The sequence below is a fragment of the Cloeon dipterum genome, chromosome X, assembly GCF_949628265.1.
Source record: "Cloeon dipterum chromosome X, ieCloDipt1.1, whole genome shotgun sequence".
Classification (NCBI taxonomy): domain Eukaryota; kingdom Metazoa; phylum Arthropoda; class Insecta; order Ephemeroptera; family Baetidae; genus Cloeon; species Cloeon dipterum.
Genome location: NC_088790.1, coordinates 31,832,754 through 32,409,469, shown reverse-complemented (window position 1 = coordinate 32,409,469; position 576,716 = coordinate 31,832,754). Strand labels below are relative to the sequence as shown.

Sequence of the window (576,716 nt, the reverse complement as noted above, 5' to 3'; positions counted from 1 at the left end):
TTATTTTCAAGTTTATCCTCAAAGAATTTAATTTTAATAATGTGAAAAGTGCGTTTGAAGGAAATTCAAGGATCTGTTTGGTGCTGTTTGAATTGAATTCCACTCATTTTTCTTTTGCGCCTCAAAAGAACGAAGCTTTTCCGAAACCACCCCTGATGCGTCTAATGTTCTATAGATGTCAATAGCAGAAAAAATGGTTTCGAGGACCAAACTTACGCCACTTGCACGACAATCTTGACGTGCCGGTTGCATATTTGAGCTTCAAAATGCAGGCGTTTCTTGGCTACCACCGAAAATACTTATGAACTCACTAACAATAAAACGCATAAAAATATTTTTCCTCCAAAGACTGCTCTATTAAGAGGCACAAAAGCTTTAATTGCAAGTAAAAGGCTCGTTAAACAAATAGGAGATTAATTAATATTCAAATATGAGTTTTTGAACATAACTCCTAATTTTCATTTTCAAAAACAGCATTTAACGCACAAACAGAAGCATCGAAATCACAGAGTGGAGTCGATTGACATGTCAGGAGAGGGTCTGCACATTGCTCTCTATATCCGAATCTAAAAAAAGAAATTTTTATCAACGTCTAATGAAAACAACTTGCCACTTACTTGAAATCCGTTAATTTCGGAAGAAATGCACACGCACTATTCAAAAAAATTGCCAAAGCTTCAGGGAATGAAGAACTAAAACCGACGTGTAAAGTGTGTAGGTTGTTTAAAATTCGATTTTCTCGGATCAAAGCGTTGAGTTTCAGAAAGACCATTTGGTTAAAATTAGTCGATTGCAGCTTGACCTTTTCAAGTTTGGGCGCTGATAAAAAGTTGGCCAAATCCTCGTCTTCTTGATCAGCAGGTATTCCATGAGGACTGTAATCATAACAATATATTTTAAAATCGGTTTAGTAATTATATTAAGAGAAAAAAGTTGATAATTACTGGTTATTTGCCCATTCTAGTTCCTTCAGCTCCGCGAAAAAGTCCATATTTGATGACGGCGTTTTTATTTCCACGTTGAGCAGTGATAGTTTTTCAAGTTTCGGACACAACTTGAAAATCGCTTCCAAATCTATTGTAATAATTTTGTAACCGTGTCCCAAATAAAGTGATTGCAGCATTTGTCCGTAGGTGTTCAAATACGTCTCAAAATCTCCGCTTCTCGTATAATTCAACAAATGTAGCTGGCTAATATTGTCGAACTTTATAGTCATATTCTTTTCCGGATATTGCGGATTCTTAACCTTTAAATTAATAAAAAGTAATACTCTGTTAAATGGTGAAGCATGCAAATGTGGTGTATGTTCAAATTAAGGATTAAAAATCTAATATTTACCATGAGACAGCTGGCTTTTGGAAATATAGCGTACTTTTTTTCAATTTCTTCTGCTCTATAATATTTTTCATCCAGACAAATATTTCGCAGATTTGAGGCTCCAGGGAAATTCAAACTGAGATAAATAAAATTGCTGTATTTTTTAATGCCAATCCACTCCGTCATTTGGTTCGGATCGTATTGAAGCACTTCAATCTTTGGAAGATATCGGGTGCACAAAGTGCCCAACCAATCGTTGTCATAAGAGTGGAATTCGAAAATCAATTCTTTCAGGTTGCAAAAACTGCTTGATACTTCTTCAGGGCCTGGCAATTCATTGCCCTTAAAATCTAACAACACAACATTGATGTACTGTAGTCTCGGAAGATTTTTGCATATTTTCAGCAAATCGGGAAGTTGAAAGAAATATGAGCTGACGTTTAGCCTTTTTAATCTTTGCATTTTCATCACTGATTCCACCATTTCCTGATTGAACTCTGCATCATCGAAATTAATAAAATTACGAAAATTACCATGCTCTATGTAAAATTGATTGTTTCGATTTATGACGAGAGTCTCCACTTGCGGTGCTCGTGTTTCGATTTGTTTTAAAAGTTCGACGCACCACTGTGTAACCTAACAACCAAAAAATATGTTTTCATACTTCGTGTTAATGACTGTATGATAATAAGGTTACCTTTTCGATTTTCCCGTCTTTATACCGGTCAGGACAAAAGGACAAAATGCCGTTCAACTCGATGAAGTGGGTTCTTGGGCTCAGCAGCAAAGGGAAGATCTCATTCAAATTTTCAAATTCCGTTTCCTGTCCCTGCTCGTCCAAACATCTCTTCTTCATTAAAACTTGCAAAATCTTTTCTCGCAAAAGGGCAGCTGCAATTGATAAACTGATGTCGTTCAAATATTAGAACCAAAACGAATACTCACGCAAAATCTTCAGTTTCTTGAGTTCATCAGGATGCGTTCTGTAAAAGGTCAGTTGCTTCGAAATCTCTCGAACAGCGAGTTGCTGCAAACCGAGTCTTCTCACTCGCAGATTTTGGAGCCGCTTCTTGGTCAGCCGCAACTCGTTCACCGTAGACATCGTAGCGAAATTTTCCAACTGCTCACAAATAAACGGAGTTCAAAATTGTTTGGATCGATGTGTCCGCCAGTGCCAAGAAAGCCGTTTTTCGCTTTCCTTTTATAACGTTTTTCCCCTACTGATTGGCCGGGCCACACGATGACTCAATTCCGTTAATAAAGAAAACATTTTGAATACCCTCACAAAAACTTATTGTTAAAATGATGAAATATTTACAAAATAGAGTTCTATTCGTATTGAAAGCATGATAAACAGTGTGAAGGAGGCATAATTTACGTCACAGCAGTTAGTAAAAAAATACATATTAAATACTTTAAAGGAAAGGTGTAATCATGTGGCTAGGCTAAACAGCAGACGAAAATCGTTTAAAAGGAAATTGAACAACACAATTCTTGGCATTTGAACACAACAATCCAAACAATTTATAACTCTCTTTTAATTGTGTGAAGTTTGTAAATTTTCGCTACGATGTCTACGGCGTACGAGTTGCAGCTGATGACCAAGAAGCGGCTGCAAAATCTGCGAAGGAAAAGCTTCGGTTTGCAGCAACTCGCTGTTCGAGAGATTTCGAAGCAACTGACATTTTATAGAAAACATCCTGAAGAGCTGGAGAAACTGAAGAGTTTGCGTGAGTTCGTTTGGATTATAATATTTAAAAAACATCTGTTCATCATTTGCAGCTGACGTTTTGCGAGAAAAAATAGTACAGGTTTTAATGAAGAAGAGATGCTTGAACAAGCAAGGACATAAAATGGAGTTTGAAAATTTGAAAGTTTTCTTCCCACTGCTGCTGAGCCGGAGAACCCGCTACATCGAGTTGAGCGGAATTTTGTCCTTTTTTCCTGACCGGTTTAAAGACGGAAAAATTGAAAAGGCATTATCACAATCATAAACGTGAAGTGAAAACATATTTATACTTTTGTTGTTAGGTGACGCAATGGTGCGTCGAACTTTTGAAACAAATAGAAACACGGGCGCCGCAAGTGGAGACTCTCGTCATAAATCGAAACAATCCTATTTGCGAACCAGTTTTTTATGATCATTCAAGATATGCCGAATTTAATAAGGAAATGGTGCAATCAGTGATGAAATTGCAAAAATTAAACAGGCTAAATGTCAACTTGTTTGTATTTCATTTAAACGATTTGCTCAAATTATGCAAACATCTTTCGAGTCTTCAGTACATCAATGTAAGGCACATAGATCTCGTGGACGGTGTCAAACCACGCACAAAAGACGTAATACGCAGTTTTCGCAACCTGAAAGAATTGATTTTCGAATGGCCTTATTTAAACGATTGGTTGGGTTGCGTGTGCACCCGAAATCTTGCAAACATCGAAGTGGTCCAACATGATCCGAACCAAATAATGGAGTGTTCCCACCTCAACGTAGATGAAAATAGACATCAAGCTTTGCAATTCCCTGGAGCCTCGAATCTAAGAAATATTTGTTTGGACCTTTTAACGGACGATCCAGAAGCTGTTGAAGCAATGCCAAATTTATTTCCAAAAGTCACTAGTCTCGTGGTGAGCATTTTAATCCTGGTTTTAACATCTGCATGCTTCATGTTTTTGAATTTTAAAGGTTAATTATTCGATGGAATCTTATACTACGGCAGACAATGTGATGAATTTATTCAACAATATAAGACATCTTCATTTGTTGGATCCTCACAGCAGCCAAGTAGTTGACAAGTATTTGATCACCAGCGGACAAAAGCTGCAATCACTTTATTTGGGAGACAATCTTAAAAATATACAAATAGATTTGGGATTGATTTTCCAGTACTGTCCGAAACTTGAAAAACTTTCACTGCTCAACGTGTGTTTAAAAAAGCCATCCTCAAAACTCGAATTTTTCGCGGAGCTGAAGGAACTCGAATGGGTGTTTCATAATATGTAAGTATCAAGTAATTCCTTTAATTATTAAACTTAATTTGTATATACCTATTTATAGTTGCACATACACTCCTGATGGCATGGCTGATCCAGAAAGCATGGATTTGTCCACAATTTTGTCGGCGCCAAAACTTGAAAAAGTCAAATTTGACGCGAAGATTTTCAACCAGAAAGATCTTTTGACTCTCGACTCTTTGATTCGTCAAAAGCAAATTTTAAAAAACCTACACACGTTACACGTCTTTTTAAAATTTCCACTCCTCGAAAAAGACGAATTAAACTGTTTGAATAATGTTTTGAAGAGTTCGTGTGCTTTTCTTCCGAAACTAACTGATTTCAAGTGAGTAGTAAATGTTTTTTTAACCATTATTTGTTGAAAATATATTTGTGTTTGCAGATTCGGAAATAGATTTATGCTAGAAGACCCACTCCTGGCCAGCCAATCGACTCCACTCGGTCATGATATCGATGCAAGTGTTTGTGAGATGAATTATATTTTTGAAAATGAAAATTAACAAAATGTATGAATTAATTTTTCTATAAAAATATAATCTCTTATTTATTTAGCGAGAGCTTTGAGTGTTTCTGCTCATCTTTAAACCCTCGCCAGCAGCAAAGCCAACATAAATTTTCACTTAATATTTCTATGAAATTGCTTAGAGCTTGTGCAGTTCCTAAAATCGAAAATTATTTAATAAGTTAATTAAATTCTCTTCGTCAGTTGGTTGAATTAACTATTTTAGGCTCATTCGTCTCGAGAAAAATCGTGTAACCAAGTATAATGATAAAATCATTTTGGAATAATAGATTAATTAAAAAATAATCTATCGCAGCAGTTAAATATTTAAAATCCAAGTTATATAAGCGACTGCTGCGAGAGTGAAATTAAATCTCTGCTCAAAAAAGGACACGAACTCTTTTATTGCATTTTGCCTTTCGAAGGCATCGCATATTCACAATAATTATTCAAATGTAAAGGTTCAGCTCATTGCAGAAATGACCTTTCAGGACTAGAGTAGGAGTATAATTTAAATTAATAAATCAACAAACATTCAAACGTGACACACAGTTTCACTTTCAAATCAGCGCTGCTTTTACAATCATTCAATAAAAAGGTCATTAAAAACTAAATATACTTAGTGAAAACTAATCTATTTTTGAGTGTAATTAAAATGCTTTCTCCTCCTGGAAAATAGTCATCATGTGGCCCGGTTAATCAGCAGGAGAAAATCGTTTAAAAGGAAATTGAAAAACACGTTTCTTGGCACTTGAACACATCAATCCAAACAATTTGGAACCCTCTTATTTTTATTTGTGAGCAGTTTGAAAATTTCGCAACGATGCCTACGGTGCAGGACGAGTTGCAGCTGACCAAGAAGCGGCTCCAAAATCTGCGGAGGAGACGCCTCGGCTTGCAGCAACTTCGCAGTTCGAATAATTTTGAAGCAACTGACATTTTATTTAACCCATCCTGATGAGCTCGAGAAACTGAGGAGTTTGCGTGAGTATATATTCGTTTTGATTCTAATATTTGAACAACATGTCAGTTCATCTTTTGCAGCTGGCGTGTTGCGAGACAAAATTTTGCAGGATTTAATGAAGAAGAGGTGTTTGAACAATCAAGGACAGAAAATGGAGTTTGAAAATTCGGTCTTCCCATTGCTGCTGAGCGCAAGAACCCGCTACATCGAGTTAAACTGATTTCAAGTAAGTAATTATAGCCAGTAGAGTTTTTGTTCACAACTCATTATTATTTTTCTTTTGCAGATACGGAAACAAACTTAAATTTGGAGACCCACTCCTGGCATGCCAATCGACTCCACTTGGTATCAGTCGCATTGATGAATGTGCTTTTAAGATGATTAGTGTTTTTGAAAACGAAAAATAAAGAAAAAAACAAATGGCTTTTTTGCACTTCTAAAATCTCGTGTTCGAACCATCAGAATTTCCGTTACGACTCAACTTGAGCACCCCTGACCAGCTGTAGGGTTTGGCGGTGTTTACCTCCATCCCCTATCCGTCCACGTGGCTACAATTTTGGTACAAAAATCAACACACCGCGAAATGAGTTGAAAGAGCTGAACTTCAACATCTTCTGCATGTCCCGCTAGTAAATTAAAAATTCAGGTTTTTAATCAGATAGAAGGAATATAAAAATTAAACCAGATCAAAGAAAAGAATTTCGTTCAATTAAAAGCTTCATGGTCTTTTTATATGGTAAAACTTTATTGAAAAACTCGAAAAAAATTACGGCTCAAGATTTTGCGGGCGCGTCAACATTGTGACATCTACGAACTTCTCTTTTTTCTCAATATTGGACAGTAATTTATCTTCGATGGTCTGACAGCATCTGGCGCGTGCGATGACTTCTTTTTCGATAATTTGCTCGTCGAAGAGTTCCAGCTCGAAATATGTGACTTTTTTCAGGATCTTCCGCTCTGTGACCAAAATCATCGTTTCCCATAATTCATCCAGAGTGGTTGGAACTCCAATGAGCCTCACTTTCTCCAGATTCGGCAACGACAGGATTTTGGACAGATGAACATACGCTTGACTAAAGCTGTAAAATGCACATCATTAGATTATGACATTATGAGAGTGGGTCAGCAAAATTCACTCACGTCTTCTTGGGAGCAAACTTCAACTCCAGCTTTCTAAGCGATTCGCAAGAAAGTTGACCTATCTCGACAGCGGCCTGGCAGCCTGGCTGGCAAACACACTGCCCATCCACCGTCATCGGTGGCAGTTGGATGTCCAGGTTGCACATAACTAGCTCTTGAAGACTGTCAAGATTGTTGCAGCAAATCATGTTGAAAAGCCAGACGAAATTGATGGGACGCGATTGAAAATTGAGAGTGAGGCGTGTCAGGCGAATTCCGTAGACCTCAAGGAAGCGCTGAATATAGTGAGAATAGTTTATGCCCAAGTTACTTATGATGAGTTTAGTTAAATTCTGGAATTCCAAGAGTCCTGTAAAATCTTGACTATTTTCCAACCGGATCTGCAATCAAAAAAGTTTAATTTGCAATTGAAGTAACAAACCAAATAAATTCAAACTTACCTGCAGTTTTTGGACGTCAGGGAATTTGTTGAGCGCGTTCTCAGGCACATCTTCGTCCAGGAAAAGCGTCAAGTGGGACAATTTACTGATCCATTCATCTTCAGCCAGTTGATTACTATCTAAGCAAGTTGGCAACATGTCCAAAAAACGCACATCATCAGGGTCTCCCAAAATTCTGAGATTGGGAAGGCAGCTTATGCACTCGAGCGTCAGCATTCGCCGAAATTTAGCATTCAATCTTCCGTCGTTTGAAGCTGGAGAAAATTGGAAGATTTCCAAATTCCCAAAACACTGCTCGAAGGTTTCTGTGTCGTAGACTTCAAACTCTGGCTCAGGTTCTATTTTGAAATAGAGAATCTTCAGCAAGGGTAGATTTCCGCACAGATCAATTAGTTCGGATAAGGGAAGGGAGAAGCGTTGGACCTTGAGGATTATCAACTGGCTCATCCTGCCAATTGCCCTGACCATTTTCGCGTCCATGCTCATGCAGTTCAAAATTCGCTCGGCCAGCAATCCTACCGTGATTTTCAAAATTAATATTTTTGATGCACGACGTGTGATCGACTCAAACACCTGCAAGCATAAAAATGTTATATTCAACATGAAAACAATACCTCGAGTGGTCGCATTTTTCAAATAATACAAAAAAGTTGTTTGTAACGCGTGTGCAAAATATATACAGTTATGCCTACATCTATAAGTTGTGGGTCGTTTTCAGGAAATAAATCCATGATTTGGGCAAAGTCTATTTCCGTCATCTCGGGAGAAACTGCCTTTTTCAGAGCATTTTTTATATAGGAATCATCTTGATGATCTGCATTGTTGAACAATTCCTTGACCAAATCGGCAAACACCAAATCGGGTGAAATTACAGCTGGAATTTAGAAATATGCAAAAACGCACCTCAGATACAAAAAATCCAACGAGAGCGATATACTTACGCGGCATGATGCAGCTTTGGAATCGATTTAGGTTGCGCTGGTGAATGACTTCTCCCTTCGGCTGGTGATGATGAGCTAATGAGAGAAAACCTTTTGCGTCTCGTTTTAGGTGAACAGTAGAAGGGAGAGACAAAAATGAGGGGAAGTGTTGGTCTGGAATCCAAAAATTTCCAGGCACTCCCGTCTAACGCAACAATCTTTGCATTTTTCTGACACAGCAATATAAATTCTTTCCTTTTTCATCTTTCACCTGCTCAAAACCAAATTCTCAGAATGCCTGCGGAGGATAATAAATCTCGTGTAAAATTATTTCTTTATTCTTCAAAATTAATCTCGAGATGATTCGAAAATTTCTACAACAATTGTGGTGTTTATTCAGAAAGTAGACATTTTTGGAGTCTTATTTTTTCCCTCGCCTAATTCTAGTGCAAATTCGACTCGTCAATGGGAAGGTTTTTCGAATAAATTAAAAGCTTAAGGATCCATTTCATGTAGAATTGCTATTGTTGCTTTTTATTAAATTTTAACTGGAAAATCCAAAAAATTTAATATGGCTCAGGTTTTATTTTGGGGTCGGCATAATGGTGTGACCACTACGATTATCTCACCTTCCTCCTTTCCAGATAGCAATTCATTTTTGATAGACTGACAGCATCTGGTGATGGCGATAATTTCATTCTCAATCATATCCTCGTCGAAGAGTTCCAGCTCGAAATAAATGACATTTTTCAGGATTGTGCGCTTGGCGACCAAAATCATCGTTTTCCATAATTCATCCAGATTGGTAGGAACGCTTCTCAGCGTCACTGTCTCCAGATTTGGCACCGAAAGGATTTTGGAGAGATGAACATACGTTTGATTAGAGCTGTGTATATAATATTCACTTATTAATATGCAGTAAGCATCATCAAAATTTACTCACGACTGTTTGGAAGCGAACTCAAAATGCAGGTGTTTAAGCGATTGGCAAAAGCCCTTGCCAAAATGTTGATGCACCACACAGTCCAGCTGGCAATTACCGCGCTTCCCTTCCTCCGTCACCGTAAAGGGTTCGACGTCTACGTCGACCATAAGTAGCTCACGAAGATTGTCAAAAGAGTTGCAGTAAAAGAAAAAAAGCCTGATGAAATCGATCGGCGATTTAAATGAGAGTCGGAGTTTTTTCAAGCTCTTTCCGTAGACCTCGAGGAATTGCTTCAAATAAACAGAATAGTTAGTGCCCAAGTCATTCAAGCCGAGGACAAATAGCTCCTTAAATTCCAACAGTGCGGGCACACGATACCCATTAGACGGTTCATTTTTGTCCTCCCAATTGATCTGCAATGAAACAATTACTTCATTTCGAGTAACAGCCAAAATATAATTTTACGCACATGCAAATGATTGACGTCAGGGAATTTTGAGAGCGCATTCGTTTGGATATCTCTGTCCACGCTGAACACCAATTTAGTCAGTTTACTCTGGTCTGTTGTTGCCAAGGATTCATAGTACAAGCAAGTTGTCAACATGTCCAAAAAATAATCGGGATCTCCCAAAAAAGTTAGATTGGGCAGGTAGCGGATGCATCCGAGCGTTAATGACTCCCGGAATTTTTCATCCCATTCACCTTTGTTCGAAACTGAAGAAAACTGGAAAATTTCCAAATGCCCAAAACTCTTCTTAAAGACATCTAGGTCGTCGATTTCAAAATTGGGCTCAGCTTCGATTTTGAAGTAGAGAGTCTTGAGCGAGGGTAGCTTTCCACTCAGTTTCATGAGAGAGGAGAAGGAAATCGAGAATTTTTCAACCGCGAGGACCTCCAACTTGGTCATTTTAGCAATAGCACTGACCATATCCTCCCTCATACTCCTCAAAGTAGTATTTTCAGAATCATCCATGATTTGGAAGTCGGACATGTTTGTTGCTTTCGATGCAATCGCCAGCAGCAACTATACGGTCAAACAAAACGTTACAATTGAATCCAAATATGTCAAAATTATATGCTCACATCTGTTACAATCAAATGGTCATCATCGTCAGGAAATAAGTCCATAACTGTGGCGAAGTTAAGTTTGGTTAACTCATTTTGACATCTTTTTGCAAGATAGTCCTTTTTTTGTTCTTTTGTTAAATCATTTGCAGAATCAAACAAAATCTTGATTACATTGGCAAAGTCCTCATCGGGTGAAAGAGCTGCTCGATTTAGACAGATAAAAAATAACTTCAATATAAAAAATAAGAAAAAGTAACTTCTTTAAATACTTACGCTGCAAGTCCAATCCATTTTCTGAATTAGGTGAGGACGAGTCATTTTGTTCCATTTCTATCAACAGCTTTAGACAATTGCTGAAAATTACAATGCACCTTTAGAATTTAAGGAATTCACTGGAAAAATAGCGTCCACTTGAGATATGTGAAAATGAAGAATGCAAAGAAAATATCCAGCATTCCTATTACTTATTGACTATAAATTAATTTTAATGATAAAAATGAATGAGAGCAATATGTCAATTATCTTTAGTGTTAATTATTCTTTTTCAAATTTAAGGAGAACCCAGGTTAACTTACATGCTGGAGAAATTCGATTGGATTGCGCGCACGAACGACACACTTCTACGCTCGGAGGTGGTGGATGGAGATAATAATTGGAATGGAAAACCTTTGCTCAGTCAGACCCAGATGCAGTGGAGGAGGGGAAGTTTTCTCCTCATCAATCTCAGGTAGTTATAAGGGATGTAGACAAGCCTGGAATACCAGGAATTACTTTCCTTTAGCAATTCCAACCTTCTTCTCTTTTCTAAAAACGAACCGCATAACAATATAAACGGAATGACAGGAATTATTAAATTCAGAAAATGTGACAGCACGAAATACAGGTAGGCCTTGCATTTCTCAAGATAAAATTTCAATTATTTACTTGATCATCATGTTCAGACTGCAACATTATAATAAATTAAATGGCTGAAATTCCTCTGCGTTTAGTATATTGAAACAAGGAAATTGGCAAATTTTATCAGAAAGTATAAAATTTCTACTGTACAAATATTCATTTTAATATGAATTCACTTTTCTCGAACGATTTTACTAATTTACCCTGCAAACCATCTATAATCAGGGGGGCCTATTTCTCCAGTCAACCTCGTTTGGTTATAAATAGCAATTTCAAGCATCAGTTCCATGCCTAAAAGAAAAGTTAAAAAAAGGAAATTGGTTAAAATTTGCAAAGTTTATTTTTAGGACGCTTTTATTACTCTGCGCAGAAGATGTTTCGCAGCTAATAAATATTTAATATTGCAGGTTGAACGTTATGATCAGGTAAATAGTAGAAAGAAATTCAGAGCCAAGAAATTCAAGGTTTGCTGCTTATTTGCTGTCAAGATTTTCTGAATTATTTTGGCAGAAAATAATTCCTGGCATTCCGTCTTTTTAGATATGCGTGACATAAAGTTGGAATTTGCTTCAATAGAGTAATTTCTAGAATTCTAGGCTTGTCGATTAGCAACCTTTTCCTGATTGATGTGGGAGGGGAAATTTCTTTCCTCCACTGCACCTCCGGCAGGACTAAGTAAAAAGTTTTCCCCACGCCAATTATATATTATCTCGCCACCTCCGAGGGCAGAAGTGTCGTTCGTGCGCGCAATCCAATAAAATTTCTCCAGCATGTAAGTTAAACCTGATGTTTTACTTAATTAATAATACAAAAAATAATTTCACATTGCTCATTCATTTTTATCATGAAAATTAATTTATAGTCAGATTTAGGAATGCTGGATGTTTAACAATGCATTCCGTTCTCGCATTTCTCAAGTGCCACACTAATTTTTCTTGTGAATTCCATAAATTCTACATGTGCATTCTAATTTCCAGCAATTGCCTAGAGCTGTGGATAAAATGGAACAAAGTGACTCGTCCTCAACTAATCCAGGAATTGGATTGAACACGCAGCGTAAGTATTTAAACAAATTCCTTTTTATTCTGTTGAACCTTTTCATCTGAATTTATAACAATAAGTTATTGAATTTACAGCTGCTGCCCTTTCTTCCGATGAGGAATTTGATAATAAACTCAAATATTTGTTAGATTGTAAAATGGAAAAAACCAAGAAACAAAAAATTGAAATTCTGGAAAAATATTTTTCAAAGTTAACCATAATTAACTTTGCCAAAGTCATGGATTTATTTCCTGAAGATGATCACTTCGTTATAACATATGTGAGCATAATTTTGACATTTCTGGGTTCATTTTTAACGTTTTGTTTGACCGTTAGTTGCTGCTGTCAGTTGCATCGAAAGCAACAAACATGTCCGACTTCCAAATCGTCATGGATGGATCTGCAAATATTACTTCGAGGAGGATGAGCGAGGAAATGCTCAGCGCAATCGGCAGAATGACCAAGTTGGAGGTCCTCAAGGTTCAACACTTCTCGATTTTCTTCTCCTCACTCATGGAACTGTGTGGAAAGCTACCCTCGCTCAAGACTCTCTTTTTCACTATCAAAGCTGAGCCCAATTTTGCAATCAATGACATTGAAGTCTTTCAGAAGAGTTTTGGGAGTTTGGAAATCTTCCAATTTTCTACAGTTTCGGATGAAAGTGAATTTGACAAAGATTTTCACAATTCTTTAACGGTCGAGTGCATCTACTACCTGCCCAATTTAACATTTTTGGGAGATCCCGTCCCTTTTGTGGACATGTTGCCAACTTGCCTCGAGAGTAATTTAGTGACTGAAGACGAATGGAAGAGTAAACTGAGACACTTGACACTTTACTTGGACAGAGATATCCAAGATAATGCGCTCTCAAAATTCCCTGACGTTGAGCTAATGCAAGTACGTTTATTTTGGCTGTTACTTCAAATGAAAAGTTTTGTTTCATTGCAGATCTGGGTGGAAAATGATCGAGAGTTTTCAGAATATCTTGTGTCCGGACTTTTGCAATTCCAGAATTTAAGTCAACTCATCATGAGTAACTTGGGCATTAACTTTTTTTTCTGCATGAAGCGTTTCCTTGAAGTTTACGCAAAGCGCCTGACACATCTGGTTCTCAATTTTGGATCTTATCCGATCAATTTTGTCTGGCTTTTTAACAAGATTTTCTGCAACCATTTTGGCAGTCTTGAACTGCTAGCAATGAGGAACTTAGACGTCCAACAGCCGTGCGTGCCGCTTCCACAGATTGGTGAAGTCTCTTGCGAATCGCTGAAAGAGCTGAATTTGGAGTTCGCTATCGAGCAGTCGTGAGTAAATTTGTTGACTTTACTGCACAATATATAATTTGTATCTTACACAGCTATTATCCAACGTATGTCCATCTCTCCAAAATCCTGTCGGTGCCGAATCTGGAGAAAGTGAAGCTCATTAGAGTTCCTACCACTCTTGATGAATTATGGAAAACGATGGTTTCGGTCATAAAGCGGACAATCCTGAAAAAAGTCACTCACTTCCAGCTGGAACTCTCCTACGAGCAAATTATCGAGACTGAAATTGACGGACGAATCAATTGCTGTCACACTATCGAAGAAGAATTGTTTTCTGACAAGAAGGTGGGTGAGGTGTTCGTAGAAGTCAAACAGTTGACGACCCCGTATGAACCTCAGCCATAAAACCTTTGGATAATTCTCAATAAAATTTAATGAAGTGATACTTTTCACAAAATCCTTAAGCTTTTCATTTATCAGAAAAACTTTTCGTCTTAACAAGTCAACATTTTACTATCCATTTGTAAAATTCTTGGTTTGCATCCTTTTATCTGTTCTCACCTCTCTGGATTTGTTTCGCGCTTTTAATTTAAATAATATAGAAAGAAATATCCAACTTTTCGCGAGATTTATTATATCCTCAGCAGGCACCCTGAGAATTTGATTATACGTAGGTGAAAATATAATGAAAAAGAATTATTTTTTGCTCAGAAAAATACAAAGCTTTTCACGTTTGACGAGAGAATGCTAGGAATTTTTGAATTCCTGAAAAACGTATTCCAGCACTCGTTTGTTTCTCCCCTCTACTGCGCCTAATTCCTCCATCGAGGTGATAAAATTGTTTTCTGCGTGATTTGTCTTTGAAGCACTCCTTTGAAAGCAGATTTAGAGAAGAAAATATTCGATTAACAGCTGAAATTTTTCCAAATTTGGCGATTTTTCAACACCACCGACAATTTTGATGCCACGCGGTTTTTGTTTTCTAACAAATTCAACGGGTTGGCAGATATTTGACGGTTAAATTTGGACTTTTTAAGAGCTAGGTTTTTCCGATAAATTAAAATCTTCGGGATCTTTTTCATTGCGTCACTTCATTAAATTTTATTGAATAATTCCTAAACGTTTTAAAGCTTATCGGCAATTCTGACTACTACTTTCTTATCACAAAGCAATTCTTCTTTGATAGTCTGTTCAAGATATTTTTCATAGGTGTCACTTAATTTAATTTTATTGAGAAATTCTAAGACATTTTATGACTGACGTTCTTGAGGAGACGTCAATTGAATGACTCTTGCAAAAATATCACCCTCCTTCTTATCGGAAAGCAATTCTTTTTCGATAGTCTCACAGCACTTGATGCGTTCGTCAATTTCCTTCTTTGTCATTTGCTCGTTGGAGAGTTCCAGCACGAAATAAGTGACTTTTTCCAGGATAGAACGCTTTGCGACCAAATCCATCGTTTTCCGTAATTCATCCAGAGTGGTAGGAACTCTGTAAAGCTTCACTTTCTTCAGATTCGGCACTGACAGGATTTTGGAGAGATGAATATACGCTTGACTTAAGCTGTAAAATAACCATTTATAACAAAAAATGTAGCAGTGGGTCAGCAAAATTACTCACGTCTGCTTGGAAGCGAACTCCAATTCCAGGTCTTTCAGCGATTTGCATGAGAATTCACCGAAATGTTGATGCACCTCGCAGTCCAGCTTGCAAACAACGCTCTTCCCTTCCACCGTCATGACCGTGGACGGTTGGACGTCGAAGTTCATCAAAACTAGCATTTCAAGACTGTCAAAAGAGTTGCAGCAAATCATGTTGAAAAGCCAAACGAAATCGATCGGATGCGATTGAAATTTGAGAACCAGCATTTTCAGGCGCTTTCCGTAGACCTCAAGGAATTGCTTCACATAGACAGAGTAGGAAATGTCCAAGTCACTCAAGGAGAGCTGAGTCAAATGCTGGAATTCCAAAAGTCCGGGCACCTGATATCCTGTATAGTCTTTATTATTTACCGCCCAGATCTGCAATCAAACAGTTACTTTTGAATTAAAGAAAGAAACAGTCAAAATAAATTTAAACGTACATGCAAATCATTGACGTCAGGGAATTTTGAGAGCGCTTTCTTTCCGATCTCTCTGTCCACGCGGAGCGTCAATTGAGTCAGTTTACTCTGGTCTGTTGTAGCCAAGGATTGATAGTTAAAGCAAGTTAGCAGCATGTCCACACAACACCCGGGATCCCCCAAACGTCTAAGATTGGGCAGGTAGCGGACGCATTCGAGCGTTAATGACTTCCGGAAATCATCCCTCCATCCACTTCCGAACGAAGCTAGAGAAAACTGGAAGGTATCCAAACTCCCGAAACTCTTCTGAAAAGCATCTAGGTCGACGATTGCAAAATTGGGCTCGGCCTCGATATTGAAGTAGAGTTGCTTCAGCGAGGGTAGCTTTCCACTCAGTTCCATGAGAGAGGAGAAGGAAATCGAGAAGTTTCCAACCCCGAGGACCTCCAATTTGGTCATTTTAGTAATAGCACCGAGCATTTCCTCACTCATGCTCCTCGAAGGAAGACAAATTGCCATCATTTGAAAATTGGACATGTTGGGTGATTTAGATACAATTGCCAGCAGTACCTATACGGTGAAATAAAATGTTAAAATGCACCAAAAAATTTCAAACTTTTGCTCTCACTTCTGTTATGATCCGGGAAGCATCATCATAGCCACGAAATATTTTCATGACTTTGTTGAAGTCAATTCTGGTTAAGTTTGAACAACTTTCAACCAGAATTTGCTTTCTCTCTTCAATTCCTACATGCCGCCCTCTACGATACCTAAAACTCTCAAAATACTTAGATTTGAACAGATTGTTGAGTATATTGTCAAATTCCTCATCGGGTGAAAGGGCAGCTGCAAATTCAATAGTTTATTGTTACAAAACTCAAAAGAAAATTTGTCAACACATAGAATAAAAAAAGGAATTTCTTTAAATACTTACGCTGCAATTTCAAGCCATTTTCTGGAATATTTGTTTGCTCCACTATCATGCACGAGTCAATTTGTTCCATTTTTATCCACAGCTTTTAGCAATTCCTGGAATTTACGGAAATTACAATGCACGTGTAGAATTTATGGAATTCACTTGAGAAATGCGACGAAAAGCATTTTCCTATTACTTGAATATTAATTAATTTTAATGATAAACATAATTAAGAGACGTATAAATAATCTTTGATAGTAATTAAGCATTTGCAAATAAAATTAAAAACCCAGAGATTAACTTACATGCTGGAGAAATTCGAATGCGGTTGCGACAACGCAAGAACGACTAATATTCTTCTTCCCTCGGAGGTAATGAGATAAGAATTGAAGTGGAAAACCATGTGGATGCAGGGGAGGAGAGAAAAGGAAGAAGGTGCTGCCAAGCTTCGAATACTATAAATTACTTTGTTGTAGCAAATTCCAACTTGATCTCATGCTTAAAAACGAACCGATGGAATGACAGGAATTAATAAGAATGTGCTGCAATTCAGAAAATCTTAAAGCTACAAATAATGCCTTGCATTTCTCAGGAAAAATCTTAACTATTTACCTGATTATTATTATTAAACTGCAAAATATAATAAATTTAAAAGCTGAAATACCAGAGTAATTAAAGAGAAACTTAGCTGAAATAGGTATTGCTTGAAAATAGTTTTTACTACGCAATGAACTCAAGCGCAATTAAATTTTTATCCAGGATTGAAAATGTGAATTGTTTAAAAAAAAGATATTTATAAGCATTAATAATTAATCACGAGTTGCGGTATACAACACATCATAAAAGCTAGTATGTTCAGTATTAAAATGAAGAGTATATTAAATAAAATAACAAAATATTCCCTTTGAGAAAAAAATTATTAAAAGTTGCCAACTTTAACCTTGAATTACTCTACTAATATATAATTATCATAATTATAATAATGCAGTTTGAACGTGATGAACAGGCAAAAATAGTTGAAATTTTATTCTGTTAAATGCATTTTTTTCCGTCAGATTTTCTGAATTGCAGCCATTTCATAATTCCTGGCATTCTGCTTCTCGATAGATATGCGGTTCGATCTTTTAAGCATGAGACAAAGTTGGAATTGCAATACAAGAAGGTAATTTCTTGAATTCCAGGGCTTTTGTCAACCTCCCTTCACTACCTTAGATTGATGAGGAGGGGAATTTTCTCTCCTCCACTGCATCCAAAAACTAAGCAATCAATTCTTATCTCTTCACGTCCGAGGGAAGAAGTGTCGTTCGTGCGCTGAACGCCATCGAATTTCTCCAGCATGTGAGTTAACCTGTTTTTAACCTAATTAATAATACAAAAGGTACTTTACATATTGCTCATTCATCTTTATCATTTAAATTAATTTATAGTCAAGTAATAGGAATGCTGGATATTTTCTTTACATTCCTTTACACATATCTCAAGTGACACACTATTTTTCTAGTGAATTCCATAAATTCTACACGTGCATTGTAATTTTCAGCAATTGTCTAAAGCTGTTGATAAAAATGGAACAAAATGACTCGTCCTCAACTAATCCAGAAAATGGATTGATCTTGCAGCGTAAGTATTTAAAGAAATTCCTATTTTCTGTACTGTATGTTTCAGATTTTTCTTTTAATATTTGTAACAAAATAAGCTATTGAATTTGCAGCTGACCTTACACCCGATGAGGAATGTTACAATTTAGTAAAATATATCATAGAAAGTAGGCAGCATATAACAATTGAAATTAAACAACAAATTCTGGATGAAAGATGTGCAAAGTTAACCAAAATTGACGTTGCCAAAATCATGAATTTAATTCCTGAAGATGATCACTTGATGTTAACAAATGTGAGCCAAATTTTGACATTTTTCTGGGTTCATTTTTGATGTTTTATCTGACTGTAGATGCTGATAACGATTGCATCTAATGCAACAAACATGTCCGACTTCCAATTCATGGATGGATCTGCAAATATTACTTCGAGGAGCATGAGCGAGGAAGTGCTCAGTGCTATTGCTAAAATGAGCCAATTGGAAATCCTCAAGGTTCGCCACTACTCCATTTCCTTCTGCTCTCTCATGGAACTGTGTGGAAAGCTACCCTCGCTCAAGACTCTCTACTTCAAAATCGAAGCTGAGCCCAATTTTGCAATCGACGACCTAGATGTCTTTCAGAAGAGTTTTGGGCATTTGGAAATCTTCCAGTTTTCTCCAGTTTCGAACGAAGGTGGATGGGATGAAGAATTCCGCAAGTCATTAACGCTCAAGTGCATCCGCTACCTGCCCAATCTAACTCTTTTGGGAGACCCCGATTATTTTGTGGACATGTTGCAGACTTGCCTGAACTATCAATCCTTGGTTAACTCCAAAGAGAGTAAACTGACACGAATTGAGATCCTCGTGCACAGATATATCCGAAAGAAAGCGCTCACAAAATTCCCTCACGTCATACATTTGCGTGTACGTTTTACAGTTTATTTGGGCTGTTACTTCAATGAAAAGTAATTATTATTTCTTTGCAGATCAAGTTTGTTGAAGACCCATCTTTAAGAGCATATCAATTGCCCGGACTTTTGGAATTCCAGCATTTGACTCAACTGGTCATGAGTGACTTGGACATTAATTATCATGTCTATTTGAAGCGATTCCTTCTGGTCTACGGAGAATGCATGAAAATCCTGATTCTCGAATTTAGATATCATCCGATCAATTTCGTCTTGCTTTTTAACATGTTCTGCTGCAGCTCTTGTCGTAATCTTGAATTGCTAACTATGACCAACTTAGACGTCCATCCAAGCGTGGTGCATCCACAGATTGATCAAATCTCTTGCGAGTCGCTTAAACATCTGGAGTTGCATTTCGTTTCCGAACAGTTGTGAGTATAAATTTTGTTGACTCTCACTGCATATTAATAAACTAATATTGTATATACACAGCTCTAATTTAACGTATGTTCATCTCTCCGTAATCTTGTCGGTGCCAAACCTGAATAAAGTGAGGCTGTTTGGAGTTCCTACCACATTTAATGAATTATGGGAAACGATGCTTTTGGTCACCAGGCGTTCTATCCTGAAAAAAGTCACTCATTTCTTGCTGGAACTCTCCAACGGGCAAATGGTTGAGGGCGAACTTTTCGCACGCACCAAATGCTGTGAGACTATCGAAAAAGAATTGCTTTCCTGTAAGGAGGGTGAGGAGGTGTTCGTACAAGTCAAACAATTGACGCTCCAGCATGAACCTCAGCCATAAAATGTTTTGGAGTTTCTCAATAAAATTCAATGAACTTTGAAATAGATTCCGAAGCTTTTAATTAATCGGAATAATCCTATACCTGTGTGTTGTATGAGTTTAGACCAACGCTTTCGTTATCTCTGTTATTTATCCTTTTTATCAAAGAAACATTTTCATTCACTTACTCATGCTATAGCTGATAAGAGACGCGGGAGAGCCACATTATTATTTGATATGTTTCCACTCTAGTAAATCCACCCATCGGATCGGTCGCGTCCTTTTTGCAGGGGTGCACAAGGTGAGACGTATGCATGTGTATTGGTCCAGCTAAAGACCAAACATGGCGGCAGTCCGCAAGAAGCTGGTCATAGTCGGCGACGGTGCCTGCGGAAAGACGTGCCTGCTGGTCGTCGGCAACAAAAGGGCCAGTTTCCCGAGGTGTCGCCCACCATTTTCGGGAATTACGTGGCCGACATCGAGGTGGACGGCAAACAGGTGGAGCTGGACTTGTTGGACACGGCCGGGCAGGATGATTACGACAGACTAAGGCCGCTCTCGTATGCAGACACGGACGTCATCCTCGTGTGCTTCTCGATCGACTCGCCGGACTCGTTGGCGAACATCTCCGAGAAGTGGACCCCCGAGGTGAAGCACTTCTGCCCCAACGTGCCCATCGTCCTAGTAGGCAACAAAAAGGACCTGCGCAACGACCCTGACACCATCAAGGAGTTGGCCAAGAGGAAGCAGGAGGCCGTCAAGACCGAAGAGGGCCGCGTCATGGCCGAGAAAATCAACGCGTTCGACTACCTCGAGTGCTCGGCCAAGAGCAACGAGGGTGTGCCCCAGGTGTTTGAAACGGCTGCACGGGCAGCCTTGCAGAAGAAGGAGAAGAAGAGTAAAAAGTGCTTTCTCCTGTAATCTTCTTCTCGTCTCTTTAAACTACTACAAAAACGAAAACAAAGAAACCATTTGTTTCATTTCAATCTAGCCCTCCTCTGCGATACCATATTATTATCTCATTCTTAAAAAGTGAATCACACTTAGCGTCATTATAGCAGATAAGGAAAATATTTGATGCCATTCTCATAGATAAAGAAAAATTTTAGACGCGATTCGTTGCAATTATCAAAAACACACGCTTAACTTTTGTCAATTTTACTATAAAAAAATAAAACCAACAATCTTGAGCAACCAAAAACAAAGTATAATTATTAAAAAATAAATTGTTTTGAAGATTTCGGTTCAAAACAGACAATTTTACCTATTTTAGCTAAGTTTCTCTTTTAGGATACTTTAACTACGATCTGCAAAGAGATATTTCAGCTAATAAACTTATAATATCTTTCAGCTGGAAATAACGTCAATATAATTAGGAAAATAGTTGAAATTATATGGATTGCTGCATTTCGCTCTGTCAGATTTTCTGAATTTTATAATTCCTGTCATTCCGTCTATAGAAATGCGGTTCGTTTTTATGCATGAAGGTAATTTCTGGTAGTCCAGGCTTGATACCTGATTGTTGTGGAGGGGAATTTTCTCTCCTCTGCTGCATCTAAAGCTAAGCAAAGGTTCTCCGCGTCAATTCTTATCTCACCACCTCCGAGAGAAGAAGAAGTGTTGTTTGTGCGTTGTCGTAGCAATCGAGTTTCTCCAGCATGTAAGTTAACCTGGTTTTTTAATTGTATTTGCAAATGCTTCTCATTACAATAAAAGATTATTTATGCGTCAATAATTCACGTTTGTCATTAAAATTAATTAATGTGTATTAAATTAATAGGAAAATGCTGGAATCTTTTCGTTGCATTCTTTCTTTCTTCGCATAATTTCTCAAATGCCACACTATTTTTCTAAGGAATTCTTTAAATTCTACACTTGCATTGTAATTTTCAGCAAACTGCCTAAAGCTGTGGATAAAAATGGAACAAAGTGACTCGTCCTCAACTAATCCAGAAAGTGGATTGAACTGGCAGCGTAAAAGAATTTACAGAAATTAAAATTTTTATTTGAATTGTATCTGCATTTGTAATAATAAGCTTTTTAATTTGCAGCTGCTCTTTCACCCGATGAGGAGTTTGAGAATATACTGAAGAATTTGTTAGATGGTACAATGAAAAAAACAAATGAACAAAAAATTAAAATTCTGGAAAAATGGTTTCCAAAGTTAACCAAAATTAACTTCGCCAAAGTCATGGATTTATTTCCTGGAGATTATCACATGGTTAAAACAAATGTGAGCATAATTTTTACATTTCTGGGTTCATTTTTTAACGTTTTGTTTGACCGTAGTTGCTGCTGTCAGTTGCATCGAAAGCAACAAACATGTCCGACTTCCAAATCATGGAGGGATCTGCAAATATTACTTTGAGGAGAATGAGCGAGGAATTGGTCAGTGCTATTGCTGAAATGACCAAGTTGGAGGTCCTCAAGGTCCGACACTACTTCTCGATTTCCTTCTCCTCTCTCATGGAACTGAGTGGAAAGCTACCCTCGCTGAAGAAACTCTACTTCAATATTGAAGCTGAGCCCAATTTCACAATCGGCGACCCAGAAATCTTTCAGAAGAGTTTTGGGAGTTTGAATTCCTTCCTGTTTACTCCAGTTTCGAACGAAGGTGGATGGGATGAAGAATTCCGGAAGTCATTAACGCTCAAGTGCGTCCGCTACCTGCCCAATCTAAGTCTTTTGGGAGGCGGGTATTTTGTGGACATGTTGCCTACTCTCTTGGACTATCAATCCTTGGCTGCATGCAAAGAGAGTAAACTGAAACAATTTGCGATCCACGTGGACAAAAATATCCCAGAGAACACGTTCTCAAAATTCCCTTTCGTCGAACATTTGCAAGTGCGTTAATATTGATTAATGCTGTTTCTTCAATTGAAACGTTTTTGTTTTATTGCAGGTCGAGTGGGACAAACATAATCAACCGTCTGAAGGATATCAGATACCTGGACTTTTGGAATTTCAGAATCTAAATCATATTGTCATGTTTAACTTGGGCACTGGGTATTCTGTCTATTTGAAGCAATTCCTTGATGTCTACGGAAAGCGCCTGCAAAGCCTGATTATCCGATTTACATCGCATCCGATCGATTTCATTTTGCTTTTTAACATGATCTGCTGCAGCTCTTATCGCAATCTTGATCAGCTTTTTATGGGGAAATTAGACGTCCGACCCTTCACGCTACATGAAAAGAGCCTTGTTTGCAATCTGGACTGCGTGGCGCATCAACATTTTGGTAAAGTCTCTTGCGAATCGCTTAAACAGCTGGATTTGGAGTTCAATTCCGTGCAGTCGTGAGTAAATTTGTTGACTCACTGCTAAATACATTAATGAATATTACACAGCTCTAATCAAACGTATGTCCATCTCTCCAAAATCCTGTCGGTGCGCCGAATCTGGAGAAAGTGAAGCTCATTAGAGTTCCTACCACTCTTAATGAATTATGGAAAACGATGGTTTCGGTCATAAAGCGGAAGATCCTGAAAAAAGTTACTCGTTTTGAGCTGGAACTTTCCAACGAGCAAATTATTGAGGGCGAACTCATCGCACGCACCAAATGCTGCAAGACTATCGAAAACGAATTATTGCTTTCTGGCAAGAAGGAGTTGTTCGTACAAGTCAAACAATTGACCACCTCTGAAGAACCTCAGTCATAAAATGTTTTAGAATTTCTCAATAAAATCGAATGAAGTGAATAGTTTGAAAAATATCCTGCAGTTTTTTATTTATCAGAAAAACCTTGCGTCTTAAAAAGTCAACACTTTATTACTTTTTTGAATAATTATTTTTCTGATTAAAAACAACAATTTTTACATTTTTTTGTGAAATGCAGGAAATATGTTGAAATTTCTCACCCCTCTCGACTCATTTTACGCTTTTAATTTAAAAGAATAACGAAAGAAAGAATAAATATGTGCAGCTTTACGCGAGATTTATTATATCCTCAGCAGTTACCCTGAGAATTTGAACTTGAGCAGGTAGATATAAAGAAATTAAGAATTATTTGTTGCGTATCTGTGAAGCTCTCGTTTGAAAGTCAAGTTTAGAAGAGAAAATATTCGATTTAAAACTGAAACTTTTCCAAATTTGGCGATTTCTCAACACCGCCGACTATTTTGATGCCACGTGGTTTTAATTTTGTAATAATTCAACGGGTTAACGGAATTTACGGATAAGAATTGGAGTGGAATACCCTCTGGGTGCAGGGGAGGAGAGAAAAGGAAGAATGTGCTGGCAAGCTTGGAATACCAGAAATTTGTTTCCTTTTAGCAATTCCGACCTTCTTCTCTTTTCTAACAACGAAATGCATGTCTATATAGACTGGAATGCCAGGAATTATTAAATTGAGAAAATCTGACAGCCACGAATGCAGAAATAAGGCTTGCATTTCTCACGAAAATCTCAACTATTTACTTGATCATCGTGTTCAAACTGCAATATTATAAATTTGAAACCTGAAATTCGAGGGTATTTAAAGAGAAACTTGGCTTAAATAGGTAAAATTGTTTGAAATATTTTTTTTACAACGTAATGAACTCAAAATCGCTATCAAATTGCCATATTTTTTATTTTTTCAGGATTTAATATGTGAGAATATTTGAGAAATTGTTTTGAAAAAAAGATATTTATGAATGAAATATTTATTAAACACCAAAAGGTGTACAACAGACATAAAATACAGAGTAATTAAATCACATATCAATGCTCGTTTTTGCTTTGGCGGCTTGGCACAACGTCAGATTGTTCTTAACACATTCAAAAAAATAGTAAAAGTTAATTTGTTTAATGTCACAGAATTTGCACTCGCAGTCCTCACTCGCGCAGGAGTGATAGGTCAATTTATTACAGATCAAATAGTGAAAACCGTGACAAGCGTGTCTCGTGAACATATGTCTGTTAATAAACATGGCTCCCTTCCAATTTTGGTTGACCATGGCGGGGTTGACGAAAAACCCCGGGTCGATTTCGGAGGCCTTAAAATCCTTAAAAAGATATTTATCAGTATCAATTATTAATCACGTGCTGCAGTAAACAACAACTTATAAAAGTTTTTGTATTAAAATGAAGAGTAAATAAAATACAACAAAACATTCACTTTGAGAGGAAATTTATTAAAATTTGCCAAATTTAATCTTGAATTTTACTCTATCATTATAATATTGCAGTTCGAACGTGATGAACAGGTAAATCGTTGAAATTTTATATCCTGCTAAATAATGCATTTTGCGCCGTCAGATTTTCTGAATTGCAGCACGTTCATAATTCCTGGCGTTCTTTCTCTATAGATATGCGGTTCGATTTTAAGCAGGAGTAAAAGTTGGAATTGCTATACGAGAAGAAAATTTCTAGAATTCCAGGGCTTGTCATTTCCCCCTCACTACCTGAGATTGATGTGGAGGGGAACTTTCTCCCCTCCCCTGCATTTAAGGCCAAGCAAGGCTTTCGCGATCCACTCCAATTCTTATCTCATCACCCTCGAGAGAAGAAAGGTCCTCCGTGCGCACAACCTCACAATTTCCCCAGCACGTAAGCTTACCTGGGTTTTTATTAATATTTGCAAAACTACGATCTATATACAAAAGATAATTTATACAAATTCAAGTTTATCGTGAAAATTAATCTATATAGTCAAGTAATAGGAAAATGCTGGAATTTAGTTGCATTCTTTCTTTCTTCGCATTTCTCAAATACCACACTAATTTTTCTTGTGAATTCCATAAATTCTACACTTGCATTGTAATTTTCAGCAAATTACCTAAAGCTGTGGATTGAAATGGAACAAAATGGTTCGTCCTCAACTAATCCAGAAAATGGATTGAACGGGCAGCGTAAGAATTTACAGAAATTCCATATTTGACTCTGTTGAAGAATTTTATTTCTTATTTAAAACATTTATCTATTTAATTTGCAGCTGCTCTTTCACCCGATGAGGAGTTTGAGAATAAACTGAAGAATTTGTTAGATGGTAAAATGAAAAAAACAAACAAACAAAAAATTAAGATTCTGGAAAAACGGTTTCCAAAGTTAACCAAAATTAACTTCGCCAAAGTCATGGATTTATTTCCTGGAGATTATAACGAGCTTAAAACAAATGTGAGCATAATTTTTACATTTCTGGGTTCATTTTTTAACGTTTTGTTTGACCGTAGTTGCTGCTGTCAGTTGCATCGAAAGCAACAAACATGTCCGACTTCCAAATCGTCATGGATGGATCTTCAAATATTACTTCGAGGAGGATGAGCGAGGAAATGGTCAGTGCTATTGCTGAAATGACCAAGTTGGAGGTCCTCAAGGTTGAGCACTACTTCTCGATTTCCTTCTCCTCTCTCATGGAACTGTGTGGAAAGCTACCCTCGCTGAAGAAACTCTTCTTCAATATCGAAGCTGAGCCCAATTTCACAATCGGCGACCCAGAAATCTTTCAGAAGATTTTTGGCAGTTTGAATACCTTCATGTTTTTTCCAGTTTCGAACGAAGAAGGATTGAAAGTTGATTTCCGGAAGTCATTAGAGCTCAAGTGCATCCGCTACCTGCCCAATCTAAGTTTTTTGGGAGACTTCTGTTTTGTGGACATGTTGCCTACTCTCTTGGACTATCAATCCTTGGCTGCATGCAAACAGAGTAAACTGAAACTATTTGCGATCCACGTGGACAAAAATATCCCAGAGAATACGTTCTCAAAATTCCCTTACGTCGAACATTTGCAAGTGCGTTAATATTGATTAATGCTGTTATACTTCAATTGAAACGTTTTTGTTTTATTGCAGGTCGAGTGGGACGAAACAAATCAACCGTCTGGAGAATATCAGATACCTGGACTATTGGAATTTAAGAATCTAAAGCATCTTGTCATGATTAACTTGGGCACTGAGTATTCTCTCTATTTGAAGCAATTCCTTGATGTCTACGGAAAGCGCCTGCAAAGCCTGATTATCCGATTTACATCGCACCCGATCGATTTCAATATGCTTTTTAACATGATCTGCTGCAGCTCTTATCGCAATCTTGATCAGCTACGTATGGCGAAATTAGACGTCCAACCCTTCACGGTCATGACGGTAAAAGGAAAGAGCGTTGTTTGCAATCTGGACTGCGTGGCGCATAAACATTTTGGTAAAGTCTCTTGCAAATCGCTCAAAAAGCTGGATTTGGAGTTCGCTATCGAGCAGTCGTGAGTAAATTTGTTGACTCACTGCTAAATACATTAATGAATATTTCACAGCTCTAATCCAACGTATGTTCATCTCTCCAAAATCCTGTCGGTGCCGAATCTGGAGAAAGTGAAGCTCATTAGAGTTCCTACCACTCTTGATGAATTATGGGAAACGATGGTTTCGGTCATAAAGCGGAAGATCCTGAAAAAAGTCACTCACTTCCAGCTGGAACTTTTCAACAAGCAAGTTACTGAGGGCGAACTCATCTCACGCACCAAATGCTGCGAGACTATCGAAAACGAATTGATTTCTGGCAAGAAGGAGTTCGTAAAAGTCAAACAATTGATCACCATTGTAAGACCCTCAGTCATAAAATGTTTGAGAAATTCTCAATAAAATTGAATGAAGCGAATAGTTTGAAAAAATCCTGCAGTTTTTTTTATTTATTAGAAAAACTTTTCGTCTTGAAGTCAACGTTTTACAATCCATTTGAAAAATTCTTGATTTTTATTCTTTTATCTGTTTAAAAACCACAATTCTTCACATTCTTTATTAAATGCAGGAAATTTGTTGATAGTTTTCACCTCATCTTGCTTATAATTTAAAGGAAATAAATATAATATGTAACACTGCGCGAGATTTAATATATCCTCAGCAGGCACCCTGAGAATTTGATTTTGAGCAGGTGAAAATATAAGGAATTCGAATTATTTTTGTTGCTCAGAAAAGTGCAAAGATATGTTCCGTTTGACGGGAATGCCAAGAAATTTTGGAATTCCTGAACAGTACGAATTCCACTTATTTGTCTCTCCTATAGCTACTGCACCTTAAATCGTAAAGCGTACTGTCAGTTAGCTGAGCCGAGCGTGGAGATCAGAGCTATATTTTTTATTGAGAGCTCAGTTCAATATCCAGAAGTTGGAAGCATGCAGCGTAAGTAGTTCTTTAAACCACAAACTTTGAATAAAAACATCTTGGTCGCGGTAACTGTTTTTTGTGTCTATTTGATACGCTTAAAATATTTTTCACATCAGATTTAGAGGCGATAATATTCGATTTACAGCTGAAACTTTTCCCAATTTGCTCTTTGCCGATTTGGTCAAGGAATTGTTCAACAATGCAGATCATCAAGATGATTCCTATATAAAAGATGCTCTGAAAAAGGCAGTTTCTCCCGAGATTACGGAAATAGACTTTGCCTCAGTCATGGATTTATTTCCTGAAAACCACCCTCAAATAGTAGAAGTAAGTATCTAAAATTATCAACTATTTTATTAAAAAATAGCTATTATGCCCGCAGGTGTTTGAGTCGATCACACGTCGTGCATCAAAAATATTAATTTTGAAAATCACGGAAGGATTGCTGGCCGAGCGAATTTTGAACTGCATGAGCATGGACGCGGAAATGGTCAGGGCAATTGGCAGGATGAGCCGGTTGATAATCCTCAAGGTCCAACGCTTCTCCCTTCCCTTATCCGAACTAATCGATCTGTGCGGAAATCTACCCTTGCTGAAGATTCTCTATTTCAAAATAGAACCTGAGCCAGAGTTTGAAGTCTACGACACAGAAACCTTCGAGCAGAGTTTGAGGAATTTGGAAATCTTCCAATTTTCTCCAGTTTCAAACGACGGAAGATTGAATGCTAAATTTCGGCGAATGCTGACGCTCGAGTGCATCAGCTGCCTTCCCAATCTCAGAATTTTGGGAGACCCTGATGATGAGTGCTTTTTGGACATGTTGCCAACTTGCTTGGAGAATAATGAACATTCTGAAGACGAATGGATCAGTAAATTGTCTCACTTGACGCTTTTCCTGGAAGAAAATGTGCCTGAGAACGCGCTCAACAAATTCCCTGACGTCCAAAAACTGCAAGTACGTTTGAATTTATTTTGTTTGTTACTTCAATTGCAAATTAAAATTTTTTGATTGCAGATCTGGCTGGAAAATAATCAAGATTTTACAGGACTTTTGGAATTCCAGAATTTAACTGAGCTCATCATAAGTAACTTGGGCATAAACTATTCTCACTATATTCAGCGCTTCCTTGAGGTCTACGGAATTCGCCTGACACGCCTCATTCTCAATTTTCAATCGCGTCCCATCAATTTCATCTGGCTTTTCAACATGATTTGCTGCAACAATCTTGACAGTCTTCAAGAGCTAGTTATGTGCAAACTGGACATCCAACTGCCACCGATGACGGTGAATGGGCAGTGTGTTTGCCAGCCAGGCTGCCAGGCGCCTGTCGAGATAGGTCAACTTTCTTGCGAATCGCTTAAAAAGCTGCAGTTGGAGTTTGCTCCCAAGAAGACGTGAGTGAATTTTGCTGACCCACTCTCATAATCTCTAATGACGTACATTTTACAGCTTTACTCAAGCGTATGTTCATCTCTCGAAAATCCTGTCGTTGCCGAATCTGGAGAAAGTGAGGCTGATTAGAGTCCCAACCACTCTGGATGAATTGTGGGAAACGATGATTTTGGTCACAGAGCGGAAAATCCTGAAAAAAGTCACAAATTTCGAGCTGGAACTCTTCGACGAGCAAATTATCGAAAATGAAGTCATCGCACGCGCCAGATGCTGTCAGACCATCAAAGATAAATTACTGTCCAATATTGAGGAAGAAGAGAAGTTCGTAGATGTCAGAATATTTGACGCTCTAGCAGATATTTAGTCGTAAAAATAAAAATTCAATACTATTTATTCAAGTTTTACCTTGAAAAGAATCTTGAAGTTTATTTTATCGAAAAAAATATCCTTAAATCAGTTTCAAATCGCATCTTTTGACTAGGCGAGAAGAAAAATTGTACAGATTTTACACTTTCAGAACAAAAACCACATTGTTCACATTTTTTGTGATATGCAGAAAGTGTTGGAAGAAATAAGCAACATATTTTACGCGAGTTTTACTATCCTCAGCAAGCATCCGGAGAATTTGGGTTTGAGCAGGTGAAAAGAATTTATATTGCTCACTGTCAGAAAAATGCAAAAATTGTAGCGTTTGACAAAAATGTCTGGAAATTCTTGAATTCCTGAACTAACGCATTTCCCTCATTTGTCTCTCCCCTCTACTGTACGCCCTGAACGAGAAGTAAGGAGAGTAAAGGTAGGAGATGCGAATAAACAGCCAGAGTCACCAAAAGAGGGGAAGGGGTGGGGGTGAACGTCGCTTGTTCGCTGGTTGTTCGCCCCCACCCCTTCCCCACTTTTGGTGACTCTGTCTGTTTATTCGCATCTCCTACCTTTTTACTCTCCTTAACGAGAAGCAAGGTTTTCTCTCATTAACTTATCACCTGCCGAGGGAAGAAGTCTTTCATTTACGCAACCTAAATAATCGATTCCAAAGCTGCATCATGCCACGTAAGTATTATCTCTTTAAGACACAGTGTGGATGCTAAATTTCTTGTTGGATTTTTGTACATTTCAAAACCAAAATTAAATTCCAGCTGTAATTTCCCCCGATGCGGTATTTGCCGATTTGGTCAAGGAATTGTTCAAGAATAGAGAAAATCAAGATGATTCCTATAGAAGAGAAGCTCTGGAAAAGGCAGTTTCCTCCGAGATTACGGAAATCAACTTTGCCCAAATCATGGATTTGTTTCCTGAAAACGACCCACAAATTATCGATGTAAGCGCATAATATGAATGAACCATTTTTTGACAAATAAAAATAATTATTATGCCCGCAGGTGTTTACATCGATCACACGTCGTGCATCAAACATATTAATTTTGGAAATAATGGAAGGAATGTTGCCAGAGCGAAATTTGAACTGCGTCAACATGAGCGAGGAAATGGTCGATGCTATTTCTGGAATGACCAATTTGATAATCCTCAAGGTCCAACGCTTCTCCCTTTCCTTATCAGAGCTAATCGATCTGTGCGGAAATCTATATACCCTTGCTGAAGATTCTCTATTTCAAAATAGAACCTGAGCCAGATTTTGAAGTCTACGACACAGAAACCTTCGAGCAGTGTTTTGGGAATTTGGAAATCTTCCAATTTTCTCCAGCTTCAAACGACGGAAGATTGAATACTAACTTTCGGCGAATGCTGACGCTCGAGTGCATCAGCTGCCTTACCAATCTCAAAATTTTGGGCGACCCTGATGAAAAGCACTTTTTGAACATGTTGCCAACTTGCCTAGAGACGAATACCGAAATGTACGAAGAAGAATGGAGTGAACTGACATTCTTGACGCTTTACTTGGACCGAAATGTTCCTGAGGGTGCGCTGAAAAAATTCCATCGCGTCCAAGATCTGCATGTAACTTTTAATTCTGCACCAGCAATCTTGAAAATAGAAAACCTGTTCTCCATTTTTACAGATCATATGGGATGCCGAAAAATATGATATTTCCGGACTGATGAAGTTCCAGAGATTGACGAGACTGACCTTGATCGACTTGAACGACTTGAGCTACATAGAAAAATTCCTAAGTTCCTACAGAGTGTTCCTGAAGAACCTAATTCTTAGCTTTAAACTGCCTTTACTGGTCGACTCCCTTGCAATTTGCTCCTTGGTTTTCAAGCTTACCAACTCTGCATGGTTGAAGAGGCTAATTTTACGCAACATTGACAGTTCAGCATTGCCATCGGACATAGAATTACCCGCTTGCAATTCACTTGAAGAGCTGGAATTGGAGTTTACTGCCAATTGGTATTATTTACACCTTTTCGCTTTTTATTCTACTAATTCTATATATTTTTTTTATTGCAGTACCCACAGAGACTCTTATATTTTCATTTCCGAGTTTCTGCGGTCGCGGCATTTAAAGATAGTGAAGCTGATCAGAGTTTCAACCACCGTTGAAGAATTGCAGCGCACCGCGAAATTGATCGAAAAGAGAAATATTCTCACAAGAGTCACTCATTTTGAGTTGCGACTCATCGAAAATGATTCGATTCATAATCAAAAAAACTATGCAACCCAAGAATGTGAGAACATTGAAAGAAATTTGCGTGCCTCCAGAAGGGGTGATGACGTTTCCATCGATGTACAAATATTGTGAGATTCCGCAGCCGTGAACAATTTTTTGTGACGAGATACTTTTTATCTCGCCATCTCTCTGGCTGATCTACTCGTATATGAATATTATATATTAATAATATGATGAATACAAATAAAAACCGCTAAAAACTTTTTAATAAATCAAATTTTAAGTAGTTTTCCCTGCGATATCAGACTCAATCCTGCTACTGCGTGCATTCTTCGCTTAAAATGATTTCTTTTGACGTGCTGAAAATCAAAATTGGTTCAGCCAATCGCCGTAGAATCGTGAAAAACTATATTTTGAAATATAAAATCTTTTCCGACGTTTCTATAAGCGAAAGGTAGCACTGGTTTTGGTTTTCAGAACGTCAAAAGAAAGAAAATTAAGTGAAAAATGCACAGAGTGAGAAGATTGAGTCTGAAATCGAAGCGGAAGTTATTTAAAATTAAATTTATTGCGCCACCTGTTAGCGGCTTCGAATTTGAGATTTTTGTTCCATAACTGTATTTAAAGCCTTAAATATTTCTAAAAAATCCAACAAATTTTTATAATTCAGATAAATGACCGAAAACGAAATCCATAATAAATATACAATACATTACGCGCATTTTAGGCGCATTTTTCTTTGCATCCCCAACGCAATAATTTTGGTAAATCGCTCAAATGTTTACGATGATATTCAGCGAATGTAAAGAATTAAGCAGAGAGGGAATATAAATTCTTGGAGTGAGTGCAACGGCCGTAAAGCTTATTGTTAGTCGGTAAAGCGCCTCAGTCAAGAATGAAGATTTAATCCATCGCCTCAAAACAACACCTTGGTTAGGCTGAATTTCTCCTTTCTGCCCTAATTGTCTTCAGGTAAGCTATTATAATTAGTAAAAAATGCAAAATTTAATTTCATCTAAAGAAACTGTCAGAGAAAATGGAGTCAGATAGAAGGAACAGCCGATTCTTCAGATTGCGCGTTGGGAGCAGCGATGCCTGCATTGCGCCAGCAGATGAAAATGCTCCAAACAATCTTCAAAGCAGGAGGCCGAGCGTTCGATTCGAGCAGGTTTTTAATTTTTTTTTTAAATTTTATTGCCAATAATCTGATCCTGTCAACGTGAAGGAGAACGAAATTCCTGCAAAGGTGAGGAAGAACAGCCAGGATTTAGGTCGCAGACCTTTGAAAAGCTTGAGCAACTCTGAGAAAAATTGGCTCGAGCAGCTGACAGTGAGCAACAAAGCAGGCTCGTCGTCCGCAAAGGCTGATTGTGAGAGCAAGGAACTGGAAGCGAGTCCAAGCTCCAATGTAATATTGTACCGAATATTTTAAATGGTTTTGCATTTTTATATCGTAATAGGATTCCGACTGCTTTGTCGATGCATCGGATGAATCATTTAATGGCAGCGTCGAGTCGAAAGGCCGAGCAAACTGCCTCAGAATATATGAAGAAATGATTCTCTATACTGAGCCCTACCTCAAGGTATATTTTGAAGCCGCCACCGTATACTTTCGTAATAAATTTATTTTTAAGATACTTCCGCTGTGATTTCTGACTTAAATCCTGTCACTGTGCATTCTTCACTTAATTTTCTTTCTTTTGACGTGCTGAAAACCAAAATCAGTCCATCCCATCCCCGTATAATCGTTGTAGAAGATTTTATATTTCAAAAAAATAGTTTTTCACGATTCTACGGCGATTGGCTTAACCGATTTTGGTTTTCAGCACACCAAAAGAAAGAAAATTAAGTGAAAAATGCATGGTAGCATGATTTGAGTCTAAAATTCCAGCGAAATCACCTTAAAATTTAATTTATAGCCAAAGTATTGGTGGCGCCATCTGTTGGTAGCTTCGAACACTTAGAACTTATAATTTTATGCACAGGACAGCATTGATCTTCATTTGCAAAGCTTTGCTGGAAGAGGAGTGGTGAAGATTTCCCACATTCCAAAGGCTGAGCAGAAAATCAGATCCACTGTCGTCGACTGGATCTTCGGAGTCGAGGTTGAATTAAATTAAAAGCTAAATTCGTATTAAATTTATAAATGATAATAGTGCTACTACAAGCTGCCCGATATGGTTTCCCACATTGCCATCCAAACCTTCGACCTAATCTTGCAGGCTTTGGAGGTGGACGAGAAGGATTTCCAGGTGGTTGGAGGAGCGGCCTTTTGGCTCGCTTCGAAATTGGACCAGAGCAAATCCATATCGGTATATTTTTTATTTTTAAATTAGAAGACCGTCTTTGAAGAAGTTTCTGAGTCCACTAATCGATTCCTGAGGGTCGAATTAGGTATAAAGGATGTTTTTTCAGTTATATAACGTGCGAACGCTTTTCCCGCCAAAACAATTTGAACGTATTTGTGAGAAGCGCGCATGCGTGAGAGCTGGTTTGAGCACTTGCAGAGAGACCGCCTGTACGAATGACTTCTTTGTCACATCCAGCCAGCTCTCACGCATGCGCAGTTCTCGCAAATACGTTTATCAAGTTTTGGCGGGAAAAAAGTTCGCACGTTATAGAACGGAAAAAACATCATTTTTTACCTAATTCGACCCTCAGGAATCGATTGGTGGGCTCAGAAACTACGTCAAAGATGTTTTTTTAAATTTAAAAACTCATTTCTAATATTGAATGATGAATTTAGAGCAAGCAAATGAAGAAATTGATCGGGAGCTCGTGCACCTTGCAGAGACTGAAAAGTGCGGAGGAAGTTGTGTTCAAAGTGCTCAACTACTGCCTGCCCAGGGACAGCGCCCTCAGCCTTCTCAACTACCAGCTGCACGTCCTCAAAATGGACCTTCATGTGGTAAAAACGCTTTACTTTTATTTTAATCGTGAGTGCTAGTCAAAAATTTAAATCTTTTACTGTGTGGTTGCTAAATTTAAGGGTTTTCCTAGTTTAATTCCGCGTTTTTCGATTGTTATGAAGAAAAATATTGTATTTAACCAGTTGAAAATCAATAAATTCAGTTCAAACCCCTTTTTTCTGCTTCAAGGACGAGGAGATTCGTATGATTGGGCAGTACGTCCTGGAAAGCAGCATGCTCATTTGGTCCCTGGCTGTCCGAAGTTACAGCTTCCTTGCCAGCATGTCTACAATGTGCGCCATTTTGCTGAGTGGACAAACCCTTCAGGGTAAAATAATCTCCTCCGTCATTTAAATATTTTAATAATTAACTGAATTTTATGCGTCTACAGACAAGTTTTGGGAGGAAAAGGCGAAGACTGATGTGACATTCCAGCCTCTGAGAGATACAAAAAAGGCCTCGAGCTTCATTCTCCGCAAGTTGATGGGCGTGCAGGAATACGGAAAGTCCAGCGGACACCTGTGGATCAAGTTCTCCTCCAGTGAAAAGCTGAGAGTTTCGCTCAACCCAAAACTATCAGCAGAAAACATCGGGAAAATCCTGAAAAGTGTTTTCTGCGAGGAAGGAAAATCTAGTGTCTAGGATTACTGTGAGATTAGAACAAAAAATATCAAGTGTACATATTTATATATTCAATTATTTGCCATCACATTTTAAGGGAATAGTTTTAAGCCACTGATCTGTAAATATTATTTAAATTTAAGTGATTTTAAAGATAAATGAACTATAATAGGAAATTAATCATTTATGAAGTTAATAAAGCGATAAAATAGTGCATTTTCTGGAATTATTATTGTGTTTAAGTCGACTTAACTGGAAGAAAGAGAGTGAATAAATTCTTCATTTTATAGCAAGGCGCATGCGCACGCGTGAGAATTTTAAGATTTGTTAACCGTTGGGCTAATCCCTTCTTTTAAAACAGTTAATTTTGGAAAGCAACCAATCAGGAGCGTGTCCCCTCCACCCAGCTGAGTAGCGAGAAAAGCGTTGCATGTGGAGGGGGAAGCAAAACGTGATTTTTTCCGCCACTTGCTGCCCCACCACTGCTCAACCGGCTGCAGAATTCACAGAATTCTTGGTTGCTCATCCGCCGCCATGTTTGAGCGAAAGTTTCGACTATGAGGGACAAGAATTGCCTACATTATGAATTTTTCTACCACGAATAGCTCTTAAGAGGCTGAAATATTAAAGAAATATCGGTTAAATGGTTGAAAATCGATTGAGAAGGGCCTTTTTTTTATCAAAGTGTGTCCCAAAGTTAAGCAATCGATGAGAGATGTGTTTTTGGCGGGCGGTTTTTATTTCATTTAACTATACCGGTACAAAATAATTCATCAAAAAGGTTAAGTTTTTATCAAGCAGTGAATTTCTTATCTCATTCTTTTAGTTTTTAATTTTATTTAAAAAATAAATCCATATATATCAGTAAACATTTATATTTTAGGATATTTATGCTGATTATCAATTAAAATAACGGAAAAGACCGGTTAGTTAGATTTAACCGGTATTTTTCATTCGCTCAACGCCACGCCCACCGCCCATATGACATCAAAACTTGATGACAGCCGAATCAGCAGGCGTAGAAAATGTTTACCTGCGCATTTTAGCGTAAAATCCAGGTTAATTCGCGTCTTCAGACCTGAGAAGTGTGCAGAAATTCTCGTGAGGCGTCGAACATTTCGAAATTCGTCCGGGATCAGGGACTAAACTCGCACAGACCAGTTTTCTTTCTTGCTTATCAGAATGAACAGCACCACCCTTGACGTAAGCAGTTTGTTTTCTTAATTAATCTGATTCTTTCACGTATACGCACAACGCAGCTGTACAACGATGGGGAGGAAATTCCGGAGAATCTGGAAGGGAACATGAGCGTTCCCAACTCGGGAACGGCGCAGGTCGAGGGAAATCTCGAGTTCAACACGCTCGACGAGCCAATTAAAACGACAGTGGTACCATTTTCGGCAGTGAAAATATTTTCGTCCTGATTGTTTGTTTGCAGATGAGGGACTTGAAGGCCGTCGGCGTCAAATTCCAAAGCGTTTTGTACCCGAAAGAGAAGAAAAGCCTCTTAAAAGAATGTGAGTAAATGTTTAATTTTCGAATTTAAATTAAAATTCTGCTTTTTTCAGGGGATTTGTGGGGTCCCTTGCTGCTGTGCACCTTCATGGCGATGTAAGTGTCTTTTCATACATTCAAATTAAATTTATAAACTTTTGCAATCGAATTTTAAAGAGGCCAAGTCAGGTATGTGGATTTAAACTACCCTGTTGGCTAGAAATGCTTTGTTTTTTGGCGGTGCTCTAATTAAAAATGATTACAGGATTCTGCAGGGCTCGAGTGACGATATCAACCACAACGACGGCGGGCCCGAGTTTGCTGAGGTGTTTGTCATTGTCTGGATCGGCGCCATGGTGGTTACCCTCAACTCCAAACTGCTCGGTGGAAACATGTAAGTTCGACTTCTGTATCATCCTGTGGTAAAAAGTCGCCAAAAGCGCGAATTTGGACGCAAAACCTGAGCACTCGACGCGTGGCAACGCGGAATGGTGGGATTTAACGTCAGAAATCAAATCAGACCCGTAGGCGAATTTAAAAATAAATAAAACAGGAAGCTTTAAAAATGCATAATTTGGATTTGTTCGCTGCGGTGGGGGTAGGCGGGGTGGATTTTATGCACATTTGACGCAGAATATTATGGCGAGTCTGAAAAACTTTGGTTTTTGACTCTACAACCCATAGGAGCCGAGTTATAAATTTTTAAAGTCCAAAAAACGATTTGTGACATTTAAAACTTTTGTTTTTGGGGCCCGAACGGGGCTCTATGGGCCCGACGGTGCTGATTTAAGTACCAATCAATGCCCCTTGGTCAGGAGCGTCCGCCCGTGTGCGATTTTATAAATTAGGACCATTTTTAAAATTATTATGAATTTTTTCGGCCAAATATTCAAAAAAGTAGAAATTTTTAAAAACCGGTTTTATTTTTATAAAAATTTGGCCGTTTGTCCGATCGTCAATTACGACCCCTCATTGGACAGGGCTCGGGAAGGGCTTTGACCTGAGATGCACAAACTACCTTTTTCAGGGTACCCCGACCTGAGATCCACCCTGAAGCCGGTTTTTAATGTTTTTTTAGCGATTTCAAGCACATTTGGCGATAGTCATTGATGATTTTTTACCTCTGTTTTTCACCGACCTTCCTCAGGTCGCAATTCCGCCGCCGAAGCGCCCGTTGGCCGTCCGCCACTTGTCGTTATTTTTTAAAATTTCTCGCTAAACTTATTTTTAATGGATTTTTGTTTTTATTTGCTTTCCAGCTCGTTCTTCCAAAGTGTGTGCGTGCTGGGCTACTGCTTGCTGCCGACTGTTCTCGCGCTGATTGCGTGCCGAATCATCCTGATGGCGACGCAGTCGACCACTCTCTTCATCCTCAGACTAATTGCCACGCTTACCGGCTTCGGATGGGCAACTTACGGTCAGTTCCACGAGCAATTGAATTTATTTATTTGAAAAGAAGGAAATATTTAATAATTTTGGTGGTGACAGGAAAACAGCCGCTCGGAGTATACATGATTGAGAATATCGAGAATATCTCAGGTTCTAATTGAGCTAGAGCATTGAAATTTGTGCCTAAAGATGCCTAATTGGATCGGCAACAACTTTTATATTTGAAACAATTTATTTGGAATTTTCCAAATTGGGTATTTTTTTAGTGTATTGAAAAATTTTGAAAATCTCGGAAATTTTTCATTTAATTTATTTCAAACTGTGGGATAAAATGTTCCTCTAAAGGTTTTTAACGTGCCTAGAAATTTTCAGGGTGGTCACCTTGACATTTTTTAAATACAAAGGGTCAAATGTTAAAAATGGTATTTTTTCACTCCGGAAAAAATTAAAAAATGCAGTTTGTTGATTTTTACGCTTGGAATTTGCTGAAAATCACCCCTGAGGTCGGACAAGACCATTAAACCAGGTCAGAAAAGAAACCCTGGCCTCAGGGTAGCTCTTGAGCGATCGATTTAATAAAATTCCCATTTCTTGGCCACTTTAACGCCACCTGACGGCTTCTGTAATGCTTTGATTAACAAAATCTGCCCACCGTTAAAAAGACAAAATCAAGGGCTTTGAGAAAATGTTTAGCTCGACCCTTTGGAAGCCACCAAGGGGCTCAGGGTGCACCCTGAAATGCCGAATATCGCGTTTTTAACCAAATAATTTTTTTTTAATTGTGTTGCAGCGTCGATTGTTTTTCTGGGCGACAGTCAGCCGTCGGACCGGAAAGCGCTGGCAGTGTATCCGATTTTCCTGTTCTACGCGTTCATCTCCTGGCTGGTGATCTCGCACTCAAACTAACAATTTTAATAAAAGAAAGAAAAGTGGTGTTTCACGAAGCGGCGGATTTTGGTGTGTCTGTGATACTTTTGACTCAAATGTCGGACTTTAGTGCACGCAGTGGTTTTGCCATAATTTAATAATATTCAATCCTTTCAGCTTTGCATTGCACAAATCACCGGAATTTCAGAGTGCCAGTCAAGTCTGCAACATTCCTCTTGTTGTATTAATTAATGAATTAATTAATCTAGGAATAAAATTATTAAAATAAAACTGCCAGTCGTGTTTTTTCTATTCTGTCAAATAATTTAATCCTTATAATTAAGTAACATGGTTTATTAATCATGATTTTGAATAAATCAAGTCTTTGGTCCTCTCAGGGAAGTTGAAAATCACAGCCAGGCTCGGAAAAGGATGTCACAAGGAATTTAGTTTGCTCAGCGCGGGCTTTGTTGCCGCACGAACAGTTGGAAGCCCCGCTTCGTGCTCGCTGGGCCCACTCCTGACTTGAAAATCGCCAATGACCGATCTGGAATAACAGAAAATATATCAATTATTAGGTCTGGAAATTATGTTTTTATTTTTAAATGACTAAAGAGGCATGATTTTAACGAAATATACACTGGAAATCAGTCTTTTAAGACAATATATTAGTTTTTTCGGGATAATTTTGGGAAAGTTTAGGTTCTAGTGGAGCAATTTAATAAATTAGGTGTTTTCCAAGTTCTTCATCGCTGGTTTTGTTTTATTTTTTAAAGAAATTCCACTCCGAAACTCGATTTTTCGTATTTTAAAACTTTTCAAACTCCAAATCTCGGGTTCTAATAATCAGAATTGCAAAAACTACCAACTGTTAATCCTTCCCTAACCAGCTGAAAGGACTGCTTACCCTCAAACATTTATTTTGTGTTTTTAAATTTAAAAAAATATATTTTTTAACATTTTTCCTATTGAAATTGAGTCAGGGGGTTGAAATGGATAAGGGTTTTCACCCCTAAACCCTTTCGCTGGTCAGGGGAGGTCAAGACGAGTCTAACGATGGGTAGTTTTTGCAATTCTGACGGTTAGAACCTGAGATTTGAATTTTTAAATGTTTGTAAAACACAAAATCACGAATTTTTCGACTTTTTCGTATTTTGCAAACTCCAAATCTCGGGTTTTAATTACCAGAATTGCAAAAACTACCCACCGTTAGACTCGGCTCGACCTCCCCTTGCCACCAAAAGTGTTCAGGGGGTGCTAACCCTCATCCCCTTTCAACCCACTGATTCGATTTACTGCCAAAAAATGCTTTCTTCGTGGCTAAAAAATTAAAAAATTTCTCTAGATTACCACCTTATACTTTAATTCAAAATTAAATCAGTTATTTATAAATTGAAAGCATGAAAATAAAAAAATTAATTTACCAGTCCAGGTTTTGCCGAAGCCGATAACAAAGGCCTTGCATCTCGGGTCAGCCGAGCAAATTTCGGCAGCTTCTTGATAGCTGTACACCGAATGAACGCAGTTGACACTATTGGTCGACCCTGGACACGGGTAGTCGAATTGGCCGGGCAGATCTTTTTCATCGTGAATCACGAAGCCTGCAAAGAAAAGAATTTTAAATTTTTTCTGTTAGTTTAATTTAATCTAATTAAAATTTTAAAGCATAACAATAAAGAAAAGCCGTGTCTAACCTGGCAGTGAGTCGGCGCGGAAGACTTCGTTGGTCTCGAGGTACTTGCCGGAGGCGAACGCGTCGACGAGAGCCTCAGTCTCGAGCAGGATCCTGGCCGAGTTCCAAGAGGCGTCCCTGTATCCCTTGAGCAGGTTGAGGATCTGCGGCCGCAGCCCGGCCGGCGCGCCCAACGGCAGGAACTGTTGGATGACTTGCTTGCCGGCGCGCAGCACGTTGACGCGTTCGTTGTGGCCGACGCAGCGCAAATGCGGCGAACACGACGCCGACGCCGCCCACGACGCGTTCCGCAGCTGCAGCGGCAGCATCTTCACGCAGTCCTCGTTCTTCACGCAAAACGGCTCTTCCAAGCCTGGAAATCAGATTGAAGTTTTTAGAACATCGTCAAATGCGCTCAAATCGCTGAAAAAAGCATTAAAAACCTGATTTCAGGTCGGGGTACCCTGAAAAAGGTCGCTTGGGTATCCCTGGTTAAAGCCCTTCCCAAGACCTGTCTGATGAGGGGTCGTGCTTACAAATCAGACAAAGGGCTGAATTTTAATAAAAATAAAACCAAAATTTCGACTTTTTTAAAAAAATCAACAGAAAAAAATTCGTAAAAATTCGAAAAATGGTCAAATTTGGAAAAACTGCACACGGGCAGACGCAACACACCAAGGGGCATCGATTAGTGACCAAATCATCTCCATTGGGCCCGTAGGGCCCCGCCTGGGCCCCAAAAATAAAAGTTCGAAATGTCCCAAATCACGTTTTTTGCCTTTAAAAATCAATAACTCCATTTTTATGGGTCGAACTTAATTTTTTTAAAGGGGATGAAATAAAAAAGCGGTGGTTTTTATTTGAGTTAACTTACCAACGTCGTCAACGTCGGAGAGTTTGAGTTCGCCGTTGACTATCACAAATTGCTGGTGACGAAAGTCGTTCATCGCCAGAGATCCGAGGGGCGAGTGTGCGAGCAGGTACAGAATCCTGGCCATTCCGAGTGCCAGCTGCGAAATTTTTCGAAAATAAATATTTAATAAGGAAAATGGTAAAATAGTGGAGGCGTTTGTCGTACCCGGAGTCTGTCCTCCCACGGCAGCTGCAGCAGCCGCACCGCGTCCAGCGGCTCTCCCAACTCCGTCACCAGGGCAACGTAGCTGTTGGAGCCAGATTGAGCAGGCATGATGCACGAACCCAGCACCTGAGAACACAAATTGGAAATTTTAATAATGGAAAAAAGGGAATTATTATTACAAAAAAATCAAAATTAAAGAGGCTCCGGGACCGATCTCAGGGTGGGCTACCCTGAAAAAGGTCGTCAGGGTATGTCAGGTGGTAGGGCTTGCTGATACCTTTCATTTGAGACCTTGTGGCTTAAAATCCATCAACCCGTCGAATTTTAATAAAAATAAAACCAAAATTTCGGCTCTTTTTAATCCGGACAAAAATAAATTTAATTTTTTTATGGGAACGGGAAGTTTCAAAATTGGTTTCCAGACCAGCGTTGGGCCTACGCATGCCGTAGAATCGGTGGGAACCCATTTTGGATCCCCGTGCATAAAAATGGTATTTTTTTTAAATTTGAGTTTTTCAAAATTTCGGTCCTTTAAAAAATCGCAGAAATTCGAAAAATCATCCGATTTTGAACAACTGCATACGGGCTAACGTGCCTCATTAAGGAGCATCGATTGGTACCAAAATTAGCTCCATCCGGCCCATAGGGCCCCGCCTGGGCCCCGAAAACAAAAGTTAGAAATGTCACAAATCACGTTTTTTCGACTTTAAAACTAAATAACTCGGCTCATATGCGCCGAAACTAATGCTCGTTCATTTTATCTCACTCCCTTTGGTCCTTAAACCAATGTTTAAAGTCGACTGATTTATTATTTGAATTTTTAACTCGCACAATATTTATTTATATAATTAAACTCGAAAAGCCGAGCAGCCGTGTATTGTATGCAAAACCATCGTGCCGAAAAGCAAAACAAAGAAAGGCAGAAGTCGGCGTGCATTTTTAATTCGGCGCATTTGAATATAATGGTCCGGCGGCTGCGTGGCGGCGGCGGCGGCGGCGGCGACGAGAAAACGAGAGCGGCGACTTCAAAGCGCTTATCGAGGCCCTCATAATTTATGTTAACAAGCTGACACAATATTTTAGCCGCAATTTATGCGCGCACGAGACGCAGAGAGAGACAGAAAGAGAAATTTGCATGTTGCGCCGCCGCGGCTGCGTGGCCCGAATTGCGACACACTTTTTAATTAAACGGCCGGGCGTCACAATATTGAACCGCAATGATTCGACTCTTTTATTTTATTTTATTTTTTCTCCTATTGTGCGCGCGGCCAAGGTTGCGACAAGACCAAAATCGGCACCTCACTGCCAGTCAGTCAGTCAGGAAAAGGAGAGGCTGCTGTTAAATTAAACTCCTGTCAGAAGCCTTCAATGAACGTTAATTAGATTCAAAACGCTCTTTGTCAACAGCTGAGAAGACGGCCGTGCAAACTACAATGAAACAAATCGAAAAAAAATAAAAACAATAAATAAATAGGGGGCTTTAATTAGAAGCCGAAGATAAATAGGGCTTTTTGAATTAATTCAAAATTAAAATAAAAAATCAGTAGAAAATGGGATTTTATGTATCAGATTTTGAGGGTTTTTACTCCGGTGGGGGTGGACGGGGGTTGCTTAAGGGTTCATTCAACGCAAAATTTTACGGCGAGTCCAATGAAAATTAGTTTTTGACTCTACAACCCATAGGAGCCGAGTTATTAATTTTTTAAGTCGAAAAAACGTGAATTGGGACATTTCAAACTTTTGTTCTTGGGGCCCAGGCGGGGCCCTATGGGCCTTACGGTGCTGATTCAGGTACCAATCGATGCCCCGTGGTAAGGCGCGTTTGACCATTTTTTATATTCGCCTTTCGTATAATATAACTTCCCATTTGTTTTTATGCGGGCGTGGATCGCGAAGGTTGACCCTTGCTCTGCTCGCGGCTGCAGGCAAACATGTCGGGTTGCCAATTTTAAACGTTGGAAATTAGGAAAATTGTTTAATTCAAAGGTTTGGGTGGAAATAATTTTTTCAAAAATTAACTGCGTATTTTTCCATTGGGTTTTAATCATCAATTAATAAAAATAATAATTTTTAAGCCTGAAATCCATGAACCGCGCGTTTATTTCGATTAAAAATTGTTCATAAATTTGAACTCCTCCCTGCCGCATTTTTTTTTATCTCGACCGTGAATCGCTGCTCACATTATTTTCGAAGCAAATAATATAACAAATCCTCGAGTGTGTTTTGCGCCAAAATCGTTTCTTGTTTCTTCTTCTGGCGTGGAGCAGCTAGCAAAACAAGTTAATAAATTTTAATAAAATGATAAAATCGGCAAACTGGAAGACAGCTAGACAGCGGCGCGCGGGATTAAATTTTATTTTATGCTCCGGTCGGACGGCGTCTGCTGTGAGAAAAACTGGCCGCCTCCAATTAATTAGGCGAAAGAAAATGCACAGCGAATCGAATGTCGCGCCTCACTCGCCTAATTAAAAGACTCGCGACTCGAATTTACGGCCTAGTTAGGCTTTAAAACATTGCAAATCCTTTTTAACGAGCCATAAGAATCAAAAAATGGGCATTTTGCTTTTCCTGCGTGGATCTAATTGAATGCAGCTAATTAGAAAACGAGTTGGCGGCGGCAAAAAGCAAGCGTCGCTCTCTTTCCGCTCGTATGAATTATTGACCTGGCGGCGACGGCGGCGTACACATACATATTTTTAACTAGCTGCACATTTCGCACACAGATGCTCTGTCAAATCGCAGGCCATAAATTACTCGCGCACTCGGCGGAATAAAATCCTCAGCCAGCAGACGGAGACGCGCGCGTCTCTTTCATTTTTCAACAAGCGGATGCGGCTGCACAGGCACAGTCGAGCAGGAAAATTAGAAAAAGCTTTTCGCTTCTAAATCAAGACATTAGACAAGCTTTCGCTTTCGGGATATTTTTTTTCGGTCGGTTACTAAAGGGAAATATTTTTTAAATTAGTCATTCAAGAGGAAAAATTATTTATTTTCATGATTTTTAAATAAAAAAGGGATAAACCACCCCTAAAGACATTCTTATAGGGGTGGATATTCACTGCCAACCCCCTAAAACAGTGAAGAATAATTATTTTTAATCGGTTTTACCTTCATATCAGGTCAAAAATTAAAAATCCCTGTTTCAAAGTCAGCTTAAAAATACGTTTTTAATTTTTCAATCAAATTTAAGTTGTCCTACGACCTAAATCCTAATTTCCCTTTTAATAAGCTTTCAAATGCCGTTGAGTTTGTCTTATTTGCTCCACTAGAAGCCGAGATAATCGAATTTCAATTATTTCGCGTTTTATTTATTAATTTTATTTTTTTAATACATCTCTTTTCGAGTGGCAATCAACATTATTTAATCGTCTATAAATATATAAATAAGCGGCTTATTTGTCGATGATTCGGCTGAAAAGGTGTCTCTCTTCCGGCGTTATCTGTCTCAACTTTTTCGCATCCTCTGTGCACGTCGGGTGCGCGTGCAGCGTCACTGCAATGCTCTCGGCGGTGTTGAAGGAAATTCTATAGTGGCAGCCTCTGTTGATGCAGACGAGCCACAATTATCAGCTTATCACTGGCGCGAGGGAGAGAGTGTTATCAGGCAGAAAAAAAACGGCACCCGGCTCAACTCTCGTCTTGTGTATTCTTCTCTTCAGTAGCACGCAATTACGTCTCGACAACTGCTGATAACGCGCCACCAGCAGCTTAAATATGTTGTGGGATACTCGGTTCGAGCCAAAAGGAAATGCATCTGGTTCCTTTGTAGACGTAGATTTAATCCATAATTAAGACTGTAAAGTTTTACATAATAAATATTCACAATAAAATCTCAAAGGAAAGTCAATATATAAACAATAAATATACGCATCAATATGCGAGTCGAGAATAACAATAATTATTATTACAGTTAAATACAATGCTTACCCCGGTATTATCTTCGGGTCTATAAGTTATTACAAGCGTCATATATGCGCACGACATTATACTTCCGGCCGGAGAGGTAAATGCGACATGACCGTATGCGTGCGTAGGTGAGCGGTCAGTGAAGGTGTATTATACAGGGTAAATGAGAAAAGCTTATCATACAGTTACAAGTGACATCTAAAGGTTACAAACTAAGTTAACGCCAATAAGCGGGAACCGCTACAATGTTCTTCTGCTTCCATAATTTTATTGCCAACCGACACTCAAATCCTTCAAGTGCTGAAAAAACGTTTAAAAAGTGCCTCAGGGCGGATCTCAGGTCGATTTGCCCTGAAAAAGGTCGTCAGGGTATCCCAGGTTGAAGCCCAACTCAAGACCTGTCTGATGAGGGTTCGTGGTCCGCAATCGGATGAACAGTCGAATTTTAATAAAAATAAAACCAAATTTTGATTTTTTGGAAAAATCAGAAGAAAAAAATTCGTGAAAATTCGAAAAATGGTCCGATTTTGAAAAACCGAACACGAGTGGATGCTCCTCACAAAGGGGCATCAATTAGTACCCCAATCATCCCCGATGGGCCCATAGGTCCCCGCCTGGGCCCCGAAAACAAAAGTTTGAAATGTCACAAATCACGTTTTTTCGACTTTAAAAATTAATAACTCGGCTCCTATGGGTCGTAGACTAAAAAACCAAAGTTTTTCAGACTTGCCGTAAAATTCTGCGTTGGATTAACTTCAAAGTCTACCCCCTGCCCGCCCAAAAGCCCTCACAAAAAGTCCCATTTCTCTTTTATTTTTAAATTCAAAGGGTGATTTTGACTTCAATTTCCCTCAATTCTAATCGAAAGGCGTTGATTGGCTAAAATTCGCGATGCACGCCCGTAAAAACAAATGGGAAATTATATCCACGAACAAAAGCAAATATAAAAAATGGTCAAGCACGGCCGCGGGCGCTCATTGTGTATTTTCGTCTGCTGCTCGGATTGCTGATTGACTGAGTGTAATGGGCGAGAAGAGGAATGAGTCAGACCGCTTTTTGTCTTCAAACACACACGCGCGCTATTAAGCGAATCAATTTTATTTAATAGAAAAAATAAAAAAAATGCGCCTCGCTCTCACTCTCGCTCTCGGTGGAGCAGAAAATAGACGCGAGGAATTTTAAAGCGGGAGGTCGACCGGCCGGCCAGCAATTTAGAAAGAAAACATAGGATAAATTATCTTAATGAGCGGTTGTCGGAGGAGCTGAAAAGAAACAAAGGCTGTCATCAATTGTAAAAAATAGACCGGCAGCTGCTGCTAACACTTCAATTTATTCTTTTCTTGTTAAATACTCGCTCGCGAAGGAATAAATACATTTTGAAACGTCGAACGCAAGTGACGAGACGAGTAGAAAAAGTGGAAGCGTGCAAAATTGCGGCTGCTACGTGAGCCAACTGCGGATCGAGTCATTCGAGTCATTCGAGTCGCGAGCGCAACAATTTAGCTCATTATTATCTTCTTGTGCAATTAAGTCTCGGCGTACAGTACAGAGCAACCGGACAATTAATTGCTTCTACTCAACGCCAGCTTGAATTTCAATCAGAATTAAATGGCGTTTAATTTATTTGTTTATTATAAAATTTCTAAAAAAAAAGTGGAAGGAATGGCATTTATTTATTTATTTTAAAAAGCCCCGGGGTTGTTGTTATTTGTTTACTAACAGATGAATAGCTTCGAGAATAATCTCAGAAAATAATTTCCTTACAATTGAAGCGAAAATTTTTGCATCTCAAAATTCCGTCATGCTCGCCAGAGGCTCGATCATAAAACCAAAAAGTAGAGAATTACAACAGTTCCTCATTTCCTAGAATTATACATATTATTTGTTCTCGTCAGAAACAATGCTCTCATTGTCTTTTGCACCAAGGAAAAGATGCCATTTGTATTATTGGCAGCAGAGGAAGACGTAAAGAAAAAGCGAATGCCGGGCACACACTCTGGTCATTATCATCGGCGGCCGACGCAGAATGCCAAATTCTCTGCGCCGAGATATAATGTTTTATTTTATGTGCTGCGGCGAGCCAGGAGATAGAAGATTCTCTTCTCTGGCAGGCTTATCAGCGCGCTTAAAATGCAGCGCGCACACACTTTATGGCCCCACTAATAAATTCGAGTGTCAGTCAAAACGCCAAAACGGCCCGGCGACACCTCCCGCGTACGCGTACGCGCATTTTATTCGCTTCCTGTCGCACGCGTGTGGGAAATTTCAACGCTGCCTCACACAGTGATTTACTGCCTGCCCACAAATCATTGTTCAAATAAATTATAAGCCACGAATTTGACATTAAAGCTGAAATAAATTTTTTATTTTATTAAATAAAGCTGATATTCAGGGAAGCATTATTTGCTCCGTAGGAAAAAACTGGAAATTTAATCAGCTTTCTGAATTTATGCAGTTTTTGACGCTTCTATCAACTGCTGAATTTTAATCAGAGCAAACTCACACCTCTTTCGAAACTCTGAAATTTTTGAAAAAAATTAAAATAACTTTCAAGACTCAAAAGAACTATTTTTTATCTTCTCATAAATAATGAAAATTTTAATTTAATGCAGTTTTAGATTTTTGTACAAATTTTTAAAATAAATTTAAAAACTACTACTGATCTATTTGTTAATTATATTTTCATTTTAACTCCCCTGACAGTTACAATTTTATATTCCAGGAATTAATTAATATAGAAAAAACACTCTTTGTCCGAAAAAGAGCTGTTGAATTCTAATTTTTGAGTGACATAGCAGTACAGAACCCGTGAAATAAATGGAAGAAAGAGTGCCACATCACGATGACGAGGAATTCGGACGCCTTTTTTACCTTTACATTTACACAGAGTCTAAAAAACTACTTTACGCCGGTCGGTGGGTCGGTGGGAAGGCAAGTGAGGAGGGAGAAACCCTAACTATCGGCGTCTGCCAATAAAATTCCGCACGATTCCAGCCGAGTTGGACATTTCATCAGATAATGATGATACACGCTGCGCGAGGTGTGTAACATTTATTTTTCTATTTCTTTTTTTTATTTTTTGCTCGTGCGCAGCGAGCGGCTTTAGTTACCCACCAACACACACAAGTCCTGTTTCGTAATCCGATTTGAAAATGGAAATCGGAGGAGCCAGGCAACTCAGGCAGGGCAGAGGGGATTTGTTTTTTGTTTTTTTGTTCACCTGCGGGGACGCAAATCCCAAGATCTGATATATTCAGCTGTCACTCGTCGTGATGTTGCTATTTAGACCCGCCCAAGATTTTCTTTAATTAAAACACGCACAGCCACAGCACCATCAGCAAACTGGTTTCCAGCCTCTTTTATATAAATTTGTTTGTTTTAAAGTGCAAGGCACCCAAACTGGTTTCAAAATTGATTTGAGAGCGAGCAGCGAATTAAGAAAACAACCACCGGCTTGAAATCTGTGTTGGTTGAAAATTAAATTTTTTATATTTAAATCACGCTAACTTTGAAGCTGCGCAGTAACTTTATGCGCATCCTAAGCATGCGCAGTGTGTTCAGATCGCTTCTAAATCTTACATTGAGGCAAAAACGCATCACTGCGCATGCGTGAACCAAGTTAAAACCTTCTGCGCAGTCGTAATTCCCAACAGGGGCCGGGTTGCGATCTGTGTTGCTTTCCCGCCAGTCAGAATTCAATATGGCGTCGAACTAATGGAGGAAAATCCATTCGGCCAATCAGAAGCGTCGAAAAAGAGGCGTGCCAACCTAATAATTTCATTCCCGCGTGTTTTAAATCAGCCTGATGTGCTATTTAACGGTCGATTCGTCAATTACCGGGCTAATCAGCTATTTGTAAATTAATAACAACAAAAATATACATTGTTCTGAAGGAATTTTCATGATTTCCTTCCGTATACATTATAACAAACACGTGTCGGATGTTTGTATAGAATGACCTAAATTTTAAAGGTGCAGTAAAAATATAAATCTTCCTTACCTTTTATGCTCTATTCATTTTTAAATAAATCAAAAAAGAGAAAAAAGGCACAAAGTGTCAACTTTCTAGAGCACCCCTTTTGTGTTTCCAAAAATTGAGAAGAATTTCCTTTGTTTGGCTTTCATTTAGACGCGCAAAATAGGTCGCCGCACACAATCAGATTTCTCCCAACGGAAGAGCGCGCCTAATATATAATAGAAACTATAAATATATAAATTTTAAGGAAGGACGCGTCGCACAAAAATAAATGCCTTGCTGTGCAGGCCCATAAATCGTGCACGAGCTTATTTTTCCTAACCAATTAACCAATGTCAACAATGATAGATTTTTTACGGCGAGCTGGGGGGCAGAGGCCCAGGTTCTTTTTCCAGGCAGCAGCAACAATCGCCTTGTTTTCTCGTGTCTGCGGGGTTCTCTCGCTCGAACGCAGTCGGCAGACACTATTATGCATATTTATAATACAAATTCCGTGTGTGTGTCTTGAAACAAGGCTCTGATTTATGATGTTAGTTGCTTCTCTCTCTCTCTCTCCCGAGAGCCAAAAGGTGGAGGGGCCGACTTATTCCCTGACTGCTCCTCTCGCGCGCGTCTGTCTGTTTACCTTTCTGCCCGGGCTGTTTATTCACCTATCGACTGGTCCATCCGTCGGTCGGTCGGCTGCTTATATATTTTTCTTGCCTGTTTGCCAGCTGCTGATGTGCTGACGAAAGGAGGAGACGCGTCCGCTCAGCTCGCTCTAAACGGCGTGTTAATTCTAAGGAGATGTAGCAAATCGCCAAACAAATAGCTGACGTCTGTTTCTCCACTCGACTCGCTCGCTCGTCCGAGGAGAAAAAAAAACACAACCGTCCGTGACTAAACATCATCGCCACCAAGACGAGACACACGCTGATTAAAAGGCAAATAATAGAACGTTTGGTTCCTGGAGATGCTTTGGTCGACCGGCATTTAAATTAGATTAATTTTTTGGTCTATTGAAGCTGCGCAGTAAATTTGTGCGCATCTTAATCATGCGCAGTATGTAAAAACCGCTTCTTAATCTTACATTGAGGCCGAAACTCATCACTGCGCATGCGTGACACAAATCAAAACCTTCTGCGCAGTCGTATTTCCCACCGGGGTCTGGATTACGATCTGTGTTGGTTTCCCGCCGGTCAGAAGCCAATATGGCGTCGAAATAATGGCAGCCAATCAGGAGAAGGTCCAGTGTCCAATCAGAAGCGTCAGAAAAGGGGCTTGCCGACCTAATAATTTCTTTCCCGCGTATTTTGTTCAAATTTCCATCGGCCTGATTTACTACCTAACGGTCGATTCGCCTTATTTTTGTTTTATTTTCAAATTTAAATGTGTACTTCACTAATCAAATCTGTCAGGTGTATCAAATTAAGTGTTTCTGTTGGTACAAAGGAACAATAGACCCTCCTGGGAGCAATCAAAATGATTACAAACATTTTAGAAAAAGCCCGTTGTGTGTATTTTGTGTTTGGAGAGTCAAAGAGCGGTCTCATGATGCGCGCGCGAGATGGTATCTATCTTAAAGGAATGTCAGAGCCTGGGAGGGTCAATTGGAAATAATAATAAAGTTTTCTTCTCGGCCTCCTACTGCGAACATTTTTCATGCCACGGTAACGAGACGATCACGATTATGTACCTGATGCTGCTCATGAGCAGGTCGTAAAATGCCTGGCTCGCTCTTTTCGCGAGCGAGCGATCCCTGCTCCTCTCCCGCCGCTCCTCCGCCGGCGCTTTTCGCTCTCTTCGTTTTGCAACATTTTGCCGAGGCAAAAAAGAATGAATTCGTCGTCATCGCCGTCGAGAGAAATAAACACGCAGAGAGAGAGAAGAAATTGTGGAATGTAATTGCAGAGTGACTGTGTGCTTTTTCGAGCACTCCATCAGAAGCGTGAAACATGATTATCTCTTTTTTTATTTAACTTTACGCCTCTCCCTGTATAAACAGCAATGAAATTGCATTTTTCCTCGCAGCCTGCATTTTTTTCTCGTTATTTATTTAAGAGGCAAAGGGTTAGAATACTAACAAGCAGCAGACCATTGTAAACAAGCTCTGCATGTGGGACGACTTCTTGTCAGGTAAATAGGAGACGGATTTTACCCTGGAGAGAGGGAAATCCTGACAGAAAACTGACAGCTCCTCTGCTAACAATGAAAAAATATATTTTTGAGAGGTTTTCAGGGGTTTCCGTCGGTTAATAGGCAAGAATTAAATAAAATCTGGCAGGAAAATACGACAAAAGTGCTTTTGATTGGCTCCCCTACCACTCCTAGGTAAAGAAAGGGTAGTGAGGAACCAGAAAATGCTTAAAAACTGTCTTTGATGATGTTTCTGAGCCCATCAATCGATTCCTGAAGGTCGAATTAGGTGTAATGGATGTTTTTTCCGTCAAAAACCAACACAAAACGCAACCCAGCCCCCGATGGGGATTACGACTGCGCAGAAGGTTTTAATTTCGGTCACGCATGCGCGGTGATGCGTTTTGGCCTCCCAGTAAGATAAAGAAGCGATCTGAACATACTGCGCATGCTTAATACGCGCACAAGTTTACTGCGCAGCTTCAAAATAGACGAATATTCAAAAAACTATGAATTTCGACGCCATATTGACTTCTGACACACGGGAAAGAAAACAGAACTGGCTGGAAGTGACAAAGAAGTCATTCGTACAGGTGGTCTCTCTGCAAGTGCTCAAATCAGCGCATTTCTCGCAAATTCGTTCAAATTGTTTTGGCGGGAAAAAAATTCGCACGTTGCACTGCACGTTTTTAACGGGAAAAGCATCCTCTATACCTGATTCGACCCTCAGGAATCGATTGGTGAGCTCAGAAAATACGTAAAAGATGGTCTTCAAATAAAAAATAATTTAAATTAAAAATAAACTGAAAATTTCGGCTTTGCGGGATTAACGACCAGGCAACAATGAAAAGAAACCGCGGGCCAAATTGAATGAGGCGTTTTTGAGGCAAGAAATAATGCAAATTCATGGTGCTGAGTGGCTCGTTGAACCGTTGATTGAGTTGGAGAGTGCGCGCTGCTCAGGGCCAAGAGTCAATTCGGTGCAATCACGAGAGGCTGGATGGGCAGCGAGCTGGCTGGCAGGGCCTAGTTAAAACTTGGGCAGCGTGTGGTACAGACGCCGCGCGGTGCAAATAAACAAGAAGGCGAGCGAACGAATAATAAAAAAAGCAGCCGCGAGACGCCGATGGTCTGACACGTCCTTATTTATACTGTGTGTTATTATCCAGCTAGCCAATGTTGGCAATAATAAGGAGGCACATGTATCCTTTGATTTATAGAGCGATGATAAAGTCTCTACGCCCAACTTTGTGTGTTGTAGAGAGCAAGAGAGAGAGCCGGTTGTTGGCCTTGGGAATATACAAAATCAGAAGCTCCCTCTCCAGCTCGCTGTTATAAAAGGCTAAATTTATTCCGAGCAGCCAGTCAGCCAGCCAGCATGCTGATTTTATATTCAAATGAGCAGAGACACTGGCTCCGGAGACAATCCCGATCGTCTTGCCCGATTACAATGCCAGCAATAATTCTTCGGCTTGTTGAACCGCAAAACGGCCTCTTTATTTTTACTCTTTCTTTCTTTCTTTCGCTTCGTCCGCAGCCAAGGTTTTATCTCGTCGTGCTTCTCGCGGCTTCTTATCGCCGCGTTTACCTGCCATTTTAATTGGGCTGCGTGTAACAGGAGCAGAGCAATAAAATCTCGCCATTTCTTTCCGAAATTAAGTGATTTTGTTTGTTTCAAAAAGACGTGCCATTGAGCAGCATTCCTCGAGTTTTATTTCCCAGCAGAAAACGTCACACCCCTCGTTAAGCGCACGCAATTAATGAATTATATGAATGTGAGAGCGCCGCCGCGCGTATAAATGAAACAGAGACCGCGCGGCGGCGAGAAATTTTCCCGCTCATTAAAGCTGAGCCGCGATTCCTTCACGCATTCATATTCATCGCGAAGAGCCAGCCGAGCCGCATTATCAACACCATTCATAGCAATTAAACGGCATACGAAGGCTGGTAGATTTTAATTGACTCAGATTATTTAAATAGAAATAATTTTAAAATATAAATAGGCGTAGGAATCAAGTTCTAAATCTATTTTAATTAAATTTAGAAGGCGCGAAAAGAGATTTTTTAATAGCAGGCATTTTTATAGGCTCTCCCCCCTCTCCTTTTCAAGTAAAAAATGCTGATTTGCTGTCTAATTTGAAGCTAAAGAGTCGGTCCATCGATTTATAATCGTAGAAACTTATTAAAAGTTGCGTTAAACCGATTTAATTGAGAATAAAAACAATCAGCAGCAAGAATTCTTTGCTTGAAAAAATCCTTGACGCTGATTGGCTGACAACGCGCATGCCAGCATCTCCCGCGCAATTCACAACGCATGTAAGCCGTTGCTAGGCAACCGCGGGAGCTGTTAACGAGCATGTTGCGTCGGCCAATCAGCTTCGAGGATTTTTAAAACGAAGAATTCTTGCTGTTTTTTTTCATATTTTTGTCATTTAATTCGCAATTAAATCAACTTTTAAAGTGTTTCTTCGATTAAATTCAATTAAAATTGCTTTGCATTTTTGTGGAAATTGCAATTCTTTTGTGAAAGATTTTATAATAATTAATTAATTTAATTTATTTTACCGGATAGTAAATTATAAAAGACCGTTTACAGTGTTCAACTGTTCTCGCTGCTCTTTTTAGATTAAGAATTAAATTAATTTAAATTCAGGATGTGGTTTAAAAAGGAAAACAATATTCTAAGAGCGTGTTTTTGCGCGGAGCACCGTGCAATCCGCGAGTGCATGACATGTGTGTACATAATAGAGTCGAGTTTCGAGTTTTGATATGAATAGGAACTGGCTGTTGATGCGGTGGCGATGGCGATGGCGAGACGGAGGGCGCGAGATGTATATTGCCATGGAAAGAAAATAAGTCGGTGTGCGAGAGCATGTGCACTCGATCCGTGCAGGCGCGTCTCTCTTCTCTGTGTATTTATAAAGGCGTGGAATAAAACAAGCTGTGAGGAGTGAAATAAAAAAGCGTTGACGCGTCTCGGCGTCTCGGGGCGCGATGTTAAACTGCTGCCAGCAGCAGCTCTCCGCTCTCTCTCGCTCTCCCGGCGCAGCAGCCAAAATTCTGAGTAAATATTTGTGGTAAAACAATTTTACGCACACATACACACACACACACACACGAGGAAGCTGCTACAGGCGCGCTCATTGTTTATTTGAACCAACTATAATATTTAGAGAGTGGCCCGCCGAGATGTTCTCCAGCAGCAGCAGCATCCCCGAGAGAGGGACAGTTCGTTTTCAATGCAGGAAGACGACTGTTCATTCTCAAAATCACGGATGTTTCAGATTTTTCTTTGTTTTGTATTTAATTTAAAATATGAGGAAAGAAGAACCGGGGTCTAGTTTGCGATTCGTTTTGGTTCCCGCCGGTCAGAAGTGTTGAAATTTTTAATTGTTTGAATATTCGCTTATTTGGAAGCTGCGCAGTAAACTTGTGCGCATCTTAAGCATGCGCAGTACGTTCAGATCGATTCTAAATCTCATATGGAGGCCTAAACTCATCTCTGCGCATGCGTGACCCAAATTGAAACCTTCTGCGCAGTCGTAATTCCCACCGGGGGCCAGGTTGCGATCTGTTTTGGTTTCCCGCGGGTCAGAAATCAATATGGCGTCGAAATAATTGACGCCAATCCAGTCGGCCAATCAGAAGCGTCGAAAAAGAGGCGTGCCGACCTAATAATTTCATTCCCGCGTATTTAAATTAGCCTGATGTACCATCTAACGGTCGATTCGCCAATTACCGGGTTAATCAGCGGTTTTTAAAGGGATAACATCAAAAAATATTCATGTGAGGAATAAGGAGAGACGGATATTTAATATTTTTCTTAATTTGCACGGCTGTCAGGCGTCATAGGAGATGTAACACGTGACTAATATTATTTACAATATTTTCTTTCTCCGAGCCAGCGCAGTCAGATTTCACATGTGTGTCAATGACAGTAATCCGTTTCGACCAGAGAAGCATAAACATGAAAAAGAAACCTTTCAAAACAATCCTCGGCTGCCAAGGAAACTTTATAATCCAAGACGAGTTTATTTTTTTATACATATTACGAAAACCAACAAAATAAACCTGAAACATGACAGGCGAGCTGCTGTCTCCTGAAATTAAATCACGAACGTCTCTCTCCACAAAGTGCAAGATAGGATTACGCGAGCGTAGAGTAAAAAAGGCTGGCTGCCAGTGGCAGTGGCAGTGCCAGAGTGCCACGTGAAATTCATTTTTTACACTTTCGTGGCTGGCGTGCGGAGCGGAGGAGGGAAACAAAACCGAGTGAGCCCCAGATGGTGCACACGGCGTGCCTAGAGAAAACCAGCAGATTGAAATTGAAAGCCGATCTCCCCCTGATATATATAATTTTTGCCCGGCCGGAGCGACACATATGAGGGTTGCTCTTGAGAAAAGCCCCGCTTTCGAGACGCCAATCTTTGACGCTCAATTGAAATCGCGCGTGGCCCCCTCGCCTCGCCTCGCCTCGCCGCATATTGTGTGTGTGTGAACTCGCAGCTTTTCAATTCGCGCCACGCAGCTGCCGCTTTTCTCAATTTGATTGACGCGCGGCGATTGCTCGGCTGCGTGAGAGATTCTTTCTGGTGTGATTATCGCACCTTGATCGCGCGCAACCTCCGCCTCTCCACAAGTGTTTGTTTGCGGCTCCCGCGCGACAGCCACGCCGTGAAATTGCTGCCGTTGTCAATCGGGTGACAGATGGCCTCTTCCTGTCAAAGAAAATTGGGGGAACTGTCCAAATATCTTATATAAATGATGAAAAATCGTTTCTAACGATGCATTATGCGGTCTCTACCCTATTAAAATTTTATTTAAAATAATTTTCAGGCAGTTTTAAAACTTAAATAAGCAAAAGAATTGCAATGATCCTAAAAAATGTTATCTATTTTGCACAAAAACCAATAAAATCCCAGCTAAATTAATTCCAAAGTTTTTTTACTGGTTATTATTTCGATTTCCTTGTCTCGTATAAAACTATTAGATTTAATTTATCTTTGCCAGGGTTTTTTTCCAACCGAGGAGCAAAAATCCTGACTATTTAGTGCCTAATTTTGCATCTAAAGAGTTGATTCATCGATTTATAGTCGCAGAAATTGTTCAAAAGTCGATTAAAACCGATTTAAAAGACGGAAATCAGAAAATTCTTTGCTTGAAGAATCCTGGACGCTGATTGGCTGATGCAAAACGCTTGTCAACAGCTTCCGCGGTTGCCTAGCAACGGCTTACATGCGTTGTAAATTGCGCGGGAGATGCTGACATGCGCGTTGTCAGCCAATCAGCGTCGAGAATTGTTCCTGCAAAGAATTCTTGATGATTTCGTCTTTTCTTTCGCATTTAAATCGAATTAATGCAACTTTTAATGAATTTCTGCGAATAAAAATATAAATATTAACCCGTTAGCTGCTAGAGGACACCAAAAAATTGGTTCTCTGCTGAATGGTAAGCGATTTTCCAGGTATTTAACATGTTCTCCGAATGTCTTCTTGTTTTATACGCATCGAAGTTCAATTTCCGTTAAAATTCAGGCAGTTTAATCCATTTAAAAAACAATGTTTTAGTAAAAACAACTAAAGATTTCCCTTTTTCCTATTTTAGAATTTGAGTTTAACGAAATTTGCCAATGTGCTTAAGAGTGATGGTGATGGCGCAGTTTCACGCGGGTGCGGAGAAAAGTAATCTGTCACTCTGGCAGATTCTAAGCCGCGAGCCATTAACGAGGGTCGTCGCGTCAATTTTTTTCCAGGCATGTGTCTCCTCGAGTGTCACACACTCGAGTGTTGGAAAAGAAAAAAAAATAAGCAGCCGCGCCACTGTGAGAAACGGATGGCAGCAATTTTTCAAAAGTAATGCTCGCTCGACGTCCCCGCTTTATTTTAATTTTTTTTTTCTAATTTATGCGTGCTGCCTCCGCACGAAAAGAGAAAAAGTAGTTACATCGAAACGCCCACGATCCCGCTCGCGCGCGGCTCTGGCCGCCGGCCAACAAAATCAAAGCAGTCGATTTCAGTCAGCGGCGTCTGCTATATAATACACGCCAGCCCAAATGTTTTCTGTTTGTGCACCTGTGTTTGCTTTCCGCTGTAATTGGCTGCCCGAAATAGCTCGCCCTCGTGCACCCCAACTGCGCGAAATCGAGCGGCACAACTCGCACCGGGCGTCGATAGAAAATCATCCCCAAAAGACGAGCGGGACGACTAATAATTTTTTTATCGTGTGACGCGCAGATATGGCGTCTGGTAGAGTGCGGCGGGAAAAATCATGAAAATAGCTTCAACATGATGAATATTTTAATTGTTATTTCTTTAAAAACAGCTGATTAGCCCGGTAATTGGCGAATCGACCGTTAGATGGCACATCATGCTGATGGAAATGTAACAAAATTCGCGGGAATGAAATAATTAGGTCGCCACGCCTCTTTTTCGACACTTCTGAGGAATTTCTCCTGATTGGCCTCCATTACTTCGACGCCATATTGCCTTCTGACCGGCGGGAAACTAACACAGATCACAATCCGGACCCCAGTGGGAATTATGGCTGCGCAGAGGGTTTCAATTTGGATCACGCATGCGCAGAGATGAGTTTCAGCCTTCCTGTAAGATTTCTCAGCGATTTGAACATACTGCGCATGCGTAAGATGCGCACAAGTTTACTGCGCAGCTTCGAAATAGGCAAATTTTTCAAGCAAGGTTCTTTTTTATTTAAGATTGGTTTTAAATTTGAATTTTAAATAAAAACAAATGAATTTCAGGTAATTTATAATATCTAGCTCATTTTAAAAAATTAATTTTATTTGATGCTTTCTTTTGAAGGGTAGAAAAAATATTTCCCATGCCTGTAAGAATGAGTCAATCGCTGGGTGGGCAGCGTGTGCAGCTGGCAGGCACCCTTTCACGCCGCGAACCATTTGAAGCTCAATAAAAATGTGTGATTTACGACCTGCCAGCATTCTGTATAAGACTATAGTTATATTTTGTTAAACAGCTCGCTTGGGTTTCACCTCACCGTTTAATTGTGCACGCTCGTAAATACAGAGACAGCGTGCGTGGAGAATCGAAAGCTGACCTGCTAAAGCAGTGATGACAACAAAATTGACGGTTCTCGTAACCCTGGACTGTTCATTCTATTTTGCGCCCCCTTGCTCTGCTTTCAAAGTATGGGAGTTTTTTTACGGAACAAAAGGTTGTTTTTTTAAAGGAATTTATGGCATGTGTGTTTCCTTTTTTAATTCTTGCGTAACCATAATACAAAACAAATTCCAAGGTTTTTAAACAGATTACTGTCGCACCCGATTATGTCCTGGGAAGTGAAGTCATTTTTTTATTTCTCAATTTTTCTCGGTGAAAGACACTTTTTATAAGATTGCCAAGTGAAACGGTTAATCAGAGGAATTATAATGGCCGGAACGACTATTTTAGATCCTTAAATTAGGTTAAACAGCTCAAAATTCAATTATTGTCTCGTAATACAAAGCCTACAAGGTCGGTGCAATGGCCACATAGTTGGAAATTTCATAATATCGATTGCTCAAGTACTACCCCGACAATAGGGTTTGGTTTCCTCACTGCTATATGGGCCCAAAAGCATGTTCAATTTTATTTTCCCTTGAATTTAAAAATCCCTTTTTAACATCTGACCCTCTATATCTCAATTAATAACAAGTTTCATCACCCTAACAATTCCTAGGATTTTTTTATAAAAACCTTTCGAAATTTCGGTAGAAGGGGCATCGATTGCTGCCTGAAAAACCGTTGAAAAATATTGCAAATGTGCTCAATATCGCTGAAAAAGCATTAAAAACCGGTCTAAGGGCGGATCTCAGGTCGAATTACCCTGAAAAAGGTCGTCAGGGTATGCCATATCAAAGCCCTGTTTGAGACCTTTCCGATGAAGGGTCGTTGTCGAGGATCGAACAAACGGCCGAATTTTAAGAAAAATAAAACCATTTTTTGTAAATTTAGACTTTTTCTAAAAAATTGGTACAAATAAATTCGTGAAAATTCAAAAAATGGTCCCATTTTAGAAAACCACACACGGGCGGATTGTCCTCGTTAAGGAGCATCGATTGGTGCCAGAATAAGTGCCATCCGGCCCATAGGGCCCCGCCTGGGCCCCGAAAATATAAAGTTCGAAATGTCACAAATCATGTTTGCTTGATTTTAAAAATTAATAATTCAACTCCTATGGGTTGCAGATTTAAAAAAACAAGTTTTCCAGACTCGCCCTGAATTTCCGCGTCTATTAGGTTCATTCTCAGCCCCTGCTCACCCTCAAAATCTGCGCAATTTTATTTAATTCAAATTTTTAAAATAGACCAGGCTGGTCTTTTGACAAATTTAAAAAAATATATATTTAATATTTCACCCCCTTGGAGGGTTTATATTTATAGCGCAATGTCTGGCAACGCGGGCGCGCCCTTGACAACCCCACACACTCGGGAAAATCGATATCTCACCCTCTACATATAAAAGAGCAAAAATAATATACCAACCTTGATGATGTTCTCGTGGACTAGTTGTCTGAGCAGCAGCGTCTCGTTGATGATCTTGGACGCAGACCTCTGGTAGCAGACGTTTTTGTCTTTTTCACCCCTGTCGAGACACTCCTGTAAAGAGATTCCTTTGGGGTTGACCGTCTTGATGGCGATCGGGGTGCCCAAGTAGAAGCCGCTGTAGACCGTCTTGGTCCAGCCGTTGTTCACGAATTTGACGTCGGTGACGTTTCGCAGCGAGTTGCAGTCCATCTCGGCGTCCAGTCCGAGAGCCTCGTGTCCGAGCAGGCCGTCCACCAGCAGCTCCGACCTGGGGAAGATGCTGGGCCCGAAGAGGAGCACGCCGGCGATGGCGAACAGCACCACGTACGACGCCACGAACACGTACAGCCCGGACAGGCTGCCGCCCTCCTGCTTCGCCATCACTGTCCCGCGTGCTGCAAACGCATGCCCGTCCGGCATCGGCGACAGCCAAGATCCGTCCGTCCTCCCGCGAGTACGTCCTACAGACAACTCCTCCCTCCGCCGCGAATCCACTGCTGTGGTGCTGCGGCTCTCGGTGCTGCCGTCTTGGACTTTTGGGAGAAAAACCGGTTTCCCGCCTCTTTTGTGCAGTTCAATGGGCGACATTCGCGATTTAAACCGGAGTTTTTAACCGGTTTTCAAAGGGAAAACTGACAGTGCTAACGAGAACACGGAGGCTCTACCCAGGATGCTCGAATAATGGCGCGAGGGGAACTACAGGCAGATCAGATTATGAAAAATTCTTTACCGTTAATTCTTTCCCAAACACAATTAGGGATTAGGGATAATGTTTCCGCTCCGACTGAGTTTTTTTAATTAAAAAAAAAATACTAAATTCTCTGTCTGTTTCTTTGATGTGCGTGAAACCGTAATATAGCCAAAGAGGGGGGCGTAACCGATGAAATGCAAAATTGCGGTGCACCACGCCCCCTACGAGTGGCTAGCAGTGCACTCTTGACTCTTGCCTGCCGTATTCGCGCTGTCATACTGCATTCCATCGGTTACGCCCCCTCTCCGGAGGCCGATTTCAGCTGTTTCTTGAATGGGGCGTAACTGAGGGAAAAATAATATGGCGGCGCAGACATGGCAGGCAAGAATGCACTGCTCGTTGCTCATAAGGGAAGCGGTACGCCGCCATTATGCATTCCCTCGGTTACGCCCCCCTTTTTGGAGGCCAATTTTGGCTCTTTCGACGCTGAATATTTCGGTTTCACGCACATCAAAAAATCAGGCAAAAAATATAGTATTTTTAATACTAAAAACCCCGGCGGCAAAATCCAAATCAATGATTTGTCTCCGAATTTTTAAAATTAAAAAAAATAACATGTTTATGTTAACGACGTTTAGGTCGTTTTGAACATATTTAAAAGACACGCCCACTCTATTCACGTTCAAAAGTGATCTTGTGAGTAAGAATGGGTGTAGCTCGAAGAATTCCTGAAAAGGGGCGTGGCATGTGGATATTTTATACCTCCAATTCCAGCGCGACGTGCGAACTTTTTTCCCGCCAAAACAATAAGAATGCGTGAAAGGCGCATGCGTGAGAGCTGGTGACTTATTTGTCACATCCAGTCAGCTCTGACGCATGCGCACTTGTCGCATTCATATTGTTTTGGCGGGAAAAAAGTTCGCACGTCACGCTTCACTTTTTTAACGGAAAAAACGTCCCCTGAACCTAATTTGGCCCTGAGGAATCGATTGGTGGACTCAGAAACTTCGTCAAAAACGTTCTTTAAGCAGATAACTGTCCTTTTATTGATTATTTACATCCCCCGTCTCCCAATAGCGATGGCGTCGATTCAAAATGGCGTCTAAACCTTAAAGGACCTCTAAAGTGATTGACTTTTGACGCGATTTTATTCAATAAAATAATTATTGGCTTCAATATCCATAAAAATTTGTCTTTCTTAAAAAAATTAGACGACTTCCAGCAAGAAATTCAAAATAAAAAATGAATTCAATCGAAAAAACAGAATTTAATTTTTTTAAATTCCTTACTGTTGTAAATCTGGTCCAGGGCGTCCTTAGCTGAGTCTCCGCGGCCTGAGAAGGAGAGAATGATGGCTGCTTACGTGATGAGGTGGGTGGTGGGAGGCTGGGGAGTAACAATGATGATGCTGGCCAAACAAGAGGAGAAAATAAAAAAGCCTGCCTGCCGCGAGTGTCAAGTTAACCCACGAACCTTTTTATATTTATTATATTGGACATTATTTTCTTCCTCTCTTGACACGTCTGAGAAGCAACCAAATCTTGCGGGACCGCATTCCTGCACCGCAGAAAAACAAACACGTTTTTTCTTCTTCTTCTTGTCGGCGCTGCATGGAGCATGGATGGCGAGCCGAGGAAGATGGTCCTCTCCTTTTAATCAGCGCAACGGACTTTTTATATCACGCTTTTTATTAACGTTTTGGCACGACGCCAAGTGAGCGTGTAACACCTCTTTATCGAATTCGACTTGACAAATTTGACACGCGGCTATTATTTATATCTTATATTGCCTTTACGAGCGTGCCGTAAAATTCGCGGGGCGATTGTTATACTTTTTGCTGCAAATTCTCATGCTTAAATAAATTATTTTTCCTTAAAAATTGAATTTCTTAGTTAAATATTTTGAAGGGGCAGTTAAAAATGATTTTTTTCTGCTCAAAGTGTCAAAATTAACAACAAATATTGAAAGAAAATTTTAAATTGCGTAATTTTGGATTAAAAATACAGTAAATTAATTTCCAAATTTAGTAAAAATATTTTCCTTTTAATATTTACCACCAATTATTTATTTATCTTAAACGGTGCATTTTAAAATGCCACGAGCAAACTAGCACAATCGTTAAAAACGAGTGGATTACGCTTTATAGCAGCAGGAAAATCGTTTGCGCGCGTTCTTCAACAAATTCTTCACGATCTGGCTCGAAACGCAGCACAGTAATGACGTACTGCGTCATCTGTTGGAAAGAATTATGTAATTCTGGCACAGCTGGCGCCACTGACCGTGACCGTCAAGTCTCACTGACGTTAGTTCACTCCCGCGCCGCTACTATCTATGCCGCATTGACTGGCCTGTTGCGCTCGAGCTGGAATGACGTCATAGTTTCGCCACGCCCACCATGCTTGTTGCTGTTGGAAAGACCATGCCGGACACGGACGCACCGGCTTGTGATTTTTGTAAAATTCGCTGTTTATCTCCGTCATCATCGTGTGCTTGACCAAGTAAGTGGTGTTATTCTGTTGATAAATAATTGAACTTTCGATTTTAGCGCTTAGTTACGAATTTTCCATCTCAGAATTTATATTGTACGTAATTTAAAAAAATTCTCACCTCGTCTCTAACTCTCTTCAGGTGGAACACAATGAATTGTGAAATTTCGCTGCAGGAAAACTCCTGCGAGGTGAAAAATCTGACCTCGGAGGAAGCGGCGGCGCTCGAGAAGCAAGATTCGCGGCTCGTGTCCGAATTCCAGGCCATGAAACTTGAAAAGGAAGCCAGGAAGAACTGGGATTTATTTTACAAGCGGAACGAGACGCGATTTTTCAAAGACCGCCACTGGACGACGCGGGAATTCGAAATTCTCGCCGACGGCCTGGAGGAAAAGGTGCTTTTCGAAGTCGGCTGCGGCGTTGGAAATTTTTTCTACCCTCTGCTCAAGGAGGGGAAACCCCTGAGAGTGTACGCCTGCGATTTTTCCTCACGGGCTGTGGAATTTGTCAAGAAGGACGCCAGATTCGATCCGGAAAAAATCACTGCCTTTCAGGTAAAATTTAATTTATTTTTATTTAGTGCAGGAATAGAATTAATTGGATTAATTTCAGGCGGATATTACAGCGGATGATTTGTCTGCGAACGTTCCGGAAGGCTCGGTGGACGTCGCTACCTTGATTTTCGTCCTCTCGGCTGTGCATCCGGAGAAATTTAAGCAAGCCCTGGGGAATATTTTGAAAGTTATGAAGCCGGGTGGGCTGCTTCTCTTCCGAGATTACGGCCTCTACGACATGGCCCAGCTCAGGTTCAAACCAGGACACAAAATTGCCGAGAACCTCTACATGCGACAGGATGGTACTAGGTAAACTCTAAAATTCTGGTTCGACTCTCTTTTTAAATTAGTCTTGTTTCAGGAGTTATTATTTTTCGATTGAGGAAGTCAAGATGATCTTCGAAGAGGCAGGATTTTCCTCCAAAACAGTGAATTATGTCCATCGAAGAACCATTAATAAAAAGGATGATGTTGATGTGCCGAGAATATTTGTCCAGGCTGAATTCATAGGTAAAAATTAAAAATTCCTCAGAAATTGAAGCTGTCAACAGGTGGCGCCATTGTAGACATTGGATTTTAAGGCATTTTTGCAGCGATTACAGACTCACTCTTGCCACTGTGCATTCTTCACTTAATTTTCTTACTTTTGACGTGCTGAAAATCTAAATCAGTCCAGCCATTTGCCGTAGAAACGTTAGAAGAGATTCTTTTTTTTTTTTTTTTTTTTTTTGCTCTTTTTATCCCTGTCCGAGGACCGGGAAGGGCGCGCACTGCACTAGCACGAATGCTGAAACCCGGGTCCCAATAACACCGCGAACGGATAACATGGGCGCACCAGGCCGCACAGGGACCCAGACCACTGAAGGGCCACTTGCCTCCGCACCGAGGACTGCATTGAAACGCTAGACATTTGTCCCGTGAAGCCAAATCACGCATGCTGGAAAGGTGCAAACCAGCAAGTAGCGAGTCGGCGCCGGTGCGCCTCCCAGCCCGTTGAGCAATTTGAGCAATTCGAGTCACTAAACTAACCACTTTATTTTAAAAAATAGTTTCATGATTCTCCAGCGATTGGCTGAACCGATTTTAGTTTTCAGCATGTCAAAAGAGAAAAAAATTAAGTGAATAATACACTATAGAAGGATTGTAGCTGAAATTGCAGTGGAAATGCCTTAAAATTATATTATTTACGAAAATAAACGGTGCCATTTGTTGGTGGCTTTGAACACTGAAGGTTTTAAGGATGTTTCCTCCGACTTATGGCACCGGGGGTTTATGGTAGTAGAAATACTAGAGTTTTTGATGTTAAACCGAAATTTTCGGCTTCGAAACAGCTGAAATCGATCTCTGAAGAGGGTGCGTAACCTAGGGAATACAGTTTTGCAGCGCGGATATCAAAAATCTAGTATTTTTAGTATCAAAAACCCGGTCGAAGTAATATTGTTGATATTTTTTAGAGAGTTCTAATAGTAGTTTGTTTTTTCAGCCGGAACAAATAGATGTCCTTGAAGTCGGACGTGGAATTAAAAAATCAGAATAATTGGTAATTGAAATTTTTAATTTTAGCGTCGTAAATTCCTATTTTAATGATGATTTCATAGTTCATCTGAATAACCTTGATGAATATGCAGAAATTAGTCTTTCGCTCCTATCTGATGAATTATTTAATGTTTGAAACTCGATTTCTGATTTTACTCTCTCTAAAATGAGCCATATTTAATTGCAGATTCTCATTGAAACCGATTGAAGGCCAGAAAGTCTGGTTTCCGGGTTTATCGCAAGCCTGCAGGTATGTTTATTAATTTTAATTCTCCTAATCCTCAAATTAAATGATGATTTCATAGTTCATCTGATGAACTTTGATGAATATGCAGAAATTAGTCTTTCGCTCCTATCTGACATTATTTGCTAATAATAAATCTATTGTAAAATATTTAAAAAACCAATCTACAACCAAATTTTCCTTTTCAGATGGAGATTAATTGTTCTGCGGGCACTGAAACAGTGGAATCTCCAACAGGTAAATTTAATACGAATATAGAAGATCCTCCAGTCATTTAATGATGATTTCATAGTTCATCTGATCTTATTGATGAGCTTTCTAGAAATTAGTCTTTCGCTCCTATCTGATTTTGAAAGAAAAATAAAATTAAATACTTGTCTCAAGCATTATCTGACTTGATTCAATTATGTTTCAGGTTAACCCCTGTCACAGGACTTTTACGAAACAGATCTCTAGTCGGGAGACAGGAAAAGAAGACTAGTTGAAAGGTAAGGGAAAGACTTAAAAGATTTGCAAGCTTAAAAAGCCGATTTATTGTAAATATCATTTAACAATGTAAATTATTGATTGCTTCAGAGATCTGATGGCTCCTTGAAGAGATCTGGAAATAAGACGCTGATGGCGAGGTAAGGAAATTAGTCAGAGAACCTAAAAGTTTATCCCGCTTAGTGATGATAACATAGTTCAGTTGATTGTCAGTGATGAATTTCAAAGCATTTTTTTGTCTTTCGCTCCTATCTGACGCGAGAGTAAAATCGTCACTACTTAAGATCGTTTTTCCAGTGCTAAAATGCATAAAATCTTGATTACAGATCTGCAACGTGAGATGCTGACAGTTATTGACCAACAAAAACACTTTGTTACGTGAAATAAAATTACTAAAAATATGGCAAAATATTTATTTTCAATACCTAATAACCTGAAGCTCCTAAACATTGAAAAAGTCACGTTAAATTCCTCAGGAACGCCGGGATTGTACATAAAAAAGTGATTACCAATATTAAATACTATCGATAGTTAAAAATAGACCAGCAGATGCTAACACTTCAATTTATTCTTGTCTTGTTAAATACTCGCTTGCGAAGGAATAAATACATTTTAAAACGTCGAACGCAAGTGACGAGACGAGCAGAAAATTCATCTGAAATTTACAATTGGCCGTTTAGAGAACGTTTTAATTGTTTGGGATAATCGAGAATTAAAAAAATATAAACGGCATAGGCGGTATAATGATTTAACAGTTAAATTATTTTCCTCTTTTTAATCCGTTAGCAGTCTCGTGTGTGTGTGCCTCGAAATAGTGCGACGAACACAGTACTCTATATACTAATTTAATTAATTAAAGGCAGGCAAAGTTCCAAGTTCCAATGCATCGGTCCCTGATTCAGAATGCGTGCAAAAGCACTAAATAGATTAAAACTTTATTTATTGTGTTGCTGATGCTGATGCACTCGGGATGAGGTTGCGTTTTCGTTCGGGTTGGCGGCTTTTACACTGGTCAGCAGCAGCGACCATATCTCCTCTTGCTGTGTGACAAACTTGTGCTCAAAGAGCGACTCGTAAAATAGTTAATATAATACCCTGGTCGGCGGCACGGCACAGAAGAAGCTTTTACCTCGATCTTTCTTGCCCAAAGTTTGCAGCCCGGCCGCCGTCGCCGCCGCCGCACACAGAAGAGAGCAGAGGCTCGCCGGAATTTATCCGCGCAAAGTCAGTGTGGAATTTCAGGACTTTGCAACAACTTTTTTGTCTCCGGATTTTTATTTCCAAAGAAAGCACTCTCATGGCCGCAAGGTGACGTGTTTATAACTCGGCTGCTCTTTTCTGTTTCCTAAAGGGCGTGTTCTAACACCTTCTCCATCATGAAAGGATAAAAATATGAAAATTAATTAAAATAGTTCTAGAACAGAAATCACGAAATATATTGCAGTTAAAGGTAAGAAAATGGCGAACCATTCATCGATTCTTCTTGCTGAGCAGATTCAAAAATGTAAGGCGGGCTTTTTTGCAAGCAAAGCGTTTTCCCGCCAAAAGAGTCCGTGTTAAATGTGTGCCTCTTGTAAGACGCTTGTCATTATTCTACCGATGTTTGGTGCCTAATTTTGCAGCTAAAGAGTTGATTCATCGATTTAATCGCAGAAATTCATTAAAAGTCGATTAAAACCGATTTAAATTACGGAAATCAGAAAATTCTTTGCTGGAAGAATCCTCGACGCTGATTGGCCAACGCCACACGCTTGTCAACAGCTCCCGCGGTTGCCTAGCAACGGCTTACTTGCGTTGTGAATTGCGCGGGAGATGTTGACATGCGCGTCGTCAGCCAATCAGCGTCGAGGATTCTTCAAGCAAAGAATTCTTGACGATTTCTTCATTTCTTTCGCAATTAAATCGGTTTAATGCAACTTTTCATTGGTTTCTGTGGTTATAAATCAATATAATTAACTCTTTAGCTGCAATTAGACAGCAAACGATGCATCAATTCATCCCTTTGGATTAATTTGAAGCCAAAATTACCTAAGTAGCAGCGTAAATATTTTAGAAAATTTTCCCTAAAAGGTTTCACACACTGCTGAACAGATCTCAACGAGAGGAATCGAAATCTGCCAAGAAAATGTGCTCAATAGTGCTGGAAATTTAGCAGAATATTTGAAAAATTTGAATTTTTATTCTGGAAAGATTCATTTTTAATTTATAAAAAATTGTAAAATGCATCCAGCAAATCAAATTCGCCCTGTATCGATCCACTTTATATTAAATAATGAATATCCACCCTCTTAAATCATTTGAATATCCGTACAGAAAGAAAATAAATATAAAAAAGAAAAAGAAGTGCTTGAATGTTGAACAAAGTTTATTTTGCTGATGAAAGCAGAACGACTTGACTTCCCTTCTATTGAGACTGAGGGCGAGAAGCTTGTTGGCACTGAAAAGAAATAAAAATCTGGTCGGAGTGTGTGTCGTGTTTCTCGCTTCTTCTCATTTACGGCTCATCGTCGACGTCTTTATATTCTTTATTCCCGGCTTCACGCGAATGGGAATCATTTGGCTCCGCGCTATAATTTAGATCCAATCTTTGCCCGCAAATAGGTTTTCCAGCCGTTCGTCTAATAATAGAGAGAGAGAGAAGAAAAGCGCGCGCTTCCTGAGCCGCGCAACGAAAGCTGATTAACCGCCAGCGCGCACATAATATATTTTATCTTTTCCTTTCTCCATGCCGGCGCACAGCGGAAAATTCAACAAGCTTTCTTTATTGATGTTGCGCTCACCGTTCTTTACTCTTCAAAGTCTTGAATTGTAGCACAAATGCTTTTGCATAGAGAAGTAAAGGGTATTCAGTCTCGAGATGCGGATTAAATTATTGCTCAAAGAACAACTTTTCATCTATACCTCCGTGCTATACAGGCAAATCAATAATTTCCTCTCAGAAATGCTTTTTTATAGTTTCTTGAGGACAAAATATTATTTATGAGACTTTTAGACGCTAAAAATAAATATTTCAAAATTTTCAGTGGCGCGAAAAATCGCAAAAAGTGGCTCTGGGACCGATATCAGGGTGCAGTACCCTGAAAAAGGTCGTCCAGGTAGGTCAGTTGATAGCGCTTACCTTTACCTTTCTATTAAGACTTCTTGACTTAAAATCCGTCAACCCGTCTAATTATTAGAAAATTAAAACCATGCGTGTTCTGGTCGAAAAGCATTTTTTGCAAAGTTCAGACGCTTATATCTCGGGTTTGAAGCATGCCAGGCGGATCAAACTTTTGGTCAGTGACTAACAAGTAGTAAAATTTAAAGTTTCAACAGCAAAAGTCCCAAAATTGTATGCCCACCCCTTAATTTTACCCTCTAAATTCGTGTCAAGACGTAAGTCGTTCAAAATTTTAAAAAATTCTTTTTTATTTTTCTATGGCACTCACGGACTTGATATTTGGTTTAATTTCATTAGGCATCATTTAGAGTCAATTTATAGCAAAAAAATCCAAAAAAATCCAAGCGGAAGATATAAATAAATATTTAAAAAATTTCATAGGCGCGAAAACACGAAAAAAGTGCCTCAGGGACCGATCTCAGGGTGCGGTACCCTGGAAAAAGGTCGTCCGGGTAGGTAAGTTGATAGCACTTACCTTTACCTTTCTATTAACACTTCTTGACTTAAAATCCGTTAATCCGTCGAATTATTATAAAATTAAAACCATATTTCACCCTCCGTGTTCTGGCAAAAAGCATTTTTTGCAAATTTCAGACCCTTATATCTCGGGTATAACGCTTGCCACGGAGCTGAAACTTTTTTTTAGGGTTGCTCAAGTAGTAGAATGTAAATTGCTAACACTAAAAGTCCCAAAAAATATGCCCAACCCTTTATTTTACCCCCTAAATTCGTGTCAAGACGTAAATCGTTCAAAGGTTTAAAAAAATCTTTAAATTTTTCTATGGCACCCACGGACTTGATACTCGGTTTCATTTCATTACGTATCATTTTTAGTCAATTCATAGCAAAAAAAACCAAAGAATTCCAAGCGGAAGTTGAAAAATAAATTCTTTCATTAGAGGACAAAATTTCATGAGATTTTTACACATTTTATAAATTAATATTTTTTATTTAAGAATTATTTAGCCGTAAATTGTGTAGTTGGGCACTTGGAGAATAAATCATGTTTTGGTGTATTTTGAGCGGCGGCCGGGTGGCTCACCAAGTGATAAAGTGAGAGGGATTTGCGCCGTGCGCGCGCGTTTTCTGCCCAAAACAAATAAGAAGCTGCTGGCGAGGAGAAAAGTTTTCCCATCTCGCCATTATTTATTCTGCGCGGCGGCTGCAAAGTTGTCAATATTTTGCATGAAGAAGGAACAAGTTTGCGAGAGCGATCGGGCCCGATCAGCCAGCCAGCCAGCCAGCAGTGTTTTCTCGCAGCACCGAAAGTTGGGCGCGAAATAGGAAATTGAACAACTACTATCTGCGAGCGGCTATCGCTGACACGAATAAAAAGCCCCCGAAATATAACCATGGCAGCCAAAGGCGCAGGGTGCAAACAGGAAATTCCATTACGCGCCAATATTGGCCCGCTGCGCGTTATTATAATAATGCGCGCCACGGGGATAATGCATGTCGCCGACGTGTCTTTCAATTTATTCTCCACTAGCTGCGCTAGACACGCCCCTGCCATTATATCTTAAGGTTGCCACACCTAAAACTTATTTAAAAACCGTCTTTGACGCAGTTTCTGAGCGCACCAATCGATTCCTGAGGTTCGAATTAGGTAAAATTGTTGTTTTTTCCGTTAAATAACGTGCGAACATTTTTCCCGCCAAAACTATTTGAACGCGGGAAGTGCGCATGCGTCAGAGCTGGTTTGAGCGCTTGCAGAAAACACTTCTTTGTCAGATCCAGCCAGCTCTGACGCATGCGCACTTCTCGCGTTTAAATTGTTTTGGCGGGAAAAAAGTTCGCACGTCGCGCTGGACTTTTTGGTCTTTGGGAGGCGACCTGCGGCCATCAGGCGGCCACCGAGTACCACTTCAACTGATTTACGCACTGATTAAGTACATACTTATGATAATTTTATTAATTTCGGGCTTTTTGAGAGAAATCTCAAATAGAGGTCTGCGCGAGCCGCGCCAGCAAGCCGGGTTTAATTTTAAAAACTTCGGAAACCAGTGCAAAAATGGCAATGTGAAGGTTTACATGACATGTACCGATTGCTTTGCAAAAAATTTCATGAAGATGGATATTTTTTTCAATAAATTCTAAAGTCGAAAAGTCGAAAAAATAGGAATTTTTTGCAAATTTCGTTAATTTTGCAACCCGAAATCACGGATTCTAACCATTATAATTGCAAAAACTACCCACAGTTGAACTCGTCTCGACCTACCCTAACCAGTTTATGGGTTTAGGGGGTTCCCACTCTCCACCTCTAAATTTCAGCCCCATGGAAAAATGCTTTGAACGCTTAAATTATTGTTTATTTTTAATTTAATTTTTAATGAGGGCTATACACCCCCTTGACACTTCAGCTAGTCAGGTGTGGTTGAGACGAGTCTAATGGTGGGTAGATTTTGCAATTCTGACTATTGGACCTGACATTTCCAGTTTGCAAATCACAAAAAAATCGGAATATTGTTTTCAAACATTTTAAACTCCAAACCTCCGGTTCTAACCATCAGAATTGCAAAAAATACCAACTTTTGGACTCGTCTCGACCTCCCCTAACCAGCTGAAGGGCTTAGGAGTGCTTTCCCTCCACCCCTAAGTTTCTATACTTCAACTGCCTTGGTTAAATGTAACATTTTATGACTCACTGGATTTAAAAAAATTAATTTGTATTTTATTTTAAAAAATCTGTTTTTGGTACGAGGCATTAATTTAGTAGAGTTTTTAGAATAAAATATCTTCCGTGTGGGCATAAGTCTAATAACATAATTCTAGAAAAGGCGTGAAGTCATCAAAATTGGAAAAGTATAGATTTTTTTAAATTGCAACCGCATTTTTCCTTTATTTTCTTCAGTAAAAGCATCACACTATCCAGACGATCTTTTTCAGGGTAACTATGCCTTATGTCTTATGTCCCTTGCGGGAGACAAAAGTTTTTTTCTCTGGTGAAAATGCTGCGCAAAAACACGCTGCCCTGACCGGAAGGTGCTATCTGAGTAAGGGGACATTCACCTGCGTTTCGCTTTTCAGGTCAGCAATTATTTTTTATCTCCCCACAAAAAAGAAAATTGAAGAACACACAACGACTCTGCAATTAAATACGTTATTACACCTTTTTTACGAAAAAAAAAACAGTTCAAAGGCTCTCTCGGTTCTTCGTTTCCGGTGATAGCGAATTTTATGCGCTTATTTTCTTATCAAATATCTCATTATTTTTCAGTTTTCCTTTTGACCTCGTTAAAAACTGATAGGCTGCACGATAGAAAACGAACACGTACGTGTCCTGGGACAGGTAGGTATAAAAGTTGGCGGCGCACGCGGTATGCCACAGTCTCTTTCTTGTGGACACGATGAAGTGGTCAACGACTCTGTTCGGCGTCGTCCTCTGCCTCTGCGCCCTCGCAGCGACACGTAAATATTCTGAACCTGTCCTCTTTCTTCTGAAAACTACCATATATTTCCTCGACGACATCATTTTTTTTTTTAATTCTATATCCAAACCCTTCGCTGATCTCTTTCCAGGTGTGCAGGGTCAGACAAATGCAACGGACGCCAGCCCTGGTGAATTTCCCTACGTGGTAAGTGTCGCTCATTTCGAGGAATCCGTTGAAATGGTGATTGAAACGCAGGTGAATCTTAATGTGACCGATAAGACGTACTCGACCTCGGTTCCAGGACTTGTTGTCAGTAGCAGGTATCTCCTGGCTGGGGAATCACTCCTTACTACGTAAATAATGCTTTATTGACATTTGTTTTCATATAAAAACTGGGAAACTTAAATTTCATGTCAGCATGCACTTTTCAATTGGAGATAGTTTTCGTTTGAAATCTAATCGCACGATACTTTTTCTGTCTATATATTAATACATGTGTATATTTGATCAAAAGACATCAACAATAGCTAGTTGGCTCGCATTGTTAAGGCATTCTCAGGAGTGTCAAAGCGATGGCAGATATTTTTTTCTTTTTATATCTGTTCTCGGAGCGGGAAGGGCGCGCACTGCACTGGCACGAATGCTGAAACCCGGATAACGGATTGAATGGGCGCACCAGGCCGCACATTTCAGGGACCCAGCCCACCTGAAGGGCCACTTGCCTCCGCACCGAGCACTTTTATAAAACGCTATACATTCGTCCCGTGAAACCAAATCACGCATGCTGCAAAGGTGCAAGCCAGCCCGTTGAGCAATTTGAGCATTTCGAGTAACTATAAACTAACCACTTTTTGCCATCTCTGACGCATTGGGTAGCCAGTATTAGATCTCCCAAAACTGCTCAAATACCTAGACCGCGAGGATCTATAAGCCTATTATCAGTGATTAGTTTAATGTCTCGAAATGCTCAAATAGCTCGGCGGTGTTATTGGGACCTATGGTACCCACAGCAAGTGCTGTGCAGTGTGCAGGCTTTGTTTTAATTTAAAAAAAAACTTCCAGATTCCTTTCGATGATTAATTTTTTTTGCAGAAATTTGTCGAACATGCAAATCATCGATCAGCAGGGCAAAGTTCGAGCACCGATTAAGATCATGGGAATATATTATAACACTTTCGTGTACATCAAGTTCTGCGATAATTTCAGAGGCACAAAGTTTCCGCTGACGGCGTCGTCTTTCAACGACCTCTCAGCAAACGTTAGCGCAACGTTGATTTTCTTCAATGGCACCTCGGTAAGTGATATACATCAATAATTACTGATTCAGCGGGGGGGGGGGGGGGCACATTGCGGTCAAATTGGTTCCCATTGCAAAGATCCAAGATGGCGTCTGAATGTGGGAAACAAAACATTCTCGTTTGGATTGCCGTACGAGTGCCATAAAAGAGTTTGTTTTTACGATCCAAAAGACACAATTAGTTAAGAGTAATGCAAATTTTCAAAACTTGCTTCTTTTCGCGCTTTTTAAGTGTCAATTTTTCGCGCCATACTCCACCAGACGCCATATTTGCGCGTCGCGCCATCTGGTTTCCGCTGTACTGACTACCGATTTTTAATTTGGGTTTTCTTGAAATTTAGCACGTACTGAAGAAGGTTGCAGCAACTGCATTCGATTCCGAGACTTGCGAAAACTTAGAATCAAACGGCGGTTATAAACTTTGCATGAAGAAGGATGACACCCCAGGACTTTGCAAGGTACGTGGCTGAAAATATTTTGTTACTCGCAGATTAATCACGGTTCGTATTGTGTGTTTAGATATTTTTCGACAGTGCCTCCAACCCCACATACAAGTGGATTCCGATGTTGGCGATCGACGGCCAAGTACAAGGCGCTTTCTTATCATTCAGCTGCGCGGACAACGGTGACATGTCTGATAAATGGCTTTTTCGAAACATCGATTCCTACCGCCAAGAATTAATACAAACCATCCCCATTGTCGACATCAAATAAAGCAGTGTCCGTCACGTCTTGATGGCATCTCAAATCAGATCGAATATATTGGCATAATAAATGAAACCAGCAATGAATATGTCTGCTTGTTTTACTTTTATGACTGAAAAGATCCTGAAAAAAAGATTATGAAACACGTCAAAGCTTTTTTCATTTTACGAAGACAAGGAGCTGAAATGATAAAGATCTTTTAACGTCAAAAATCAACTCCGATGAAAAAGCATAAATTTATTTCGTCTATTTCGCCAGCCACCAGGTACTAGCGTCTCCAAAGGAATGGAGATATTAAGAAATTTAGTGCAGAATTGAGTTTCCCGTGACAGAAAACATTTAAAACGACACGTTAGATACAGAGTTCTGACCAAAATGATAATTTATTTAAAATTTTGAACAGGGCGTTGATCCCAGTCTCCAACCATGAGCTCTAAAATTCAAAATTTGATATTTTCAAACAAATTTGGGTCAAATCCGCTCAAAGAAGTTCCTCGATGATCAGGGTACAAAAAACCCTCTTTTTTCATTTATATATGTCCCTTACGGCGGGAGACAAAAGTTTTTCTCTGGTGAAAATGCTGCGCAAAAACACGCTGCCCTGACCGGAAGGTGCTATCTAAGTAAGGAGACATTCACCTGCGTTTCGCTTTTCAGGTCACCGCAATTATTCTTTATCTCTCAACAACAAAGAAAATTTTCAGAACTCACAAAGCTAAGGGGAACGACTCAACAATTAAATACGTTATTCCACTTATTCCACCTTTTTCTACGGAGAAACAATTAAAAGCCTCTCGCGGTTCTTCGTTTTTTGATAGTGAATTTTATGGGCCTATTTTCTTATCAAATACACCTCGTTCTTTTCCAAGCTATCGTATTTTCTGAGTACAGCAATTGCTAGAAATCGTGCCTTTTGACCTCAATCAAAAACTGATACGCTGTATACACGGAACGAACACGTACGTGTCCTGGGACGGGTATAAAAGCTGGCGGCGCGCACGGTATGCCACAGTCTCTTTCTTGTGGACATGATGAAGTGGTCAACGACTTGGTTCGGCGTCGTCCTCTGCCTCTGCGCCCTTGCAGCGACACGTAAATATTCTGAAGCTGTCCTCTTTCTTCTGAAAACTACCTTCCTCGACGACATCATTTTTTTTTAATTCTATATCCAAACCCTTCGCTGATCTCTTTCCAGGTGTGCAGTGTCAGACAAATGCAACGGATGCCAGCCCTGGCGAATTTCCCTACGTGGTAAGTGTCGCTCATTTCGAGGAATCCGTTGAAACGGTGATTAAAACGCAGGTGAATCTTAATTTGCTGGATAAGGCGTACCCGTACACGGTTCCAGGACTTGTTGTCAGTAGCAGGTATCTCATGACTGCGAGTGAAGCTTACGTCAAAGGGTAAATGTTTTGTTGAGATTTGTTTCATTTATAACATGCCCGCGTAATAACTGGGAAACAAGAATTTCAGGTCATGACTTCTCAGAGTGGCAAATTCAATTGTTGGAGAAAGAAATCTTATCTCACGATACATCTTTTTTTTCTATATTAATAAATTTGATCAACCAGCATATTGTGAAGGCATTTTCAGGAGTGTCAAAGCGATAACAGATATTTGAGCTGTTCGGGGATCTAACCCTAATTTCAGAGGCTAGTTTAGTGCCTCAAAATGCTCAACGGGCTGGTTGGAAGCGCCACTTGCCGGTTTGGGCACCTTTTCAGCCGCTTTTCTGGCATTTCAATTAAAAAAATCGGTGCAAAAAATAGCCACATTATTGAACCCTTATTTAGCTCCTTGGAATAAACTTTCAGTTTTGTTTAATTTTTCGTTGCAGAAATGTATCGAACATGCAAATCATCGATCAGCAGGGCACAGTTCGAGCACCGATTAAGATTGAGGAAATTTTGTTTGGCATATTCACATCCGTCAAGTTTTGCAAGAAATTCGGAAGCGCAAAGTATCCGTTGACGGCATCGGCTTTTAACAAGTTCTCAACCAACGTTAACGCAACGTTGATTTTCTTCAATGATACCTCGGTAAGCAGTGACATACTGATTACGGATTTTTAGTTTGGGTTAATTACCTTGAAATTTAGCTCTTACCGAAGAAGGTCTCAGCAACTGCATTCGATTCCGAGACTTGCAAATCCTTAGTATCAGGGAACACTGATAGAGTTTGCATGAAGAAGGATGAGACCCCAGGATTTTGCAAGGTACGTGCCTGAAAATATTTTGTTACTCGCAGATTAATCATGATTCGTTTTGTGTGTTTAGATATTTTTCGACAGTCTCTCCAACACCACTTACAAGTGGATTCCGATGTTGGCGATCGATGGCCAAGTACAAGGCGCTTTCTTATCATTCAGCTGCGCGGACAACGGTAACATGTCCGATAAATGGCTTTTTCAAAACATCGGTTTCTACCGCGAATTGATACTAAAAGATATCCCCATTGTTGACATCAAATAAAACAGAGTCCATCACGTGTCTTGATGACATCTCAAATCAGATCAAATAAATTGGCTTAATGATTGAAACCAATGAATATGTCTGCTTGTTTTACTTCAATGACTGAAAAGATCCTGAAAAAAGATTATGAAACTCGTCAATGCTTTTTTCATTTTACGAAGACATGTTAAAGATCTTTTAGCGTAAAAAATCAACTTCCATGGAAAATCATAAATTTATTTTCCCTCTTTCGCCGCAGTCACCGCCTAAATATCATAAATCTTTTTTAATCCTTGAGCAGCCCGTTGCATGGCTCGCATTGTTAAGCCATTCTCAAGATTCTCATATTAATTAAATTGGACAGTAATAAAAATCACTCGTGAAGTCATTTTATTCACTCGTCGACCTTCGCCAGGTCGCGACACCTGAGCGGCGAAGTGCCTGTTTATACTTATCGTTGTGTGTGGCAGGGGCAAAATATGCAACTCGAGTCGCACTGCAACTACGCAGGTTGCATACTTGAACCTAAAAAAGGTTTTAAAAATCGGAAAATTATAAAAACGCATCCGGACCAAAAGCATTTGCGCTCTTTTTGCGTCAGCGGGCAAGAGTTTCAGCGCCGACTGAGGCTATGAATTTAAGAGGGTGTTTTCCCCATCTTTTGGGTTTATTGGGAAATTGTTCAGGTAAAAAAAGAGAAAAGAAATTAAGTTAAATCTTCATTTTTGTTTATTTCATATTTTAATCAGAGAATGCATAACAAGTCGGACAGTAAGATTCATCTGGGACACACCTACTGTCCATCTTACTCTCAGAATATAATGATTTATAGAAATAAAACTCTGCACACATCACTCGTGCGAATTTTTCTCATCTCATCGAAAATTAAAATAAAAATGTTTCCTTTTTACTCGGTGCTGAATTCAAACGTTTGAGTGTCCATCAGCCTTTCCCGTTCCTCGGTGGTCACCTGCAGGCCTCAGGTCACCTCCCAGGTCGCTCAATCACAGCCGCAGGATTTCAAAAATTAATCTTATTTATAAATGTATTGATTTAAAACTTAATGAATATGCATCGAATTCTGATTGTGAGAGGCAAGAGTCGAACAGAGGACAGTGTCCGGCGCGGGTGACGTGCGAGCTACACTCGAATATCTTTAAAATGATATTTGTATCCAGATCTTCGACCAAATAATTTTGTAATAATTAATTACAGATTACAGAGCAGAAATTAAAGAGAAAGGTTGGCATTATAGAGCTGCACCGAATCTGAAAGGGCTTGAACAATGAATATTAAATTTGATCGATTTTCTCCCATAAAATAATGCTTTTTACTCAATAATATTTGTTACAAATTAAGCGTTAAATCATTTTAACCAAATAGATTAGGTAAAAACGAAAAAAACACAAATTTTTGTGACCTATTTGATAAACTGATTATTAAATATACGTCTTGCAGTCAGAAAATGATCATGTATAGAGATCCCACATTGCATCAATGATTTGAACATTTTTTTCTATTTTCCATTGTTTGTGCTGGATATAATGCAGGTCACACATTTAGGAGATAAATAACCACCCCGACCATACTTAAAATTGTATTGGTGCTTGACTTTTGAGCACACCAGGCATTTCTTAAGCTCTTCATGATCAGTTCGGTCAGGAAGGAGTGTCGTTTGTCCAAGGACCTCGTCTCTGATGACGTATCCTTTATTGTCCTCGTGCATTAGGCGCTTATGCTCCTCCAAATCATCAAAGGTGAATTTGCACATCAGACAATATCCTTTTGTTTTCTTTTCTGAAGTCGGAGCTGGAGCATCACTTGCATCTGGTTGGGCTGAGCTGGTTGAAGGAACGGAACAGCCGTGTTTGTAGTAGCGGTGATTGTAAAACACCTTTTTACACTCCGGACATTTTTTTAACTCTTTTTTAGGGTTTGTACACCAGGGGAACAATAGACGTGAACTTGACAAAAATGTGTCACTTAATTCATAGCAAGGATTTGGTTTGTTTGGTGTATGTAGGTGCCAACGTGTCAAATGTTTGTAAATTTCATTGCTTTGCTCTTCACACATCACGCAAAATCCTGTTCTGTCTCGGACATGTTTAGATTTTTTAGTCGGTTCTGAAAGGGTCGTGAAGTTCAATTAAATATAATTTTAAAACTCGAGATTCTTGTACCTGAGACTTTCTGAGCTGAAGAAGAGCTCTGGCTTTGCACAATGCTTTCAGGGGTAGATGAAGGGTCAGATGCGCCCATTATTTCCATTTCTTCACTACCGTGTGGCTCCTCAACTAGGTCAGATTTTCCTTGTCGAGCAATTGCCTGTTGCGTTGGATTCCCAAACTGATTGATCGAAGCCAAGTCTGGAATAGTGTTTTGGGTTTCCAGCACACATTCCTTCACAATCAGTTCGGTTTGGCCTAAAGAAATTTGTCAAATTTGAATCGTACGTTCTGTAAAAGAAAATATACCTGACTGAGCTTCGCTGCCATGGTACCCTGCCAGGTTTGGAAGTTTGAAAAAATCTTCATTGGAGGTTGATGCGATCGGTGCGGGATTAGTATCCGTGACAGATTGTTGCTGCGCATTGTTTCCAAAAGGAGAGACAGAGCCAGGAGCAGAGTTCTCTGGACTTTTGGGTGGCCAATTAAATTCCAAGTCAAGTCCTTGGTTAGTCAACTGGCTCTTAAACTCTTGCTGTTGCAAAGCCGCTTCTGAATTCCAATAGTTTTCCCGAGCATTTTTTGTTCGCATCGCTTGAGCATTCTCGAAATTTTGAAATTGCGGTGCACTCTCCGGCAGTGCAGTTTGGTCTTATACCAAAAATACGCTTTAAAATTTAGGAGCATAACTTGAATTCAGTTACCGTTTCTCAGGTTTGGAAAATGCAATGGCATGTCAAGATTTTCTTCCATAGTTGCTTCGCTCAAAACGAAAGGAGCAGTTGTGGCCAGGTATTGGCCATAATCCTCAGTTACTTGAGCGCGATGAAAGGCATCTGGTGATGATGATCTTAGCTCAGGATGGTCGGCAAAAAAAGACGACTCGAAATTCGGAGTTTCATTACTTTGTAAAATAGGGCAGTTGCGGTTTTCACAATGGCCATTTGTTCGAAGATTGCCATTGCAGTGAGGACAAATTCCACTCATTTTGGCTTCGGAGTTGCCGATTTTTCCGAATGGTTACTGGAAATAAAAATATTAAAACATAAAATATGGATAAATATAGATATTAAAATGCAATAATGAAACAATATTCTTACCCTGACAATATAGAAGTAATTGTATTCCGTGCGTTGCCGACCAATGTCTGTCAGGAAATGACCGGAATTCATCGCATTGCGTGAGACAACGCGGGATGAGTGGAATTTGAAACCTCCACCCAATTTACTCTCAAGCCATCAGACCCTCACATTTTCTGAATTGCACGCTAAACAATGATTCGATGAATTCATAAAATTTAGGTAAGTTGTAGACATGGCCGAAAGAAAATAATTAATTACTGAGCATGAGAATTAAAGAAAGGTGCGCATTTTTTAGCTGCACAAAATCTGCAATGGCTTGAAGATCGAAAATTAATTTTGATCTATTTTAGCTCCCACAAATAAACACTTTTTACTCTATAAAATGGGTTATGATTAAAAGCGACCAATCAATTTAAGCAATTAAATCAGGTAAATAGGAAGGGAAACACACATTTGAGTGACCTATTCGAAAAATGTTTTATTTCACATTCATCTTGCCCTCTGATAATGATCATTGCATAGAAATTACTCTCTTCACCATTTAACACTACATTTTTTGGAATTTAATGTGTCTTGGTTTACCAAAGCAAGTCGGACAATACGCTTCATTGCAACTAAGCCTGCTGTCCTCAAAATAATATTTGTACATGATCCTTAAGCAATGCCTGCATTGATCCAGCTCATTTAGAAGACAAGTTCCACCAGGAACGAGCGTCCATTGTCCACGGACCTCTCTGAGAGCGTAAGCATCATCGTCTCTTTTCCTAGGGAAGTAGTGCATGTCGGACCAATGCTTAGCTATATCATCAAAGGTGGACTTGCACATCAGGCAATATCCTTTCATTTTTCTTCCTGAAGCACGAACTGGAGGAACGTTCGCATCTGGTTGGGCTGAGCTGGTTGAAGGAACGGGACAGCCGTGATTGTAGTAACGGTGATTGTAAAGCACCTTTTGACAACGCAGGCATTCTTTTAACTCTTTGTCAGGGTCTGTACAACTGGGCAAGAGCAATCGTGTACGTGATAATGGTGCGATGCCAAAATCATAGCAAGAATTAGGAGTGTTGGGAGTTTGGTGCCAAAATCCCGAATGAATGTAAATGCATTCCATTGTCTCCTCACACATCACGCAAAATCCTTTTGTGCTTTTTGCAGACCTGTTAGTCGGCTCTGAAAGTGCGAAGCTCAATTAAATTTAATTTTAAAAAATAAGATGTTTGTACCTGAGACTTTCTGAGCTGAAGAAGAATTCTGGGTTGGTACAGTGCTTTCAGGAGTGGGTGGAAGGCCAGATGCACGCTGCTTATCGAGTTGCTCACTTCCTTGAGCAGAAAATTCCTGTTTCGTCTCAATCTGATTAGTCGGCGCCAAATCTCGACGAGTCTTGATTTGAAAGTGCTGACGAATAGCTTTCCTCAATAAGTTTTGGCCTACAGAAAAGTGTAAAGTTTCATACAGTTTTATACAGTAAAATAAAAACTACCAGATTGAGTTTTGCTGCCATTATATCTTGCCGGGTTTCGAGCTTGGAAACCTTCCCTTGAGGATGATGCGATCGGTGCGGGATTATGAGCCGCGACAGGTTGCTGCTGAGAAGAAGATATCATTGTCTGCGCAAGGTTCCCAAAAGATAGAGAGCCAGACGTGGAGTATTCTTTACTTACGGGTGTCCAATTAACTTCAGAGTCCAGTCCTTGGTTATTCCATTCTCTGAAAAATTCCTCCAGATTCTCTTGCAAAGCTTCTTCAGAATTCCTAGAATTCGCCCTGGAATTACCATCCCCCTGATTCGTCGTTTGAGCATTCTCGAAATTTTGATGTTCCTGTCGACTCTCCGGCAGAGGCATTTGGCCTTAACAAATGCAATAAAATTCAGGATAATATTACTTGAATTCGGTTATCATTTCTCACGTTTGGAAAATACAATGGTTTTCTTCCATAGATTTGTTTAACCCACATTATGAGGAGGAATAAAGCTTTTATAGTTACCAATGTTGCCGTATTGCCTCGCTATTCGGGAGAGTAAGTCTTCTTCTGGCGGTAGAGCCAGGTCAGGGTTGTCGCCAAATAACACCGACTCAATATTTGCAGACTCGATTCTTTGCAAACTCGGGCAGTTTCGGTTTTCACAATGGCCATTTGCTCGAAGATCTTCTTTGCAGTCAGGACAAATTCTACTCATTTTATCTTGTAAATTACCCATTTTTCCTTAAACAAAACAAAAATATTTAGGATTTCTAGTAAAATGGAATAAAACATTTTAAATTTCATGCTAAATATTCGAATGAAGATCGATTAAATACAAGATTGAATTAATATTTAGTTCTTACCACAGAGCGTGTTTCGAATTGAGTGCGTTGCCGACCGGTGTCTCTGAGCAAATGACCGCAGGATTCATCGCATTGCTTGTCAAAACAGAATTACTGGAATTCGAAACCTCTGCCTAAATATCTTTCGATCCATTTAGATGCATTCACATATTTTAAATTTTTTTCGCTCAACAATGAATTCGGAAAATGTTTTGGTATTTTTAAGCGCAGCCAAAAAATTAAAGTGAAAAGAGTACATGAATTTGCAAATCAAGTGCACAACTATGGAGGTTATTTATTATTCAAACTTTAACCAATCAATTCTACCTTTGATTTTTCCAGCATAATAATCCTGCTTAATATCTGCTTCAATTTAATTTACCAGCAATCGTAAATAACAAGCAATTATAAGAGACTCGTGTAGTGACGACATAAAATTTGACACTCGATGAGGTATTCAAGCTGCAAAAATAAATATAAAAATGGATACAAAAATAAATGATTGAAATTCCCGCAATTCTAGGCTCGCAAAGAAGGGTTTGTTGATTAAATGAATGGCTGCATTGATCGTTCCTAAAAATTGTGTCCAAAAACGGTCACGGATGCTGCAGCATTGTAAAAAGTTTGGACATCAAATATTCGATTTCAGTTTTTATTTGGCCTTTCGAGAGGAATTGGGAGGCAAACCGGGTCCGCCAAGAAAGAAGCGAAGCGGCCAAGAGGCCAGATGTAAACAGGGCAGTGTCCAGCTTTATCCAATAATTTTAAGAAAATAGTTTAGGAAAAAGAAAGAGAAACACATAATTGAGTGACCTATTCGAAAAAATGTTTTATTTCGCATACATCTAAAAAATGATTATTGTATAGAGATCGCTCGCTCTATCGATTTAAAACTTCAAAGTTGGATATTTCTTTTGCATTATGTATAGCCAGCAATTTGAACAATACGGTTCACTGTTTATTTTGTGACCCTTAAAAGTATATTTGTACATGATCTTTAAGCACCGCCTGCATTGATCCAGTTCCTTAACATCACAAGTTCCATGAGGAAGGAGCGTCCATTGTCCAAGGACCTCTCTGAGAGCGTAAACGCCGTAAACATCATCGCATATTTTTGTAGGGAAGTTGTGCATGTCGGACCAATGCTTAGCTATATCATCAAAGGTGAATTTGCACATCAGGCAATATCCTTTAATTTTTCTTCCTGGAGCACGAACTGGAGGAACGTTCGCATTTGGTTGGGCTGAACTGGTTGAAGGAGCGGAACAGCCGTGATTGTCGTAACGGTGATTGTATAGCACCTTTTTACACTCCAGACATTTTTTTAACTCATCTTTAGGGTTTGTGCAAGTGGGTAGCAATAATCGTGTAAATGTAGGTTTGATCATGGTGAATGTTTTATAGATCGAATTTGGTTTTTTGGTTTTAATATCCTTGTGCCATGTACCCCAATGACCATAATAATCATTAATTTCAGTTTCACACATCACGCAAAATCCTTTCCTATTTCGATGCTCTGAAAGAGTATAGGATTAAATTAAATCAAATTTTAATAATTGAAATGCCTGTGCTGTGTACCTGTGACTTTTCTGCTTGGTTCGAGGTTAGAATTAGCCACCTCAGGTTCTTGAATTGAACGATCAGAGCTCTGGCTTTGCACAATGCTTCCAGGAGTAGGTTGTGGGCCAGATGCGCCCATTTCCATTCTTTCATTTCCGAGAGGCTCCTTAAATAAGTTAGATTTTCTTTGTCCAGCAATTTTCTGTTGCGTTGGTTTCCCAAACTGATAAATCGAAGTAAAATCTTGAATAGCGATTGGAAATTGCAGCCCACCTTGTCTCTCAATCAGGTCGTTTTTGCCTAAAGAAATGTGTCAAATTTGAATCGTACGTTCTGTAAAAGAAAAATACCTGGTTGAGCTTCGCTAACATGGTACCGCCCTGCCGGGTTTGGAAGTTGGAAATTTTCTCTGGAGGTTGATGCGATCGGTGCGGGATTGGGAGCAGCAAAAGGTTGAGGCAGTAAAGGAGAAAACTGCGTCTGCGCAATGTTTCCAAAAGGAGAAACAGGGCAAGACGCAGAGATCCCTTGATTGGTGGGTGACCAATAAAATTCCCGGTCCATCCCTTCGTCCATCCATTGGTTCACAGCTGCCTGCTGTTGCACATTCCATTCAGAGTAACCAAAATTCTCCCGAACGTTTGTTGCAGGAGTTTGAGCGTTATCGAAAATTCGAAATTCCTCACCACTCGTCTCTGGCATTGCAGGTTGGCCTTAAGATAAAATTTGTTTAAAAATTACAATGTGAAAACTTGAATTTGTTGATTTACCTGCTTGGATTGGAAATTGCAATTGTGCGGTGGGATTTTCTCCAATCGATGCTAAGACATCGAAAGATTTTTCGATAACTTCACCTTGCATTACCGTCAACTCTTTACTACGAGCTTCCTGTACAATTGGAGCCGTAAGATGTGAAGAGTCCTCGAAATCCAACGGCTGCACATCTTTCGCTTCGTTACTTGTGGCATATGTTGGGCAGTTTGGGTCCGGACAAAAGCCGTACATAACAGGATTAAACTTGCAGTAAGGACACGTTTCATTCATTTTAATTTTGTTTGGGCAATTTTTGGTCCTAAAAACAACCAGAAATTTTCATGTTTTTCGTAAAATGTTTTTTACACAATATATCATGCACAAAATGCGGATAAAGAGCGATGAAATGAATTGATTATTTCTCCTTACCTTAAGGAACGATTCGAATTCAGTGCGTAGCCGACAACTGTCTATCAGGAAATGTCCAGGATTCATCGCATTGCGTGTCACGACAGAATTATTGGAATTCGAAACCTCTGCCTAAATATCTTTCGATCTATTTAGATGATGTGCTTATATATTTTAAATATTTTCGCTCCACAATGATTTCGGGAAATGTTTTATTATTTGTAGACATGGCCAAAAGTAAATAAGTGTTTTTTAACATATAGCTAAAAATTCTTCCAGCCAGCAGAGTCTGCTGCTTAAAAGCACTAATTGGTACGAGTCGGAAGTAGATAGAGGGTCTCGCATGCAAAAATCGTAAGACCAGCTGAAATGTTACAAAATTAAATCCAAAATCAAGGTAGCGGCACAAATCTTGACTGAAAACTAGTTAATTTTCATCCAAAAATGTAATAATAAAAGTTTGTTAATTACTCAGCGCAATATGCGGACATCAAAGATGAAGTGTCCACCGTCCGCGGGTCGGCTTTTCCCGTTCCTTGGTAGCCCTTGAAGTTCTGAAGGTCGCAGGCCACCTCCCAGGTCGCTCATTCACAGCCGCAGAATGTTAAAAATTAATCATATATTTATTTAAAATTAAATGAAAGTGCATCGAATTTCCTTTCAATTTCAGCGGCTCTAAGTGTTAGAAATAAAAGAAATCTTGGCATATTCGGGAAACTTTTTAAAATAAGTAATTTTTAATATATTGAAAGAAATAACATTCAATCTCTCGAAAATTATCTCCTTAAAAGGTGGCATGCAATAAAAGCTTTTCAAAACCAGCGAAAATATTTTTCAAGTGGCCAAAAATTTTTGAAATTTATGCTAAGCTAGACTAGGAAAGAAGGGTGGGTAGCTAAAAGGGACGAACAAAACGGTTGCAAAAGGAGCAGCCAGGAGAGGGGGGAGGCGACCGTGAGGCGGACATGACAGTGTGCTCAGAGATCATTGAGCTAAAACTTTTAAATATTTAATAACAGATTACAGAGCAGGAATTAAAGAGAGGTGGGCATTATATTAGCTGCACCAAATCTTCAAGTGCTTGAACCTTCAACTTCGAAAATGAATTTTGATCTATTTTCTCAAGTAAAATATTTTTTTTATTTTGTTAAATGTAATATAAATTAAGTGACCAATCCCTTTCAGCTATAAGATTAGATAAATAGGAAGAGAAACACATATTTGAGTGATTTATTTGAATAATTTATTATTTCATAAACATCTTGCAATCTGAAAATGATCTTGTAAAGAGATCCCAAACTGCATCGATTAATTTAACATTTTTTATTCTCCTTGATTACTTGGTTTTTACATGGAAGGCCTGCAAGTTGGACAGAATCTAGATAAATTTGGATCAAACTTACTTTTCTTAAAATGATATCTGTACGTGACCTTAGGGCAACTCAGGCATTTCTTGAGCTCCGTAGCGTCACAAGTACCACAAGGAAGGAGTGTCCATTGTTCATGGACCTTTCTGATGGCGTATCCTTTATTGTCCTCGTGCATTAGGCGCTTATGTTCCTCCAAATCATCAAAGGTGAATTTGCACATCAGGCAATGTCCTTTTGTTTTCTTTTCTGAAGTCGGAGCTGCAGCATAAATTGCATCTGGTTTGGCTGAGCTGGTTGAAGGAACGGAACAGCCATGATTGTAGTAGCGGTGGTTGTAAAGCACCTTTTGACATTCGTCACATTTTTTTAACTCTTTGTTAGGGTTTGTGCAAGAGGGTAGCAATAATTGTGTAAATGTTGGTTCCAAATTGGTGCATGTTTTATAGGTCCGATTTATATCATTGGTTTTAAAATCCTTGTGCCATGTATCCCAATGAGTATAGTAATTTCCAACTTCAATTTCACACATCACGCAAAATGCTCTGCTATTTTTCTTGGTATGCTCTGAAAGAGTATAAGGTTAAATCAAATTAAATTTTAATAATTGAAAGCCTGTGGTGTGTACCTATGGCTTTTATGCGTGGATCAGGGTGAGAATTAGCCACCTCAGGTTCTTGAATTGAACGAGAGCTCTGGCTTTGCACAATGCTTTCAGGAGAAGGTTGAGGGCCAGATGCGCCCATTATTTCCATTCCTTCATTTCCGAGAGGCTCCCAAACTAGGCCAGATTTTCCTTGTCCAGCAATTGCCTGTTGCGTTGGATTCCCAAACTGATTGATCGAAGCCAAGTCTGGAATAGTGATTTTAAATTCCAGCCCACCTTCCCTCACAATCAGTTCGTTTTGGCCTAAAGAAATGTGTCAAATTTGCATCGTACATTCTGTAAAAGAAAATACCTGACTTAGCTTCGCTACCATGGTATCCTGACAGGTTAGGAGGTTGGAAATCTCCCCTTGAGGTTGATGCGATCGGTGCGGGATTAGGAGCAGCAAAAGGTTGAGGCAGTAAAGGAGAAAACTGCGTCTGCGCAATGTTTCCAAAAGGAGAAACAGGGCCAGACGCAGAGATCCCCTGATTAGCGGGTGGCCAATCACATTCCCAGTCCATCCCTTCGTCCGTCCATTGGTTCATAGCTGCCTGATTTTGCGCATTCCATTCTGGATAACCAAAATTCTCCTGAACGTTTGATTCGATCTGATTCGACGCAGAAGTTTGAGCATTCTCGATATTTCGAAATTCCCCATCACTCTCTGGCATTGCAGGATGGCCTAAATGAAAAATCCATTAACATTTTCAATGAATATACTTGAATTTTGCAATCTACCTGCTTGGTTTGCAAATTGCGATTGTGCGGTGCGGTTTTCTCCAATAGATGTTTTCCAATCGATAATAATGACGATATCTTCACCTTGCATAGCCATCAACTCGTTACTACGAGCTTCCTGCACAATTGGTGCCGTAAGATGTGAAGAGTCCTCGAAATTCAACGACTGCACATCTTGCGTTTCGTAACTGGATCCATATGGGCAGTTCGGGTCCGGACAAAAGCCGTACATAATAGGATTAAACTTGCAGTAAGGACATGTTTCATTCATTTTTATTTTGTTCGGGCGATTTTTGGTCCTAAAAACAACCAGAAATATTCGTGTTTTTCGTAAAATGTATTTTACTCAATACATCATGCACAAAATGTGGATAAAGAGCGATGAAATGAATTGATTATTTCTCCTTACCTTAAGGAACGATTCGAATTCAGTGCGTAGCCGACAACTGTCTATCAGGAAATGTCCAGGATTCATCGCATTGCGTGTCAAAACAGAATTATAGGAATTCGAAACCTCTGCCTAAATATCTTTCGATCCATTTAGATGCATTCACGTATTTTAAATTTTTTCGCTCAACAATGAATTCGGAAAATGTTTTGGTATTTTTAAGCGCAGCCAAAAAATTAAAGTAAAAAGAGTACAATTTCGATTTCAGTTTTTATTTGGCCTTTCGAGAGGAATTGGGAGGCACACCGGGTCCGCCAAGAAAGAAGCGAAGCGGCCAAGAGGCCAGATGTAAACAGGGCAGTGTCCAGATTTATCCGATAATTTTAAGAAAATAGTTTAAGAAAAAGAAAGAGAAACACATAATTGAGTGACCTATTCCAAAAATGTCTTTACTTCGCATACATCTAGAAAATGATTGTTGTATAGAGATCGCTCGCTCTATCGATTTAAAACTTCAAAGTTGATTATTTCTTTGTAATATCCAGCAATTCGAACAGTACGGTTGATTGCGTATTTTGTGACCCTTAAAACTATATTTGTACATGATCTTTAAGCAACGCCTGCATTGATCCAGTTCCTTAACATCACAAGTTCCATGAGGAAGGAGCGTCCATTGTCCAAAGACCTCTCTGAGAGCGTAAACGCTGTAAACACCATCGTATTTTTTTATAGGGAAGTTGTGCATGTCGGACCAATGCTTGACTATATCATCAAAGGTGGACTTGCACATCAGGCAATTAGCTTTTATTTTTCTTCCTGAAGCACGAACTGGAGGAACGTTCGCATTTGGTTGGGCTGAACTGGTTGAAGGAACGGAACAGCCATGATTGTCGTAACGGTGATTGTAAAGCACCTTTTTACACTCCAGACATTTTTTTAACTCTTCTTTAGGGTTTGTGCAAGAGGGTAGCAATAATCGTGTAAATGTTGGTTCCAAATTGATGCATGTTTTATAGATCCGATTGAAATCATTGGTTTTAATATCCTTGTGCCATGTATCCCAATGAATATAATAATTACCAACTTCAGTTTCACACATCACACAAAATCCTCTTTGATTTTTCACGGTATGCTCTGAAAGAGTATAAGGTTAACTTAAATTAATTTTTAATAATTGATATGCCTGTGGTGTGTACCTGTGGCTTTTCTGCGTGGTTCAGGGTTAGAATTAGCCACCTCAGGTTCTTGAATTGAACGAGAGCTCTGGCTTTGCACAGCAATGCTTCCAGGAGTAGGTTGTGGGCCAGACGCGCCAGTATCCATTCCTTCATTTCCGACTGGCTCATCAACTAAGTTAGGTTTTCTTTGTCCAGCAATTGGCTGTTGCGTTGGATTCCCAAACTGATTAATCGAAGTAAAATCTTGAATAGTGATTGGAAATTGCAGCCCACTTTGCCTCACAATCAGGTTGTTTTGGCCTAAAGAATGTTGTCAAATTTGAATCGTACGTTCTGTAAAAAATAATACCTGACTTAGCTTCGCTACCATGGTATCCTGACAGGTTAGGAGGTTGGAAACCTTCCCTTGAGGTTGATGCGATCGGTTCGGGATTGGGAGCAGCAAAAGGTTGGTGCAGTAAAGGAGCCATCTGCGTCTGCGCAATGTTTCCAAAAGGAGAAACAGGGCCAGACGCAGAGATCCCCTGATTGGTGGGTGGCCAATAATATTCCCAGTCCTTCCCTTCTTCCATCCATTGGTTCACAGCTGCCTGCTGTTGCACATTCCATTCAGAGTAACCAGAATTCTCCCGAACGTTTGTTGCAGGAATTTGAGCGTTGTCGAAATTTCGAAATTCCTCACCACTCGTCTCTGGCATTGCAGGTTGGCCTTAAGATAAAATTTATTTAAAATTTTGAATGCGAAAACTTTAATTTGTTGATTTACCTGCTTGGATTGGAAATTGCAATTGTGCGGTGGGGTTTTCTCCAATTGATGCTAAGCTGTCGATAGAATTGGCGTTATCTTCACCTTGCATAGCCATCAACTCGTTACTACGAGCTTCCTGCACAATTGGTGCCGTAAGATGTGAAGAGTCCTCGAAATCCAACGACCCCACATTTTGCGTTTCAAAATTTGATGCATATGGACAGTTCGGGTCCGGACACAAGCCGTACATAACAGGATTAAACTTGCAGTGAGGACACGTTTCATTCATTTTAATTTTGTTCGGGCGATTTTTGGTCCTAAAAACAACAAGAAATATTCATGTTTTTCGTAAAATGTTTTTTACACAGTACATCATGCACATAATGCGGATAAAGAGCGATGAAATGAATTGATTATTTCTCCTTACCTTAAGGAACGATTCGAATTCAGTGCGTAGCCGACGACTGTCTATCAGGAAATGTCCAGGATTCATCGCATTGCGTGTCACGGCAGAATTATTGGAATTCGAAACCTCTACCTAAATATCTTTCGATCTATTTAGATGATGCGCTCATATATTTTAAATATTTTCGCTCCACAATGATTTCGGGAAATGTTAGGTTATTTGTTCACACGGCCAGAAATTAGGTTATTTTTTAGCATTTAGCAAAACATTTTATTCTGCCCGAATTCCGCCAGCAGAGTCAGCTGCTTTTATAATCACTGATTTGTACGAGTCTTAAGTGGAAAGAGGAAAAAAGAGGGTCTCGCGTGTGAAAATCGTAAGACCAGCCGAAATGTTACAAAATTAAATCCAAAATCAAGGTTGTGGCACAAATTTTTACTGAAACTAATTCATTATCTTTAAAAATTAAAATATAAAATGTTCACTTAATATTTCATGGTGAAATACGGACATTATAGGTGAGGTGTCCATCAGCCGCGGGTTGGCCTGAACCACGGTGGCCACTTGAAGGCCACAGGGCACCCACCAGGGCACCTCCCAGGTCGCTCAATCAAACAGCCAAAAGATGTTAAAAATTAATCATTTGCATCAAAATATTATATAAAAAGTGGGTTGAAGGGTTCGAGATATTTTTCAAGTGGCCAGAAAATGTTTTAAATTTACGCTATGAAAGACTAGGAAAGAAGGGTGTGTAGCTCAAAGGGATGAACAAAACCGTTTCAAAAGGAGCAGCCAGGAGAGGGGTTAGAGGCTATAGAGTCGGACATGACAGTGTCCGGCGCAGGTGACATGCGTAAAATGATATTTGTACTCAGATCTTTAAGCTAAAAATTTAAATATTTAATAACAGATTACAGAGAAGGAATTAAAGAGAGCTGGGCATTATAAAAGCTGCACCAAATCTGCAAGGGCTTGAACCTTCAATTTCGAAAGTGAATTTTGATCTATTTTCTCAAATAAAATTACAATTTTTTTACTTTTTAAAATGTGATATAAATTAAGCAACCAATCAATTTAAGCAATTAAATCAGGTAAATAGGAAGAGAAACACAAATTTGAGTGACCTATTTGAATAATTTATTGTTTCATAAACATCTTGCAATCTGAAAATGATCTTGTAAAGAGATCCCAAACTGCATCGATTAATTTAACATTTTTTATTTTTCCATGTTTATTTGGTTTTTACATGGGAGGCCTGCAAGTTGGACAGTAGGGAGATAAATATGAATCAAACTTACTTTTCTTAAAATGATATGTGTACGTGACCTTAGGACAATTCAGGCATTTCTTGAGCTCCATAGCGTCACAAGTACCACAAGGAAGGAGTGTCCATTGTTCATGGACCTTTCTGATGGCGTATCCTTTATTGTCCTCGTGCATTAGGCGCTTATGTTCCTCCAAATCATCAAAGGTGAATTTGCACATCAGGCATTGTCCTTTTGTTTTCTTTTCTGAAGTCGGAGCTGGAGCATCACTTGCATCTGGTTTGGCTGAGCTGGTTGAAGGAACGGAACAGCCATGATTGTAGTAGCGGTGGTTGTAAAGCACCTTTTGACATTCGTCGCATTTTTTTAACTCTTCTTCAGGGTTTGTACAACAGGGGAGCAATATACGTGAACTTGACAAAAATGTCTTCCTTATTAATTGATAGCAAGGATTTGGTTTCTTGTAGCCATGTGGGTGCCAAGTTTTCCAATGGTGGTTAATTTCACTGCTTTGCTCTTCACACATCACGCAAAATCCTGTTCTGTCTCGGACATATTTAGATTTTTTAGTTGGTTCTGAAAGGGTCGTGAAGTTCAATTAAATATAATTTTAATAATCGAGATGTTTGTACCTGAGACTTTCTGAGCTGAAGAAGAGCTCTGGCTTTGCACAATGCTTTCAGGGGTAGATGGAGGGCCAGATGCACCCGTTTCCATTCCTTCATTTCCGATTGGCTCATCAACTAAGTTAGGTTTTCTTTGTCCAGCAATTGGCTGATGCGTTGGATTCCCAAACTGATTCATCGAAGTAAAATCTTGAATAGTGATTGGAAATTGCAGCCCACCTTGTTTCACAATCAGGTCGTTTTGGCCTAAAGAATGTTGTCAAATTTGAATCGTACGTTCTGTAAAAGAAAAATACCTGACTGAGCTTCGCTACCATGGTATCCTGACAGGTTTGGAACTTGAAAATAATCTGCCCTTGAGGTTGATGCGATCGGTTCGGGATTGGGAGCAGCAAAAGGTTGAGGCAGTAAAGGAGCCATCTGCGTCTGCGCAATGTTTCCAAAAGGAGAAACAGAGCCAGACGCAGAATTCCCCTGATTGGTGGGTGGCGAATCACATTCCCAGTCCATCCCTTCGTCCATCCATTGGTTCACAGCTGCCTGCTGTTGCACATTCCATTCAGAGTAACCAGAATTCTCCCGAACGTTTGTTGCAGGAATTTGAGCGTTGTCGAAATTTCGAAATTCCTCACCACTCTCTGGCATTGCAGGTTGGCCTTAAGATAAAATTTATTTAAAATTTTGAATGAGAAAACTTAAATTTGTTGATTTACCTGCTTGGATTGGAAATTGCAATTGTGCGGTGGGGTTTTCTCCAGGCGATGCTAAGCTATCGAAAAAATTGGTGATATCATCACTATGCATTACCGTCAACTCGTTACTACGAGCTTCCTGCACAATTGGAGCCGTAAGATGTGAAGAGCCCTCGAAATCCAACGACCCCACATTTTGCGTTTCAAAATTAAATGCATATGGACAGTTCGGGTCCGGACACAAGCCGCACATAAAAGGATTAAACTTGCAGTAAGGACACTTTCCATTCATTTTAATTTTGTTCGGGCAATTTTTGGTCCTAAAAACAACCAGAAATATTCATGTTTTTCGTAAAATGTTTTTTACACAATACATCATGCACATAATGTGGATAAAGAGCGATGAAATGAATTGATTATTTCTCCTTACCTTAGGGAGCGATTCGAATTCAGTGCGTAGCCGACAACTGTCTATCAGGAAATGTCCAGGATTCATCGCATATTGCGTGTCACGACAGAATTATTGGAATTTGAAACCTCTGCCTACATAACTTTCGATCCATTGGTTGCGCTCACAGTTTTTACATTTTTTCGCTCAACAAAATAGCGTTATTTTTAGACTCCGCCACATAAAATAGTCTTCTCTCTCTCTCTTACTCAATATGAAAAAAACCAGGAAATCGAAAAATTCGAATTCGATGTACGAACATAGAATCACCGGGGAGGTCCCCGCAAGTGTTTTTGCTAAAGGGGGCGCGGGGGGGGGGGGGGGGAAAACCGCCTCCGACGAAACTTTCGTCTAACGATCGGGCCGAAATTCGGCGGGTGGCTCCGGCGGTGACCCGGGAGGCCGTCGCGCGGGTGCGTTCGCCCCGCAAAAGTCCGCGGGGCGCCCGGGAGCCCCGCGAAGGAGGCGGACGCGCGGGGCGGCACGGCGGATCGGCGCGAGATTCGCGGGGGCGGCGGAGGCGGCCGAGGCGAGGCGGACCGGCATACGGACCCGGGTCGCGGGGCGAGGGAAAGGGGCGTGGCGGGGCCCCGAAGTTCGCACCGTTCGGGAACGGCCGCTCCGATCGGGCCGAAATTCGCGTGGGCCGTAGCGCGGGGGTCGTGGAGTTAGGCGCCGTCGTCGCAAGAGCCCACTGTCGTCCGAGGGGCGCTCGGGAGCCCCGCGAACGAGGGGCACCCGCGGGGCGTGTCGTCGGATCGTGGCGAGATTCGCGAAGGTGGTGGAGGCGGCTGAGGCGAGTCGGACGAGCACGGGGAACCGGGGTCGCAGAGCGCGTAAAAGGGGCGCTGCGGGGCTCCGAAGGGAGCGTCGCCGTTGCTTTCCGCGGACGTCGGATAAAATCGGTTTAGCGCGTAGATATCCCCAAACTTCAGTCAGCTGCCCCGCTAGAGTTGCCAAATCCCCGTAGTTAGCCAGAAAGTTGGGTAAGGCGCCCCCGTAGGGCGGCCGCATCATCGTGGGTACCCCCATCTGGAGTCAGCTGGCCCCCTAGGGTTGCCATATCCCCAGAGTTCGCCAATAAGATTTGTCAGGCGCCCGAGCAGGCAAAATGGTTGTCAGTCCGTTGACTAATTGTTCCTAATTGTATTTAAATTAAATCAATAGCAGTGTTCGCAAAAGAGAGTCAATAACTTTGAGGGAAACAATTTATTTTAAATACGCACAATATAATTTCGCTGTTTAGTTAAAGTTCCAGTTAACAATATAATTTAGTTTGTTAAGTACACAAACAGGCCTCTGCGTCATTGATTTGCCCTATAGTAATTAAAGAAACTACGCGACCTTAAGCGGCTCGTCTTAAATACATATTTTATGAAAAATTAAATTTCATTATCAAAATTGATTTTAATTAAAAAATTTTTAATTCAACTTATAAGCTTTGAGAAGTTATTCTTTTAACGTAAATTTAAAATCATTTATTTCAAACTTTGGGAACTAATTAAAGTGTCAGAAATAACCCTGAAAGGGCAAGGCTTGACCTGGAGGGGAACTACTTGGGGAGTAGGAAATTTTACAAAGACGATCGAGCGCAAAAATGTAGATAATGCGAGCATCCGATAATTGTAAAGTTATTTTGGTGGAGGCATCGAATTCCAATAATTCTTGTTGTGACACGCAATGCGATGAATCCTGGTCATTTCCTGATTGACAGTGCTCGGCAACGCACTCAATTTGAAATTCATTTTATGGTAAGGCCTAACTATTAATTCGTTCTGGTATTTCATCCATCTTTATTCATAATTTTTACATGAAATATGAAATATAAATGTGTTATATTATTTTTCAAAAAAATGTATGGTTATTTTTAGGAAAAATCGGCAATTCAGGAGATAAAATGAGTGGAATTTGTTCTTATTGCTGCAAAGAAAATCTTCAAACTAATGGCCATGGTGAAAACCGCAACTGCCCGCATTTACTGGCAAACGAATCTCCAAGTTTTGAGTCGTGTTTTTTTGCCGACTATCCCGAGCTGAGATTATCATCGGCAGATGCCTTTCATCGCGCTCAAGTAGCTGAGGATTATGGCAATTACCTAGCAACAACTGCTCCTTTCGTTTTGAGTGAAAGAACTATGGAAGAAAACCTTTACATGCCATTCCATTTTCCAAACCAGAGCAATGGTAACCGAAAATTCAGATTATTATGTCCTAAATTCAATTGAATTTTTATTTTAGACCAAATGCCTCTGCCGGAGCGTCAACAGGAACATCAAAATTTCGAGAATGCTCAAAAGGCGAATCAGGGGGAGAGAAATTTCAAGGAGAATTCTAGGAATCCAGAAGAAGCTATGCAACAGAACCTGGAGGCATTTTTCAGAGAATGGACTAACCAAGGACTGGACTCTGCATCTTTTGAAAACAATGCGCGGACGCTGATTGCTCCTTCAAAGCATCAAGCTGTCGCGGCTCCTAATCCCGCACTGATCGCTTCTTCAGCTCTGAAAGTCTCAGGTACAAACATTATATATTTTAAAAATTTAATATAATTTAATTTCACCCTTTCAGAACAGACTAAAAAAACTGAAAGAAACCGAAAAGGATTTTGCGTGATGTGTGAAATTTATTTTGATAACATTAGTAGTCATTGGAGTGAATGGCACAGCCGCGAAGCAATTCCTTGCTATACAACAACCACTTGGACGGACCAAACATGTCTATTGCTACCCATTTGTACAGACGTTACAAAAGAGTTGAAAAAGTGCCAGCATTGTCAAAAGGTTTTTTACAATCACCGTTGCGACAACCACGGCTGTGCCGTTCCTTCAACCAGCTCGGCCCGACCAAATGCGAACGTTCCTCCAGTTCGTGCTTCGGCAACTAAACAAAAAGGAAATTGTTTGATGTGCAAATTCACCGTTGATGATTTGGCGGACCATAGTAGGCGCCGCATGCACAAGGGCAACCTAAGCTACGCTATGAGAGTTGTTCGTGGACAATGGACACTCCTTCCTTATGCTACTTGTGACGCTAAAGAGCTGAAGAAATGCTACGGTTGCCCTAAGGTCATGTACAAATATCATTTTAAGATTGGTCCTTCTGGTCCAAAACTATCTCCCTACTGTCTGACTTGCAGGTCATCCAACGAAAACAAGAAAATTTAAAAAAAATGTAGAATTAATCGGTGAAGGGAGCTTTCTTTACAAACTGTTTTGTTCAGAGTGTAAGATGAATGTGAAATAAAACATTTTTCGAATAGGTCACTCAAATGTGTGTTTCTCTTCCTATTCGATTTTCAAGCGTTTGCTGATTTAGTGTAGCTAAAAAAATACCCAATTTACTTTAATTCCTGCTGTCTGTAATTAAATATATAAAATTTAATTGCCCAGAGATCTGGGAACAAATTTAAATCCTTTTAACTGTTGCCTCTTGGCCGCCTCCTTCATCACCTGGCCCAACTTTTTGCGACCCTTTGCTCATCACTTTTAGCTTGTCTAGCATAGCGTAAATTTGTATTATTTAGTTTTTGGCTACTGGAAAAATATTTTCTCTTGTTGAATAGCTTTTATTGCGTTCCAACTTTTGGGCAGACTGAATCTTGGTTCTTGTAATGTGTTTAACATTACATTTTTTTATATTTATCTGAATTTGCCAAGATTTCTTTTATCTCGGACACTTCAAGCCGCTGAAATTGAAAGCATATTCGATGCACCTGCATTTGGTTTTGAATAAAAAATATTTTTATATATAAAACATTAATTTCGAACATGATACGGCTGTGATTGAGCAACCTGGGAGTTGGCCTGAGGCCTTCCGGCGGCCACCGAGCATCAGGCCAACCCGCGGCTGATGGACACTCAAACTGATGTCCGAATTCAGCACGCGAGACCCTCTTTCCACTTCCGACTCGTATACAAATTAGTGCTTAAAAGCGGCTAGCTCTGCTGTCTGCTGACCGAATTCGGGCAGAATAATATATGTTTTGGCTAATATATACGTTAAAAAAAAACCTTGTTACTTTTGGCCGTGTCTACAAAAATAACCATTTATTTCCCGAATTCATTGTTGAGCGAAAAAATTTAAAATATGTGAACGCATCTAAATGGATCGGAAGATATTTAGGAAGAGGTTTCGAATTCCTATAATTCTGTTTTGACAAAAGCAATGCGATGAATCCTGGTCATTTCCTCAGAGACACCGGTCGGCAACGCACTCAATTTGAAACACGCTTTGTGGTAAGAACTAAATATTAATTCAATCTTGTATTTAATCGATCTTCATTCGAATATTTAGCTTGAAATTTAAAATGTTTTATTCCATTTTACTATAGAACTCCTAAATATTTTTGTTTTGTATAAGGAAAAATTGGGTAATTTAGAAGATAAAATGAGTAGAATTTGTCCTGACTGCAAAGATCTTCGAGCAAATGGCCATTGTGAAAACCGAAACTGCCCAAGTTTGCAAAGAATCGAGTCTGCAAATATTGAGTCGGTATTATTTGGCGACAACCCTGACCTGGCTCTACCGCCCGAAGAAGACTTATACTCTCGAATAGCGAGGCTATACGGCAACATTGGTAACTATAAAAGCTTTATTCCTCCTCATAATGTGGGTTAAACAAATCTATGGAAGAAAACCATTGTATTTTCCAAACGTGAGAAATGATAACCGAATTCAAGTTATATTATCCTCAATTTTATTGCATTTGTTAAGGCCAAATGCCTCTGCCGGAGAGTCGACAGGAATCTCGAAATTTCGAGAATGCTCAAACGACGAATCAGGGGGATGATAATTCCAGGGCGAATTCTAGGAATTCTGAAGAAGCTTTGCAACAGCAGCTGGAGGCATTTTTCAGAGAATGGAATAACCAAGGACTGGACTCTGAAGTTAATTGGACACCCGTAAGTAAAGAATACTCCACGTCTGGCTCTCTATCTTTTGGGAACCTTGCGCAGACAATGATATCTTCTTCTCAGCAGCAACCTGTCGCGGCTCATAATCCCGCACCGATCGCATCATCCTCAAGGGAAGGTTTCCAAGCTCGAAACCCGGCAAGATATAATGGCAGCAAAACTCAATCTGGTAGTTTTTCTTGTACTGTATAAAACTGTATGAAATTTTACACTTTTCTGTGGGCCAAAACTTAGTGAGGAAAGGCATTCGGCAGTTTCAAATCAACACTCGAGATTTGGCGCCGACTAATCAGATTGAGACGAAACAGGCATTTTCTGCTCAAGGAAGTGAGCAGCTCGATAAGCAGCGTGCATCTGGCCTTCCACCTACTCCTGAAAGCACTGTACCAACCCAGAATTCTTCTCCAGCTCAGAAAGTCTCAGGTACAAACATCTTATTTTTTTAAATTAAATTTTATTGAGCTTCGCACTTTCAGAGTCGACTAACAGGTCTGCAAAAAGCGCAAAAGGATTTTGCGTGATGTGTGAGGAGACAATCGAAACCATTTACACTCATTCGAGATATTGGCACCAAACTCCCAACAAACCTAATTCTTGTTATGAATATGGCATCGCACCATTATCACGTACACGTTTGCTCTTGCCCAGTTGTACAGACCCTGACAAAGAGTTAAAAGAATGCCTGCGTTGTCAAAAGGTGCTTTACAACCACCGTTACTACAATCACGGCTGTTCCGTTTCTTCCACCAGCTCAGCCCAACCAAATGCGAACGTTCCTCCAGTTCGTGCTTCAGGAAGAAAAATAAAAGCTAATTGCCTGATGTGCAAGTCCACCTTTGATGATATAAACCAGCATTGGTCCGACATGCACAACTTCCCTACAAAAATATACAATGGTGTTTTCGGCGTTTACGCTCTCAGAGAAGTCTTTGGACAATGGACGCTCCTTCCTGATGGAACTTGTGATGTAGAGGAACTGGATCAATGCAGGCATTGCTTAAAGATCATGTACAAATATTATTTTAAGAGAGGGATGAATATGCACAAAGATCCATTCTGTCTGCCTTGCATGGGTAAACCAAAACACACGAAATACCAAGAAATGTAGAATTCATCAGTGCAGAGTTTGATCTCTATTAATCATTCTATTCTGAGAGTAAGATGGACAGTAGGTGTGTCCCAGATGAATCTTACTGTCCGACTTGTTATGCATTGTCTGATTTAAATATGAAATAAACAAATGAAGATGCAACTCAATTTCTTTTCTCTTTTTCTTTACCTGAACATTTTCTTTTGATGTGAATTGTGATGAGTCGCTTAATTTGACTCACATTTTAAGTCAAAACGTGTTTCACCTTTTGCGACCCTTTTGGACGCCATTTTTAGGAAAGGGGCAGTATAGCATACCATTTCAGCTGAAAACCCCTTTTACGGTAGTCCAGAATAGCGTGAATTACAGTCATTAATATTTTGGCTATTTTAAAATTAGTTTTACCAGACGAGAATACGATCAATATTATTGTTACCGATACGAACGATGTATACTATTTGGGCGCCAACGGGGAGAGCGAAGGGAGGAGCCTGAGACATAAAACTACCCCGCACGGAGAGACGCTTGTCTCTCTCTCTCTCTCTCTCTCTCTCAGTCCTGGATCCCGAGGCAGACGACCTGACTCTCCCTCCGACTATAGACCGTGCCCGACGCAGGCTCTTGCTCTCTTCCCTCGCTCAAACCTAGGGGCAGCCGCTCTGTAGTACTTGCGACGACGTCCCACATTCAACAAATAACTATACAGGTATATATGGTACTCAGAAACACAACCCTTCTTTACTTTATCGACGCGCTAAATAAGCTGTCAACACCCTTAGAAGCTTGGCTAAGAGAATATAGGCTTGCAAATCGTGAAGACACGGCACCGCTGACATTGCCATTGCATTTTCCAAACCTGAGAGAAATGGACACGACTTCAAGTAATTATATACTAATTTTTTTTTTATTTCAGGCCAAATGCCAGAGGAATTTCGAAGTTTCGAGAGCGCTCAAACGACGAATCAGGGGGATGGTAATTCTAAAAAGTTTTCTGGCTGTTCCGTTCCTTCAACCAGCTCAGCACAACCAGATGCAAGTGATGCTCCAGCTCCGACTTCAGAAAAGAAAACAAAAGGACAATGCCTGATGTGCAAGTTCACCTTTGATGATTTGGAGGAGCATAAGCGCCTAATGCACGAGGACAATAAAGGATACGTCATCAGAGAGGTCCTAGGACAATGGACACTTCTTCCTGAAAAAACTCTTGATAAAGGGGAACTGGTCAAATGTAGGAATTGTTTAAAGATTATGTACATATATCAGTTTTCGGGTGCTGGGCAGCGTCATGCAATTACCAAGCTCTTGGTGTCGGACTTGCTGGATATAGTAGCATGAAAAACCAAAAAATGTATAGTGTTAATCGGTGAAGAGAGTGATTTCTGGACAATGATCATTTTCAGAGGGCAAGATGCTTGTGAAATAAAACATTTTTCGAATAGGTCACTCAAATGTGTGTTTCTCTTTCTATTTATCTAATCTAATTGCTTAAAATGATTGGTAGCTTTTAATTTAAAAGCCATTTTATTAGGTAAAAATAAAATTATTTAACGGGAGAAAATAGATCATAATTCATTTTAGATTAATTCTCTCAGAGACGATACGCAAATCATGTTGCGAGAAAAAAGAATTCTTTTTAAATTTAAAAGTGCATTGGTGCTGTTTCTGCTGGCGCATCTGGCATCGAGCCGTCCGGGAAGTTTGCCCTTGTCTCCAAAAACAACTTTTTTAGAATTCATTGTTGAGCGTGAAATTTTCAAAGAATTGAGCGCAAGTTATTTAGGTAGACGTTTCAAATTCCAATAATTCTGTGTGGACACGAAATGCGATGAATTCTAGACATTTCCTGAACGACAATTTGAAACTCGTTTTGTGGTAAGTCCAAAATAAAGAGTCTTAAATCGTAAAAATCCGTATTTTAAGGAAATAAATACATTTTGATAAAGAGCAAACGCTGAAAACTCTTTGTACATCACATCGAAGGCATAAAAAAGTATGGCAATTTTCTCCGACACAAATGCAGCTTGCGGCTACATAAAGAGCGGCTGTAAAAGGTAAAAAGATAAAAATCCATCCATCCATCGGGTGCGGAGCGCTCGCCTCGCCTCGCATCGCCGCAAAGTGCCTGTAAAAGGTCGATTTTCCTCTTTGCAGTCGAAACAAAAGCTTTTCTTGTCTACGCGGCTGGCGGGAAGAGCCGGTTTCTCTGTGAAATTCATCACGTGTGCGCGCAGAATATAATTATTATTGCCACTTGCGCGAAATGTACGACACGTTCGCTGGAAATTAGCGAACCGAACCATGCACGCTCTTGAATGTGTGTCGCTGTCGCGTGAGTGTTTGCCTGCCTTTGCCAGAGCGCAGAAATTGCAGTTTGATTGGCTGTCACCGAGATGCAAGGTACGCTTTCCGCGCTTCATGCCTCACGAGCAGGTTGCATAACGCTGCTGCAATCGCGTGCTGGCAATTGTGTCTACACGCTCAGAAGCGACAGTTTAAAGAACACAACTTTACTGGGTTGAAAATAGGAATTAATAACTTGTCTTAAACAGAAAAATTAGGATAGATTAGTTAATACCTAACTTGATTGTTTTTTTAAATATAAAAAATTAAAAAAATCGGGTTTAAAAATTTTTAAACGCTTAAATCTCAGCTCCTAACAGTCCGATTTTGAAAAACGAAACTCCAATAGAATTTTCCAAACCTCCTCTAGGTAGCCAAAGTAGTCTCAGGGTGCCAATTATTCAATTCCTTATTTTGAACCTGAAAAACTTAAAATTTTTCAATATTTTGTAAATTGCACGACACTACGCATTAGAATTTAGGGTTTATCGCCTTGCAACTACTTCAATCCATCATGGGATGTAATAACGAGTAAAATATTGGACAGTTTTTGTAAATTTAATTAATAGAACCTGAGATTTAGACAACTATGTTACAGACTACAACAGCCTTTAACAGAAAAATTAGTTATTCACCAAATCTCGGCTTCTAAGCGTCACATTTACAAAAAACACACACCATTCGAATCGTCTTGACCTCCCCTAGAGAGCCAAACATTTTAAAGGGTGTCAAACCCCTTTCAACCCCATCAAATTCGACTCAAATGAGATGCAAATAAGAAAAAATATAAAATATTTGGTTTTTGAGGATGCAATAAGGGTTTGAAGGGTATATGCGCCCTTAAACTACTTTTTCTAACTAAGGGAGGTTGAGACGAGTCTATTGGTGGTTGATTTTTGAAAATCTGACTGTTAGAAGCTGAGATTTAAGCATGCAAACATGATTTGAAATCTCGCAAAATATGTTTTTTTCCAAATCTTGGCTTCTAATCGTCAGGTTTGCAAAAACTAAACACCATTCGAACCGTCATGATCTACCCTCTAGAGCTCAACAAGTCAAAGGGTGTCAACCCCTTTTCAACCCCATGAAAGTTGGCCCCAGTGAGAATTAAACAAGAAAAATTAGAATATTTGGTATTTGAGCGTGTTGAAAAGGAGGTTTAAGGGTTGGCACCCTTAAACTACTTTGGCTATCTAGGAGAGGTTAAGACGAATCCATTGGGGGTTGGTTTATGAAATTCTGACAGTTTGAAGCTGAGATTTGGACGTGCAAACATTTTATTAAAAAACAAAAAATCACTAATTTACTAGTTTTTACTTTATATTAAAAAATTGATTTTTTTTCTAGATTTTAATTTATCGAACCTCATTTTCTGTGCTTGTTATTCCTCTTTGCAAAATCCAAATTTTTATTTTCGCCGAAATTTGGAGAAAACTTCAAATATAGGGCCTAATTTAATTAACAATAATATTCTCCTTCTTTGTGTTGTAAAACCGTGCATGTTCCTCACGCTTCTTTTAACGTGTGTCGCCTTCCAGCAGGAACTGCAGGGACTGGTGATGTTATTTGCGAGCAGACGAGAGTGTCTTTGTCGCGGATCAGCGCAGGCGGCATGCACACAGATTCGAATGTGCTGCGCTTTGACGCCGAAATTAGAGATGAACGATCTTTGCTTTGCAGCACAAATAGCAGGCAGCTGCACGATATTTGTCAGAGAAAACGTCTCTCTCTCTTGTGATATTATGCGACATCCTTCCTTCCGACTGTGCCTGCTGGCTTTGAAGAAAACGTCGTTGTGCCAATGAAGGCTGCTCCGGCGCGTGATTTAATATTATCATCTTTTTCTCGCTACTTGCTACATGCGGCAATCAGCTTGGAAAGTAGTCCCATATTGTTCCTCTAGATACAATTGTAATGGAAAACATTTTTTATTAATATTTTTATAAAAATCTGACAGTTTTATGATGAATTCGAAATAATTTAAATCTAAAAACCGGACAAAAACTTCGTCAAAGATGGTCTTTAATAAAAATAAAAGTCAAATAATTTTTTAAAAGGATATTTAAGTGTTAAATTAATTAAATTGCTTTAAAATTTAAATTTTTATTTAAAAAAGAGGATGAAACAAATTCTCTGGCGTCGGAAACGCATAAATCTGTGATGAATATGAAAAGACGAGCGCGCAGTTCTATTGTTTCGCTACGACACAAGTTACAGTTATTTTCTTTGAGGCGCGTACAAACTTTTTATTATCACTCCTTCCGAGTTCCGACACTGCGCTACTTTCTCGGCATTATTTCGCTTCCTGCGCGCTTTCCCCGCCATGCCATCACTCCCGCAAGTCTCGTAACACAAAGAAATATTTAAACAAAAATTTATTTCTTGAATTCAGTCGCAATCTGGGTAACTGGGGGCTGCAGCTGAGCAAATTCCGAGTTAGATTAAAGCATAATTGCGTCGGAGGTGCGAGACAGCAGCCTGCGGGTCAGGACAAGCACAATCTCGTCAGGAAGCGGACTTTCACGGTGTAAATTCGTTAGCTTCGGCGGAGTGTAGCTGGTTGCCGGCAGATAAGATAGAGCCAGGCGCGCTTCCCATTCATTAATATATTACGGGCCCTGGAGATGTGCGTGTGTGCGCGCCGAGCGCCAGCAACTTTTAGTTTGGCAAGTGGCAACAGCTTCTGTTTATACTCCGCCGACGACGACCGACACCCGGCCGCCGCGACCGCCGCACATAATTCAAGCAAAGTTTTAATCGCACGCGCCGTGATAATCGCCGCGCAGCGCGCGGTCGCATTTCCTATCGGAAAGTCATTTATACGGCTCGCCTGCACGCTTCCAGACTTTCCAGAGGTGCCAAAATAATAAGAGACACGCTTCAGAACAGGGTTGCCGATTCCAGACGAGCAAAAAGAGGCATTCTTTCATTTTTTACCAAAAGAAAATGAAAAAATATCAATATAGTATTTATTTTGCGTTGATTGATGCAGGACTACAGTTGAAAATTATTTTAATTGATAGCTAAAATTCATTTAATAATCAAAAAGGATCTAGCTACAGTAAAAATTAAAATTTGTCAAATATTCTCCGAAATTTCCAGCGCTTGAGAACATTTTCTCGGCAGATTTCGATTTCTTTCGTCGAGGTCTGTGAAAAAGCGTACGAAACCTTTTAGGAAAACTTTTTGTTGTGAGAAAAAAAAGGATTTCAAGTAAGGAAACAGTTTTCCAGTTACTTTTCTAAAGAATTTACGCTGCTTCTAAGGTAATTTTGGCTTCAAATGAATCCTAAAAGATGAATTCACGCATTTTTTGCTGTCTAATTGCAGCTAAAGAGTTCCTATGTTGATTTATAGCCACAGAAACACATGAAAAGTTGCATTAAACCGATTTAATTGCGAAATAAAAGACGAAAATCATCAAGAATTTTTTGCTGGAAGAATTCTCGACGCTGATTGGCTGACAACGCGCGTGTCAGCATCTCCCACGCAATTCACAACACACGTAATCTGTTGGTAGACAACCGTGGGAGCTGTTGACGAGCGTGTTGCGTCAGCCAATCAGCGTCCAGGATTTTTCCAGCAAAGAATTTCCTGATTTCCGTTTTAAAAATCGGTTTTAATCGACTTTTAATGAATTTCTGCGACTGCAAATCGATGAATCAACTCTTTTTATTAATTTATAATCGCAGAAACAAGTGAAAAGTTGCTTTAAACCGATTTTTTTTGCGAAAGAAAAGACGAAATCATCAGGAATTCTTTGTTTGAAGAATCCTCGACGCTGATTGGCTGAAACCGCGCGTGTCAACATCTCCCGCGCAGTTCCCAACACACCCAAGCCGTTGCTAGGCAACCGCGGGAGCTGTTGACAAGCGTGTTGCGTCAGCCAATCAGCGTCGAGGATTCTTCCAGCAAAGAATTTTCTAATTTCCGTCTTTTAAATCGGTTTTAATCGACTTTTAATGCATTTCTAAGATTACAAGTCGACGAATCAATTCTTTAGCTTCAAAATTAGGAACCAAACGTCGGTAGCAGAATGGCAAGCGCCTTACAAGAGGCATTTAACATGGTATTCTTTTGGCGGGATGAGGTGTTTGATTCTAAAAATTAATTTCATTACGTACAGCCGATTTCAATTTATTATAGAGTAACAAAAATAATAATTTTACACCAAAGATTTTTTGTAAATTATCCCTATTTGCAACTAGAGTTAGAATTGGTAACCCGAGAGAAATCCTTTGCCTGCTTGGGAGAAAGGAAACAAAGTTGGACGGTGGCTGCTGAAATCCCTGTTTCTAATTCCAAAAGTTGCTTGTGTGACAGAGATCTTGTGCCGCACGCGCGGCGCCAGATAAGCAGCTCAAGTGTCAATGTGCCAACTTTTATGCGCAGATTTATGTGCCAGATAATTACGAACTCGCGTACGTGACCGTCCTCTCGCAGCGGCTTAATTAATTAGCAAGTAATCTTCTCTGCTCGCGTGCTTTTGATTAAATTAAAGTTATTCAAACGGAATTCGCACCTGCGTGTGCGCTTTGTGCACTGCCAAATCCCAAAACACGCAGTTCTGCGATTGTTTTTGACATTTCAACCCGAAACTTGGATTACGACGTGCCTTTGATCCTGCTAATTTTCCGAATTTATTCAACCGAATTAATGCTGGAAAATGAGATCAAGCGCAAATTAATTTATTTCATTTCAAAAGAGCTTTGCGACTAATTAATTAATTTTATTATACAAATAAATGTTTGAAAACTGTCCGAGAGTGGGAGTAATACATTTTGTCAGGCCAAAACTTGGTAATTAAAGAGGATTGAAACTGAAAATCCCGGAAAATACTTGTTTCCAATGCATTAATTCATCCCATAGGATTCAATTGAAGCCTAAATTTATTTAAAGACCATCTTTAACGACGTTTCTGAGCACACCAATCGATTCCTGAGGGTCGAATTAGATAAAATTGACGTTTTTCCGGTTAATAAAGTGCAGCACGACGTGTGAACTTTTTTCCCGCCAAAACGATAAGAACGTATTTGCGAGGACTGCGCATGCGTCAGAGCTTGGCTGGATGTGTCAAAGAAGTCATTCGTACAGGCGGTCTCTCTGCAAGAGCTCAAACCAGCTCTCACGCATGCGCATTTCCCGTAAATACGTTCATATTGTTTTGGCGGGAAAAACGTTCGCACGTTATATAACGGAAAAATCATCCTTTTTACCTAATTCGACCCTTAGGAATCGATTGGTGGGCTCAGAAACTTCATCAAAGATGCATTTTGATGGTTTTCGCAGTTTAAGACAGTTCAAAGTTCAAATGGCTGAAATTCGACAATTAAAAGCTTAGAAAAAAATCAATCGATTGTCTAAACTTCCCAGCCCTTCTTAAGACTGCGACAATGGTGGTTGAATCGATTGAAAAAAAAAGCGAAGCTGATGCTGCTCGTCGTGGCCGCAAGGATGCAAAAACGCTTCTGCGAGATTCGCATTTTAATTTGGTGCAGCTGCGGCGGCAGATTTTCTCTCTCTCTCTCTCTCTTTCCTCATCGGCTTTTCCAGTCACGTGGGCTGCCGGCGTTTTATTAAAAGTACACGGCGGATGATCCGCTAGTGCTTGCTCGTCGTCAATGGCCCTATCGTCGGCGTAATATTACCTGCTCTCTGCACGCTCGTTCAAAGAGAGAATATAGGCAAGCCCTCGAAATTGCCAACAATGAAACTGACCAGCCCGGCGAGATCTTTTTCATCCGAATATAGAAATAAGGTGCAAAGGACGGACGTGATACGTTTCACTTTGCACCTTTTTCATTCGCGCGACAACAACTCAACATCCTGTATGTCCTTTCCTCTTCTCGGCATCACAAACAAGTTTCTTCTCTTTTTTTGTAGTTGCACACTCGACGATTGAACAGTATGAAAAGTGATATTTTCTTTCAGACAGGATGTGATTCAGTCCTTTCCGAGTGGAGTACGAAGAAAAAGAATTTCTTTAATTTTATTTTAACTGTTTTTTTTCTTTTAGAGGGTAAAAGATTGAGATCGCAAGCATCTGGAGCAAATTGAGTACATAATTTTATTTATTTTCATTTTTATACAGAAAAGAGCGCAGCGAAGATGGAAATTGTCTGTCTGTATAGCTGCAGCGGCACATTTATTCCTTTCTCCGCCGAGAACAAATCAGCTGACATCCCACTGCGCTTCATCCTTTTTTCATTTTCTCTCCATCTTTCTATTTATTGGATGAGAGCGTAGTTTAACTACTTTCTTTTTCAAGGATGTGTCACAGGCAATTTTATGCAGACATATTTCTTTCTAATCTGCAATTTAGTCTGAGAAAATTCTTTAGCAACAGCTGATTAGCCCGGTAATTGGCGAATCGACCGTTAGATGGCACATCCCGGCAGTTGGAAATGTAATAAAATACGCGGGAATTAAATTATTAGGTCGGCACGCCCCTTTTTCGACGCTTCTTATTGGCCGCTGGGCTGTCTCCTTTAATTTCGACGCCATTTTGAATTCTGAACGGCGGGAAACCAACACAGATTGCAACCCGGCTCCCCGGTGGGAATTGCGACTGCGCAGAAGGTTTTTAATTGGGTCACGCATGCGCAGTGATGAGTTTCAACCTCCTTGTGAGATTTAGAAGCGACCTGAGCATACTGCGCATGCTTAAGATGCGCTCAAGTTTACTGCGCAGCTTCAACACAGATCGCAACCCTGACACCGTTGAATAAAATAATTATTATTGCTTTTTTACAAATAAATTTGTATTTAAATTAAAACAGATGTCATTTCAATGCTAAAATATATTCATCCAAAAATTGATTTAATTTAATTGAATTAATTCCAATTCTACTTAGTTTATGAATGATAAACTGACTGAGAAAACGACCGAGCAGATCAGTGCTATATTTATATTTTACATTTGTTTGTTTGTTTGTTTGTATTTCCCCTGGAGAAACAGCAAACAAGCCTTTGCTCTCGCGAACGGACGAATTGGACACAGCGGCGTCCTCGAAGCGAAATAAATTGGATGCAGACGAGTGCGCGCGAGAGAGCGATCAATGCGAAAATATAGTCTCGCGCGCGCGTTCGCACATTGTTGTTGCTCTAACTTTTTGCGGCCGCACCTTCGGGGAGCGAGTTTACAATATCTCGCAGCCAGCGTAAGGCACAAAAGTTCGGCCCGTTATTTGACAGTGTGTCTGTCTTGTCTTCTCTCGGCACAACTCTTATTGTTTGTTTGTTTGTTTGTTCCTTCGGCTGCTTCTCGCAGAATGCCCACTTGCGAATTTCACACAAATATGCAAGAGGTTCATCAACGTGGTTTTTGCCAATGTTGTGAGCACTAAATCTCGGGTTCTAATCGTCACAAATGCAAAAAATGCATACCGTTCGACTCGTCTCAATCTTCCCTAGATAGCCAATTGGTTTTAGGGGTGAACAACCCTCAACCCCCTTCTACCCCGTGCATTGAAGTGACGATTAAATTCACATCAATTTGATTTTTCGGCAAATTTATTCCCTGATATACCGAGTCTGTTAAATTTGTAAAAATTTACCCCAAAATACCCCCTATCACCCCTTACAGAGGGTAAAATTTTATTTAAAAAAATCGCATTTTTACAAAAAAAAATGTTTCCACCGAGGATAAGAAATGCTAATTGGGGTTGGTGGGCGATTATACCACCCCCAAAATCCATTGGCTATCTAAGGGAGGTTGAGATGAGTTGAATGACATGCAGTTTTTATAATATTGACAATTAGAACCTGAGATTTAGCGATTGCAATGTTGGCAAAAATCGAAAAGTGTTATTTTTTTTTACCAATATTCAAATCACCAAATCTCGAGTTCTAATCGTCAGAATTGCAAAAACTGCACACCGTTTGACTTATCTTAACCTCCCCTAGATAGCCGATTGGTTTTGGGGGTGATCAACCCTCATCCCCCTTCCACCCCGTGAATTGAAAAAGCGAAAAAAATCGTGTCGATTTGCTTTTTCGGCAATTTTATTCACCCATCACTACTCCCTTAAATTAATAAACATCAACCCCAAACTACCCCTATTTACAATTTTTAGGCCCTTAAATGTTAAATATTAGAAATCTAATTTGCGCAACAAAAAATTCCATCGCAATAGTTAACTTTAGAGAGAGAAGAAAAGGCAAATTAGGGTTGGTGGACGATCAGATCACCCCCAAAACCCTTTTGGCTATCAAGGGAAGGTTAAGACGATTGAAAATAGTCTACTACTTCTAAACATAGCAATCCATTTCTAATAAAGCGTTTAAAAATTTTAGCATTTTGTTCTAAATTTTATTTCCAATAAAAAAGTGTAATTCTCTTGCAAAGCAAATAATTTTAAATTTATTTTTGGATTTCCTCTGGCGCTGAGATTAATTGGTGTGCCGGCCGGCCGGCCGGGTGTGCTAGCTCTGACTGTGGGCGTGTGTGCGGTGAGATTCTCTTTCACTATTTGGCTGGGAAATCGAGTCGAATCCACAAGTTAGCCGCAAAGCAAAGCGGCAAGTTGCAAATGCAATTACGGCCCGGCGCGGCACTGCCAATGTAGGTCGGCGGCAACTTTCTTGGCGCGCGCTCGCCGACTCGTTGTTCAAACAATTATTACTCGCGCGTCTCAACTGTCTCAAGCCGCCGCGCTCGTTAAATATTGGACGATCCGCCAACACGGACATTCCGCTTTGATAAACGGATCGCGTGTTCGATATGACGAGAGAGAACTTTTAATTAATTCCTAATGCACTTGGTTCAATTCATTGCAGTCCGTTTCTCACGATTTTCCTCTCGACTTGAAAATTATTAAAGCACCAGTGGCCGGATTGCGATTTGTGTTGGTTTCTCGCAAGTCAGAAGTCAATATGGCGTCGAAATAACGGAGGCCAATCAGGAGACGTAACTTATTGTGCGTTAAATTAGTCCGCTTGAAAAATTCGCCCGTTTTGAAGCTGCGCAGTAATTTTGTGCGCATTGTAAGCATGCGCAGTATGTTTAGATCACTTCTTAATTTCACCGAGAGGCTGAAACTCATCACTGCGCATGCGTGACCAAAATCAAAACCTTCTGCGCAGTAGTAATTCCCAACGGGGTCCGGGTTACGATCTGTATTGGTTTTCCCGCCGTTCAGAATTCAAAATGGCGTCGAAATTAAAGGAGACAGTCCAGCGGCCAATCAGAAGCGTCGAAAAAGAGGCGTGCGGAACGAATAATTTCATTCCCGCCAAGTTTGTTACATTTCCATCAGCCTGACGTGCCATCTAACGGTCGATTCACCAATAAATCCGGCCCCTAGTGAATTAAAGTAAATTTGCCAGAAAATACAAACAAAAAAAAATGTTGTAGAGTAAATCATTTTCGTTGTCACTGCAAATAAAGGAGTTGGAGTGGAAAGCAGGTCGCGCAAAGCCGGAAAGCGCGAGTGGTGCGCGCGCGGTGCCAAAGCCGAAAGCCGCTTTGCAAATATATAGATCCGATCCGGGCGCATATTGAAAAACATCTATCTTATTTCCTTGAAAAGTACACGCCTCTGTGTTGTTCCGCGCGGATGTAAACAAAAAATAAACAAAACGCGCCGTTTTGGCGTATTTTCCAGTCCGATTTGGTGATCGGCCAACAGGTAAATAGGCTGCCACTGGATTAACGGGCTCACTTAATCTTCAGCCTGTCGCGAAAGGCGCGCGTCGAGCCAAAAAAGTCTACTCTCTCGTTGATTTAAAACAAGCAAATTGGGAGAACATGCACAGCAGCAAAAAAGAAACGAATTTTGGCCTTTTTTTATAAAATTTATTAAATTTCTAGCTTGGATAAAGGCAATAAAGCTCTTTAATAGTTCAAGGAGAAGACCAGTAGGTAATTTAGCTCCATAATTATTCAGGAAAAATTAAAATAAAAAATAGTTTAATTTAAAAATTAAATTAGAGCATAAAGTGACATTTGATTTTCACTCGCTGCACCTTTAAAAACAATCAAATCGTTTTGAAATTTTCAGGGGATGTGCATAAGAGAATGTTAATTAAAATGAAACCCTGTTCCAACCCCTAAATCACCCCCTAGAATTTAAAATGGTTCAAAAATTTGAATTTTCGATGTTTCTCCTTCTTGGGAAACACGGAATCTGTTCATTTGAGGTGAAATTGACTTTTAGTTGTTATTTCATTGAAGGGTTGTTCTTTTACCACCTCATAACAACCCCCTTGCAACCCCCAAACAAAACCAGGAAGAAATACAAATTTCTTAATGTCATTTTTTTGTTTTTTTTTTTTTCGGCTACAAAAACGAATTTCATTACATTTCCCTATTTGTAGCAGCCCCCTTCCTCCCCTAATTTCACCTCTTTTTTTAATTAAATCGAAATTAGGCCAAAATTAACGTTGGAAAATGGCGTAGCTTGATTATTTTAATTTTTTTCAGGTCTGTATCGAATTTTCGAAAATTTCCGTGTTAACTTTAGATTTTAAAAATCAGCGCCATACTTTAAAAATCCAAAAACACCCTCATAAAAGGTTCCAAGGTGCGTGTGAACTTGCGTGAGAATTTCACTGTGGTGTTCACATCAGTTTTCGAGAAATTGATTTTTAATTTTTGATTTTTTCAAATGTTCTGAGCGTCAAATCTTGGGTTCTAGTCGTCATAAACGCAAAAACTGCACGCCGTTCGACTTGGCTTGACCTCCCCTGGTGAACTGAACAGATTTTTGGGTGCTGACCCCTAACTCCTGACCCCCAATCGGCCATAATTTCATCCCCAGAGCCAAAAAGTGATTTTTTGATCTTTTTTTCTAAATTTTTTATATTTTAACATATTTATTGCACTAGTCCATTGCTAAATTTAATTTAATTTGAATTCTGGGTAACTCTTATCGACTAAAATTTATAGTTCTGTACATTTAAGTCGTGCGAGTGGGCGTCAAAAGATGCTGCTTTTAGTGTCACACGCGCGCCGAGTGCTTGGTGGTTCGCAGTTCGCAGGCAAATTAATACAGAGCGACGCAGCCCGTCTCTCGGCAACTAACTCTTGGCGAAAGAAAAAAAAACGGACCAACTGTGCTCACCGAAGGGTGCGGCAACAGCTTAATTTCGCACCCCTCCAGCCCCCAGCCCCCTGGCGCGCCCGAAACAGTTAGTTGGCAAAGTTGGTGCCGCGCGCGCGGCGGAGGCTGCATCGCTTTTTATTCCGCAAGTGCTAATTAAGGGGGTGGAAGGGTGGGAGGGTGGCGAGAGGCGTCAGCAGGTGACGCCGCCTGCAAATCCAGCCCCGGCAACACTTGGGATTAACGATAATGCTGGTAAAACAAACAAACAGCAGCCGCTCTCGCAGCCCCGAATAAACCGAAACTCCCGCGCTCTGTTTATGCCGTCTTCGCAACATCTTCGCGGTTGCCGTGTTTGTACATAAATTGCTGCGACTCGATTCTTCTCGCGGAATAATTCGGCCGCCTCGCGGGATTACTCCTTTAAGCCGACGAGTTGCTTCAAAACACGCTTTTCAGGCTTTTAGCCGCACCTTGCAACTAAATAATGAATGCGCGTCTGCAGCATTTGCCAAGCTCGCTTTTCTCCTGATTTCAACGGAACAGTTGCTGTTTAGGCTAAATATATAATTGACACCTTGACTGGTTGATTTTTTTCTAAGAGATGAATTAAAAAAACTGCAAAATCGCGGAAAATGGATTCAGTTAAAGTCATAATTGACCTGAGCAGCGGTGTAAATTTTTTAAATCCTATTTTTATTCTAGCAATGTCCATTTTTAATTTATAAAAAATTGTTTATTGCATCCAAAACAATTCAAATCATGTACAAAAGCCTTTTCCCGTTTCCCGCCAAAATGATTCTATGTAAAATGCCTCTTGAAAGACACTTGCGATTTTTCTACTGATGTTTGGTGCCTAATTTTGAAGTTAAAGAGTTGATTCATCGATTTATAATCGCAGAAATTCATTTAAAGTTGATTTAAAACACGAAATCGAAGAAAGCAGCCAAGAATTCTTTGCTGGAAGAATTCTCGACGCTGATTGGCCGACGCAACACGCTTGTCAGCAGCTCCCGCGGTTGCCTAGCAACGTAGCAACAGTGTTGTGAATTGCGCGGGAGATGCGGACGTGCGCGTTGTCAGCCAATCAGCGTCGAGGATTCATCCAGCAAAGAATTCTTGATGATTTCGTTTTTTCTTTCGCAATTAAATCGGTTTAAAGCAACATTTAATGTGTTTCTGCGGTTTCAAATTAATAAAAAGAGTTGATTGATAGAATTTTAGTCGCATAAACACATTAGAAGCCGATTAAACACGATTTAAAACGCGGATATCAGAAAATTCTTTGCTGGAAGAATCCTCGACGCTGATTGGCTGACGCAGAATGTCAAAAGCTCCCGCAACGGCTTGCGTGTGTTGTGTACTGCGCGGGAGACATTGACACGCGTTCTGCGTCAGTCAATCAGCGTCGAGGATTCTTCCAGCAGAGAATTCTCGATGATTTTCTCTTTTCTTTCCCATTTAAATAGGTTTTATGAAACTTTTAACGTGTTTCTGTGGTTATAAATCAATAAACAAACTCTTTATAGCTGCAATTAGACAGCAAATAATGCATGAATTCACCCCTTAGGATTCATATGAAGCCAAAATTACCTAAGTAGCAGCGTAAATTTTTGAGAAAAATGGCTGCGAAACGATGAGGACTGTCTCCTTACTTGGAATCCTGCACATTTTGCAGAAAATTTGAAACATTTTTAATTTTAACTGTTTATTGCATCCAAAAATGTTAAATTTACACAAGAATTCATAGTAAAGCCAAGCATGTTACGTTGTTCATCATAAAAACTGCTCCAATTGGAAAGCTTGAAGCATTATTCCACTTTGAGTCGAATGAAACCTTTAGCTCAACTCTCGCATTTGCAAGTAGCATTCAAAAGATTCAAAAGCTTTGAGAATTATTCGTGCGTGTCGACTGTCGACGTACCTCGACTCTGCGGCTCAGAATTCCTACAATTCAGCCCAAATAATATTGCGCAAAGGTCGCTGTCAATGAACGTGTGTGTCTGTGAAATCAGCTTATCGCTTGGAATTTCACTCCCACAACCACCGAAATTCGCATAATCACATTTAACGCTCAAATGATCGTTTAATTAAATCCTGATACTCAAACCATGAAGATGTCTCACTCGGAAATCTGGTTTTATTTCAATAATTCGTGTGAGGAAGGTTTTGAATTTAATTTTTTAATTAGTTTGCGTTCCCAGAAATTAAATTCTCTTTGTCAGTTGCTTGAATTAAATATTTTAAACACATTCTCGTGGAAAAAATCGTGTAACTTAATTTTGGCGAATTTAAATTGCGACCCTGAGTTCCTGAATTTAATTTTTTAATTAGTTTGCGTTCCCAAAAATTAATTTCTCTTCGTCAGATGGTTCAAATAATTTTTTTAGACACATTCGCGTCAAATATTTTTGGGGGAAAAATCAAATTTTGAATTTCTGCCTCAAAATTTGTACTGAAATCCTCTCTCAATGTAATTTATAGTCTTATCTGCAGTCAATATAAGTTTCAGACGCCGGACAAGTAGAGCGTGTGCCGCGCGGGGGTGAAAAGCTGACTATTTGTGCAGGGAGGAGTGAAAAAGCACGCAGTTGACTCGGTCTAAAATGAATGTACTTTTGACGAGCGCACTGGCGTTGTGTGTGCGAGAGGCAAAAGCATCAAGCTGCTGCTGCTGCTGCTGCTGTGACTCGCGGAGCATAAAGCGCCGGGTTAATTGAAATCTGCAGCTCCATTATGGCATGTCTTGCGCGCGCGCGCTTTTATCGCCGTCGGTGGCTCTTTTAGAAGAGAGCAATCATGAAAGTAAATTACCATGCATGCAACTCTGCTCTGCTCTGCGCTCGCCTGGACAGAGCACTTAAATTGCATTCTAGCCATTTCTCACGAGAGACCTCCATTACGCTGCGCTCTCAACACATTGTCTCTGCTTTGTGTCCACCGCAATCGCGCCGAGATTTCCCGGACACGAGCACTCGTCGCCCGCTCGGCCTCGCATCTATGTTTGCGGCGAGCTTGGCTTTAATTGTGTACGTTGCTCGTCATTCAGTTTATGCTGTAATTAATGGCAAAAGCAGCAAGCAAAAAAGAGATGCATTACACTGAGACTTAATCAGGACATCCGGCTGTGCAGCAAATAAATATAAAATGTTTTACTAGAGATAAAACATGATATATATATATAGTTTTAAACTCTTCTTTCTTAGCGACAAATTCTACTTAAAGAAAACATGCGTTTTTTCATTTTTTCGTATTTTGCAAACTCCAAATCTCGGGTTCTATCCTTCAGAATTGCAAAAACTACCCCTCGTTAGACTCGACTCAACCTCTCCTGACCAGCTAAAGGGTTTACGGGGTGCCTACCTTCCTCCCCCGATCGCTAAAATATTTTTAAAATTGAAGAAAATGCTTTCCAATACATTTTTACTGTTGAAATTTTGGCAAGGGGTTGAAAGGGGTGGATGGTTAACACCCCCTAATCACTTTGGATGGATAGTGGAGGCTGAGACGAGTTGAATGGCGTGCAGTTTTTGCCATTCTGACAGTTAGAACCCGAGATTAGATGGTTAAAATATTGGAAAAAAAACTGAAATTTTGGATTTTTGCTAATTTTTTAATAGCTTTATCTTGGGTTCTGATTGTCAGAATTGCAAAAACTGCATATCGTTCGACTCCTCTCAACTTTCCCTAGATAGCCAATTGGTTGTGGGGGTGATCTGATTGCCAAACAACCCCAATAAGCCTTTTTTACCCTCGGTAAAAAACGATTTTTTTTGTAAAAATAAAAAATTTGATTTTTTTAATGATTTTTATTTTTAACCCTTTTGCTCTCTATAAAACGTAAAAGGGGGTAGTTTGGGGTTGATTTTGTATTAATTTAAGAGATTTTTAATCAGTGAATAAATTAGCCGAAAAATCAAAGGGAGGTAATTTTTTTCGTTTTTTAAATGCATGGGGTGGAAGGGGATGAAGTTTGATTACCCCCAAAATCCGTTGGCTGTCTAAGATAATTGAAACGGTATGCAATTGTTGCAATTTTGGCAGTTAAAACTAGAGATTTGGTGATTTTAATATTGGAAGAAAATGCATAATTTTTTTAACTTGTCGCGAAACCCTGTAAAATAACCCTGGAATGCAATTTTGATGCTTTATGGGCTCTAATTTAGTGCTGTGGAATTCAAGATTTAACTTTTTTCTTGGTTATGAAATGAAGAAAAGTATTAAATTAAATATAATTTAATTATTAAGGAGAATTATCAATTGCGAAATTAAAAAAAATTGGTGAGTCAGAAAATTATTATTTCCAGCATTTAAAATTAAAAATTTGATTTTAAAATGTAAATTAATTAATTGTAGCAGCCAGGGAAAGGTGGTTATCCCTTCAATTCATTTCACAGTTGAAAAATTCCAAAAAGTTGACTGGTCGCATGAAGTGTTGCCACCGGAAGCGTCTTGCAGACTAGTTTAAGTCCAAGATTTACTGACTAAGGAGTATTTCATCAGGCTACGATGACTGGAACACATTCCAGACCATATCAACAGTCAGTAACGTAATGAAACATGTTTGCCACTTTCATAATAAACGCCCTTTCCACTCAGCGGTCGCTTTTAGGCCGAAATCTTCTTTTAAAAATATTAACCGCCTGCAATTACGGATTTTAACCAATCTTGAACTTTTGAATTGTTTCAGGTTTTTTGCAGATTGTGAAATGAAGAAAAATATTAAATCTAATTTAATTGAATTAATATTAACAAAATTCGAATGAGAAATTTAAAGGCATTTTTTGACACCTGCAAGAGTTCGGAAAAATGAAAAAATCTAATTTTTAGTGTTTAAAAATAAATTTGATATTTTTGTGCAGTCTGTTATTATCGCTCGAATTCATTAGAGTTGAGAAATTTCAAAAAGTTGATTAGTCGCATGAATAGACAGTGTGTCGCCGGAAGAATTATATTAAACATACAAGCTATTGAATGACAACTTGAGCCTTTTTCACTGGTTTTTCCGGAGACTGGAGCACATTCCAGACCAAATCAACAGTGCGCGAAAACCAATGAAACAAGTATGCTACTAGGATGGTAAACGCACCTTCCACTCACAATCAGTGGTCGCATTTTGGCCGGAATCTTCTAACGGTGAGCAGTTTTTGCAATTCTGATAATTAGAATCCGAGATTTGGAGTTTGCAAAAGACGAAAAATTTGAAAAATTCGTGATTTCGTGTTTTGCAAATTTTTAAAACTCCAAATCACGGGTTCTAAGCATTAAAATTGCAAAAACTGCCCATCGTTAGACTCATCTTAACTTTTTCTGAGTAGCTGAAGGGCTTAATAGGTGTTTACCCTCCACCCTTGCTAACAATTTCAGTAGCCAGAAGTGTCCAAATTAAAAACAAAAATTTCCAGAAGGCTTAAATTTTGTTTTTAACTATCCAAAAATAATTTAAATTTTCACCAAATACCTTTAAATTTAAAATTAAAACAGTTTCAATTTTAATTCTGATATAAATGAAAATTTTAACGTTTTTACTCTTTTCAGAGGGGTTGAATCTAAGGGGGTGGAAGGTGAGCACCCCTAAAAACCATTTGGCTGCCTAGAGAAGGTTCAGGCAAGTCTAACGGTGAGTATTTTTTGCAATTTTAATGGTTAGAATCTGAGATTTCTCGGTTCAAAAATTGGCAAAACACGAAAAAATCGAAAAAATCGTGTTTTTCAAACCCGCAAATCTCAGGTTCTAACCACCAGAAATGCAAAAACTAACCACCGTAAGACTAATCGTAGTCTTCCCTGATCAGATACAGGGTTTACGGGTGCGCACCTTCCACCGTCACTTTGAACAACCCTCATGAAACTGTTGCAAACCATTTAAAACAGCGGATTTTTGTATGCTTTTGCATAGCAGGAATGTTGAAAGGCGTGGATAGGAAGCACCCCTAAGCTCTTTCGTTGGTTAGGGGAGGTCAAGATGAGTTTAACGATGGCTAGTTTTTGAAATTTTAATCATTAAACCCCGAGATTTGGAGTTGCAAAAATTCGCAAACACGTGAAAAATTAAAACAAAATAATAAATAAATAATTGGAAGCGTCGAAAAAGAGGCGTGCTGACTGAATAATTTCATTCCCGCGTATTTAGTTAAATTTTAAATAGCCTGGTGGCCCATCTAACAGTTGATTCGCAAATTACCGGGCTAATCAGTTGTTAGTAATATTCAATTTTCCCGCCGCACTCTGCCAGACGCCATATTTGCGCGTCCCCGGTGTTTTTATCAGCATCAATCCTCTTTTAGAGAATAGGGAGAGTCGAAAATTGACAACAATGCATTGTGTGCGGACTGCGGTGGCTTCTATATTTTAGAAAATCGGGAAAATTTTTGGCATTCCTCTTACAGGAAAGAAATTCCGTGAATGCGGCCAGTGAGCAGTTTTCTTTTCATTCCATCGCAGGATCGAGTGAGGAATGAAAGCTATCCACTCGCGCTGCTCTGTCTCTTGGCTATTCGGGACAATTTAATCCCTGAAAATTGAGGTTGGTACAATTATAATTCTGGTTTTTGTTGTACTAAAGCTTTATTTTAGTTTTCGAAAGGAGATTAGCCTGCTCATTTGTGACGAGCGGCCTGCTTTTATAAAACAATTTCTTGAAGGAAATTTGAAAGAAGGTAAAGATTTTGACGAAATTTTTGTGCTTTATTCTAAATTTACGTGTTTCGATAATTTCCAGTTGAGAATTTTGAAAGTTTCCAGTAGAAATGCCACCCAAGGAAGGAAGGAAGTCCAGTGGAGCAAAAGAGGAAGAGGAAATAAAATGCTTATACTGTAAAACCACTATCAAAGGCTCTAGAAATCTCCGCGAACACATCAAAAAACATCACAAAGATATCCAAATCAGATGTGACAATTTTCTGTGCGTCACCTATTTCCTCACTGAAGAGGAAAAGAAGAAACACAACGAGCAGGTACATGAAAAGTCTAGGGAAAGACCAAAATTTACCTGCTTCGTTTGTGATAAAGATTTTGGAAAATCTAGCCATTTTAGGCTGCATGTCAAAACAGTTCACAAGGAATTTCAACACCGATGCTCATTTTACGGTTGCTTCTTATACTTCAAGACTAAAATTGAGTTGGATTCCCACTTTGAAAGTAAACACAAGGAAGATGAAGAGTCCAAAACCCACGAATGCCAGGAATTCGGTTGCGGTTACAAGGCGAAGACAAAGAGCCTTTTAAAAAGACATATTGAATTGAGCCATGGAAAAGAACGTTGGAAATGTGCCTCCTGCATGAAGGGATTTCCATCAGAGCTTTCTTACGATGATCACAACGAAAATGTACACACGGTTAAAGAGTGCTTCATTTGCAAGACGGAGGTGAGACTTGGACAGTGGAGCGGTCATTTGAAAAAGAAGATTTGTACACTTTGCAAAGAAGAATTCAATTGTTCTGGACGCCTTCAAAAACACAAGATGGAATGCAAGCCAAAGCGACATCGGAAAAATGCTACACCTAGCTGTCGAAACAATACTTTGTAAATACGTTCAAAATTGTCGGAAGTATATTCTGCGAAGGAATTGAAATATTGACCGAATTGTCAACCTCTCATTTTCGTCTTAAATTTAGAACCGAGTTTTTAAAAACAAAATTCATGAAAATACGCTTCTCGGTTGAGCGGTTTTTCTTTGTACATACTTTGTATATAATACGCATGACAAAACAAAATAAATTTAGTACAGGTGCTGTCTGGCAATGCGAAATCAAATGATGCATTTTCTATTAAATTTTCTTATTCCTTTATTATTCAGCCTCCACTAATTTCGTTTGTTTAAATTAATATGAAAAGGGCATTAAATTTTGAAAACCTTTTTAACTCTACGAGATTCGGAATTGCAAAAAATCTCAAAAAAATAAAAAAAATGAAATTATCAACCTGATTCAATTTTTAACATAAATCAAATTTCGTTCAAGTCCTGCTTAAAAGTGTCCCTTTTTTGATAGCAAAAATGTGAATTTTCCTTTCATCGTCGTTAACTGTATTTTTTAGGGTTTTCAGGAAAATATATATCGGCAGGCAGGCGTGCGTGCTCTAATGAAAACACAATTCGGGCAGCCGGCCGCAATTTATTTCTACTCATCGAGCAGAAAAGGTCGGCGGCGAGAGAGCGGCGGCAGCGGCGACAAGCAAAAATCGATGATAATCCATCATATTCGGGTAGTATAGTCATAGTGCCTTCGTTTTAAGTCACCGCAGCAACACTAATGGCCTTGCTGCGGTTCGAAAGCACTTCTGCGCTCACTCCACCCCATATATATCCAGTTTCGCAAATTGATCTTTGCGTATGCCTCGGAAAAAAAAATTTGCATTCGGCGGCTCGAAACCACTCGATCAAAAACTCGGAATGCGCCATTTTTCTCCTCGTTTGTTCCAAGCCAAATATATTCCAATCCCCGATGATTTTTTTCTAAATAAAAATAAAAATTAGAGTCCAGGAATCGTCTCTGGGAATAGAAAGAGACAGAATGTGGCTCAAGAATCCAGAACATCCAGATGCCAGCATGTTTGGAGAGCGGACGGAGGATTGTCTGAATTCCAAACGGTTGGAATTTAAAAATTCCAGGGCCGGTGAACTGTGGTCGTCATATTTTATTGCATTGCAGCGAGATCGCCTGTTCCCCTCTCTAGCTCTGCTCTAATTGTTAGTGCTCTAGCTCGCCCTAAGACGAGAAGACGCAGTTACATTTTGGAACATTTTATTTAACTCAACAAGTTTACACTTCCGCTCGAGGATTTTTGTGTTCACACGCGTCTGCTGTGCAGAATTTGTATTTAGATATGGAAGATATCCAACTCAGGTGAGTCAATTAATTTTATAATTCTTTTTAACTCTCTGAACAGGAGAAAAGGTTGCAAACTGGATTTTTTTATTAATTTTTGAGAGGAAAACTGCGAAACGTTGATTAATTTGCTTTCGTTCTCTGGAATTTGGTGAAAAACAGGTTAAAGAATGCATTTTGATTTTGTTTTAACTATTTACGGTCACATTTTGGCGAGAAACACGACTATAATTATTTAAATAATGTTAAACTACATTAAAAATTCTTAAATAATATTTATTGGAATTTCCATGAGCCGTATAATCCATAAAAATTAAATCTAGAACGTCAATATTTCCCCCATTCCAAGGTAAATTCTGTAAATTCCCCGTTTTTAGCAGTCAGCGAGTAATGCGCGGCCAAAAAGCGATATATTTTCGCGCGGCGGAGGACCACGAACGTTTTGATTGGCCGGCGCCATTATACGCCTACTGTCGCCCAATCAGCGCGTCCGCAATCCTCCGCCTTGAAAAAATAGAACAGCTGTTTCCAGAAAATTCTTCTCATAATGCAGAAATTCTTCAAATAACTCTGAATTTGCAGGCCTCGAAACGCAATGGTGCCGTCGTTCGAGATAAAAGTGGTGGACTGGTACACGAAAGACTGGTTCGGCACCTACGGCAAGGACAGGGACCAGGTTCGCTACCTTTACCTGCCCTACATCACCAAATTCAGTTCTGAAAGAAAAATCGAGTTCGACCTGGATCGCCACAATCCGGACGACGTCTCCAAGACGATTAACGACGTCAACGAGGAGAACATCGACACCCTGCTCCACTGGCTGGTCAAGAACTACCAAGGACCCTGTGGACGTCCGATAAGGTATAAAATTCAGGGAAATTAATATTTAAATTTATTTCTTTTTGTGCAGAATTGGACACGAATTCGTCTCTTACCGCGGACTCTTGTCGAAAATCCTGTGCTCGCCTTACTCCACGAATGACGACCTGCGCATCTGCGCCATTAAGGTCAACGGAACCATTTATATGTGCAAATTCCTCACGCCTATGGAAAAGGTAGACGTGGCCATGCAATTTACTAATCCGCAACTGCTCAAATTCACCAAGTTTGGACGAGTTTTCGAGGGATTCATGGGCTCTGGTAAGAAAAATCCCTTCTATATAACTGTGATATTTAATTTGAAAAGTTTAAAAGACTAACTTTGACGAGAATTCTGAGCCCACCAATCGATTCCTGAGGGCCAATATAGGTATAAAGGATGTTTTTCCCGACCAAAACGTCCAGCGCGAGGTGCGAACTTTTTTCCCGCCAAAAACTTAATGAACGTATTTGCGAGGACTGCGCATGCGTGAGAGCTGGCTGGATCTTCCAAAGAAGTCATTCGTACAGGCAGTATCTCTGCAAGTGCTCAAACCAGCTCACGCATGCGCACTTCTCGCAAATACGTTCATTAAGTTTTGGCGAGAAAAAAAGTTCACACTTTTTTAACGGAAAAAACATCCACTTTACCTAATTCGACCCTCAGGAATCGATTGGTGGGCTCAGAAACTTCCTCAAAGACGGTTTTCTTCACCAATTATTACATTTCTAGAATTTATTGCTTTTTTACTGGCACATTCTATTAAATTTTCACGTTAAATAATTTATTTAAATGTCTTAAAGTCGATTTTTCTCTTCGCAGAGAAACCAGGTGTGAAGCCTGACGGGAGCAAGCCTTACTCGGAGTTGGCAGAGCTCAGTTTCGTGTACAACACTCGAGTGGGAAACCACAAACTGCTGTACAGCGCCGAGTTGGACGCTCTCGAGAGTGAAGAAGGGCTGGACTTCCCTGACGAAGCGTACCTGTACGAGCTCAAGACCTGTGGGGACAACGTCACCGTCCAAAAGTTCAACAGGTCCGCGTCTTCGGATAATTTGGGTATTTTTGTTTTTAATTTTTTTCTGAAAATATAGACAAAGGCTTTTGGCGTGGTGGGCGCAGAGTGCCCTGGCAAAGGTTGATTCCATCGTCGTCGGATACAGGAGCTTCGAAGGAATGGTGCGTATCCTGGAGGAGATCCGCGTCAAGGAAATTCCTGATCAGGCCTACGTAAGAATATTTATTATTTGAATTTAAAACGATAAAAAGGAAGCTAATCGATTTATATTAATTTAAAGTCGATTAAAACCGATTTAAATGACGGAAATCAGAAAATTCTTTGCTGGAAGAATCCTCGACGCTGATTGGCGGACGCAAAACGCTTGTCAACAGCTCCCGCGGTGGCCTAGCAACGGCCAGCAACGGCTTAGTCTTACGTGTGTTGTGAATTGCGCGGGAGATGCTGACGTGCGCGTTGTCAGCCAATCAGCGTAGAGGATTCTTCCAGCAAAGAATTCTTGATGATTTCCGTCTTTTCTTTCAACATTAAATCGGTTTAATGCAATTTTTCAATGTTTCTGTGGTTGTAAATCAATATAACAACTCTTTAGCTTCATTTAGACAGCAAACAAAAAATGGGGGCGTGGTTCCTCATGATCATGCGTTGTTAAAGCGCGTGTAAATCGTTAAATTTAATGATACAATGAAAATTCGCTATAATTTAGAAGTGAGAATCGTTGGATAATTAAAAAAGGGCGTGGCACGTGTTGTGTAACGCGGGAAAGTCCAATTTGCCGTGTATTTTCACGACAATTTCAACACTAGGGCGTGTCTTCCTGGAATTCTAGAAAAGGGGCGTGTCGTAAAACGCTATTTTCCAAGAATTCGCCAAAATTTCGATATAGGGGCGTGGTTCCAATGATTATGATCAGCTATTCTCGTGTATAGAAATTTAATAAATTATTTAAATGCATCAAAAATGCGTTTGCATTGCAACTAAAAATAAATAAAATTATTTTACAGGACTGGAGTGCAGATCAGTGCATGTTGGCGTTGCAAAATTTCCTGTCGACCGCCAAACGAATGATGAAATTCGCATCTCAGGGAGACGTGTACGAGTTTTCTTGGAAGGCAGGGCGCAAGCGGTTCACCAAACCGAGCGTCCAAATTTTGCAACAAGAGAACAACGAGTGCTACTTCCTTCCAGGCTGGTACCTCAACTGGCTGAAGGACGGAAAAGAGCGTCGCGAGTAAAGTGAGGGAAAAACACACGCCATATCTTGTGAATTTTAGTTGAACTTCTTGTGATACAAAAATTGTACCTGCGCGCCGCGTCGCATTTCTAAAATTTACCATTGTATCTTATAAATAAACTGTACAAATTGAATTTACATACTCAATATACAGTCTTGCAGAACAATAAATTCATCCATCGAACCTAGCTAGTAAATAAAATTAGATTTTTAACAAAATGTAATTTTGCTAGACGCATTGTTCTAAAGACTTGAATAAAAAAACCCGCAAAACGATAAATTTCATCGTCTCAATCCAATCCTGTGTGGTGAAACCGCAGCTTAGTGTATAATTAAAAGAAGTTGGCGCAGAGATTTATATTCACCTGCGCGGAAGAGACGCAGAATTAAATTACTAGAGCGTTAAGTGCAATAAATTTCTCGCTCGGCTCAATAAAAGAAAGTTTTCACTGCTGTTCTTCCTGACAGGCCCTGCTGAGGCCGAGAGCGAGAGAGCTGGTTCTTTTTTAAACTTCTTTCTTTCTTTCTCTCTTTTCTTGCTGAGTCAATATCTCTGAAAAGCCAGCCAAGGCGTCTCTTCCTTGCGTGCCATCATTCATTCTCTCTGCTGCGCGCCCGTCGGTCGGTCGGTGGGTCGGCCTGCCCGCTGAGCACACTTTCAAAAGTGCATTTACGCCCTGCTTGCCTGCTCTTGTCTCACCAGCACCCTCGCTGCTTTTACAGCTGTAATTTCGATTTAGCACCCAAATCGATCGCAAACGGGCTCAAGGCCGACCGAGAGCCTTAACTAAATCTTTATTTGCCACTTTCTAAAGAATATTTCATCCCTATGGAAATGTTTGTTGACTGTATATTTGAATTACAATTAAAAATAATCAATATTTTAACACCACACAAAACTATGAATAATTCTGGAAGTCCAAAAAGGCGAAATGCGACATTTCAAACTTTTGTTTTCGGGGCCCAGGCGGGGCCCTATGGACCGGACGGTGCAGATTTGAGTACCAGTCGATGCCCCTTAGTAAGGAGCATCTGCCCGTGTGCAATTTTCCAAAATTGGACCATTTTTCGAATTTTCCCGAATTTTTCAGCCGATTTTTCGAAAAAGTCGAAATTTGGTTTTATTTTCCTTAAAATTCGGCCGTTTGTTCGATTATTGACCACCAACCCTCATCGGAAAGGTCATTAACAGGGCTTTGATTTGGAACACCCTGACGACCTTTTTCAGGGTACTCCGACCTAAAATCCGCTCCAAGGTCGATTTTTAAATGTTTTTTCAGTAATTTTGAGCACATTTGGCGATATTTGGCGTCGATTTTTTTTGTCCTTGCCTGTTTTTGACCTTCCTCAGGTCACGCGACCTGAGATATTATTTTTTCGGTCTTAAATTACATTTAAAAATTAAATAAATAAATTATTTATAAATAAAATCAACATTTCAACATCACACATCTTTAAGAATAATTAAATTCAGTATTTGAAGTCGAGGGAAAATTATTTTCACATGAGAAAACTCGGATATTTCTCGTTGGGATCGGAGTAAAAAAAATTACACAATGCTTTATACACGCGCGCGTCCCCTGAATTGCGCACAGCTGCTCTCCAAGCTCGGAATTTTTTCGTGTGAGCATGTTAAGCGTGACGGCAGGCGAAATATGTATTGCTCGTCGGCAATTGAATGGAGTCAGTCGGCTGGAAAGTGACGTGGAATTGATCAAATTACTCACCCTCCATCTCACTTTGCGTTGCGTGTCAAGCAAACTCTCTGCAGCAATATTTAATTAAATCGACAATAATTGAACGGCCGCAAATCCACGGCGTTGACGTCAAATAAAATTTTAAAAAATTTAAGATCTTTTGAAAAGCTAATTTTAAAAGTTATTTGACAGAAAGAACAAATAATTATTTCGAAAAGTCTGCTGTTTCGCTTGGTTTGCCGCCGAAATATGACGAGACGGGAAGGAGATACGATCGGCTGCGAGTTTTGTTGTGAAAGCGCAACGGAGTGGAAGGGTTGTTGATATTTACAGCTGCTCGCGAGACGGACGGACGGACACAACACGCACAAAAGCAGAGAAAATAAATGCAAAAACTGTCAAGGGCCGTTTTTGCGCGGCTCAGCTGGATGAATATGTCTATTCATTCCAAACACAGCTGGACGAATTCCCTTCTTTTTTCACCAGAATATTATGTATTACACAAAAAGGGAAAAGGAGGATTATTTTTGGCTTCAAAACTGATTTATTGACTTGTTGAATGATTTTTATTGAGAAAATTTCGGTTAAAAAGGAATCTTCCCGCGGGTTTAAACACCTGCCACGCCCCTTTTGATGTTGCAACAAGTTACGCCCCTCAAGACCGTCTTTGACGAGGTTTCTGAGCCCACCAATCGATTCCTGAGGGTCGAATTAGGTAATATGGACGTTTTTTCCGTTAAAAAAGTGCAGCGCGACGTGAGAACTTTTTTCCCGCCAAAACTTAATGAACGTATTTGCGAGAACTGCGCATGCGTCAGAGCTGACTGGATGTGACAAAGAATCATTCCTACAGTTGGTCTCTCTGCATGTGCTCAAACCAGTTCTTACGCACGCGCACCTCTCGCAAATACGTTCATATTGTTTTGGCGGGAAAAGAGTTCGCACGTCGCGCTGCACTTTTTTAACAGAAAAAACGTCAATTTCACCTAATTCGACCCTCAGGAATCGATTGGTGGGCTCAGAAACTTCGTCAAATGCGGTCTTAAGGAGCAAATTTTGAGTAAACGAGTATTTAGGAGAAAAAAAATTAAAAATGCTCATATTTTTGTCCAATTTTGATTTAAAACGTTTTAAATTCTGACAATAAAACCATTAGAATTAATTCAAAGGATAAAACATTAATTTATTTCCTTTTGTGCAAGAAGTTTCACACAAAAAACTGTATTAATCATGTACATGTCGGTTAAAAACGACCGCTTTCCCTTTCTCCCTCTCTCCATGGGAGAAGCAAAAATAGCGGAACTTGCTAATTACAGTCCTATTCTCATGCACGTGTGTCTGTGTGTGTACCTTTGGCTGGCGAGATAATTAAAGTGTCACTCGGCGGAACACACCGGCCGTTTTCACTCGAGCAGTTAGATTAATGAACGAGTCAGCCATTAAGACAAGCGAAAGTTGAGATGATGCTGGCCAATTTACTGCCCTGCCAGTCTCACTTCTCGTCCTTAATAGTTCTTGCTCCATTTCTTGCCCAGCAAATCCCCAACGCAAACTCTCCCTCGGCCGATTTGGATGCGCCCCCACCCCGTACTGAACCGAAATAACAATCCACGACACGACCGCCCTTCAAACTTGTCTTATCGTTTTGACCCACATAAACTAAACTCACTTCGCTCCCTGTCTCTAGCCCTAACTGCGGATAAACAAAAACTTTGTTTTGACGATTCGTGGATTTGCTCACTAAGTTGAGTCATCTTGATTGAATTTGCGTAAACAACGCTATTTTGAGCGGAGGGAGATTTATAGAGGAATAATCTACAATGGTGGGATTTTGATTTTATTTATTTTTAAAAGTAGAATTGACCAGTAAGCCTTTTTTTATATAGTTAGCACTGTATCCTTACGTGAAATCCGATTTTATTTCACAACAAACAACACAGATCTCGATGACAGTTTTTATAGTGTTTAAAAATGCAATTTAATTTAGAAAGATCCAAAAATCCAGTGAAGTCATTAATTAAGCGGCTGAAATATTCCAAAAAGTTGACTGGTCGCATGAAGTGTATCGCGCCGGAAGAATTAAATCTATATGTACAAGCTAATGAATGACAAAGGCCTTTTTCACTAGTTCTTCCGGTGACTTTCACATTCCAGACCAAATCAACAGATGCTTTTGTGACGAAACTGGTTTGCTACTTGGATAACAAACGCACCTTCCACTCAGTGGTTGTATTTAGAGCGGAATCTTCTTTTAAAAATATTAACGCCCTGCAATTACGGATTTTATCCAATCTTGAATTTTTGAATTGTTTCGAGTTTTTTACTGATTGTGAAATGAAGAAAAGTATTAAATCAAATCTAAATGAATTAATATAAACAAAATTCAAATGCGAAATTTAAAGGCATTTTTTGACACCTGCGAGAGTTCGGAAAAATGAAAAAATCTCATTTTTATTGTTTAAAAATATATTTGATATTTTTGTACAGGCTTTTATTATCGCTTGAATTCATTAGAGAGTCAAAAAGTTGATTAGTCGCATGATTCAGGCTTTTTTCTGTCTCCTTACTTGAAATCCGATTTTATTTCACAACAAACAAGACAGATCTCGAATGGAGGAATCAAACCGGTCAAACTCTGGAAATTTCGAAGAAAATATGAAAAAAAATGAATTTTTCCTCTATTTTGACTGTTGAAAATTGTAAAGTCCTAAAATTGACACCCTTTATGGATCCACTTTAATAAAACTGCCTCGCTGAACGCAATAAAACAATAATATTCCAAGAGGGGGAGAATGTTAATTTTGATTTGAATCCTTTGTATAAAATGAAAGAAGACGAAACGACGACATTCTCCTTTCAAAGGCAAAGCAGAGTGTAATTAAAACGAGCGAGTGTCTTCATCGGCTGCGCGGAGAAACAATTTCAGGTGTAATCTTGGAATGCATTCACGTGCTAATTGCGTCATTTTCGAATGAGCCGCGACGTCTATACTTTGCAGGTTATTCGTTCCTTGGCTGCGTTCGTTGAGTCGTTGAGTCGCGGCTTGATTAGCAATCAGAAGCGCCTGCGGGGATTAGCATATTCCATTAGCCGCTGCTTGAGGCAGGCAGGTGTGTATATTTGTTGTGCTCTAGGTTGCTGCACCGCCGAGCATGGTTGCCGCCCGCCGCGCGCCTTATTTTCATGCATACAAATGGCGCATTATCGGAAACGAAAACACAGCAATCGCCTGCTTTGCATTTTGCTGCCTGCATCTCCTTGATAAACTCAATCTTTCGCACTCTGTTTATTTTTAGCAGCGCTGATTATTAAAGCCGCCGAGCAAGAGAAAATAAAGGAATGGCGACCGCCTTTAATAAAATGCACGAGGAACTGGATAAATATGTGAATTTAATCCGTCTGTAAATGCGGAAAAATTAAATTGGTTTGATAGTGATTTCTATTTATTTGAACAAAGGAAATTAATAATTATTTGTGCGGAAAATTATGAAAATTTAACTGTGAGAAGATAAAATATATTAAACATAGGTAATTTTGGCTTCTAATTAATCCTAAGGGATGAATTCGTGCATTGTTTGCTGTATAATTGCAGCTAAAGAGTTTAATTATTGATTTATAACCACTGAAACACGTGAAAGTTGCATTAAACCGATTTAATTGCGGAAGAAAAGACGGAAATCATCAAGAATTATTTGCTGGAAGAATCCTCGACGCTGATTGGCTGACAACGCGCGTGTCAGCATCTCCCGCGCAACTCACAACGCATGTAATCTGTTGCTAGGCAACCGCGGGAGCTGATGACAAGCGTGTTGCGTCGGCCAATCAGCTTCGAGGATTCTTCCAGCAAAGAATTTTCTGATTTCCGTCTTTTATATCGGTTTTAATCGACTTTTAATGAATTTCTGCGATTATAAATCGATAAATCAACTCTTTATATTAATTTGAAATCGCAGAAATACATTAAATGTTGCTTTAAACCGATTTAATTGCGAAAGGAAAGACGGAAATCATCGATAATTCTTTGCTGGAAGAATCCTCGACGCTGATTGGCTGAAACCGCGCGTGTCAACATCTCCCGCGCAGTTCCCAACACACGTAAGCCGTTGCTAGGCAACCGCGGGAGCTGTTGACAAGCGCGCTGCGTCTGCCAATCAGCGTCCAGGATTCTTCAAGCAATGAATTTTCTGATTTCCGTGTTTTAAATCGTTTTTAATCGACTTTAAATTATTATAACTCGATGAATCAACTCTTTTGCTTCAAAATTAGGAACCAAACGGTGCCTTACAAGAGGCATTTAATTAATATGGGATACTTTTGGCCGGAAAAAGCTTTTAATTGTGCATGGTGTCAATTGAAAACGATTTCCGCTGCGAAAAAGTGCTTCTAAAATTAACGAAATTGTGTTCCGATGCGGAAAAAAATTAGTAATCCAGCCTCCAGGTATTCCTGGTTGCACGGAAATAGGCTTAAAATAATTAATTTAGTCTCTTCTTAAAGCAAAATTATATTCTAATGCTGGAAATTAATTAATTCGAATTTTACTTGCGACCCTGAGTACCTGGAGGATGGAATTAATGTAAATCCCGCGTTGGAATAAATCAGAATAGTCGAATTAGAAGCTAGGCAACCGGCTTCTCATTTCGTTTCAACGGATTGCATAACCTTTTAATTTGCAGGCGCTTGGCTGATCAAAAAGACAGAAATTGCCGCGGGCAAAGACAATTTTTACTCAAAGAAAACGCGCGTCGGGCGTAAATTATATTTATTGTCAAGAAATAAGAAAGACTCGGACCTCGAGAGTTTGTTGCCGCTTTTTGCTGCAATTTGGCGCCATGTATTTGGTTGGAATTGGCGCGTGCTGCTTGCGAGCGCCGGCGGTTGATTAAATTTTTGCTCTCGAGCGCAGCACCTAATAATAAAAAGGACGAAACAATAAAACGAAATGCTTTTTCTCCTCGTTCTGCTACACTTCTAGCGCGTCGGGATGATATTGTTGAGCAGCACGATGAAGCCGTCGTCTTTCCTATTTCCTATCTGCTGCAGGCCGGCAGGCCGGCAATAAAGCAAAACACACACTGCGCGCACTCACACGCTCGGCACTTGGCACACTCGAACGATTCAATAAAAATCCAATTTTTGCATGTTATTCTTATTCACAGCCGCGTGTGCAAATATAATGGGTGTGTGTGTGTGCACTTTGCACTTCAATTCTCGCAGCTCGAGTGCACTTTTCCCATCAAAACAACAAAAGTGCACCGTGCACGACGATCGAGTGCAATATTGATAAAAAAGAGAGACAGTGTGGACAGCAATTCTAGGTTCTCTTCGCACAGAGGCAATTTAAAAATGGAGTTTTATTTATTTTGTATTAAATATTACATTTTTTAGACGGTTTGGATGGTTTTATCACTACCTTTTCACTTTAAGGATTTTAAATTCGGGAAAAGGGTTGTTTGGAATGCATGAACTGGTTCCTAACGATTCATTTGAAGCCAAAATTGAATTAATTAGCCCTGTAAATTTTTTAGAAAATAGTGGTTGAAAAGTTAGCACTGTCTCCTTACTATTCAATTCAATTTTAATTCATAAGAAAAGGCTAGTTAAAATATATTTGAATGAAATGAGAATTTGTATAACGATTTCCAAGCTCTTCAGTCCCTTGAGAGCATCTTTGCATGCCGCAATCGTAAAACCAAAGTGTTGAAAACACATTCACTCTCGTCTTATTATTTTATCGTGACGATCCGCGAGGTGTGCTCCATTAACCGGGTTTAAAAGTCGTCTTCTCCGCGGCATCGACGGCCTCAACCTTTTCCTAATTGCGTTTTCTCTCGCTCGCTCGTGTGCGGCATGAGATTTTATTTTCTTTCCATCTCATTTGCGGGCCACGCTTTATTACCCCGGCAGCGGCTGTAAGATGTCTTCTGATAAATTTCTTTTAATTTCCTCCGCTGACAGGTGGCACCTTGAGTGACACTCGCACAAACTTTGCCTATTTTATTGCACGCAAATCGAGTGGAAGGAAAAAGGAAATGAACCGCGCATTTTGCTTCACACATAAATTTTATTTTCATACATTTTGTATCACGTTTATTTCGTCTTTTTACCAAAAAAGGGGAAATTAACACAGTGATTTATTATATTTTTTTTCAGATAAAATGATACAGTTTCGATCGCTGATAGGATGAAACGTGATGAAGGGCCTGCACCGTAGCACCTGAAAAGGAAACTCCTGGCGTTTGGCGTTTTAGTTTTAGGTGAAATTTTGTAAATCGTGTTTCGATTGGGCCTTAAATAAAATTATTAGGTTGGCACGCCTCTTTTTCGACGCTTCAGATTGGCCGACTGGACTGTCACCTTTAATTTCAACGCCATTTTGACTTCTGACCGGCGGGAAAACCAAAAACAGATCGCAACCCGGCCCCCGGTGGGAATTACGACTGCGCAGAAGGTTCTAATTTGAGCCACGCATGCGCAGTGATGAGTTTCAGCCTCCCTGTGAGATTTAGAAGCGATCTGAACATACTGCGCATGCTTACGATGCGCACAAAATTACTGCGCAGCTTCAAAATGGGCTTATTTTTCAAGCTCACAGATTGAACCATAAAAAAAGTTAATTTCACCAAAAACTAAAACACAAAACTCCTAGAGTTTCCCTGTAAGAGTCCAATAATTGTCACTTCTTTCCGCTCGCACAAAGATTATCAGGGTCATTATACAAAAATCACGTTATTTACAAAATTCTCTGGAAGTATTTTAGTTCGAGTTCTAGGAGCGAGCACCAGCGCGACAGCCAATTAGACACTTATTTCAAAACTTTGAAAACCAATTATCGGGTGAATTATTTTCATTCGCGTGGAGAGTGCACTGCTTCACTTTTTGCCTCAGCACTCGTCGGGCCGGTGCTCGCGCTGCTCATTAAACATTACGTCTCACAACACACAGAGATGCTGCGGTAATTACATTAATCCTGGATTCTAGCATGAAAACACAATCCCGCGCGCACAGACTTAATGCAGTTAGCAACAATGAAACTCCTGCAACAATCACTCGCCCTCCTTTTTCTCAAACATATATATACACGGAACTTTTGCGACGAGACGAGCTTTTCTGCTACTGCTGCCGCGCGTTGCACGTGAAATGTGGACGAGAACTTTTATATTTACACTTTAGAACGAGGCCATTTTGGTTAGAGAGGTAATGTTGACCACATGCCATTTCCCGCCAAAAAATTATATTTAAAATGCCTCTTGTAAGACGATTGCCATTATTCTACCGATGTTTGGTGCTTAATTTTGAAGCTAAAGAGTTGGTTCATCGATTTATAATCGCAGAAATTCATTAAAAGTCGATTAAAACCGATTTAAAACTCGGAAATCATAAAATTCTTTGCTGGAAGAATCCTCGACGCTGATTGGCTGACGCAACACGCTCGTCAACAGCACCCACGGTTGCCTAGCAACGGTTTACATGCGTTGTGAACTGCGCGGGAGATGTTGACACGCGCGTTGTCAGCCAATCAGCGTCGAGAATTCTTCAAGCAAAGAATTCTTGATGATTTCCGTCTTTTCTTTCGCAATTAAATCGGTTAAATGCAACTTTTCTCGTGTTTCTGTGGCTATAAATCAATAAACCAACTCTTTAGCTGCAATTAGACACCAACAATTCGTGTTTTTCGCTCATTTGTAAGCGATGATTTACCAAAATGGCCTTCTTTTTACTGAAAAAAGGGGAAAAAGACGTTCGGTGGACATTTTAAATATTTTAGAACGCTGCTATCCAAGAAAATAATTATTTTTAAAGCAAATTAAACATATTTGACCATTCAATTACGATCCATCTTTGATTTTAAGTTGAATGTATTATGTTTAGAAGGTTTCAGGCGGTTAATTAGTAAAATATCGCTGAGAAAATTTAAAATATCAACAAGCAGACATATATTTCCTTTTTTTAAAATTCTGTATCACTCCTTTTCATAATTAAATTAATTACTTCCCGTTTTCTGAAGTTATTTCCTTGACGCGAACGCAGACGAGGCAAAAACCACGTCGAGCCTCATTAGGATGCGAACAAATCGCGGAAACGCAGAGTCTGCAGTCAAAATCGCGCAATTCGAACTCGTCACACAAAATCAGGCGCAAACACGGGCTGGCGGGCGTCACGTCGCGTGCAACCGCTTTATTAACACAAACGCCGCGCGCATAAATTACAATCGCGAGACGAGAGTCAATTTCGGCCAAAATGTGCACAGCAAGCATCAGCGCAAAACACGACGTCCCTGGCTGTGGCATGCTCCGCGCGGCGAATACAAAATCGAATTGAGATTTTATTTTTATTTAAAACACTTTTCTCTTCTTCTCTTGCTCACTATTAACGCGGCGGCGGCGGCGTCGGCGGCGGCGGGGTGCAGTCGTTCAGTCAGACAGACTCACACGATTCGAGTTTGTTTTTTTAAAAGCCTAACACATGCCGGCCGGCAGCGCCTCGCCGAGCCGCTAGCTCTGCAGACGCACCAAGCACCACACCAGCATCAACACCAAAGCCGAACTCTCCAACACACAGCCTGAAACACAAATTTAATGGGGTTTAATTTAGTATAAAGTCTGGAAAAATAGAAAATTGAAAGATATTCATAATTTTTATTACAAGAACCGGTATTTAGATTGTTATTCAGCTGTTTTGACTGTATATTTGAGCTTAGAAATGGTGAAAACGTATAAAAAGACATCAAATTCGATGAAATTGGAGCAATTCGTAATTTTTTATCTCAGGGTCAAGTCAGGTATAGACCCTGAAGGTGGATATCGACCTTCCTAGGTCTATTCTAGGCCCTATAGATGTTTCTAAGCTAATTATATGCGAAAAAATTAAATAAATGAACGATAAGCAAACTGCGCATGCGCGTTCGAGCAGGTTTTTTAAATTTTTAAATTCAAATTGCGGCGAAAACATCGTAGTTACACCTTTGAAATTTGGTATGCTTGTGCAGAATTTCACGGGCTACATTTCAGTCGTGAACCCCGAAAAATTCGGAGGGCGTTATCATCCCTTAATCTTGAATTTTCGGAAAAAGGTCGTGAAAGGTGGCCTTGACCTTCAACCTGCGGATTTTTTGTAAATTAAAAAGTTGTTCAAGATGGAAAACTAGATCAAGCAGTGAAAATTTCAGGGTGATACCTCAACCCAGTCAAGAGTTACAATATTTAAATTCGATTTTCGGGGATTTTTGAGATTAGGAAAAATAGGGAACGCCCCCTTTTCGAGCTTTATACCTGGTATTTCACTTTGCAAGTATTTCCTAAACATTTCCTGTCCAAAATCGACCTCCAAATTTAATTTATTTTATTTTTAAATTAAAAAATGCCTATTTATTTTAAAAATTTAAATAAACACAGCAGACATCTTGTTATGCCACGCCCGAGTGTGCGGCAGACGTGTCTGCGGTGTGTATCTATCAAGAGTATTTGTGCAGCGGCGTGAAGAGCTGCGGATGCGGATGCAGCAATCAAGCGGGAATCAATTGGTGCGGCGTTTGAAGAGCCGCGAGCCACGCATTGCTGCACGGAACGGCCTTTGAGTCGAGTGTGCATGCATGCAAATGCACACACACACACACATGAGACGTGTACATGTGGACTTGATGGAGATGAGCGCGTGCCGGCCGGCCGGCCGACTCAATTGAGGCATCCGACCGCAAAACGCCGGCCCTTTGAGCCTGCCAAGAGGTCACCCACCCACCACTCCTATATAATTAGCAGCTTTCACCCCCTTGCCGCTCAACAACCCCTCCGCATTGAATTCGAAATAATTTGCACGCTGTTTACTAATTGGCTTCGCGAGAGGTACACCGTGTTTATTGCTAATCGATGATGCGTCTGGTCAAAGACGATTTGAACACTCTGTTTTTAAAATATCTCAATTTGAAAATTTATTTCCGCTAGTTAAGGCCGGCTTAACCTGATTCGACCCTCAGGAATCTATTGGTGGGCTCAGAATCTTCGTCAAAGACGTTCTTATAGAATATCATATTTTAATTCAAAAAGAATGTAAGGAGATTTTTTAAAAATGCAATGAATTTGGAAGGCATTGTGTGTGGTGTGGCTTCTATATTTAAAAATAACAGGAGAAATTTTTGAAATTGCTCCTAAAGCAAAGTAAGCAATTTATTCTATTCTTTTTTTGTCATTCCATCGCAGGATCGAGTGAGGAATGAAAGCTATCCACTCGCGCTGCTCTGTCTCTTGGCTATTCAGGACAATTTAATCCCAGTAAATTGAGGTTGGTACAATTATAATTCTGGTTTTTGTTGTACTAAAGCTTTCTTCTAGATTTTAAAAGGAGATCAGCCTCATTTGTGACTAGCGGTTGGATTTTACAAAATTAATTTCTTGAAGGATATTTTAGAGAAGGTAAAGATTTTTAAAAAATGTTTGTGCTTCATTCTAAATCTTCGTGTTTAGATATTTTCTAGTTGAGAATTTTCAAAGTTTCCAGTAGAAATGCCACCCAAGAAAAGAAGGAAGTCCAGTGGAGCAAAAGAGAAAGAGGAAAAGAAATCTGAGGGCATAAAATGCTTTTACTGTAAAAACACTATCAAAGGCTCTCAAAATCTCCGCGCACACATCAGAGAAGATCACAAAGATATCGAAATCAGATGTGACAATTTTCTGTGCGTCACCTATTTCCACACTGAAGAGGAAAAGAAGAAACACAACGAGGATGTGCATGAAAAGTCTAGGGAACGAGGAAAATATCCCTGCTTCGTTTGTGATAAAGATTTTGGAACAAAAAACCATTATAGGAGGCATGTAAAAGGAGTTCACACGGAATTTTCATTCAAATGTTTATTTCGCGGTTGCCTTCTATACTTCGAGACTAAAATTGAATCGGAGTCCCACTTTAAAAGTGAGCACAAGAAAGATGAAGAGTCAAAAACCCACGAGTGCCCGGAAATCGGTTGCGGATACAAGGCTAAGACAAAAGGAAATTTAAATAGTCATATGGAACTCAACCATAGAAAAGAAAGTTGGGAATGTGACATCTGCAGGAAGGAATTTCCATCAAAGCTTTCTTTGGCTAAGCACAAGAATGATGTTCACGAATTTAAAAAATGCAAAATTTGCAAGATGAGCGTGAGCGTTACAAGGATGGCCAAACATTTATTTCAGAAGATTTGTGTCAAGTGCAATAAAGAATTTGATTGTTCTGGACTCCTTCTACAGCACAAGAGGAATTGCAAGCCACATCCGTAAAAGTGTCACAAAATTGTGTTGTAAATAAGTTAAAAATCGCAGAAGTATTTTGTGAAAGAAGGGAAAACATTGTGCAAATCCACCTCTTTTTTCCTGAAATTTAGAACCGAGATTTTAGAGACGAAATTCATGAAAATACGCTTCTCGGTTGAGCGATTTTTCTATGTACATACTTTGTATATAATTCACATGACAAAAACAAAATAAACTTAGTACAGGTGTCTGGCAATGCGATAACAAATTATGCATTTTCTTTCAAACTTTCATATTCCTTAAAAGTTTCCAACAATACCACGTGTTTTCTCTTAAAGATATTAAAAAATCCAAAATAACAAAGAATGTGAGAAAAATTTATCTTGTAATTTCAAGAATGCACTCTACAAACAATTTGAAATATTTCGAAAATAGAGCGCGAATGCCTAAAATGATTTTTTAAATTATGCCCAGACCAATGTCCAAATTAATATATTTCCACCCCTTTCCCATTCTTGCTATGCAAAAGAATTAAATAGAATCGATACTTGGAACAGATTCACATTTTTTCAAGGGTTTCGAAATGAATATCAATTTGGGGGTGGAGGGTCCGCACCCTTCATCCCTTTAGCTGATCTATGGAGGTCAAGACGAGACTAATGGTGGGTAGTTTTTGCAATTCTGATAATTAGAACGCAAGATTTGGAATTTACAAATGTTAATAAATAAGGATTTTCGATTTTTTTTTGGATTGCAAATTTTTGCAACTCCAAATCTTGGGTTCTAGTCATCAGAATGGCAAAAACTACCCAGTAACAGACTCGTCTAAACCTCCTCTAATCAGCTAAATGATTTAAAGGGTGATAACTACCACCGTTTTCAACCCCTGATTTAATATTTCAATGAGAATAAAAAATTCCAGCGCCATTTGTTTTGACTTTATTCAAGGAAGTCGAAATAGAGTAATTTGGGGATGGAGGGTTACTAACCCCTATATCTGGCCAGAAAAAGACAAGAAGAGTCTAAAGATGTGCGTTTTATCCAATTCTGATTGTTAGAACCTGAGATTCGGTAAAAAGAAGACCAGAGAAAATTCGTGTTTTATGAAGTGGAAATCTCTCGAAAAATAAAATTTAGCACCACTCTTAAACATCCACAAAACTTCAAAGATGGCATCTGACAACTTTAATAATCCTGAAAATTTAAATTAAAACATTATTAAACACTTGTAATTTTGACCTTAATCGAGAGCATAATTTTTGGAGCTATTTCGATTGGGCTGAGAGGAATCCTAGAGAAAAAATGTGGTACTGTTGCAAATTTTTAAGGAATATAAAAGTTTAAAAGAAAATGCATCATTTGATTTCGCATTGCCAGACACCTCTACTAAGTTTATTTTGTTTTTGTCATGTGAATTATATACAAAGTATGTACATAGAAAAATCGCTCAACTGAGTGACGTATTATATTTTCATGAATTTTGTTTTTAAAAACTCGGTTCTAAATTTAAGACGAAAATGAGAGGTTGATAATTCGGCAATATTTCAATTCCTTCACAGAATATACTTCCGACAATTTTGAACGTATTTACAAAGTATTGTTTCGACAGCTAGGTGTTGCATTTTTCTGATGTCGCTTTGGCTTGCATTTCATCTTGTGTTTTTGAAGGCGTCCAGAACAATCGAATTCTTCTTTGCAAGTTGTACAAATCTTCTTTCTGAAATGACCGCTCCACTGTCCAAGTCTCACCTTCGTCTTGCAAGCGAAGCACCTTTTAACCGTGTGTACATTTTCGTTGTGCTTATTGTAAGAAAGCTCCGATGGAAATCTCTTCATGCAGGAGGCACATTTCCAACGTTCTTTTCCATGGGCCAATTCAATATGTATATTTAAATTTCCTTTTGTCTTAGCCTTGTAATCGCATTCCTTGCACTCGTGGGTTTTTGACTCTTCATCTTCCTGGTGTTTACTTTCAAAGTGGGAATCCAACTCATGTTTAGTCTTGAAGTAATCAAAGCAACCACGAAATGAGCATCGGTGTTGAAATTCCTTGTGAACTCTTTTGACATGTTTCCTATAATCGGTAGATGTTCCAAAATCTTTATCACAAACGAAGCAGGGATATTTTCCTCGTTCCCTAGATTTTTCATGCACCTGCTCGTTATGTTTCTTCTTTTCCTCTTCGGTGGGGAAATAGGTAACACACTGATAATTGTCACATCTGATTTCGATATCTTTGTGATTTCTTCTGATGTGTGCGCGGAGATTTTGAGAGCCTTTGATTACAGTTTTGGTTTTACAGTATAAGCATATTATTTCCTCTTCCTCTTTTGCTCCACTGGACTTCCTTCTTTTCTTGGGTGGCATTTCTACTGGAAATTTTCAAATTTCTCAACTGGAAAATATCGAAAAACGAAGATTTAGAATAAAGCCCGAACATTTTTTAAAAATCTTTACCTTCTTCTTTCAAATTTCCTTCAAGAAATTGTTTTATAAAAGCAGGCCGCTCGTCACAAATGAGGCTAATCTCCTTTCGAAATCTAAAATAAAGCTTTAGAATAACATAAACCAGAATTATAATTATTGTACCAACCTCAATTTTCAGGGATTAAATTGTCCCGAATAGCCAAGAGACAGAGCAGCGCGAGTGGATAGCTTTCATTCCTCACTCGATCCTGCGATGGAATGAAAAGAAAACTGCTCACTGGCCGCATTCACGGAATTTCTTTCCTGTAAGAGGAATGCCAACAATTTTTCCCGATTTTCTAAAATATAGAAGCCACCGCAGTCCGCACACAATGCATTGTTGTCAATTTTCGACTCTCCCTTCTCTAAAAGAGGATTGATGCTGATAAAAACACAGGGGACGCGCAAATATGGCGTCTGGCAGAGTGCGGCGGGAAAATTGAATATTACTAACAACTGATTAGCCCGGTAATTTGCGAATCAACTGTTAGATGGGCCATCAGGCTAAAGGAAATGTAACTAAATGCGCGGGAATGAAATTATTAGGTCGGCACGCCTCTTTTTCGACGCTTCTGATTGGCCGACTGGATTGGCCTCCCTTATTTCGACGCTATATTGACTTCTGACCGGCGGGAAAACCAACAGAGATCGCAACCCGGCTTCCCGATGGGAAGTACGACTGCGCAGAAGGTTTTAATTTGTGTCACGCATGCGCAGTGATGAGTTTCGGCCTCCCTGTGAGATTTAAAAGCGATCTGAACCTACTGCGCATGCTTTAAAATGTGCGAATATTCAAACAATTATAAATTTCAACACCATATTGACTTCTGACCATCGGGAATAACACAGATCGCAATCCGGATATTCCGGATCCCGATGGAAATTAATGAAATAATTTTATTAAATAATTTTTTTAGAAATTAAACAAACACTCAGTGAATTGTTACTTCGCCAAATGTTGCTGATAAAAAGTATAAAGTAGTGAGGTCAGCATAATTACGAGAGGATAAGCTGGCTGCGGGTTCCGTTTGGCTGGGAATAAAATGCGCGCGATGCAGCGGACGTGAGGCCAGGTCGTAATCGTTTGAAGCAGTCGGCGTGGCCCCGATTCAGCCGCTGGCCACGCTTTTTGATCATTTTCCGTGTCGGCGAAATTATAGAGAGAAGCGCTCGTTACGCTCTCGTCCGACCTCGTCTCTCCCTTTCGTATGTGTATATTAAACAATAAAAACAACAAGCGGGAAAATTTCATTGCGCGCGGCGCACAATGACCTGGATTTGCCAAGTAAAATTCGCATTAGCCGCAATTTTTATGGAAATTGCGTCGCTGCTTTTTAATCCGCACCGCTAATGCACTAATGCACTCGCTCGGCGCCAAATGATCTTGAATCAGCTATAAAAGGAAATTAAAAACATAAAAAGTTATACTTCTGTTGCAGAAATGCATATTTCTTTCCTCTTTTTCCATTAGCATAAATTATTTCAACCACACAGCAAGAAAATAAATTGCGTTAATGTTAACTGTTAACAGGAAAAGCTTTTTGATATGGTTTCTGACAGTTTTAGAAACATTATAAGCGTGAAAAGGGGACGAGAAATGTTATTTAAATTTTCCCGCCAAAAGAGTTCCATGTGAAATGCCTCTTGTAAGACGCTAGCCATTTTGTTAGCGATGTTTGGTGCCTAATTTTGCAGCTAAAGAGTTGATTCATCGATTTTTAATCGTAGAAATTCCTCAAAAGTCGATTAAAACCGATTTAAAAGACGGAAATCAGAAAATTCTTTGCTGGAAGAATCCTCGACGCTGATTGGCCGACGCAACACGCTTGTCAACAGCTCCCACGGTTGCCTAGCAACGGCTCTTGCGTGTGTTGTGAATTGCGCGGGAGATGCTACATGCGCGCTGTCAGCCAATCAGCGTCGAGAATTCTTCAAGCAAAGAATTCTTGATGATTTACGTCTTTTCTTTCGCAATTAAATCGGTTTAATGCAGCTTTTCATGAAAAATAGACTCACAAAACCTCAACCCTCTTGCAGAAATATTAATAAACCTGTCTTTTTATTAATTTTTTGTCATTTTAATTAGATATTTATTTTGGTCCTTGTGAAAATCGTCCGCAAAAGAGCCGAAAGGGGTCTGAGAAGGACGAGTGAAGAGCAGGTCTTTGTCAGGTCAAAGTGGCGAAGCGAAATTTTCGAAAATGGGCCGTTGACGATCTCGAGACGAGATGCCGCGCGGCGCGCGGTAATGAATTAGCTTTTCGTCCGCGCGTTCTTGAGCGAGAGCAAGCACTCCTTTGATCTTTCGAGTGTCCCGCTTTTGATCAATCACGATTGCCGCCAAAGTGTTTTGCATGCGAAACGAGCACGCGCATGCATAAAAATAAAAGCCAAAAGCTGGAAAATTCCATTACACACTTCTTTGCTCGTGACTTTCGGTTCACTCGATCGCGCGCGTCGTCGACTCCGCGAAATGACGTGATTGAGACACTAAATAAGAGCCTTTCTTCGGGCCAAAGCCGCTTTCCGAGACCAAATCTCTCTTTCTCAATGCCAATGCGATGTGAAACTCGACTTGTCGCACAGATTGATTTGAATGTGCTCGTGAAACTGCTTTTTATGGCTTCAGACTTGAATTCTATTTAGATCGGGAGGAAAAAAGGTTAAAATTCTCTGTTGTGGCTTGAAAAATTCAATCTAAAATACATATAATTTAATATTTAAGATTTTAGACCATTTTAAGAGTGGTTCAAATTGCTGAAAGCTCAGAAAAAAATCACAGCAATAAAAAAATGCCATTTTCGACCAGACAAAAGGATTTGTGAAGATTAATTCCAATTTTAAATGTCTTTGACACGCCCACGTGTGTTGAATTATAATTAGCATCTGCGTGGGAAGCTTGCCAACTGGAATTTCACCAGCTTTTCCTTGTTTGCCTCGGCAACTCGACACTAAGTAGTCCTTTTGATCATGAGCATCCGAGTGCGGATGCTCAAGACTATTTCTGGAGCGCACCTGTAAACAAAAGTGCCTCCAAAATGGTTGCCAGCAAATTGTTTTGCCAAAAATTAAGATATAAAGCAAATTTTCCTTTATTTAATGCCTCGTATTTGCCTTTTTTACTTTCTAAATAGCCTACTAATAATTTATGATTTGTTTTTGGAATAAATAAATTTAAAATAATTTACTGAATTAATCACCGGGAATATTTACCATGGAAATAGCTTGTTATTTCTTTAGTAACTGCTGATTAGCCTGGAAATTGGCGAATCAACCGTTATAGATGGCACATCAGGCTGATTTAAAATGTAACAAAATGCGCGGGAATGAAATTATTAGGTCGGCACGCCTCTTTTTCGACGCTTCTGATTGGCCGCTGGACTGTCTCCTTTAATTTCGACGCCATTTTGAATTCTTAACGGCGGGAAAACCAACACAGATCGCAACCCAGACCCCGATGGGAATTACAACTGCGCAGAAGGTTTTTAATTGGGTCACGCATGCGCAGTGATGAGTTTCAGACTCCCTGTGAGATTTAGAAACGATTTGAACATACTGCGCAAGCTTAAAATGCGCACCAATTTACTGCGCAGCTTCAAAATGGGCGAATATTCAAACAACCATATAGACTCATCTAATAACCGAAAATACTGACCTCGGCTAGCAGCAGCGACGGGGGGTGAGGGTGGCGAGGGGTGGCTCTCCCTGGTGCCGAGCACGGAGGCCAGCCGGGGCCTCTCCTCGTCGAGCTGCACCTCGGCGGCGTCCCTGGCGGTGCCGAACAAATTCGCCTCGCAGCGCAGGTGCAGCTTGCCGTCCCTGAAGCTCGACAGGCCGAGTTCAACCTCGAGATGCGACCTGACGGCGCCCCTGACGAAGGCGGCAGGTCGCGCCTCGTCCTTCAGCAGCAGCGGCGGCGCCAACGGCGGCTTCCGGGTCGAAACTGAGGGCTCGTTCGGGATCGACGCCTTCTCCGGCGTGAACGCCCGCACCCACGACTCGTTCACCTGAGGAAAATAATTTTTTTGTTAATTTAAAACCTCCATTTTGATGATTTTAGAGCAAATTTGATATTTTAAATTGAATAAAGTGCAATAACTCATTTTGAGTTGGTGCTATTTAAAAGTTAGGGTTTGCATTGGACTTCTCTCGTCAAGCCCAATCAAATAAACACGCTACATGAGGTCATAGGTCAAGGTCAAAGGTTATTAAGGGTCATTTTCGAACATTTCAGGGTGTTTTTTCGATTTTGTAAATCAGGTACATTTTTGAAAAATCCGAATTGCCCCTCAAAAAAGGTCTTAGGGTACGCGTGATCTTGCGTGAAAATTTCAAGATGGAATTCCGCTCCATTTTTGAAAAATAAATTTTTTATTTCAAAAAACTCAATTTTTGCAAATTTTGTGAACGCTAAATCTCGGGTTCTAATTGTCAGAAATGCAAAAACTGCACACCGTTTGACTTGGCTTGACCTCCCCTGGTGAGCTGAATCGTTTTAGGGGTGCTCACCCCCTACCCCTATTCATCCCCCGAGTTCAAAACTAAATATTTTAAATTTTCACGATTTTTTTCTTCATTCCACTTTAAAAAAATCCTGTTTTAGTTTCGTAGAGAAGACATAATTATAATTAAAATATCTGCAATTCAATTACGAGAATTGAAAATGGAAGAAATTAAGCCTTCTCTTGAAATAGCGCGGCAAGAACAACTCGCAAGTTATGCTTAATTAACTCTTCTGGCTGCTTTCTGCGCGAGCCGGAGAAGCTGTACTTGCTCTTTTGTACAACTGCAGGGCCGAAAAGTGAGAGAATTGCTTCACACAGCAGCAGCAGTTCTTCTCGTTCTATTCCTCCGGGCAGCAAATTAAGACAAAACCTGGCCATTTTTCACCTCTCTCGCTCGCTCTTTATTATTTTTCCTGCTCGCTCGGCGCGCTAATGAAGGAACCGAAAAACGCGCCTCGGCCGCCGCAATTTAATGAAATTCCAGCCCCGAGGGGCGGCGATATCGCGCTCTCTCTCTCTCTCTCTCTCGTCCTCACCCTCTCGCGTAATTCATAATTCCAAATTGCACCCTGCGTCGGCGGGCCACCCGCCGCAAAGCCGCAACACCTTTAATGAACCTCCCACACTGCACTCGCGTGGGTTTTAATTTCCTGTTGCACCTGCCGACGCGTCAATCCGGGCTTTTGCAACAGATAGAAAATGGAGTCGCAGTACTGATACATGTCATTCAAATTGACCTATTTCGAACTGTATAGTCGGCTTTAGACGCTTTTATTCAAATTGTATACGTTCTGAAAATTAGAATTCTGGTTTTTGACCTTTTAATTGTTTATGAGGGGTGAAAGGGGGTAGTTTTCTTATTAATTCAAGTGAGCTGTGCACAGTGAATACTTTTGCCGAGAAATCGAAGCAACGCGATTTTTTTCGCTACTTCAATGCACGGGGTTGAATGGGGATGAGGGTTAATCACCCCCAAAACACTTTGGATATCTAGGGGAAGTTGAAACGAGTCGAACGGTGTGCAGTTTTTGCAGTTCTGATAATTAGAACCCGAGATTCGGTGATTGCAATATTGAAAAAAACTGAAATTTTTGATTTTTTCCTAATTTTTTAATAGCTTTATCTTGGGTTCTGACTGTCATATCTGTTCGACTCGTCTCAACCTTCTCTAGATATCCATTGGATTTTGGGGGTGATTTAATACCCCAACAACCCCAATTAGCCTTTCTTGTTCCTCGTTAAAAACGATTTTTTAGTAAAAATTAAAAAAAATATTTAATGCCTTCTCTCTCTATAAAAGGTAAAAGGGGGTAGTTAGGGGTTGATTTTGTATTATTTTAAGAAATTTTAAATCAGTGAATAAATTTGCCGAAAAAACGAAGGGACATGATTTTATTCGTCTTTTAAATGCATAGGGTGGAAGGGGATGAGGGTAGGTCACCCTCAAAACCCATTGGCTGTCTAAGGGAGGTTAATATAATTCGAACGGTATTCAGTTTTTGCAATTCTGACAGTTAGAACTCGAGATTTAATGATTTTAAAATTGAAAAAAATGCAATAACTTTTGCAATAAATTTTTGTCGCGAAACCCTGTAAAATAACCCTAAAATGTAATTTAGATTTAGATGCTTTATGGGCTCTAATTTAGTGCTGTGGAATTAAAGATTTTTATTTTTTAACGTGTTTCTTTGGTTGTGAAATGAAGAAAAGAATTAGATGGAATTTAATTGAGTTATTGAAGGAGAAAAATCAATTGCGAAATTAAAAAAAAATTGTTGAGTCAGAAAATTATTATTTTTAGTATTTGAAATTAAAAATTTGTTTTTAAAATGTAAATTAATTAATCGTAGCAGCCAGGGAAAAGTGGTTATATCCCTTCAATTCATTTCACAGTTGAAAAATTCCAAAAAGTTGATTGGTCGCATGAAGTGTTGCCACCGGAAGCGTCTTGCAGACTAGTTTAAGTCCAAGATTTACTGACTAAGGTGTGTTTTATCAGGCTCCGATGACTGGAACACATTCCAGACCATACCAACAGAATTAATTCATATAATGAAACGGGTTTTCTACTTGGTTAATAAACGGACCTTCCACTCAGTGGTCGCTTTTAGTCCGGAATCTTCTTTTAAAAATATTAACGGCCAGCAATTACGGATTTCATTCAATCTTGAAATTTTAAATTGTTTCGAGTTTTTTTACTGGTTTTGAAATGAAAAAAAGCATTAAATCTAATTTAATTGAATTAATATAGAAGAAACAAAATTCAAATGCGAAATTTGAGGCTTCCTTGTCGACACCCGAGAGTTCGGAAAAATAAAACAAATGATCAGTTTTAGTGTTTAAAAATAATGTTTGTTTGTTTTTAATATGTAATTTAATTTAACAAGATCCAAAAAGCAAGTCAAGTTATTATTAAGCAGTTGAAAAATTGCAAAAAGTTGACTAGTCGCATGAATAGCGTGTCGCCACAAGAGTTACATCTTTATGTACAAGCTAATGAATGACAACTCGGGCCTTTTTCACTAGTCCTTCCGGTGACTTTAGCACATTCCAGACCATATCAACAGTGTCGCTACTACCACGAATCTGTTGTTCTACTCGATGAATCATGAACGCACCTTCCACTCAGCGGTCGCTTTTATGCCGGAATCTTCTTTTAAAAATATTAACTTCCTGGAAATACGGATTTTAACCAATCTTGAACTTTTGAATTGTTTCGAGTTTTTTACTGGTTGTGAAATGAAGAAAAGTATTAAATCTAATTTAATTGAATTAATATAAACAAAATTGGAATGAGCAATTTAAAGACTTGTCGACACCCGAGAGTTCGGAAAAATAAAACAAATGATAATTTTTAGTGTTTAAAAATGCAATTTAATTTAAGAATATCCAAAAATCCAGTAAAGTCATAATAAAAAACTCCAAAAAGTTGACTAGTCGCATGAATAGCGTGTCGCCGGAAGAATTACATCTATGTACAAGCTAATGAATGACAAAGGCCTTTTTCACTAGTTCTTCCGGTGACTTTAGCACATTGCAGACCATCTCAACAGTGTCAATACGCACACGAATCTGTTGTTCTACTAAGAATGATGAACGCACCTCCCACTCAGTGGTCGCTTTTAGGTCGGAATCTTCTTTTAAAAATATTAACGTCCTGGAAATACGGATTTTAACCAATCTTGAATTTTTAAATTGTTTCGAGTTTTTTGCTGGTTGTGAAATGAAGAAAAGCAACAGATCAAATTAAATTGAATGAATAGAAGAAATTAAAAAATAGACATATTCTACTGAAGCACTAGCGACTTCTTTCTGACGTAAGAGACAGTTTCCTCGTCTTTTTGCGTCGGCTGACTGATTTGAATGGAGAAGGAAAGAAGGAAAGAAGAAAAGAGCTGTGTGCTGGCGGAGTGACACATCTTTCATCAGAAGAGCTGACACTGGGGCCCATTTAATAATTTGCGCATCGACGTGGTCATAAATGTCGCATCTGTCAGCGCGCTCGCTCGCTGGCATCAACGCTAAAGAGCGCTCGTCGAATCAATCGATTCTCGTTCTCGGCCGGCTCGGCGCGTCTTCTACATATTTCGCTCTCGCTTGTCAAATTTCGCCGTTGGCCTCGTAAATATGTATTCAAATCACAGCGTGCGCATCGATCATTGCTTCGGCCCAAACGCAGCGCCAAAGCTTTTTCCTTAATCAAAAATAAATCTGACAGCCGAAAGAGCGGCGCGAAATATTTCACACGCGCGCGCCCCGCCAATTTTTTACTTAGGCCGAATATCAAAAAATGCACTTCGACCACTATTGACAGACAAATAGAGGACACTTTGTTTCCGCCGCGAAACAAATCAGTTTCTCTCATTCAATATTCATATACGGAATTGAATTCATACAGTAAAAAACCCCAAAATTTCCAGCGCTTGGCAGAAAAAGGTAAAAGAGGGTAGTTTTGGGGTGGATTTTTATAAATGTAATCAATTCTAATCAGTGAATAAGTTTGCCGAAAATGCAAAGCGAACCGACGCGATTTTTTTCGCTACTTCAATGCATGGGGTGGAATGGGGTTGAGGGTTGATCATCCCCAAAGCACATTGGCTATCTAGGGGAGGTTGAGACGAGTCGAACAGTGTGCAGTTTTTGCAATTATGACAATTGAAACCTGAGATTAAGTCATTACAATATTGGAAAAAATTAAAAATTTGGATTTTTGTTAATTTTACAATCGTTTAATCTCAAGTTCTAATTGTCAGAATTGCATCAACTGAATATCGTTTGACTCGTCTCAATCTCCCTTAGATAGCCAATGGGATTTCGGGGTGATCTGATTGCCCAACAACCCCAATTAGCCTTCCTTATTCCTCGGTAAACACGTTTTTTTTAATAACAAATTCAAAATTTCATTTTTTAATTTGAACTCTTTTACTCTCTATAAATGGTAAAAAGGGGTAGTTTGGGGGTAGATTTTTATTAGTTTTAGATAGCTGAAAAAATGTGACGAAAAAGCTAATTGATACGATTTTTTTCGCTTTTGAAATGCATGGGGTTGAAGGGGATGAGGGTTGAAAACCCCTAAAACACATTGGATGTCTAGGGGAGGTTAAGATGAGTTAAACGGTGGTTAGTTTTTGCAATTCTGAGAGTTAGAACCTGAGATTTGGTTATTTAAATATAGGCAAAAAATTTAATTTCAACGTTTTTTACCCACATTGCCATCGCTTAATCTCGGGTTCTAACCATCAGAATTACTAAAAATGCATATCTTTCAACTCGTCTTAACTTGTCCTAGATAGCTCATGGAATTTTGGGGGTGATCTGATACCTCACCAACCCCAATTAGTCTTCTTCTACCCTCGGTAAAAACGATTTTTTAGTAAAATTCAAAATTAGTTATATTTTATAATTTTAAATTATAACCCTTTCACTCTCTATAAAAGGTATTAAGGGGTAGTTTGGGGTAGTTTTTTTAAATTAAAGAGAAAATTAAAAAGTAAAGCGATGTGATTTTTTTCGCTTTTGAAATGCATGGGGTGGAAGGGGGTGAGAATTGACCATCCCCAAAACCTATTGGCTGTCTTGGGAAAATTGAGATGGGTCGAACGGTGTGCAGTTTTTGCAATTCTGACAGTTAGAACCCGAGATTTGGTGATTTCAATATTGACAAAAATGCAAAATTATTGCAAAAAATGGTTCTGGCCAGAAAATGTGCTTCTCTCGTCGAGATCTGTCCAACTGTGCATGAAACCTTTTAGGGTAACCCATTTTTGAGAAATAAAATAGGATTTCGAGTAAGGAGACAGTCCTTACCACTTTTATAAAACATTTACATCGCTAAATAAACAAATTTTGGCTTCAACTGAATGCTAATTTTTCATAATTAATCCTCTTTAAATGATTTCTTCATTATAATTTTGAGCCCTTATAGAGGCACCTGCAGCTGAAAAAAAAATGACTGAATTAGCGTTTTTCGCTCGTCAGTGCACACCCTTTGTTGGACGTAAAAATTAAATTGAACGCGTTTCCGCATGAAGGTCGCAGTAATAATCCGTGTTGACTTTGAAAACGACCTCTTTTTGTGCTGACCACGCTCGCCGGCCGGCCGGCCGGCCGGCCGGGATTTGCACAGGGAGCGGCGCTGTGTTAATTGAGTAAAAATGCAAACACACGGCGCGCGGACGCGGGAGACCACCATCCATCCGGCGATTCTCGCCGCCCTCATTATTTCTCAAGTTCAGCACAGAGAATGTTTTTGTCTTTCTTCTCGGTGGAGAATGTATAGTATAATAAAATGGTGCATTCGGAACACGTAAAAGAGGTTTCCGGCCTAGAGACAGATTTCCGCGAGCAATAATTCATCAGGAGAAAACACAAACAGCGAAACACAAATCTCGAATGCGGCAGCCGAAGCTCCATTATTCTAAATTTCGCATGCAGATACGCGCGCGGCAGGTAAGAAATATACACGCGCGCCGGCAGAAATAAAAAGATTGGTATCGCGCGCGCCCGAGAGAGAGAGAGAGAGAAACAGATACCTGCTCGGAATGTAAAAATCATCCTTTATCTCGCACCATGAGCCCTTTTTTTATATTCGAAACGTAAAGGAGTGAAAAAAGCTGGGCGCAGGATCGCAGGAAGCAAAGAAAATGACCTTTGCCTCATTTAATTTGAGTGTCCCGCGCTGCGCCCCGCTTCCAATTTCGCTCTTTGATGTCTCCGATCGAGAAACGATATTGCAGCATTTTTATTAATAAAAATAAAAAGGGGAAACCTGCTCTTTGTCTCTGTCAAAACGGTATGTATTTGGGGGACCGCGTTCGCGTTATTGCTCCTCTGGAATTTGATTTATGGAAATATGATATCAGGCCGTATTTAATTAAATTGTAAAAGGAATATGCGTGTTTTCAATACAACAGATCCGTTTGCTTTCCTCGAATTATTTGTTTTTTTCTATTTTAAAGCCGAAATTGAGCTAAGCAGCGGTGTTATTGCGTCCTACACAATTCAAATAATTTTAAATTTACACATTATTATGTGCCAAACGCCTTTAATTAATTAAATGCCTCTGGTAAGACGCTGTTTGGTGCCTAATTTTGTAGCTAAAGAGTCGATTCATCGATTTATCATCGCAGAATTTCTTTAAAAGTCGATTAAAACCGATTTAAAAGACGGAAATCAGAAAATTCTTTGCTGGAAGAATCCTCGACGCTGATTGGCTGACGCAACACGCTTGTCAACAGCTCCCGCGGTTGCCTAGCAACGGCTTGCAGGTGTTTTGAATTGCGCGGGAGATGCTGACATGCGCTTTGTCAGCCAATCAGCGTCGAGGATTCTTCCAGCAGAGAATTCTTGATGATTTCGTCTTTTCTTTCGCAATTTAATCGGTTTAACGCAACTTTTCAAGTGTTTCTGTTGTTATAAATCAATATATGAACTCTTTAGCTGCAATTAAACAGCAAACAATGCAAGAATTCATCCCTTAGGATTCATTTGAAGCCAAAATTACCTAAGTAGCAGCGTAAATTTTTGAGAAAAGTGGCTGCAAAACTGTCTCTTTACTTGAAATATTTATTTATTTGAAAATTTTAAAGCAAAAGGTCCTTTTTTAATTTATAAAAAGTTGTTAATTGCAACCATCGGTCCCTTTGAAGTGATTCTTGAATTTAAATACATAAAAACCAACGCAGATTTGGATGAAAGCATTTGAATCGATTTGCTGCCATCGTGGCTGCTTTCTCCAAGCATGAGCAAAATATTCATAAAGCGTCATAAAAAGCATCTTGCCATTGTCGAGCTGACATTTTTCACCAGACTGGAAGCAGTTGTCAACGAAATGAAGACGTTTGCGAATTACAGACTCACTCTCGGCAGCAATAACATGCAAATCCTCGAGGCGGAAAATAAGCGGAGAAAGGCCGGGCCAAGCGAGTAAGAAAAGGAGAAAAGGCCACGCGAGCAGCCGGATTAAATAAACGCGCGCTTATATACTTGTATATTTATTCGATTCGGGTCGAGACTGCCGCTCGGAATAAACCAGTGAATTAAAATGCGCCACTAAGAGACTTGCTGAATATCAACAAGCGACCCAACTAAAGTCGATACGAACTCTAATTTACTTTAAATACAAAGTTTAGGGATTTTTTCCTCAAAATTAAATTGTTCTTTTTGGTTAAATCAGTCAGATTGAAAAATTCGTCCATTTCGAAGCTGCGCAGTAAATTTGTGCGCATTTTAAGCATGCGCAGTATGTTCAAATCACTTCTAAATCTTACAGGGAGGCCGAAACTTATCACTGCGCATGCGTGATCCACATTAAAACCTTCTGCGCAGTCGCAATTCCCACCGGGGTCCGGGTTGCGATCCTGTGTTGATTTCCCGCCGGTCAGAATTCAATATGGCGTCGAAATAATTGAGGCCAATCCAGTCGGCCAATCAGAAGCGTCGAAAAAGAGGCGTGCCAACCTAATAATTCCATTCCCGCGCATTTTGTTACATTTCCATTTCCCTGATGTGCCATCTAAAGGTCGATTCGCCAATTAAAACAAAAAATCTGCGCGTCACGTGAATCCGGCCCCTGGTGAGCCATATGAATCCGCTTTAAAGGAAGAGGACACTTTTTCCGATGCATCTTGGGTCCCCAGGGTGCGGCTGATTAGACACGAAATAAGGCGAAAGGAGAGGAAGCAGTGTTTTTATTGCTCGCGCCTTATTAGACGGCCCAGCGAGCGAGCGAGCAAGGGAGGTATGAAAATTTTATAGGCAGATTGACACGTGCTTTTACGAGCAGACTCAATCTATAAATGCCGCTGAAAGGGGAAACTGTCGTAAAACAACGCAAAGCACATGTTTAAACGAACGCGCGCGCGGACATGCAAAGGGAAATGGGGCAAATTTATTGTGAGAGCAGGAGTTTCAAATTGGAAAAATGGCGAAATTTGTTGCAAATTCCATCAGGAAATTGTTGTGTTAATAAAACGAGGATTTAATTGATCAAAATAATTAAAATTAGAGGGGATTTCTGCCCTAAGTGTAATAAATTAAACTTTATTATTCATTAGATACTCGAGAGAGAGATAGAAAAATATATATAAATTAATATAATTAGTAACATTTCTGAGTGAGCATTAAAAAACACCGAAAAATTGAATTAAAAAATAAAATACAAATATTATTTAATTGAAATTAATTTTTTCAAACGTAAATAACATCAAATTGGATTATTTGGCGTTTAAGCGTCAATCAAATGTGTCAGTTTTTGGCACACTCGTGGCTTTTCACTGAAAATGAAGCTGCAAGTAAATTGAAACCCGGCGTGCGGCGACGCGGTGAGTGCGTTCACCTCTCGGTCATTTTTCGCTCGGCCGCAAATTGGGGCGCATACATTTTTGCAGAATTGCGGCGAGCTTGGTTTTGTCGAGTGGACGGCGGCACTCGCACTCGAGTGCCGCCATTACTGTATTTCGCGTCCGGCGCACGGCCAGCTGAATAAAAACGCTTCCGGCCCTTGCTCGACAAATGTCAAGATTTTCATATGTTCCCGGAGACACAGATTTGCCCTCCCTCGTGTTCTCGTGTTGGATGAACAAAAAGTTGTGTCAGAAAAAGTTTTGATTGATCCGAAAGCCTGCTGTTTGTTATACTCGACGCGGCGGATTTAGTTTTTATTTATTTATGGCACTCGGACCGACGGGGTGATTAATGTGTCGACGTCCGTCCATTCTGATTGACGCGAACACTGACCAATGCGAAAATTATCACAATCGAGCTGTTATACTGCGCCGCCTGAAAAGCTTTTTGTTTCGTTTTCCTCTCCGACCGGCTTTTTAAATCCGTTTCGAGAGGAATCCAACTCGTTTAAACGAAACATAGTCACCTGTCAAAAGCTTTATCCTGCTCAATTTTGCACTGGATAAGCAAACAAACTCTCAGCTGGAAAAATTGAATTAAATTGAATATTTTTTTTAATTAAATATTTAAATAAAATTAGAAGAGAGGATGAAAGATGTTCCTTCGGGGCTTTAAAATATAATTTATCATCTAATACTAACGTCTGAAATATAAATTAAAAATTAAAACTGTTTTTAATTGAATTAAATATGCAAAATGGCGTAAAAAATTATTTAAAAAAATTCACAGGGGGTTGAAATTTAGGGGTGGATGGTCAGCACCCCCTACACCCTTTAGTTGGTTAGGGGAGATCTAGACGAGTCTGTTGGTGGGTAGTTTTGGCATTTCTGATGATTAAAACCCGAGATTTGGAGTTGCAAAATTTGCAAAACACAAAAAAACGAACATTTTACGTTTTTCAAACATTAAAAACTCCAAATTTCGGGTTCTAACCATCAGAAATGCAAAAACTACCCACCGTTAGACTCATCTTGACCTCTACTGATGAGCTGAAGTGTTTAGGGGTGCGTATCATCCACCCCCAAATTGCTAAAAAGGTCAACCCCCCTAAAAAATTGAAAACTTTTAGAATAATTGATTTTTTACCATTTTTCATCGCGGGAGGATTGAAAGGGGTGCATTGAAAGCACCCCTAATAGTTTGAGTTGGTTAGGGGTGGTTGATTTGAGTCTACTGGTGGCTAGTTTGTGTTATTCTGATAATTAGAACCCGAGATTTGGAGTTGCAAAAATTAGCAAAATGCAAAAATAAGTAAAATTCACGTTTTTAGAGATTTGGAGTGGAATTTCTCGAAAATTTAAAAGAAAACCAATCTGAAAATTTCACACAAGGTTAAAAATGTTATGGGGCGACTGTTAAGCACATTTTATAAATTCCAAAATCCTTGATTTATTTTCAAAATATTTATTTTAACCCAAAATTAGCTGCTGTGAGCGATGATTTTGGCCTATGACATAAAATTTGGTGTTCATTCGATTAGGCTTCTCGAGAGAAAACCGAATTTTGAAATTACGCCTCGGAGAAGTGAGATACTAGAGCCTTAAAAGTATTCAAAAATTGTCTCCTGTTTTGTAAAAATTAATATTTAGAGAAAATAATTTTAAATCAACAGTTTAAATTAAATTTATCTCATTTTTATCCGTTTTTAAGTGAATTCCATTCTTGATTTGCATATTTGAGAAGACATAAAGGAGTAATAAGAAAAGCTGTGGAGATACTCACCCTCTGACCGTTGAGCCACCAGGTTACGTTTGCCGGGGGCGTGCTGGGGGCGGTGGTGCAGTTGGCCCTCAACACCTCGCCGACCGCGTAGCGCCTCTTTTCCGGGCTCAGCTCTGGCCGACCCTCGGGGAACTCTGCAAAAGCAAGTCGAACCCACGTCAAACGCTTGATTAGCCGCAAGCATGGCCTAAGCACCCGCAAACCCCAGACCCACCCTCGCGCCGCCGGAACGCAATGTTTTTCTCCCTCTGCGTGTGTGTGTGTTGTGTGTTGCAGACCAAATCACAATTCGCAGTCATCAATACTGTGTATTGAATCGAGAGTTTGACAGCACGCCCGGCTTTTACAAATGGCTTTTCCCTATTGACTCGCTCTTTCTGCTTTTCGATTGACAAGAGGGCTTTGCAAACGAGAGGGTTAGCTGTTCGACTATTGAGATATTGCATGTGATCATTCGTGACGCGGCAAGAGTATTTTTCATTCCCAACCCATTCTGTAAATAAAATAATTTTGAGTTTTTTTTAGAGGATTTATACTGAAAAATCGGAAAAATCCTAAAAAGGGTTGATGCCAATGTGTGAAATCATCCCTTAGGAATCAATTGAAGCCAAATTAGGCATTGTTTATTGCATCTAACAATTCAAATAATCTTCAATTGACACCATGTACAAAACGCCTTATTTCCCGCCAAAAGAATTGCATGTTAAATGCCTCTTTTAAGACGCTTTTGCCGTTATTCTACCGATTTTTGGTGCCTAATTTTGAAGATTAAGAGTTGATTCATCGATTTACATTCGCAGAAGTTCCTCAAAAGTCGATTAAAACCGATTTAAAAGACGGAAATCAGAAAATTCTTTGCTGGAAGAATTCTCGATGCTGATTGGCCGACGCAACACGCTTGTCAACAGCTCCCGCGGTTGCCTAGCAACAGATTACAGGTGTTTTGAATTGCGCGGGAGATGCTGACATGCGCTTTGTCAGCCAATCAGCGTCGAGGATTCTTCCAGCAGAGAATTCTTGATGATTTCCGTCTTTCTTTTGCAGTTAAATTGGTTTAATGCAACTTTTCACGTGTTTCTGTTGTTACAAATCAATAAACAAACTCGTTAGCTGCAATTAGACAGAAAACGATGCATGAATTCATCCATTTGGATTCATTTGAAGCCAAAATTACCTAAGTAGCAGCGTAATTTTTGAGAAAAACGGCTGCAAAATGGCGAGGAGTGTCTCCTTACTTGAAATCTAATTTAATTTCACAACAAAGAGTTTCCCTAAAACGGTGTTGGACAATCTCGACGAAATCTGCTAAGAAAATTTGGTCAAAGCGCTGCAAATGTTGAGGAAAATTTGAACAAATTGAATTTTTTACTGTAAATTGTAAAATAAATTTGTTTCATTAATAATTTCTCCGTTGATATGTCTAGCAGAGCTGTGCAAATAAAAAATTTCCTCGTTTCCATCGAAAATTTCCTGGAACTAGCAAAAAATATATTTACAGAGTGCACGCGGAAAGGGGAATTTGTACGTGTGCTCCATGTTTTCGATTGACAGCCTGCGGCGGCGAGCTACTGCGGCAGCCCCAAAAACAAATATCAGCAAGCAGTTTTTGCTTATTCCGTCGGTCGTGCAAATAATGAAACGGATATATCAGCAGGCAGGCAGAAATATGAAATGAGAAGGAGAGAGAGAGTAAAAAATGCCGCACGTCAACTTAGGGCCGGCCTCGAGAATATTTCACGCGTAAAGCAATTTGCGAAAATTGGATCGGCCCTCGATATATATCACTTTGGCAAACGCGCGCTTGCCGGGGCAAACAAATTAGAAGCACTCTTGGCGCGCATTCTTTCCCTTATTGCCGCCCGGCTGTCAAAGAAATCCAATTAAAAAATTGGAATGCATTTTCTTTCAGCGCCGGGAAAGAGCAAAGTTTCGTTTGCTTCCTAGTTTGTTTGTCGCCGGAGAAAATTGTGAAATGCACGCGGACTTGGTAATCACGTAATTTTGCACTCAAGGAAATTTATTCGCGCCTCTAAGCTCATTTTTTTGAACAAATAATTATTGTTAATTAGAGCACAAATAAAACTTTTTTCGATAATTGGTGGGGGAAATTCTCCTTTTTACCCGCTTTCTAGAAAAAATAAAAATAATTTGCCAAATTTAAATGTTGAGTTGCGCGTTTGATTTTTATTAAGGAATTAAGTTAGAAATGAATTTTCTCCCTTAAAAACGACCTTTGTATTTTTCTTATTAGGAGAAAAATCAATTGCGAAATGGAAACGCATTTTTGTTGAATCAGAAAACTATTATTTTTGTATTTAAATTAAAAATTTGTTTTAATATGCAATTTAATTTGACCTTCAATTCATTACGCAGTTGAAATAATTTCAAAAAGTTGGTTGGTCGATTGAAGTGTTGCCACCGGAAGCGTCTTGCAGACTAATTTAAGTCCAAGATTTACTGACTAAGGTGTATTTCATCAGGCTCCGATGACTGGAACACATTCCAGACCATATCAACAGTCAGTAACGTAATGAAACATGTTTGCTACTTTGATAATAAACGCAACTTCCACTCAGTGGTCGCTTTTAGAACGGAATCTTCTTTTAAAAATATTAACGGCCAGCAATTAGGGATTTCATTCAATCTCGAAATTTTAAATTGTTTCGAGTTTTTTACTGGTTGTGAAATGAAAAAGAGCATTAAATGAAATTTAATTGAATTAATATATAGTCGAAATAAAATTCTAATGTGAAATTGATAGGCTCTTGTCGACACCCGAGAGTTCGGAAAAATAAAACATATGATAATTTTTAGTGTTTAAAAATGCAATTTAATTTAAGAATATCCAAAAATCCAGTAAAGTCATAATAAAAAATTCCAAAAAGTTGACTATAGTCGCATGAATAGCGTGTCGCCGGAAGAATTACATCTATGTACAAGCTAATGAATGACAAAGGCCTTTTTCACTAGTTCTTCCGGTGACTTTAGCACATTCCAGACCATACCAACAGAGTTAAATATAATGAATCATTTTTGCTACGTTCGTAATAAACGCACCTTCCACTCAGTGGTCGCTTTTAGTCCGGAATCTTCTTTTAGAAATATTAACGCCCTGCAATTACGGATTTTATCCAATCTTGAATTTTTGAATTCTTTCAAGTTTTTTACTGATTGTGAAATGAAGAAAATTATGAAATCAAATTAAATTGAATTAATATAGAAGAAACAAAATTCAAATGCGAAATTAAACGGCAACCGCAAGGGTGCGAAAAATATTCCCCTTTTATAGTGTTAATAAATTAACATTTAATTTTAATTTGATAAAAATGTTTATGTTTTTATCTGGAAAATGATAAGGAAATAGTGTAGATTTTCTCATTTCAATCATCTTGTGACATTCCTTAATTGGAATTCCAATAGGAAAGTAATTTCCTGTTGAGCAAAGCTCATCATTAAAATAGGAAAAAACACATTTCCCGCGGCAATATTGCAATAGCTTGCATATTTTGCAACGCGAGGACGAGGCAATATATTTCTTCTATTACGAACTCATTTATATACATAAACAAACCGAGCAAGAATGTCAGAAACGCGCGTGCCGACACGGCGAGATTGAAAAGCTCACTATTTGCGGTGAATATTAAATTTGCTCCGAGCCCCAGCGCGTTTAAAACACGCCGCTGGCGAACCCCAAGCCCCAAGGACAGATGTTTTATTTTTTTTCGCTCCCGCCGCGCCACGCGAGATGGAGAACAATTATAATTACGTACGCCAACGAACATTCCTGCGAGACGCGATGCAAATTCCTTTTTGCAGTTCGATGTAATGCAAAATAATACAACGCTCTCATTATTTGCACGTTCTTCGCCTTATTTATTTTAATATACGCTCGCGGAGGCAAAATATTTTGTAATAATTGCCACACGCGCGTTCGTTCTTTCGCAATTTGCTTTGAACGATGTAAATGTTGCGTTATGCAGGAAAACTAAATTTATATTAAGAATTTTTCAATTAATTCTGTAATTTTAATTTGATTTTTTTCCTTCAGGATAGAGATTTTACTTTAAATTGCTTGAAGGCCATCTTTGACGAAGATTCTGAGCCCACCAATCGATTTCTGAGGGTCGAATTAGGTAAAAAGGATGTTTTTTCCGTTAAATAATGTGCGAACATTTTTCCCGCCAAAACAATTTAACGAATTTTCGAGGACTGCGCATGCGTCAGAGCTGGCTGGATGTGACAAAGAAGTCATTCGTCCAGGATGTCTCTCTGCAAGTGCTCAAACCAGCTCTCACGCATGCGCACTTCTCGCAAATACGGTCATATAGTTTTGGCGGGAAAAACGTTCACACGTCACGCTGCTCTTTATTAACGGAAAAAACGTCCATTTCACCTAATTCGATCCTCAGGATTCGATTGGTGGGCTCAGAATCTTCGTTAGAAACAGTTTTTAAAATGATCTCAGCTTTAAAGGGGGCGTGGCTGTTGTTTTAAAATGAAAATTAGGTTTTTCAAACGTTAATTTCCCCATAAAAGCTTCATTTTTATTCCTAAACACATCGAAAGCGTAATAATTTGCAGGTCTGGTGCTTTTGATTGGACACAGACCTCATTTGGAGCGTCTGTTTCTGTTTTTATGCAGCGCGGCGAGCCAGCCAACCAACCAACCAACCAACGACCAAAATCGTAAAAAAGCAGACACAGAGATAGAGTACGTGCCGATCCGTGATGCATGTTTTATTGCGAGCCTGCGCGACATAAAATGCACTCATGCATGCCCTAAAAGAGACTTTTCCGAGAGGAGATTCACATTTCGCAGACGCCGCCGCCGCCGCCGGAGCAAAAAATGCGCGGCTCTATTTCATCTACGTGTGTGCATGCAGCAGACTACCAGAGTGTGAAGATGCAACGCCGAGACCGAGAGAGCGCAGAGGGCTTATTGAAATGCATTCCGCTGCGCTTTTTCTCGCCTCCTCTATATCTCGTTTCAACCGCAAAACAGAATCTATATACGCTCTGAAAAACTTCTCTATTTCAATAGAAATGGCAGTGCATAATATAGAGAAGGATGAATATATTCCTATGAATTTTTAAACATGGGTCACAGCAATGCCAATGATATTGACTGTTATTTCCGCGCGTTCTCAATTCCCCCGAGAATCGTAAAATAAATATGAAAAGAAATTAATTATTTAAAAACAAACAGTTCCATATTTTTGGAAAATTGTTTTAAATAAAAAAATGTGTTTAATTTTGTTTAAATATATTAATATACTCCAAAAAAATACTTATTTTATCCCATAAATATTAATTAAATTTAAATGTTTAATTTCCCTGAAGCTCATAATTCTACGAATATCACCAGGGGCTGGGTTGCGATCTGTGTTGAAGCTGCGCAGTAAACTTGTGCGCATCTTAAACATGCGCAGTAAGTTCAGATCGCTTCTAAATCTCATAAGGAGGCCAAAACTCATCACTGCGCATGCGTGACCTAAATCAAAACCTTCTGCGCAGTCGTAATTCCCACCGGGGACCGGGTTTGCGATCTGTGTTGGTTTCCCGCCAGTCAGAATTCAAAATGGCGTCGAAATAATGGAAGTTAATCCAGTTGGCTAATCAGAAGCGTCGAAAAAGAGGCGTGCTGACCGAATAATTTGATTCCCGCGTATTTTCTTACATTTCCATCAGCCTGATGTGCCATCTAACGGTCGATTCGCCAATTACCGGGCTAATCAGCTGTTACTAAAGATATATATTCCCAGAAAAACCAGATTTCCACCTTATAAAAATCAGAAATAAAAATAAAAAATGATAGAACGCACTAGACATATAAGTTTAAATTTGTTTTTCCAAGAAAAAGTAATTTAGGACTTTAATGAGCAAACTTTGCTTTCGGTCATCTAAATTTTTGCCACTCGGAAAAGAGTGATGATATTTTGGGCGAGTCAGACTCACAGAGAGAAAGAAGCGGGCAAAGCCATTCCTTTCCGCCTCTCGTGTTTTTCCTCGCGCACTGTCTGACACATATCTACGTCTTTTTCCTTTTCCTCGTCGTCGTCGTCGTTGCCACGACCAAGCAGAGAGAGAAAATAAAAAAAAAACAAGAGGAAAGCCAAGCGAGCCGGCGGGATCAAGTTACTTAGCCGAGCGTGTGCGTGTGTTTTTCGGCTCACCTTTGGCATGGTCACACACCCCGGCCGCATGTTGCGCTTCAACCCTTCCTCCCTTCAACCCTCGCTCGTCTTAATCGAAAAGTGATTCAGACAAATATAACACACAATTTTTGCATTCTTCCAAATAAGAGATGGAAGGAAAAGTAATGTAGCAAAATTAGCGTCACGCTCCGAAAACTTTTTGCACTCAAGAGTGAGCAGGCTTTTTGTGTTGAGTGAGTGCCGCGCGGATCGATATAAACTCTTTTAGTCTGGAAATCTCGGTGACAATGACTCGTCAGCCTCCCTTTTGATAAATTACGTCAAAGTTCCGCCGCGAACTTTCTCTTTTGCGGTTTTGCCGCAAATTTCGCTCGCTGGACCACCTCTGAAATGAAAGTTTTGGGCAGAAGAACTTGAATTTTGAATAAAATAAGGTTTGAATAATTACTAAATTAAATTGTGTCCGTTTTAAACTATTTATCTTCTATGCCCTTAACATCCGAAGATCGGATTCACGCAACGCGCGGATATGGCGTCTGGTAGAGCGTGTAAAATGAATATTTTTGTTTTAATTTTTTTACTAATGGCTGATTAGCCCGGTAATTGACGAATTGATCGTTAAATGGCACATCAGGCTGATTTAAAATGATTTAAAACACGCGGGAATGAAACTATTAGGTCGGCACGCCTCTTTTTAGACGCTTCTCATTGCCCGCTGGACTGGATTTCGACGCCATGTTGGATTCTGACCGGCGGGAAATCAACGCAGATCGCAACTCGGCCCCCCGGTGGGAATTACGGCTGCGCAGAAGGTTTTAATTAGGGTCACGCATGCGCAGTGATGAGTTTCAGCCTCCCAGTGAGATGAAGAAGCAATCTGAACATACTGCGCATGCTTAAGATGCGCACAAGTTCACTGCGCAGCTTCAAAATGCGGGAATATTCAAATAATTATAATTTTCGACGCCAAATTGACTTCTGACCGGCGGAAACCAACTCAGATCGCCACCCGTCGATTTTTTTTAATTCAACAAATTGATTTATTCTTCCCCTCTGCGTGTCTCACGAGTCTGCTTGGAATTTTGGAAATTTCAATAAGCCGCGACTGTCGCAAGTAGAGAGCGGCTGCATGGAGCGCGTTTTGAATGCCAAACAGAGCGATTTCGGAGGGTGCTATCAGGCAGAAGAGGAAGTTGAGGCTCACACACAGCGGTTTGTATATCGGGCTGTTTTTCGCACTGGCGCTCCATTACGGCGAACACACAATATGAGTGATATCGCCACCGAAAAGTGTCACCCCGAAGAGAAAAATTCGCCGGGCTGGGATAAAAAATAGCGGGCTGTCATAAAGCGCGGCAACAGAGCAGAGCACGCACTGGCTGAAGCGGCTGCCACATTTTTAAAAGCAAATAAAACGCCAGCAGATTATTTGGCCAGCCCGCGCTGTCGTAAAATAAAAGCAGAAAAACAAGCGGCACGTTTGCTACTGCAGTTCATTTGTTTTATCAGCGGCCTCCCGTCAATTTTGTCCAGAATTATAATTGTGTAGGGTGCAGGGGCAGAATTTAAGACAATTCTGAGCATCCGGGTAAATGGCAGAAATAAAAAAGTTTTTATTAAGTCACCGAGAACGATGCCTCTCTCAAATTGCTTTTTTCTTCTACCGCAGGATGAGCGGAAAAATTCCGATTGTTTAGTGTTTTCTAGCAGCTAAAGAGTTGGTCAATTGATTTATTATCGAAGAATTGCTTCAAAAGTTGATTTAAATCATCTTAATTGCGATTGAAAACAAAAAAGCAGAAAGAATTCTCTGTTCGCGATACACAAATCAACAGCCTTCGCGGTTGCCTAGCAACGCAGCAACAGATCACGTGACGAGTGTTGTGAATTGCGCGGGAGATGCAGACAGGCGCGTTGTCAGCCAACCAGCGTCGAGGATTCTTCTAGCAGAGAATTCTTGATGATTTCTCCGATTTGAGTGTTTTCAGTTGGAATTAAATCAACTTTTAATGCGTTTCTATGATTATTTATTAACAGAAAGAGTTGATTTATCGATTTATAACCCGAAATCCATTCAGAGTCGATTTAAACCAGTTTAATTGCTAATAATTGAAGAAATCAGCAAGAATTCTTTGCTGGAAGAATCCTGGACGCTGATTGGCTGACGCAAAATGCTTGTCAACAGCTGCCGCGGTTGCCTAGCAACAGCTTATATGTGTATTGTAAATTGCGCGGGAGATGCTGACAGCCAATCAGCGTCGAGAATTCGTTTTGCTTAAAGAATTCTTGATGATTTCTCAGATTTCGTGTTTTAATTCGCAATTAAGCCAGTTTAAAAAAATTTCCGCAATTTTAATTCGATAAGAACCAAATTATCGTCATTTTAAGATGAAAACCAGCTTGTAAATATTGTTCCACCGCAAAATCCGTCTAAAAATCCAAACCCAAATAATCCTAATTTTGCAACTGTACTCGGGGCATAATTTGTAAGAGGCTAATAAAGTTTACACCTGCCAGCATCGAACGACGCGCCGTAAAATGCAATGAGAGCAGAGCACGGCGGCGGCGGCAATCAAGCCCCGAAAGTCGTCATTTCCATTTTTATTGCTGCTCCCCGAGCAGACATAACTCGCGCGCGCGGCCGGACAACCGTCTGTATTTGCATGCGACTCTTGTTTTATCTTAATGCCATTCGAAACGTACGCTGCTTTTCTAGGACGGAAGTCGACTATTGTGTTTGATAGGCGCTTTAAACACAACGAACATTTCGACCAAATTGTTTCTATTAGACATTCGAAACACACAAACTATCACCACGAATATAAAATTAAACTGCTTTTTCTCTGCGTCTATATCGTGGAACAAGATTAATCTTATCGGAAATTCAGCTCTTTCTATTATTTATTACACGCCGAGGGGTTTTTATTTATATTAATATTAGCTCAACAAATATTTCAACTTATCACGACCATTTTTTATATAACCGTCTCTTCACACAGACTATTTGTTGCCAGAGGGTAGTTTTTAGCGGGTTTGGCCTGAATAAGAACTAACCCCTTGATGAAAAATAAACCGGAAGACACAGAAGAAATAATTAAAAGGTTGAAATTTGATTTTAACACATTTTAGGGATGGGAAAATCGTAGGGGTGAGTTAGGGGCTGGTCTATTGTTGCACCTTAACTAAAAAACCTTCATAAACATCCCCTGAAAATTTCATAAGGATAATTATGACAACAATTAAATCTGCAGTGCGCTTTGATCTTTAAAATCATATTTTTTCCTTTATTAAAAAAGTCCCTAATTTAATTACCTAGACCTTTCACCCACAAAAAGGTAAGAATTTCAACAAAATGGCGATAGTTTCACCCCGATTTTTTCCGAATTATTAGTTTTTAAAAAAACTATTCAAGTGGCGCGCGTTGCATAAAAAGCTTAGCCGTTAAAAGCCGATTAATCCATTTGGCAAGCACTCGCGAGATGCATACACACAGCAGACGCAGGCAGACAGACGCGCGGGAGGCTTTTTCATGCCGGCGGCGGGCGAAAACACACGCAAACACCCATTTCCGCGTGTAGCTAATTGCCAACTTGCCGAGTAAAAGCCTTTTTACAGGCAAACTTTGGCACTGCCGCTCGCTCGCTCGCGCGCTGCGTTCAAGTGGCGAGAACTTTTAATGCGTTTTCCGCGGTGTTCAGCATCATTTGGCAAAACAAGAGCGTGTGCAAAACTGCTGCCGACCAAATAGCCGGGCTCTCTCTCGACAATGAGAGAGTTTTTCCAACCGAGTGCGCTACTCGCTGCTCACACAAAATCAAAATCGTGCATGACGACGCAGTCAATGCGCTCAACGAGCAAAATATACACCTCCACTCACGGGGAAAAGTGGATTTTCGGTTTTATTTCGTTGAGCGAATAAAAATCCTGTTTGCTTCGCGATAGGAAAGGCTGAAAATTTACAAAGGTGGCCCAAAATTTATTTATTTTTTAATTTTACCGGCTTCGCCCTCTTTTTTGAGCAAAGGAAATAAATTAATTGCTTCCGAGGTGAGAAAAATTATGAACACTTAATTGTGAGAAGATAAAAAATAGTCCTTTTGAGTCTTGAAAGTTGTTTTTTATTTTTTTAAAAATTGCAGATTTTTTAAAGGGGTGTGTGTTTGGCCTGATTAAAATTCAGCAGTTGATAGTAGCGTCAAAAAATGCCTAAATTCAGAAAGATGATTAAATTTCCAGTTTTTTCCTAGTGAGCAAATTTATTTCAAATTTACTATTCTCGCAAATAATTCGTCTTAAAATTTCTATATTATTTTATTTTTATATTTTTAACCCTTGCAATCTCTATAAGGGGTGAAATGGGGTAGTTTGGGGTAGATTTTTGTTAATTGAAGTGAGTTAAAATCAGAGAATAAGTTTGCCGAAAAAGTAAAGCGACGCGATTTTTTTCGCTATTTCAATGCGCGGGGTGGAAGGGGGACGAGGGTTGACAACCCCCAAAACTCATTGGCTATCTAAGGGAGGCTAAGATGAGTTGAACGGTGTGCAGTTTTTGTAATTCTGACAATTAGAACCCGAGATTAGGTGATTTCAATATTGGCAAAAATTAAAGATTCACGATTTTTGCTAAAATTGTAATCGCTTAATCTCTGGTTCTAACTGTCAGAATTGCAAAAACTACATATTGTTCGACTCGTATCAACCTCCCCTGTACAGCCAATGTGTTTAGGGGGTGGTATGATCGTTAGTTAAGCCCAATTAGCCTTTCTTCCCCCTCTGTGGATTCATTTTTTTTTTTTGTAAAAATTTGAATAAATTTATTTTCACCTTTTTGCTTTTTTATTCATTAAAAGGGTTGAAAGTGGTAGTTTTGGGTAGATTTTTTACATTTAACGAAGAAAAAAATTAGCCAAAAAAGCGAAGCAACGCGATTTTTTTCGTTTTTGAAATGCACGGGGTGGAAAGGGGATGAGGGTTGATCACCCCAAAACTCATTAGTTTTCTAGTGAAAATTGAGACGAGTCGAATGGTGTGCATTTTATGTAATTTTGACAATTAGAACCTGAGATATAGTGTTCACAATATTGGCAAAAATTAAAGATTCGATTTTTGCTTAAATTGAAATCGCTTTATCTCGGGTGGAAAATTAAGAAAATTTAATTGTGAGGTGATTAAAAATAGTGCTTTTGAGTCTTGAAAGGGTTTTTTTATTTTTTCAAAAAATTGCAGATGTGAGTTTGGCCTGATTAAAATTCCCCTGTTGGTATAAGCGACAGAAACTGCGTAAATTCAGAAAGCTGATTAAATTTTCAGTTTTTTTCCTATAGAGCAAATTTCTCCCAAATTTACTATTTTCGCACAAAATTCGTCTGAAAACCTTTCAAAATATTTTGGAAAAATCAAAATACCCAAAATTAAGTTAATTTATACGAGAATCTTTTCAGAAAAAAATTGTCCAAATAATCTGTTTCTGCTGCTGTCTGACGGACTAAACTTTCGTCAAGATGGCAAAGCTCCATAGTTGAAATAGCAGCGCTCACTTGTCAGAGCCGGGGCGGCGGCATATTTCCAGAGAGCGAGTGATGCGTGTGTATGAGGGGGAGGATAAAGAGAGAGTTTTCAAAGTGGAGTTGGTTGGTTGTGCATCCTTTGATGGATGGTCGGCGGCGGCGGTGGGTCGGTGGGTTGCTGCTGCAAAGTTTCCAGGCATATGCCGTTGCCGTTGCCGCCGCCGCGAGGAAATTGGCAAAAGAAGAAGAATGAAATATATTGCCGCGCGCGTGCACAAAGGGCAGTGAGCGGGCCGAATGCGGGCCGCCACTGCCACTCACACGCAAAGTGTAAATAAAATTGCGGCGGGCGGGTGTGTTTCAAATTGCATTTTCAAAAGGGGCGGCTCAGCCGGCGGCTTTTATACATTCGCGCCGATCGAGAAGCAATTTTTCACAGCCAACGCGTGCTGACAGCCGCCTCTTTGAGTCGCCACGTTAAAAGCGCAGAAAGGGAGCGCGAAAAAATTTCGCACGGACGAAAGAAGGAAATTTCGCAGGTATAAGCGCAAGATTAGCGCGCTAAAGTGGATTGACGCACGGAGTAAAAATTGGTCCAGCTCGTAAGCACCCCCTAAACCCTTCAGCTGGTCAGGAGGGGTTGGGACGAGTCTAACGGGGGGTAGTTTTTGCAATTCTGATGATTACAACCTGAGATTTAGAGTTTTTAATTTAAATAAATGTACAAAATTGCGTAAAAAACATTTTAAAATATTTCACAGGGGGTTGAAAATTAGGGGTGGATTTTCAGCACCCCTTAAATGATTTGGCTGGTCAGGGGAGGTCTTTACGAGTCTATTGGTGGGTAGTTTTTGCAATTGTGATAATTAGAACTGGAGGTTTGGAGTTTCAAAAATTTGCAAATCACAAAAATTAAAATTTGTATTTTTCTAACATTTGAAACTCCAAATCTCGAGTTCTAATTATCAGAATTGCAAAACCTACCCACCGTTCGATTCGTCTTGACCTCCCCTGAGTAGCTAAAGTGTTTAGGGGTGTGTACCCTCCACCCCCTAATTGATATAAAGGTCAACCCTCATGAAAAAGTGCAAAAATCTGAATTTTTTACTCTTTTGAAAAGCAGGTGAGTTGAAAGGGGCGGAGGGTAGGCACCCCTCAACCCTTCAGCTTCTCAGGGGAGGTCAAGACGAGTCTAACGGTGGGTATTTTTTGCAAATCTTATTTTTAGAACCTGAAATTTGGAGTTGCAAAAATTGGAAAAACACGAAAAAGTTCAAATTTTTCCAGTTTTTAATTTTAAATTTGTTGTGCCCTCTTTCTATTTAGCAGTATGCATCCTCTTTAATTTTTAACGTGTCGGCTGGCTGATTGCAAGCAAAAAGGTGGCGCGGAGATAATCTTTTTCCGCTTTGGTGCTCGTGTCGGGCCAGACGTGTCTCGAGAGGAGCGGCCTGCTGAAAATCAAAGTCGTGTCATCTTGCGCGGCGGCCAATTAGCGGTGCGCTGCGCTTTGACTCGTTACATTTTCGTGCTCACGACCCTTGTCTCCCCGTGGCGTGTATTGAGCCGGGCGCGCCAAGAATGTCTCCCAGTCGGCAAACACGCCTCACTGCCTCCGTTCAAAGAAAAATTTCTTCATTTGATTTCGGGCGAAATGAAAGAGGGAATTTTCCGTCGCAAACTTCCTTTTCAGCAGACTTGTGGACTCGTTCACCCGGTAAATGGCAGAAAAATAAATAAAATAGTCAGTTAATGCAGAATTTCTTCCTTTATTGAAACGTTTTCATATTCTAAGGAAAATGAATTTTGATTCTGAGAATTTTGCATGTTAAATTTAAATTTTAAAAATGTGTTAAAACTTTGTCCCATTGATACGTTTGAAATTTTCAGAGTTTTTTATCGTTTAAATGAAATTCTACTTTTAAAAAAACGTGATTTTTTTCGACTTTTTCATTTTTTTAAATTTAAAATTGGAGCCAGGGGGTTGAGAGGGGTGCTTCCAACCCTTTAGCTGGTCAGAGAAGGTCAAGCCGAGTCTAACAGTGGTTAGTTTTTGAAATTCTGATGGTTAGAACCTGAGATTTGGAGTTTTAAATGTTTGAAATACATGAAAAATAGGAAATTTTTAATTTTTTAATTTTTGGAACTCTTAATGTTGGGGTTTAAAAATCAGAATTGCAAAAAATAACCCTCGTTAGACTTATATCAACCACCCCTGATCAGCTGAATTGTTTAGGGGTTGCTTAATAAATGATCTAGCTGAAAAAATGCAGTTTTTTGTATAAAAATCATCCTTTGGAATTCTAATTTCAAGATTTTTGTTTAAATTTTCATAAATGCAGTTTTATTTTACAAAAAGAGTCGTATCAACAATTTTTAAATGCTAGGGAAATGATTAAAAAATTTGAACATAAAATTATCCTCTCGAAAATGCACATGAACTGATTCGCTCGAATTGCGGCAGGATAATTTGGCAAAACAAAAACATCGTCTGCTGCAAAAACATATCCACTCATGCAAATTAATTTTGGAAAATGCTGTCCGCTGTTTAAAATAACGTTAGCGGAAAAACCAGTGCCGAGAGAACAAAGCAAACAGTCGAAAATTGTTCGTTCGGGCAGCAATAACGAGCCGGAGCCCACGGGCCAAATTCCGTCCGTCGCGCGTTCTGCTCTAATTTCACCCTCTCTCTCACTCGCTCGGTGGATGGGTGAGTGGGTGGGTGGAAAGGAAAACGAATCGTGGCGTGGCAGCTGTTGCGATTCATTGGGCGACACATGCACGGCACTTGCCGATTCGCGCCACGCAGGCAGCCAACGTGTCCAAAGTGCTGCGTCCCGACGGACTTTGCGCGCGTCCCGGCTTTGCCCGCCCGCCCGCCTGCCCCCAGCGAGCTCTCGCGTGCATACAGAAGAGCACACACATACATAAAACAGTCGTTAACAGTGGATGCGGCTCTGTGCGCCGACCCGACTCCCCAGATGATTTCAATTCAGCAGTCAGTCACTCATTCTGCAGACGCGGAGAGAAACATGCTGCCTGACAACGTGTTGTTCCGCCGCGATTTCAAGCAGCAGAATATGCGCCGAGGAAGGCTCGCCAACACTGAGACGCCTGTTGCCGCCGCGCGCTGACCTACATTTGCAAATTATTCCCCTTCAGAGAGTTTGTGCGAAGAATGTTAAATAAAGGAGACAGAGAGCGAACAAAATAAATAGCTGTGCAATTTGTGACATTAAAAAATGGTTTAAATTTCCTTTTATGCCCTCGAGCATAATTTTATCTTTAAAAATAAAACATTTCTTGACCCCTTGAATGCCCAGAACTATATTTATCGCTTTTATTGGACTTTTTTGTAATGTTTTTTAACGAAACATATGACATTTTTTCCGATATTGTAGCCACTAAATCTCAAGTTCTAATTGTCAGAATTACAAAAACTGCACACCGTTCGACTCATCTCAACCTTTCCTAGATAGCCAATGGGTTTTAGGGTGATCAACCCTTATCCCTCTTCTACCCCGCGCATTGAAGTAACGATAAAAATCGCGTCACTGCATTTTTTTCACATTTATTCAATGATCACTACAATATCTTAAATTAATAAAAATCTCCCCTAAACTACCTCCTTTCATCCCTTATATAGAACGTAAAGATAAAAAATAAAATTTTGAATTTTTACTAAAAAAAAATCGTTTTTACCAAGGAAAAAGAAAGGCTAATTGGGGTTGTTGGGCCATCACATCACCCCAACAAGCCATTGACTATTTAGGGGAGGTTGATACGAGTTGAACAGTGTGCAGTTCATGCAATTCTGACAGTCAGAACCTGAGATTAAGCGGTGCCAAAATTAGAAAAAATATCGAAAAGGCTATTTTTACCAATATTGTGAGCGCCAAATCTCGGGTTCTAACTATCAGAATTGCCAAAAATGCACACCATTCGACTCGTCTCAACCTTTCCTAAGCAGCCGTTTTAATTTTAGGGTAATCAACCCTCATCCCTCTTCCACCCCGTGCATACAAGTAACGTAAAAAATCGCGTCACTTAACGTTTTTGTCAAACTTACTCACTAATTACTATAATCTCTTAAAATATAGAAATCTACCCTGAAGCAACCCCATTTCATCCCTTATAGAGAGTGAAATGATTAATACAAATTTATGAAAAACTGACATTTCATCGAATTTTTACCAAAACAATGTGCCCACCGAGAGTAGAAGAAAGGGTAATTGGGGTTGATGGGCGTTCAGATCACCCCCAAAACCCGTTGGCTATCTAGGGGAGGTTGAGACGAGTCGAATTATATTCAGATTTTGCAATTCTGATGGCTTAAACCCGAGATTTGGCGATTTCAATATTGGAAAAATTGAAATCTTTTATTATTCAGTCCAATAAATCATCATTATCAATCATTTTCATTTAAAAATCGACATGAATCAGCAAAAAACCAATTGAATACTCCAATAAACTGTGCTACACATTCATTTTCAGTGTGTTTCCCTTTAAAAAATGATGTTTGAGGAACAAACTTCATTTCACATAATTGCCTGAAAATTCATTCCCATTTCGCTGCTTTTCCTTTCACCAACAGAGAGGCAATTTCCAACCTCGAGCTGCTTTTCCGCGTGTGATTTTTTGCTCGTTGCGTCTGTTTATGCAAATGGCAACTTTTCATTCGGAACAAATTTCGTTTGCGAGCAGCCGTGGCAGGCAGGTGAAATGGAAATGAGGAGGCGCGCTCGCTGCTGAATTCGCAGACCGACGCATGTCGCTCCTCCACCAGCTGCACCTCAATTAATTAATCGCTTCAATGAGAATAAAATTTCCAAAATATACCTGTTGTAATTAATTTGTAACTTAAAGACCGTCTTTGACGACGTTTCTGAGCCCACCAATTGATTCCTGAGGGTCGAATCAGGTAAAAATGAGGTTTTTTCCGTTAAAAAACGTGCGAACGATTTTCCCGCCAAAACTTAATGAACGTATTTGCGAGGACTGCGCATGCGTGAGAGCTGGCTGGATGTGATAAAAATGTCCATCGTACAGGTGGTCTCTCTGCAATTGCTCAAACTAGCTCTCAAGCATGCGCACTTCTCGCTAAAAACGTTCAAACTGTTTTGGCGGGAAAAAAGTTCACACGTTTTTTAACGGATAAAACTCCTTTTCAACTAATTTGACCCTCAGGAATCAATTGGTGAGCTCAGAATCTTCGTCAAAGACGGTCTTTAATAAGTAAATATTAATAATCACATAAAAATTCGGACAGAATAGACAAAATGGCGAATTCTCAGACAAAACCAACGGTTAAGCGTGAAAGTAAACTATCCGAAGCATTTAATGTCATGTGAGAAAGGCAATAACGCGCGCCACAGTGACGGACAGGTCTTTTGAAGTGGTCTATTCTAATCTGCGTCGTTTCCACTTTAATGCTGCGCTCGCGCGCGCTCAGCCCTTTAAAATTCAACAGTTTCTTTGTGCCGGGGCGTCGCCCTCACTCGGCGTTCTCTCGGTTTCTCGCCCGCCCTACACTTTGGAAATTCAATTTGCTGGCTGAATATAATTGAATTTCTAGGCGTTCGTTCGTGTGTCGTAGATCGCCGCGCGGGCGGCTCTGCAAACACCCCTCCGCGCGCACTATTTTCATCACAAAGGAAACACACACACACACACTCGGCCTGTGCCAAAACAGATCGACGAAAGGAAAAAAGAAGACTGGGATCGTGCGTCTGAACTGAAACCCTGGACTAATTCTCGGAATTGGAGGAACTTTATCATTATGTTTGCATTCTGCATTCGAATAGAATTCGGAATTGCTATCTCTTGTGCCCAGCATTGTTGCCGAAGGGTCGAATATCTTCACATGACGCTAAATCTTTTCCTCCTGCCTCCCGAAAGCTCTTTCTGATATTAGTTTTCATGTGTGGGATTTAATTCGATCAAATATTCTATTTCATTTTCCTTTTACAGTTCTGAGAATGGTAAATTTAGCATCGGAAATCCTATTTGCATTTTTATTAGCCAGGTAATTGGCGAATCGCCCGTTAGATGGCACATCAGGCTGATGGAAATGTAATAAAATGCGCTGGAATGACATTATTAGGTCGGCACGCCCCTTTTTCGACGCTTCTGATTGGCCGCTGGACTAGATTTCGACGCCATGTTGAATTCTGACCGGCGGGAAATCAACACAGATCGCAATCTGGACCCCCGGTGGGAATTACGACTGCGCAGAAGGTTTTAATTTTGCTCACGCATGCGCAGTGATGAGTTTCGGCCTCCCTGTGAGATTTAGAAGCGATTTGACGATACTGCGCAATTGCGCATGCGTAAGATGCGCAAAAGTTTACTGCGCAGCTTCAACACAAATTTCAACCCAGACCGCGGTGCTTTGAATGACATTTTCCTTAATTTAATTGAGCGCAAAAGATTACTAAATTTACTTTGCAACTATTTACCAAACTTAATTAATTGTTTATGCAGTTCTAAATTAATAAAAGAGCTCATTTATATTTGATTTAAGAATAGAATTTTAATTTAATCTAGAGTTTAAAATAAAAAAACATTAAACTATTTAATTATTCCTGTTTCACGAACTAAAATTAAGAGGAATAAGTTATTAAACTTATACGAAGAGAAGTGGGCCGCCAAACGAAATTTAAAATAATTTTCAAATACTATCTGCAATTCCAAATGTTATTTATGGAATTTTTTACCTGCAATTTTTTAAAAATTTATTGCTTGTAAAATTGTTGACGAGTAAAATTTTAAAATGCCAAATATAATTTTTAAATTTAAAAAAAAGACAATCCGTGACTGATCTCGTTTTATCAGTTAAAACGAGATTAGAGGCCAGATTGTAATATGTCAGGAATTCGTTCCACAATAATATGCCTGACGTCTAACAACTCGTCGCATTTGGGTGGAAATTTTATTTTACATTTCCTAATTTTTGAGAAGCTGAAAATCAGCTCTTTTTGGAAACCCTGGACAAACTGTAATTTTCTCTTAATTTTAAAATCAATTTATCGGAGGCCCAGTAATTTATTGAATTTTTACGCAATCAAGAAATTCAAGAGTCTAAGCATTGCTGCTGATGAAACGATAATTTGGCCGGCTCGGCGCAGAAGGCTTGGTAGTATCCATCCAGTTGCACAAAATCTTTGAAGAAAAAATAATTTTCACAAAGAAATATGTTATTTCGAGGCAGAAAAAATAAAATTGGAAAATAGTATCAATACAAATTTTCCTGTTGTGTAGCAAGGGAAATTTCAGTATAGAATTTAAAGTAAAAATTTTACATGCCAAACATATAATTTTTAGATAAAATTATTTATAAACGGAACAAAAAAAGTAGCATTCCGTGCCTGTACAGATTACAAATCAAGTATGTATATAGACAAGCCAGACTGCTATATGTTTGGAATTTGTTCCACAATAAAATGCATGAAGTCTAACACCTCGTCGCATTTGGGAGGAAATTTTATTTGACATTTCTTAATTTTTGAGAAGCTGAAAATCAGCTTTTAATGCAAGCGCCGAACAAACTGTAATTTTTTCTCGGTTTTAAAATCGATTTAACGGAGGCCCGGAAATTTATTGAATTTATACACAGTCAAGAAATTCACCTCATTATTAATTAATTTGGTGCACCTTTTAGTGGCCATTTTCTGTTGATGAAAAGATTTGGCCAGCTCGGTGCAGAAGGGTTGGTAGAAGCCTTCCAATTGCTCAATACTTTGATAAGCTGTCGAGATTTTCAGAAAAAAATACTATTTTTAATTCAAGGAAGGAAATTACTAAAAAAATCCACGAAAACATACCGACAATAATTATTGTTGTGTCGAATTTTAAATATTAAATTAATATTTAAAATGTCAATCACAATTTTTAGTTTTAAATTAAAAAAAAAGCAATCTGTGATATTTCTCGTTTTACAAATTAAAACGAGATAAGAGCCCAGAAATTTTTAGTATCTCTAATTTTAATAAAAGGAACAAAAATGAAGCAGTCGTCGCTTGCTTGTTACAAATTACAAATTAAATGTATTACAAATAAGCCAGACTGCTATATGTTTGGAATTCGGTCGAGAGTAATACGCCTGACGTCTAACAACTCGTCGCATTTGGGCGGAAATTTTATTTTACATTTCTTAATTTTTGAGAAGCTAAAAATCAGCTTCTATTGGAAGCGCTGAACAAACTGTAATTTTCTCTCGGTTTTAAAATCAATTTATCGGAGGCCCGGGAATTTGTTTAATTTATACACAATCAAGAAAATTAAGAGTCTTTCACCTTATTATATATTTGTTGATGGATGCTCGGAAGGAAATTCTATTAATTGAATGGATTAATACTGAAAGTGTCCATCATTAAAAAGGGTTTATAAGGATTTTAAATCGATTGATCAGTAATCTCACTAAACAAAAATAATTAAACAAAGATAACACTCACTCAAGTGTAAAATTTGCACTGATTTAGATGGTGTTGGCAGTTTAAGACGAGGTTTGTAATTGTAAATTGCACAATTCAAGTCCTTTTAAATAGAAAAAATCGGTAGGTCTCTTGTCCTATTTTAATTTGTAAAATAGGGAAGGGTCTCTCGCTGAATAAAATTGTAGTTTTTTAAACTAAAATTTATTTTTTGTTATTTTAAAATAATTCAATTAATTTAATATTAAAAATTTCACACAACAAGAATTAATTATTGCGTTGGTCTTTTTTTGTGGATTTCTTATTATTTTCCTGCCTTGAAATATAACCATTTTTTCTGAAATTCTTGTCAGTTGAGCAATTTGAGGGCTACTGCCAACCCTTCTGCACAGTGTGGGCCAAATTATCGTGTCATCTGCGGCAAAGGGCCGAAAAAAGGTGCAACAAATTAAAAAAACAAAAAACACGATATTTTTAGACTCTTCATTTTTTTGATTGAGTTAAAATTCATTAAAATCCCGGGCTTGTGTTTCATTGATTTTAAAACCGAGAGAAAATTACAGTTTGTTCGGCGCTTGCTTTTAAAGCTGATTTTCAGCTTCTAAAAAATTAAGAAATGTAAAATAAAATTTCCGCCCAAATGCGACGAGTTGTTAGCCGTCAGGCGTATTACTCTGGACCGAATTCCAAACATATAGCAGTCTGGCTTATTTGTAATACATTTAATTTGTAATTTGTAACAAGCAAGCGACGACTGCTTCGTTTTTGTTCCTTTTATTAAAATTAGATACTAAAAATTTCTGGGCTCTTATCTCGTTTTAATTTGTAAAACGAGAAATATCACAGACTGCTTTTTTTAATTTAAAACTAAAAATTGTGATTGACATTTTAAATATTAATTTAATATTTAAAATTCGACACAACAATAATTATTGTCGGTATGTTTTCGTGGATTTTTTAGTAATTTCCTTCCTTGAATTAAAAATAGTATTTTTTTCTGAAAATCTCGACAGCTTATCAAAGTATTGAGCAATTGGAAGGCTTCTACCAACCCTTCTGCACTGAGCTGGCCAAATCTTTTCATCAACAGAAAATGGCCACTAAAAGGTGCACCAAATTAATTAATAATGAGGTGAATTTCTTGACTGTGTATAAATTCAATCAATTCCCGGGCCTCCGTTAAATCGATTTTAAAACCGAGAGAAAATTACAGTTTTTTCAACTACCAACCCTTCTGCACAGGGCCGGCCACATATAATTAGGCACATATTTTGCGTATATTTTGGTGTTGGCCGCTGGATTAGCCAATGAAATATTTGCTCTCGCGCCAGAGGCAGACGAGGGAAATGAAATGCATGCAGAAAGTGGCGGACAAATGAAAAATATCCGGCTGCCGGAGGCGCGAAGAACATTTTCTTTCCGCAGCCGCCGCCCATGGGGACCAAGGGTGCGCGCGTCTTGATTAAAATGCATAAATCTCGGCCGTCGGTGGGTGGCTGGCACTGCGCGTGAATGCCAAATTTTCCCTTTCCAAATAAGGGAAAGGGAAAAGCGCCGAGTGACCCAGTGCACTCCGCGCCACCCCCCGCACCGCACCCCTAATCGTGCAATATTTATGAGCACACCTTTTGCACTTGCTTCGCGCGAATGATCCCGCGATTGGGAAATCGAGCAGATCAGTTCCCTTTTTTACTTTATTAGTAACCTTTTAACTGTGTGAAAAATTAATTTCGAATTAGAACCGAAAAAATAGTATTCAGGTCGTGCAACCTGAGGAAGGTCGGTGGCAGGCAAGAATTAAAAATCGTCAGTGTGCCCGAAAGTACTGAAAAAGCATTAAAAACAGGATTGGGAGCGGATCTCAGGTCGGCATACCCTGAAAAAGGTCATCAAGGTATGCCAGGTCAAACCCCTGTCCACTACCTGTCCAAAGAGGGTTTGTGGTCAATGAACGGACAAACGACCGAATTTTAATAAAAATAAAACCATTTGTTAAATTTTGAGTTTTTAAATAGATCAACCGAAAAAATCGTAAAAATTCGAAATATGATCCGATGTTAGAAAACCGCACACGGGCGGATGCTCCTTATCAAGGGGCGTCGATTGGTACCTAAATCGGCGCCGTTGGGCCCATAGGGCCCCGCCTGGGACCCGAAAACTAAACAGTACTAAAACGCATTAAAAACCAGCCTGGAAGCGGATCTCAGGTCACGGGGTACCCTGAAAAAGGAAGTTAGGTGAAAGCCCTGTTCATGACCTGTCCGATGAGGGGTTGTGGTCAATGATCAGAATAACGGGTGAATTTAAATAAAAATAAAACCATCATTTTATGAAAATGCTGACTTTTTTTAGAATTGGCCGGAAAAAATTCGAGAAAAATCAAAAAATGGTCCGATTTTGGAAAACTGCACATTGGCGGATTGTCCTTTCTAAGGGGCGTCGATTGGTACCAAAATCGATGCCGTTCAGCCCATGGGGCCCCGACTGGGACCCGAAAACAACATTAAAGAAATTAAATACCCAAAATTTAATCAATAAGAGATTGGTGTTTTCACATCTAAGAAACAATTCCAACGATGCAAATATTTGTTTTTAAAGAACTGAAATTTAAATTGCCAGATATATATTTGTTTATTCGTCTTTTTTAAACGGAAAACCAAGAAGAAAAGAAAACTATTAGATCACGCCTCTTGATCCTCTCCCCAGTAAAAAAGCAGGGGTGCGCAACCCTACGAAATAAAGTTTGATCATGTGTAGGGCATCTTGTCCTTCCAGGAAATCCCCGAAAAAACTTTTTCTCTCCCTGCGCGGTGTCAATTTCGTGCTTTCTCAAGTGCTGGGGGCATGATAAAAATAGACGCCGGCGGGCGTGCTCATCGTTTATTAACAAGGGGCTGTTTTGCGTACGCGTATTCTCTCAAGTCGGCCGCGTGTTGCATAATTTACGACGAGTTCTCTCCGGCCGAAAGCTGCAACTTTGCTCTCACGTCCGAGGCGACGAGCCGGCGCGCGCAATTAATTAAAAGAAAGACGTCTCGCTCCGTCTCGGTCTCGTCGGAGTTTCGATTCTCGGTCAAGTTTGCTCGAGGGAGCGTGAAAGGGGGTGCGGATTGCGTGTGCACTCACCCACGACGTGCATCCATCTGGCCACCATGGCCGTGTGGAAGGTGGGCGCGTCCGCAGACACCTCGCACCGGTACCGACCGCTCATCTCCAGCGACACCGAACGCAACACCACAGTGTGCGTGTCCGATTTATCCACCTGGAACAGTCAACAACAATCAAAATGAGTCCTTTTCTATTTGTTGTTAGTCTGAAATAGATAAAAAACAAAAAGAAATTATGTGTAAATTAGAAAATACGTAATTTTGGCAGTTTTTTGTTTAAATTTAGCGCTTAAAAACGCCGGCGACCAATCAGAAAAGAGATGAGTAGCGCCACGGTGGCAAGAATCGCAATTAAGTGACAAAGCTTGTTAAGGCTACAATTGCTGAGAGCCAATCAGAGAGAATCACTCCCCTCTCTGATTGGTTGCTGGCGTTTTTGTTGCTCGATTTGAACCAAAAACCGCCAAAGCAACGTTTTTTTCCCATTTTTGACCCATGAAAACAGATATCTAACCTAATTCGACCCTAAGGAATCGATTTGCACTGTCAAATAATGAGAAATTTCAGTCCCTAAAGGTTAAGGATTGAATAAAATGTATTTTTCTTATTTTTTTCCTTTGCTAAAAAGAAAAGAAGCAATAAAAATATGAAAAATATATTTTTTCCAATGTTTTAATTTAATTTTAACCGTTATGTTGCCTAAATAGACTTGCAATTTATTATTTTGGGCTAATTTTTATATATAAATCTTTTAAAATTAGTTAAAACCTTAACAAACAGTTTTATAAGCCGTCAACAGTTCAATTAAAAAATATTAATTAATTTAATCCAAACATAAAATCATTTAAATCAAACGAAATTAAACTCCCTCTTCAACTTCAAAGCTGGATACCGCTACATGCTGTACAAAAGTATTTCTTTTTAATCTTGCAAATAGCAAAAAAACCATTTCATTTCATAGAAAAACAAGATGATTGCAAAATATTCAGAGCCGCGTGTATTTCACAATATTTCTGCATTTACTAAATCAATTTGGTTCAGCATGCCTCCTGCTGCACTCGCACATATTAAAAAAATACAAACAGAACTGAATGAAAACAAATCAACGCGAAGAAAAAAAGAGCTGCACTCCTGCCGTGGCACGTAATGAAAGATCCGATTTGCACCATGCAAAAACTCACGTCAACTCCGAATCCGGGCAAGGGAAAGACCCGCGTGGGCGGCAGCTCTTTCGGGACGTAACGGTAGAACTCCTCCTTGCCGCAGTACCACTTGAGCATGTAGAGCGAGTCGCCTTCAAGGTCGTACAGGCAGCGCAGGTACACGTCCGTGCCCACGCTCACCGTCGGCGGCACCTGGATCGACACGTCTTTTATGCACAACACCCCTGAAACACAAAAACATAATGATTTAATTCAAAAATTCATCTCATATTCTTTTATTTTATAATTTCAAGGTTTATCTTCACAATTTTTGGAGAAAATCTCAGTTAAAGACCGTCCTGACGACGTTTCTGAGCCCACCAATCGATTCCTGAGGGTCGAATTAGGTAAAAATGAGGTTTTTTCCGTTAAAAAACGTGCAAACGATTTTCCCGCCAAAACAGTTTAAACGAATTTGCGATAGCTGCGCATGCGTGAAAGCTGGTTTGAGCACTTGCAGAGAGACTGCCTGTACGAATGACTTCTTTGTCAGGTCCAGCCAGCTCTCACTCATGCGCAGTCCTCACAAATACGTTTAAATTGTTTTGGCGGGAAAACGTTCTTACGTCGCGCTGCACTGTTTTAACGGAAAAACATCATTTTTAACTAATTCGACCCTCAGGAATCGATTTATGTGCTCAGAATCTGCGTCAAAGACAGTCTTTTGAAAGTTAATTACAAATTTTGGGCCTGAGAAATGATGAAAATTTGGTTTTATCGATTTTTTGGTAACGAAGATTATAATTTGGAGCCGAAATTCACATCAGACTCAAATACAATTTCTAATTTGCACATATTTTTGGTCTGCTGATTTCGAGGAATGCCCTTTTAGCACTGCGGCCGCTTTGATGTGCGTGCCTTTCTCTCTGTGTCGTGAGCTCGTCGCCCTGCGTTGTGATTGACGTCACGCTTAAATTCTGCATTGATGCCGTGTTTTGGTTAAAGCAGGCAAACCGACGCTCATTAGTGGAGCGACCACTTAATTGGCTTCATTGTGACACAGCCTATCAAAATGAGGAGCACAGTTTCGCAACTCAACGAATATCAACAGCAAAAGGGGAATCAATGGAATGTAAAAAGGCCCTGAAATGCTTCTGACATGAATAAAAGAGAAAAATGGGGGAAAAATTAATATTCTCTTAAAATATTGTCTTTGAGGAAGTTTCTGAGCCCACCAATCGATTCCTGAGGGTCGAATTAGGTAAAATGGATGTTTTTTCCGTTAAAAAACGTGCGAACTTTTTTCCCGCCAAAACTTAAAACGTATTTGCGTGATTTGCGCATGCGTGAGAGCTGGTTTGAGCACTTGCAGAGATTCCGCCTGTGCGAATGACTTCTTTGGTAGATCCAACCAGCTCTGACGCATGCGCAAATCTCGCAAATACGTTCATTAAGTTTTCGCGGGAAAAAAGTTCGTACGTTTTTTAACGGAAAAAACATCCATTTTACCTAATTCAACCCTCAGGAATCGATTGGTGGGCTCAGAATCTTCGTCAAAGACGGTCTTAAAAAGTTTCCGTCAAAATTAAAAATAAAAAAACGTTCATTTCATTTCAGGGTTGCTCCAGCTGTTATCTTGATCTCTGTATTTATCCAGGTGAGCAGTTTAAAAGAGCAAATTCCCCGGAGAAAACGCGCGGCATTATATATATAGTGGGCTAATGAAGGGCTTAAAAGGCTTGGGTAATTTTGCCTGCTGGCTATTGATTAACAGATAAGAAAATAAATACAGAGGCTCTGGGGGAAACGCGCGCGGCCCTTTTATCTATCGGAGCCGGAGGCGAGCTGCTGTGCTGTGCTGGCTGCGTCCAGGGAAAACACGCCACTCCATAACGAAATTAAAGATTTGGCTCGGAGGCTGGAGATGCGCCTCGTCGTCCGCTTAATCACTCTGCGCGCTCCGAGAGCCGTGCTGCTTACTTTACTTCGGGATTACGACCAGCGCTCGAATTAGATCCCCAATCAGCAGCGAATTTATTTCCAACGGTGTCCTAAGCCGAAATCTCTTTATTTATTTGCGTGTCGAAAGTTTTAACAAACCATAATAAGGCTCGCAAACACTCGGAAATATTTTTTCGTGTTTGTTTTTTTCTTGTGATATTTCCCTGCTATAACAGCTGATTGGCCCGCTAATTGGCCAAAAAAGTATTAAAATAAATATAATGTAATTATTAAAGAGAAAAATCAATTACGAAATTAAAAAAACAAATTTGTTGAGTCAGAAAATTATTATTTTTAGTATTTAAAATTAAAAATTTGTTTTTGAAATGTAAATTAATTAATTGTAGCAGCCAGGGAAAGGTGGTTATCCCTTCAATTCATTTCACAGTTTAAAAATTCCAAAAAGTTGACTGGTCGCATGAAGTGTTGCCACCGGAAGCGTCTTGCAGACTAGTTAAAGTCCAAGATTTACTGACTAAGGTGTATTTCATCAGGCTCCGATGACTGGAACACATTCCAGACCAAATCAACTGTTGTCCTAGTCTGCGTGTAACGAATCTCCAAGGATAAATAAACGCACCTTCCACTCAGTGGTCGCATTTAGCCCGGAATCTTCTTTTAAAAATATTAACGGCCAGGAATTACGGATTTTATTAATTCTTGAATTTTTAAATTGTTTCGGGTTTTTTACTGGTTGTGAAATGAAAATAAGTATTAATTCTAATTTAATTGAATTAATATAGAAGAAACAAAGTTCAAATGCGAAATTTAAGGCTTCCTTGTCGACACCTGAGAGTTCGGAAAAATAAAACAAATGATCACTTTTAGTGTTTAAAAATAATGTTTGTTTATTTTTAATATGTAATTTAATTTATCAATATCCAAAAATTCAGTAAAGTCATTAAGCAGTTGAAAAATTGCAAAAAGTTGACTATAGTCGCATGAAGTGTATCGCCGGCGGAAGAGTTGCATCTATGTACATGCTAATGAATGACAACTCGGGCCTTTTTCACTAGTTCTTCCGGTGACTTTAGCACATTCCAGACCATATCAACAGCTGATGCTTCTGACGAAACTGGTTTGCTACTGGGATAAATGAACGCACCTTCCACTCAGTGGTCGCTTTTAGGCCGAAATCTTCTTTTAAAAATATTAACGCCCTGCAATTACGGATTTCACCCAATCTTGAATTTTTAAATTGTTTCAGGTTTTGTACTGGTTGTGAAATGAAGAAAAATAATCAATCAGATTTAGTTGAATTAAAAGAGAAATTAAACGGCACCTGAGAGTCCGAAAAAGAGCTAATTTTTAATGTATATCTTCTGTGAAGGGAAATTCGGCCCCGAAACTAGACATGCTCCTCTCACGACCAGATCGTCATAAAATAAAATCCTGAATTTCTGCATTGAAAAACAGACTTTTTGCCTGCTCAGATGGGGTGGATTACAACGCCATAACAATATTGAGGCGCATGCAGTAAAAGGCCGGTTTTGCTGATTGTTGTGTTCGAGACGATGAATCGAACGAACGAATCATCTGATGCGCGTATCACGGCCCATAAAGCTCGGGGGCATAAAACTGCGTGCTCTTAGTAATAAGTTGCCATTAATCCGCGCGCGATGGTTGCGAAATCAGGGCACGCGTCGCATCAAGCGCAATATCGTAAAACGCACTCGCTGCAGCCTGGCAGCCGCGGCAAGCCAGCGTCAGCAGCCGTAAAGCCGTCGCCGCCGCCGACACAGCAGGGCTAAATTAATATCGTGCGGTTCATAAAATAATAATTTTTGTTGCAGCGGCGAGTGAGCGAGATAAAACGGTTGTTTTAAATTTTAGGAGGCGGAATTAGCATAGTTAACGAGCCATGAAATATCCGAGCAGATAAAACAAATGATCCAGACGAGGCGGACGAATTCGAGTTGCCGCCCGCCATTATTGCCGTGCTGCTGCTTTGTTGCGCCGAGGAGAGCGGAGAGCCGAGGAGAGGAGAGAGCGTGGCCATAAACACGACTGTTAATGCCGCCTTTACGGCCTCAAATTCAGCTTGATACGGCCCTTTTATTCGCTCGAATTAGCATTAAGCCGACGCCCGGCGTGTCCTCAAACTCATGGGCCATTCCGCTCAAGACCTGATAAAATTTAACTCCATAGAGCTGCCGGGGAAAACAACCCTCCTGCAAACGTATGAATTAACAATCAGGAGGAATGTGTGCCGTTAAATAAACACAGCAGGCCTCACCGCGCATTTGCGTATGTTGTTTCAAATTAATCTGATATTGCGATTATCATTCCCTGCAGGCGTATTAATTTGGACATTTATACAGTTGCTCATGAATTGCGAATCTGATAAGCACTGCTGTGGGCTTAAATTTTATCTGTTTTTATTCCATTGAGTAACTCTTTAAATCAACGGGGGCCGGGTTGAGATCTGTGTTAGTTTCCGCAGGTTAAATTAACTTTTTTTATGGTTAAATCAGTCAGCTTGAAAAATTCGCCCATTTTGGAGCTGCGCAGTAATTTTGTGCGCATCGTAAGCATGCGCAGTATGTTCAAATTGCTTCTAAATCTCACAGGGAAGCTGAAACTCATCACTGCGCATGCGTGACCTAATTTAAAACCTTCTGCGCAGTTGTAATTCCCACCGGGAGCCGGGTTGCGATCTGTTTTTGGTTTCCCGCCGGTCAGAAGTCAAGATGGCGTCGAAATCATGGAGGTCAACCCAGTCGGCCAATCTGAAGCGTCGAAAAAGAGGCGTGCCGGCCTAATAAATTAATTCCCACGTAAATTTGTTACATTTCTTTAGCCTAACGGTCGATTCACCAATTACCGATGTAATCAGCTGTTAGTAAATAAATAACCGAATAACTTAAATAAATTCATCGGCTGCTGTGTTCTCTTCCAATAGACATTCAAAATAGCGATCGACCCGCCCCCTTTAGTGATGAATCGGCGTGCTAAACAAAAGGCCAATTGAGAATTGAGACTTCGACGGGCCAGCAGGAAAAACAAATTGATGAATTGCCGGTGCTTGCTGGTGTCGGGTGCGTCAAAAGTTGCTCGCAAACTAATCAAAAGCATCTCAATCTCATCAGCAGAAAAGGGAGAAGCTCTTCCTTCTTCTTTTTGCGCCGGCCGGCGATGGATGAATTAGCCAGGCAGTCCCGATAAAGTAAATGTATGCACTTGGCACATCAATATCTTTTTCTCTCTGCTCTCGTCGCGTCGCAGGTAGAAAGAGCGAGCAGCGCAGGCGGAGAGCACGAGAGCAGCTCCATTTATCTTCCTTTCTATTTCCTCGTTTAAACGCGCGCGAGCGCGCGCCTCTTCAATTCCATTAGGGTAACAAGCGGCCGTGAAAAAGCAGGATGAAACGCATACGCAATCACTCAACAGACACGACCCTTGTTTCTCAGCATCCGGAATTAATGAACACACCCGGGCCCTGCTCCGATCATAATTCAGCCGCCGATAATGAAACGAGAAACGACCTACGTGCAACCGGTGGCCATTTGCATTTCTTATTCTTTCCCTTCGGTGCCAATTACTATCGTACCAAGTTCTGCGGAAGCAGTTGCACTCGTCGGACAGAACTTCGTTTTGTTCGTCGCAAAGTTTGTAATTAATCTTGCTTCTGGAAGATTTAGTTTGCTTGCTTTTCTCTAATTGAAATTGCTCGGCTGTAAGTTTCCTCTGGCCTCAAAACGCGGCAAATTGTAAAACGTGGAGGGGGGAACAGCTGATCAGCCCGGTAAATGTGCGAATCGACCGTTAGATGGCACATCAGGCTGATAGAAATGTAACAAAATACGCGGGAATGAAATTATTAGGTCGGCACGCCTCTTTTTCGACGCTTCTGATTGGCCGCTGGACTTTCTCCTTTAATTTCGACGCCATTTTGAATTATGACCGGCGGGAAACCAAAAACAGATCGCATTCTGGACCCTGATGGGAATTACGACTGCGCAGAAGGTTTTAAATTGGGTCACGCATGCGCAGTGATGCGTTTCGGCCTCCCTGTGAGATCGAGAATCGATCTGAACATTCTGCGCATGCTTTAGACGTGCACAAATTTACTGCGCAGCTTCAAAATGGGCTTATTTTTCAAGCTCACAGATTGAACCATAAAAAAAGTTAATTTTTCCTGTTTGGACCAACACAGACCGCAACCCGGAAGAAGAATACTAAAATAATCAATCCATTCCACCTCACTAATATCCTTTTTATATTTTTTTCGTTACATTAACGCCGACTTGAGCCTACTCGCTACTCTCGCTTCTCATTTATTTCGCTTTGGCTCTTCTTTAACGAGATGTTAACGATCTCAAGTCCCTTTCTCCGCCCAACAAAGTGTTCAAAAATTTTAACAAGCAGATTTCCTCTGAGCACAAAGTCATTAACTGCCGGGACATTTTTTTTCTCCTTGAATAAATTGTAGAGAAAATGCCGACGTCTGGTCGCAGCTGCGGCGATTCGAGACGGAAGGCAATAATTTCGGGGGTTGGCAGTTTGACCATCGGTCGGATCGGAAGAGTAATTGACATTGCATCGAAGCCAATCAATAAGCTTAGGCTTTTTGTTTGCTCTGCTCTGCTCCAGTTTATCTCGCCGACGCCCGGCAAAAAGAGGCGAGACGAAAGGATTAGGACCATTAATTTTATTGCGCGCGCGCTTTTCCCCTGGCCGCACGTCCAACTTTGCGAGCGCAGAGCTAAAAGTTGTGGCGTTGCTGAATTAAAAAGCGCTTCGTGCTAATTATTTATTGTTTTGCCGCGCTCGACGGACGATTTTTCCTCTCGACCGTTTCCCGCTCTTCAATTGGCAGAAAAAGAAATAAAAAAGCGCTTTCGAATTGATCCAATAATGTTCTCTAAATAAATAGAATTAATTAAAAATGGCTAGTAATAAAAAGTTTAAATTATTGTCACTGTAAAACCACTATAAAAATAACAACCCTTTTATCTGCTAACATTATTTCCCTCTCGACAATTTGCAACAGATTTATTCTGCGTAATAATGTTTCGTTTTATTCAACGAGGCTGTCTGATATGAATTGCAAAAAGCGGCGGCGTGTCAAGTGCCGCCGCGCTTGCATTTATTTAAAAAAGGGTCGCGCGGAAAGGGTCCTCAACAGACAATTATTATCAACCGGCATGGCGTACAGGTGCGTGTGTGTTTTTCTCTCTCTCTGCACCCCTTTCCTCCCGCTTCCGCCCCCTCTGCGGGAGCATGTAGAGATGTGATGAACGGCGACGTGTGTACCGCGTTCGCGTACAAGCGCGGCAATAATGGAGTGGCGTGAGCTGCTCTGCTCGTGTCGGCACATCACTCACGCGCCGCTATCTACGAGTGCCGAAAGGGCCGGCCGACACGAGCACACACATGACACTAGGAATGCCACGTACTCGCAGGGTGAGGGGTTTCGAAGGGTTGCAAAGGGCGTGGCAGGCGGGAAATCGCCCTTAAAAATTCGCAGCCTTTTCAAAAAAAAAAAATTCTCACTCTAAATGTAAAAAATTGCTATTTTTTCACTAAGGGATGAGTCTTGAGCTAATACCACCCCAAAAAACCACCCCTATGATGGTAAATATTGTTAACTGTGATAAATTTTGAGACGACCTACACCATACAAGATATAACCTGTCAATATATGCCTGTATGTAAATGAGGAGTAGGAGACAAGCGTATAAATAAAGCGCGCCTGCTCTGGCTATCATCATTCTGATTCTGAGTTTGCTACCTGGCCACTCTTGTTAGTTGGCCAGAGCAGGAGCTCATACAGCTCAGCCAAGTTAGTTTCATTTTCCCCAAAACCTAACTTGCAATCGGCAAGGGGAAACCGACCTGCGGTTTCCTCTGTACAGCCCGGCTGTTCGTCAAACTGTTTATCCGGTTGACGCCGATTGCAAGAGTCCCTTACTTTAATCCGCGCGACCGGTCGACTTTCCCAAGTCGTCGTCGGAGTGCCCGTCACACGTTAGCTTTTCATTAGTATTTGAACCTAAACCCCTAGACTAACCGGGAGGCCGCTTCAATTTCCTCCTAAAACCAAAAGTTAGTCGGTTTAATATGATTAATTTCAAACCATTTGTCCCTTCAACCCCTTTAACACCCTTTAAATCAACCCCCAAATGCATTTTGGGTTATTAAAACCCTAATTCATCCCCCTCCAACCATCCCTAAGCCAGAATTTCTGATTCTGCAAAAGAAATTCCACTGCTCTTAAATGTTTGCACTTTTTCAAGGGGGTTTTGACCCATAGATAAATTCAGGGGTTGGGGTTACGCACCCCTAATTACTTTGGATGATTAGGGGAGGTCAAGATAAGTCTAACGGTGGGTAGTTTTTGAAATTCCGATTGTTAGAACCTGAGATTTGGAGTTTTAAATGTTTAAAAATACGAAAACACGAAATTTTCGATTTTTCGTATTTTGCAAACTCCAAATCTCGGGTTCTAACCATCAGAATTGCAAAAACTACCCACCGTTAGACTCGTCTCAACCTCCTCTGGCCAGCTAAAAAGAGTGCTTACCCTTTACCCCTCTATCTCTAAAGAAACAACCCTCTTAAAAAAGTAAAAACTGTCTTGTCACTAGACTATTTTTTTTTAAATTTTAAAATTTGGCAGGGGGTTGAAAAAGGTGCTTACAACCCTTCAGTACGTCAGAAGGTGGGTATTTTATGCAATTCTGATGGTTAGAACCTGAGATTTGGAGTTTAAAATGTTTGAAAAAACACGAAAACATGATTTTTTCGATTTTTTGTAATTTGCAAACGCCAAATCTCAAATTCTAACCTTAAAAATTGCACAAACTACCCCTTATTAGACTCCTCTAAACCTCAGGGGTGCTTGATCAGCGATTGATCTGAGAAAAAGAAGTAGAATTTTTTTAAAGTTGATTTAAACATTAAAATCCGGTATTTTTGGCCATTTCTGTAATATATTTGACAATTTACACGTATAAAGTAAGGGTTGGCAGCCCTAATCACACCTCTCGAGTGCACACGGCCTGAATATGTGTGTGTGTGTGTGTGCAATTGCAATTCATAACGCGCTTATCGCGACAACGCGGATTCAAGCCGCCGGAATGAATGTCTGGGCGCGCGCTGTAAAAAAGTCAACAAATCATTTTCGCTCGCTACTCTCAACGTGTGCACAACAACAAGCCGCAGCCGGCGGTGTAAATATGGAAATGCCGCGCGGCGTGCATATGTTGCGTGAGAAATATGTGGACGCGTATGCCCATAAAAATCCCCCAAAACGGTGTTTGCGCGCGAGAGAAAGAGAGAAATAGAAAGAGAGAGCGGCGAAATCGAGCCGAATGTGTTTTGGACGCCCTGCCGGCTTTTCTATTGTTTATGCGCGATGCCGTGGCCTTGCATTGCGCCATCTTGATAATTCAATTCCAGCAGGCCCTTTTGCTTTTTCGGCTGCGAAGGAAATCGAGGAGGTGCGAGTTTCCTCAACTAACTTGCGTTATTTCGCATATGTATATAAATTGGAATTCGCCAGTTTCCTTGTTTCAAACTCTCCCTCTTCTGGTTTTCCTCTTTCAAAAGACCGAAAACTTCAATTGGCTTGAGCAGGAAGTCAAATTGTGGCTTTTGATAATCATTTCTAAATCAGAGAGAGAAATTCCTGGAAATTGTTGGGCTGGGAATTTTAGGCGATCAATTTGTCTGAGCTTTTAACCGTCACGAATTTTGCATTTGAAGCCTTTTGATGTTGACGAAAAACATCTAAATTGATCTGAGAAATGAAGCAAATTGTTTTTCAGCTCTGAAATATTTATTTATTAATTTGTGAGTCCCAAATAAATATTTGGACAAAGAAATTGCCAATTATTTTAATAAAAATCCATCCAAAAACCAATTTTAAATAGAATAATTGGTTAAAAATCAATTTCCACACGTTCAAAACTTAATTTTCATTTTTATAAGCCCGCGGGAATTTTAAAATAGGGGCGTGGTTATCTAAATAATTAGATAAAAGTAGGCGTGGCACATATATGGTGCTAAGCGCAACAAATTCGTAAAATTAGGCCTTTAATTGGTATTTTCAACTGCATTCTTGATTAAATTATCAATTTAATGGTTTTTGTTTCACAGAAAATATATTCGAAAATCCGTTTTTTATTTTCAAATAGTTTAAAAAAATTAAACCCCTTTGAAAAATAATTTTAATTAAAAATCCTGCTCGTTTTCATGTAGAATTAAGCAAAAAAAATATAAACCATCTGTTTAAGAGCGTCTTAATCTACTATTTTGCCTAAAAAACATTTAAATAGAGAATCAGGTAGTGGCGGCACATGCGGTGATTAAAGAAACTACAAAAATTCCAGCTTATAAAGTTTTTGCTGAAAAATTCTTGCTAAAATGCCATTTTTCATCACGTTCGAGACTTTCGGAGAGTCCAGCCGTGAATTATAGGCAGAGGCGAAACTTGATATCAGCGCGCGGCGAGAAAGTAACGAACATAATTCCTGCCGTGGCAAAACAATAGCGCCGTGAATCATTTCAAACAGCGTGTAATGCGATCCTGCAAAAAGTGCTCACGGCGATATTATTTCCGGAAAAGCGAAAGCGAAATCGGGCGCACACGCGCACCAAACGAATTATGGGCCGTCCGGGAATTGATTATTGAAAGTTTGCCCGCCGCTCGTAATTCAAAAGTATCGCAGGCAGTTCACATTTGTTTCCAGTTATCAACTTTCTCGTCAACTTCCGAAAAGTATGCAAAGACTGCTGGAGTTTCCTTTTCCGGATCTAAATATAAAAATGGGGTTGTAAAGGCAGGGAAAAGATGCTCTTCTGGGAAGCGATCGCTATTTGCCCTGTTTGCGTATGGATTTTCGAGGGTAAATCCTCTTGGGAATTCGGCTTTTCATCGAGGAAACCATATTTTTCGCCATTTTATACGCTAACATTGCCGATTTCCACTCTACATCCATACTTTTTAATTTAATCAGTTGCTAAATAACTTTAAGTGATTTAGTATCGAAAATAAATGCTGGAACTTGATTAAGCTCTTGAGCAGGGTTATTGGCAGCCTTTCAAATTGAACAAATTTCATATCAAATTGGCAAAATTGACGTTCTTTAACGTTTATAATTGAACTGAAAAGTAAATATTTTGAGTTTCATCCGGATTTCTTCGGGAAATTATTATTATTACTACTTTAAAGCTGCTGAATAATGACTTTACTGGATTTTTGGATCTTGTTAAATTAAATTACATTTTAAAAACAAACTAACATTATTTTTAAACACTAAAAATGATCATTTGTTTTATTTTTCTGAACTCTCGGGTGTCGCCTATCAATTTCGCGTTAGAATTATATTTCTTCTATAAAAATTCAATTAAATTTGAATTCACAATTTTCTTCATTTCACAATCAGTAAAAAACCTGAAACAATTTAAAAATTTAAGATTGGAAAAAATCCGTAATTGCAGGCGGTTAATATTCTTAAAAGAAGATTCCGTTCTAAAAGCGACCACTGAGTGGAAGGTGCGTTTATTACGAACGTAGCAAAAATGTTTCATTATATTTAACTCTGTTGGTATGGTCTGGAATGTGCTAAAGTCACCGGAAGAACTAGTGAAAAAGGCCCGAGTTGTCATTCATTAGCTTGTACATAGATGCAACTCTTCCGCCGGCGATACACTTCATGCGACCAGTCAGCAACTTTTTGCAATTTTTCAACTGCCTAATTAATAACTTGACTGGCTTTTTGGATCTTGTTAAATTAAATTACATATTAAAAATAAACAAACATTATTTTTAAACACTAAAAGTGATCATTTGTTTTATTTTTCCGAACTCTTGGGTGTCGACAAGGAAGCCTCAAATTTCGCATTTGAACTTTCTGTATATTAATTCAATTAAAGTAGATTTAATACTTTTCTTCATTTCACAAGCAGTAAAAAACTCGAAACAATTAAAAAAATCAAGATTGGATAAAATTCGTAATTCCTGGCCGTTAATATTTTTAAAAGAAGATTCCGTTCTAAAAGCGACCACTGAGTGGAAGGTGCGTTTATTTATCCCAATAGCAAACTTGTTTCGTAATATTACGACATTATGTTGATATGGTCTGGAATGTGCTAAAGTCACCGGAAAAACTAGTGAAAAAGGCCTTTGTCATTCATTAGCTTGTACATATAGATTTAATTCTTCCGGCGACACGCTATTCATGCGACTAGTCAACTTTTTGGAATTTTTTTATTATGACTTTACTGGATTTTTGGATATTCTTAAATTAAATTACATATTAAAAAGAAACAAACATTATTTTTAAACACTAAAAGTGATCATTTGTTTTATTTTTCCGAACTCTTGGGTGTCGACAAGGAAGCCTCAAATTTCGCATTTGAATTTTGTTTCTTCTATATTAATTCAATTAAATTTGATTTCACGCTTTTTTCATTTCACAACCAGTAAAAAACTTAATAGAATTCAAAAATTCAAGATTGGATAAAACCCGTAATTCCAAGCAGTTAATATTTTTGAAAGAAGATTCCGACCTAAATGCGACCACTGAGTGGAAGGTGCGCTTATTATCCAAAGCAAACCGATTACATTACTATCTAGTCACTGTTGATATGGTCTGGAATGTGTTCCAGTCATCGGAGCCTGATAAAATACACCTTAGTCATTAAATCTTGGACTTTAACTAGTCTGCAAGACGCTTCTGGTGACAACACTTCATGCGACCAGTCAACTTTTTGCAATTTTTCAACTGCTTAATAACTTGACTGGCTTTTTGGATCTTGTTAAATTAAATTACATATTAAATTATCTAGGAGTCACTTTCCAAACTGCAGGTGTATGTTTTAGTAAACATATTGATAAGAGAGTTAAAGCCTCAATATTTGCTACAGGCAAAATAAAAAATTTGTCAAAAAGTTCTATTGTTACAGCCAAAAAATTATTTGATTTAGCTATTTCTCCTGTTGCCTCATATGGTATTGAAGCTGTCTGGAAATACTTGACTTTAAAAGACTTAAATAATCTTGAATGTGCTAAGTCTAGATTTCTTAAGAAAGCCTTATGTGTCGATAAGAGAATGAAATCAAGATTTGTATATGATCTAGTTGAGACTGATTATTTTGTAAATGACTTAAAGACAAAATTCTCCCTGCCAGACACACCTGTTTATATTAAATTCTTGGATAATATGATGCATAAAAAACAAAATATTCACCCTAATTTTTACAGTACCCCAGCTATGATAAACAAGAACTGGTGGCTACCCTATTGTAAAGATCGAAGTGTTTTTACGAGATACTCTTTCCATGGTTATCATTTTCTGTTATGTAAAGACAAACGTTTCCATCTAGATGTTTCTGCTAATTGTGTTTGCCAATTCTGCGATGAAAGCGGTATAGACATGTATCATTTCCTCAATTGTAAAAATAATACAACTACCTTATTTCAAGCTGCTAAATATAAGAAATTGCAGTTAAATAATATCGTTATATAATGTACTCTGTGTTGTACACCGTTGGTGTCTAATATAATAAATATTAAAAATAAACAAACATTATTTTTAAACACTAAAACTGATCATTTGTTTTATTTTTCCGAACTCTCAGGTGTCGACAAGGAAGCCTCAAATTTCTCATTCGAATTTTGTTTCTTCTATATTATTTCAATTAAATTTGATTTAATGCTTTTTTTCCTTTCACAATCAGTAAAAAACTTGAAAGAATTTAAAAATTCAAGATTGGATAAAACCCGTAATTCCAAGCAGTTAATATTTTTGAAAGAAGATTCCGTTCTAAAAGCGACCACTGAGTGGAAGGTGCGCTTATTATCCAAAGCAAACCGATTACATTACTATCTAGTCACTGTTGATGTGGTCTGGAATGTGTTCCAGTCATCGGCGCACAATAAGATAGTCATTAGGCAGTAAATCTTGAACTACTTGATTAGTCTGTAAGACGCTTCCGGTGACAACACTTCATGCGACCAATCAACTTTTTGAAAAATTTCCAACTGCGAAATGAATTGAAGGGATATAACCACCTTTCCCTGGCTGCTACAATAGCATATCTTCCAAACTATCACTTATAACAGCGTAAATTGTTTAAAAAGAATTAATTCTCCATTTTGGACTCACATTTTTAATTAGCAATGGAACAACCTACTGATTGTGAGACGAATTTATCGATTTGAAAGGCCTAATCAGCATTGCTGAGGGCGGCGATTGCATCAATGTTGTTGCGCGCATCAACGAGCATCTGCGAAGCCGAACGCACAATATATTACACGCGTGGCGCGCATTCCCCGCGATCATTACCGCGAGGCGTTTCCTCCGAGCGAATACAAAAGCAGCGTCCAAACTAAACAAAAGCAGCGAAAAAGAAGCAGCGGGCTTTTCTTTTGATAAATAAAACATCAAAGGCGACTTTCCCGAGGCGGAAAGGCCAAAGAGAAAGAGAGAGCTGACGTGGCGCGGCGCGCGTGTGTATTTTCATTCATTTTTTCAGCTGCTCCGCACCCGCACCGGAGATGCCAAATTTTTGTTATGGATTTTTGCGAGCAAAATACATTATTTAGTCCTTCCGGGAAAAATAATTCATTTTTCTTTGAACGATCGTCTTTGACGAAGATTCTGAGCCCACCGATCGATTCCTGAGGGTCGAATTGGTTAAAAATGACGTTTTTCCGTTAAACAACGAGCAAGATTTTTTTCCCGCCAAAACCTTACGAACGTATTTGCGAGAAGTGCGCATGCGTGAGAGCTGGTTTGAGCACTTGCAGAGATACCGCATGTACGAATGACTTCCTTGTCACATCCAGCCAGCTCTCACGCATGCGCAGTCCTCACAAATACGTTTATATAGTTTTGGCGGGAAAAAAGGTTCACACGTTGCGCTGCATTTTTTTAACGGAAAATACATCGTTTTTAACTAATTCGAGCCTCAGGAATCGATTGGTGGGCTCAGAAACCTCGTCAAAGACGGTCTTTAAAAGAAAATGCAATAAAAATCTAAATTCTTGCAATAAAATTTATTAATATCGCCGAAAAAATATTTATATTAATTTTCGCCTGAAAATTTTCAGTCCAAGCGTCCTGATTAAAATTTTAGTACCCAAAAATTCAAAATTTTAAATCGTTTTTTAATATTTAAGACGATTTTAAGAGCTTAAAATTGCTTCTTCTTCAGTAAATCTGATTTAAAAGTCCCAACCGTCATAATAAAAAACGATTGTGCAGCAATTAAATCCATCTGGATGTGTCATCAGTGGAATTTTGCTTTAATAATAATTTGCAGGAGGCTCTTGAGAGGCGTTATTTTTTTTTACTCTGCGCTCGCTCGGTCGGGCCGGAAAATAATAATAACGGGCGCTGCTCTTCTCTTCTCTTCTCGTCGGCGGATCTGTGCGCTGCAGGCGGCGCTTTGATGTTTTTGCGAGAGTAACTCGATAATGTTGTGTCTGTGTTCTATGTTGCTGTTTTTGCGCGCGCGGGCGGGCGGGCGTGCTGCTCACGGGATTTTCTTCAAGATTATATGTGATGCGGCGGGCGCGTGCGTGCGTGCGTGCTTCTTGCGGCCCTCAAATCGCGTCTAATTTAATTACGACCACGCAGCGCCTCCGACAACTCACAAAGATATAAATAAAGACGAGAGCTCGAGCTAGGGTACTGCACAATCCAATTCTCTCCTTTTTTTCTCTGCTGCACAAATAGAAATGGATTTATGTCGCGCAAAATTGCTTCTGAGAAGGATAAAACTCTTTGAAAGAGTAGAAAATTTGATTTTCAGGGGAAATGTTGAATTCTTAGAATTTTTGAAACAAATTTTTTGAGATGATTCTCGAATAAATTAAATTAGTTTTGGCTATTTTGATTTATCACCAAAAAAATTAATGGCTTCTCTAACGGCCTGTTGAAATTTTCAGACAAATTTTGTGCAAAAATAATAAATTTTAGAAATAAAAAACTTGAAATTTAATCAGCTTTCTGAATTTAGGCAGTTTTTGACGTTACTATCAACTGCTGAATTTTAATCAGGACAAACACACACCCCTTTCGTAAATGTGCGATTTTTGAAAAAATAAAAAATAACTTTCAAGACTGAAAAGAACTATTTTGTATCTTTCCACTAGTTAAATTTCCATGTTATTTAGTTCTGGACAAAAAGGGAGCAATATAAGATGAATATTGATGCATTTTTTAATTTAATTCTACTTTCTTTAAACATTCCAGTGGCAACAATCAAGCTTTTTTAAAATACTGAAGCTAATTCCAGTAAATGGTTTAATTTATAATTTTTCCTGTCGCCAAATCATCACACGTAAATTTTTATTTGTAAAAATAAATTAAATTTTAATTTAAAATGAAAAAATATGTTTAAATTTCTCGGACGAGCATTATAAAGAAGACTATTTTTTCAGTTCAAGTTATTAAATTAAATTCTAACAATTACAAATGTTTAAAAACTCAAACTTGGCAATTTCGCTGATAGAATTTCCAGCAGGGCATTTTGGAAAGCGAGAGGTGGAACAATTAGAGCCGAGAGCACTCGGGGTGTAGAGCAGGAGCAACCCTCTACCCTCTACCCCTTCGAGTGAGTGAGAGTGTGTGTGTGGGTTTGAACGCTCGCGATCAAATCGGCGGTCGATAATTATCTATCGAAAGGCCGGCCGGTCGGTTCGTTGGCGAAATGATGTTGTTCGCAGGCCACTCGACACCGACCACTTGCCAGTTTAATTCTCCCCTGGAGGATGCTATAGCTGCCTCCACTCGAGCCAAAAGGTGCGTGTTCCCTTCCCTGCTCCGCAATTGATCTCGGCCGGGAATTAATGCAAGCTTCCGCCTCGAGCCGAGTTTATTCAAATGAAGCGCGCGCGCGCGTCACGTCCAGAAAATGACCGTCGGCGCTCGCCCGGCGAAATGCAGATTTCGCCGAATAAGAGCCCGCCGCCGAAACAGAATGGCAAATGAGCCGTGTGTGAAATTTCCTCTCTCCCGGTTGAGAAATCGAGTTCTAATACGACCGCATGCAAATTTTCTCTCCTCGCAAATTTCCCGCAGCCCTGATTTATTTCGGGCCGCCAACCAAATCTGTTTTGCGAGAAGTTTCCATTTGATATGCTTTCCCTTTTATGTTAAAAAAATTGAGAAACATTTTAAAATGGCAAAATTGGAATTTGTTTCTTTACTAACATTGGCGATGGATATTCCCCCTTATTGCCAATTTTAAATCTTGAGTTACGCGTTTAATTTAATTAAGGAATTAGTGAAAATAAAAATTTCACCCTTAAAAACGACCATTATGTTTTTTCTTCAACTTGGAAACCAGGAGTTGTTGGGTTCGAACCATACATGTTCCTTCCAACCCTGTAAATAATCAACCCTTTCGGTGCTTTAAAGGCTCTAATTTAGAGCTGTGGAATTAAATATTTTTAGTTTTTTTAAGTTTTTTCTTGGTTGTGAAATGAAGAATAGTATTAGATGAAATTTAATTGATTTTAATTCATTTGCGAAATTAAAAGGCATTTTTTAAGGTCAGAAAATTATTATTTTTAGCATTTAAAAATAAAAAAATGTTTTAATACGTAAAATAATTAATCCTAGCAGTCAGGGAAAGGTGGTTATCCCTTCAATTCATTTCGCAGTTGAAAAAATCCAAAAAGTTGACTGGTCGCATGAATACACAGATCAGACAGTGAGTCGCCGGCGGAAGACTATTTACAAACTAATGATGACAAGGGCCATTTTCACTAGTTTTTCGGTGACTTTAGCATATTCCAGACCATATCAACAGTAAGAAACCTAATGAAACATGTTTGCTACTTTGATAGTAAACGCACCTTCCACTCAGTGGTCGCTTTTAGAACGGAATCTTCTTTTAAAAATATTAACGCCCTGCAATTACGGATTTCACCCAATCTTCAATTTTTAAATTGTTTCGAGTTTTTTGCTGATTGTGAAATGAAGAAAATTATTAAATCTAATTTAATTGAATTAATATAGAAGAAACAAAATTCAAATGCGAAATTTGAGGCTTCCTTGTCGACCCCTGAGAGTTCGGAAAAAAACAAAAATTATCATTTTTAGTGTTTAAAAATAATGTTTGTTTATTTTTAATATATAATTTAAATTAAGAAGATCCAAAAATCCAGTTAAGTCATTAATTAGGCATAGTTGAAAAATTCCAAAAAGTTGACTAGTCGCATGAAGTGTATCGCCGGCGGAAGAGTTACATCTATGTACATGCTAATGAATGACAACTCGGGCCTTTTTCACTAGTTTTTCCGGTGACTTTAGCACATTCCAGACCATATCAACAGCTGCTCTTGCAACGAAACTGTTTTGCTATTGGGATAAATAACCGCACCTTCCACTCAGTGGTCGCTTTTAGAGCGGAATCTTCTTTTAAAAATATTAACTTCCTGCAATTACGGATTTTATCCAATCTTGAACTTTTCAATTGTTTCGAGTTTTTTACTGGTTGTGAAATGAAGAAAAAGTATTAAATCTAATTTAATTGAATTAATATAAACAAAATTCGAATGAGAAATTTAAAGGCGTTTTTGTTGAGTCAGAAAATTAAAAATGAAAAATTGTTTTTAATGTGTAATTTAATATTAATCACTGAATTTAAATTTTGACGCCGTATATATTTCGTAGAAATTAATAATTATATCATTGGAAACGTTTTGGACTGCTAAAAATCAAGCCAAACACTTATTTTAATAATTAAAAATGGCGTCAATTCTTCAGTCCAGTGGGCCATTCAGGTTGTACTGATTGATGCGCGATTTATTTATTGAATTAAAAATTAAAATTCACCTCATCCTCGAGGCAATTAATTTTCTTTTGTAAAAATTGAGGGCGTAACCGGTAGAATATAAAAATTGGATTTATTTCCAGGAACTTGAGGCATTCACGCACATCGCTTGAGGAAGCTTCAAGCAGATTATTTTTACTGAATGAAATTCTGAGCTTTTCATTCTTGAAATGCGCGGAAGATACAACAAAGGGAAATGAGAAGGCACGTAGATCTCGTCAAACTCTTTCCCCCGAGAAGGTGGATTTCTGGATTTGATTGAGCAAACGAGATGAAAGCATTGTATCCTATATTTTTATTTCTTTGGAAACGTCAGAATTGAACAACGGAGTGACGCGCGTAAATTAATTTTGCCAAAACAGCCTCGTCATCGGAATTTGCATTAATTTCGGCTGGCTGGCGCGAATTCGATTGTGCACTCTTGGAAATATGCAAATTTTAATTACGTACGTCTCGCGGAAATGGGTCTTTTCAGCCTTCCCCTGCTTGCCTGCCTGCTCTTTTTAATAACCACCTAATCCTGTTTTCAAGTTTGTAAACATTTTGACGAATCTCGCTCGCTCGCTCGCTTGGCGGCTCTCCCTTTTCATCGGCGGCGGCGGCGGCGAAATCTCATTTTCGAGAAAAGACGCGGCGGTGGATGCCTTCATTTCCAAAATTGCCGCAAAGCATGATTTCTTCGCGGATTACACACCGATTGGCCGAAAAGACCCTTTTCTCAGAAGCGAATTCCATTAAAGCCATTCAAGTCGAAAAATAATGGAAAGGGGCCGGAATTTTAGACGGAGAAAAGCCTGAAAAATTAATAAATTATTTTAAAGACCGTCTTTGACGAGGTTTCTGAGCCCACCAATCGATTCCTGAGGGTCGAATTAGTTAAGATGGATGTTTATCCGTTAAAAACGTGCAGCGCAACGTTGCGAACTTTTTTCCCGCCAAAACAAAATTAACGAATTTTCGAGGACTGCGCATGCGTCAGAACTGGCTGGACCTGCCAAAGAACTCATTCGTACAGGTGGTCTCTCTGCAATTGCTGAAACCAGCTCTCACGCATGCGCAGTCCTCGCAAATACGTTCAAATAGTTTTGGCGGGAAAACAAGTTCGCACGTTATTTAACGGAAAATCGTCCTTTTTACCTACAGGAATCGATTGGTGGGCTCAGAAACGTCGTCAAAGACGTCCTGATTGGCTGGCGGTGGCATCCGCTAATTGCTGCGACGAATCAGAGTGCCCGTAATCCTCCGCCGTGCCAAATAGATCCATTTTTAACTCGCTGACCGCTTTTATGACGAGGAATTTGCCTCGGAAGGAAGGAAACTAATGTTTTCTTAACAATACAATCTGGTTAAAAGTAAAATTTTATAAATAAAAAATTATTATCTCAATAAATTGAGATAATCACACAATTTAATTGATTTTTGGGTTTGAATTGAGTTTCAGGCGATTTAATCGCCTTCAATTCGCCTAATTTGAAATTAAACCATTCGATCAGCTAAACTTCCGAGCCCTTAATAGGAACAACAAGAGGCGGCGCGTGGCTGGTTTGCTTTTCTCACTCGCGGGCAACATCTAATCAAAACTCCATTATTCGCGGCTTAATAACGCACCGAAGGGTTCGCTCGCAAGTTTAATCCCTCAATTTCGGTTTGTCAACGCACCTCACGTAGCGAATCGCTGGCTGGCCGCCGACCCACCCCCGCCCGCCCACCCCCGGCCACCCTGCGTCGACATCTGTAATTGGCAAACTCATCTCGGCGGCGGCGGCGGCACACAGACACGCAATTACAAGTTTATGCATTTGTATTTATTTGTGAGCGCGCGGCAGCACGCGCCGAAAGTAATTAAACAAACCGGATTAAGGCGGCAAAGCTCGCCCACGAACCACGAGAACGACATCGCCGGAATTGTTAAATCGCCACCGCAATCTGTTGCCGCGTTTCCGGGCCCTTTGTTGCGCTTGTTTATTTATTTTCGTGCGGCAGACAATGCGCGGATCAAGTGACACCCGCAGGAAACTCTCCCTCAAACCGAAACGATCAAATTAAATTTATAAACAGTACAGGGAAGGGATGCGTTTATATAAAGAGAAATTAATTTGAGTTACTATATATTGGGGACGGGGAAAGTCTTTTTGGAACTGATAGAATAAAGTTGAATCAACATTTCTGTGCAAAATCTAACTGGCTAAATGGAAAGGACATCAATCGTATTTTATATGTTCTTGTTCATCCAGTGTTGTGGGAGCAAAGAATATTATTTTTAAATTTATAATTAACTGAAAATGTGATTTAATTATTGAAAAAACCAAAAATATGAAAATTCATGTAAAGAATTCAAATTAAAAACTTGATTTAACGTTTGCTAATATTAACCGAACAAAAATAATGTAACTTGGCGCCGAAATTTATAGTTGTTTGAATATTTTTGAAGCTGCGCAGTAAAATTGTGCGCATCTTAAGCATGCGCAGTAGGTTCAGATCGCTTCTAAATCTCACTGAGAGGATAAAACTCATCACTGCGCATGCGTGACCCAAATCAAAACCTTTTGCGCAGTCGTTATTCCCACCGGGGGGCAGGTTGCGATCTGTGTTTGTTTCCCGCCGGTCAGAAGCCAATATGGCGTCGAAATTAAAGGATACAGTCCAGCGGCCAATCAGAAGCGTCGAAAAAGAGGCGTGCCGAACTAATAATTCCACTCCCGCGTATTTTGTTGCATTTCCATCAGCCTGATGTGCCATCTAACGGTCGATTCGCCAATTACCGAGCTAATAAGCTGCGTCATTAGTGTGGTTTATTTAAGGGATTATTTCAATAATAATTTTAGGGGCTGTTCTGTTGCTCCCAATCACAATGAAATAAAAACAAAAACAAGTCGAGCAATCCAAAGAATTTACAACTGGGGCGTGCAGTCGAGTGCACAAATAAAAACAAAAACGCGTCAGTCTATATTTCCGCAGCAGGGTCTTTTTAATAAAACCACCCCGATGACAGGAGGGGGTGGGGTGGCGGTCCATTTCAATTTATGACGCGTAAAAATTCGGCTCGTAAAGCAGCAGCGGCGGCGATGGCGGTGGTGGAGATGGGCAGATTTTTACGGCGCGCTGCGCACTTTTAGAGCGCGAAGATAATTCACGTGCGACGACCAGTTGATATTGAGAGAAGGCCAAGGCTGAAGCCTTTCGCGTTATTGCCTGCTGAGCGGGCGGATGCCGACGCTGGTTTTTGCGGCCGGCCCCCGAAACTTCTTGGCGTCGCATTCGATTCGTGATTGCCACCGATTAACATCGTTATCTCGGTGCGAAAGCGGCGCAGCCATTAGCCCGCACGCAACCCTCGCACCTTGCCGCCCAGATTTACTGAGAGCCTATTTAGAACGAACCATTTAACGCTTGAAATCGGGTCTTACCGAAATATAAATACAGAAAAAAATTATATAATAAGAACTAGTCAAATTTAGAATGTGTTAAAATTAATCTAAAAGAGTAAAAATAATTTTTTATGTGATGAAACAAATTAAAACGGTTTGACACATCTGTTTTACAAACAATACAATGAAAAAATTAATAAAAAACCATTGTTATCTAGGGATTTCCTTCTGCGAAAATGACCCGTTCGACAGGTTGCCAAGAAATAAAAAAAAATCTACCTCTTGAGGAGAAGCAGCAGTCATATAGAGATCAAATTAATTGGGAAAAAAGCGAGCGGAGACAAATGATGGTCCGATAACAAGCAAAAGCTGCAACAAATGACCCGCCGCACACTTCCTCTTTTGTTCTAAAAACAGAAATGAGACTGCGGAGAGAAAGAACGAAGAAATAACTGTCTGCTTTTATACGCAGTATTATATATATTTCCGTCACAGACGGTTTTGATTTTTTGCCCTCAACTTTTCACCAACAGGCATCGATAAATTATACTTTATCGGTTGCAAAAATACGAGGAAAAAGTACGCTGCCCGAGGCGAGCGTTTCGCCGATTTGTCCGTTATTGCCGTCGAGCGAAAACACAATCGTTTTGCGTCGCGCAGACCTTGTTTAAAATTAATTCTGCCTCAAATATTTACACAAATGTTTTCATTTCCTGCTTTATTCGGCCCTCAAGACCTATCTAGACCGACGTCCAATTTTCTTCGGATGCTTGTTATACAGGGTGGCCCAAAATTCTTAAAAATTAAATCTTGTCTGGGAAATTTAGTGCAAAAATTAATTGTTGCTGCAGCGCATTTTTTGCAATATTCTGAACACCAAATCTCGGGTTCTAACTGTCAAAATTGCAAAAACTGCACACTGTTCGACTCATCTTAACCACCCGTAGACAGCCAATGGGTTTTAGGGGTGATCAAACCTCATCCCCTTTCCACCCCGTGCATTGAAATGACGATAAAAATCGCGAAATTGCTTTTTCGGCAAATATATTCACTGATGTCTTATATCTTAAATTTGTAAAAATCAACCCCTAAACTACCCCTTTTTACCCTTTGTAGAGGCTGGAAAGGTTAAAAATAAAATATCTGTAAAATAAAAATTTCGTTGAATTTTTTAGAATTAATTTTCTCTATCGAGGTAGAACTAGGGGTAATTGGGGTTGGTAGGTGATCACATCATCCCCCCAAACACATTGGCTATCTAGGGAAGATTAAGACGAGTCGAACGATATGCAATTTTTGCAAATCTGACTGTCAGAACGTGAGATTAAGCGATGGAAATATTGGCAAAAAAATTGAAAAAGTGTTTTTTTTTAATTTTTTCTAATTTTGTCAACACCAAATCTCGGGTTCTAACTGTCAGAATTGCAAAAACTAAACACCGTTTGACTCGTCTCAATTTTTTCTAGACAGCCAATGGGTTTTAAGGGTGATCAACCCTCATCCCCCTTCCACCCCATGCGTTGAAATGACGATAAAAATCGCGAAATGTTTTTCGGCAAATATATTAATTAATCGTTGCTCTTTTAAATTAATAAAAATCAACCCCAAACTACCCCCTTTTACCCTTTGTAGAGCGTGAAAAGGTTAAAAATAAAGTAAACAGAAATCATCTTCATAATTAATTATTATTTAAAATTGAAACGAATCTCAATAATTAATAATTTATCAGCCCTCTTAATTTTGGCATTTATTTTTGGATCCCCTTGTACACCCAGAAACACCCATTTCCCATTTTCGGTGCTGATCGGATCGGAAAGGAGTGTCTTTCTTCCTCTGTTGAACATGCACTCAAAAGACCCCTTTGGTGCAGAATTAAGGAAGAGGCGCCGTTCACGCGTGAAATTGTAAGAGCCCCCCATCCAGCCAGCCAGCCAGCCAGGTGTGTGCAAGGCAGTAAACACGAATGTGCATCGAATCGCGCGGGAGGAGAGGGGAATACAAATTAATTTTTAATTGCGCTGCAAAAGATATGCGCGCTGCCACTTGTCACACCTCGTAAAATGCCTCTTTTCTATTCGCGGATGGCGTGTTTTTAATTAAATCCGCGGCAATTAAACCTGCGCTGATGCCATCTCGGTTTCATTAACGCGCCGCCGTATGCGTGCGCGTTTGACCCGGCTCAGAGTTAATACGCGCGCGACGATAAGGCCGAGACTCTACGCGACTTTCGCGCGTTAATTACGTTAATTAGCTGCTGAGGCCGGGAGAGAACATCATGAATTCTCCGTTTAATGACATCGTCGCGATTTGAATGAGAAAATTTATCTGTTTACTCTGTTTACATAGATAATGGGTGGTAGAAAAATTGAATGGAGTTGTGCAAATTAAGAGGATTTTATACTTTCTGCCCTGAAAAAGTTTCTCTGTAAAACCTCTTAATTATGTATATCGATTCATTTCTCGATAAAATATTTATTTTATTCTTTTATTTCCACGCTCAGAAAACTGATTCTCTTCAATAAACATTTTATTGCATAAATTGCCAATGATTGAACGATTTATATCCGTATTTTGCTTGAAAAAAATCCGATGGCGATAGAAAAGTGGGAAACTACTTGACTCGTGCAGAGGTGCAGCTGAATGCGAATGCGTATCGACCGATAAAGACCACTTGTGTAAAATACGCAAATGGCATGTGATTTTTGCAATAAAAACACGAACAAGCCTCGCATGTTATGTACAAATTTTTATTCGCACAGCGTGTGTGTGCAGCAGCCATTTTCCATCGCGGTGCCTGGAAAATTACACGCGCCCGCCTCCTCCTTGCTTGGAAAATAAATAGCAAAGCCTCGGCCGCGTTTTGCGTTTGTTTATTTACGAGAGGCAATTTTGCAAGTCTCCTCGGACGCGTGTGATCTCTGCCTGCGCTCTATATTTTTCACGGTGTTTGCACTCGGTGAGCGCCCTAATAAGTCGTAAAAAAGTGCCGGGCCGGACACGCTTCGTGTTCCGTGTACCAAAATTGATGCCGAGACTTTTGTGTTCGCTCGTGCACCTCCGTTTTCGGTAATGGAGCCAGGAAGTATCTGTTGCTTCGGGACACGCCAGGGATCGCATATTTCGTTCGCTCCCCGTCCCAAAGGAAGCGATAGAGTGATATTTGTAAAAAGATTTGCTCGTAAAATTGTCTTTTAGGTATTTTGATTTTTCCAAAAATAAACGGCCAGTTGTAATTTTCAGACGAATTTTGTGCGAAATAAACTTGATAAGAATTTGTTCTATAGGAAAAACTGGATATTTCATCAGCTTTCTGAATTTAGGCAGTTTTTGACGCTACTATCAACTGCTGAATTTTAATCAGGCCAAACGCACACCCCTTTCGAAAATCAGCAATTTAAAAAAATAAAAATTAACATTCAAGACTCAAAAGAACTATTTTTTATCTTCTCACTACTAAATATTCATAATTTTCCTCCCTCCGTGAGCAATTCCTTTGCTGAAAACAAAAAATTCACTATCATTTTACATAGAAAAACCAATTAATAAGGTGGTCTATCGGTGGAAAATCGCAGAAATACATTAAAACTCTATTTAAACCAATTTAATTGCTAACAATCGAAGAAATCAGCAAGAATTCTTCGTTTTAAAAATCCTCGAAGTTGATTGGCTGACGCAACTCACGTGACAGCAGCTCCCACGGTTGCCTAGCAACAGCTTACAGGTGTTGTGAATTGCGTGGGAGATGCTGACACGCGCGTTCTCAGCCAATCAGCGTCGAGGATTCTTCCAGAAAAGAATTCTTGATGATTTCTGTCTTTTCTTTCGGAATTAAATTGGTTTAATCCACCATTTAAAGTGTTTCTGCGATTTAAAATTATTCAAAAGATTTGATTCGTCTATTTGTATTCGCAGAAATCCAGCAAAAGTCGATTGAAACCGATTTAAAACACGAAAATCAGAAAATTATTTGCTGGAAGAATCCTCGACGCTGATTGGCTGACGCAACACGCTTGTCAACAGCTCCCACGGTTGCCTAGCAACAGATTACAGGTGTTGTGAATTGCGTGGGAGATGCTGACAGGCGCGTTCGTCAGCCAATCAGCGTCGAGGATTCTTCTAGCAAAGATTTCTTGCTGCTTTTTCGGGTTTTCGTGTTTTCTTTCGCAATTAAAATAGTTTAAATTCAACTTTTAATCCGTTTCTGCGATTTTAAATCGATGAACTGACTCAGTAGACATAAAAAGAGTCTTCTGCTCATCTGTAAAGTTGTTTGAAATTTTTTTTGAAACAGTTATTTGCCTTTTGAATGATTTTAATCACATTTAAAGTGATTTGAACTGAATGAAAAATGAGAAAACAATAATTTCTTTCCGTACGAAAAAGTAAATAAATGGTATGCAACCCGCTTGGTACATCGGAGAAGCGGGTTGCATATCGAATTTTGAACGTCGAGCGCGCATCACTCTTTGGCGGTTTGACGCGAAATCTCTGCGGGGATTCGGTGAACGGAGAGGCATAAGCGGCGGATTTTATTAATTGAAAGTTTGCCTGCGCTACTTAAATGCGGGAGCGAGTTTGCTCTCTCAGTCTGAGCAACTCCCCGAGGCCGACGTTGCCAGTCTCATTAGAGCCGGGCACATTTTTAATTAAGTTCGGCGCACTCTGCGCGATATTTAATAACTATTATCCAATTCTGCTCCCCTGATAGCCCGCCCTCCACGCCAACACCGTACAATTTTAGGCCTAGACACGAGGTTAAAGGGCAAATGCAAACTTGTGAAGGGATTTTTTGGCATTTGGCAAACAGGAAAAGAGTAAAATAATTTTTTGTAACAACGTACTTCAAAGGAATTTTAATTTATAATATAATTTGATTGTTTTATCAGTTTGCGATGCTGATATATATTTATTGAATAATTAAATTCAAGGCATTTATTCCAGAGGTATATTGTAAATAAACACGACAATTAAATTAATAATAAATAAATAAATTAACTAAAAAAATTTAATAGTGTGTTTAATTGAAATTTCATGCAATATATCTGAAGAATGTAATTTCGCTTTGCAGGCGAAAACAATCATCATGCGCGCGCGACGAGGTTAAAATTTAATTTCAATAGCGACAATTGGCGCATTTGCGCGAGATTAAAAATTTTTCGCGAGCGCACAGAGAGAACAATATGAAGCCGCGCGCGGCTGGCTGCGTGTATTTGCGTTCCATCATGCTTTTGTATTCAATTACCTGAGCACAATAACGCCGCGCGCGCGCGGCAATCAGCCTTTGAGGTCATTGCCGCGCGTTTGTTATCGCCGCCGGCGGCGAAATAAAAATAAACGCAGAATAATGTGTGCAGAAAAATCGGCCGCTGCCAGAGGGCATTTTAAATTACGCTGATTGTAGTTTTATCATCGACGGTTCGGCACACACACACACTCGGCTGTCAGGCGCTAATCGATACCCGAAAGAACGCCAGATGTGCCGGATGGCGGGCGCGACGCCTTTTTGTCACACGCACGCCAACGCCCGCATTTTGTCCAAATTGCGCAGCCGAGGAACATTTTCCTGCTTTTAAATTTGTCATAAAATGGAAATTCACACGTGGTTGAACGTTTCTTGCCTGGAGAAATAAACTTAATCCGAGGTCAAGGCCATTAAAAACGAATTTATTCAAATTTAAATAAGAATAAATCAATTTTGATTAATTTAAACATCGCCATTTTGTAGAGTGGCAATAGTAAGGACATGTAAGTAAAAATCTGGAGTGGTGTTTTGGCTTAATTAATTATTGAACAAAATTAAAATTGGCGAATCGACCGTTAGATGGCACTTTAGGCCAATGGAAATGTAAAAAAATTCGCGGGAATGGAATTATTAGGTCGGCACGCCTCTTTTTCGACGCTTCTGATTGGCCGCTGGACTGCCTTCTTTAATTTTGACGCCATTTTGACTTCTGACCGGCGGGAAACCAACACAGATCGCAATCTTGACCCCCGGTGGGAATTACGACTGCGCAGAAGGTTTTGATTTGGGTCACGCATGCGCAGTGATGAGTTTCAGCCTCCCTGTGAGATGAAGAAGCGATCTAAGCATACTGCGCATGCTTACAATGCGCACAAGTTTACTGCGCAGCTTCAAAATGGGTGAATATTCAAACAACTATAAATTCCGACGCCATATTGACTTCTGACCAGCGGGAACCGACACAAATCGGTGATTTCAACCCTTTAAACCAATTAAAATCATTCGTTTCGCTTTAAAACCAGGCGTAAATCGGGAAAAATGTACCAAGCTGCTGTGAAACTAAATAATATGCAAATAAAAACGAGTGCGCTGTGCATGCCTTTTTCTCTTTCGTTCTCTGCAGTTAACTGAATGCCACACACACTGCAGTAAAGCCAACGAAGCGGCTCGTTTCCGCAACACGGCGCGTTATGTGTGTGCATATTGCTGTTGTTTTGCGCCGCGACACGCCTATAAACTTCAATTCAAACCGACCGATCGAGTTAAGCGCGTGACTTTAAATTAACTCGTGTGCAGCTAACGTTCTCACAAAGCCAGATAAACACACGTACGCTAGCTGCGCTGGAAAATAACCTGATTAGACAATAATAGAGTAAGCCGACGCGTATGTAGTACACGTCGCATGCAAATTGATCGCGCCACTGCTTATTTTCTTGCATTTCTCAATTGGCATCCACAAATGTTTCCTCGGTAATCGCAGTTAAAATGTAAATTATTGCCTTGTAATTGGCATTAAATGTTTATTCTCTCTAAAAAGCATGTTTGTTTATTCGTTTTACTGGTTGATGGCTGGTAATTCAACTCTCTTTTCGTTCCGATTAATGATTTAAAATGCTAATGGAGGGCAAAAAACAAACCACAGCACCTAAAAGCTAAAAGCAGGGTGGTCTGTGTTGGTTTCCGCCGGTCAGAAGTCAATATGGCGTCGAAATTTATAATTGTTTGAATATTCACCCATTTTGAAGCTGCGCAGTAAACTTGTGCGCATCACAAGCATGCGCAGTATGCTCAGATCGCTTTTTAAACTATCAGGGAGGCCGAAACTCACCACTGCGCATACGTGACCCAAATTAAAACCTTCTGCGCAGTCGCAATTCCTACCGGGGGCCGCGGGTTGCGATCTGTGTTGGTTCCCGCCGGACAGAAGTAAAAATCAGCTGTTACTAAAGAAATAACAATAACAATATTCATTGTGCTGAAGATATTTTCCTGATAAAGTTTCCAAGCCAGCTTATTTTCGCTTAATTGTGCCTGCTGTCGCTGTCGTCGCTATGGTCGCTTCGTCTATCAACCAATCACAGAGCTGCTCCCCTTCTCTGATTGGTTTTTAAACTGAAAAACCACCAAATTAACGGTTATTGCGTTTTATATCCATTTTCCCTACGTATTCGTCGGTTTTTAGTCTGTAAAAATGAAACTCCAGTGCCACTAGACCAAATCTGCGAGCTAAGCGGTTTTCGACGCATCGGAAATCTGCACAATGCGATATGATCGCGGCACGGACGGCGCGGTTTACGTTTACGGCGAAGCCATAAAGGCGGTCGTATCACGGGGTGGATGCGGCGAAAATGATTGGCCAATAAAATTGTTGCGATCAGCAGTAATAAGTGCGCCGGCATAGGGCTGAGAGACATATCTGCATAAATGCAGCCGGGCATGCACTTAACCGCATCATCCAGTTGCCATTCATCCGGCGAGCAGCGAGCGAGCGAATATTGCATTAATAAACTCGCCGGCCGCGCGAGCACACCGACTGTAAAATGTTTTATTTTATATATCTGGCCTTTGAAATGGATATGCACGTGCCCGATAGTCAATGCGGCAATAAATTCACTTACGCCCGCGCGCCGTGTTCGCGTCCGCCCTTGTTAATTTACAGCCCTCTCTCTAAATATATTTATATAAATGGAGCAGAGAGAATTACGAATTCGCCAGAACTGAATAAAACGCGGCGCGGACAATTTATTAATCGGCACGGCTGTGAATATAATTCTTACTCCAACACGTGGCTTTACGCTTTTTAACCTGCCGGATTACCGCACTAAGCAGCAAATGCCCGGCTGCTCGGCCAGTTTATATGCATATTTATTTTGCAGCACTCTGATCGTAAAAATGAGAAAGGGGATCATCAAGTCTTGCTGGGAAAAGGTGGATTGCGATTTATTGATGCCAATAAAACTCTTTTTCAAAGTGCTCGTGGATTTGATGGCATCTGCGGAAAAGTTCAATTTGATTCGAGAATAAATATGAAGTTGGTTTGAATCAGGATAAGAGACTGTTTTTATTTGTTATTGGACAAAAAAATAAACAGACTTTGAGCTTTACCAACAAGTTGATCGGTTGAATTTAGTTACAGTCTAAAGGGAATTTGAAAAATATTTCAATTGTTGGATGCAATAAACAATTTCTCGACAAATTTCGCTTCCTCGTCGTCGAGATCTGTCCAACAGCGTATGAAACCTTTCAGGGAAGCTCTTTGTTGATAAATAAAATGGGATTTCAAGTAAAGAGACAGTCCACACCTTTTTGCAGACACTTTTTACGCTGTTTCTTAGGTAATTTTGGCTTCAAATTAATTCAAAGGGATGAATTCATGCATTGTTTGCCATTTAATTGCAGCTAAGATTTGGTATATTGATTTATTACCCCAGAAACAATGAAAAGTTTCATTTAATTGCGAAAGAAAAAACGGAAATCATCAAGAATTCTTTGCTTGAAGAATCCTCGACGCTGATTGGCTGACAACGATCATGTCAGCATCTCCCGCGCAATTCACAACACTGTTGCTACGTTGCTAGGCAACCGCGGGAGCTGTTGACAAGCGTGTTGCGTCAGCCAATCAGCGTCGAGGATTCTTCCAGCAAAGAATTTTCTGATTTCTGTCTTTTAAATCGGTTTTAAACGACTTTTGGTGAATTTCTGCGATTACAAATCGATGAATCAACACATTTGCTTCAAAATTAGGAACCAAACATCGGTAGCAGAATGGCAAGCGTCTTACAAAAGGCATTTAACATGAAATTCTTTTGGCGGGAAAAGGCTTTTGGCGTCAGTTGAAAATTATTTGAATTGTTATGGGTGCAAAAAACAAAGGCAACTGAATCCTAAGGCATTCCCAACAAGCATTTTCCAGGATTTCGCAGTTCCAACCCATCCCATAACCAATATAAATCAGATTCATGAAGCAAAGTGTTTTTTTCGCCATATTGATATCGCGATGGGCATCAAAACCATATTCCACGATATCCAGACGCACACATTCGATCTTTTTCCACGCGTAAACAGTGCACAAAGAGCGAGACACGAACGAACGGGCCTTTCGCAGGGGAAAAACGGTTTCGATTTCCACAATAGAGCCTTTTTTCAATTCTCGATTCGTGCCAACTGCGCGCGGCGGTTGGCGCGAACACGTTTTTCGCATAACGTGTGTGTGTGTGCAGTGCTTCAAAAATTGCGCATTCAAATCCAGCTAGGAGCGAGGAGCGGCGGCGGCGGCGGCTGCTTTTTGTGCGCTCAAAGTGCTTCTCTCGTCGCATGCAGCGTTTGTTACCATCAACGACGAGGCGCGAATATAGCTCTCGACGGCAACGCGACTTTCGCCGCCGCCGCCCGCCCGGCCGACAAGCGTTCAACTGATTCTGAATCAATTATGCTCCACTTCATCCGAAAGTTATTTCCAGTCAGGAATAAAGTGGGAGCTTTTGTTATGTGCTAAATCACTCTGCGATGGTGACTTCCACGAAAATCCGATCAATTTTAGCGATTCAATCGAAAAAAATGCTGTGTCACATTCGCAGACAGGGTTGAAGAGGGGCTGAGGAGGGCTTGAGGCCATCAAAATGGAGAATCAAACTGTTCGATAGCAATGGTTTCAATTTAAAATTCGTTTTGGATATTTTTCGTATTTTTTTTTTGATTTTTTCATGTTTTTGCAAAGATTTGCAACTCCAAATCTCGAGTTCTAACCATCATAAATGCCAAAACTACCCCTCGTTAGACTCATCTAAATTTTTCTGAAAAGCTAAATGGTTTACGGGGTGCCTACCCTCCTCCCTCGATCGCTAAAATATTTTAAAAACTGAGGAAAATGCTTTCGAATACATTTTTACTGTTGAAATTTTAGCCGGGGGTTGAAAGGGGTGGATGGTTATCAACCCCTCAACCCTTTAGCTGGTCAGAGAAAGTTTAGATGAATCTAACGGTAGTTAATTTTTGCAATTCTGATGGTTAGAATCCGAGATTTGGAGTTGGAAAAATACGGAAAAGTTAAAAAATAAAAAAATTCATGATTTCGTATTTGCCAACATTTAAAACTCCAAATCTTGGGTTCTAACCATCAGAATTGTAAAAACTACCCACCATTAGATTCATCTTGACCTCCCCTGAGTAGCTACAGTGTTTAGGGGAGCGCACCCTCCACCCCCTAATTGATATATTGGCCAAAACCTCCATGAAAAAGTGAATTCTTTTAGAAAAATGAATTTTTTACTCTTTTGCATTGCAGGGGAGTAGAAAGGGGTGAGGGTGAGCACTCTTTAACCCTTTAGCTGGTCAGGGGAGATTAAGACGAGTCTAACGGTGGGTAGTTTTTGCAATTCTGAAGATTAGAATCCGAGATTTGGAGTTGCAAACATTTGCAAAAACACGAAAAATATCCAAAAGGAATTTTAAATTGAAAAAATTTATTTTTAATCAATATTATTCCAAAAAGGATTTATATTTGGTCATAGTCTGCTATTCCTGAATTTATTAAAGCCATTTTAGATGGAAAATTTCTAAAAATCTGGCCATTCCAGCTGCTTAACGTTACAAGAAAAGAAGTAAATCTCTTTTTCCCTCGCATTTCCTCCACAATGGCTTTGGTTTTTGTTTCTATTCACCCTCCCGGTCTCCCACCCCCAGAAAGAGGCGATGAATCACATTTTTTGCGGTCGCGAGCATGCAAATGCGGTATCGAAGAAAATTATGGCTTGCTGCTGTACGCGATATGCAAATCGGCGGACGGAAAAGTTGCAGCCGAGCAGATGTTTGCGGCGCGACACGCAACAATTGGAGATCACAGCCGCAACTTTTGCTCCAGGAGAGAGAGCGAGCGATGCACATCTCGGCGACGTGCGAATTCGCCGCTTCATTTGAATAATGGCCTGCTGAGTGCACTGGCTGCCCGCCCGCCCGCCCGGCGATGGCCATTTCAAATTCCATTACCCTAGCCAAACATGCAAACAAGCTCCTTTGCCAGCCAGCCAGACGACCCCGACCGACCGACAAACCGACCGACCGACCGACCGACCGCCGCCCACCCCCGGAGACGCGCACTTCTTGCCTGCCACACTTTTCCCGTGAATGAATAAAAAATAAATTCTGCTTCAGGAAAGGGAACATATAATCTCTTTTTACCCGACCCTTCCAGGATGTATGCACGAAGAAAGAAAATTTAAATTTATTTCTAACTGTACACGTGCGCAGATTTGAAAAATAATTTAATATTTTTTTAAAAAAGGGCGTCTTTGACGACGTTTCTGAGCCCAACAATCCTGAGGGTCGAATTAGTTTAAATTGATGTTTTTTCCGACCAAAACGTCCAGCGCAACGTGCGAACGTTTTTTCCCGCCAAAACAATATGAATGCGAGAAGTGCGCATGCGTCAGAGCTGGCTGGATGTGACAAAGAAGTCAGTCGTACGCAGGCAGTGCTCAAACCAGCTGGGATGCGTGCGCACTTCTCGCGCATTCATTTGTATTGGCGGGAAAAAAGGTTCGCACGTCGCGCTGGCCTTTTTTAACGGAAAAACATCAATTTTACCTAATTCGACCCTCAGGAATCGATTGGTGGGCTCAGAAACTTCGTCAAAGACGATATTAAATTGTTTCTGGAATTCTTAGCTAGCGTTTTATCTCTTCAACGTGCAATAAAGAAATCAGGACCGAGGAAAAATTAGTCAAACGGTTTTTTCCATAATTTTTTTCGCTCGATTTTGATTCCTCTCTTCGCGAACTGTCCTATTATGAGGAAAAATTCCCTAAATTGTGATAAAATCATAACCATGCTGTAAAGTATTTTTTTTAATTATAAAATAGTACTAAAATATCATTATTTGACGTTTGTCATTATTAGCTGTATTTGACAGATGATTCATGCTCTATTATAAATTTCCTGCCTTTGAATAGACAGTAAATTCCTAATAGGTTTCCTGTCGATATTGACTAACCACCGTGGGTATATTATTTGCGTTCGGCTATCACCGCGTACGCAAAGAGGACCGAAATGATGGGTTCAAAGATCGTTTGCGCTCGAATTTGGGCAGTATCCACTAATAATTGTAGCTATGATGGCTATGAACGAACACACAGCCCGGCCGACCGGCAGACCGGCCGGCTATTTGCTTTTAATTAACTCGGAGCACAGAGCCGCCGCCGCCGCCGCGCCGTCAATAAAAACGCGGGCGGCTATTGATTCGGGTCGACTATCGCACACACAATGGCTCCGCGATGATGAAATATGCACACGTGCATATCTATGCCGGGAATTAATCAGTATGCTTTTCAGTTTGTCATCAAACCAATGACGTCACTAAAATGGCAACCTTGGTACAAGATGTTATTAGCATAAAAAAACACTCGTTAATTTTAATAAATTTAAAAATATTGATTTATTTAATTTTTTAATGGAATTTAATTAACATTTCTTCAAAATATTCAGTGTGGAAAGCAGTATATTTTATTTCTTGTCAATTTAATACAAGTTTTTAATAAAAAAACATGCTCAAAACATTAAAGTAAAATATTATAGCTATTATTTCAATGCATGTATCATACACATAACTTTTTATTACAAAAACTCAATTCAACCTGCATTACATAAATAGGAAATTGCTTCGGCAGCGTATAAAAAGGTGCATCAGGCGTAAAAAGGCACTTAATTTTGGCCGGGCACTCGATGGCCGTGGCCCCCAAAGAGCGGCGCGGAGCAGAGGACAACAAGGGGCCGGCGTCTAGCTGCTGCCACCTCGATGGATGGCATTTGTTTGCAATTTCAATGAGAATGCCCCTGTCCGTCCGTCCACCCGCCGTGCTCTTCTATAACGGGCAAGCAGCAATATTTCATGCATTATACGCTCCGCAGGGAGCCATAAAGTATAAATAGGCCCTGACTCCGAGTACATATATGTTCTTGCCGCCGCCGCCGCTGCCGCCGCACCGGCCGGCCGGCAGCTCGTCTCGCAGGCAGGCTGGCGAGGCCTGCACCGAAACAGGGTCGTGCCCGCCCGGCCACTCAAGGTTTCCGGCTGAATCTGATTTTGAGGAAACTAAAATACGATTGGCCGGTGGTAACTGCATTTTCCAATAATGCCATCAAGCATTTTCGCAGAGATATCTTATTTACAAGAAAGGGCAAACAACAGTTTATTGCCATCTGTGTTGGTTTTCTAGCCGGTAAGAAGTCAATATGGCGTCGGAATTTATAATATTTCGAAAATTCGCCCATTTCGAAGCTGCGCAGTAAACTTGTGCGCATCTTAAGCATGCGCAGTATGTTCAGATCGCTTCTTTATTCTTCAGGGAGACTGAAATTCATCACTGCGCATGCGTGACCAAAATCAAAACCTTCTGCGCAGCCGTAATTCTCACCAGGGTCCGAATTGCGATCTGCGCTGGTTTTCCACCGGTCAGAAGTCAAAATGGCGTTGAAATAATGGCAGCCAATCCAGTCGGCCTATTAGAAGTTTCAAAAAAGAGGCGTGCCGACCTAATAATTGCATTCCCGCGTATTTTTCCATATTTCCATTGGACTGATGTGCCATCTAACGGTCGATTCGCCAAATACCGGGCTTATGAGCTGTTCGTAAAGAAAAAAACAATAAAAATATTCATCGTACTGAAGCTATTTTCATGAGGAATTTTTCAAGACAATTTCATCTTACGTTTTTTACGTTTGCAACTTTCCCGCCATGAATTCCCTGTTGAAAATAATCTTTATTTATGCTCGATCGTTATTAGTAGAAGCACTTTAATTATGTGGAACTCAAAAGAATAACATTCCCTATATAATTCCGAAGAGCCGAAAGAAATAAAGCTAATGGAGAGCTACTTACGTTGCTCTCTCTCTTTCTTTCTCTTTCTCTCTGCGCGTTTAAAATATTCAAAGCGTTCTGCTCTCGTCTCGTTCCTTGAAGAGAAAAACAAGGTTTATCTGCTCGAACATATAGCTTGTTTGCATAGCGCGCCGTGTATTGAATGGTGTATTATTTTTCGAGGCTAGATGGAATTACGCAAATAGGCTCACAACCGAGCCAGAGCGTAGAGAAATAAAGTCGGAGCCAGCGATGAGATGCTCCGCTCCTCCGCCCGCCCGTGAAGCTTAAAGAAAAACTTGTTCCGCATTTCTCTCTCTCTCTCTCTCTTTCGAGCAAGAGAGAAAATAAAAGCTTTTGCTAAAAGGCATCAGTGAGTGAGTGAGCATCATTTCAAAGAGAGATAGAGAGAAATGCCGTGTGCTGCTGATGCGAGGACTTAATTTATTACTTGGTGCTGCATACCGAACAGCGGATGTCGCACTCCAGCAAAGGCGCAAACATTTCCTGCATGGCAATATATGCTTTATGCCGCTCAAAATCGATTCGCAGATTTCCTGAAACCTAAGTAAAATGGGATATTTGCTCTGAAATTCCAGTACTTTAATTACCAAACGCCTTTTCCCGTTTTCCCGCTAAAAGAATTGCATGTTAATTAAATAAGGCCTCTTGTAAGACGCTGTTTGGTGCCTAATTTTGAGGGTAAAGAGTCGATTCATCGATTTATAGTCGCAGAAATTCATCAAAAGTCGATTAAACCGATTTAAAGCACAGAAATCAGAAAATTCTTTGCTTGGAAGAATCCTGGACGCTGATTGGCCGACGCAACACGCTTGTCAACAGCTCCCGCGGTTGCCTAGCAACGGCTTGCGTGTGTTGGGAACTGCGCGGGAGATGCTGACATGCGCGTTCTCAGCCAATCAGCGTCGAGAATTCTTCCAGCAAAGAATTCTTGATGATTTCCGTCGTTTCTTTCGCATTTAAATCGGTTTAATGCAACTTTTCACTGTTTCTGTGGTTATAAATCAATATATAAACTTATTAGCTGCAATTAGACTGCAGACAATGCATCAATTCATCCCTTAGGGTTCATTAAAAGCCAAAATTACCAAAGAAGCGGCATACATTCTTTAGAAAAGTGGCTGATAATGGTGATGACTGTCTTTTAACTTGAAATCCTGTATTATTTCACTAAAAAAGAGTTTCCCTAATAGGTTGTTGCACAGATCTCGACAAGAGGAATTGAAATCTGACAAGAAAATGAGGTTATGTGCTGCACATTTTGAATTTTAACTGTAGAAAGGTCCATTTTTAATTTATAAAAATATTTACTTATTCAAGAATTCAAATATTTAAAATTTGTTGCTCTGTATCGATCCATCTTAAGCATATTTAGATGTTTTGAAAATTCAATTTACTGGCATTTTCAGCAACTGGCGATTTATCTCCTTTTTTTGCGATCCAGTCCGTCACAAGAAGGAAAAAAATTGGCCGAGCAACCATTAGTCCGGTCGACACACCTCCATCGTCAATCAGGAAAAAAATATCGATCACTGGAAATGAGGAGCGGAAAGAAAGAAAGAATGAAAGGCTTTGCTGACTCGGACAAGGGAGTGATATTGGCCTGCAGATTTTCCCTCGTATCTTTTGTGACGCTACTGCACGCTTTTCTCGCGAAATAATGGCAGAAATAATTATTCGCAGCCCGCATTTACACCGTTCGACCGACAAAGCGAGTAATATCGCACTCGCGCAAAATAAATAAAAAAGCGGCGTTACCACTATAACAATGGACTCGAAAAAGAAATTACAGCGACATGCAGCGGCGCGCATTATCCGTTGCGTCCACTTTTTATTTGGCAAACTATACTATTGTGTGCGCCGCCGAGCGAGCATTGTGCCGCTGCGTTCGCGTCTGTCGGCGCCGCCGGAATTTGCATATCAGTGCTCTTTGAAGTTTGCTCGCGAGAGCGCGCAAAAACGTATCACGCAAACTCACCTGCAGCAAAAAGCGTTCGCAGATTATTCAGAATTAGCCGGCAAAAACGGTTTGCAATCGCGCAACGCACACGCTTTTTGCGCGCTTCACACACACTACTCATGAAATCCCGGCTGCACATTTTTGTTTTTCACTTATGCCCGTGAAGCTCTGCTCAGCAGTCAGAGTTGTGAATTTTCTTTCGCACAAATGCGCGGTTTGAATTATGAAATTCACTCGTGCAGAAATTTAGTCAGATAAACTTGCAAAGGTCAATTATCATGTTTTAACCCGATTTAATTTTAAAAATATATTTTTGTTAAATTGCTAGTTTTTCCAAGTTTAAAAAATTAGTTGATTTCTTGGTGTATGAATTTTTGAATTTAAGAAACTAAATAAAACAATTAAGATAAATCAAAAATTTAAGACGTCAAGGCATTTATGTTGGTCTAACGAAATTTTCATTCGTGTTTTTCTACATGCAATTAATTTTTTTTTATTCTGCATTGTAAATCTTAAATGCGTTTGATTAGTTTTGAAAATAGCATTAGGATGAAATAAAAAGTAGAACACATAGAGAAGAAATGAACTTAATTAGTAAATAACATTTGGCGATATTCGAGAATCTGGTAAAACCAATGCATTTCTTTTTAAGTGTGCTAAAAACATTAAATCTTGATTGTTATTAATTATATGATAACTTTTTTACATCAATATCGAGAATGAAATAAAGTTTTTAATTATTAAATCTGCAAATTATGCGAAAAATAATGTTTAGTGTCTATATGCGTTTACAGACACAAAGAAAAAGATAATTCTATGATTTAATATTGGAATTTATCGCGTTTTAATTATAAATCAATGAAGGTCTAGTAAGATTTACATATTTTATTCAAACAACATAATTCAAAAACGAAAAGGCTGTGTATCAAAATTAAAAGGTTCAAATTTTGCTTATTATATTGTAATCACCTCCTAGTCCCGGGTTTAAGCGATCAGAATTATGAAAATTGCACACCATCCTTCTCGTGTAAACCTCCCCTAAAAAGCCGGTGGGTTTTTGGGGTCTTCTGAATGTTCATTAACCCCCCAATTTGCCATTTTTATAGCTTTGGAATAAAAATGTGGTGAAAATTCTGGCTCCTCTAATAACATTTCTGATTTTTAACCTTTTCCCTGTTTAAAAAGGGTAAAAGGGGGTACTTTGGGGTAGAATTTGATTAATTAAAGACAGGTGTGGTCAATGAATAAATTTGCTGATTTTTTTCATTACTTCAATTCACGGGGTGAAAGGGGATGAGGGTTGATCAACCCCAAAACTCATCGGCTCTCTAGGGGAGGTCAAGACGAGTCAAATAGTGTTTAATTTTTGCCATTCTGACCATTACAACTTGAGATTTGGTGATTTCAATATTGGCAAAAATAAAAATTTCGTCAATTTCAATTTTTGCTAACATTGCCATCGCTTAATCTCGAGTTCTGACTGTCAGATTTGCAGAAACTGCATACCGTTCGACTCGTCTCAATCTCCCCTAGATAGCCAATGGGATTTAGGGGTGATATAATACCCCAACAACCCCAATTAGAAACAATAAATTATACATAAAAATTCGACAAAAATGATTTTTCGCAATTATTTAATTTTTAACCTGTTTGCCTTCTAAAAAGAGCAAAAAGGGGTAGTTTGGGGGTAGATTTTTTACAAATTTAAGAGAACCGTCAGCAGTAAATAATTTTGCCGAAAAAGCCAATCGACACGATTTTTATCGTTACTTTAATGCACGGGGTGGAAGAGGGATGAGGGTTGATCACCCCTAAAACCCATTGGTTATCTAGGGAAGGTTGAGACGAGTCGAACGGTGGTTAGTTTTTGCAATTCTAACTTTTAGAACCTGAGATTTGGTGCTCACAATATTGACAAAAATTGAGAAATTTTGAGCAACTCATCGTGAAAGTAAATAAAGCTGAACTAATTAATGGTTTAATAAGCATACAATTTCATCATTCGTGCTTATTTGACTATCGTCTAAAATTACTCCCACAGAACAACATTTTAAAAGTCTAGAACGTATAAATATTTTACTTTGGTTAATTACAAACGACTCTACACTCTACACAGACAGAACAAAAAACAAACTACTCCAGAAAGAGCGTTTTCAGTTTATAGAGCCCATTTCGAAGCAAATAATCGGAGGCGAAGAAGCTCATTTTGACTCTCGCCTACGGCAACTAACTTGACTTTCTCTCTCTCTCTCTCTCTCTCTCTCTCTCTCTCTCTCTCTCTCTCTCTCTCTCTCTCTCTCTCTCTCTCTCTCTGCGCTCGATTTTTGTGTTTATTTTCTGCCCAAATTATTTACAGCAGCGCCGAGAGCGAGTGAGCGAACGTGAGCACGAGCACACATATTCACATCTCGTCGTGTGTATGCATATTTCCAGTTTTCACAACAACTCGTAAACAAGGCGGCAAATTAATTACCAGCGTCCGCGCGCACACCACCTGCTTGCTGCGCAATTTGAATTCGGTGCTCTGCCCGGCGCATTGTTAGCCAAATAGCAAGTAATAGGGACACGCTTCACTCGTCTCAACTTGCTTGCAATTAGACTGAAATTGCACACCGAATTTATGGGGAATTCGTCTTATGAGAAATTTCTTCGGATTTTCTCAATAAATTTGATATAAATTTTTCTCTAAAACACACTGCAGGAATATTAACAACTTTTCTCTGTTCTGTTTGAAACGAGAAAATTTATTTCCCTTGGACAAAGTATGGCGATCTTGGAATAGGACGCGATTACCAACTCTCGTACGCGGTGTAGTACATTAAAATAAGAGGAGCGAGGGCCTGAAAGCGTTGCACATGAGATGTTTCCGAATATATAGCGCACAGCTGAATTCTATTAACCGTGCTGCATTGATGAATAATTGATGTAAGCGGCCAAGTGACTAGATAAACATCGCGAGAAACGTCCAAAATTTGCATATTTGCTCTTCCAATCGAATTGACATGCATTTCATTCTAGAAAATAGTTTTTAACGTGAATTTCAATATTTTATCAACCCCTAAACCCCTTCGACTGGTTAAGGGAGGTTAAGACGAGTCTAACGGTGGTTAATTTTTGCAGTTCTGATGGTTAGAACCCGAGATTTGGAGTTTACAAATGTTGAAAAACACGAATTTCTTATTTTTTGTTTTATTAATTTTTGCAACTCCAAATCTCGGGTTCTAACCATCAGAATTGCAAAAACTACCCCTCATTAGACTCATCTCAACTTTTTCTGAGCAACTGAAGGGTTTAAGGGGTGCCTACCCTCTTCCCCCGATCGCTAAAATATTTTTACAAATGAGGAAAATTCTTTCGAATACATTTTTACTATTGAAATTTTAGCAGGGGGTTGAAAGGGGTGGATAATTAGCACCCCCTAAATCCTTTAGCTGGTTAGAGAAGGTTTAGACGAATCTAACGGTAGGTTATTTTTGCAATTCTGATGGTTAGAACCCGAGATTTAGGGTTGGCAAAATACGAAAAAATCGAAAAATTCGTGATTTCGTGATTTTTAACATTTAAAAATTCAAATCTCAGGTTCTAACCATCAGAATTGTAAAAACTACCCACCGTTAGATTCCTCGTGAGCTCCCCTGAGTAGCTAAAGTGTATAGGGGTGCACATCCTCCACCCCCTAATTGATATATAGGTCAAACCCCATGAAAAAGTGCAATTCTTTTAGAACAGAGGATTTTTTACACTTTTGTATGGCTCGAGAGTTGAAAGGGGTGGAGGGTAAGCACCCCTAAACCCTTCAGCTGGTTAGAAGAAGTTTTTGCAAGCCCAATGATGGTTAATTCTTGCAATTCTGATGGTTAGAACCTGAGAATTGCAAAAATTTGAAAAAACACAAAAATGTCAAAAATCGTAAAAAAACCTGATTTTTTTATTTTTTAAATTAATCATTTCAATATGTTCCTCTATCCAATGGAGCAATCATTGTCCTACAGAGATCCACTTTAATTCCGGGCTGCGCCGGTTGAACGTATTTCTATAGGTATATTATTGTGTACAAGTAGAGACGAGATGCAAATAAAACGCCGGCTTTGGGTTAGATAAACACACTCACATGTGTAGGCGCGCAGACAGTGCTCAATCGAATGGACGGGCCTTTTATCAAAATGAGAGAGCCGGAGAGAGAGCGAGCAAGAGCAGTTTGATAAGCTGCCCAGCGCCATCAAATGAAAATTTCAAGCAAGCAGCCGCCCTCTTGCCTGCTCGCCTGCTCGCCTGCCACCGACCTTTCCGTTTTATGGGCCACAATGCTGCGCTGCTGTGTGTCTGTTTCTGAAACGTCCAATTTGATGGCCGGCTAAGTGTATATACGGTCAAAGCTTACGCCAAATTGTGGCTTTTCCTGCCAGAAATTGTCTTTTCTGCGTTCGCGCCGAAATTTCTGCTCGTTCGCAGCAAAAAGTGCTGATCTCAGTTTGCAATATGACATTCATTTTTCTGGCCTAAAAACATGCGCTGTGCTTTAGGCAGAACGAGAATTTCACCGCATGACTCGCTGCTGTAAATCCTTTAAGAGCAGCAACAAAGAAATTCTCTCTCTCCCAAGAGGCCAATTCTGTATGTCTCTCTCTGCCACTTGGCAGTTTGGTCTGAATCGCTTCTTTAATAAAAATGTACACCACTTTCCAACATCTCCAGCAGAAAAAAATTAGCAACATTTTTCATCTGCTGGAAATGTGAAAAGCGTTCAGATTTTATAAATTAAGCATTGCCGATTTTTCAATACTCAAAATTTTGAAAACAAGGATTTTTACAGCTTGAAAATCGGAGGTTTCTTGAAATTTGGCTTTTTTTGAACAGATTTTATGAATTATTTGTGGATGAAGATTTGCTAGAAGTCAAGAACTAGCCCTCATTCCGAAATTAATTAAAATAGGGGGAAAATCTGTTGATTTTCTCAGAAATTTAAGCGCCAAACTTTTAACCGTGACCATTCAGGAGAACGACCCGATGATTTTGAAGAATTTTGCTCTGCATCTTTAGCTGTGCGTTTGTATTTTTAATTTAAAATTAATGTTGTAACTTTAAAGAAATCTAGGTAACATGGGTGGAATATCTAGAGTTATTGTTTCATATTTGGTAAAAAGTTGTATCTGCTGATTGTTTATAACAAAAAAAGCTTCTAATTCATAGTTAATGACACAAAAAGTTTTAAATATGCGAGGATTTATTATTTAAATTTTAAGTTTTATATTTAAAACAAAATTACGTTTTATTAAATAAAAAAAATGGTGGTTTAACTCTGTGCGGGGATGAATTCGGAATGGAAAGCATTTTTTTAATAAAGGCCTGGTTGCAATCTGTGTTGGTTCCCGCACTTTAATATGATTAAATCATTCACCCATTTTCAAGCTGCGTAGTGAACTTGTGCGCATCTTAGTCATGCGCAGTAGGGTCAGATCGCTTCTAAATCTCACAGGGAGACCAAAAATCATCACTGCGCATGCGTGACCCAAATTGAAACCTTCTGCGCAGTCGCAATTCCCACCGGGGGCCAGGTTGCGATCTGTGTAGGTGGTCGCCGGTCAGAAGTCAAAATGGCGTCGAAATTAAAGGAAACAGTCGAGCAGCCAATCAGAATCATCGAAAAAGAGGCGTGCCAACCTAATAATTTCATTCCCGCGCATTTTGTTACATTTCCAATGGCCTGATGTGCCATCTAACGGTCGATTCGGGATATTCAGCTGTAGTAAAGAAAAAATGTATGAAAAGTTTCTTTCTCGTTTGGGGCGCGACATGTGCTTCCCTTTAAATTCAGTGGTTCAGACACAAAAAAGCAGGCGAATACAACAGCTTCCGCTCCAGTGGCTCTCTCTCTCTCTCTCACGCTCCAGAAATAAAAAGTTTTGGCAGACGCATTTATAATTCACGAGGCGCGACGTTAATTCCTGGGGCGCATAATTTATTTCGCGTCTCCTCTGCTCTGCTCTCTCTGTGTATTAAATTCCATTTATTCCGCCTGCCCGCGGGTCCAAATTTGCGCAAATTCGTGATTGCGTTTCGACGACTGCTTTTGTTCGCAGCACCCACTAATGTGCGTTCGCAAAATCATCGAATTATCACAACAATGCGGTCAGATTTGCACTTTTGCACGCGAGTGGACGGCTATTTTCGGGCTTATTTACTCACTCGTCACGCAGACTGCTGCTGCGATGGAATTAATTTTTCGTTCGCTGATTAATTGGCCCAATCAGATGGACAGGGACCCGCCGCGAATAACAAAGCCGTATACTCGCTCGCGTGAATCAATTTCGTCTCCTCCATTTGTGTGTGTGTTATTGTTTGCCGCGCGGCAGATTCGCTGTCGTAATTGATTTATATCTGTGATTGAATCGATATTGCGCCGACCGGCCGACGTCAGCACCGAAGCCAATTGTCTCTCTCTCTCGTGACTAGGAATTTCATCATTCAGACGCGCTTATTTAATTTTCTCTGATCAAAGTAGGATAAAAGAGTCTCTGAGCAACGTTAATAAGGCTGGGAAGGGTTTTTATTTCAAAATTTAAATAAAATTAAAATTTTGTTGCTTTAAATCTACGTTCAAATTATTTTATTTTATTTTACGAGGTGAAAATTAGCAAAAATGTAAAAAACTGACAGTTTCTACACAACAGATAATACAGTAAGGCAACGGCCAACAAAAAAACGTGATTTGTGACATTTCAAACTTTTGTTTTCGGGGCCCAGGCGGGGCCCTATGGGCCCAAAGGTGCTTATTTGAGTACCAAGCGATGCCCCTTAATGAGACCCGTCCGTCGGAGTTCAGTTTTCCAAAATCGGACCATTTTTCGAATTGTTACGAATTTATTTCTGCTGGTTTTTCGAAAAAGTCGAAAAAATGGTTTTATTTTTATTAAAATTCGGCCGTTTGTCCGATCATTGATCACGAACCCTCATCGGACAGGTATTGAGTAGGGCTTCAATCTGGGATACCCTGATGACCTTTTTCAGGGTATGCCGACCTGAGATCCGCTCCCAGGCCGGTTTTTAATGCTTTTTCAGTACTTTCGAGCACATTTGGCGATACCCAGCGGTGATTTATCATCATTGAATGTCACCGACCTTCCTCAGGTCTCAGTTCACGCAACCTGAAGACGATTTCGGGCACTTTTCATATAAAATTATTTTTAAAAATAAACAAATCCATATAATTCCACTTAAACTGTATTTTTGTTTAGGTAGTGGCTATATTTAACCCTGTTGCTCCATTAAAAAATCGATAAGCATCGCTAAAACCCCAACTGAAGCGTTGTTTTAATTGAATTTCGCAAAATAGCAGGGCGCTCTCTCTCTCTCTCGCTCGCATAATTGTCCCTTGCGACGCATATAAATTAAGCTAAAAGGCCTCTCGCCTTTCAGCGTTCTGATAGCCAGCCAATAAAAGTGGCATTCTCCCCGCAACACGCTGCTGCTGCATTATTCAGCACGTTCGGTAATTAGCCACGCTCGCTCGGCCAGGGTGCAATTGAGCAGAGGGGTGGCCTCGGTCGCGTGATAAGGGATGAACGCGTTTTAATCTGACCGCGGCTTGACACCCCCCATCGCACGCGCTCGACGCCGGCCGGCCGGATCCCCGCAGCAGGTGCCACATTAGTTCAGCTATGCGTGTGTGAGTGTGTGAGTGCGCGTCTCTCTCGATGCTCCGTCGTCTTAATTAAGGCACATTCCGATTTCGACTCGAGTTGCTGCTCACCGCAAATGAGAGAAAACAGCCAGCCAAGCACATTTGCTAATGACCAAGGATGCTGATTTAGTTAAATGATTTTAGACAATTAATCCCAGAAAGAAAATATATCCCTAAATAGTTTTCGAGAAATTCTCCTAAAATGAAAATTTTCGAGTTTTTGGGTTCTTTGCACCCCCAAATCTCGGGTTTAAATAATCAGAATTACAAAAATTACCCACCATTAGACTCTTCTTAACTTTTTCTGAGAAGCTGAAGTGTTTAGTGGTGCTTACCCTCCACCCCTAAGTTCCAATACAGCTGTAAAGATGCCGCAGAGAGCGGCGGCAGGAACGGTGGTCGCTTTTTAACAAAATTATAGCAATGGGGATGAAAGGGGGTGGGTGTATGCACCCCCTTAACCCACCAACTGCTCAGAAAAAATTAAGATGAGTCTAACGGTGGGTATTTTTTGCAATTCTGATGCTTAGAAGCCGGGATTTGGAGTTGCAAAAATAACAAAATGTGAAAAATATGCAATTTTTTCGGTTTTTTGGGATTTTCACACCTCCAAATCTCGGGTTCTAATTATCAGAATTGCAAAAACTACCCACCGTTAGACTCATCTCAACCTCCACTAACCAACCAAAGTGTTTAGGGGGTGTTTACCCTCATCCCCTTTCAACCCCATTGCTACAATTTCGGTAATAAAATTTTTTTAACATGCTTTCTCTGGATTTAAAAATATTTTTAACTATCCAAAAATTTTGTTCTAAATTACTTCCCCCATTCCTTATTTTAAACTAAAACAGAAAAATAATTTTAAATTAAGTAAAAAAATTAAATAAAAATATCCATAGAGAAATGATTTATTTTTTTTGAGGGGGTTGGTAAAGTATATCGAATTAGGGGTGGAGATTAAGCACCCCCAAACCCTTTAGCTGGTCAGGAGAAGTCTATACGAGTCCAGCGGTGGCTAATTTTTGCAATTGTGATAATTAGAACCCGAGATTTGGAGTTTCAAAAATTACGAAATAATTTGAAAATATTTTTTTTTCGAATAAATCAAAGACAAATATATAAATCAAACTCTCAGCAGTCCAATTGAGCAAGTTCACGAGAGCTTGTATTAGAAGCTGGAATTGAAGCGCTGTCACGAGCAAGTAACACAATTGACGCCTTATCTAGATCGATTTGCATATGCACGCTATATCTATTTGAATTGCATGAAATTGGTCATGCCGCCAGTCTATTTCGATGTTTAACATTGTAAATTTCGCTCAGCCATACCTCGAATCGATACGAAAAGCTCTGGATAATTCACGGAGGCAGCCTCATTACGCGGCGCTCATTCTCATTTTTCTCGTTTCCCTGATGTGAGAGCGGGCGAGCGGGCGGGCGGCTGAACGAACACCAATTTTCCATCAGCGCAGCACTTAACACGATTGCTGCGCCTGGCCGACCGGCTGGACGCATAATTACGCGGGAATGAGTGATGCGAGTGCATTCCCAATCGGCTTAATGTATGCACATACGTCGTAAAAGAAGTGCGTTTCTCCGAGACCCTCGTGGATTGATGGGGATTTTTCTTATTTATAAAAAATTATATTACATGAAAATCTAATTCTTTGAGCATATTAAGGAAATTAATTGATTCCGGAGTGAGAAAAATGATGAAAATTTAATAATGAGAAGATAAAAAATAGTAATTTTGAGTCTTGAAAGCTATTTTTTATTTTTTAAAAAATCGCAGATTTTCGAAAGGAGTGTGTGTTTGGCCTGATTAAAATTCAGCAGTTGATAGTAGCGACAAAAGCTGCATAAATTCAGAAAGCTGATTAAATTTCCAGTTTTTTCCCATTGAGCAAATTTCTCTCAAATTTACCATTTTCGCACAAAATTCGTCTGAAAACTCTAGAAATATTTTTGGGAAAAATCAGGATACCAAGAAAATGATTAATTTTTTTAATTTTAATTAATTTCTATGATTTATTTTTTAAATCATTGTGAGGAAATTCCCTCTCATTCCTATTTTTAAAGAGATTAATCTCCTGCTAGCAACAAGATAATCTCGTTCGTTGTTACATTTCGCACGCGCGCGGAATATAATTGCTTCTCGGAAAAGCGGTTCTAAATTTGTTTTACAACCTCGTTGTTGTTGCTGTTGCTGTTTCTGCCTGCGAATTCGCGAATCAGGTGACAAACAACAAACTGCACTACTTTTCTCGTTAAGCCGAGAAACAAACGGCATTAGTCGTCGAGTTTAATTAGCGCCAGCACCCTGCACCCTGCTTTCTTATTGTTGAGGGGTGTGTGTTGGCGCTGTCACCGGGGTGTTTCATAAACAGCCAGCCAGTCACGTAAGATGATGATTCACAGCGGCAAAAACGCTGCGAGTTTTATGTTACAACTCCCCCGACGTCGCCGGGAATAGTAACATCAAACGTCGAGTGCGAGGCGGAAGACGCGAATTACGACACATCATGTCTGCTCTTCACACTCAACGCTTTTCCCCTTTATTTTTTATGCGGAAAATTACAGTGATATATATATAAAGATAAGTTCTAAAGGCTTGATTCACACCTAAATGTTCCAGGCCATATTTTCAAGGCAGAAATCGAATGGGTGAATTTAAAATAAATTTAAACAAAACACTTTAAAATAGCGCAGATTTTCAGAGCGTCGGCAATAGAGTTTAAAAGACGCAAAATTTTACGGTGAGTCTGATAAACTTTGATTTTTTACTCTACGACCCATAGGAGATGAGTTATTAATTTTTAAAGTAAAAAAAACGCGATTTACGACATTTCAAACTTTTGTTTTCGGGACCCAGGAGGGGCCCTATGGGCTCGAGGGGGCTGATTTGAGTACCAATCGATGCCCCTTAATAAGGAACGTCTGCCTGTATGCGGTTTTTCAAAATTGGACCATTTTTCGAATTTTTATGAATTTTTTTCGCCTAATTTTTCGAAAAAGTCAAAACATGGTTTTATTTTTATTAAAATTCCACCGTTTGTCCGATTCTCGACCACGACCCCTCATTGGACAGGTCTTGGATTGGGCTTTTACCTGGAATACCCTAACGACCTTTTTCAGGGTACCCCGACCTGAGATCCGCTCCAAGGCCATTTTTTAACGCTTTTTCAGTATTTTCGAGCACATTTGACGATACTCGGCGGAAACTTTTCATACTTGCGTGCATACCTTCCTCAGGTAGCGCACCCTGAGGACTATATTTATGGCGCCGATGCTTATATTTGAGTGTTTTGGTCAATTTCATTTGGTAAAAATCGAGGCAATTTTTCTTCTTTTAACAAAAATGTGATGCTAACAAAAAGAATTGGCTGAAATCACAGCTAGCATCTGCTTTTAGAGCCACCAGCAGACACATGCCAAGAGAAAAAAATTCCTTTCCGACCGCGAGAGCAAATCGGACGCAATTAGAAAGGCGTCGAACCGAAATGGCCATTTATCTCGCTTCTTGCCTTGCCACTCGGCGAATTCCTCGAGAGCAGAGTGGCGCGAACTGCAAATTCAGCTTCCCGCCCCGAAAATTTTCCAGACGAACGCGCGCGCCGGAAGAGGAGCAGAGGAGGAGCAGGATTCGAGACTATGGCTTAAGCATTTTGCGTGTGAACGAGTTTTCGGTGATGCTCTTCCCTCAGTTTCACAATTACCAAATTGAATTTCTCCAGCTCATCCCGAAGAGAAAGAAAGAAAGGAGGGAAGAAAAGTTCCACAACGAACCAGGGATAGCCACGATCGGATCTTTTATTCCTCGATTGCGATTTGCGATCGCAGATCGAGCGCGCGGGCGGACGCACACTTTGTTCTTTGCTAATGACCAGGCTTGTTCTCCGTTCATTCCACGCATTGTCTCTCTTTCTGAGAAAGTACGTCAGCGGCTCCAATGATTAAAAGAAGCCTTTTTGCTGACGTGGACACGCAGTTTCTTTTATTTTTAGACGGGCAGAACTAAATCGATAAAAAGAAAGGCTGGTATTATAGCACATTTTAATTCAAATTTGATCTTTTAATTTATTTACCAGTTGTAAAAACCCTTAGTATTTCGTAATAAATTTATTTTAAGGAATTTTTTATGCAATTTCAGACTCAGCCCTTCTATTATGTATTCTTCACTTAATTTGCTTCCTTTTGACGCGCTGAAACCCAAAATCGGTTCATCCGATCGCTGTAGAATCGTGAAAAACTATTTTTTTAATTTTAAAATCTTTTCCAACGTTTCTTCGATGAATGGCTGGACTGATTTTGGTTTTCAGCACGTCAAAAGAAAGCAAATTAAGTGAAGAATTCACATTGGCAGGATTGAGTCTGAAATCGAAGCAGAAGTGCCTTTAAAATAAATTTATTACGAAAGAATACGGTGGCGCAATCTATTTGCAACTTCGAAGATACAACTGGGCTATTTTTAACTTAAATCCAGTAACCAAAGTCTTTATTTTTGACTTGACCCTAACGTTTTTTAGTTTCCAAATCAAAAAGCGATCTATTTTCACGCAGCGGAGGATTTTGATTAGCCGGCGGTGGAATTTATTTTATTCTTGGCCAATCAGAATGTCCGTCGTCCTCCGCCACGTGAAATAGATCGCGTTTCAACGCTCAAAACGGGGAATTTACCTCAAAGAGAGGGAGATTTACGATTTTTTTACTGTAATCTGGGTAAGAAGCAGTTGATTTGTCGTTTTATTATTTAATTATAAAATTATGCAGTATTCTTTAATTGACAAGTTTTAATAAATATGAATATAATTGTTATGATAATTAAACAATCTTATATTCTTTAATACACGTTAAGTCTCTTGAAACTCTTAGATTTGTTCAGAAATTAATATGAATAAATACAAAATTATATTGATAGAACGGTTAAAACAATTTCTATTCCTTGATTTAGTGATGTAGCATTAGCATGTCGATAATGCTCAAGTCGGCGACTGACAATTATTTATATTAAAGACAAATTCAATATAAAAAATTAAATTCTTTTCTTTTGACATTAAAGTGGAATAAAAAATATTAATCTTGAATAAAAATTAATGAAATAAATTGTTCAAATGTAGAACTTAAATTACGAAAAAAATTAAATGATTAAAATATTCTTTTATTATTTAAAAAAATATTGCTTGCCCCGTTGCGAGCTGATTAATTTGTTTATTAGGTTTTTTGTCTTTAATATTTGCCGAAAACGAGATAAATAAATTCCCCAGACCAACTTTTGGCCGAAAAAAGCGGACAGAAATAAGCTAGTCCCCCAAGTTGGCAAAGTGGCTCCCTGTTGTAGAGAAAGCAGGATGTCGGACTTCCCCTTTCGGCAACAGCTAGCCCCGCAGAGTGAGTGAGTGAGCGAATTCCGAAGACACACTTCGGAGAATCAGGCACAAGACGGCGGCTGGGCGGAAGCAGCGAGCGAGAGGCATCAGGGCAAATCCCTGGGCCAAATCCCCTGGCCGCCGCGCCGGCTGCATTATATTATTCTCGAGGATAATCTGGTGGAAAAGTCCCCGGGGCCGATTCTGCGCTGGCCGAGCCTCGCGCGGGCACGGACGCGTAATGCTTAATGGTCTTATCTACGCGCCAACAATGAGATGTGTGTGTGCACAATTGCAGCCCTGCGCGCGCTCATTAAAATAACTGCGCGCCACTCGAGGATATCGCACGCCTTTGTTCCAGCTTAAAACAGTCATCGGGGGTAATTTGTTCGGCCATTAATTTGCAAGAATCCAAGCAACGCTCTTTGTTCGGCAAAAAGCGCGATAGTGCAGCCGCCGCCGCCGCTTTTTACACATTTCGCAGCACTTTTTGCACGCAGACGCGCGTGATTTGTGCCAAAAGCGCCACCGCGCGTCCGTGCCAAACATTTTCATGAATTTCTGTCCCTCTGAGATGGTTTTAGAATAAATTTATTTAATTTTTGGTATTTTGATTTTTTTCTAAGTTTAATTTTTAGACGAAAAGGGTTACTTTGAGAAAAATTTGTTAAATAGGAAAAAAACTGGAAATTTAATCAGCTTTCTGAATTTAGTCAGTTTTTGGCGCTACGATCAACTGCTGAATTTTAATCAGGCCAAACACACACCCCTTTCGAAAATCTGCAATTATTAAAAAAATAATAAATAACTTTCAAGACTCAAAATAACTATTTTTTAACTTCTCACAATCAAATTTTCATAATTTTTCTCCCCCCGGAAGCAATTAAAAGAGGGCGTAACCGGTGAAATTCTAAAAATTGATTTTCTCGCGATTGTGTCGGCCGTGCGTGGTGTGTATTATCGATGTCATAAGCGACAGCTAGAGCACATATTTGCGGACCGGATCAGATTTATCGGGATAGCCAATCAAATTGGCCGAGACTGCGTCGTCTCGCCGTAATGCGTCAGCAATTTATTTACTCTCGGGGAAATGAGGAACATTATTGCAAGACAATGAAAAGCAAATCAATCCAACGTGCGTGCGTGTCTGTCTGTCTGCGCGCGTCTGGTGCCGGCGAATTTCTGCCGATGACGTGCCGGCTTTTGTTAATTTGACACGACTAATTTGCAGTTGATACTCGCCCCTGACAATTGATTGACGTAAATTCATTCCGCGCGCAATATTCAATTTGCACTGAGCACACGATGACATCCCCGCATGACCAAACTTTGACAGTATATTTAGTAAAAATAAATCAAAGATGGAATTTTGAACTGCAAAATTATATTTCTAATGAAAAGCTGTTTCCAAAGGGGCTACTATTTATTTTAAATCAATTTTTACAACAGAAAATTAATTAAATATTTTTTAATTTTTATTTACATTTTAAAACCGTCTTTGAGGAAGTTTCTGAGCCCACCAATCGATTACTGAGGGTCGAATTGGGTGAAATTGATGTTTTTTCCGTTAAAAAAAGAGTAATACAACGTGGGAACCGTTTTTTCCCACCAAAACAATATGAATGCGAGAGTTGCGCATGCGTGAGAGCTGGCTGGATGTGACAAAGAAGTCAGTCGTACGCAGGCAGTGCTCAAACCAGCTGGGATGCGTGCGCAGTTCTCGTATTCAAATTGTTTTGGCGGGAAAAACATTTTCGCACGTCACGCTGCACTTTTTGAACGGAAAAAACATCCATTTTACCTAATTTGACCCTCAGGAATCGATTGGTGGGCTCAGAAACTTCGTCAAAGATGTTCTTTAAGCTTATTTCCACTAAAAACCCTGGCTGCGGTTCTTGCACAAACGATTAACCTAATTTACGAATTAATTTTGACTTATAAAATGGGAGATTATCATAAATGGGATCAATATGAATTTAAAAAAATGTACAAATCCAGATATTTAACCAACACTTGTACAAATTATTGAATTACTTTAATTAGCTTCCCTTTTATCTCTAAAAAAAATCATTTTATTTATTTAGTGAGCGTGGATCAAGTTCACGAGCTGCTGGCTTCAAAGCGGTCGTTTAATTCCGCTGCTAATGAGCCGCAGCACTTTAATCCGGCCAAGTAAGAAAAGGGTCGGCTTTTTGGTCTAAGTAAGGTCCAAATCATGACGCATGCACGCCAGCGTGTGCCGCTAATGGCTTTTAAGAGCCGCCTCTTGATTAAACACACAGGCCAGCACATTATTTATATTGTGTGCTGCGCGTTTTCCGAATTAGCTGCGCTGAGATGTATTTACCGTATTTACGGCCGCGCACCGATAAATCACAATACGCGGAAAATAAGATAGTGCCAAGTGCGCGCTTGCAAATTGAATGCTCGACGTGCCAGACGGCCGTTTTTGCACGTCGCGGCGGCGCAACTCCATTCTCGGGCAAGTGATGCGTGAAGAGCGCTGAACCCGAAGCCCAAGCACATTCATTCACTCCGTCAAATCCCTCAGAATGATTTATTTTAGAAAGATTCAGAACGAAATAATGCTGCAATAAATTTAAATTACGAGAAAATGAGTGAAATCAATTGTCTCCCTGAATTTTTCGAAATATTTATATTCAAATTAGTAAAATATTTATTTTTAAATGGAAAAAATTAAAAAATAACATTCCATTTTAGTCTCAATCCTGCCACTGTGCATTATTCACTTAATTTATTTTCTTTTGACGTGCTGAAAACCAAAATTGGTTCATCCGATCGCTGTAGAATCGAGAAAAACTATTTTTTGAAATATAAAATCTTTTCCAACGTTTCTACAGCGAATGGCTGGACCGATTTTGGTTTTCAGCACGTCAAAAGAAATAAAATTTAGTGAAGAATGCACAATTAGCAGGTTCAAGTCTGAAATCGCAATAGAAGTATTTTAAAATTAAATTAATTACTAAAATATCCGGTGGCGCCATCAGTTGGCAGTTTTGAACACTAAAAGGACTTTTATGTACAACTACTGGCGTATTTATGAAGTGAAAAAACATTTCTCAGTTTCTAATTCAGATTAAAGTACAGCCAGAAAAAGGCACCCTCCAACAAAACCACCCCCTTCAGAGTCTAGAGCAGACGAGAGTGAATAATACAAAAAAAAAGAGAACTATTTCTGCGGAGCCTCTGGTGAAAGGGAATTAAGATGTTGGCCCGCGGCGCAAGGACATGCTCATAATCTAGTGGTGAAATGTGTCTTCACACAGAGCATCCTTGACCCTTTCTCTCTCTCTGCTCTCTCGCTCGCTCTCTCGCTCGCTCTCCGTGCTGGCTTTTTGTCTCGGCGCGGGCGTGCCTAATCTTCGAGTGCGCTTGGTTGAGTCATAATCATTTTGCGCGCGGCCTGGGGCGCCCCGAGGGTTGCTACATGGCTGCATGGCTGCCGCCTCGCGCCCCAGAAAGGGATCAATGACGCAGCCGTCCCGATCGACGACTCCATTAATTAGGGGGATGGCCTTTCCAAACTGTAATCTTCATTTTCGAGACGGAACAGTGAAAACTTTGATTGAAGAAATTGCGGAAACCCTTCAGCTTGCCAGGGGAGGTTTAGACGAGTCGAACGGTGGGTAGTTTTTGTAATTCTGATGGTTAGAACCTGAGATTTGGAATTTTAAATGTTTGAAAAACATGAATTTAATTCATTTGTGTGTTTTGAAAGTTTTGTAAACTCCAAATCTCGGGTTCTAACCTTCAGAATTGCAAAAACTAAGCACTCCTAGACACTTCTCAACCCACCCTGACTAGCCAAAGAGTTTAGGGGTTGCTAACTATCCACCCCTTTCAACCCCTTGCTAAAATTTCATTAATAAAAATGTATTCGAAAGCATTTTCCTCAGTTTTTAAAATATTTTAGCGATCGGGGTAGGAGGGTAGGCACCCCTACAACCCCTTAGTTGGCTAGGGAAGATGTAGACGAGTCAAACGGTGGGTAGTTTTTGCAATTGTGATGGTTAGAACCCGAGATTTGGTGATTACAAAATTTGAAAAACACGCATTTTTCCAATTTTGTTTTTACAAACATTTAAAACTCCAAATGTCGGGTTCTAATTATTAGAATTGCTAAAACTACCCACCGTTAGACTCATCTTGACCTCCTCTGATTAACCAAAGGGTTTAGAAGTGCGCACCCTCCACCCCCAAATTGATATAGAGGTCAACCCCAACGAAAAAGTGCACACCTATTTGAAAAGTGAATTTTTTTAATCTTTTCAATTGCCGAGGAGTTAAAAGGGGTGTATTTTAAGCACCCCTAAACACTTCAGCTGATTAGGGGAGGTTTAGACCAATTCAATTATGGTTAGTTTTTAAAATTCTGATTGTTAGAACCCGAGATTTGGGGTTTGAAATATTTGTAAAATGTAAAAATGTCGAAAAAATTGTGAAAATTTTTTAAATTCTAGAAAAGACTGATTTCTAGGTTAAATTTCGTTGACCTCATCCCAGCTTTGCATATTAATTGAGAAATAAATTGGCTTCGCAGAACCCGATGGGAAAATCTTAGCCAAAGTTGCATGTTCATCGTCTCGACTGTGTAACAAAGGGCAATTAAATCGGCATAATGCACGTCCATCCGGGAGCAGTAGTACCAAGTTTGTGCTCTCGCGGATTGGACGGCGCGCGGGAAGAGTTCATCGGAGAGCACGAAGACGATTAGCCATTGTTGGATTAGCTCGGTTCTCTGTGCTGGCTGCGGCGGTGCATAATTCACGTTTTAATAAGCAATGCACCGCTAACCCGCCGACACAAAGGTAAAAAGCAAAGCCTGCGCGCTGCACGCGCGTTAATAATAGATGAAAGCAGCTCCTTATTTCGCCGCTGAATTATGCAGCTTGCTTGTTTCCGAGCCGCGCGCGCGTATTACGCTCAGAATTATTTATGAGGCTCGCCGGCCCGTCGATATTTGACGAGCAAACACCGATGCCGATGATTTGTGCTTATTTTCTCTGCTCGGCCAAATAGAAATTTTATTATGATGCACGGGCATTTAAAAGCCTCCGTTTTAAAATTTCATGCCGCGAAATGGACGGGTTAATATTTAGTCTCTCTCTCTCGGACCGTTTCAATTCGGGCCGCACACGCCAAAAAGCAGCTTTTAATACGTAATAAAGTACATACGCCGGCAGCGTTTGCAAAATCGCTGTGCGTGAAATGGAAACTCGTGTCGTAAACAAAAAGTTTTTCGTTATTTTTTTTATTTTAACAGAAAAGAAGCATTTTTTAAGAACAAAATTGTTTTCAGGTTGCGAAACCTGTGACCTGAGGAAGGTTTGACAAGCAAGGATGAAAAATCACCGCTGGGTATCGCCAAATGTGCTCGAAAGTAATGAAAAAGCATTAAAAACCAGCCTGGGAGCGGATCTCAGGTCGGGGTACCCTGAAAAAGGTCATCAGGGTATTCCAAGTTAAAGCCCAACTCAAGACCTGTCCGATGAGGGGTCGTGGTCAACGATCGGACAAACGGACGAATTTTAATAAAAATAAAACCATTTTTTCGACTTTGTCAAAAACTCTGCGGAAGAAAATTCTTTAAAATTCGAAAAACGGTCCGATTTTAAAAAACCAAACATTTTTAGACGCTCCTTATCAAGGGGCATCGATTAGTACTCGAATCATTACCATTGGGCCCATAGGGCCCCGCCTGGACCCCGAAAACAAAAGTTTGAAATGTCACAAATGGCGTTATTTTTGCTGGCCGTTGCTTAACTGTAGAATCTGTCCGTTTTATTCCGTTTTTTTACATATTCGCTAATTTACACTGCTAAAATCCATTTAAGCCTGATTGCCGCGGTGCAAATGCCGCAAGTGTCAACCACACATTTGTATGTTTCGTGTTTTGCACGGCGCAAACATTCATTAGGCAGGTGCAAACATAACATCTGGAGCCGAATAATCCGCGCGTTTCCGCATTTCCAGCGGCGGTGGCATTAATTTTTCATCGGTCGCGTTGTTGAACATGCACAATATAAATGGGGCGACGGCAAAAAGAGCAATAAATAAAACGCGGCTGCCGGCTTTTTTATCTTGGCTGGCGATAACATGACCCCGTTCTCCCCCCGACATCTCTGCTCGCATGGAAATCAAGCCTCGCTCTCGCTCGCACCTCTCTGCAGACTAATACGTCGGTCGGAAGCGCGAGGTGTAGGAAAAAAAATAACAATCATTATGCAGCAGTGGCGTTTTGCATTTTGCAGCCGCGAATCGACGACCGCGCGCTTGGCGCCCGCCAGCGCTGAAATCTAATATCTCTGGCGAGAACGAGACCGGCACATGTCTTGTCACGCTCTTTGTGTGTTTGCTTCCTTGTTTATCCGCTAATAGATATTCGCGAGTTGCACGGTTAGTTGGAAAAGATCCAACTCATTTCGCATGCAGAAATAATTTTCAGTGAATATTTTACACTGGAATTTGTCGCCAAAATTTATTTTAATACGTTGTGTTTGTCTCCGGGGGCAGGTTTGCGATCTGTCTTGGTTTTCCCGCAATTCAGAAGTCAGTATGGCGTCGAAATTTATAGTTGTTTTAATATTCAACCATTTTGAAGCTGCGCAGTAAATTTGTGCGCGTCTTAAGCATGCGCAGTATGATCATATCGCTTGTAAATCTCACGGGGAGGCTGAAACTCATCACTGCGCATGCGTGACCCAAATTAAAACCTTCTGCGCAGTCGTAATTCCCACCGGAGGTCCAGGTTGCGATCTGCGTTGGTTCCCGCTGTTCAGAAGTCAATATGGCGTCGAAATAATGGAGGCCAATCCAGTCGGCCAATCAGAAGCGTTGAAAAAGAGGCGTGCCGGCCTAATAACTTAATTCCCGCGTATTTCGTTACATTTCTATTGGCCTGACGTACCATCTAACGGTCGATTCGCCAATTACCGGTGTTTAAATGGGCGTGGCGATAAAAATTCACGTAAAGGGGGCGTGGCAGGTTATTAAAACTGCGGATTATTCGTAAATTTTCCTCTAAAACCGGGATTTTCCTGATAAAGACGTAAAAACATTCAGAAAAATTATCAGTTAATTTTATTTTTAAGGTTTTTGGCCAAATTTAAGTGACCTACGACCTTGACCACTGAATTATCTTTAAAATGACGTTAAATTTGCCACAATTACATCTCTAGAAGCCGAGATAATCGAATTAAAAGCAAAATAAGTGAAATTTTTCCCCTTTAAATGAGTTAATTATTTTTATTTCCCATAAAAACCGTTGTAAATAATATTTTCGGTGAGAATGGGCCATAAAAGAGCCGGGATGTCTCATCAGGCGCTAATGAAGCAGCGATATTCCGTTTGTTTGGAGGCTGTCCAACTCGATTTGCGTGCGGAGAGAAATTTGGGCGACAGCGTTGCCCAGTGGAGCGCAGCGCGCGACGAAAAAGTTTGACAAATCTGCTCTGCGAAGTGTCAGGATGGACGGCTTTTTGCAATTCATTCCTCTTGCGACGAATCGATCCAGCGGCGAAAAAAAGTCGCCACCTTTTCTCGAATAAATAAAGCAGAGAGAGAGAGAGAGCGCGCGCGCGTAATGAGACAATTTACAATTTTACTCGCCGTATCCGTCTCTCTCGACTCTGCACTGCACACTCGGCGTGTCGGCGCCAATTAAGAACGGGGGCTCACCTGCAACACAACAAGAGAAACACAAATTGAATATGTATGTTATGTATATGTACGCGGCAGTCAAGTGAAAATAGCGTCAAGTAAGTAGTGCATCCCTTAACGAGCAGGCAATCCGCACCAAGTGGATGCTGCGCCGGTTGCATGATTTGCATTTGCTGACTAGTCTCGAGACGTAATTTTGCATCTTGTGCGGAGGAAAATATCTCTATCCTGAATAGATCAATAGTTCACCGGGGGCCAGGTTGCGATCAGTGTTAATTCCCGCGTCGCGTGATTTTTACCATAAATAATTTTTTAAGTCCTTTAACATGAATTATGAGAGCGAAATCTCGATTTTACTTGGAGATTAAGTCATATTATCCTCTTGAAACGATAGTAATAATAATATCAAACTCCTTATCTGGCACGTTTTGAATAAGGAAGATACGACGCGATTTCCATATTTACCAAATGCCGAGCAGATTGTTCAACGAGCGTTTTCGTTGTCTAACCAGCCAAACGTGAATAAATATCTCTCGACAGAGCAGATTCCAGCTGGATAATTATGCAAATGCAATGATGATGATCGTTTAGATAGAATTAAACACAACTTAACAACCTTTCAAGCCAATAGAACTTTTGGAAATTGTCACAAATTAGTGAGAAACAAATAATTTAAAATTTTACTGGTGTAAAATTGCCTTCAGACACATTTGCAACGCATTGAACTAATTGAACGCGCAAAAATAATATAGCCTGGAGCTGCGATCGCTTTTTAATCAAATTTGTAGCAATGGGGTTGAAAGGGGATGGAGGTAAGCACCCTCTAAATATTTTTTATGATTAGTGGAAGTTGAGAGGAGTCTAACGGTGGGTAGTTTTTGCAATTCTGACGGTTAAAATCCGAGATTTGGAGGTGAAAAAAACCCAAAAAATTGAAAAAATAGCATATTTTTCCACATTTTGTTATTTTTGCATCTCCAAATCTCGGGTTCTAAGCATCAAAATTGCAAAAATTACCCACCGTTAGACTCCTCTCAATTTCCTATAAGCAGCTAAAGAGTTTAGGTGGTGCATACCACCATCCCCTTTCATCCCCATTACTACAAGTTTCTTAAAAAACGACCGTGATCGTTCCTGCCGCCGCTCTCTGTAGCATCTTTAAAGCTGTATAGAAACTTTGGGGTAGAGGGCAATAATCTCTAAATCCTTTAGTAACTTAGAAGAAGTCAAGACGAGTCTAATGGTGGATCGTTTATGAAATTCTGATTATTAGAACCCGAGATTTAGAGGTGCAAAAATCCCAAAAAAATCGAAAAATTAGCAATTTTTCAAATTTAGTAATTTTTCTAATCCAAATCTCAGGTTTTAATCATCAGAAATGTAAAAACTAGCCACCGTTGGACTCGTCTCAACCTGCCCTGACCAGCTGAAGGGTTGAGGGGTGCTTACCCTCCAAAAGGAATGGCAAATTTAATTAAATAGCCGCACCAAAATTACCTGTTTTTACGTTTCCTCCGATTTTCAACACGTCAGGTTGAATTGTACACTAAATAATTCTGCTGCTTTGCCTAATTTCACCCTAAGGAATTGATTTGCACTATGAAAAATTAAATTCAGTGCTGCTTTAAAATAATTTGGGACCAAAAACTATATTTTTTTTTGCTAAAAATAAATTAAAATTTTGCAACCTGATGATTTAAAGCTCTAAATTTGCCAGCCCTATTCATTTCTATATATTCTTCCGAGAGCCGGCGTCCCAATTATGTATCAAGCTGCGTGTCGGAATGAGAAGCCGTCGGGCTTGTCACTCGGACGAGAAGGGAGAAATTGCGAGTGTTGCGAAGAATCTGGAGCAATATGTTGCGTTTCCACGAGAGAATGTACCCTTTAACACGACGTTGTATTTTTCTTTCGGCCGGCTCAGCAGAAAATTGATCCATGGAGTCCGAGAAAAGGAGCAGCGCTGCTTTTTATTGAAACGCACGGCTCGGGGCCACACAAGCCGCAAAAATGGCGCACAATGGTCGCTGCGATAACAAAAGTGACGAGATGAATGGCGTGGCCGCCGAGAAATTTTGCACCCGCGCGTTTAATATAATAAGTCGCGTGGTTAATTATTCCTCGGCGCGGATTTTATGAATTTTTGCGATGAATAATGAACGAGCCAATTTGCGGCGTCTCACGCCATTGTCTTTACAGAATAATGGAATTAATTCGCCGCATTGACGACAGCCCCAGGCCGAAATCGACTCGCGACGCCACCGAGAGGTAATTGTGAAGCTCACTTGGAAACTGGAGCACCGCTTTCCTCGCGCAGACAAACTTTTCGAATTCAAGTGGTGCACGTGCACAGCCGCCATTATTCAATTCAGGACGAGTGCTTGTTGATTCAAAGACAGAATAATATATAAAACTGTAAAAGAAAACAACAAGAATTTTTGTGGCTCTTTTTAAACGATAAGAGGTCTCAGCCAGCCACGCCAGCCGGTGTAAATGACCAGCCGCCGCTGAGAAAAAAAATCGGCTTTAAAGATTGTCCCTGACGAAGTTTCTGAGCATACCAATCGATTCCTGAGGGTCGGATTAGGTAAAATGGATGTTTTTTCCGTTAAAAACGTCCAGCGCGACGTAAGAACTTTTTTTCCCGCCAAAACAAATGAATGCGAGAAAGGCGCACGCGTCACAGCTGATCTGAACACTGCCTGTACGAATGACTTCTTTGTCAGATCCAGCCAGCTCTCACGCATGCGCAGTTCTCACAAATACATTGATATTGTTTTGGCGGGAAAAATGTTCTTACGTCACGCTGGACTTTTTGGTTGGAAAAAATGTCCATTTTACCTAATTCGACCCTCAGGAATCGATTGGTGAGCTCAGAAACTTCTTATCTTTAAATCTAGCGGCTGAAACCTCCAAAAATGATATTTATTAAAGTTCTTCAGTTCTCATACATTACCATAAGCATAGCGAGATAAATAAAAAATGTAAAATTAAAAATTTAGACTCTATTTTACAGCTACAGGCTGAATATTTTGACTTCAATGTGCGCCTGCATCCTATAAGCACGCAGGTATCCAATAATATTCAAACATTCTTGCGTTGTTTCGTAGTTTTCGACTTTTATCGATTCGTTCTCGAAGAGATCCAACTCGAAATGATTCACTTTTTGTAGGATTTTCTGATCTTTGAGTAAATTCGTCGTGAGGCTCAACTCTTCAAAAGTGGTGGGAAATCTAATGAGCTTCACTTTCTCCAGATTCGGTGCGGACAGGATTTTGGAAAGGCCAATGTACGCGTCTCTTTTACTGTTAAAAAACATTAAATTAAAAAATAAAAATAAACTGATAGAAATGCAGACCTTTCGATAGAACACTCTAATTCTAACTCTTTAAGCGAATGACAAGAGGAACCTGACCAGTTCATCGTCCACTGGGTGTTGAAGTTGAGCAAAACCAGCTGATTCAACATGTGACAACTGGGGAAAATCCACGAGAAAAGGTTTTCCAAGTTGATCATCGTGCTCGAAGTATTGTCGAAAATCAGGTGCGTCAGTCGCGTTTTGTACGCGGCCAAGAAACTTGGCAAATAGTTTAAAATGTGCGGATAGAACGAGTCGTTCAGGAATGTCATGGTGAGTTTTGTCAAATGCGGAAATTGCAGCAGTTCGTCAACGTTTAATTTTTCGAGATTATTTACACCCCACTTGACCTGAAATTGCGAAAAACAATTATTGGAATACTTGAAAGACCGTCTTTGACGAAGCTTCTGAGCTAACCAATCGATTCCTGAGGGTTGAATTAGCTAAAACGGATGTTTTTCAGTCCGAAAAGCGCAGCACGTATTCCCGCCAAAACAATTTGAACGTATTTGCGAGAATTGCGCATGCGTGAGAGCTGGTTTGAGCCCTTGCAGAGAGACCGCCTGTACGAATGACTTCTGTGTCAGATCCAGCCAGCTCTGACGCATGCGCAGTCCTCACAAATACGTTCATATAGTTTTGGCGGGAAAAACGTTCTTACGTCGCACTGCACTTTTTGGACTGAAAAAGATCCACATTACCTAATTCGACCCTCAGGAATCGATTGGTGAGCTTAGAAACTTCGCCAAAGACGGTCTTTAACGAATCTTTGCCGTTTTTATTTCAATAATCAAGATAAATAATAAACTTGAACGTACATGCAGATGTTTGACGTCAGGGAATACTCTATTAAGAGCTTCTCTGACATGCCTGTCCACTTGAAGCTCCATGTGTGTGAGTTTGTTCGGTTTGACAGGATTCAAGTCTGAAGCCTTGTCTACGCAAATGGGCATCATGTCCACGAAATGCTCAGGATCTCCCACGAGTTGCAGATTGGGCAGCCAGTATATGCACTGATTCGTTAGCTTTCTCCGAAATTCATAATTCAATTTCTGGTCATCAGAACCTGGGGAAAACTGGAAGATTTCCAGCTTCCTGAAACTATCCTGACAGGCTTTGCTGCGGTGTAAATTTATATCTATCTGAGGTATGATTCTGAAATAAAGATTCTTCAGCGAGGGAAGTCTTTGGCACAGATCCGTCAGCGAGGAGAAGGAAATTGAGAAATATCGGACTTTGAGGGTCTTTAAGTTCTTCAATCTGCCGATTCCATATTCCAAATTGTTGTCAGCCGAATAGAAATTTACCCTTGGCAAAAATCCTTGCATGATTTGGAAGTCTGTAATGTTGGTTCTAGATGCGATTATCAGCACCAACTGCGAAGAAAAATTATAAAATAAAAACCTGCTGAAATTAATTGAATATTTTCTTACTTCTTCTGGCCAATAATTTTCAGGATATAAATCTAAGACTTCGGCAAAGTTTATTTTGGTTACGCCGCGGGATATCACCTTTTGCAGAGCACTCTTGATAACGACATGACGGACTATACTAGTTTTACTTTTTTCAAACAATTCCTTGACGCGATTGGCAAAGATCTCATCAGGCGAAGCTGTAGATAGATTGTATTTTAAAACTCGTAGGGCGAACAGATGAAGACAATTGTTCTTACTTTCTGGACTTCCAACGGACTCACTTACGTCATCCATTTCAATATCCATAGTTTTCAGGTTTATCAAAAGGCTTGACTGCACTTGTAAAAAAAGGGAAGAAATCTTAAGAATTCAGAAGAACTAATTCCAATATTTGAGAAATGCAAGATTCGTATTTAGAGATGAATTCCGTAATTCCTCGGAATGAATTCTATAAATGGTAATAAAGATAAAATGAGAAGAATAAATAATCAGATAATAAAATGACAATTAAACTCTGCAAAAGCAAATTAAAGTAAAAATGAAATTTACCTTAAAGTTGTAAGAATCGATTTGGGTTAAACTCAGATCCGACTAAACTTATGCCTTATGCGATCGACAGTTGTTGAGAGAGTGTGTGGCAGGGGATAACCTTGCTTCGTCTCAGGTAGATTAGAGCAGTTGAGGGGAGGAGTGTTTCAAATATGGAGGGGGTAACAGCCACCCAAAATCGCTACAAGAATAAATAGACGTCAATTTAAACAAATATTCACTGCGTCACCTGTTAAAAATTTTATTAATCATGTTTTTATTTTTTCAAGTTGCACAGCAATTTTAACTCTTCTATATACCGGCATTGTATAGGTTTTTAAATTTGTTACCTAAAATTTAGTTTTATAAAAGTTATAAATCAAAATGCCTGACATTTTTCCACCTACTTTAAACCATAAGCCGTTGTCTCCGCATTGTTGATTTAAAATTTGAAAATAAACCAGCAATAAATCTTGACACAAAGTTTTATTGATAATTTTCCCCTCTCTGTATATACACAAACACGAAATTCCCCAATTTTTTTGTCAATGATGTACATATTGTGTCAGAACAATTCTTAAATTCTACTTTTCAAAACTTTCAATAGAAGATCCGGAGGATGGAGCTTCTGCACTTATTTTGACTGTGATGTGTGCCTCCTTCCTGTAGTCTCGCAAGGAACTTTCGAGCTTCTCCCACTCCTGCGTTGTATCACTATATTCGGCGCGAAGGATAAATTCGTTCTCGCAGAGTTCCAACTCGAAGTGATTGACTTTCTTCAGAATTTTCTTCTCTTTGACCAAATTCACCGTGAGCGTCATCTCTTCAAGAGTGGTAGAAACCCTGAACATCATCACAGCCTTCAGATTCGGCACCGAGAGGATATTCGAGATATAAACATAGCTATCTATATCACTGTATAAAGAAAAGAAACGTAGAATTCATTCATATAGTAATAAAATTGCATACCACTCGACACAAAACTCCAATTCCAGCTGTATCAGCGAATCACAGGAGGGAATTGACCATTTTGGTTCAAACACAGTCTGGATGTCGCGCAGAAACAAGTGTTGCAGCTTGCGACAGCGGGGGAAAATGCCTTCAAAAACGTCTTTCAAGTTGATGATGGTTGCATTTAACTCAAGAATCAGGTGCGTCAGGTTCTCTTTGTACGCGGTTAAGAATTCATCTATATGGTGTGCAAACAACGGGTATCCCAAACATATCATTGTCAGTTTCGACAACTTCGGAAATCGCAGCAGTCCCGATACGTCAATTTTTTTAAGCAAAAGACTATCCCACCTGGTCTGCAATTGCATTTAAAAATTACTCATCAAACTTCATTGATTTATATGAATATAAATTTACTTCCAGATTTTCGACGTTAGGGAATGATAAAGAAAGCTCTTGATGGACATCTTTTCTCACGATTAGCTTCAGGTTAGTCAGTTTGCTCTCTTCGTTTTCAAACAAACGTTCATTTGTCATGCAAGTTTCCATCATGTCCACGAAACAGAAGGGCTCGCCCAAAAGTTGCAGATTGGGCAGCCAGCGGACGCACTGAGTCGTCAGATTTTTCCGGAAGTCTTCGTTCAAGTTGTAGTCATCCGAAGTTGGATAAAACTGAAAGATATCCAGATTCCCGAAATTCTTCTTAAAGGTTGGAATGTCATCAATACTAAAATCTGCCTGAGAATCGATTCTGAAGTAAAGATTCTTCAGCGAGGGCAGCTGACCGCACAGATGCATCAGTAAAGAGAAGGAAATCGAGAAGCGTTGAACTTTGAGGATCCTCAAATTCTTCATTATGGCGATTGCATCTACCATTTCCACATTCATGGGATACCAATAGATATTTGGAATCGGCTTTAATCCCTCTATGATTTGGAAGTCTTTCATGTTTTGTGCCCGAGATGCGATCGTCACCAGCACCTGTAATAGGAAAATTATAAACCAAATGGGGAATTGATAAAATTGCTAAGATACTTACGTCTATTACGTATGAATGATAATCAGGAAATAAATCTATGACTTCCGCAAAGTTTACTGTGGTTAAATCGGGGGAAATCACCTCTAGCAGTGCGGCCTTTTGATCGGCGTAACTCACATATCTAGTTTTGGTTACTTCAAATAATTCCTTGACGAGAAATGCAAAGATCGTATCGGGGGAAATGCCGGCTGTAATAACAAAGTTGAATATTTTGTCTTAAGAAATTCATTTTCTCTTACGTGACACGCTTGGTGTAATTTCCACGGACATCGCACTTGAATCACCTGCACCATTCATGTCAACGTCCATATTACTCAGTTATATCAAAAAGCTGGAAATTGTTTACACAATTAAAAGAGGAAAAAGAAGAACATTCCGATGTTTGAGAAAAAATGATAACAATTTTCGGTGTATTTGATGTAAAAAGGCTGACTCGATTTCACGCACGGCTTCTTTCCCTGGCAGGTGATGTGAGAACACTGTTGTGCTTCTCCTTTCAGGTAGTTGAAGTAGAGGGACAGAGGAAGGGGATGCTGTCGAAGGGAGGGGTAGTGAAAGGAGAAGCACCACAGTGTTCTCACATCACCTGCCAGGGATAGAAGCCGTGCGTGCGTGAAATCGAGTCAGCACAAAAGTAAACCTTTTATCATCAAATACACCGAAAATTGTTGTCATTTTTTCTCAAACATCGGAATGTTCTTCTTTTTCCTTTTTTCAATTGTGTAAACAATTTCCAGCTTTTTGATTTAACGTGACGTTGACATAAATAGTCCAGGAGAGTCAAGTGCGATGTCCTTGCCAATTAGACCAAGAGTGAAGTGTAAGAAAAAATTAAATTATATTATTTCTATATTCAACTTTATTACAGCCGGCATTTCACCCGACACGATCTTTGCAAATCTCGTCAAGGAATTGTTTGAAACAACCAAAACTAGATATGTGAGTTATGCCGATCAAAAGGCCGCTCTGCTAGAGGTGATTTCCCCCGATGTAACCACAGTAAACTTTGCGGAAGTCATAGATTTATTTCCTGATTATCATTCATACGTAATAGACGTAAGTATTTTAACAATTTTAATAATTTCCCCTTGGATAATAATTTTCTAATTCCAGGTGCTGGTGACGATCGCATCTCGGGCACAAAACATGAAAGACTTCCAAATCATGGAGGGATTAATTCCGATTCCAATTATCTATTGGTATTCCATGAATTTGGACATGGTAGACGGAATCGCAATAATGAAGAATTTGAGGATCCTCAAAGTTCAACGCTTCTCGATTTCCTTCTCCTTACTGTTGTATCTGTGCGGACAACTGCCCTCGCTGAAAAATCTTTACTTCAGGATCGATTCTCTGGCAGATTTTAATATCGAAGACTTTCCAACCTTTAAGAGGAATTTCGGGAATCTTGATATCTTTCAGTTTAATCCAACTTCGGATGACAGTGATTTGAACCATGTCTTCCTGAAAAATCTAACGTCAGAGTGCATCTGGGGGCTGCCCAATCTGCAACTTGTGGGTGATCCAGACAGTTTTGTGAACATGATGGACATTTGCATGACAAATGAACGTTTGTGTGAAAACGGAGAGAGCAAACTGACTTACATGACTCTTTTCGTGAGAAAAGATGTCCATCAAGAGCTTTCAACATTCCCTAACGTCGAACATCTGCATGTAAATATATTTACATAAATTAATGTAGTTTCATGAGTAATTTTTATATGCAATTGCAGACCGTGTTGGAGAATCCTTCGATTGACGAATTAGACGTGTCGGGACTGCTGAGATTTCCGAAGTTGTCGAAACTGACGATGACATGTTTGAGATACCCGTTGTTTGCACACCATATAGATGAATTCTTAGCCGCGTACAAAAAGAACCTGACGCACCTGACTCTTGAGTTAAATGCAACCATGATCAACTTGAAAGACGTTTTTGAAGGCATTTTCCCCCGCTGTCGCAAGCTGCAACAGTTGATTCTGCGCGACTTCCAGCCTAAGTTTCAACCAAAATGGTCAATGCCCTCCTGTGATTCGCTGAGAGAACTGGAATTGGAGTTTTCTTTCGAGTGGTACGCATTTTTACTACTATATGAATGAATTTTACAATTTTTTTTCTGTTTACAGTGCTAGAAATAGGTATGTTTACATCTCGAATATCCTCTCGGTGCCGAATCTGGAGAAAGTGAGGCTGATTCGAGTTCCTACCACTCTTGAAGAGTTGGCGTTCACGGTGCATTTGGTCAAAAAGAAGAAAATTCTGAAGAAAGTCAATCACCTCGAGTTGGAACTCTGCGAGAATAGCTATATCTTTCGCACCAAAGAGTGTGGCACAACGCAGGCATGGGAGAATCTTGAAAGTTCCTTGCGAGACTACAGGAAGGAGGCTTACATCGAAGTCAAATTAATCAGACTGCAGACTGCATTAGCAGAAGGTCGAATCTTCTATTGAAGGTTTTTAAAAGTAGATTTTAAGAATTGTTCTGACACAATGTGTACATAAATGACAAAAACTGGGGGATTTCGTGTGTGTTTGTATATATACAAAGAGGGGGAAATGATCAATAAAATTAAATAAATAAATTTTGTGTCAAGATTAATTGTTGTTTATTTTCAAATTTTAAATCAATCATGTTGGCCTTTCGAGTTTTATTATACAATCTATTCGCAGCTTCGCAAGACAAGACCTTTGCCAATCGCGTCAAGGAATTGTTTGAAAAAAGTAAAACTAGTATAGTCCGTCATGTCGTTATCAAGAATACTCTGCAAGAGGTGACATCCCGCCGTGTAACCAAAATAAACTTTGCCGAAGTCTTAGATTTATATCCTGAAAATTATTGGCCAGAAGAAGTAAGAAAATATTCAATTAATTTCTGCAGGTCTTTATTTTGTAATTTTTCTACGCAGTTGCTGGTGGTCTAGGACCAAATGTAGGGTTACAGACTTCCAAATCGCGGAAGGATTTTTATCAATCGGATTAACAAGAGTTTGGCTTAACCGATTTTGGTTTTCAGCACGTCAAAAGAAAGAAAATTAAGTAAAGAAAGCACAATTAGCAGGATTGAGTCTAAAATAGCAGCGAAATTTCATCAAAATCAAATTTATTACGAAAGTATTCGGTGGCGCCATCTCTCGAAGCAATAAATCGAATTTGTTTTTTGTTTTCCGCATTAAAATTTATGACATTAATCCTCTTCGCCGAAAATTTCCTGATTTATTACGACCACGCATTTTCAAACGCTTTTCCCATCAATTCCATTTGCATTTTTTTATTTTTAAATAATCAACTCTGCTAAAAAGCAATCAAAAAATTGTTGCGTGTACGTATTATATAAATCGAGTCGTGTTCACGCGGGCGAGCTAGCACACTGCATTAATTAGCTTATAAATAAATCACGGTTGGCTGGCTGGCGCATCGATGGCACTCGGAATAAAAAAGGTTATCAATTACCAGCCGCCGTCCCATCATCATCATCAACAGCGAGCGAGCGAGCGAGCAGGCACGCGGATGATGGAGTAAATCCATTTACATTAATCAGCAGCAACAAAGCGAGCGCGTAAAAATTTATCAAGGGTGCTCGACACGACTCTCGAGGAGCGGAAAAAACGCGTGGAATTGCTGGCTGTGTTAATTTGCAACACACGACACGATTTTTCTTTCTTCCTCTCTGCTCTGCGCTCTGCGCTCCGCGTTTCGCGCCCGGCTGCCTGTGTTATTATTTATTTTCTGTTTTCCGAGGCCGGGGGTGCCGTTTTTATAATTTATTTTCGCCCCTTTTGTTCCCAGCGCAGCCCGACATCAAAGGTAGCGTTATTTTTTTGCACGCGCCTAGCTCCAAACAATTTCCGGCCCAGTGTAGTTAAGGCGGAAAATTTGAATTTTTTATCTCGGCCCAAGCGCCAAAATGTATTCGTCTCTGTTTTTGCCACGGTTTGCTTTGACACGGCCGTCCGAATGAAATTTCTTTTTCGTTTGCACAGCACAGGTCAGTGTTTAATCCTCAACAACTGCGGTTTTTGATGGCACAGAATTTAGCCGGTCGAATTCTGCGCTCTGGATGGGCATTTTGTAATTGGCTCTCGCCTGTTTCGCTTTAATTACACAGAAGGCCGAATCGAGCCAGACTTTTACGACTTTCAGCCAACGCTCGTCTGTAATAGTTTCATTCGCACGTCCAGAGCAAAGAGTACCTCTCGACACAGCCTAGTTAAAAATAAAGCAATGTCTATTTTTCATTGTAATTAAGAGAAAATAAATTTGTAAAGATGATAAGGCTCTGGAAAAATTCTAAAAATGAAATTTTACATAATAAATAATTCATTCTAATTAAAATAAGAATTTTAATACTTTTTTTCTCAATTTAAAATTAAACCAAACCATTTTACTCTTAAAGACCGTCTCTGACGAACTTTCTGAGCACACCAATCGATTCCTGAGGGTCGAATTAGGTAAAAAAGAGATTTTTTTCCGTTTAAAAAGTCCAGCGCAACGTGCGAACCTTTTTCCCGCCAAAACGATATAAACGCATTTGCGAGAAGTGCGCATGCGTGAGAGTTGGTTTGAGCACTTGATGAGAGACCGCCAGTACGAATGACTTCTTTATCACATCCAGCCAGCTCTCACGCATGCGCAGTCCTCATAAATACGTTCATATTGTTTTGGCGGGAAAAAAGTTCGCGCATTGCTTTACACTTTTTTGACGGAAAAACGTCCATTATAGCTAATTCGACCATCAGGAATCGATTGGTGTGCTCAGAAACTTCGTCAAGGACGCTATTTTTAAGTAAAAAGGGTCTAAATGGAAATAAGCAATCAATTTTTTATTTCCTAGGAGCTTAAAATAGAGGAAACAATGAGCAGCACGTATAATATGATTGATTAAGTGTCGCAATACCGCTATAACTGTGTGATGTATACTCAAACCAAACAAAATTGCTTTTCCATGCATGCCAAGAACTTGGTATTTAATAACGCTTCGCTTACAAACGTCAACATTTAAGCCCAGCGGCTTTAACCTTCATTAATAGCACTTAATCTTAACACAATTCGTTGGTTTAGGAGCCTCTTGGTGTTTATACTTCACCAAAATGAGAAGAAGATCGATTTTAAGCGTAGTTAGACGTGAAATGACCCAATTTTGGCAAAAAAAATGCGATCTATTTTCGCACGGCGGAGGATCTTGTATAAATTAAACGCCCAGAAATGGCGGCGAATTAAAATAACCGACATTTTTTCCCCAGTCATCGTTGTTACGAGGGGAAATAACACACTCGCATCCCCCCTCCACTCCTCCAGCCAATCAGAGCGTCTGTGTTCCTCCGCCATGTGAAAATAGATCGCTAATTCAATCTAGAGGCTAAAAGAATAATCAAATTATCACAACATGGGTGCATTTTCTCTTGTAAGTGCATGAAAATTCATTTTCTATGCCAACTGAACAATAAAAAAACCTCTTTTGTGCGTCGAGTGTGTACTCGGGAGGAGCAGAATGAGGGAATCGATACCGCGCGCTGATGCTGAGGGTTCATTAGCGGAGTTGTTATTTCGCGGAGAAACTCGCTCTTTCGCCGCGGTTGTGGGTCGGCTGCTGCATTTAACAGGCCGGTTTAATTGAAACACGAGCGAGAGGCGCCATTACCGAGGCTTATCAAGTTATCATCAGAGCAGAGAGGTGTATTATGATTCACTGCTTTCTTCAGATATGGCGCTCCGCAGGCGCGACTTTCAAAAGATTCTCCCGCACACGCACGCTCGTCTCCCGGCTCAAAGCATTTGTTCGTTACTAAACTTGAAAACCTTGACGGGTCGTCCTAATTACACCCCATTTTTGGCTATTTATTTAGAAAAAGGCCCCTGAAGGAAACGTTGACGCCATTTTATTTATGAAAATAATTTTAAGGCCGTCTTTGACGAGGTTTCTGAGCCCACCAATCGATTCCTGAGGGACAATTAGGAATAAGGTATATTTTTCCGGCCAAAAAGTGCAGCGTGACGTGCGAATTTTTTTCCCGCCAAAACAATATGAACGTATTTGCGAGAAGTACGCATGCGTGAGAGCTGGTTTGAGCTCTTGCAGAGAGACCACCTGTACGAATGACTTCTTTGTCAGATCCAGCCAGCTCTGACGCATGCGCACTTCTTGCATTCATATTGTTTTAGCGGGAAAAAATGTTCGCACGTCACGCTGCACTTTTTGGCCGGCAAAAATGTCCACTATACCTAATTCGACCCTCAGGAATCGATTGGTGTACTCAGAAACATCGTCAAAGACGATCTTTAAGCATCATTTTCAGATAAATAGATTTGTTTCCAACAATTAAAGCCACTGATAAAACAAAATGGCGCAGTTGATCAAGCTATTTAGAGGCTCCCTGAATTTTACGATAGAAGCCATTTTGTATTAATTAAACATTGAAACGTCATATTATATTTAATATATTTTGGTCCAGCCCGCTTTAATTATTTTACGAAATTCAACACGGGGTCAGCCTGTGCGATCGGGGAGGCCGCCTCCCGACATGCGTAGAAATTTAATGAAAGCGTGCAGCCAGGGTCTGGATTTGTCGGAGGAATTTTAATTGCTCGGCTGCTGCGGGCTGCTTCATAATTGCGGTCGAGGTGCGCAAGATTGGAGGCCGAGTAATTGGGCCCGGCCGGCGGAAGGCACGTGCCCGCCGTCCATCTTGGACCGAGACGCGTGCATTCGCCACACGTCACGTCCCACAACTGCTGATTGGCCAACCCCGCAAAATTGGGCACTCTTTGCATCCGCCACCACCGCATTTGAGAAAGCTAGTCGATAGAGTCTCCTGATTCTCCTGTCGCTTATTGAGTTTTTTCTTTTGGCCCTTTGACAGAAGGCTCCAAAATGTTACTAGGGGTGAGATTATTTCGCTAGGGTAGAAGAAAGCAGGTTTTATCTATCACCGGAGGCTGCGTTTTATTTACTAACAGCTGATTACGCCGGTAATTGGCGAATCGACCGTGAGATGGCACATCAGGCTTATGGAAATGTAGCAAAAAACGCGGGAATGAAATTATTAGGTCGGCACGCCTCTTTTTTGACGCTTTTGATTGGCCGCTGGACTGTATCCTGATTGGCCGCCATTATTTCGACGCCATATTGACTTCCGACCGGCGGGAAACCAACACAGATCGCGATTTTTTAGTCTGAAATTATCTCTGATTGGTTGCCAGTGTTCGTTTTGATTGGCTCTGACGATTAAATCGCGAAAAGTAATGGTTTTTACATTTTTACCGAATTTTGGCACATGCTGTCGAGTTGTACACCGAGTAATTCGGCTGTTTATCATATTTCAGCCCTCAGGAATCGATCGGCACTGTTTAAAAGGAAATTCTAGAGCTGTTTAAATTCGAAATTTCATGGAATAAAGCCTACGCGCGTTTTTAAACGCTACATTAAGCATTTCGAAGAAGCTCAATTAGCTTAAATTATTATAATTACCCCAAATTATTGATTCCAAGAACATGAAATTTGTACATCCCTGCAAAATTCCGTTTTTAGAACGAGCCGCACCCTTTTATTAAGCCCAGCCTCGGCGCGTTTGACTCTTTCGCGAGGATTTGCTTAATTAAGCTGGCCGGGTAAAAAGGGGCGAGTGGTGAAAAAATCTAGCCAGCCTGAATTTCGATGCATTGCAAATGAGGCGCAGCATCGGAAACTCCGAGCGGCCTTTTTGTTAGAGACAATTCGGAGCTCGTTTAATTTGACCCAGACTGTTATTTCGCCAAAATTCCGGAATAAATCGTATAATTTATAAGCCCCTTAATTAAGTGTTTTACCAAACATAAAACTGCGAAGGAAGTTGTTTGCTGTTTGCGAATGTTGTCGTAGTGTGGAAGGAAACTTGTCCTGGCTCGATTCGAATGAATTATGCATGTCTCAATCAGAGCAGAGTTTCTGATCCAATTAATCACGATATCAAAAGGAAAAGTCCATAAACTGAGCAAACAGCAGACGTGCGCCGGTTAGATCATTCCAATCGAATAACTTCTCTCATTAACCTAATTTGAAAGGAGAACGCTCAAGAATATTCAAATCGCTCGCCTATAAATCGACGCATTTTGCGGATCCGCAGAAGCAATGTACAACAACAACAAATATTTTCGCATGAACTCTGACTCCTCTGAGCACATATAAGCAAACACCCAAGAGAGAGCAGAGAGAGTGAGACAAAAAGCATGAGTTGAGTTTTGTGTAAAGAGTGCTCGTCGCCTCTTTCTCTCGGTGCTTTATTTGATTTTGTTGCGTTTCGCAGAGAGGAAAGTATTGGCAGGCAGTCAAGCGCGAGAATCGATATCAACTCTCTTTCTCTCTCTCTCTCTCTCTCTCTCTCTCTCTCTCTCTCTCTCTCTCTCTCTCTCTCTCTCTCTCTCTCTCTCTCTGGCGCACGCATTTGAGAAAATGCAGTCCGTTCGGGCAAATCAGGTCGAGTGGCGCGTGCTTTGTGCAATTTCTGCAGCCAGACTGCTGATTAAGCGGCCCATTTCTCGACGAGCGCAACACGCGCTGTACGTCTGTCTGCGCTCAATTCCGACGCGGCCCCTCTTTCTCCTGCTTTTTCCGCTTCATTGGTTTGCTCGGCTTTTCTCTTTCAATACACTCGGCGTGCAGTTTTTCACGGAGAATCTTGTTAGCCCCCCTTTGCGCCGAGCACCGAGCAGGCCATCCTATTAGCCACACTGCCGCGCGCGCCTTTGACTTCCCTGCTTTTTACGCTGCAGCCTTGTTTGTGGTTTTGTTGCTGCGTCGAAGAGATCATCTCGTGCGCTCCAGCTTTATCGGCACCGGCTTAACGTAAAAAGCGGAAATCACCTGGCGGGTGTTCCACGAAAATAAAAAATAGATGGATTTAGAGGCCTCAATTGGGACTGTCCAGAGGTTTTCTTTTTACTTTAATATCATTTTTGAAACCGTTTAGTAGAAGTCCGTTAAGAATTTTAATCTTTGTATTCGTTGGAATCAGTCAGCTGGATAAATTCGCCCATTTTGAAGCTGCGCAGTTAACTTGTGCGCATCTGAAGCATGCGCAGTGTGTTCAAATCGCTTCTAAATCTCACAAGGAAGCTGAAATTTATCACTGCGCATGCGTGACCCAAATTAAAACCTTCTGCGCAGTCGCGATTCCTACCGGGGGCCGGGTTGCGATCTGTGTTGGTTTCCCGCCGGTCAGAAGTCAAAATGGCGTTGAAATTAAAGGAGACAGTTCAGTGGCCAATCAGAAGCGTCGAAAAAGGGGCGTGCCGACCTAATAATTTCATTCCCGCGTATTTTGTTCTATTTCCATCAGCCTGATGTGCCAATTATCGGACCAATCAGCTGTTTGTGAAGAAATAACAACAAAAAAATCATGAGAATCCAGTCCCCGGTGCTGGAAATTCAACTAAAAATAGCGGTTTTATTAAAATTTGGAGTCTAAAAATTGTTTTCATTAGCTGAGCATCGAGGAGATAAAATTACATCAACCTTTCCGAATTTTAACAGCAAAAAATACCGTGTCTCGTCTGTCGCTCTGACATGGCAACTCCCCTGGAGCCATTAATGGAGAAGGTTAATCAAGAAAAACGAGTCTGAATTGCAAATTCCAGCAGGTGCCTTTTGTTTGCCGCCACTCTCGAAATCTCGTTCGCGACGACAAAGGGAATAAAAAAATGGCATTAAACAGGAAGGCCGGGATAATGGAATCCCTCGAGGCGGCAACGGCGGCGACAAAGTGTGCGTCTGCTGTATCCTCGCGCTGCTGCTGCTGCTGCTGAGAGAGAGAGAGAGAGAGTGCTGAAAAATGCACAGCTCGATTCCGTGTGTAAACACGTGGGCGCGCATTAAATCGTGCAAAAGGTCTGCGTAATTGCCGAGGACGCACTCCTTTTCTAGACATTTCTCTCTGCGTTGCTCAGCGGTGGGCATTTGAATTTCGCAAGCCGGCAAAACGGGCAGCCTACGTTTCTCCGAAATAAGGGAATTGGAATGAATGAGACATAATGGATCTTTTCCAAATCGAAAAATATAAACCAGACTATTAGATTCATTTAAAAAAAATTTTTGACACTAAAATCGTTTTTAGGGGTTCTTACAACCCTTATATCAATTTAGGGGTGGAGGTTACGCACACTTAAACCCTTTAGCTGCATAGGGGTGGTTGAAAGGAGTCTAACGGTGGGTAGTTTTTGCAATTCTGATTGTTAGAACCTGAGATTTGGAGTTTTAAAATGTTTGAAAAACACGATTTTTTCGTTTTTTTTGTGTTTTGCAATTTTTTAAACTCAAAATCTCGACTTCTAACCATCAGAATTGTAAAAAATACCCACCGTTAGACTTATCTCAACCTCCCCTGAGTAGCTAAATAATTAAGGGGGTGTTTAACCCCATCCCTTTCAACCCCCTGCTATTTTAAAATTAGAAAAAATAGAAAGGGGTTGAAATTAAGAACATTTTTAGGGTAAGAAAACCTCTTAACTGGTTAAGGGAGGTCAAGACGAGTATAATGGTGCGTAGTTTTCGAAATTCTGGTGGTTAGAACCCTAGATTTGAAGTTAACAAATTTTGAAAAACACGAATTTTCGATTTTTTGTGTTTTGCAAATGTTTGCAACTCCAAATCTCGGGTTCTAATCATCAGAATTGCAAAAATTAACCACCGTTAGATTCGTCTCAATTTCCTTTGAGCAGCTAAAGGGGTGAGGGGTGCGTACCCTCCACCCCCTTATTTCTATTATGAACCAAATTTCATCAAAATCGAGCAAAAATTGTTTTTTTATCAAATTTATTATTTTCGTTTAAAAAAAGGTCTTTTAAAGGTCAACAAATTGAAATTGAGAGTGCATTTCAAAATTTGATTGGGACAAAGAAGGCGTCCCCTTCCGGGAAAATGCAGGCGGCGTGCGTGTGCGGGTATCTCGGGCCAGTCGTTAGGATAAAAGCATAAAACAAAACGCTCGCCGCAGCCGCCTGCTCTTCCCCTCTTTATCTCTCTCCAGGGTGGAATATGGCGAAATTTCTCCAATTCATTCTTTCCGCAGCCGAGAGTCACTTTTTCCCCCGCGCAACTGCTACGCGTTCGCCTTGGACTTAGCCACAAAGTTTCTCTTACTCTGGATGCCTTTTCCGGCGGGCGGCGGGCAAAAACAATTTTTTGCGCCGCCCAGGAAACATTATTTCATTTGGAAATGAAACAACAAGCTAACTTTCGGCAAACCCTGTTTGCTGTTTGCGTACGCTTAATTTCGCGCTGCTCCACTTTAAGCAAGGAAAAGGCACGCCGCGCGGTCGTGTTTCTCTGCGCTATTTCTCCTTTTGCGCGCTGCAGCCCGGATTTTATTTATGGCACAGTTTGCAACACGCACACGCACCAGTCCAGCGCAACAACAACTAACTAACTGTTGTTTGGCTTACTGTTGGTTGTTTACCGAGAAAGTTCTAAATATAATACACAAGCAGTTGCTTTGGTCTAAAATCCCCCGAAATTTGTTCATCAAGCAAATGGCATTGGTCATAAAGGCACTTTATTTAACTCTTTTCAAGCTTAATCAATTAAATGTCCATCAGTTGTCAGTTTACATCAAAAGCAGGGGTGAATTATAATCTCAAAAATCTAGTAATCTCGATTTTTGGAGAAATTATATAAAAATTTTCACTTTTTAGTTTTTTACAGATTTTGTAAACTCCAAATCTCGGGTTTTAATGGTCAGAATTGTAAAAACTAAACACTTTTAGACTCATCTCAACCTCTTCTGAGCAGCTAAAGGGTTTAGGGGTGCGTAACCTACCCCTAAATTGCTATAAAGTTCGCTCAAAACCCTTCAAAAAGTCCAAACCTCTTAGAATACGGTTTTTTTTATTATTTTGCATGACAGGGGGTTGAAAGGGGTGAGGGTTGGCACCCCCTAAACCCTTTAGCTGGTTAGGGGAGGTTTATACGAGTCTAATGGTGGGTAATTTATGTAATTCTGATGGTTAGAACATGAGATTTGGAGTTACAAAAATGAAGAAAACACAAAAAATCGAAAAATTCGTGTTTTTCATTTTTTTCAAACATTTTAAATTCCAAATTTCAGGTTCTAATTATCAGAATTGCAAAAACTACCCACCGTTAGATTCGTCTTGACCTTCCCTGACTAGCTAAAGGGTTTAGGGGGTGCTTACCCCCAACCATTTCCACCCCTGCTACCATTTCAAAAGGAAAGCATAGAAATTTTTTTAATTTCTCATTTTGACGTTGAATTAAATAAAATTGGAGGGTAAGCAACCCTTCAGCTGGTCAGAGGAGGTTAAGACGAGTGCAACGAAGGGTAGTTTTTGGAATTCTGATTGTTAGAACCTGAGATTTTGAATTTACAAAATATAAGAAATACAAATTTAATCGTATTTTCAGTTTTTACGTGGAATTTCTCAAAAATAAAGAAGAAAACCTATTGAAATTATGTTACACGAGTTCAATTTGAAACAGACTATCAAAAGTCCAACCCCTTGAGGTTATATAAAGTACACTAATACATCAATAAGATAATTGATAAGTGCTGAATCGCTCGAGCATGAGCAATTGGTGCTGCTCTCTCTCTCTCTCTCTCTCTCTCTCTCTCTCTCTCTGCAATTAAGCTTCCCATATTTACCTCTGGCATTCAGTTTGCACCTCGATCGTGTGTTGTCGCGCACTCTGCGCTCCACTTCACCTGCTCCAAATTGATCAAAGACACGCGCCTCTCGGTCTAAAGCTCTCAATCGACGCTCAGACTAATTAGAAGCACCGCGTCTAATCTGTGTTTTGTCCCGAGGAAACTCGCCCGCCGACCGCTCGTCATTTTCCGGCTGCTAATTGAATTGTTTGGCGTCGAAATAGACGCATTAGCTGTATAATGGCTTCAGATCAGTGCGCGGTTTAATCTATGCCGCCGACGCACTGCACTGGACTGGACTGGACACCAAATCCCATTAGCAAATAGGCTCCAACAGTTTATTCTCGCGTTGCGTTGAGAGCCTGCGCTGAAATTCGTGCAACACGTGCCGCAGCCGCAGCAGGTCGATGGTGCTCTCGCTTTTTAAGTGGCCGAGCATGAATTTTTAAATATTTCTAAAAGCAACTTTTAATGAGCATCTTCTCTGGGATATTTTTAAACTGCTTTGCCAGGGAAAATATGTTTTTAAACTTGAGAACAAGTGATTAAGGCAGAAGGAGATGTTTTTTTATTTTTAATGAGTGCTCTCGAATGTCTCAAAGAAATGCACCCTTCAGTCTGATGATTGGATGAATGTCCTTTCACAAAATGATCAGCGATATAAATTACAGCTTAGTTTTGATTTTCAGTAAGTGCCAAGCCATAAACTCATAAATTACGAAGAAAACACCCGAAAATAAACATTTGTCAGCCATAATTGGAACCAATCAGGCGTCATTTAATGCCAGGGTTCGATTTTCCCCTCTTCAGATGCTCGCAGGAGCGCCATGAAATTAATATTTCACTGTTTCTATCAACCAGACCAATTTTATTTCAATTAACCACCATTTTGCAGGTCTTCTGGCCGTTTTCCAACTGAAATTTGCAACCGCGCACCTTCCTCTTGGCCTACAAGCTAATTACACCATCTTCCTTTTGGCAATCGATCTAATTTTTCCGGCCAAGATTCATTACAGCCTCGCTGCTCTTTCCTTCTTTCCTTCTTTCCTCCCCCGGTGAAAAAGCGGCGAGGGCGAGTGTCATTTCTTTCCCTCAAAGGAAAAAAGGGCCATAAATCTAGGCAAAAATATAAAGAAAGGGCGAGAGAACGAGATTTTTACTTATGTCTTCCGCTAGCCGCCTTTTTTCACTCTTCAAAATGCAAAATCCAGCGCAGGGAAAGTTTTGCACGCGCGCGCGAGCGGTGAGAGTGTTTTTTGCTCGGCTTTCCTCGGAGACGCCAGCGATTTTTTAGTGACATAATTTGCCCTCCGCGAGCCAGCCCGAGAAAAATTAGCGTGGCATATTCATGGCACGTTGCTGTCTGCAAAGTGGATGAAAAAGTTGCCGCAGTGTGTTTTACTTAAAAGTGCAGCTCGCCCGACGCGGACGGACGGCAGAACGAGCCAAAAGGATTCCTTTTTAGAGCACCTCGCCACCTCCGGCATCTAGCTGAAAAGTGCACCGTGTTTGTTTTGGAATCAGCCGAGCCGAGCCGGGCTGGGCACGAGCCGCATAACTAACCGTCAGCAGCGGATAAGAGCTCGCGACGAGGCAACGGAAGTCCGGCGACTCTCTGCGGCCAATTTGCAGCCTTGCATGCGCAATGGATTTATCCTTTTTTTTCCTCCATGTCGGAAAATCACAGTTTCATTTAGTGCACTCGGGGTTGCAGTGATTCAATTTCCTTTAATCCTCAACAGAACACCGCAGTCGCGACATTGTTGCATAGTAAAATGGTTTCAAGCTGATTCTAAACTAGATTTTCCCTCCCAGTTGCCAATCCCGGTGGAATCCTGCTTCATTAAATAAACAAAATAAATATTTTTATGACACCAAAATAACTTTTAGGGGTTCTTACGACCCTTATAACAATTTAAGGGTTGATGAAAAGCACCCCTCAACCCTTTAGCTGCATAGATAAAGTTGAGAAGAGTGAAATGGTGGGTAGTTTTTGCAATTCTGATAATTAGAACCCGAGATTTGGAGTTTTAAAATGTTCGAAAAAACACGAATTTCACGAATTTTTGTGTTTATTAATTTTAGAAATTCCAAATCTCAGGTTCTAACCATCAGAATTGTACAAACTACCCACCGTTAGACTCGTCTCAATCTCCCCTAAGCAGCTGAATGATTTAGGGGTGCTCAACCCCAACCCTTTCAACCCCCTGGTACAATTTAAATTAGAAAAATAATTTTTTTTTACATTTTTTAAAGTGTTTTTAGGGTAAGAAACCCTTTTAGCTACTCAGGGGAGGTGTTAACGAGGCTAATGGTGGTTAGTTTTGGCAAGATTTGGAGTTGTAAACATTTTCAAAACAAAAAATCATCAAAAATTCGTTATTTTTAATTTCCAAGCAACTGCTGGGGAGTTTTTATTTATAACAGTCGTGTAAAACGTGTTTCTCTAACCTTTAAAATGCATTAGATATAATTTTTAGATCGTGTATTACATGATAAGTATTTAAAAACCTCATTTAGTGTTTCAATCCTTAATTTAATAAAAATGCGATTACACAAAAGGTGCAAGCACTTGATTTCGCATTGCGGCGACATCCTTTCGGAGAACTCCATCAAATTAAGAGATTATATTCATTCATTTTATGTATGCTGTCCGAAAAAAGGCCAGTTTAATCAGCTCTTTATCAATACACAAATCCGAGAGAGAGACACGAATGCTCTCGCATCACGCAGCTGTGCTCGCTCGCTCGCTCGCTCGCATGCCGGCCTGCATTTAAGTGTGGCGCACATACGTGCTCAATTGGAAGTGGAATGTCCCATATTTTCCGTGCACCAGCAGCAGCGAAAAAGTAATTACGGCGCACATCCAGAGCAGCGGCTCTCGGGAACACAAACAGGATTGGAAAAATAACACACATACACACAGACACGACGAGAGAGAGTCTCTCTCTCTCTCAGCAGCTGCGGAGACTCTATTATACGCGGTGTGTGCAGCACTGGAAATGCAGCAGACACAAACACCGTGCGCTTCTCGCTTGCTCTCGAAAATAAATTGCCGAGCAGGAGCAGGAGCGATCCATCCGTCTCTCTCTCTCGAGCTATCGGGAGAGATGCGTGTAGTACCTAGCCTGCAATTGCACTCTGAATAATAAACGCGGCCGCTTTCCGCGCAATGATTAATGACGAGATTTGTTTGCTCTCCGAAATGCCCACCTGAGCGTAGAGAGAGAGACGACCACTCTATCGAAGCTGCTTTTTGCTGAATGACAAATCCGATTGGAACGCAATTTACTTTCCTGCTTTGCGTGCGACGCAATCGATCATAATCGAGTAGTCGTCGGCTTTAATGCTCGTTAAGCGCAGCGTATGCATCCTCCGCGCGCAAGGGGGTTAAATTTTAATCGAGGAAAACATCTTGCCTAACGACCAACTACTCGCAGCACATGAGAAAATGAGGGCACGCCCACGTGCAGATGGATCAATGTGGATATTTTGAATATATATAGTGTTTAATTTGTTAGTTAAAACACTTTGTTGGTCAATGGGCAATTTAAAATAAAAATATTCGATAAAGACCAAGACTGTGGCAATGACGAATATTTTCAGACGACTTTTACAATGTACTGAAGTGTTTCCAGGATGTAAAACATTTAATTCCGTTATTTAGTGAAGAAGAAACAACATTTTTTTAAATTTTTTGGTTTTTAAGGGCTAAAAATTAGGGTTTAAGGGTTGGCACCCTTAGACAACTTTGGCTATCTAGAGCAGATTAAGATGAGTCTAGTGGTGTGCAATTTTTGAAAATCGGACAGTTAGAAGCTGAGATTCGGGCGTGCAAACATTTGTTGAAAATCCAAAAAACCGCAATTTTTTATTATTTAATTTTTTAATAAAAAATAAAGGCAGAATTTGACTTTTCAATCATGTTTCTTTGCGTTTTACAAGTTGGCTCTATCAAAATTTCAATAAATTCGTTTGAAATTTGAGTTTAATTTAAAAAATTCGATTTTCATGAGAGCGGCGAGCTAAAATATGTCCGAAATTTTTGTTTTTCGACATTTTGTACTTTTCTCAAGGACATTTTCGGTTAAATAGGGCCTCTATTCATTCAATAATCAAGATCCTCAGGCCCTATAGGCAACAATTTGTGCTTAGATGCTGCACAGGTTGCATAACAAGAATAACAATTCTGTCCCTTGATGCGAATAAAATTTGAAAAAGCGTCGATTGGCGAGTCCAAACAGACATTTTGGTTTTTTTAACGGTTCGACCGCGATGATACATTTGGCACGCATTCTTTAATATCCGAGTGAGCGTCCCAGCTGAATTCGCTAATGGACGAGTCTGGCCGGCCGGCGTGCGTGATTATTATTTCGCTTTTTGCAGAGTTTGGGCTGCCGCGCGGCCGGCCGGCTCGTTAGTCGCAAAAATAATAACGCGCCGCCGCGTAGTGAGAGTGAGTGGCCGGCGCGCGGAGCGGCGGCCATAAATTATAATTCAATAAAGAGCACTCGTTCGTTTTCGCTGCAGATTAGATTGGCCGAAATTGAATTCGGGAACAAAAGCAGCGCAGACCCGCCGACACTTCTCCTTAATATTCATCATCGCAGCGAGCGCGCGCTAAATTATATCGGAATAAATTATTGCGCTTCGTAAATTCCGGCCGAGAAAAGCAGGAGGAAAAATAGCATCCGAAAACTTTTCTGACGCGGCACCAAAGTTGAATTTGCCATTCAGATTCTTTTTTTCTCTTTTGCACAGTGGAACAAAAAAGCGGAGAGGAAAGAGTAATGAGAAAATCCACCGAGGAAAACATATCATCTCTCTGCCGAGCGCAAATATCACACAGAGGGTTAAAAGCAGTTGGGTTAATTACACTTTTCTCAGCAGTCTGTTAAAAACACATTCTTTTGTGTTGTATCTCAAATCAGATAGCAAGAATTTTAAAATTAAAATCGTTTTTATCTTTACTATAAAATATGAAATGAGTACTATTTAATTTTAAACCTTTAGCGCCACAAAACTCTACTCAAAAACTATAATTTGTTAAAAACCACCCTCTAAATCAACCCCTATTTGAATTTTTGGTTTTTTAAAGCTGTAATTTAGGGCCCATTTTAAATTTATCAATCATTTAACCCACCAAAATTAATTTACTTTAGATATTTTTCACCTTTTAACCATTCAACCCAAATTCATCCCCTTTAAACCACCCCTATGACAGAATTTCTGGTTTTAAGAGTGAAAATTGAAGCCGAAAAAATAGAAATAACATTGAAATAAAATCATCGTACAGTCAATAAGCTCCCGCATAAAAAAATATCGCCTGAGAATGTTCTAAGAATAAACCGACTTCGCCCAGGATTAATCTAAAAAATTAATTATATATGAACTTATGATACGGTTTTTCGTGATACTGGATTAATCTGTAGATTAATTTAAGAGAATATCCTTAGAATGTTCCAGGATTATTCTGCCGGGGTTTGTTTCAAAAAGCTCTAAAGAATGATCCTAGAACATTCTCAGAATATACTTATGGATTAATCTTTGGATTGATCTGGGATTAATATTTAGCGTATCAAATCTTAACTTTGTATTATTCTTTGAGGACAATCTTAGAATGTTCTTAGGTTATTCTAATATCATTTTAAGGTTAACATAGATTGTGACAAAAATTATCCCTAAATTATTCTTAAAATTACCCTCAGATTGTTCCTAGAATATTTCAAAATCTGTTATTACTATTACTGCGATATAATTGGGAATTATTTAAATAATTACAAACTTATTCAGTTAAATTTTTAAAATTTATTTGTTTTTAATCATATCAGGTACAAAATTTTCTCTCATTCGATGCCAGCACCGCCAATCTTGAAGCCCAAACTGCAGAACTTAAACGATTGTATCTTTTCCCGTCGTGCAAAATAGCTGCGGATGGCTTGAAGCTAAAAAAAGGGAGCGACTCGTAGAAAAAAATAAATAAAAGCTTTTTTCAATTAGCTGTGCTTGGAAAATGGAAGGTAGAAGTATGTCAAGTTCATGCATAATATTTTTCCATTTGCCATGCGAAGCCAATTGAATCAGAATGTGTAATAAATATTCTCGTAAGCGTACAAAAAATGCGACCGCGATTTACATGGAAAAATTATATTTTTCATCACCGATTTACAGTTTCCGCCACCCAAACTTAATTACGGGGTTCTAATTAAGAACATTAAGGACTGGAGAGGATCCCATATCAAAATATTGGTGGCGAAAACCGTACAAGTAGCGGCGAAAAGTGTAATTTTACCATAAAACCGTTGGATTTCAAAGTTGCGCGATCTGTTCTAATTTCTTTGGACGCTAATATATAAAATGGGACTTACCCTGTTAACCGCAAGATCCAGGCCATCCGTCCGAGTCCGCGGGACGTCCGTGTTGTCCCATACTGGCGGCGTCCGGCGTCCTGCGTCCGTTAATAACTTTGATTTGAACGGCGGTTGACCGTTGACGCGTTAGACAAAGAGAGCGAAGCAGGATTTTGTAAGTCTCTTGCTGCTGCCACCGCCCGTCGCCCCTCCCCCGCTCCACAACAGAGGCAGGCAGCAGGCATTCCATGCAAGTGCGTGCATGCATGTGCAGCCGCCGCTACCACGCGCACACTAAAATCGCCCTTTTAACCCTTTTTTGGTCTTCTGACCTTAATTTACAAATTTGCCCGTTTGTCGGTAGCATTAATTAAGACTCCTTGTGTTAAGAAATTAATTTATTCAATCGAATTTATGATTTTTTACCTTTTTTAATCTGGGCAGCTTCTTTGAAAAAAGGCATCATAATTTTGTATTAGATAATGCGAAAAAGGTTTAGGTTTTAATATTAAAATTTAATTATCGACTTAATTAAAAAATATTTCCCAGAAAAATATTTTTGTGATATTATTTAACAATATGGCAGTTAATTTTCTTGATTAAATTATGTTTCATATTTAATTTTGTGTTTTTAATTGTAAGAAAAATATCTAAGTTCTTCTCTTTTAGGGTTTTTTAAAGAATATTCTAGGAACATTAAAAAAATATTTTGAATTAATCTCAGAATGATCCATGGAATAATCTGGGGATATTCTATTAACTATATTCAAATTTCCCCTTTGGGATTATTCTAGGGATGTTCTTGTAGATTAATCTCTAGATTGACTTTAGAACATTCTAAGGTTAATCTGAATTAATTCCAGGAAAATTCTATAAATTAATTTTTTAGATTAATCTCAGAATGATCTAAAGAATAATCTGAGGATATTTTTTTAGATTAATCTCTAGATTGATCTTAAACATTCATAGATTAATCTCAATTAATACAGGATTAATCCTGGATCATTTTTTTGGATTAATTTTTTCGGGTAAATTTTGATTAATCTAAGATTATTCCGGATATTCCTGGGTTATATTTTTTTATGCGGGAGGTTATAAAAATGCGTAGGGGTGGATTTAGGGGGTTGCAATGGGGTCTAAACATCAAATGGTTAAATTAAATTTGTCCAGGCTACCAACGCAATGTTTTGTTTCAAGAAAAACGGCTTAAATATGAAGGAAATACGCGAAAATAAAAAAATACCTGCATAAAGGGGTGGTTTGAAGGGGATGAATTGGGGTTGAAACATGATTGTTCTGCTTGAAATCAATTTTCGGCAAAAAAATTTAAAAAAATAACTTGTTTTTAAGCCCAAAAGCTAGAATAAATATTGAAATAAATTCATCAAACCGTCAAGAAGTTCCTACAATGATTTGGGGTGGATTTAGGGGGTGGTTATAGGGTTGAAGTATCAAATGGCTTAATTAAATTAAGCCAGGCAACAAAAGCAATGATTTGTTTAAAGAAAAAACGGCTAAAAATGAAGAAGAAAATGAATTAAAATTATCAAATCCATCATAGGGGTAGTTTTAAGGGATGAAGTGGGGTTGAAAGGTGACTGTTTTGCTTGAAATCAATTTTCTGCCAAAATATGAAAAAAATAACTCTAAACAAGAGACAAAAAAGGTGCTTCAAATGCTTTAGGGGTTGTTTTAGGGATGATTTAATTAGTTAAATCGTTATAGGGGGATGAGAATGAGAGTTTTGTTCGCAAAAGCGCGTAAAATAAGCAGGCAGGGTTGATAGTGCGTGGACGCACCTTGTGCGGCGCTGCTTTTTGCTGCGAATAATCATCTTTTCGTCTGCGGGATGCGCGGTGGGCAGTGTTTAAACAGGCTTTTTGTTCCGGAGGGCCGTTACTGTGGCTAATGAATGCGAGTGGCCACTTCATCATCGCTCTCGCGCTCCTCGTTTATCTGTCAGCGGCAGAAACGGACGCTCTTTTCGCACGTGTCTCGAGTGGAACGAATGCAGCGCAGTGCCGCGAAAATGGGGAAAATCGTGTTTCTGTCGCCGCGTTTTTGATGAACGAGCTTCTCGAGAAACACACTTTATAAATAAATAACCTTATTTGCAGGCGAAACGGCGAAAGCAGGGCTCGTTTTACTTTCATAGCAGCTGTTGCTGAAATATGACGCCGGCGCTGCTTTTTTAATTAAGAAACGGCAATAAATCCGCTAATAAAGCAGCGCAGCGCCGAGACTAAAATCGGGCGCTAATTTACATGGAAAACAGGCTCGATTTTCCTCCTGCCCACCGGCCCACTATTATGCTTTTGCTTTTACACCGCTGTAAACGTAAATAATAACGCGCAAGAGAGAGAGAGACCGGCACACGCTTTAATTAAATCTCGGATGATGCGATGCGCCCCATTTTCCTTCTTCTTGCTTCTTTAAAATTTTATATATGAAATTTGGGCCGCCTAGAACCATGACCCGCCAGGAAATTCAGGTTTTAATTACAGGATCTTAAAATTTGTATTTTTTGGTATTTTAGAAAGATGCCGTCGCAATAATTAAATTTATGCAGTTTTAATCATTGGGGGGGAAGGATTGCGATCTGTATTGAAGCTGCGCAGTAAACTTGTGCGCATCTTAAGCATGCGCAGTGAGTTCAGATCGCTTCTTGATCTCCCAGGGAGGCAGAAAATCATCACTGCGCATGCGTGAAACAAATTGAAACCTTCTGCGCAGTCGCGATTCCCACTGGGGTCCGGGTTGCGATCTTGTGTTGGTTTCCCGCCGGTCAGAATTCAAAATGGCGTCGAAATTAAAGGAGACAGTCCAGCGGCCAATCAGAAGCGTCGAAAAAGGGGCGTGCCGGCCTAATAGTTTCATTCCCGCGTATTTTGTTGCATTTCCATCAGCCTTATGTGCCATCTAACGATCGATTCGCCAATTACCGGGCTAAAATCAGCTGTTACTAAAGAAAAAGCAACCCAATATTAGCAATATTTACTATCGTTTTAATTAAATTCCCTGCATTTTTAGCCTGACAAGTGGTTGGATTATTTTGCAGGATCGCTTACACGGAATAAATCGATGTTGCTGCAAGCCCGTCGGACGGTCGAGTCTGATTTTTATGTCGTGCGCACGGTCATTACGACAGCATCTCGGAGCAATAAACGCGCGCGAGTGGGCCGGCCGATCCAATATTTGGATAGCCCCCGGCCGACCGTTCGGTCGGCTGGCTGGTCCGCTGGCTGGCCGGCCGGCACGGCAGGAATTGGCTCGGAAATGGAGCAAAGAGCGCTTTTATGGTGCGGCTTTTCGGAGCGGTCCAGCGAGAGGGAAAAACGAAAGAGAGAGAGAGAGAGAGAAGAGAGAGCAGACACAGAGCGAGCACATCAGTCTTATTATTTTTATGTGTCGCGAGCGCACTGCGGACGGCAGTAAAGAGGCCTCTTTGAATTTGCTAATCGAGCAGAAAGAAGCATTTTTGCTCCTCGCTTCCTGCCTTGCTCACTTTCTGGACGTTTTAAAGCGGATTCGTGCTGCAAAATCTTGGAAAATTGAGATAAGAAGCAGTGGAAATGTTTGAAAAAAGTGTCTGCAAGGTGAGCAAATTAAATATAAAAATTAAAACGAACAATTTAAACGATTAAAATGTCAAATCAATTTTAAACACAGCAATTTCCCGTCAAAACCAATTTTATTTTTAAGAATTATTCAGAAGATTAAAGAGCTGCGGAGGAAAATGGGAAATAAACAGAGAAACGCAGGGAAAAGGAAACGAGGTTGAAATGTGCAGAGCACAGACCGTTTCAATTTATGGTTATCAGAAGAACACACAGTTCTCGAAGGAAATTTATGGCTCGGCCGCAGTCCCAGTTTTGTTCCCGCTCGCACAGATTTCACAATAAAAATAGTGCTGAGCTTGAATCATAAAGTGCGGCGCGCAGGTAGCAAGCAGTGCAAGGGGGTGGGCGGGGGGTGGGTCCGCCCCGGGTTTGTCTGCGGTCAGGCGACGTCATTAATGAAACACACAGAAGCTGCGCGCTCGCTCCGTCGGGCCGCCGTCGCATCTGCAACACAACTGGTTGCGTGTTTTTCGTGTTTATAAAAAAAGGAAAGAAAGAATTTCTCGCTTTTCCGGCCGCCGGGCAAACGCACCGATCCGAAGAAAGGCAAAACAAACTTTTCCCGCTGTGTTGCATATTTTCATCCCCTTTAATTAATTTAAGCCAGACGCGGCACTAATGAACTTTTTGCATCTAATTATACGAATTTGTAGAATTTATGTTTGTGCACCATTATGATTCGGAATTATACCAACGAGCAGCGCATATTTAATTCGCTCCTTTGCGTGCCGGCTTTGTTTCGAGGGTTGCAAATTTTAAACGGGGTTTAAGACGATTTTTATCCAGACGTAAAATGAAATTTGCTTGGAAATTAATTAATACTTTAGTTGTTATTTCTTTACGAACAGCTGATTAGCCCGGTAATTGGTGATTCGACCGTTAGATGGCACATCAGGCTGATTTAAAATGATTTCAAACACGCGGAAATGAAATTATTAGGTCGGCACGCCTCTTTTTCGACGCTTCTGATTGGCCGACTGGATTTACCTCCATTATTTTGACGCCATATTGAATTCTGACCGGCGGGAACCAACACAGATCGCAAACCTGGACCCCGGTGGGAATTACGACTGCGCAGAAGGTTTTGATTTGAGTCACGCATGCGCAGTAATGAGTTTCAGCCTGCCTGTGAGATTTAAAATCAATCTGAACTTACTGCGCATGCTTAAAATGCGCACAAATTTACTTCGCAGCTTCAAAATGGGTAAATATCCAAACTATTATAAATTTCGACGGCATATTCACTTCTAAAAGGCGGGAAACAACACAGATCGCATTCCTAAAATTCAGTTTTGTGTTTTAAAAAATTAAATGAGGTCAAGTGACTAAAATTGTGCACCCTAAATAAGTTATGTTGCTCTCGTCCTCGCAGAGGGGTTGTTATTTGTGTGTGTGTTTGAGCGGCGGTGTGCGGCGTGCGGCGTGCGCGCGGCTCAAAGTTTATGAACTACATTGCATTATCCACGACAATGGGCTTTCTTATACTTTTCCACCGCGAGCGCGGGATTTAAAGCGTCGTTAATTTTAATTTAGTGCGCTCACCTGCAATGAAAAATGTGCTGTCTGGATTGTGCCGACGAGTGTACTTGTTGCGCAACACCACCCAGCAGCTACAACCAAACGCGTGTATGTGCCTACATTTTCCGGAGAAGCTTCAGACTACTCTCGGTTTGAATTAAAAAAAAATCTGGTTGCTTTTTGTACCGGTTACGCCCCCTTTTTTCAACAAAGGAAATGAATTGCTTCCGGGGTGAGAAAAATTATGAAAATTTAATTGTAAGAAGATAAAAAATAGTTCTTTTGAGTCTTGAAAGTTATTTTTTATTTTTTCAAAAATTGCAGATTTTCGAAAGGGGTGTGTGTTTGGCCTGATTAAAATTCAGCAGTTGATAGTAGCGTCAAAAACTGCATAAATTCAGAAAGCTGATTAAATTTCCAGTTTTTTTCCTATTGAGCAAATTTTTCTCAAATAAACCATTTTCGCTCAAAATTCGTCTGAAGATTTCAAGTGGCCGTTAGAAAACATTTTATTTTAACGAGAGCAGCGATTTTTCTAGAACTGTGTATCGAGTGTAATGTTCGTAATGTTCATGCTTCATCCGATCCGAACGAAGCCAACCACGACGCTCTCGACTTTGCAAACCGCACCTTGATGAGTCGTCGCTCGTTAAAAGTCAAGAGTGGCGGAAACGAATGCAGCCGGCGCGGAAAATGAGATGTCCTTCTCTCTCTCTCTCTCTCTCCGTCTCTGTCGATTCCCGTGGCGGCGGCTAATTGGGTCAGCTATCTTGCCGGCGGTCCGTCACATAAATTCGCCGAGATGTCGATTGCGCTGAACGGCTGGCGCATTTCTCGTGTGAAAGTGACGAGCCCGGCCGGATTAATTGGCTCGCGTGGGACTCAGATTGTTTCCGCTTCACTTTTTCCGATATTCGCTGCTGCTGCTTAAGTGCAAAATTCGTCGATTTATGATCAGGAAAAGTTTCGCTTTATGCGCTGCTCTGCTTTAAGCCAGTTTAATCCCATTTATTTTGTCGGAGAAGGCAGAAAGAGATTGTTTCATACAATTTTATACAAAATTTACGTATGGTGGCGCCGGCGAAGCATCGATCCGAATTCCCGCTCTCTTTGACGCGCACATAATTGTGGTGGTGGTGTTGTTTCAAATAATTTGTGTGGCTTTGAAACAAAAAAAGAAGACGCGAACGAGAATTATGTTGTAAATACATGAGAGACACTTTTTATGGTGCAATAAATATCGCTCCAGAAAAATATATAAAATGGCGTTTTGCCCAAGCACTTAAATTAAGAAAAAGCCGGAAAACTTTCGTAATAAAAACATTGTTGTTTAGAGACCTTAATTAATATGCTCTAAATCTAAAAATTACAATTTTTTCTGCTTTGAAATCAAGAGGGAAAAAATGAAAGGATTTTTCTTTCCTCTTTGCACAACACAATTTCTGTGCGCTCTCGGATGTTTTTCTACCACCGACCGTATCTGTGTTGGTTTTGTTTGTGTATATTCAGAATGCAAAAGTGCATCCTTTTATTTTCTCTGCATGCGTTGCGTCGACAAAGTGAAAAACACAATTGTGCTCTTTCCTTTTCCACGTCTGTGTTTTATCAAAGCGGTAGTGCTCTGCACTTCTATCTCTGTATAACAGCTTTTAATTAATAAAAATACATACATTTTACAAAAGAAGAATTGTTTTGCATAGAGTAGTGGTTCTTAACAAGAAAATTCTCGACGATTTTTTCTAAAACTGGCTAATCAAGCTCGCCATTGGAGAGAAAACGACGAGAAAAGTGGAAAAAAACATGGAAAAACAGTTTATTTTCAATGATATTGTGTACGCGAGCTATGCGCTGGACGAAAAGCGATCTATTTTCCCTTGCGGAGGGCTACGGACGTTGTGATTGGCCGGCGGAACGTCCACGGTCCTCCACCATGCGAAAATAGACCACTCACCTTTTAAAGACCGTCTTTGACGAAGTTTCTGAGCCCACCAATCGATTCCTGAGGGTCGAATTAGGTAAAATGGATGTTTTTCCCGTTAAAAAAGAGCAGCGTGACATGCGAACTTTTTTCCCGCCAAAACAAATGAATGCGAGAAGTGCGCATGCACCAGACAAAGAAGCCATTCGTGCAGGTGGTTCTCTCTGCAAGTGCGCAAACCAGCTCTTACGCATGTGCAGTTCTCGAATTGTTTTGGCGGGAAAAACGTTCGCACGTCGCGCTGCACTTGTTTAACGGAAAAATCATCCATTTTACCTAATTTGACCCTCAGGAATCGATTGGTGGGCTCAGAAACTTCGTAAAAGACGGTCATTTTTAATTACTGCCTATTTTTTAACCCAAAATACAAATCGTCGTTTATTTTTGTCCAGTTTAGAACCTCGAAAACAAATTGTGCTGAGCTGAGGCTTGTATAAAAAGATATTTTGCGTCTTCAAAGGAAATTATTCAAGAGGAAAGTAAACTTTGGCCTGCTCGGGAGTGTTTTAATGGTAATTTGTGATGCTTTTACGCCCACCCACCCTGGTAGTGAGGGCTGAAAGGCAACGTGATTTGGGCTCTTGGCGAAGTGATTGCGTGCGCTGAAAGATGTTTAATAGACGCATTAGGGAGTTGCAGGGCTAATCCACCGCATCATCAACATCATTTTGAAGAGCCTACAAAATCTACACGCACTTGCAGAAGCAATATATTTATCCGCGCGCGGAGCCTGTGCTGCCTGTGTGTGCGTGCACGCATGAAGTGCTGCAAAACTAATTCGCATGATGACTACCCCGAGAACAAGGCGAGCCGAGGAATTTTCCTCTCTCTCTCGCTGCTATTTTCCATATCACAACACACTCAGCCAGCCTCTCTCTCTCTCTCTCTCTCTTTGTGCGCACGTGCTTTTGCTGGTGACTCTCAAACAACAGGGCCCGGCGCTCGCTCGCTCTCCATTTTGCAGCAGCCGGAATTATACACTTGTTCCGAACTTGTTCCTCGGCGGGCGGGCGGGCGCGCACGCAATAAGTTTCATCTCCTTATGTACGCACGCGGCGGCCCCACAAAGGCAGAAAATTTAATTTCTCGCCTTTTTTCCTTTGGCAGCCGCGAGCGAGCGAGCGAGCGAGGCCAGCAATGCAGAAAATCGGGTTTGCGCCCACTCGCTCTCTCGCTCTCTCGTGCAGCTTTCGGATGGCGTGAGCTATTTCCATAACGATTCTTTCTCCGAACCCGAATCCTACCTACCTGCTTTGCCTAAGCGCTCTTTTATACGTTCGACCTTCCTCTGACTTTTTCTTCCCGAAACTTTCTTAAGAAAGCAAGTTTACAATCGATTGTAATATAAAAAGACCAACAAGCTCGTCGAGAGCGAAATGATTGTAGAATGAATATAGAATAAAATTCGCTTTGTTTATGGTTTTAATAGAGACAAACAAGGAACTAATTTAACTCTTTTAATTTCTTTTCTTACTGCATAGTCTATTGCATGCAGTCACGACACGGTGCATCAATTTTCCACTGCTTGGAGAAGCTTTTTTTTTATTAAAAAAATGCAATTAATTTTTTACAAAGGACTCTGCGCCTTGAAAAGAGGTAAAATTATTAATTAAATAATCAATTTCAGAATCTGCTCTGCGAGACAAATCGAAAAATGTGCCATTTTAATCCCTCAGGGATTTTTCAAAAATTTCCCGGCGGAATCCTGGTGGCTGCGATTTCAAGACTCAATCAACTGTGAATTCTTCACTAAATTAGCTTTCTTTTGACGTGCTGAAAACCAAAATTGGTCCAGCCAGTCGGTTTAAAATCGTAAAAAAACTATTTTTTGAAATATAAAATATTCTCCAACGTTTCTACGGCGAATGGCTGGACTGATTTTGGTTTTCAGCACGTCAAAAGAAAGAAAATTAAATGAACAATGCACAATTAGCAGGATTGAAGCTGAAATCACAGTGGAAGTGAATTAAAATTAAATTTATTTCCAAAGTATACGGTGGCGCCATCTGTATTTTTTACAAATTAAACGAGGTCTGGCTGCGTGTTTGGTTTCGCCCGATCGTTGCCGCTTCTCCCAGACAGATGTGCTATTTGCTGTTGGAGTTTTGTTTGCCCTTTCACGTTTCAGAGCCGGACCACATTACATGCGAAGCCGAGGAATTTCACTCTCTGTCAGAACAGAAAACAAAGACCGAGGCTCGCAGCTCGTTTTTCCCGGCGAAATTATTTCCCGCAGCAGCGCAGAGGAGAGCAGAGGAGAGAGAGAGACGGCTTGCGTCACTCTTTGTGGAGCAAGGAGGCAAAAAATTAAAGAAGGTCAGCTGGGTGTGAGAAGCTGATTACGGCATTTAGAGGGTGGAAATAAAATGTACTCCGGCGGCGGCGGCGGCGGCGGCGGCGGCAGCAGGGCACGCCAGCCAGCCAGCCCGCTGTGTCTCGTAAAGTGGTAATTTCCCAGGAGGTTGGCAAAAGGAGAAAGTCATCCTCGACTCAAATTTCTGCCCGCGAATCTGTCGGGAAAAGTGCGCGCGGTTTGTGCCGAGGCAGAGGCGCACTAAATGAGCAGCGGGACAAGCACGCTGCCTTTTTTTAACGACTCTCACAGCATCTGGTTCTGTCGTTGAAGGAGGAGAACTCGACACTTTTCCTTGAATTCGTCACTTTTGCAAGGAGAAAAGTGGAAAAATGCTGTATAAAATAATTTAATTTTTACTTTGCCTCCTACTTGAGAAGCCCGACAAGTTGTTAAGCGGAAAATTTTAAATAAAATAAACAACGGAGGCTTTCAAGGTGCATAAATTAACTTTTTTATAGTTTTTTGAATATTCGCCTATTTTGGAAGCTGCGCAGTAGACTTGTGCGCATCTTAAGCATGCGCAGTATGTTCAAATCGCTTCTTCATCTCACAGGGAGGCTGAAATGCATCACTGCGCATGCGTGAACCAAATTAAAACCTTCTGCGCAGTCGGAATTCACACCGGGGGCTGGGTTGCGATCTGTGTTGGTTTTCCCGCCGGCCATAAATCTATATGGCGTCGAAATTAAAGGAGACAGTCCAGCGGCCAATCAGAAGCGTCGAAAAAGGGGCGTGCCGACCTAATAATTTAATTCCCGCGTATTTTGTTACATTTCCATTGGCCTGAAGTGCCATCTAACGGTCGATCGATCGTTTCGCTTTCTGTTTGGCAGATTGTAAAACACGAAATGGAAAAAAGGAAAATTTTCCAGCCGCTGAAACCGCGAGTAGAAATCAAATTCAGCACACACACACGGGAAGCCGCACACAGGATGTATAGCAACCATGTTTTGAAACTGACGCTGCGGCAGCTGGATATCGAGGTCAAAATCAGTTTTGCATCTCGCCAAGCGTCGAATACAACTCGATGAAGTGTTGACATGTGAGAAGTGCTTCTTGCCTTGCAAGAGCAGCTTTTCCGCGCGGTTAAATGCTCCTATGGATTTTCCTTGTCGGCTTTGCGGCGGCGAATGAGGAATTCTCATCGCAACAAAATAGCACGCGTCACGCCCAGTACCGGGGATCTCAGGTTCTCCGGGTCAGGAATGCGACGGAATCGATCAGGAATCTGCTCAAGAGCTTGGAGGGAGAAAAAGGTACGTTTCTAATTAAATTCTATTTTGCCACTACACTTGGATATTTGTATTTTCATTTCAGCGATTGAAATTTGGAAGCAGTCGAATGTTTTCGGCAAATTCACCGACATCTTGGTGCCGAGTTTCACGCTGTCGTTCGTTCGGCAGCAGTTTGAGAACCTGAATGCAACTTTTCGAGTCATGATCGCCGATGTGGAGTCAGCCATGCATGAGCAAATCGCAATTGCACCTCGGAAGCAATCCAAGAATAAGAATAAGAATAAGAAAAGCCGAAGTATTAAAATATTACGATTCCTGCTGCTATGTTGTGATCTGATCTCTTTTTCAGGCTACAACTTGACCTTTCAGAGATATCACCGAATCAGTGACATTTACGGATATCTCGATTACCTCGTGTCGACATTTCCGTCAATTTGTTCCATTGAAACAATCGGCACTACGATTCAGGGAAGACAAATCAAAGTCATCAAAATCAGCGGCAGCAACGCCAAATTCAGCTTTTATATTGAAGGCGGTGAGTTATAATAGAAATTGTTTGTCCGATGGTCTTTAGAGAGGTAATAAAACTAAAAAAATGCCTCGTAAATTGCTTCTTGCACATTCTTGCAGAGTTTTAATCACAGAAACCGATTAAAATCCGAATAAAATCACGAAAATCGGAGAAAAAGCAGTTAAATTTCGATCCTCAACGCTGATTGGCTGACGGCAACGTGCATGTCAGCATTTGAGCCGCTGCTAGGCAACCCAGATTTTAAATTATTCTCGTAAATCGCTTGCCATTCTGCTATTTTTAGTGAAAACCGTTTGTTTGGTTTCTTTTTGCAGCTAAATTGAGTTTTATAATCACTGCAAGGCATTAAAATTTGATTTCATTGCGATTGAAAACATTAAAATCAAAGAAAACAGCAAGAATTCTTTGAACGAAGAAACCTCAACGCTGATTGGCTGACAAACCCGCTCGTCAGCAGCTCCCGCGCAGTTCTCAATGCATGAAAGCCGTTGCTAGGCAACCGTAACAGCTGTTGACGTGCAGCCAATGAGCGTCGAGGATTCTTCCAGCAAAGAATTCTTGCTGTTTTCTTTGATTTTCGTGTTTTCAATCAACTTTTAACGGATTTCTGCGCTTATAAATCTTTAAATCAACACTTTCTGTTAATGTATAATCGCAGAAACGCATCAAAAGTTGATTTAAAACTATTTAATTCCGAATTAAAACACTCAAATCGGAGAAATCACCAAGAATTCTTTACTTGAAGAATCCTCGACGCTGATTGGCTGACAAGGCGCACATCAAATTCTCCCGCGCAATTCACTATACGCTTACAAGCTGTTGCTACGTTGCCAGGCAACCACGGGAGCTGTTAACATGCATTCCGTGTCAACCAATCAGCGTCGAGGATTCTTCAATAAAAGAATTCTTGCTGTTTTCTTTGATTTTTACATTTTCAAACGCAATTAAATCGAATTTTAAGGCGTCTCTGTGATTATAAACTCAATTTAGCTTCAAAAAGACTCCAAACAATCAGTTTTCACTCATAAATATCAGAATGACAAGCAATTTACGAGAAGAATTTATCATTTTGGTTGCCTAGCAACGGCTCAAATACTGACATGCGCGTTGCCGTCAGCCAATCAGCGTTGAGGATCGAATTTAAATCGCTTTCTTCGATTTTCCTGATTTTAATCTCAATTTAAATCAACTTTTAACGTGTTTCCACAAGGATAAATCTTCCAGCAAACAATTTTCTCGCTCTCCTGTACACAAAAACAAACAATTCATTTTGAATTTATAGGGATCCACGCCCGCGAGTGGGTCTCTCCGGCGTCTGTAGCGTACATCGTGCGCGAGTTGGTCGAGTACCGCAGCAAAAATTCGTTTGCGGAGAACGCCGACTACTACGTGTCCCCGGTGGCCAACCCAGACGGCTACGAGTTCACCCACACGAACACCAGGCTCTGGCGCAAGAACAGAAGAGACTCGGATAAATCTTGTCCCGGCGTTGATTTGAACAGAAACTACGGCTACCAGTGGGGCGGCCTCGGGGCCAGCAGACAATCTTGCGACGAGACTTTTGCCGGCGGAAATTCCTTTTCGGAACCAGAGTCGCAGGCTGTCAGGGATTTTCTCACTAAAATCGGTCCTTCGGTCCAGGTAAAAATAATTTATGTTTTAGGATAATTTTGGTTTTTGTCTTGAAATGTTTCAGGCGTACGTTGCATTCCACAGTTATGGACAGTACATTCTCTACCCTTTCGGCTACGACAAGGTTTTAGCCCCGGACTCTGCCGACTTGCAGAAATTAGGAGCCAAGATTGCGAAAAATATCAGGAAATCGAGCAAAAAGAAGTACAAAGTGGGAAATTCGGCTATTCTCCTTTACGAAGCTTCAGGTATTCGCTTTTAATGTTAGCAGGAATTTAATTAAATTTCTCTTACGGACAGGAGGGGCCGATGACTGGGCGAAAGGCGGCGTCGGTATCAAATATACCTACACAATCGAGTTGCGAGACGCGGGCCGCTTTGGATTTTTGCTTCCGGCCAGCCAGATCGAGGCAACGGGAAAAGAGGCGTTCATCGCCATCAAAACCATCACGCAAGAAATCGCAGGAATAAAAAGGAAAAAGAAAAGCCGATTTTAAATGTTCGAATTTTGGATTGAATAAATTTTGATGTCGAATTCCCATATGTGATTTTAATTGCCTATACCTGTGACGCAAAAAGGAAGCTGCCATGTTGGATTGTGAAAATGTGAATGCGGATGTTGTGTGTCGAAATGAGGTCCGAGCGAGCTGCTGGCGAGTATTTCAGTGCTTTCCATCGCATGGACCAGAGGTGATTTTAAAATTCAATACTTTCCTTCATTTTTCTCGGCTTTAGATGTCCTATTTTCTAGTAATTTTACTTGCCATTGCAAGTACAGCTGCTCAAAGCAGCGACCAGACTCAATACCAAGGAGCCCAAGTGCTAAAACTCAAGCTCAAGACAGATGCTCAAAAAACACTCATCAGAAAATTGCAGAGTGAAGGAAGTTCGTGTGAATCTTCTGATTTTGCGTAGTTAAAAAATAAAACTTTCGCAGAGATTGAAATTTGGAAACGGTTATCCCACGGAAATGTCGTAGATGCTTTGGTAAGCTCTTCGGCACTATCTGCAGTGAAAGATCAGCTGGCGAAAGAAAATGTCGAAGTGCAAGTCATGATTGCCGACGTTGCGAAAACGATAAAAACGCACAACCCACCAGCTGAGGTAAAAGAGGAGGCTGCGAAACGGAAGCAAACTCCGCAAAGGAAAACTGCATCTGCTAAGATCGGTATACCGGAAATAATAGAAATAAAAATAAAATTAATTATTATTTTCTTACAGCCGAGACATACAACTTACCCTTCACAAAGTACAACAGACTCAGCGTCATTTACGGATATTTAGATTTTCTCGCAAGAAAATATCCGACTGTCTGCTCCGTTCAGAGTATTGGAGTCACCGGCTTAGGAAACGCTATTAAAATGCTGAAAATTACCGGAAGTGTTAAGCCAGCCAAGCTTAGTTTCGTGATCGAAGGAGGCAATCAGTTTATTTTATAAAAATAAAATAAAAAACTAATTTAAATTCTAGGTATTCATGCTCGGGAGTGGATTTCTCCTGCCTCGGTGACGTACGTCATCAAAGAGTTGGTGGAAAATCGCGCCGCACACGCATTCGCACCAAAACTCGACTATTACATAATACCAGTGATTAATCCCGACGGCTACGAGTTCGCGCACACGAAAAGTCGGCTGTGGCGAAAGAATCGACGCGACGCGATGAGCAAGTGTCCAGGCGTCGACTTGAACCGCAACTTTGGATACATGTGGGGAGGCTTGGGAGCCAGCGACCTTCTTTGCGACGAGACCTACAGGGGAAAATCTGCTTTTTCCGAACCTGAATCACAGGCCATGAGGAACGTCGTGACCAAAATAGGAACTAGCGCTAAGGTACTTCTTTTATGATGATTAATAAGCTTGCGCGACCTGAAGCTGGGTTACCTGAGGAAGGTCGGTAACAAGCAAGGACGAAAAATCGTCGCTGTGTATCGATAAATGCTCTCGAAAGTACTGAAAAAGCACTCAATAGCGGCCTGGGAACGGATCTCAGGTGGAAGTACCCTGAAAAAGGTTTTCAGGGTATCCCAAGTAAAAGCCCAATCAAAGACCTTTCTGATGAGGGTTCGTTGTTGATGATCGGATGAACAGCCGAATTTAAATAAAAATAATATGAAACAATTTTGTGTAAAATTCGACTTTTTTTGAAAAATCGGCCGAAAAAATTCGTAAAAAATCGAAAAATGGTCCAATTGTCTAAAACCACATACGGGCAGGCATTCCACACTGAGAGGAATCGATTTGTTCTAGAATAGGAACCGTCAGGCCCACGGGGCCCAACCTGGGCCCCAAAAACAAAATTTAGAAATGTCATAAATTGCGTTTTCCGGACTTTAAAAATTAATTAATCGGCTGCTATAGGCCGTACAGTGAAAAACTTCACTTTTTCAGACTTGCCGTAAAATTCCGCGTCTCTTAGACCCGTTTTTCGCACCCACCACTGCCGATGCACCCGAAATATGCGCGATTTTAAAGTTTTTGAGGAGTTTTTTTCCCCTATAGGCCCCTTAAGATCCCTCAATATAATTTTTTAACTCTAATTCCTTTTAGGCGTATATAACATTCCACAGCTATGGGCAAAACATCCTCTACCCCTGGGGCTACGATGCAATTCTGACAAACGACTCTGCCGATCTGCACAAAATGGGCAAAAAAATGGCAGCCGGCATCACTAGCGCGGGAGGACCAGCTTACACTGTCGGAAACTCCGCCGCTGATATGTACGCGGCCGCAGGTTTTTATAATAATATATCTTTAGATAAATTCAAGTCTAATTTTTGCGAATTAGGCGTTTCTGACGATTTCGCGAAGGGAGGCGCAAACATCAAGTACGCATACACGATCGAGCTTCGAGACCAGGGCCGAAGTGGATTTTTGCTGCCTGCAAGTCAGATTGTGCCAACGGGAAAAGATGCGTTTGCCGCTGTCAAAGCTATGTCTCTCGAGCTCATTGCTGGCGCTTAAATTTAATCATTGCAAACCAAACAGATTAAAAAAGGCAGGAAGGGGAGTAGTATCTTTAGAGGGTATGGTTGTGGCCCCTAAAAAATGCTACTTCAAATAAAAAAAAAATAGCTAACAACATCTTTGATTTCCTGCTTAATTCCCATCGAACATATATTTAAAAAGTTTGTTGATATTTAAGATAATAGCCGCTCTTAGATTCTCATCCAAAAAAAAAATCGAAAATTAAGCGCGGGAAAAATTTGTGCCGTACGCAGTATTCATGTAAATCATAAAACGCAACGAAAATTCTTTTCTCCAAAAATCCTCGATGCTGATTGGCAGACACAACTTGCTCGTAACCAGCTCCTGCGCAATAATTCCAAAACAATATGTAAGCCGTTGCTAGGCAACCGTGACATAGCTGTGCGTGCAGCCAATCAGCGTCGAGGATTCTTCGTTCAAAGAATTCTCGCTGTTTTCTTCAATGTTAACGTTTTCATTCGCAATTAAATTAATTTTAAGGCGTTTCGTTGATTATATAAACCCCAATTAGTTGCAAAAAGACACTTAAGAATCGGTTTTCGCTCATATAACCAGCAGAATGACAAGCGATTTACGAGAAGAATTTATCATCTGGGTTGCCTAGCAACGGCTCAAATGCTGACATGCGCACTGCCATCAGCCAATCAGCGTTGAGGATCGAATTTAAACTCTTTTCTCCGGTTTTTGCGACTTTCTTTGCAATTTAAATCAATTTTTAATTTGTTTCCAAATGGATAAATCGATACACCACCAAAAGTCTCAATTTATAAGATTGTTGCTTGGAAAAGATGTAGCCATAAAAATTGCAGGAGTTGAAAGGAACAAGAAAAGACGATTTTATTTCTACGTGCATTTTAAATGTGTGAGTTAGAATGAATAATTGTGATGACGAATTAAATTTAATTGCTATACCTGGGATGCAAAACGGAAACTCACGTGTTGAATTGTGAAATATGAGAGCGAAATGTCGTGTGTCCAAATGAAGGTCTGAGTGAGGAGCGAGTGAGCTGGCAAACGTTCACTACTTTCCAGCGCCTGGACAAGAGAGGTGATTTTAAAATTCAATTCCCTGCACGGTATAAAAGCAATTATTTCTCTCGGTTTTAGATGTCCTTTTCTCCGGTTGTTTTACTTGTCATCGCTGCTGCAAGTGCAGCTGCACAAAGCAGCGACCAGACTCTATACCAAGGAGCGCAAGTGCTGAAACTCAAGCTCAAGACAGATGCTCAGAAAACACTCATCGGGAAGTTGCAAAGTGACGGAAGTTCGTGTTAATCTTCAGGGTTTGAAAAGTTTAAATTAAATATATTTTCGCAGAGATTGAAATTTGGAAACGTTTCTCCGATGGAATGGTCGTGGATGTTTTGGTCATCTCTTCGGCGCTAGCTGCAGTGAAAGCTCAGTTGAAGAAAGCAAACGTGGAAGTGCAGGTCATGATTGCCGACGTGGCGAAAACGATTAAAACGGTCAACCCCCCAACTGACGTAAAACGGAAGCAAACACCGATGAAAAAAGGAGCTAATATTAAGATCGGTATATACTGGAAAAAATAGGAAATTTAAATAAATAATTATGCTCGTCTTACAGCCGAGATATATAACTTGCCTTTCACGCAATACAACAGACTCAGCGTCATTTACGGATATTTGGACTTTCTCGCAAGAACCTATCCGACTTTCTGCACCGTTCAGAGTATTGGAACCACTGTTTTGGGAACCGAAATTAAAATGCTGAAAATTTCTGGAAGTGTCCAGCCAGCCAACCTCAGTATAGTAATTGATGGAGGCAAGTATACTTTCATAAAAATAATTTTAAAAAAACTAATTTAAATTCTAGGAATTCACGCTCGGGAGTGGATTTCTCCTGCTGCGGTGACGTACGTCATCAGGGAGTTGGTGGAAAATCGCACCCTATACGCGTTCGCGCCAAAACTCGATTATTACATAATACCAGTGGCCAATCCTGACGGTTACGAGTACACACATACGACAAGTCGGTTCTGGCGCAAGAATCGACGAGACCCGACGAGCAGTTGTCCAGGCGTCGATTTGAACCGCAACTTTGACTACATGTGGGGAGGCTTGGGAGCCAGTAGCGCTCTTTGCTCCGAAATCTACAGGGGGAAATCCGCTTTTTCCGAACCTGAATCCCGGGCCATGAGGGACGTCATGACCACAATAGGAACTAGTGCTAAGGTACCTCTCTGGCGAAATTGACCAATAATCGTCGGAGCAGGCAAAACCGCAGAGAATAGTCTTCAGGTTGTGCAACCTGAGGAAGGTTGGTGACAGATAAGGATGATAATCCCCGCTTAGTATCGCCAAATGTGCTCGAAGGTACTGATTTAGCGGCCTTGGAGCAGATCTCAGGTCAGGGTACCCTGAAAAAGGTTGTCAGGGTATCTCAGATAATAGCCCAATCAAAGACCTGTCCAACGAGAGGTCATGGTCCAAAAGATCAGATGATTGGTTGAATTTTAATAAAAATAAAACCATTTTTATTTAAATTTACTTTTTCGAAAAAAATTCGTTAAAATTCTAAAAATGGTCCAATTTTGAAAATCTGCACATGAATGGACGCTCCTTACTAAGGGGCATCGATTGATACTTGAATTATAACCATTGGGCTCAAAGGGCCCCGCCTGGGCCCGGAAAACAAAAGTTTCAATTGTTAAAAATCACGGTTTTTTGGATTTAAAAAATTAATAACTCGGCTGCTATGGGCCGTAGATTAGAAAACCAAACATTTTCAGACTCGCCGTACAATTCTGCATATTTTAAAACCCCTTTCTCTGCCGATGCCGTCCAAGATCTACGCAATTTTTAAGTTTTTTGTTGAATTTTTTATTTTTAAATTTTCTATAGGCCATTACAATTCCTTAAACTCTTTCTTTTAGGCGTATATAGCATTCCACAGCTACGGACAGCAAATCATCTACCCCTGGAGCTACAAAGCACTTCTGACCAACGATTCTGCCGATCTGGACAAAATGGGCAAGAAAATGGCCGCTGCCATCACGAGCGCGGGAGGACCAGCCTACACTGTCGGAAACTCCGCCGTTGTTGTATACGTCGCCTCAGGTTTCTATATTATATCTTTGAATGAAATCCAGGTCTAATTTTGTGTGGAAAAGGTGTTTCTGATGATTTCGCGAGGGGAGGCGCCAACATTAAGTACTCGTTCACAATCGAGCTGCGAGACAAAGGAACGAGCGGATTTCTGCTTCCTGCAACCCAGATTGTGCCGACGGGAAAAGATGCGTTTGCTGCTGTCCAGGCTATGTCTCTCGAGCTCATTGCTGGCGCTTAGTGGCCTAAAAATAATGCTTCTATAAAGAAACAAAAAATTGCTAACAATATAAGTCTTTGATTTTCTGCTTAATTCCCATCGAACGTATTTAAAAAGTGTGTTGATATCAAGATAATAACATGACAATCAAGACTGCACATAAGCCAATCAGCGTTGAGGATCTATTTTAAACTGCTTTCTCTGATTTTAAATCAACTTATAATGAGTTTCCAAATGGATAAATCGATATACCAAGTCTCTTTTAAAGATTTCTGCCGGGAAAAGATAACCATCACACGCTAGAAATCGAAGGAAAAGGGAAAACGATTTTATTTCTTGGCGCCTTTTAAATGTATGAACTTGAATATGAATAATTTTGATGCCGAATTCAATTTGCTACCTGTCAGGGTTTTACCTGACCATATATTAATCTGGAAAAACCCTGACACTTTAAGCTGTCATGATAATAAATTGCAAAATATGAAAGCGGATGTTTTGTGCCGAATTCAGGTCCGAGTGAGGAGTGAGCGAGCTGGCAAACGTTTTAGTGCTTTCCATCGCTTTGACTAGAGGTGATTTTTACCATTCAATTTTTTCGTCCACGTTAAAAGCAAATTTTCTCTCGGTTTTAGATGTCCTATTTTCTAGTAATTTTACTCGCCATCGCAAGTGCTGCTGCTCAAAGCAGCGACCAGACTCAGTACCAAGGAGCCCAAGTGCTGAAACTCCAGCTGAAGACAGATGCTCAAAAAACACTTGTCAAGAAGTTGGAGAGTGATGGAAGTTCGTGTAAATCTTCAGGTTTTGAGTAGCTTAAAAATTTAAATTTCGCAGAGATTGAAATTTGGAAACGTTACTCCGACGGAAACATCGTGGATGCTTTAGTAAGCTCTTCGGCGCTAGCTGCAGTGAAAGCTCAGTTGAAGAAAGCAAACGTGGAAGTGCAAGTCATGATTGCCGACGTTGCGAATACGATAAAATCGCTCAACCCCACTGCTGAGCAGCAGAAAAATGCAGCTGCTATTATGATTGGTACAGGAAAAATTACAATATTTAAAATTTTAAATAATTAAACACGTCTTACAGCCGATACATACAACTTGCCTTTCACGCAATACAACAGACTCAGCGTCATTTACGGATATTTGGACTTTCTCGCCAAAACCTATCCGACTTTCTGCACCGTTCAGAGTATTGGAACCACTGCTTTGGGAAACACAATTAAAATGCTGAAAATTACCGGAAGTGTACAGCCAGCCAAGCTCAGTTTCGTGATTGAAGGAGGCAATTAGTTTATTTTGTAAAAATAATTAAAAAACTAATTTAAATTATAGGAATTCACGCTCGGGAGTGGATTTCCCCGGCCTCGGTGACGTACGTCATCAAAGAGTTGGTGGAAAATCGCACCGTAAACGCGTTCGCGCCAAAACTCGACTATTACATAATACCAGTGACCAATCCTGACGGCTACGAGTATTCGCACACGAAAAGTCGGCTGTGGCGCAAGAATCGACGGGACCCGACGAAAGCGTGTCCAGGCGTAGATTTGAACCGCAACTTTGGCTACATGTGGGGAGGCTTGGATGCCAGTACCGCTCTTTGCTCTGAAATCTACAGGGGAAAATCTGCTTTTTCCGAACCTGAATCACAGGCCATCAGGGACGTCGTGACCAAAATAGGAACTAGTGCTAAGGTAATAAGATAATTAGGGGGCAACAGTCCATTGAGGCGTTGAAATTGACCAATATTCATTGGATCTGGCAAAACCATAAGGAATAGTCTTCAGGTTGCGCGACCTGAGGAAGGTTAGTGACAGGAAAGAATGAAAATCATCACTGAGCATCGTCAAATGTGCTCGAATATACTGAAAAGCATTTAAAAGCGGCTGCGGAGCAGATCTCAGGTCGGGGTACCCTGAAAAAGGTTGTCAGGGTATCCCAAGTAAAAGCCCAATTAAAGACCTATCTAACGAGGGGTCGTGGTCCAAGATCAGATGAACGGCTAAATTTAAATAAAAATAAAACCATTTTTATGTAAATTATGACTTTTTCGGAAAATCAGGAGAGAAAAAATAAGTTTTAATTCGAAAAATTGTCAAATTTTGGAAACCTGCACATGGGCACACGCGTCTTACCAAGGGGCATCGATTGGTACTCGAATCATCACCGTCGGGCCCACAAGGCCCTAGCTGGGCCCCAAAAACAAAAGTTTGAACTGTCACAAATCGCGTTTTTTCGACTTTAAAAATTAATAGCTCAGCTGCTATGGGCCGTAGAGTTAAAAACTAAACTTTTTCAGACTTGCCATAAAATTTTGCGTCTTTTAAAGCCATTTTCACTTCCGATGACCAAAAAATTAAAGTTTTTGGTTGAATTTTTTATTTTTAAATTTTTCTATGGGCAATATAATTCCTTAACTCTTCCTTTCAGGCGTACATAGCATTCCACAGCTACGGGCAGCAAATCGTCTACCCCTGGGGCTACAAAAAACTTCTGACAAACGACTCTGCCGATCTGGACAAAATGGGCAAGAAAATGGCCGCTGCCATCACCAGCGCAGGAGGACCAGCCTACACTGTCGGAAACGCCGCCGTTGTTACGTACGCGGCCTCAGGTCTTTATATAATATTCCTTTAAATAAATTCAAGTCTAATTTTGTGTGAAAAATTAAGGCGTTTCTAGCGATTTCGCGAAGGGCGGCGCCAACATAAAGTACGCATACACGATCGAGCTGCGAGACAAAGGTTCGAAGGGATTTCTGCTTCCTGCAACCCAGATTGTGCCGACGGGAAAAGATGCGTTTGCCGCTGTCAAAACTATGTCTCTCGAGCTCATTGCTGGCGCTTAAATTCAATCATTGCAATAAAAAAATTATAAATTGGCCAATAAATGTTTTAATTAAAATTCTTCGGAGAAAAAATGCCTGTATTAGATTCTAAGAATCATTTCTCTTCTATTGCTGGAAACTGCAATTTCTCGGCAATTAATGAATTACCTTCTCGAGCAAAAACTGCAATATATTTTTCTCATATTTCTCGAGTTGCGTGCTTACTCACTCGAAAGCGAGGTCCACGACACACAGCTGGTTGCAAGTACGAGTGTAATTGGCTTTTGCACTCACCTGGAACAGAACAAGAGAGAGGCCAAGATTAATGGACAGCAATGATTGAAACATACGAGCTGCGGTAATGAACTGCCGCGGGGGAAAATAAAAACGTAGGAATCAAAAGTATTTCGATTTTTCATTCGTCGATGACAAAACAGGCTGCTGCCGATGATGTTTCACATTTATTTGAGACGTCAAAAGAGATTGTTTGCACTCGGCTGCTCGGCGAAGCGATTTTTCCACCTGAACTGCTTCGTCGGAATGTGTCTTTATTTCTTTATTTCTCTGGCGCCGCCCAACTTGTTGTTTAGCATATCAATCAAGCCACGTGCCAGATAAAGCACTTTTATTACTTGCTCCATCAATCCGTCCTCGACGGGCCGTAAAATATGAGCGCAGGACAAGCGATCGCGAAGCTGCGCTGCTTTTCCCCCTTTTCCGCGCGCTGCAATAATTAACAATTTTATGATTCCGCGCGAGTTTGCCCATTAAACACGAGAGAACTAATTATCTTTATTACCTCGGCTATTTTTACAGCTTGCTGATACTAAAAAGATAGATACCATCCGATGTTTCCTTCCCATATTTGATATGCTCTCGAACTGGTTTATTAAAAAATTGGGTGGAAATCACAAAAATTAGAATATCTCAAAATCTGATGATGTTTAAACATTCAAATTTGTGCCAAAAGATGCCTAATTGGATGATAATCAACTTTTATAATTGCAAAATATTTTTTAGAATTGTTGGAAATTGAGGAATTTTTTATTTTATTTCCAGCGCAGGGTCCGGATTCACGAGACACGCAGACATGGCGTCAGGTAGAGTGTAAACAATGAATATTTTTGTTGTTAATTGTTTAATAACAGCTGATTACGCCGTTAATTGGCGAATCGACCGTTACATGGCACATCAAGCAAATGTAAATGCAAAAAATTCCGCGGGAATTAAATTATTAGATCGGCACGCCTCTATTTCGACGCTCCTGATTGGCCGCTGGACTGTCTCCTTTAATTTGAACGCCATTTTGAATTCTGAACGGCGGGAAAACCAACACAATTCGTAACCCAGCCCCCGGTGGGAATTACGGCTGCGCAGATGGTTTTAATTTAGGTCACGCATGCGCAGTGATGAGTTTTAGCCTCCCTGTGAAATTTAGAAGCGATTTGAACATACTGCGCATGCTTTAGATGCGCACAAGTCTACTGCGCAGCGACAAAATGGGCGAATATTTAAACAGCTATAAATTTCGACGCCATATTGACTTCTGACACGCCGGAAACAAGGATTGACTGGTTAATTTTCACCATTTTAATTTGTCGAAAACCCCCCTGAGGTCAGAAATCAAACCCTGGCGTCAGGGTAGCTCTCGAATGATCGGTATCATTAAATTCCAAATTTTAAAACCACTTTAACAACACCTAACGGGTTCTGTAATGTTTCCAATTGTGAAATTTTCCCACCTTTAGAACAGCCCTAATCAAGACCTTTCAGAAAATGTGCAATTTGACCCTTTGAGTGCAATCAGGGTGCCGAAAATCCCTTATGTTAGACGCAATTAGATCTCGTGCTTCACGGCCACGCGGAGTTCATTTTCAAGCTTGCCCCATTTGACCGGAAATTGCGATTTTATCGGAAGCAAGCGAGCCTCTTCAGTGTTTTTGCGCTTATCGCGATGTTTGTCGACGGGCCCGTGTCAAATTTCGCTACACGCCGTATGCAGCAGAAATGACAGAGCAGAGAGCGGACGCGCCCTAATCAGATCGGCCGCTTGTCCGCAAAGAGAACACGCGACAGACACCCGCGGACGCAAGAGAGCCGCAGACGAGATAAATTATTATTGTCTCCGATTGTCGCTTTTTTACTGCCGCGATGACAGATAGATCTGATATACTATTTGCCACAAGCGCACGAGAAGGAAAACGAGATAGATAGACGTTGATGGCCGCTGCCATTACGGGAAGACACCATCGAATTTGCGGAAATTGCTTCTCAATTATGAATATTTCGCATTTTTGACTGTAGAGAGTGTTTTTTTTAGTTGAAGAGTGTCTTTGACGAAGATTCTGAGCCCACCAATCGATTCCTGAGGGTTGATTTAGGTAAAAATGAGGTTTTTTCCGTTAAAAAAGTGTGAATTTTTTTCCCACCAAAACATAATGAACGTATTTGCGAGGACTGCGCATGCGTGAGAGCTGGTTTGAGCACTTGCATTGAGGCCATCAGTACGATTGACTTCTTTGTCACATCCAGCCAGCTCTGACGCATGCGCAGTCCTCGCAAATTCGTTAAAATAGTTTTGGCGGGAAAAAAGTTCTCACGTCGCGCTGCACTTTTTTAACGGAAAAAACGTCCATTATACCTAATTCGACCCTCAGGAATCGATTGGTGAGCTCAGAAACGTTGTCAAAGACGGACTTATTAAGATAAAATCCTATTATTTATTTTTTAAATCAGTAGTCAATCACTAGAGCGTCATTTTTAATTATTTTCAAATTTATTCAGTCGTAATTTTTGAAATTGTGTTGTAAAGAAATTCAATTCTGCTGACCAGACCACAGAGAGGCGAGTCTAAACACTGATATCGCGCGCGCTGTGCTCGAATAACTCAGAAAAATCGCTTTTGCGTTTTATATTCGTTTGGAATACATTTTTATCCGTTTCATTTCACGGAACGGTCGGCGAGGCGCAGCTGGGCTTGCTCTCCACTTTCCTGACAAAGCGAGTTTCATCTGACTCCGGCAACACACACATTTATATGTATATTTATTTATTTTTCACGCTCGCGCATTTTCATACCGCATTACAGTCCGAGATAGCCCAGCATTTCTCGAATAATAATAATAATTTTTATTCGTGTAAAAAGATGAACGCGGCTTTTTCATATCCGAATTTCGCTCTCGACTCGCAAAACATCCTTTCCCTCTTTCCCGGCTGCACCGCAAACGCGTTTTTATATTGTGTGCGTTTACTCGTCCGCCTGCTTCTACCTTCGACACGCGCAGCACTCCAAGTCCTTCAATGCCGCACGAGTGCACTGCAGGGAAATCGAAAAAATATAAAATAAAATGTGGAAACGTGCAGAGTGACGAGAATCAAATGTGTGTGTATACAACTTGTAGTTCGGGTTCGAATAGAAATGCTAAAAAAATTATTTTTTAAATTAATAAAATGGCGGAAAGACGTCTAATTTTTTCATGATTTTTATCTTAATCCTACACAGCAGGGATTTTGAGATTTTTTAACACTTTTTATAGTTTTTCATTGCCAATTAACGTGGTCATTAATTTGGATGGGTCCCTCAACCCTTCAAATAATCAATAAAATATTTACACAATTGTTAAAATTCTAGATAGAGTATATAAATTCAATTAATTCCCGGGCCTCCACTAAATTGAATTTAAAATCAAGCGAAAATTACAGTTTATTCAGGGCTTCAATTAAAAGCTGATTTTGAACTTCTCAAAGATTAAAAAATGTAAAATAAAATTTCCGCCCAAATGCAACGAGTTGTCAGACGTCAGGCATATTACTGTGCACCGAATTCCAAACATACAGCAGTCTGGCTTGTCGTTACACATTTCATTTGTAAAGTGTAACGAAAGTATCGACTGTGCCATTTTATAGATATTTTATTCAAAAAAATATTTTTGGCATTTAAAAATTTTTGAATTGAAATTAATATAAAAATTTTCTTTTCTACCCAACAAGAATATTTGTATTGCCTAATTTCATTTTTTTCTGCCTCGAAATAACGTATATATATATATATTTTTTTTTTGTTAAAATGCATTTTTTTCTTCAAAGGTTTTGTGCAACTGGAGGAATACTACAAACCCTTCTGCACAGGGCCGGCCAAATTGTCGTGCCACTAAAAGCTGCACCAAAATAAAAAGACTTGAATTTCTTTATTGTATAAAAATTCAAAAAATTCCCGGGCCTCCGATAAATTGATTTTAAAATTAAGAGAAAATTTCAGATTTTTTAGATCTTCCATTAAAAGCTGATTTTCAGCTTCTCAAAAATTAAGAAATGTAAAATAAAATTTCCGCCCAAGTGCGACGAGTTGTTAGACGTCAGGCATATTACTGTGCACCGAATTCCAAACATATTACAGTCTGGCTTGTCTTTACACATGTAATTTGCAAAGTGTAATCCAAGTACTGCCTGTGCTTTTTATAGATATTTTATTCAAAAAATATTTTTGGCATTTAAAAATGTTTGAATTGAAATTAATACTAAAATTTCCCTTTCTACACAACAAGAATATTTTTTGTATTGCCTGGTTTTTTTTTTTATTTTTTCTGCCTCGAAATATCGTCATTTTTTCTTAAAAGGTTTTGTGCAACTGGAGGGCTACTACCAACCCTTCTGCACAGGGCCGGCCAAATAAAGGCTGCACCAAATTAAAAAGACTCTTGAATTTCTTTATTGTATACAAATTCATTAAAATCCCGGGCTTGTGTTAAATTGTTTTCAAAACAAGGCAAAAATTACAGTTTATTCAGGCCTTCCAATAAAGGCTGATTTTTAACTTCTCAAAGATTAAAAAATGTAAAATAAAATTTCCGTTCAAATGCAACGAGTTGTTAGACATGAGGTGAAAAACCTGAAATTCATCTCGTTTTCATGAATTTTTCCAAAGTGAATTGATTAAAGCAGACACACAGAATTTCTTTCCCCTATTTTCGTCACAAGCAGTGGAGTTGCTTTTTATAAAATGAGTTACAATAAAAGAGGACGCGGCCAGCAGTTGTTGTAAAAACAATCCTTTTACGAGAGGCGCGCATGCAGAATCCCGCCTTTTCTTTCTCTTCGCCTTTCTCTCCATTTATCCTGCTAATAATAATGCACTTAAAAGTTGGCCTGGCTGCGCCCTTAATGGCATTGGTGTTAAAAACGAGAGCCTACTGTAGCTTGCTTACGAAACAGTTGTTGTAAAAAGCAGAATAATGAGAATTGAGAGGCTGCACCACCGCTGCTAGTAGGCCAAAAAGTAGAGAATTAAATAAATAAATAAACGCTAGCCGGGCCAGACTAATTTGCGAAACGCAATCAGCGAGACAATTAAGCAAGGCGGGCGCGCAATTTGTGTTTTGTCTTGTCGTTCTCTTGACTCGCTGCTGCCGAGAGACGGACACGCAATTAAAAATTCGGCACACTGCATTCTCGGCTGTAATTAAATTTCGTGTCCTTGGACGCGTGTTGAAGACGACAGGCGGACTGTAAGAGGCCGACGCATTTCAACACCAGACTCCGCAGACAGAAATAATTCCTTTGGCCAGCGACCTTTTTTTAATCAAATGAAAGGGTGGTTTTAATTAAAAATATACTCATCCTGTCTATTACATGCAAAATAAAGTCAAAACCAGGATTTACTTGAAAATTAAATTTTAATATATATTTACAGATTTTACGGGACGATTTTGGAACATTTTTTGACCTCAATATCTCATCTCAAAGTGGTCCAATTTAAAAAATAAGGTGTGCTTTGCATTCCTTTTGCCGAGTACAAGCGAACTAACAGTAAATTTAATGTCTTAGGTCAAGGTCAAAGGTCAATACTGTTATATTAAATCTCTGTAAATGCGAGCTCAGAATTTTGGAATTTTTGAAATGTATTTAAAAGTTGTCCCATGACGTGTTGTGAGCTTGTGTGAAAATTCCAGAGTGATTTTCTTATTTATTTTTGAGAAATTCCACTTTAAAGCTGGTAAAAACACTTTTTTTAATTTTTGTATGTTTTGAAAATAATTAAACCTCCAAATCTTGGGTTCTAATTATTAAAATTGCTAAAAACTACTCACCGTTAGACTCGTTTCAACCTCCCCTGACCAACTAAAGAGTTAAGGGGTGCGTAATCTCCACCCCCTAATTGATATATAGGTCAAACCAATTGAAAAAGTACAAACCTTAAAAAAAATGAATTTTTTACTCTTTTGCAAAGCATGGGGGTTGAAAGGGGTGGAGGGTGCACACCCCTCAACCCTTTAGCTGGTCAGGAGAGGTTTAGACGAGTCTAACGGTGGGTAGTTTTAGCAATTCTGATGATTAGAGTCCGAGATTTGGAGTGTGCAAATTACGAAAAAGTCCAAAAAAATTCGTATTTACGAGATTTCATGTTTTACCAACATTTAAAAATCCAAATCTCGGGTTCTAACCATCAGAATCACAAAAACTACCCACCGTTAGATTCATCTTGACCTCCCCTGATTAGCTAAAGTGTTTAGGGGTGCGTATCCTCCACCCCCAAATTGATATAAAGGTCAAAACCCATGAAAAAGTTCAAACCGTTAATTTCGACTCAAATGACCCGTAATTTCACGATTTTAAACCACGAAAATTCCCATTTTAGGGGGTGAAACTCGTGGTGTGGCATGTCCAGGGCGGAAATTCCGGCCAACAGCCCCTTGGTGGCGCGAGAATTGCGTGTGTGTCGGTTTTGTGCAGGCTAAGAATTTCCCCGCGGGCGCTGTTATTTCGCACGCGCGCGCGGTGTTTGTCTCGATGGCCGTTAAGTAAGCTAGCTCGTTCTCTCGCTCTGATAATCACGATGAAAAATCCGGCCCGATATATATTTCTCATGGTGTGCGCGCGCGGCAGGAAATTAGACCGAATCCCTCGGGGACGGCTGAAAAATTGCGCTCGAGATGAGCCGGAATTGAGTGAAGCAAGCGCGCGCGCTGCCGAGGAATTAGCCTCGACAACCGCCACGCCGCGCCGCGCCGCACCAACCGCCCACCTAATTGCCCGCAACTGTCACTGCCGGCGAAAAATAATTCGCATTATTCGCACAAATTAAATGGCTTCTTTCTCTCTGATGAACCGGCAACGTTTATTTTTATACCGTCTCAAAATTGTAACTGTCACGAGATTTGGGAGGGTTTTCGTCTTTCTAATTTAAATATTTATTTTTTTAAGGGAAAAGACTTTTTTTATATGAGTGAGATTTAATTTTGCTTTATTTAAAATAAAAATATTTTTTCTCTGGTGATTTTTTACTATTATTATTGTGCCAGAGGGTTGAAAGGGGTGAAATTAAGCACCCCTAAACACTTCAGTTGGTTAGAGGAGGTCGATATGAGTCTAACGGTGGGTAATCTTTGCAATTCTGATGGTTAGAACCGGAGATTAGGAGTTCCAAAAATTAACAAATGGGAAAAAATTGAAAATTTCCTATTTTTCGTGTTTTGCCAACATTTAAAACTAAAAATCTCGGGTACTAACTATCAGAATTGCAAAAACTAACCACCAATAGACTCGTCTAAACCTATCCTCACTAGCTAAAGGGATTCAGGGGTGTCTACCCTCTTCCCCCGATCGCGAAAATACTTCAAAAATTGAGAAAAATGCTTTCAAATGCATTTTTTCTATTGTAATTTTATCAGGGGGTTGAAAGGGGTGAATGGTTAGCACCCCATAAACCCTTTAGCTGGTCAGGGTAGGTTGAGGCGTATCAAACGGTGGGTAATTTTTGCAATTCTGATAACTAGAACCCGAGATTTGGAGTTTCCTAAATACGAAATAGTTGAAAAAGTCGAATAATTCGTGATTTTCGATTTTTGCCAACATTCAAATCTCAGGTTCTAATTATCAGAATTGCAAAAACTGCCCACCGTTAGACTCGTCTCTATCTCTCCTGACTAGCTGAAGGGTTTTAGGGGTGCTTAATTTCACCCCTTTCAACCCCCTGTCACCCGAACCCAAGGTAAAATTTCAGCTTGCTGAAAAATCCGTGCAAAAGAATATTTTTTTTCCACTTTTTCTCGTGTATATGTATTACAACCTTTTTTAATGACAATCCTTTCACGATGAGACGGCTTTAATTTAAACGAGAGCGGCAGTAAAGTTGCAACAACTCGACATGAAGCAAGAAGCAGTGTTTTTCCTCTGGCAACCGTTAATAAATCCACTTTTGACAAACAACACTAAACTTGCTCCAGAAAATCAGCAGCTCGGAAAAGTAGAGAAATGAGCTATAAAAGCAGAGAAAGCTCTTAACTTGATTTCGAGAGTCGCATCCATCCCTTTCAAGCAGAGACTAATTCCAAGTCGCAGTAATTGGCTCGGTAATCAAGTTTGTTGGCCGCATTTTTGGCCGGGGACTTCATTTAGCAAAGTGTCGCTCGCCTGCACGGTGACTAAGATGAATCGCCGGCCGGGTAAACAAAACCTCATCCGTCGGCGTAATTTCCAGAGAGTATAGAGCAGGTACACCGCAGCAGCAAGCAATTAAAAGCCCCTTGGTGCGATGCGTCGCAGCAAAATAAAAGAGCCGAATGTCACGCAAACAGCATCAATCATCGTGCAAATGGAAAAGCACTGAGTGAGAAACACTTTGCCTGAATTCGCACGGCCCAGCCACCAGTATAATATATTGTGAATCTGTTTGCGGTGAAGGATGGAGGAGGCGCGCAAACAAAATTGATTGAATTCCCCGAGCGACGGGCAGAATTATTTTTCATTGCCGCCGCGTTTGATGCGGCGGACGAGACGATCCGAGGGACATGATGGACGACACCGCGCTTGTTTATTCTGCCTGTTTCGCTTCCGCAATATAATAAAGCCCGGCCTTTTCTATAAAACGGGCCTGATGCCCTGATAAAGAGATTGAGATCTTGGAAAAGAAGCGCCCCGCCCCTCGCCGTCTTTGACGTTTCCCTGACTGATTTGCTTCGGTAGATAAATAATTGAATGCTTCTTTTGATGGTGCCGGTGAAAAGAGAGCTGCAATTTCGGTAAAATCTTTATTTTTCAACCATATATGGCGTCTGGTAGAGTGTGAACAATGAATATTATTGATGCTGCTTCTTTAAAAACAGCTGATTAGCCCGGAAATTAGCGAATCGACCGTTAGATGGCACATTAAGCTGATGGAAATGTAACAAAATACGCGGGAATGAAATTATTAGGTCGGCACACCTCTTTTTCGACGCTTCTCATTGGCCACTGGACTGTCTCCTTTAATTTCGACGCCATTTTGAATTCTGAACGGCGGGAAACACAGATCGCAACCCGGACCCCGGTGGGAATTACGACTGCGCAGAAGGTTTTAATTTCAGTCACGCATGCGCAGTGATAAGTTTAAGCCTCCCTGTGAGATTTGGAAGCGATCTGAACATACTGCGCATGTTTAAGGTGCGCACAAATTTACTGCGCAGCTTCAAAACGGGCGAATTTTTCACGCCGACTGATTTTTAGCTACAAATAAGTTAATTTAACCTGCGGGAACCAGCACAGATCACAGGTTTTCAACATTAAAATCCAATTATGATAAAAATAAACTCTTATAACGTCGTGAATTAGTTGAAAACGCTTATATTCCCTGAATGAGTTTTCGAGGTTAATCTTTATTTCAAGTGAATTTGGCGGTTGAAAGGCTTTTCACTTGTAAATAGCCGGCTGCGGCGGAGGATTGAAAAGGCAAAGGCTGAATGTTGACTAAAACAGCTGTCAATGGCACACACACACACGCAGTCACGCAGGGCGGAAAAGCAGGCGTGCGGTTGAAAGGGAGAGTCGTCATCGTCGTCGTCGCGAGCGAGCCAGCAACACCTTTCATTCTCACTCACGTGCTGCGCCGCCGGAAGGAAAATCAATGAGCCGCAACGAGAGTCAATTAAAAACAGCAGGAGCGGCTGGTGACGCTCAAAATAACATCAAGCAGGACATTCGCGCAATTTCCCGCTCGGAAAAGCTTTTCGCAGAGTTGTCGCATGCACGGACCTTTTGATAATTAATTAAAAAAACAAAGGCACGCGGAGAGAGAAAGAGAAAGAGCTGACATTTTTCCTTCCCAAATGGCCCGCAGAGTTTGTTTTTAATAAAGAGCAAAGTGATTTTCCTTTTTCACCGCGCGCGCGATTTCGTTTTTGTCCCTCTCTGCTGGACCGAGTGAATTATTTAAGTGTTTCGCAACTAACAGCCCGGCCATTTGTTTTACAGCCCACACACAACACACACACGACCCCGACTCCGCCAAAGTTACAAAACACACGGCGCGCACGTCAGAGTGGCTGCATTTTGCATGATCGGCTAATGTGCAGCACTTGGCAATAACGCACTTTCACTCATCAAACTTTCACCGCCCGCCGGAAATTGAGCTTTAAAGCTTACGACCCTTCATCAATCCTCTAGCTCGCCCTTGCAGCAATATAACCGGACGCTCGTGTCTTTTGTTAAAAATCCAGAGGAAAAACGCTACAAAAATAAGCCTGAGGAAAGCGTCAAACGATTTTAACTGGTTAAAATGTTAAATCGTGGCAACAACGATCTCTGTGTTGGTTTTCCCGCCGGTCAGAAGTCAATATGGCGTCGAAATTTATAGTTGTGTGAATATTCGTCTATTTTGAAGCTGCGCAGTAAATTTGTGCGCATCTTAAGCATGCGCAGTATGTTTAAATTGGTTCTAAATATTACAGGGAGGCTTTAACTCATCAATGCGCATGCGTGAGCAAAATTAAAACCTTCTGCGCAGTCGCAATTCCCACCGGGGAGCCGGGTTGCGATCTGTGTTGGTTTCCCGCCGGTCAGAAGTCTAAATGGCGTCGAAATAATGCAGGCCAATCCAGTCGGCCAATCAGAAGCGTCGAAAAAGAGGCGTGCCGACCGAATAATTTAATTCCCGCGTATTTTTTTAAATTTCCATCAGCCTGATTTGTCATCTAACGGTCGATTCGCAAATTACCGGGCTAATCAGCTGTTACTAAAGAAATAACAACAAAAATTAACAGTTATTTTCACGATAAAGTCTCTAATTTCATAACTGTAACCTCTACAAGGAATTAAATAAAATGTAATCTTTGCAAGCGCTGCAATAACAATCTCGAGATGGTTGGTATAACAAGTGAAAATTGTCTGTTGCCGCCTCCCGCGCGCCTTTTGTACAAAAAGCAATAACCGTCAAGAGACAGGTGTACAAATGCATGCGAGCGTGTAATAAGCCGGCGAGCTTTAGTTAATTTGCAGTCAAATGTGATATTCGCGAGCTGCTCTGCGCGATCATTGTCTAATGAGCACACTCACATGCAGCAGACACGGCGGACGAGGGAGACATAAACAGCCGCCGCACCACCCCGGCAGTGTAATTTGCTTTGTTTCGCTGCTTGCTGTGCGCGCATATTAAAGCCAGAGGCAGAGAGATGCTCATTAGAATTAATCAGATTGCGATTGTGCAAGACGCCGGGCCCGAGAACCGAGATGCACTTGTTGAGAAACGCCAGACGGCGCCCAGCGAACGGAATGCAAATTCGGAATGTATCTTGTTAAGCCCGCGTTGCAGCGGAAGCAAGCAAATGGGCCTCGCGTGTGTTTATGACATTGTTATAATTAAGAGAGCAATATATGGCGAGACGCAGTTTTCCTGCTGATTTCTCAACCGTCTGGGTTTTCTGCAACTGTCTCCTTATTTTTTAACTAATTTAAACGTTAACCCGGAAATTTACAGCATTTTCCTCATTTACTAGATAGCATTTTTCACTAATTTTCTTTATAATCTGGTGCCTTTGATGTTCCGCACACACACATTCTACAATCGTTCAAATAAATTGCGTTAGCTTTGAATAAGACAGAAGCCAGCGAGAAACAATGCGTGGCCTTTTCCTGCAGGGGAAAACGCGCTTCACTTCGCGCAAAGGTCTGAAAGGAAGTGCAGTGCATACTGCTGCAATTAAATTGTCGATAAGGTGGGCGGCACTAATGCAAAACATTACACGACTCGAGAGCGCTGGCTTCAACTCTGGGCATAAACAGCCGTCGGGGGTCTTTTGTCCGGCGTACGTGCTGTGCTCTTGCTCGCACCTGACCCCGAGTCAGCTCATTTTTCCCACTGTCAGCCTGGCACAAAGCGCCTTTTGTCGCTGCGCAAAAATGGAGCGAAAGAGTTAATTAAATTCGCTGTTTGATATTGATCAGCAGCGTTGGCCGCCGCAACACCCGCTCCGGCCTTCTGCCTTCTGCCTTCTGCCGGGCAAACTTTGCGGCGAATAGTTTGCCATCCGCCCGCCCGCCGGCCCGCCGAATTTTTCAAACAAGTTGTTATTCGCCGCCCGACGTCATAACCAGCGAATTTCGGGGCCGAGAGCGAGAGAGAGGCGCAACTGTTTTGCGCTACTTGTGGCGGCGGCTGCTTCCAACTTTGCGGCTAAACTTGCGATTAGGAATTTGCCTCGCCGCCAGATGCAATGTTTATCATTCTGTTATTTCAACATTTTCATTTCATATGTTTGATTTAGAACATTTTGCATTGTTTACTAGAGCTAAAAGTTTATTGTTTGCTGAATTTAGCAACAGTTTATCTTTATAAATCAGGACCTGAATGTGCCTAAACCAACTGACAAAGGGAAATTAATTTCTGGGACTGCAAACTATTTAAAAAAATTTATTTCAGGATCTCAGGGTCGCAATTTAAATTCACCGAAACTATATTAAACGATTTTCTCGACGCGAATGTGTTTAAAAAAATTATTTCAATCAACGGACAAGGAGAAATTTGGCAACAACCCTTTTCCTGTATTTTTTAGTATCCTCTTTAGATCAACTGTTGCGTTGAGAGGCGCAGAAAGACGTCGACGACTCGAGGACTGATTTGCAGACTTTTGTTGTCACTCAGACAAATAAGAAAAAAGCGCAGCGTGTCTCGTGTCCGGCTTATCCTGTTTGTTTTTTGCATCGGCTGCATGAAAAAGCAAGGCAGCGATTTGAGCGGCGCGCCGACTGCTCGAACAATTCCAATTAGCAGCGGAGCGCGAGCACATTGTTCTCCGTCGGTCCATTGTTAGTGGTTCGGGGTGTGCGCTAATTTCCTTGTATCCCCCAGTTACACGACGAGATAATTAAGGATCAAACACCGGCGGCAGCAAACATCCACGAGGCTGCTCTGCTCTGCTCAGCTCTGCTCCTTTGTTGCGCGCGATTCATAAACAAATAGTGCAAGACAAACAAGCCCGACAGCTCGGATTTAGTGCCAATTATATGGATTCCGCTCTGAGAACGCTGCGAGATGTTATTTTTGTTGCTTTAGGATGCGCGCTGCTTCTGCTTCCCAGCACCTGATTCTGATTATGACGGACGCGCGCTCTACTCTCTATTATTTCGCCTGGGAGATCTCGCCCTTCAGTCTGGTCGGGGCTTGTAACGACTTTCCGTAACTGGAAACCGAGCCGGTGCCGAGCTTTTGAAAACGCAAAGCCGCTCACACGAAAGTCAGTCCGCCCGTCAAGACCAATTGGGAGAAGCGCTTTTTGAAACTATCACTTTCTCTGACGAATTCAAAACTCTTAGAATGAATAATGCATTGTTTATATAACGTTCAGATGTTTTTAGGGTAGTTTGGGGTAGATTTTTATAAATTTAAGAGAGCTGAATAAGTTTATCAAAATGGCAATTTCGCGATTTTTTCGTTATTTCAATGTAGGGGGTAGAACGGGAATGAGGGTTGATCATCCCCAAAACAATTTGAATATCTAGAGGAGGTTGAGAAGAGTCAAAAGGTATGCAGTTTTTGTAATTCTGACTGTTAGAACCTGAGATTTGGTGATTTAAATATTGGCAAAAATTAAAATTTCAACGTTTTTTGCCCCCATTGCCATCGCTTAATCTCGGGTTCTAATTGTCAGAATTACAAAAACTGCACACTGTTCGACTCGTCTTAACCTCCCCTAGATAGCCAATTGATTTTGGGGGTGATTTCATAGCCCAACAACCCCAATTAACCTTCCTTCTACCTCTGCAAAAACGAAATTAATGATATAAATTTGATGAAATTGTTTTATTTCTTTATTAACTCTATAATTAAATTTAGGGGTGAAAGGGGGTAGTTTGGGGTAGATTTTTTTAATTTAAGCGTATTTTTATCAGTGAATAAATTTGCAAAAAAAACAATTGACGCGATTTTTTTACGCTTTTGAAATGCAAGGGGTGGAAAGGGGATGAGGGATGATCACCCCAAAACCAATCGGCTAACTAGAGGAGATTGAGACGAGTCGAACGGTGTGCAGTTTTTGCAATTCTGACAGTTAGAACCCGAGATTTCGTGCTCACAAAATTGAAACAAATGTCAGTCGTCGAGCAAATATTAAAAATCGTGAAAATTGAATTGATGGCGAAAAATTATGGTCCGTTGCGTTCAATTGGTCTGGAAATTAATTGTTTTTAAAGAAAAAATCATGCTCGAGGACAATTTCAATTAACATGCGCCTGGCTGTTTTTTTTTTCATAAAAAAAGAAGATTTTTTGTTGATTTACGTATTGCATTGCAAACAACAACAACAACAACAACAGCCAATTTCGCTCAACAAGTTGATGACATTATAATTGTAAACTAGCTACTCTTTCTCTCAACTGATTCTACTGAATCCGAAAAAGGGAGGAGATGAATTATTTATCCAATCTGGCTAATGCTGCTGATTCGGAAACAAATCCGTCTCGGCGGTCGGATTTTCCTTATACGCGCACGTCACACACGGTCAAGCCCACTCACGGAACAAACATCAAAGTGCGGACGGACTCGTGTTTTCGGCTGGCAGAACGTGGATAATTAAAAGAGACTGCTGAAAAGGTCACGTGCGTCATGGCGGCCGGCGTGGCATTAATGAAAAATTCCCGTCATAAAATCAGAAAAGATTTTATGAGAGAACGATGACTGCGCTCTTTTCTTTTGAGGCCGAAAAAGCAGTGTCATTGCGGACCGATGATCAGACTCTCTCTCTCTCTCGTTCCAATCGCTATTGTTTTTTTTTAAATTATGCAGCCGGCATAACAGCTCGTCCCGGCGCGTTGCCTACCCTGCTCTCATTAAAATTCCCGCCAACGGCGAGCATAATTATCCGAGCTGCGAATAAAATAGCACTCGCGCTCGGCTTGTGTGCGGTTGTTTAACCGGGCACCGCACAAAATGAGCCAATTAATTAAGGCCGGGTGCAAATTAATTTCTAATTAACTGACCATGACGTTATGGATGCACACAAATGCGCCGAGAAGCGCGTGCTCCATCGATTTTTACTTCTCGAGAGAGAGAAGACGCCTCAGCTAGGGTCACCAACCGGTTGTTTCAGTTATTTTAGACAGAAAAATAGTTGGTTGGAGGTTTTATTTTAATTTTGTATCAGTTTTAGATGAGAAAAGAGCAAAACTAAAGAAATAAAATGTTTTGCACGCATTAATCAAATTGTTTTTAATTTATTTTTAATGTTTCGTGTGTTGAGGAACATCAGAAATCATAAAAAAAAGCAACAGACCACCGCCATTTTGTAATATTCACGTTTTTCAGAGTGACCAACCAAATAAAATATTTATTACTTTATTTATTTGTAAAATATAATTTAAATACGGACTTTGACGAAGATTCTGAGCACACCAATCGATTCCTGAGAGTCGAATTAGGTAAAATGGACATTTTTCCCGTTAAAAAAGTGCAGCGCGACGTGAGAACTTTTTTCCCGCCAAAACTTGATGAACGAATTTGCGAGAGCTGCGCATGCGTAAGAGCTGGCTGGATGTGACAAAGATATCATTGGTACAGGAGGTCTCTCTGCAAGTTCTCAAACCAGCTCTAGCGCATGCGCAGTCCTCGGAAATTCGTTCATCAAGTTTTGGCGGGAAAAAAGTTCTCACGTCGCGCTGCACTTTTTTAACGGGAAAAATGTCCATTTTACCTAATTCGACCCTAAGGAATCGATTGGTGGGCTCAGAAACTTCCTCAAAGACGATCTTAAACTTTTAGAAGCTCTATTGGCTGCCCCACTTGTGCCACGCCCCTTTTTACGCAACAAAATTTCCTCTTCTCGAATCTGGAGGCAGTTTTGAATACATCTGGCAGCCTTAGCCATTCGCAAACATGCAAATTGCATCTCCAACTTTCTCTGTAAAGGTACCGAGCGAACAAGCGAAAAAGGAAGAGAAAAGCCGCCCGAACCGCAATAAAATGGATATGCAAATTTCCGGCTCTCCGCAGCCATTAGTTGGTAATTATCATCGAAAATAAAAGTAGCAACGCGCTGCTTTCGGAATTGCACTGGTCGGTTGCAAAAAGGAAATTCACTTGGCTCTATGGGTGCAAGAGTAATGACCTCTTCGTGCCACCGGTGAGGCCCTTTGAAACGCGCGGCTAATGGCCCTGATTCCTCCTCTAACGAGCCCTTTTTCAGCTTCCTCCGCCCCCAGACGAAATGCAATTTTCGTCCGACATGAAAGGCGACTCACTTTTCCTCAGCTGCACAAAAATACGGAAGCTCACTCACCTGCAACAGAACGGAAATCAAATTAAGCCAGCAGTGAATAATGGAACAAGATATAAAGAGGGGGCTTTGTAGGAGCTTTTCCCTGAATTTGAGTGTTTTAAATAAAATCCTCGAATATTCTGGAGGCATAAAATTTTTTCCCGCCGATCAGAAGTCAATATGGCGTCGAAATATATGATTGTTTGAATTGGTTTAAATATTCGCCCATTTTGAAGCTGCGCAGTAAACTTGTGCGCATCTTAAGCATGCGCAGTTTGTTCAGATCGCTTCTAAATCTCACAGGAAGACCAAAACTCATCACTGCGCATGCGTGACCCAAATTAAAACCTTCTGCGCAGTCGTAATTCCCACTGGGGACCGGGTTGCGATCTGTGTTCGTTTTCCCGCCGGTCAGAAGTCAAATAATGAAGGAAACAAATATTTTAAAGTTCAAAATAGTCAAAATGTGCCCCATTTACTAGAAAATAGTAAAATAAAATAAGTAATTCACCGATTTTGCGCTTAATATTTAAATTTTCGCCTTTAACAATATCGTGAGAGTTATCTGGTCTTGTCTCCGCAGGGGATAACACACAAATTAGGACCGTGTGAGATACGAGGTGCAAATTTCGCAGCCGGCGTGAATAACAAAGGCGTGTTGGTGATCGGGATATTCCGATACGCGCGGCGCACATATACACACTTGACATAACACGTGCACGGCCAGGGGCCATTTCATTGTTGCCGATCTCGCGCGTTTGTGTACCTGTTAATAAGGATGCGGGCGAGTTGCTGCGACAAAATACCGATACCCGAGAGAGAGAGAGAGGCGTCGAAACAGCCATTTGGCACGGGGCAACACGCCCCAATTACAATCAGATTAGATCTTTGCGCGCCTCCGCAGCCATGCAGCCAGCCAGCCGCGCGCCTGCACGTGCCCACCGCCATTGTGTTTTACGTGTTCTGGCGGCGTCGTCGGCGGTATTATTCCGCACGTATACCTGCTTAATTAAGGCGGCCGTGTTATTATTGTTGAAGCGAGACTGCTTATACGAATCGGCCTGCTCCTCGGTAATTATTAATAATATAATGCGCGCGCGCGCGTTATATGTGCTCAAGCTGCCGAGGAATTCGCAATAATTAATTGGCCGCCGCCGCCGCAATTCTCGCTAATAATTTGCACGCCTAATGCTTATTGCGGCGCCAAAGCGGAATTTTACGTGTTATTTCTTTGCTAAAAGGCTCTAATGTGCGGCTTGCACGACGCAGCGAATAAATAGGGCTTGCTAGAAATAACGCAGACGAGGCAATTCGCGGTTGCAAGAATTTGAATTTATTTTATTTTGCAAAACACAAAGCGGATAATTTATTTAGATTTTATTTATTGTTAAATTATATCAAAATCTGTCTCCACAGCAAAGATTAAAAAATTATTGCAATAATTAAAGGGTGGAAACCGGAATTGAAGGGGGTTACTGTTGCCTTGGAAGTAAAAATTTTCTTTTTAAAACCAAAACACACAAAAAATAACCTTGAACAAGTTGAATTTCCACCTGGTTTAATATTTGCTTGTGTTTGGGGGTTGTAAAAGGGTTGTTTGGACCGGAATGAGAACAACCCCTAAACAAATTCGCACTTAAAGTCGATATTTCCTGGTTTTTCCATAAAAAATCACATTTTAGGGGTTGTAAAATTCAAAGGGGGTGATTTAGGGGTTGAATTAGTGTTCCACCGAGATTTTAAAGCTTTTAAGACACACTCAGACACAAAATAATGAGTTGAATAAGCCCTTAGTGTTTGAAGCCGCCAACAGATGGCGCCACCGCATACTTTTGTAATAAATTTATTTTTAAATTACTTCCGCTTCGATTTCAGACTCAATCTTGCTGCTGTGCATTCTTCACATAAAATTCTTTCTTTTGAAATGCTGAAAACCAAAATTAGTCCAGCCATTCGCCGTAGAAACGTTGGAGAAGATTTTTTATTTAAAAAAAATAGTTTTTCCGGTTTTACGGCGAATGGCTGAACAGATTTTGGTTTTCAGCACGTCCAAAGAAAGAAAATTAAGTGAAAAATGCACTGTGGTGGGATTGAAGTCTAAAATCACAGCGGAATTGCCTTAAAATTAAATTTATTACGAAAGTATACGGTGGCGCCATCTGTTTGCGGCTTTGAACACTAAGAGCTTATTCCCAACCGGTGAATTATTTTATTTTAGTTGGTTTTAACATGGAATTGTTTGATTAGCGCTCATTTAAAGTCCATTTGTTTGCAGCATTCACGTGTAAACAGAGAGTTTATTTAACTAAACGCGCAGCCAAAACGTTGAAATTTCTATTTTATCTTGTTTGCTTCGCTCGCTTTGTGTTTTAAAATGTGAATATTTAATCGAGACATTTACGAAAAACCTTTTTAATGCGTTAAAAATTTCAAACTCCAACGAAATAAATTTATTTTGTGTTTTCTGCAGGATTAGAGATTAAGAGATTGTGTCGAAAAGTGGGAATTATCTCTATTAAAAAGTTGCAAATCTGTTTATCCACGAGAGAAGAGAGGGAATTCGAGCCACACGCGCCGACTTTATAATTGCGAATTAATTGTGTAACAAAAGAGAGGCTGGCGCGCGCGCGCGAGACTTGAAGCGAATTCCGCAACAAAAGCTAAAAGCCCGTCATTGGCCCGGTTATTTCCGTCTCTCGCTCTCTCACTGCCAATTACGCTATGATAAATGCTCGCTCTTCGCAACGAATGAGTTTACTCTTCTACTGCTGCTGCTGCAAGTTAAATTCCGAGAAATAAGCTCACTGCAAGAAAAGTGGGCTCTTCATTAGTCTGACAATCCATTTGCCGCGCGGGTGAACGCGCCAGGCTTCTTTCTCCCGCCCGCCCGACTCTCCAATCTAATTTGCTCCGCATTGGCTGCATTAATTATTTTCGTGCAAGTCACTCGAATCTATTCTGCTACATGCCAGAGTCAACTAGTGCTCAAAACATTTTCTTGCCAGTAACTAACCAAGACTGCCAGGAGAAAGAAACAGGATGTCCTGATTTTTTCTTTGCAGGGGTAAAAAAACAGATAACAGATAAAATTTTGCTACTCTTTTTATCCCTTAATGTATTTAGTTTTTTAAAATATCGAAAAAAAATAAAAATAAATTATTTTAGTGATTTTTGGGCAAAATCAGGGCGTACCCTGAGCGCCTTGATGGCTTCCAAAGGGTAAACTTGCACATATTCTGAAAGCTCTTGACTTGGCCTTTTCAACGGTGTGCAGATCTTACAATTGGAACCAACACAGAGCCCGTCAGGTGTCGTTAAAATGGACAAAAAGTGAGATTTGAATTAAATCACTTAAGGGCTACCCTGACGCCAGGGGTTATTTATGACCGGCTCCATTGGTCTTTTCTGATCTGAGGGGGGATACTTATCATTTTAAAGGGGTAAAAATAAATCTGAAGTGCAATTTTGATTTTATCCTTTTCGCGTGGACTCAAAAAATGCCCTTTTTTAACCTTTGACCCTCTGTTTCTCAAAAACTGGAAGGTTCACCACCCTGAAAATTTCTAGGCATGTTAAACTTACTTTGGGCAACATTTTATCCCATAATAAGAAAATTATAAAAATTGCTCTTTATGAGATATTAAAAAAAATTAAAAAAAAATTTAAAAATATTCTAAAAATATGATTTAAATTTAAAAGGTGTAGACTGTTAAATTGTGCGTCTTTTGGCACAAATTTCAATGCTTTAGCATCATTAGAACTCGAGATATTGTCATTTTTGTAAACGCCGAAATTACGTCCTTAGTTTTCGAAGCCTACAATAGATGGCGCCAGGGGTTTATTTCGATTTTAATGACCTTGCGCTGCGATTTAAAACTCAATCCTTCTGCTGTGCATTCTGCTTCTTATAATTATTTCGTTAGAAGTGTAGAAAATAAAAATAAGTGAAGCCATTCGCCGGAGAAAATATTTTTTTATTTCAATAAATAGTTTTTCACGATTCTACGGCGATTGGCTCAACCGATTTTGGTTTTCAGCACGTCAAAAGAAAGCAAATTAAGTGAAGAATGCACAAGTGGCAGGATTGAGTCTGAAATACCAACCTAACAGTGATATAAAATGTTAAAATGCAGACCATTTGCTCGCTAACTCTATTTAACATGCTGCTTGGTCGAATCGAGAATTATTTGCACATTTTCGTGGCAGTGGTGCGATTTTCCGCATCTCCGTCGACAGGAAAATCGCATTAGTGGCGCGAGAGGTGGACAAAGAGTTCATTTCGGCGGAGAAAGTGTTGCAGTTGGAGACTGGAGACGCGCGGAATGGGGCTGCGGGGCGGGGGCGGGGGCGTGCATTACACAGGCTAATATTCTCATCAGCGAATACATCGCTCTTCCATTACCTGCCATGCAGCGCTGCTGATAAAATCGCACTCGCAGCAAACGGTTGCAATAAAAAGTAATGCTTTTTCTGCGTGCCAGCGAACGCCTTTGCTTTTATAAAGCAATCCGGCCGCCGCGAGCGAGCGAGCGAGCGAGCCATCAGGCGCAGAGACGAAAGAGAGAGAAACCACAATGGCACACTCTCGGCGGTCTCCTGGCCGACTTGAATTTATCAATCAGCGCGCAGCTGATATCATCTAATATCGCACAGCACCGCCGCCGCTCAATCGAAACAGCCAGCCGCCCTGATTTGATGGAATTTCATCCAGCTTCCTTTGCTCTCGGCGTGATCAAAATAGTGATGAGAACACACATTTCGCCCGCCCGTGCATTCTTTTTCCCTGCTCCGCCTTGATCAAATAATATCGAAATTTCTGAGAGCTACAATAGGGGTTCGGGGAATTTTATCTGGTTCGTTTAATTTTAGACACTAAATCAGAACGATTTGTTTTTTATATTTAAAACCTTTTAGTACATATAAGTCCGACAGTAATAAATAACAACGAATCAAGTCGTGAAAAATACCTGAAAGGGCTTTTATGGCATTTTTATATTAGCTATAGATAATTTAAAATATTCTTATTTAATATTTGAATTAATTTATTTATTGATAGTAACTAAATTGAATATTTAATTTAAAAATAAATGTATTTATTACCAAAATTAAACTAAAAAAACTTTAAATGAACTTTTTTGTGTGTAAAAAATAAAATATTCACTTTTTGAATCGGGGGATGAATAGGGGTTGGGGGTGAGCACCCCAAAAAACGTTCAGCTCGCCAGGGGAAGTCATGCCAAGTCGAATGGTGGGCAGTTTTTGCATTTCTGACTCTTAAAACCTGAGAATTGGCGCTCAGAACATTTACAAAAATCTAAAAAATTGTAATTTTTGAAATTCTAAATTAAATTTCTCGAAAACCAAGTTGGACAGAACCTTGCAATTTTCACACAAGGTCAAACGCACCCTGAGACCACTTTTTAGGGGTGATTTGGGTTTTTAAAATTATGGTGCTGTTATTAAAAGTCCAAAAAAATACTGTAATTGTTCAAAAATTACCTTTGACCTTGACCGATGACCTTAAATTCGGTGTTCATTCGATTGGGCTTGACAAGGGAAATTAAACGTACGCCTTAACGTTTAAATTGCACCAACCAATCACGAGTTATTGCATTTTCAAAATTTATGTAGCAAAAAATTATTATTAATTATTAAAATTTAATATTTAATTAATATTTTCCTGATTTTTCTTTAAATATTTATTAAAATGTGGGTCTGTTATATTTTTTATTAATTTAATAACTGATAAATAGGTTTGCAGAATACCATATTTTGGTAATTGATCATTATGATAATATTATGGTATCTTAACCCATTTCTCTTTTTCCTTTAAATTCCTGCATTTATTTAAATTTTCAATTTAATTTTAACCCTGTTTGCTCCATAAATCGGCCACTCACTGCTGCCAATCAATTAAATTTAATGAGGAAAATACGAAAAACAATAAGGAAAATTCCGATTTCGTATAATTATGCCGCAACTTCCTGTCACTTTTCATCTGAAAGCAGCAAATAAAAACAAAGACAATGAGATTCGCAAAGAAAAGTATTATTTGTTTTAAAAACAATACTCTCTGCGGCGGCTCATTATCCGTTTTCAGCTAATTAGGCAGAAATCTTTTCTCGCGAGAAGAGAGACGAGTGGAAAGTGAGCCATCAACACACACCGAGAGAGAGAGAGAGTCATAAAAGTGCGCCAATTTATTCCGCCCACGGAATGTTCTCGCGCGGCGTAAGCCGATATTAAAAAAGAGCGCGGTAACGATTGCGTAAGTAACGCAATAAAAAGCTCATTAAGCCTCACTCTCAGATATATATATTTTGCTCGCCGACGACCAGACCAGACGAGACGTGTGTGTTTCAGTTTCAAAGCGGCTCGCGTGATATTAAGTCATTTATCACCGACTGATTCTTTCTGCTTTCACACCGCGCGGAATAAGAGAGAGAGCCAGCCAAGAAGCAGCCCGCTCGCTTCCCACATTCATCACGAATAAAATAAAAAGCGTTTTGCCTCTCGCGCACGCCGGCTAATAACCGAACCGCAAGCTCTGACATTTCGCGCGATGCGCTCCAAAGAGGGGCTGCGTTAAAAAGGCAGTCCGCCGTTATTTATGATCGGCGCCCCCTCTAACTCTCTCTCAGCCGCCGCTAATTGTTTTTCTAGCGTCCTCGCTCCACAGACAATGACAACGAGGCTCACGACACGCTCACTTCTGATATACTTATGATCAGGGGGAAGTTCGTAATTTAATAAGGATTTTTTTGGCTTTTTTATCTTACAAAATCCCCAAAAGCAACTAGAAAATGACTAAAAATCGTCATTACTATTATTTTAGATCAAAACCTTCCTGATTTTCTTATTAAATAAAAAATTAAACAGCATTGTGTCTAAGAAATTTATTATTTCGCCGTGGTAGCGATAAAATCAAATCTAATATTTTTTTTGCATTTTTTGCCAATATTGTAATCTCCAAATCTCGGGTTCCAACCCTCAGAATTGCAAAAACTGCACACCGTTCGACTCGCCTCAATCTTCCCTAGATAGCCAATTGGTTTTGGGGGTGACCAACCCTCATCCCCCTTTCACCCCGAGCATTAAAATAATGATAAAAATCGCAAAATCGCTTTTTCGGCAAATTTATTCACCGATTATAACTCACTTCAATTTATAAAAATTAACCCCAAACTACCCCCTTTTACCCTTAATTGAGATTCTAAAGGTGAAAAATAAAAAGTCTTCGCAATTTTTACCAAAATTGGTTTATATCCAGTTAAACGAGAGGCTAATGGGGGTTGGTGGACTATCAGTCACCCCTAGAACCCTTTGGATATCCAGGGAAGATTAAGACAAGTCGAATGATATGCAGTTTTTGCAATTCTGACAGTTAGAATCTGAGATTAAGCGATGGCAATGTTAGCAAAAATCGTCGATAGTTGTATTTTGGCGATATTTTTTCAATATTATGACCACCAAATCTCGGCTTTTAACTGTTAAAATTGCAAAAACTGAACTTATTTCGACTCTTATTAACTTTCCCTAAACATCCAATGGCTTTTAGGGGTGATCAACCCTCATCCCCCTTCCACCCCGAGCATTAAAATAATGATAAAAATCGCAAAATCGCTTTTTCGGCAAACTTATTCACTGATTATAACTCACTTCAATTTATAAAAATTAACTCCAAACTACCCCCTTTAATCCTCAGTTGAGATTCAAAAGGTGAAAAATAAAAATTAAAATGTCTTCGCAATTTTTACCAAAATTGGTTTTTATCCAGTTAAACGAGAGGCTAATGGGGGTTGGTGGACTATCAGTCACCCTTAAAACCCTTTGGCTATCTAGGGAAGGTTAAGACAAGTTAAATGATATGGAGTTTTTGCAATTTTGGCAATGAAAATCTGAGATTAAGCGATGGCAATTTTGGCAAAAATCGTCGATAGTTGTATTTTGGCGATTTTTCCCAATATTGTGAGCATCAAATCTCAGGTTCTAACAGTCAGAATCGCAAAAATCACACACCATTCGACTCATCTCAACTTTTCCTAGATAGCCAATGTGTTTTGGGGATGATCAACCCTCATCCCCCTATCACCCCGTGCATTTTAAAAGCGTAAAAAATCGCGTCACTTAACTTTTCCGACAAATTTATTCATGCACTGATCCTTACTTTTTTTTTTTTTTTTTTTTTTGCTCTTTTTATCCCTGTCCGAGGACCGGAGGACCGGGAAGGGCGCGCACTGCACTAGCACGAATGCTGAAACCCGGGTCCCAATAACACCGTGAACGGATAACATGGGCGCACCAGGCCGCACAGGGACCCCGCCCACTCAAGGGCCACTTGCCTCCGCACCGAGGACTGCATTGAAACGCTACACATTCGTGTCCCGTGAAGCCAAATCACGCAAGCTGGAAAGGTGCAAACCAGCGAGTAGCGAGTCGCCTCCCAGCCCGTTGAGCAATTTGAGCAATTCGAGTCACTAAACTAACCACTTTTTGCCATTTCTGACATTGGGTAGCCAGTATTAAGGAGAGTAAAGGTAGGAGATGCGAACAAACAGCCAGAGTCACCATAAGAGGGGAAGGGGTGGGGGTGAACAACCAGCGAACAAGCGACGTTCACCCCCACCCCTTCCCCTCCCATGGCGACTCCGGCCGCTCACTCGCATCTCCCACCTTTACTCTCCTTAGCCAGTATTAGATCTCCCAACTGCTCAAATACCTCTCATTGCTTTGACACTCCTGAGAGTGCCTTAACAATGCGAGCCAACGGGCTGGTCAATAAGTTAATAAAAATCTACCCCAGACTACCCCCTTTTACCCATTATTGAAGGACAAAAATTTAAATTAAACTCACGCGGTCTCTAAAAATAGCTTAGGAAATATGTTTTAAAAAAATACTCACATAAAAGCGTCTGTAAATATTTTATTAACATTGATTTTAAAACAAAGCGACTCTCAGCGATGCAAACGTCATTGTAACAGTAACGAATCATTAAATTATCTGCAGCTCTCACAGCTCTGCAGCTTTTGTGCATTGAGAGAGAGATAAAATAATGCAATATTATTTGCGCTCAATCAATCGGCGGGTGCATCACGGCGCCGGCGGTGTTTATTTAAAAGCATATTGCAAACAAATTAGGCTTGCTAGTAGTGCACTCGCCGCGTGTATTTGCATGAGTAAGCCTCATAAATAATTCACGTGCGCTCTCTCGCTCGCTTTCCAGCCAGCCTAGCGTCCGTGTTATTAATTCCGATGCAAACACACACACACTGACACACGTGTGCGCGCGCTCAAATTTTATTGCCAGCCGTAATAAATGATTAAACAGAGCGGGCGGGCAGAGCGGCCGAAACACCAATTGCGCTGCTTTGTCCGTTTCCATTTTCATAAAAGCGATTATTATTTTTCGCCGTGTTATCCCACAGGACTGCGTCACTCACAAAAAGCTTTGCCCACTCACGATGTGTTTTTCGAAATGAACATTTTGAATAAACACACACACACACACAGCACGAAATATTCACCGCGATAATTGATATGGCGCGTTTGAGAATTCTGCGTGCATGGGCATTAAAACGATTAGCCTGTCATTTCGCGTGCAAATTGCAAACGATACACGTAATTTTTAAAAATGTAAGCCGCGAAATTATTTATTTTTAATACAGCTAAAATTTTTTTACAGATTAAATATTTAAATTTAACAACCGGAATTATTTTTAAAATATTTAGTTACTAGTAGCCCATAAATTTGTTTGCAACAACCCCTTCGCCAAATGTTTTCTTTTTTAAATAAATATATTTTGTGAAATTTTGGATTTTAGGATAAAAATATTTAAAAAAATATCAATAAACGTATTTATTTCAAGCATATAAAAACACCCTTAATTAATCAATTTTTGCCTTACTTCAATTTCAACCCCTAAACCACCCCTATTTATTCCTTAAAAATTTAATATTGATATTTTTAATCGATATTTTTAAAAAACGTGACCCATTCGACTCGTATTGACTTCCTCTGAGTAAAGGGGTGAGTTTTAGGGGTTGTTCTCGGATTCAAAAAATTATTTTGTGAAACAGAAAGAAAATTAAAGAATTTTAGTTCAAAAGAAATTGTTCGGGGATGCTTTAGAGGGTTGTTTGCGGTCCAATTTTAATAAATCTATCATCAGAAGGGTGGTTTAGGGGATGAAAATTAAACTGAGGGTTGGTAGATGCAAATCAATGCCGAAAATGACTAAAATATTTTTCAAAGTCCAAAAATTTTCAAAAATTAACGATTTTAAATCAAACAGGGGTTGAAAATGGGGTTGGTGGAATTGCAATAATTAAATAGAGGGTAGATTTCGACCCTAGAATAACATTTAAGTCTCTGGCGGACCAACAAACAAAATAAAAAGCTTGAAAACAATTTATTCTAGCCCGCTCCAATTTCCATTATCCCAAATTGCAAATAAACGCAGCAAACAGTGGTGCAACCCCATGGCTGCTCCCCCGAGAATTATGTTTATTTTGGGTCGTTTAGTACGTGAGGCTAATTGGAGGGAAAGCGGGCAATCTGGAGCAGTTGAAGGGCGAGTAAGTAAGTTGAAAGGCGCGCGCCGAGGAAACAAAGAAGGCAAACAGAATAGGTTGCGGGGTTGCGTTGGGTTGGGGTGCACGGACTGCGCGCTTGTTTGCTCTTCCGACTACGACTACTACCCCTATTTGCTCAGGGGCGGTCTTATCTGCAGCAACAGCCAACAACAAAGAAAACCCTAATTAATATTTAATTATGAACTCGGCTCGCGCGGCGGCGGGCGCGACTGAACAAATACCGCATCGCCCGCCAGAGCTTCTTTGCCAATCAAATGAACACATCTCTCGCGGCGACTGCTGCTGCAGGAACAAGAAAAGCTATTAAAAAATATACGTGTTTAAAACTCGGCCACGAGTCTCGTGTGCCCTGCAATGCCTGCTTTTTACTTTATTTTATTTGTGTTCCTTGCCAGTTTGGCAGCTGGAGCAAAAGTTTTGCTCGGAAATTAGTTCCAAGGACCGATTTGGCCGAGTGAAAGGCATCATTTGCGGTTGAAAAGTTTCAACCGCTCACAGAATGAATGCAGCGCACCTCTAAATGAAAAAGTTCGACTCTTTTGGACGCAGTCGCAGGGAGCAAAAAGGAACCGCTTTAAATTTGTAAACGGGGAAATGGAGCAAAATAAAGGATTTTTTAATAATAATTCCGGAATGGCTCTTATTCAGAGGAAAATTTTAATATCAGGTAGATTATTGCGTCTTGAACGTTTTTGGAGCCCTTTGAGACCTCAGTATTTCGTCTTTATGTGGTGCAATTTAAAAAATGAGGCGTGTGCATTGGATTTTAACTTGCCGAACCGATCAAATAATCACCAAATTTTATGTCCTAGGTTTCTAATTAAAATTTTCAGCATTTTGGAATTGTAAAGGACTTTCCATGACATTTTTTTTAATTACAGAGTGGAGTTTTATTCTATTTTTGTGAAATTTCATTTCAAAACTAAAAAAATACTAATTTTTCATTTTTAAAATTCTTTAAAATCCAAATCTCGGGTTTTAGTAATCATAATTGCAAAAACTACCCACCATTAGACTCGTCTTAACCTTCCCTGACCAGCTAAAGGGTTGAGGGGTGCTCACCCTCCACCCCCAAATTGATATAAAGGTTAAACCCCATGAAAAATGCAAACCTTTTAGAAAAATTGAATTTTTTACTCTTTTGCAAAGCAGGAGGATTTAAAGGGGTGGAGGGTAAGCGCCCCTCAATCCTTCAGCTGGTTAGGGGAGGTTTAGACGAGTCTAATGGTGGGTGGTTTTTGCATATCTGATGGTTAGAACCCGAGATTTCGAGTTCCAAATTTTAACAAAACACAAAATGTCGAAAAATTCGTCTTTTTTAAATATTTAAAATTCCAAATCTCAGGTTCTAACCACCAGAAATGCAAAAACTACCCTTTGTTAGACTCGTTTCAACCTCTTCTAACCAGCTGAAGTTTTTACGGGTGCTTAATTTCAACCCCCTACCTTAAAATAACTGACAAGTCTTTTTATGAAGGAAATTTAAGTCTCACATATATATACTCGAACAAAATTTAAAGTTTTTTTTCCAGCAGAATTTACCTAAAACACCGCGCTGATATATTTTATTTTAAATTAAAAATTAACTAAAATTCAATAATATTAGTTTTAATTTAAAAATAAAAATTAGTAATATCGCATGAAAATACTATTATTTTATTTTAACATAAACTCTTTATAAGGAAGAAAATAAAATTTCAAGGTGAAAAATTCAACAAAATTTTGTTTTGTTTTTGAGCCAGAACCAATTAACCGCAATAATTTTTATTTATTTAAGAAGTAGTGTTTTAAATTACCACAATTATTTGTAAGTGATCGGGATAGATAATCGAATTGGAGCGTGTGTAACCGAACCGTGGCGTAAAATGAGCCGGCTTTTACGACTCTTGACGATGCAAACACGACGGCTGCAGGTGATTCATAATTGAAACACCGTTGCCGACGCCGCCGCTAACACCGACAACATCACAGTTTGCGTACAAGCGCACATCAAAATAGATTTATTGCGTGCACTCAGGGGCACGCGGCTTTGTTGTCGGCTGATGTATTGTTTTGCTGCTGCGCTAAACACAGCACATGAATTTATAGCTAACGTCTCTGCCGCTGACAGACCAGCAGACACAGACAGTCCGTATACACTTTGACTTTGACTTTGAGACGCGCGGTCCGTGCCTGCCGGCGGCCTTGCCAAACTTGGCCCTCGCGCTCGCTGCGGATGCTTAACTCGATTCGCTCAGCGGCTCGGACAAAGAGGCCCCGAGGTCAGCAGCTCGCATCGAATTAATTAAAGACTCGCTATACTCGCTTCGGCGTCGTGCTTCCTTAATCAAAGGGGAGCGCAATTTCAATTGGCGCCGCTAAGTTAAGCTGTTATTGTCCTCACTCAATAATGCGGCAACGTTTCCGCGGTTGCAAACGACAGCTGTTAGAGTTAGTGTCAATTCCAGTCGCTTTTAGATTTGAACATTGGCTAAATAAAAATGGTTAAATGGAACAGAAATTCGAAAAATATCATTTTCAATTTGGAATGGCCAAAATGAAGCTAGATTTTATGACAAATAACTTGGAAATGCATGAACGGATCCTTTAGGATTAATTTGAGGCCTAAATTAAGCTAAAGTAGCCATGTAAATTTTTCCCGCCAAAAGAATTCCATGTTAAATGCCTCTTGTAAGACGCTTTTCATTATTCTACCGATTTTTGGTGCCTAATTTTGAAGCTAAAGAGTTGATTCATCGATTTATAGCCGCAGAAGTTCATCAAAAGTCGATTAAAACCGATTTAAAAGACGGAAATCAGAAAATTCTTTGCTGGAAGAATCCTCGACGCTGATTGGCTGACGCAACTCACGTGACAGCAGCTCCCGCGGTTGCCTAGCAACAGATTACAGGTGTTGTGAATTGCGCTGGAGATGCTGACGTGCGCGTTGTCAGCCAATCAGCGTCGAGAATTCTTCCAGCAAAGAATTCTTGATGATTTCAGTCATTTTTTTCGCAATTAAATCGGTTTAATACAACTTTTCACTGTTTCTGTGGTTGTAAATCAATATAAAAACTCTTTAGCTGCAATTAGACAGCAAAGCAATGCATGAATCTAACCCTTTGGATTCATTTGAAGCCAAAATTCTCCTTGTATTCTCGTGGTAAGGCGTCTTCATCTCAATTTCCTTGGAAAAAAACGCGCAGTTTCAAAGTCTTTTGAGGCATTGAGTAAACATGCTGCACAGTTTATCACAAGTTTACATCACAGCCCTTTGGCTCGACCGCCCCAACTGCTTCCGAGTCTGATGCAACTTTTAATTTACTTTATGACAGAATGCAAAAGCTGCTGAGAGCGAGTTTCTCATAAATGCACTTTGAATGCTTGTGGTTCCGATTGTGCAGAATGAGAGAAGCAGAACTCGGCGTATTATCCCCGTGCCATACGTCTGGAAGCGCAGCAGCAGTCGGATTTATTCTCGATAGCAAATCAGGCGGAAAATTCAAAAGGCATGTAGTCTCTCTCCCCTTTTCGGGATCAAGCCAGATTAGGCGATCGACACGAGAACGGAAATCTCGAGTGGAAAATGTACTTACTTTTGTTACATTCAGGGCTGCGAATTTGAAACAGTCGAGTGATTGAGTTTTATAAATTTTTAATTTAATGGCTTCTGGGAGCTTTCATTAGATTTAACGAATTTTTTTAGGAACAAATTTACAATTTTAGTCACTAAAAATTATGATCTTGATCTGAGTTGCGATTTGTGTTGGTTTTCCCGCCAATCAGGAGTCAATATGGCGTCGAAATTTATAATTATTTGAATGTTCGCCCATTTAGACGCTGCGCAGTAAACTTGTGCGCATCTGAAACATGCGCAGTATGTTCAGATCGCTTCTAATTCTCACAGGGAATCTGAAACTCATCACTGCGCATGGCTGACCCAATTTAAAACCTTCTGCGCAGGCGTAATTCCCACCGGGGGCCGGGTTGCAATCTGTGTTGGTTTTCCCGCCGTTCAGAATTCAAAATGGCGTCGAAATAATGGAGGCCAATCAGGAGACAGTCCAGCGGACAATCAGAAGCGTCGAAAAAGGGGCGTGCCGACCTAATAATTTCACTCCCGCGTATTTTGTTACATTTCTATCAGCCTGATGTGCCATCTAACGGTTGATTCGCCAATCAGCTGTTAGTTAGATTTAATCGAAGGAAATTTGACTGAAATAAATATAAAAGAGTCTAAAATTCTCCACCCTAGCTCTCGTCGTATATTTCCAGGCTGGGAGAGTGTGATTTTGGCAAAAGAGGATTATTCAACAGATAATAGCCAGCGGAGAGAGTGTCTGGATGGTCGGCGGGAATCCAGCCGAGCGAAGCGAGCGAGCGAGGAAAAAGAAACATGGTCGTCTGACAGCAGATTTTGGGGCGTCCTTTTTAAATCTCGGGTGCGTGAGCCGCTTGCTCCGCTCCTGGCCATTGTCCCGCGGAAAATCAATTCTGCGCCCACCGTCTCGAGGAGATGATACCTCGTCTCTGCGCTCGTCGAATGTTTTGTGCCGCCAATTCAAGAGAAGAAATTCGTTTCATTTGCGCTGCGGCTCTGAATGCGAGTCGAGATGTTTGAAAGCGACTGCGCTTTGTTCGCATTTTCGTGTGTCTTGAAAGGGCCCTTTTCTCGAATGCAATGAAGCCACTCGATATGTACTCAAAGCCGCGGCTGAACGCGTGTGCGCTGACGTCTGGCTGTCAGCGCGCTGAATTTTTTGAAATTCGTCAGACTCTGAATATTATATCTCGTGGCAGCCGTCAGCCTTTTCAGATTCAGACAGCTATTGATGCGATCAAGTCAATTAAAATTTTATGTCTCGTCGCTTCTTGAATGATGGACTTGTTTTCCTGCAGCCACGGGAATAAAGCTCAAAAGGACGGGGAACCTTAAAAAGGATCGATTAAAAATTATTTTCTCGCTGTCGAGATCTGTCCAACGGCGTGGGAAATCTTTTAGGGAAACTTTGTTGTGAAATAAAATAGAATTTCAGGTTAGGAGACACTCCTCACCGTTTTGCAGCCATTTTTCTCATAATATTACGCTGCTACTTAGGTAATATTGGCTTCAAATGAATTCTAAGGGATGAATTCATGCATTGTTTCCTTTCTAATTGTAGCTAAAGAGTTGGTATATTGATTTCTAACCACAGAAACAGTGAAAAGTTTCATTAAACCGATTTCATCGCGAAAGAAAAGACGGAAATCATCAAGAATTCTTTGCTGGAAGAATCCTCGACGCTGATTGGCTGACAACGCGCGTGTCAGCATCTCCCGCGCAGTTCGCAACACACGCAAGCCGTTGCTAGGCAACCTCGGGAGCTGTTGACGAGCGTGTTGCGTCAGCCAATCAGCGTCGAGGATTCTTCCAGCAAAGAATTTTCTGATTTCCGTGCTTTAAATCGGTTTTAATCGACTTTTGATGAATTTCTGCGACAATAAATCGATGAATCGACTCTCTTTATTAATTTTAAATCGCAGAAACACATTAAATGGTGCATTAAACCCATTTAATTGCGAAAGAAAAGACGAAATCATCAAGAATTCTCTGCTGGAAGAATCCTCGACGCTGATTGGCTGACAAACGTGCACGTCAGCATTTCCAGCGCAATTCACAACACCTGTAAGCTGTTGCTAGGCAACCGCGGGAGCTGTTGATAAGCGTGTTGCGTCGGCCAATCAGCGTCGAGGATTCTTCCAGCAAAGAATTTTCTGATTTCCGTGCTTTAAATCGGTTTTAATCGAGTTTTGATGAATTTCTGCGATTGCAAATCGATGAATCAACTCTTTAGCTTCACAATTAGGCACCAAACATCGGTAGCAGAATGACAAGCGTCTTACAAGGGGCATTTAACGTCGAATTCTTTTGGCGGGAAAAGGCGTTTGATGTACACAGCGACAATTTCAACAAGAAGACACTCCTCCCGAGTCAAGGAGAGTGGGATTTTATAATTATTGCTGTCGAGACTTTTACACTGAGGCTTAAAGCAACCAAAAAACAGTTAAATGGTGTTTATTTTTTATTCAAATTTCATTCTAAGCGATGCCAGAATTAATTCAAAGCATTTAAGAGAAGAAACACGAGAACTGACGGGCGGTTTTTGCGCCACGCGAGCTGTAAGCGCGTCACGCAGCATTATATTCGGCGCAAATCCGGTCGAGGATAATGAGAGCAGCACAAAATATGGAAATAGTTTCTGACGTGCAGCGAAGCGGCTTTTCCTCGTCTCCCCCGTCAGCCGGCATGCGTTTGGCTTTTTGCAAATTGAAATAGCCACACAAGATCCATTACGGTAATGGCGAACAATTAAGTTGTCAGGCGGGCGCGCGCAGTGAAATGTGGGGATGAATATAAACAAGTCGGGGCGAATCGCACGAGAGCACTTAATTGTGCACTCGTGAGACGAGCAGAGAAATTTCACGAGTCGCCAATTTCACTGCCGGTATGTTTGTGTGTGAGTGTGTGTGTTTGTATTTGCATTCTGTCGAGAGAGAGAGAGAGAGCGAGCGCACAGTTTGTTTTTGTTGCCGATCAGAACTCAGCCCGCATTCACACTACACACACACGAGGAGCAAAATCAATGCCGCGCGGGCCTGCTGCTTTGTGTGCACGCTTGGATTTATGCACGCTTTTAGTTTTTGTTCGCTGCTGCTGGGAAATTCCGTGCCACTTGCTGAATTACTCACGTGTTGCTGATTAAAATTGGATGCTGTGTGCTGGATTTGCGAAACAATGAGGGCCGCTCATGGAAAAACCTTTTAGAGCAACATTTTACCTTTTTCCTAAATTAAAACTAAATTTCTCTTCTTTTTATTATTTTATTTTACAAATGGCATAATTTAAGATTTTTAAAATATTCATGGATTTTGTGCAGGAAAATTGATAACGATCTTTTGACGAATCTTTAATAGAACAATCTAATTCTTTATGAAGCTCTGAAAATTTAATTACATTTTATTCGTGCACTATAAAATATAAAAAATGTAGAAATTATATTTAAAAAAGAAAAATTTGTATGATTCATTTAAGAAATAAAACAATTTATGAATTTGGCGGTGCAGAAAATTTGATTTTTAAAGGAAAACTCACCCTCTGGGGGATGAGGGTTGATTACAACCCCTTCAACAAACTCAAGACTGTTCAATTAGTTACCATATCTGAGGGAAAAAAACGTGAAAATAGCGTAATTTCAATTTAGTGTGTTATTTAGGGGCGCAAAAAACTCGTTTTTCAAACTATTAGGTCGGCACGCCCCTTTTTCGACGCTTCTGATTGGCCGCTGGACTGTCTCCTTTAATTTTGACGCCATTTTGAATTCTGAACGGTGGGAAAACCAAGACAGATCGCAATCGGGACCCCGGTGGGAATTACGACTGCGCAGAAGGTTTTGATTTGGGTCACGCATGCGCACTAATGAGTTTCAGCCTTCCTGTAAGATTTAAAACCGATTTGAACATACTGCGCATGCTTAAGATGCGCACAAGTTTACTGCGCAGCTTCGAAATGGGTGAATATTCAAACAGTTATAAATTTCGACGCCACATAGACTTCTGACCGGCACAAAACCAACACAGCTCTAACTATAATTAAAATTCCCTGAATAAAATCAACTTTTTTAAATTTTGTCTCTGCAAAACAGGCATTTTTTTGTAAATTCCGACCTAAATTTTCATCAAAATGGCTGCGATGTGAACGCATTAATCCTTTCCCAATTTTTTGCAGCATTTTATCTCCAGTTTGAAATTTGCAGGAGGGATTTGTTTGTTCCATCAAAGTAATGAAACGCGCTCAGGCCTGCTCTCCGGCTCTCTGTACCTGCGGAGGCGGGATTAACGCGGCGGCGATCGCTGCGAGAGCTTGTCTGAATTGAGATGCGCATCAGGTAGGATCATGAAGTGTGGCGGAAAGTTTGACGCGGCGCACAAAAGCGCGAGTTGACATCAATCCGGACGGGGGCGTACGGGCGGACGAACGAGAAAGAAAAAGCACATATCCATCTGCTGCACGGCTGAGCCGAACGTGCCGAACGTGCCCCGCCGGAAAATGACAAAGGGTTGAGCAGCAAAACAGCCCCTACGTATCAATCGGGCCATTCGGATGCGCTGCACCACGCCGCCACTCTGAATGCGCAATCAACCGTGCTATTATTTCCCTGCTGCACACAAAACACACACACACCGACGAGAGACCGAGGAGAGCGAGCAGTTTTTTCCCAAGTGGGTCGGAATATCGGGCGCGCGCTGATTTGCTTAATTCGCATGTCAAACACAGCCTGCAGCCGCCAAACGCCGAACGCCAAACGAGCGGACACGCTAAGCCCCCGCCGCCGGCCGACAGACAGAGAGAGTCATTCCGTGTTGGCCCAGATCGCAATCGAGGTCTTAAAATTGGAGTTTTGGGACGGGGTGGAATCTGGGAAAGGTATTGCATCAGTTCAGATGAGTCAGAGTGTTGCGGTGTGTGGTAATGCAGCTTAATTGGTTAGTATATTGAAGAAAATAACTGATTTGCCCAGAGTTTCTTAGAAATACGTGCTATTTATCATTTAAATCGATCTAAATTTATCCATTTAACTTTAAATAAATTAAAATTAAATGATAAAAATGTAAAAATAATGAAATATTAAATTATTTGAAATATTTGGAGGAAATAATTATTTCTAATTTTTATTTTATATTAAGAAAGGTATTAAAGCAGAATGATAGTATCCTTTTATTTTAAAATATGATAATGCATTATAGCCTATCAAATATTTTGTTTACTTCTAACCTTTAAATAATTGCTTCCAGGGTGAGAAAAACTCAGGGTGTTGAAATTTAATAGCGAGAAGATTAAAAATAGTTCTATTGAGTCTCGAAAGCTATTTTTATTTTTTTTCAAAAATTGCAGATGTTTGAAAAGAGCGTGTGTTTGGCCTGATTAAAATTCAGCAGTTGATAGTAGCGTCAAAAACTGCCAATATTTAGAAAGCTGATTAAATTTCCAGTTTTTTTTCCTACCGAGCAAATTTTTCTCTAATTCACCATTTCCGCACAAAATTCGCCTGAAAATTTCAACCGGCCGTCACAGAACCTTAAAAATTTTTAGGGAAAAATATAAAATCCCCAAAATTAGTTTAATTTATTCAAGAATCATCTCAGAAATCGTTTTCCCATTTTAATTATGATTTTCAGAGATAAACCTCGTACTCCGAACGTCAAAGCAACAGGAAAAACTATTTTGCAATTGATTTATTTACAATTATTTAATTTTTAACAATATTATAAATCTTCGTCACGCGACGTAAACAAAGTTGTCACTGAAAATTCAAAATTAAATTTAGTATCCAGCAAAAATCATAAAAAAATCTTACTTTTCTTTCTTGAGATACTCCTTTTCAACGAGTTTCTCAATTTGCTCTTCGATTTTCTTTGGTTGCGGCGTGAACCTGTGCTTCAGTTGGTCGATCACCTCGCAGATTAGCGGATTGAGCTGGATGCTCTTGCGCGCTTTCGCCACGCGAACGATCGCAGCTTCCATTTCGTGCCCTCTCGACTTTTCAAGCATATCGTCCGTCACCTTTTTCTCCTCCACGCTCTCTTTGCTCGTGTCCAAATGTTGGATTCGCGCTCTAATAAGCCAAATCAAATTTTTGTTAATGCACCAGTTGTGTTCGAAGGTGCCAACAGATGGTGCCACCGTATACTCTAGTAATAAATTTTATTTTAAATTACTTCCACCGTGATTTTAGACTCAATCCTGCTAATTGTGCTTTATTCACTTAATTTTCTTTCTTTTGACGTGCTGAAAACCAAAATCAGTCAAGCCATTCGCCGAACAAACGTTGGAAAATATTTTATATTTCAAAAAATAGTTTTTCTCGATTCTACGGCGAATGGCTGGACTGATTTTGGTTTTCAGCACGTCAAAAGAAAGCATATTAATTGAAGAATGCAGACAGGCAGGATTGAGTCTGAAATCGCAGCGGAAGTAATTTAAAAATAAATTTATTACGAAATTATACGGTGGCGGCTTTGAACACTGAGGATTTTTGTTAAAACTGGCTAATTGAAAAAAAATTTACCTTTTGCGCTTAGTTTTGTACCCTTCATTAATCGCAAATTGGTCCTCAGGTTTGATTTCTTGCGATTCGGCCATTTTTTTCAAGACCGTCATTCGGCCAGTCGAAAGTCGGCTGAGAATCATTTTTAGTTTTTCATCGTGGAAGTTCGTTTGTGCTTTTATCTCCTTTACAAAGTAACCAAAATTATGTTATTTTTTAATTTAATTTAAGAAGGGTACTTGCATTATATGTCAAGGCCAAATTGTCGTTGAAGAGAAGAAGAACGATCACCAAGGGCGTTTGAACGTTGAGCATCTCCGATCGGACAATTTGTTGATTTTGGTCATAGAACGATAACTTCAACTCGGCAGTCCCGTAATTGCAATGCAGTCTCAATTTCCTACTCTCGAATTTCCCCAAATAGAAGCTATTAATCAAAAATTTAAATTAAGGGAAAGAAATTAAATGTATAAATACGCTTTGAATGGTTCGAAAATGCGAAGAAGATCACCAGAAATGATGAGATTTTCCTGGATATCAACTATGTCATCCCACTTATAATTCAGCAGAGAAGTTACACGCAAATCCACTCCAGATTTCTATTAAAATAAACCATCATGAATATTCAATTCAATGCACCAGTTGGATAAAACCAACTTGCTCGAAACCGCCAACAGATGGCGCCACCGTATACGTTAGTAATAAATTTAATTTTAAGGCACTTTCGCTGTAATTTTCAGACTCAATCCTGGCACTGTGCATTCTTCACTTAATTTTCTTTCTTTTGACGTGCTAACAAGCAAAATCAGATCAGCCATTCGCAGTAGAAACGTTGGAAAAGATTTAATGATTGAAAAAATTGTTTTTCTCGATTCTACGGCGAATGGCTGGTCTGATTTTGCTTGTTAGCACGTCAAAAGAAAGAAAATCAAGGGAAGAAAGCACAGTGACAGGAATGAGTCTGAAAATTACAGTGAAAGTGCATTAAAATTAAATTTATTACGAAGTATGCAATGGCGCCACCATCTGCTGGTGGCTTCGAACACTATGGGCTTATGCAACTAATGAATTCAACTCTAGTAAAATATTACTGAGCTTGTTGGCAATCTTTTAAACTCGTCGTAGCAGTCTTTGGACAGCTGAATGTCTTTGAACATTGCCTCGATGTTTTTTGTAAAATCCTCCCCGCAATGCTCCTATTAAATTTGAAAAGTTGGTGAATATAAATTTCATCAGATTGTATATAATCTTAAACCTTGAATCTGCTGACCATGGTGCGTTCAAAGTCATTACCAACAGTTTTGTTTAGAATCAGTCGGTGAGCCAGGTGTTTTTTGAAATATATCTCAAATTCATCGCGCTTCTCCAGACTTGTGAATATCGTCATCACTTCCTCCATTTTGACCTCAATGTCGTTATCAGAAGCCTCAATTTCATTAAGAGATTATATAAATATTTACAAAAATGAACATTTCTTATTATTTATTACTTCTCTTTCTTTCCTCATGAAGCTGTCGATGTACAGCGAAAGGTTTTCCGAAATATTCGGTTTGCTGCGAACCAATTTGTGGAATTCCGCCATGAATTGTTCTTCGGAGCCACCATGAAACACCTCATGGGCCAGTGATTGGAATTTCACCTTCAAACTCAATAAATTCTGCCAATATTATTATTTAAAATTAAGTTTAAAAATGATTTTGCACTTGCTTTGATCATATTGATTGCAGCTTGGGTGACAATCACGGATTCTGACAATGAGTGGTTTCGACCTTGAGGAATGGGTTGTTCTTCTCGACAAATCACCTCAAAATGCTGCTGGAAGGTTTTGACGCAGAAATTGAAGAGAATATCTACGCCCCCGTCGTGCTTGCTGACGAAATCGTACACCTGACGGACCACGCCGGTCTGCGCCTCGAGTATCAGTTTGCAAAGCGCTCCTTCACCGATCTAAATTGGGATTGAATTAACTATAATAGAGGCAAAGTTTGTACTCAAACCTCAATAATGTCCTGCAAGCGCAGCCGAATTAATTCCCTCTCGGCTAAATCGGTAATTTTGGGAATTGTGCTTCTGTGCAAATACATCTCAGCCCTGTTTTTCTCGTCCAATATCAGCTTTTGCGCCTTTTGGATGTACGCCAGAACGTCTCCCTCAGCGATAAAATTTGAGGATTGCACCTAAATTGTTAGAATTAAAGATTCGAATTGTTTAAAATATTTTTGGGCAAAACCTTGTAAAAATCCTCAGAGTTTTGCAGAAACTCCGTCTCGAAATTCTTTTCGTAGCATTCCATCGAGTCTGAACCGAGGTAAACAAGCAGGTCAAGCGCAGATTTAATAGCACTCCTGTTCACCACGTTTCCAGCCCGATCTTCGGCGATCATTACGAGAATGTCGGTTAAGAATTTCTCTCTGATATCAAAGCAACCAAAAATCTGCAAGATTTAAATTGGTTTAAGTTGGTTTATCGATTTGTAATAGCAGAAAAACATTTTTAAATTGCGAAAGTAAAAACAAAGTCGGAATTAACAGCAACCCGGCAAGAAATTGGATATCCAAGGATATCAGCCTATTGACATGTGTTGTTCAAACGTACATCTTCCGGATATCTTTGGATAGCCTGAGGATATCTTCCGGATATCCTTTAGATATCCTTGGATATCCGATTTCTTTCTGGGAATTCATTTTTGCTTGACGCTGAATGGCTGATTCAACGCGCATGTCAGCAGCTCACGTGGAAGATCCAGACATGCGCGTTGCGTCAGCCAATGAGCGTTGAGGATTTAGGTGTCTTTAAAGATATACCTCATCTTTGAAGATGGCAATGCCCAGGTCGAAAATGGGAGCCAGGCTTTCCTGCTTGATGTAACTAATCTCGAGGTACATGAGGATTTCCCTGATCATGGCCATGGCCACTTTGTGGTCGGCCCACTCTTTGTTGACGCAGTCCAAGGTGCTGCCCTGCTGGGACAACACCTTCAGCTGCACCTGATTTCATTGCACTTTTAGCCTCCAGATAAAAAAATAATAAAAACAATCCTTACAACGTCTCTCAAATGCTCGGTAATGAGGTCGTTGACCTTGGAGTACAACCATCCGCCGCCCTGCCTGATCGCCAGGGTGTACGTGTTGCCGTAAAGGTCCATGTAGCTCAGGTGTTTCGACTCGACTTGCGTCTGCATGTCTTTGATCGCCCTTTCCAGGCCAGGCCAGACATCCCCTGGCCTCTGACTGTGCAGCATTTTTAGTCCTGACAATGAGGTTGAGAGGAGTAAATGTAAAAAATGATTATGATTGCATCGGTATATATAGGAAGACTTTTCTTATCAGCAGAGGCGAAGAAAGTAGACTTTTTAGGATGGTAATATCATTTTAAAACATTTACGGCAGTTAAATGAATTATTATTTTACAAAATCAGTGAATTTGAAATTATAAAGAAAAAGAATTATAGTTTTACCGTTCCAATCCCTGCGTCGGATGCAATGGCAAGAGTTCTTCCGATTTTGGTGGAGCAATGCAGACTGACACTTCGATAAGAAGGCTCTGCTTGTCGGGATATTTCAGATAAGATTACACGAAAAACGACTCATAATATTATTATCTCGAGTTCCTTTTGATAATAAAGAACTATCGAGGAGCATAATATTATCAAAAATTTCATAAAGGAAAAGAGAATAATTAAATTATTTTCGTTATTAAAATTACAAACTGCTAATTAAGTAAATTAACTCCTCCATCAATTACAGACATTTAAGCTAATTGTGACGAAACGGGAGCAGCAGCTAATTAAAATTTTGTTTCGCGTGTAATAAAAGCAAGCGAGCCAAGATGGAAATTGTGCTGCTGCATTCTCCTCTCCGTGGTGCGCGGGCGCTCGAGACATTAAAAAAGTTTGAACGGCCGGCAAGTGCAGGGAGAAATGGCTCATCTCGCTCAAAGGGCGCGCCTCGGGTGAAATATTGAAAATTATATGAGGCGTAAAAATCTTTATGCGCGTAATATGCAATAAATATTTATGGATCCTCGTGCTGTCGGCCATTCGGCGTCGGATAAAGTGAATTAAACGAGCCAGCCTCGCCGCGCGCCTTTTTCCTTCCTTCCTGCACGCTCGAGGCCGCAATGCATGCATGCACTCGGGGCAAACAAACCGTCTCGACCGACCAATAATTGCAATTGCACCGCACTCACACGTTACCGCAATAGAAAAAACGAGTTCGCCACTTCACTGCACCCGTCTTTCCTTTTTAAAAATCGATTCTTCCGCTGACACGAGAGTTTGTAGAGGAAAAAAGGGTTTAAGAGGTGAAAAAGGCAAAAATTTACATATTTTTAGGGTGCAAAAAGAGGGTTGAAGGGTTAGCACCCTTAGAATACTTTGGTTATCTAGGGGATGTTGAGACGAATCTATTGGTGTGTGGTTTTTGAAAATCCAACAAATAGAAGCTGAGATTTGGGAGTGCAAAATATTAAAAAAAAATAGCGAGAATATGACAATTGCACGATCGGTTGATTTTTACCCTTTGAAACACGTTTAGGGTCACTCCTGAGGTCAGAGAGGAGGTTAAAAATCGAACCCTGGCGTCAGGGTAGCACTAAAGCGATCGATTCCGTTAAATTCGTATTTGTGTCCACTTTAACGACGCCTGACGGGCTCTGTAATTTTTCGATTTTCAAAATCCGCCCACCGTTGGAAAGAAAAATTCAAGAGCTTTCAGAAAATGTGCAATTTGACCTTTTGGATGCCACCAGGGTAAAAAAACAATGAAGTCCTTTTAAAATTTATTTATTTATCCTCGCCAGAAATTATTTATAAATCAAAACAATGCTCTTGTGTTCATTTTCCTCCATTTCATTTCATTACACAAATAAACACACTCACAATTCGGTACGTGCTGTGAGTTTTATTAATAAGCGCGACGCGAGAGAGTGTTGAATTCACGCTATGCAAAACAATGGCGTGTGCGAATTAATCAAGTGGCGTGTGCACGTGAATTATCGATTTGCATGCACTATAGGGGCGCGCGGCTTTCGCAGATTCTTGTCTCCTGCAGTCGCGTTTGTCGTCGTCGTCTTCCAAAGTTAGTTAGCGAAACGTGAGAAGCGATAAATCACGCGGCGCGAAAATACAACAAACGCGCGCGGCGTTCTCGTGTATATATAAATTAATTAAATTCCGACTTAATCTCGCGAAGCCGGGAATTTGTCGCCGCGACGTCGATTTGATGCTGAATGCCGCGCTCGCACGCCGAGAGATTGCGACTTGTGCAGATTCTTATCACAATGAGGCTGTTTGTCATCTCGCGTTGCATGTTAATTGTTTTTGCTCGAGATTAATCGGCCGCAAAACGCGCGCGCGACTCGAGCTCGTGGCGCAGCGCTTTAATCATTTATTAATTGGTTTCTCCGCCTTTCATCTCTTGCCTCTGACGCTTAGCTCTGAAGAATTGACAAGAACACGAATTTTCCGTCATAATTTGATTTTTAGTTGCGTAAAGAGAGGTGAAAACGACAAAAAAGTAGAAAATTTCACGTTTTTTGGGGCGCAAAAAGGGGGTTGAAGGGTTAGCACCCTTAGAATACCTTAGATGTTTAGGGGATGTTGAGACGAGTCTATTGGTGTGTGGTTTTTGCAAATCCGACCAATAGAAACTGAGATTTGGGCGTGCAAACATTTTTTTATATGAAAAATATGTTTTTCACCAAATCTTGGCTTCTAATCATCAGATTTACAAAAACTGCACACCATTCGAATCGATATGATCTCCCATAAAGAGCTAAATATGTTAAAGGGTGTTCATCCCTTGCCAACCCCTGGAAAGTTAACCCCCAGTGAGATAAAACCAAAAAATGTAAAATTTAAAGATTTTGGGGGTGCAAAAAGGGGGTTGAAGGGATGGCACCCTTAGAATACCTTAGATATTTAGGGGATGTTGAGACGAGTCCATTGGTGGGCGGTTTTTGAAATTCTGACGGTTAGAAGCTGAGATTTGGGCGTGCAAACATTACAAACAAAACAATTTTAGAGATTTTTTCAATAATTTGTTTAAAAATACTTTTAATAAGAAAAATATTATTATAATAGATCTGATAATAAAATAATGTTAATTTAAACAAGAATGAAAACAATATTAGCCTATATTATTTAATTTAATGTGTTTGCTTTTTATTATCACATTTTAACAGATTTTATTTTTCTAAAAAAAATCCCTATTGACAAGAAGCTCAAAATCCACTACTTGACGTTCATCCCCAGTTTTTATATCTTGAAGTGCATCATGCGAAGAGTTGTCGCAGAGTCAAGTATGCGCATAAATTACGTATATCGCACCGCCATTCAATTTTCCATTGAAAGTGAATTCCTTTCGACGGCCGCGCGGAGTAAATTGCGGCGATAGACTCGACTCTTATAATAATACACTTTAACCCTGCTATCGGTGAGCCGCGGAGAAGCCATTATCGCAAATCTTTATTTAGAGAAAACCGCAGCGCATTGTGAGTGTGTGTGTTTGTGTAGAAAAAAAATCTGAATCGATGGCCATTAGACTGCGCCTGCGGCTGCCACACACCCACCAAAACGAACACACTGTAAACAATCAGTGCAGCGTCAGCACAATATTTTATGCCGTGAGAATAAGGTTGAGGAACAGTCCAAACTGGTCCATAGAAGCGCCACCATCGCAAATAACCGTCAAAATATTGACTTTTAAACTTAAATTGTTACAGGCGAAGTTTGAAAATGCGCAAATTTTGAATGCGTTTGTGCGTTAATTATGCAAAATTTTACGGTGAGTCTGAAAAAGTTTGATTTTTTACTGTATGACCCATAGCAGCCGAGTTATTAATTTTTTAAGTCCGAAAAACGAGATTTGTGACAATTCAAATTTTTGTTTTCGGGGCCCAGGCGGGGCCCTATGGGCCCGATGGTGCTGATTTGAGTACCAATCGATGCCCCTTGGTAAGGAGTGTCCGCAGGTTATCAAATTTCCAAGTTCTGACTATTTTTCGAATTTTTATGAGTTTTTTTCTGTCAAATTTTCAAAAAAGACGAATTTTCACAAAATAGTTTTATTTTTATTTAAATTCTGCCGTTTGCCTGATCGTCAACCACGACCCTTCATCAGACAGGTCTTAGACAGGGCTTTGACCTGCTGTACCCTGACGACCTTTTTCAGCGTACCCCGACCTGAGATCCGTTCCTAGGCTGGTTTTTAATGCTTTTTCAGCAATTTCGAGCACATATGGCGATACTCAGTGGCGATTTATCATCCCTACCTGTCACCGACCTTTTTCAGGTCACGCAACCTGAGGGAAAATTTTTTAAAAAGATGATTTCGCCGTGAAACAACTATAAATTTCCGAATTTTGAACATTAAAAATAAATAAGAAAAATTGAAACAGCTCCAGCATCTGTTGGTGGCGTTTGGACCCACGCAAATGGCTAAATTAACATATTTTAATCATAACAAAAAAATCTTTCACCTTTTGCACGCTGTTTTGAGCGTGTAGAGAGCGCCCGCGGCTGCCGCACACGCATACAAATGTTTTTTATTCCACATTTGGCCGAATATATATCGAAGTTTGAAGCGCGGCGGCGCCTCAAGCAGCATATTGTGCACACACACACGTAGTGCTTTTCTCCATACCATATCACCGTTCCGATTCAATAGTTTAGTTTTTTGCTCGATTAATTCATCCCTGTCGGCGCTCCAGCGATTCAAATTGGGCTTGCGGCGTAGAAAAATTACGTCAGGATCGTGTTTGTGCAAAAACAAGAATATTTGATATTAATTTACGTGTTTATCTGTGTGCTGTGCAGCTGCTAATGAAATAAATCGTGCACCCCGGGCGAGCAAACACTGATTTTATAATTTTGAATAAATATCCAGCCATGTTTATTTTATTTGGAAATTAATTATAATATTATTTCGTTTTCATTTCTCTCCTACAAATGATTTTCCAAATTTCATATGATTCTCGAATGTTCCATCGAAATGCGCAGTAACAGCGAGCGGCCGTCGACGAGTGACAGGAAGAAGCACAATTTTCACGGTCATATTGCAACAACTCGATGCTTTTACGTCGCATTTTTCCAAGGCTGCTCTAGTTTTCCAGCCTGCGCTCTACATCCTGTTAGAAAAGTGCGGTAGGGGGACTGCGGCCATGCCACCTCACCATTTGGTTTGTCCACCCAGAGAGCCATGAAGAAAGCTACTATTGTAAGTATGATTTGTTTCCTGTTTTTATTTAGTTTCAGTTCGGTAGATAATTTTCTTGAGTGAAAGCTCTATTATATTCTGCAAAATCGTGGAAAATGCTTGTTTCCAATGCCTTAGGATTCAGTTGAAACAAAAATTGAGCTTTGTTTATCGCATTCAACAATTCAAATCATTTTAAATTGACACCGTGATGTACCAAACGCCTTTTCCCACCAAAAGAATTCCACGTTAAATTCTTCTTGTAAGACGCTTGCCATTTTGCTAACCGATGTTTGGTGCTTAATTTTGAAGCTAAAGAGTTGATTCATCGATTTATAATCGCAGAAATTAATCAAAAGTCGATTAAAACTGATTTAAAACAAGGAAAGCAGAAAATTCTTTGCTGAAAGAATCCTGGACGCTGATTGGCTGACGCAACACGCACGTAAACAGCTCCCGCGGTTGCCTAGCAACAGCTTTCATGGTTAGGGTATTGCGCGGGAGATGCTGACATGCGCGTTGTCAGCCAATCAGCGTCGAGGATTCTTCCAGCAAAGAATTCTTGACGATTTCTGTCTTTTCTTTCGCAATTAAATCGGTTTTAATGAAACTTTTCACGTGTTTCTGTGGTTATAAATCGATATAAAAACTCTTAAGCTGAAATTAGACCGAAAACAATGCATGAATTAACCTCTTTGGATTCAGTTGAAGCCAAAATTACGTATGTAGCAATGTAAATTTCTTAGAAAAGTGGCTGCAAAGTTATTAGCACTGTCTTTTTACTTGTAATAGGTCAGTTAGACAAATAAAGCAGCCATTAAATTGTGATATCATCATAGTGTAATGGCCGCTGATACTCATATTTATTCCCGAATTTGGAAAACGAAGAAAAAGCCCTAAAAGTCACATTTCCCAATGCTTGACAGCTCCTTGTTTGTCCTTTTTAATTGGATTTTGAACCTTCTAATGTCCCGCAGATCTTGTTTGTTGGGGTTGCCTTGGCGGCACTGTGCTCCTTCTCCTCCGCTCATCCGGCGCCGGAACCAGAACCAGAGCCTGAACCAGTAAAGGTGAAATCAGGCCCGAAAAATCAGGTCGACGACACCAAGAAAACCAATGACGCCACGAAAACCGATGACACCCAGAAAACCCCTGAAAAACCTGCTGCCGACGTAAAAAACCCAGAGGAAACAAAGAAAGATGCTTCAAAAAAAGATGTCAAGAAACCCAAGAAGAAAAATGAGAAGCCTCAACTAAAAAAATCAGCGAATAAAGCCATCATGGTAGTAAAGCAACAAGTTCCTTGATGTGTTTATTTGAAACAGAATAAAAAAATCGCGCGTTCAAGTGCGAAATCTCTGAAATTCGTCTATTTTTCCTAAACTTCAAACCTTTATTGCAATTGAATCCGATTATTTAAGATCAAAATTATTATTTTAACAAATTAAATCAAATTGCATCCAAGTGCTTGCTTTAAGTTAGTGTTTGGGCCAATTTCAGTTGGTTTTAGTTTTATAATTTATCAACCAAATGAAACATTCTCTTTACTTGATAAAATTATTTTCTTTATTTAAAAACATAATCGGTCTTTCGGGCGTCTGACCGTCGAGACAATCGCGTTGCTGCTTCGCTTCTTTTGCCATTTGGCGACAATCATGTTGAATGAATCCCGAAAAATTCCGAGTGAATGTGGACAATCTCGAAAAAGTAGGCATGTGATGGAAAAATCTTGGCCCAGTTAATATGCTCAAAAGTATTAAAAAAGCATTAAAACCGATTTGAAAAATTGGGTTTTTGGGCACTTTTGATCAGAAGTATATTTATGAAACAATTGGTCAATTATAGGGTGAACTTCTTCATGTAATATCATTTTTCAAAATTACTAATTTTCCCTTTTAACATCGCAAATTGTAAGACAAAGTGTTCAGCAATCATTTGCAAATTGCATCCAACATTTCAAATAATTTTCAATTGTCGCCCTGTATCGACCCACTTTTTAAAACAATTATGCATAAAATTCCAAATTTTGAGCATTAAAAATAAATAAGAAAACATTGCGAGTTGGGAGCGTCAGAACCGACGCAAATGTCCGTCTTCGTTTAATATTATTTCGTTTTCATTTCTCTCCTACAAATGATTTTCAAAATTTTATATCAAAACTAGGTTTTGTTTGGCTCGTTTCGTCAATATTTTCCCATCGAAATGCGCAGTAAATGAGAGCGGCTGGCGATGATAAACAGGAAAAAACAAACGTTCTCAGCACGGTCGCTTTTCAAAACAATGCTTTTTCGCCGAAATTTTCCAAGGCTGCTCTAGTTTCGCACGTGCTCTCTTGATTGCATCCTGTTCGAACTGGTATAAAATAGGGGCACTCGAGCCATAACGCATCACTCTTTGATTTTTCATCCTAGAGAGAACATGAAGAAAGCTACTATTGTGAGTATTTGTTGCCTGTTATTATTCAGATTCAGTCCGGTACATTTTTGCATGAGCGAAAACTCTATTATATTCTGCAAAATCGTGGAAAACGCTTGTTTCCATTGCCTTAGGATTCAGTTGAAACCAAAATTGAGCTTTGTTTATCACATCCAATAATTCGAATAATTTTCAATTGACACCATGAACAAAACGCCTTTTCCCGCCAAATGAATCGCAATGTTAAATGCCTCTTGTAAGACGCTAGCCATTGTTCTACCGATGTTTGGTGCCTGATTTTGAAACTAAAGAGTTTATTCGTCGATTTTTAAGTGCAGAAATTCATCAATAGTCGATTAAAATCGATTTAAAAGACGGAAATCAGAAAATTCTTTGCTGGAAGAATCCTCGACGCTGATTGGCTGACGCAAAATGCTTGTCAACAGCTACCGCGGTTGCCTAGCAACAGTTGAACAGTTTACATGAGTTGTGAATTGCGCGGGAGATGCTGACATGCGCGCGTGTCAGCCAATTAGCGTCGAGGATTCTTCCAGCAGAGAATTCTTGATGTTTTCCGTCCTTTCTTTCGCAATTAAATCGGTTTAATGCAACTTTTCATTGTTTCTGTGGTTATAAATCGATATAAAAACTCTTTAGCTGCAATTAGACAGCAAACAATGCATGAACTGATCTCTGAGGATTCATTTGAAGCCAAAATTACCTAAGTAGCAGCGTAAAATTATGATAAAAACGGCTGCAAAGTAAGCACTGTCTCCTTACTTGAAATCTTATTTTATTTTACAACAAAGAGTTCCGTAAAAGACAGATCTCGCCGGGAGCAATCGAAATCTGCCTAAAAAATGTGTTCAAGCGATGCAAATTTTGTAGTAAATTTAAAAATCAGAATGTTTACTCGTTTACTGTACCAAAGTTTTCTTTTTAAAAATTGTGTATCGATTAACTGATTATTGCATCCAAAAAAAATGTTTTAATATTTTTCAATTGTTTTCCTGAATCAATCCTCTTTAAATCAACTTTTAGTGTGTTACTCCGAGCATTAATCTGTAGAAAAACTATTTTTCTGCCAATAGAGATGAAAAAAATCGTGTTTTTGCTCATTGGTAGCAAAATCGAGAGACATATTTAACAAGTAGGGTGCTTATGACAGGAAAAATGAGTTCTGGAGACTCTTTAAAATATTTTATAGTTAAAAAAGAAAATGCTGGAATGATAGATAATTTGACTAACACCTCGTTAGACAAAGAAAGCAGCCATTACATTGTGACGTCATCAGTGTAAAGGCCGCTGATATTCAAGGCAAGCCAGACTGTGGTCTGCGGTTGCTTCCAAATCTTGAAATCAAATGAAAAGCTCTTTTTTGTGATATTTTGTATTTAATTTTGAACCTTGTAATGTCCCGCAGATCCTGTTTGTCGTGGTTGCCTTCGTGGCACTGTGCTCCGCGGAACCAGAACCTGAACCAGAACCAGCAGATACCGATCCTAAAGCCGTAGAAGCACCCAAGCTTCCAGCCAAGAAATTGAAGAAACGCCCGATTATAGCCTCTGAAAAAAAAGATGATAAACCAACGGATACCAAATCTGGTACTGATGACAAAAAGAAACCTTTAAAAAAAGGAGCAAGTGCCAAGAAAAGCCCTAAAAAAGCAGGTAAACAGCCAAAAGATATGAGTCAGCAGCAGCAGCAGCAGCAGGTCAAACCTGCTGACCCTCCCGCACAATAAAGCCCCTGATGAGTTTGTTTGAAACAGAATAAACAAACGCGCGCCTAAGTGCGAAATCTCTCAATTTCTTTTGTTTTTCTTAACCTTCAAACCTTTACATTGCACTTGATTATGATTATTTCTTCTCTTTTTTAAAAACAACACCACTTCAAGCGCTTTTGGACCTTCGCATGTGTTTTTGCTTCGCTTCTTTTGTCATGCGTTGAAAAAACCCGAAAAATCCCGAGTGATGTCGACAATTTCGAAAAAGTTAGCGTTGAGTGTGAAAATGGTTGCTCTGGAACCGGTATCAGGGTGCGGAAACCTGTCAAAGGGTGTCACGGTAGGTGGTGCAAAAATCTTGGCCCAGTTAATGTGCTCGAAATCACTCAAAAAGCACGAAAACGAAAACCAATCTGAAAAATTGGGTTTTAGGCACTTTTGATCAGAAGTATATTATTTATGAAAAAATTGGTCAATTACGGTTCACTTTCCATGTAATATAATTTTTCATAAAATTCCAAATTTTGAGCATTTCAAATAAATAAGAAAACATTGCGAGTTGGCAGCGTTTGAATCACGAAAATGGCTGTCATCGCGGAGTTATTGATTTTTCAAATTTATTTGGATATTAAACATAATAATATTTCGTTTTCATTTCTCTTCTCTCCTACACATATGATTTTAAAAACTAGGTTTTATTTTGCACGTTTCGTCAGTATTTTTCCGTCGAATTGCGCAGTAACAGAGAGCGGCTGTCGATGAGAAACAGGAAAAAGCCCAATTCTCACGGTCGCTTTTCAAAACATCGCTTTTGCGTCGTATTTTTCCAAGGCTGCACGTGCTCTAGTTTTGCATCCTGTTGGAACTGGTATAAAAAAGGGCGACGCCAGCCAAGCCACATCACTCTTTGATTTTTCAACCCAGAGAGACGAGAGACCATGAACAAAGTTACCATTGTAAGTATTTGTTACCTGATTTTATTTAGTTTCAGTCCGGTAGATATTTGCTTGAGCGAATACTCTTGATTTTTGCAATGGAAACCCGACCGGAAAATCCCAAAAAATGCTTGTTGCCATTGCAAGAACTTATATCTTAGAATTCAGTTGTAAACATATTAATTGAGCTAAAGTAGTGTACATTTTTGAAGCATTTCAAAGCTGCGCAGTAGACTTGTGCGCATCTTAAGCATGCGCAGTATGTTCAGATTGCTTCTTCATCTCCCAGGAAGGCTGAAACGCATCACTGCGCATGCGTGATCTGAATTAGAACCTTCTGCGCAGTCGTAATTCCCACTGGAGGCCAAGTTGCGATCTGTGTTGGTTTTCCCGCCGGTCAGAATTCAATATAATAGTGGCCAATCAGACGCGTCGAAAAAGAGGCGTGCCGGCATGATAATTTAATTCCCGCGTATTTTGTTCAAATTTCCATTGGCCTGATGCGCCATCTAACGGTCGATTTGCCAATTAACGTGCTAATCAGTTGTTACTAAAGAAATAACAACAAAAATGTTCAACCTTCCCACCGTACTATATACCAGACGCCATGTTTGCGCGCCGCGTGAATCCAGACTCCGGTGGGAATGATTGAATTGTTTTACACCATTTATACGTATTAGGCTATTTTGGCAATACCTCAATTACAAAAAAGCGAAGAAAAAACACTAAAAATTGATATTTGTCCAGTGTTTTGAATTTAATTTTGAACCTTCTAATGTTATACAGATCGTGTTTGTCGCGGTTGCCTTCGTGGCACTGTGCTCCTTCTCCTCCGCTCATCCGGAACCAGAACCAGAGCCTCAACCCGCCGTCCAGAAAGGGAGATCAGGCAAGAAAAATCCGGCCGATGCTGCCAACAAGAAAACTAATGACGCCACGAAAACCGATGACACCCAAGACCCTGAAAAACCAGCTGTCGACGGAAAAAAACCAGCGGAATTAAAGAAAGAAGCTCCAAAGAAAGGAGGTATCAAGAAAGCTAAGAAGGCTCCAGCAAAAAAATCAGCGAATGCTCAGAGTGCAGTAAAGCCACAAGTTCCTTGATGGGTTTATTTGAAACAGAATAAAAAATCGCGCGTATAAGTGCGAAATCTCTGAAATTCGTCTATTTTTCCTAAACTTCAAACCTTTATTGCATTTGAATCCGATTCTTTAAGATCAAAATTATTATTTTAACAAATTAAATCAAATTGCATCCCAGTGCTTGCTTTAAGTTAGTGTTTGGGCCAATTTCAGTTGGTTTTAGTTTTATAATTTATCAACCAAATGAAACATTCTCTTGATAAAATTATTTTCTTTATTTAAAATCATAACCGCTTCGCGCGCCTTCGGTCTTTCGGGCGTCTGACCGTCGAGACAATCGCGTTTTTGCTTCGCTTCTTTTGCCATTTGGCGACAATCATGTTGAATAAATCCCGAAAAATTCCGAGTGAATGTCGACAATCTCGAAAAAGTTGGCATGTGATGGAAAAATCTTGGCCCAGTTAATGCGTAGTTTGAAAATGGTTGCTCTAGAACCGATCTCAGGGTGCGGAAACCCGTCAAAGGTTATCAGGGTAGGTGGTGCAAAAAATCCTGGCCTAGCTAATGAGCTCGAAAGTAGGGAAACGCGTTAAAAACCGGGCGCGGACAGGATCTCAGGTCGCTGTGCCCTGAAAAGTATAATAGTAATTCCTTAACTTAACGATTTTCGGGTCGCAGAGAAAGAAGGAAAAACTTATATTTAAGTAAAATGTGTTCGCGGCAGACCTTAAAGGTTCTTTAGCGGCAAGTTGAAATTTTCAAACGAATTTTGTGCGAAAATGGTAAATTTGAGAAAAATTTGCTCAAGAGGAAACAAACTGAAAATTTAATCAGATATCTGAAAATAGGCAGTTTTTGACGCTTCTATCAACTGCTGAATTTTAATCAGGCCCTTTCGAAAATCTGCATTTTTTGAAAAAATAGAAAATAACTTTCAAAACTCAAACGTTAAGTTTGTTATCTTCTTCACTATTATAAGTTTTCATGATTTTTCACACACCGGAAGCAATTTCCTTTGCTAAAAACGAGGGCGTAACCGATAAAAATTTAAAAAAATTGGATTTTGGGGCACTTTTGGTCGGTTAATAGGGGTTAACTTTTCATGTAGTATCATATATTGTAAAATTAAAAAATTTGGAAATTAAACATGTTAATATTTTGTTTCCATTCTTCCCCTAAAACCGATTTTCCAAATTTTGAAAACTTTATTAAAACAAAGGTTTCGTTTTGCACGTTTTGTGGTGATTTGCGGGTGTAACTGCGCATTTACAGAAAAATGAAACAGGAAGAAGCACAATTCTACGGTCCTTTGCGCTGCAATTTTTAGCAAGGCTGCCCTAGTTTTGCTGCCTTTTCTACATCCTGTACATATAAAATAGGGGGGCTACGGCCAAGCCACCTCACTCTTGGGTTTGGTTTGGTTTGTCCACCCAGCAGGGAGCCATGGACAAAGCGTCTATCGTGAGTATTGGTTTCCTGCTTTTATTTAGTTTCAGTCCGGTAGATATTTGCTTCAGCAAAAACTTTAAATGAGCTTCTCCGAATTTTTTAATTAAAGATAGAGAAAGTAGCCTTTAAGTTGTGAGAAAATGTAACAAAGGGGAAAAAAATCCAGCGTTTGGCAGCTACTTGAGTGTCACTTTAAATTTAATTTTGAACCTTTTGTAATGTCCCGCAGGCCCTATTTGTTGTGGTTGTCCTCTTGGCATTGTGCTCCTTCTCCTCCGCTGATTCGGCGGAGGAACAAGAGCCAGAGCCTGAACCCGCAAGGAGATTACGCTGGAAAAATAAGGTGGATAACCTCAAGAAATCCAGTGACAACCAGGACTCCCAGGAAAACCCTGAAAATACTGAGCAAAATTCAGAACCAGAGCCTCGCATGAGATCTCTATCAGATACCAGCGAGAAATCCGATGACACCCAGCCAAACCCTGAAAAACCCGCCACCAACGAAGAAAAAAATAAATATGCTCCGATTAAAGATGCCAAGAAATCCTCGTTGAAAGGTAGACAGCAGGCAAGAAAACAAGAACTATCAAACAAAATGATCCTCGGCGCTCCAAAAAGAGACGGATGATGTGTTTTTTTTTTTGGAACAGAATAAACAAACGCGCGCCAAAGTGCGAAATCTCTGAATTCCGTTTGTTTTTCCTAAAATTCAAACCTTTATTGTATTTAATTCTATCTATGAAAAAATATATTTTAAACAAATTAAATCAAATTGCATCAAAGTATAAGTATTTTTTGATCCTATTTCAGTTGTAATTATTAATTTTATAATTTATCAACGGTCCACAAAATTTATTTTCAACGAAATATTATATATTCTTCTTTTTTTTTAAATATGTCCACTTCACGCGCTTGGCGCTGCGCGCGCCTTCGGTCCTTCCAGCGCCTGATCGTCGAGACAATAGTTGTTGTGTGATGCATTAATTAATTAATTAATATCACCGGGGGTCTGGTTGCCGTCTGCGCGTTGGTTCTTGCCGCGGCCCTTTGACCGTCCGACATTAAAGGACTCACTTTTCCTCAGCTGCACAAAAATATACGGTAGCTCAACTCACCTGCAACAGAACGGAAATCAAATTAAGCCAGTGAATAATATGGAACAAGATATAAAGAGGGCCCTGTTTAGGAGCCCTTTCCTGAATTTGAGTGTTTTAAAAAAATATCCTGAAAAGTTCTAAGGGACATAAATTTTACTCCTGATAGTCAGAAATAATGGAGGCCAATTAGGAGACATAACTTATTTTTAGTTAAATTAGTCAACTTGAAAAATTCGCCCATTTTGAAGCTGCGCAGTAAACTTGTGCGCATCTCAATCATGCGCAGTATGTTCAGATCGCTTTTTAATTTCACAGGGAGGCTGAAACTCATCACTGCGCATGCGTGATTCGAATCAAAACCTTCTGCGCAGTCGCAATTCCCACCAGGGGCCGGGTTGCGATCTGTTTTTGGTTTTCCCGCCGGTCAGAAGTAAATATGGCGTCGAAATTAAAAGAGACAGTCCATCGGCCAATCGGAAGCGTCGAAAAGGAGGCGTGCCGATCTAATAATTTTATTCCCGCGTATTTTAAACCATTTTAAATCAGCCTGATGTGCCATCGAACGGTCTAACGGCAGTGTGGCGCCTTCTCGCTACCAACTAGAATGCTTTTTAACCTGTATCGCCAGGTGGCAGCGTAAAGGTGTGCTATTGGACGAAATTTAGTGCGACGTGAATATTCTAGAAGCCTGTATATTGCACGTTTTGTGACGATTTGCGAGTGTCCTGCGGCAATGAGCAACAGGAAGAAGCACGTCGATTTTTCGAAACACTGCCAATTTTTGCAAGGCTGCTCTACTTTGCAGCCTTTTCAACGTCCTGTCACGGAACTGTATAAAATAGGGAGACTCCGGCCATGCCACCTCACTCTTTCATTTGGTTTGCAATGAACAAAGCTACAATCGTAAGTATAATTGTTACTGGTTTTTATTTAGTTTCTTGAGCGAAAACTCTAAGGTTTTTCTTTTTGCGGATAAATCGAGAGAAATATTTAACAAGTAGGGTTCTTATGAGAGGAAAAAGGAGTTCGAAGACTCCTTAAAATATAAGTAGTTAAAAGAAAATGCTGGAATAATAGAAAATTTAACTAAAGACGCCGCGTTAGAGAAAAAACCAGGCATTACATTGTGACGTCATCAGTGTAATGACCGCTGATATTAAATACAAGCCAGACTGTGATTATTTCTTCCAAATTTCGGATAAACGAAGGAAAACCCCAAACATTCACATTTTTCCAGCATTTGGAACCTCTTTGCGTCCTTTTTAATTGAATTTTGATCCTTCTAATGTCTCAGATCGTGTTTGTTGCGGTTGCCTTCGCGGCACTGTGCACCTTCTCCTCCGCTGAACCAGAACCAGAGCCTCGCATGGTAGGATCAAAGCCGAGAAATCCAGATGCCAGCGAGAAATCAAATAACATGGAAATCTCTGAAAAAGCTGAGGAAAAACCCAGTGCGAAAGTAGAAAAACCGAAGGAAACTCCTCCAAAAGCAGCTGCCAAGGTGAAAAAGGTGAAAAATGCAAAGAAGCAAAAACCTATTCAGAAGAAGAGGAAACCAGCTCCAACTACCACCACCACCACTACTGATGCACCTACAAGCCCATGATATGTGTTTGTTTGAAACAGAATAAACAAATCACTGAATTTCATTTTAATTTGTTTTCTTTATCCTTCTTGCTTTTGATTCTGCTTATTTATAATCAAAATTTTTATTTAAAACAAATTTAATGAAATTTGAATAAATAAAAGTGCTTACTTAAATTTGTTTGGCCAATTTCAGTTAGTTAACCACAGATTTTACAAAAATTTTCGGTTCGTCAAAGATTTTTTAGCTTGATTTTGATCCTTATCGTCGCAATTGTGAGCTAATAAAGTTCACTTCTTGCGAAATAAATCATGCGCCATGTTGCAGTAAGAGAGACAAAATAATTAATCCGCAAAACCAAACCGCAACAAATTGGAAATCATGATTTATTTCGCCAGAAGGACGCGAAATTAATAATTAGAATCAGCTCGATAGAAGAAATTAATAAATGTGCACAAAAACTTACATTAAATAAATTGAAATATAGGAGCTTGAAATCCGATCGCTCAAAGGAATCGTTGGTTGGTTGGTTGGTGGATAGCAGAGCAGCTTGCGTGCTGTACGTGCCACTTGATGGTTTTCGGGCTTCTGACTATATTAATTCGCCGTGAGTGCAACGCGCGTTGCACTCCCCTGTGCGCATGCGCATTAATCGGGGTTCATCAGTAATTTTTCAGGTAAAAGTAGGAAAAGGCCTATACGACGAGTGGTCGAGTTTTATTAGAAAGAATGACGTTGGATCGTAATATATCGTCGCAGGTAAAACCCTGACGCCGGTTTTTCCAAATTTAGAAAACTACATCAAAACAAGAAGGTCATGTTTTGCACGTTTCGTGATGATTTACGAGTGTTTCGGCGTATCCAGGAATTTCCTTCGATCGCTTTTCAAAACGCTGATTGCCGAATTTTCCCAAGCGGCTGCTCTACTTTTAAAAATGGTATAAAAGAAGGGGACTGCGGCCGTGCAACTCATAACTCTTTGATTTGTCTACCCTGAGAGAGCCATGAACAAAGCTACAATCGTAAGTATTCATTGGTAATACCTGCTTTTTTTAGATTCAGTCCGGTAGATTTTTGCTTGAGTGAAAACTCTCTATTGTTTTTTAACGAATGTAAACAAATACATTTGTGTGCTTCTTCTCCAAGCAAAATCGAGAGACCTATTATTTAATATTTGAGGGGTTCTTATGAGAGGAAAAAGGCCTTCGGCCGTAGCTTTTTTACTCCTCAAAGACCTCAAATATCCCTATAGTTAAAAAAACAGCTGAAAGAACTAAAAATAAAAGGCATTGGAATTTTTTAATTAATGTACAGCCATTATATTGTGACGTCATCAGTGTAATGGGGCCACTGTGTTTTCTTTCCATATTTAATCAAATCTCGCACGAAAAATATAGAATCGAATTAATTTAATTATTTTACACAATTTACGCGTTGCCTCAATTACAAGTATTTGTAACAAAGCGAAGAAAAAGCCCCCCAAAAAAATCATATTTGTCCAGTGTTTTTATTTTTAATATAATTTTGAACCTTGAAATGGCCCACAGATCGTGTTTGTTGCGGTTGCCTTGGCGGCACTGTGCTCCTTCTCCTCCGCTCATCCGGCGCCGGAACCAGAACCAGAGCCTCAATACATAATAACAGGCCAGAGATCTTCAGATCCCAGCAAGAATTCTACTGAAACCCAGCCAAAGCCTGAAAAAACTGAGCCAAAACCCGCTACAAACGAAGAAAAATCAGACGGAAAAAAGAAAGGTGCTAAGAAGTCCCTGGAGAAGAAAGGAAGAGCGGCTAAAAGACCAGTAATATCCAACAAACCTACTTATAACAAACCTATAACTGCAGCTTGAAACAGAATAAACAATAAAGCAATCTCTGAATTTCATTTGATTTTCTTACACTTCAAACCTTCTTTGAATTTGATTCTATTTATTTGTGAGCAAATTTTTGATTTTAAACAACCAAAGTGCTCGTTTCAATTGTTTTTGGACCAATTATTTCAGTTTGTTGTAATTTTCATAATTTATCAACGGTCCGATTCACAATATTCACATCGACGAAATTACATTTTCTTATGTAAAATTCTTGTATTTTTAAAAAAAATGCGCTTTATGATTTAGAGCACTGTGCGGTTGCGGTTTTGGTACAAAAAAAAAACGCAAACCACAACCGCAGACGTGGTTAAAAATATTTGGTTCCGGTTGAACCGCAAATTTCGAAACTCGTCTTAACTTTTTCTGAGCAGCCAAAGGGTTTTGGGGTGCTTTCCCACCACCCTTAAGTTGTCTTATACAGCTTTAAAGATGCAACAGAGCTGCGGCAGCAACGGCGGTCACTTTTTATCAAAATTGTAGCAATGGGGTTGAAACGGGGATGGTGGTAAGCACCTTCTAAACCCTTTAGCTGCTCAGAAAAGGTTGAAAGGAGTCCAACAATGGGTAGTTTTTGCACTTGTGATGCTTAGAAGCCGATATTTGGAGTTGCAAAAATAACGAAATGTGAAGAAAATGCAATTTTTTCAATTTTTTGGTTTCTTTGGAACCTCCAAATCTTGAGCTAAAGCCATCAGAAATGTAAAAACAATCCACCATTAGACTCCACTAACCAACTAAAGTATTTAAAGCGACCGAATTTCCCCGAAAGTACCCTGAAAGAGTTCGTCCGGAACCAGAGCCTCAATACATAATAACAGGCCAGAGATCTTCAGATCCCAGCAAGAATCCCAGTGAAACCCAGGAAACGCAGCCAAAACCCGCTGCTACCAACGTAGATGAAAAATCAGAGGAAAAAAAAGAAAGGTGCTCCAAGAAAAGGTGGCAAGAAGAAACTTTCAGAGGCTAACAAAACAAAAGACAAGGACAGGGATGAACCCATCAGGGCTGCCAGGATCGTACACAAGATAGTCTCATGATGTTTTTCTTCGGAATAGAATAAACAAACGCGCGCCCAAGTGTGAAATCTCTGAATTTCGTTTGTTTTTTTCCTTGTAGCACCAAACCTTCTTTGAATTTGATTCTATTTATTTGTGATCAAAATACAAATTGAACCCCATTTACCTAATCTGCTTTTCTTGCTTAATCACGTTTCTGAATTGAGTTTTTTTTCTTACAATTTTTCACGAAATAATTTATTAATTTTTACTTTTTACCCACTCAAAAACGAAGCCGGATTAATCCAGTCAATTTCCGGTTTCTCACACGGAACCATAAATATTTTAATCGTTGCCGGTTAAAAAGAAATTCCGGTTTTTCCTTTTTAAAATAAGAACATTACCTCTCGCCATACCTATAAAAATCAGGATAAAATTTTATAATATTAAAATTATATTTTACTATTAATTTTCGAGAGATTGCAATTTAAAATTTAAAAAAGAAACAAATTAATCACATTTCCAGATTTTTTGGGTTTTATGCACCTTCAAATCTCGGGTTCTAACCATCCAAATTGCAAAAACTAAGCACTCCTAGACACGTCTCAACCTACCCTGACTAGCTGAAGAGCTTAGGGGGTGCAAACCATCCACCCCTTTAACCCCCAGCTAAAACTTTTATACAAAAATCGCGTTTTCCAAAGTTTTTAAAATATTGTAGCGATTAGGGGTTGAAGATAGGCACCCCCTAAATCATTTAGCTAGTCAAGGAAGATTGAGATGAGTCTAGCGGTGGGTAGTTTTTGCATTTGTGAAGGTAAGAACCTGAGATTTGGAGGTGCAAAGAATACAAAAAATGGAAAAATGAAATGTGGAAAATGCTGGAAATGTTCGAAAACTAAGAACAACACCACTCTTTAAATTTCCAGCCTGGTTTTTTGGGTTTTTTGGTGCGGGGCATAATTATTATTTGTAAAAGGAAAAACCGGAACAATATTTTGGTATATTATAAATCATGTCTTGTTCCAATTAAAAATATTCCCCTGGTATTGTTGTTTATTTTTTTAGGGTTTAGATTTGAGGGGATGACTCTTCGGTTAAACCAAATTTAAATGGGCTTGATTTCTTCTATGTATGTTCATTTATACACATACTAATTCACATCAATAAAAGTAGCAAAGTTAAACCAAGATAATTTTAATAATTTTGTTTGTTACTTTTGGTAAATAAAATTTGTAAACAGCGAACAGTAGAGGGAATCAAAGGGCAGAGCAGGAACCGATAAATATTTGTTATGTATTACAAATAAAATTCCTAAGTTTTGTTGAATGAGACCTGAGTGCAAGGTTCATTTAGAAGCTTGTTGAAAGAACATTGCTATAATCCCAACAGAAGCAGCAGGACGTTCATTCGTTGGTCGCATAAAAACCATACAGTCCACAACCTTGTGCATTTCCAATTTTGAAGCAAGTTAATAAGCGAGATGAACAAAAACGATACCCGATTCTTTTCAATGAGCGAGGACGAGGAGTGTGAGTCTGAGGAACCTCAAGCAGGTACACACATTTGTGATTTTCCTTCTATGAATTTATTCGTAAAATTTGAAGAATTTGTCTCCTCTTTTAAAAATTACTCAGATAAGAAAGGGTGGAATTCTTTGGCTGGAGAAGGGAGATTTCGAGTGGCACCCGGGCTGGTCAATTTTTCGTTGTTTGTTCGCACTCTGACTGATAATGAGAGGAGTGCAGGCGCACGTTTTCCAGTTGCACGACTGAATTTTTTTTAAAGGTCTGCGGGAACGAAACAGCCGTTGCGAAGTATGAGAGCGTCTCATATTAATTTTATTTTACATAATTTTGGGTTCATGCCTGATTTTTGCTAATGAAATCAGTATATAGATTTAATTTTTAGTTGTGTTTAAGAAAGTCTGAGCTGCTCGGTACTCGGTAAATTTTGAAGGCTCAATTTTGTCGTTATAATGCATGATAGATAAGAGACCAATTTTTCTCTCTGGCCCTTTTTTATTTTCATTTTAACTGAAAATCTGCCGCATTTAAAAATACACAGTTTATTTGGAACTATTTTGAAATATTTTCTACGTTTTAATAGACTCAGCATCTGTGGAAGACATCAAGGATCTCGCAGAAGACCCTGAATTCCGAGAGGAAGAATCGGAAAGGAAACATCGCGCCTGGGGAAAAAAACGACAGCACAGGGCACGGTTCGAAGAACACAGTTATTCATCTGGAGGTCCACAAAGCAATGCAGAATGTTCCATGTGCTCGAAATCCTTCGCCTCTGCAAACGCCAGGAAGAAACACGAGCGAAAAGTGTGCTACAAAGTAAAGCTGAAGCTGTGAGAAAGGTAAAAAGCTCATTAGCCATTCCAATTGCACACAGTTAATTTTGTCATAATTTTGTTTTTGCAGTTGTGTGACTGTTTGTGTGATTGGGGCTACTTTGAATGGAGTTGGAAGCACGGATTGATTATTGTGTGGAGGAAAGATGCAGAGGATAGGCTCATTTGCCCTTCAATGTATTAATTTAATTGGTTGTTGCTGAATCAGAAATTTTTGTAATTTGACCTTTCTATCTATTATTATTATTGATATTTTTTGTTACTAAAAAGTGATCTTGAGACAGATTTAATTTGAAAAATAAAGAATCCTCCAGTTCACTTATAAAAGAAAATTGTTTTTATCTAAAGCGGAGAACCTTGTAATATTTCAATATTCTTTTTTAATATTAAATATAATAAAATTAACAAACAAAAGAGAAAATAAATTTTAATGGACTAAAATATAAATTTAACTTTTTGGTTTTTGACATGGCAAATATCATGTGATGACGGCGGGTCCTCGAAATATTGTCTAGCCAGGAAATTCAGTAAGAAAACGTTCTCCTGATGCATATTAAATTTTCATTTGTAATCTGAGATTTTTCACCAGACGAAAATAACTTGGAATTTTAACAATATTGTTATAAGAAAAATTTTGAAATGATCTCGTCAAATAATAATTTTGAGTCCAAAGTACAGACCGAGCAAGCCAAGAAATATTTATTATTTTTCAATATTAGTTCAACATCATTAGAAGGTTTCAACCACAAATTTAGCCAACGTACCACGTGACAAAATGAAAGTTTTCGGTACATGGAAAAAGGAAACCTAGAAAATGGCAACTTTGAAACGGAAGTCGCAGGTTTTACCCGGCTGGGATTGGTGTTTGGGATATTTAGAAATAAAAAATCACTCTCATCTCCCTTTAACAATAGATATTTAATTGTTATCATTGCAAATTGTAGAACATATTGCTTATCGATGACTTATAACATTTTTTTGTCATCACTCAATTGATAACTCAAATTTTTCATTTTATTTGGAAATTCAACATAATAAAATTTCGTTTCCATAGCTCTCCTAAAACCTTTTTCCTAATTTTGAAAACTAGGTCAAAACAGGAACGTTTTGTGATGATTTACGACAGTGTGTTTCGTCTAACAGGATTTTCCCACGATCGCTTTTAAAAAAAAACTGCTTTTGCGGCGAAATTTCCCAAGCGGCTGCCCTAGTTTTCAGTCTGATCTACATCCTGTTCGAACTGGTATAAAAGAAGGAGACTGCGGGGCCATTTAACTCATAACTAGAACCCTGAGAGCTGTGATGAAACAACAGACTATGGTAAGTATAAGAAAATTCTGGACTTTTGTAATTTTGAACCTTCTGTCGCAGATCGTGTTTGTCGCGGTTGGCGTCGCGACACTTTGTTCCTTCTCCTCCGCTCATCCGGCGCCGGAACCAGAACCAGAGCCTCAAGTCTACAGGAAATCAAGCCCGAGAACTGCAGTTACCACCGAGAAAGCCATTGGAACTACGGAAAACCCTGAAAAAACCGTCGCTCCCAACGCAGAAAAATCAGAGGAAAAGAAGAAAGATGCTCCAAAGAAAGGTGGCAAGAAGAAGCTTTCAGAGGCTAAAAATAGAATAAAAGACAATACGAATGAAGAACCCAGGGCTGCCAGAGCTTACCTAGGCTAATGTCATGTGTTTGTTTGTGTATCAGAATAATAAAATAAAAAAAGCGCGCGCCTAAGTGAAAAATACCTGAATTTCGTTTGCTTTTCTTTAACTTCAAACCTCTTGATTCTGATTTTTTTATAATCGATCATTGGCGGAGTCCAACCAACATTGGTTTTTGATCGTGCGACCGACAGGAGCCGAGCTATCAATTTTTGAAGTTGATAAAACGCGAATTGGACATTACAATATTTTGGTTTTGGGGACCAGGCTGGGGCCTCGTGGGCCGCCGGGCCCCGATTGCTGAACCATGTGATGCGCCTTGGTTGTGCCGGCCTGGCCGTGTGCGGTTTTGCAAAATCCAACCATTCTGAGAGAAACCGCGCTTCTCCGAAGTGCCAAATTTTGGCAAAAGTCGAAAATCGAGATTTTCAAAGTTGATTCCAATTCGAGCTCGATTTAAACGGCTATCCATGTCGGCTAGACATCGACAGAGTAACATTTTGAGGGATTTTCTTAACAATTAACCATCAATTTTCGGTTACAATTGAAATTAGCCCCTTTTTAGGGTATTTTAGACATTTTTCGACTTCCACGAACCATACTTAATTTCCAGGGGGGAAAATGAAAGAAAAGCAATGCATAATTCCAATGGAAAGTTTATCTGGGATCATTTTGAGACCGATTTCAAGCCGATCCGATCAACCCCCCTGAATCCTTAAGGATTTAAAATTTAAAAAACGTGTTTTTTTGCACTTCCACAATAAAGATAATGGAAAATTCGTTAATCTTTCCTCGGATGGACGGGATCTTGATCTTTGCTGTTTCGTCATACATCAGAGGGCCTGCCATCGGTGTGGCGACCGAATTTGAGCCTTCTAGCGGGCGTAGAAAAATAAAATTTCGCAGCGAGCGCTCGTTAAAGAATTATAAAATTCCAAATTTTGACTACATTAAAGGTAAATAAGAAAACATTGCGAGTTGGCAGCGTTGTTTGAACCCTCTCGCAAACGGCTATAATAATTTAACGTTTTTTCATCACTGATATGATAATTTTGATTTTTTTATTTAAATTAAACGTTTAATGGAAACAGAATATTAAAACCGGTTTTCCCAGTTTTGAAAACTAGGTCAAAACATGAACGTTTTGTGATAATTTACGAGTTTCGGCGCGTAACTGCGAATCTATCAGGAATTTCCAACGACCGCTTTTCAAAACGCTGATTTAGCGCCGAAATTTTCCCAAGTGGCTGCTCTAGCTTTCCGTCTGATTTACATCCTGCTCGAACTGGTATAAAAGAAGGCGACTGCGGCCGTGCAAAACATAACTCTTTGGTTTGTCTACCCTGACGAGAGAGCCATGAAGAAAGCTACTATCGTAAGTATTTATTGCTTACCTGTTTTTATTTAATTTAAGTCCGGTAGATTTTTACTTGAACGAATTTAAACGGTTTAAATCAACTTTTAGAGTGCTCCTGCGAGCATAAATCTGTAGAAAAACTATTTAGCTGCAGAGAGAGAGACGAAACAATCGGATTTTAACAAAATTCAGCGAAATTTCATGAGAGGAAAATGGCATTCGGTGACTTTACGATGTCTAGTTTAAAAGAAATTGCTGGAATAACCAAAAATGAAAGGCATTATTTGAATTTTGTTAGAGAAAGAAAGCATCCATTACATTGCGACGTCATCAGTGTAATGGCCGCTCTCTTTTCTTTCCAAATAATTCCATTTTAATTTAATTTTGCGCCTTCAAATGTGCCGCAGATGGTGTTTGTCGCGGTTGCCTTGGCGGCACTGTGCTCCTTCTCCTCCGCTCATCCGGCGCCGGATCCAGAACCTCAAGTCTACAAAGTGAGCGGCTACGCCGCCGTAAGGAAGAGATCAGGCTGGAGAGGTGCAGATACCAGCGACAATTTCAATGGAATCCAACCAACCACTGAAAAAACTGAGCTGGAGCCCGCCGCTACTCCAATCATAAAAAAATCAGAGGAAAAAAAGAAAGGTGGTCCAAAAAAAGGTGGCAAGAAGAAACTTTCAGAGGTTAAAAAATCAACGAAAGACAAGGCTGCCAAAGTTCAAGCGTAGGCTGATATGTGATATGAATGTGTCTTTGTTTGCAACAGAATAAATATTAACTATCTCTGAATTCCGTTTGTTTTTGTTCAACTTGAAACCTTTATTGTATTTTATCTTGATTGCTTGTGATCAAAAATTTTAATTTGAACAAATTAAATCAAATTTAAATCAATTTCTATCCAATGGCTTGCTTTAAGTATTTTAAAATAGTAAGTTTGAGAAAAATTTGCTTCATAAAGAAAAAACTGGAAATTTAATCAGCTTTTTGACGCTATACTATCAACTGCTGAATTTTAATCAGGCCAAACACACACCCCTTTCGACAGTATGCAATTTTTGAAAAATAAAAAGTAACTTTCTAGACTCAAAAGTTCTTCTTCGCTATACAATTTTCTTAATTTCTCTCACCCCGGAAGCAATTAATTTATTTCCTTTGCTCAAAAAAGAGGGCGTAACCAGGAAAATTGAAAAAATTGGATTTTGGGGCACTTTTGGTCAGCAGCATAAATATGAAAAAATTTGTCAGTTAAATTTTCATTTATTGAAATAGAAAATCACCACATAATGTTATTTATTTCGATTCCATTTTTCTCCTAAAATCGGTTTTTCCAAATTTTGAAAACTACGTCAAAACAGGAGCTTTTTGTGATGATTTATGAGTGTTTCGTCGAAACTTCGCCTCTATCGGAAATTTCCCACGGTTGCTTTTCAAAACACTGCTTTTGTGCCGAAATTTTCCCAAGCGGCTGCTCTAGTTTACAGTCTGATTTACGTCATTTACATCCTGTTCGAACTGGTATAAATAAGGGGGACTGCGACCGTGCGAAACATAACTCTTTGGTGTGTCTACCCTGAGAGAGCCATGAAGAAAGCTACCATCGTAAGTATTTATTGGTTACCTGCTTTTATTTAGTTTTAGCCCCTGGTAAATTTTTACTTGAACGAATTTAAACGGGTTAAATCCACTTCTAGTGTGATTCTGCGAGCATAAAACTGCTTAGCTGCAAATAATCGGGTTTTAACTGATCGGTAGCAAAATCCAAATAAATTATTTAACATTTCATGGGTTAATCAAGCGAGGAAAACGGTGTTGGGTGACTCTTTTTACTCATCTTTAAGATAGAAGATGCTGGAATAATAGAAATTTTAACTTAACGCCGCGTTAGACAAAGAAAGCAGAGACATTACATTGATGACGTCATCAGTGTAATGGCCGCTGTGTTTTTTGTAAGCGAAATGAAAACCCCAATAAAATCTTATTTCCCCAGCGCCTGGTAGCTTATTTTGAGTTCTTTTTAATTTAATTTTGAACCTTCTAATGTTATATACAGATCGCGTTTGTTGCAATTGCCTTGGCGGCACTGTGCTCCTTTTCCTCCGCTCATCCAGAACCAGAGCCTCGCGTCGTAAGATCAGGCCAGCTATCTTCAGTTAGCACCGAGAAATCCGATGAAACCACGACAAACCCCGAAAAAACTGAGCCAAAACCCGCCGCTACCAACCGAGGAAAATCACAGAGAAAAAAGAAAGGTGCTTTGAAAAAAGGAGACAAGAAGAAACCTTTCGAGGCTAAAAAACCAACAGTAGAAGACAAGAAAAGTGATGCATCCAGGGCTTCCAGAAAAATCCTGCTAGGCTGATGACGAGTTTCTTTGGAACACAATAAATTAAACCTTTTTTGCATGTGATTCTGATTGTATCTGGTCAAAAGTTTTATTTTAAACAAATTAAATCCCGTATTGTAATTTATTTATATAGAACTGTTTCCATTTTTGGACTTTCATTTCAGTTGCTTTTAACTAACACTATTTATCGGAAGGTTTCATTTCGATGAAATTGTATTTTATTTTCATAAAAATAATTAATGCCTGTCGAACTGAAAAACGAGTTGGTCGTCAGTATAAAAACCTTAAAATTTAATATTTGTTAGCTAATAAATTTCACTTATTTATGCAAAATGATTAAAAATAATTTAAAACTCGTCAGTTCCGAGCATAAGTTTAATTTTATTAATTTTATTTTCGTCCAAAGAAAGACAAGCAGCAAAAGTTTCCCAATTTGAAGCAAAAGTTCATTTTATATATTATTATATTATTCTTTTGCAGCGATTTTCGCCGCTCACGTACAGAACTTGCGAGCTTGCGGCGCGGCGACAAATCTTGCAACGAGGCTCGCGTCTGCGAAATTCGCGCAAATTGTCATTCAGTGCGACGCACACACGCCAAGTTTTCTGGCCTCGCGAAATTGATGCAGTCGAGCCAAAGTTTAGCAGCTGGCGGGCACCATAATAAAACTAGCAAAGCGCTACACTGGCTGCGGCTGGCCAGCCCGAAACTAGTATAAAAGCCCGTTGACGACCCATAAAATCGAGTCGCCGCCGCCAACGCGAATTTTGTTTTTTTTTCCTGCTCACCAACCCATGCGGCGCGAAATTTTCAATTAGCTCGCTTGTTTTGTGATTTTTCCAATTTAATTACACCCGGCGTGAAATTTTACGGCGACATTATTCTAATGGGCAAGCCCTGTTCTCTTCTGGCCGTAAAACAGTTTTTTGCTGCCGGCAAAAGGCCGCCAGGCTCGTAGACAAATTACTGTTTTGTCTCTTTTCTCAGAAAGGAAGTAATTTCTGCATTTAATTTATTTTCTGCTCCAAAATTGATGTTTAATTTTGAAATTTAATTGATGTTCTTTTTTAAAAAAAAGCGAAAATCACGAGACACAGGACAGTTTTACCGGAAATTTGAGGAAAACTCATTATGAGTTGGTCCAATTTAAAAATTAAGGTGTGCGTTGAACTTTTCTCGTCGAGCCCGATCGAAAGAACATCCTATGTGAGGTCATCGGTCAAGGTCAAAGGTCACAAAGGAACCATTTCGGTAATTTCCGGGTGTTTTTAGGGATTTTAAAACCATAACCATATTTTAAAAATCCAAAACCACCCTAAAAAGATGTATCAGGGTACGTGTGACCTTGTGTGAAAATTTCAAGGTGGAGCTTGGCTCTGTTTTTGAGAAATTAATTGTTGAATATTAAAAAAAATTGCAGAATTTACAATTTTTGCAAATATTGTGAGCGCCAAATCTCGAGTTCTAACAGTTAGAAATGCAAAAACTGCATACCGTTCGACTTGGCTTGACCTCCCCTAGTGAGCTAAGTAGTTTTAAGGGTGCTCACCCCTAACCCCTCACCCCCAGAAGGCCATAATTTCATCCCCGGAGTCAAAAAGTGAAAATTTTAAACCGTCAATTTTTGTTCTTTTAAATCTGGAATTTGGAAATTTGACACCATGTTTTGACTAATCACATTTTAAATAAGTATATACCGTATCTTCCACGTTAAACAATTTTTTTAATTCGCACTTTTGTAGCATTTCTTCTGGACATTATCTAATTTTTACTGGAAACCCCTCAATTATAACCACTTTTTCTCGGAAACAAAAAATATTGTGGGACGCTAAATCAATTTTTCTGCTGTATTCGCAGCTTCCTTCCTTCCTTCATTTCTTTCTTTCGCATGTCGAAAAGTTTGTGCTGCGCGCAGAAAGAAGGTCAGTGCGGAATTCTTTCTTTCTCTCTATCGCATCTAGGCGGTAAAAAAGAATCTTTTTCCCTGTGGCCGACGTCATAATGGCGGACAGGAATGCTGAATGGCTAATATTATCGCTGCGCTGCGTCCTTGCGATCGGTCGGAATCCTGATTTTCGCCCTTATACGACGCAGTCCAGTCCACAGAGAGATCGAACGCTTGTTTGTTATTTAACCCCAAAGAGAGGGAGGAATGCGAGCGAGGATAAACTCCCGGCAAGCTCCACTGGCTCCTGCCCGACTGGAAGAAAGAAAGAAAGAACGAAAATCTTTCTGCCAAAAAAGCGGAATAAATTATTGGGGGATGCGCGTTGCATTGATGGGGTTCGTGCCAGTAGGTGGGCGGATTAATAAAATGGACCCAGATCCGGCTCATTCCGCCCATCGACATCTGCTGATTGTTGCGAAAGTTGTAAAGCAAGAATCAATAGTCTTTGAATGTGGTCTTTGATTGCAAATATTCATCACAATGAATGTTTTTGTTGTTATTAACAGCTGATTAGCTCGGGAATTGGCGAATCGGCCGTTAGATGGCACGTCAGGCTGAGGAAAATGTAGCAAAATGCGCGGGAATGAAATTATTAGGTCGGCACGCCTCTTTTTCGACACTTCTGATTGGCCGACTATACTGGCGGGAAACCAACACAGATCGCAACCCAGCCCCCGGTGGGAATTACGACTGCGCAGAAGGTTTTGATTCGGGTCACGCATGCGCAGTGATGAGTTTCAGTCTCCCTGTGAGATTTATAAGCGATTTGAACATACTGCGCATGCTTCAGATGCGCACAAGTCTACTGCGCAGCTTCAAAAGGGAGCGAATATTCAAACAATTATAAATTTCGACACCATTTTGACTTCTGACACGCGGGAATCAACACAGAACGCAAAGAAATGTACCTAAGCGTTGATAAAATCAAAATTTTCTCATGAAACACGCAAAATTGTCCTATTTTGGTGTCTTATACTAATTTTATCTCTGTTATTACAGCAAATCAGGTTTTACGGGCATTTCGTCTTTAAGAAACTACTTCCCATCCGCATATAAAACGAACAAATAGAGTGTGAGTTTATATAGTTTATCCACGCCAAATAGCCGATTGGTTGCGGGGGCAGAAAGGCATCTTTCTATGTCCGCAATAAAAGATAACGCCCTCTCTCTCTCTCTCACAATCAGCAGCTCTAGCGGAAAGAAATTATGATTAGAAAGCTTTCATGTGTCCGCGCGCGCGCGGCGTTGCACGGGCTGTTCGCTGGCTCAATTTATGCAGCGCGCCAACTTTACGAGGCAACTTTAATTAAATAAAAGACGCGCGCCGGTTAAGCGCGAATTTACCTTGCAAAGGCAAGAGTTAGTTAGTTATTTCAACTCGGCGATGCAAATTTATTTACTAGCCAACTTTGCTCTCGCGCGCGCCACTGACTGACTGAGAAACAAAATAATTCACGGAATTAACGGCGCTGAATAAGCGAGCCAGGCGTGTAATTGAAAATTATTTCGCTAGCACTTGCAAAAGTTAAATCTCTGCGGGGGCGGCAAAACTTTCTTTTGCAACTGCACGAGTGCGTTCTATATCGATTGAAAATAAAAAATATGGAGGCCACGATTAGGGGTTAGCTGGGAAATTTGAGCTTTTGAGCAAAAAATATTAATTAATTGCTTCCGGGGGGAGGAAAATTATTAAAATTTAATTTTGAGAAGATAAAAAGAAGTACTTTTGAGTCTTGAAAGTTATTTTTTTATATTTTCAAAAATTACAGATTTTCGAAAGGGGCGTGTGTTTGGCCTGATTAAAATTCAGCAGCTGATAGTATCGTCAAAAACTGCCTAAATTCGGAAAGCTGATTAAATTTCCAGTTTCTTTCCTATTTAACAAATTTTTCTCAAATTTACCATTTTCGCACAAAATTCGTCTGAAAATTTACTTTAGAAATTTTCGGGAAGAATTAAAATACTAAAAATTAAGTTAATTTAATCACCGTCATTCCACTTCACTCAAAAATCCATTTTTTACTTATGAAAAAAAGTGTAAAACAGACCGATCTATTTATCATTTCGCCGTGTGTTTGTTTGTGTGTTTGTGCAGTGCGTTTATATTGATCACGCGCGTGATGAATGCAGAAAATAACGAGCTGTAAACATCGGAGTGAGCCGCATGCATATATATTTTAGGCAGCGTGTGTGTTGCCGCAATGCTCGTTGTCAGAATCGTATCACACACGATGAGCAGATAGCATCTAATTCATCATGCGAACGGAATGGCGTGCAGTGCGGGGTCGCCGATTCTGAGCCGCTTTTCGCAGCCAATCCGTGCCGATGAATAAAGCAGCCGCGCGCGCGGTGCGGTCGGTTAAGTCCTATTTTGGTTTTGCGTTTAGTTATAATCGAATCCGATTAATCTGACGCACACTTCTCCAATCTGCAGTCAAAGCGGAAAAGCTTAAACGAGATGACCTTAATAATTAATTTCTAAATGGTTTTTCGGAAGTGAAACATAATACAAAATGTCTAGATTCATTTTTAAAATTAATTATATTGGTTAATTTTCTGCATTTTATAATTATTTAATTTTCAGACGTTTTTAAATAATTTTAAAACTGAAAAGTTCCTCTTACTCTTGAATTCTTAAGAATAATTTTTAATTGTTGCCATTTAATATTGCGAAAAAACCCCTCAAACCTCTACGAATTGAAGCAAATTCCCCCTTACGACCAAATATACATAGAGTTTTGGCACAGTGCACGCGGTATGAAGCTTATCACGGTTGACCGCGCTTGTACATTCGGAAACTTTCGCCTGTGCGGCTTCCTCACGTTCTGGGCTGCTTACATGCGCGATTACTCCTCTGCAGAAACCATACATATAATATTCATTTCAGTTAAATTAATTACCGCATCATCTTGTAACAATTTCACGGGGAAAAACACTATTATGCATGTTTGCCGAAGCCTGCAGCACGAAGCGTGTGTGTGTGTGTGTGTGTGTGTGGAGCTTATCATCAAACGTTTTTGCGCGTCGGATAAACGCAATGCCCTCTGGTCCAGCAGCCGCATCTCTGCTCGCGTTTTATCGCGCTGCACGATGCAAATATGAGTATGCAAACACATGAAAAATTCATGCGAACGGGGTCGGCGAATTTAATCTTTTTCGTGTTTTGCAGATTTTTGAAACTCCAAATCTCAGGTTTTAACTATCAGAATTGCAAAAATTACCCATCGTTTGACTCTTCTCAACCTAACCTAAACAGCTAAAGGGATAAAGGGTGCTTAACCCCATTCATTTCAACCCCCTGATAAGTTTAAATTAGAAAAAAAATAAAAATCTCCTTAAAATTTTCAAAGGGGTTGTTTTTAAGAAATAAACCCTTTAGCTGGACAGGGGAGGTTTAAACAAGTCCAACGATGGGTAGTTTTTCCAATTCTGACGGTTAGAACCCGAGATTTGGAGTTGCAAAAATTTAGAAAACGAAAATTCGTGTTTTTCATACATTGCAATCTCTAAATCTCAGGTTCAAACTGTTAGAATTGCAAAAACTACCCATCGTTGCACTCGTCTTGACCTCCCCTAACCAGCTAAAGTGCTCAGGTTCCTTACCCTCCACCCCTTTCTACTCCCCTGCGATGCAAAATAATAAAAAATTCATTGTTCTAAAGGAATTTCACTTTTTCATGGGGGTTGGCCTTTATATTAATTAAGGGGTGGAGGGTACGCACCCCTAAACACTTCAGCTACTCAGAGGAGGTCACGAAGAATCTAACAGTGGTTAGTTTTTGAAATTCTGATTATTAGAACCCGAGATTTGGAATTTTAAATGTTGGCAAAACACGAAATCACGAATTTTTCGACTTTTTCGAATTTTGCGAACTCCATATCTCGAATTAAAACCATCAGAATTGCAAAAACTACCCACCGTTAGAGACCTCTCAATCTACTCTGACTAGCTAAAGAGTTTAGGGGTTGATAACTATCCACCCCTTTCAACCCCATGCTAAAATTTGAATACAAAAAATGTATTTTAAAGCATTTTCCTCAGTTTTAAAATTATTGTAGCAATTTGGGGTTGAGGGTAAACACCCCTTACACCCTTTAGCTGGTCAGAGGAGGTTGAGATGAGTCTAATGGTGGGTAGTTTTTGCCAATCTGATGGTTAAAACCCGAGATTTGGAGTTGCTAAAACTTGAAAATACACGAAAAATTATTTTTCAAGTTTCTAAGTGTAATTTCTAAAGAAAGTGGGGTTCCCCTCTGAAAAATATCTGCAAGTAAATTATGAAGCCCTTGACGATGCCTTCTAATTCACCATTTTGGCTTCTGGAAAGGAGCTTTGCAGCAGCATGTTCACATGTTGTAGCGGAAGAGAGACCATTAACGTCACGTCGAGCCTCTGTTTCGCATCAATTTATGCACGCTGCTTTTGTTTCGCGGCGGACGTCAAGCTGGAAATCTGCATGCTGAGAGCGGCGAGAACGAGACGCCGGTCGTCGGTCGTCGCGCAGCTCAAAGGACAACTTTTTGCCGACCGCCGCAAATTGAGTCTCGGCTTTTGTTTGACGACAAATATCGTCGAACTTGCTTTGATCTCTCGTACATTTTTCGTGCTTGCTGCCCGCGGTAAACAAGAATAACTTGCGAAATTTCGCGAAAAGCAACCAGGACAAAGCAAGTCGCTGGCCTTTTGCTCGAAAGGCAATTAAAAATGTTCAGCAGAGTGATCAAAAGAGAGACGAGAGACACGCCTCGCGGCTTAATTGAACCAGAGTTAATAAAAAAGTTTTGTAATAAAATATGTTTCTCAACGAATGAGAATTAAGGGAGCGCGGCACAGGGTGAAATCAAATTATTTTTGTACAAAGCAGCGCAAACTTTCGTTATTGAGTAAAATCAGTCAAATTAAATCAGCCGAAAATGTTTTTCTTTTAAAATAAGATTTGCAAAATATTGATTCGTCAGTTTAAGGGTGTTCAACCCCTTTTCAACCCTTATAAAATGCATTTTTCAAAGGTTCCCAACGTGTTTTTATTTTAATCGGCAATTTTAAAAATATCCTTCGCCTTTAATGCGTCTGTTGTTGAGTCGACACTTTGTTGGGGTGCGACCTGCATTATTATTTTCGCTGCGACCGACCGGGTGAATATGAGTTACGACGAGCGAGCCGGGCGGCAGCGAAATTCCCCGATGCCTTTGCATTCATCATCCGTAATCCTTGGCATAAATTTTAATTTTCTAATTTAAATGACAGTCATTCCCCAGACAGTCGGCCCCGCCCGCGATGAATTTCATTAAAATGTTTCAAATGCTTCGACGCCGCGCTATCGCTATATGCCCCGAGATTCCTCATTAAAATTAATTTCTCGGCGCAAGACTTAATTGCGCGCTGCTCAGAGCCCTCCGGCACTCGACGTATGTTTCAACTTTTCATTCCATTTGCATTTTTTCTTGTTGTCCTTTTGTGAATTTATGTCCTCGCTCTTAAACATTCCCTCTCGTAGCGGAGAGCTAATAAAGCAAGCAAGCAAGCAAGAGAGATAGGCCTTTTCAATATTGAATCGAGCATTTCTAAGAGTTGGGGGCTGGGAAATTCAGATGAATTCATTTATTTTAATTCATTTATTTTTTCTAAAAAAATTTCATTGACAAATCCATTTTTCTTTTATTTTTTATAGTTGCATGATTAATTTTCCCGCGTGTCAGAAGTCAATATGGCGTTGAAATTTAAAGTTCGCACATTTTGAAGCTGCGCAGTAAATTTGTGCGCATCTTAAGCCTGCGCAGTATGTTTAGATCGATTCTTAATCTCACAGGGATGCTGAAACACATCACTGCGCATGCGTTATCCAAATTGAAACCTTCTGCGCAGTCGCAATTCCCACCGGGGTCCGGGTTGCGATCTGTGTTGGTTTCCCGCTGGTCAGAAATAAAAATGGTGTCGAAATTAAAGGAGACAGTCCAGCGGCCAATCAGAAGCGTCGAAAAAGGGGTGTGCCGACCTAATAATTTCATTCCCGCGTTTTTTGTTACATTTCCCTCAGCCTGACGTGCCATCTAACGGTCGATTCGACAATTACAAGGCTAATCAGCTGTTTGTAAAGAAATGACAACAAAAACATTAATTGTGATGAATCTATTTTCCTGATTTAATCTTATTCTATTCCACGATTTTCCTCCCTCTTTAAATCCGAACCCTTGTAATGGAATTCCGCTCGGCTGGAGAGAAAATAAAGCTGGTCGCTTTCTGTGTGTGTGCGCGTCTTTTGAGCAGGCAGTCTCTGCGGAGGAGGTGGAGAGGAAGGCGATGCCAAAGGCTACAACTGAATTAATTAGTTCGATCGGCAGACACTTCTTGCCTGCCGCCGAGAAAGGCCAAGTGGAGCGAGCGAGCGCAGTTTATCTGGCTGGCATTTCGAGAAGCGCTGATAGAAATAAATGTCGACACGCGAAGAGCTGCCGATGATATTTAATTAAATATTTACGCAGCCTCCCTTCATCAATGATTCAGGGCTCGGCTCCTTCTCGTCCAAAAGTGGTGCTGCTTTTGCGTCGAATCTCGAATCTCGGAAGACTTAACGTGTCTCTAATGTGCGTCGAAATGACTCAACAAGAGAGCCTGACAGCAGACAGCTTGTCAATTTTCCTTTTGCGAAAAGCACTGCGGATGGGATTAATTTTTAATGTCTTCTTTTTTCTTTTCAAAGGGAAGAAAAAGTATAAATTTAATTAGCATGGAAATTAGTAATTAGTGCGTCCAGCTGACCTCCGCCTGAAAGCTTTTAACTTTGAAGTTTCCTAACTAATTAAAAGGATCTCTAACGGCCAGTTGAAATTTTCAGACGGATTTTGTGCGAAATATTTTCTAAATAGGAAAAAAAACTGGAAATTTAATCAGCTTTCTGAATTTAGGCTGTTTTTTACGCTACTATCAACTGCTGAATTTTAATCAGGCCAAACGCACAACCCTTTCGAAAATCTGCAATTTTAGAAAAAACAAAAATAACTCTCAAGAATCAAAAGAACTATTTTTTATCTTCTCGCAATTAAATTTTCATAATTTTTCTCACCCCAGAAGCAATTAATTAATTTCCTTCGAACAAATAAGAGGGCGTAACCGGTTAAATTCGAAAAATTGTTATTTGGGCCACTTTATACAACGGTTTGAGGCTGAGAACGAGTCCAAAGTTCGCATCCCTGACCATTAATTTTGGATTCACGGCGTGATCAATAAAACGGCGAGAGTGATAAGCGGTGAAATTCCCAAACTTTCTTTCTCTCTTTCTGCGAATTAGAACGTGAGCGGGCCTCTTAATTGAAAATTATTACCCCAGTCTCGGCCACTTTTTATTAACACACGCCCATAAACTTTGCGCGAGGAAGTTTGGCCAAGAAAAGATTTGGAACAAACCAACCAACACGCCTGGGTAATTTTCAAATTGAGTAACAAACTCGGCGCGCGGATAGTTTATTTCGGCAGAAGAATATGCTCGCGCATTCCTCTTTCTTCTCTGAAATATAAATATGGAGAGTGCAAAATAAGCTTCACTACAGCCAGCGAGAAGGGAAGAGAAAAGAGAAGGGAAAATTTCGTCTAGTTTCTGCGAGACGCGCCTGCCGCCTTATTAAATTTCTCTCGCAGCCAGCAGCAACGCGTCGTGTGTTTGTGCATTATGTAATACACACTGCTAGCTGCCGTTAACAAACACTTTCGCCGCCATGTAAACCATCTTTATATAGTTTTGCGAGCGGATAAAAGACTCCACTCCTAGGCTAATATTCTTGAGCACACCCTGGATGTAAAATAAAGTTTCTCTTTCGCGTAACAGACAGATGAGATAACAAACCTAATCTATTTCAAGTGCATTTTATGAGGATTTTTTTTTAATTTTTTCAATTTAAACACCGTCTTTGACGAAGATTCTGAGCACACCAATCGATTCTTGAGGTTTAATTTATTCAAAGATGCTGTAAAAATGCCAATTTTACGATTTTCCTGCGCTGTACGACACTTGCCACGCCCCCTTCATTAAAATTCCTGGTAAACAAGCCTTCATTTCAAAATTCCCGCGATTTTTTAGTAAAATTGAAAATTTTTACGGATTTCCCGCACTTTCCAACGCATGCTAAGCCTCAAATTTAAATTTCCCGGAGAACCACGCCCCCATATCGAAATTTTCCGAGTTTGTTTTTATTTTCTCGCTCTATGTGACACGTTCCAAACCTTCTTTTGTAATTTTCCTAAAATTCACGCCCCCAATTCGAGATTCCCAACGAGTTCTCTCAGTAAAATCGCTAAATTTTTTTCGTGCCACGCCTCCTTTTCCGTTCTCTGGAGAACCACGCCCTCCATTCCATAATTCCATTGATTTTTCTCACAATTTCACGATTATACCGAGCTTTGCAACACGTGCCACGCCTCCTTCTTAAAAGTTCCTATGAACCACGCCCACATTTACTGATTTTTTAGTTCAATACCGTCTTTGACGAAATTTCTGAGTACACCAATCGATTCCTGAGGGTAGAATTAGGTATAATATTGGGTTTTTCCGTAAAAAAGTGCAGCGCGACGTAAGAACCGTTTTTTCCCGCCGAAAAAATTTGAATATGAGAAGTGCGCATGCGTCAGAGCTGTCAGGGTCTGACAAAGAAGTCATTCGTAAAGGTGGTATCCCTACAAGTGCTCAAACCAGCTCTGACGCATGCGCAGTTCTCGCATTCAAATTGTTTTGGCGGGAAAAAAGTTCACACGTCATGCTGGACTTTTTGGCCGGGAAAAATATCAATTTTACCTAATTCGACCCTCAGGAATCGATCGGTGGGCTCAGAAACTTCGTCAAAGATGGTCTTTAATGATTTTAACTGAAGTACGGGTGCAGAAAGTTGAAATATTTTCAAGTTCACCAGTAGAATATTCATGGTATTTCGAGGCGGAAAAAAATAGAAATAAAAATTAGGCAATACAAATATTCTTGTTGTGTAGATAGGGAAATTTTAGTATTTAATTCAGTTCACAAATTTTAATTGCCAAACATAATTTTTAGATAAAAATATTTATTAAAGGAACAAAAAGGACAGTAAGTGCTTGCTTTAAATTACAAACTAAATGTATTACAAACAAGCCAGACTGTTATATGTTTGGAATTCGGTCCGCAGTAATACGCCTGACATCTAACAACTCGTCGCATTTGGGCAGAAATTTTATTTTTCATTTCTTAATTTTCGAGAAGCTAAAAATCAGCTTTTAATGGAAGATCTAAAAAATCTGAAATTTTCTCTAAATTTTAAAATCAATTTATCGGACGCCCAGTAATTTATTGAATTTTAAAACCCAATCAAAAAATTAAAGAGTCCAGCCTCAGAATTCTCGGCGTTGGATAAATTCGCGAATTTTGACCAATATTTGCGTGCACGTGGGTCGAATGCAGATTCAATTTGCGTGCAACAAACACTAGTTATGCCTTTCACGTACGCGCGGGCGTATGTGTCCAATTACCGGTGCACACGCACGCAAGCCAGTCATTTGCACCTAGTCAAACACGATAAGCTGTTTATTAGCGCACTGCTGCTGCTGCTGCTGCTCTGACTATTTCACTCAGTCAGCGAACGATTTTCCCAGAGGAATGTTTAGATTCATCGCTTGTTTGCCAATTGCGCGCGTCTGCGTGGCTTCGCAGTCAGTGCCCGGAATTAATTCGCCGCTGCGCCGCCGACTTCCAAAACGGAATACAATTATTTCCGACGTGCGTGTTTGTTTGCTTTCCAGATTGTGCTGTACAGCTACAGCAGGCGCGCACCTTGGAATTATTTATCCGGAAAAGCCGATTCGCTGATGTGAGTGCTGAGCTCAGCCTCTGTGCTGCTGGTCCGGGAGAGTTTGCGTTTGTGTAGACGAATGAATAATTACACTCGCGGCCAAATTTGCCGTGGTCTCGCATGTTGGGGCAAACAGTGAACGTCTGCTGAGGTTTATATTTGAGTTAAGTTTTCAGCTAAACTCGAAAATCTATCTTAACTTAAGTGATGGCGCTGGCAAAACCGCAAAATATGGTCCAAAGGTCACGCAGCCTGAGGAAGGTTGGTAACAGGCAAGCATAAAAATCCCCAAATGTGCTCGAAATTACTGAAAAAAACATTAAAAACTGGCCACGGAGCAAATCTCAGGTCGGGGCACCCTGAAAAAGGTCATTAGGGTACTGCAGGTCAAAGCCCCATCTAAGACCTATCCGATGAGGGTTCGTGGTCAACGATCGGACAAACGGCCGAATTTTAATAAAAATAAAACCATTTTCTGAAATTTTCGACTTTTTCAAAATATTAGAAGAAACAAATTCGTAAAAATTCGAAAAATGATCCGATTTTGGAAACTGCACATGGGCGGACGCATCCCACCAAGGGGCATCGACTGGTGCCAGAATAAGCGCCATCCGGCCAATTGGGCCCCGCCTGGGCCCCGAAATCAATAGTTTGAAATGTCACAAATCGCATTTTCCGGATTTTAAAAATTCATAACTCAACTGCTATGTGTTGCAGAATAAAAAACTAAAATTTTTCAGACTCGCCGTAACATTTTACGTCTATTAAGCTCTTTTTATACCCCCATTGGCCCACCCCCGCCGCCACCGATGCCCTCAAAATCTCCGCTATTTTAAAATTGAAGGATTTATTTTATTTTTAAATTCCCCTATGGGCCGGATCAAGGTTCTAACTTGAATACACACCATTGCGTGTTGCCACGCGTCGATTTATCGGGTAATCGCTACTATCAACAATGCAAAATGCTCTTAATTGTTGACCCTGCTGTAAATAAAACCCATCGCCTAACTTTCTATCGGATTAAAACGGGCCTGCTTCATGTAAATAGTGGTTATTATACGCCTCTCCATTTCCGCGACCCAGTTTTCTGGTCTGTGAGCATTGCTGGGTGTTAATTTCATATCTTAGGCTTGCGACCGGTCGCCGCGCGCGTTAATTGCTTTCGGCCAGAACGAGAACGCGCGGCCGGCCGGATAAACCCCGGCCAGAGCAGATTAGTTTTATAGCCGACTATCGCACTAACTTGCGGCTTCAAAGCATTATTAACACGCTGGAAATTGCATCAAAGGTCATCATTTTTTTTTTTGCTCCGGCTCTTCTGACATCAAGGTTTTCCTTTCAAGGGCCAATTATTGTGCTTGAGCAAGGAGGACACCTTGATATTTCGTTTTTTAGGACTTTTTTGGTCGAGTTGAGATGAATCAAGTGTTTTTTCTAACAGAGACCGGCATAATCACGTTCCAAGATGTGCTAAAGTAGATTCAGGGGGGTTAAAATTAAAAATAATTTCGTAGAGAGGTGCAAAAAATGTAAAAAATTGTTAATTTTTACGTTTTTTGGGGGTGCAAAAAAGGGGTTGGAGGGTTGGCACCCTTAGACTAGTTTGGCTATCTAGGGGAGGTTGAGACGAGTCTAACGGAGTGCGATTTTTTAAAATGCGCGCGTCAGAAGTCAAAATGGCGTCAAAATTTATAATTGTTTGAATATTCGCCCCCTGTTGAAGCTGCGCAGTAGACGTGTGCGCATCTTATGCATGCGCAGTATGTTTAGATCGCTTTTACATCTCACAGGGAAGCTGAAACTCATCACTGCGCATGTGTGACTCAAATTAAAACCTTCTGCGCAGTCGTAATTCCCACCGGGGGCCGGGTTACGAATTGTGTTGGTTTCCCGCCGGTCTGAAGTAAAAATAGCGTCGAAATAATGGCGGCAAATCCAGTTGGCCAATCAGAAGCGTCGAAAAAGAGGCGTGCCAACCAAATAATTTCATTCCCGCGTATTTTGTTACGTTTCCATCGGCCTGATGTGCCATCTAACGGTCGAATCGCCATTTTGCCTAAATCTGACCAGCGAATAAAATGCGCAACACGCTTTAGAACGACATGGATTATGGATTGAACAAAATTAATAACAAAAAACTCATTTTTTGCCCTTTGATCTGTAGCATTTTTTAATGCGATGTGGAAAATATGAAAAAATCCCCTTTTTGAAATTAATTCAAGCATGCAGTGGGAGAGGTGGGGGTGTGGGAACTGCGCGAGCGGCAACACATGCGAAAAAGACGAATGGAATAAAAAGCTGCAATATTCGCGAGCTCATAAGTTCGGCGTGCGCGCGTCAAAGCGTTGCCGCGGCAGTTTATACTTTAAAATCAGTTTCTTGCGGGCGCGCCTTCGCCATTTTTCATTGTCGGCCGCGCCTGGTGACGCGTGCAGCACTCAAAAACGCCGCTAACGAGACAACAAGATAAATAACACGACGAGCAGCTCCATCACCAGACTCAAATCGATTCATTCGTCGCGCAATTCGACGGTAATTGCATTTTAGAATAAACAAGAGAGGAAATGTGTTTGAATTGCAATAATTGTTGCATGCGTCTGGTTTAATTGCATTTGTTGTTGTTGCATGACGACACAAAAGAAGCGTACAGCGCCGATGGGTATTAAATTAATTGTGAGGAAATGTTATTTAAGACTGCATCACGGCTGACACAATAATGAGATGCGAAACAATTGTTGGAGCTTTTTACTGCGTTTTGCTGAGAAATTTTAATTCTCTGGTAGTTTACCGAGCACTACTGAGTTTAGAACATAAAAATTAGTACCAAAAGATGCCTAATTAGATGGCTAACAACCTTTATATTTTAATTAAAATTCCTGGAATTTTTGAAATTTCAGTAATTTTTGCTAAATTTTTTATTTTTGAAAATCTCAAAAACTTAAGGTTCAATTTGTGCTTAAAATGGAATAAAATGTTGCCCTGAGTATGTGTAACATGCCTAGAAATTTTCAGGACACTGACACTTTCAGGTTTTGAGAAACAAAGAGTCAAAGGTTGAAAAAAAGGTATTTTTGAGTTCAAGTAAAAAATTAAAAAATCAAAATCACAAAATAAATTAATTTTTACCCTTGCAATATGCTCGGAATCATCCCTGAGGCTAAACGAGACCATTAAAACAGATTAAAAATCAAACCCTGGTCTCAGGGTAGCCTTCGAACGATGGAAATGGAAATCAAACAAATCCCATTTTATGGCCACTTTAACGACACCTGACGGGCTCTGTATTTGTTCCAATTGAAAGATCTGCACATCATTCTAAAGACCAAGTTAAGATCTTTCAGAATATGTGCAATTCGACCCTTTGGAAGGCATCAGGTTGCTCAGGAAACACCCTGAAGTGCGCCAAAAAGGCTCATAATTATGCGAAAAATGTTGAAATTGATTCTTTTTTATTTGAAGCAAATCCTGGCTGAAATTGTGTCGAACATCCGGCCGGTGTGAATTGGGTTTGCACCCGCCGCTCTCCCTCTCTCTCTCCCTATCTCTCTAGCTATGTTTGGCGGAGCGTGTATTTCATCATCTGTTGTCCGGCGGCGCAATTAGTGAATTTGGCAGGCGTTGTGTCCATATACTGGGTGTGCGAGAGCGGAATTATTGAGGTTGCCAGCAGGGAGGGGCCGGCCGGCCGGCCAGTCCGCTCCGACAGCGAAATTATCCCCAAAGGGGCAAACAAACCGTTGATGAAGCTATCAAAGTTTAAATGTTATCGAAACCGATATTTGCTTGCGGAGTGTATCAATTTGGCACGCCCTAAAAAGATCCTCTCTCGCCGGTTTAAAAAATGAACTTAATTTTGGGTATTTTGATTTTTACCAAAAATATTTTGGGTTCTCTAACGGCCAGTTGAAATTTTTAAACGAATTTTGTACGAGAATTAGAGAAAAATTTGTTCAGTAGGAAAAAAATGGAAATTTAATCAGTTTTTGCCGCTACTGTCATCAAGGAAATTTTAATCAGACCAAAATAAATATGCTATTTTTTAAAATAATAAATTTTTAGACTTAAAAAACTATTTTTCATCTTCTCACATTTAAAATTTCATAATTTTTCTCACCCCGGAAAAGATTCCACCCGAAATTATGCGATTATAATTTAAGCAAAAATCGCGAAATTTTAATTTTTACCAATATTGTGAGCACCAAATCTCAAGTTCTAACAGCCAGAATTGCAAAAACTACACACCATTCGACTCGTCTCAATCTCCACTAGAGAGCCAAATTGTTTTGGGGGTGACCAACCCTCATCCCCCTTCCACCCCGCGCATTGAAATAGCGAAAAAATCGCGTCGCTTGGATTTCTCGGCAAATTTATTCACTGATTATTCCTTTCTTAAATTTATAGAAATCTACCCAAAACTACCCCTTTCAACCCTTAATTGAGATTCAAAAGGTGAAAAATTAAAAAAAAAATGTCTTCGCAATTTTTACCAAAATTGGTTTTTACCCAGTTAAACGAGAGGCTAATGGGGGTTGGTTGACTATTAGTCACCCCTAGAACCCTTTGGATATCTAGGGAAGATTAAACGAAGTCGATTGATATGCAGTTTTTGCAATTCTGGCAATGATAATCTGAGATTAAACGATGGCAATTTTGGCAAAAATCGTCGATAGTTGAATTTTGGCAATTTTTCCCAATATTGTGAGCACTAAATCTCGGGTTTTAACTGTCAAAATTACAAAGACTGCACACCTTTCGACTCGTCTCAATTTCTACTAGATAGCCAAATTGTTTTGGGGGTGACAAACCCTCATCCCCCTTCCACCCCGCGGATTGAAATAGCGAAAAAAATCGCGTCGCTTGGATTTCTCGGCGAATTTATTCTCTGTTCACACCTCTCTTAAATTAGCAAAAATCTACCCTAAACTACCCCTTTTACCCCTTAAAGAGAGTGAATGGATTAAAAATATAAAAAATAAAATTTATCGCATTGGGGGACTCAATCAACCAAGCAGTTAATTTCCTTTGCAAAATAGAGGGCGTAACCGCAACCGGTAAAATTCGAATAAATTGGATTTTAAGCCACTCTTGGTCAGAAGTATATCAAAAAATTGATCCATTAGGGCATTAACTTCCTCTTTAAAGGGATAATTTAATCTCACTTGCGGATAATCCCCTTACACGCTTCCTCTCGCGATCCTCGAATTTGTTTTCCCGGCCAATTTTGCCGTCATCGCGCGCGCATCCCGGCACAGCTCGGAAATTAACTTATCTCGTTAGCGTGTTCTTAAAGTTTGTTCGCAGCCGCGCGCCGAGAGAAAGAGAGGAGAATAAGCGCGGCAGCCGTGCGCGCATTTTTGACACATTTCACGGCATTACAAATTAGCATAAGATTAGCGCAGGCTGCGAGCGAGTGCGAAACAAACGGCGCGCTGCAAACTTTCAGACGCGCGCGCGCCATATCAGATAATTTCATTTCGGACCAAGCGCCAGATTTGAATAATTATCTGCAGAATAAGAAAAGCGCGGATGTGTGCGCAGTTCATTTTGCTCTCCAGCTTCTTGCCATTACGCCAGTTCATTCTTTTGAATTTATTATTTTGACAAGAAAGCGCCAGCATTGAAATTAATGTTGTAACTCGCTTTTATGCAAACTTTTATAATGCATTCATCTTTCTCTGTATTTAAATATCTAGTTGACTCGAAATTAACAAACTTTTTCCACTGATCTTCTTTGCTTGAACTCTATAAAAGGGTTGTACTGTTATATAAATTTTATTCTTGATAACAACAAAATCCATATTGTGAAATTTAGAGAGGAAATATTCAAAATATTCCGTAGGGGAGTTTTAAAATAAAAAAATCTTTGGAATTACGCAATTTTGGAGGCATCGGTGGTGGCGGGGGTGGGCCGGCGGGGTTGGAAGACAGGTAAAATTTTACGGAAAGTCTGAAAAAGTTTAGGTTTCCACTCTACCAATTTTTAAAGGCCAAGAAACGCGATTTGTGACATTTCAAATTATTGATTTCGGGGCCCAGGTGGGTCCGTGTGGGCCGGATGGCACTTATTCTGGCACCAGTCGGTGCCCCTTAGTGAGGCGCATCCGCCCACGTGTGGTTTTCCAAAATCGGACCATTTTTCGAATTATTGCGATTTTTTTTCTATCAATTTTCAAAAAAGTCAAAATAATGGTTTGATTTTTATTAAAATTCGACTGTTCATCCGATCGTCGACCACGACCCCTCATTGGATAGGTCTTTGATTGGGCTTTTACCTGGGATACCCTGACGACCTTTTTCAGGGTACCCCACCCTGAGATCCGTTCCCAGGCTGATTTTTAATGTTTTTCAGAACTTTCGGGCATATTTGGCGACACTCGGCGGTGATTTTTCATCCTTGCCTGTCACCGACCTTCCCCAGGTTGCGTGACCTGAGGACATATTTTATGGTTTTGCCGGCGCCGTCGTTTATATTTGAGTCATTTAGTAAATTTCGGTGCCTCAACGGACAATAAATATTCAAAATTTAAATTTTCTCCAAAATTTTCAACGCTTGAGCACATTTTCTTGGCAGAATTTGATTCCTCTCGTCGAGATCTGTATAAAAACCTTTCTTTGTTGTGAAATAAAATAGGATTTCAAGAAGGGAGACACTCCTCACCATTTTCAGCTACTTTTCTCAATAATTTACACTGTTCTTTAGCTCAATGTTGGCTTAGAGACGATTTCATGCATTGCCAACAATCATTTTCCAGGATTTTAAGCCGTATAATTTGAATAGAGTCAATTGTTAGCGCTAAACTCGATCCAAGCAAGAGCAGCACTTAAAGCCGGATCAAAGGTGACAGAGCGCGAATTGCTCTGCACTTGAACAAGCACTCGAGTCGAAATGCACGCGCGCGCGTATCACTTTTCTCGACACACACACTCGAACAGGACGGAGGGAGCGAAGAGAAGGGCGGATAAGGTGTCAGACTCGGGCGCAGGCAGACACTTATTCTCGAGTGGTTATTGCAGCGTATTACAACTTTGTCCATTTGGCGCCGCTGCCGATGGCGCACTTTCAAATTATTACTCCCAAGCCCGGGTCAAGTTTCCAATTTGCATAAGAGTAATTAACGAAATTACCCCGGCAGGCCGGCGCGAGCGCAAACAAGGATCAATGCACGCGCGGCGCGCGGCGGCTGTGTTGCGGCTCCGGCGAAATTATAATTTAAGAGCAAAGTTGCCTCTTTCTTGAGAGAGAGCCGGGGCGAAAAGGACAAGTTGCCGCTCGGCCGAGAGAGGAATCATCAAACGCAAACTTTACGGCCAACTTGGTGGACACTCTCTTAAGCTGCACGGACGGACGGACGGCCGGTAGTTGCTGCTGCGCGATTTATGCCCGCCGCTCTTTATTTCCTGCCCGATGCACCAACTGCCCCAACTCTCGGTCTCGATTTTCGCCGCGCCGAGCCGCTCGTCAGTTATATGGCAGGAAAACTTTATGCTTTTTTGAATGCGCCACCATTTGTTCCAAATTCACACGACGCCCCAAGCATTTCAAGCACGCAATCTCGTTTTTCCTCATCTAAAAAGACAGATGGAAGGATGAAAAATCTTCATAATTACAGATTTTGTTCATTTTAAAAGGTAATTTAATTTAAAAAAATAATTATTTTCATAAATTAAAATTTTAATCGGTTTCAGGATTGTCATTCGGCAGTTTTGACTTGAAATTTGAGCTTTAAAATGGTGAAAACCTATAAAAAGACACCAAGTTTGATGAAATTGGAGCATTTTGAAATTTTTAATCTCAGGGTCACGTCAGGTACTGACCCTGAAGAGTGATTTCGATCCTCCTAGGTCAATTCTAGGCCCTCTTGGCGTTTCTAAACAAATGAAATGAGTAATAATACTCTTAACGAACGATAAGTGAACTGCGCATGCGCGTTCGAGCAGGTTTTTTAAATTTTCAAATTCAAATTGCAGCGAAACTATAGTGACTACACCTTTGAAATTTGGTGTGCTTGTGGAGAATTTCACGGGCTACATTTCAGCCGTGAACCCCGAAAAAATCGGAGGGGGTTATCATCCCTTAATTTCGAATTTACGGAAAAAGGTTGCAAAATGTGACCTTGACCTTCAACCTGCGAATTTTTCGTAAATAGAAAAGTTGTTCAGGATTGAAAACTAGGTTCAGCAGTCAAAATTTCAGGGTGATACCTCAATTCAGTCAAGAGTTACAATTTTTTTAAGACCAAGGGAACCTTCAAACCTGGAATTTCCCCATCTGAACAATTCCAATTTTCACTTTAGGTGAGAGCGGCAGTAAACAATAAACAATGCTTCTCATCTCGCGTCGGGAGGACACGAAATTCGCTCGATTTGCAAACGGAGCAGCAGCAGCAGCAGCCTCGCGCACAAACAAACAAATATGTTCCTTTCTCGCGTGCGGCTGGCTGCGGAATTTCAGGCGACACACGATATTTCAAGTCGTGAAAAGGCGGCGGCGGCGGCGGAGAGAGCATAAATTTTTGCACGTCTTTTTAAATGTCCCCGTTCGTCATTCTCATTTTAAACTCCGTCGCAGGCACTTTTCTCTCTCGTGGAATTATTTATGATTCGTGCGGAAGCGGAATATCATCGAGAAGTAAGCTCCGAGAAGTCATTTCAATACATTAAACCGCCGCGCGCGCGGCGGATGCCTCCCTCATCCGGCAACTTTTTGATCGGGAGATTACTTGCCTTTCCTCTCATTTCTTTTCTTATTTCACCCATTTCACCGAAGAAGAAGAAGAAGGAACGAAAATATTTCCCCGCTGCAGGCCACCAAGCGAAACCCTACACTTTCGCTGCTTTTTTTCTTCCAAATAATATCGTTACAAGTTCTTGAGCCGCTCGGCTGATGGCAGGTCAAATGTGGAAGCCAAACAGTCCGAGCGAGGGCTTCTCTTTTAGTTTGTCACCGCGTGTCTCACGCATTTACGCACACAACTTGAGCCAATTAGCCCAAAATAGAGCCGAAAAACACGATAAACCGATTCCTCGAGGGTAAACAAAGCGTTTAGAATGAGAAATAAATACGAAAAATTAATTTTAAGCTGGAAATTTGAATTAAAATATATTCTGATAGTAAAATCCATGCAAATTTAAGTTTCCCGCCAGTCAGAATTCAATATGGCGTCGATATTTATAGTTGTTTGAATATTCGCGCATTTTGAAGGTGCGCAGTAAATTTGTGCGCATCTTAAGCATGCGCAGTAGATCCAGATCGCTTTAAAATCTTACAGGAAAGCCGAAACTCATCACTGCGCATGCGTGACCTAATTTAAAACCTTCTGCGCAGTTGTAATTCCCACCGGGAGCCGGGTGGCGATCTATTTTTGGTTTCCCGCCGGTCAGAAGTCGCTATGGCGTCGAAATATTGGCGACCAATCAGGAGACAGTCCAGCGGCCAATCAGAAGCGTCGAAAAAGGGGCGTGCCGACCTAATAATTTCATTCCCGCATATTTTGTTACATTTTAAATCAGCCTAATGTGCCATTTAACGGTCGATTCACCAATTACCGGGCTGATCAGCTGTTATAAAATAAATAAAAACAAAAAATATCGCATGAATCCGGTCCCTGGTGGCTTTAAATTTAATGAATTCCACTCTAAATTGCTAAAAACACAACTTTAATCATGAAACCAAATAAAAAAGTCATTCCCTGCTCCATAAGCAACTGCATCACATTTTCATTTAGGGCGGCAGTTTAAAATTTGGATCGTCTGCATAAAACGCGCGTTAAAGCCGGTTTTAAGTGCGTAAAAATGCTCATCCGCGGCGCCGCAGGGGCCAATTAAACTGCTAAAGAGCCTTGGGCCTAAATCCGCGCGGCGCTTCGGATCGAACACTTTAATTTTGTCGTCGGGCGCGCGTGCTGCATGTTCATGACGGCGGTTTGCGACTTTGTTTTGGCCGCCGCTGCTGTTCTGCGGTCTCGTCACATACACAAACTAATTGAAATGCGTTCATTACTAATTCCGAATGTAATGCGCACTCCGTTATTCGTCCAATAATAATTCGATAGCAAATCTCATCGTGCTAATTAACTGACGCAAAATAATGTGTGGGGCAGGATTAAAGTCGATCACTGATGCAAATTTTTTAATTTAAAACAAAGGAAAAACTAATAATTCACATTGTTGAAAAAAATGCATTTTTGACAATATTGTGAGCACCAAATCTCGGGTTCTAACTGTCCAAATTGCAAAAACTGCACACCGTTTGACTCGTTTCAACCTCTTTTATATAGAAAAAAGTTTTGGGGGTGATCAACCCTCATCCCCTTGCACCCCGTGCATGCCAAAAGCGAAAAAAATCACATCGCTTCGCTTCTTTTCAGCAAATTTATTCACTGATCAAACCTTTCTTAAATTTATTGAAGTATATCCCAAACTACCCCCTTTCAACCCTTATAGAGAGTGAAAAGGTAAAAATTAAAAATTCATCGGTTTTTTAACAATTAAATTGTTTTACGGAGGTGGAAAAAAGTCTAAAAAGGGTTGGCGAGCTATCAAACCAACCCTTAAACCCATTGGCTGTATAGGGGAAGTTGAGATGAGTCAAATGGTGTGCAGTTTTGCCAATTATGACAATTAGAACCCGAGATTAAGCGATTACAATTTTATCAAAAATCGTCAATTTTTTTTTAGCAATATTGAAATCCCCAAATCTCAGGTTTTAACTATCAGAATTGCAAAAACTCTACACCGTTCGACTAATCTTAATTTTCCCTAGACAGCCAAAGAGTTTTAAGGGTGATCAACCCTCATCCCCGTCCCACCAAATGCATTAAAGTAACGATAAAAATCGCATCACTCCGCTTTTTCGGCAAATTTATTCACTGATCATTGCTATCTTAAATTAATAAAAATCTACCCAAAACTATCCCCTTTCTCCCCTAATTGAGAGTGAAAAGATTAAAAATAGAAAAACGAAATTTATCGAATTTAAAAAAAGGTTCCACAGAGGTGTAAGAAAAGGATTTTTGGGATAGGTTGGCTGTTAGACCACCCCCAAAACCCTTTGGCCGTCTATAGGGGAGGTTGAGACGAGTTGAATGATATGCAGTTTTTACAATTTTGACAGTTAGAACCTGGGATTTAGCGATTGCAATGTTGGCAAAAATCGAAAAAGTGTTATTTTTTCCAATATTTAAATCTCCAAATCTCGAGTTCTAATTGTCCAAATTGCAAAAACTGCACACCATTCAACTCGTCTTAATCTCCACTAGATAACTAATGAGTTTTGGGGGTGATCAACCCTCATCCCCCTTCCACCCTGCGCATTAAAGTAGCGAAAAAATCGCGTCCGTTCGCATTTTCGGCAAACTTAGTAAATGTTCACAACTCTCGTAAATTAATAAAAATCTACCTCGAAACTACCCCATTTCACCCCTAATAGAGGGTGAAAAGTTAAATATATAAAAAATCAGAAATTTATTTGCATTTCTCAAATCAACTTTTTAGCGCAGAAGGAGAAAAAGGCGAGTTAGGGTTTTTGGGAAGGTTCTCGCACCCCAAAAACCCATCGGCTATCTAGGGGAGGTCGAGATGCGTAAAATGGTGTGCAATTTTTGTAATTCTGATGGCTCAAACCCGAGATTTGGCAATTAGAATATTAGCAAAATTTAAATTGGTGAATAATATTTTTGTGTCTGACGTCTTTTTGAGCGTCTAAATCAGGACGAAACACCATGAATTCTGGTTTCCACCCTCTTTCTTTGTTCATTAAACCAAATTTGAGTATATAGATTTTATAATTTTTAAATACATTTCATTTTTCAGGTTTTTAAATTCCTTAAATTTTAAATCAAATTACCTTTTTGATTTTAAAAAGACTTATTTAAATTCTTAACTGTATTTTTTCACTCAGAGACTGTAGATAATCCTCGACTTGAATTTTAAAGTACACCTTAATTTAATATAAAATTTTCTAAACAATTTTAAAAAAGATTCAATGGCCCATATTTATGCTTTAAATCGGCACGAAAACTTTCCCTTTCGTAGAAAAGTAAACCAAATCGACGCCTCTAATAATAATAAAAAAAGAGACAACGGCGAGTGTCCATTTATTTGTCCGTTGACGAAACGAGACGAAACGAGCACCGCGCTTTTTGTCACGTGTGGCTAAAAGGAATTTTAGTGCCCAAGTTAAGCGACGAGAGACAAACTTTGCACTCACCATTGAGGAGAAGGGCGACGGCGAGTAGCAGAGTCGGCTGCAGCATGCTTACTCACTCATGACAGACACACCGTGCACTCGCGAAAAACACCACCGTCCGTCGACGGTTCGCAGCAGCGGCGGCGGCGACGGCAACACGTGCGTGCGGCGCCACACACAGACAGACACTGCTCACCCTCGGCCACCCGGCAGGCAGGCAGGCAGGGGTGCCACCTCGTGGGCCTGCGCAACCCCTCAGCCAGCACTCTCAACGCCCGCAACTCACCCTTTCTCCACCAGCCGGCCGCCGCCCGCCCTTACAACTTTCCTCTTCTCTCTCACAGCGAAACTTTCTTATTTTTATTTTTTTTTTACTTTTGCTCCGTGAATAAATGTGTTGCTTTATTTTTTTAGAAGATGAGAAAAGGGAAAGTATTTTTTTCTCATTGATTCTGCCTTCGCCTCAAATAGGAATTTTTTGGGGGTTGGATTTTTTGCCCCAAAATTACGAGGAAATTTTATTTTTAAATATTTAAACAAAATTATTTTTTATCAGATTTTAAATATAAATTTTAATTTAATTTATTTATTATAAGTTAGTCTTAAATTATTATTTTTTCAATATTAATTTAAACTCTTCAAGCCGCATACTATAAAATTTCTTCAAGAAAACTTGCAATCTAACGGCAGCTTTTCGTGTTTTTGTATTGATTTTAGGCCATCTCTTATTGTTAGTCTTCCCCGATCGTTTTTTATTATTTTGGAGAACCTGTGGAAAATTGGTTTCGAGTAGAAGCACAGGAAATGCACTCTCGAGAATGAAATGAAGCCGCAATAATTTGACAAACACCAATCAAACGACGGAAATTGGAAAGACAAACTTTACTCTCATGCACTAGATCAAATTTCTAATCATGCCACAATTATTATTAATTTTTTTTTGTATTGATAATTTACTTGTACGTCTTCCGAGGTGGAATTCATCTTCAATGAGTTTCAATCAATTTGAGTGCGTGTCGTACAGCATTTCAATTGAATTTTGCCTATATCTAAATAAAAATATCATGAAGTATTGCTTCGTAAATTAATTTAAACCATCAAAGATTTGGTTTTTTGATTTAAAATACTGTTTCGCATTTAATTACATGGATCTCTTGCAAAATTATCCCTTCATTAAATTAAATTCCCCGTCGAATTAAATTTAAGCAATTACCAACATTTGCAAATGTCACAAATCACGTTTTTGGACCTTTAACAATTAATAATCCTTGGGGCCGGCGAAAAATATACCTGAGAAACGTCGTTGACAAACAAGGATGATGAATTGTTAAAAAGCATTTCCAAATGTGTTCGATATTAGTGAAAAAAGGCATTAAAAACCGTCATCGGAGTGAATCTCAGGTCAAGGTACCCTGAAAAAGGTCGTTAGGGTACTGCAAGTTTAAGCCCTGTCCAAGAGCTGTCCGATAAGGGGTTGTGATCGACAATCGGACGAACGGTCGAATTTTAAGAAAAATGAAACCATTTTGCGTCGCGAAAATCCGAACAAATAGAAAAAAAATTAATTTTAATTTTTCAATAGCCGCGAAAAATCTGAAAATTGGTTTCCATACCGGCATTGGATTTACACGTGAGATGGAAACACTGTAAAATTGCTCTCCTTGGAAAAATGGTGAATTTTGGATTTCGCATTATGGAGAAAATGCAAAAAATCACGTTTTTCAAAGTTCAAAATCTATCTAGTTCAAAGATTTTGATCGGATTGGCTCGTATTTGGTCTTAAAATGATCCCAGATAAATTTCGCGTTGGTTGAGGATCCATTTCTTCGAATTTTCCCTGAACCGGAAAAACGACCGGCGTTAATCATTGAAAATTTCAACTTTTTCGAAAAATGAGGAGGAAAAAATTCGTAAAAATTCGAAAAATGGTCCGATTTTGGAAAACTAAACATGGGAAAACGCGCCTTACTAAGGGGCGTCGATTGGTGGCAAAATCGGCGCCCTCCGGTCCATAGGGCCCCGCCTGGGCCCCAAAAACCAAAATTAGCAAGTGTCACAAATCGCGTTTTTTTTTTACTTTAAAAATTAATAACTCGGCTCCTATGGTTTGTAGATTACAAAACTAAAGTATATCAGATTCGTCGTAAAATTCTGCGTCTTTTAAACTCAATTCTCACACATTTATCTCATCATTTTTGGTATCTAAATAAAAACGGTCACAATGTAGATGTCGGCAATATCAGCAAAATAAAAAGGAGGCATATTTGGTGGAACACACAAGATTAACTCTTGGTGTCAGCCTCTTGAAGATAATCGGCCTAAGTGGAATTGGGAATTGCCGTGCGGGCGGGCGGGGCGGCTCGACACTGAATTTTCCGCCGCACAATGGCTATGTGGTGGCAAAAACGAAAAAGGGTCTGTCGCTCGCTCGCGCGCGCGGTCGACGAGATGATAGGTTCGAATGAATCAAGTCTTTCACGGATGAATGTGTGTTTTATGCGCGCGACATTGCGTTCGGCCGAGCTGCGTGTTAAAATGCGAGGCATCGATCACCGGCCGCCGCCGCCGCCGCCAAAGGGCCCCTTTTGCCGCCAACCAAGTGTGAAAAATGCCGCTGCTCGCCTTTCCGCCTTCCGCGCGCCCCCCGAAACAATTTGAAACACTTTTAAGATAGGAAAAGCAAATAAAATAGACTCGGGGGGGACCCGGAATTGCTTCAAATCTGTTTTGTGCGCCCACTCGTATGTTGATTAATCCAAGATTGCCGGGATTACGGATTCTATCAAAACTTTTTAGATTGTTTCGAGTTTTTTGCTGGTTGTGAAATGAAGAAAATTATGAATTCAAATTTAATTGAATTAATATAGAAAAAACAAAATTCAAATGCGAAATTTAAAGGCTCTTGTCGACACCCGAGAGTTCGGAAAAATAAAAAAATGTTCACTTTTAGTGTTTAAAAATAATTGTTTGTTTGTTTTTAATATGTAATTTAATTTAACAAGATCCAAAAAGCCAGTCAAGTTATTAAGCAGTTGAAAAATTCCAAAAAGTTGACTATAGTCGCATGAATAGCGTGTCGCCAGAAGAGTTACATTTTTATGTACAAGCTAATGAATGACAACTCGGGCCTTTTTCACTAGTTCTTCCGGTGACTTTAGCACATTCCAGACCATATCAACAGCTTATTATAATACGAAACTAGTTTGCTATTGGGATAAATAAACGCACCTTCCACTCAGTGGTCGCTTTTAGGCCGGAATCTTCTTTTAAAGATATTAACGCCCAGCAATTACGGATTTTATCCAATCTTGAACTTTTGAATTGTTTAGAGTTTTTTGCTGTTTGTGAGATGAAGAAAAGTGTGAAAACAAATTTAATTGAATTAATATAAACAAAATTGGAATGAGAAATTTAAAGGCACTTTTTAACACCCTGGAATTTGGAAAATACGAAAAGATTTAATTTTTCGTGTGGAAACGGATAACCCGTTGGACGTAAATATTTCAATTTCAGAGTTTTCAGTTTGTCGAACGACCGCCCTCACGAAAAAAACTGAGGGCGAAATCCTGAGCAAAAACCCAGGATTTTCGATATCCGCACACCGCTAGAATTGTCTAAATTAGTTTGAAACTCCAACGATCCATCATAAATTTTGTTTTTATTCAGTTGAAAAAATACTGAACGGGTTTAACGAGTGTTTAGAAATGTTTTTCCGCGTCGATTGAGAAAGATTGCCGTTTCCTCAGCCTCCATCGGCCATAGCGGAGCCTGAAAAGCATAACTTGTTATGTTTTCTATTTTTTTTTTAATGTGCCAAAACGGAGCCGAACATCGCAGTGCTCGATCTTTTTCACACAAATTCGAAAAATCGGATTTGACCGGCGAGTCGGTCACATATATTGTTGGCCGCGTTAAAATGAGGCGAAAAAAAACGCGAAATATTGCTGGAAAGTAATTCACGACGCGCGAATTGTATCAAATCGTCCAAAATAAATATAATTAAAGTTTGTACTGACATGCGCTCATTTGTCACCGTTTGATTTCACAATTGACAGATATTTTTTGGGAATTCCCCACTTCGGCCGCTTCTGCGCAAATTGAACAGCCACAAACAGTGAAGAACAATGAGGCACGTGTTGCCGAAATGCATCATGTAGAACGGAAATACGTAAACGGAAGCGGCACACAAAACCAGAGGAGAAACATCAATTTTTCGGCTGTTTCGAACTGGATTCGCTCACTGCTAGCTCCGTTTTGTGATGCTTTCCACACTGATATTTCTCTGTTTCATATTCCAGCCTCTGGTAATTTATTATTTATTTCAATATAATCTTCCGATTTAATATAATTTTTATTCTTCAGGAAGCAGCATCGACCACAAGACGGGTCAGGAAATGTTCCTCGGGAAATTGTACAAGAACTACGCCGGTAAAATTAAATTTATCGCACTTAGAAATATTTATAAATATATATATTCTCCAGAGAGTAAGACAAACCACGAAGCCAATCGAACTGATCAACTGCAATAAGGGTGATTGCTCCATTTATGATTCAAGATTGAGGGTGATGACGCTTTAAAATGCTGAAAAATTCAATTTAATAAAAATTTTACCAGAACTTTCTCAGCTCTGCAATGTCAGATGGTAATATTGTCAAAATATAATTTATATTTTATTTAATTTCCTATTTTTTCAGATTTCATCTCGGTTTTGTCTCAATGTATGTTGTAATTACTAGATAAAAATTAAGGCTAATGTTTTTGCTTAAATTTCAGCCCCTTACGCAGTCTTTCTGACGGATGGTTCGGAGTTGGGAGACGTGTTTTTCAAGTGTGGCCGCATCTTTTTCACCAGCTTTAATAAGGTTAGTAAATATGAAAGCGATAAATATTAAATAAATATATTTTACGCGGGGTTGAGCTTGCAGGAAATGCTTCCTATAGCTATTCAAACGAAAAATTAATTTCCAATTGAAACTATTCAACTAAAAAGCAATAAATTTGCGCTGCACGGAATTTGACAGCGGATAGATGGCTTTTCCACTAAATAATTGTTTTTATTTGAAGCAAATGACGTGTCACTCCAAAAGTAATGATCAGGGTTTAGGCGGCCATTTAAGAAATTATTAGTCATACAAACACATACATGGCACCAAAATGCATTATTCCGCTTAAATTTAAGATCCAAATCCTACTTATTTAATCAAACTTTTCCCTTAAGGTGAAATTTGGCGATGCCGCTCTCGCTTGTGCCAAGCGGAAAATGCAATTACCTACAATTGAAGAAGGAGCAAACAACATGGAATGTCTCGCGCCAGGCATGGACGACAAGTCATTGGATACCGAGAGTGAGTTAATTTTATTATTCGTGACGGTTTTTATAACATGGAACAGAATACTTTTTCATCTGGACGAGCGCCATGGCGGAGGGGAGCAACTGCCGGAACGCGGCGTATTCGTGGTGCGCGGGAAACGGGAGCAGCATCATTCCCACCGACGTGGGCCTTCCGAGCGCGGTTTCGCGAAAGGAACGATGCGTCGCGCTTTCCAGGATGAGCAAAACGCTCGTCCGCTTGAACTGCGCCACGCCCACTTACTATTTCTGTGAAGTATAGGGGAAAATATTAATTAATTACATTTATAACTAATTAAATATTTAAATTTCAAGTATAAATGCAAGTCGGTTACCTGCCTGCAGAGTCGGGCCTGCAAACTTAACGTAAATAAGAAATTCTCTGTTTATTTTAAGTAATCTTTTTCTTAGGCATCTCTTTTCGAAAATGGGGATGTTAATGGATTAATAAGGCGTATAACATTTATTAATTTAAGTTTTTTTTATAATAGTTTAACGGTTTTATTTAGGACGCGAGGTGCAAGGGTATTGGGCTGAATGGCAAAGACAGGTTGACGAATTCACTGTTTCTTACACAAGCTATATATTTGGCACCGAAAGGGTGATGTCTTAAAATAAACCCCATAGTTCTTATTGTAATTTAAAATTCTCTAGATGACTTGGACAAACAGCATGAGGATGTGTTGCGCTTTGGGAATGATGCCCATCAGAGTTACGGATGAATTTCTCAACGCACTCAACAAAGTTGGCAATGAGAGCGACAAATTTACCATCTTTTACAATCCAGGTTAGTGGATGATATACTTCATATTGATCATTAGTCGAACCGGTAAACGAAAATACCAAATTGTCCGCAGCAAACCCCAAAAAATTAAACACAACTGAAGATCGTTCGTACATAAAAACGAGTTTCTGGACTGCCGCGACTCGTCAGGGTTGCGCAGGGCAGTACCGCTTCTGCAGGTACGACGACCTGGGGCCGTGGGACTCGCAGGGAGAGTTCTGGAGCATGCTCAACCCGCGCGACACCGGGTCGTGTCTGGCCATCGACCGGCAGTACACCGACGAGGGCGCGCCCTTCGGGGTGCGGCAGGTGCAGTGCTCGTCGCCGAGCGGAAATTTCGCCTGCCAGAAGGAAGGAAGGCTCGACAGCTTCGTCAATTCAGAAAAAGAGACCAGCGAACAGGTTGAACACTGTAATAGAAAATGGGGATTAATTACCGTTCTATAAATTATACAGAGAACCGACAATAATTGCAAAAAACCAGTCTGCCCGTATCTTAAATATTGCCAATTTAACGTTGGTGCTCAGTATAATTTTTCAATTATATAATATGGTTTGTTTTTATAGCAAGAACACACTGCACCATTTGAAAACCAGCAACAAATTCTTTTAAGTACGTAAAAATGGGGTCCAAAACTCATCGTTCGCTCCCGAAATCATCAGGGTAGCACTTAAATATTGGAATGAATAAAATCCTGTTTTTGTTTTCAAAAAAATTCAGTTGTGAAAGCTTCCCTTAATCCAAAAAGGCGAAAATGTGATCAAAGTTCAAAATTTCAGAACCCTACCAATTGGGAGAGTGGAAAACTGCTTGCGGAGTTCGATATTTAATAGCAAAAGACCCGGTAATGCTCTATTTCACGAAGGATCCCTACAGAAAATAAACTAACACTATTATCACTTTTAAAACTCTAACAGATGACTTGGGATCTTGCGCTAGAATACTGTTGCAATTTAGGGATGCGGCTCTTAACAGTGCAGTCGGTAGAAAAGCTATCCTGTCTCGATGGCGTCTTTAGCGATGATGGAACTGGTTACTGGACCTCGGGGACAAATGGAGGCTGTTCGAACCAACGATTCCGGTCTAACATAATGATTTACCTGGGATTCAATTTTAATTTAAATCCAATCAAAAATTAGTTGGTGCTCTCCAGAAATTAAAGACTTCATTAAACCCAGTTTGAACCTCGATCCAACTATACTTAATTTCAATCCAGCAAGTTCGATCGAATTTCATTAATTTTTCTCAACAATCTAGTTTTTTTTGCTGTTCTTAGTGCAAGTATCTCAGCTACCTGCTTTCCTGACCACAAGATTATGTGTGGCTGCCAAAAAATCACCCACTTTGGGACCAATTTTGGGGCCTTTCATGTGCATCATGTCCAATAAAGTCATTTGTGAAGTGCTTAATAAATAAATTGTATTTTTGCAATAATTCAATTGATGTAAAAAGGGCCGCGTGCAGGCCGAGTCTCATCTTCAAGAAGTTTTCAATGAATGCAAAGCAACACACCGCATCGCACAACGTAATTTATATTTCTGATTTTTAATAAGAACTTCAAAACATTTAATATTTATATAGGGGACTTGGATAGATTCAACACCGTCCCATTGGACAGCTTCTCGTACAAAATGAAAGTAATGTATTTTTTTATTAATTAGTTGAACATGAATTAAGTTCACGATCATGTAGTGTTTTTCGACTTGTATCGCGGAACTTCTCGGATTGGTAATTGTTTTAATTGGAAATCTTACACTTCTTCAAGCATTTCTTCTCTAGATTTATGGCAGTAGTGAATTTTGGGACGATGTAGCCGAGAGATCTCTTTCAAGAGTAAAAGAAGCACGCGCGCTTGAAGGTAACTAAACAAGTATCTATTGGAACAAAGAATTAACTGATTTTACGAATTGCAGACTTTGCTTCTGTCATGAAACAGTACCCGTTAAGCATGTTTAAGAAAGCGGCTGATAATTTGGACGCGCTAAAAATGATGCTGACGGAGCAGAGCAAACAAGAATCCTGGAAGGCCACTTTGTTTATTAATAACGCACTTGACAAGTTTTGGGAATGCAATAAAGTCGGTAAGCAAATAAATACTAATTTGTAGAAAAATTATAAAAAAATACGCAAATGTTGAATGAAAAAATTACGCTGGTTAAAGACTGCCGCGCAGAGGCTTTGGTTTTCACAGAATTTAAATTATTAAAAGCTTTCAGTATTTATTTTTCTGTAAATGAACAAGGGGATGAGGGTAACATTTTACCTAAACCGTTTTAAATTAGAAAGACTGCACTTTCCAAGGTGGGAAATGTAAATTATTAGCGATCTATTTTCCAACGGCGGAGGAATTCTTAAGGCCTGATTGGCTGGCGGCAGTAGATGCATTATTGTTTACCAATCAGGAAGTCCATGGTCCTCCGCCGCGCGAAAATAGATCGCTGATAACTCGGAACTGGAGGTTAGCAAACTTTTTGTCAAATGATACGCTTTGGGGTTTATATAGTTAACTTTGATTAAAATTATTTTGTTTGTCACTGATAGAAGCGAAGAATGAAACACAAGATGAATGCTCTTTTGTGCACAATTTCATGAAATGCTTTACCAACGGAACCACTTCACTGGAGAAATTCTGGACCAGGAATTTGGACAATATATTCGACCCAAGAGAATATGCTATAACGTTGTTGAAACAAATGTTCCTGATGGATTCTAAGGATACGTCGAATAATCAGCCGATTGCTAATGCTCTATTGTCGGAATCGCCAGCACTACTGAATTGTTTGTTTTTTCGTTCACAGTAAAATTGGGCCTTATTAAAAGTAATTCATGATAGTTCTCTCAAATGAGGATGTCAGAGAAAGCCAAAGATTAGTGAGGTACCTCAACCTTTTCACATTGACGGAAGAATACACAAGGTAAAAATAAGAAATTTCTATCCAAGCATAAATAGAGAATAATCTTAGCAAACTATAATTTTTTTAATGATTATTTAAAACGACATTCCAGCTCACGATGCAGCTTCAAGTTACTACGACCGAAAAATTGGACTTCCAGGGACGCCTGTTTAGAAATCGGTATTCGCTTCTGCTAATTAGACATTCAATCTCTAATTAAATAATTTCAAGATAAATATCTGGAGTCAACTCCTTTCGAAGACGTCCTCAAGAGTAAGGCGCTGGACCTGACGAAGGTGCGCCATTATATCGCTCATGATTTCGTGATTTAAATAATTTTCTTCATTATCAAGCGATTTTCACCAGCAGTGGCTGCGGCCATTTGCCAACGGGCGAATGGAAGTCTGGTTACGTCCGATTACCCTTTCATTGCAAATCTAAGCAGCATTGCGAATAATGAGAGCAGATATTATTCATTCGCAGTCGCGGGAAACATATTAGAGGTTGGACAGACGAGTTCAGAACCATGTAAATATGCAAGAATTATGAAACCAGGAAGAAACTAAATTAATAATTTTCAGTCCTTAAATTCATGCTTCTGGATGAAGTTTATCAGGACTCGCAGGGAGTTTACCGCTGGTGTGACACCTCGAAAGTGGTTCCTAAGGAAGCTACTTCCTCTTTCTTCAGGACGACCTACATGACTTACTACGATGTCTTATCTACGTATCAGAATTATCAGCAACAGCCTGCAAACGAAGCCAACTATGCCAACGTTGCTTTGTTTTTCTGCAAATTTGACAAATCGTTCTTGGCTCATTGTAATTCGCTGAATCTAACGAGTGCTTGAGCGTTGATTATTTTCATTTTGCAACCGTTTGTTTATGCGTGATTTTTTTCAATGCTGGATTTTTAGAAATTGTGGCACAGTTTGTCCATGCGTGTTTTAGAGTTTAATTTTTTTGTTATTCAAATTTAAATGCATCTTGTTGAAAAACCAATTAAAAAATCGATAAATCACACACTCTACTTAGATTTTGATTTAGTTATGCTCTAAATTTTAAAAATTAAGTGAAGAGGAATCGTGTGGTGAAGCTGAAACTTTCGAAAATACGACGCAAAAAAGGCACATCGATTCGCATCGCACGTCATATCAGATCCGGTTAGAAAAACAATATGTTACAGCGTCACAGCAACTCTGTGCTGTTCTGCGAATTTTGGGGAAAATCGTTCCTCGTCGCGATTGTGAAATTTTGGTAATGCGCGACTTGCTCATTATCACGCAGCGTTTAATTTAAAAATAAAACAAATTGATAATAATGTTTAGGAATTCTTCACTTTTGCGCAAAAATTATTTGTATAAAAAATTAAAGAAAATTAGGGCATGTGTATTGGAAAAAAGCGCCATGCAGAACGGAAGTACACTAGCGGAAACGGCACACTAAACCAGAGGAGAAATACGAATTTTTCGGCTGTTTCGAACTGGATTCACTCACTGCTAGCTCTGTACTGTGATGCTTTCTACCGTGATATTTCTCTGTTTCATATTCCAGCCTCTGGTAATTTGTTATTTATTTCAAAATAAGCCACGATTTATTATAATTTTTATTCTTCAGGAAGCAGCATCGACCACAAGACGGGTCAGGAAATGTTCCTCGGGAAATTGTACAAGAATTACGCCGGTAAAATTTAATTTAATGCATTTAGAAATATTTAAAAAAATATGTATCCTAAAGAGAGTAAGACAAACCACGAAGCCAATCGAACTGATCAACTGCAATGAGGGTGATTGCTCCATTTATGATTCAAGATTGAGGGTGATGACGTTTTAAAATGCTGAAAAATTCAATTTAATAAAATTTTTACCAGAACTTCCTCAGCTCTGCAATGTCAGATGGTAGTATTGTCGAATTATAATTTATATTTTATTTAATTTCTTATTTTTTTCAGATTTCATCTCGGTTTTATCTCAATGTATGTTGTAATTACAAGATATAAATTAGGGCTAATATTTTTGCTTCAATTTCAGCCCCTTATGCTGTATTTCTGACGGATGGTTCCGATTTGGGGGATGTTTTTTTCAAGTGTGGCCGCATCTTTTTCGCCAGCTTTAATAAAGTTAGTAATTACGAAAGGGAATATTCAATTAATTTATTTTACGGGAGCTTAAACTTGCTGGAAATGCTGAAATGCTCCCTAGCTATTTAAACAATAAAAAATAATAATTTCCAGGTGAAATTTGGAGATGCCGCTCTCGCTTGTGCCAAGCGAAAAATGCAATTACCAACAATAGAAGAAGGGGCAAACAACATGGAATGTCTCGCGCCAGGCATGAACGACATGTCATTTGATACCGAGAGTGAGTTCGTTTTTTTATTATTCGTCATTTTGAAATTGTCAAATAGAATACTTTTTCATCTGGACGAGCGCCATGGCGGAGGGGAGCAACTGCCGGAATGCGGCGTATTCTTGGTGCGCGGGAAACAGGAGCAGCATCATTCCCACCGACGTGGGCCTTCCGACAACGGTTTCGCGAAAGGAACGCTGCGTCGCGCTGTCCAGGATGAGCAAAACGCTCGTCCGCTTGAACTGCGCCACGCCCACTTACTATTTCTGTGAAGTATAGGGGAAAATTATTAATTATAAATATAATTAATTAAATATTTAAATTTCAAGTATAAATGCAAGTCGGTTACCTGCCTGCAAAGTCGGGCCTGCAAACTTAACGTAAATAAGATAAATTCTCTGTTTATTTTAAGTAATCTTTTTCTTAGGCAACTCTTTTCGAAAATGGGGATGTTAATGGATTAATAAGGCGTATATAACATTTATTAATTTAAGTTTTTTTTATAATAGTTTAACGGTTTTATTTAGGACGCGAGGTGGAAGGGTATTGGGCTGAATGGCAAAGACAGGTTGACGAATTCACTGTTTCTTACACAAGCTATATATTTGGCACCAAAAAGGTGATGTCTTAAAATAAACCCCATAGTTCCTACTGGAAATTTAAATTCGCTTTTCTAGATGACTTGGACAAACAGCATGAGGATGTGTTGCGCTTTGGGAATGATGCCGATCAGAGTTACGGATGAATTTCTCTACGCTCTTAACAATGTCGGCAATGCGACCAACAAAATTACCATCTTTTACAATCCAGGTTAGTGTATTTACTGCCCTGAAAATTGAACAAAATTATTGCTACAAAAATAAAAAAAAATCGTGCTTTTCGACACAGCGGATGAATAAGGGTGGGGGTGAGCACCCCGAAACCATTAAGCTCAGCAGAGGAAGACAAGCCAGGTTGAACCTGAGATCTGGCGTTCACAAAATTTTGCAGAAAAAAATGCGAATTTCGTGTTTTTTAAATTAAAATTTTAATTTCTCTAAAACGAAGCTGAACTTCACCTTGAAATTTTCACACAATATTAAACATACCCTGAGACCTGTTTTGAACAGTTTTCTGGTTTTTAAATTATGGTACTGATTTTAAAAAATCCGAAAATTACTCAGAAATTTTCAAAAATGACCCTTAATGACCTTTGACCTAGACTGATGACTTTAAATTCGGTTTTCATTCGACAGGGCTTGACGAGAGGATTCTAAGGCACACACTAACCTTTAAATAGAACCAACCCTAAATAATTTTTTGGATTCTCAATGAAAATATTCTTTAGTTACTTGTTAAGGGATGAATTTCGTCAGACACTACCAGAACAACCCTGCCGAATTTTTCTACCAAAAAATTAGATAATTACATTTGAAATACAGTACATGATGTTCATCGATTTTCACTAAATATAAACCCCAAATTGTCTTCAGCAAACCCGAAAAAATCGGAAACAACGGAAGATCGTTCGTACATAAAAACGAGTTTCTGGTCTGCCGCGACTCGGCAGGGGTGCGCAGGGCAGTACCGCTTCTGCAGGTACGACGACCTGGGGCCGTGGGACTCGCAGGGAAAATTCTGGAGCATGCTCAACCCGCGCGACACCGGATCGTGTCTGGCCGTCGACCGGCAGTACACCGACGAGGGCGCGCCCTTCGGGGTGCGCCAGGTGCAGTGCTCGTCGCCGAGCGGAAATTTCGCCTGCCAGAAGGAAGGAAGGCTCGACAGTTTCGTCAATTCAGAAAAAGAGACCAGCGAACAGGTTTTTTAACACTGCAATAATTAGTGGGGATTAATTACTGTTATAAAAATGACAGAGGACCGACAAAAATTGCCGTGAACCTGTCTGCTCTGATCTGAAATATTGCCAATTTGACGTTTGTGCTCAATATAATCATTTAACTATATAATTTGGTTTTTATTTAGAAAATGCGAACTGCAACTTTTGAAAACCAGGAACAAATTCTTTTTAGTAAGTATAAAATTGGTGTCCAACTCATCGTTCTCTCCCGAGATCACAGCTAATGAAATTTTCAGGGTGAAACCTTAGAAAATGTTAAATTTTCACCCTCTGGGATTTTGCAGGATTTCTTATTCTCCTGAAACCTCCGTTATTACTTACTATTTTTTTTATAAAATTTTGAATGTTAAAATGATTTTCTTAATTTTTTTCGAAAATTTAAGCTGCAAATGCAAAACCAACCCTTGATTGACGACCCAAAGGTTAAAAAATAATTTCAGTTCTAAATTTAAGAGCCGTACCAATTTGGAGAGTGGAAAACAGCTTGCGGAGTTCGATATTTAATAGCAAAAGACCCGGTAATACGATTATACGACTGACCAAAAACTAACATCTTTCAAAAGATGCCTTGGGAAATGGCGCTAGGGTTCTGTTGCTCCTTGGGAATGCGGCTGTTGACTGTGCAGTCTGTCGAAAAACTATCCTGTCTCGATGGCGTCTTAAGCGACGACGGAACTGGCTACTGGACGTCGGGGACAAATGGAGGCTGTCTGAACCAACGATTGCGGTCTAAAACGAATAACCTGACATTTAATTTTAATTTAAATCCAATCGCAAATTAGTTGGTGCTCCCCTGAAATTAAAGACTTCATTAAACCAAGTTTGAACGTCGAACAAACTATTCTGAATTTTAATCCAGGCAGTGCGATATTAAATTTAATTAAATTTTCTCAGTCATCTAATTTCCGTGTTAAGTGAAAATATCTGAGCTGCCTCCTTTCATGACTTCCAAAATATGCGTGGCTGCCAAAAAGTCACCCACTTTGGGGCCAATTTTTGGCGCGTACATGTGCATGATGTCCAATAAAGCCGTTTGTGAAGTTCGTAACAAATTTTAGAATTGTACTCTCGCGAAAATTAATACAAATATTTGTTGAAACAAGGGCCGCGTGCAGGCCGAGTCGCATCTGCAAGAAGTTTTCAATGAATGCAGATTAACACATCGTGTCGCACAACGTAATTTTTTTTTTTTTTTTTAATCACAGCTCCTAAACATTTAATATTTTTAGGGGACTTGGAAAGATTCAACACCGTCCCATTGGATAGCTTCTCGTACAGAATGAAAGTAATATCTCTTTTATTATTTAAATTTGAATTAAGTTAGCAATCATTTAGTGTTTTTCGACTTGTATCGCGGAACTTCTCGGATTGGTAATTTTTTTAATTCGAAATCTTACACTTCAAGCATTTTCTTCTCTAGATTTATGACAGTAAAAAATTTTGGGAGGATGTAGCTGAGAGATCAATTTCAAGAGTAAAAGAAGCACGCGCGCTTGAAGGTATAACTATAAACAAGTATCTATTGGAACAAATAATTAACTGATTTTACGAATTGCAGACTTTGCTTCTGTCATGAAACAGTATCCGTTAAGCATGTTCAAGAAAGCGGCAGATAATTTGGACGCGCTGAAAATGATGCTGACGGAGCAGAGCAAACAAGAATCCTGGAAGGCCACTTTGTTTATTAATTACGCGCTTGACAAGTTTTGGGAATGCGTCGAAATCGGTAAGCTGATAATTGAAAAAACTGGTCGTCCTCTCCTCAATTAATGAACAATGCAAGCGTAAAATTCGATCCCAGTTTTAATTTGTAAAGCAGTGTAGATAAAAAGCGATCTATTTTCTTTTTTGTGGCGGAGGACCACTTAATACGTTCTGATTGGCTGGCGGTAGTTAATTTTTACCAATCAGAGCATGTTCTTGCGTGGTGCTCCGTTGTGCGAAAATATAGATCGCTGACCACCCACAATCAGAACAGCAGGGAGGTATTAGGAAACCTTTAGTCAAATGGCACGCATTCCTTGAAATATATGTACAAAAAATACTTTTATTGGGATTTAAAATCTTGATATTTTTGTCACTGATATAGTTAAGCGGATCAGAATACAAGATGAATGCTCTTTTGTGCACAATTTCATGAGATGCTATACCAACGGGACCTCTTCACTGGAAAAATTCTGGACCAGGAATTTGGACAATATATTCGACCGGAGAGAATATGCTCTAACGTTGTCGACATCATTTTTGCAAATAGCGTCTACTTTTGGGAATCAGCAGAATGATTTTTTTTCATCTTTAGAAATGGCATCTTTGTCAAGTTTGTTTTTTAGTTCATAGTAAAATTTGGCCTTATTGTAAGTATGTTATACATGTTCTAGGTTTTGGAAATGAAGATATCAGGGAAAGCCAAAAATTTGTGAGATTCATCAACGCCATCTCATTGACGGAAGAATACACAAGGTGAATAAATATTCGGTTAATGAGAAATTTCCGTCCAAATATAATTAGCGAACTAGAATAATTGTTTTAATGAGGATTAAGAAACAATAATGTTTCAATGGTTGAAAAAACTTTCCAGCTCAAGATGCAACTTTAAGTTATTACGACCCAAAAATTGGACCTCAAGAGACGCTTGTTTAGAAAAAGGTATTCGCTTCTGCTGGCTAGACATTTAAAACTCAAGTTGTCATTTCAAGATAAATATCTGGAGCCCACTCCATTTGAAGACGTCCTCAAGAGCAAAGCGCTTAACCTGACCAAGGTGTGCCATATTATATCGCCGCTCACGATTTTATTAATTTAAATAATTTCCTTTATTATCAAGCGATTTCCGCCAGCAGTGGCTGCTGCCATTTGCCAGCGAGCGAACGGAAGTCTGGTTACGTCCGACTACCCCTACCTTGCGGACCTAAGCAGCATAGCGAAAAACGAGAGCAGATATTATTCATTGGCAGTCGCGGGCAGCCTATTAAATGCTGCATCGAAGCCTGTAGAACCATGTAAATAAGCACAAATAATTAAACTATTCAAGCAGCTAAATCGATTATTTTCAGCTATTTCTGTCATGCTTCTGGACGAAATTTACGAGGACTCTCAGGGAGTTTACCGCTGGTGTGACACCTCGAAAGTGGTGTCAAATGAAGTCACTTCTTCCCCTTTCTTCACGGCGTCGCGAGCCACTTCTTACGATGCTTCATCTGCGGATTACAAATATTCGCAACGATCTGCCAGCGACGACTCTTCCTATGTACCTTTGTTCTTCTGCAAATTCGATAAATGGTTTTTGACATATTGTAATTCGCTGAATCTAACGAGTGGTTGAGCATTAATTATTTTCATTTTGCAACCGTTTGTTTATGCGTGATTTTTTTCGGTGGTGGATTTTTAGAAGAGACGATTAAAACGGCCCCCCTTTATAAACCAATGAAATACCCGTGTCCTAGTTTCCACCCTTTCATTCCTAGTGCCGCCTTTTCATCCCCTTCAGAGAATATGTGTACTCTCTTACTGGGGCGCGAAAAATTCATTGGAAGCGCAATCGTTAATAAAAGAGCATGCGTGCGCGTTTGAATAAAACTTGTCTTTCGCTTCGTCGTCGTCGTCTGCCTCTCGTATTATAATTTTCCAGGCTGCTGCGCGCCGAGTTTTCCTTCTGCACGCCTGTTGAGCCGTTCGGATAACGAAGATAATGTGTCACGCCAATTGCCATCTTCTCAAAAGTGTACACTCGCCGTTTCCCAGGGCAAATCGCTCGGAAGCGCCATTGCAGAGGCGGCACTCGTCCAAAAATTATCAACGCTGCGTTTCCTGCTCCAATGGCTGCTGAATTTAGCGGGAAAAATTGTTGCTCAGACAGAAATTATATGTTTATGTAATTTTTGTATTGAAAGATATTTTAAAAATAAAGAAGTAGATTATAGCTGAGACAAAATCTTTTTATTTTGCTTCATTTACATTCAATTATTGGAGCTTGCCGCAATTTACTCATGGGTTTAAAATAATCTAGACCACAATAGCCAACACCAAAAATTAAAAACGTAAATCACACATGTAATCAAACAATTGCAAAATTTAAATTAATGGGGCTCATCAAGCGCTCGTTAGATTCAGTGAATCACAATGCGCCAAAAACGATTTATCAAACTTGCAGAAAAACAAAGCAACATTGGAAAAGGCTTCGTTCGCAGGCTGTTGCTGATATTTCTGAGACCTAGATGAGCCATCGTAGAAATTGGCAAACGTCGTCGAGAATAGATAGGAAGAAGTGGCTTCCTTAGGAACCACTTTCGACGTGTCACACCAGCGGTAAACTCCCTGAGAGTCTTCGTAAATTTCGTCCAGAAGCACGCAATGAATGACTGAAAATTATAGATTAAGATATTCTTTTCTTTTAATAAAATTCTTGCTTATTTACATGGTTCTGCACCCATAAATACATCTACTGGTTTGCCCGTGCCTGCCAATGAATAATATCTGCTCTCGTTTTTCGCAATGCTGCTTAGATTTGCAATAAAGGGGTAGTCGGATGTAACCAGACTTCCGTTCGCTCGTTGGCAAATGGAAGCAGCGAATGCTGACGGAAATCGCTTGATAATAAAGGAAATTATTTAAGTTACTAAAATCATGAGCGTTTTATAATGGCAAACCTTGGTCAGGTTGAGCGCTTTGCTCTTCAGGACGTCTTCGAAAGGAGTTGGCTCCAGATATTTATCTTGAAATTATATAATTAGAGTTTTAAATGTCTAATCAGCAGAAGCGTACTTATTTCTAAACAAGCGTCTTTTGAGGTCCAATTTTTTGGTCGTAATATCTTGAAGCTGCATTTTGAGCTGGAATGTTGTTTCAAACTTTCAATGATATTCAACTGAATATACACCATGGAGACAATATATTTGTTTCTTATTTTAAAGTTTTGAAAGAGCACAGGAACAGCAAAGAGTTGTTACAATTGTTGACAACTTTTTTAGGCTTAATACTTACCTTGTGTATTCTTCCGTCATTGAGACAAGATTGACGTATCTCACAAATTTTTGGCTCTCTCTGACATCGTCTTTTGATATTACTGTAATATATATAAATTACTTTTAATTCGACCAATTTTTACTCTGAACGAAAAAACAAACAAGTCAAAGTTGATTGTCGTTGGAAATTAGAATTAGACGCGTCCAATTCCGGCTTGGACTGCGTAAACGATTTCATCAACGTTAGAGCATATTCTCGTGGGTCGAATATGTTGTCCAAATTCCTTGTCCAGAATTTTTCCAGGGATGCGGTCCCGTTGGTATAGCATTTCAAGAAATTGTGCACAAAGGAGCATTCATCTTGAACTCTGCTCTCATTTACTAGCATTGACATAAAATATATGTATTTTAATCAAACCTCCCCAAACAAATTTCTTTCTTTCAAGGAAAAGCATATCATTTGACCGAAAGTTTCCTTCCAAACAGCTCTAAGCGATCTTTTTCACGTTGCGGAGGACTATGAACGAAAACGTATATATACTTGCGCCTGTAAATCAGGACGTAAGTAGTTCTCCGCCGCGCGAAAAAAATCGCTTTATCTACTTATTACATTATTACAACTGCGGGGTCAAATTTTACACTTCCCTATCATTCAATGAGGAAGAAAACAAGTTTGTTTTTATTTGCTTACCGGCTTTGATGCATTCCCAAAACTTGTCAAGCGCGTAATTAATAAATAAGGTCGCCTTCCAGGATTCTTGTTTGCTCTGCTCTGTCAGCATCATTTTCAGCGCGTCCAAATTATCAGCCGCTTTCTTAAACATGCTTAACGGATACTGTTTCATGACAGAAGCAAAGTCTGCAATTCGTAAAATCAGTTAATTATTTGTTCCAATAGATACTTGTTTAGTTATACCTTCAAGCGCGCGTGCTTCTGTTACTCTTGAAATAGATCTCTCGGCTACATCCTTCCAAAATTCACTACTGCCATAAATCTAGGAAGGATATTTTGTTTAATTTGAATAAAAAGGTTTTGCAAGTCAAATGTACCAATCCAAGAAGTTCCGCGATACAAGTCGAAAAACACTAAATGACCGCGTTAACTCAACTAAAATAATAAATAATAAAAGAGACATTACTTTCATCCTGTACGAGAAGCTATCCAATGGGACGGTGTTGAATTTTTCTAAATCCCCTATAAATTTAAAATGTTTTGAAGTTCTTATTAAAAATCAGAATTAAAAATTACGTTGCGGAACGCGGTGTGTTGCTTTGCATTCATTAAAAACTTCTTGCAGATGCGACTCTGCCTGCACGCGACCCTTTTTAAATCAATTAAATTATTGCATAAATACAATTTATTTATTACGCACTTCACAAATGACTTTGTTGAACAGAAAGCAGATGTCAACACCCAAAATAGGCCCCAAAGTGGGTGATTTTTTTGCAACGACGCATAACCTTGAAGTCATGGAAGATAGCTTAGATACTTGCACTAATTGTAAGAAGAATTGACGTTAGATTATTTAGAAAAAACGTATTAAATTTGATCGAACTGATTGGATTAAATTTAAGTGTAGATTGTTCGAGGTTCAAACTTGGCTTCATGAAGTCTTTAATTTCTGGAGAGCACCAACTAATTCACGATTGGATTAAAATTAAAATTAAATCTCAGGCAATTCTCATTATTTAAAACCGGAATCGTTGGTTTGAACAGTTTCCATTTGTCCCCGACGTCCAGTAGGTAGTTTCATCGTCACTTAAGACGCCATCGAGACAGGATAGCTTTTCGACAGACTGCAGAGTCAAGAGCCGCATTCCTAATTTGCAACAGTGCTCTAGCGCACCATCCCAATTCATCTGTGCGAGTTTTCAGAGTGACAATAATGTTAGTTTATTTTCTGTAAGGATCCTTCGTGAAATAGAGCATTACCTTCTCTTTTGGTATTAAATACCGAACACCGCAAGCTGTTTTCCACTCCCCCAATCGGTACGGTTCTTAAATTTTAAAAAGATTAAATTTTTAAATTAGAGAATAGGGTGGATTCGTCAAAGTACAATCATGATTGAAGAATTAATTGCTCAGTGCCGAGTATTAGGGAGCAACCACTATAATTATTTTGCTAGAATGTTTTTAATCTTAACAAAATCATTTCCTTCTTCTCAGAATAATCATGCCAACATATTTTAAACATCGGGAATGATTAACCTAAAGCAAAATTTAATGTGTATGCGACTTCAGGGGCTGCCAAGAAGCTGAAATTTCGCGTTAAGCGCTTGAGGGGTGCAATAAGGGGAGGAAATATATCATGGAGGGAGAAAAATATTTAGCTAACATTGTCCAGGTGGTACCCTGATGTGTGTTCAACCCCATTTCAATACTTACTAACAAGAATTTGATCCTCGTTTTCGTAAGTTGCAGTGTGAATATTCTAGAAAAAAAAACCATTAGCATCTAATTAAAAAGATTATATTGAGCACAAACGTCAAATTGGCAATATTTCAGATCAGGGCAGACAGGTAGATCGCAATTGTTCTTGGTTCTCTGTCATTTTTAGAAAGGTAAAAAAATCCCCACTAATTATTGCAGTGTTAAAAAACCTGATCGCTGGTCTCTTTTTCTGAATTGACGACTTTGTCGAGCCTTCCTTCCTTCTGGCAGGCGAAATTTCCGCTGCGCGACGAGCACTGGACCTGCCGCACCCCGAAGGGCGCGCCTTCGACGGTGTACTGCCGGTCGATGGCCAGACACGATCCGGTGTCGCGCGGGTTGAGCATGCTCCAGAAGTCTCCCTGCGAGTCCCACGGTCCCAGGTCGTCGTACCTGCAGAAGCGGTACTGCCCTGCGCAACCCTGCCGAGTCGCGGCAGTCCAGAAACTCGTTTTTATGTACCATCGATCCTCCGTTGTGTTCGGTTTTAGGGGGTTTGCTGCGGGTAATTTGATTTTTTGACTGATTTTAAGGCCAATAAGTTTACTAACCTGGATTATGAAATATCGTAATTTTGTTGTTCGCATTGCCGACATTGTTGAGTGCGTACAGAAATTCATCCGTAACTCTGATGGGCATCATTCCCAAGGCGCAACACATCCTCATGCTGCCTGTCCAAGTCATCTGGTGAATTTTAAATTACAATAAGAACTATGGGGTTTATTTTAAGACATCACCCTATCGGTGCCAAATATATAGCTTGTGTAAGAAAGGGTAAAATCGTCTTCCCTCCTTTGCCATTCCGCCCAATACCCTTCCACTTTGAGTCCTAAATAAAACCGTTAAACTATTATAAAAAAAAACTTAAATAATAAATGTTATACTCCTTATTAATCCATTGACATCCCCATTTTCGAACAGAGATGCCTAAGGAGAGGTTATAATTATTAGTTTGAATAAACAGAGAATTTCTCTTATTTATACGTCTAGTTTGCAGGCTTGGCTTTGCAGGCAGGTAACCGACTTGCATTTATACTTGAAATTTAAATATTAAATCAGTTATAAATATAATTAATAATTTTCCCCTATACTTCACAGAAATAGTAAGTAGGCGTGGCGCAGTTCAAGCGGACGAGCGTTTTGCTCATCCTGGAAAGCGCGACGCAGCGTTCCTTTCGCGAAACCGTTGTCGGAAGGCCCACGTCGGTGGGGTTGATGCTGCTCCTGTTTCCCGTGCACCACGAATACGCCGCATTCCTGCAGTTGCTCCCCTCCGCCATTGCGCTCGTCCAGATGAAAAAGTATTCTATTTGACAATTTAAAAATGACGAATAATAAAAAACAAACTCACTCTCGGTATCGAATGACATGTCGTCCATGCCTGGCGCGAGACATTCCATGTTGTTTGCCCCTTCTTCAATTGTAGGTAATTGCATTTTTCGCTTGGCACAAGCGAGAGCGGCATCTCCAAATTTCACCTGGAAATTATTATTTTTTATTGTTTAAATAGCTAGGGAGCATTTCAGCATTTCCAGCAAGTTTAAGCTCCCGTAAAATAAATTAATTGAATATTCCCTTTCGTAATTACTAACTTTATTAAAGCTGGCGAAAAAGATGCGGCCACACTTGAAAAACACGTCTCCCAACTCCGAACCATCCGTCAGAAATACAGCGTAAGGGGCTGAAATTTAAGCTTAAACATTAGCCTTAATTTATATCTTATAATTACATCATACATTGAGATAAAACCGAGATGAAATCTGAAAAAGTAGGAAATTAAATAAAATATAAATTATAATTCGACAATATTACCATCTGACATTGCAGAGCTGAGAAAGTTCTGGTAAAAAATTAAAATAAATTATTTTTTTCAGCATTTTAAAACGTCATCACCCTCAATCTTGAATCATAAATGGAGCAATCACCCTCATTGCAGTTGATCAGTTCGATTGGCTTCGTGGTTTGTCTTACTCTCTGAAGAATATATTTATTTTTTAAATATTTCAAAGTACAACAAATTTAATTTTACCGGCGTAGTTCTTGTACAATTTCCCGAAGAACATTTCTTGACGCGCCTTGTGGTCGTTGCTGCTTCCTGGAGGATAAAAATTATAATAATCCGTAATATATTTTAAATTTAATCATAAATTACCAAAGGCTGCAGTATCAAACAGAGAAATATCACGGTAGAAAGCATCACAGTACAGAGCTAGTAGTGAGCGAAACCAGTTCGAAACATACGAAAAATTGGTATTTCTCCTCTGGTTTTGTGTGCCGTTTCCGCTAGCGAACTTCCGTTCTGCATGGTGCTGTTTTACAATTCACGTGTCCTATTTTTCTTTATTTTTTGAGGCAAAAAGCAGTCAAAGTGAAGAATTCCAAAATAAATATGCCTCTTATTTGTAAAAACGGTGTCTCGCGCATTTCCTAAATTTCTCAACAGAAAAAAAATGTATTTCCCCAAAATTCCTAAAACTATAGACAGTTGCTGTGATTGCTAACCGGATGTGATATGATGGCGTGCGATGAGAATCGGTGTGCCTTTTTAACGTCAATGTTTTCGAAAATTTCAGTCTCATCAACACACGATTCCTCAACATACTTGAAAGTGATTGAATTTACAGATGACTGTCTAGTTATTATTGGAAACATACTTTTGCGCAAATTTCGTCAATTAAAGGGGCCTTTGTGTAGTTTGAACAGCTCTTTTAATGATTTCCAAGTAAAACAGAAGGAATGCGAATGCAAAATTGTAACTGTTGTAAGGATTGAACCACGCAAAAATTCCTAAAAAGCCAACACCGAAAAACTTGAAAAAATCACGCATAAAAACGGCTACAAATTGATATAAATGGTGCTCAAGCACTCGTTAGATTCAGCGAATTACAATGCGCCAAAAACGATGTATCAAATTTGCAGAAAAACAAAGCAATATTGGAATAAGCCTCGCTCGCAGGCTGTTGCTGATATTTCTGAAACCTAGATGAGCCATCGTAGAAAGTCATAAAGGTCGTCGAGAAGAACAAGGAAGAAGTGGCTTCCTTGGGAACCACTTTCGAGGTGTCACACCAGCGGTAAACTCCCTGAGAGTCCTGATAGATTTCGTCCAGAAGCACGTGAGAAATGACTGAAAATCATCAATTTAGGTATTTTCTAGTTTAATTATTAGTGCTTATTTACATGGTTCTGCGCCCATCATTGCATCTGTTATTTTGCCCGCGACTGCCAATGAATAATACCTGCTCTCGTTTTTCGCTATGTTGCTTAGGTTTGCTATAAATGGATAATCGGACGTAACCAGACTTCCATTCGCCCGTTGGCAAATGGCCGCAGCCACCACGGGATAAAATCGCTTGATAATAAAGGAAATTATTTAAATGACTAAAATCATGAGCGTTAAAATGGCACACCTTGGTCAGGTCCAGCGCTTTGCTCTTGAGGACGTCTTCGAAAGGAGTGGGCTCCAGATATTTATCTTGAAATTATAAAATTAGTGTTTTAAATGTCTAACCAGCAGAAGCGTACTTATTTCTAAACAAGCGTCTTTTGAGTTCCAATTTTTCGGTCGTAATATCTTGAAGCTGCATTTTGAGCTGGAATATCGTTTCGAACAACATATTGTTTGTTTAACATATTAACAAATATATGAATAATCGTTTGCTAAGATTATTGTCTATGGATAGAAATTTCTTATTTCATCTTAATTGATGTAATTAATTATTCACCTTGTGTATTCTTCCGTCATTGAGATAGCGTTGATGTATCGTAAAAATTGTTTGCTTTCTCTGATATCCTGATTTGAGAGATCTGTATGACAAATTATTTGTAACAAGACCCATTTTCACTCTAAACGAAAAAACAAACATGCCACCGATGACATATCTGATGCAAAAGCACTCTGCGAATCAAAATTGTCCGCCATATTTAACATCGTTTGCAACATTGATTTCAACATCGTCAGAGCATATTCTCTTGGGTCGAACACATTGTCTAAATTCCTGGTCCAGAATTTTTCCAATGAAGAGGTCCCGTTGGTGAAGCATCTCATGAAATTGTGCACAAAAGAGCATTCATCTTGTATTGGTATTGTGATCAGCTTAACTATATCAGTGACAAAAATATCAAGATTTTAAATCCCAATAAAAGTATTTTTTGTACATATATTTCAAGGAATGCGTGCCATTTGACTAAAGGTTTCCTTATACCTCCCTGCTGTTCTGATTGGGGGTGGTCAGCGATCTATTTTCGCTCATCGGAGCACCACGCAAGAACATGCTCTGATTGGTAAAAATTAACTACCGCCAGCCAATCAGAACGTATTAAGTGGTCCTCCGCCACAAAAAAGAAAATAGATCGCTTTTTATCTACACTGCTTTACAAATTAAAACTGGGATCGAATTTTACGCTTGCATTGTTCATTAATTGAGGAGAGGACGACCAGTTTTTTAATTATCAGCTTACAGATGTCGACGCATTCCCAAAACTTGTCAAGCGCGTAATTAATAAACAAGGTCGCCTTCCAGGATTCTTGTTTTCCCTGCTCCGTCAGCATCATTTTCAGCGCGTCCAAATTATCTGCCGCTTTCTTAAACATGCTTAACGGATACTGTTTCATGACAGAAGCAAAGTCTGCAATTCGTAAATCAGTTAATTATTTGTTCCAATAGATACTTGTTTAGTTACCTTCAAGCGCGCGTGCTTCTTTTACTCTTGAAATTGATCTCTCAGCTACATCCTCCCACAAATATTTACTGTCATAAATCTAGAGAAGAAATGCTTGAAGAAGTGTAAGATTTCCAATTAAAACAATTACCAATCCGAGAAGTTCCGCGATACAAGTCGAAAAACACTACATGATCGCTAACTTAATTGAAATTTAAATATTAAAAAAGACAAATTACTTTCATTCTGTACGAGAAGCTGTCCAATGGGACGGTGTTGAATCTTTCCAAGTCCCCTATAAATATTAAATGTTTTGAATCTCTTTAAAAATCATAATTATAAATTTATTACGTTGTGGGATGCGGTGTGTTGCTTTGCATTCATTGAAAACTTCTTGCAGATGCGACTCGGCCGGCACGCGGCCCTTTTTACATCAATTAAATTATTGCATAAATACAATTTTATTTATTACGCACTTCACAAATGAATCTCTTGTACAAAAAACACATGTCAACTCCCAAAATTGGTCCCGAAGTGGGTGATTTTTTTGCAGCAACGCATAATCTCGAAACCATGGAAGCGGGTAGCCTAGATACTTCCACTATAAGAAGAATATAATGGGCGTTAGTAGAATTAGAAAATCGTATTAAATTTGATCGAACTGATTGGATTAAAATTAAGTATAGTTGGATTGAGGTTCAAACTTGGTTTAACGAAGTCTTTAATTTCTGGGGAGCACCAACTAAATTGCGATTGGATTAAAATTAAATCTCGGGTAATTCATTATTTAAAACCGGAATCGTTGGTTCGAACAGTTTCCGTTTGTCCCCGATGTCCAGTAGGCAGTTACATTTTCGCTTAAGACGCCATCGAGACAGGATAACTTTTCTACCGACTGCACAGTCAAGAGCCGCATTCCTAAGGAGCAACAGAAATCTAGCGCCCCATTCCATTTCAGCTGAGAGTTAAAATGATAATTTAGTTTATTTTCGAGGTAGTAGAGGGATGCTTACCTCGTCTTTTGGGATTAGATATCGAACTCCGCAAGCTGTTTTCCACTCTCCCAACAGGTAGGGCTCTTAAATTTTAAACTTCGATTAATTATGAACTTTGAGGATTAGGGTGAGGTTGTCAAGGGACAATTTTAAAATGGTAAACCCGTGAAATGTCATCAGTGATCTCGGGAGCGAACCTTATTTTTACTTACTTAAAAGAACTTGTTCCTGGTTTTCAAATGCTGCTGTTTTTTTCATCTATAAAAACAAAATATATTTTATATAATTGATAAATTATATTACGAGCACAAACGTCAAATTGGCAATATTTCAGATCAGGGCAGACAGGTTCACGGCAATTGTTGTCGATCCTCTGTCATTTTTACAACAATTAATCCCCACTAATTATTACAGTGTTAAAAAACCTGTTCGCTGGTCTCTTTTTCTCCGTTGACCAAGTTCTCGAGCCTTCCTTCCTTCTGGCAGGCGAAATTTCCGCTCGGCGACGAGCACTGCACCTGCCGCACCATGAAGGGCTGTTCGCCATCGACGGTGTACTGCCGGTCGATGGCCAGACACGATCCGGTGTCGCGCGGGTTGAGCTGGCTCCAGAAGTCTCCCTGCGAGTCCCACGGCCCCAGGTCGTCGTACCTGCAGAAGCGGTACTGCCCTGCGCAACCCTGACGAGTCGCGGCAGTCCAGAAACTCGTTTTTATGTACGAACGATCCTCCGTTGTGTTTAATTTGCGAGGGTTTGCTGCGGACAAGTGTTTTAAATGCAATATAATTTATTTTTTTGGGTTTAAAAATTAGCGGTACGAAGGATGGTTTTGATGAAATTCACCCCTCGAAAAGTAACTAAAGAAAATTCCACATTTAGCATAGATTTCGAGAATGGAATAAATCATTTAGAGTTGGTGTATATAGTTTAAAACCAACTTGTCTCGTCAAGCCCAATTGAATTAACACCAAATTTGAGGTCATCAGCTAAGGTCAAAGGTCATTTTTTTAAATTTCTTAGCGTTTTTAGGATTAATAAAACCATCGTCATAATTTAAAAATCAGAAAAATACCGTCAAAAAAGTTCTCAGGCTGTGTTTGAGCTTCTTTAAATATTTGAAGATGAATTTCGGCTTTACTTTTTGTAAAATTAAATTTGTTCTTTTGAAATGGCCAAATAATCTCGGGATCTAACAGTCAGAAATGCAAAATCTAAACACCGTTCGACTTATCATGACTTCCCCTGGGGTGCCAAATAATATTTGGGTTGCTCACCCACAACCCCTATTTATCGCCCGAGTCCAAAAGTAAATATTTTTTAAATCGTCAGGATATTTTTTTTCGTAGCAATAATTCTGACTGATTTTCAGGGCAGTTAATGGACTAACCTGGATTATAAAAGATGGTAATTTTGTCGCTCTCATTGCCAACGTTGTTGAGTGCGTAGAGAAATTCATCCGTAACTCTGATCGGCATCATTCCCAAAGCGCAACACATCCTCATGCTGTCTGTCCAAGTCATCTAGAGAATTTTAAATTCCAGTAAGAACTATGGGGTTTATTTTAAGACATCACCCTTTTGGTGCCAAATATATAGCTGGTGTAAGAAACGGTAAAATCGTCTTCCCTCCTTTGCCATTCCGCCCAATACCCTTGAACCGCGAGTCCTAAATAAAACCGTTAAACTAATATAAAAAACCTTAAATTAATAAATGTTTTACTGCTTAATAATCCATTAACATCCCCATTTTCGAATAAATTTGCCTAAGGAAAAGATTAGAAACATTTTACTTAAAATAAACAAAGAATTTCTCTTATTTATACGTCTAGTTTGCAGGCCCGACTTTGCAGGCAGGTAACCGACTTGCATTTATACTTGAAATTTAAATATTTAATCAGTTATAAATATAATTAATAATTTTCCTCTATACTTCACAGAAATAGTAAGTAGGCGTGGCGCAGTTCAAGCGAACGAGCGTTTTGCTCATCCTGGAAAGCGCGACGCATCGTTCCTTTCGCGAAACCGTCGTTGGAAGGCCCACGTCGGTAGGAATGATGCTGCTCCTGTTTCCCGCGCACCACGAATACGCCGCGTTCCGGCAGTTGCTCCCCTCCGCCATGGCGCTCGTCCAGATGAAAAAGTATTCTGTGTTCCATGGTTTAAAAACGACGAATAATAAAAACGAACTCACTCTCGGTATCGAATGCAGTGTCGTCCATGCCTGGCACGAGACATTGCATATTGTTTGCCCCTTCTTCAATTGTAGGTAATTGCATTTTTCGCTTGGCACAAGCGAGAGCGGCATCTCCAAATTTCGCCTAAAGAAAAGAAATTTGAATAAATTAGTTGGAATTTAATCTGAAATTTAATTGGAATAAAGGATGGTGGCGCCATGTATGTGTTGTGGTGGCTTTGAACACTATTAATTTCGCAAATGGCCGCCTAAACCTTGATCATATATGCTGCAAATAAATAAACCAGAGCAATTATTTAGTGGAAATTTACAGCCACCCATCCCGTCAATTTCCACGCAGAGCAATTTTTCATAGTTTTAATTGGAAATTAATTTTTCATTTGAATAGCTATAGGAAGCATTTCCTGCAAGCTCAAACTCGCGTAAAATAAATTTATTGAATATTCCCTTTCGTAATTACTAACTTTATTAAAGCTGGTGAAAAAGATGCGGCCACACTTGAAAAACACGTCTCCCAACTCCGAGCCATCCGTCAGAAATACAGCGTAAGGGGCTGAAATTTAAGCTTAAACATTAGCCTTAATTTATATCTAGTAATTACATCATACATTGAGACAAAACCGATATGAAATCTGAAAAAATTGGAAATTAAATAAAATATAAATTTTAATTCGACAATATTACCATCTGACATTGCAGAGCTGAGGAAGTTCTGGTAAAGAATTAAATAAATTATTTTTTTCAGCATTTTAAAACGTCATCACCCTCAATCTTGAATCATAAATGGAGCAATCCCCCGCGTTGCAGTTGATCAATTCGATTGGCTTCGTGGTTTGTCTTACTCTCTTAAGAATTTGTATTTTTTAAATATTTCTAAATGCATTAAATTTAATTTTACCGCCGTAGTTCTTGTACAATTTCCCGAGGAACATTTCCTGACCCGTCTTGTGGTCGTTGCTGCTTCCTGAAGAATAAAAATTATATTAAATCGTAAGATTATATTGAAATAAATAACAAATTACCAGAGGCTGGAATATGAAACAGAGAAATATCAGTGTGGAAAGCATCACAAAACGGAGCTAGCAGTGAGCGAATCCAGTTCGAAACAGCCGAAAAATTGGTGTTTCTCCTCTGGTTTAGTGTGCCGTTTCCGTTTACGTATTTCCGTTCTACTTGTTTTGCATTTTGGCTACACGTGCCCTATTTTTTCTCTCCACTTTTTGTGGCTGATTAATTTGCGCAAAAAGCGGCCGAAGAGAAGAATTCCTAAAATTTAAATTCATGAAATTAAACGGTATTTATGTGACAATGAGCATTTCGCGCGCATTTCCAAAATTTCAAACCAAAGGAACATTTATCTTCCCCAAAATTCGTGGAACCGCGACACTGTTGTTTTGATGTTAAAGCATTTGTTTTGTTTACCGGACATGATGACGTATATAGCATGAGAATCGAACACGTTATGTTTTCCAAAGTTTCAGCTTCGCCACACGATTCCTCCTCACTAAAAATTTAATGCTATAGTTATTTCAGAAAAATGTTGTACAGCAGAATGAGAAAGACTGCTTAAAATCAATACCAAATACTCAACCCTGACTGGAAATTTTCTTAATTAAATTTTAAAAATTGTGACTGAGTAAAAATTGATAAGACAAAAAAAATTATAAAAATAATACATAAAAGGGAGGAAACTTATGGGCTCTAGTAATTTATTGGTTTGTTAATTTAATCGTCTCGTACGATGACTAGAAACAGGATTCTATTCTGCAAAATTGCAAAAAAGAATATACTTTAGAGGAACTATGTAGGATTATTTGTATTATTTTAGTTAAAATGGTAACAGATCGCAAGCAAGAAAAAACCGACACATTTTATATCTTTTTAATATTAATTTTTAATGTTCTTTTCGAAAAGAAAAATTATTTTTGCTATTCCTGTTGTTTGCTGGTAGCAGCGAGCGGACGAATGTGCGCACCGTCGTGTAGCGCGTGTGATATGTGGTCTGCGGCCGAATTTCAGCACCGAGTGAGCACAAACTATAATTATAAATTAATTTTTGGACGATTTGAGACAATTTGCTAGTTTTGAAATATTTTCCGGTAATATTTTGCGGTTTTAACGCGGCCAACCATATATGTGACCGACTCGCCGGTCAAATCCATTTTTTCGAATTTTTTTGAAAAAGAACGAGAAACTGCGATGTTGGCTCCGTTTCGGCACATTAAAAAAAATATATAAAACCAAATAAGTTGTGCTTTTCAGGCTCCGCTATGGCCGATGGAGGCTGAGCAAACGGCAATTTTTCTCAATCGACGCGGAAAAACATTTCTAAACACTCGTTAAACCCGATCAGTATTTTTTCAACTGAATAAAAACAAAATTTATGATGGATCGTTGGAGTTTCAAACTAATTTAGACAATTCTAGCGGTGTGCGGATATCGAAAATCCTGGGTTTTTGCTCAGGATTTCGCCCTGAGTTTTTTTTCGTGAGGGCGGTCGTTCGACAAACTGAAAACTCTGAAATTGAAATATTTGTGCCCAATGGGTTATCCGTTTCCACACTAAAAATTAAATCTTTTCGTATTTTCCAAATTCCAGAAAGTTAAAAAGTGCCTTTAAATTTCTCATTCCAATTTTGTTTATATTAATTCAATTAAATTTGTTTTCACACTTTTCTTCATTTCACAATCAGCAAAAAACTCGAAACAATTCAAAAGTTCAAGATTGGGTGAAATCCGTAATTGCTGGGCGTTAATATTTTTAAAAGAAGATTCCGTTCTAAAAGCGACCACTGAGTGGGAGGTGCGTTTATGTATCCTAGTAGCAAACCAGTTTCGTCATCATGGCGCTAAGCATCTGTTGATTTGGTCTGGAATGTGCTAAAGTCACCGGAAGAACTAGTGAAAAAGGCCTTTGTCATTCATTAGCTTGTACATATAGATGTAACTCTTCTGGCGACACGCTAATCATGCGACCAGTCAACTTTTTAAAATAATGAATTTACTGGATAATAATTTTTATCCTGTTAAATTAAATTACTAACCATAAAAAACAAACAATTTTTACAAAACACTAAAAATTGTATTTTTTTTTATTTTCCCGACCGTTAGATGGCACACCAGGCTGATGGAAATGTAACAAAATGCGCGGGAATGAAATTATTAGGCCGACACGCCTCTTTTTCGACGCTTCTAATTGTCCACTGGACTGTCTCCTGATTTGGCCGGCGAGAATCAACACAGATCGCAATCCGGCCCCCGGTTTGAATTACGACTGCGCAGAAGGTTTTAATTTGGGTCACGCATGCGCAGTGATAATTTTCAGCCTCCCTGTGAGATTTAGAAGCGATCTTGACACACTGCGCATGCCTTAGATGCGCACAAGTTTACTGCGCAGCTTCAAAATGGATGAATATTTGAACAACTATAGATTTCGACGCCATTTTGACTTCCAACACAGATCGCTACACCTGGACCCCGGTGTAAAAATGGAAATAAACTGGATGTCGGTCTCGTTATTATTTTAAAATATATTTTTATGCAAATTTCGCAGAATTAAATTGGCTTTTGTGTTATTTTGAACAGCTTCTTCAATGTTTTCCCAGCAAAATGTTGCTCGGAAAAATTAATTGAATATTCTTAAGTCTTTGAGTGAACGCTCCACGCTCCCGAGAACCCGAGAAAAAGCTGCGTCGAACGTGTTTCTCTTCAACAACATGAAAATTAGGTTTTTGCGTCAAGTGCGTGTTCTTAGATATTTATTTTTTATTGAAAACTCGTTGGTGTTTTCATGCCTAAAATATAGTTTTTAACTTTGGGCCGTCGGCCGCTCGCGTTATTCGCCGGCGCCGCGCCTCGTCCTCAGGGGCGTTATTTTTTCCGCACTTTTGGTAATGGTCAACCGGGGAGTCATCCCTCTGCCACTAAATGAGCCGTTCATCCGCCTCGTTATGCGCCCTTTCTTTCTTTCCCCTAAATAAAAAAATGCTTTTTAATCTGCGGCTCGACAACGCGCATTTTATATGTATATAATATGCTGAAAATCGTAAAGCACCCCACGCTCTGCTGCGCTTGAGCCATCTAAGCCGCCGCCGCCCCGTGTTGATGGACGCAGATTTTCGCTTTAAGGGCACGCACGACACGACTTGTTGCGCACCCCCTGTTCTTTTCTTTTTTGAAAATGCTTTCAAATGTCACTTGTTTCAGTCAAGAAAGTGTTAAATTTTCAGATGAATTTTGCGCGAAAATTGTAAGTATGAGAAATATTTAATCAATAGGAAAAATAATGGAAATTTAATCATCTTTCTCAATTTAGGCAGTTTTTGACGCTACTACCAACTGGTGGATTTTAATCAGGCTAAACACACACCCCTTTCGAAACAATGCAATTTTTGAAAAATTAAAAATAACTTTCAAGACTCAAAAGTAATATTTTTTATCTTCTCACATTTAAGTTTTCGTAATTTTCATCATCCTAGAAGTAATTAATTTCTTTAATTTGATTATAAAAAGGGGCGTAACCGGTAAAGTTCGACTTTTCGAACAAAACTGTTTGTTTTTACTTTTAAAGCAAGTTTTCTATGAGTTGCTTTCGTGAAAGCGCACTGGTGCTCGTAAATTAAGCAGAGAGTGTGGGTTTGTTTGATACAAATAAATGATAAAAATAATTCTGTGCATCCACAGTCACGTGACTCGATCCCGCCGCCTCATTGGCGAAGAGCAGGCACGCCATTTTCTTAGAAAAATTAATTCTGTGCTTCCGCGGTCACGTGACTCGATTCCGCCGCCTCATTGGCGAAGAGCAGGCACGCCATTTTCTTAGAAAAATTAATTCTGTGCTTCCGCGGTCACGTGACTCGATTCCGCCGCCTCATTGGCGAAGAGCAGGCACGCCATTTTCTTAGAAAAATTATTTATGTGCTTCCGCGGTCACGTGACTCGATTCCGCCGCCTCATTGGCGAAGAACAGGCACGCCATTTTCTTAGAAAAATTAATTCTGTGCTTCCACGGTCACGTGACTCGATCCCGTCACCTCATTGGCTAAAAGAGGCCACGCCTCATTCTTAGAAAAATTAATTCTACGCTTCCGCGGTCACGTGACTCGATCCCGTCACCTCATTGGCTAAAAGAGGCCACGCCCATTCTTAGAAAAATTATTTATGTGCTTCCGCAGTCACGTGACTCGATTCCGCCGCCTCATTGGCGAAGAGCAGGCACGCCATTTTCTTAGAAAAATTAATTCTGTGCTTCCACGGTCACGTGACTCGATCCCGTCACCTCATTGGCTAAAAGAGGCCACGCCCATTCTTAGAAAAATTATTTATGTGCTTCCGCAGTCACGTGACTCGATTCCGCCGCCTCATTGGCGAAGAGCAGGCACGCCATTTTCTTAGAAAAATTAATTCTGTGCTTCCGCGGTCACGTGACTCGATCCCGTCACCTCATTGGCTAAAAGAGGCCACGCCCATTCTTAGAAAAATTATTTATGTGCTTCCGCAGTCACGTGACTCGATTCCGCCGCCTCATTGGCGAAGAGCAGGCACGCCATTTTCTTAGAAAAATTAATTCTACGCTTCCGCGGTCACGTGACTCGATCCCGTCACCTCATTGGCTAAAAGAGGCCACGCCCATTCTTAGAAAAATTATTTATGTGCTTCCGCGGTCACGTGACTCGATTCCGCCGCCTCATTGGCGATGAGCAGGCACGCCATTTTCTTAGAAAAATTAATTCTGTGCTTCCGCGGTCACGTGACTCGATTCCGCCGCCTCATTGGCGAAGAGCAGGCACGCCATTTTCTTAGAAAAATTAATTCTACGCTTCCGCGGTCACGTGACTCGATCCCGTCACCTCATTGGCTAAAAGAGGCCACGCCCATTCTTAGAAAAATTATTTATGTGCTTCCGCAGTCACGTGACTCGATTCCGCCGCCTCATTGGCGAAGAGCAGGCACGCCATTTTCTTAGAAAAATTAATTCTGTGCTTCCGCGGTCACGTGACTCGATTCCGCCGCCTCATTGGCGAAGAACAGGCACGCCATTTTCTTAGAAAAATTAATTCTGTGCTTCCACGGTCACGTGACTCGATCCCGTCACCTCATTGGCTAAAAGAGGCCACGCCTCATTCTTAGAAAAATTAATTCTACGCTTCCGCGGTCACGTGACTCGATCCCGTCACCTCATTGGCTAAAAGAGGCCACGCCCATTCTTAGAAAAATTATTTATGTGCTTCCGCAGTCACGTGACTCGATTCCGCCGCCTCATTGGCGAAGAGCAGGCACGCCATTTTCTTAGAAAAATTAATTCTGTGCTTCCACGGTCACGTGACTCGATCCCGTCACCTCATTGGCTAAAAGAGGCCACGCCCATTCTTAGAAAAATTATTTATGTGCTTCCGCAGTCACGTGACTCGATTCCGCCGCCTCATTGGCGAAGAGCAGGCACGCCATTTTCTTAGAAAAATTAATTCTGTGCTTCCGCGGTCACGTGACTCGATCCCGTCACCTCATTGGCTAAAAGAGGCCACGCCCATTCTTAGAAAAATTATTTATGTGCTTCCGCAGTCACGTGACTCGATTCCGCCGCCTCATTGGCGAAGAGCAGGCACGCCATTTTCTTAGAAAAATTAATTCTACGCTTCCGCGGTCACGTGACTCGATCCCGTCACCTCATTGGCTAAAAGAGGCCACGCCCATTCTTAGAAAAATTATTTATGTGCTTCCGCGGTCACGTGACTCGATTCCGCCGCCTCATTGGCGATGAGCAGGCACGCCATTTTCTTAGAAAAATTAATTCTGTGCTTCCGCGGTCACGTGACTCGATTCCGCCGCCTCATTGGCGAAGAGCAGGCACGCCATTTTCTTAGAAAAATTAATTCTACGCTTCCGCGGTCACGTGACTCGATCCCGTCACCTCATTGGCTAAAAGAGGCCACGCCCATTCTTAGAAAAATTATTTATGTGCTTCCGCAGTCACGTGACTCGATTCCGCCGCCTCATTGGCGAAGAGCAGGCACGCCATTTTCTTAGAAAAATTAATTCTGTGCTTCCGCGGTCACGTGACTCGATTCCGCCGCCTCATTGGCGAAGAGCAGGCACGCCATTTTCTTAGAAAAATTAATTCTGTGCTTCCGCGGTCACGTGACTCGATTCCGCCGCCTCATTGGCGAAGAGCAGGCACGCCATTTTCTTAGAAAAATAATTTCTGCGCTTACGCAGTCACGTGACTCGATCCCGTAACCTCATTGGCTAAGAGAGGCCACGCCCATTCTTAGAAAAATTAATTCTACGCTTCCGCAGTCACGTGACTCGATCCCGTAACCTCATTGGCTAAGAGAGGCCACGCCTCATTCTTAGAAAAATTAATTCTGTGCTTCCGCAGTCACGTGACTCGATTCCGCCGCCTCATTGGCGAAGAGCAGGCACGCCATTTTCTTAGAAAAATTAATTCTGTGCTTCCACGGTCACGTGACTCGATCCCGTCACCTCATTGGCTAAAAGAGGCCACGCCTCATTCTTAGAAAAATTAATTCTACGCTTCCGCGGTCACGTGACTCGATCCCGTAACCTCATTGGCTAAGAGAGGCCACGCCTCATTCTTAGAAAAATTAATTCTGTGCTTCCGCAGTCACGTGACTCGATTCCGCCGCCTCATTGGCGAAGAGCAGGCACGCCATTTTCTTAGAAAAATTAATTCTGTGCTTCCGCGGTCACGTGACTCGATTCCGCCGCCTCATTGGCGAAGAGCAGGCACGCCATTTTCTTAGAAAAATTATTTCTGTGCTTCCGCAGTCACGTGACTCGATCCCGTCACCTCATTGGCTAAAAGAGGCCACGCCTCATTCTTAGAAAAATTAATTCTACGCTTCCGCGGTCACGTGACTCGATCCCGTCACCTCATTGGCTAAAAGAGGCCACGCCTCATTCTTAGAAAAATTATTTCTGTGCTTCCGCAGTCACGTGACTCGATTCCGCCGCCTCATTGGCGAAGAGCAGGCACGCCATTTTCTTAGAAAAATTAATTCTGTGCTTCCGCAGTCACGTGACTCGATTCCGCCGCCTCATTGGCGAAGAGCAGGCACGCCATTTTCTTAGAAAAATTAATTCTGTGCTTCCACGGTCACGTGACTCGATCCCGTCACCTCATTGGCTAAAAGAGGCCACGCCTCATTCTTAGAAAAATTAATTCTACGCTTCCGCGGTCACGTGACTCGATCCCGTAACCTCATTGGCTAAAAGAGGCCACGCCTCATTCTTAGAAAAATTAATTGTACGCTTCCGCGGTCACGTGACTCGATCCCGTAACCTCATTGGCTAAGAGAGGCCACGCCTCATTCTTAGAAAAATTAATTCTGTGCTTCCGCAGTCACGTGACTCGATTCCGCCGCCTCATTGGCGAAGAGCAGGCACGCCATTTTCTTAGAAAAATTAATTCTGTGCTTCCACGGTCACGTGACTCGATCCCGTCACCTCATTGGCTAAAAGAGGCCACGCCTCATTCTTAGAAAAATTAATTCTACGCTTCCGCGGTCACGTGACTCGATCCCGTAACCTCATTGGCTAAAAGAGGCCACGCCTCATTCTTAGAAAAATTAATTCTACGCTTCCGCGGTCACGTGACTCGATCCCGTAACCTCATTGGCTAAGAGAGGCCACGCCTCATTCTTAGAAAAATTAATTCTGTGCTTCCGCAGTCACGTGACTCGATTCCGCCGCCTCATTGGCGAAGAGCAGGCACGCCATTTTCTTAGAAAAATTAATTCTGTGCTTCCACGGTCACGTGACTCGATCCCGTCACCTCATTGGCTAAAAGAGGCCACGCCTCATTCTTAGAAAAATTAATTCTACGCTTCCGCGGTCACGTGACTCGATCCCGTAACCTCATTGGCTAAAAGAGGCCACGCCTCATTCTTAGAAAAATTAATTCTACGCTTCCGCGGTCACGTGACTCGATCCCGTAACCTCATTGGCTAAGAGAGGCCACGCCTCATTCTTAGAAAAATTAATTCTGTGCTTCCGCAGTCACGTGACTCGATTCCGCCGCCTCATTGGCGAAGAGCAGGCACGCCATTTTCTTAGAAAAATTAATTCTGTGCTTCCACGGTCACGTGACTCGATCCCGTCACCTCATTGGCTAAAAGAGGCCACGCCTCATTCTTAGAAAAATTAATTCTGTGCTTCCACGGTCACGTGACTCGATCCCGTCACCTCATTGGCTAAAAGAGGCCACGCCTCATTCTTAGAAAAATTAATTCTGTGATTCCGCAGTCACGTGACTCGATTCCGCCGCCTCATTGGCGAAGAGCAGGCACGCCATTTTCTTAGAAAAATTAATTCTGTGCTTCCACGGTCACGTGACTCGATCCCGTCACCTCATTGGCTAAAAGAGGCCACGCCTCATTCTTAGAAAAATTAATTCTACGCTTCCGCGGTCACGTGACTCGATCCCGTAACCTCATTGGCTAAAAGAGGCCACGCCTCATTCTTAGAAAAATTAATTCTACGCTTCCGCGGTCACGTGACTCGATCCCGTAACCTCATTGGCTAAAAGAGGCCACGCCTCATTCTTAGAAAAATTAATTCTACGCTTCCGCGGTCACGTGACTCGATCCCGTAACCTCATTGGCTAAGAGAGGCCACGCCTCATTCTTAGAAAAATTAATTCTGTGCTTCCGCAGTCACGTGACTCGATTCCGCCGCCTCATTGGCGAAGAGCAGGCACGCCATTTTCTTAGAAAAATTAATTCTGTGCTTCCACGGTCACGTGACTCGATCCCGTCACCTCATTGGCTAAAAGAGGCCACGCCTCATTCTTAGAAAAATTAATTCTGTGCTTCCACGGTCACGTGACTCGATCCCGTCACCTCATTGGCTAAAAGAGGCCACGCCTCATTCTTAGAAAAATTAATTCTGTGCTTCCGCAGTCACGTGACTCGATTCCGCCGCCTCATTGGCGAAGAGCAGGCACGCCATTTTCTTAGAAAAATTAATTCTGTGCTTCCACGGTCACGTGACTCGATCCCGTCACCTCATTGGCTAAAAGAGGCCACGCCTCATTCTTAGAAAAATTAATTCTACGCTTCCGCGGTCACGTGACTCGATCCCGTAACCTCATTGGCTAAAAGAGGCCACGCCTCATTCTTAGAAAAATTAATTCTGTGCTTCCACGGTCACGTGACTCGATCCCGTCACCTCATTGGCTAAAAGAGGCCACGCCTCATTCTTAGAAAAATTAATTCTACGCTTCCGCGGTCACGTGACTCGATCCCGTAACCTCATTGGCTAAGAGAGGCCACGCCTCATTCTTAGAAAAATTAATTCTGTGCTTCCGCAGTCACGTGACTCGATTCCTCCGCCTCATTGGCTAAGAGAGGCCACGCCCATTCTTAGAAAAATTAATTCTACGCTTCCGCAGTCACGTGACTCGATTCCGCCGCCTCATTGGCGAAGAGCAGGCACGCCATTTTCTTAGAAAAATTAATTCTGTGCTTCCACGGTCACGTGACTCGATCCCGTCACCTCATTGGCTAAAAGAGGCCACGCCTCATTCTTAGAAAAATTAATTCTACGCTTCCGCGGTCACGTGACTCGATCCCGTAACCTCATTGGCGAAGAGCAGGCACGCCATTTTCTTAGAAAAATTAATTCTGTGCTTCCGCGGTCACGTGACTCGATTCCGCCGCCTCATTGGCTAAGAGAGGCCACGCCCATTCTTAGAAAAATTAATTCTACGCTTCCGCAGTCACGTGACTCGATTCCGCCGCCTCATTGGCGAAGAGCAGGCACGCCATTTTCTTAGAAAAATTAATTCTGTGCTTCCACGGTCACGTGACTCGATCCCGTCACCTCATTGGCTAAAAGAGGCCACGCCTCATTCTTAGAAAAATTAATTCTACGCTTCCGCGGTCACGTGACTCGATCCCGTAACCTCATTGGCTAAAAGAGGCCACGCCTCATTCTAAGAAAAATTAATTCTACGCTTCCGCGGTCACGTGACTCGATTCCGCCACCTCATTGGCGAAGAGCAGGCACGCCATTTTCTTAGAAAAATTATTTATGTGCTTCCGCAGTCACGTGACTCGATTCCGCCGCCTCATTGGCGAAGAGCAGGCACGCCATTTTCTTAGAAAAATTAATTCTGTGCTTCCGCGGTCACGTGACTCGATTCCGCCGCCTCATTGGCGAAGAGCAGGCACGCCATTTTCTTAGAAAAATTAATTCTGTGCTTCCGCGGTCACGTGACTCGATTCCGCCGCCTCATTGGCGAAGAGCAGGCACGCCATTTTCTTAGAAAAATTAATTCTGTGCTTCCGCGGTCACGTGACTCGATTCCGCCGCCTCATTGGCTAAGAGAGGCCACGCCCATTCTTAGAAAAATTAATTCTACGCTTCCGCAGTCACGTGACTCGATTCCGCCGCCTCATTGGCGAAGAGCAGGCACGCCATTTTCTTAGAAAAATTAATTCTGTGCTTCCACGGTCACGTGACTCGATCCCGTCACCTCATTGGCTAAAAGAGGCCACGCCTCATTCTTAGAAAAATTAATTCTACGCTTCCGCAGTCACGTGACTCGATTCCGCCACCTCATTGGCGAAGAGCAGGCACGCCATTTTCTTAGAAAAATTATTTATGTGCTTCCGCAGTCACGTGACTCGATTCCGCCGCCTCATTGGCGAAGAGCAGGCACGCCATTTTCTTAGAAAAATTAATTCTGTGCTTCCACGGTCACGTGACTCGATCCCGTCACCTCATTGGCTAAAAGAGGCCACGCCCATTCTTAGAAAAATTAATTCTGTGCTTCCGCGGTCACGTGACTCGATTCCGCCGCCTCATTGGCGAAGAGCAGGCACGCCATTTTCTTAGAAAAATTAATTCTGTGCTTCCACGGTCACGTGACTCGATCCCGTCACCTCATTGGCTAAAAGAGGCCACGCCCATTCTTAGAAAAATTATTTCTGTGCTTCCGCGGTCACGTGACTCGATCCCGTAACCTCATTGGCTAAAAGAGGCCACGCCCATTCTTAGAAAAATTATTTATGTGCTTCCGCGGTCACGTGACTCGATTCCGCCGCCTCATTGGCTAAAAGAGGCCACGCCCATTCTTAGAAAAATTAATTCTGTGCTTCCGCGGTCACGTGACTCGATTCCGCCGCCTCATTGGCGAAGAGCAGGCACGCCATTTTCTTAGAAAAATTAATTCTGTGCTTCCACGGTCACGTGACTCGATCCCGTCACCTCATTGGCTAAAAGAGGCCACGCCCATTCTTAGAAAAATTAATTCTGTGCTTCCGCGGTCACGTGACTCGATTCCGCCGCCTCATTGGCGAAGAGCAGGCACGCCATTTTCTTAGAAAAATTAATTCTGTGCTTCCACGGTCACGTGACTCGATCCCGTCACCTCATTGGCTAAAAGAGGCCACGCCCATTCTTAGAAAAATTAATTCTGTGCTTCCGCGGTCACGTGACTCGATTCCGCCGCCTCATTGGCGAAGAGCAGGCACGCCATTTTCTTAGAAAAATTATTTCTGTGCTTCCGCGGTCACGTGACTCGATCCCGTAACCTCATTGGCTAAAAGAGGCCACGCCCATTCTTAGAAAAATTAATTCTACGCTTCCGCAGTCACGTGACTCGATTCCGCCACCTCATTGGCGAAGAGCAGGCACGCCATTTTCTTAGAAAAATTATTTATGTGCTTCCGCAGTCACGTGACTCGATTCCGCCGCCTCATTGGCGAAGAGCAGGCACGCCATTTTCTTAGAAAAATTAATTCTGTGCTTCCGCGGTCACGTGACTCGATTCCGCCGCCTCATTGGCGAAGAGCAGGCACGCCATTTTCTTAGAAAAATTATTTATGTGCTTCCGCGGTCACGTGACTCGATTCCGCCGCCTCATTGGCTAAAAGAGGCCACGCCCATTCTTAGAAAAATTAATTCTGTGCTTCCGCGGTCACGTGACTCGATTCCGCCGCCTCATTGGCGAAGAGCAGGCACGCCATTTTCTTAGAAAAATTAATTCTGTGCTTCCACGGTCACGTGACTCGATCCCGTCACCTCATTGGCTAAAAGAGGCCACGCCCATTCTTAGAAAAATTAATTCTGTGCTTCCGCGGTCACGTGACTCGATTCCGCCGCCTCATTGGCGAAGAGCAGGCACGCCATTTTCTTAGAAAAATTAATTCTGTGCTTCCACGGTCACGTGACTCGATCCCGTCACCTCATTGGCTAAAAGAGGCCACGCCCATTCTTAGAAAAATTATTTCTGTGCTTCCGCGGTCACGTGACTCGATCCCGTAACCTCATTGGCTAAAAGAGGCCACGCCCATTCTTAGAAAAATTAATTCTACGCTTCCGCAGTCACGTGACTCGATTCCGCCACCTCATTGGCGAAGAGCAGGCACGCCATTTTCTTAGAAAAATTATTTATGTGCTTCCGCAGTCACGTGACTCGATTCCGCCGCCTCATTGGCGAAGAGCAGGCACGCCATTTTCTTAGAAAAATTAATTCTGTGCTTCCGCGGTCACGTGACTCGATTCCGCCGCCTCATTGGCGAAGAGCAGGCACGCCATTTTCTTAGAAAAATTAATTCTGTGCTTCCACGGTCACGTGACTCGATCCCGTCACCTCATTGGCTAAAAGAGGCCACGCCCATTCTTAGAAAAATTAATTCTGTGCTTCCGCGGTCATGTGACTCGATTCCGCCGCCTCATTGGCGAAGAGCAGGCACGCCATTTTCTTAGAAAAATTAATTCTGTGCTTCCACGGTCACGTGACTCGATCCCGTCACCTCATTGGCTAAAAGAGGCCACGCCCATTCTTAGAAAAATTATTTCTGTGCTTCCGCGGTCACGTGACTCGATCCCGTAACCTCATTGGCTAAAAGAGGCCACGCCCATTCTTAGAAAAATTAATTCTACGCTTCCGCGGTCACGTGACTCGATTCCGCCGCCTCATTGGCGAAGAGCAGGCACGCCATTTTCTTAGAAAAATTAATTCTGCGCTTCCACAGTCACGTGACTCGATCCCGTCGCTTCATTGGCTAAGAGCAGACACGCCTTATTCTTAGAAAATTAATTCTGTGCTTCCGCAGTCAGGTGACTCCGTTGTATGTGCGCGCTGCAGAATTTGTCTACGCGCGGGCGGTGGGGCGTGTGTGCGTCTCTCTCTCTCTCTCTCTCTTTCTCTCTCTCTCTGTGCGCCACAAAGGAAGAGAAACACACTCGGCGGCGGAGTCACTTCTTTTGTTGCGACAGCGGCGGCAGCAATCAAGACGCTGCCGCCTCAGCAAACTGTACAAATAACGCTTCTCTCTTTTTGATTTATAAATAAACGGCGTGTTCCCCTGCAAATACTCGAGCTCTAAAGATTTACTCTCAATGGCAGCGGCAGCCCGAGCGCCGAGCGCTATTCATACTTTTTGAGTCTCGAGGGGGAAAACATCTTCTGGCTAAATATTTATTGCTGCGAGAAATACAGAGGCAAAAAATACATTTTCAGGACGCATCAGAATAAGAATTCCCGCCGGTCAGAAGTCAATATGGTGTCGAAATTTATAGTTGTTTGAATATTCGCCCGTTTTGAAGCTGCGCAGTAATTTTGTGCGCATCTTAAGCATGCGCAGTAAGTTCAAATCGCTTCTTCATCTCACAGGGAGGCTTAAACGCATCACTGCGCATGCGTGAGCGAAATTAAAACCTTCTGCGCAGTCGTAATTCCCACCGGGGGCCTGGGTTGCGATCTGTGTTGGTTTCCCGCCGGTCAGAAGTGGAAATGGCGTCGAAATAACGGCGGCAAATCCAGTCGACCAATCAGAAGCGCCAAAAAAGAGGCGTGCCGGCATGATAATTTCATTCCCGCGTATTTTGTTACATTTCCATCAGCCTGACGTGCCATCTAACGGTCGATTCGCCAATTACCGGGAAAACCAACTGCTAGGAAAGAAATAACAACAAAAATTAACGGTATTTTCCTGATAAATTTCATTTTAAGTTTGTAACTTTCCCTTCGGACTCTACCAGACGCCATTATTATCTGACCATCGCGTGAAACTTCCTGCTCTTCATTTTTTTACGCAGAACAATTTAAAAAAGACTGCAAAGCAAACCTTTTGGGCTGCAGTGGCGCGTGTTCGACACATCCGGGGGCGAAAACGCGCGCACAGAGAAGAGAAATAAGAAAGAAAGAAAGAAAGACGAGAAGAATAATGTAAGGCCGGCCTCATTAAAACGCGAGCGAAAAGTAAACGCGCGCACTCTGTTTTTTAACACATCAAAGCTGAAACAAATTGCGACGCGCTGGCGATATTATATTTTCTCGAACGAGTGTGAACGTTTTAACAAGTGCGCGCTGCAAAAGCAAGAATAATGTTCGCGTCTTCTTGCCACATTTGTGTTCGCTGCTCCGCGGGCTGCCTTTAATTGTTTTCAATTTTTCACCAGTCGTGACAGCGGGATGTGTATATAATATATTTTCATTTTCCCGGCGGTTTGTGCGGCATTATGGCTCGTTTTATTAGCCAATAAATGCGCCCGCAGTAATATATTTATTCCAGCAGAAATAAAATGACATTTTTTTTGTTTAAACAGATTTGTAATTAAAATAGTCTCTGTTGGTGAAATTTCCTTTGCAAATGGAGGAGTATTACGTCAAGAGGAGCAGCAGGGCACTTGCCCAAATTAATTAATTTCAAATGAGTAGAGTGGACGGCCGCGCGTCTTAATTAATGCGCACTTAATCCCGGGGAAATGCGGCGGCCTGAAAGCAACTTTCGTGTCCGGCATCGCAAACTGTTCAATTTGCATTCGAGAACGTGTTTTGTTCCACTAATGCAATTTCCGAGCTGCAATTTCGCTTGTCAGGACTGACCGCTGCTTTTATCCACTTAAATCTCGTGAAACAAATGTAGTAGTGGTTTCTTTTTATTCTTTAATGCCGTTTTTATGATAAAATCAAGTAAAAAAATGATTTAGTCAATACGAGAAACGTATAAATCGACACCAAGAACGCTCAGTTCTGATGAAATTGACTTAAACTAAGGAAATTCAACCCCCAGGGGGTAGGGGGTGCTTCTCTGCCCCTAAAAATCTCCTCGAGATGACATTATTAATTCATTTTAATCAAGTTTGTGTCAAATCTGCAGAGAAATTAATTTTCAGGATGCAACAAACACGATTTTCTCCTATTTTCTGAAAAAATCACCATTTTTAAACTTTCAGCCCTTGTAAAATAAACAATTTTAGGAATATAGTTCAACATTTAAGGGCGAAACATGGGGCTCATAGCGAATTTCGTTCAAATTAGAGAACCCATGCCAACAGTGTTTGTAAAAAAACAATAAACAACCCGGCGTACATGTTTTTCGCCTTTATATTTTCTGTTGTATTTCCTTTGATTACCAAATTGTTGTGAAATATGGTTTCAAAAGTCTAGCACAAAAGTCTATTAATGCTCCTCCTGGTTGCTTTCACATTGCGTCGCATAGAAACCCAACAGTAAGACTTTATCTGACGCGATAAGACTTTATCGCAAGAGTTAGACTTTCTTAAGTAAGACTTTTTCACGAGACTTTTGCGGGTATATGAAAGAGTTGTTATTTCATTCCGTGACTTCTGCTAGCTCGCTCGGATCCACAAACGCATTCAGTTCATTTTAAAATGGATCTTTTCTCGTTGCATCGCTTCCCTAATTACCGAGAAGAATTCACGCGGTGCACCACGTTTCCTCGGCAGTGGGACTTTCGATACAGCAAAGCCGAGTTGGCCGAGAACGGATTCATCAGCGTCGACGGCAGCTCCTGGGTGGTGTGCTTTTCTTGCGGCCTCGAGATCAATGTCCAGGTGGACAACAGGGACACTTTGTTGGTGCAACATTCAACCAAATCTGCGTCATGCTCCATGGTGACCGGTAACCACAGCATCAACATTCCTCTGCCTCACAAAACCATCTACAAATGCGAGAAGGACAGACTGTACTCCTTCCTGATCAGCCACTTTCCCTGGCCGGTGGACGTCTACAGTCTGGCCAAAGACGGATTCTACTACGACCAGGGTAAGAGGTCTTCCTGCTGCTTCGAATGCAAACTCCAAATCGGAAGCTGGACCCAAGGCGACACGTCCGCGTCGGAACACAGCAAGTACAGTCCGAATTGCAGGTTCTACCTGAACGGAGAAGGCGTGGAAAACGTACCCTTGGGACAGGAGGACACGCCTCTCGGTCGGCAAGTTGTCCAATCCTCCTTCTCTGAGGGAACCGCACCCTTCATAAGTGCAGTTCACGTTGTTGAACGGCCCAAGATTCCAAAATACAAAGAATCCAAAGACAGATTAGACACGTTCTCGACCTGGCCGGCGAGCATGAAGCAGAGACCTGGCGAACTGGCTGACGCAGGATTTTTCTACACGTCGCGAGGAGACCTCGTCCAATGCTATCAGTGCGGAGGAGGATTCAAGTTCTGGGGCCGAGAAGACGTGCCCTGGGAGCAGCACGCGATCGCATTTCCGGAATGCCCTCTCGTCAGGGCACTGGCCAAGACGCACAAGACGTTCCTCGACCTGAAACGGACCAAAAGCTCGACCATCGTGGCTATGCGGAATCCAAACCATCCAGATCAGGAGCAAGAAACCAAAATCGAGATCGATGGCGAAGGTGCTTCCAGCATGGCGACTGCAGGAGCAGGAGGGGAGGTGAAGGAGGTGCGTCTGTGCAAGGTGTGTCTCACCAACGAGTTGGGAATTGTTTTCCTGCCCTGCGCGCACATGGTCACTTGTCCTGAGTGTGCGCCTCAGCTCACTTCCTGTCCTATTTGCCGGTCAAAGTTCAGTGCTTATGTTCGATCTTTTCTGCCTTGATTCATTTAAAATGTGTCAGTTAATTTCCATGAAATGTAATGTCTTTTTAATGTAGCAAAAGGGTGTTATCTGTAAATGTATGTAGTGACTTGAACTTTTCCAAAGAATGTCGCTGTTGAAGTATTATAAATAAATTACTTTAATTAAACATAGAGAATTGTTTCATCTTTTATTTGATCAATTAAATTATGTACTTGCCTGGAATCCGAATGAAAGCTGTTTCTGGAGCAATATCATCCCATAGAAAAATAAACAAAATTGCTAGAAAATATACGAGGTTGTTATAAAATGCTGAAAATGGCAGATTTATTGTTGGATATAAATATAAACTTTAGGAACCTCACTCTCAATTTTTTTCTGTGACTGTTTATTCTGCTTGGGCTATCAAATGAGCAGGAATCATGTGTTTAAAAGCATTCGAAACAATTTAAAATCATTTAATCGTAAAAGTCTTAATGATTTCACCAAAAAGTCCCAATATCCCGCGACTCTTGGCACCTGCCACGCCCCTTTTCCAAGATTTTTGGGAGCCACACCTATTCACACGCCTCCTTTCTAAAGTTCCTGCAAAGTAATCAATTAATTATGATTTAATGCGTGAGAAAAATTGTTAATATCTGAAGTAAGACTTTTTCCTCGTATGTTGGACCTATTTTTATATTTTTACCACCGGGGACATAATTGCGATCTGTGTTGTTTCCCGCGCGTAAGAAGTCAATATGGCGTCGAAATTTATAATTATTTGAATATTCGCCCATTTCGAAGCTGCGCAGTAAACTTGTGCGCATCTTATGCATGCGCAGTAAGTTCAAATTGCTTCTAAATATTTTAGGAAGGCCGAAACTCATCACTGCGCATGCGTGATCCACATTAAAACCTTCCGCGCAGTCGTAATTCCCACCGGGGTCTGGATTGCGATCTGTGTTGGTTTTCCCGCCGGTCAGAAGGCAAAATGGCGTCGAAATTAAAGGAGAAGGTCCAGCGGCCAATCAGAAGCGTCGAAAAAGAGGCGTGCCGACCTAATTATTTCATTCCCGCTTATTTTTTGCATTTCAAATCGGCCTGACGTGCCATCTAACGGTCGATTCGCCAATTACCGGTCTAATCAGCTGTTAGTAAATAATTAATAACAAAAATATTCATAGAGCTGAAGGTATTTTCATGACGAAGATTAATTAAAAAATAAAATTAAGGACTTCGTAAGCTCTTCCGGGGTTTTGCCGAGTTAAGCCGCTCGCATCGTACGCGTCGATGAATTTCACGTTGCGACAAATTTGAATAGGATACACAGGAGTCCATTATGCGCGCGGAAGGTAAACATAATAGCCGGGGAATTCAGAGAGAAGAGCTGAAAGGGGCGGCCACAAAGCGGAATTTCGCCGACGGACGACTCGAAACGCAGAAAAGCTTTTCCGGAGAGCCGGCTGCTGAAATTGGCCGAGACGTGAAATGAGCGAGCAACCTGGAAAATCATCAAATCTACGCCTACGTGCTGGCCGACGGCGAGCAGAGCATGCATAGTGTGTGTGCCAAAATGCACCCCTGACCGCTTTGAAAGCAAGCAAAACAGCTTTCATCGCCGCCCTCCGCTTTAATAATTCAGCCGCAATTATTCCCTCTCGAGTAGCACTGCCTGCGTGCTAACACGTGAATGGCATGGCAGACAAATTCTCCTACGTGTGGCTGGCTGCGTCCACTCGAGTTGCCTTCCAGGGAAAACACTTTCTGCTTGCTAAAGGACCGGATAATTTTCGCCAAACAATTTTATTTATGTTAAACACTGTCTTTGATAAGGTTTCTGAGCCCACCAGTCGATTCCTGAGGTTCGAATTAGGTAAAATGGACGTTTAGTCCGTTTAAAAAGTGCAACGCGACGTGCGAACTTTGTTCCCGCCAAAACAAAATGAATGCGAGAAGTGCGCATGCGTGAGAACTGGCTGGATTATGACGAAGAAGTCATTCGTCATTCGTACAGGCGGTCTCTCTGCAAGTGCTCAAACAAGCTCTGACGCACTCTTCGCATTCATACTGTTTTGGCGGGAAAAAAGTTCTCATGTCGCGCTGCTCTTTTTTAATGGAAAAACATCTAATTTACCTAATTCGACCCTCAGGAATCGATTGGTGGGCTCAGAAACTTCATCAAAGACAATATTTGGGATTGAGACGGTGTCCAAAATATTTAAAAAGGAGCTAAAAATGAAAATTCGGCGAATTTATGCTCTCTCGCGTGAAAAGGAGGAGCTGGTTGGGTCACGTGACGCGGGCGAGCGCGCTGATTGGTTGCTGTTCACGCCCACTTTTTCAGTCACGTATCAACAACAAAAGAATTCTTGGTCTGCGTTCAAATTGCGCATAGATTAACAAACAAACACAAAATTCTTTGTTGCAAGACAATTACATGGACCAAAATTAAAGTTAAGGTGTTTGTTGAGCTTTGAGCTATGCACAATACATTGCTTCCAAGAATTTTTGTTGTTTATTGTGACTAAAAATGTGGGCGCGACCAGCAACCAATCAGCGCTTGCGCCCGCATCACGTGACCTGATCTTCTGCGCCTTTTCGCCATTTTGCGCGTGAAAAGAATTCAAAATCGATTATATTATCCAACTTATTTATTTGTTAAATGTTAGAAACTAATGCAAATGCCACGGTGGAATTTTTTTCATTTGGTTCTCAGCAATATGGAGTGTCCGTCCATCCGGTTGGATGTTCTGATGGAAATTCCCGGTGCTTGTGGCTGCTTCGCACCTGGCCTGCTCCTGCTCCTTGTTGAAATATTCACGCCGACGAGGCTTCAGGGAGTGGTGTGCAACCGAAATGCAGTGTGAGAACTGAGAAGTGTGTGAATTATGCAGCAGACGGTGGCAAAACACGCGTAAATCGCCGCCGCGAAAAGCAGAATGCATTTGCCTGTGAATTAAAAGCACTCTCGCACAAACAACAAACATACACGCTGCTGAATTATTTTTCTTGCAGTTTTTTGCTCTGAAATGAAAGAGTTGCAACATATTCTCGGAATAAAACTGTTTTAAATCAAGGAGGATTTTTTCAGACTTTTTCAGACGAATTTTTGTGCGGAAATAGTTAATTTGAGAGAAATTTTCTCAGTAGGAAAAAAACTGGAAATTTAATCAGCTTTCTGAATTTAGGCAGTTTTTGACGCTACTGTCAACTGCCGAATTTTAATCAGGCCAAACACACACCCCTTTCGAAAATCTGCAATTTTTGAAAAAATAAAAAATAACTTTCAAGCCTCAAAAGCATTTTTTATCTTATCACAATTCAATTTTCATAATTTTTCTCATCCCGGAAGCTAAAAAAGAGGGTGTAACCGATAAAATTTGGAAAATTGCGATCATTCCACTTAAAAGAATTCATTTTGGACTGCAAAAAATTCTCTTTTCACATAGAAGACTTTTTGTCCCATTTTAGAAGCTGCATTTTCGCAAATGGAAAGCGAGCTCGGTGCCCAGACAATTGAGACCAGAATGTCAACCCTCCTTTATTCGGCTCCGACTTTGGATAACGAGTTGCAACACTTTCCTGCCCGGCTAGAACGCTAATTCGAGCAGCAGCAGCGAATGCAGGAGCAGGGGAAAGCAGGCGTCCAATTACTTAAACCGAAACTTTGTTCCTTTTTGCCTATTTTCTCGTTTCTCGTCTCGACAGTCGACGCCGCCGACTCATCTCCTCCCCAATTGAGACACGCAGGGCCGCACCTGTAAAAAATATCAATGCCAATTAGCTGCCGCCGCCGCCGTCGCGCGCGCACGGCTCGAAAGGCTAATTTTATTACGAGCATCCGAGAAAGACGTCGCCGTTTTAATCAAAATTCGTTAACTGAGCCTAATTGCTTTCGTTTCACATTAGCATACACGCCGAGCGGAGAGAGAAAGAGAAAGAGAGAAAAGCGAAGGTTGGGCTTTTCGCTCGACGGCGGTGCGCGGCGCGTGGCCTAATTTGGCCCCTCGCCTCGCCTGTAAATGGCACTCACTCGAGACATGATGTCGGCCGGCGACGATGAGCACGCCACGCAGTTGTGTCTAATTCGCATTTGATGAAGCCTACTTACGGTCCTTGCCAGAATTTCATTTTGTTTTATACAGGTGAAAAAGCGTTTTACTCTTTATTTTTAGTTAAGAATCATTATTTAGAAATTAATTTAAATTAAAAAAGGTTTCATAATTAAATAATTTTCTCTTAAATTTAAAATTAATTGTTAAGATTCTATTTATTTGAAAGAAAAATTTAAAACTTCCCTGGTTGCCGTTTAAATTATTAAGAAAATCGAATCTAATCAAGGATCTCCTATCTCTTTTTACGTTCAATCACGATTTATTCCAAAATATTGGGAAATTTTCCTCAAAATTCGGTAAAAAATAACAAAATTCCCATTTCCCATGTAATTCTTATGGGAAAAATGCAACGTTGTGGACAGAGAGAAAAATTAATCTGCCTGAAATAAAAGAGACACACATCATGTTTTCCAAGAGGAGCAGAAAAATATTAATCCCTGCTTTCCAAATGGCGTTTATTGATTTATTTCTGCGTGTCATTTTGGGAATTCAATTTTCGAAACAAGCCGAACGACAATATAATGAAATTATTTTCGGCGGGCGCAATCAGTTTGTCCCTTTTGAAAAGGAGAGCAGCGATGAATCACGCCCCCGCCACGCACAAGTCCGTTTTCTGCCTGTCGCAAAGTGTGCGTGTGCGATATTAATAGCGGCCGCGAGCACTGGCATTTATCAGGATTACAGTACACAGCGCGCGAGTCCCTGCGTTCGGGGGTCAATACCACACACGCACACACACACATGGTGTCAGGAAAACACACCAGATTCGCACGTCGAAACACACACGTCTTCGAAATCCTGTCCTGCAAATCCGTTAATCGCCAGCAGCACATTTTGGCAGCCGTCTATCTCGTTGTCGCGAATTTTCAAGTGAATTTTTATTTAAAAAAAGATTTTACATGGAAAGTTAACCCTTAAATCGACTACTTTTTGACCAAAAGTGGCCCAAAATCCTATTCGTACCGGTTACGCCCCGTTTTTTGAGCAAAAGAAATTAATTAATTGCTTCCGGGATGAGAAAAATTATATAAATTTAACTGTGAGAAGATAAAATATAGTTATTTTGAGTCTTGAAAGTTTTTTTCATTTTTTCAAAAATGGCAGATTTTCGAAAGGGGTGTGTGTTTGGCCTGATTAAAATTCGGCAGTTGATAGTAGCGTCAAAAACTGCCTGAATTCAGAAAGCTGATTAAATTTCCAGTTTTTCATTTCTCAAATTTATTATTTTCGCACAAAATTCGTCTGAAAAAAAACCTTTAAATTTTGTTGGGAAAAATCTAAATAGCCAATATCATTCTACTTTAAATTCCCAACCCTATACGCATCACTTTCAGCCTCCTTATTGTTTAAAATCCACTCAATTAGAGCCAATTTCTGTATTTTGTCTAAAAATAAAAAAAAATAATAGAGCCTTCGCCGCACTTGCTAATTGGCTCTCCAAACCCAAACGCCAAATAAGCTGCGACAGCACTGTCTTATAATTTTAATCATCATCAAAATGGGGGTGTTTTAAGCTGAGAAAGGGTGGCTAAATCATAATCGCATGAACGACGCTTGCAGAGAAGAGACGCGACTAAAGCTGATTACCCTCTCGTGGAGGTAGGGGTAGGGGGTGGATAATGCGCATTCCACACCTACTTTTCATCCTGTTAAATTGCACATTTGCTCGCGTCTCGCGACTGAAAATATATAATGGGAGAGAGAGAGAGAGAGAGAGAGAGAGAGAGAGAGAGAGAGAGAGAGAGAGAGAGAGAGAGAGAGAGAGAGAGAGAGAAAGAAAGGCAGTTCCACAAGGGAAATTTAGTTGACAACCGCGCGGCGAAAAAGAGAGGGATACACGCGGCGCTGGCGAAAAACAAAAGATTTTCTCGTCACAAAACAATCCTTTGTGTGCGCGAAAGCTGCGTGAAGAGCGCGCGAGCAATTTTTGTTTCCTTATTCTGTCTGCTAGAGCGCCCACGCTTTTAATGCACCCGCCCGACTATTTATTTGCACACGCGCGCAGATTTCAAAACACAAAAAATTTGAACAAGCTGAAATTAAAAAAAAACACCTGGCTGGGATTTCGCAGCCGCCACAGAAAAAAATTAGCGAGGGTGGCGATGACCCTTGGGGAGCAATTATAATAAAAACCGCAAAGTGCGGCTGCTTTTAATTGCAGATTTGTGCGCAGATTGTTCCGGGAAAAGCGACTCGATTCTTCAATATATTTTCCAGGAATTTCATCATTACAATAAGGATTATTCAAAACTATAGAGTGCGCTAATGGAAAGCTTTATACTTTCCGAGAATCCGACGAATTGAGGAAAATGGAAGCAGAGAATCACATTTTCCGGCTTTTAATAAAGTGTAGACATTTATTAAAAATTATTGATTGCAAATTAACAGCACCGGGATCCGAATTCACGCGACACGCACATATATTATGGCGTCTGGTAGAGTAAGGCGGGAAAGTTTTTGTTGTTATTTGTTTTTACTAACTGCTGATTAGCCCGGTAATTGGTGAATCAACCGTTAGATGGCACATCAGGCTGATGGAAATGATTTAAAATACGCGAGAATGAAATTATCAGGTCGGCACGTCCCTTTTTCGACGCTTCTTATTGGCCGACTGGATTGGCCGCAATTATTTCGACGCTATTTTGACTTCAGACCGGCGGGAAACCAACACAGATCGTAACCCGACCCCCGGTGGGAATTACGACTGCGCAGAAGATTTTGATTTCGGTCACGCATGCGCAGTGATGATTTTTGGCCTTCCTGTGAGATTTAGAAGCAATTTGAACATACTGCGCATGCTTAAGATGCGCACAAATTTACTGCGCAGCTTCAAAATGGATGAATTTTTCTAGCTGACGGATTTAACCATAAAAAAAGTTAATTTAACCGACGGAAACCAACACAGATTGCAACCTGAACCAGGTGATTAACAGAGTAATAAATATAAAGACGAAGTTTCATGCATTCTTGCCAAAAAAAGATTTAATATTTGGACGTACAGAAAACCAAAGTCGCTTCAACCAATCGTAAGAGAAACGACAGCAACTATTTCATGTCTTGACAATTCTTAAAAATAAAATTCTCCACGTTAACAGGCCTGAAAAATTTAACTATCCTCTCTGATCGATTTAAGAGCATCTCCTTCTTTTATTTTTAAATGAAAAATCCTCACAATTTTCTCTTGACATGGCGACGCAGGATCCAAAAAGTCCCGCGGCCGTCTCTCTCTCTCCCGTTCTCGCACGGCGCCGAGTTAATGAAGAAGCGGCTTGCCCATTTTGCGGCCGTTGCAGGTGCACAATAAAGAGAAAAGTTGCTTTCGGCGTTGGCTCTTAGCTCTCATCTCCGTAGTCCAAACCGCAAGACAGCAAAAGCAGCACATCTCATCAGCGTTAAGCGCGAGCAGCCGAAGCTCGGCCTTTATTGTTCGACACGTAGACGCAACTTACTCGCTCGCGTGTAATCATTGCCTCGGGTGCAGCAGCAGCAGCAGCAGCAGCAGTGCGGCGGATGAACCTAAATGGACCACCCAGCCACCCCTGTACCAACAGATTTGTCCCTCGGGGGCTGTGCTCTACCCTCGAAATTAAATAAATGTTTAAATTTTAAAATTTTTACTTCGTTGTACACATGACAGTGTTTAATAAAGAAATGATGAAATTTTAAAATTTGGTAAGAATAATCTAAAAACGGCGAATTTTGCTCTGGTTTAATTTACCTAGAGTCTTAATTTAATATTTTAATCTTTAAATTTAAGCAAATGACAATTTAAAAACATAAATTATTTATTTCCGTGCGATTTATGTTGAAAAAACGTTCTATTTCATGCAGCGGAGGACTTTAAGGACTATTTTAGGACGCTCCGATTAGCTGGCGGATTTATTTGTTATTTGTTGGCCAATCAGAACGTCCGTGCTCCTCCGCCGAGCGAAAATAGATCGCTATTTAATGAAAAAGCGTCTCCAGATCGTCTAAAATCAGTCTAAATTTGTTAAAAGGGGCAGAAATATTCAGAAAAATATTTCTTTTACAGTTTAATTTTCGTAGATAATAATTTTTTAGAGTTATTTTCGTTTTCAGAGATAAAATCGAAGTTATTAAAATTGGCAATGAGTTGATACATCACGCGTGAAAATGGCATTATTGCGATTTCGGTCATGCGTGGGCGGTCGTGTGTGTGTGTCATTTACGGTGGATTTGATGCTCTTTGGGTTTCATCAATTGCATCACGGTCGGATTGCTCGCGCGCCGCGCAGCCACCCACCTGCCTTTATGCTTTTGTGCTTTTAGTCGTAAAGTGATCTAGGGCGGCTTATTTGGTCCGACGGACGCGCGGCAATATTTACTGCGTCGCACCCGCCGCAAATAAATATATATATCTGAGCGCTGAGCGCACGACGACGCCTCTTTTTAAAGCCGCGCGGAAAATATACTATATTTCTCTCACTCCGTGCGACGGTAAATAATGTGTAGAGCTTCCATTTTTGCCGATAACGCGCCGTTTTATTGAAATTGGGCGATTCCTGGAAAGGTCCATGAAATAGAGGATTTTATTTATTATTTAATGCAGAAAAAGCCGGACAAGCAGGAAAATTGTGTTTTATAGAGAAGGGTAATTAAAATGAGCTTATTTATCTTCAAATTGTTTTGGTCGGAAAAACATCCACTTTACCTTAATTCGACCCTCGAGAATCGATTGGTGTGCTCATCATAATCTTCGTCAAAGACGGTCTTTAAGAATAAAGGAGAAAAGGAACGTAAGGAGATTTCATTAAAAATACCACGAATTTGGAATGCATTGTGTGCGGTGTAGCTTCTATATTTAAAAAAATTCCGGGAGAAATTTTTGAAATTGCTCCTAAAGCAAAGTAAAGAATTTATTCTATTTTTCTTTTGTCATTCCATCGCAGGATCGAGTGAGGAATGAAAGCTATCCACTCGCGCTGCTCTGTCTGTTAGCTACTCAGGACAATTTAATCCCTGAAAATTGAGGTTGGTACAATTATAATTCTGGTTTTTGTTGTACTAAACCTTTTTTCTAGATTTCGGAAGAAGATTAGCCTCATTTGTGACTAGCGGTCGGATTTTACAAAATTAATGTCTTGAAGGGAATTTGAAAGAAGGTAAATTTCTTGACGAAATGTTCGTGCTCTATTCTAAATCTTCGTGTTTCGATATTTTCCAGTTGAGAATTTTGAAAATTTCCAGTAGAAATGCCACCCAAGGAAAGAAGGAAGTCCAGTGGAGCAAAAGAGGAAGAGGAAATAATATGCTTATACTGTAAAACCAAAACTGTAATCAAAGGCTCTCAAAATCTCCGCACACACATCAAAAAACGTCACAAAGATATCGAAATCAGATGTGACAATTTTCTGTGCGTCACCTATTTCCTCACTGAAGAGGAAAAGAAGAAACACAACGAGCAGGTGCATGAAAAGTCTAGGGAACGAGGAAAATATCCCTGCTTCGTTTGTGATAAAGATTTTGGATCATCTACCAATTATAGGAGGCATGTCGAAAGAATTCACACGGAATTTAGATACCGATGCTCATTTTACGGTTGCCTTCTATACTTCGGGACTCAAATTGAATCGGAGTCCCACTTTGAAAATGACCACAAGAAAGATGAAGAGTTGAAAACCCATGAGTGCCCGGAATCCGGGTGCGGTTACAAGGCGAAGACAAAGAGCTTTTTAAAAAGACATATTGAATTGAGCCATGGAAAAGAAAGTTGGGAATGTGACATCTGCAGGAAGGAATTTCCATCCGAGCGTTCTTTGGCTTATCACAAGACTGATTTTCACGAATCGAAAGAATGCAAAATTTGCAAGATGAGCGTGAGCGTTACAAGGATGGCCAAACATTTATTTCAGAAGATTTGTGTCAAGTGCAATAAAGAATTCGATTGTTCTGGACTCCTTCTACAACACAAGAGGAATTGCAAGCCACATCCGTAAAAGTGTCACAATATTATGTTGTAAATTAGTTTAAAATCGCAGAACTATTTTGTGAAAGAAGGGAAAAACACATTGAGCAAATCCACCTCTTTTTTCCTGAAATTTAGAACCGAGATTTTAGAGACGAAATTCATGAAAATACGCTTCTCGGTCGAGCGATTTTTCTATGTACATACTTTGTATATAATTCACATGACAAAAACAAAATAAACTTAGTACAGGTGTCTGGCAATGCGATAACAAATTATGCATTTTCTTTCAAACTTTCATATTCCTTAAAAGTTTCCAACAGAACCACATTTTCATGGGAAATAGATGGTTTTCTAACTGTCGTCTGCTTCAATTTAAATAGGAAATTTATTAAAATATTTTCAAATATGAAATTGAGACCCAATGCAAATTAAAGTAAAGCAAAACTTGCCGTATTTTGAGTCCATTTTGACGATAGTGAAATCGCACACTCATTTAAAATTTATGAAATTTATTTATTTAAAATGAAGCTTACTGCAAACGACAGAATATATATTTAACAAATCAAAAGTGCGTAAGAGTTAGCGTTGGTGAAACATGAAATGTCGCTTTGAAGCCGGCTTTGGGTTCTCTCTTCTCTTTGGCTGGGTGGCTGCGCGCTTTTTGCGTCTGACAGCATCTGCAAAAGCTACTCTTGCTCTCGTGTCTGATTCATCGCCGCGGGCTCAATCTCTCGGAGTAAAAAAGCAGCTGCTGCTGTTTTCATCTCTAGATATAGGTGCTAAATCTCTTTTAGCGAATTCTCTTGGAGAATCACTGCAGCTCAGCCCGCAAGCATAAAATGCGCGCGATCGATTTACGAGCATCTGACGCGTCGGCAGACAGTAAAATTAGAGAGAGCACGCAGCACACGCCGCTGCCCACACGCCAAATTTGAAATATATATGAGCTCGCCCTCGACGAAATGGATCCAAATCAAATATTTACTCGGGTGATATGTGTGTGCGTGTGTTTTGCTGAAACGTTTGCTTTAATGATTTACCGGCGCAGATTGAGTAATTGTTTTTCGTAAAAAATGGGGTTCGGAATGTTCCGTTTATTATTTTAAATAAAAAATTATTGCAAAAACTCTGAAATTTTAATCAGGCATTTAAAAAATCTGAAAATTAGGGAAAAAGCAGTAAAAAACGGCCTGGAAGGAGATCTCAGGTCGCGGGGAACCCTGAGAAAGGTCATTAGGGTACCACAGATCAAAGCCCCGTTCAAGACCTGTCCAATGAGGGGTCGTGGTTGACGATCGGACAAACAGCCGAATTTTAATAAAAATAAAATGTTTTTTGAATATTTTAGCTTTTTTCGGAAATTTGGCCGGAAAAATTCTAAAAATGGTCAAATTTTGGAAAACTGACCACAGGCAGACGCCCCCCACCAAGGGGTATCGATTGGTACCAAAATCGGCGCCCTCCGGCCCGTAAGGCCCCGCCTAAGAGCCGAAACCTCATTAAAAACCGGCCTGAAAGCGGATCTCAGGTCGGGGTACCCTGAAAAAGGTCGTTTGGGTATCCTAGGTAAAAGCCCAACCCAATACCTGTTTGATGAGGGGTCGTGGTCGACGATTGGACAAACTGACGAATTTTAATAAAAATAAAACCCGTCATAAGAAAATTTCGACTTTTTTGATAAATTGGATGGGAAAAAATTCGTGAAAATTCGAAAAATAGTCCAATTTTGAAAAACTGACCACAAACAGACGCGTCTCACCAAGGGGTATTGATTGGTACACAAATCGGCGCCCTTCGGCCCATAGGGCCCCGCCTGGACCCCAAAAACCAAAACTTTGAATTGTCACCCGCACGTTTTTTCACCTTTAATAATTCATAACTTGGCTGCTATAAGTTGTACAGTCAAAAACTAAAGTTTTTTGGACTCCTAGTTAAATTTTGCGTTGAATAGATTCTAAAACGACCCTCGTTCACCCCCTCCACCCCCTAACAACCCCAAAATCAGCGGAAAATGATTGATTTTATTTTTTATAAATTCATCTATGGGCCGGAGTGTAATTTTGACTGCTCAACACTTTATTTTTCTGGGAATTTTCTTAATTTCTTTTGCTCAATTTCAAAAATCTTGACTTTTTTATATTTTAAAATGTTTTTAAGCATATTTTTCTCCTTAAAAATGTCGAACATCAGGCCGTGGTGCGGTCCATCCGAGAGAAAAGCTAATTTGCATGGCTGCTGGGGGTTGGTTCGGACTTTCGGAGATGCGTGAACGCATTTGAGAGAGAGTAAGATATTATGCAAAGCGTCGGTCGGCAGTGCTGACCGCAGGGCTGCTCTCAAAAGCGACCGCCGTGCGTGTGTTTCGGCGGTCGAGCTTGCTACTATGTTGCATTATGCGTGTGTTTAATTCAAACGCCGCCGGAATTCGTCCGAGCAGCAGGCCATTTGCCGCGCCGCGCGCCGAACAAACTTTGGCGCACTTACCGCAAGATGTTTGCACATAGAAGCGCTCTCGCTGCATATCAAGCAGAGAGATGCGCGCCTTCACTTTTTCGCTGATTAATTATGACGCGCGCCCCACGTATCCAAGCCCAGGCTTATTGAAAAATGTTCCTATGAAGACCCGGCGGCCGCGTGGGATTTTCAAAACGTGACGGGAATGTGTTCGCCTCGAAACTATGGCAACGCTTTTTGCTCTGCGCTCTGCAGCAGTCAAGACAAATAATGCACTTTTCTCTACAGACTTTTCAAAAATTCTTGTCCTTCCTTCTCCTGCGGCTGTTCCAAAAAGATCGATAAACATGCAGTTTGTTCTATCTTTAGGAATTAAAGTAAGGGGACAGTGCTAACTTTTGGAGCCATTTTCTCAAAAATTTACGTTGCTACTTAGGTCATTTTGGCTTCAAATGAATCCAAAGGGATGAATTCCTGCATTTTTTTCTGTCTAATTTCAGCTAAAGAGTTGGTTTATTGATTTATAACCACAAAAACACATGAAAAGTTGCATTAAACCGATTTAATTGCGAAAGAAAAAAAGGAAATCGTCAAGAATTATTTGCTGGAAGAATCCTCGACGCTGATTGGCTGACAACGCGCATGTCTGTATCTTTCACGCAATTCACAACACGAGTAAGCTGTTGCTAGGCAACCGCGGGAGCTGTTGACAAGCGTGTTGCGTCGGCCAATCAGCGTCGAGGATTCTTCCAGCAAATAATTCTTGGCTGCTTTCTTCGATTTCGTGTTTTAAATCGACTTTTAATTAATTTCTGCGATTATAAATCGATAAATCAACTCTCTTTATACTTTGAAAGTTAATTTAAATTGGTTTAATTCCAAATGATAACACTCAAATCGGAGAAATAAGCAAGAATTCTTTGCTGGAAGAATCCTCGACGCTGATTGGCTGACAACGCGCATGTCTGCATCTCCAGCGCAATTCACAACACGCGCAAGCCGTTGCTAGGCAACCGCGGGAACTGTTGACAAGCGTGTTGCGTCGGCCAATCAGCGTCGAGCTTTCTTCCAGCAAAGAATTTTCTGATTTCTGTGCTTTAAATCAGTTTTAATTGACTTTTGATTAATTTCTGCGACTATAAATCGACTAATCAACTCTTTAGCTTCACAATTAGGCACCAAACATCGGTAGAATAATGGCAAAAGCGTCTTAAAAGAGGCATTTAACATGGAAAACATTTGGCGGGAAAAGGCTTTTCGTACTTTATGGTGTCAATTGAATTTTTAGATGAAATATAAAATATGAAAAATACAGTTTTTCCAATTTAAAACATTTAAATTCCTTACATTAAATGACGAATTAAAAAAATCATTAAAAATCACATCTCGCTCCGAGAAACCCGTCTAAAGAGAATTATTTCCATCCGCATCTGCACGACCAAGAAAAAGTTAGTCTAATTCAATCCGCGCGCTACTCATTCTTGTTGATGTAATTATATCATTGCTGACAAGAGAGAGAGAGAGATTTCTGCTGCTGCTCTAGCTCTCGCCGTCAGGAAAGTTGCAGCATACTGATCAGTAGCGCGCCTCTGTCTGATTTGCATTGCGCGCGCTGCGAAAATTTCCTCTTTTTTCGATTCACCTGCTCTCTGATGCTCGGCGGAAGATAAAGAAAAGTTATTTAGCCAGCAGTGCTTTTTGTGTTTTGCGGCTGAGCGGCGTGTAAATCAGTCCGAGGCCGGCCTGCGGGGCTCGCTCGCTCCTCTGTGTTATCACTGCGAAAACATCGTATATGCAAAAGGCCTGCCGCGTGTGAATCGCTTCTCTCAGATAGAGAGAGAGAGAAGGAAAGAGAGCAAATAGTGCAGCAGCCCGCCCCCGACTCGCCTAGATAGATAGCGGCGGAAGGCAGAAGGGAGGTCACCCCATTTTGTCCAAAAAAATCGGCAGATGCGTCGAAAAAATCGCGAAAAATTGCCCTGGAATCGATCTCAGGGTGAAGAGTACCCTGAAAGAGGTTCTCAGGGTAAGCCAGGTGGTAGGGATTGTTGAGACCTTTGATTCAAGACCTCGTGACTTAAAATCTATCAAACTGTTGAATTTAAATAAAAATAAAATCATTCAGAGTCGAGCATTCAGCGTTGTCCAAATTTAGACAATAAAAAATCGCAGTAATTCGAAAAATGGTCCGATTTTGAAAAACTACACACTAGAGGATGTGCCCTACCAAGGGGCATCGACCAGTGCTTAAATAACCCTCCTCCGGCCCATAGGGCTCCCGCTGGGCCCCGAAAACGAAAATTTTTGTAATGTCCAAATCACGTTTTCTCAACTTTAAAAATCATTAACTCGGCTCCTATGGATCTTAGAGCCAAAAACCAATGTTTTTTGGAATTTTGGTAAAATTCTGCGTTAAATGAAACCAAAATCAAAAGGTCCTGGCATTTTCAAATTCCAAATCCTGAGTTTTCGGACAAAATGAGCATTCCCGCATGTGACGATCCGCGGAAGAAACGGGTGCTGGCGTCTAGTCGAAATGCACAAGCGCACAGGTGACGTCCGCTGATAAATTGCATCCAGCTCGGGAATTTGCCTTCTTGGCGGAGACAAAAAGATGCATGCCACTCGCTTTTGATGTCGTGTCGCGCGAGGAATTAATTAATCTGGCTTGAGCAGCAGAAGGAAATCAAAAAGCGCGCGGTGGCGGTGGCGGCAGCGGCGCTAATTGCAAGGTGCGCGCAATTAATCGTGCGTCGGGCAAGTGCGTGTATGTCGGCCCCTGTAATTTCACCCCTTGAGCGGCACGGGGATGCATTCACTCGCTCGCATTGTGCGGGCTAATAAAAGGGCATTATGCTTGCTTATTCGAGCAGATTTTGATTAACGAGCATGCGCTTCTTGTGCAAATAGATGTAATGAGTTTCTGCCCGAGCCACTCTCTCAATTGAACATTGACACAATAAAGCCAAGAGAGAAGTTTCCAGCAGCATTAATAAAATGTTTATCTCTGGATTGCTGGCTTTTTTATTTTTCTAACTTAAAAATTTTTGAGATATTGAAAATACTGCAAACTACTTGAATAGCTATCCAAAGGTATAATTTCACAAATAAAATAAACGTGTCTCTTGTGGTTCAGAATAGTGCCTCATTTATGAATTCAATAGAAAACATTAAAACATTTGAGGGCAAAACCGACAGAATTGTCGCATTTTTGAATTAGGTTGTTCATCATTCCTGAACTCATTTTTGTACAATATCTTTTTGCACCTCCCACATTTCTTCAGCTCGTTTTTTTCACAAGTTCCTCGAGGAAGAAGCATCAGTTTTTCAAAGAACACTCTAGTAGTGTAACTTTTGTTATTATTGTGCATCTCTATCCAGTGCTGATTTATATCATCAAAGAAGAATTTGCACATCAAGCAATAACCTTTTTCGTCTTCTTCGGCAATAACTGGAGCAGTCACACTTGAATTTGGTTGGGCTGAGCTGGTTGATGGAACTGGGCAGCCATGGTGGTCGCAACGGTGTTTGTAGAACACCTTCTGACATGTGGGGCATTTTTTCAGTTCAACATCGGATGTGTGAATGAAAACAAGTATCATTTTTTGTTTGTTTTCTAAAGCAGGCCGTTTCCAATAGCAAGAATATTACTCCGGTCTTGAGAATCCTTGTGCCAAGAATGCTTATGATCATCAATAATTGGGACAAAATTTTCACACATGACACAATATTCTTCTTTTTTACTTTCAACATTGTATTCTTTGGTGTGCACTAAAAGAATTAAGTTGAATAGATTTTAAATATTATTAATTGAATTCACATACCTGGAACATTTGGAGCCATTTGACCAATAAAAGTATTGTTGCTTGACCCAGGGAGAGAATATGCTGCGAATGATGCCAGAGCACCTGGTAATTGCAGAGGAGGAACAATTTGGGTGTTTGCAACGTTACTAAAAATATGTACAGGCCAAACACGCGGATATTATACCTTTCTCTTCCTCGTGCTCTGCTGGTGAAACTTCCAGTCCTGCCCTTGGAAAGTCCATTCGCTTGCAAGTGTCTGCTGTTGCATGGCCATTGCTGAGTAACCAAAGTTCTGCTGAGCATTTCCCTCCATCCGATTTGTTGAGATAGTTTGAGCAGTGTTGAAATCGTAATATTGCTGTTGACTGTTCGGCAGAAATCGGCCTAATTAGAGCATAAAAAGGCATTTGTATTTTTTCTATAAAAAAAACTGAATTATAAAATAGTTACCATAATTTGCTGGCTGGTTAGGAAATATGAACTGTCCTGTGGCCGGTGCTTGATTAGCAACTAATGGAGCCAATTTCTGGTTGGAGGGATGTATTCCCTGCGATTCTTGGCCATAAAAGAGTTGCTGCCCTGTTCCATTTCCTTCGGAGTGATGTGAAGGAGTGCCTGAGTTTGATGACTGCGCTTTTAGTGATATTCTGTACAAACGATACTTTGGGCAGTACACGTTTGTGCAAAAGCCTTTTATATTTAACTCTTCCGGGCAGAGATTGCACTTCATTTTAATTATGGTGTGCTATTGTTCCTGAAAGCAATCAAAACATTTTATTGTAATTCTACAGAGAAAATAATTGAAAGGGTTTCTTTCTTTCATGCTAAACATGGCGGAAGAAAAGAAATTAGTTTAAAAATAAAACTTTATTTCGTTATTACCGTTGGGACAAATTTCTATGTCAGGTACGTTGCAGACGACTCTCTTTTACGAAATACCAAGAATTCATAGCAATGCGTGCATTTATAGAACGAGGGGAATTCTAAAAATCACCAAAATAACTTCCAAGCTAATCATTCCTTTCGGACAATTTTCCATTCCGCACAGTGCTTCCACCAAATACTTTTATCGATGCAATGGATTCATGGTACTGCAGGAATGGAATCTATTTGAAATACCCAAATTATGCAAGCAATTTTCCCGTCCCATTTATAATTTTGATTTTTAAAAAATAAACCAAATTAGTCACGCGACTCAAAACTATGATTTCATGGCAATGAGTGTCACAACAAAATTGAACTTGAAGAAAGATATCGATTGTGCGTTTTTTGCGAAGGTCAATGAATTATTTGAATTCCCCTTTTTCAAAGCCTTTTATTTTCGATTAATTGCGGTTTGAACCGACCTCCAACTTTTCCAGCAATAATAAAATCTTCATCTATAGAATGCTGAAGCGTAAATTCAGTTATTTTAGAATTTAAAATGTTTTCAAGGTATTTTAAATATTAGAAACTGCTTGAGTTTAAATTTTCATTCGTTGTTTAGTTTAAATTAGGTTCAAAGCTTCCACGGCAAGACAGGAAATCAATACATAAAACTCCTAAATTAAAAATCCTATCCAAAGGTAAAATTTCACAAATAAAATAAACGTGTCTCTTTTGTGGTTCAGCAAAGTGTCTCATTTATGAATTCCATAGATAGCATTAAATCTTTTGAGGGCAAAACCGACAGAATTCGCGCCTCTTTCCATTAGAATGTGTATCATTCTTGAACTCATTATTGTACAGTATCTTTTTGCACCTCCCACATTTCTTCAGCTCATTTTTTTCACAAGTTCCTTGAGGAAGAAGCATCTGTTTTTCAAAGAACTCTCTAGTAGTGTAATAGCTTTTTTTGTTATTATCGTGCATATCTTTCCAGTGCTGATTTATATCATAAAAGAAGAATTTGCACATCAAGCAATAATCTCTTTCGTCTTCTTCAGCAATAACTGGAGCAGTCTTACTTGAATTTGGTTGGGCTGAGCTGGCTGATGGAACTGGGCAGCCATGGTGGTCGCAACGGTGTTTGTAGAACACCTTCTGACATGTGGGGCATTTTTTCAGCTCCTTTTCGGAGTTTGTACCTTCGCACACAAGTATAGATTTGTTTTCAAAATGCCGTCTGCCATAGCAAGAATTACTCCGGTCTTGAGAATCCTTGTGCCATCTATTCTTATGCTTATATATATCTGGAAAATCATTTTCACACATCACACAGCATCCTTCATCGGTATTTCCAACGTTGTCCAAATTGGTGCGCACTAAAAGAATTAAGTTGAATAGATTATAAATATTAATAATGGAATTCAAATACCTGGAACACCTGGAAAAATTTGTCCCATTGAAGTTTGGATCCATGAGTTGATGCTTGACCCAGGAAAATAATAATTGGCTGCAAATGATGCCAGAGCACCTGGTAATTGCAGAGGAGGAGCAATCTGGGCATGCACAAGATATAAAAAATATGTACAGAGCCAAACAATCGGAAATTACCATACTCTGCCCCATGCTTTGCTGGTGAAAATTCCTGTCTTGACCTTGATCCTGCTGGTGAGTCCATTGGCTTGCATTTGCCTGCTGTCGCATCGCCCATTCTTGAGAACCAGATAACCTCTGATGAACATTCCTCTCAATCCGACTTGATGAATTAGTTTGAGCATTGTTGAAAGTATCGTATTGCTGTTGACTGTTCGGAAGGGAATTTTGGCCTTAAAGATTTAAAAAATAATTCAAATTTGAACATAAAAAACCAAGTTTGTTATAAATACCAAATATTGCCTGGTTCTGAAATTGCAATGGTCTGGTGGGGTTTTCTACGACGAAAGAATTATTGGCAGTGGATGCTGCCGCCACAGGAGCAATGTGTGGTTGCGCAACGTTATCAAAATTAGGCACAGGTCCAATCGGAGGCTGAATGAATTGTTGGTGGTAAAAATTCATGTTTGGTGCCAATTGGCAAGTTGATTGGTTCAAAATTGACTGCTGAAACGCCCATAGAGGAAGACCTGCAAAGTTCTGCTGTCCCTCCGTCTGGTTTGCCGCAATTCTTTGAACATTATTCGAATATTGCTGTGAATTCGCTGGCATGAAAGGAATTTGGCCTAACAAAGAGACAAAAATATATTTACTAAAAATAAATAAAAAACCTGATTTTGTTATGCTACCTGTCAGGTTCAGAAATGCCGATTGCCCAATGGCGTGTCCTCCGATGGGCTTTGCAGAAATATAATTGTAAGGAGCTGTCCTGTTCGAGCGAAGTATTTGTTCCTGCAATTCTCGAGTAATTAAGGATCGCTGCCCTGATTTATTCCCTCCGGATTGGTGTGAAGTGGCGCCTGAGAATGACGACTGCCCATTTTGTGCTTCGCGTCTTTGAGTCTCTGAGCATTTTGGACAGGTGCCTCCAGAAATAAGAGACTTGCATTTAGGACAATATATCCCATTCATATTTTGACTTGGGGGTTGCCTTTTCTTCCTGAAAAAGAAATAAAATGGTATGAATTAAATGCTAGAAAATAAGTTGTGTTTCTTGAATGTGAATAACGCTGTAATAACACTTAAAATTTAAAATGATTAAAAATATTTCGTCCTTACCGAGGGGGTGAATTTCTGTTTCGATGTTTTGTTCGCGACTCACATTTACGAAATACCAAGAATTCAAAGCAATGCTTGTGTTTATAGAACGAGAGGAATTCGTAATGTCACCAAAATATCTTGCATGCCAATCATTCGTCTGATATAGAATATTTCCATATCGCTCAGAGTGCATTCACCAAATACTAATCAATGCAATGAATTCTTGGAATTTTAGGAACAAGATCTTTTAGAAACACTCAAATTATTCAAGCAATTCTCCCGTCTTATTCTTATGTCAGGGGTTTACAAGTCGTTAGCCTATTCTCTTACAAAGCCAAGCTTGACGGCTTTTTCCGCGCGTCCGTAAACGTAAAGAAGGGCTGTATTTTTAGTACGTTACCTGTGGTTATTTATTCCGGCGGGACGTCGACGCAAATTGTGCAGAACGGCTGCCCCTAAGGCTGAGCGAGGGGAAGAGAGCGAGAGCCAGCGTCAGGCACGGTCTACGGTCGGAGGGAGAGTCAGGTCGTCTGCCTCGGGATCCGTGACTCTAAAATAGATCCTCTCCGTGAGGGGTAGTTTTATGTCTCAGACTCCTCCCTCCGCTCTCCCTTTAGGGCACCCAAATAAAATACATCGTTCGTATCGATAACAATAATATATTGGAGCCATAATCAGTCAAAGCAACAAATTTCTGTCCAGGGTCGATGGATTTTGATGAACTTTTGTTTGCGTTAATTTTGCCCTAATTGTAATACAAAACAATTGAGAAAACTCCAACTTTCCAATTTTTGCGAGTTTTGCGGGCGTTCAAATGTCAAAATCTGGGAATTTTGAGTACTTCATAACTTTGCTCAGGGTAATCCTAGAACAAAAATTAAAAAACCCGTAAACTCGTCTCAACAAAGCAAACAACTTTTACATTGACCTCAAAGTGGTAGGTCAAAGGTCAAGGTCATATAATTAATTTTTTTATTTCAAACTCAAATTTGAAAATGAATATATTTTGAAATTTTTTATTTTTTCATGGCCATTTTGTAGAACACAAAAAAATAAGCTCAAAACGTTAAAATTTGGAATGGCGTTTTTCCTCATTTTTTAAATAAAAAATGAAAACTTCGAAACCCCTTGTTTTTCGAGGTTGGCAAAAAACGATGATTGACCAAATTTCGACTTCTAATCATCTGACTTTGAAAAACCGCATACCGTTAGACTCCTCTCAGCGTCCCTAAGTGCACTAAAGGGGTATAAGACCCACCAACCCCCTTTTAACCCCCTCAATAACGTGAAATTTAGAATTTTTCGTCTGTTTCAACACCTTAGCACGACGTTGACGAGTAATTGTCTTCTTCAAACCAATTCAGTTACTTAGTTCACTCAAAGATGAGTCAAACGAAACATATTTTTTGTAAATAGGATCACCACAACCTGAGATTCGGGTGCACAATGTTTTTTTTTATCGAGATGGATGCCATAAAATGCTTGATGAGCACCAAATCTCGAATTCTGCACTAAATGGGTGGATTTTTCTGGAAAGCTAAAAGCCAAATATCAAATATGGATATTTGGGGTCTCCATTTCTGTTGTCAGTGTCTCGGAAATGGTTAAATTACACTTTTCCGCACAAAAATTAAACCAAAATAAACGCACTTGGGATGGGGTGTGTATTAGGGGTTGAATGGTATTGCACCCTTTAATCCCGAAAGGGATGCCAGGTCCAGTTGAGTGGTGTGCTGTTTATTTTGTGACGAGATTTGTCGTACAGAATTCGAGATTTGGTGCTCATCAAGCATTTTATGGCATCCATCTCGATAAAAAAAAAAAACATTGTGCACCCCAATTTCAGGTTGTGGTGGTCCTATTTACAAAATATTAATTCCGTTTGACTCGTCTTTGAGTAAACTAAGTAACTGAATTGGTTTGAAGAAGACAATTACTCGTCAACGTCGTGCTAAGGTGTTGAAACAGACGAAAAATTCTAAATTTCACGTTATTGAGGGGGTTAAAAGGGGGTTGGTGGGTCTTATACCCCTTTAGTGCACTTAGGGACGTTGAGAGGAGTCTAACGGTATGCGGTTTTTCAAAGTCAGATGATTAGAAGTCGAAATTTGGTCAATCATCGTTTTTTACCAACCTTGAAAAACAAGGGGTTTTGAAGTTTTCATTTTTTATTAAAAAAATGAGGAAAAACGCCATTCCAAATTTTAACGTTTTTAGCTTAATTTTTTGTGTTCTACAAAATGGCTATGAAAAAAATTAAAAATTTCAATATATTCATTTTCAAATTTGAGTTTAAATTCAAAAAATTAATTTTTATGACCTTGACCTTTGACCTACCACTTTGAGGTCAATGTAAAAGTTGTTTGCTTTGTTGAGACGAGTTTACGGGTTTTTTAATTTTTGTTCTAGGATTACCCTGAGCAAAGTTATGAAGTACTCAAAATTCCCAGATTTTGACATTTGAACGCCCGCAAAACCCGCAAAAATTGGAAAGTTGGAGTTTTCTCAATTGTTTTATATTACAATTAGGGCAAAATTAACGCAAACAAAATTTCATCAAAATCCATCGACCCCTGGACAGAAATTTGTTGCTTTGACTGATTATGGCTCATTAATCGCATTCTTGTCAGGTAAAACCCTGACAACTTACTTTTGTAAGTATGCACTCTTTATTTTTATATGATGAGTTGAATAATTTACGTATTTCAAACGAATTTTTGTTTTGAAACTTTAAAACTCATTTACAGAGTCTGAGTAAAATAAAAATATTTCGATTTCGACTTTCTTATTTCCTTAAAATTCCCATTTCTCAACCTAAAAACAAAAAGTTAATTCATGTTTTTGTAAGCCTCTCGCTCTCTCCATTGAACACAATTCAGCCAAGTTAGAAGTTTCCAATAGCAAAACGCAAAATTAAATTTTTATCTGGTATGCTGAGTTTTTTTGATATATTTTAAAACATTTTCGAAGCAGTTAAAATATTTAAAATAGCTGGAATTTAATTATTCATTGCGTGCCAAGTTTAATTTTGGTTAAAAACCTTCACAGCAAGCAAAATTATAAAAAAATCATAAACATCTTAAAATATTTTACTCCTGACCGAAGGAAAAATTACACAAATAAAATAAACATTTCTCTTTTCTTTCTGATAAATATTGTGAGATATTACCGATTTTATTAATGATTATTAGCCAATATCTCTTGTTGTTCAGCAAAGTGTCTCATTTATGAATTCCATAGAAAATTAAAACGTTTGAGGGCAAAACCGACAGAATCGGCGCATATTTGCATTAGGTTGTTCATCATTCCTGAATTCATTATTGTACAATATCTTTTTACACCTCCCACATTTCCTCAGCTCGTTTTTTCACAAATTCCTCGAGGAAGAAGCATCTATTGTTCGAGGAACACTCTAGTAGTGTAATTTTTGTTATCATCGTGCCTATCTTTCCAGTGCTGATTTATATCATCAAAGAAGAATTTTTGCACATCAAGCAATAACCTTTTTTGTCTTCTTTAGCATTAACTGGAGCAGTCTTACTTGAATTTGATTGGTCTAAGCTGGTTGATGGAAGGGAACAGCCATGGTGGTCGCAACGGTGTTTGTAGAACACCTTCTGACATGTGGAGCAAGCATTACTCCGGTCTTGAGAATCCTTGTGCAACTTATGCTTATGATCATCAATACTTGGGACATCTTTTTCACACATCACACAATATCCTTCATTGGTGCGCACTAAAAGAATTAAGTTGAATAGATTATAAATATTAATAATGGAATTCAAATACCTGGAACACCTGGAAAAATTTGTCCCATTGAAGTTTGGATCCATGAGTTGATGCTTGACCCAGAATAAGAACAATTGGCTGCGTATGATGCCAGAGCACCTGGTAATTGCAGACGAGGAGCAATCTGGGCATGCACAAGATATAAAAAATATGTACAGAGCCAAACAAGCGGAAATTACCATTCTCTGACCCATGCTTTGCTGGTGAAAATTCCTGTCTTGACCTTGACCCTGGTGAGTCCCTTGGCTTGCATTTGCCTGCTGTCGCATCACCCATTGAGAACCAGATAATAACCTCTGATGAACAATCCTCTCAATCCGACTTGATGAATTAGTTTGAGCATTGTTGAAATCATAATATTGCTGTTCACTCTCTGGTGGAGGAATGTGGCCTTAAATAGGTTATGAAAAATTTAAATGTATAGAAACCATATGTTTTTAGCTACCATATCCTGCGTGGTTTGGAAATTGCAATGCTCTGGTTGGGTTTTCTTCGACGAAAGAATTATTGGAAGTGGATGCTGCCATTACAGGAGCAATCCGGGACTGTGCAACGTTATCCAAATTTCGTACAGGTCCAATCGTAAGCATCTGCAATGTCTGAATGAAGAGTTGCTGGTAAAAATTCCACTTTAGTGTTTCTTCGCGAGTCCATTGGATCCCAATTGCCTGCTGCAACGCCTCTACCGAAAGACCTGCAAAGTTCTGCTGGATGTTTCCCTTCCTCGGATTTGTCGCAGTACTTTGAGCATTGTTTGAATATTGATGTGAATTCCGTGGCATGAGAGGAATTTGGCCTAAACAAGAGAATTTAAAATTTGAATATAAAAATCCTAATTTTGTTTATCTACCACGTCCTGCCGGGTTAGGAAATACGGATTGTCCGGTGGGGTTCTCTTCGATGGTAGATGCATGTTCAGAAAATAAACGATCCATGCACCGGTAAAAGTGAAATACTGTTTCCTGCAACTCTTGATCAGGTGCGCGGTGCTGCCCTGCTCCATTCCCTCTGGAGTGACGCGAAGCGCTGCCAGAGTTGGACGACTGCCCATTTTGTGTTTCGCGTCTTTGATTCATTGAGCATTTTGGACAGTAGCGGCCCAACATAAGAAGCGTGCCGCATTCAGGACACTTTATCCCATTCATATTTCTACTTGATTGTTGCCTCTTCGTCCTGAAAGTAATCACAAAACAATATGTTTAATAAACAATAATAAAATGTAATACCTGCATGAAACATCGGATATACACTTAAAAATTAAAAATATTCATATTGCGTCCTTACCAAGGGGATGAATTTCTCTTTTGGTGCTTTGCAGACGAATCTCTTTTACAAAATACCAAGAATTCATAGCGATGCGTGTATTTATTGACCGAGGGGAGTTCTTAAAATGACCAAAATATCTTCCAAGCCAATCATTCCTCTCGTATAGAATTTTCCCATTTCGCACCATGCGTTCACAAAATTTTATTAAATGCAATGATTTCATGGTATTTCAGGTATCAGATCTTTAGAAACACTTAAATTATTCAAGCAATTTTCCCGTCTTATTCTTATGTCAGCGGTGCCACGTTTTTACGAGTCGTGAGCCTATTTTCTTAACCACGCTTCTAAGCAGGTGGTTGATGGCTTTTTCCGCGCGTCCGTAAATTAAAAAGGCTGTCTTTTTAGTACATTACCTGTGGTTATTTATTATTGTGGAACGTCGACGCAAGTTGTGCAGAGCGGCTGCCCCTAAGGTTGAGCGAGGGGAAGAGAGCGAGAGCCAGCGACGGGCACGGTCTACGGTCGGAGGGAGAGTCAGGTCGTCTGCCTCGGGATCCGTGACTGAAAAATAGATCCTCTCTCCGTGAGGGGTAGTTTTATGTCTCACGCTCCTCCCTCCGCTCGCTCTTTTGGGCTCCAAAAACAACAAAAAACCGACAGTTATTTGGCAAAAAAAAAATTTCAAATCAACAAACGCCTTACGCCCTTTGCGCCGCGCACTGACAAGCCCATCCGGCTTGATGCTTCCGAGAGTTCAATTTCGTCATTTGGGCGTCCTGCAGCCACCTTACCGAAGAAACAATCGCACCGCACGCGTATTTTCTTAGCTACTATGCAAATTTGCGTAAATTCATGATGAAAAACTCCGGACGTTCCCAAGCAACAAAAAAAGGTTTGCAAAGTGTCATGGCAGCGCTGAAAAAAGCTCGATAAATTGGTCTTGGACACCGATCTCAGAATGCGGTACCCTGAAAATGATCATTTGTCTGGGTTCGATGGTAGCGTTGCTGAGGCGATTATTTGAATTCATCAATACGAACAAAACCGAGACCGTAACAATTTCGTTTGATTGAACTTGAAGAAAGATACCAATTGTGCGTTTTTTATGCGAAGTTCAATGAATTATTTGAATTCCCCTTTGGCAAAGCCATATTTTCGACTAATTGCGGTTCGAGCAGAACTCCAACTTTTCCAGCAATAATAAAATCTCCATTTAGAATGCTGAAGCGTAAATTCACAGTTCTTTTAGAATTTAAAATGTTTTTGAGGTATTTTAAATATTAGAAACTGCTTGAGCCTAAATTTTCATTCGTTGTTTAGTTTAAATTAGGTTCAACGCTTCAACGGCAAGATAGAAAATCAATAACAAAAAAAAAACTCCTAAATTAAAAATCCTATCCAAAGGTAAAATTTCACAAATAAAATAAACGTGTCTCTTGTGGTTCAGCAAATTGTCTCATTTGTGAATTCCATAGAAAATTAAAACTTTTGAGGGCAAAACCGACAGAATTCGCGCCTATTTGCATTAGGTGTATCATCAACCCTGAACTCATTATTGTACAATATCTTTTTGCACCTCCCACATTTCTTCAGCTCGTTTTTTTCACAAGTTCCTCGAGGAAGAAGCATCTGTTGTTCAAAGAACTTTCTGGTAGTGTAGCTTATTTTGTTATTATCGTGCATATCTTCCCAGTGCTTATCTATATCATCAAAGAAGAATTTGCACATCAAGCAATAATCTCTTTCGTCTTCTTCAGCAATAACTGGAGCAGTGTTACTTGAATTTGGTTGGGCTGAGCTGGTTGGTGGAACTGGGCAGCCATGGTGGTCGCAACGGTGTTTGTAGAACACCTTCTGACATGTGGAGCATTTTTTCAGCTCCTTTTTAGAGTTTGTACCTTTGCACACAAGTATAGATTTGTATTCAAAAGGCCGTCTGCCATAGCAAGACTTAGTCTTGTTTTGATAATCCTTGTGCCACCTTTCCTTATGATCTTGAATACCTCCGACATCATTTTCACACATCACACAATATCCTTTTTTGTTGCGAACTAAAAGAATTAAGTTGAATAGATTTTAAATATTAATAATGGAATTCAAATACCTGGAACACCTGGAAAAATTTGTCCCATTGAAGTTTGGATCCATGAGTTGATGCTTGACCCAGGAAAATAATAATTGGCTGCAAATGATGCCAGAGCACCTGGTAAATGCTGAGGAGGAGCAATCTGGGCATGCACAAGATATAAAAAATATGTACAGAGCCAAACAAGCGGAAACTACCATTCTCTGCCCCATGCTTTGCTGGTGAAAGTTCCTGTCTTGGCCTTGACCATGGCGAGTCCATTGGCTTGCATTTGCCTGCTGTCGCATCGCCCATTCTTGATAACCAGATAACCTCTGATGAACATTCCTCTCAATCTGACTTGATGCATTAGTTTGAGCATTGTTGAAATCATAATATTGCTGTTCACTCTGTGGTGGAGGATTTTGGCCTTAAAGATTTAAAAAATAATTTAAATTTGAACATAAAAAACCAAGTTTGTTATAAATACCAAATATTGCCTGGTTTGGAAATTGCGATGGTCTGGTTGGGTTTACTTCGACGAAAGAATTATTGGCAGTGGATGCTGCCGCCACAGGAGCAATGTGTGGTTGCGCAACGTTATCAAAATTAGGCACAGGTCCAATCGGAGGCTGAATGAATTGTTGGTGGTAAAAATTCATGTTTGGTGCCAATTGGCAAGTTGATTGGTTCAAAATTGACTGCTGAAACGCCCATAGAGGAAGACCTGCAAAGTTCTGCTGTCCCTCCGTCTGGTTTGCCGCAATTCTTTGAACATTATTCGAATATTGCTGTGAATTCGCTGGCATGAAAGGAATTTGCCCTAACAAAGAGACAAAAATATATTTACTAAAAATAAATAAAAAACCTGATTTTGTTATGCTACCTGTCAGGTTCAGAAATGCCGATTGCCCAATTGGGTCTCCTCCGATGGGCTTTGCAGAAATATAATTGTAAGGAGCCGTCCTGTTCGAGTGAAGTATTTGTTCCTGCAATGCTCGAGTAATTAAGGATCGCTGCCCTGATTTATTCCCTCCGGATTGGTGTGAAGTGGCGCCTGAGAATGACGACTGCCCATTTTGTGCTTCGTGTCTTTGAGTCTCTGAGCATGTTGGACAGGTGCCTCCAGAAATAAGAGACTTGCATTTAGGACAAATAATCCCATTCATATTTTGACTTTGGGGTTGCGTTTTCTTCCTGAAAAAGAAATAAAATAGTATGAATTAATTGCTAGAAAATAAGTTGTGTTTCTTGAATGCGTACAGCACTGTAATAACACATAAAATTTAAAATGATAAAAAATATTTCGTCTTTACCGAGGGTGAATTTCTGTTTCGATGCGTTGTTTGCGACTCACTTTTACGTAATACCAAGAATTCATAGCAATGCGTGTATTTATAGAACGAGAGGAATTCGTAATGTTACCAAAATATCTTGCATGCCAATCATTCGTCTGATATAGAATATTCCAATATCGCTCAGAGTGCATTCACCAAATACTAATCAATGCAATGAATTCTTGGAATTTTAGGAACGAGATCTTTTAGAAACACTCAAATTATCCAAGCAATTCTCCCGTCTTATTCTTATGTCATGGGTTCACAAGTCGTTAGCCTATTCTCTTACAAAGCCAAGCTTGACGGCTTATTCCGCGCGTCCGTAAAGTAAAGAAGGGCTGTATTTTTAGTACGTTACCTGTGGTTATTTATTCCGGCGGGACGTCGACGCAAATTGTGCAGAACGGCTGCCCCTAAGGTTGAGCGAGGGGAAGAGAGCGAGAGCCAGCGTCGGGCACGGTCTACGGTCGGAGGGAGAGTCAGGTCGTCTGCCTCGGGATCCGTGACTCTAAAATAGATCCTCTATCCGTGAGGGGTAGTTTTATGTCTCAGGCTTCTCCTTCCGCTCTCCCTTTAGGGCGCCCAAATAAAATACATCGTTCGTATCGATAACAATAATATATTGGAGCCATAATCAGTCAAAGCAACAAATTTCTGTCCAGGGTCGATGGATTTTGATGAACTTTTTTTTGCGTTAATTTTGCCCTAATTGTAATACAAAACAATTGAGAAAACTCCAACTTTCCAATTTTTGTGGGTTTTGCGGGCGTTCAAATGTCAAAATCTGGGAATTTTGAGTACTTCATAACTTTGCTCAGGGTAGTCCTAGAACAAAAATTAAAAAACCCGTAAACTCGTCTCAACAAAGCAAACAACTTTTACATTGACCTCAAAGTGGTAGGTCAAAGGTCAAGGTCATAAAAATTAATTTTTTGAATTTAAACTCAAATTTGAAAATGAATATATTGAAATTTTTAATTTTTTTCATAGCCATTTTGTAGAGCACAAAAAATGAAGCTATAAACGTTAAAATTTGGAATGGCGTTTTTCCTCATTTTTTAAATAAAAAATGAAAACTTCGAAACCCCTTGTTTTTCGAGGTTGGTAAAAAACGATGATTGACCAAATTTCGACTTCTAATCATCTGACTTTGAAAAACCGCATACCGTTAGACTCCTCTCAGCGTCCCTAAGTGCACTAAAGGGGTATAAGACCCACCAACCCCCTTTTAACCCCCTCAATAACGTGAAATTTAGAATTTTTCGTCTGTTTCAACACCTTAGCACGACGTTGACGAGTAATTGTCTTCTTCAAACCAATTCAGTTGCTTAGTTTACTCAAAGACGAGTCAAACGGAATTAATATTTTGTAAATAGGACCACCACAACCTGAGATTCGGGTGCACAATGTTTTTTTTATTGAGATGGATGCCATAAAATGCTTGATGAGCACCAAATCTCGAATTCTGCACTAAATGGGTGGATTTTTCTGGAAAGCTAAAAGCCAAATATCAAATATGGATATTTGGGGTCTCCATTTCTGTTGTCAGTGTCTCGGAAATGGTTAAATTTCACTTTTCCGCACAAAAATGAATACAAAAATAAACGCGCTTGGGATGGGGTGTGTATTAGGGGTTGAATGGTATTGCACCCTTTAATCCCGAAAGGGATGCCAGGTCCAGTTGAGTGGTGTGCTGTTTATTTTGTGACGAGATTTGTCGTACAGAATTCGAGATTTGGTGCTCATCAAGCATTTTATGGCATCCATCTCGATAAAAAAAAACATTGTGCACCCCAATTTCAGGTTGTGGTGGTCCTATTTACAAAATATTAATTCCGTTTGACTCGTCTTTGAGTAAACTAAGCAACTGAATTGGTTTGAAGAAGACAATTACTCGTCAACGTCGTGCTAAGGTGTTGAAACAGACGAAAAATTATAAATTTCACGTTATTGAGGGGGTTAAAAGGGGGTTGGTGGGTCTTATACCCCTTTAGTGCACTTAGGGACGTCGAGAGGAGTCTAACGGTATGCGGTTTTTCAAAGTCAGATGATTAGAAGTCGAAATTTGGTCAATCATCGTTTTTTACCAACCTCGAACAACAAGGGGTTTCGAAATTTTTATTTTTTATTAAAAAAATGAGGAAAAACGCCATTCCAAATTTTAACGTTTTGAGCTTAATTTTTTGTGTTCTACAAAATGGCCATGAAAAAAATAAAAAATTTCAATATTTTCATTTTCAAATTTGAGTTTGAAATCAAAAAATTATTTTTTATGAACTTGTCCTTTGACCTACCACTTTGAGGTCAATGTAAAAGTTGTTTGCTTTGTTGAGACGAGTTTACGGGTTTTTTAATTTTTGTTCTAGGATTACCCTGAGCAAAGTTATGAAGTACTCAAAATTCCCAGATTTTGACATTTGAACGCCCGCAAAACCCGCAAAAATTGGAAAGTTGGAGTTTTCTCAATTGTTTTATATTTCAATTAGGGCAAAATTAACGCAAAAAATAATTTCATCAAAATCCATCGACCCTGGACAGAAATTTGTTGCTTTGACTGATTATGGCTCATTAATCGCATTCTTGTCAGGTAAAACCCTGAAAACTTTCTTTTGTAAGTATGCACTCTTTATTTTTATATGATGAGTTGAATAATTTACGTATTTCAAACGAATTTTTGTTTTGAAACTTTAAAACTCATTTACAGAGTCTGAGTAAAATAAAAATATTTCGATTTCGACTTTCTTATTTCCTTAAAATTCCCATTTCTCAACCTAAAAACAAAAAGTTAATTCATGTTTTTGTAAGCCTCTCGCTCTCTCCATTGAACACAATTCAGCCAAGTTAGAAGTTTCCAATAGCAAAACGCAAAATTAAATTTTTATCTGGTATGCTGAGTTTTTTTGATATAATTTAAAACATTTTCGAAGCAGTTAAAATATTTAAAATAGCTGGAATTTAATTATTCATTGCGTGCCAAGTTTAATTTTGGTTAAAAACCTTCACAGCAAGCAAAATTATAAAAAAATCATAAACATCTTAAAATATTTTACTCCTGACCGAAGGAAAAATTACACAAATAAAATAAACATTTCTCTTTTCTTTCTGATAAATATTGTGAGATATTATCGATTTTATTAATGATTATTAGCCAATATCTCTTGTTGTTCAGCAAAGTGTCTCATTTATGAATTCCATAGAAAATTAAAACGTTTGAGGGCAAAACCGACAGAATCGGCGCATATTTGCATTAGGTTGTTCATCATTCCTGAATTCATTATTGTACAATATCTTTTTGCACCTCCCACATTTCCTCAGCTCGTTTTTTTCACAAATTCCTCGAGGAAGAAGCATCCATTGTTCGAGGAACACTCTAGTAGTGTAATTTTTGTTATCATCGTGCATATCTTTCCAGTGCGGATTTATATCATCAAAGAAGAATTTGCACATCAAGCAATAATCTCTTTCGTCTTCTTCAGCAATAACTGGAGCAGTCACACTTGAATTTGGTTGGGCTGAGCTGGTTGATGGAAGGGGACAGCCATGGTGGTCGCAACGGTGTTTGTAGAACACCTTCTGACATGTGGGGCATTTTTTCAGCTCCTTTTTAGGGTCTGTACCTTTGCACACAAGTATAAATTTGTTTTCAAAAGGCCGTCTGCCATAGCAAGAATTACTCCGGTCTTGAGAATCCTTGTGCAACTTATGCTTATGATCATCAATACTTGGGACATCTTTTTCACACATCACACAATATCCTTCATTGGTGCGCACTAAAAGAATTAAGTTGAATGGATTATAAATATTAATAATGGAATTCAAATACCTGGAACACCTGGAAAAATTTGTCCCATTGAAGTTTGGATCCATGAGTTGATGCTTGACCCAGAATAAGAACAATTGGCTGCGTATGATGCCAGAGCACCTGGTAATTGCAGACGAGGAGCAATCTGGGCATGCACAAGATATAAAAAATATGTACAGAGCCAAACAAGCGGAAATTACCATTCTCTGACCCATGCTTTGCTGGTGAAAATTCCTGTCTTGACCTTGACCCTGGTGAGTCCCTTGGCTTGCATTTGCCTGCTGTCGCATCACCCATTGAGAACCAGATAATAACCTCTGATGAACAATCCTCTCAATCCGACTTGATGAATTAGTTTGAGCATTGTTGAAATCATAATATTGCTGTTCACTCTCTGGTGGAGGAATGTGGCCTTAAATAGGTTATGAAAAATTTAAATGTATAGAAACCATATGTTTTTAGCTACCATATCCTGCGTGGTTTGGAAATTTCAATGCTCTGGTTGGGTTTTCTTCGACGAAAGAATTATTGGAAGTGGATGCTGCCATTACAGGAGCAATCCGGGACTGTGCAACGTTATCCAAATTTCGTACAGGTCCAATCGTAAGCATCTGCAATGTCTGAATGAAGAGTTGCTGGTAAAAATTCCACTTTAGTGTTTCTTCGCGAGTCCATTGGATCCCAATTGCCTGCTGCAACGCCTCTACCGAAAGACCTGCAAAGTTCTGCTGGATGTTTCCCTTCCTCGGATTTGTCGCAGTACTTTGAGCATTGTTGGAATATTGATGTGAATTCCGTGGCATGAGAGGAATTTGGCCTAAACAAGAGAATATAAAATTTGAATAAAAAAATCCTAATTTTGTTTATCTACCACGTCCTGCCGGGTTAGGAAATACGGATTGTCCGGTGGGGTTCTCTTCGATGGTAGATGCATGTTCAGAAAATAAACGATCCATGCACCGGTAAAAGTGAAATACTGTTTCCTGCAACTCATGATCAGGTACGCGGTGCTGCCCTGCTCCATTCCCTCTGGAGTGACGTGAAGCGCTGCCAGAGTTGGACGACTGCCCATTTTGTGTTTCGCATCTTTGATTCATTGAGCATTTTGAACAGTAGCGGCCCAACATAAGAAGCGTGCCGCATTCAGGACACTTTATCCCATTCATATTTCTACTTGGTTGTTGCCTCTTCGTCCTGCAAGTAATCACAAAACACTATGTTTAATAAACAATAATAAAATGTAATACCTGCATGAAACATCGGATATACACTTAAAAATTAAAAATATTCATATTGCGTCCTTACCAAGGGGGTGAATTTCTCTTTTGGTGCTTTGCAGACGAATCTCTTTTACAAAATACCAAGAATTCATAGCAATGCATGTATTTATATTATAGAACGAGGGGAATTCTTAAACGACTAAAATATCTTCCAAGCCAATCATTCCTCTCGTATAGAATTTTCCCATTTCGCACCATGCGTTCACAAAATATTATTAAATGCAATGATTTCATGGTATTTCAGGTATCAGATCTTAAGAAACACTTAAATTATTCAATCAATTTTCCCATCTTATTCTTATGTCAGCGTTGCCCTGTTTTTACGAGTCGTATGCCTATTTTCTTAACCACGCTTCTAAGGCGGTTATTTACGGCTTTTTCCGCGCGTCCGTAAAGTAAAGAAGGGCTGTATTTTTAGTATATTACCTGTGGTTATTTATTCCGGCGGGACGTCGACGCAAGTTGTACAGAGCGGCTACCCCTAATGTTGAGCGAGGGGAAGAGAGCGAGAGCCAGCGTCGGGCACGGTCTACGGTCGGAGGGAGAGTCAGGTCGTCTGCCTCGGGATCCGTGACTGTAAAATAGATCCTCTCCGTGAGGGGTAGTTTTATGTCTCACGCTCCTCCCTCCGCTCGCCCTTTTGGGCTCCAAAAACAACAAAAAACCGACAGTTATTCGGCAAAAAAAAATTTCAAATCAACAAACGCCTTACGCCCTTTGCGCCGCGCACTGACAAGCCCATCCGGCTTGATGCTTCCGAGAGTTCAATTTCGTCATTTGGGCGTCCTGCAGCCACCTTACCGAAGAAACAATCGCACCGCACGCGTTTTTTCTTAGCTACTATGCAAATTTGCGTAAATTCATGATGAAAAACCCCGGACGTTCCCAAGCAACAAAAAAAGGTTTGCTAAGTGTCATGGCAGCGCTGAAAAAAGCTCGATAAATTTGTCTTGGACACAGATCTCAGAATGCGGTAACCTAATAATGGTATTTTCTTCTTTTAGAATTTAAAAAGTTTTTGAGGTATTTTAAATATTAGAAACTGCTTGAGCCTAAATTTTCATTCGTTGTTTAATTTAAATTAGGTTCAACGCTTCAACGGCAAGACAGATAATCAATAACAGAAAAAAACTCCTAAATTAAAAATCCTATCCAAAGGTAAAATTTCACAAATAAAATAAACGTGTCTCTTTTGTGGTTCAGCAAAGTGTCTCATTTATGAATTCCATAGAAAACATTAAAACAGTTGAGGGCAAAACCGACAGAATGGTTGCATTTTTGCTTTAGGTTGTCCATCTTTCCTAAACTCATTATTGTACAATATCTTTTTGCAACTCCAACATTTATCCAGCTCGTTTTTTTCACAAGTTCCTCGAGGAAGAAGCATCCATTGTTCGAAGAACCTTCTAGTAGTGTAACTACTATTATTATCGTGCATATGTTCCCAGTGCTGATTTATATTATCAAAGAAGAATTTGCACATCAAGCAATAAACTCTTTTATCTTCTTTAACATTAGCTGGAGCAGTAACACTTGAATTTGGTTGGGCTGAGCTGGTTGGTGGACTTTGGCAGCCATGGTGGTCGCAACGGTGTTTGTAGAACACCTTCTGACATGTGGAGCATTTTTTCAGTTCATCATCGGATGTGTGAATGCAAACAAGTATTTGTTGGTTTTCAAAAGGCCGGTCCCAATACCAAGAATTACTCCGGTCTTGAGAATCCTTGTGCCACCTTTGCTTATGACTATGAATACTTGGGACATCTTTTTCACACATCACACAATATACTTCTTTTTTACTTTCAACATTGTATGCATTGGTGCGCACTAAGAGTATTAAGTTGAATAGATTTTAATTATTATAAATGTAATTCGAATACCTGGAATATTTGGAGCCATTTGTCCAATAAAATCATTGTTGCTTGAATTGCTACTTGACCCAGGGAGAGAATAATTTGCTGTGGATGCTGCCAGCGCACCTGGCAATTGCAGAGGAGGAGCAATCTAGGTGTTTGCATCGTTACTTAAAATATGTACAGGCCAAACACGCCGATATTATACCTTTCTCTTCCTTGTGCTCTGCTGGTTAAAATTCCAGTCCTGCCCTTGGCTTGCGTATTTCTGCTGTTGCATCGCCATTTCTGAGTAACCAAAGTTCTGCTGAGCATTTCCCTCCATCCGATTTGTTGAGATAGTTTGAGCAGTATTAAAATCGTAATATTGCTGTTGACTGTTCGGCAGAAATCGGCCTAAAATAGAGCATAAAAATGCATTTTTAGTTTTGGATATAAAAAACCTGAATTTCAATAGCTACCATAATTTGCTGGCTGGTTGGGAAATATGAACTGTCCTGTGGCAGGTGCTTGATTAGCAACTAATGGAGCCAATTTCTGGATGGAGGGAAGTATTACCTGCGATTCTTGGCCATAAAAGAGCTGCTGCCCTGTTCCATTTCCTTCGGAGTGATGTGAAGGAGTGCCTGAGTTTGACGACTGCGCTTTTAGTGATATTCTGTACAAACGATACTTTGGGCAGTACACGTTTGTGCAAAAGCCTTCGGAATTTAACTCTTCCGAGCAGAGATTACACTTCATTTTAATTAAGGTTGGCTATTGTTCCTGAAAGCAATCAAAACATGTTATTGTAATTCTACAGAGAAAATAATTGCAAGGGTTTCCTTCTTTCATGCTAGAAATGGCGGAAGAAAAGAAATTAGTTTAAAAATCAAACTTTATTTCGTTATCACCGTTGGGACAAATTTCTATGTCAGGTACGTTGCAGACGACTCTCTTTTACGAAATACCAAGAATTCATAGCAATGCGTGTATTTATAGAACGAGGGAATTCTAAAAATCAGCAAAATAACTTCCAAGCCAATCATTCCTCTCGTATAGAATTTTCCCTTTTCACACAAATTCATTCACCAAATATTATTAAATGCAATGATTTCATGGTATTTCAGGTATCAGATCTTTAGAAACACTTAAATTATTCAAGAAATTTTCCCGTCTTATTCTTATGTCAGCGGTGCCACGTTTTTACGAGTCGTGAGCCTATTTTCTTAACCACGCTTCTAAGGCGGTTATTTACGGCTTTTTCCGCGCGTCCGTAAACGTAAAGAAGGGCTGTATTTTTAGTACGTTACCTGTGGTTATTTATTCCGGCGGGACGTCGACGCAAGTTGTGCAGAGCGGCTGCCCCTAAGGTTGAGCGAGGGGAAGAGAGCGAGAGCCAGCGTCGGGCACGGTCTACGGTCGGAGGGAGAGTCAGGTCGTCTGCCTCGGGACCCGTGACTGAAAAATAGATCCTCTCTCCGTGAGGGGTAGTTTTATGTCTCAGGCTCCTCCCTCCGCTCTCCCTTTTGTGCGCCCAAATAGTATAAATCGTTCGTATCGATAACAATAATATATTGATCGCATTCTTGTCAGGTAAAACCCTGACAACTTACTTTTGAGGGTATGCACTCTTTATTTTTATATCATGAATTGAATAATTTACGTATTTCAAACGAATTTTAGTTTTGAAACTTTAAAACATACATACAGACTTATGAGTAAAATAATAATATTTCTATTTCGACTTTCTTATTTCCTTAAAATTCACATTTCTCAACTTAAAAACAAAAAGTTGCAAGTAATTCGTGTTTTTGTAAGTCTCAATCTCTCTCTCTCTCTCTCTCTCTCTCTCCCTCTCTCTCTCTCTCTCTCTCTCGCTCTCTCTCTCTCTCTCTCTCTTTCTCTCTCTCTCTCTCTCTCTCTCTCTCTCTCTCTCTCTCTCTCTCTCTCTCTCTCTCTCTCTCCATTGAACACAATTCAGCCAAGTTACAAGTTTGCAATAGCAAAACTCAAAATTAAATATTTATCTGGTACGCTGAGTTTTCTTAATAAAAAAACAGATAAAGTACCAGATAAAAGTTTCGAAACAGTTAAAATATTTAAAATAGCTGGAATTTAAATATTCATTGCGTGCTATGTTTAATTTTGGCTAAAAGATTTCACAGCAAGCAAAAATAAAAAAAAAACATGAATATCTTAAAATATTTTACTAATATATCCGAAGGAAAAATTATACAAATAAAATCAATGTATTTCTTTGGTAGAGCAAAGTGCCTCATTTATTAATTCCATGGGTATTATTTAATATTGCAAAAGCGACAGAATAAATAATGCATCCTAGAAAAAGGTCCATTATCAAGTCTGAATTCATTACTGTACCTTATCTTTTTGCATCTCCCACATTTCTTCAGCTCGTTTTTTTCACAAGTTCCTCGAGGAAGAAGCATCTGTTTTTCGAAGAACACTCTAGTAGTGTAACTACTGTTATTATCGTGCATATCTTCCCAGTGCTGATTTATATCATCAAAGAAGAATTTGCACATCAAGCAATAATCTCTTTCGTCTTCTTCAGCAATAACTGGAGCAGTCTTACTTGAATTTGGTTGGGATGAGCTGGTTGATGGAACTGGGCAGCCATGGTGGTCGCAACGGTGTTTGTAGAACACCTTCTGACATGTGGGGCATTTTTTCAGCTCCTTTTCAGGGTTTGTACCTTTGCACACAAGTATTTGTTTGTTTTCAAAAGGCCGTTTCCTATAGCAAGAATTACTCCGGTCTTGAGAATCCTTGTGACATCTATGCTTATGATCAAAAATACTTGGGACATCTTTTTCACACATTACACAATATCCTTTATTGGTGCGCACTAAAAGAAATAAGTTGAATAGATTTTAAATATTAATAATGGAATTCAAATACCTGGAACACCTGGAAAAATTTGTCCGATTGAAGTTTGGTTCCATGAGTTGATGCTTGACCCAGGTAAAGAACAATTGGCTGCGAATGATGCCAGAGCACCTGGTAATTGCAGAGGAGGAGCAATCTGGGCATGCACAAGATATAAAAAATGTGTACAGAGCCAAACAAGCGGAAACTACCATTCTCTGCCCCATGCCTTGCTGGTGAAAGTTCCTGTCTTGACCTTGATCCTGCTGGTGAGTCCATTGGCTTGCATTTGCCTGCTGTCGCATCGCCCATTCTTGATAACCAGATAACCTCTGATGAACATTCCTCTCAATCCAAGTTGATGAATTAGTTTGAGCATTGTTGAAAGTATCGTATTGCTGTTCACTGTTCGGTAGGGAATTTTGGCCTTAAAGATTTAAAAAATAATTTAAATTTGAACATAAAAAACCAAGTTTGTTATAAATACCAAATATTGCCTGGTTTGGAAATTGCGATGGTCTGGTTGGGTTTACTTCGACGAAAGAATTATTGGCAGTGGATGCTGCCGCCACAAAAGCAATGTGTGGTTGCGCAACGTTATCAAAATTAGGCACAGGTCCAATCGGAGGCTGAACGATTCGTTGGTGGTAAAAATTCATGTTTGGTGCCAATTGGCAAGTTGATTGGTTCAAAATTGACTGCTGAAACGCCCATAGAGGATGACCTGCAAAGGTCTGCTGTCCCTCCGTCTGGTTTGCAGCAATTCTTTGAACATTATTCGAATATTGCTGTGAATTCGCTGGCATGAAAGGAATTTGGCCTAACAAAGAGAATAAAAATATATTTACGCAACAAATAAAAAACCTGATTTTGTTATGCTACCAGTCAGGTTCAGAAATGCCGATTGCCCAATGGCGTGTCCTCCGATGGGCTTTGCAGAAATATAATTGTAAGGAGCCGTCCTGTTCGAGTGAAGTATTTGTTCCTGCAATTCTCGAGTAATTAAGGATCGCTGCCCTGATTTATTCCCTCCGGATTGGTGTGAAGTGGCGCCTGAGAAAGACGACTGCCCATTTTGTGCTTCGCGTCTTTGAGTCTCTGAGCATTTTGGACAATTGCCTCCAGAAATAAGAGACTTGCATTTAGGACATATTATCCCATTCATATTTTGACTTATTGGGGTTGAGTTTTCTTCCTGCAAAAGAAATATGATATAAATGCTAGAAAATAAGTAATGTGTTTCTTGAATGTGAAAAACGCTGCAATGACAATCAAAATTGATAATGATTCGCATTTCGTCCTTACCAAGGGGAAGAATTTCTGTTTCAGTGCGTTGCTCACGACTCACTTTTACGAAATACCAAGAATTCATAATGATCCGTGTATTTATAGAACGAGGGGAGTTCTTAAAATTACCAAAATATCTTCCAAGCCAATCATTCCTCTCGTACAGAATTTTCCCATTTCACGCACAAATGCATTCACCAAATATTATTAAATGCAATGATTTCATGGTACTTCAGGTATCAGATATTTTAGAAACACTTAAATTATTCAAGCAATTTTCCCCTCTTATATTCTTTTCTTTGCAAGTATGCACTCTTTTTTATATCATGAGTTGAATAATAATGTTACGCATGTCAAACGGACTTTAGCTTTGAAAAAAGTGTTAGCGGTGCGAGACAGGGTCCGCCGAATGAGAGCAGTCGGCCCTGCTTCTCTCTATCACGAGGTCCGAGCCTGTTCTTCTAGCCATGGTTGACTTTAAAGCGTGCGGAGTGGACAAGAAGGGAAAATTATTCCTTACCAGCTTATTGTGAATAGCAGCGACAGTACAGCTTTTGGCTAACCAGAGAACAGCTAGAGAATCACCTTCTTGCTCGCGTGCCGTCAGGAGAGCGAATGTGTGTGTGTGTGCGAGCAGGTTGTGTGTTCGCGAGAGGGAGGCTCTTTATTGATACCTGAGTTTCTCCCTCCGCTCTCCCCTGAGGCGCCAGAAAATTCACGCCATTTCATATCGGTGAACATCAATCATAAATGCAATCGTAATATCGTCAGGCAAATTCCTGAGAAAAAGGAAAAATTGAACCAAAAATACCAATAAATTGTTTTTAACCATGCAAAAGATAAGAGCTAATTGGGGTTGGTTGGCTACCAGATCACCTCCAAAACAAATCGAATCTAGGGGAGGTTTATGCCAGTTGAACGATATGCATTTTTCGTAATTCTGGCAGTCAGAACCCGAGATTAAGCGATGGCAATATTTGCAACATTATTAGGTTGAAAACTAAAAAACGTTGATTCGTATATTCTTCAGTACATACGCAAAAGTATGATAGGAAAATTCTTTCGTATAAATTCTAATATATTGCGAATAAATCTTATTCTAAAATGCCTTTCTATTTATTTGATATTTTATCATTTGGTCCATGCTTAATGTAAACGGGAAATGTGAATGATTGGCATGGAAATTATTCAGGTGTTTTCGAATTCCTCTCATTCTATACATTGCCGGAAATGCTTGACTAATGACCATCTCTAATCTCAAATAAAAAAATGAATTCTGTACAAATCTCGAAAAGGATAAAAATGGTTTAATTTGCTTATAATTATTGCTTAAGATAGGATTGATATTTTAATTAGGAGGTATTTAGGCAGATAATTGTCGACTTTTAATGATTCTGTTTTACCGTGAATAAATAAACATTTAATGAATATTTTAATTTTGATCTATTTAACTTATTCAAAACAAAAATCAGTTATTGACACACGTTAATTCTTTATAGCTCTTCATATATAAAAGAGTGCATAATTGCAAAAGAAAGAATCAGACGGGAAAAATGCTTGCATTGTTTGAGTCTCTCGAATAGATCTCATTCCAATCCATTCTTTTTTACAGCACGTATAGAATGTGAAAATTTTACGAAGGGGATGATTGGCTTGGAAGATATTGGGGGTTACGAATTCCTCTATCCACGCATTACTATGAATTCTTGGTATTTCGTAAAAGAGAGTTGTCAGCAACGCACTGGAATAGAATTTAATCCCTTCGGTAAGAACGAATTACGAATATTTTTCATTCAAGTAACACCTTCTATTACTGTCTATATTTAAAATTAAATTTCAGATCGAAGAGCCAACCCTCAAGTCGAAATGTGAATCGGGAAAATTCTCCTCGCTGCCACCAGTCTCGTATTTTGGGAGGCAGCTGTACAATATTGCTCGGGAAAAGATGAAACACAAAATTAGCAGTCATCAAACTTAGGTTCCGCTTCACAAGATTCCAAAGGGTAGGAAACAGGGCTGCAACCTTCAAATGTTCTTCCCTCTTTGTTTTCTACAGACAAATGTATCTAAAATAAATATTTATTCAGCACATAATTTATATTTAATTATTATAGATTGGATTAAAATAAACTAAAAAAAGGTTTCATGAGGATATATCAGTGACTTTGCGAGAAAAAAAATGAAATATAGAAAGAAAACATAGTACACAATTAATTAAGCTAGTTTATAAATTAAGCCGCTTAACGCGTTAATTTTGAGGAATTTTGTGAAATGTGATAAGTTTTTTGTTTACATTGCATTTATACGATTTTAATTTCAAAAAATCCTTTTTAACATACTTAAATTATTCAGCTCATGATACATAAAGGAGTGCATATACTTGCAAAAGAAAGTATCAGACGGGAAAAATGCCTGCATGATTTGAGTTTTTCGAATTCCGAAAGAGCAATTTGGTCAATTCTTAATGCGCACTTGGAATTTGAAAATTCTACAAAAGGAATGAATGGCTTGGGAGCTACGAAATCATTTGCTTCTATAAAAAACGCATCGTCATGAATTCTAGGTATTTCGTTAAAAAGAGAGTATAGTCGTCGCGCGGCAAAGCACTTTATTCACGCAATTAAAATTTATTTTCATGCAGGTGCAAATATTTTTAATACTTAAAAATTTGCATCTATACAATAGTCTTGGACTGATCTCACAATCAGGTTGCGGTACCCTGAAAATGATCATTTGTCTGGGTGCGATGGTAGCGTTGCTGAGGCGATTATTTGACGTGATCAATATGAACAAAACCGACCGTAACAATTTCGTAAAATTTAACTTGAAGATAGATATTGATTGTGCGTTTTCTTTTGCAAAATTCAATGAATTATTTAAATTCCCCTTTGGCAAAGCATTTTTTACGATTAATTGCGGTTCGAGCAGCAAAAAAATCAATTACATAAATCACTTATAAAATATTTTATACTCCTATCCAGAGGAAAAATTTCGCAAATAAATTCAATGTGTCTCTTGTAGTACAGCAAAATGCCTCATTTATTAATTCCAAATGCATCAATTATTATTGCAAAAGCGACAAATTGTGTTCCTGGGACCAGAAGATCTATCATCAGACCTGAATTCATTATTGAACCTTATCTGGAAGCATCGCGGACATTTCTTCAGCTCTTTACTTTCACAAGTTCCTTTAGGAAGGAGCATCCGTTGTTCGAGGAACACGACTCTGACCTCGTAATTTTTATTGTGACCGTGCATGTTTTTCCAGTGATGATTTATTTTATCAAACAAGAATTTGCACATCAAGCAATAACCTTTTTCGTCTTCTTCAGCATTACCTGGAGGAGTTGCACTTGAATTTGGTTGGGCTGAGCTGGTTGGTGGAACTGGGCAGCCATGGTGGTCGCAACGGTGTTTGTAGAACACCTTCTGACATGTGGGGCATTTTTTCAGTTCATTATTGGTTGTGTGAATGCAAACAAGTATGAATTTTTGTGTGTTTTCTAAAGCAGGCCGTCTGCCATAGCAAGAATTACTCCGGTCTTGAGAATCCTTGTGCCATCTATTCTTATGCTTATATATATTTGGAAAATCATTTTCACACATCACACAGCATCCTTCATCGGTATTTCCAACGTTGTCCAAATTGGTGCGCACTAAAAGAATTAAGTTGAATAGATTATAAATATTAATAATGGAATTCAAATACCTGGAACACCTGGAAAAATTTGTCCCATTGAAGTTTGGATCCATGAGTTGCTGCTTGACCCAGGAAAAGGATAATTGGCTGCGAATGATGCCAGAGCACCTGGTAATTGCAGAGGAGGAGCAATCTGGGAATGCACAAGATATAAAAAATGTGTACAGAGCCAAACAAGCGGAAATTACCATTCTCTGCCCCATGCTTTGCTGGCGAAAATTCCTGTTTTGACCTTGACCCTGGTGAGTCCCTTGGCTTGCATTTGCCTGCTGTCGCATCACCCATTGAGAACCAGATAATAACCTCTGATGAACAATCCTCTCAATCCGACTTGATGAATTAGTTTGAGCATTGTTGAAATCATAATATTGCTGTTGACTGTTCGGTAGGGAATTTTGGCCTTAAAGATTTAAAAAATAATTCAAATTTGAACATAAAAAACCAAGTTTGTTATAAATACCAAATATTGCCTGGTTCTGAAATTGCAATGGTCTGGTGGGGTTTTCTACGACGAAAGAATTATTGGCAGTGGATGCTGCCGCCACAGGAGCAATGTGTGGTTGCGCAACGTTATCAAAATTAGGCACAGGTCCAATCGGAGGCTGAATGAATTGTTGGTGGTAAAAATTCATGTTTGGTGCCAATTGGCAAGTTGATTGGTTCAAAATTGACTGCTGAAACGCCCATAGAGGAAGACCTGCAAAGTTCTGCTGTCCCTCCGTCTGGTTTGCCGCAATTCTTTGAACATTATTCGAATATTGCTGTGAATTCGCTGGCATGAAAGGAATTTGGCCTAACAAAGAGACAAAAATATATTTACTAAAAATAAATAAAAAACCTGATTTTGTTATGCTACCTGTCAGGTTCAGAAATGCCGATTGCCCAATGGCGTGTCCTCCGATGGGCTTTGCAGAAATATAATTGTAAGGAGCTGTCCTGTTCGAGCGAAGTATTTGTTCCTGCAATTCTCGAGTAATTAAGGATCGCTGCCCTGATTTATTCCCTCCGGATTGGTGTGAAGTGGCGCCTGAGAATGACGACTGCCCATTTTGAGCTTCGCGTCTTTGAGTCTCTGAGCATTTTGGACAGGTGCCTCCAGAAATAAGAGACTTGCATTTAGAACAAATAATCCCATTCATATTTTGACTTTGGGGTTGCGTTTTCTTCCTGAAAAAGAAATAAAATGGTATGAATTAATTGCTAGAAAATAGGTTGTGTTTCTTGAATGCGTACAGCACTGTAATAACACTTAAAATTTAAAATGATAAAAAATATTTCGTCCTTACCGAGGGGGTGAATTTCTGTATCGATGTTTTGATCGCGACTCACATTTACGAAATACCAAGAATTCAAAGCAATGCTTGTGTTTATAGAACGAGAGGAATTCGTAATGTCACCAAAATATCTTGCATGCCAATCATTCGTCTGATATAGAATATTTCCATATCGCTCAGAGTGCATTCACCAAATACTAATCAATGCAATGAATTCATGGAATTTTAGGAACAAGATCTTTTAGTAAAAATCAAATTATTCAAGCAATTTTCCCGTCTTATTCATATGTCAATGGGGTTCACAAGTCGTTAGCCAATTCTCTTACAAAGCCAAGCTTGACGGCTTTTTCCGCGCATCCGTAAAGGGTTGTATTTTTAGTACGTTACCTGTGGTTATTTATTCCGGCGGGACGTCGACGCAAGTTGTACAGAGCGGCTGCCCCTAAGGTTGAGCGAGGGGAAGAGAGCGAGAGCCAGCGTCGGGCACGGTCTACGGTAGGAGGGAGAGTCAGGTTGTCTGCCTCGGGATCCGTGACTCTAAAATAGATTCTCTCCGTGAGGGGTAGTTTTGTGTCTCAGGCTCCTCCCTCCGCTCTCCCTTTTGGGCTCCACAAACAACAAAAAACCGACAGTTATTCGGTAAAAAAATTTTTTTTTCAAATCAACAAACGCCTTACGCCCTTTGCGCCGCACACTGACAAGCCCATCCGGCTTGATGCTTCCGCAGGGTCAATTTCGTCATTTGGGCGTCCTGCAGCCGCCTGACCGTTGAAACAATCGCACCGCACGCGTTTTTTCTTAGCTACTATGCAAATTTGCGTAAATTCATGATGAAAAACTCCGGACGTTCCCAAGCAACAAAAAAAGGTTTGCTAAGTGTCATGGCAGCGCTGAAAAAAGCTCGATAAATTTGTCTTGGACACCGATCTCAGGGTGCGGTACCCTGAAAATGATCATTTGTCTGGGTTCGATGGTAGCGTCGCTGAGGCGATTATTTGAATTCATCAATACGAACAAAATCGACCGTAACAATTTCCTATGATTGAACTTGAAGAAAGATACCAATTGTGCGTTTTTTATGCGAAGTTCAATGAATTATTTGAATTCCCCTTTGGCAAAGCCATATTTTCGACTAATTGCGGTTCGAGCAGAACTCCAACTTTTCCAGCAAATAATAAAATCTCCATTTAGAATGCTGAAGCGTAAATTCACAGTTCTTTTAGAATTTAAAATGTTTTTGAGGTATTTTAAATATTAGAAACTGCTTGAGCCTAAATTTTCATTCGTTGTTTAATTTAAATTAGGTTCAACGCTTCAACGGCAAGATAGAAAATCAATAACAAAAAAAAAAACTCCTAAATTAAAAATCCTATCCAAAGGTAAAATTTCACAAATAAAATAAACGTGTCTCTTGTGGTTCAGCAAATTGTCTCATTTATGAATTCCATAGAAAATTAAAACTTTTGAGGGCAAAACCGACAGAATTCGCGCCTATTTGCATTAGGTGTATCATCAACCCTGAACTCATTATTGTACAATATCTTTTTGCACCTCCCACATTTCTTCAGCTCGTTTTTTTCACAAGTTCCTCGAGGAAGAAGCATCTGTTTTTCAAAGAACTCTCTAGTAGTGTAATAGCTTTTTTGGTTATTATCGTGCATATCTTCCCAGTGCTGATTTATATCATCAAAGAAGAATTTGCACATCAAGCAATAACCTTTTTCGTCTTCTTCAGCAATAACTGGAGCAGTGTTACTTGAATTTGGTTGGGCTGAGCTGGTTGGTGGAACTGGGCAGCCATGGTGGTCGCAACGGTGTTTGTAGAACACCTTCTGACATGTGGGGCATTTTTTCAGCTCCTTTTTAGAGTTACCTTTGCACACAAGTATAGATTTGTTTTCAAAATCCCGTCTGCCATAGCAAGAATTAGTCTTGTTTTGATAATCCTTGTGCCACCTTTCCTTATGATCTTGAATACCTCCGACATCATTTTCACACATCACACAATATCCTTTTTTGTTGCGAACTAAAAGAATTAAGTTGAATAGATTTTAAATATTAATAATGGAATTCAAATACCTGGAACACCTGGAAAAATTTGTCCCATTGAAGTTTGGTTCCATGAGTTGATGCTTGACCCAGGAAAATAATAATTGGCTGCAAATGATGCCAGACCACATGATAATTGCAGAGGAGGAGCAATCTGGGCATGCACAAGATATAAAAAATGTGTACAGAGCCAAACAAGCGGAAACTACCATTCTCTGCCCCATGCCTTGCTGGTGAAAGTTCCTGTCTTGACCTTGATCCTGCTGGTGAGTCCATTGGCTTGCATTTGCCTGCTGTCGCATCGCCCATTCTTGAGAACCAGATGAGCTCTGCTGACCATTCCTCTCAATCCGACTTGATGCGTTAGTTTGAGCATTGTTGAAATCATAATATTGCTGTTCACTCTGTGGTGGAGGATTTTGGCCTTAAATAGGTTATGAAAATTTAAATATATAGAAACCATATGTTTTTAGCTACCATATCCTGCGTGGTCTGGAAATTGCGATGGTCTGGTCGGGTTTACTTCGACGAAAGAATTATTGGCAGTGGATGCTGCCGCCACAGGAGCAATGTGTGGTTGCGCAACGTTATCAAAATTAGGCACAGGTCCAATCGGAGGCTGAACGATTCGTTGGTGGTAAAAATTCATGTTTGGTGCCAATTGGCAAGTTGATTGGTTTAAAATTGACTGCTGAAACGCCCATAGAGGATGACCTGCAAAGGTCTGCTGTCCCTCCGTCTGGTTTGCAGCAATTCTTTGAACATTATTCGAATATTGCTGTGAATTTGCTGGCATGAAAGGAATTTGGCCTAACAAAGAGAAAAAAATATATTTACTAAAAATAAATAAAAAACCTGATTTTGTTATGCTACCAGTCAGGTTCAGAAATGCCGATTGCCCAATGGCGTCTCCTCCGATGGGCTTTGCAGGGATATAATTGTAAGGAGCCGTCCTGTTCGAGTGAAGTATTTGTTCATGCAATTCTCGAGTAATTAAGGATCGCTGCCCTGATTTATTCCCTCCGGATTGGTGTGAAGTGGCGCCTGAGAATGATGACTGCCCATTTTGTGCTTCGCGTCTTTGAGTCTCTGAGCATTTTGGACAATTGGCTCCAGAAATAAGAGACTTGCATTTAGGACATATTATCCCATTCATATTTTGACTTATTGGGGTTGAGTTTTCTTCCTGCAAAAGAAATATGATATGAATGCTAGAAAATAAGTAATGTGTTTCTTGAATGTGAAAAACGCTGCAATGACAATCAAAATTGATAATGATTCGCATTTCGTCCTTACCAAGGGGAAGAATTTCTGTTTCAGTGCGTTGCTCACGACTCACTTTTACGAAATACCAAGAATTCATAATGATGCGTGTATTTATAGAACGAGGGGAGTTCTTAAAATTACCAAAATATCTTCCAAGCCAATCATTCCTCTCGTACAGAATTTTCCCATTTCGCACCATGCATTCACCAAATATTATTAAATGCAATGATTTCATGGTATTTCAGGTATCAGATATTTTAGAAACACTTAAATTATTCAAGCATTTTTCCCCTCTTATATTCTTTTCTTTGCAAGTATGCACTCTTTTTTATATCATGAGTTGAATAAGTTACGCATGTCAAACGGATTTTAGTTTTGAAAAAAGTGTTAGCGGTGCGAGACAGGGTCCGCCAAATGAGAGCAGTCGGCCCTGCTTCTCTCTATCATGAGGTCCGAGCCTGTTCGTCTAGCCATGATTGACTCTAAAGCGTGCGGGGTGGACAAGAAGGGAAAATTATTCCTTACCAGTTTATTGTTAATAGCAGCGACAGTACAGCTTTTGGCTAACCAGAGAAGAGCTAGAGAATTACCCTTCTTGCTCGCGTGCCGTCAGGAGAGCGAATGTGTGTGTGCGAGCAGGTTGTGTGTTCCCGAGAGGGAGGCTCTTTATTGATACCTGAGTTTCTCCCTCCGCTCTCCCCTGAACCGCCAGAAAATTCACGCCATTTCATATCGGTGAACATCAATTATTAATGCAATCATAACATCGTCGGGTAAATTCCTGAGAAAAAGGAAAAAAATTGAACTGTCAGAATTTTCATATTTTTACCAATAAATTGTTTGTAATCATGTAAACGAGAAGGGATAATTGGGGTTGGTGGGCAACCAGATCACCTCCAAAACAAAACGAATATCTAGGGGAGGTTTATGCCAGTTGAACGATATGCATTTTTCGTAATTTTGGCAGTCAGAACCCGAGTTTAAGCGATGGCAATATTTGAAACATTATAAGAGTGAAAGTTAAAATACGAGGAATCTTATATACTTCAGTATATACGCAAAAGTACGACAGGAAAATTCTTTCGTATAAATTTTAATATATTGCGAATTAATCTCATTCTAAAAGGCCCTTCCATTTCTTTGATATTATTATTTGGTCCATGCTTTATGTGAACGGGAGATGGGAAAATTTTACGAAAAGAGAATGATTGGCATGGAAATTATTCAGGCGTTTTCGAATTTCTCTCATTCTATACTAGTGTATTGCCATGAATTTTAGGCATTTCGTCGAAAAAAGTGGCCAGCAACTCACTGAAATGGAAATACTTCCCTCGGTAAGGACGCATTTAAAGTATATTCTATTTTTTTGCAGGCTTAATTACCTCTGATTGCCGCAAATGCTTGAATAATGACAATATCTAATCTCAAATAAAAAATGAATTCTTTACAAATCTCGAAAAGGATAAACAATGATTTTATTTGCTTAATTTTTCCTTAGGATAGGACTGATATTTTAATTGGGAGTTATTTAGGCACATTATTGACGACTTTTAATGATTCTGTTTTACCCTGAAAATAAACACTTAATGAATATTTTAATTTTATTCTTTAGCTCTTCAAAAAGATTGCATAATTGCAAAAGAAAGAATCAGACGGGGAAAATGCTTGAAATATTTGAGTCTTTCGAATAGATCTCATTCCAATCCATTCTTTATTTACGGCACGTATAGAATGTGAAAATTCTACGAAGGGGATGATTGGCTTGGAACATATTGGGGGTTACGAATTCCTCTATCCACGCATTACTATGAATTCTTGGTATTTCGTAAAAGAGAGTTGTCAGCAACGCACTGGAATAAATCTCAGAATCAGGTTGCGGTACCCTGAAAATGGTCATATGTCTAGGTTCGATGGTAGCGTTGCTGAGGCGATTATTTGACGTGATCAATATGAACAAAATCGACCGTAACAATTTCGTAAAATTTAACTTCAAGAGAGATATTGATTGTGCGTTATTTTGCTAAATTCAATGAATTATTTAAATTCCCCTTTGGCAAAGCCTTTTTTACGATTAATTGCGGTTCGAGCAGCAAAAAAAAATCAATTACATAAATCACTTATAAAATATTTTATACTTTTTTGTGTGTTTTTTTGCTCTTTTTATCCCTGTCCGAGGACCGAAGGACCGGGAAGGGCGCGCACTGCACTAGCACGAATGCTGAAACCCGGGTCCCAATAACACCGCGAACGGATAACATGGGCGCACCAGGCCGCACAGGGACGCAGCCCACTCAAGGGCCACTTGCCTCCGCACCGAGGACTGCATTGAAACGCTAGACATTCGTCCCGTGAAGTCAAATCACGCATGCTGGAAAGGTGCAAAGCAGCAAGTAGCGAGTCGCCTCCCAGCCCGTTGAGCAATTTGAGCAATTCGAGTCACTAAACTAACCACTTTTTGCCATCTCTGACATTGGGTAGCCAGTATTAGATCTCCCAACTGCTCAAATACCTCACATTGCTTTCACACTCCTGAGAGTGCCTTAACAATGCGAGCCAACGGGCTGGTTTAAAAAGGAAAAATTTCGTAAATAAATTCAATGTGTCTCTTGTAGTACAGCAAAGTGCCTCATTTATTAATTCCAAATGCATCAATTATTATTGCAAAAGCGACAAATTGTGTTCCTGGGAGCAGAAGATCTATCATCAGCCCTGAATTCATTATTGAACCTTATCTGGAAGCATCGCGGACATTTCTTCAGCTCTTTTCTTTCACAAGTTCCTTGAGGAAGGAGCATCCGTTGTTCGAGGAACACGACTCTGACCTCGTAATTTTGATTGTGGCCGTGCATATCTTTCCAGTGCTGATCTATATTATCAAACAAGAATTTGCACATCAAACAATAACCTATTTTTTCTTCTTCAGCAATAACTGGAGCTGTCACACTTGAATTTGGTTGGGCTGAGCTGGTTGATGGAAGGGAACAGCCATGGTGGTCGCAACGGTGTTTGTAGAACACCTTCTGACATGTGGGGCATTTTTTCAGTTCATCATCGGATGTGTGAATGCAAACAAGTATTTGTTGGTTTTCAAAAGGCCGTTTCCAATAGCAAGAATTACTCCGGTATTGAGAATCCTTGTGCCATCTATGCTTATGATCATCAATACTTGGGACATCTTTTTCACACATCACTCAATATTCTTCTTTTTTACATTCAACATTGTATGCATTGGTGCGCACTAAAAGAATTAAGTTGAATAGATTTTAAATATTATAAATGTAATTCGCAGACCTGGAACAATTGGAACCATTTTTCCAATAAAAGTATTGCTGCTTGAATTATTGCTGCTTGACCCAGGGAGAGAATAATTTGCTGTGGATGCTGCCAGCGCACCTGGCAATTGCAGACGAGGAGCAATCTAGGTGTTTGCATCGTTACTTAAAATATGTACAGGCCAAACACGCGGATATTATACCTTTCTCTTCCTTGTGCCCTGTTTGTGAAAATTCAAGTCCTGCTCTTGGCTTGCGTATTTCTGCTGTTGCATCGCCATTTCTGAGTAACCAAAGTTCTGCTGAGCATTTCCCTCCATCCGATTTGTTGAGATAGTTTGAGCAGTGTTGAAATCGTAATATTGCTGTTGACTGTTCGGCAGAAATCGGCCTAAAATAGAGCATAAAAATGCATTTTTAGTTTTGGATATAAAAAACCTGAATTTCAATAGCTACCATAATTTGCTGGCTGGTTGGGAAATGTGAACTGTCCTATGGCAGGTGCTTGATTAGCAACTAATGGAGCCAATTTCTGGTTGGAGGGAAGTTTTCCCTGTGATTCTTGACCATAAAAAAAGCGGCTGCCCTGTTCCATTTCCTTCGGAGTGATGTGAAGAGCCTGAGTTTGACGACTGCGCTTTTAGTGATATTCTGTACAAACGATACTTTGGGCAGTTAACGTTTGTGCAAAAGCCTTCGGAATTTAACTCTTCCGAGCAGAGATTACTCTTCATTTTAATTAAGGTTGGCTATTGTTCCTGAAAGCAATCAAAACATTTTATTGTAATTCTACAGAGAAAATAATTGCAAGGGTTTCTTTCTTTCATGCTAAACATGGCGGAAGAAAAGAAATTAGTTTAAAAATAAAACTTTATTTCGTTATCACCGTTGGGACAAATTTCTATGTCAGGTACGTTGCAGACGACTCTCTTTTACGAAATACCAAGAATTCATAGCAATGCGTGTATTTATAGAACGAGGGAATTCTAAAAATCAGCAAAATAACTTCCAAGCCAATCATTCCTCTCGTATAGAATTTTCCCTTTTCACACAAATTCATTCACCAAATATTATTAAATGCCATGATTTCATGGTATTTCAGGTATCAGGTCTTAAGAAACACTTCAATTATTCAGTAAGCAATTTACCCTTCCTATTCTTATGTCAGCGGTGCCGTGTTTTTACGAGTCGTGAGTCTATTTACTTAGCCAAGTTTCTAAGGCGGTTATTTACGGCTTTTTCCGCGCGTCCGTAAAGTAGAGAAGGGCTGTATTTTTAGTATATTACCTGTGATTATTTATTATTGTGGGACGTCGACGCAAGTTGTGCAGAGCGGCTGCCCCTAAGGTTGAGCGAGGGGATGAGAGCGAGAGCCAGCGTCGGGCACGGTCTACGGTCGGAGGGAGAGTCAGGTCGTCTGCCTCGGGATCCGTGACTCTAAAATAGATCCTCTCCGTGAGGGGTAGTTTTATGTCTCAGGCTCCTCCCACCGCTCTCCCTTTTGGGCTCCAAAAACAACAAAAAACCGACAGTTATTCGGTAAAAAAAAATAAATTTCAAATCAACAAACGCCTTACGCCCTTTGCGCCGCGCACTGACAAGCCCATCCGGCTTGATGCTTCCGCAGGGTCAATTTCGTCATTTGGGCGTCTTGCAGCCGCCTGACCGAGAAGCTGAAGCGTAAATTCACAGTTATTTTAGAATTTAAAATGTTTTCGAGGTATTTTAAATATTAGAAACAGCTTGAGGCTAAATTTTCATTCGTTGTTTAGTTTAAATTAGGTTCAAAGCTTCCACGGCAAGACAGGAAATCAATACAAAAAACTCCTAAATTAAAAATCCTATCCAAAGGTAAAATTTCACAAATAAAATAAACGTGTCTCTTGTGGTTCAGCAAATTGTCTCATTTATGAATTCCATAGAAAAAAATTAAAACTTTTGAGGGCAAAACCGACAGAATTCGCGCATATTTGCATTAGGTGTATCATCAACCCTGAACTCATTACTGTACAATATCTTTTTGCACCTCCCACATTTCCTCAGCTCGTTTTTTTCACAAGTTTCTCGAGGAAGAAGCATCTGTTTTTCAAAGAACTCTCTAGTAGTGTAATAGCTTTTTTGGTTATTTTCGTGCATATCTTTCCAGTGCTGATTTATATCATCAAAGAAGAATTTGCACATCAAGCAATAATCTCTTCCGTCTTCTTCAGCAATAACTGTAGCAGTCTTACTTGAATTTGGTTGGGCTGAGCTGGTTGATGGAACTGGGCAGCCATGGTGGTCGCAACGGTGTTTGTAAAACACCTTCTGACATGTGGGGCATTTTTTCAGCTCCTTTTCAGGGTTTGTACCTTTGCACACAAGTATAGATTTGTTTTCAAAAGGCCGTTTCCTATAGTAAGAATTACTCCGGTCTTGAGAATCCTTGTGACATCTATGCTTATGATCAAAAATACTTGGGACATCTTTTTCACACATCACACAATATCCTTCATTGGTTTTTCGAACGTTGTATTCATTGGTGCGCACTAAAAGAATTAAGTTAAATAGATTTTAAATATTAATAATGGAATTCAAATACCTGGAACACCTGGAAAAATTTGTCCCATTGAAGTTTGGTTCCATGAGTTGCTGCTTGACCCAGGAAAATAATAATTGGCTTCTAATGCTGCTAGAGCTCCTGGTAATTGCAGAGGAGGAGCAAACTGGGCATGCACAAGATATAAAAAATATGTACAGAGCCAAACAAGCGGAAATTACCATTCTCTGCCCCATGCCTTGCTGGTGAAAGTTCCTGTCTTGACCTTGACCCTGGTGAGTCCATTGGCTTGCATTTGCCTGCTGTCGCATCGCCCATTCTTGAGAACCAGATGAGCTCTGCTGTGCATTCATCTCCATCCGATTTGTTGCATTATTAGTTTGAGCATTGTTGAAATCATAATATTGCTGTTGACTCTCTGGTGGAAGATTTTGGCCTTAAATAGGTTATGAAAAATTTTAATTTGATTATAGAAACCATATATGTTTTTAGCTACCATATCCTGCGTGGTTCTGAAATTGCAATGGTCTGGTGGGGTTTACTTCGACGAAAGAATTATTGGCAGTGGATGCTGTCGCCACAGGAGCAATGTGTGGTTTCGCAACGTTATCAAAATTAGGCACAGGTCCAATCGGAGGCTGAATGAATTGTTGGTGGTAAAAATTCATGTTTGGTGCCAATTGGCAAGTTGATTGGTTCAAAATTGACTGCTGAAACGCCCATACAGGAAGACCTGCAAAGTTCTGCTGTCCCTCCGTCTGGTTTGCAGCAATTCTTTCAACATTATTCGAATATTGCTGAGAATTGGCTGGCATGAAAGGAATTTGGCCTAACAAAGAGAATAAAAATATATTTACGAAACAAATAAAAAACCTGATTTTTTTTGCTACCATATCCTTCCAGTTTCAGAAATGCCGATTGCCCGATGGGGTCTCCTACGGTGGGCTTTGCAGGAATATAATTGTAAGGAGCTGTCCTGTTCGAGTGAAGTATTTGTTCCTGCAATTCTCGAGTAATTAAGGATCGCTGCCCTGATTTATTCCCTCCGGAGTGATGTGAAATGGCGCCTGAGAATGATGACTGCCCATTTTGTGCTTCGCGTCTTTGAGTCTCTGAGCATTTTGGACAGGTGCCTCCAAAAATAAGAGAATTGCATTTAGGACAAATAATCCCATTCATATTTTGACTTTGGGGTTGCGTTTTTTTCCTGAAAAAGAAATAAAATGGTATGAATTAATTGCTAGAAAATAAGTAATGTGTTTCTTGAATGGGAAAAACGCTGCAATGACAATCAAAATTATAATGATTCGCATTTCGTCCTTACCAAGGGGAAGAATTTCTGTTTCAGTGCGTTGCTCACGACTCGCTTTTACGAAATACCATGAATTCATAGCGATGCGTGTATTTATTGACCGAGGGGAGTTCTTAAAATGACCAAAATATCTTCCAAGCCAATCATTCCTCTCGTACAGAATTTTCCCATTTCGCACCATGCGTTCACAAAATATTATTAAATGCAATGATTTCATGGTATTTCAGGTATCAGATCTTTAGAAACACTTAAATTATTCAAGCAATTTTCCCCTCTTATATTCTTTTCTTTGCAAGTATGCACTCTTTTTTATATCATGAGTTGAATAATAATGTTACGCATGTCAAACGGATTTTAGTTTTGAAAAAAGTGTCAGCGGTGCGAGACAGGGTCCGCCGAATGAGAGCAGTCGGCCCTGCTTCTCTCTATCACGAGGTCCGAGCCTGTTCTTCTAGCCATGGTTGACTCTAAAGCGTGCGGAGTGGACAAGAAGGGAAAATTATTCCTTACCAGCTTATTGTTAATAGCAGCGACAGTAGAGCTTTTGGCTAACCAGAGAAAAGCTAGAGAATTACCCTTCTTGCTCGCGTGCCGTCAGGAGAGTGAATGCGTGTGTGCGAGCAGGTTGTGTGTTCCCGAGAGGGAGGCTCTTTATTGATACCTGAGTTTCTCCCTCCGCTCTCCCCTGAGGCGCCAGAAAAGTCACGTAACAATTATTAATGCAATCGTAATATCGTCAGGTAAATTCCTGAGAAAAAGGAAAAAATTGAATTGTCAGAATTTTTATATTTTTACCAATAAATTGTTTGTAACCATGCAAAAGATAAGAGCTAATTGGGGTTGGTGGGCTACCAAATCACCCCCAAAACAAATCGAATATCTATGGGAGGTTTATGCCAGTTGAACGATATGCATTTTTCGTAATTCTGGCAGTCAGAACCCGAGTTTAAGCGATGGCAATATTTGAAACATTATAAGAGTGAAAGTTAAAATACGAGGAATCTTATATTCTTCAGTATATACGCAAAAGTACGACAGGAAAATTCTTTCGTATAAATTCTAATATTTGCAAATAAATCTCATTCTAAAAGGCCCTTCCATTTCTATGATATTATTATTTGGTCCATGCTTAATGTGAACGGTAAATGGGAAAATTTTACGAAAGGAGAATGAATGGCATGGAAATTTTTCAGGCGTTTTTGAATTCCGCTCATTCTATACTCGTGTATTGCCATGAATTTTAGGCATTTCGTCGAAAAAAGTGGCCAGCAACGCACTGAAATGGAAATACTTCCCTCGGTAAGGACGCATTTAAAGAATATTCTAAATTTTTCGTCAGGCTCAATTACTGTCATTGCCGGAAATGTTTGTAAAATGACCATCTCTAATCTCAAATAAAAAATGAATTATGTACAAATCTCGAAAAGGATAAAAAATGATTTTATTTGCTTAATTATTCCTTAGGATTGGACTGATATTTTTTAATTAGGAGTTATTTAGGCAGATTATTGTCGCCTTTTAATGATTCTGTTTTACCGTAAAAATAAACACTTAATGAATATTTTAATTTTATTCTTTAGCTCTTCAAAAAGATTGCATAATTGCAAAAGAATGAATCAGACGGGGAAAATGCTTGAAATATTTGAGTCTTTCGAATAGATCTCATTCCAATCAATTCTTTATTTACAGCACGTAGAATGTGAAAATACCATGAAGGGGATGATTGGCTTGGAACATATTGAGGGTTACGAATTCAACTGCCTCTTTAAATACACGCATTGCTATTAATTCTTGGTATTTCGTAAAAGAGAGTTGTCATCAACGCACTGGAATAGAATTTAATCCCTTCTGTAAGAACGAATTACGAATATTTTTCATTCAAGTAACACGTTCTATTATTGTCTATATTTAAAATTAAATTTCAGATCGAAGAGCCAACCCTCAAGTCGATATATGAATCGGGAAAATTCTCCTCGCTGCCACCAGTCTCGTATTTTGGGAGGCAGCTGCATAATATTGCTCGGGAAAAGATGAAACACAAAATGAGCAGTCATCAAACTTAGGTTCCGCTTCACAAGATTCCAAAGGGAAGGAAACAGGGCTGCAACCCTCAAATGTTCTTCCCTCTTTGTTTTCTACAAACAAATGTATCTAAAATAAATATTTATTCAGCACATAATGGTAATTTAATTGTTAGATTGATTATAATAAACTAAAAAATATTATGAGGATATATCTGTGACTTTGTGAGAAAAAAAATAAAATATAGAAAGAAAACATAGTACACAATGAATTAAGCTAGTATTTAAACTGAGCCGCTTAATGCGTTAATTTTGAGGTTGTATGTGAAATGTGATAAGTTTTGTTTACATTGCATTTATACGATTTTAATTTCAAAACAAAATCCTTTTTGACATACGTAAATTATTCAGCTCATGATATATAAAGGAGTGCATATACTTGCAAGAGAGAGTGTCAGACGGGAAAAATGCCAGCATGATTTGAGTTTTTCGAATTCCGAAAGAGCAATTTGGTCAATTCTTAATGCGCACTTGGAATTTGAAAATTCTACAAAAGAAATGAATGGCTTGGGAGCTAAGAATTAATTTACTTCTATAAAAAACGCATCGTCATGAATTCTAGGCATTTCGTAAAAGAGAGTATAGTCGTCGCCCGGCAACGCACTTTAATCACGCAATTAAAATTTATTTTCATGCAGGCGCAAATATTTTTAATACTTAAAGATGATTAAGAATAACTAAAAATTTTCATCTATATAATAGTGTTGGACTGATCTCATATCAGGTTGCGGTACCCTGAAAATGGTCATATGTCTAAGTTCGATGGTAGCGTTGCTGAGGCGATTATTTGACGTGATCAATACGAACAAAATCGACCGTAACAATTTCGTACGATTTAACTTGAAGAGAGATATTGATTGTGCGTTATTTTGCAAAATTCAATGAATTATTAAAATACCCCTTTGGCAAAGTCTTTTTTCGATTAATTGCGGTTCGAGCAGCAAAAAATATCAATTACATAAATCACTTATAAAATATTTTATACTCCTCTCCAGAGGAAAAATTTCGCAAATAAATTCAATGTGTCTCTTTTGGTACAGCAAATTGCCTCATTTATTAATTCCTTACGCATAAATTATAATTACAAAAGCGACAAATTTTGCACATGGGAGCAGAAGATCCATTATCAGCCCTGAATTCATTCTGGAACCTTATCTGAAAGCATCGCGGACATTTCTTCAGCTCTTTTCTTTCACAAGTTCCTTGAGGAAGAAGCAACAACTGTTGTTCGAAGAACTCTCTGACCTCGTAATGTTTATTGTGACCGTGCATGGCTTTCCAGTGCTGCTTTATTTTATCAAACAAGAATTTGCACATCAAGCAATAACCTTTTTCGTCTTCTTCAGCAATAACTGGAGCAGTCACACTTGAATTTGGTTGGGCTGAGCTGGTTGATTGGGCTGAGCTGGTTGGTGGAAGGGAACAGCCATGGTGGTCGCAACGGTGTTTGTAGAACACCTTCTGACATGTGGAGCATTTTTTCAGTTCATCATCGGATGTGTCAATGCAAACGAGTATTATTTTCTGTTCGTTTCCAAAAGGCCGTTTTTTATAGCAAGAATTACTCCGGTGTTGAGAATCCTTGTGCCAATCATACTTATGTTTCCTAACACATCCGACATCTTTTTCACACATGACACAATATTCTTCTTTTTTACTTTCAACATTGTATTTATTGGTGCGCACTAAAAGAATTAAGTTGAATAGATTATAAATATTAATAATGGAGTTCAAATACCTGGTACACTTGGAAACATTTGTCCCATTGAAGTTTGGTTCCATGATTTGCTGCTTGACCCAGAATAAGAACAATTGGCTGCGAATGATGCCAGAGCACCTGGTAACTGCAGACGAGGAGCAATCTGGGCATGCACAAGATATAAATATAATATGTACAGAGCCAAACAGGCGGAAGTTACCATTTGCCCCATGCTTTGCTGGTGAAAATTCCTGTCTTGACCCTGGTGAGTCCATTGGCTTGCATATCCCATTGGTCGCATCGCCCATTCTGAAAAACCAGATGAGCTCTGCTGAGCATTCATCTCCATCCGATTTGTTGCATTATTAGTTTGAGCATTGTTGAAATCATAATATTGCTGTTCACTCTGTGGTGGAGGATTTTGGCCTTAAATTTATGAAAAATAGTTGGTTATGAAAAATTTAAATATATAGAAACCTAATGTTTTTAGCTACCATATCCTGCATGGTTTGGAAATTGCGATGGTCTGGTTGGGTTTACTTCGACGAAAGAATTATTGGCAGTGGATGCTGCCGCCACAGGAGCAATGTGTGGTTGCACAACGTTATCAAAATTAGGCACAGGTCCAATCGGAGGCTGAATGGATCGTTGGTGGTAAAAATTCATGTTTGGTTCCAATTGGCAAGTTGATTGGTTCAAAATTGACTGCTGGAACGCCCATAGAGGAAGACCTGCAAAGTTCTGCTGTCCCTCCGTCTGGTTTGCAGCAACTCTTTCAACATTATTCGAATATTGCTGTGAATTGGCTGGCATGAAAGGAATTTGGCCTAACAAAGAGAATAAAAATATATTTACGAAACAAATAAAAAACCTGATTTTCTTATGCTACCAGTCAGGTTCAGAAATGCCGATTGCCCAATGGCGGGTCCTCCGATGGGCTTTGCAGGAATATAACTGTAAGGTGCCGTCCTGTTCGAGCGAAGTATTTGTTCCTGCAATGCTCGTGTAATTAAGGATCGCTGCACTGATTCATTCCCTCCGGAGTGATGTGAAATGGCGCCTGAGAATGACGACTGCCCATTTTGTGCTTCGTGTCTTTGAGTCACTGAGCATTTTGGACAGTTGCCTCCAAAAATAAGAGACTTGCATTTGGGACAAATTATCCCATTCATATTTTGACTTGGGGGTTGCGTTTTCTTCCTGAAAAAGAAATAAAATGGTATGAATTAAATGCTAGAAAATAAGTAATGTGTTTCTTGAATGTGAATAACGCTGCAATAATAATTTAAACTAAAATGATTCGTATTTCGTCCTTACCGATGGTGGGGTGAATTTCTGTTTCGATGCGTTTTCGCGACTCACTTTTACGAAATACCAAGAATTCATAGCAATGCGTGTATTTATAGAACGAGAGGAATTCGTAATGTCACCAAAATATCTTGCATGCCAATCATTCGTCTGATATAGAATATTTCCATATCGCTCAGAGTGCATTCACCAAATACTAATCAATGCAATGAATTCTTGGAATTTTAGGAACAAGATCTTTTAGAAACACTCAAATTATTCAAGCAATTTTCCCGTCTTATTCTTATGTCAGGGGTTTACAAGTCGTTAGCCTATTCTCTTACAAAGCCAAGCTTGACGGCTTATTCTGCGCGTCCGTAAAGTAAAGAAGAGCTGTATTTTTAGTACGTTACCTGTGAATATTTATTACTGTGGGACGTTGACGCAACTTGTGCAGAGCGGCTGCCCCTAAGGTTGAGCGAGGGGAAGAGAGCGAGAGCCAGCGTCGGGCACGGTCTACGGTCGGAGGGAGAGTCAGGTCGTCTGCCTCGGGATCCGTGACTGAAAAATAGATCCTCTCCGTGAGGGGTAGTTTTATGTCTCAGGCTCCTCCCTCCGCTCTCCCTTTTGGGCGCCCAAATAGTATAAATCGTTCGTATCGATAACAATAATATATTGATCGCATTCTTGTCAGGTAAAACCCTGACAACTTTCTTTTGTAAGTATATGCACTCTTTATATTTTTTTGCTCTTTTTATCCCTGTCCGAGGACCGGAGGACCGGGAAGGGCGCGCACTGCACTAGCACGAATGCTGAAACCCGGGTCCCAATAACACCGCGAACGGATAACATGGGCGCACCGGGCCGCACAGGGACCCAGCCCACTCAAGGGCCACTTGCCTCCGCACCGAGGACTTTTTTTTTGAAACGCTAGACATTCGTCCCGTGAAGCCAAATCACGCATGCTGGAAAGGTGCAAACCAGCCCGTTGAGCAATTTGAGCAATTCGAGTCACTAAACTAACCACTTTTTGCCATTTCTGACATTGGGTAGCCAGCATTAGATCTCCGAACTGCTCAAATACCTCTCATTGCTTTGACACTCCTGAGAGTGCCTTAACAATGCGAGCCAACGGGCTGGTTTTTAATTTTAATTTTGATCTATTAAACTATTCGAAACAAAAATTAGTTGACATACATTAATTTTTAACCTCTTCATATTTAAAAGAGGGCATAATTGCAAAAGAAAGAATCAGACGGGAAAAATGCTTGCATTGTTTGAGTCTTTCGAATAGATCTCATTCCAATCCATTCTTAATTTACAGCACGTATTGGGGGTTACGAATTCCTCTCGTTCTATAAATACACGCATTGCTATGAATTCTTGGTATTTCGTAAAAGAGAGTTTGCCAGCAACGCACTGGAATAGAATTGAATTCCTTCGGTAAGAACGAAAAACGAATATTTTTAATTTTTAAGTGCATTTTGCAATATTTTATTGAAGTAACACATTCTATTATTGTCTATCATTTTAATTAAATTTCAGAACGAAGAGCCAACCCTCAAGTCGAAGTATGAGTGAGATAAAGTGTCCTAAATGCGGCACGATTCGTTTATTGGGAGGCAGCTGTACACATTGCTCAGGAAACGAAAAACAGAATGAGCAGTCGCCAAACTCTAGCGCCGCTTCACATGATTCCGAAGGGAAGGAAACTGGGCAGCAATCCTCAACCTCTCAAGAATTGCAGGAAAAAATACTTCCCACTAGCGGAAACGTCGCTGCTTTTTATGCTCCTCAAACATCGACCGTCGGAGGAAACCCCACCGCCGGACAATTCGTATTTCCTAACCTCGCAGGAAATGGTAGCTATAACCAAAATATGTTATTTTGCGTTATTTAATAGGCCTTTTTCAAGGCCAAAGTCCTCTGCTGGGGAGTGCACAGCAATATTATAATTTTAACAATGCTCAAAGTATTGCGACAAATCAGATGGAGGCAATTGCTCAGCAGCAGATGTTTAATTACTTTCAATTTTCAATCAGTAATGGCGATGCACCAGCAAGCAATTGTGAACCAATGAATTAACCAAGAGCTGGTCAGGGATTTCTACCAGCAAAGCATGAATAGGTCGGCGTTAGGCCCTGCACATACTTTTGGTAACGTTGCTCCTCCTCTGCGCGAATACCTTTGGCGGCCAATTATTCTGTCCCTGGGCCAAGCAAACAACCTTCTGAAGGACAAATTGTTCTGAGCGTTCCAGATGCAGGTACTCTAATTCCATGTTCAAATATTTAAAATCTTTTTATCTTAATACACTGCTTCACATCGCACAAATTCATTTAATAACAATTTTGTAAAAATTAATTTACTTAAAATTTTCAGTACACTTTGCTGACGATAGCTCTTCCCTTGTGACAAGAGGATTTTGTCTGATGTGTGAAGCGGATTTTGATAATATTGATGAACATTGGAACGAGTGGCATCAACTAATTGGTGGTGGACCAAATCCTTGCTATTTAGCTAAGCAGTTTGAATCAAAGCGCTTGCTTTTTTACAAAGGCACAAAACTGAAGGCAGAGCTGATAAATTGCCCTGTTTGTGCAAAGGTGTTTTACAAACATCGTTTCTACAACCACCAGTGCCTCGTTATTTTGACAAACAGACCAGCTCTAATTCCAAATAGGAATTGGGGATATTTCTTGATGTGCAAATTCAACTTTGAAGATTTTATAGATCATATAATAGATTCGCACGATATAAATTTCATGGTTTTTGACATCAGAAAGATCTTTGGACAATGGACTCTTCTGCCTGAAAACACTTGCGATGACATAGAGCTAACTCAATGTAGGAGTTGCTGCATGCCAATTTACAAATTTCAACAGGGAAGTCATCAATGTTGAAGAATGTGAACTCTCAAGCAATGTATTTTCATTGCTTAAATAAATATCATACGGAATGCGTTTTCTATAAATAAATATATATAAAATAAACATTTTTTCACCACGTAATTGTTTTTTAATGATTAGATTTGACTACAGTGAACTGGAAAAATATCATATAATGAGATCAGTGACTTTGCGAGAAATAAGAAGAATAGAATATAAAGAAACAACACTCTAAGGAATGCGTTTAAAAATGCCAAGCACTATTTCTTCTTCTCTGATAATTCAATTTTTCATTTTTCCTATTTTTTCTTTCACTCCCATAACTAAAGGGGCTAAATTTATATGCTAACAAAATAGCTTACTTAGTTTAAACCAAAAAGCAATTTGTGTCATATCTCTCTTCCGTACAAAAATATATGAAACGGATTTTCCAAATTGATGATAAAAATAAATGGGTGAGGAATGTTTATCAGGAATTCTATTAGTATAGAACATTAATTTGTAAAATATAAATTAGAAATATTAGCGCCTGAGAAGTAATAGGTATTTGTGGGTATTGTGGTTTGTTTATATATTCAAGTCTTGTTTGCTCGCGAATTAAGTCATTGATCTTCTTATGATATTTTTGCAAGTTCAATATACAATCAAATCTAATAATATGGGTTGAATAAAGAATACTTCTGAATATATCTGTTTATAAAGAAGTACATTCCGTTTAATGTTAATTTTAGCAATAAAAATACATTTTGCTTGAGTTCACAATCTTCAACATTGATGACTACCGACTTGACCTTTGTAAATTGGCATGAGGCAACTCCTACATTGAGTTAGCTCTTTTTTATCACAAGTGTTTTCATGAAGGAGTGTCCATTGTCCAAAGATCTGTCTGATGTCAAAAATCATGAAATTATTGTTGTGCAAATCTAATATGTGGTCGATTAAATCTTCAAAGTTGAATTTGCACATCAAGCAATATCCCCAATTCCTATTTGGAATTAGGGCTGGTCTGTTTGTCAAAATAACGAGGCACTGGTGGTTGAAGAAACGATGTTTGTAAAACACCTTCGCACAAGCATGGCATTTTTGCAGCTCTGCCTTCAGTTTTGTGCCTTTGTAAAAAAGCAAGCGCTTTGATTCAAACTTCTTAACTGCATAGCAAGGATTTGGTCCGTAGCCTATGCCTTTAAGTTGATGACACTTTCTCCAATGTTCATCAATATTATCAAAATCCGCTTCACACATCAGACAAAATCCTCTTGTCACAAGGGAAGAGCTATCGTCAGTGAGTACTGAAAATTTAAAGTACATTAATTAACTCTAATGTATTAAAATTAATTTATTTACTTGGGGCTTTTTTAAAAATTTGGTTGCTTTGGTGAACTTGAGATGCTCCACCGACCGGTTCTAGTGGTGAAGAAATCTGGGGACCAGATGTGGACATTCCACGACTTTTAGGTTGCTTCTTGTACATGGTCCATTTCAGTCCATATTCATCATTCAGTCTTTGAGCTACTAGTTGCATCGGCCTTTTTGATTTACCGCAATTCTTCTGATTTTTCGCATTGCCGAACTTACAATATAGCTGCGCACTCTCCAACAGAGGATTTTGGCCTTGAATACGATATGAAAAATCCATTTAAAATCTTATAATATAAAAAAATCTGATTTTTATAGCTACCATATCCTGCGTGGCTTGGATATTGCAAGGGTCTGGTGGAGATTACTTCGATGAAAGAATTATTGGCTGCGGATGCTGCCGGGACAGCAGCAGTCCAGGTCTGTGCAACGTTATCAAAATTATGTTCAGGGCAAATCATAGGCATTGTCTGCCTAAAGAGTTGCTGGTAAAAATTCCACTGAAGGTCTTCTTCGTGAGTCCATTGGTTCAAAATTGGCTGCTGCATCGCCCCTACTGAATAACCTGGAAAGTTCTGTTGGACGTTTCCCTCCGTCTGGTTTGTCGCGATTCTTTGAGCATTGTTGGAATATTGCTGTGAATTCCCTGGCATGAAAGGAATTGGGCCTAAAAATTTGAATATAAAAGTCCTGATTTTGTTTAACTACCTTGTACTGCCAGGTTAGGAAATACCGGTTGTCCAGTGGGGATTCCTCCGACGGTCCATGCATGATACGGATAAAAAGGCTGGCTACTTCGATTAGGGCGAAGTATTTTTTCTTGCAACTCTCGTGTAGTTAAGGGTCGCTGCCCTGAGTCCTTCCCTTTGGAATCATGTAAAGCTTTGCCTGAGTTTGGCGACTGCCCATTTTGCGTATCGTATCCACGTTTGCTTGGGCAGTTCTGGTTCGCACAGCAGTAACGACCCAAATAAAGATCATATTGACCACAACCGCAGTGAGAACAAAACATATTTTGACTTGAGGCGCGTTGGTTTTCCTTCTGGAAGAATTCGCAATTTACAATTTGAATGAATATAGACAGTAAAATGATGTGTTTCTTGCTTGCAAATTTGCGCAACAGCTGGAAAAGTGCTTAAAAATAAAAAAATCTTTATTTTTCATCCTTACCAAGGGTTGAGTCTCTATTTCAGTGCGTTTGCTGACCAATGTCTTCAACGAAATGCCTAGAACTCAAGGCAATGCGGGTATTTATGAAACCGGAGGAATTCCAAATGACCAGAATAAATTCCAAGCCAATCATTCCGAATCCCTTCGTAGAATTTTCAAATTCCAGGTTCACACAAAGCATGCAATAAATATTTTTGTCAAAATGGAATGGATTTTTAGAATGAGATTTATTCGAAATATGCAAGAATTTTTCCCTTCTGATTCTGACAAGCAAAGAATGATGAGCTGTATAATTTTCAGTCAAAACAGACTTTAATTTTGAAACTGATTTATAATTCGATTATATACTTTCTCAGCAAGTGGTTTCCATTCAATTCTACTATTTACCTATGAACTATACAAAAAATAACAATCCTATACTAAGGTAAATTTTCACAAATAAAAATCAATATTTCTTTAGAGAATTGGAATGAAGTTTTTATTCTCTACCTCGTGATATACATGATCGCCCAGCATGAACTACAGACGGAGGAGTTTTGTTCAAATTTATTCTTGTGCTTTAACTGTAGGCAACACATGCACTTCTTCAGGTCTTCAACATGATATATTATTGGATAAAGAGTCATTTGATCATAAACCTTGTTCATGGTGTACTTGATGTTGCCAAAGTGCAACCAGGACCAATGCAGTTTTACATCATCAAAGAAGGATTTACACATCAAGCAATACTGTCTAGAAGCATTTGCTGTACGATGTTGACCACTTAACAGCCTTGCAATTGGCAAATCTGGAATATCAATCTCTACAAGGCAGCCATGGTGGTAGCAACGATATTTGTAAAACACGTTTTGACATATATGGGGCATTCCTTTAGCTCTGCAGGGTTTGTGCCCCGATAGTAACAAATGAGTTTTTGTTCGAAATCATCAATGATACAGCAAAAAGTAGTACCGCCGAGAAAATCTGATATATCTGGGTGAAACTCAGTCTTGTGATGATCAATATTTTCAAAATGATTTTCACACATCAGACAAAATGCAAATCTGGGATTTGTGTCGGCAGAACCACTGGTGTGCCCTGGAAGTATTAAGTTTAATAGATTTTGAATATTGAAAAAAGAATTCGAATACCTGGAACACTTGGAACAATGTGTCCTTCAAAAGATTGGTTGCTTGGTCCAGGGAGAGAATAATTGGGTGTGGATGCTGCCGCCACAGGTACTCGCAGAGGAGGAGCGACGTTACCAAAAGTATGTGCAGGGCCTAACGCCGACATATTCATGCTTTGCTGGTAGAAATCCCTGTTCTGTCCTTGGTTCACGATTGCTTGCTGTTGCATCGCCATTACTGATTGTACGTAATTAAACATCTGCTGCTGAGCAATTGCCTCCATCTGATTTGTCGCAATACTTTGAGCACTGCCGAAATTACAACATTGTTGTCCACTCCCCGGCGGTGGATAATGGCCTTTAAAATATAATAAAAAACGCATATTTACAATTCAAATATATAAACCTAGTTTTGATTATAGTTACCATGTCCTGCCAGGTTATGAGGAAATCTGAATTGTCCGGCGATGGGGTTTCCTCCGACGGCCGATGCTTGAGGAGCATAATAAGCAGCGACGTGTCCGCTAGTGGGAAGTATTTTTTCCTGAAATTCTTGAGAGGTTGAGGGTTGCTGCCCAGTTTCCTTCCCTTTGGAATCATGTGAAGCGGCGCCTGAGTTTGGCGACTGCTCATTCTGTTTTCCGTTTCCTGAGCAATGTGTACAGCTGCCTCCCAAAGAACGAAACGTGCCGCATTTAACACAATTAAATGCACTCATATTTTCACTTGACGGTTGACTCTTCGTACTGAAATAAATCCCAATAAAAAATTAATTGCTATTCAAAAAAATCTTTGTGTTTTTAAGTGCAAACAGTGGGAAGGGGATGAATAATCGTCCTCACCGATCCGAGGGATAAATTTCTTTGTGTGTTGCTTACCACTCTCTTTTACGAAATACCGATGATTCATAGCAATGCGTACATTTTTGTAAAGAATCGGAGAATTCGTAATCACGAAAATAGCTCCCAATCTATTCGTAGAATGTATACATTCCAATTGCACGCAAAGAAAGGGAAGCGAACATTTTTAACAATGCAAAGAATTCGTGGTCTTTTTTAGAATGAGTTCAATTCGAAATATTCAAAATATTAATTCTTATTCTTTTCCACGTTTGCGCACATACACCCATAGCACAAGCTGAAGAATTTTCCTTAACGATGTTTTAAAAAACACCTTTTTAGCTATTTTTTCGGGTTTGTACGCAATTGTTAAAAGTATATTAACTGTCAGCAGCACCGTTTCTATACGATTTATGAGATTATGCACAATAAGAGCGGATGACGGCTCAGTCAGCACGTCCGTAATAGCAAAGCAGGGTCGTGGGTTTGAAATCCATACCTTTGGAGAATAATTGTAGTGGCGTCGAAAAAGTGGCTAAACCAAAAGGTCGAGCGAGGGAGAGAGAGCGAGAGCCAGCGTCTTGCACGGCCCTACGAGAAAAAACACGAGTCAGACTTGTGTCAAACCTGTGATTTTGGGTGCGTGTACACAAGTTACAAACACGTGTTTGTCACCTGTCTGACACGTCACTAAGTTCGTGCCAAACACGTGTTTTTCGCACAAGTTCACGTGTTGACACGTGTTAAACACTTGTTTGTAACGATGTATCCGTACCCAAAAACACAGGTTTTACACGTGTCAGACACGTGATTTTTCTCGTAGGGTAATTTGCGATTAGCGGTTATATATACGTATTTTAAATTGAATTTGAGCTAGTTGCGGTACAAAAATGGGACAGTAATTGAAACAAACATATTATATATGCTACACTTGATGAAGATTTTAATTCCTTGTTTCCACATGGTACATAAATCAATTCAGATAAACATTAAGTCAGAGTCTGAACACATCGTAGAGCAAAACAGACTAAATTGTTGCTCAGTCAGAGATTTTGTTTAGCCAATAGCGTGATAGGCATGCAAACTTAAGTTATAAATAAAGAAGCGCGATAGGCAGTGGGCTGGGCTGTAGCCCTACGCTGCTTTTATCCCTATGCTAGCCATGTTAAATGCCCTCGCGGGATCGCTTCTCAAATCGCTCTCGCTGGGCCAAAAAATTCATTGGAACCAATGGAAAGCTGAAGATATGATTTTGAACACAATATCAGAACCAAAATCGAAAAATGAATAAATTTTGAGAAATTAACTAATGCATTTCATGCTCTTTCCGGCGAGAAGATCCAGTCACTTGACGACGGCGAGCGCGCTGATTGGTTGCTTGGTCGCTCCCACTTTGAGCGCGCTCGCCCACGTCAACTTACTGGATCATCTCGTCAAAGAGAACATGAAATTTATTCGCTAATTACTTAAAATCTATCCATTTTCCATTTTTGTTCCGACATAATATATACTTAAGTTCAAATCTTCAGCTTTCCATTTGTTCCGATGAAATGTTTTGGCCCAGCGAGAGCGCTTTGAGAAGCGTTCCCGCGAGGGCATTATCACATGGCCAGCATCGGGCAAAAAAGCATAGTGTGTAGGGCTACAACCCAAGCCTACTGCCATCCACCTCTTTCTTCATACACTTTAATGCAAACAAAACAAACAGTGTAATAACAAGAGAAGAGAAAGAAACTGAACGATTTTAAGGTAAAGCAGCATAATATTTTGCCACAGAGACAAAACTCAGAGGGAAAAGTTCTAACGGTGAGAAGCAAAATGCGGCTCTCAAATTGAGAACGCAACTTTTGAGTCTCACCGTGAGTAGCAGAGGCGGCCGGACGCATTTGGATCTCACTGAGATCCTCGCTTCAATCTATGAGTAAGATCAAAGAGCGGCCTTCTCATAATCCGCCCGGTTAGAACCCAAATGCTTGCTTGCTTCGGTCTCGACTGACAGCGAACGTTTCGATCTCACCGCGAAATTTAAAAAAGCGTTCAGTCTCGCTTTTGTTATACACGGTTAGACTTAAAGTTTCGCCATCAATTTAAGAGAACAAATCTCACCGTGAATACCAGAGGCGAGCAGACGCTTTTGGATCTCACAGGGAGATCGAAACGCTCGCGCTCAGTCGATACCGAAGCGAACGAGTTCTAACCGTGAGTACGAGAAGGCAGACCGCTTTTTGGCCTCACTGTGAGATATATCAGTGAGATTCAAAAGCGCCAGACCACCTCTCTGCTACTCACGGTGAGACTCAAAGTTGCGTTCTCAATTTGAGAGCCGCATTATGCTTCTCACCGTAAGAATTTTCCCTCCGAGTAAAGTCTATGACAGATTAATTGTGAGCCAAAGATTATGCTGCTTTACCTTACAATCGTTGATTTTTCAACAAAATAATGAGATTGTGGCATTAATAGGCAAATTAATTTTTTCAAAATAATAATTCCTATTTTCCAAATGAAATAAAGCGAGATCAACTGTTGTTAAGCGTAAAAATAAAGATGATAGCAGAAAATCTATCAAAATATAAATTGTAAAGATTAAACATGCCGTAATTAAAATTTTCCTCACATTGCTCCTCCTCTGCCTCTGAATCAGGTGATCCTTCACAGGCTGGTTCTTTTTCAGCTGATTCTACTTCTCCTTCTTCTTCGACCCTGCGCCTAACCACCACTCTAAAAAGTCAACAAATGAATCAGTCAATTCGATGTCAACGGATATTTCAAATTCAATTTTTGGTTTGAAGAACAGTTTTGTAGGATATATTTTACTAACCATTCCAGGCCAAATTAATCATTTCAAGGTTTTGGTATTGTGTTCCTTTTTGAGTATTTGAATTGGAACGCATTTTGTTTTAAAGGTCCAATTTGTTTTGCGTATTTTCAGTTAATAAATATAATTATAATTAATAATTTTTTCAAATGCATTTAAATAAGGAATTGAAAATTGAATCCTATATCCAAGTCTTCCTTCATACCTGTGTGGGAAAGTACTTTTTGGATTTAAACAATTTCAAATAATAATGGGAGGACTTAGGAAATCAAATAAATAGAGAACATTTAAGGTTTTTGTTTAAAAAAAAAGGTTTCAAAAGAGATTGAAATTTTTTTGATTACTCGGATGCAATTGGGTGATTAATTTTTTAAAAATATACAACAGTCAAAATAAGGACTTAGCCAGCAAAAATTCTAAATTTTCAATTTTTTTAGAAAGTTACACCACTTGACTGCATTCTCTTGAAGGATTTGGATTCCTCTAGTCGAGATTTGTCCCACCCAACAACGCATGGAACCTTTTTGGGAAACTCTTTGTTGTGAAATAAAATCGGATTTCAAGAAAGGAGACAGATGCCTAACCATTTGAAAAGCATGCTGACTATGCAGCCACTTTTTAAAAAATTTACACTGCTACTTAGGTAACTTTTAGCTTCAAGTGAATCCTAAGAGCTGACAATGAGAGATGAGTTTATGCGCATTGACAACAATAACGATTGTTGCATGATTTTGCAGTGTTAATTCTCCCCAATTAAATGTATAATGCAAAGATGCACAGTGTGTATGAACACAATTGAATCATTTCATGTGGAAATAATTTTAAACATTTCGCATACATACCTGCCAGGGCAAAAAAATATTGAATCTTGATTTTTTCCTTATTCCGCAGCGGGCTCATGGGCTCTCCGTTGGGGCCGTGGCCGTCTCAATATTACTTGGTGTCACGATTTCTCAATCTGAAAAAAAAACAGAATATTCTGTAAACTTGAATTATGCAACACTGAACACACAGTTCACGAGTTCACAAGTTTGATGTTATGGTGAACTCAAGCTTTTCGCTTACTTGACATTTCTTGGTTTGATGGGAAGAATCAATCACACTGTTCCAACCGAAAAGTGTCAGTTCTCAACTATGCATTAGTATGGAGGACTTAAACTTCTCGGTTGGACAAGGTATTAACATTAAAATTGATTCTTCCCATAAGACCTAGAAGTGGTAAGTGAGCGGAAGGAGCGAGTCCACAATAAAATAAGAAAAAGATGTGCATTAATTATTACAGCCAGAGGCCAGAGAGCAGAGAACATTAATGGCATTATGGAAAAATTAGTTTTCGCCGCCGAGTTACAGTTTTCGCCAGACCTATATGGGGTTCTTAAGAGAACTGGCGAAATGTGTAATGTGTACATAACCCGACATAAACTGTAACTTTTCCATAACATATTGTGCGTTTTGCCGTTATCCATAATATCCATTCCTCGGTTTATTCCGAAAATGCAGCGGAAATAAGTGCAATAATAATAAACACATAATGAAAAAGTTACAGTTTCCGCAGGGTTACATACATACACATCTCGCCATTTCTCATGAGAATTCCAGATAAAAATATGGATAGCAAAACCTGTAAGTCGGCTGCGAAAAGTAAATGCAATTTATCCTTAATTACATACATGCATAATCTAAAAGAATTGAAATTCAGCCAGAAAGTCACTTCACTGCATGATAAACTGACTACATACACATAAATACGATAAATACATCCATGCATGCAGGTACATATGGGGGACTCACATTTTTCGCCCAACACTCACACTTCTCGCTAGGATAGGGCATTACAATGATTCTTCCCATCAAAAAACGAGAAGTGTGAGTGAGCGGAAAGTGTGAGTCTCCCATATATACATTAAAATGTACATGTATGTATATGTATGTACCACACATTATCAAGACCGCAATAATATCTGGCGAAAGGATGAAAATGCCAACAATTATCATAATTATTACATACATAATGTGTATGTATGTACATACCTTTGCTTGATTGTGAGCGAGACGAGAATCCTTCCGATTCCGTTTGGCCAGCATGACGCACACGCTGGCTACTCACTCAGATGGCAGCGGTAGGCAATGGTACGCCCTTCAGAGGTCACGAAGGGCAACATTGTCCCATTTCCGCAGGTAAACCAGGTAAACAAAACTGCACCACTGACCGTTGCCGGCTGCTGCTGCTGGAGTTGGTGTTGGCTGGCCGGCTGGTGCGCTTGCCGTTGACGAATGAGTGCGTCTGCGCACTGCAAAACCGGTACTTCCCCAAACTCGAATGAAAGAATTTCGCAAAATTTTAGATGAAAACGGCTTATTTTCTGAATAAATTGAAAGAATTTACAATACAAAATGGATTTTCGAATGTCTAAGGCCATTTTTTATTCGAATTGCGACAGAATAGTGCGATGAAGAACAAAATATTATCATCCAGCTGCTGCTTAACCGGTTGCTCGATGTGGGCGGGGCAGCAACCAGTAGAGCCAATCGTAACCAGCTGCGATTATAATTATGAAATCATTTCTTTTGAAACCGGTTATTAATTAAATATTAAAAATAGAAATTTAACTTATTTATCCATGCTTTACACAATTAATGATCGGAAGTTTTAATTTCATTATTAAAATTGCTCGTAAATCTTGATGAACTCAAAACATATATTCCTTTTCCCCCATTATGAGTGTGTAAAAAATAAAAATCGATTTATTTATCTCCAAGAAATAAGAAATTGTAAACCTTTTTAAAGTAGCGCGAAAGCCGCGAGTGCTGGGCTCAATATTTTTTTTTTATTTTTGTTCAGCATATTTGCTTGCGCGCCCCACGAATTTCAGAGAACTTGCAAATTTGCTTAAATTAGTGTAAAAATCTACAGCTCTTAGAATTTTATCAATGTGATACAGAAAATATCATCGTCAAAGATAAAATACGGCCCACAGGTGATTTTTCTCGTTAATAACACACGTCATTTATGATTTTAAGATTTTTGAAATTATTCAATAAAAATGTTAAAGCAGAACACGTTAATTTTTACCACAATTCAAAGCGCTCTTTTTCCAATCCCCGACCTAGATCTCTAGCTATGTGTATATAATATTTATTTAATTTATTCAGACTGATATCGAAAATATTCCCGATTTCATGTTGTTGACTTTTGATTCGTGCTCTTTGTCAAAACCAAACAATTTACACGTGTGATGGAAAATTGTGCAAAAAAATATTTTATATATCATAATTTAATAATTATTTCAAGTATATATAAACCAACCACTACCCCGCCTATACCTCCCCATTGATGGACATGTGTCGGAAAATGATTAGAAAAATAAATAACAGATATTTAACATGGGCTAAAATTATATTTTAAAATTTTTTATTTTTTAAATTCAAAATTCCACGACAGTGATATATTTATCCCTCTGATGAATATTTCTATTAATTTTAACACTCATTAAATTAGCTATGGCTAAATTGGAAAAAAATACAATTATTATATAAAGAATTTTATATACCATAGTGTCATTACTAACTCTCGTGCAGTTTTTTTCTTTTTAAAATTATTTGGAGAGCAAATTATTAATCCGATCTACTCATAAAACGTAACTCGGGATAGACACGTATTAAACACGTGATCTCCGACACGAGTTTAATTGACCACGTATTTTCGAAGAATTGTGAAAACTTGTGCCCATTCTTTAAATAAAATGGGCAAATTTTTATAAATTATAAGTAAATATTAAATTTAGCAACTGATGTATTTTAACTCGAGTTGAACACGTGTTAATCATGTGATCTGTGACACGTGTTTAAACACCCGGGTTAAACACGAGTTCAACTCAAGTTGAAATACGCGAGTAGCTAAATTTAACTATTTACCCTTAAAATCATTAAATTAAGGAACAAAACTGCAAAATAACATAGTTGAAATGCAATTGAAACAATTAACAAGCATTTTAATTTTTAACTCGTAACCGGAAACACGTGTTTATCACGTGATTATCTCGTGATCCAGAATTTTTAAAATAACGAAATAAATCAAAATTTCCAGTCAATATTGATAAAGGGGGCCTCAAATAACCCGGGAAAAATAACTAAAAAAATATTTGAGGGGGTCACCAAAAACTCGTGTCAACTCGTGTTTTTTCTCGTAGGGGGTCTGCGGTCGGAATTAGAGTCAGGTGGAGATGGATCCGTGAATTACCTGAGCCCTCTCCGTGAGGGGAAGTTTTAAAGCTCAGGCTCCTCCCTTTGCTCTCCCCTTTGGGCGCTCAAATAGTGTACATCGTTTACGTCTATAACAATATTATTAATCGTATTCTCATCAGGTAAACTCCTGCCAGTCCCTTATTAATTGTTCTAATGCCAAACTTTAAATTAATAAATAATTACTTAGAATCAGACAACCTGCTGAATTGAAAGAAATATTTTAATCCTCCGCTGATTTTAATTTTAAAACAAAATTCATTTTGACAAATGTTAATTATTTAGTTTATGCATAATTCCAAAAGAAGGAATCAGAAGGGAAAATGCTTGCATACCCTTCGTAGAATTTACAAATTCCAAGAACACACAAAGCATGAAATAAATATTTATGTCAAAAAGGAAAGGATTTTTAGAATGAGAAATTATTCGAAATATGCACGAATTTTTCCCTTCTGATTCTGACACGCATAAAGAATGATGAGCTGTATAATTTTCTCGAGCCAACACAGACTTTAATTTTGAAACTGATATATAATTCGATTAAATACTTTCTCAGCTAGTCGTTACCATTCAATTCTACTATTTACCTATGAACTATACAAAAAATAACAATCCTATGCTAAGGTAAATTTTCACAAATAAAATCATTATATCTTTTGAGAATCGGAATAAAGTTTTTATTCATTAATTAAGACGCGACCTCGTTTCATGTATATTTCTTGTAGCACGAATTACACATGAAGACATTTGGACTAAATTTTTTCTTGAGCTTTAATTGAAAGCAAATCTTGCACTTGCACAGATCATCAAGTTGATTTACATTTGGAAAAAGAGTCATTTGTCCATAAACCCGTCTCATGGTGTAATTGTTGTTGCCAATGTGCAACGTGGACCAATGCTGGTGTACATTATCAAAGAAGGATTTACACATCAAGCAATACTCTGTTCTAGGAGCATCTCCAATATGAGGTTGACCAGTTAACAGACTTGCAATTGGCAAATCTGGAATATCAATCTGAACACGGCAGCCATGATGGTGGTAGCAACGATATTTGTAAAACACGTTTTGACAAATGGGGCATATCTTTAGCTCTGCAGGGTCTGTGCCCCGATAGTAACAAATTACTTTTCCTTCGAAAAAACTGACGAAACAGCTAAAATCAGAACGGCCGAGAGAATTTACAAAATTTGGGTGAAACTTTGTCTTATGAGTTTCAATATTTTGAAAATACTCTTCACACATCAGACAAAATGCGTCTTTGGGATTTGTGTCAGCAGAACTATTGAAGCGCTCTGGAAGTATTAAGTTTAATAGATTTTGAATACTGAAAATGGAATTCGAATACCTGGAACAATGCGTCCTTCAAAAGATTGGTTGCTTGGTCCAGGGAGAGAATAATTGGCTGTGGATGCTGCCGCCACAGGTACTCGCAGAGGAGGAGCAACGTTACCAAAAGTATGTGCAGGGCCTAACGCCGGCATATTCATTCTTTGCAGGTAGAAATCCCTGTTCTGTCCTTGGTTCACAATTGCTTGCTGGTGCATAGCCATTACTGATTGAAAGTAATGAAACATCTGCTGCGGAGCAATTGCCTCCATCTGATTTGTCGCAATACTTTGAGCACTGCCGAAATTACTCCCCGGCGGTGGATAATGGCCTTTAAAAATTATAAAAAAACGCATATTTACAATTCAAATATAAAAACCTAGTTTTGATTATAGTTACCATGCCCTGCCAGGTTATAAGGAAATCTGAATTGTCCGGCGATGGGGTTTCCTCCGACGGCCGATGCTTGAGGAGCATAAAAAGCAGCGACGTTTCCGCTAGTGGGAAGTATTTTTTCCTGAAATTCTTGAGAGGTTGAGAGTTTCTGCCCAGTTTCCTTCCCTTTGGAATCATGTGAAGCGGCGCCTGAGTTTGGCGACTGCTCATTCTGTTTTTCGTTTCCTGAGCAATATGTACAGCTGCCTCCCAAAAAACGAAACGTGCCACATTTAACACACTTTAACGCACTCATATTTTGACTTGAGGGTTGACTCTTCGTACTGAAATAAATCCCAATAAAAATTAATTGCTATTCAAAAAAATCTTTGTGTTTTTAAGTGCAAACAGTGGAAAGCAGGGAATGAATAATCGTCGCGAGGGATAAATTTCTTTGTGTGTTGCTTACCACTCTCTTACACGAAATACCGATGATTCATAGCAATGCGTACATTTTTATAAAGAATCGGAGAATTCGTAATCACGAAAATAGCTCCCAAGCCAATCAATCTATTTGTAGAATGTTGAAATTCCAATTGCACCCAAAGAAAGGGGAGCGCACATTTTTAACAATGCAAAGAATTCGTGGTCTTTTTTAGAATGAGTTCAATTCGAAATAATCAAAATATTAATTCTTATTCTTTTCCACGTTTGCGCACATACGCCCATAGCATAAGCTGAAAAATTTTCCTTGGCGTTGTTTTAAAAAACACACTTTTTTAGCTCTTTTTTGGGTTGGTACGCAATTGTTTAAAGTATATTAACTGTCAGCAGCGCCGATTCCTTACGAGTTATGAGATTATGCACAATAAGAGCGGATGACGGCTCAGTCAGCACGTCCGTAAAAGGAAAGCAGGGTCGTGGGTTTGAAATCCATACCTTTGGAGAATAATTGTAGTGGCGTCGAAAAAGTGGCTAAACCAAAAGGTCGAGCGAGGGAGAGAGCGAGAGCCAGCGTCGTGCACGGTCTGCTGTCGAAAGGAGAGTCAGGTGGAGTAGGATCCGTGAATTACCTGAGCCCTCACCGTGAGGGGAAGTTTCTCAGGCTCCTCCCTTTTGCTCTCCCCTTTGGCGCCCCAAAAAGTGTACATCGCTTAGATCGATAATAATATTAATCGTATTCTCATCAGGTAAACTCCTGCCAGTCCCTTAATTGTTCTAACGCCAAACTTTAAATTAATAAATAGTTACTTAGAATCAGACAACCTGCTGAATTGAAAGAAATATTTTAACCCTCCGCTGATTTTAATTTTAAAACAAAATTCATTTTGACAAATGTTAATTATTTAGTTTATGCATAATTCCAAAAGAAGGAATCAGAAGGGAAAAATGCTTGCACAATTTTAGTTTTTCGAATATATAAATTATTCCGGAAGAGCAATTTGGTCAGTTCCTTACGCGCACTTGGAATGTCAAAATTTTACGAAAGGAATGATTGGCTTGGAGGTAATTTTTGGTGACTATAAATAAACGAATTTTCATGAACTCTAGGCATTTCGTACAAGCAACTGCTCTGCAACGCACTTTAAACGCGCAATTAAAATTTATATTCATGCAGTTTCAAATATTTTAAACACTTAAAAATGATTTAGCTTAATTAAAAAGTGGAATCTATATATAATAGTCTTTGGGGCTACTTCGATTAGGACGAAGTATTTTTTCCTGCAATTCTCGAGTAGTTAAGGGTCGCTGCCCTGAGTCCTTCCCTTTGGAATCATGTGAAGCTTTGCCTGAGTTTGACAACTGCCCATTTTCTGTATCGTATCCACGTTTGCTTGGGCAGTTCTGGTTCGCACAGCAGTAACGACCCAAATAAAGATCATATTGACCACAGCCGCAGTGAGAACAATACATATTTTGACTTGAGGCGCGGTGGATTTCCCTCCTGAAAGTAACCACAAAATATAATTCGTAAAAATAGACACTAAAAAACGTGTTTATTTCATGCAAATATGCGGAAAAAGAGTTTAAAATTCAACATCTTTTTTTTTCGTCCTTACCGCGATTCTTGAATATCTATTTATGTGCGATGCTGACCACTCTCTTTTACGAAATACTGAGAATTCATAGCAATGCGAGTATTCGAAATGCGACTTGAATAAATTCCAATCCCTTCGTAGAATTTACAAATTCCAGGACCACACAAAGCACGAAATAAATATTTATGTCAAAAAGGAATGGATTTTTAGAGCGTGATTTATTCGAAATATGCCCGAATTTTTCCCTTCTGATTCTGACACGCATAAAGAATGATGAGCTGTATAATTTTCGAGTCAAAAGACTTTAATTTTGAAACTGATAAATAATTCGATTAAATACTTTCTCAGCTAGTCGTTACCATTCAATATTCCACTATTTACCTATGAACTATACAAAAAAATAACAATCCTATGCTAAGGTTTTCATTAATTTCACAAATAAAATCATTATTTCTTTTGAGAATTGGAATAAAGTTTTTATTCATTAATTAAGACGCGACTTCGTTTCATGTATATTCTTGAAGCACGATTTACATAAGAAGAGATGTGGACTAAATTTCTTCTCGTGCTTTAATTGATAGCAAATCTTGCACTTGCACAGATCATCAAGTTGATTTACAATTGGAAAAAGAGTCATTTGTCCATAAACCAGTCTCGTGGTGTAATTGTTGTTGCCAAAGTGCAACGTGGACCAATGCTGGTGTACATTATCAAAGAAGGATTTACACATCAAGCAATACTCTGTTCCAGGAGCATATCCTTTAAGAGGTTGAGCAGTTAACAGATTTGCAATTGGCAAATCTGGAATATCAATCTGAACAGGGCAGCCATGGTGGTAGCAACGATATTTGTAAAACACGTTTTGACAAATGGGGCATGTTTTTAGCTCCTTAAAGCACGTGCCCCGATAGTAACAAATACGTTTTCCTTCGAAATAACTGATGAAACAGCTAAAATCAGAACGGCCGAGAGAATTTTCAAAATCTGGGTGAAACTTAGTCTTATGAGTTTCAATATTTTCAAAATGCTTTTCACACATCAGACAAAATGCAAATCTGGGATTTGTGTTGCGCTCTGGAAGTATTAAGTTTAATAGATTTTGAATACTGAAAATGGAATTCGAATACCTGCAACACTTTGAAGAATGTGTCCTTCAAAAGATTGGCTGCTTGGTCCAGGTAGAAAATAATTGGCTATGGATGCTGCCGCCGCAGGTACTCGCAGAGGAGGAGCAACGTTACCAAAAGTAGGTGCAGGTCCTAACACCGACATATTCAGCATGCTTTGCAGGTAGAAATCCCTGTTCTGTCCTCGGTTCACAATTGCTAGCTGTTGCAGAGCCATTACTGATTGAAAGTAATGAAACATCTGCTGCTGATGAGCAATTGCCTCCATCTGATTTGTCGCAATACTTTGAGCACTGCCGAAATTACTCCCCGGCAGTGGATAATGTCCTTTAAAAATTATAAAAAACGCATATTTACAATTCAAATATACAAACCTAGTTTTGATTGTATAGCTACCATATTCAGCCAGGTTATAAGGAAATCTGAATTGTCCGGCGGTGGGGTTTCCTCCGACGGCAGATGCTTGAGGAGCATAAAAAGCAGCGGCGTTTCCGTTCGAGGAAAGTATTTTTTCCTGCAATTCTTGAGTGGTTGAGAGTTCCTGCCCAGTTTCCTTCCCTTCGGAATCATGTGAAGCGGCGCCTGAGTTTGGCGACTGCTCATTCTGTTTTTCGTTTCCTGAGCAATGTGTACAGCTGCCTCCCAAAAAACGAAACGTGCCGCATTTAGGACATTTTATCTCACTCATATTTTGACTTGAGGAATGGCTCTTCGTCCTGAAAGAAATCACAAACAAAGTTAAAATGCTTTCCAACAAACTCTTAAAAATCTTTTCGCGTGCAATCAGTGGAAAAGGGATGATTATATAATGGTCCACACCGAGGGGTATATTTCTTTTTAAGTGTGTTGCATACCGCTCTCTATTACGAAATTCCAATGATTCATAGCAAGGAATGCGTACATATTAAGATAGAAACGGGGAATTCTAAATCACCAAAATAACTTCCGAGCCAATCATTCTATTCAAAGAATGTTGAAATTCCAAATGCACACAAAGCAAGGGAAGCAAAATTTTAAGAATGCAAAGAATTCGTGGTAATTTTTAGAGTGAGAACAATTCGAAATATTCAAAATATGCAAGGATTTTTCCCGTCGGATTCTTATTTCTTATTCTTTTCCAAAATTGCGCATATACACCCTAAGCATAAGATGAAGAATTTCCTTATCGATGTTTTAAAACACCTTTCAGCTCTTTCACCGGGTTTTTGCGCCTTTGTTAAAAATATATTATTGCCAGCAGCGCCGATTCCTTACGAGTTATGAGCGTATATGCCATTAGAGGGGTTCACGGCTTAGTCAGCACGTCCGTAAAAGCAAAGCAGGGGCGTGGGTTTGAAATTCATACCTTTAGATATTAATTGCAGTTGGCGTCGATGCAAGGTCTACATAAAGAGCGGCTACACCAAAAGGTTGAGCGAGGGAGAGAGAGAGAGAGCCAGCGTCTTGCACGGTCTGCTGTCGGAAGGAGAGTCAGGTGGAGTGTAGGATCCGTGAATTACCTGAGCCCTCTCCGTGAGGGGTAGTTGTATGAGTTTTATAGCTCAAGCTCCTCCCTTTGCTCTCCCCTACGGCCGCTTAAATAGGAAAATGCCTGCATAATTGGAGTTTTTTTGAATAGATCTCATTCCAAAGGAGCAATTTGGTCAATTCTCTACGCGCACTTGGAATGTCAAAGTTCTACGGAAGGAATGCGATTGGCTTGGAATTTAATTTATTTGGTGGCTAACGAATTCATCTCTACTTCTATAAATACGCGCAAAAATTCGAGCACTCTCAATCAGCAGCATGTTGCTTTAGTTTCTTCGCGCTTGAAGTCACAGTTGTTTCAAAACTCTGAAATAATTAATTGTAAGTTCCGTTAGAAATGAATTTCCAAAAATAAAAGTTAAAATATTTTCTGCTCGTATAAGAGTGGTTTACGCAATATAATTCATAATTTACCGTCAAACGATATTTTTTATAATTTTAGTACAAAAATCAAATGTTTGTTTATATTTTTGCGAAATTCTTTGCCAAGGAAAACAGCTCACCTAAGTAGTTTTGAGTCTTTTGGGCAGCTATAGGTTGTCAAAATAAGGTGGCGCACTTTCGCAGGGCTTCAATGAGTAGCAACCCGTCAATAAAAGGATTTTTACTATGGACAGAAATAATATCAAAATAATTCTATTCATTAATTAAAAAATACGTTAAAATTCAATTTCTGAAAATAAAAAGATGGTAATTTTCTAATAAAGTTGCTATTAAGCTTAAATTGAGTGTTGCAACCCTTTTTTAATTAAACATTGGTGTTGTTGCGCATCTTTTACGAGGAACCTTTTCCAGCTGAGAGATTTCAGCGCCGGTTAAATATTTGAGCCCGAGCGTGCAGGCGGGTGGCGGACCATAATTAGATCCCGTTAGACCTGCTCTCTTCGTGCCAACAAAAACACGGGCGTTTTTTTTACCTTCTCATCAGAGTCCGTAGGGTCCCAGGGTCGGCCGCGGTCAGGGTTCACACATACAAGCGTAGCTGGGTCTGCTAGCTGCCGGGCCGCCGTGGCTCCGATGTGCGATCCGCGGGTGCGATCAGCGGCAAAACGAAACCTTCTTTCTTCTCCTTTCTGTTCAGGGCAAAGCACAAAATAATTTTTTGTGCGATTGACGAAGAGAAGTCTTAACCTTGAAGAGAAGTCTGGCGATGTATGCTCTGAAAACTGACCCGCCAAAACGCGGGAGGCTGTCGGCCGCGTTCGACACACACATCTTTTGCTTCGTATAATGAACGCAACTGACTTTGAACTTTTAATGGTGCTAGCTGTTGCTGCAGGCATTGCATCCGGCCGGATTATATATTATACAGTAGCCAAATATTAAAAAAGCGATTTGTAATTAATTTGACGCAGCAGCTAATTGATCAGTTATTTTTTAATTTGCTGACCATTTTAATTTCCAGATCTTTAAATTCCCATAAATTGTGTTTTTACTGAATTAAAAGGGGAGTCGAGATGATTGCATCAAAAAATTAAAAGAAATTGCGCAAACTGGGCACTTCAATAATTGTATATATTTCCTACATCCAGAAATATCTTTATATGATTTGCTTTATTCATACATATGTCCTATCAGGATTAATTTAAAAAATAAATCAGAAATGTTTCTATCGAGTATTGGAATGATGCCTTATTTATTCAGTAGCATGAAGACATCATACATTTTAAACTTCAATTGCAAAACCGACAGAAAGGGCGCATTCTAGCATTAGGTGTATCATCATCTCTGAATTCATTGTTGTACAGTATCTTGTTGCAACTCGGACATTTCTTCAGCTCTCCATCATCCCAAGTTCCTCTAGGAAGAAGTGTCATGAGTCCATTAACCACTCTGACAGCGTAATAATCTTGTGCATTCTTGTGCATTTCGGTCCAATGCTTTAGATAATCGTCAAAAATAACGAATTTACACATCAAGCAATATACTTTTTCCTTTTCCGAAGCTTTAATTGGAGCAGTCAAGCTTGCATTTGATTGGGCTGACGAGCTGGTCGATGGAACGGAACAGCCATGGTGGTCGCAACGGTGTTTGTAGAACACCTTCTGACAAGTGGAGCATTTTTTCAGCTCATGCTTAAGGTCTGTGCGTTTGTACACAAGTATACGTTCCTCTTTAAAATGACGTATCACATAACGAGAATTATTCACGTCGTAATAATATTTGTGCCATATTTCTTTGTGAGTCATTAAATTTTCACATTGAATTTCACACATCACACAAAATCCTTCATTGGCATTTTCATTGTTGGATTCATTCGTGTTCCCTGAAAGAATTAAGTGTAATAGATTATAATTATTTTAAATTGAATCAAGTACCTGGAAAACTTGAAATTATTTCTCTGATTACAATTTGATAACTTGAGTTTCTACTTGACCCAGGGACAGAATTATTGGCAGTGGATGCTGCCGACACAGGTTCTTGAAGAACATTAGGTGCAATCTGGATTTGCGCAAGGTTATCGAAAGAATGTACAGGGTTGAGCGCGGACATATGATCGCTCTGACTCGTGCTTTGCTGGTAAAAATTCCAGTCCTGTCCTTGGTTAATGCAGTGGCTTGCATTTGCCTGCTGTTGATACATCGCCCATTCTGAATAATCTGAGTTGTGCTGAGTATTTGTCTCCTCCTGATTTGTCGCATTAGTTTGAGCATTGTTAAAATAACAATCCGGCAGAGGATTTTGGCCTTAAAAACAACTTTATAATTTTAATATAAAAATAAATTTTGCACAGTACCATTCTGAGCTGTAAATCCTGATGAATTGTGATTGCTGCTTGGTTCTGGGTAAAAATAGGCTGGAGTTTGTTCTGCGACCTGTTCTTGGAGTGAAGCAAAGTTTTGGTTTTGCACAGAGATTTCTAAAGTAGTTTGTGGGATCGACGTGGAAATTTCCAATCCTTGACTTCCGGGTGCCTCGTAAATGTTTAAGTCATATTCTTGGTTGCTCCTATGGCTTCCATATTCCTGTTGTTGCATCGGCATCGTCAATACTGAGGAGCCAAAGTACTGCTGAGCATTCCCATCCATCTGAACTGTCGAATTAGTTTGAGCATTGCCTAAATTACAATTTTGTTGTGCCGCACCCCCCGGCAGAGGATTTTGGCCTTGAAAAATAAAAAAACACATTTAAAATTAATTTATATAAACATAGTTTTGATTATATAGCTACCATATCCTTCCAGGTTATAAGGAAATATGAATTGTCCAGCGGTGGGGTTTATTTCGACGGCTGATGCTTGACGAGCGTATGTAGGAGCGATGTTTCTGCTAGAGGAAATTATTGTTTCCTGCAATTCTTGAATAGTTGAGGGTTGCTGCCCTGCTTTCTTCCCTTTGGAATCGTGTGAAGCGGCGCCTGGGTTTAATAACTGCTCATTTCGTGTTTCTTTTTCTATGCAGTCTGCACATTTCCTTCCCAAAATACGAGACTGGTGGAAGTGAGGACAATTTTTTCCAGGCATATTTTTCGCGAGGTTCCTGAAATGTAACTTAAATTATAGACAATTGTAAATTGCAACTTAACCAAGAAGTTATCTAGCTGATTAATTATTCAAAAATTTGCCTTTTATCAAGAATTACGATGCAACCTTCGCGTACCCAAGGCATTAATTCGGGCCGCAGGACAGAACTTCCCAGTAGTTAGGAATTAATTTAATATTTATAAAAAATCTTCTGTCACTTAAAAAGATGCGTATAATTTCGGTAGTAAACATGTTTTGCTCCCCGAATACAGGGGATTAAGTATCCTTAAAAATAACGCGTTTGTCTATTTGGAATGGAATCCATTGCAGACCACTCACTTTTACGAAATGCCTTGAATTCATGAAAACGTGTTTCTTAAATTCGTTACAACCAAATAACTTCCAAACCAAACATTCTATTCGTAGAATTTCTACATTCCACGTACACACAAAGCAAGGGAAGAACATTTTTAACAATACAATGAATTCATGGTCTTTTTTAGAATGCGATCAATTCGAAACACCCAAAGCACAAGCTGAAAAATTTTCTTAACGATGTTTCAAAACACCTTTTCAGCTCTTTCTCCAGGTCTTTGCGCTAATTTAAAAAATACATTACGGTCAGCAGCGCTATTTCCTTACGAGTTATGAGCCTTATGCTACTAGAGGGGTTGACGGCTTACTAAGCACGTCCGTAAAGCAAAGTCGTTGGTTTGAAATCCATACCTTTGGAGAATAATTGTAGTGGCGTCGACAAAGTGGCTAAACCAAAAGGTTGAGCGAAGGGAGAGAGAGCGAGAGCCAGCGTCTTGCACGGTCTGCTGTCGAAAGGAGAGTCAGGTGGAGTTTGATCCGTGAGTTAGTTTGAGCCCCCTCCGTGAGGGGAAGTTTTAAAGCTCAGGCTCCTCCCTTTGCTCTCCCTCTTTGGGCTACCAAATAGTGAACTTCGGTTACATCGATAGCAAAATATTATTGATCGTATTCTCGTCATACCATTTTGCGTTAATTTATGCTTAAAAAACCCCGAAAACAGTGTTCACAGGATTTTGCAATTAAGTGTCATATGTTCGGTACGGTGGTTTTGGAAAAACTGTGAAAAATAAAATCGATAATATCTCACAATATTTTTTTTTATTTTGTGTGAAAAAAAAGTTTATTCAGTAGCATGCAGACATCATTTAAACTTCAATTGCAAAACCGACAGAAAGGGCGCATTCTTGCATTACGACTATCATCCTTTCTGAATTCATTGTTGTACAGTATCTTGTTGCAACTCGGACATTTCTTCAGCTCTCCATCATCCCAAGTTTCTCTAGGAAGAAGTGTCATTTGTCCATCAACCATTCTCATAGCGTAAACATTTTCGTTGCTGACGTTGGTGTAGTTGTGCATTTGGGACCCATGCGTCTTTAAACCTTCAAAGAAAAATTTGCACATCAAGCAATAACCTTTTTCGTCTTCTTCGGCAATAACTGGAGCAGTCACACTTGAATTTGGTTGGGCTGAGCTGGTTGATGGAAGGGAACAGCCATGGTGGTCGCAACGGTGTTTGTAGAACACCTTCTGACATGTGGGGCATTTTTTCAGCTCCTTTTCAGAGTTTGTGCCTTCGCACACAAGTATAGTTTTGTTTTCAAAAGGCCGTTTCCCATAGCAAGCATTACTCCGGTCTTGAGAATCCTTGTGAAATTTATGCTTATGATCACCAATAAATGGGACATCATTTTCACACATCACACAATATCCTTCATCGGTATATCGAACGTTGTATTTATTGGTGCGCACTAAAAGAATTAAGTTGAATAGATTATAAATATTAATAATGGAGTTCAAATACCTGGAACACCTGGAAAAATTTGTCCCATTGAAGTTTGGTTCCATGAGTTGCTACTTGACCCAGAATAAGAACAATTGGCTGCGAATGATGCCAGAGCACCTGGTAACTGCAGACGAGGAGCAATCTGGGCATGCACAAGATATAAAAAATATGTACAGAGCCAAACAAGCGGAAATTACCATACTCTGCCCCATGCTTTGCTGGTGAAAATTCCTGTCTTGACCTTGATCCTGCTGGTGAGTCCATTGGCTTGCATTTGCCTGCTGTCGCATCGCCCATTCTTGATAACCAGATAACCTCTGATGAACATTCCTCTCAATCTGACTTGATGAATTAGTTTGAGCATTGTTGAAATCATAATATTGCTGTTGACTCTCTGGTGGAGGATTTTGGCCTTAAATATATTATAAAAAAACACCTTTTCATTTTGAACATAAAAATGTTATCTTGCACAGTACCATTCCGAGCTGTAAATCCTGATGAATTGTGATTGCTGCTTGGTCCTGGGTAAAAATAGGCTGGAGTTTGTCTTGCGACCTGTTCTTGGAGTGAAGCAAAGTTTTGGTTTTGCACAAAGCTATCTAAAGTAGTTGGTGGGATCGACCCGGACATTTCCGATCCTTGACTTTTGGGTGCCTCGTAAAAGTTCTCCTGAGCGATTCCCTCCATCTGACTTCTCGCCGTAGTTTGAGCATTGCCGAAATTGTAATGCTGACCTTGATTATTCAGCAGAGAATTTTGATCTAAAATTTAAAGTTCAAAAACGCATTTACAATTTGATAATAAAAAGACTGGTACAATCTACCATATCCTGCGTGTGATGGAATTAATTGTTGCCCAGTGGGGTTCTGTTCGTTGGCAGGTGCTTGGCTGCGAACTGAAGGAGCCATATTCTGGTTAAAGCGAAGAATTCCCTGCGATTCTAGACTATACAAGAGTCGCTGCCCTGCTCCATTTCCTTCCGAGTGATGTGAAAGCCCAAATGAATTTGATGACTGCACGTTTTTTGATATTTCGATTAAATGATAGTACTTTGGGCAGTTGAAGTGGAACCAGAGGCTTCGGAAAAAATAAAATTGCTTGCAGTATTGACAATACATTTTACTTAAGGGTGGCTACTGATCCTGAAATAAATAAAAAATAATAATAATAAGCTGTTGATAACATTCTTAATAAGACCTAAAATATCAGACGCAAATTAGCTGAAAAATAAAAATTATGCGTCCTTACCGAGGGAAGTGATTCTATTTCGGTGCGTTGACGACCACAGTCTTTCACGAAATGCCTAGAATTTGTGGCAATATGTGCATTTAAAGGCCCAGCGGAATTCGAAATTACCTGAATTTTTCTTTCGTAGAGTTTTGACATTCCAAGTGCGCGTAAAGAATTGAACAAATTGCTCGTTCGGAATGCAATTTATTTGGAAAATTCTGATTATGATGGCATTTGTTCCGTTTGATTCCTTCTTTTGGAAGCAGTATATGCACTCTTTTGTATATCACGTTTGCTTTAGTTTTGAAACTAAAAACTAAACGCATTCTGAACTATTCTCAAAATATACGTCAATTTCGACGTTTCCATGAATAACTCCATCTTCTCAAAATTCTCGAAATAATTGCTCATTGGGTATACAGAGAAAATAATCGTTTATCTTGGGGATGGAAAACATTTCTTAAGCTGAGGTAATTTTAACCACGACTGAGAGATATCTAGTGTTAAAGCAAAAATGGTTGGAATTGAAGTAGAATCAATTTAATTCAAATAAGAGCTCGTTTGCAAACCTTACAATGTTAAGAAAAAATTAAGGTATGAGTTTTTTGGCTTTACCAGAAATAAAATGGCTGCCACATTATATTTTACTAATTCGAGCCAAATTTGATTTAGATACTTATTGCAAATAAATAAAATGAAGTTTATGTCAGCTCAAATTTCGCTCTGCTTTCGATTAAACGTGCGTGTCACCCAAGAAAGAGGTTTTCAGCAGAGTAACGTAATACAGAAGTTAAATTTATCTATACTTATAAGGTTAATATACACTAGTATGTCAGTGTTTTTTACCCTTCAATATTTTCATTTAATATTGTTTTCAATTGTTAACTGCTTCAAAAATATTGTCATTGTGTTTAATTTTGTTAGTTAAATATTACTGCAAAAGACGCAGAATCATTAAAGATGACTATTTTCCTTAAAAACACCTAAAATGAAAAATGACAGTTTAATGTATAATTTCACAATAAAAAATAAACGTTTCTATTGAGAATTAGATAGATGCTTTGTATATATATTTTAATAAGTTTTGAGACATCAAATTAAACTATTTGATTGCAAACCCGACAGGGATCGTGCATGTTTGCTTTAGGTTTATCTCATCATTTCTGAATTCATTTTTGTACAGTATCTTGATGCAACTCGGACATTTCTTCAGCTCTTCATCAGAAGTTTCTATAGTTTCATTATAGTTTTCTTTTGATCGTTAGATTCTTTCTTGCACTCTGAAAGAATTTAGGTTAAATATTAAGATTTAAATATTTTAAATGGAATTCAAGTACCTGGAAGAACTTTTGAAATATTGTTGCTTGATGTGCTGCTTGACCCAGGGACAGAATTATTGGCAGTGGATGCTGCCGCCACAGGAGCAACCTGGTTTTGCGCAACGTTTTCACAATTTTGGACAGGGCCGATCGAAGGCATCTGCATTGGCTGAATACAGCGTTTCTGTCCGGGGTATTGAGGTCTTGGTCTTATGGGTGCCTGTTTCATCGCTCCAACTGGTGCTTCGTAAGTCAATTGGTTAAAAGTTGACTGCTGCAACGCCTCTACTGAATAACCTACGAAGTTCTGCTGGACGTTTCCCTCCATCTGATTTGTAGCATTGTTGAAATGCTGCTGTGCATTTCCTGACATTTGGCCTAAAAAAGACAATTTATAAAATTTAAATATAAAAATCTCTTAATTTTTTTAACTATGTTGTCCTGCCAGCATATAAAATAGCGGTTTTCCGGTGAGGTATCCTCCATGGGCACTTGCAGGAATACTCGGAGCAATTTCTCCTATCGAATTTTGATTGCTTGGCCCAGGAATAGAATTATTGGCTGTGGATACAGCCGCCGCAGGTACTCGCCGAGGAGGGGCAACTTTATCAAAAGTATGTGCAGTGCCTAACGCCGACATCTTCGTTCTTTGCAGGTGAAAATTCCTGTCCTGTCCATGGTTAGTCGATTTTTCCACATTTGCCATCTTTTGCATCATCTTTACTGAGTTATCAAAGATCCGCTGAGCAAGTCCCTCCAACTGATTTGTTGCAATACTTTGAGCACTTCCCAATAGAGGATTTTGGCCTTGAAGAAATTATAAAAACGCATAATTACATTTAATTTGGTTATAGTTACCATTTCCTGCGAGGTTAGGAAATACGAATTGTCCGGCGGTGGGGTTTCCTCCGACGGCCGATGCTTGTGGAGCTTGTAAAGGAGCGACGGTTCCGCTAGAGGCAAGTATTTTTTCCTGCAATTCTTGAGCAGCTGAGGGTTGCTGCCCTGTTTCCTTCCCTTCTGAATCATGTGAGGCGGCGCTAGAGTTTGACGACTGCTCATTTCGTGTTTCGTTTCTTGAGCAATATGTACAGCTGATTCCCAAATAACGAAACTTTACGCATTTAGGACACTTTATCTCACTCACAATTTGTCTTGAGGGTTGGCTTTTCGTGCTGTAAGTAATCACAAAATAAAATAATTTAAATCATTTTCAACAAAATTTAAATGTGTTTTTCTCTTATAAAAAAAAAATACTTAAAATAGTTGCTTTCTTAACAACTTTCTGTTACAAAATGCCGATAAATCATAACAATGCGTACATATTTACAGAATTTTGGTTCCATGAGTTGTTGCTTGACCCAGAAAAAGAACAATCGGCTGCGAATGATGCCAGAGCACCTGGTAATTGCAGAGGAGGAGCAATCTGGGAGTTCACGTCTTGGCCCTGGTGAGTCCCTTGGCTTTCATTTGCCTGCTGTCGCCTCGCCCATTCTTGAGAACCAGATGAGCTCTGCTGAACATTCCTCTCAATCCGACTTGATGCATTAGTTTGAGCATTGTTGAAATCATAGTATTGCTGTTCACTCTCTGGTGGAGGATTTTGGCCTTAAATAGGTTAAAAATATTTAAATTTGAATTTAAAAATCTGATATTTATAGCTACCACATCCTGCGTGGTTTGGATATTGCATATGTGTGGTGTAAGAATTATTGGCAGTGGATGCTGCCGCCACAGGTTCTTGCAGTGGACGCGAAATCTGGGTTTGCGCAACAATATTATCGATATTATTTACAGGGCCAATCGTAGGCATCCCCATGCTTTGCAAGTGAAAATTCCTGTCCTGTCCTTGGTTCACAATTTCCTGTTGTTGCATTGTTGGAGCAATCCCTTCCGTCTGATTTGTCGCAATAATTCGAGCATTGTTGAAATAGTTATGTTGCTGTACACTCTCCGGCAAAAATTGGCCTTTAAAAGGGCATGAAATTGTATTTATTATTTTATATTTTTAATTTTTATAGCTACCGGATCCTGCAAGGTTTTGAAATTGCAATTGTCTGGTGGGGTTTGCGATGGCCGATGTTTGGTTATGATAAGAAGGAGTGATATTTCGGTTTCGTCTGAGCATTTTTCCGCTCAATCCTGGATTAGGCAAGGGTTGCTGCCCTGTTCCTTTCCCTTCGGATTGGTGAGAAGCATTGCCTGAGTTTGGCGACGTCTCACTCTGTGTTGTTTCGTTTCTAGGATAATACTTCGGGCACCGCTTGTTGTAGCAGTTTTCTCCGAACACAAAATATTGGTCGCAGTGAGGACAAATCATTTTACTCTCGAGAATGTTATTGCGTTCCTAAAAGTAATTAAAATTCTATAGATAATAATATAATGTGCTTCTTGCATGCAAGAGCGTAAAATAGGTTTCCAAATTAAAATTAAAATTATTTCGTCCTTACCGAGGGATGAATTTCTATTTCTGTGCGTTGCCGACCACTCTCTTTTACGAAATGCGTAGAATTCGAGGCAATGCGAAGTAGATGAATCCGTTTACCACCAAATTGTCACATTCCAATCATTGCCGTCCATAAATTCAAAGGATTTGAGATCTATATTCGAAACACTCAAATTATGCAAGAATTTATCCCCTCTTCTTGAACCAAGAATGGCATTTTAGATAGTTATTTCCTTTAGATAATTTCACGTTGAATATTTTCTCATGCTGACCCTGCTGGAATTAATTTAAAAACAAGATTTTCTCCCTCGCTCCCGCGACAAATAAATAAATGCGCATTTATTCCGGACGGCGTACGTGAATATACATATTTTCCGCCGGCAAAGCCGTGCTTCTTATCGCCGCATCCATCAAAGGTCGGCACATATGCAAAGTCGTTCTCGAAAATTGATCTTATCTGCCTTTATTAAAAGCAGCGGCGGCCCGGCAAACATGCCCCCAGCGTTTTTAATTGAGATAAAATCGCGAAAACGCCGTCAAAGACATGAAAATGCAATGTCTCCTCGGATATGGGACTGTGCAAACAGCTCGCAGTCATGCAATATGCATTTATTCCCGGCTTTGCAAATATTGCAAGCTCCACGACGACGACTGAAGAGCACAAACTCACTCTCTCTCTCTACTCTAGTTGCTCCTCCACATCACTCGAGGGTCCGGAATTTCAGGCGTCGAATGATTTAAGTTAAAAGCCGTCTTTGATGAAGTTTCTGAGCCCACCAATCGATTCCTGAGGGTTTAATTAGGTAAAATGGATGGTTTTTCCGTTAAAAAAGTCAAGCGCGGCGTAAGAACTTTTTCCCGCCAAAACTTTAAGAACGTATTTGCGAGAAATGCGCACGCGTCACAGCTGGTTTGAGCACCGCCTGTACGAATGACTTCTTTGTCACATCCAGCCAGCTCAGACGCATGCGCACTTCTCGCATTCATATTGTTTTGGCGGGAAAAAAGGTTCGCACGTCGCGCTGCACTTTTTAACGGAAAAAACGTCAATTTTACCTAATTCGACCCTCAGGAATCGATTGGTGGGCTCAGAATCTTCGTAAAAGACGCTCTTTTAATTCACAGAGGGTTAAGAAAATTGTAATTTTCAGCACAAAAATGTCTCTTAAAATCCGGACCCTGGAGATGATCATCTGGATGGGCGATCGAAAGAGCAAGAGCACATGTGATACTCGTCGTGCGCTGCTATTATTGTTATTATCGAGTCGCATCTGACTGAGTGAACGCGCGCGGTGTTTCATCATGTGCCTCTTTGACACAGAGAGTCGAGAGCGCTAGGCCGAGGGCGCATTAATTTAATTCAAGATACAGCAACAGCTGCAGCCACTATCTTTTTCCCGCTAATTTTTGCTCTTTTGTAATTAATCTCAAGATTAATAAGTTTCGATTTGCAAGTTTCGCAATGATGTTAAGTTCCGTGAGATTAATATTACGCTGCGGAGAAGATAAAGGGGAAATTATGACTCGCAGCGGATGAATTATAATAATTATTTGCATTTACCAAGAAAGTTTAGATCAAACTGATTGGAAAAGTTTTTATTAATTTTTTTTATTATCTCTTTAAGCGTGTAATTTAAAACTGAGGGGAATTTTGTTGCCAAAATGAATTAATTAAAGAATATAGGAGATAAAGAATCATGCTGAATGTTCAAATTAATTTAAGAATTGATTATTTCAGGGGTGGAAAACTATACCAGAGTCTGGTTGCGATCTGTGTTGGTTTTTGCCGGTCACAAGTCATTTTGAAGCTGCGCAGTAAATTTTTAAGCACGCGCAGTATTTTTAAATCGCTTCTGAATCTTACAGGGAGGCCGAAACTCATCAATGCGCATGCGTGACCAAAATTAAAACCTTCTGCGCAGTCGTAATTCCCACCAGGGCCCGGGTTGCGATCTGTGTTGTTTCCCGCTGGTCAGAAGTCAAAATGGCGTCGAAATAATGGAGGTCAATCCAGTCGGCCAATCAGAAGCATCGAAAAAGGGGCGTGCCGACATAATAATTTCATTCCCGCGTATTTTGTTACATTTCAAATAGCCTGATGTGCCATCTAACGGTCGATTCGCCAATTACCGAATTTGCTGAACGTATTTTCGTGATTTTCCCGCCGTATTCTACCAGACGCCATGTTTGCGCATCGCGTGAATCCATCCCCCGGTGGTCAAAACTGTATTTATTTAATTTTAGGAATTTTAACCTCCACTTTAAGCTAAAAATTCCATTCAAATCCAACACTCTTCTCGATAGATGCCCAAAAAATATTCCTTTTTCAATAATTTAATAATAAACAACGACCAATATAAAATTTCGAATGATTTTTGCTTTGTCTGCGGCACCTCTAGCTGCTCGCTCGTGTGTTGTCCTTTTCTTGGAAAAGGCAGACGTCAGAATTCAATTATGCAGGCGGATATAGTGGTGTGGCTGCCTTTGTTTGGCTCGGTGACAGCGTGCCGTGTAATAAAAAATAATAACGCGCCGACATAAAGAGGCAGCGAAATATCGACAGCACGGCAACAACAACAACAAAAAACACACACGGCCTGATTTGATAGGGAACCGATGCCGAGGCTTTTCGCATCCCGCGGCAGCTCAGCCGTTTTATGCATGCACGCCGTACTCTGCGACTTTTATGTGCGCGCCAGATATGATGGCCTGTCACAACGGCCTACGCCATTTATGGTTAATTTCGACGACGCTGCCACACCAGACGCATTCAAAATCCTCGCATAGCTGATGAAAAATTTCCTCTGCTGGGATTTTTATGAATGATGATGACATTTTCATGAAAAGAAGAGTCGCAAGGCGGATTTTTAGGAGAAAATTTTCGTGAAAATCCTGGAAATCGTTAGATGATAAGTGATTTTTTTATTTTAAAATTGGTATCAAATGAAAATTTAACCCTTAACCGACGAATTTTTCACATACTTATAACCAAAAGTGCCCAAAAATCAAATTTTATGAATTTTACTGGTTTCGGTTACGCCCCCTTTTTTAGCAAAGGAAATTAATTCCTTCCGGGGTGAGAACAATTATGTAAATTTAATAGTGAGAAGATAAAAATAGTCCCTTTGAGTCTTGAAAGTTATTTTTTATTTTTTTTTAAAAATTGCAGATTTTCGAAAGGGGTGTGTGTTTGGCCTGATTAAAATTCACCAGTTGATAGTAGCGTAAAAAACTGCCTAAATTCAGAAAGCTGATTAAATTTCCAGTTTTTTCCCATAGAGAAAATTTTCCTCAAATTTACCAATTTTTCACAAAATTCGTTTGAAATTTTCAAATATAAATTTTTTTGGAAAAACGGAATGCCCAAAATAATTAAATTTAATCGAGAACCATCTCAGAATCATATTTTTTATTTCATTGGAGGCAAAAAGTACTTCCGCTTGAACGAGATGAATTTTGAAACGCAAATCAATCAGTGTCGCATTGTGATGTTGCAAACAATTCGCGAGTTGGTGACCACTGATGCAGATCGGCGCGTTTAATTATTCAGCATCGAGCTACTTTTATTTATGACTGCGCCACAATTCATTACAGACATTGCAACCACGGGCGCGACTATAAGAATAATTGATACTCTAAATGAGGCTGCCGGCCCGATTTTTCCACATTCCCGTTTAATTACTTTCTCGTCGCGGATGACATAGATAATATTCGACTGCTATGCGAAGTGCCCCCGTGTTTTTTCTTTTTTTGGTCATCAATCACAAATATAATATGTGGAGCGTGTAATTGATCGATTTTCCAGCGTCATTATACACAGTGACTGGCTGGTTATATAGCAGTGATGAAATTCAATCTCGGTGTATCTCTGGCGTGTTTCACATTACCACGCGGTTCGTTGTGCAATTTGGACACTGTTTTTATATACAGCCGTTACAAAGCTTAATCGAAAAATAAATATATCAAATCGATTTCCAGGGGGTTTGTAAGCATTCTCTTTTTACAGAATTGAAAGGTAAAATTAAATTGAAATAATTTCCCAATAAATAAATAAAGGTTCTGTAACGGCCACTTGAAATTTTCAGACAAATTTTGTGCGAAAATTTTAAATATGAGAAAAATTTGCTTAGTAGGATAAAAACTGGAAATTTAATCAGCTTTCTGAATTTAGGCAGTTTTTGACGATACTTAAAACTGCTGAATTTTAATCAGGCCAAACACACACCCCTTTAGAATATCTGCAATTTTTGAAAAAATAAAAAATAACTTCCAAGACTCAAAAGAACTATTTTTTATCTTCTCAGTAATAAATTCTCATAATTTTTCTCCCCCCGGAAGCTAAAAAATGAGGGTAAATAGGTTAAATTTCCATATAATTAATTTTTAAAATAAAAAATCCGCTATTAAAGACAGAAAAACATAAATGCGCCTCATTATTATTTCCAAAGTGGTGCAAGAGGTAATATAAAACGCAAATGTGGGAACTAATTATTGCAAATAAATTCCATTCACCCTTATTAGTCCACCCGACCCGACCCGCACGGAAGCAATTTCCCGGCCGGTCAGTGGGTAAACAGAGAGGGCTTACAGTATGCACATCTCTCTCTCTCCGCTGCGCTCTATTTTGCGTTAAAAGAGGCGAGTGCACCAGCCGTGTGTATGTGATATCAAATAAATAGATATAGAAATGCAGAGGTTGCTGTAGCTGCGGTACACGTACTTGTTTGTATGCGACACTTCATTGCGCCCGACTAATGCATTTTACGTGTGTGTTCGCTGCGCACGTGATCGCAACTTTGCGCGCCGGCCATTAATTAACGGATCAATTTGCTCCAGTCGCCACCTGCGGTTTCATATACCTGACTTGCAGCTAAAATGCGGACACACAAGCAAATTAAAGGCGTCGTGCGATGCTTATAGGTGAAGTTAAATTGATATTGGCTTGGAAATTTATTATTATTATTGTTGTTATTTCTTTAAAAAACAGTTGATTAGCGCGGTAATTGGCGAGTCGACCGTTAGATGGCCCATTAGGCTAATTGAAATGTAAAAAATACGCGGGAATGGAATTATTAGGTCGGCACGCCTCTTTCTCGACGCTTCTGATTGGACTGTCTCCTGTAATTTCGACGCCATATTGAATTCTGACCGGCGGGAAACGAACACAGATCGCAACCCGGCCCCCGGTGGGAATTACGACTGCGCAGAAGGTTTTAATTTTGGTCACGCATGCGCAGTGATGAGTTTCAGCCTTCCTCTGATATAGAGAAGCGATTTGAACATACTGCGCATGCTTAAGATGCGCACAAGTTTACTGCGCAGCTTCGAAATGGGCGAATTTTTCGAGCTGACTGATTTAACTATAACAAAGTAAATTCAACCTGCAGGAAGCGAAACAGATCGCAATCCGGACCTCGGTGGACAATAAAATATTCCTGGATAAAAAATCGCTCAAATCGCAAATATTAACACGAAATTATATTTATATATATATATCGATATTTTTCGATGATTTTTATCGATGTTTTTTGTGGCTTGCTATAGGTTATATAGGACGAAATTTAAGCATCGATATTTTTTCGGACGATATAATATCGATTTATATCGATAGTCAGAAACATTATTTGGCGATGACTAGATCCGAGCCATTAGTTAAATTATGGTGTTAGAAGAAAAACGTGATTTTCAGGATTTTTTAATTATCGTTATCGATCTAAACGATTTACACTTTTTGAGCGCCCAAAGGGGAGAGCAAAGGGAGGAGCCTGAGCTATAAAACTACCCCTCACGGAGAGGACTCAGGTAATTCGCGGATCCTACACTCCACCTGACTCTCCTTCCGACCGCAGACCGTGCACGACGCTGGCTCTCTCTCTCTCCCTCCGCGCAACCTTTTGGTTTAGCCACTTTGTCAACGCCACTACAATTATTCTCCAAAGGTATGGAATTCAAACTCACGACCCTGCTTTACGGACGTGCTGACTAAGCCGTCAACCCCTCTAGTAGCATACGGCGCATAATACTCGTAAAGAAACGGCGCTGCTGGCAGTAATATAATTTTTACAATAACGCACAAACCCTGAAAAAGGGCTGAAAAGGTGTTTTAAAACATCGTTTCTTCAATAATCGCTGCCCCGATAGGAAAATTCGGAAAATTCTTCACTTCCTGCTTTATGCGCATACTTGAAAAAGAATTAGAATCAGACGGGAAAATTCCTTGCTCGAGTGTTTCGAATGGATCTCATTCCAAAAAAGACCACGAATTCTTTGCATTGTTAAAAATTTGTTTCCCTTTCTTTGTGAGCAAGTGGAATGCCAACATTCTACGAATAGAATGATTGGCTTGGAAGTTATTTTGGTGATTTAGAATATCCCTCTTTCTATAAATACAAGCATATTGCTTTGAATTCTTGGAATTTCGTGAAAGATACATAGTAGTCAGCAACGCATATTAAAAGAAATTCATCCATCGTCAGTATCGGTACGGCAGGTTATTTTTCATCCCTTTTTCCACTCTTTCCGTGATTTTACAGATTGATGAATATAATATGATTTATAATTATAATTAAATTTCAGAAACCAAATCCAAAACATTTAGTAAAAATGTTTACACATGTTGAGTGTCCTTCCTGCAAACAACTTTTACCTTTGGGAGGCATCTGTACGAACCAGAGGTGCCAAAGCGTTCGTGGAAATTCGCAGTGGCCACACTCAGGCACGACTTCACACCAGGCCGGAGGTAAAGAACGAGGGCAGCAACAATTATATTTATTAAATTTCCTGGAAAAATGCTTCACCCTAACCGAAATATCGCTCTTTTATAGTTCGTTATCAAACACCAGCCGTCGTAGTGCAACCACCTGGACAGTTCCAAGTTCCTCACCAGCCAATGAATAATAACCAGGGACAAGCCGGGAATTTTTACCAGCAAAGCATTGGAATGCAGGAGGTTGGCCCTGGACAAACACATAACGTCGCGCAGGCTCCAATTGCTCCAGTGCAAGCAGCATCCACGCCCAGTTTTTATTTCCCTGGGCCAAGCCAAAATCGTCTGCGGGGCAGTGCACCACAATATTATAATTTTGGCAGTGCTCAAGCTACTGCGACGAATCAGATGAATGCTGGATATTTAGGGACGATGCCACAGCAGCCATGGAATAATAACCAGGGACAAGCCACGTATTTTTACCAGCCGTTTAACCCTGTACAAACACATGACGTCACGCAGGCTCCAACTGCTCCAGTGCAAGCAGCGTCCAATTATTTTTTCCCTTGGCCAAGACCAATTCATCAGGCACACAGTGGACCACAATATGATAATTTGGGCAGTGCTCAATCGATGGCGACGAATCAGATGAATGCTCAGCAGAACTTTGGATATTTAGGGACGATGCCACAACAGCCATGGAATAATAACCTGGGACAAGCCGGATATATTTCCCAGCAAAGCACACACAACGTCGAGCAGGCTCCAATTGCACAATTTCCTAGGTCAAGCCAAGAACCTCTGCCGAATAGTGCACAGATTCTCAAAGATGTCAGCAATAAACGGAAAACTCAGAGGAAGGTCAAGAATAAAAAAATGCCGATGTGTCAGGTTTCTAAAAGATCAAACGATGAATACGGAGATGAGGAACCGAAAAGGCGTGGGAAAATCCAAAAGCTACCGGCGGACATAGTAACTGTAAGACAATACATATTATAATTTATTCGGCAGTTGTCTATAAAGCTATTGAAAAAAATTAGAGTGATGCCCAGCAGATCTTTGGTGATTCATCAGTGACGACACCCTCAAGATATAATCATCGACATCGACACGCTGCACAGAATGAACTAAGAAGTCGTGGGACGTCCGCATCTGGTTCTGTTGCGCAGAATCCTTCAGTACAGCAGCCGGTCGCTGGACCATCATCAGCCGTCACTCACCCTCCAGTTCAACCAAGCAAACAAATTTTGAAAGTTAAAGAAGCTTCAAGGGATGCTCGGCAGAACTTGGAACGTTCAGGAGAGTCGCAACAGCAGGCAAGTGCAAGCCAAGGAGAAGACAGGAATTTACACCAAAGAATTGGCCCTGTAGGTAATTTTGGTAACGTCGCGCAGGCTCAAAGTGCTCCTGTGGCCGCAGCATCATCCACCTCCAGTTATTCTTTGCTTGGGCCAATCCAAAATCCTCTGCTGAACGAGGGTGTACCACAATATTATATTGTCTGCAATCCTCAAGCTGCTGCGACGAATCAGCCGAATCCCCAGCAGAACCCTGATTCCTCAGCAGCAAGGGCGGAACAACCGGCACCCAATCCTGAACAAATTGGACAGAACGAGGCATCAACAAGTCATGGAACGTCCACGTCTGGTTCTGTGGTGCGGAATCCTTCAGTACCAGTACAGCAGCCGGTTGCTGGACCATCTTCAGCCGTCACTCATCCTCCAGTTCAACCAAGCAAACCAATTTCGAAACGCATCACAACCCTATCAAGTACATAAATTCATTTTAAAACATTGCAGTATATTAATTTTGAATTAAAAATTTCAGGTCGCATAAGCCCTGCCCATGTTAAAGAAGAATTTTGTCTGATGTGTGAAGCGAATTTTGAAAATATTGATGATCATTGGAGAAATTGGCATAAACAATTGGACGGCGAACCAAATGGCAACTACGTAGATAAAGAGTATGAAACCAAATCCTTACTTTTTTACAAAGGCACAATACTTTCAAGAGAGGTGAGAAAATGTCATGGTTGTAAAAAGGTGTTTTACAAGCACCGTTACCACAACCATCGATGCCCAACTTGGAAAAAAACAGTCGAAATACCAAATAGAGCACTGGATTATTGCTTGATGTGCAATTTCCACTTTGAAGATTTAGAGGAACATAAAGTCAAAAGTCACCATAGAAACAAAATATATGTAACTAGAAAGTTATTTGAGAAATTGACTCTATTACCTGCTAACACTTGTGATGACGAAGAGCTAATGAAATGTAATTTTTGTCATATGCCAATTTACAAATTTCAAGAGGATAATCATCAATGTAGAACGCCGTGAGCTGTCAAGCAATGTATTTTAATTGCTATGGTTATCAAGGCTAACAATATTTTTTAAAACAAACACGTTTTTTGCGTGTTTTGAAATAAGAGCTAAAAACTTGTATAAACAACAGTTGTAACCGATTGTATGAATGACAAACAATTTTAATACTAAGAACATGCGCTTCAACAGATTATAGCTTAATTTATAAATAAATATATATATGTCAAGATATAATGTAGCAGAAAATGTGGTGTTTTAATTATTAGAATATATTTGAAACACTATATAGTGTCAACTCGTGAAATTTACTACTCAACCTTTTATTTCAAACATTATTTTGGAATAATCCATTTTAATTTTAGAGAATAAAGATGACAAATATCTGGCTTAAAATATGAAAGCATAATTTGAGTGTTTCGAATAAATCAAATTTCAACTGACCAATCAATTGCATTTTTTGCTTTCTTGGTCCCTCTGCATTATTGCTATAGGACTTGCAATGTTATATTATCTACAAGCACTATAGCGCTTCGCGTCGATGTAGGGGTTGACTCGGGGGCGGGGGCCAACTCGGAGGCGCCCCCGATAGGGGTGGCGGGCGGCGACCGACGGGCGGGGGCGCGCCGGCTCCTGCGGCGCCGGAAGCGCCGAAATTGCTGGCCGAATGAGAGATGTCAGGTCGGGGGACCCTGAGAAAGGTCGGCGGGGGCGCTCCGGGGCCCCCGCGAGCACCGGAGGGGGCCGACGACGCCTTCGGCGCCGGAAACGCCGAGATATGCGGCTGAATGAGAGATTTCAGGGCGGCCACCCTGAGAAAGGTTGCAGGGGTGGTTGAGGGGGTTTCCGCCCCGGCGAGACGCCTCCGGGGAGGGGTCGCGCGCGAAAATCGCACCGCCGGTCCGTTGGTCGTGCGGCAAAGACCGTGGCGCGCAATTCGAGGGTTTCAGGTCGGGGGACCCTGAGAAATGTCGGCCGGTCGCGGCGGGTAGAAGATCTCGGTGGGCGCTTTCGAATGAGGGGTCGTGGTCGACGCTGCGATGGATACTCGGATTTTGGCGGCGGGCGAAATGCGCCTGCAGTGCTGCGCCGCTCGCGCGAATGCGATTCGCACTTTTTCGCACTCTAAATGCGCCAAAGGAAGCGAAATGAGTCGTTGCGGCCGGCTGAATCGCGTAGTAAATGTGCTCAGGGTGGGCGACCTGGGGAAGGTTGGTGGTCCGAAGTGCGGCTGGTTGACGCAAAGCAGCGTCAAACTTGCCGGAAAACGCCGAAAACGGGGCTAAAATCGGCCTGCGGAAGGGTCTCAGGTCGGGGGACCCTGGGGAAGGTCGTTTACGCACGTCAGGTTGAACCGCTCGGCGGGCGCTTTCGAATGAGGGGTCGCGGTCGACTCTGCGGCGCATACTCAAATTTTGGCAAAAATAAAACGGTTTGGCTCGGTGCCGCGCCGCACGCTGCTGCTGCCGTGCACGCGATTTGCACACCTAAAACCGAAAATCGCCTATAAAATGAATTTTGGAAGAGCTACGACGGTCAAAATTTGGATTCAAACCCCCGCGCACTCAGTCGTGGGTCTGCGATGGTCAAATTCGAGACTAAGCGGCCGGCGGCTCCGCGGCGCCGATGCGCGTTTTTCAGCCTGTTCATTTTCGTGCTGGGCAAATCGCGGATTTTCGATGCGCCGCCGTAATTCGCCTATGGGCCGGATTTCCGCCAAATTCGGTTTGCAGGGACTGTTGGCCGGGCGGAAGAGTATGGCGCAGCAATCGCGGCCCAAAAGATTTTTTTCTGCCCGAAATCCGAATTCCAAATTCTCATGTTAAGCTTATGGGCGGCGAAAAACCCTTCCGCGCCGCGCGCCAAAGACTACTCCTCCCAGGGTTTTCATCCGATCAGGTCGAATTTGGTCTTAAAATGTTCGGAGATAAATTGCGCATCGATGATCGAGTTATTTTTTTTTTTATTTTTTTCCCAGGTCCGAAGTTATGCCTGCCGAAAGGTGCGGACCGGAAAATGGGCAAATTTGCCCGTTTAATAACTTTTTCGCTATGGGGCGGAAAAATCTTTTCCGCACACCGTTGGCCTCCTCACGTCGTCGCCTGCACGAATCTCGAGTTTGGGGGCGCTGGGGCCCATAGGGACCCCGCGGGGGCGCCGCAAATACCGAAAAATGGCGTTTTGTACCTTTGATGGGTCACCGTTGACCCTGAGGAGGTCGCACAGGGCTAAAACCCGGTGGGAGGTCTTAGGATGGGCAAAATTGATTTTTGATGGGGTTTTTGGATTTTTAGGTTTCCATGTCCCGGGCCGTGTTAACCTTATGGGAGCTTCGACTTTTGCCTGTTTTTTACCCTTTCGGCCCTTCCACCTTCCGTGCGGTTTGAGCAGGATGACAAACCCGCACATGAAAATGAAGCTATTTGCGGCCTCTTTTGAATGAGGGGTCGCGGCGGGCCATCGGACGTCCTGGGACTTCGAGGGGGCTCCTCAAAAAAAATAATTATTGTCCAAACCACGTTTTTCGGGCTTTGGAATTTTATATCTCGGCTCCTATGGGACTTGCGGCCCAAAACCGGTGTTCATTAAACTCGGGGTTAAATTCTGCTTCCGATGGCGCCGGTTTCAACCCCCATCCCTATTTCAACCCCCGCTGCCCCTGAAAGACCCTCAAAAATGCCTCTTTTGGTTTTATTTTTTTTAAATTCGCCTTTGGGAGGAATCTCGGGTTTCACGGTTGTTTCCGCGTTTGTGGTCGACCCTGCGTCGGCCATCCGGGTTTCGGCCCGATCGGCCCCGTTTTGGCGATTTTTTTTCCCAGAAGCATAGGGAAGCGGTTTACAAAGAGGGGGCCCTCTGGAGCCCTACGGGCCCCAGAGGAAAAACCTCCGGCCCAACTTCCTCCCTCGGCCCCCCCCCCCCCCCCCCCCCCCCCCGTCCCTTAAGTCCGAATAAGTCCGTTCCAAGTCGGTATCGTATAAGTAGGGTCCATTCGGAAGCAATGGTTACATTGGAAATTATTTCTGTAATTTCTAACACTGGAAATAGTAGCACGCATCTGGGACACTTCTATAAAGTTTGGTAATTTGAAGAAACGGGTAATAAAGTTTCTACAGTGACACAAACACGGAAAAAGAGCTAAAATGCCGTATTTGTGAATATATTCTTATAAGAAGCGTCCTGAACTAGTGCGTTCGCCGGGACGGGAATGTCTCAGGACTCCCGGAATCTCCCGGGAATTCCCGGCACCAGGACCGAAATTTTAGGCGGGAGCCACGGTCGGGACGGGAGCGGGAAAGTTTTGCCGGGAGCGGGAATTCCCGGGAACCTAGTCAAAATTCATATTCACAACTCGCTTTTAATTTTCCTAGAATGATTAAAAAAAATTGTTAGGAATGTTTTGTATATTTGTTCAGGGGGAATCGGTTTTTTGTTTCTGCAGTGAAAAAAAGCAGACATTATTCCCCTCATTCGCAGAAACATAATTGAAATTTATTTTACCATTAGATTCTGCAGGAACGGGGAGGAAATATTTGGTTGGCTGTATTAACCTATTTTTCTTTCAGGAAAATATTTTCAAATTTTCAAAGACAGTCGAGCCTTATAGCGAATATTCTTTCAACAGTCATTATAAATAACATAAACAGAAAAATTCAAGGTAAATTTTATTGTATGAAATAGAATTGTGATACACAACGTTGTGAGTTCAATTTGGATGAGCAGAAATTAGAGAATCAATGGCGTTTTTCAACTCATTGAAACTATCTCTGTAAAGGGAAAGGTTTTCCGGGTAAATTTCGGAAATAAATCCCATACTTTCAACCATATTAGATTTCTTGAGATTCCTCAAGATTTCTCGTCTTTCAATTCTAGAAATGACGGTGGCGTTGTCACTGAAGTCAATGTTTGGTAATTGAATATTGAGAACTTCAAGAAGTGGCGCTGACAAAATGCTCGAAAAAGCGATTTCAGGGTATTCTCTGAAAAGGTTTATAATTAGAATAAAACATTATAACTATGGAAAATTCGTCAAATCATTGAATTCTTATAATGAAGCCTTCATTTCTATTTCTATTTTAATTTTATGTATAAAATTCAATGCAAAACAATAAAACTGAGGCTCAATGAACTTTTTTCAAATGAAATGAATTATGATAAATCTGACAAAAGGAATTGCCAGGGTTAAATATCGGCTGATTCATGCAAAACACGTTTCGTTGTTTGTTAAAAAACAGCAACCAGGTAAAGAGCAAAGGCATATCGAAAGAATAATGAGTATTATTTTTGCATGATTTCGATCCTTACCGTTGTTCTAAATAAGTAAGTCTATAATAATATTCATTCGTCCATTCGAATTTTTTGAGCTGGCGCATAGCATCGACAGGTGCATTGTTTGCACACACGGTGCAATCGTATAAATATAACGACTGAAGATTCGGGCAGAAGCCGAATATTTCACCAAAGGTCATCTTCTTCTCCATGTTAATATCTTTTAGTGACAATTCCTGAAGAGTCTTTCCGTTTCTTTTCATTAAACACCTTAGAACGTGCGCCGATTTAGAACGGCAATGAAAAAATGCGGTTTTTAAATGTGGAAGGTACGGAAACTCGTCCATTTCATCAATATCCTTCGAATCCGTGGAAATAATCTGAAATGTTATAAGATAATTAATTTATCGGAAGTTACTGAATTTAAGTAGCGTAATTCTTACATGTATGTCTGTTAGATTTTTAGCTAAACCTTGTGCCAAAGAAAAGTACTTGATTTTTTCTGGTTCTGTAAGACTCAATTCGATGTATTTCGTATCATCTGCTTGGTTTGGGTTCCAGCATGTTTGCTTCGTAGTTGCCATCCACAGGAAAAGCTGGTCAGGGTTACAATCTGTCGGCCCCTGGATGAAGACGAACACAAAGTCATGCCTCAGGGTGAGATTTGAAGGTACCTCTTCAAATATGACTTGATTCGCTTGGATGCTCTTTAATTTTTCGCATCGACGAGAAATGTCTAACATTCCTGAAAAAGGAACAAAAACATCATCTAACTGAAGGATACATAAATTCTTGAGCTGAATTATCGAATCCAATTCACGTTCTCCAAGTGAATTTGTGTTTAAATAACATATTTTGAACTCCCTGAGGTTCGGAGTATTCGATGCTAAACTCCGGATAAACTGAAAAATTAACCGTTCGTTGTATTTAATGTAATGGAATTAGTGATTAAAATTACATATTTACCTCATGCAAGCGAGAGTCGGTCAAAGTAAAGGAATTGCAATGCATGCTCGCCAGAGAAAGCAGGTTCTGACCGAAGTCGAGTTTTGTATAGAATTTCGAGTTGATCAAGAAAGGCAACACTGCCCAAATTTTGTCGACGTGATTTTCTTGACCGTCGCATACTTCATGTCTATGAATTTTTGCCATTTGCAAGATTTGGTCCAGCATCCTCGGCCGAACAGGCTCTGAAAATTATTGAATTTTTATATATTCATGTGGACTATAATTCAAAATTCGAGGAACTTTAAAAGCATCTAAAGTTTAGTTTGATCTTTAATTATTGCTTTGCTTACCAATAATGGTCTTAACGAGATTCTTGTCAAAATAATCGATGTTGTCAAAGACAGCTTTCATTGTTATGTCCAATAGGCTGGGAGGCACCTGCAAGAAAAGAAATTTGGCCCGAATAAGATATTAGTCAGTCTGGATATTTGAGAGATATTATAAAACTTTACAGTTACAAAAATTACGAATTAAAAGGACGAGATTGGACAGTTGTTTTTACCATTTTTGATGATTTCAAGAAGGAGAGACAAAAAACCAAGTAGTGTTTCACCGGAGACGACCAAACAAGAACTATACAATCTATTTTTCTTTCATTCCAAACTTTAAAGTAGATTATTGTTCTGCCAGTGCGCATTACGAGCGTTTTTCTTTATTTTCAAAGCTTAACTTTATCCTTCAAATAACATGATGTTTCCAAAATTTTGGTGAAATGATAACGAAAAACACATTTCTTTTCGTTTATCGGCATTCAACTAATTTTTTTCGTTATCATTTCACAAAATTTTGGAGACATCATGTTATTTGAAGTAAAATATGTTTTGCTATGAACATAATATACAATCACCTGAAAAATACATATCATTTGGCAGATTGATAATCTACTTAAAAGTTTGGAATGAAAGAAAAATAGCTTGTAGTCCTTGTTTGGTCGTCTCCGGTGCAACACACCTCGTTAAGACCATTATTGCTAAGCAAAGCAATAATTAAAGATCAAATTAAATTAATTGAAATTTTTAGATCCTTTTAAAGTTCCTCTCATTAAAAAAAAGAAGAATGAAAAAAAGAAAAAATATAAGCGGTCCGAGACATTATTTTTTACAATAAAATCTGGTGTTTGAACAAAAATGTAACTGTCAGGAGTTTACCTGACGAGAATACGATCAATATTATTACTATCGATCTAAGCGAGGTACACTATTTGGGCGCCAAAGGGGAGAGCGAAGGGAGGAGCCTGAGCTATAAAACTTCCCCTCACGGAGAGGGCTCAGGTAATTCACGGATCCAACTCCACCTGACTCTCCTTCCGACAGCAGACCGTGCAAGACGCTGGCTCTCGCTCTCTCTCCCTCGCGCAACCTTTTGGTTTAGCCACTTTGTCGACGCCACTACAATTATTCTCCAAAGGTATGGATTTCAAACCCACGACTTTGCTTTACGGGCGTGCTGACTTAAGCCGTCAACCCCTCTAGTAGCATACGGCGCATAATACTCGTAAAGAAACGGCGCTGCTGACAGTATTATAACTTTTACAATAACGCACGAACCCTGAGAAAGAGCTGAAAAGGTGTTTTAAAACATCGTTTCTTCAATAATCGCTGCCTCGCTCGGAAAATTATTCACGTTGTGCTTTGGGTGTATATGCGCATACTTTGAAAATAATAAGAATCAGACGTGAAAAAACCCTTTCGTGTTTTGAATATTTAGAATTGATTTCATTCTGAAAAAGACCACGAATTGTTCGCATTTTATTTGAATTTTGCGGCCCTTGCTGTTTTGTACTAAAATTCTACAAAAGGAATGATCGGATTGGAGAGGGTATTTGGGTGGTTCCGAATTCGTCAACTTCTTTAATACACGCATTGCTTTGAATTCTTGGTATTTCGTAAAAGAGAGTTGTCAGCAACGCACATAAAAAGAATTTCATCCATCGGTAAGGTCGATTTTTAATCCCTATTTCCACTGTTTCGGTAATTTTTTTGTACGCGAAAATAAATTTAATGATTGAAGAACATAATATAATTAATTATAACATTTTAATTTCAGAACCAAAATCCAACTTTAAGGAAAAATGTTTAAGTATTTTGTGTGTATTCACTGCAAATATCTTATAACCGACGTGGTCACGGGCACCTGTATAAACCAGTTCTGCCCAGGCAAACAAAATGCGCAGGGGCCAAACTCAGGCAACGCTCCGCAACAATCCGAAGGTAAAGAACAATTATTTATTTTTATATATTAAAATTCAAATTATTTTTTTTATATAATTTATTGCAGGCCAAACTCCTCCGCCGCAACAGGCATCGTATGATAACCAGCAAAGCGTTGAGATGGCAGCGAATGACCCTGTACTTGCACAAAAGTTCGCTTCAATTTCTATTGGTAGTGCAGCATCCACGATGCCCCCCCTTCTTCCTTGGCCAAGCCAAAATCCGCTGATGGGCAGTGCACCCCTATATTCTAATTTCGACAATGCTCAAGCTACTGCGACGAATCAGACGAATGCCGAGCAGAACTTTGGATATTCAGGGACGACGCCACAGCAGCCATGGAATAATAACCAGGGACAAGCCACGTATTTTCACCAGGAAAGCATTGAGAAGCAGGAGGTTGGCCCTGTACAAACACATGACATCGTGCAGGATCCAATTGCAGCATTTCCATCAGCACCCACGTCCACTCGTTCTGTTTCCCCAAGTAAATCAAATTCATTTACAAAAATTGCAGTATATTAATTTACACGTATTAAATTTTCAGTGCGTGTCAATGTCAAGGATAGCTCTGTCCTTGAGACAAACGGATGGTGTCTGATGTGTGAGGTGGACGTTGATGATATTTTTCAACATAAGAGAGACAGGCATCATTTTAAAGCTGGAGGACCTAATGATCCCTATGTAATTTGGGAGTTTGGATCAAAACGCGTGCTTATTTACAAAGGCACAAAACTTTGGAAAGAGCTGCAAAAATGCCCTGCTTGTGAGAAGGTGTTTTACAAACATCGTTTCTTCTGCCATCATTGCCCCTTTCTGGGAAGTAGCTCACCCGTAATACCTAATAGGTCTTTGGGATACTGCATCATGTGCAAGTTCAACTTTGCAAATTTAATGCAGCATTTAATGGATTGGCACCACGAAAATTACTCACATTATCGCAGGATACACATCTTTGGAATATTGACACTTGTACCTGATAAAACTAGCGTTAAAATAGATATAGTTCAATGTCCGAGTTGCTTCATGCCAATTTACAAAGGTCAAGTCGGTAGCCATCAATGTTAAAGATAGCGAGAGCTCTCAAGCAATGCATTTTTATTGCTAAAATGAACATCATATGGAATATATGCTAATTTACACTGACGTTTTAAAACAAACACGTATTTTGTGTGACATTATTATAACAACAACAACTCTAATTGACAAACTAGAATTATATTTATATACAAAGTACACACGTTCCGATATACTTATTTTGTATGAACAAAATAAAATGTGTACTAAGCAGATCATGGTGTTTTAATTATTACATGTGATTAGGAAATTCATTTTATTTCAAACTTTATTACAAAATTCATAGAGCTTCTAAACCCTTTGTATTTTCAGTTTATTGGAATAAAGTAACACATGACTTTCTTTTATCAAAAGCTGGGGTCGAAATTCGTTTTAATTGTTTTATAATTCAACGGGTATGCTTTTAAAGTCTCGAAAGATCTTAAACGAATCGCCTCGACCAGCCCTGAGTATCTTTATCAGAGTAGCCCACCGCCCTGACATCGGTTTTTCCGATTTCCGATCCAATCCATCCACACCAATACAAGCGATTTTTTAATTTAATTTGACGGCAAGTGTGGTTTTTCAAAATTGGAGATTTTTAAATTACTGATTTTCGGACGGAGTCAAAACTCTCAAAACCATCTGAACGTGCGGAAAATATTCAAGGGTTGAAATTAAAGAAGCAGGGACCATCTAAGAAATTTATTTACGCATCGTTTCGACACCAAATATTTCAAATGTCTCTGAAAAAAGGGTTGGAACGTTTGAAGTCCGAAAAAATAGCCTGTGTTCATCACGGAAAGCAACATTTTTTGGCGTTTTCAACTTCACTGCTAATTTTTCGGGTCTTATGCTACTCAAAATGACACCAAATGAATAGAAAACAAGTTTCAAGTCAGTCGGTGCCATATTGAAATTAAATATTATTTTATTTTTATTTTATTTACGTCTCGCGTCTCGACACAAATGCTGCAATGAGGGTTGTTTTTTATCATAAGGATTTTGAAATACGCTGGTGTGAAAATTCAGGAATTTTGAGGAGTTGAAATTTAATGATTCATTTCAATTTCAGATTGTATTTAGGTGCGGTTAGTTTCAAATATTCATCAGCTCATTGCTTTCGGTGTATGCGCGCATACTTGTGGAAGCATTTATAAGAAATGAGACGGGAAAAATTCTTGCATATTTTGAGTGCTTTGAATTAATCGCATTCCAAAAAAGACCAAGAATCCATATTTGCGGCCCATGCTTTGTGTGCAATTGGAAATTGGAATGTGATCCTTCTACGAAGGGAATGCTTTGCTTGAAAGTCATTTTGGTAATTTTTAGAATTCCTCTGGTTCTAAAATGAGATTTACCGGTCATATATTACAAAATCCATAGAAATTGGCAACGGAATTAAATATAATACTAAATAGTATTTAATTGGTAATGAAAACTTTGAATAGCCATTATGCAGTAATAATATTTAAAAAGGTTGAATTTAAGGGACAGTTATATACATTATGGGCTTGAAACTAATATTATTTTGTCTCTTGCATAAGAGAAGAAAATTAAAATTAAAAAATAATTAAAATCAGTCAAAAATATTAGCGATCCGAGTCATTAGTTACTCGTTACTCCTATAAATTATGGTGTTTGAACAAAAAGTAACTGTCAAGAGATTACCTGACGAGAATACGATTAATATTATTGTTATCGATATACTCTATTTGAGCACCCAAAGGGGAGAGCAAAGGGAGGGGCCTGAGCTATAAAACTACCCCACACGGAGGGGCTCCACCTGACTCTCCTTCCGACAGTAGACCGTGCAACACGCTCTCTCTCTCTCCCTCGCTCAACCTTTGGGTAAATCGACGTCAACTCCAAATTAATATCCAAAAAGGTATGGATTTCAAACCTACACGTACCTGATTTGCTTTACGGACGTGTTGACTAAGCCGTCAACCCCTCTATAAGGCTCATAACTCGTAAGGAATCGGCGCTACTGACAGTAATATATTTTTTACAAAGGCGCAACAGCCCAGAGAAAATTATTTTGGGGATTTAGAATTTCCCTCGTTCTATATAAACACTAGCATTGCTTTGAATTCTTGGTATTTCGTAAAAGAGAGTTGTCAGCAACGCATATTAAAAGAAATTCATCCATCGGTACGGTCGATTATTCATCCCTTTTTCCACTCTTTCGTGATTTTACAGATTGATGAATTATATAATATGTATAATTGAATTTCAGAAACCAAATCCAAAACTTTCAGTAAAAATGTTTACACATGCTGAGTGTCCTTCCTGCAAAAACCTTTTACCTTTGGGAGGCATCTGTACGAACCAGAGGTGCCAAAGCGTTCGTGGATATAGATACAATACACGAAATTCGCAGTGGCCACACTCACAATCAGGCACGACTTCACACCAGGCCACAGGTAAAGAACGAGGGCAGCAACAATTATATTTATTAAATTTCCTGGAAAAATGCTTCACCCTATCCGAAATATCGCTCTTTTATAGTTCGTTATCAAACACCGGCCGTCGCAGCACAACCACCTGGACAGCTCCAAGTTCCTCAGCAGCAAAGGAATAGCGGTAGCTAAAAAATTAGGTTTTTATGTTAAAATTGATTTTTTTTTAATGTATTTAAGGCCAAAATCCTAAGCCGAATACTACCCAGCCGTTTTACTTTAAAGAAAATGCAAGAAATATTCCGGATCATCTAATGATTGCCGAGCACTTTATTGATCCCATAAAAACTAATCCGACGCAATACTGTTCTTTTTGGAAACCACCAAAAAGTGATGGAACGTCCGCGTCTGGTACAAAATTCATTTGCAAAAACATCAAGCAAATTATTTACATTTGAAAATTTCAGTTCAGACCGATGGCTCTATCCCTGTGACAAACGGATCTTGTCTGATGTGTGAGATGAATTTTGATGATATTTTTCAACATTGGAGAGAGTGGCATCGACTTATTGGCGGCGCACCAAATCGCTGCTACGTAGTTACGCAGTTCGAATCGAAACTCATTCTCTTTTACTTCGGCACAAAACTTTCGAAAGAGCTGCAAAAATGCCACCATTGCGATAAGGTGCTGTACAATCATTGCGTCATCACCCATAGCTGCCCCGCTCTGGGAAAGAAGCCAGACTTTACACCGAATAGAGAATGGGTTTATTGCTTGATGTGCAAGTTCAACTTTGAAAATATTTGCAAACACATATCAGAACGTCACGGCGGCAATCCCCGGATCTACGCCGTCAGGAATATCTTCGGGGTGTATACGCTTCTACCTAGAAAAACTTGCGTTCAAATTGAACTAACTCATTGCACGGAATGTTTCATGCCAATTTTTCAAGGTCAAGGCGATAGTCATCAATGTTGAAGATTGTGAGAGCTCTTGCTAAAAATGAACATTATACATTTTTACAACATTGGAATTTACAAATTTTATTTTTACAAAAAGCACATACGCTGTAACACATTATATTTTTTATAAATCAATACGGATATAATATGCATTTATTCAGTAATTCAAGGTGATTTTTTAGACTTGATTAAAATATTTATTAAACACTATAAATTATGCGGTGTCAACACATGAATTTTACTATAAAACAACTTCGATATTTTGGATAGAACTCTCCATAATCAGCAGCTTATTGGAATGAAGTAAAAGATACATTTATTGTGTATAAAATAAATCGCATTATGGATTAACAATATTGAAAATGGTGCAATTTAAGGGAGAATAATTTACACTACTAATAATGTTTAACGGTTTTGAAGCATAGCCTGTTTTAATGAGTTGAAACTCTCTTATCATTCTGTCAAAAAAAGAAGACTATATGTTTATAGGTTTTCAGTTTCAAAACTTAAATCCGTTGATTCGAAAATTCTTCAGTTCTCATGTTATTACACTGCGTAAAAGTGTAATATTATTATTAATATATTAAAAATCAAATGAAAATCAGTAAAAAAATATTAGCGATCCGAGCGAGTCATTTTAGTTAGTTTTTACTATAAAGTTTGCTGTTATTATAACAACAAACGAGATTGTCAGGAGGTCTACCTGATGAGAACACGATTAATATTATTGTTATCGATGCGTACTGTTTGAGCGTCCAAAGGGAGGAGCCTGAGCTATAAAACTTCCCCTCACGGAGAGGGCTCAGGTAATTCACGGATCCAACTCCACCTGACTCTCCTTCCGACAGCAGACCGTGCAAGACGCTGGCTCTCGCTCTCTCTCCGTCGCTCAACCTTTTGGTGTAGCCACTCTGTAGACCTTGCATCGACGCCACTACAATTATTCTCCAAAGGTATGGATTTCAAACCCACGACTTTGCATTACGGACGTGCTGAGTAAGCCGTCTCTATAACCCCTCTAGTAGCATACGGCGCATAATACTCGTAAAGAAACGGCGCTGCTCACAGTTAATATACTTTTTACAATAACGCACGAACCCTGAGAAAGAGCAGTAAAGGTGTTTTAAAACATCGTTTCTTTAATAATCGCTGCCTCGCTCGGAAAATTATTCAGGTTATGCTTTGGGTGTATATGCGCATACTTTGAAAAAGAATTAGAATCAGACGGGAAAATACCTTGCTTGAGTGTTTCGAATGGATCTCATTCCAAAAAAGACCACGAATTCTTAGCATTGTTACAAATTTGCTTCCCTTGCTTCGTGTGTACTTGAAATGTCAACATTCAACGATTGTAATGAATGGCATGGAAGTTATTTTGCTGATTTAGACTTCCCTTCCTTATATTAAATCCGCGCATTGCTAAACATTTCAGTCAAAAACGCGAACTCTAGAAAAAATTAACCCTTTAAAGGCTTTGTGTCGCGTCAACACTCTTTAATTCACCTCACGGATCACTTTAAATTAATTTATTTTGAAACATAATATTAAAAAACATTTTCTTTGGGTTTCTCTGCGTATTCGCTCTTTAATTCACCTCTCAAATCACTTTAAATTAATTTATTTTTAAGATAATAATAAAAAAACATTTTTTGAGGGTTTCTCCGCGGATTCGCCATTTAATTCACACCACGGATTACTTTAAATTAATTAATTTTAAAAAATTAATAATAAAAAAACATTTTTTGAGGGTTTCTCCGCTTATTCGCTTTTTAATTCACTCCACCGATCAATTTAAATTAATTTATTTTAAAAAGAAAACAATTAAAAAACATTCTTTGAGGGTTTCTCGCGTATTCGCTCTTTAATTCAACTCACGAATCACTTTAAATTAATTTATTTTAAAAAGAAAACAAATAAAAAACATTTTTTGAGGGTTTCTCGCGTAATCGCTCTTTAATTCAACTCACGAATCACTTTAAATTAATTTATTTTAAAAAGAAAACAATTAAAAAACATTTTTTGAGGGTTTCTCGCTTATTCGCTCTTTAATTCAACTCACGAATCACTTTAAATTAATTTATTTTAAAAAGAAAACAATTAAAAAACATTTTTTGAGGGTTTCTCGCGTAATCGCTCTTTAATTCAACTCACGAATCACTTTAAATTAATTTATTTTAAAAAGAAAACAATTAAAAAACATTTTTTGTGGGTTTCTTCGCGTATTCGCTCTTTAATTCAACTCACGAATCACTTTAAATTAATTTATTTTAAAAAGAAAACAATTAAAAAACATTTTTTGAGGGTTTCTCGCTTATTCGCTCTTTAATTCAACTCACGAATCACTTTAAATTAATTTATTTTAAAAAGAAAACAATTAAAAAACATTTTTTGAGGGTTTCTCGCGTAATCGCTCTTTAATTCAACTCACGAATCACTTTAAATTAATTTATTTTAAAAAGAAAACAATTAAAAAACATTTTTTGTGGGTTTCTTCGCGTATTCGCTCTTTAATTCAACTCACGAATCACTTTAAATTAATTTATTTTAAAAAGAAAACAATTAAAAAACATTTTTTGAGGGTTTCTCGCGTATTCGCTCTTTAATTCACCCCACGGATTAACTTTAAATTAATTTATTTCAAAAAGAAAACAATTAAAAAACATTTTCTTCATGTTTCTCCGCGTATTCGCTCTTTAATTTACCTTCTTGGATCACTTTAAATTAATATATTTTAGTAAAAAACAATTAAAAAACATTTTTTGTGGGTTTCTTCGCTTATTCGCTCTTTAATTCACCCCACGGATCACTTTAAATTAATTTATTTCAAAAAGAAAACAATTAAAAAACATTTTCTTCAGGTTTCTCCGCGTATTCGCTCTTTAATTTACCTTCTTGGATCACTTTAAATTAATTTATTTAAGTAAAAAACAATTAAAAAAAAATTTTTGTGGATTTCTTCGCTTATTCGCTCTTTAATTCACCCCACGGATCACTTTAAATTAATTTATTTCAAAAAGAAAACAATTAAAAAACATTTTCTTCAGGTTTCTCCGCGTATTCGCTCTTTAATTTACCTTCTTGGATCACTTTAAATTAATTTATTTAAGTAAAAAACAATTAAAAAACATTTTTTGTGGGTTTCTCCGCTTATTCGCTCTTTAATTCACCCCACGGATCACTTTAAATTAATTTATTTCAAAAAGAAAACAATTAAAAAACATTTTCTTCAGGTTTCTCCGCGTATTCGCTCTTTAATTTACCTTCTTGGATCACTTTAAATTAATATATTTTAGTAAAAAACAATTAAAAAACATTTTTTGTGGGTTTCTCCGCGTATTCGCTCTTTAATTTAGTTTCAAAATTTAAGTTTATTATGGGCTGACAGGGCAACTCTGCCCCAAATCAGCACACATCCATAAAGTAATGATACAATTATGTGGAACAACATTTGGAAGGAAGTAATAATTAATGGTAGCTTGAGAATATTGCTTCTTCAATTTTCTTCTTAAATGCACTTGAATTCTCGTTCATACACAAATTTGGTGAAAGACTATTCCAATGACGATAGCACTGCACTTGGAAGCACTGTTCAGGCTAATTTACCTTCTTGGATCAATTTAAATTAATTTATTTTAGTAAAAAACAATTAAAAAACATTTTTTGTGGGTTTCTTCGCGTATTCGCTCTTTAATTCAACTCACGAATCACTTTAAATTAATTTATTTCAAAAAGAAAACAATTAAAAAACATTTTCTTCAGGTTTCTCCGCGTATTCGCTCTTTAATTTACCTTCTTGGATCACTTTAAATTAATTTATTTAAGTAAAAAACAATTAAAAAAAAATTTTTGTGGATTTCTTCGCTTATTCGCTCTTTAATTCACCCCACGGATCACTTTAAATTAATTTATTTCAAAAAGAAAACAATTAAAAAACATTTTCTTCAGGTTTCTCCGCGTATTCGCTCTTTAATTTACCTTCTTGGATCACTTTAAATTAATTTATTTAAGTAAAAAACAATTAAAAAACATTTTTTGTGGGTTTCTCCGCTTATTCGCTCTTTAATTCACCCCACGGATCACTTTAAATTAATTTATTTCAAAAAGAAAACAATTAAAAAACATTTTCTTCAGGTTTCTCCGCGTATTCGCTCTTTAATTTACCTTCTTGGATCACTTTAAATTAATTTATTTAAGTAAAAAACAATTAAAAAACATTTTTTGTGTGTTTCTTCGCTTATTCGCTCTTTAATTCACCCCACGGATCACTTTAAATTAATTTATTTCAAAAAGAAAACAATTAAAAAACATTTTCTTCAGGTTTCTCCGCGTATTCGCTCTTTAATTTACCTTCTTGGATCACTTTGAATTAATTTATTTAAGTAAAAAACAATTAAAAAAAATTTTTTGTGGGTTTCTTCGCTTATTCGCTCTTTAATTCACCCCACGGATCACTTTAAATTAATTTATTTAAAAAAGAAAACAATTAAAAAACATTTTCCGCAGGTTTCTCCGCGTATTCGCTCTTTAATTTACCTTCTTGGATCACTTTAAATTAATTTATTTAAGTAAAAAACAATTAAAAAACATTTTTTGTGGGTTTCTCCGCTTATTCGCTCTTTAATTCACCCCACGGATCACTTTAAATTAATTTATTTCAAAAAGAAAACAATTAAAAAACATTTTCTTCAGGTTTCTCCGCGTATTCGCTCTTTAATTTACCTTCTTGGATCACTTTAAATTAATTTATTTAAGTAAAAAACAATTAAAAAACATTTTTTGTGGGTTTCTCCGCTTATTCGCTCTTTAATTCATCCAACCGATCTCTTTAAATTAATTTATTTAATAAGTAAACAAATAAAAAACATTTTTTTGAGGGTTTCTCCGCGTATTCGCTCTTTAATTCATCCAACCGATCGCTTTAAATTAATTTATTTTAGTAAAAAACAATTAAAAAACATTTTTTGTGTGTTTCTTCGCTTATTCGCTCTTTAATTCACCCCACGGATCACTTTAAATTAATTTATTTTAGAAAAAAACATTTTTTGTGGGTTTCTCTGCGTATTCGCTCTTTAATTCATCCAACCGATCACTTTAAATTAATTTATTTAATAAGAAAACAAATAAAAAACATTTTTTGAGGGTTTCTCTCTGTATTCGCTCTTTAATTCACCCCACCGATCACTTTAAATTAATTTATTTAAGTAAAAAACAATTAAAAAACATTTTTTGTGGGTTTCTCCGCGTATTCGCTCTTTAATTTACCTTCTTGGATCACTTTAAATTAATTTATTTAAGTAAAAAACAATTAAAAAACATTTTTTGTGGGTTTCTCCGCGTATTCGCTCTTTAATTCACCCCACGGATCACTTTAAATTAATTTATTTAAGTAAAAAACAATTAAAAAACATTTTTTGTGGGTTTCTCCGCGTATTCGCTCTTTAATTTACCTTCTTGGATCACTTTAAATTAATTTATTTAAGTAAAAAACAATTAAAAAAACATTTTTTGTGGGTTTCTCCGCGTATTCGCTCTTTAATTTACCTTCTTGGATCACTTTAAATTAATTTATTTAAGTAAAAAACAATTAAAAAACATTTTTTGTGGGTTTCTCCGCGTATTCGCTCTTTAATTCACCCCACGGATCACTTTAAATTAATTTTTTTCAAAAAGAAAACAATTAAAAAACATTTTCTTCAGGTTTCTCCGCGTATTCGCTCTTTAATTTACCTTCTTGGATCACTTTAAATTAATTTATTTAAGTAAAAAACAATTAAAAAACATTTTTTGAGGGTTTCTCGCGTATTCGCTGTTTAATTCACCCCACCGATCAATTTAAATTAATTTATTTTAAAAAGAAAACAATTAAAAAACATTTTTTGTGGTTTTCTCTTTGTATTCGCTCTTTAATTCATCCAACCGATCGCTTTAAATTAATTTATTTTAGAAAAAAAACATTTTTTGTGGGTTTCTCCGCGTATTCGCTCTTGAATTTACCTTCTTGGATCACTTTAAATTAATTTATTTAAGTAAAAAACAATTAAAAAACATTTTTTGTGGGTTTCTCCGCGTATTCGCTCTTTAATTTACCTTCTTGGATCACTTTAAATTAATTTATTTAAGTAAAAAACAATTAAAAAACATTTTTTGTGGGTTTCTCCGCGTATTCGCTCTTTAATTCACCCCACGGATCACTTTAAATTAATTTTTTTCAAAAAGAAAACAATTAAAAAACATTTTCTTCAGGTTTCTCCGCGTATTCGCTCTTTAATTTACCTTCTTGGATCACTTTAAATTAATTTATTTAAGTAAAAAACAATTAAAAAACATTTTTTGTGGGTTTCTCCGCGTATTCGCTCTTTAATTTACCTTCTTGGATCACTTTAAATTAATTTATTTAAGTAAAAAACAATTAAAAAACATTTTTTGTGGGTTTCTCCGCGTATTCGCTCTTTAATTCATCCAACCGATCACTTTAAATTAATTTATTTAATAAGAAAACAAATAAAAAACATTTTTTGTGGTTTTCTCTTTGTATTCGCTCTTTAATTCATCCAACCGATCGCTTTAAATTAATTTATTTTAGAAAAAAACATTTTTTGTGGGTTTCTCCGCGTATTCGCTCTTTAATTCACCCCACGGATCACTTTAAATTAATTTTTTTCAAAAAGAAAACAATTAAAAAACATTTTCTTCAGGTTTCTCCGCGTATTCGCTCTTTAATTTACCTTCTTGGATCACTTTAAATTAATTTATTTAAGTAAAAAACAATTAAAAAACATTTTTTGAGGGTTTCTCGCGTATTCGCTGTTTAATTCACCCCACCGATCAATTTAAATTAATTTATTTTAAAAAGAAAACAATTAAAAAACATTTTTTGTGGTTTTCTCTTTGTATTCGCTCTTTAATTCATCCAACCGATCGCTTTAAATTAATTTATTTTAGAAAAAAACATTTTTTGTGGGTTTCTCCGCGTATTCGCTCTTGAATTTACCTTCTTGGATCACTTTAAATTAATTTATTTAAGTAAAAAACAATTAAAAAACATTTTTTGTGGGTTTCTCCGCGTATTCGCTCTTTAATTCATCCAACCGATCACTTTAAATTAATTTATTTAATAAGAAAACAAATAAAAAACATTTTTTGTGGTTTTCTCTTTGTATTCGCTCTTTAATTCATCCAACCGATCGCTTTAAATTAATTTATTTTAGAAAAAAACATTTTTTGTGGGTTTCTCCGCGTATTCGCTCTTGAATTTACCTTCTTGGATCACTTTAAATTAATTTATTTAAGTAAAAAACAATTAAAAAACATTTTTTGTGGGTTTCTCCGCGTATTCGTTCTTTAATTCACCCCACGGATCACTTTAAATTAATTTATTTTAGTAAAAAACAATTAAAAAACATTTTTTGTGGGTTTCTTCGCTTATTCGCTCTTTAATTCACCCCACGGATCACTTTAAATTAATTTATTTCAAAAAGAAAACAATTAAAAAACATTTTCTTCAGGTTTCTCCGCGTATTCGCTCTTTAATTTACCTTCTTGGATCACTTTAAATTAATTTATTTAAGTAAAAAACAATTAAAAAACATTTTTTGTGGGTTTCTCCGCGTATTCGCTCTTTAATTTACCCCACGGATCACTTTAAATTAATTTATTTAAGTAAAAAACAATTAAAAAACATTTTTTGTGGGTTTCTTCGCGTATTCGCTCTTTAATTCACCCCACGGATCACTTTAAATTAATTTATTTCAAAAAGAAAACAATTAAAAAACATTTTCTTCAGGTTTCTCCGCGTATTCGCTCTTTAATTTACCTTCTTGGATCACTTTAAATTAATTTATTTAAGTAAAAAAACAATTAAAAAACATTTTTTGTGGGTTTCTCCGCGTATTCGCTCTTTAATTCACCCCACGGATCACTTTAAATTAATTTATTTTAGTAAAAAACAATTAAAAAACATTTTTTGTGGGTTTCTTCGCTTATTCGCTCTTTAATTCACCCCACGGATCACTTTAAATTAATTTATTTAAGTAAAAAACAATTAAAAAACATTTTTTGTGGGTTTCTTCGCGTATTCGCTCTTTAATTCACCCCACGGATCACTTTAAATTAATTTATTTAAGTAAAAAACAATTAAAAAACATTTTTTGTGGGTTTCTCCGCGTATTCGCTCTTTAATTTACCTTCTTGGATCACTTTAAATTAATTTATTTAAGTAAAAAACAATTAAAAAACATTTTTTGTGGGTTTCTTCGCGTATTCGCTCTTTAATTCACCCCACGGATCACTTTAAATTAATTTATTTAAGTAAAAAACAATTAAAAAACATTTTTTGTGGGTTTCTCCGCGTATTCGCTCTTTAATTTACCTTCTTGGATCACTTTAAATTAATTTATTTAAGTAAAAAACAATTAAAAAACATTTTTTGTGGGTTTCTCCGCGTATTCGCTCTTTAATTCACCCCACGGATCACTTTAAATTAATTTTTTTCAAAAAGAAAACAATTAAAAAACATTTTCTTCAGGTTTCTCCGCGTATTCGCTCTTTAATTTACCTTCTTGGATCACTTTAAATTAATTTATTTAAGTAAAAAACAATTAAAAAACATTTTTTGAGGGTTTCTCTTTGTATTCGCTCTTTAATTCATCCAACCGATCGCTTTAAATTAATTTATTTTAGAAAAAAACATTTTTTGTGGGTTTCTCCGCGTATTCGCTCTTGAATTTACCTTCTTGGATCACTTTAAATTAATTTATTTAAGTAAAAAACAATTAAAAAACATTTTTTGTGGGTTTCTCCGCGGATTCGCTCTTTAATTCACCCCACGGATCACTTTAAATTAATTTATTTAAGTAAAAAACAATTAAAAAACATTTTTTGTGGGTTTCTTCGCTTATTCGCTCTTTAATTCACCCCACGGATCACTTTAAATTAATTTATTTAAGTAAAAAAACAATTAAAAAACATTTTTTGTGGGTTTCTCCGCGTATTCGCTCTTTAATTCACCCCACGGATCACTTTAAATTAATTTATTTTAGTAAAAAACAATTAAAAAACATTTTGTGTGGGTTTCTTCGCTTATTCGCTCTTTAATTCACCCCACGGATCACTTTAAATTAATTTATTTAAGTAAAAAACAATTAAAAAACATTTTTTGTGGGTTTCTTCGCGTATTCGCTCTTTAATTCACCCCACGGATCACTTTAAATTAATTTATTTAAGTAAAAAACAATTAAAAAACATTTTTTGTGGGTTTCTCCGCGTATTCGCTCTTTAATTTACCTTCTTGGATCACTTGAAATTAATTTATTTAAGTAAAAAACAATTAAAAAACATTTTTTGTGGGTTTCTTCGCTTATTCGCTCTTTAATTCACCCCACGGATCACTTTAAATTAATTTATTTAAGTAAAAAACAATTAAAAAACATTTTTTGTGGGTTTCTTCGCTTATTCGCTCTTTAATTCACCCCACGGATCACTTTAAATTAATTTATTTAAGTAAAAAACAATTAAAAAACATTTTTTGTGGGTTTCTCCGCGTATTCGCTCTTTAATTTACCTTCTTGGATCACTTTAAATTAATTTATTTAAGTAAAAAACAATTAAAAAACATTTTTTGTGGGTTTCTCCGCGTATTCGCTCTTTAATTCACCCCACGGATCACTTTAAATTAATTTATTTAAGTAAAAAAACAATTAAAAAACATTTTTTGTGGGTTTCTCCGCGTATTCGCTCTTTAATTCACCCCACGGATCACTTTAAATTAATTTATTTTAGTAAAAAACAATTAAAAAACATTTTTTGTGGGTTTCTTCGCTTATTCGCTCTTTAATTCACCCCACGGATCACTTTAAATTAATTTATTTAAGTAAAAAACAATTAAAAAACATTTTTTGTGGGTTTCTTCGCGTATTCGCTCTTTAATTCACCCCACGGATCACTTTAAATTAATTTATTTAAGTAAAAAACAATTAAAAAACATTTTTTGTGGGTTTCTCCGCGTATTCGCTCTTTAATTCACCCCACGGATCACTTTAAATTAATTTATTTAAGTAAAAAACAATTAAAAAACATTTTTTGTGGGTTTCTTCGCTTATTCGCTCTTTAATTCACCCCACGGATCACTTTAAATTAATTTATGTAAGTAAAAAACAATTAAAAAACATTTTTTGTGGGTTTCTTCGCTTATTCGCTCTTTAATTCACCCCACGGATCACTTTAAATTAATTTATTTAAGTAAAAAACAATTAAAAAACATTTTTTGTGGGTTTCTTCGCGTATTCGCTCTTTAATTCACCCCACGGATCACTTTAAATTAATTTATTTAAGTAAAAAACAATTAAAAAACATTTTTTGTGGGTTTCTCCGCGTATTCGCTCTTTAATTTACCTTCTTGGATCACTTTAAATTAATTTATTTAAGTAAAAAACAATTAAAAAACATTTTTTGTGGGTTTCTCCGCGTATTCGCTCTTTAATTTACCTTCTTGGATCACTTTAAATTAATTTATTTAAGTAAAAAACAATTAAAAAACATTTTTTGTGGGTTTCTTCGCTTATTCGCTCTTTAATTCACCCCACGGATCACTTTAAATTAATTTATGTAAGTAAAAAACAATTAAAAAACATTTTTTGTGGGTTTCTTCGCTTATTCGCTCTTTAATTCACCCCACGGATCACTTTAAATTAATTTATTTAAGTAAAAAACAATTAAAAAACATTTTTTGTGGGTTTCTTCGCGTATTCGCTCTTTAATTCACCCCACGGATCACTTTAAATTAATTTATTTAAGTAAAAAACAATTAAAAAACATTTTTTGTGGGTTTCTCCGCGTATTCGCTCTTTAATTTACCTTCTTGGATCACTTTAAATTAATTTATTTAAGTAAAAAACAATTAAAAAACATTTTTTGTGGGTTTCTCCGCGTATTCGCTCTTTAATTCACCCCACGGATCACTTTAAATTAATTTATTTAAGTAAAAAACAATTAAAAAACATTTTTTGTGGGTTTCTCCGCGTATTCGCTCTTTAATTTACCTTCTTGGATCACTTTAAATTAATTTATTTAAGTAAAAAACAATTAAAAAACATTTTTTGTGGGTTTCTCCGCGTATTCGCTCTTTAATTTACCTTCTTGGATCACTTTAAATTAATTTATTTAAGTAAAAAACAATTAAAAAACATTTTTTGTGGGTTTCTCCGCGTATTCGCTCTTTAATTTACCTTCTTGGATCACTTTAAATTAATTTATTTAAGTAAAAAACAATTAAAAAACATTTTTTGTGGGTTTCTTCGCTTATTCGCTCTTTAATTCACCCCACGGATCACTTTAAATTAATTTATGTAAGTAAAAAACAATTAAAAAACATTTTTTGTGGGTTTCTTCGCTTATTCGCTCTTTAATTCACCCCACGGATCACTTTAAATTAATTTATTTAAGTAAAAAACAATTAAAAAACATTTTTTGTGGGTTTCTCCGCGTATTCGCTCTTTAATTTACCTTCTTGGATCACTTTAAATTAATTTATTTAAGTAAAAAACAATTAAAAAACATTTTTTGTGGGTTTCTCCGCGTATTCGCTCTTTAATTTACCTTCTTGGATCACTTTAAATTAATTTATTTAAGTAAAAAACAATTAAAAAACATTTTTTGTGGGTTTCTTCGCTTATTCGCTCTTTAATTCACCCCACGGATCACTTTAAATTAATTTATGTAAGTAAAAAACAATTAAAAAACATTTTTTGTGGGTTTCTTCGCTTATTCGCTCTTTAATTCACCCCACGGATCACTTTAAATTAATTTATTTAAGTAAAAAACAATTAAAAAACATTTTTTGTGGGTTTCTTCGCGTATTCGCTCTTTAATTCACCCCACGGATCACTTTAAATTAATTTATTTAAGTAAAAAACAATTAAAAAACATTTTTTGTGGGTTTCTCCGCGTATTCGCTCTTTAATTTACCTTCTTGGATCACTTTAAATTAATTTATTTAAGTAAAAAACAATTAAAAAACATTTTTTGTGGGTTTCTCCGCGTATTCGCTCTTTAATTCACCCCACCGATCACTTTAAATTAATTTATTTAAGTAAAAAACAATTAAAAAACATTTTTTGTGGGTTTCTCCGCGTATTCGCTCTTTAATTTACCTTCTTGGATCACTTTAAATTAATTTATTTAAGTAAAAAACAATTAAAAAACATTTTTTGTGGGTTTCTTCGCGTATTCGCTCTTTAATTCACCCCACGGATCACTTTAAATTAATTTATTTAAGTAAAAAACAATTAAAAAAACATTTTTTGTGGGTTTCTCCGCGTATTCGCTCTTTAATTCACCCCACGGATCACTTTAAATTAATTTATTTAAGTAAAAAACAATTAAAAAACATTTTTTGTGGGTTTCTCCGCGTATTCGCTCTTTAATTTACCTTCTTGGATCACTTTAAATTAATTTATTTAAGTAAAAAACAATTAAAAAACATTTTTTGTGGGTTTCTTCGCGTATTCGCTCTTTAATTCACCCCACGGATCACTTTAAATTAATTTATTTAAGTAAAAAACAATTAAAAAACATTTTTTGTGGGTTTCTCCGCGTATTCGCTCTTTAATTTACCTTCTTGGATCACTTTAAATTAATTTATTTAAGTAAAAAACAATTAAAAAACATTTTTTGTGGGTTTCTCCGCGTATTCGCTCTTTAATTCACCCCACGGATCACTTTAAATTAATTTATTTAAGTAAAAAACAATTAAAAAACATTTTTTGTGGGTTTCTCCGCGTATTCGCTCTTTAATTTACCTTCTTGGATCACTTTAAATTAATTTATTTAAGTAAAAAACAATTAAAAAACATTTTTTGTGGGTTTCTCCGCGTATTCGCTCTTTAATTTACCTTCTTGGATCACTTTAAATTAATTTATTTAAGTAAAAAACAATTAAAAAACATTTTTTGTGGGTTTCTCCGCGTATTCGCTCTTTAATTTACCTTCTTGGATCACTTTAAATTAATTTATTTAAGTAAAAAACAATTAAAAAACATTTTTTGTGGGTTTCTTCGCGTATTCGCTCTTTAATTCACCCCACGGATCACTTTAAATTAATTTATTTAAGTAAAAAACAATTAAAAAACATTTTTTGTGGGTTTCTCCGCGTATTCGCTCTTTAATTTACCTTCTTGGATCACTTTAAATTAATTTATTTAAGTAAAAAACAATTAAAAAACATTTTTTGTGGGTTTCTCCGCGTATTCGCTCTTTAATTCACCCCACGGATCACTTTAAATTAATTTTTTTCAAAAAGAAAACAATTAAAAAACATTTTCTTCAGGTTTCTCCGCGTATTCGCTCTTTAATTTACCTTCTTGGATCACTTTAAATTAATTTATTTAAGTAAAAAACAATTAAAAAACATTTTTTGTGGGTTTCTCCGCGTATTCGCTCTTTAATTTACCTTCTTGGATCACTTTAAATTAATTTATTTAAGTAAAAAACAATTAAAAAACATTTTTTGTGGGTTTCTCCGCGTATTCGCTCTTTAATTTACCTTCTTGGATCACTTTAAATTAATTTATTTAAGTAAAAAACAATTAAAAAACATTTTTTGTGGGTTTCTCCGCGTATTCGCTCTTTAATTTACCTTCTTGGATCACTTTAAATTAATTTATTTAAGTAAAAAACAATTAAAAAACATTTTTTGTGGGTTTCTTCGCGTATTCGCTCTTTAATTCACCCCACGGATCACTTTAAATTAATTTATTTAAGTAAAAAACAATTAAAAAACATTTTTTGTGGGTTTCTCCGCGTATTCGCTCTTTAATTTACCTTCTTGGATCACTTTAAATTAATTTATTTAAGTAAAAAACAATTAAAAAACATTTTTTGTGGGTTTCTCCGCGTATTCGCTCTTTAATTTACCTTCTTGGATCACTTTAAATTAATTTATTTAAGTAAAAAACAATTAAAAAACATTTTTTGAGGGTTTCTCGCGTATTCGCTGTTTAATTCACCCCACCGATCAATTTAAATTAATTTATTTTAAAAAGAAAACAATTAAAAAACATTTTTTGTGGTTTTCTCTTTGTATTCGCTCTTTAATTCATCCAACCGATCGCTTTAAATTAATTTATTTTAGAAAAAAACATTTTTTGTGGGTTTCTCCGCGTATTCGCTCTTGAATTTACCTTCTTGGATCACTTTAAATTAATTTATTTAAGTAAAAAACAATTAAAAAACATTTTTTGTGGGTTTCTCCGCGTATTCGCTCTTTAATTCATCCAACCGATCACTTTAAATTAATTTATTTAATAAGAAAACAAATAAAAAACATTTTTTGTGGTTTTCTCTTTGTATTCGCTCTTTAATTCATCCAACCGATCGCTTTAAATTAATTTATTTTAGAAAAAAACATTTTTTGTGGGTTTCTCCGCGTATTCGCTCTTTAATTCACCCCACGGATCACTTTAAATTAATTTTTTTCAAAAAGAAAACAATTAAAAAACATTTTCTTCAGGTTTCTCCGCATATTCGCTCTTTAATTTACCTTCTTGGATCACTTTAAATTAATTTATTTAAGTAAAAAACAATTAAAAAACATTTTTTGAGGGTTTCTCGCGTATTCGCTGTTTAATTCACCCCACCGATCAATTTAAATTAATTTATTTTAAAAAGAAAACAATTAAAAAACATTTTTTGTGGTTTTCTCTTTGTATTCGCTCTTTAATTCATCCAACCGATCGCTTTAAATTAATTTATTTTAGAAAAAAACATTTTTTGTGGGTTTCTCCGCGTATTCGCTCTTGAATTTACCTTCTTGGATCACTTTAAATTAATTTATTTAAGTAAAAAACAATTAAAAAACATTTTTTGTGGGTTTCTCCGCGTATTCGCTCTTTAATTCATCCAACCGATCACTTTAAATTAATTTATTTAATAAGAAAACAAATAAAAAACATTTTTTGTGGTTTTCTCTTTGTATTCGCTCTTTAATTCATCCAACCGATCGCTTTAAATTAATTTATTTTAGAAAAAAACATTTTTTTTGGGTTTCTCCGCGTATTCGCTCTTGAATTTACCTTCTTGGATCACTTTAAATTAATTTATTTAAGTAAAAAACAATTAAAAAACATTTTTTGTGGGTTTCTCCGCGTATTCGTTCTTTAATTCACCCCACGGATCACTTTAAATTAATTTATTTTAGTAAAAAACAATTAAAAAACATTTTTTGTGGGTTTCTTCGCTTATTCGCTCTTTAATTCACCCCACGGATCACTTTAAATTAATTTATTTAAGTAAAAAACAATTAAAAAACATTTTTTGTGGGTTTCTCCGCGTATTCGCTCTTTAATTTACCCCACGGATCACTTTAAATTAATTTATTTAAGTAAAAAACAATTAAAAAACATTTTTTGTGGGTTTCTTCGCGTATTCGCTCTTTAATTCACCCCACGGATCACTTTAAATTAATTTATTTCAAAAAGAAAACAATTAAAAAACATTTTTTTCAGGTTTCTCCGCGTATTCGCTCTTTAATTTACCTTCTTGGATCACTTTAAATTAATTTATTTAAGTAAAAAAACAATTAAAAAACATTTTTTGTGGGTTTCTCCGCGTATTCGCTCTTTAATTCACCCCACGGATCACTTTAAATTAATTTATTTTAGTAAAAAACAATTAAAAAACATTTTTTGTGGGTTTCTTCGCTTATTCGCTCTTTAATTCACCCCACGGATCACTTTAAATTAATTTATTTAAGTAAAAAACAATTAAAAAACATTTTTTGTGGGTTTCTTCGCGTATTCGCTCTTTAATTCACCCCACGGATCACTTTAAATTAATTTATTTAAGTAAAAAACAATTAAAAAACATTTTTTGTGGGTTTCTCCGCGTATTCGCTCTTTAATTTACCTTCTTGGATCACTTGAAATTAATTTATTTAAGTAAAAAACAATTAAAAAACATTTTTTGTGGGTTTCTTCGCGTATTCGCTCTTTAATTCACCCCACGGATCACTTTAAATTAATTTATTTAAGTAAAAAACAATTAAAAAACATTTTTTGTGGGTTTCTCCGCGTATTCGCTCTTTAATTTACCTTCTTGGATCACTTTAAAATTAATTTATTTAAGTAAAAAACAATTAAAAAACATTTTTTGTGGGTTTCTCCGCGTATTCGCTCTTTAATTCACCCCACGGATCACTTTAAATTAATTTTTTTCAAAAAGAAAACAATTAAAAAACATTTTCTTCAGGTTTCTCCGCGTATTCGCTCTTTAATTTACCTTCTTGGATCACTTTAAATTAATTTATTTAAGTAAAAAACAATTAAAAAACATTTTTTGTGGGTTTCTCCGCGTATTCGTTCTTTAATTCACACCCACGGATCACTTTAAATTAATTTATTTTAGTAAAAAACAATTAAAAAACATTTTTTGTGGGTTTCTTCGCTTATTCGCTCTTTAATTCACCCCACGGATCACTTTAAATTAATTTATTTTAGTAAAAAACAATTAAAAAACATTTTTTGTGGGTTTCTCCGCGTATTCGTTCTTTAATTCACCCCACGGATCACTTTAAATTAATTTATTTAAGTAAAAAACAATTAAAAAACATTTTTTGTGGGTTTCTCCGCGTATTCGTTCTTTAATTCACCCCACGGATCACTTTAAATTAATTTATTTAAGTAAAAAACAATTAAAAAACATTTTTTGTGGGTTTCTCCGCGTATTCGTTCTTTAATTCACCCCACGGATCACTTTAAATTAATTTATTTAAGTAAAAAACAATTAAAAAACATTTTTTGTGGGTTTCTCCGCGTATTCGTTCTTTAATTCACCCCACGGATCACTTTAAATTAATTTATTTTAGTAAAAAACAATTAAAAAACATTTTTTGTGGGTTTCTCCGCGTATTCGTTCTTTAATTCACCCCACGGATCACTTTAAATTAATTTATTTAAGTAAAAAACAATTAAAAAACATTTTTTGTGGGTTTCTTCGCGTATTCGCTCTTTAATTCACCCCACGGATCACTTTAAATTAATTTATTTCAAAAAGAAAACAATTAAAAAACATTTTCTTCAGGTTTCTCCGCGTATTCGCTCTTTAATTTACCTTCTTGGATCACTTTAAATTAATTTATTTAAGTAAAAAAACAATTAAAAAACATTTTTTGTGGGTTTCTCCGCGTATTCGCTCTTTAATTCACCCCACGGATCACTTTAAATTAATTTATTTTAGTAAAAAACAATTAAAAAACATTTTTTGTGGGTTTCTTCGCTTATTCGCTCTTTAATTCACCCCACGGATCACTTTAAATTAATTTATTTAAGTAAAAAACAATTAAAAAAACATTTTTTTTGGGTTTCTTCGCTTATTCGCTCTTTAATTCACCCCACGGATCACTTTAAATTAATTTATTTAAGTAAAAAACAATTAAAAAACATTTTTTGTGGGTTTCTCCGCGTATTCGCTCTTTAATTTACCTTCTTGGATCACTTGAAATTAATTTATTTAAGTAAAAAACAATTAAAAAACATTTTTTGTGGGTTTCTTCGCGTATTCGCTCTTTAATTCACCCCACGGATCACTTTAAATTAATTTATTTAAGTAAAAAACAATTAAAAAACATTTTTTGTGGGTTTCTCCGCGTATTCGCTCTTTAATTTACCTTCTTGGATCACTTTAAAATTAATTTATTTAAGTAAAAAACAATTAAAAAACATTTTTTGTGGGTTTCTCCGCGTATTCGCTCTTTAATTCACCCCACGGATCACTTTAAATTAATTTTTTTCAAAAAGAAAACAATTAAAAAACATTTTCTTCAGGTTTCTCCGCGTATTCGCTCTTTAATTTACCTTCTTGGATCACTTTAAATTAATTTATTTAAGTAAAAAACAATTAAAAAACATTTTTTGAGGGTTTCTCGCGTATTCGCTGTTTAATTCACCCCACCGATCAATTTAAATTAATTTATTTTAAAAAGAAAACAATTAAAAAACATTTTTTGTGGTTTTCTCTTTGTATTCGCTCTTTAATTCATCCAACCGATCGCTTTAAATTAATTTATTTTAGAAAAAAACATTTTTTGTGGGTTTCTCCGCGTATTCGCTCTTGAATTTACCTTCTTGGATCACTTTAAATTAATTTATTTAAGTAAAAAACAATTAAAAAACATTTTTTGTGGGTTTCTCCGCGTATTCGCTCTTTAATTCACCCCACGGATCACTTTAAATTAATTTATTTTAGTAAAAAACAATTAAAAAACATTTTTTGTGGGTTTCTTCGCTTATTCGCTCTTTAATTCACCCCACGGATCACTTTAAATTAATTTATTTCAAAAAGAAAACAATTAAAAAACATTTTCTTCAGGTTTCTCCGCGTATTCGCTCTTTAATTTACCTTCTTGGATCACTTTAAATTAATTTATTTAAGTAAAAAACAATTAAAAAACATTTTTTGTGGGTTTCTCCGCGTATTCGCTCTTTAATTTACCCCACGGATCACTTTAAATTAATTTATTTAAGTAAAAAACAATTAAAAAACATTTTTTGTGGGTTTCTTCGCGTATTCGCTCTTTAATTCACCCCACGGATCACTTTAAATTAATTTATTTCAAAAAGAAAACAATTAAAAAACATTTTCTTCAGGTTTCTCCGCGTATTCGCTCTTTAATTTACCTTCTTGGATCACTTTAAATTAATTTATTTAAGTAAAAAACAATTAAAAAACATTTTTTGAGGGTTTCTCGCGTATTCGCTGTTTAATTCACCCCACCGATCAATTTAAATTAATTTATTTTAAAAAGAAAACAATTAAAAAACATTTTTTGTGGTTTTCTCTTTGTATTCGCTCTTTAATTCATCCAACCGATCGCTTTAAATTAATTTATTTTAGAAAAAAACATTTTTTGTGGGTTTCTCCGCGTATTCGCTCTTGAATTTACCTTCTTGGATCACTTTAAATTAATTTATTTAAGTAAAAAACAATTAAAAAACATTTTTTGTGGGTTTCTCCGCGTATTCGCTCTTTAATTCACCCCACGGATCACTTTAAATTAATTTATTTTAGTAAAAAACAATTAAAAAACATTTTTTGTGGGTTTCTTCGCTTATTCGCTCTTTAATTCACCCCACGGATCACTTTAAATTAATTTATTTCAAAAAGAAAACAATTAAAAAACATTTTCTTCAGGTTTCTCCGCGTATTCGCTCTTTAATTTACCTTCTTGGATCACTTTAAATTAATTTATTTAAGTAAAAAAACAATTAAAAAACATTTTTTGTGGGTTTCTCCGCGTATTCGCTCTTTAATTCACCCCACGGATCACTTTAAATTAATTTATTTTAGTAAAAAACAATTAAAAAACATTTTTTGTGGGTTTCTTCGCTTATTCGCTCTTTAATTCACCCCACGGATCACTTTAAATTAATTTATTTAAGTAAAAAACAATTAAAAAACATTTTTTGTGGGTTTCTTCGCGTATTCGCTCTTTAATTCACCCCACGGATCACTTTAAATTAATTTATTTAAGTAAAAAACAATTAAAAAACATTTTTTGTGGGTTTCTCCGCGTATTCGCTCTTTAATTCACCCCACGGATCACTTTAAATTAATTTATTTAAGTAAAAAACAATTAAAAAACATTTTTTGTGGGTTTCTTCGCTTATTCGCTCTTTAATTCACCCCACGGATCACTTTAAATTAATTTATTTAAGTAAAAAACAATTAAAAAACATTTTTTGTGGGTTTCTTCGCTTATTCGCTCTTTAATTCACCCCACGGATCACTTTAAATTAATTTATTTAAGTAAAAAACAATTAAAAAACATTTTTTGTGGGTTTCTCCGCGTATTCGCTCTTTAATTTACCTTCTTGGATCACTTTAAATTAATTTATTTAAGTAAAAAACAATTAAAAAACATTTTTTGTGGGTTTCTCCGCGTATTCGCTCTTTAATTCACCCCACGGATCACTTTAAATTAATTTATTTAAGTAAAAAACAATTAAAAAACATTTTTTGTGGGTTTCTCCGCGTATTCGCTCTCTAATTCACCCCACGGATCACTTTAAATTAATTTATTTAAGTAAAAAACAATTAAAAAACATTTTTTGTGGGTTTCTCCGCGTATTCGCTCTTTAATTTACCTTCTTGGATCACTTTAAATTAATTTATTTAAGTAAAAAACAATTAAAAAACATTTTTTGTGGGTTTCTTCGCGTATTCGCTCTTTAATTCACCCCACGGATCACTTTAAATTAATTTATTTAAGTAAAAAACAATTAAAAAACATTTTTTGTGGGTTTCTCCGCGTATTCGCTCTTTAATTCACCCCACGGATCACTTTAAATTAATTTATTTAAGTAAAAAACAATTAAAAAACATTTTTTGTGGGTTTCTTCGCGTATTCGCTCTTTAATTCACCCCACGGATCACTTTAAATTAATTTATTTAAGTAAAAAACAATTAAAAAACATTTTTTGTGGGTTTCTCCGCGTATTCGCTCTTTAATTTACCTTCTTGGATCACTTTAAATTAATTTATTTAAGTAAAAAAACAATTAAAAAACATTTTTTGTGGGTTTCTCCGCGTATTCGCTCTTTAATTCACCCCACGGATCACTTTAAATTAATTTATTTAAGTAAAAAACAATTAAAAAACATTTTTTGTGGGTTTCTCCGCGTATTCGCTCTTTAATTTACCTTCTTGGATCACTTTAAATTAATTTATTTAAGTAAAAAACAATTAAAAAACATTTTTTGTGTGTTTCTTCGCTTATTCGCTCTTTAATTCACCCCACGGATCACTTTAAATTAATTTTTTTCAAAAAGAAAACAATTAAAAAACATTTTCTTCAGGTTTCTCCGCGTATTCGCTCTTTAATTTACCTTCTTGGATCACTTTAAATTAATATATTTTAGTAAAAAACAATTAAAAAACATTTTTTGTGGGTTTCTCGCGTATTCGCTGTTTAATTCACCCCACCGATCAATTTAAATTAATTTATTTTAAAAAGAAAACAATTAAAAAACATTTTTTGTGGTTTTCTCTTTGTATTCGCTCTTTAATTCATCCAACCGATCGCTTTAAATTAATTTATTTTAGAAAAAAACATTTTTTGTGGGTTTCTCCGCGTATTCGCTCTTGAATTTACCTTCTTGGATCACTTTAAATTAATTTATTTAAGTAAAAAACAATTAAAAAACATTTTTTGTGGGTTTCTCCGCGTATTCGCTCTTTAATTCATCCAACCGATCACTTTAAATTAATTTATTTAATAAGAAAACAAATAAAAAACATTTTTTGTGGTTTTCTCTTTGTATTCGCTCTTTAATTCATCCAACCGATCGCTTTAAATTAATTTATTTTAGAAAAAAACATTTTTTGTGGGTTTCTCCGTGTATTCGCTCTTTAATTTACCTTCTTGGATCACTTTAAATTAATTTATTTAAGTAAAAAACAATTAAAAAACATTTTTTGTGGGTTTCTCCGCGTATTCGCTCTTTAATTCACCCCACGGATCACTTTAAATTAATTTATTTAAGTAAAAAACAATTAAAAAACATTTTTTGTGGGTTTCTCCGCGTATTCGCTCTTTAATTCACCCCACGGATCACTTTAAATTAATTTATTTAAGTAAAAAACAATTAAAAAACATTTTTTGTGGGTTTCTCCGCGTATTCGCTCTTTAATTCACCCCACGGATCACTTTAAATTAATTTATTTAAGTAAAAAACAATTAAAAAACATTTTTTGAGGGTTTCTCGCGTATTCGCTGTTTAATTCACCCCACCGATCAATTTAAATTAATTTATTTTAAAAAGAAAACAAATAAAAAACATTTTTTGTGGTTTTCTCTTTGTATTCGCTCTTTAATTCATCCAACCGATCGCTTTAAATTAATTTATTTTAGAAAAAAACATTTTTTGTGGGTTTCTCCGCGTATTCGCTCTTTAATTTACCTTCTTGGATCACTTTAAATTAATTTATTTAAGTAAAAAACAATTAAAAAACATTTTTTGTGGGTTTCTCCGCGTATTCGCTCTTTAATTCACCCCACGGATCACTTTAAATTAATTTATTTTAGTAAAAAACAATTAAAAAACATTTTTTGTGGGTTTCTTCGCTTATTCGCTCTTTAATTCACCCCACGGATCACTTTAAATTAATTTATTTCAAAAAGAAAACAATTAAAAAACATTTTCTTCAGGTTTCTCCGCGTATTCGCTCTTTAATTTACCTTCTTGGATCACTTTAAATTAATTTATTTAAGTAAAAAAACAATTAAAAAAACATTTTTTGTGGGTTTCTCCGCGTATTCGCTCTTTAATTCACCCCACGGATCACTTTAAATTAATTTATTTCAAAAAGAAAACAATTAAAAAACATTTTCTTCAGGTTTCTCCGCGTATTCGCTCTTTAATTTACCTTCTTGGATCACTTTAAATTAATTTATTTAAGTAAAAAAACAATTAAAAAACATTTTTTGTGGGTTTCTTCGCGTATTCGCTCTTTAATTCACCCCACGGATCACTTTAAATTAATTTATTTCAAAAAGAAAACAATTAAAAAACATTTTCTTCAGGTTTCTCCGCGTATTCGCTCTTTAATTTACCTTCTTGGATCACTTTAAATTAATTTATTTAAGTAAAAAAACAATTAAAAAACATTTTTTGTGGGTTTCTCCGCGTATTCGCTCTTTAATTCACCCCACGGATCACTTTAAATTAATTTATTTCAAAAAGAAAACAATTAAAAAACATTTTCTTCAGGTTTCTCCGCGTATTCGCTCTTTAATTTACCTTCTTGGATCACTTTAAATTAATTTATTTAAGTAAAAAAACAATTAAAAAAAATTTTTTGTGGGTTTCTCTTTGTATTCGCTCTTTAATTCACCCCACCGATCACTTTAAATTAATTTATTTAAGTAAAAAACAATTAAAAAACATTTTTTGTGGGTTTCTCCGCGTATTCGCTCTTTAATTCATCCAACCGATCGCTTTAAATTAATTTATTTTAGAAAAAAAACATTTTTTGTGGGTTTCTCCGTGTATTCGCTCTTTAATTTACCTTCTTGGATCACTTTAAATTAATTTATTTAAGTAAAAAACAATTAAAAAACATTTTTTGTGGGTTTCTCCGCGTATTCGCTCTTTAATTCACCCCACGGATCACTTTAAATTAATTTATTTAAGTAAAAAACAATTAAAAAAACATTTTTTGAGGGTTTCTCTTTGTATTCGCTCTTTAATTCACCCCACCGATCGCTTTAAATTAATTTATTTTAATAAGAAAACAAATAAAAAACATTTTTTGAGGGTTTCTCTTTGTATTCGCTCTTTAATTCACCCCACCGATCGCTTTAAATTAATTTATTTTAATAAGAAAACAAATAAAAAACATTTTTTGAGGGTTTCTCTTTGTATTCGCTCTTTAATTCACCCCACCGATCGCTTTAAATTAATTTATTTTAATAAGAAAACAAATAAAAAACATTTTTTGTGGTTTTCTCTTTGTATTCGCTCTTTAATTCATCCAACCGATTGCTTTAAATTAATTTATTTAATAAGAAAACAAATAAAAAACATTTTTTGTGGGTTTCTCTTTGTATTCGCTCTTTAATTCATCCAACCGATCACTTTAAATTAATTTATTTTAATAAGAAAACAAATAAAAAACATTTTTTGTGGTTTTCTCTTTGTATTCGCTCTTTAATTCATCCAACCGATTGCTTTAAATTAATTTATTTAATAAGAAAACAAATAAAAAACATTTTTTGTGGGTTTCTCTTTGTATTCGCTCTTTAATTCATCCAACCGATCACTTTAAATTAATTTATTTTAATAAGAAAACAAATAAAAAACATTTTTTGAGGGTTTCTCTTTGTATTCGCTCTTTAATTCACCCCACCGATCGCTTTAAATTAATTTATTTTAATAAGAAAACAAATAAAAAACATTTTTTGTGGTTTTCTCTTTGTATTCGCTCTTTAATTCATCCAACCGATTGCTTTAAATTAATTTATTTAATAAGAAAACAAATAAAAAACATTTTTTGTGGGTTTCTCTTTGTATTCGCTCTTTAATTCATCCAACCGATCACTTTAAATTAATTTATTTTAATAAGAAAACAAATAAAAAACATTTTTTGTGGTTTTCTCTTTGTATTCGCTCTTTAATTCATCCAACCGATCGCTTTAAATTAATTTATTTTAATAAGAAAACAAATAAAAAACATTTTTTGTGGGTTTCTCTCTGTATTCGCTCTTTAATTCACCCCACCGATCGCTTTAAATTAATTTATTTAACAAGTAAACAAATAAAAAACATTTTTTGTGGGTTTCTCTCTGTATTCGCTCTTTAATTCACCACACCGATCGCTTTAAATTAATTTATTTTAGAAAAAAACATTTTTTGAGGGTTTCTCTTTGTATTCGCTCTTTAATTCACCCCACCGATCGCTTTAAATTAATTTATTTTAATAAGAAAACAAATAAAAAACATTTTTTGTGGGTTTCTCTCTGTATTCGCTCTTTAATTCACCCCACCGATCGCTTTAAATTAATTTATTTAACAAGTAAACAAATAAAAAACATTTTTTGAGGGTTTCTCTCTGTATTCGCTCTTTAATTCACCCCACCGATCGCTTTAAATTAATTTATTTAATAAGTAAACAAATAAAAAACATTTTTTGAGGGTTTCTCCGCGTATTCGCTCTTTAATTCTTCCCACCGATCGCTTTAAATTAATTTATTTAATAAGAAAACAAATAAAAAACATTTTTTGAGGGTTTCTTTGCGTATTCGCTCCTTAATTCACCCCACCGATCTCTTTAAATTAATTTATTTAACAAGTAAACAAATAAAAAACATTTTTTGAGGGTTTCTCCGCGTATTCGCTCTTTAATTCTTCCCACCGATCGCTTTAAATTAATTTATTTAATAAGAAAACAAATAAAAAACATTTTTTGTGGGTTTCTCTGCGTATTCGCTCTTTAATTCATCCAACCGATCACTTTAAATTAATTTATTTAATAAGAAAACAAATAAAAAACATTTTTTGTGGGTTTCTCTGCGTATTCGCTCTTTAATTCATCCAACCGATCGCTTTAAATTAATTTATTTTAATAAGAATACAAATAAAAAACATTTTTTGAGGGTTTCTCTCTGTATTCGCTCTTTAATTCACCCCACCGATCGCTTTAAATTAATTTATTTAATAAGTAAACAAATAAAAAACATTTTTTGAGGGTTTCTCTCTGTATTCGCTCTTTAATTCACCCCACCGATCGCTTTAAATTAATTTATTTAATAAGTAAACAAATAAAAAACATTTTTTGAGGGTTTCTCCGCGTATTCGCTCTTTAATTCTTCCCACCGATCGCTTTAAATTAATTTATTTAATAAGAAAACAAATAAAAAACATTTTTTGTGGGTTTCTCTGCGTATTCGCTCTTTAATTCATCCAACCGATCACTTTAAATTAATTTATTTAATAAGAAAACAAATAAAAAACATTTTTTGTGGGTTTCTCTTTGTATTCGCTCTTTAATTCACCCCACCGATCGCTTTAAATTAATTTATTTTAGAAAAAAACATTTTTTGAGGGTTTCTCTTTGTATTCGCTCTTTAATTCACCTCACCGATCGCTTTAAATTAATTTATTTTAATAAGAAAACAAATAAAAAACATTTTTTGAGGGTTTCTCTTTGTATTCGCTCTTTAATTCATCCAACCGATCGCTTTAAATTAATATATTTTAGAAAAAAACATTTTTTGAGGGTTTCTCTATGTATTCGCTCTTTAATTCACCCCACCGATTGCTTTAAATTAATTAATTTTAGAAAAAAACATTTTTTGAGGGTTTCTCTATGTATTCGCTCTTTAATTCACCCCACCGATTGCTTTAAATTAATTTATTTTAGAAAAAAACATTTTTTGAGGGTTTCTCTTTGTATTCGCTCTTTAATTCACCCCACCGATCGCTTTAAATTAATTTATTTTAGAAAAAAACATTTTTTGAGGGTTTCTCTATGTATTCGCTCTTTAATTCACCCCACCGATTGCTTTAAATTAATTTATTTTAATAAGAAAACAAATAAAAAACATTTTTTGAGGGTTTTTCTTTGTATTCGCTCTTTAATTCACCCCACCGATCGCTTTAAATTAATTTATTTTAGAAAAAAACATTTTTTGAGGGTTTCTCTTTGTATTCGCTCTTTAATTCACCCCACCGATCGCTTTAAATTAATTTATTTTAGAAAAAAACATTTTTTGAGGGTTTCTCTATGTATTCGCTCTTTAATTCACCCCACCGATTGCTTTAAATTAATTTATTTTAATAAGAAAACAAATAAAAAACATTTTTTGAGGGTTTCTCTTTGTATTCGCTCTTTAATTCACCCCACCGATCGCTTTAAATTAATTTATTTTAGAAAAAAACATTTTTTGAGGGTTTCTCTTTGTATTCGCTCTTTAATTCACCCCACCGATCGCTTTAAATTAATTTATTTTAGAAAAAAACATTTTTTGAGGGTTTCTCTTTGTATTCGCTCTTTAATTCACCCCACCGATCGCTTTAAATTAATTTTTTTTAATAAGAAAACAAATAAAAAACATTTTTTGAGGGTTTCTCTCTGTATTCGCTCTTTAATTCACCCCACCGATCGCTTTAAATTAATTTATTTTAGAAAAAAACATTTTTTGTGGGTTTCTCTTTGTATTCGCTCTTTAATTCACCCCACCGATCACTTTAAATTAATTTATTTTAATAAGAAAAGAAATAAAAACATTTTTTGTGGGTTTCTCTTTGTATTCGCTCTTTAATTCATCCAACCGATTGCTTTAAATTAATTTATTTTAATAAGAAAACAAATAAAAAACATTTTTTGAGGGTTTCTCTTTGTATTCGCTTTTTAATTCACCCCACCGATCGCTTCAAATTAATTTATTTTAGAAAAAAACATTTTTTGAGGGTTTCTCTATGTATTCGCTCTTTAATTCACCCCACCGATTGCTTTAAATTAATTTATTTTAGAAAAAAACATTTTTTGAGGGTTTCTCTTTGTATTCGCTCTTTAATTCACCCCACCGATCGCTTTAAATTAATTTATTTTAGAAAAAAACATTTTTTGTGGGTTTCTCATGTATTCGCTCTTTAATTCACCCCACCGATCGCTTTAAATTAATTTATTTTAGAAAAAAACATTTTTTGAGGGTTTCTCTTTGTATTCGCTCTTTAATTCACCCCACCGATCGCTTTAAATTAATTTATTTTAGAAAAAAACATTTTTTGAGGGTTTCTCTTTGTATTCGCTCTTTAATTCACCCCACCGATCGCTTTAAATTAATTTATTTTAGAAAAAAACATTTTTTGAGGGTTTCTCTATGTATTCGCTCTTTAATTCACCCCACCGATCGCTTCAAATTAATTTATTTTAGAAAAAAACATTTTTTGAGGGTTTCTCTTTGTATTCGCTCTTTAATTCACCCCACCGATCGCTTTAAATTAATTTATTTTAGAAAAAAACATTTTTTGAGGGTTTCTCTTTGTATTCGCTCTTTAATTCACCCCACCGATCGCTTTAAATTAATTTATTTTAGAAAAAAACATTTTTTGTGGGTTTCTCTTTGTATTCGCTCTTTAATTCACCCCACCGATCGCTTTAAATTAATTTATTTTAGAAAAAAACATTTTTTGAGGGTTTCTCTATGTATTCGCTCTTTAATTCACCCCACCGATCGCTTCAAATTAATTTATTTTAGAAAAAAACATTTTTTGAGGGTTTCTCTATGTATTCGCTCTTTAATTCACCCCACCGATTGCTTTAAATTAATTTATTTTAGAAAAAAACATTTTTTGAGGGTTTCTCTATGTATTCGCTCTTTAATTCACCCCACCGATTGCTTTAAATTAATTTATTTTAGAAAAAAACATTTTTTGAGGGTTTCTCTATGTATTCGCTCTTTAATTCACCCCACCGATCGCTTTAAATTAATTTATTTTAGAAAAAAACATTTTTTTGAGGGTTTCTCTTTGTATTCGCTCTTTAATTCACCCCACCGATCGCTTTAAATTAATTTATTTTAGAAAAAAACATTTTTTGAGGGTTTCTCTTTGTATTCGCTCTTTAATTCACCCCACCGATCGCTTTAAATTAATTTATTTTAGAAAAAAACATTTTTTGAGGGTTTCTCTTTGTATTCGCTCTTTAATTCACCCCACCGATCGCTTTAAATTAATTTATTTTAGAAAAAAACATTTTTTGAGGGTTTCTCTTTGTATTCGCTCTTTAATTCACCCCACCGATCGCTTTAAATTAATTTATTTTAGAAAAAAAACATTTTTTGAGGGTTTCTCTATGTATTCGCTCTTTAATTCACCCCACCGATCGCTTCAAATTAATTTATTTTAGAAAAAAACATTTTTTGAGGGTTTCTCTTTGTATTCGCTCTTTAATTCACCCCACCGATCGCTTTAAATTAATTTATTTTAGAAAAAAACATTTTTTGTGGGTTTCTCTTTGTATTCGCTCTTTAATTCACCCCACCGATCGCTTTAAATTAATTTATTTTAGAAAAAAACATTTTTTGAGGGTTTCTCTTTGTATTCGCTCTTTAATTCACCCCACCGATCGCTTTAAATTAATTTATTTTAGAAAAAAACATTTTTTGAGGGTTTCTCTTTGTATTCGCTCTTTAATTCACCCCACCGATCGCTTTAAATTAATTTATTTTAGAAAAAAAACATTTTTTGTGGGTTTCTCTTTGTATTCGCTCTTTAATTCACCCCACCGATCGCTTTAAATTAATTTATTTTAGAAAAAAACATTTTTTGAGGGTTTCTCTTTGTATTCGCTCTTTAATTCACCCCACCGATCGCTTTAAATTAATTTATTTTAGAAAAAAAACATTTTTTGTGGGTTTCTCTATGTATTCGCTCTTTAATTCACCCACCGATCGCTTTAAATTAATTTATTTTAGAAAAAAACATTTTTTGAGGGTTTCTCTTTGTATTCGCTCTTTAATTCACCCCACCGATCGCTTTAAATTAATTTATTTTAGAAAAAAACATTTTTTGAGGGTTTCTCTTTGTATTCGCTCTTTAATTCACCCCACCGATCGCTTTAAATTAATTTATTTTAGAAAAAAACATTTTTTGTGGGTTTCTCTTTGTATTCGCTCTTTAATTCACCCCACCGATCGCTTTAAATTAATTTATTTTAGAAAAAAACATTTTTTGAGGGTTTCTCTTTGTATTCGCTCTTTAATTCACCCCACCGATCGCTTTAAATTAATTTATTTTAGAAAAAAATATTTTTTGAGGGTTTCTCTTTGTATTCGCTCTTTAATTCACCCCACCGATCGCTTTAAATTAATTTATTTTAGAAAAAAAACATTTTTTGTGGGTTTCTCTTTGTATTCGCTCTTTAATTCACCCCACCGATCGCTTTAAATTAATTTATTTTAGAAAAAAACATTTTTTTGAGGGTTTCTCTTTGTATTCGCTCTTTAATTCACCCCACCGATCGCTTTAAATTAATTTATTTTAGAAAAAAACATTTTTTGTGGGTTTCTCTTTGTATTCGCTCTTTAATTCACCCCACCGATCGCTTTAAATTAATTTATTTTAGAAAAAAACATTTTTTGTGGGTTTCTCTTTGTATTCGCTCTTTAATTCACCCCACCGATCGCTTTAAATTAATTTATTTTAGAAAAAAAACATTTTTTGAGGGTTTCTCTTTGTATTCGCTCTTTAATTCACCCCACCGATCGCTTTAAATTAATTTATTTTAGAAAAAAACATTTTTTGTGGGTTTCTCTTTGTATTCGCTCTTTAATTCACCCCACCGATCGCTTTAAATTAATTTATTTTAGAAAAAAACATTTTTTGAGGGTTTCTCTTTGTATTCGCTCTTTAATTCACCCCACCGATCGCTTTAAATTAATTTATTTTAGAAAAAAACATTTTTTGTGGGTTTCTCTTTGTATTCGCTCTTTAATTCACCCCACCGATCGCTTTAAATTAATTTATTTTAGAAAAAAACATTTTTTGTGGGTTTCTCTTTGTATTCGCTCTTTAATTCACCCCACCGATCGCTTTAAATTAATTTATTTTAGAAAAAAACATTTTTTGAGGGTTTCTCTTTGTATTCGCTCTTTAATTCACCCCACCGATCGCTTTAAATTAATTTATTTTAGAAAAAAACATTTTTTGAGGGTTTCTCTTTGTATTCGCTCTTTAATTCACCCCACCGATCGCTTTAAATTAATTTATTTTAGAAAAAAATATTTTTTGAGGGTTTCTCTTTGTATTCGCTCTTTAATTCACCCCACCGATCGCTTTAAATTAATTTATTTTAGAAAAAAACATTTTTTGAGGGTTTCTCTTTGTATTCGCTCTTTAATTCACCCCACCGATCGCTTTAAATTAATTTATTTTAGAAAAAAACATTTTTTGAGGGTTTCTCTTTGTATTCGCTCTTTAATTCACCCCACCGATCGCTTTAAATTAATTTATTTTAGAAAAAAACATTTTTTGAGGGTTTCTCTTTGTATTCGCTCTTTAATTCACCCCACCGATCGCTTTAAATTAATTTATTTTAGAAAAAAAACATTTTTTGAGGGTTTCTCTTTGTATTCGCTCTTTAATTCACCCCACCGATCGCTTTAAATTAATTTATTTTAGAAAAAAATATTTTTTGAGGGTTTCTCTTTGTATTCGCTCTTTAATTCACCCCACCGATCGCTTTAAATTAATTTATTTTAGAAAAAAATATTTTTTGAGGGTTTCTCTTTGTATTCGCTCTTTAATTCACCCCACCGATCGCTTTAAATTAATTTATTTTAGAAAAAAACATTTTTTGAGGGTTTCTCTTTGTATTCGCTTTTTAATTCACCCCACGCCGATCGCTTCAAATTAATTTATTTTAGAAAAAAACATTTTTTGAGGGTTTCTCTATGTATTCGCTCTTTAATTCACCCCACCGATCGCTTTAAATTAATTTATTTTAGAAAAAAATATTTTTTGAGGGTTTCTCTATGTATTCGCTCTTTAATTCACCCCACCGATCGCTTTAAATTAATTTATTTTAGAAAAAAACATTTTTTGAGGGTTTCTCTTTGTATTCGCTTTTTAATTCACCCCACGCCGATCGCTTCAAATTAATTTATTTTAGAAAAAAATATTTTTTGAGGGTTTCTCTATGTATTCGCTCTTTAATTCACCCCACCGATCGCTTTAAATTAATTTATTTTAGAAAAAAATATTTTTTGAGGGTTTCTCTATGTATTCGCTCTTTAATTCACCCCACCGATCGCTTTAAATTAATTTATTTTAGAAAAAAACATTTTTTGAGGGTTTCTCTTTGTATTCGCTTTTTAATTCACCCCACGCCGATCGCTTCAAATTAATTTATTTTAGAAAAAAACATTTTTTGAGGGTTTCTCTTTGTATTCGCTCTTTAATTCACCCCACCGATCGCTTTAAATTAATTTATTTTAGAAAAAAAACATTTTTTGAGGGTTTCTCTTTGTATTCGCTCTTTAATTCACCCCACCGATCGCTTTAAATTAATTGATTTTAGAAAAAAATATTTTTTGAGGGTTTCTCTTTGTATTCGCTCTTTAATTCACCCCACCGATCGCTTTAAATTAATTTATTTTAGAAAAAAATATTTTTTGAGGGTTTCTCTTTGTATTCGCTCTTTAATTCACCCCACCGATCGCTTTAAATTAATTGATTTTAGAAAAAATTTTTTTTGAGGGTTTCTCTTTGTATTCGCTCTTTAATTCACCCCACCGATCGCTTTAAATTAATTTATTTTAGAAAAAAATATTTTTTGAGGGTTTCTCTTTGTATTCGCTCTTTAATTCACCCCACCGATCGCTTTAAATTAATTTATTTTAGAAAAAAACATTTTTTGAGGGTTTCTCTTTGTATTCGCTTTTTAATTCACCCCACGCCGATCGCTTCAAATTAATTTATTTTAGAAAAAAACATTTTTTGAGGGTTTCTCTATGTATTCGCTCTTTAATTCACCCCACCGATCGCTTTAAATTAATTTATTTTAGAAAAAAATATTTTTTGAGGGTTTCTCTTTGTATTCGCTCTTTAATTCACCCCACCGATCGCTTTAAATTAATTTATTTTAGAAAAAAATATTTTTTGAGGGTTTCTCTATGTATTCGCTCTTTAATTCACCCCACCGATCGCTTTAAATTAATTTATTTTAGAAAAAAAACATTTTTTGAGGGTTTCTCTTTGTATTCGCTCTTTAATTCACCCCACCGATCGCTTTAAATTAATTTATTTTAGAAAAAAACATTTTTTGAGGGTTTCTCTTTGTATTCGCTCTTTAATTCACCCCACCGATCGCTTTAAATTAATTTATTTTAGAAAAAAATATTTTTTGAGGGTTTCTCTTTGTATTCGCTCTTTAATTCACCCCACCGATCGCTTTAAATTAATTTATTTTAGAAAAAATATTTTTTGAGGGTTTCTCTATGTATTCGCTCTTTAATTCACCCCACCGATCGCTTTAAATTAATTTATTTTAGAAAAAAACATTTTTTGAGGGTTTCTCTTTGTATTCGCTCTTTAATTCACCCCACCGATCGCTTTAAATTAATTTATTTTAGAAAAAAATATTTTTTGAGGGTTTCTCTATGTATTCGCTCTTTAATTCACCCCACCGATCGCTTTAAATTAATTTATTTTAGAAAAAAACATTTTTTGAGGGTTTCTCTTTGTATTCGCTCTTTAATTCACCCCACCGATCGCTTCAAATTAATTTATTTTAGAAAAAAACATTTTTTGAGGGTTTCTCTTTGTATTCGCTCTTTAATTCACCCCACCGATCGCTTTAAATTAATTTATTTTAGAAAAAAACATTTTTTGAGGGTTTCTCTTTGTATTCGCTCTTTAATTCACCCCACCGATCGCTTTAAATTAATTTATTTTAGAAAAAAAACATTTTTTGAGGGTTTCTCTTTGTATTCGCTCTTTAATTCACCCCACCGATCGCTTTAAATTAATTTATTTTAGAAAAAAAACATTTTTTGAGGGTTTCTCTTTGTATTCGCTCTTTAATTCACCCCACCGATCGCTTTAAATTAATTTATTTTAGAAAAAAAAACATTTTTTGAGGGTTTCTCTATGTATTCGCTCTTTAATTCACCCCCACCGATCGCTTCAAATTAATTTATTTTAGAAAAAAACATTTTTTGAGGGTTTCTCTTTGTATTCGCTCTTTAATTCACCCCACCGATCGCTTTAAATTAATTTATTTTAGAAAAAAACATTTTTTGAGGGTTTCTCTTTGTATTCGCTCTTTAATTCACCCCACCGATCGCTTTAAATTAATTTATTTTAGAAAAAAACATTTTTTGAGGGTTTCTCTTTGTATTCGCTCTTTAATTCACCCCACCGATCGCTTTAAATTAATTTATTTTAGAAAAAAACATTTTTTGAGGGTTTCTCTATGTATTCGCTCTTTAATTCACCCCACCGATTGCTTTAAATTAATTTATTTTAGAAAAAAACATTTTTTGAGGGTTTCTCTTTGTATTCGCTCTTTAATTCACCCCACCGATCGCTTCAAATTAATTTATTTTAGAAAAAAACATTTTTTGAGGGTTTCTCTATGTATTCGCTCTTTAATTCACCCCACCGATTGCTTTAAATTAATTTATTTTAGAAAAAAACATTTTTTGAGGGTTTCTCTATGTATTCGCTCTTTAATTCACCCCACCGATTGCTTTAAATTAATTTATTTTAGAAAAAAACATTTTTTGAGGGTTTCTCTATGTATCCGCTCTTTAATTCACCCCACCGATCGCTTTAAATTAATTTATTTTAGAAAAAAACATTTTTTGAGGGTTTCTCTATGTATTCGCTCTTTAATTCACCCCACCGATTGCTTTAAATTAATTTATTTTAGAAAAAAACATTTTTTGTGGGTTTCTCTTTGTATTCGCTCTTTAATTCACCCCACCGATCGCTTTAAATTAATTTATTTTAGAAAAAAACATTTTTTGAGGGTTTCTCTTTGTATTCGCTCTTTAATTCACCCCACCGATCGCTTTAAATTAATTTATTTTAGAAAAAAACATTTTTTGTGGGTTTCTCTTTGTATTCGCTCTTTAATTCACCCCACCGATCGCTTCAAATTAATTTATTTTAGAAAAAAACATTTTTTGAGGGTTTCTCTATGTATTCGCTCTTTAATTCACCCCACCGATTGCTTTAAATTAATTTATTTTAGAAAAAAACATTTTTTGAGGGTTTCTCTATGTATTCGCTCTTTAATTCACCCCACCGATCGCTTTAAATTAATTTATTTTAGAAAAAAACATTTTTTGAGGGTTTCTCTTTGTATTCGCTCTTTAATTCACCCCCACCGATCGCTTTAAATTAATTTATTTTAGAAAAAAACATTTTTTGAGGGTTTCTCTTTGTATTCGCTCTTTAATTCACCCCACCGATCGCTTTAAATTAATTTATTTTAGAAAAAAACATTTTTTGAGGGTTTCTCTATGTATTCGCTCTTTAATTCACCCCACCGATCGCTTCAAATTAATTTATTTTAGAAAAAAAACATTTTTTGAGGGTTTCTCTTTGTATTCGCTCTTTAATTCACCCCACCGATCGCTTTAAATTAATTTATTTTAGAAAAAAACATTTTTTGAGGGTTTCTCTTTGTATTCGCTCTTTAATTCACCCCACCGATCGCTTTAAATTAATTTATTTTAGAAAAAAACATTTTTTGTGGGTTTCTCTTTGTATTCGCTCTTTAATTCACCCCACCGATCGCTTTAAATTAATTTATTTTAGAAAAAAACATTTTTTGAGGGTTTCTCTTTGTATTCGCTCTTTAATTCACCCCACCGATCGCTTTAAATTAATTTATTTTAGAAAAAAACATTTTTTGTGGGTTTCTCTTTGTATTCGCTCTTTAATTCACCCCACCGATCGCTTTAAATTAATTTATTTTAGAAAAAAACATTTTTTGAGGGTTTCTCTTTGTATTTGCTCTTTAATTCACCCCACCGATCGCTTTAAATTAATTTATTTTAGAAAAAAATATTTTTTGAGGGTTTCTCTTTGTATTCGCTCTTTAATTCACCCCACCGATCGCTTTAAATTAATTTATTTTAGAAAAAAACATTTTTTGAGGGTTTCTCTATGTATCCGCTCTTTAATTCACCCCACCGATCGCTTTAAATTAATTTATTTTAGAAAAAAACATTTTTTGAGGGTTTCTCTATGTATTCGCTCTTTAATTCACCCCACCGATTGCTTTAAATTAATTTATTTTAGAAAAAAACATTTTTTGTGGGTTTCTCTTTGTATTCGCTCTTTAATTCACCCCACCGATCGCTTTAAATTAATTTATTTTAGAAAAAAACATTTTTTGAGGGTTTCTCTATGTATTCGCTCTTTAATTCACCCCACCGATTGCTTTAAATTAATTTATTTTAGAAAAAAACATTTTTTGAGGGTTTCTCTTTGTATTCGCTCTTTAATTCACCCCACCGATCGCTTTAAATTAATTTATTTTAGAAAAAAAACATTTTTTGAGGGTTTCTCTTTGTATTCGCTCTTTAATTCACCCCACCGATCGCTTTAAATTAATTTATTTTAGAAAAAAACATTTTTTGTGGGTTTCTCTTTGTATTCGCTCTTTAATTCACCCCACCGATCGCTTTAAATTAATTTATTTTAGAAAAAAACATTTTTTGAGGGTTTCTCTATGTATTCGCTCTTTAATTCACCCCACCGATTGCTTTAAATTAATTTATTTTAGAAAAAAACATTTTTTGAGGGTTTCTCTATGTATTCGCTCTTTAATTCACCCCACCGATTGCTTTAAATTAATTTATTTTAGAAAAAAACATTTTTTGAGGGTTTCTCTTTGTATTCGCTCTTTAATTCACCCCACCGATCGCTTTAAATTAATTTATTTTAGAAAAAAACATTTTTTGTGGGTTTCTCTTTGTATTCGCTCTTTAATTCACCCCACCGATCGCTTTAAATTAATTTATTTTAGAAAAAAACATTTTTTGAGGGTTTCTCTTTGTATTCGCTCTTTAATTCACCCCACCGATCGCTTTAAATTAATTTATTTTAGAAAAAAAACATTTTTTGTTTCTCTATGTATTCGCTCTTTAATTCACCCCACCGATTGCTTTAAATTAATTTATTTTAGAAAAAAACATTTTTTGAGGGTTTCTCTATGTATTCGCTCTTTAATTCACCCCACCGATCGCTTTAAATTAATTTATTTTAGAAAAAAACATTTTTTGAGGGTTTCTCTATGTATTCGCTCTTTAATTCACCCCACCGATTGCTTTAAATTAATTTATTTTAGAAAAAAACATTTTTTGAGGGTTTCTCTTTGTATTCGCTCTTTAATTCACCCCACCGATCGCTTTAAATTAATTTATTTTAGAAAAAAACATTTTTTGAGGGTTTCTCTATGTATTCGCTCTTTAATTCATCCAACCGATCGCTTTAAATTAATTTATTTTAGAAAAAACATTTTTTGAGGGTTTCTCTATGTATTCGCTCTTTAATTCATCCAACCGATCGCTTTAAATTAATTTATTTTAGAAAAAAACATTTTTTGAGGGTTTCTCTATGTATTCGCTCTTTAATTCATCCAACCGATCGCTTTAAATTAATTTATTTTAGAAAAAACATTTTTTGAGGGTTTCTCTATGTATTCGCTCTTTAATTCATCCAACCGATCGCTTTAAATTAATTTATTTTAGAAAAAAACATTTTTTGAGGGTTTCTCTATGTATTCGCTCTTTAATTCATCCAACCGATCGCTTTAAATTAATTTATTTTAGAAAAAAACATTTTTTGAGGGTTTCTCTTTGTATTCGCTCTTTAATTCACCCCACCGATCGCTTTAAATTAATTTATTTTAGAAAAAAACATTTTTTGAGGGTTTCTCTATGTATTCGCTCTTTAATTCATCCAACCGATCGCTTTAAATTAATTTATTTTAGAAAAAACATTTTTTGAGGGTTTCTCTATGTATTCGCTCTTTAATTCATCCAACCGATCGCTTTAAATTAATTTATTTTAGAAAAAAACATTTTTTGAGGGTTTCTCTATGTATTCGCTCTTTAATTCATCCAACCGATCGCTTTAAATTAATTTATTTTAGAAAAAACATTTTTTGAGGGTTTCTCTATGTATTCGCTCTTTAATTCATCCAACCGATCGCTTTAAATTAATTTATTTTAGAAAAAAACATTTTTTGAGGGTTTCTCTATGTATTCGCTCTTTAATTCATCCAACCGATCGCTTTAAATTAATTTATTTTAGAAAAAACATTTTTTGAGGGTTTCTCTTTGTATTCGCTCTTTAATTCACCCCACCGATCGCTTTAAATTAATTTATTTTAGAAAAAAACATTTTTTGAGGGTTTCTCTATAAACAGAATAGCGTCACTTATGGCATCCTTCTGAATATTTTTATTGTTTTGTTTACAAAAATGATAGTAATGAATTCGCTTCATACTTGCTGTGGGCGTCAATGCGGTTGGGGGGGTGTTAAAAAATATTTTTTTGGATTTTTTGGGGTTGGGGTTGGGGGTGAAAAAAATGGTCAAAGTTGACGAATTTCAGAGGTTGGCATTATCAAGGTGATGGGCGTCATCCAAGCTGGACGGTTGTAAATGGGTGGGGATGGTGCCAAAACAACCGGTTTTTCGAGTGTGGTATGGGAAGGTGGCAGCACCAGTGGTGTTGTGAGCGCTGCGCGGTAGTGATTACAGACCATCTGGCGCATGCGCCTTGACATCATTTGTGATTGTGCCATGAGTGCTTTTCTAAAAGTCGCCGCCATTGTTGTCTGAGTTTATGCCCTGAATTTATGCCGCGGGCAAAGTTTTAAGTCCCCGTAGGCGCCCAGCGTTGCATGCAGCAGGGCCAGGTGTATGCCCTGGGCGCCCTGCTTGCTGCCAAGCACCGCTAACTTGGCAGTTGGAGAGTGTTAGGGGACCGAGCTGGGTGAGGACGGAGTTGGCTGCGTGGCGGGGTGAGTGGAAACAGTTTTAAAATTGAAATATGTGTAAGGCATTGATTTTTGGCCTTCCTTATTGCGCTATATCATGTATTTTATGGACAGTGACTGATTAACTTTGTTTTCAGGCATGTGAGAGTCCAGACGGCGGCACGAGAGGTGCAGCAGTCAGTCTGAGACGCCCCGCCAGCAGCCGTGCCAAGGCTGGGAGTCCCCAGGAGCACCTCTGGGGCATGCTGCAGTGAGAGGCGGTTGCCCTGGGCGCCCTGCTAGCCGCCAAACACCTCGAAGCTGGCAGTTGGAGAGTGGTTGGCGACCGAGCTGGGTGGCGACGGAGTTGTCTGCGTGTGGGGTGAGTGAAAACTGTTTTGCATGTGCAAAATGTGTTTGGCATTCAGCTGTGGCCTTCCTTATTGCGCCATGTTGTGTTTTTTGTGCGCTGTGACTGATTCACTTTGATTTCAGGCATGTGAGAGTCCAGACGGTGGCACGAGAGGTGCAGCAGTCAGTCTGAGACGTCCCGCCAGCAGCCGTGCCAAGGCTGGAGCACCTCTGGGGCATGCTGCAGTGAGAGGCGGTTGCCCTGGGCGCCCTGCTAGCCGCCAAACACCTCGAAGCTGGCAGTTGGAGAGTGGTTGGCGACCGAGCTGGGTGGCGAAGGAGTTGTCTGCGTGTGGGGTGAGTGAAAACTGTTTTGCATGTGCAATATGTGTTTGGCATTCAGCTGTGGCCTTCCTTATTGCGCCATGTTGTGTTTTTTGTGCGCTGTGACTGATTCACTTTGATTTCAGGCATGTGAGAGTCCAGACGGTGGCACGAGAGGTGCAGCAGTCAGTCTGAGACGCCCCGCCAGCAGCCTTGCCAAGGCTGGGAGTCCCCAGGAGCACCTCTGGGGCATGCTGCAGTGAGAGGCGGTTGCCCTGGGCGCCCTGCTAGCCGCCAAACACCTCGAAGCTGGCAGTTGGAGAGTGGTTGGCGACCGAGCTGGGTGGCGACGGAGTTGTCTGCGTGTGGGGTGAGTGAAAACTGTTTTGCATGTGCAAAATGTGTTTGGCATTCAGCTGTGGCCTTCCTTATTGCGCCATGTTGTGTTTTTTGTGCGCTGTGACTGATTCACTTTGATTTCAGGCATGTGAGAGTCCAGACGGTGGCACGAGAGGTGCAGCAGTCAGTCTGAGACGCCCCGCCAGCAGCCTTGCCAAGGCTGGGAGTCCCCAGGAGCACCTCTGGGGCATGCTGCAGTGAGAGGCGGTTGCCCTGGGCGCCCTGCTAGCCGCCAAACACCTCGAAGCTGGCAGTTGGAGAGTGGTTGGCGACCGAGCTGGGTGGCGACGGAGTTGTCTGCGTGTGGGGTGAGTGAAAACTGTTTTGCATGTGCAAAATGTGTTTGGCATTCAGCTGTGGCCTTCCTTATTGCGCCATGTTGTGTTTTTTGTGCGCTGTGACTGATTCACTTTGATTTCAGGCATGTGAGAGTCCAGACGGTGGCACGAGAGGTGCAGCAGTCAGTCTGAGACGCCCCGCCAGCAGCCTTGCCAAGGCTGGGAGTCCCCAGGAGCACCTCTGGGGCATGCTGCAGTGAGAGGCGGTTGCCCTGGGCGCCCTGCTAGCCGCCAAACACCTCGAAGCTGGCAGTTGGAGAGTGGTTGGCGACCGAGCTGGGTGGCGAAGGAGTTGTCTGCGTGTGGGGTGAGTGAAAACTGTTTTGCATGTGCAATATGTGTTTGGCATTCAGCTGTGGCCTTCCTTATTGCGCCATGTTGTGTTTTTTGTGCGCTGTGACTGATTCACTTTGATTTCAGGCATGTGAGAGTCCAGACGGTGGCACGAGAGGTGCAGCAGTCAGTCTGAGACGCCCCGCCAGCAGCCTTGCCAAGGCTGGGAGTCCCCAGGAGCACCTCTGGGGCATGCTGCAGTGAGAGGCGGTTGCCCTGGGCGCCCTGCTAGCCGCCAAACACCTCGAAGCTGGCAGTTGGAGAGTGGTTGGCGACCGAGCTGGGTGGCGACGGAGTTGTCTGCGTGTGGGGTGAGTGAAAACTGTTTTGCATGTGCAATATGTGTTTGGCATTCAGCTGTGGCCTTCCTTATTGCGCCATGTTGTGTTTTTTGTGCGCTGTGACTGATTCACTTTGATTTCAGGCATGTGAGAGTCCAGACGGTGGCACGAGAGGTGCAGCAGTCAGTCTGAGACGCCCCGCCAGCAGCCTTGCCAAGGCTGGGAGTCCCCAGGAGCACCTCTGGGGCATGCTGCAGTGAGAGGCGGTTGCCCTGGGCGCCCTGCTAGCCGCCAAACACCTCGAAGCTGGCAGTTGGAGAGTGGTTGGCGACCGAGCTGGGTGGCGAAGGAGTTGTCTGCGTGTGGGGTGAGTGAAAACTGTTTTACATGTGCAATATGTGTTTGGCATTCAGCTGTGGCCTTCCTTATTGCGCCATGTTGTGTTTTTTGTGCGCTGTGACTGATTCACTTTGATTTCAGGCATGTGAGAGTCCAGACGGTGGCACGAGAGGTGCAGCAGTCAGTCTGAGACGCCCCGCCAGCAGCCGTGCCAAGGCTGGAGCACCTCTGGGGCATGCTGCAGTGAGAGGCGGTTGCCCTGGGCGCCCTGCTAGCCGCCAAACACTTCGAAGCTGGCAGTTGGAGAGTGGTTGGCGACCGAGCTGGGTGGCGAAGGAGTTGTCTGCGTGTTGGGGTGAGTGAAAACTGTTTTGCATGTGCAATATGTGTTTGGCATTCAGCTGTGGCCTTCCTTATTGCGCCATGTTGTGTTTTTTGTGCGCTGTGACTGATTCACTTTGATTTCAGGCATGTGAGAGTCCAGACGGTGGCACGAGAGGTGCAGCA

General features: G+C 39.2%; 18 protein-coding genes, 9 long non-coding RNA genes, 4 other non-coding genes and 1 pseudogene across 32 annotated transcripts in view; 23 read left to right on the top strand and 9 right to left on the bottom strand.

Moving 5' to 3' along the window:
• The first annotated feature begins 19,991 nt into the window (after positions 1-19,991).
• On the top strand, positions 19,992-20,730 carry LOC135945761 (ras-like GTP-binding protein Rho1; annotated as a pseudogene).
• A 12,606-nt stretch (positions 20,731-33,336) lies between these two features.
• On the top strand, positions 33,337-35,453 carry LOC135946405 (uncharacterized). The gene is made up of 6 exons (XM_065494615.1): positions 33,337-33,366; positions 33,769-33,888; positions 33,940-34,095; positions 34,530-34,691; positions 34,882-35,020; positions 35,084-35,453. The coding sequence occupies exons 1-6, from the start codon at positions 33,337-33,339 to the stop codon at positions 35,332-35,334; spliced, it is 858 nt and encodes a 285-aa protein (XP_065350687.1). The 3' UTR covers positions 35,335-35,453.
• An 854-nt stretch (positions 35,454-36,307) lies between these two features.
• Positions 36,308-39,354, top strand: LOC135946484 (protein YIPF6). Its single transcript, XM_065494709.1, has 7 exons — positions 36,308-36,516; positions 36,573-36,701; positions 36,752-36,830; positions 36,882-36,924; positions 37,073-37,201; positions 38,067-38,224; positions 38,987-39,354. The coding sequence occupies exons 1-7, from the start codon at positions 36,496-36,498 to the stop codon at positions 39,100-39,102; spliced, it is 675 nt and encodes a 224-aa protein (XP_065350781.1). The 5' UTR covers positions 36,308-36,495; the 3' UTR covers positions 39,103-39,354.
• Positions 39,355-39,364: 10 nt separating this feature from the next.
• LOC135946482 (extracellular tyrosine-protein kinase PKDCC-like) lies at positions 39,365-60,952 on the bottom strand. The gene is made up of 6 exons (XM_065494708.1): positions 60,308-60,952; positions 41,814-41,939; positions 41,610-41,745; positions 40,758-41,108; positions 40,488-40,664; positions 39,365-39,610 (listed from the first exon to the last, which is right to left on the bottom strand). Exons 1-6 carry the CDS (start codon positions 60,935-60,937, stop codon positions 39,519-39,521), a joined length of 1,512 nt encoding a protein of 503 aa, XP_065350780.1. The 5' UTR covers positions 60,938-60,952; the 3' UTR covers positions 39,365-39,518.
• A 2,482-nt stretch (positions 60,953-63,434) lies between these two features.
• Positions 63,435-66,745, top strand: LOC135945542 (tRNA N(3)-methylcytidine methyltransferase METTL6). The gene is made up of 8 exons (XM_065493296.1): positions 63,435-63,538; positions 63,669-64,080; positions 64,139-64,389; positions 64,442-64,590; positions 65,564-66,097; positions 66,276-66,348; positions 66,437-66,486; positions 66,673-66,745. The coding sequence occupies exons 2-5, from the start codon at positions 63,679-63,681 to the stop codon at positions 65,584-65,586; spliced, it is 825 nt and encodes a 274-aa protein (XP_065349368.1). The 5' UTR covers positions 63,435-63,538; positions 63,669-63,678; the 3' UTR covers positions 65,587-66,097; positions 66,276-66,348; positions 66,437-66,486; positions 66,673-66,745.
• On the top strand, positions 65,655-65,741 carry LOC135947592 (small nucleolar RNA snR60/Z15/Z230/Z193/J17). The gene has a single exon (XR_010575678.1). It is a non-coding gene; the product is annotated as a small nucleolar RNA snR60/Z15/Z230/Z193/J17 (small nucleolar RNA).
• LOC135947593 (small nucleolar RNA snR60/Z15/Z230/Z193/J17) lies at positions 65,898-65,983 on the top strand. Its single transcript, XR_010575679.1, has one exon. It is a non-coding gene; the product is annotated as a small nucleolar RNA snR60/Z15/Z230/Z193/J17 (small nucleolar RNA).
• LOC135947595 (small nucleolar RNA snR60/Z15/Z230/Z193/J17) lies at positions 66,129-66,215 on the top strand. The gene has a single exon (XR_010575681.1). It is a non-coding gene; the product is annotated as a small nucleolar RNA snR60/Z15/Z230/Z193/J17 (small nucleolar RNA).
• On the top strand, positions 66,517-66,610 carry LOC135947594 (small nucleolar RNA snR60/Z15/Z230/Z193/J17). The gene has a single exon (XR_010575680.1). It is a non-coding gene; the product is annotated as a small nucleolar RNA snR60/Z15/Z230/Z193/J17 (small nucleolar RNA).
• Positions 66,746-72,853: 6,108 nt separating the features above from the next.
• LOC135946404 (uncharacterized) lies at positions 72,854-74,888 on the top strand. Its single transcript, XM_065494614.1, has 5 exons — positions 72,854-72,914; positions 73,026-73,197; positions 73,970-74,171; positions 74,516-74,632; positions 74,694-74,888. The coding sequence occupies exons 1-5, from the start codon at positions 72,854-72,856 to the stop codon at positions 74,886-74,888; spliced, it is 747 nt and encodes a 248-aa protein (XP_065350686.1).
• A 48,031-nt stretch (positions 74,889-122,919) lies between these two features.
• On the top strand, positions 122,920-125,451 carry LOC135945685 (decapping and exoribonuclease protein-like). The gene is made up of 5 exons (XM_065493515.1): positions 122,920-123,185; positions 123,235-123,464; positions 124,006-124,219; positions 124,278-124,413; positions 125,206-125,451. The coding sequence occupies exons 1-5, from the start codon at positions 122,920-122,922 to the stop codon at positions 125,434-125,436; spliced, it is 1,077 nt and encodes a 358-aa protein (XP_065349587.1). The 3' UTR covers positions 125,437-125,451.
• Positions 125,452-133,176: 7,725 nt separating this feature from the next.
• On the bottom strand, positions 133,177-377,846 carry LOC135946710 (uncharacterized). The gene is made up of 6 exons (XM_065495035.1): positions 377,700-377,846; positions 180,337-180,542; positions 179,175-179,310; positions 155,955-156,088; positions 144,479-144,830; positions 133,177-135,695 (listed from the first exon to the last, which is right to left on the bottom strand). The coding sequence occupies exons 1-6, from the start codon at positions 377,743-377,745 to the stop codon at positions 135,628-135,630; spliced, it is 942 nt and encodes a 313-aa protein (XP_065351107.1). The 5' UTR covers positions 377,746-377,846; the 3' UTR covers positions 133,177-135,627.
• Positions 264,986-266,612, bottom strand: LOC135946168 (uncharacterized). The gene is made up of 2 exons (XR_010575492.1): positions 265,556-266,612; positions 264,986-265,132 (listed from the first exon to the last, which is right to left on the bottom strand). It is a non-coding gene; the product is annotated as an uncharacterized LOC135946168 (long non-coding RNA).
• Positions 275,978-278,949, top strand: LOC135946963 (carboxypeptidase B-like). The gene is made up of 6 exons (XM_065495467.1): positions 275,978-276,265; positions 276,327-276,539; positions 276,594-276,779; positions 278,059-278,417; positions 278,473-278,656; positions 278,709-278,949. The coding sequence occupies exons 1-6, from the start codon at positions 276,100-276,102 to the stop codon at positions 278,903-278,905; spliced, it is 1,305 nt and encodes a 434-aa protein (XP_065351539.1). The 5' UTR covers positions 275,978-276,099; the 3' UTR covers positions 278,906-278,949.
• Positions 279,075-281,423, top strand: LOC135945954 (carboxypeptidase B-like). The gene is made up of 7 exons (XM_065493904.1): positions 279,075-279,098; positions 279,144-279,294; positions 279,346-279,576; positions 279,630-279,827; positions 279,879-280,237; positions 280,955-281,138; positions 281,193-281,423. The coding sequence occupies exons 2-7, from the start codon at positions 279,144-279,146 to the stop codon at positions 281,366-281,368; spliced, it is 1,299 nt and encodes a 432-aa protein (XP_065349976.1). The 5' UTR covers positions 279,075-279,098; the 3' UTR covers positions 281,369-281,423.
• On the top strand, positions 282,357-284,742 carry LOC135945104 (carboxypeptidase B-like). Its single transcript, XM_065492518.1, has 7 exons — positions 282,357-282,377; positions 282,500-282,656; positions 282,710-282,925; positions 282,980-283,177; positions 283,229-283,587; positions 284,289-284,472; positions 284,526-284,742. Exons 1-7 carry the CDS (start codon positions 282,357-282,359, stop codon positions 284,699-284,701), a joined length of 1,311 nt encoding a protein of 436 aa, XP_065348590.1. The 3' UTR covers positions 284,702-284,742.
• Positions 285,317-285,959, top strand: LOC135946915 (uncharacterized). The gene is made up of 3 exons (XR_010575556.1): positions 285,317-285,463; positions 285,515-285,712; positions 285,767-285,959. It is a non-coding gene; the product is annotated as an uncharacterized LOC135946915 (long non-coding RNA).
• Positions 286,017-287,534, top strand: LOC135945103 (carboxypeptidase B-like; the record flags this gene model as incomplete). The annotated part of the gene is made up of 3 exons (XM_065492517.1): positions 286,017-286,373; positions 287,110-287,293; positions 287,352-287,534. Coding segments are annotated over 3 exons (717 nt in total), but the record flags the coding sequence as incomplete, so codon positions are not given.
• On the bottom strand, positions 323,782-326,311 carry LOC135946196 (cullin-3-B-like). Its single transcript, XM_065494292.1, has 8 exons — positions 326,150-326,311; positions 325,916-326,086; positions 325,752-325,856; positions 325,138-325,259; positions 324,904-325,087; positions 324,682-324,845; positions 323,971-324,228; positions 323,782-323,916 (listed from the first exon to the last, which is right to left on the bottom strand). The coding sequence occupies exons 1-8, from the start codon at positions 326,240-326,242 to the stop codon at positions 323,892-323,894; spliced, it is 1,122 nt and encodes a 373-aa protein (XP_065350364.1). The 5' UTR covers positions 326,243-326,311; the 3' UTR covers positions 323,782-323,891.
• Positions 326,274-328,167, bottom strand: LOC135945102 (cullin-3-like). Its single transcript, XM_065492515.1, has 7 exons — positions 328,118-328,167; positions 327,704-327,909; positions 327,465-327,647; positions 326,891-327,094; positions 326,658-326,837; positions 326,364-326,607; positions 326,274-326,317 (listed from the first exon to the last, which is right to left on the bottom strand). The coding sequence occupies exons 2-7, from the start codon at positions 327,899-327,901 to the stop codon at positions 326,274-326,276; spliced, it is 1,053 nt and encodes a 350-aa protein (XP_065348587.1). The 5' UTR covers positions 327,902-327,909; positions 328,118-328,167.
• Positions 332,707-334,219, top strand: LOC135946743 (protein TonB-like). Its single transcript, XM_065495098.1, has 2 exons — positions 332,707-332,876; positions 333,833-334,219. Exons 1-2 carry the CDS (start codon positions 332,859-332,861, stop codon positions 334,160-334,162), a joined length of 348 nt encoding a protein of 115 aa, XP_065351170.1. The 5' UTR covers positions 332,707-332,858; the 3' UTR covers positions 334,163-334,219.
• LOC135947329 (uncharacterized) lies at positions 335,242-337,078 on the top strand. Its single transcript, XR_010575616.1, has 2 exons — positions 335,242-335,291; positions 336,694-337,078. It is a non-coding gene; the product is annotated as an uncharacterized LOC135947329 (long non-coding RNA).
• Positions 337,836-339,091, top strand: LOC135946237 (uncharacterized). The gene is made up of 2 exons (XR_010575502.1): positions 337,836-337,952; positions 338,718-339,091. It is a non-coding gene; the product is annotated as an uncharacterized LOC135946237 (long non-coding RNA).
• Positions 342,338-343,209, top strand: LOC135946979 (histone H1, early embryonic-like). Its single transcript, XM_065495516.1, has 2 exons — positions 342,338-342,463; positions 342,855-343,209. The coding sequence occupies exons 1-2, from the start codon at positions 342,416-342,418 to the stop codon at positions 343,164-343,166; spliced, it is 360 nt and encodes a 119-aa protein (XP_065351588.1). The 5' UTR covers positions 342,338-342,415; the 3' UTR covers positions 343,167-343,209.
• Positions 377,847-384,755: 6,909 nt separating the features above from the next.
• LOC135945559 (uncharacterized) lies at positions 384,756-385,328 on the top strand. The gene is made up of 3 exons (XR_010575437.1): positions 384,756-384,895; positions 384,954-385,033; positions 385,091-385,328. It is a non-coding gene; the product is annotated as an uncharacterized LOC135945559 (long non-coding RNA).
• A 6,482-nt stretch (positions 385,329-391,810) lies between these two features.
• LOC135945985 (uncharacterized) lies at positions 391,811-392,047 on the top strand. Its single transcript, XR_010575478.1, has 2 exons — positions 391,811-391,935; positions 391,999-392,047. It is a non-coding gene; the product is annotated as an uncharacterized LOC135945985 (long non-coding RNA).
• Positions 392,048-393,285: 1,238 nt separating this feature from the next.
• LOC135945784 (uncharacterized) lies at positions 393,286-393,719 on the top strand. Its single transcript, XR_010575463.1, has 3 exons — positions 393,286-393,355; positions 393,474-393,541; positions 393,592-393,719. It is a non-coding gene; the product is annotated as an uncharacterized LOC135945784 (long non-coding RNA).
• A 1,090-nt stretch (positions 393,720-394,809) lies between these two features.
• LOC135946403 (uncharacterized) lies at positions 394,810-400,256 on the bottom strand. The gene is made up of 28 exons (XM_065494613.1): positions 400,181-400,256; positions 400,100-400,127; positions 400,024-400,047; positions 399,880-399,968; positions 399,639-399,765; positions 399,379-399,593; positions 399,272-399,322; positions 399,172-399,214; positions 399,025-399,116; positions 398,839-398,971; positions 398,458-398,786; positions 398,342-398,401; positions 398,243-398,288; positions 397,790-397,854; positions 397,553-397,716; positions 397,413-397,492; positions 397,230-397,351; positions 397,106-397,178; positions 396,996-397,051; positions 396,907-396,942; positions 396,773-396,851; positions 396,548-396,715; positions 396,019-396,237; positions 395,876-395,957; positions 395,657-395,724; positions 395,542-395,606; positions 395,310-395,481; positions 394,810-395,253 (listed from the first exon to the last, which is right to left on the bottom strand). Exons 2-28 carry the CDS (start codon positions 400,107-400,109, stop codon positions 394,985-394,987), a joined length of 2,937 nt encoding a protein of 978 aa, XP_065350685.1. The 5' UTR covers positions 400,110-400,127; positions 400,181-400,256; the 3' UTR covers positions 394,810-394,984.
• A 1,248-nt stretch (positions 400,257-401,504) lies between these two features.
• LOC135945785 (uncharacterized) lies at positions 401,505-401,889 on the bottom strand. The gene is made up of 3 exons (XR_010575464.1): positions 401,813-401,889; positions 401,698-401,762; positions 401,505-401,639 (listed from the first exon to the last, which is right to left on the bottom strand). It is a non-coding gene; the product is annotated as an uncharacterized LOC135945785 (long non-coding RNA).
• Positions 401,890-422,785: 20,896 nt separating this feature from the next.
• Positions 422,786-423,979, top strand: LOC135946402 (baculoviral IAP repeat-containing protein 2-like). Its single transcript, XM_065494611.1, has one exon. It carries the CDS (start codon positions 422,786-422,788, stop codon positions 423,977-423,979), a length of 1,194 nt encoding a protein of 397 aa, XP_065350683.1.
• Positions 423,980-493,641: 69,662 nt separating this feature from the next.
• LOC135947025 (uncharacterized) lies at positions 493,642-497,178 on the bottom strand. Its single transcript, XR_010575575.1, has 3 exons — positions 496,036-497,178; positions 494,847-494,962; positions 493,642-493,907 (listed from the first exon to the last, which is right to left on the bottom strand). It is a non-coding gene; the product is annotated as an uncharacterized LOC135947025 (long non-coding RNA).
• A 79,504-nt stretch (positions 497,179-576,682) lies between these two features.
• The window catches only part of LOC135946524 (uncharacterized), a 7,294-nt gene continuing 7,260 nt past the window's right edge, over positions 576,683-576,716 (bottom strand). For both annotated transcript variants that reach the window (XM_065494773.1, XM_065494774.1), the window contains one exon: positions 576,683-576,716. This exon is cut by the window's right edge and continues 649 nt beyond it. The gene's annotated coding sequence lies outside the window, so the exon portion shown is untranslated.

Bases quoted from the DNA above. Each gene is read 5' to 3' on its own strand.
- LOC135946405 (XM_065494615.1), top strand. From the start codon at position 33,337: ATGATTCTCTATACTGAGCCCTACCTCAAG. The intron at 34,096-34,529 runs GTATATTTTTTA...TGATGAATTTAG, and splicing joins ACCAGAGCAAATCCATATCG to AGCAAGCAAATGAAGAAATT. The intron at 34,692-34,881 runs GTAAAAACGCTT...TTCTGCTTCAAG, and splicing joins TCAAAATGGACCTTCATGTG to GACGAGGAGATTCGTATGAT.
- LOC135946484 (XM_065494709.1), top strand. From the start codon at position 36,496: ATGAACAGCACCACCCTTGAC. The intron at 36,831-36,881 runs GTGAGTAAATGT...TGCTTTTTTCAG, and splicing joins GAAAAGCCTCTTAAAAGAAT to GGGATTTGTGGGGTCCCTTG. The intron at 36,925-37,072 runs GTAAGTGTCTTT...AAATGATTACAG, and splicing joins CTGTGCACCTTCATGGCGAT to GATTCTGCAGGGCTCGAGTG.
- LOC135946482 (XM_065494708.1), bottom strand. From the start codon at position 60,937: ATGTCGCCCATTGAACTGCACAAAAGAGGCGGGAAACCGGTTTTTCTC. The intron at 41,746-41,813 runs GTACGACAAACG...AAAATTTCGCAG, and splicing joins CGTGGGAGGACAGACTCCGG to CTGGCACTCGGAATGGCCAG. The intron at 40,665-40,757 runs GTTAGACACGGC...TTTTCTTTGCAG, and splicing joins CCGCGCCGACTCACTGCCAG to GCTTCGTGATTCACGATGAA.
- LOC135945542 (XM_065493296.1), top strand. From the start codon at position 63,679: ATGAATTGTGAAATTTCGCTGCAGGAAAACTCCTGCGAGGTGAAAAAT. The intron at 64,081-64,138 runs GTAAAATTTAAT...GATTAATTTCAG, and splicing joins AAAAAATCACTGCCTTTCAG to GCGGATATTACAGCGGATGA. The intron at 64,591-65,563 runs GTAAAAATTAAA...TTGTTTTTTCAG, and splicing joins TGTCCAGGCTGAATTCATAG to CCGGAACAAATAGATGTCCT.
- LOC135946404 (XM_065494614.1), top strand. From the start codon at position 72,854: ATGAAGTGGTCAACGACTCTGTTCGGCGTCGTCCTCTGCCTCTGCGCC. The intron at 72,915-73,025 runs GTAAATATTCTG...ATCTCTTTCCAG, and splicing joins CTGCGCCCTCGCAGCGACAC to GTGTGCAGGGTCAGACAAAT. The intron at 73,198-73,969 runs GTATCTCCTGGC...TTTTTTTTGCAG, and splicing joins GGACTTGTTGTCAGTAGCAG to AAATTTGTCGAACATGCAAA.
- LOC135945685 (XM_065493515.1), top strand. From the start codon at position 122,920: ATGGTGCCGTCGTTCGAGATAAAAGTGGTGGACTGGTACACGAAAGAC. The intron at 123,186-123,234 runs GTATAAAATTCA...CTTTTTGTGCAG, and splicing joins CCCTGTGGACGTCCGATAAG to AATTGGACACGAATTCGTCT. The intron at 123,465-124,005 runs GTAAGAAAAATC...TTCTCTTCGCAG, and splicing joins CGAGGGATTCATGGGCTCTG to AGAAACCAGGTGTGAAGCCT.
- LOC135946963 (XM_065495467.1), top strand. From the start codon at position 276,100: ATGCTCCTATGGATTTTCCTTGTCGGCTTTGCGGCGGCGAATGAGGAA. The intron at 276,540-276,593 runs GTATTAAAATAT...TCTCTTTTTCAG, and splicing joins TAAGAATAAGAAAAGCCGAA to GCTACAACTTGACCTTTCAG. The intron at 278,418-278,472 runs GTAAAAATAATT...GAAATGTTTCAG, and splicing joins AAATCGGTCCTTCGGTCCAG to GCGTACGTTGCATTCCACAG.
- LOC135945954 (XM_065493904.1), top strand. From the start codon at position 279,144: ATGTCCTATTTTCTAGTAATTTTACTTGCCATTGCAAGTACAGCTGCT. The intron at 279,577-279,629 runs GTATACCGGAAA...ATTTTCTTACAG, and splicing joins AACTGCATCTGCTAAGATCG to CCGAGACATACAACTTACCC. The intron at 279,828-279,878 runs GCAATCAGTTTA...TTTAAATTCTAG, and splicing joins TAGTTTCGTGATCGAAGGAG to GTATTCATGCTCGGGAGTGG.
- LOC135945104 (XM_065492518.1), top strand. From the start codon at position 282,357: ATGTCGTGTGTCCAAATGAAG. The intron at 282,926-282,979 runs GTATATACTGGA...CTCGTCTTACAG, and splicing joins AGGAGCTAATATTAAGATCG to CCGAGATATATAACTTGCCT. The intron at 283,178-283,228 runs GCAAGTATACTT...TTTAAATTCTAG, and splicing joins CAGTATAGTAATTGATGGAG to GAATTCACGCTCGGGAGTGG.
- LOC135946196 (XM_065494292.1), bottom strand. From the start codon at position 326,242: ATGGCGGAATTCCACAAATTGGTTCGCAGCAAACCGAATATTTCGGAA. The intron at 325,857-325,915 runs GTTTAAGATTAT...CAAATTTAATAG, and splicing joins CCATGGTCAGCAGATTCAAG to GAGCATTGCGGGGAGGATTT. The intron at 324,229-324,681 runs GTAAATTTTTTT...TTGGCTTATTAG, and splicing joins TACAAAACTAAGCGCAAAAG to AGCGCGAATCCAACATTTGG.
- LOC135945102 (XM_065492515.1), bottom strand. From the start codon at position 327,901: ATGCTGCACAGTCAGAGGCCAGGGGATGTCTGGCCTGGCCTGGAAAGG. The intron at 327,648-327,703 runs GTAAGGATTGTT...CAATGAAATCAG, and splicing joins CCGAGCATTTGAGAGACGTT to GTGCAGCTGAAGGTGTTGTC. The intron at 326,608-326,657 runs GTTTGAGTACAA...ATCCCAATTTAG, and splicing joins GCTTGCAGGACATTATTGAG to ATCGGTGAAGGAGCGCTTTG.
- LOC135946979 (XM_065495516.1), top strand. From the start codon at position 342,416: ATGCCACCTCACTCTTTCATTTGGTTTGCAATGAACAAAGCTACAATC. The intron at 342,464-342,854 runs GTAAGTATAATT...CTAATGTCTCAG, and splicing joins CAATGAACAAAGCTACAATC to ATCGTGTTTGTTGCGGTTGC.
- LOC135946710 (XM_065495035.1), bottom strand. From the start codon at position 377,745: ATGCTGCAGCCGACTCTGCTACTCGCCGTCGCCCTTCTCCTCAATG. The intron at 156,089-179,174 runs GTGAGTGCACAC...TTGCTTTTGCAG, and splicing joins CAGATGGATGCACGTCGTGG to AGTTCCCCGAGGGTCGGCCA. The intron at 144,831-155,954 runs GTGAGTATCTCC...TATTTTCCTCAG, and splicing joins GGTGGCTCAACGGTCAGAGG to GTGAACGAGTCGTGGGTGCG.
- LOC135946403 (XM_065494613.1), bottom strand. The intron at 398,787-398,838 runs GTTAGTAAACTT...AATTACCCGCAG, and splicing joins TACGATATTTCATAATCCAG to CAAACCCCCTAAAACCGAAC. The intron at 398,402-398,457 runs GTTTTTTAACAC...TAAAAATGACAG, and splicing joins AAAAAGAGACCAGCGATCAG to AGAACCAAGAACAATTGCGA.
- LOC135946402 (XM_065494611.1), top strand. From the start codon at position 422,786: ATGGATCTTTTCTCGTTGCATCGCTTCCCTAATTACCGAGAAGAATTC.